A 497751-nucleotide genomic window follows, 5' to 3' on the forward strand; every position below is an offset into this window, starting at 1 on the left:
GGCTGGACTAGTACATAAGAGACATGTGAAGAGAGTACTCAAAGCCCTAGCGATGGGTGACTCAGAAACAACAGCATTCCAGTTGGCATGCAAGAGGGACTGCTTGGGGTGATTCCTCTTTTCTTTTTCTCACTGCAATGGGAAGAGACCTTCATTGGGACTAGCAGAGGAACAGTCCACTCCTTTTCGTGGGCAAAGATCTGAGCCATCTGTCCTTACTCCACAGATGATCACAAGAAATAAGTCAGCTACTAGAAGGTGAAAGAGCTCTTTGCTACACAAGACTTCCATTTCTATATGGCATAAGAATTTGTGAAGAGTTTAGGAAAGACGGCACATGAAGTAGAGGAAAAACACCAAAATACCTGAAGAAGTTAGAGGTCAGCTGAGGAGCAAGACACACTTAAAGATGCTAGTAGAAGTCTGCAGGTTTCAATAGTTGATTAATGTGTGTTTTTGCAAACTGCCCAGAGACAGATCTCATGCTGTAGGTCCATTTTGAAAACAGGAGACAAGAATATAGTAGAAGTCTTACAGGTCCACCTTTTGCACAGTGAATATGTCCCTCTCCTGCTCCCCCCCACCCAAACATCATTAGTGAAGTTAAGATTAACAGTGGTAGCATTGAGAAGTGCCAGTTCCAGCCACAGTCTTTCTCCATAATGGGAAATGAAGTCTTGAAGGTGGAAAGCTTCCAGATTGCTGCAGAACACAACTAGAAATTACCATTGCTTCATTTTTTCTTCCTGCTGAGACTTGTCATCCTTAAAGCTATGGGGAATGTTATTGCACAAGGCTGGCACTGCTAAGGCAAGAAAATTTCCTGACCATGACGGCTGCCACTGACACAATCTGCAAAGCTCTTCATTCAAATATGGCTAAGGGTATTCTAGTGTAGGTCCCCTACCCTAAACAGCTTTGCCAGGCTGTTTTAATTAATCTTGTCAACTCTTCGGTGTGTTAGCCCCTAATATAAGGAATGAACAGGAATTAACACAGAGAAATGAGCAGCTTGGGGCTGTCTAATTCTGAAGGTGTTGTGTCTTATCCTGAAGAGTCTTTTTATGGAAAAAAAAAATCATGGTTATATTATTCTCAAAAGGTCTCTATAACCTTTGAAGAGGGAGAATTGAGATGCAGAGTTGAGTTCTGGTTTGAGACAAACATGTACTTTTCCCTCTCTCCAAAGATTTGATCATAGCAAAACTGGATGTTTTAGAAGTCTGCAAGGTATCCACTTGATAACTTTATAACTCTTTGTTAAAGATAGATACGAGCAATAATTTCTGTATTGATTAGGTTTTTGGAATCTTCTTGTTGCCCAGCCCATATTTTATCCGGGGAAACATAAGTAAATTGCTTTGTTGCTCCTGTTTTACCTACCTCTCCACGGAAAAACTGAGCCATGCTGGGCAAGCATCATCTAGCCTATCTAGAACAGGCCAAATGAGAGTGCTGGTTTCAGACAAAAGGCTACTAAAGAACTGAAGTTATGCCTAGTTTTAAACTCAATACTTCAAGTAAAAAAGACCCCCAAAAGTGAATCCGAGTAGGGCAGCAAGAACGATCAGAGTTTTAGAAATAGTGATGTCTGGAAAAAGACAGAAGACGACTGCTTTTTTCTGCTTTTCTCTCTTTTCTAGAAGGAACTTGTGAAGTCCTACATGTTAGAATGGAATGGTAATTACATATTACTAGCTTTCACTGAGAAAAGGATCAGAATAAATGGACTTGCTTTGCAGAAAACAATAATGGGAAAGTTTTTAATTGGTTATTGAAGCACTTGAACAGGATACTGAAGGACCTTCTGGAACCTCAATGTCAGTTTGTCATCTGCCCGTGGTCTGCATACAACTGGTAGTGTCTCAGTGCAGGGATTTGATCTAGAGAGAATAATCTCGTTAGACCCTTCACCCCACTTGTATGGAGTGGATGTGCCTTTCCAAAACAGACATACCCTTGTCAGCAAAATAGCCAAGCTGTTTCTGGGCTATGTAATATATGTCATATATATGTTATATAGTGATTAAGTACGGCCTTAAAAGAAACGGCTCTAATCACTTGTCCTCTAAACACCTTTGACCACTTTCTTTCCAACCCGTTCTCCCTTATTCTTTTCCAAGTTTTCACTGCTTTAATTCTTCTTTTCCCTGCCTGCCCAGGAAAGAAGAAAGATGATGAGTTTTAAGAACAGCAGGTACCATCTGCAGTCACAAGTAACGCATGTTAGGGACCAGGACTTTAGGAGGTGGCTGCACACTTTCATCTGCAGCAGAGAAGGTTCAAGTGTGAAATGAAGCTGTCTCTTCACCAGCATTCACAGCTGAACAAAACAAATGTGACACATGAAATTACACAACCATGAATTTCCCTTTTCAGATCTATAGAGCATTCCTACTTCTGGTTTTGATAGTCATGTGCCTTCTATGTCTGTCTCCCCACCGGAGACCACGATTTCCCACAAAAAACAGTGCAAAAGAAAGAGGACATGGATGGTTTCCTTTCCTTGATCAGTTAATACAGAAAGAAAAGGGGATAAAGAGATGGTCCTAGCTGGAGTACCTGTAGAGGAACAACTTGTAGATGTGTACAAGGGGTATCAGTTTTTCCTTTCAAAAGTGGCTAAGAAGTTGTTTAAGAGATTGGAGTTATCTCTAGTACTTACATTATATATATATATTAATATATATATATAAATATAAATTGGTAATAAAACAGGAATCTCAAATGGGATTGCTCAAATGACTGTACTGACATTTCTGGGAGCATATTTTCCCCGAGAGTTCCACAGAATAGTTTTATAAGACAAAGACTAGAATGAAGATTAAAGGCAGCATCGTTCACTATCCCTCCCTAACTATATCTGTCCTCAAAAGTTACAAGAATGTGAATAACATTAGCAGATCATGCCGGAGTAGGAGAGGAAGAGGGAAGTGGGATGCAACATATCATTTTACCTGTTAGTCAGAAATCTATTTCTCTTGGTTCAATTGCTTAGAATACATGGAAATCACAAGTTACTGTGACAATATTATAACCACTTAGCATGATTTTCCCCTAATATTAGCTTCTTTCACTAAGAACCTAAAATAAAATCAGAGTTTGCACAGGATTTCGTGTCCTTAAAGATACAGCATGAGCCTCTCAAGAGCGCAGCTGAAGAACAACATAAGCAAAACTTCTAAATGTTCAAAACTAACAACAAATTTGCAAAAATAGCATTATTGTGTGCTTCTCACCATTAGTATAAGTCTGTGACCACGGTATTATGTTCTGCATCACCAACCAATTTTTATATATAAGCCTTTTTGCCATGCAATGGTTAACTGTAAAAGGAAGTGGATTCAACTTCCAGGCATACATGCCAAAATGCCTAGATGTCTTGAACTTCTTACTCCCAAACAAGCAAAACTTATCTGCACATCTTGGCACTCAAAAGCAAACAGTGACTTTCCATTTGCAAGAAGTAGCACACAGAGGAGATGTGGAGAGAATTCTTGAGGAAAGACAGTGCAATAAAACTTTATCAGAGTCTTGGTGAATGGCAGACGAGCTTTCCACACCACAGTGACTTGGCAATAATTCTGATGTAGCTCTCCAACTCCTCTGAAGACAGAGGGAGCCAGATACAACCTCTTGTCTGATTATGCCCCTGTCTAGGAATACAGGACTGAAGTCCAGCTACTGCCCAAGGTGATCTCTTACCTCAGAGGGATATGCAAACCTGCCCCATTTATAGAGGCCATCACAGTACTGTAGTCAAGCGCTGCCCAGCTATTTGTAAAGTTGACTGTCCTGCATTTGCCTTTTGCTTTAATGACAATACCTATTGCTGGTGTGCTCTGTGGGAAGAGTCGGGGGGGGGGGGGTGGGTGGGAAATGTGAAGCATGCTACTGCTCCTGGGGTCAAAGTGAACAGATGGTGCTGTTCCACAGTAATGTTCTGGTACAGCCAAGTTGCACAGTCTAGGACTCAACAGGCACACCCAGGCAAATCATTCTGATGTTTATCGTCTGGTCCTGGTCATCATACTCAACAGATGCCTGCGCCTGGGGTAAAGTGATAATGCAGACAGTCCTGCATCAAGGCAGAAACTGATACCCTTGGTGGTATTGACACGAGATGCTTGTTTAGGGCTGACTTTACAACACAGAATAAAGATCAAGGATTTGAAAGTGGCCAACAACACCACTTGAGGCAAACCACTCTTGGCAAGACTTCCATCAGCTCCCAGCTCTGAAATTGGATAGAATTGTTGGCATGGTGCACTCATTCAGATCCACACGTTCAGGCGAGGCCAACAGAAGAGATGTTGATGACAGACAACAAGTGCCAAGAAACAAGATTGATGACTTCTCCTGAAAGAGTGAACCAGATAGCTGACGCCTGACAAGACTCTGCAGAAATGGAGGTGGCACCCCAGTCTCTTGCCTCTTGCTCCAGCACCAGCCAGCTTCCTTCCCCTGAGAACACTTGCCCTCTCAGCAACACTTCAGAGAAGACAGTAAAAACTGCTCTGTGCCTGAGGTTGGTATGCTGATTTCAAAGCTCCAAAGTGCCAGAAGAATTCCCTTAGGATTCCCTAAGGGAAGGATTGTATGTTCCTTCCTTCACTCCAGGGACTCAGGGATTTTTACCAGAATATCAGGGTTAGCATCCTAGTGAAAATGTCTGAATGTGAGCCCTTGCACATTCTGCTACATATGCCCCCTCAGTCTGGTTTTATTCTTGTTTGTGTCTTCTTGGTTGCTGGGGAGTAAAGGTTCTTCCTCTTGTGAGCTTAGAAAAAGGATAGCAACCCCCCCAGCTCAAATGGTGAGTGTGTGGGAAAGCAAGGGACAAAGCCAGACTGGCTAGAACTGGAGAAACAAGTGTAAAGGTCTAGTGCCATCCAATTCAGCTGACCTGTCACAACAAAACTCTAACACTTCATTGTTTTGAGATAATAATTTCAGGATATTCAACATGAGACCTGTTAATGCTACTTATCCCGTCCTTACAAAAGATGCCAAAATTTATCTCAAACATCTAATGTGTCTACCAAGGTAATTCCTTAATTAATCATATTAAATGTGTTTTATAGTTATCCACAATATCTAGAAGTATTTAATATCTAAAGGAAAACCCACCTAATTCCTCCTTCACTCTATGGAATCAAACAAATCAATCCCTGTAGCACTACATCTCCCCTGTTTTAGCTTTCTAACCTGGCCATTGCTTCTCCTGCAGTGCTGTACACCTGGCTTTCATGCGCCATCCCAACACATCATGAACCCTATCACAGAAACATTCGAAAGCAGAGCACTGCATAGCTGAGGATTTGTTTCCTATGACATGTGTATTGGATTTTGATCACAAAGGAAATCACTTCAGAAAAAGATTGTGACTTTTCAGTATGTATCTTGGAAGAGCATTTTTTAATAGTAAAGTTATCAAACACTGTCTCAAGTCTATAAATCACAGTGAAGATGGAAAAGGCACAGTGGAGTAACATTTTGGCTGTGACTTCTCCATGAAGCCTTGTATTGACAAACACAGCTTTGTGCCTGTTTGAGAAATGTACTGACTTGCTGAGATAAAGGAAGACCAAACTTTTGGCTTGTATGAGGGAAAGGGAGATCTCTGGGACAAACTTCAGGATTTCTCAAAGGTGTCCCTGAAGTAAAGAAAAGGCAAAGGAGGAGTCAGAGAATGACAGGCGAAGCAGCAGAATGAGGTGAAAGTATTAAACTTGCCAGATGACCTGGCAGAAGAGGGACTTGAGGTTTGAATGGGATGTGGCTGCTAAAAATAATAGTTGATACAAAGGTGACATGGCACCTTGCAAAGGTGAACAGCCAAACTCCATGAGGACAGGGTCTGTCAAAATTTCTGACTGCTTCCTATCTTCTAAGACACAATGTTCCCAAACCTTATTTCTATCAGCATGTAAGGGATTAAACCACTACCACGTGGTTGTGTTTAACCCCAGCCAGCAGCTAAGTACCACACAGCTGCTTGCTCACTTTCCATCCCTGATGGGAGGAGGATCATAAAACAATCATAAAACTTGAGGGTTTAGATAAGAACAGTTTAATAATTGAAACAAACAGATAAAATAATAATACTAGTGGTGACTGTAATAATAATGAAAGATAGAGAGAAACAAATGCCAGGAAAGACAAGAATGCACAATAAATTTCTCACCACCCATTGACAGATGCACACCCCAACCCTAAGTAGTGATTGGCACCTGCTGGCCAACTGCCCCCAGTTCATACATTGAATATGATGTTCAATGGTATGGAATATCCCTTCAGCAAGTTTGAGTCAGCAGTCCTGGCTGTACTCCTTTTCAGTTTTTTCTGCACCTGCTTGCTGGCGCACTGAAAAGTCCTTGAAGCACTGCTGAGCAACAACTAAAACATCAGTGTGTTATCAACATTATTCTCATACCAAATGCAAAATGCAACACTGCACCAGGTACTAAGAAGAAAATTTATATACCAGCCAAAACCAAGACACAGGTATTGTGCTGGCAACATTTGCCTATCTCAGTTCTCCCCTTCCTGAGGGAGCAAAGTGCTTTTAGGTCTGAAAGTTGGGTTGCTGTCTTCTTGTAACAACCCTGAGGAAAGCAGTCTACTCTAGTAACTTCATTGTGTTTGTGATATTGTCTCAAATTCTCCCTTTTCCTAAATTTGAACTTTTACTCTTAGCGTAGTGCATAATATTTGCACACTTGATAACACTTAATAATTGTACTGTAGGTACAATGTCCTGCTCATGAAATACCTACAGTCAAACTATTTTCTGGGAGAAAACAAGCAACTGTACTGTACCCCCCGCCAAGATAAATACTTTATGGTAGGACAGGCAAGAAGCTGCTAATTCTGCAGAGCTCTCATTCAGTTGTGCAATCCCTCTATTCCTCAAGGAACTCCACAAGGAACTTGGTAGGTCCAGGTGCTCAAACTGGACATCAAATTACAGTTTACAGTAGTCAACATTTTAGATTTAATGAAAATACAAAAATGTGCCCAGATCTACCTTCCCATTCCTCATCATGTGCATATACACGAGCATACACAATTGGCAAGTGATGTTCTGACATTTTAAAGTTCATAAGGACATCCAGAGCATGAGTAAACAATTGCCCTACATCTGAGCCTTTCACAACATAAGTCAACTGTGCCCTATCCTCAGCTTATGGGCAGGTGCTCCTTGGAAGGGAGCAGTTTAAGGCTGCTCCAAGCATCTCAGTGGGCTCTCCACAACAAGACTGGGAATTCAGCTGAGGACATCCCTGCCCATCACCACCTTTTTGCTCCTCCGCAATACAGACTGCCATTTGTTCCCATATCACTCTGCTTCATATGACAGAGGCTTCTTTAGGAAATAGTCTTGTTTGCCCTTCTTAAGTAGTTTCTCATTAGGGTCTGTAGAGAGGGAGCAGGTAGAACAGGGGCAGAAAGGCAGTGATGGAGCACTGTGGGATTGGTTCTAGCCAGTCACATGCACTCCTGATGCCTGCACTGTCCAAGTGAGTTGTGTGTAGGGATCAGATGGACTGGCGTAGCTTCGAATCAGATCTGTGAGCTCTTATCTGATAGAAGAAACACCCTCTGTCTTATACAGGACTCAGTAAAAGATCAGGATGATCCCACTTTTCACTGTGGTTGGTTTTGTCCCCTTTGATTTTTTAGCCTCTTTAGCAGTCCTAATCCTCTGCTGGAAAAGCTTCAGAATTGTCTGATGAATGTGCAATTCCCACTTTACCAGTCAATGCACCAGACAAAGGAAGGTAGGAGGCAACTTTCTGAAGAGAATATGGTTGCCACACTGTCATAACTCAGAGGCCAAGGTTGAAGAAAAAGCATCTGGGGCTCCTCTGTTATTGTGTCTCTCAGGATGAAACATTTTGTATACTTACCAGAGGAAGTGCTACATGCAATTATAAATGCTCATGGGCTGTGCAATAAATCACATTATTCATATATGTGTCAATAAAAATTTTCTCTACTCTGAGCCATCTATAGCTGTAAATGGAAGTCCATGTATTAATACAGTGATATTTCCTCTGCACATAAATCCTAATTATTGTAACAACTTTTCTGATGACACAGCTTTTAATTCAGTTGCAGAGCGGTGTAGCAGGCATATTTTCTATTCACTGGAGTATGTTTATAATAGCATATATATTTTCTGAAAGCATTTTTCTTTGGGCACGAAAGTCTAGGTTTCAGGTTGCATGCACCCCAAATTTCCGTAACTACGGGGAAAGAAAGCATATTAGTGTCTTTCAAGTTAGACATCTGTTTAGAATATTTTGTGGCCACACTAAGTCTTAAATCAATTTGGTTATAAAAACAAATATTCTTTGCAGTATTAAAATAAAAGAACAGGAATGATTTATTGCTTGTTTTTAACAGCTGACTTGTCTGAAGAAAGATGGACCATATGGAATGAACTGACTTAAAACTTCACTGACAAGATACAGTTATTTATTGATTTTTATAAGCAGTAATGACCTCTAAGAGCTCTGCTCTGACTGTTGCTTTAGCACCCTCTTTTAATACTTAAGGAAATCAAGTCTGTTTAGATGACTGTATAATCTCTTACAACAAATGAATAATATGTCAAATCATATTTGGTATCTCATAATGTGTTATAAATATTTTCTTACACTTTTTTTTCTGCTTACTCCCATTGGGCAAATAGAGTCAGAATTTAGATTTCTAAACATTTTTTCTTCTTTCTCTAGTCTCTATATGAGTGAACTAAACATTTCTCCTTGTATTTTGCTGCAATTCACAGGTTCATATGGACTCCTATGTAAGAAGGTAGGGGGAATTGCTAGAAACAGAAGTGGAGCACACAGAAGCATACAAACAGTGATATAGAAGGATGCACAAAATATCTTGTTATAAACACTCATTCATCTTTTCAGCTCTCTGCATTTAAGACACTTTGTTTTTCTTTTTCATCTCCCTTTCTCTGGTGGCTTGTAAAGGTGCTTCTGTATTCCAGACACCCACCTACACTTTCTGTGTTAGACACCAGTTCCCACGCCCCCCGAAGTCAAGTTTCCCTTTGGCAGGGAAGTGAAGATAAAAGTGACTGAGTTTCAATTCCGAGATCACTGTCACTTCCAGTGTGATATTATCTGACACATCGGATCTATTGCTACTCCAGGCATCGAGCTGCAGTTTCAGCCTTCTTTCCCTCATAGCTCCCACAGCAGCTTCTTGCTTAGCAAACAAGCAAGCAAGCAAGCAAGTAGCAGTCCCTGCATACAGGCAGCAGCAGCAGTACAACAGCCAAAGTTCCTCTTTCTGCAGCATTTGGAAGCTTTTAATGAAATATCAGCACCACAGCCTTACCAATCTGCAGCCCTCTGAGGAGTAGGACACCTGAGCAAAAGTAGCTCAGACCATGACATTTTCGTTGCTATGTAACACAGTCAGCTGAGGTTAATAGACACAATCCTTAGAAGTATGTAAGCTTAGAGAGGTACCCAATACCAGCTAAGCACCACATGGAAAATTTTGAAAAAAGAAGAGAGACAGCAAACAAACAAAAAAACCCAACAAACTAAACCAAAACAAAATCCCTGGTCATGAAGATGTTCTTTTGAGCTGCGATTTAACTTCTTCTGCATGTATTAGGATCTATTGATTAAATTGGGAGCTAAATGTAGAGTGAGGACAAATTACAGTTTAACAAGAATGTTATCCAAACATCTTACATGCCTTTTTTGTTTCCTTGATATAGCATATGATAGTTCTTAAACACTCTATTCAAAGAAAAGAAGGTAATTTCAAATTGTTTGAAATTGCTAGCTCTGCCAATCTGGAGACCGAATATATTTCAATCATTTTGTACTTTCAGAGTTTATAAAAGCAGTATGGAAAGAATAAGAAGCAACCAGTGTTGCTTCATGAGGAAATGCTTGTGTTTATGAGAATATTAAGAATGTCTGTCTCTTTTTTCAAATACTGTGTGTCATTTAAAGGATCAAAAAGAAAATTACATTAGCTTCCAGCTCCCTGCTAGTTTCCTGCACACAATCACCTCCGTTCCCGATAGTCTAAAAATAATGGGAAATACTAAAAAACGAGCAAAAGGACACAGAAGAGAAGCCATCTACGTTCAAAAAGCTATAATACTAGAGATAAAATGGGTGTTCTGAGTATGTAGGTGCTTGAAATAATGCTGACCATAAGACAGATGAAGACTAAAGTCTGTAATTATTTTCCAGAAGTAAAATGGGGTTATGTGAGAAATTGATGACATGCGGTCTTGAAAATGAAGGTGTGAATGAGTCAAGGTTCAGTGTTCAAATCAGCCCACTGAATGAACACACATTTTCCATCAAGCAGAAAGAGTTTGAGGAGAAAGAAGATTGATATTTCAAATTTTCTGCTTTGAAACCCCATTCAGGCACGGATTTACTAAGTGGATGAAGGGCCTCTAAGCCATCTCATAGCATTATCAGGAACCTTCTGTCCTGGTCGCATAACACAGTTGAGACTGCACGGATCTCTAGCCTCCTACTCCATGTGCACTGTACTACAGCCTATGTCTCTACATATATGTGTGCATGTAAGTCTATAGATGATCATAGTGCTAATATAAAATCAGTATGTCCTGATAACTTTGATCTCAGGCCTGCAAAATACTGAGCTCTACTTTCAGTCCCGCGAATCATCTAAATGCATTCCTGAACCTAAATGCTTGCGCCTGTTAAATGTCTTGACAGCTCAGATCCCAGATTCTGATGAAGAATACTTCTGTGCAGGTGGCTTGATTTGCAAGCTGTGGATTGAAACGCAGATTGGGCTCTGAGTGAGACCCAGAGACATGCGGCCATGAACTGCCAACCTTTAGGATAAGAAAGGACTCGAAGACAGATGATGCCAGCCAGGTGAACGGACACTGAGAGACACAGCAGGAGCCAGGAATTGTTTACCTTTTGGATAACAAAGGACACGAAGACCGATCATGGTGGACGGACAGAGGGGTGTGGAAGCAAAGAATGAGGAGGAAGGAGGGGACTGGTGCATGGGGAAGACTGTGAGGCAACAAAAAGTGAGGGACTCTGGGTTGGGGGCTCACCGGTGGGATCATCTTGAGTGTTGCCATGTTTCTGTGATGATAATGAAGTGCTTCGTGGAACTTGACGTCTAAGACTCTGTTAAGGTAAATCCAGGTACAGAAATGTGGTCTGCGTGTGAGTGGGGTGTGTGGGGAGCTAAGCAGGACTCCAGTCGGCTCACTGGAGCTGTCTGCTATGGAGGATCTTCAGTACCAAAAGTGGAAGTCTCTAGTGTCATAAGTGTGACTGCCAGTGATGGTCAAACTGGGAAGTTTCCTTAACAATTCCTCCACATTTCCTGCGGGAGGGAGCAAAGGACGAGTAAGGAGGGCACTGACCCCCTGCATCTATGCTGAGTGATGGAACTTACGGTTCCATTTACAGTTCCATTTTAAAAATAGATGCTGGGCAAGTAAGCAATTAAAATCCAAGAAGGAAAGCAGAACTATCTGGCGGTTGTTCAGTAAGCCTAACTTGTATAAAAATGATCTGCACATAGCTGGTACAAGTATAAACAGTCAGCAGCATGAGATTATGAAAAACAATTCTTGCCTGGCAAATGCAATTACTTTTAACAAAATTTAAAATCCAGGGAGTGAAGAGAATACAACACAAATATTTTCTCTGCAGGCTGGGTCATTCAGCTGTACATGGAATAGGCACCCATTAAACATCTGAACCACCATCTTTGGATGTATCAGTGTAGACAGGTGCAAAAGAGTTCAAATTCCAAGCTGGACATATGCTAGCTTGGGGCCCCATTTCTAGTCAAACAAGCTCACTACAAGATTTGTTAGAGTGACCTGAATGCCATGTGGTGACACTGCTTCTAAATCAGAGCCGATTCATGCCTCGTCAGTGATCTCTGATGTGTCTTCACACACCAAGACACTTCCTAGCTCCTCGGCTCTCCTCTGAGGCACTGAGTTCACCAGGAGGAGCAATGAACAATAGCTGTCCCATGACTGTCTTACCATTATCCAGAACTTTCTGGGCTCCACCACCCCCAACCCCCAATTCTCTTCTGGGTAAATCACTCCCTGTCAATGGCCTGGCAGCACAAGCACCATTGTTCCATCTAGTGGAGAGCTATTCAGTGTTGATGGCCTTTGATTTCTCTTCCCAAACATAGGCCTTGCCTCTGCCAGATAGAATTTGCTGGTAGAGTTATGCTGGCAAATACTCCTAGCATAAGCACAGTCTGTAGTCCCTGAAGATTTATTGTAGCCCAACTGGTCTAACTTACATCAATCCTGTGAATATAATAAGTGCACACAATACCAAAGCCACGCAGAAAACACCCAATATAAAATAGATACACTAATTTACAGTGAAGGTTACAATTGTAAATAGCATCTGGAGGAAAAGTAAATAACGACATTCATAGTTTGGCACAGACACGTTGCCAATATGTCACATTCTGATGGATTGGGGATATGTCTGTGTCAAACTATGAATTCTGTTTTTGTTTTTGAGTGCCGTTTACAATTGCAACTGTCCATGTGGATTATTGCATCTATTTTTGTAGCCAAGGCTCAGTCTGGGTAGATGTAATAGAGCAATCAAGAACACTGACTGGTTCTATTTTTCTGGAACAATAGTGTTCCCATGACCTGGGCTCTTCCATCCTTATGCACAGGATAGGAGGGCTGGGGTCTGGCCTTCCCTTCACCTTAAACAATATGGACAAAAGAGGGATGGAAGCTTATTATGTAGGTCTGTTTGCTAGAATGTGGTTTCCCTGCTAAAACCAAGACAAGAGCTGTCAAGCCAAGGAATTAATAGCAATCATGAGGTCAGGTGGTAGGGCACTGCAGAGAGAGACAGCTCTGAACAGCTGGGAAGGCTGGGAAGCCACACAAGTGCACAACCATGGAGACCAACCATTGAGATGGGACTATCCTCCTGACTGCTGTCTGGAAAGGGAGAGGAGAAGGCTTATGTACTCTCTAGCACTCCTGTTCCTCTCCTCTTTTTCCCTAGTAAATTCATGCAGTGCATTTTCATTCAATCTGTACCACAAGCAACTTGAAAGCAAAGCTTCATATGGATGAAACAGCTGTTAGGCCATTCAGATTAGATATAAGGACAAAAAGTGGGTTGTGAAACACTGAAACAGGTTTCCCAGAGATGTGGTAGATGTTGCATCCATGGAAATGTTCAAGGTCAGGTTGGATGAACAACCTGATCTAGTTGAAGATGTCCCTGCTCATTGCAGGTAGGCTGGACTAGAAGTTCTTTGAAGGTCCCTTCCAACCCAAACTATTTTATGATTAGCAAAAGTGGAGTTCTTTGCTGTCCTATTTATATATATAGGAAAGTAAATATATATGTGTGTATATATATATTTCTATATTCCTGACACCTGTATCTTGATAACTGGACTTTCTCAGAAGGATTGCTTGTGGATATAGATCTCAGTCAGATGAGGCCTGAGAAGCTGAGGCACTGTGTCTGGGATGCAGGTAGGGAGTGCAAGGTGCTGCTATCTGATGGCTGGTACCTGCCAGTGCATCTGCATCTGAGGGGGCATCTCAGCAGTCCAGGTGTGAGGAGCAGAAGATAGTTTCTCCCCACAGCAACCAGTCCCAGAAGTCTGCTGGGAGTTGAAAGTTTGGATCTCCTCACTAATGACTGGCACCCTGCAAGGTAACAAAGTTTTTCACTTTGTTACCTTGGACTTTCTTTATCAGCCTGCTCTGGTTTTCTCTGTCCTCTCCTTAAGCCTTCCCTGCAAGCGCCACTTCAAATACTTACCAAACTCCAGCATCTAACACCACTCACAAAAGGCCTTGCCGCTTGACTGGGGTCCCGTCGCTTCCAACACAAGCCAGAAATCCGTCGGCAAAAGGTTCTGGGAAAAAAAGCAAAACCCCTACCAGTTATAAAAACTATCCCAGCTATCCCAGTCGGCTTCCAGGCGAAGCCGGTAAATGCACGGAAGGCACCGGTGATGCCGAAGGAGCTGAGCTGCTACTGCGCTAGGCGACGAGAGCAGCGACCCCGGCAGGGAGGAGGGGAAGCCAGGGGGGCAGGGGGAAGCCCCCTCTGGAGACACCAACGCTGAGGTGATTGAGGTTGCTCCAGACATCCCGGAGGCGGAGAAGGACCCGCACGATATTTTTCCCTTTCAACTTTTCGGAATAGCCGTGCTCCGCGGCGGCGCGGGCAGGTGCACCGCACCGCGGGGAGCGGGGTCCCGGCTCAGCCCCCGCCATCGCTCGTCGGAGCGGCGGTCAGCACCGGCGGGGACGGGCGCTGATCGCCGCAGTCCCGTCCGGCCGATCCCGGTGTTCCCGTGCCCGCCGCCCGCCCCGGGCTCCGGTGCCGCCGGTGCCGCCCCGCAGCGCCCTCTGCCGCCGGCGGGGGGAGGCGGCGGGCTGGGATCGCGTGCGAGCGGGCAGCCGGCGGCTCGCCCTGTCCCTCGGCCGCCCGCCCGCCACCTGGATCACGAGGGAAGCGGCGCCCGAGCATCCTCCCCACCCCCGGCGCCCTCCGGCCCGTTCCCGCCGCCCGTTCCCTCACCTCCGCCCTGCGCCGCGGCCGGGGGCTTCTCCTCCTCGCCCGCAGAAACTTTGCACCTTCGGGTCGTGGAGGGGACCGTGGGGTAAGTCACTGCATCCCGAAAGCTCGCGGTGGGCAGCTGAGGCTTCAGCTGTGCGGGGGAACCGGGGGACCGGCGGCTCCGGCCACCTCGCCCCTAAACCAGCACCCTGTCCCCTGGGTGTCGGTAGTCTCGCCGGCCGTGTCGGCGGCTGTGGGACAGTAACCGCGCAGGACGAGCCCCGTTTCTTCCACCCGGGCGCCGGTGATAGTCCGCAGCTCCCAGGCGAGAGCCCCGGGAGATGCCGGTGTCCGCCGACCCTAGGGTGGATGATGCCCGAGGGGTGCCTCGCTGTCCCGAGGGCTGAAGCCGAGACAGCGAAGGGCTCTGCCGTGGCACCTTGGCCACATCCTTTCCACCGACGCCTCGAGAGACCTTCCGAGGGGAAAACAAGTGAAATAAAGTTTCACATCGCCTCTTTCGAGCCTCAAGTGCACTCACTTGGCACTGAACGGGTTGGGTTAGCTTTGGGGTCAGTCAGTACTTGCCCTGAAAATCATTTTCAGTGTTTTATAAGTTCAGAGGCTACAAATCCTTGTTGTGTTTCAGTTTGACACACCAAAGGGCGAAAAAGCAGTGAGGGAAAGACGAAGCGTGTGCACGGGCTCCAGTGCTTTATCTGACTTTGCGTTACTTTGTTTAGTAAACAAGAATTCTGTATGTCTTTGGGTGAAGCTGTAGTTTCATGTATTTCTTAAAGAATAATGCAAATAGCATAAGTTATATGAAATAAAAAACTTTATTTTCTGAAAAAGGGCACCAGTAGTGCTTGTGCGTCATTTAGTGAGCTTCTAGGAGATGGATTATTAAACCAGAACAACAGCAACAAAAAGAAACAAAAACAACCAGAAAAACCCAAGAATATGCTTGATGTTTGTAAGTTCGAGATTTCAAAACGGCAACTGGGACTGGATTTAAATAAAACTGAATGATCTGGTTGGGCTCAGAAGTAATCTGTTGAAAAGAATGTTGATGCATATATGTTTGCAGCAGATAAAATAAAACAGTTCTCCTATATGAACCGTAGAGAGTGTTATTAACCAGGGCTAAGACTAAATCATTTCATTTAAGGGAGGGACTTAATGACTGACAAGATCGAATTCACTGGCAAGACACTCGGTTAATTTGCAACCAAGAGCAAGAATTTATTTCCTTGAAAAACAAAGCACCTAAAATATTGTAGATATTAAAATCCAGAAAGAGTTACCAGTTAAGTTTTTGGTAGTAACTTTAATGCTGTTGCTCCTGCCGTCATCCCCTGTGAGAGCCCAGGCAGAGACAGTCCTCGCTTTTCACCGCCCCATCCAGTGTCCCTGCATCAGCATATGTTTGGGACAACCTATTTTTTTGCCGTAGTTGACCATAAAAGTGCATTGGGGTATTCTTCGATCTCGAGGAGAGGACTAGGATTTTAGGGGCTGTGTCAGGCTAGTGTATAAGCATCTCCAGTCTTCAGCTCTGGAAGCACAATGTTCCACAGTCCATGGGATGAAGGTGTACAGAGGGGGAGTGTTTGGGGAAGAGTGGTAGGGAATGAACTCTCATATATGGAAAAGTCAGTTTGTTGTGGTTTCAGGATTTTAATTCCAACTGAGCCATGGGAGGGGGAGTTATGTTATTACCTCAACTTACCATCGATTCAGATTTCTGCCCAGGAATTGTAAGGAGGAAATGCATTGCTAGGCCCTGTTTGCAGTGCGAGTACTTACGAAAACCAGCCAGCCTGTCTAATATTGATTCATCGGTTTTAATGTATAAATGAATTTAAACTCTAGCAAGGAGGATTTAGCAGTCAGAAATTATTTTTCCACTAGATTTTCCTTTCTGTAGGTGTATCAAAAAATACAGTAAAGATGCTTTTGTTACTAGGAACTGCCCATATATAGTTGAACTAGATTGAGAACTTGATATATAGCTTTTGCTGTCATGTATTTAAGGGGATTGATGCAATATGAGACCCCACTAAACATTGGGGCTCTGCTGTTGAATTATCAAGGTCCAGTGCCAAATCTTTCCTTAATATTCCTGGTAATTACTGCTGACTCATGCTGACATGTGAGTTCAATTAGCCCCAACTGGAATGTAAAGGATGTGGGAGTGTCTCTTTGTGCCCAGAGACAGCTAGGACAAAGCAGATTTCGGAGGAAAATTTAAGGAATTGCCAAGTTTGGGTAGGAAGTGTCAGCCAGGGCTTTTTTCTAACAGTAATGTTTGAATAACCACTGAAGTTAAGTCCCGGGAAGGGGGTGAATTTGGATAACATGGACTTGTCTTCACCATGGAGTAACTGTAGTCCTAACTCAGACATTGCTTCTAATTTGACTCATGTCCGCACACACGAACTCATTGCTGAAGAGTGGTGATGTTTTCAATTTAAGTTGGCTTACCCATGAGGAATAAGCTATAGCTCAGATAACCACAATTCATCAGCTGCTAACCCAATCTGCCTGAGCAGCACAAGAGAGATTTTGCTCAACTCTGGCTGCTCCCACTTGAACGGGGTTACCTGGACAGCAGGAAGTGCCTGCCTGATTCCCTGGTACAGGCAGAGCAAAGACATAGAGGGTTTGACCGTGAGATAGGCAACAGGATGTTTACCAACGTGAATGTTCCCACACAGTTACTGCCCAACTGCCATGTTCATGACAGCTCACTGGTGCTGGACACTGTCCCCACATGGCCATGGCAAGCAGGACAGGACGACTCTGCAGCAGCCTGGCACTTGCCAGTGCTCAGAATGGGTCACCACTGCAACCACATGTGAAAAGAAAAAAAATGTCTTTGCCCCAGAAATTAATTTCCTGTCAGCTACCAGCTGATATGAGAAGGTGACTTATGTGTCATATTATATGTCAGAGGTATATGCTAATATATATATAAATAAATCCAGCCATACTTGGCTAGCAGAAACATGAGCTGCTGCTTTTGAGAGAAGCTGTTTTGTTGTTGGCCCTCTATGTAAATTGCTTCTAGAAAACTACAGACCAGGGTTTCTACAAGCATTTTGAGGTCAAAGTGAAGAAGGTGAACATGAGAGCAAATATGCAGCCTAAAGTGTACCAAGTGGATGCTTCTCTTTTTAAGAGGAAGGTGACCGTAATGCAGACTTCTGGGTCTGCACAAAGAATGAAAATTTCAAGGTACTTCACAAGGAATTTGACTGAGAGTCAGGAACCAGATGAACATCCTGAGACAAAAATGCTTTAGGAATATGTCTCTGTCAGTCCAGATCTCCCACAGAGCTTTTTTGACAGTCATTTTGGATTTAGTTCAACTTACCTTCAGAACCTTGAACTTCGAGGTTTCTATAGCAAGTTCTGTTTACGTTGTACTGCTGTCAACATGAAAAATATGACATAGATAACTGCAGAACTTGAATGGATGGACTTACAGGATTGCACAAGTGGGGTGGACAAAATGATGCCAGCTTAATTCATTCCATTCATTAGTTCATTTGCCAACTAAATGAACTCCAAATACTTATGAACTCCCAAAGTCCCTGTGCCAATGTGTGATACAACCATTTCAGCATACAACAGGTAGGACCTGTTCACTCAAATGCAACCCTCAGGTACGCAGGTGGGCATCTACAATCATGACAAACCCAGTTTTACCTTTTTAAAACCTTTTTCTGAGTCTTATCTTTCCACTCTGATAGGTGCCTTCTGGTATGCAGTGGCAGGGCAACTGCAGGATGGTGGTGTAAAGTTGTTCAAGATGGCAGCGCTTAGCAGCCTGTGTCAGTGGAAGATCTATTAAAATGAGCATCTATGAACAAAACATTTTGTCTGTACTTGGGTACTTGTCGCATGATGGTTGGATTATACTGTCTGTGGTTTTGAATTAAGGCTGCATCTGCAGGCAATGCATAAATAATTTGCGTGATGCAATCTATTAAGCTAGGGCTGCAGAACATGGTGTTTGCAACCATGCATTTGATCTGTCTTGTAACTGCAGTGCTGCCCAGTGCACCAGAGCTATTGCTCTGTATTCGACTGTGATATCTGTGCATGCACTAAATACATTAAATATTTATTCCTTACTCTTAAACTTTATTAGTATTGATGCTAAGTCGTGGTCTTTTCAGTAGGTTTTGCTTGCTGAAAACGTGTGCTAGCATGAAATAAAATTTTGTCACTTGTTGGGACTGTAGAAAAACACTGTTACTGGATTTCTCTCTCTGCTGTAACACTGGAGATGGGATGAAGTTGAATACGTGGCAGTTTTGGGGTCATTGTCTCGCACTGTTTGCTACATTTGGTAGTATACAGATCCCTGGGAGTCACGATGCTAAGTAGCCTCTTGAACTTCTTCCTTTGCTGAAACTCCAAATATTATGCTCTCACCTCTCACTCTGGGCAGCATTGTTTGGAAAGCAGCTCTTCTTGGCCTCCTTGTCTTTCACAGGGATTTACTTCTCCAAAATGTGTTTTTCTGATGTCTGAGAACTCCTGATGCACTTGTCAGATTGAGTCTCCCTCTCCTTGTCCTCTGATGAGGAATCCTTCCACAAACATTGTGCTTTCTTCTTGTTTCAGGCCATTTATAGAGAAGCAAAATTTGCTGAGGTTGTTTTGTGGGCAAAGGATACAGGCATAGAGATTTTTGAGGGGTATATTGAGAAGACTATCATTCAGGTTGGGTCTCCACAGGGATCTGTCAGAGCTGTTCCCTATTTTACGACCATCCCGAAGGAGGGGCCAGAGCATGTGGGCATTTAGCCTGCAGAGGTCACCAATCAGAAACATGTTTCAGGCACTCTGGAAGATGAGTCAAATTCACAGTGATTTTTGACCGTCACAACCTCCAGAAAACCAAGAGGGATGTGAGTCTGTAAGATTTTGTGCAATGGTTTATTTTCAGTCAACAATAAATCATGTCCTCAAATATAGCATGGGTAATGGCTAAGGAGAAAAGGGTGTGGAAATTCGGTGGATCACAAACTACACATGAGTCAGTAGCATTGCACTGTTGTAAAAATTGTGTGTAAAAATGGGAGTGTTTTTTCTATGATACATGAGCAATCTTTTAGTCCTGCTCAGCCAAGGTACGTCCTTAGCTTGGACCTCATTTAGGAGCAGGGTACTTGAGAAAGAAATGCAGACAGAATTAAGAGTCCAAAGGAGAGTAAGAGGAATGATCAGATGTCTAGAAAACATCACCTACAAGAAAAAAATTTGAAAAATTGTTTAGTCTAGAGATAAGAAGAGTAAAGGGAAAGAAGTAAAAAATCATTAGAAATATAGGGTTAACTGCAAAGTTAGTTGAACTTAAACTATTGTTCAAGTTCATGTCAGCTAGGGCAAGAAATTTTGATAGAACTATATGTTGTAAGGAAAAATTGGGTTAAAATACTTAGGGAAAATTTTTTTGATTTTAGTGAAAGCTAAACGCTGGAATAAAATCTCTGAGGTACTCATAGAAACTATACTTCTTCACTAGAAGCAGCTTTGGGGAGTGGTTTAACAGCTGTGTCGTTACAGCTATGATGGCCTAAGCATGTAAAAGACTAGAAAGATGTGTCACTCCTTTATTAAATCAATTGATTTAGCTAGAAAAAACAGACAAGTCTTTCATGCTCACAAGACATTTCTCTGATCTGAAGTCTCTTGAATGGTTTTGGTACAGCTGCTTCTGTGTGAAGGAGGGAATGATGTTCTGTATGATCTCTCGAGGGTCTTTTCAGCCCTATTTGCAAGGATTAACAAAATCTTTCTGTCTTGGGATAGATGGATGTTGAGGGACTGGGGAGGGAAGGCAGGCTATAAAAGCTGATAAAAGAGCTCTCCCCTATTCTGCAGTTGAGGAGATTCTCTAAGATTTTCTCTCTGTGAAAAGTGCCTTAAACTAGCTTCTCTATTAGTATCTGATGGTCTTGGATGGTAGCAAAGGCTTCATGACAAGTGGTATTGTGACAGGATGTGCTATGGTAAAATGTGTGCTTTTTTATCTTGGCAACAAATAAAATTCTGGGACTTTGAAGGCAAGATGTCAAATTTTCCCTCATGTATTGCCCTAATTACAAGTGAAATATTTGCAGCCATGGCTTTTTAATGAAAATTAATATTTTTTATAATCTAAAAATGTGTGATCAAAAATTTAATGAACATATAGAAATATCACCTCTGGGATTACTAATGAGAATTAATTTTTATCTATTAGCTACTTTAGGATAGTAACGGATATAAATAATATTAGAAGAGAGTAGTACTATAGGTAACTTGCATATGTGTTTAAACATTTTTTTTCCTCTGGACATGTCTCTAAAACAGTAAAAGCATTTAAAATAAAAAGTTCCAGTTGTCAGATAGCAAACGAGAAAAGGTAAATATGTCCATAGATGTCAAAAACGTAATGGGAATAGATATAATATTTTGCTTTCAAAGGAGATATTCATGTTTCTGGAGAGAAAAACACAGAATCATAGATCACAGATTGAGTTGGAAGGGACCTTAAAGATCATGTAGTTCCAACCCCACTGCCATGTCTAGGGACACCTTCCACAAGATGAGGTTGCTCAAAGCCCCATCCAGCCTGGCCTTGAACACTTCCAAGAGTGGGGCCTCCACACCTTCTCCAGGTAACCTGTTCCAGTGCCTCGCCACCCTCACGGTAAAGAATTTCTTCCTAATACCTCACCTAAACATACCCTCTGTCAGTTTAAAACCATTACCCCTTGTCTTATCACTACATGCCCTTGTAAAAAGTCCCTCTCCAGCTTTCTTGTAGGCCCCCTTTAGATGCTGGAAGGCTGTTGTAAGGTCTCCCAGAAGCCTTCTCTCCACCAGGCTGAACAATCCCAACCCTCTCAGCCTGTGATCATAGAAGAGGTGCTCCAGCACCTGATCTTTGTGGCCTCCCTTGGACTCGCTCCAACAGGTCCATGTGCTTCTTATTTTGGGGGCCCCAGAGCTGGACACAACACTCCAGGTGGGGGCTCACTACAACAGAGTAGAGGGGAAGAATCACCTCCCTCGACCTGCTGATCACGCTGCTTTTGATGCAGCCCAGGACATGGCTGGCCTTCTGGTCTGTGAGTGCACACTGTTGGGTCATGTTGACCTTCTTTTTCACAAACACCTTGAAGCCCTTCTCCCCAGGGCTGGTCTCAATCCATTCTCTGCCCAGCCTTTATTTGTGCTTGGGATTACCCCAAACCACATGCAGGACCTTGCACTCGGCCTTGTTGAACTTTATGAGGTTTGCACAGGCCTTATACATTGATAGTTAAGAACCTGGATTAAATTCGAGTACTTATCCAAACCAAGATGCTCCAGTAGTGCCTTGTCAGCATAGCAGACAAAAGTAGACAGACTTTCAACCAGTAATAACTTTTTTGGCTACATTTATAATATCAAAAATAATAGCTACATCAGGTTCTATTTTTACTTTTATTTTCAGATTCAGTATCTGAAAGAACAGGAACTTTTGAGTTTCCATTCTGATTTTCATGTACGTCATTAAACTGAAGACTTGCAAGAACTCAGCAAAAGCTTGACAGCTCGCACGCCAGCCTGGCTTTCAGTGTGTCTTTCCAAACTGTGACCTGCTTCTTTCAAATGCAGTGCTTCTTAGACTGGTAGCAAAAACATTTTAAAAGACTGAATTGCACTGGTAATAATAATAAAAACATCAATTTAAGCATCAAGCAAACTTAACTTTCAGAGTTCAAGGAGAAAATATTTCATGTTTCATTTCAGTTTTTCTCTGTATTCCCATTTTCCATCTCACGCTTTAAGAAAAATATCTTTTTTTTTCCCCCTGAAAGCTTTTGTCTTTTTTTTTTTTGTTCCTTTGGATCTTCTGATATCTAAGCTCTGCTGAACCACTGTTAAGAGGCTCTTGGCATTTCATCCTCTGTTTCTCTTTTTCTTCCACTGAATAACTGGGGAGGAACAAAACAGAAGAGCAAAGCCAGGAGAAGAATAGCGTTGCACCTTCCCGATAAGCTGACGATACATCTAGGTTTATCATTAGTTTTCCTCCCTGCTTTCATGTCCTACATACACACATTTCATAATAACTTTTATAGCAATAAAGGCCATTTTGCTGGCCTTAGATCCAAACCTCTTTTGCTTCTTTTCTTAGGGAGAATGCTATGCTGTGTTCTCCCAGTATCACAGAGGCTCCTATGAGAACAGGCTGTGTCTCTGAGCCAAAGACAGCCACTTTTGTCTTTTTCCACACTGTCTCTAGTGATACAGAAAAAAATGCAAATATATGATCTATATATATGGAAAAATATATATTCAAAAGATATGAGCTGTCACATATTTTGACTTCTGTTCTGCACTGGAGTGCAACTAAAATCTTTTAAGAAGCCTTTTGTGGAAAAGAAGAGAGAAATCAGGGCAATGAGAGTGCAGTTATGGTATATGGCAGACTTTTTTGAAAGACTTGGAATTGGATCTTGGTACACTTGCAAAAGAGGATCACCAGCTTATCGGCTACTGTGGAGAGTCTCCCTGACTTTGATAAGCAATCCTTTCTTGATAAAAATTCCATTTAAGTTAGTTCCATTTTGGCTTTACAGTAGAAAACTCCTAAAAATGATACCTAGTGTTTCTGTCCTTCTGTCTCATCTATTCAATCCTCTAATCTATCTGTAGCCTCTCTTTGTATAACTCAGGGTTTCCCATCATGCTATTAGCATTTACTCCAAAATTGCACCACTGTGGTGGGTTGACCTTGGTTGGATGCTAGGTACCCACCAAAGCTGCTCCATCACTCCCCTCCACAACCGGACCGAGGAGAGAAAGTATAACAAAAGGCTCATGAGTTAAGGGCAGGGAGAGATCACTCACCAATTATTGTCACAGGCAAAACAGATTAGACTTTGGATATTAATTGAACTTATTACCAATCAAAATCAGAGTAGAATAATGAGAAGTAAAACAAATCTTAAAAACGCCTTCTCCACACTCCTCCCTCCTTCCCCCTCCACCCCTGCAGCACAGGGAGATGGGGAATGGGGGTTATGGTCAATTCATCACAAGTTGTTTCTGCTGCTGCTGCTAAGGGAGGGGAGTCTTTCCCCTTCTCCAGCATGGGGGTCCCTCCCATGAGAGACAGTTCTTCATGAACTTCTCCAGCATGAGTCCTTCCCACAGGTTGCAGTTCTTCATGAACTGCTCCAACGTGTATCCTTTTCCATGGAGTAGAGCCTACTCTAGCACAAGTTTCCCATGGGGTCACAGCCTCCTGACGTTCACCTGCTCAGGCATGGGTCTCCTCCATGGGCTGCAGGGGGACAGCTGCCTCACCGTGGTCTGCAGGGGAATCTCAGCTCCGGTGCCTGAAGCACCTCCTTCCCCTCTTCTGCACTGACCTTTGTGTCTGAATAGTTGTTCCTCTCACATATTCTCAATCCACTCTTCTCTGGCTTCAATTTCTCCTGCACAATAACTTTCTTTCCCTCTTAAATATGTTATTACAGAGACACTACTACCATATTTGATTGGCTTGGCCTTGGCCAGCAGCGTGTCCATCCTGGAGCTGGCTGGCATTGGCTCTGCCAGACGGGGGGGAAGCTTCTGGCAGGTTCTTGCAGAAGCCACCTCTGTAGCCCCCCCACTACCAAAAGCTGGCCACACAAACCTAACACAACCACACTTCTAGTCTGGCCTTGTGGATGCAGGATGATAAATAGTCTTGTCAAAGACCATCGTTCTAATATTTCAAGAGAACCCTAAACTCTAGACAATTGAAGTCTGATGAAATGACAAGCAGTGTATTAAAACGTAGGTGGTTGGGAAAGTAACTCCAGGAATGCTAGTGAACTTACAAGAGAGTTTGGAGGACCAGCATAGCTTCACAGTTCATAGTTGCATTTGCAACCTGTGGCTGGTTCTGGGCTGGTTCTGCAACTCAAAGTAACATTTCTAATTCAACCCATCACAGTGATGTATGGGTGGTGAAACATATACCACCTTATGGCGGAACAGGGGAATGGGGCATGAGGATAAAGCAACCCAAGAAGCACTCAATGTACAACCACATGTGTCTTGTGAAAAAAGTGACACAACTCTTTCAGAGTGATACTGTTATCCCTTTTATCTAAGGATATTTATCCCTCAGAGTCGTAGAGTATTGTAGACAAGCTAATGAACTACATAAACTTGATTTACTAAATAGCTCTAGCAGCCTTGTCATGGCAGCACAGAGCTAAATCCTGGCAACACCTATCAGAGAAATTATATGTACACTTGGCAAGCATACTTGAGTTGTTCACCTGTACTGAGCTCTGTGTTTCCAGCATAAAGCTGCTCCCAGATCCTGAATTAGCTGTAGGTGGAAGACAGCTGAACTGAGGCCCTGCTACACTACACATTCATGGCAGAAATATTTCATTGACCTATCTTACTGGGTTTAGTCAGATTTGTTATGGAAATGATGCATATGCTTTCACAACGTCTGCTTTTCTTGTGACCTGTTAGTCAGGTTTCAATAAACAGAACAGAAGGACAGAGATCTCAAAGATATTATGTTCCTGAGAGACAAAGTGAAACATGCTATGCTAATATCCCTACTGAGGGCAGGATTGCAATGTGAGATTGACTGTTTTGTTAATCATCAAATAATCCATATGGTTCAGACAATAACCTAAATGCCTCAGCTGTAGCAAAACTTTTCATCACTGCTCACACCTTACTATGGAAAGGGTAGCCCAGCCACTGTGGCAATCCTGTATTTTCCTCAGAAGGTCTGGGGCAAAGACAGTGGAGGACCAAAGTCAAGCCTGGTAGAGGAGATACCACTCTGCTAACTACAAAGTATTGTACCAGACATATGCCCAATCTTTTTGTGCGTGTGTGTTTTATATGTGTTATGGTCTGTATCCTTCCTTAAATGACACAGCACATGTTAGAAGTTCTAAAAACAGCTGTATTTTTCAAACATTACTTTAAAAAACTCAACAAACTTGCATCTAAGTTTTTTTAACAAGTTATTTATTTACATCCTCAAAGCTCAAAAAAGGTGTCCTTGAACTTAATTTCAGGCTTTCTTATATAAACATATAAAGAAAGGAGGGCCGATGAGACAATTTAGTCACCCAATGAACTTGTTTGTGAAGGAAGAATAGTGATTGAAATTATTGTTCTGCTTAAGATTCCTGAAAGTGTAGCTGCATACCCATCCTGCAGCAAAGGGCTGCCGTATTCCAAAATCGAGCACTTGCAAATTAGGAAGCCTGGGGGTTAAAGATGAAATGTGAAATCATACATACATATATTCATAAAATGTTTAAATTAATAAAGATCATCAAGTCCAACTGTTAAATTCCTCACCTATGTGGACAGGCACTAAGCTTGATCTCATACTAAAATAGAAGCTGCATATTTTGTTTTTATTATCCTCATTCAGCTTGTAGTTCAAGTTCTGTTCTACACGTTGTTCAAATCCTGTGCAAACACAGTGCTATTAATTTTGTCACAGACTGTCCTGTGATAATTGTGACTTTAGTATTTAAGTACATCAAAACCACAGCTGAATTAATCTTTATTATACTGCTGAGACATATGGTCTTATTAGTAGAGATAAATCTGAAAGACATATTCTCATTTACTGAATGCCAGGCACTCAGGAGATGATTTTTCAGAAGACGCAGCCTTCGGTGTACACTCATTCAGAGCTCAGTGCTGGTTGCCTCCAGCTGCAGTACTGAGTGCTCATCACTTTTAGAACAGACCAAGGTTCCCAGAAAACGAGGGCTGGTGCCTCTGATGTCACTAGCTGTAGCCGCGTGCCTTGCATCACGCAGCCCTCATTCCTACAGCTCCTGCATAGCCCTGATTCCTTCCCTAAGCTCTCTAAGCAGGGCAGGAGTAGGGCTCTGCATGCTCAGATTTCTTCTTGGAATGCAGGCAGCAAAGGCAAAGGAGCCCCAGGAGATGTGGGAAGGTGATTGCAGTAAGGAGGTGTTGGGCACCTAATTTCTGGTGAAAACTCCAGATTCTGAATGGTAACTTCGAATTCCTAATGATTCAAAAGCAGTGCTCCCCACTGGTTCCTTTCTGGAGTGTTTTGAAGCACGGTGTCTGTCTGCACGTCTTAGGGACGCTGAGACTCAGGACTACAAGCTCTCTGGTTTTGTTCCCTCTCTGCCTTGTCCTGGGCTACTTCAGTCCTTCCCATGGCCGACTCCTTGTTCCCATGTCTTATATCTGGAGTCCTTTTTTTTCTGGGTGGCAGTGGCTGGAGCAGAGAGAACACATGAGGATGGGGAGGAACAGCAAGAAGGAAAGTCTGGTGCTGCCTTTGCTGCTCCAAGGGGAGGCATGTAAAGCGCATGGGGATGCACATGTATAGTGCAGATGCTTGTAGGAGGAATGAAGGGATGACGTGTGCTCAGCTCAGGCAGAAACTATAGATGACTGTCAAACTGCAACGAGTCTTCTGAACACACACAAACAGAACTTTTTTTCAGAAGCTCCCAACATAGCCAAATTTGTACATATTTTCTTTAAAGGAAATTGAAGAGAGATTTTATGTGTGTTTGTCAGACAATGTATGATCCCTGATACTTGCAGAATACCCTCTGTAGGTCAAGCATTTAATACCTTTTTAGTAGTCTTCTAACAACTCTTCATGTTTGAGAGTTAATCTTTTTTTCACTGAAGAAAAGATTGAGGCAGAAAAGCAAATTTTATGGCTACCGTGATCTTGTTTCAACCTCATGTGTAATTGGACCATCAGACATTCTTCAACAAATTCCTCACCACACAGGTCCAATAGTTTTCTTTAGAAAAAATTCTTGATGAAAAAAAAGCCCAGTGAGGGAGAGTTCACTACAATCTTGGATAAATTATTTTGATAGTTATCCTCATTTATTTGTAACTTGAATTTAATTAACCGCAAATTCAGTAAATTGGATCTTGCTAGAAATGTTTGTTTCTTGTCACGAAATGTTTGTTTCTTACGTAATGTAGTTACTTATTGTGCGGAAGTTCTCTGTTGCTGTTCTTCACGATAACCCAAACAGTTGGAGCTCCTGGACACTGAGTACAGGGCTTGTTTTCACAACCTTTAATCATTCTTCGCTCCAGTTTTTAAGTGGGGCTGCTTCAGCTAGAAACAGTACTGCGTGCTATTTGCAAAGATATACCCAAAACTGTTATCATATTTTCTCCTAAAACATGATCATTCATTAGAAGCAGAAAACTTGGCAGAAACGTGCTAATCACTATTAACTTAGTGACAGCAGGCAGATAGATTTCTGTCCTGTTGATGAGCCATCGTGAGTGGAAGTCTTTTTCCAGAGCTGCTCTTCTCAAGGTAGAAACATATAATCCTGCAAAAAGTCAAGCCACACTCCAGCCCCATCCCCTTCTTACTTTGCAGGTGAAACTGTGCTGTGGTGTGCAGTGCGGTAGGGATGACAACACGACCTCCTCACTCCCAGGCTGCCTCTTCAAAACCTGTGTGACTCTGAAGCTGTGGTCTACACAGCCCTTTTTTGTAGTTCAGGCACTGAATGCATCGTATGTGATCACATTCGGGCAGGAAATGATTCACAAAATTTAGTGAAAAGAGAGAGATTATTAGACAATGTAATTTGAGCTCCTATAGCTACCAAAGCTACCAAATATTCTTATTTTTCCTGAGTATGCCTGCGTTCAGTTCAACTGCTTCTATTTAATTTATGCATAACTTCTGTTAGGATAAAGTGCAAATTACAAAAAGATATCTAACCATGGTTTCAAGACAACAGTTTCCATTAAATCCTTTGTATCTCATCCCAGAGTTTAAATGCTCATGATATTACTGATTAATGCTTTATTTATTATTTGGATGTTTCTGGCTTCAGCTTCACTTTCTAAGTGCTTGCTCTGTTTCAGGTTAAAATAATTCAGCGGTCATATCTTCACCTGAAAGTACTTTGCTCTATTCAAGCCACCTAAATCTTTTTTCTATGCAAGGCAATTTCTTCAGCCTGCAAGTATTTATTTTAGCTTCTTTATTCACCCTTTCCAATTTCTAGCATTATTTGAAAACACTTATATGGGAACTGTACGCACTGTTCCAGCATCAGTCTCATCATATCTGTAAACAGAGGTAAAATCACTTCACTCAGGTCAGCAACTGCATTAGCTGCCTGTGCAGCAGATCCTCCCTGGTAGCTCAGGCTATGGATTGTATTCATTTTTCACTTTGCTCCCTAATTCCTTTCAAGAATCATTCGTATTTCAGGATGCAGTCCCTATCCAGTAGCAATGACTTCTATTCCCTATTGTGAGATGCGTTTGCACTTTTTTTAATCTATCACTTGACAGATTATATACTCGTTGAAACTGTGCATTGCAATACTTCATTGCGGCTTTTAAAAGCAGAATGTTATGCTGCCAACTTAAATTACTTACTAATACAAGTGAACTCCTATGTCAGCTAGAGATGATAACCTCTCAGTGAGCTAGTTTCACTCCAAAAAGCATGATATTCCATAGAATTCTGCTAAGTGATGTCATTCATTTTTCTTATCAACTTTTCTGGTATTTTGCTTGAGATGGATGTCAGTCTTGCCATCCAGTAGTTAGCTGGATAGTTATTAATTTTGCCTTCTCTGAAGATTATCATATAGCAGCTGTCTTTCAGTCCTTTGGCTTTCTCCAGCGTTCAGAGATTAATTGCGACTTAATGTCAGCAGTGATTAAAAGCATCTGACAGAAGTGAATGATCATGGCCCACATCTGCCCTTTCCTCCTCCTGAAGCTCCTCAAGCTTGTAAGCCCCCTTTCCTGCTGCTGGAGTGGTGGGAGGTTGCTGCTTTGGGTTCTTCTTCATCCTGCCTCAAACACATGGAGACAATGTGAGAACTTGCAAGTGTTAAAGGGAGAAAGAGAATTAAAAGAGCACAATTGTTCTGAGCAGCTGAGTGCCGTCCACCCAACTTCTTCCTGTTTCTCATTCACATGTGAGACCAGTGGGATGGCAGGGGAAGGAGCACCCAGCCTCCTCCAGTGGTGGAGATGGGCTGTTCTGTCCTACTGGTAGAGAGCAGAGCTCACAGGTGATCAGAAAAGGTGTCCAGGTAGGACAGTGAATACATGCTCTTCTCCAGTTTATAAAATATATGTTTTCTTGGTTTATGGATCTGTGCAGCTCAACAAATTCAAGTGCTGTTTTCAGATGTATTTTTAGGACCATTTGCCATGAACCTTCTGACTTTGTTCCCATATGTGCGTCCTCAGACTCATTTTAACTGCGTGCCACTACTGGCGTTAGTGGTGGTGGCAGAAGCACCTCTTAGCTGTATGTGTATCTAGGACATTGGTGTTCAGTAGCTGGGGCAGTGCTTCGTACCATGTTGCTGTGGTAACCCCTTGTCCTAATTCTGTAGAAAGCTCCTGTTGAAAGCCTGAAGAGTGCATGGTTTATTCTTGTTTGATGGGAGTTCATGATTCTCCTTTGTTTCAGAGACTAGAAGAAAATCTATTGATTTATCCTCTTACCTTTTATGTAGTTCTAACATAGAGCCATCTCCACCTAATAAGAACTGTACACATTTTTTAGAATTATTTTCTTTATAATATTCTTCTAAAAAGCACACTAGCTTTTGTCTTTAGTGATGCAGCTTGTGAATTTTCCTTTGGGCCTTTATCTTTCCTAACCAGCATTTTGCACATCATAAATTCTAGCTCATATTGTTTGCTATTTATTTCCTGGTTTTCAGTTTGAATACTGAGGTCTTTGTATTTATTTCTATTCACTGTCATATATTAATAAACTCACCCAGAATGGAGTTTAAAACTAAGTGGCCCTTTTGGGAAATCAAATGAACTCTTAATTTTCAGTTTTCAGTTGAATTATGCTTTCCAAGCCTTTCCCCTCCTTTTAATTTTGCTCATAAAGGCAAGAGAAGGGAAGTCTAGCATGTGACACTGTTTTGAAACAAGAACTATGATTCATAGACTGATATTATGGACAGGAAGGACTCAGAACACAAAAGTATTACAATATTGTGTTGAGTTTGTGTGGCAAGGTTTTAGTAGTGGGGGTCTACACAGGTGGCTTCTGTGAGAAGCTTCCAGAAGCTTTCCCCGTGTCTGACAGGTCCAAGACAGACCTAGTGCTGGCCAAGGCCCAGGCCATCAGCAACAATGGCAGCAGCTCTGGGATAACGTATTTAAGAAGGGGGAAAAAACCAGCACAGCTGCAACAGCAGTCAGAGAGGAACAAGAATATGTGAGAGTAACGGCCCTGCAGACACCGTGGTCGGTGAAGAAGGAGGGACAGGAGATGTTCCAGGTGCTGGGGCAGAGATTCCCCTGCAGCCGATGTTGAAGACCATGGTGAGGCAGGCTGTGCCCCTGCAGCCTACGGAGGACCCCACTCTGGAGGAGGTGAAGGAGGCTGTGACACCACAGGAAGCCTTCACTGGAGCTGGCTTATAACAGGACCTCTGGAGCGAGGAGCCCACACTGGAGCAGGTTTGTTGGCAGGACTTGTGATCCTGCAGAGGACCCATATTGGAGCAGCCTGTTCCTGAAAGACTGTATCCCATGGGAGGGACTCATGCTGGAGCAGTCCATGGAGAACTGCAGCCCATGGGAAGGACTCATGCTGGAGAAGTTCATGGGAGGAAGAAGGCAGAGACAGAGTGTGATGAAGTGACCACAACCCCCATTCCCATCCCCCTCTGCCACTGCGGAGGGAGGAGGTAGACAAAATAGGGAATGAAGTTGCGCCCAGGAAGAAGGGAAGGGTGGGGGGAAGGTATTTTTGAGATTTGGGTTTATTTGTCATTACCCTGCTCTGGTTTGGTTGGTAAGAAATTAAACTAATTTCCCCAAGGTGAGTCTGTTTTGCCCGTGAAGGTAACTGGTGAGTGATCTCTGCCTGTCCTGATCTCAACCCACAAGCCTTCTGTTATATTTTCTCTCCTTTGTGCTGCTGAGGAGGGAAGTGATAGAGTAGTTTTGGTGGGTACCTCACATCCAGACAGTTTCAATTCACCAAAAATAAAAAGAAAATACCTTTTCATGTAAGGTCTCACAAGGAACAGAATCAATTCTTTTGGCATCTTCACACCATTTTAGCTTCCCACTGAAGTAAGAAATCCATGAGGGTAGATGAAATCTTAAAAATTGTCAGACTATTGGGAAAAAAAAAGAGCTAGCAGATTAGACTAGCGAAGTCCACGGGATAAAACTTTCTTAACCTGGAACAATATTTATTGCACTGTATCATATCTGTCATTGACTTCAGACAGGAGGTTCACCAATCTGATGTCACGTGAAATAATTTCAGTAATAGTGAAAAAAGTAGTTTTGTTTATTTCTGGAAGAACTTTATCCCTGATACTGCACCAATTGGAGAATGACTGGTGTTTCCACCATAAGCTACAACTGAGAGAAGGCAAGTTGTCTGATCTCTGTATTATGCATCATTTCAGAATGAATTCTCAAGGAAAGAACCATTAATAGCTGTGGTTAGTTGTGTAATGGAGTAAAAATGGAATGTAGATTTAAATGATTTTGACGTAGTAACCTGATAGCTATTTGTTGACACAATAATTGATTTTCTAGATGAGGGAAATACAGTAGACCTTAGCTACCTCAATTTAGAGAAGGATGCTGTGCTGCTGACGACTAGTAATGAATAGAAGGGTTGGGGGAAGGAATTGGGTGAACAGCCTGTGCTGAAAGGAAAACAACTGATCATGAGGGAAACTAACAGCAGAGTTCATCAACTATCAGTTTGGAGACAGTTGCACTTTTACTAAGACATTTCATATTAAACCAGATGTGTACCTATAAACTTCGTTTCACAGAACATTCTGAGTTGGAAGGGACCCACAAAGATCGACTCCAACTTTTAAGTGAATGGGCCGTACAGGGATCAAACCCACGACCTTGGTGCTATTAGCACCATGCTCTGACCAGCTAAGCCAATCTCAAGGTCTGTTGCCTGTACCATCAACACAGAAGTGGACACAATTCTCACACAGCAAAACATAAAATGGAGATTCATTGTACGATTGGGATGGCTAGGCACCCGAGCCCATTTCCTCCTTAAACTGTGCATTTATTTGTTGGAAATTATACATGAAGATGGACTCTGTATATTAGATGACTACAGGGTGACTGTGAGCCATGAATTTGGTAATGGTTATGGAAAAGGAAAATGTAGGCGCACAAATATCAAGTGAGATAATTCCCATAAAGAATAAGTGATTTGTCAATTACTCTCTCTCTATATATATGTATATGCATGTATGAAATACTTTTAGATTTAACTTAATACACCGTGCATGGTCCTGTTTATCCATGTTTTAGACAGATTGACTGAAATGAGAAAACAAAGACTCCTAAGATGATAGGAAGAATAAAGAGTTTGTAACATGAGAGGGAAATAAAACAATTTTCGTTGTCCCAGAATAGAAAAACGAAGGCTGACTGAAGATATGACTGATATTTAAAAATATGCCAATGAGTAAACACAATGGAGGAGGAAGAGCTGTTTAAACTAAAAGACAATGTTGGCAGAAGAACAAATGGGCATAAAATGACCATGAACAAATTTAAGCTGGAAGACGAAAGGTTTTTAGGTATTAGAAAGTTGCCCTTCAATGAAAAAGAAGGCTCTTCTAAACAGTTTTTAAATCAAGTTCAGTAAGTTTATGATTTGCATTACATGATAGATCTGTCTTCAGCAGCATGGGATTGATTCAGTGACATAGAAGATCCCCTTAATTTTACATCTCACACAAAGCAGCAATTACTCTTGAGGTATCTTGAGATACACTAACCTCTCCGGTAGCCTGAACCCACCGTTGAACAGCACTCAGCATGACTAAAATATTCTTTCAGACAGAAAATCAAGAGACTTCAATATTCAGCTAATCTCCAGAAGATTTAAACAGACTGAATGCAAAGACTCGTTTCTGAGCTTGCAATGTCTCTAAGGCTAGCATGCTCAAATAGATCAACAATAAGGCTAACTTTTGTCTGAAAACTGTCACCTCCATCAGCACTGCCTTGGGTCCTAGTGCTAACCACAATAGTGTGTGTCACATCTTGAGCTGCCGACAGACATATTTCCAGTCTTTAAAAGTGAGGATCTGAGAACCTGGAAAAATGCTGATTTGAATAGTTGCATCCTACTACTTACAATGTCAGTAATGGAGAGAAAATCCCAGTGTATTTTAAAAGCTGTGAAATTGTCCCTGCAGATGACGGGTAGTATTAATCATTCTTATTTGTTTAGCTGAATTTAAAAATGAGCCTGGAAGGGAAAAAAAGTTTGGACATCCAGTAAGCAGGATGTATTTTATACCCATTTTATATCATGCGTAGTATGCTTAATTTGAAAAAATGAAAATCGAATATAAACATCAATATTCTAATATTATTAGGGTAGGAAATTGGAATTAGTCTTAAGCTTCTATCTTAACTAATGCCACCATGCTTCTTAGTGTTGTTGAATGTCACACTCAAGGAACAAACATTTTCCTTGGTTGAACTTTCATGGTCCAGTAATTTTGTCCAGCATTCTGAAACACATTCCCAAATCTTCATTCGCGAAGCCTAGCCATGATGAAGAAACACAGAAACCTCTAAACTAAGAAACTTATTCCTTTTGTTTTTCAGTGTCAGAACAATGATTCCTCCAGGGGAATGCCTATACGCTGGGAGAAAAAGGAGGAAACCCATTCAGAAACAGTTAAGTATCATATTCATCGGGGGCATCTCCCTGTAAATGTTTGTGCTAGAAATGAGGTGGAGGAAGGGTTCCCTTCCTCCTATGGTCTGATGATGCAGGATAGACCTAATCTTATTCTCTCCAGTGAGAAACCCTTGCCTGGGAGGCTGGCTCTTCATCATTAGGACTGTCTCCAGAAAGGATGCCAAGCATGGGTCCAACCATCCTCACCCATCAGTGGGTACGCCAAGAGGAGGCCAGTGTTGGTTATGGTGTGTACTGCAGTGCACTGCAGAACACACTGCTGTGAGGAGTGCAGAGGGAGTGCTTTTTCACAGGTAGAAGATACTGGTGGACTAAATGTCAGCTGGGCAATGGGCTGGAGAGGTGCCTGCCACCTTTGTGCTTCTATGCTCCCTGCAGCCTGTTCGAGGAGCTTTCTGAGAAGCAGTGTGTCAAGTGGTACCAGTGTGCTGGTACTGTGCTCCCCCCTTCCCTTTTCCTTGGCTTAGCCTTGCTTGGGGCATCGCTGAGTCCAAAATGTGTGAGTCCAGAAAGTGGGTCAGTTCAGCCAACTGAAAGAGCAGACTGGTGATTCACTTTTTGCATAAAGAACACATAATTTTCAAACCACTATTTACTATGGGATCACTTTCATGGGAAAAAAATGGGAGAGAGAAATTGCATGTGTGAAGGCAAAGCAGAAGAAGAAAAAATGCAATGGGAATTTGTTACTATAAGATGCTTGAAATGGGAGGGGAAAAAAGGTTGCTATCACTCAAATGTAAAATGATTTCCAGATGCCATAAACCGCTCTGTGAAATGAAGCTTTTAGTATAATCATCCCACATCTTCTGTGTTACACTTGATTCTATGGTTATAAAACACACGATTTTACTGTGTTACAATTATGAACTGGCGCTGGTGGCCTTCACAGACAATTTAAGGATGAGAAGGTAACTAAAATAGATTTCCCTATTTTCAGTTGTTCAGAACTTCTAAAAATAACCCACTTGGCTTAAAATTGTATATATTGGTCTAGAGTCAAAGAGGAGTTTCTCTGAATGTTTTAATGACATCTGTTGATATTGTTTGGATTTTGGGCAGTATTTGCTCATGAACCACTTCTTCCAAATTAAAAAAAATATTTCTTTTATTGCAAAATATATCATAGGTGACAATTTCAATAGACAAAGATAATGACATAAGGAAAGAATTCTTCCTACAAAAATCCTGAGTGTTGAATCCAAAATGTATGTAAGATTTCTGCACTACTCTTAAATATGGATGTGGATATTTAATTTTATAACAACTGCATGAGGTATGGAACCACTTCAGTACATGAAATTACCTCTGTGAAAACTGTTTATGGATCATTACTTTTGTAAGGAAGGAAAGTTGCAGTTGCTTTGATAAACATTCAGATTTATGTTTGGAGTTTACATGCTAGCTAGAACTTCTCTTGAAGATGACTTCTAGATAAGCACAATGACTAAGAAAACTAACTGCTAACAAATGACAGAAATGACCTCATTAGCCTTTTTTGAAGTTCTGACTTCAATAAACTCAGAAGCAAATTCTCACTCACTTTGACAGAACCAAGTTTCTGTCTTGGGAACCACTGCAAGTAATGCTACCTTGAAAATAGCTTTGCTGTGACATTGCAGTGCAGGTACCTGAGCACGAGCTTTTGATTAAGAAACATGGTTTTGGTTAAAACAAAGGAAAATATTTGGATTATTAGACTACTGAGCTCCCACACTGGAAACAGCAGTCTATTTTCTGTGGTTAGTTACCACTTGCTGAGGATGATTTCTCAGTTCCTAGCAACACTGGTCTCTTCCTCAAACCTTATCTGTTTGTGGGCTTAGTCTCTGGTAAGCCTTTCCTGTGCTTATTCCCTCACTCAGGGACTTATTTTCATCTAAAGAGGCTCTGAATGCCCCAGACAGACTGGCAGACAGAGTTCCTTTTGCAGTCTATGTCCTTCAGTCCTACTGGTTTTAATAACATCTCAGGACTCCAAGATATCCTTACCGTTACGCTGCCTTGAGTTGCTGAGAACACAGCTGCGATGGGCAGGGCACGTCTCCAGGATGAAGGACCACCGCCTCCCCAAGATCCTGCTTTATGGTGAACTCGCCACTGGCTGCCGCAAGAGAGGAGCCCCCAAGAGGAGATACAAGGACTGCCTGAAACAACATCTCAGCCTTGGTCATATTGATCACCATAACTGGTCTACTCTGGCCTCAAATCGGGACGCCTGGAGACACACCATCTATAACGCTGCTGATGCTTTTGAGAACACACGCAGGATCACTCTTGAGGAGAAAAGACAATGCAGAAAGAATCGTGTCTTGCAGATATACCACCTAAGGAGCCTTTCTGCTGTGCCTTTTGAAACCAGATGTGCCTGTCTCGTATTGGCCTCTTTAGCCACCAGTGCACTTGTAACAAACGTGGGTAGAGCCCTCCCCAAATCTTCAATCGTGAAGCCTAGCCATGATGATGAGAAGAGTAGATGAAGCCTATTAATTGAGCAGCATATTTAACCATGGTTTTGATTCATGTCGTACCATCTTTGCTACAGCTTTTTTCTCCTGTTTGATTTCATAGCACAGCACATTCTCCTCAGCTTTGTTCTACTTACCCCCTGTCATTCTAATAATGAATCAAAGCAGATATAGCCACCTGCTTTGGGATGAGTATTGTTCAGTTGTAAAACCTAATTTTTCACAGGAACGAAAGTGGATGGATATTCTTTGACCAATCCTAGTGATGATTCCTCTCTTTTTAACATGAATAATCTCTAGAATTTAACTGTCTCAACACAGGAATAAGTGAGCTCAGGTGTCTCAGTCTGAGCAGGATACTTGGATCTTAGTAGGGATCCATGGATGAGTCCTTTCAAAGGTCAGGATTTAAAAGGCAGAGATGCAGCTCTCCCTTCTGCAGAACAAGTGGGATGTTTATAATTACCCATACACAGTGCATCCCAGGAGGCTGACTCTCTACATCAACTTTTTGTGATCAATCTAGGTGGTGATCCTGCAGCTGGTTTTTAATCAAGGATATCACAGAATGATATTGTTCGTTATGTTCATTAATATTTTTCACGCACAGAAATTCTATTCTGAGGTAGTTTTACAGAACAGTGATGAAAATGTATGAAGAAGTTCCATGAGAGAATGCAGAGACCCACAAGACTCGGGCAGAATGTGTGGAAAATTTGTTTTACTGAGAGGAACTAAAATGTTTCTCTTCTCTAGACAGAACTAGCAGAACTATCTTCATTAGGTTGCCATTCTTCAGACAATACCTCAGGTTCAAGTTCTGCTTTTACACATGCAAATAAATTAAAAAACCCTAACTGTTCTCCTTTTGTCCCAGAAAACTTCCAAGTGAGCCCCATTAGATGTGGTCTACACTAAGGAATTTTGGCTTTTATGGACACAGTTCAAACACCTGGAGCTCAGACTGATTGAAAAATTTTCCATAAGATATGCCTTTCAGCCAGACAGCCGGCATTTTGACTAAAGGAAACATTCTCTACCAAGTGTTTATTTCCTGTGGAAATCTAACATTTTACTGGTAATTCAAGCATCTGGAAATTAAAGAGATCTTGTGTTTTAACCTCAAGCTAAAATCACTGTGCTGAAATTAGTACTTAGAAATGCTAAGGCAATGCTTCAGGACAGTTCCCATTTGGGAACCTCAGCCACTTCTTCATCTCAAACTCTGGCATTTTATGAAACTCTCTTCCTCCACAAAACCTTTCTTGTGATATTTTATGGCTCTTTAAAGGCAAGCTATAGCTGCCTAAGCTCTGAGTGTATCTATAACTGGTCCATACTGCCCACTTCAGTCAGAACCATACCTGTGACAGGGTAAACAGAGACTTTGGGAGGTGCAGCTTTCTCCAGCTTCCTAGTTCTCATTTTAAGGTCCTCTGTGGCATAGCCCTTCCTCTTACTTGGTATCACACTATTCCACCTCTCATTGCTCTGCCAGTGTGGCATCTTCTTGACCATTAGTTCTGTCTTTCCTTGCTGTGAAGAGGCAGAAGAGATAGAAGGAGGCAAAGGGCCCCCTTTCCCTCAAACAGCTTTCTCTCATTCAGTCCTTTTGGTTCGTAGGAGATGGTGACCACCTGCACGTATACAGCTGGCACTGGAGCTCAGCTCTGCCAGGATTTCTATGCCATGTACAAAAGCACAGCTCAGTGGCTGTGGGTGCTGGTCACTATGTTCATGATCACCATCTTGCTGTTACTTTGCATTTAGCCTATCTGTTGCATTTCCTGGTCTCTCTCTTCCCTTTCCTTTCTTACTAAAACCATGCTGTCACAGTAAATGGTTAGATTTTTCTCATTTCAGATAATCTGCAGGTTTAACACTTAGGCATACTTAAAAAACTTAATGAGAGTGAACTTTTCATTAACAGGGCAGGGCTCCCGCAGAGGGTAGGGAGCAGCAGACAGAGCTGCAGTTGCAGGAAATTCCTCTGCAAGCTCACCAAACTGGTTTACACTAGTGGCGGTCTGTGTGTCACGGGCACACTGAATCATTAATGCGCAAATGGCTCAATGCCTCATGTACCACCGAAACAGAAAATGTCCTCTGCACCAGCTGCCGCACTCAGCTCCCACCACACGGGGACTGGTGATGTGCCTTCTGTGCAGGTACAAGTACTTGTTACTGCAGGGCAGAATTTAGGTGGTTTAACAATGCAAGGAAGGGAAAGCCAGCTTTGTTTTTTTAATTACATGTGCTACTCTACTGCAGTAGTGTTGTATGGAAAGCAGAGTAAATGAGATATCAGAGTGAGTGCTACATCTCTGTTTACAGTTTTACAATCCTGAGTTTAACACAAACACAACAAGCACCATCTACTTTCAGCCCAAAATAAAAGCCAGAATTTCCATTTGCCTCAAAGCAGCCCACTGAAAAATGTCCCTGCTTGTCCCTTTCTGTTTATGGCTAGCTAAGCTAAGCTAGCCTTTGCATGGAACTCACTGGCATTGTTTTAAATTGCATCCACTTGGCACCTAATTACAATTTACATCAAACCCCTGTTTGTTTGGATTCACTCCCTTACTGAATCATTTCCTTGAGTTTTCAGGAAGACTTTGTCCTGAACTTTCTCCCGTGGTCTTTTTACACCATTCCCTGCAGCCTCCAGAAAACTATTTCTTTCAGGCAGTACAAAGGCAGCCCACCTAATTGCCTCAAACCATTCCTCTCTGGCATAAAGCAGTCACTATTTTATGCAATAAGTAGGCTTGAACAACTTCTATTTCTATCCCATGTTACTCTTCAAGATTTTTACCTTTAGAACTCATCAGTTTAATTTTCCTTATTAAAATTAATTTTTTCTGTCCTAAATTGCTTCCTTGCTTCAGCTGGTTTGTCAGACATAAAGACCAATTAGCAAAAACTTATGTGCTTTAGTTTCTGCTCAGCTGTAGACTATTTTCCCACAATACTACTGCTCTCACAGGTCAGACATCATTCTGGTGTCATAGGATGGCTGAGCTTCAGGGTATACCACAAAAAATAGTTAGCTCAGAAAAAGTAAAAAAAAAGTATTCATTCTTTGTTGATTACTTTATTTGTTGCAAATTTGCTCTCTGGCGGTGAAAAGTTGTTCATTGATCCAAATCAATGAAGTCTTCTCCATATCTTTGAGAGCAACTCATTAAGTTATTGAAGAGCCACATTTCAGTATTGGCGATTTTGAATGAAAAACCAGAAATTAGATATATATTCACTGACATCTACCTCAGACATTTTTTTTTCATTCACTCTGTCCATTGATGCTGTCCTCTTAAAATGAAGTGAGGCTCTCAAAAGTAGTAATGAATTTTTCATAACTAATTTACTTTAAGAGGTTTTCAATTAGCAGCAATCACATATACAAAACATTGATTTTTGTTTTACTAATTGCACGATTTTTTAATAAGCATGATTTTTTAGGATCTCAGTTATGATAAATTAATACTTCTATAATTTAACACATTAACCACTTTGTGAAATAATAATGCTCAAAATGAAAATTATGATTGAAGAATGCAGTAAACGTGTGAAGCATGGAAATGCAGTAATAAAGTGCAACAAATAATTAGTTTTACTCTCATACTCCACTGGAATGCCAGCTAGCTACATAACATTATGATCCTTGGTTTTATTGAGGTGAAAGTGGAAACTGTTAGCACAACCATATTTTTCTTGCCTACCATTTCCAACACTTAAGTATTTTTCTATCCTCCCCTCCCTGATTTTTCTCTCAGTGTCTCTCATTCAGGAGAAGGTACCTCAGGAAGAACACATCACTGTTACAATAAGAACTTGAACAAGGGCATTACCAGAGTGGAGGTCCAGCTGACAGAGCCCAAAGTTCCTGGGACATGCCAGGTCAACTATAGGAGGCTGCTGCACTCCCTCTGAGACCATAGATCAGTGTAGTTTATAGCTCCACTGTCCTCTGGCATTTGGCTACTGCTGGGTCCAGCAATAGCTGTCTACTGAAAGGAACCACCTTCTCAAATTTCTGCTCAGGTCTTCTTGTTTAATAGATAAGTCTGTGCTTCAGCACCTAGCACCTCTCACTGTTATGCTGGAAATAATATTCCCATTTCTGTTTGCAAATGCACCAGCTTTTCCTCTTCTCCCTCTTGAGAACAATATATTACATGTTCTGTGAGAATATCAGCAGACACTCCAAAATTGAGGTTCCTCATTTATGGTGTATTTCATCTTAATGAATTTTCACAACAGCTTTTCTAAGTTATCTGGTACTGTACATTGCACGAGAGGAACACAAAATGGGGATGAATTAGGAGTGCTTGGCCTAGAAAGCTGAGTAACATAGGTCTTTATGTTTTGCAAGGAATATCAACGTTCTTAAGAGAGAAACCAAATTCTTATCTCTGTTATTTCTGCTGTAGGAAGGTAAATGTGAGAATGTACACAGGATTTTGGAGCCTGATGAAAGAACAGCTCTTTACCTTGCCTCCCACACTTTTTAAAACCATGTCTAAAGATCGGCTCTTTTCTTAATTATCTACTGACCCACAGGTTAACTTTGAGTCATTACATGGAGGGAACTAAGATGCTTTGGATGAATACAGTTGGGCATTGAATAGGTTCACGCATTAGTAATTTTCTTCTGCTTGTCTGCCCCTTATTTGTACAACATAGAAGAGAAATTGTTTTTCTGGTATTGACTAGAACAGTAAGATAGTACCCACTCCCCTAAGGGACCCTCCCCAGAGGGTCCTAAGCAAGAGATACCATGTGTTTTTCACTGGGCAGATGTGAAAAGAGAATCCAATGTCCATGTCTTTGCACCATGGCAAATGCAGAATAGTAAATCTCTTTTTGGCAGGAGACAGAAACTTTAAAGATTTCCATAGAAGCTAAGTGAAGTATTCCTGTTATCAACTATTTGCATACAACATCTCAGTCTCTGGTTGTACTACCTGGAAGTAAAATGGGTAATCAAAAATGTGTTCTCCACCACAGAAGGCCTGCAGTCGGGAATGAAAAATCGAATCCTTCGAAGAGACACAGGGACCGTCTGAATGCGGAACTGGACCATCTGGCCAGCCTCCTGCCTTTTCCACCTGACATTGTATCAAAGCTGGACAAACTTTCCGTCTTGCGCCTCAGTGTCAGCTATCTCCGAGTCAAAAGTTTCTTTCAAGGTAGGTTTCCTTAAGATATCAACGTCCCATTAAAAGCATCTCTTTAATTTGTTGTTGCTTTGTACTAAGCCTGAGTAAAAGTGACAAGCAGTATTATATTGATAAAGACATGGAAAAAATCTGTAGTTGAATTTATTTTGTGCATGGGATATTGCACTGAAAGTTTCATGCATTTTTTCCTATGCTGTTTCTGTGTTTTTCATGAAATAATGGGATAACGCCCATCTTTTCTAGGTAGGCTTTAGGAAATGGGAAAACACAATTTTAAAATCACTAAATTGGCAAAGAATCTTGGCATAGATGTAATACCTGTAGATACTTTGAACTCCCTATCTGAAGCTGCTAATGACGCGTTTTCAAAATGCCTGTTTAAGTATGATGTGAAAGTCAAGCAACAACTGTATTGCCTGTGTTTGCTGTATGCCAGAAGGAAATGGGCTTGCTTGAAAAGCCAAAATGATCACCATCTTTTAGGATAAGAGAGGTTCAAAGTTTAAAGTGTTGATTAAAGCTCTAAGAGGCTATGCTTTGTTTTTGTAGCTGTCTGGCACACGACACAGTGAAAGCCAAATGTGAATTTTCAGATGCACATAAAAAGAATTCTTCCAAATTTGAAGACAGTTTGAGTTTCTTCTGTTGCTGAAGAGTTCACAAGAGCAAAATCCAGATTAGGGATTTAACCATGAAAATCGTCTCTAGAATTGTTTTTTAGAACAGAAAAAAAAGTCCATTTGAAGGAGTATAGTTGACCAAAACTTATAGGTGGACTGCAGAGATAAACAGAAGTATTTTTTTAATGGACGTTATTTTTCCTTTACTACTCTTTGCTACTTCTTCCTGTTACTATTCCTTATTATGCACAGTGTATATATGTTTTTTGGCTTTGCCTGGAGAATAATATCTATTAGTTGGTTTCTTGCTTTTAAAATATATTTTAGTGTAAAAGAAATACCAGGTTGAAGAGACTTTGGCAGGCTGCAGGGTATTTTACAAGCTGACAACATTGCAGGACCTGACATTGATAGCAGGAGCCTCCCATGTCAACTGTGGCAGTTGGTTGCCCAACCTCCAGCATCCTGCAGTTTACAGAGTGCCTCTCTTTGCCTTTGAGCACATACTTGAGTATTATGGTCCCTTCCTCTGAGCTTTACTTTTGGTTTCTTTCAGATTCACAAGCAATAATATCTGCCTTTACTACTCTTCTGTCAGAGTTTCTCAAATCCATTGTCTCCTTTTTTTAAAGGGATGAGATAAAAGGAAAACAAGCAAAGCCAGACTTCATTATGCTGAAATGTTGCATGTTCAATGTTTTGTGAGATTTCATTTAATTTAATCCCCAAATTACCTAATTGAACACATCCTTTGTGTTCCCTTCATTCTTATTTTTAAATGTTTACATCATGAAACTAAGGTTACAGTTAGCATTGTTTATAGTAAAGGAAGGAAACTACACGCCATTTTAAGATGAGAGCAGGCTGGAGCTTTGAATGGGTGAAGTGGAGAAGAGGTGAGCTGTGGAAACAGAGCTGCATGAGGAAGGGTTGCTAATGTTTGGGTAAGGGCAGAAGCTGCCATATCCTTCGTGGGCATCACGATCTTTCTTGTAGTTGTGGAGAAATACAGCAAAATCTGTTTTTTTAAGTAAAAACTTTGGTAGGAAGTCGCCTAAAAAAGCAAACAAAAAATATCCACCCCAGCGTTTCCATCTTTGTTGTGATGAAAGAGGATAGAAGAGCAAAAATTGTTTGTTTGTGGCTTTTTAAATCAAAGGATGGCACTAAACTGGGAGCTGTTATAAACACTGAGGACAGACAACCGACCAGTGGCATACAGAGATGTTATAAAATTGGATAAAAAAACATTTCTGGAAAAATAGCCTAGTAAATCTGCACTAATTCACTCAGGGAAAATTAATACAAAGGAACTGGTATTCAATAGAAATGAGAAACCTAGAAAAGAGAACATAAAAACAATAATCGAAGTGGGACAGTGGTCAGCAAATTGTTCCATGCCTGTAATATGATATGTTGACATAAACAAGAAAACCAAGTGTGGATTTTGGTCTGTTTGCCCAGAGGCAGCATGTCACTACACAGGAAGGTTATAATCCCTCTCTGCATGAGACCAGCATGACTCCATCTGGAATAGAGCTTTCTGATGTGGGCATCTCCTGGTCACAAGGGCATTAGTACATATTAAGGGGTTTGGGATAAACACAAGCAAGACTATAAAGTTGGATGGACAAAGAAAAAAAAGAGTAAAATTAGCTCAAATGTGTACAATTTATATTCTTTGGCTGTTTCTCTTCATAGGAGAGAAAGACGAGAAGGGAAGGAATTGCTTAAGATATTTTAGAGTGGCACAATGGAGGACCCAAGGAATGATGATGCCCAAGATGAAATTTGACTTGAATATCAAGCAAAACATATCTGTAGTGAGTTCTTTTTGGCTATCTGATATTCCTAAAATGGATACAGTGGAGATTCAGGACAATTAAAATGCATAATCTTCTGTGATACGCAGTAATGTGCATCTTTTGTTTAAAAAACTATTATCTGAGTTTTGAGGAAGTTAAGTGTAAATTTCAGGTTTTAAAATGTGCTTTTAAGAATATTGATTGTAATTTTTTAGAAAATACAAGTAGTGCTATTTGACACATAAATTCATATGTTACATTGCAGATTCAACCTGTAATAGTTCAGCAATTCCTGTGACAATTATAATTACCTTCAACAGTCCCAGCGGTTTTTAGACACACTTATTTACTTCCACTAGGTGTCCTTTCAGTAGCTAATCTGCAGTAGTCAGTGTGCAACACAAACATATTTATAAAGAACAATAGACAACTGGAGAGCATGGTGTGACCACACCATACTGACTTCAAGTATGAAAATCGTTTTGCAGAGAATGAAGTATTAGGGGATGGAGAATATGTTTGTCCTTTATTCCCTTTTTAGTGACCATTATATGTTAGTACCTTGAAGTATATGGCCAGTTCATCTTAGTTAAATTGTTTAAGCAAAGGCCTGGTTCCTTTCCAAAATTTAGATCTGGTTGTTGAGACCGATATTCCAAGGATTTATTTTAAGCTGTTGTGGTTGATTCCCTCCCTCATTCTTAGATATGTTCTCCTTTTGGTTCGGAATAATTCTTCTGTCTACTTGTTTTAGGGTCTTCATATGTCTGTTATCAGTTGGCAGAGGCTCTATTAATAGTCCCGCTCCCTCCAAGCTATATGCATTTAGTCATTTTGCATTTTCCTGATAAGCACTTAAAAAGGGCTTGCAGCAATAACCTTCCAGTCTCACCAGATCTCTTGTATAAAGCAGCGTGGGTCTGAATTAGTGCTGAGACTGAGAGACACCAACTGCTACAGGAAAATATTATGGTCATTTGACCCTGACAAAGACTTGCCTTGGATGGGGCTCCTGTGAGAGTGGAGTGGTGTCTGTGACCACTTGAGTTTGCTGGGCCTCTCTCTGGGACATATTCCATCTTTGTTAATTGTAGTCTGTCTTCCTTTACCACTCTCAATAATACATCCTGTATTACCTCTTATTTATCAGTTTTTCCATTGGTGGAAAAATGTTGATCTTGTTCCACTTCTAAACCAACTCTCTTTTGTTGGTCATTTAAATTGTTACCTTCTAGTATAGGTAATTATTTTGTAAACAGATGTCAAAAGAATAGCACCATGTTCTTTTAGTGTCTCAGACCCTTTCTGAGAGAGAGTGCTAACTCAGTTTCACAGTACCTGTAAAGAAACCAGTCATGACAATTTAGATAGGCCAACACAATTACAACTAGGGCTGTAAAACTCCTCATTTTTCAGTTCTTAGTATAAGTAACCTTGTGTCAGTACGCCACTCGAATTGTCCTTCAACATATCCTACATTAATGTTAAACCTTTTAGCCATAAGCATTCCTGACAAATGATAGCTGCTGTTGTTGACTACAGTCAACAGTCTGTAGTTGACTACAGACAGCAAATGTAGAGACCTTGATACGGATCAATTTTTGGATTATTCAGAAAGCGGGAGTATTTTAAATCCTTCACTACATAATTTATATAAAGCATAATTTTATTCCATAGCTTGTTATTTTTCCCATCTGGACATTTTTTGCATGCACAAATGTGTATTTATACACACATACACATATGCAAACACAAAGACATGCATGCATATACGAAAACAGTGTCATCCCAACAAAAATTTCCTTCAGAGAACTGCTTTGAACCTCTGTATTTATTTCAGACTTCAGTGTCTTCTCTGTATTTACTTACTTCCAGACTTCATTTGATTTTGAAAGTTAAAAATCTGATAGATTTATGGATGACTAAATAAGGAATGTAGGGATTCACAGCTGAACTCTGGGAATAAATATATTAAAAGTTCCTGTAAGTCTTATATTTAAACTGTAATCTAGATCTTTGCAAAAGCAGTGACAATCAAACATGGAGACATGTTGTTTGACCTGTCTTAGACGGAAGTTATATATGGATTTAAACTGAATTTTAGAAACAAAGTAGAGTTGGAGAAATTTGTTTACAAATGTTAGTTCATCTGCTTCCACCTAGAATTCAAAATTTTAGGAAACAGGCTTGCAATGGACTTTCCTGAGCAAAGAATGAGTTACGCCTAAACCTGAGTGTCCTTGTCTAAGGCTCTTGTAAATCTGCAACATGAGTGATTCCGCACCTTCCTCGGCAATCCCTAACATCCAAGCTGGAGCCGTCCTGCTTCAGTTTAAGCCCTTCTTCTGTAGAAGAAAAATTTTGTTTCCTTTTCTCGTGGCACCTCTGCTTTTTCAGCTTTTACAGCCATGAAGTTGTCCCATGTTTCCTTCACTGTTTTCTTCTTCAGACAAAACAGGCCTGCCGTTTTGTTTTTTTTTTAACAAGAGCTATATTTTCTTTATCATTTTTGCTCAGCTTTTGTCTTTTTTTCAAGATTGCTCTAGCGTATGTGCAATACATCCTTCCATTTTGCAGCAAATGACTGATAACTTCTCTCATAGTATGGTTTCTGAACTAAAATTAGTCCCCCTTCCAACCAGATTTTTCAGTTTACTTATGAAGATGTTGTGAGACAGTATCAATAGCCTTTTAAAGTTAAGAAGACATATAATAGCTATTCTTCTCATCCACCGTCCAGTTGTAAAAGGTAGTTAATTTAGTTTTACATGACAACATATCCTTGACAGACCTGTTGATATTTTTCAATATTTTTCTTCAAGACTTTTCTAGGGATTGAAGCTCAGCGAGGTGGTCCCAATATCCTTTGGTTTCCTCTTCCAATGCTTTCTAAAGACAAGCTCCATGTTTATCCTCTTTTAGTCTTTCAGAATCTCCTCTTAATATCATGATTCCTCATAGAGGAATAGGTAATGCTTCAGTGCAGTCTCAGAATACACCAAAATGAGTCTCACCAAACGCAACTAAAGCACCTGAGATGCAGCCTTGTTCCAGGTATTTTGTCAGTATGTATCTGATCCTAGCTGATGGAAGCAAAAAGAGTCAATAAACACTAAACTTTTTTGTTGTCATCATCTGTAGCTTCCCCTCTGCTGAGAAGCAGAAAACTCTTTTCCCAACCGAAAACTCTTTTCCCAACCTTGTATGGTTAAAGGACTTCCAGCATGCTTTTTATAACTTTCCCTTTCTTGCTACATCTGACTTTATGCATTGGCTTTTCTGTTTCTCTTCTTATACATTTGTGCTTTATTTTACTAGTTTTTTAAAAAGATTTTCTGTGAGCTTCCAGTCATTGAAGATTTTGTTAAGTTGGTCTGTTCTTATATTTCCCATTCTTCGCTGCCCCTGAGATAGTTTACACTTATGTCCTACATATTGGTTTGTTGAAGGAACATCCAGGTCCTATTTCCCTTAGATATCTCTCCTCTGTGATTTTTCCAGGTGTACTGAAGTCTCCCTTCTGGAGGCTGTCTTCATCTTGCTGTGCCTTGGATTGCTGCTGCTGTAAGAACCATCAGTTCCAGGACTTTGTGGAAGCTGCCCTTCCTCCTCCTAACCTGTTTTCCCCCTCCAATTAAATTTTTTTTAATATATTTATTTTTTTTTAATTTTTGGCAGGATAGCACATGCTGTGTGGTTTCTGTCTTTCTCTGATTTAGCATTTATGTTAGTGGGTCATTTCCTTTTACCCACTTATGTGTTTGGTGTGATCCAATTCCCATCAATGTTTGTCTTCAATGGAAATTGAATTTTTCCCTTTTAAGAAGAAAGCAAAAAAGGATTCCTTCCAGCTGGCCTGATTTTTAGTATCCTCAATTACTTGCAGTCTGTTTCAGCTTTTTTCTCCTCCTGTACTGTCCATGGCTGTTGCTCTCCTAGGTCAATAGCATGCTACTATGACTGAGATTCTTTATGCACTCCTTAAACCCTTTAGGCTCTTATTTGTTGTAGTATTTGAATATTCAGTGCTGCAGTCCCCCCTGCAGACCTGTTTCTATTGTGACCTGCATGACACTGCATTAACACTCACAGAAAATAGATATTAAAACTTCTCATGGGTAAGGAAACAAAGAGTGATCTTGCTTTCAGTGCATAATCTGCACCATAACACCATTTAACACTGCTGTGTAAGTGCTGCTTACCTGAAGCAAAGCTACTGCTCTGAGGATCCAAGATTCCACTGCAGTGCATGTACTGGAGTTCTCGGGCATCCTTTTTTACCCCACTGTCTCTTTCTATCAATTCTGTTTTTCCAGAGCTTTCTTTTCAAACTCTCAGATGAAGTGTTTTGTTTTTCTTTTTTCTGGATTGACAAGTTCCGCTTCTTTAGTATAAATATGTTTTTTAGATTTTACTTAAGCATGGAAAATTTTTCCACAACAAGATTCAACTGATTCTGAAACTAAATTCATATGGTTGAGTTTATTACTACAGTTATGACCTATACGGAATACATTTCCAAGGGAAAATTTCTTCTTTCATTTATTAGCTAGTTTCAGTAGCCTGGAGCTTTCCCTTAAATTTAGAACCGTAAGCTTAGTGAATCCCATATTCACAGAAGGGTTGAAATTGGAAGACATCTCTGGAGGTCACCTGATCCAACCCCCTTGCTCAAGCAGGGCCACTGAGAACCAGTTTCCCAAGACCATGTCCAAATGGCTTTTGAATATCTCCAAGGGTGAAGAGTTCAAAACCTCCCTGGGTAACTTGGTCACCCTCACAGTGAAAATATGTTTCCTGATGTTCAGAGAGAACCTCCTTTGCTTCAGCTTGTGACCATTTACTCTGGTCCTGTCACTGCACACTTCTGAAAAGATTCTGGCTGTTCTTTGCATCCTTTTCTTAGGTATTTATATACGCTGAAGAGATCCCTCCTGAGCTTTCCCTTCTCCAGGCTGAACAGTTCCAGCTCTCTCAGCCTTTTCTCATAGGGGAGACTCTCCAGTCTCTTCATCTTCATGTTCTTTCATTGGACTTTCTCTAAGTACTTTGTAATGGGTATATTTAGAACAGATACAGAAAAACTAAAATAATGAAAGATCTGAAATACCAATAAATATTATGAGAGGCTATGTTAAGAACAGGATAAATCGCCTAAATCAACAACCTCCTTGATTCTATCTCTTTGTTCCCAACAATCTTCTCTTTGTATGACTTATATATTGATTTCCATTACGTAAATAATTAGATGCTTTCAGATTATCCTCAAGCTTCTAGTTTTTGATGAAACCTGTACTTTGATTTACAAATCTAGGATTTCCATTGTGTTTTTCTGCTTAGTTAGGGTTGAAGCAGATACCTTGAGCCAAGAAGTCCCCAGCATATTTGAATATTTTAACAATTACAAGTTTGTTTTTTAAAGACATCTTCTACTGATTTAGAGCACTCCCAGTCCTCTCCTCCGAAACTGAATGCCTGAATGATTTCTTTCTTGGAAGAGAAAGGCCTTTTTTTTTTTTGAAAACATACAAAAAGTCTTTAGCACATGTATTGCTCTAGTTCACAGTCGTAACTTATTAGATTGTCTCTAAGCATTCAGGTTGATTAGGTTTCTTAGGATAGCGTATTGAATGGCTTGTACTGAGAAGAAACATTTATGGTCAGAGTGGGTAACAGGTAAGGTTATTCCCGTGGATGTACTGAACCAACATATTCAAAGTACCACAACATTCAGAGTGTTTCGGCCAAAAAGGGACTGTTCATGGAAGAAATATTTTCTGCTCTCTACTGCTCTCTAGTTTTACCATTTTTATAGCAATATAGCAATTGAAAGAAGTGTTCTGCTGTGTAGGTGGTACATAAGCAAACCATTGAAGGAAGACTTACTGTCTGCGAGTCATTATCTAATTAATACTAAAATACTACATCAGTGAAATTTTAGTAGAAATGTCAAGACTTTAAGCAGGATAGCTGCATTTATTCATCCCTGAGATCTGGCAGGACTCATTTCTGGAAAAGCAGCTGCACATTGACTCTCGCCCATGTAACCCATTTTCAAGCAGTGGATTATTTTAACTAGAGTTTTAAATACATTTAATAGCCAGAGACACCATTTGGTTGGGACTTAGTGCTTATACTAATGGTTCATTATTTTCTTTTTGCCTTGTTTCTCAGGAACATCATTAATTTCATGTAACAAATGACTGAGGCTGTTTTGTACTACATATCCTCTTGGATAACCTGGAGGTCTCTCTGACACTGGGAGACCTTTGATGACTCTTAGAGGAGAACTGTATCTCTCCTTTGTACCTTGTTGTAGGAGGGTGGACCTCCTTGTGCAAACAAGATGGGTTTTGTAAGAGGAGTGTTAATCTACAAGCAGAATTTACTTCAGAATAAATCTATATTCAGGAAGAACAAGGCAGCTTTTAAATTGCTTGAATTCCTGTCACCTTTGAAGATCAAGGGAACCTGTTAGTGCATCACTATGTTCAGTGTCACATTCTGAGACTGGGTGTAAATTTCATACCTATTGTTTTTGAGTAATGGCAAGTGAAGGATCTTAGTTATAAATAAGTTTCAGATATTTTCTCTCCTTGGGTACTCGTATCATGTGCTGTGGGTTGTTTATATTGCCAGACCTCACAAGCTCAGAGCTGTTAGGCTGAGTCAGTCATCCGCATGAGGAGGGCTGGACTATACAGATTTTGTGCTGTCTTTGGGAAGCACACCATCATCAGGGTTCTTCTTGTGGAATTTCCCCTTTCAATTCTGGATCTTTATTTTATACAACTTTTCTATTGCTGGATGCCATTCAAACGAACATCCCTCTAGGTTTCAATGTTTCTCCTGATATTATTGACTGATTAGAAAACCAGGGAGCTGGAAATGACCAATGACACAAGGGGAATCTTTGACTGTTAGATTTCTCCAAAGGGCATTTGGCACTGGAAGAGTTCCACTGTTTCAGCCAGTACAAGTACGTTCAGAACCGGACACATGGTCAGAGATGCACATGACGCCTGGTTTTATAGGTATTCCCACAAACCACAGCTGCTATATTGGTCCAGTGTTAGGTGAAGTCCCCAAAATACTTTGAACCATTAAGTGTGGATCTTCATCTTCCTACATCTTGCTTAGTCATTTTTAACCACTCTGATTTAGTAGGCTTTTGTGCTCAGTACATATGGTTATCTCACACTGCACATTTCACGTACCATTGATGGAAATGGAGCACTGTGCTTGCTTAATCCTTCCTCCAGAGCTAAGGCTCTCCTTGGCCCAGCCTGGTATCAGCTGTTGAAATACTCTCCTAGTCCCCTATGGATCAAATTCTATTATCCTACGCACTATGTGAATGGACTTTCATTGATTTAATTTTGTTGAGTTAAATTGTGTTTGGATGTTTGAGACTGAGAAAAAACTTAGTATTAAGCTTAGTTAAACTATAACCGATGTTTTCCTTGGATATGAAAACAAGGCTTGTTTTCATTACAGGAAAAATGGCATTTTTACTCCAGAAATTGCTAGCAATTGCAGTGACCGTGGATGGTACTAGCAATAGTTTTGTCCTAATCACTGCTGTAGTGGATGGGAGGTAGGAAAGCATTCCCCCAGGCGTGAACTTTGGCTTGGTTTACACTTGTTCTCAGCTTCATGAGCGATTACCATCTCTGAGAGGAAGCGTGTATCTTTACTGTCAAGAAAATGATTTACTTTGTTTCTTATTTTAAACACAGATACATTTTAAAGGAAAGACAATACCTCTTATCCATCAGAACAGGGAATTTATCTTGGCACATCATAATTTCAAAGGACTTTGAAGACAAAGAAGACAAATAGTTTTAGGCTAGAGAACAGTGTGGGAGATTGTCCTCCTAGCTTTTCTTCCCACTTGGCTACTGCCTGACTTTAGGGTTACAGCACATAGTAAAGCTCTGCAGAAAACTCTGAAACGAAAAGGATCAAAAAACCTCAGAATCATTTGGGTTGGAAAAGACGTCCGAGATCATCAAATCTAGCCTTTGAATGATCACCACCTTTTGAACTGGACAGTGGCAGTAAGTGCCACATCCAGTCATTTCTTGAACACCTCCAGGGCTGATGACTCTACCACCTCCCTGGGGAGTCTGTTTCAAAGCTTAGCAACCCTTTCCACAAAGAAATTCTTCCTAATGTCCAACATGAATCTCCCCAGGTGCAGCTTAAGACTGCATCCTCTTGTCCTGTCACTAATTGCCTGGGAAAAGAGGCCAATCCTCACCTGGTTACAACCTTCTTTCAGGTAGTTGTAGAGAATGATAAGGTTCCCCCTGAACCTCTTCCTCTAAAGGCTAAACACCCCCAGCTCCCTCAGCCACTCCTCACAGGACTTGTGCTCCAGACCCTTCACCAGCTCTGTTGCCCTTCTCTGGACACACTCCAGCACCTCAATGTTTTTCTTATCCTGAGGGTTAAGGACACAGGATTCAAGGTGCAGCCTCACTAGTGCTGACCACAGGGGGACAATCACTACCCTGGTCCTGCTGGCCACACTGTTTCTGCTACAGGTCAGGATGCCATTTGCTTTCTTGTCCACCTGGACACACTGGTGCCTCATGTTCAGCCAGCTGTCAAACAGCATTCCCATGTCCTTTTCCACTGGATCGCTTTCCAGCCACTCTTTCCCCAACCTGCAGCATTGCATTGGGGTTGTTTTGACCCAAGTGCAGGACCTGGTTCTTATTGAACCTTATATCATTGGCCTCAGCCCATTATGATCCAGCCTGTCTAGATCCCTCTGTAGAGCCTTCCTATTCTCCACACAATTTAGTGTCATCTGCAAACTTACAGATGGTGCACTCAATCCCCTCCTTCAGATCATCAGTAAAGACATAAAACAGGACTGAGGTATTAAACAGGATGGGTCCTGCAGCAAGAAGCAGAGTGGTTATGTCAATTTGGGGACAAGGCCACCTGAATTAGTCCTTCTGAGAAACACAGCTTACCAGAGTAGTGTAAATATAGCCAGGAATTATTTCTGATGACACTTTTTGGAAGGCAAACTCATTAATATCTTTAATTAAGAGCCTCCCATTCAAATGTAAATCTGAAACACTTCTTCCTTTCTAAGACTTTAAAAAAATAATTTGAATCACAAGACTACCATTTAGCTTTTGGACTTTGCAGTACTTTAAAGAGTCAGCTCAGGAAGTTCTGAAATGCTGTCTCATATACCTCGCTGGAAATGCATGGTGGTTGCTGGGACCCCGAGAAGTTCATGAGATGCAGTCTGAAGGCTAAACATGAGAGCAGGATGTTGCAAAGATGTGACAAGACTAGACAAAAGAACAATGTTTTTAATTGTGCTTACTAGTATTTTTTCCTATTACAATTTTCAACTGGAATTTGTGCCCCACAGAAATCAGCTAATAATTTCTCTTTCTTGCCCATTTTTCTGAGTGAGCAACTTGCTCTGCCATTTCTACGGGCATCTTTATGACTGACTTCTTCCCATCAAGGCCATCTAAGTATAATAATCCTTAAATATCAAATCTTTACCAGCCCTCTCTCTTCTTTCTCTAGCTTTGACTCTTTCCCCTACAGCTATCATTCATTTTCTTCACATTATCCTTTATGGACAAAAAGATCTTCCTGAAATCATGACCCATCAATTCCTCCTGCACAAAAATCTTCTCTCATGGAAGCAGAACTACACATGCTTTGGAAGTTTATAGAAGTATGAAAGTAAATTAATGCATTGATGATTTAGTCAAACCCCAAATTTTATGATTTATTACATGGTTTATATGGCTGAATCTGTGGAAGATACCTGTCTAAGCTGTGACTAGATACTGAGATGCTTGGAAGCCATAAAATACGAGTAGGGAGCTGGCTTCTGCAAAGCTTACCTCACTTTTCTATATGATGGCCCTACTGTTTGGCTCAATGGTGAAGGGCTTTTCTTAATTTAATTGCATCCAATTTAGTGTCTTTTTTGTGCTATTAGAAAGAAATCCCAAGCGACTAACATAGATGTTTTTCTCCTCTATCTCATGTGACAGTAACATATTAGTCAGTGCTCTGAACATTCCCCACCATGAAATGAAATGGAAGTTTTTTTAGATGAAGCACAGCAGGTTTCCCTTTTATAAATCCAGTTTTAATTTCATTATAATTTTTGGGGCAATAATGTAGGTAATATAACTGATAGATTTTTTTTTAAGTCTTGACATCTATATGAGTAGAAGTGGAAGCAGAATTCATATCAGCAAACTAATACTACCAAGAGAAATTGCAAACAGACTTTAAAACATATTTTAAAGAGTCTCGTACTTACTTTTGTGAAAGTTGGATGCTATACAACAATCTTGCCAAATATGTACTATGTGAACTCACCATGTCCCTAAAATTCTGTTGAAATCCTAGCAAGCTGGAGATATAGAGGAAGTAAATCTCTGCCTGTAGTTTTTTTTATAATAAATAAAATGTCTGCTATTTCCATTTACCTCTGAACCTGCAACACGAATTCACTACTTACTTACTGGAAACAGCTGAAAGAAATTGAGAGAAGAGGACTGAAAACAAGCAAAGATCAAATCTAAATCAGAACTCAACATATTTTAAGTTTTCTTTTTCTAGTTCATTGACAACTTCATAACCACTTTACTAATTGTATAGCTGTAAAACATATGTCACCTTATATTAATCTTATATGTTCCCCCGAGTGTTTCCACGTATGTACAGAAAACACTATCTTCTACGTGTTGGTATTATGTCGGATATCAGTGTCAGTGAAAACTTGTCATAAAACCTCTATATTTTGTTCCAAATAATTTATTAAACTGATATTGTGCCATCAGATGACCCCTATAAACCTCGAATGGAAAATGGAAAAATAAATAATGCTTTATGAAAACATTTCTTGAGAGGATAAATAATTCAGCCTAGATAATGCATCTCGAACTGATGAATGTAAAGATTTATGTAGAAAATGTTCCAATATTTATTATAAGAACTAGGACAGTAAGTCGAGAAAAATGGAACTGTATTTCTTCTTTCCATACTTTTTCTTTCAGGTCTTAATCTACATTTAGAATAATCTGCATATAGAAAAAGACTGTACATCTCAAAACAAGTAACCTTTGTGAGAGGAAATTAGCAATATTTGCAATTACTTAATAGTTCTTAAAGGTGCAGTCATGCAAGGTGCAGAGTACTCTCAAATTACAATGTGTTCATCAGGTATTGATTCTTTTCAACACTTCTTCAGGACCACCAGAACTGTATTAAACCCTGGCAATGTAGTTCTATATATCCATCTAAGGGAAGAGTTCTTTCTTGTGAGCCAAACATACTCAATAACTGTCAGAGAGTTTGAAGGGATTGCATATTGCAACATTCATTCTTCATTTCTATTGATGTTAGCAAGGACTTCAGAAGTATTTAATAAATTCAGCAATAAGTGCCATATCATTTGGAGACAGTGATGCACCCTGCATTTGTTGCTGCCAACTTATGGTTAGTAAAGCAGAGATAATGTCAGTTTGAAGGTTATTTTACCATCACACCTTATAGGTGTCATGGTGATAGCTGATAATATTTTTAAAACCAGTAATGTGGTTGAGATAGTCACTACTGACAGAATGAAGTGGGAGGACAGGTCAGTGTCTGGACAGAAGATGTGCCCCTTGCAGTAACAAGTAGTGTAGAAGCACTGAGTTCCAAGAGGTAATTTGGAAAAGAGGAATTTATTTATTGTTTCTTGTCTTTATCCAGGCAAGTAAAGTCATGATCTCCAGACAGGGAGCAGCTTGCTTACTTTAAATATTCTAGCCTCAGCAGATGTTCTGTCTTCTGAATATCTGAAGATAATGTTCAACTAGTTTAGTTTTACTTCAGGAGATACAGTGGTAGGTTTCTTCAGCTAGAGAAAAGCTGCAAACTCTCCATTACTCTCTTGTCGAATGCCAATACAACAGCATGTGAAAAACATGGGGAAGACTTTTAAGCTGTATATTCCTGTGCCCTGAACTCCCTGCAGTGGGAAATGTAACAGAAAGTTTCCAAGAAAAGAGGACATTGAGAAACTTAATCTCCTTTCCACTGAGGCAATCTGCCAGGAAAGACCTACTGTAGGCAAAATTTGGGCAAAAAGCCCCTTCTCAGAAAACAAGTTTGGTTGGGGAAGAAACATAAAGACAACTGGTCAAGTCCTTAATTCCTTATTATGTTTTTCTTAACCTTGGCATTAGTGAAGTAATACAAGCCAGGCTTTCAAAATCTGGTTCAGTGTTTCAAAAACACATTGGTTAAATTTAAATGTATTTTTAGGAATCAAAACAAAAATGCAATTGAAAAGCTGGGAGGGGTGAGCTCACACCTTCACCATTCCAGTAATTTGGCTGGAGAGTGTTTCATGCTAGTTAAATTTGGGACCAACTAGCCATAGCCATATGGCCAGATTAGCAGTGGTAGCAGGCTGCTGGAGGGAAAGAACACTGGAAAGTGGACTCAGATCTACATGAAGATAATGGGATACATGTGAACAATTTTGGGGATTTTATCAGTGTCAAGATTTTAATTAAAAATATGCCAGTTTTACTTTTCCTGTATGCCATTTTGCTGTTTACCTTGCTGACTTTCCTTATCTTTCTTGGTGTCTGTAGTTTGTTAATCTTTTTTATTCTGAAATCTTTGAGAAATATCTTCCACCTCTTTTTCTCTAGCAGCCTTTTTAGCAATAACTCACCTTACCTGTTTTTAAAATTTTCTTTTTTGCATGTTCCTCATCTGTAGATTTTCCTGTTTTCTCCATATAGATTTTTTGCCCTCACCTTTTCCCATCTTTGCTACAACATTCTCCCTTTTCTCTATGTTTCTTGCTCCATTCCTAAGAACTTTTTCTTACATCTGCACTCTGCCATTCCAGAACTGGATCTCCATCTCTCCTCTCAAGTAACAGACTGACTGTGGTGGGAAAGCGATGATCTCTTTTTTCTTTTCTTTTTGCTAGTAAGACATTGTTCTTGTCTCCTGTTGGGCAAAAGGACCAGGCAAACCTCTTTTCTATTCTGCTCCATGGCCTTTGCCCTATGTGGTCTGGGTGTGGTGAGCTCAGATAGCCTGCTGATGCTTTCATTGCATGGGCCACAGGGAGGGGATGTACCTTTCATTCCCTCCCCTACACAGAGCCCTACCACAGCGTCAAGATGATGAGAATCACTGAAGCAGAGGGATGAAGCCTTAGGGCGGGAGGGGGGAATAAATAATGGATTGTTCTCAACCCTCCGTACTGCATTAGGCTGACAGATGATTGCTTATTCCTTGCTCCCACCCACACGCTTCATGCCACCACCAGCATTTTTGGTCCTTTGTGGCTGAGGTTGTGGGCTAGTCAGCTGATGAGTCAGCTCTGCTAACCAGTGCTGTTCCAGCTCCCCATGACAGGGATAGCTTTGGCATAAGAGTTTCAGCCAGCACTATCTGCACGGAAGATGGGGGCCGCTTGGGCACGTTAGTTGATTTATTTAGAATTTTACCATTCTACAAATAAATAACAGGTTTCTAGGGGTGTACAATTCATCTCGTCTTGTTCTCTTTGCATAGTCTTCGATGCAGGAAGTTTTGAAGCTACACTCTATATACCATCTGTTAGTACGGGAGTGTGGAGTTAATGGGAAATTCAAACTTTGAATAGGTCAGGAAATTCAAAGATTTGTTCTCACAGCAATTAACTACATGTTGGTCTCAGATGGTACTTTAGCTCATTGGGTTAATGTACAAAACAAATCTTGCGCCACAGCCGAGTTCCCCCACCGCAGCTGAACTTGGCAGAGGGACCAAGTGGGAGAAGAGAGGATCAGAGCTTCAAAATACCTTTGTGCCTTCTCAATGCTGGGCAGGCCTGGGCCTCTTTAGTGCTTCCCAGGGGTCAGAACACCCTCCGGGACTGGCGCATGCAGCATCTCACAGCTCATGTCAACTGGGGAACATCTGGCCAATGGAAAATACATCAGGCAGAAGCATGTTCCAGCTGCCCTGTTCCCAGCCTGCCCCATCCTGCTTTGACTCCATCAACTCCTGGATGTGTTGCTGTGGCTGTGGTGCAGTGGTTAGGCACTTCAGCTCCTTTTCTTGTTCTCCACATCTGGCAAAGGCTTTGCTGTGCTAGGACAGGTTGTGTGGACCACCGCATGTGGAAGGCTCAGTCACAACTACTTGCTTTAAACTAATTTCTGCAGCTGCATTATTTGCTGCTCTCTTCAGTACTAGAAGAGTTCCAGGCATCCTTCAGCAGTTCTGGCCAAGCTAGACCGTAGTTTGCATTGCAGTAGCAAAACGCTTTTTTTCCTCCTCTTTCTGACAGAAACTGTCTGGAAAGCACTGGGCCATTATAGAAAGGTAGCTGAGCATCAAGTATGTACAGTACATTGGGGCAGCAGGAAGAGGGGGAGGGTAGAAGCAATTTCGTGAGTATGCTTGCCGTAATTTTTGCAACTGAGTTACTCAGAAATCCTTACATTTTGATTGTAATGACTGTAATTTGTCACAGTACTTAAACTTATTTCTAATGAAAGAATACCTCTTAGTAGCTATTTAAAGTCAATTTGTTTATTAAATAATGATTTATAGTGCACTAATATGAAATTGTTTGATTTTGGATTATTAGTTGAAGTATAAATGAACTGAATTGCATTTCTCTGGATAATTTTCAAATTAAATAAACTTCACAGAAGGACTAAAAAAAGTACTGTACAGGCAGATTTACAGCTAATACAAATTACTGTATGCATGTTCTCTTATATATCTATATATCTATATAGAGATACATATATCTCGGTGGTGTACATATCCTTGACTGTCAGGTGGAAGATATCAGAGCTGAGGAGAGAATGAGGCAAGTTTGCAGCAATTATTTGGAAATTGGCATACGAGAAGTCATTGTTTATCTTGACTTCACTATACTAAATTACTGACCAATTCTTTCTCTAGAATTGCAGTTCCAGTGGGACTTGGGCACATGTGTGTCTTCTTACATGTCCTTAGAAAATGGAGCAATTGACCACACTGTCTTTGAGTAGAAGAGGTCATATTCTTGAAAAAATATTACAAATATTTTATTTTCATATAATAAGGGATATAAAAAGGACTCTCAGTAAGGCAAGACTTTTTAAATATCAGCTCTGTGGCCAGACTGCTCTGCAGAAAAGAGCTGAGAAGCAAGTATTCTAGCAGCTGCTTACCCTGAAATGCCCATATGAAACTCATTGTTGCTGTTACCAATGATTTCTTTGCCAAACATCTCCAGAAGAATGGTATAATTTGTTTGTAAAAGTAAGGTAGCATAACAGCATTCTCATGTATCTTTTTCTATAACTAGAAAGGAAAAATTGCCATGTTAATTAAATATTTGCATTAATATCCAATGCTCCTTCACTTTAGACAAACCTCTGGCTATTTAGCCAAAGTTCATAAATATGGACAAAGTCACATCTCTCTTTAGGCAGGAGTTGATCCTGTAAATTTTTCATTTCCATGGGAAGTTGTTGTAGTGGTAAGTGAATGGGTACAAATCAGTAACGTAAGATTCAAGGCAACACCTTCAGAAGTCTCAGAAATCTTTGAAACTGTGGCCTATCTTCAAAAATGCCCGTGGCTTTGTCTGCACCGGTACTGTTACCCTCGAGGTCACTCCAGACACTGTTGACACCTTCCCTTTATAGACTGGTGTCTCTGTCTCATCACCTCCACCAGCACTTTGTCTGAGCTGAGAAGCTGAGGTGATGTGTCTCAGGTTACGCCTGCCTCACTGCCCAACCTTCCCATCCGTGACATGAGTGCGCTGATCTCTGATAGTGAGGTCCACCAGTGGTAAAGTCACAATCCTCTGTCCAGCTTCCAACCTAATTCCTCTCCGTAAATATAGTTGAGACCTGGAGCACAGATAAGGCCAATATTAGGGTGTCATTAGTTTCATATCAAATTTAGACTAGAAATATTTTGTGTAAACGGCAAAGTGCCCTGCAGATGGGAGGGGATCTCTCACATCAAGGACATACACATCAAGGTCAAACCTAAAGTGTAAAAAGCCCTCATTTTGGATGAAGCCAAGGGTACTTTACAACCTGTGAGTGCATCTCCAGGATCCCTGAAGCAGTCCGTGGCATGTATGGGCACACCTGTTTAGTGTGTCTAATAATAGCAGGACAGTGTGCAAATGAGTCATCTCATCCCACACTATGAGTCCTCAATAAGCTTAGTGCTGTGCCCTCATTCCTATTGTTACTTACTTAAGCTGGATTATAAAGATGGTTTGGGCAAGCCTGTTTGTGCTGTCTTTAAATGAAATGTGTCTGTGTACTAATCCTTGCAAAATATCAATGAGCAATACAGCCACCATAATTTTTTAAATTGTAGGCTTTGAAGTAATTTAACAGCTTTTGAAAACTTTATTTCAGGTAATTAGTGCAAATAATTAATGATGGAATAACAACGGTCGCTTTCATAGCGTTAACTACTTGTGAAAATAGGCCAAGCCCCCCCCTTCATTGGGTAGAGTTGACTTATCATAGGAGGAAAAATATTTTAAACTTTTTTCTTTAAATTTCCAACTGCCCCTCATCATTCGAAGGTAATTCTATCTACCACCTGCAAGACATGTCCATACGAGATTACTGTGTTGGTCATTTGAAGGATGCTCAGCTAAAATAAAGTAGGATTTTCTGACCTAGGAACAAGCTCTAACTAGTACTTGTTGTACTTTCATAGTATTCCTTCAGAATCAGTTCGTAAGCCTGTTTCCTGGTCTAGCATTTCTGTGTCGTGTCTCTAACGCTGCAGCAGGGCAATGTTTAGTTCAGGGCAATTGTATCTGTTGTTTATTGAATCTAATATTTGTTTGACTGTTTACCATGACTTTTAAATATCTTAATTAGCATAATTCACAGTAGCACATGGTTGGCAGACTTGGACCTTTAAGATAATAAAAAGGAACAGGCTAACTAAATATTTGTAAAAGGTGCCAGTATCGTTTAGGCATTTGACTTCAGCTTTTATTTAGTTCTACTCAGGTAACATTATTCCATCCAGATAAAACACCAAGCTATGCATTTATTCCCTGCTCAAATTGAAATAAGGTAGTCTCATGGCATACTTGGGGGAATCCCAAATATTATTGCAAATATGTAATAATATGCACGTGCCCTATATCTGCATGGGTCAAAAGGATGAGTTGCCTCTTTAAAAGGTTTCTGTGAACCTGTATTGTTATAGTAAGCTCTGGTAGGCGAGGGGTTGCGTGACTGCAGCAGACTCATTTGTGACCTCAGAAAAGTGGTTATGAAAGTGATCTCTTGATCAGAGGAATAGAGCTCTGCTGCCTGCCAGACCAGCAAGGCAGAAATGAGCCTCCTCCCTGCAAATCTGCCCCGGCAGGAGAAAAAAACCTTCTTTTGGATGCAGCATAATGATTCCTCTGAAAAATACTCAGCCTTAAAACAAAGTGGGCTCTAGAGTATATATTATCTCCAGCTAACTTTCACATATTTTAAGAACATGTGCAAAAGCATCTTCATTTTTGCAATTTGTAGTTTTCATTTTCTGCCTTAAACCTACTCATATTTTCCTTAGTGTAGTGTAATAAGTCTTGTTTCAGTGGTTACTGGACTGACTGTAACAGTAAGCCACAGTGTATATGCAATGAAGATCATATTATAACTGATGAAAAAGCAATAAAAACTCCTGTTTATGTCACGTAATGAATGTAAAACAGATCTGATGTGTCACTAAGAAATCACCCTTTTTTATCTAGAGGAATTTGGCAGCATAAGAAGCACTAGAAGTAATTTATGTATCATAATTATTTTTATACACACTATTCACCTAGCATTGATCACTCAGTGAAAGCTGCAATTGGATATAATTGCCTAGAAAGTTGAAGCTATAATCCTATATGTTTCATGAGTGAGAGACAAGATTCTTGTCCTTATCCCATAAGGAATACTAGTTATTTCTTGGGTAACTTGCTATGAGTCAATTTAACAGGCACCTTTGTTGGAGTCAGACTTGCCTGTTCAAGTCAATAACACATATGCAGAAGAGTTGAAACTGGAGAAAAGGTTATATTTTATTAGCTAGGACTTTGTTTCTCAAATACAGAACATTGGTTGTTCCTTATTTTCACATGGGACAAGTCTGATAAGAACTCTGTCCCTGCCTTTTAATTTTATCACTATATCTAAGTAATCTCCGGTTTTAAAAATTGAAAAGCAAATCAAGGCAGGGACACAATTTACAGTCTTAGAGCATTCAAGTATTACCTTTCCTGCCTTTTTTAAAGACAGTATTTTTTATTATGCTTAGAAAATTTGAAGGTTCCAATTCTGTTTCTCAACGTAAGGACTGTGGCACTTTTAAAAAACGTAATTCCTCTTGTGCTAAGGGAGAGAGAACATGTAAGCACACTACTGGCCTGCTTAGGGTCATTAACATGTGCTTGGGATCTTTTTCTGAGCATGGAACCTGGCTGCCAAAAAAGGCAAAGCCAAACCTTTGTGAGGAAGTGAAAAATAAAGGTTCTTGTAGTAATTGAATACATCGTGTGCATGCATTTTCTATTTCTGCAGAAGGTTCCAGTTCTGCAAAACAATTTATTTTTGGACAAACCATAATGTCTTCTCTGCAGGCCCTCTGTCTTACAAGGGATTCCAGTTGGGAACAAGGTCCATCTGCTTGGATAGCTTTGCAGGACTAGTCTTTAAATGCATACATTAAAATCTTAGTCTGTATAAAAACACATTTAACAGATACAGGGATCATAACATCAGTTTAGGGTTCTGGCAGTTCAATTTTTGACTTCTGTTGTTGAATAGTTCTACATTTGAGCTTTTAGGTCAGATTGTCATGCTACTGGTTTTCTTCAGCATTCCAAAAGGCTTTGGAATATAGTTCAGGGTTTTAAAATTATCCTGAAAATTGATTCTGAAATAATTTTTTTAAACTTTTAGATAATGTTCCTGAAGTTCCATTTGTCTGTATCTTGTCTCATCACGTTTTATTACTTCTTGAAATAGAAAAGCCAAAGCTCAAGGACCTCCTCTCAGGCATATTTTTCCCACAGCTTGTTGGATTCGTGTAACCTCTCAAGGCTTCATACAGTCAATCTCGTCATGGCAGCCTCCACAGACAGCAGAAAACACCAAAGAAAAGCAGCTCTGCCTTAGAAAGAGAGCGCTGTGTTATGTAGGGTGTGTGTCTTTACTGGTGGTTCTGCAGCAGTGTGCCGTGATATCCAGCTGACTTAAAGGTGGAGATTCTCATATTTCCTCTGTCAAGTGTGTTTGCTTATCTGAAGTACGCTGGTAAGCAAATGTGTCTTTGCCTTTAATATTGGATACAGTATGGCTGCTATATAAAGCAGATACTAAGGAATTGCTCTTATGATATTTCTAACTCTAAAACTGTTGGATCCAGATTTGGTTTTCTGGGTAACATATGCACATCCTGCGCACTAAGGTCTCAGCGTGAATATTTTAGATGCAGTGTTTATTTCATCTTAAAGGTTTCCTTTATCCTCTCCAGATCATGTGCATTGGCTATTTTTAAACAGTCTCTTGGATGATATACTGGCCTACTGACACGTGTTCTTTCAACTCTCTTTTAAGAGATACTGACTTAAATTCCTCTTGGAGCTAGCAGGTGTGAATTTAGCCTGTTCCTTTCCATGCAGAATGCTGCAAACAAAATTATAAAGGGAAAAGAGTGATATAAAAGCAATAAAAATTGAGGAGTGGAAGCTTAGGAGATAGTCTGTTGGAAACACAGGCCTGGAAAAGAGGTTATCAAATCAAAAAAGGCTAACAAAAATTGTGTAAATCTCACGTAAGTTAGTAATGGTCAGGTTGCTTTAATCAAGAAGGGAAAAAATGTTTTCTCATGCACTCTCCTAGTTGTATTTGTTTCCATGCTTGGTTTTTTATTTGATTTCATCCTTCAGGAATTGATTCCTAAATGTTTTAAACTGCAGATCTAAATTGAAGAGGGTAAAATTGTGCACATCTTCTGTAGCCAATAGAGACTAAAAATGTTCTGATATTCTTAAAGTAAATCTGTTATCAGGACTTCATTGCATTTCTTCAGTAAGATGCAATTCTTACAATCACCTTTTAAAAAGCAGGAAAGATTCCAGTAGACTGCAGTAGCTTACTTCTGAACTGAGCTTTTCTCCTAGCTGTCTTTTCAGTAAAAATGGATTTTGGTCTCATTACTTATGTTTCTGAAAAATATTTCAGACTCAAATTTATTTCAATAGGCTGTTTATCATTAAAGAAATTTTTTGTTGTTTGGATGCAATGATTAGTCACAAACTGGTCTTTCATCATATGCTTAAATTTAGTCACATACAGGCTTTCTCATAAGGTTCTGATTTTTCTTATTGTCACTTCTGTGATATACTTTGTTTCGCATCACAGATGCTGCTCTTGTTCATCTGTTGTTTATTTTCTGTCTGCAACAAATTTTGTGGACAAGGTCATGGCATTGCAGTGAGAATATAACAACATAAGAAGTGCACTACTGTGTCACACCAGTGGTCCGTCTAGTTTGGTATTCTCATCTCCAAAATTGATGTCTTTTATCTGCTTTAAAACATTCTTGTCCTAGTGTTACCAGGCACTTCACAGGCCACATATTGTGGGGTTGCGTGAACAGCAGTTTTGCATTCAGTTCATCCATTGCCCTTATAATTTTGTAAACCTCTTTATTACACCTCCTCTCATCCTTCTCTGTAAAGTAAAGCCATTTTAGCCTCTCCTCAAAGGGTGACTGCCTCTGCTGTGGACATCAATGTCCATTGTTGTATTATTTTCCTTGAGAGAAAAATAGCCTAATGACAACAAAAGAGTATGAGCCACACCAAAAGAGGACTGCACTCTTGGGCATAGAGAAAAGAAATTCTGAAATTCAGAGGATATAGAGAACCCAATTTTTTAAATATACCTGGACAAGGGAAAAGATGAACAGCTATTCTTCCAAGAAGCCATTATGAAGGATGTTTAGGCCATCTGCTCCACAGGTCCTAGAATCAATGTGTCCTGATGTGCTGTTCCTCTGAATATGTGTATATATACCATGGGTGTGCTGAGATCCCACTCAAGAAATCAGGATGTCAGAACACACTGCAATACATTTAAGGCTAATGTGGATTACTTTGGTGAAGTTGTGAATGAAAACATAAAGCTGCATTGATTGTACGTTCTGAGGTCCTTAATTCTGGAACTAACCAATGTTAAGCCAACTTTCTAAGTACAGAATAGTTCTCTTAAATTTATTTTTTTCTACTCTAAACTTACGCTATATATCTCAATTCTGATTAATGGACATATAATTTACAAACTTAAGGGGCAAGGAATTTGTTGGAATCATCTTAATTTTTGTAATGGATGTGGATATTGATTTGAAAGTGGACTAAATGGTTTGCAGATTTCCTACCTGAGGTTGTTGATAACTCAGGATTGCAATCCATTTTGTAGTTTGACAAAATAACCCATTTTCATTTAGCTTTTATGTGTTTATTCAAAAGGGTGTGTGAGCAAATACACACTCAGACAAGCTAATGTATTACAGCTTAATTAAAGAATGGAATAGTACACAGATAAAATTAAGGCCCCAGGACTGAACCTATAAATCAATAGGTTTCCATCATCAAGTCATCATATTTAATGTTGTTGATAATCAAATGGAATTGTGCAGTAAAACAGAAAGATTACTTGGAATAAGTCTTATATCTTGGGATAATTTTGGAGGACTACGTCTCCAGCAGTCCTATAGCCAGTATTGTCTACCAGACCAACTTATAACTCAAATATTTACTCAAAGTGATGCAAACAGATCTCTGAAATATCTCCCTTGCCAATGTGCAATGTGGGGTTGTCTGTTGGGTAGATCATCTGTTGAGTCATATGAAGAAAGGTTGCAACAGTAAGCTACAGAGAAGAAATGTGCTTTGTAGACAAGTTTTTTGAATCTGTTGTTCGTATAATTAGCACACAATTTTGTTTCACATGGTGACACAGCTTTTGTTTGGATCTGTGATCCCTCAGAAATTATGGAATGAGGGAGATGTTACATCCCAGACTACATAAAAACATGACATACAAGTGTGATTTCTTGTGAGCCAATTATATGAGATACAGATAGAATAAACCATCAAAGACCACTATAGAAGAAGAGTTAATAACTTATTTTGCATATTCTCCATATACACACACTTTTTATGACAGCTACTTCACCATTCTCAGCATTTCTTAAATTAGCCTACACATTTTATAAACTGAGAATTGTGGAAACAGAACTTACCCTGACACTCATTAACCTAAAATATTAAGCAGCTCTTTACCTTACCAAATTAATCCTGCTTGTAATATAATGAAAGTTTTCCTGGAGGGAATGTGAAATGCCCATTACTGGGGATACTCAAAAACCCTGAGCAACCTGAAATTAGCTCTATTTTGATCCCGGTGAGGTAGATCAGATGACCTTCAAAGGTCCCTTCCAAAAACCTACAACTTCCTAAGTCTTTCTGATTCCCTATCCTGACTGAATTAACAGACCTGGGCTCCCTACAGGTAAAACACTTTCCTAAAGCTTCGCAGGACTACTTACACCACAGCACAACTGAACATTGGCAAGCAATAGTTTTCAGCTTCTCAGCTTGCCTCATCTAAATTGTATTTCCCAAAGGCACACAGACCTCTTTTTCACATGCAAGAAAAAAATACCCTGAACTTGGTCACCTCTGCAAAAAGTCCTCAGTTTGTGTTTCTTCTTTCACCCACACCTGGATCCCGATGCTACATTTTTGCTGGGCTACCCAGGACTGCCTGCCCCGGTGTCATGCCAGTTCAGTGACAAAGACTTGGTCTGTCAATCATTAATTCCTACCCCAAGCTGGTTCTCTTCCTGACACAACCTTGCTTAACAGTTAAGTTGAGGGAAAAGATGAGACTGATGGGTTTTAGTGGGCAGTGTGAGGAAGATGGTGGATTTTTTCTGGGAACTGGAGAAAAGTACACTGGAGAAAAGGACTTGCCCAAGGCAAGAGGTTCACCCTTCTCCCTTTCTTGCCTGCTGGAAACCCTCTTGAGATCTCATCCTTAATATCTTCTCTGATCACCGCTAAATCTTGTAACGAGCCAGATCTCTAAGGGTTGATGTTTGTAGAAAAACTATAGGCATAAGAGTGTTTTCCCCTCTTTTGTATTTTTTTTGTTTTGTAGAAATAATTTCCATGTGTACTCTTACACACACAGACGGCACTGGCAGCTGGATCGCCGTTTTAGAAAGTTTATCTGATCTGCAATAATTTCTAAAATCACAAAACCCTCCAGTGGAATATAGCGAAACTGATCATACTGAGGATCGCTCCAGCAGAGTGTTTTACTGTTTGCAAAAGGATTTGACTTCAGGGAAACACTCCTCACTCTTTGCACGGCGGACTTCCTCCCCTCTCCCTGCTGCATGAGAGTTATTTTTCTGATCCTCTACTTTAAGCTCCTTTGCTTTTTTTAGGCAACTTCCAGATATCTGATACAGTATATAATGAGGAATTAGGTTCCATTACACGAAGGCTTAACCTTCTCGAAAAGCATTCAGCGCTTGCCAGGAGTCATCAATATTTAACAGCTGTTGTTATTATGAAATACTTCATAGGGTAATGTGGCTCGTCTGCTCGCACGCAAGGGTTTGAACGGGCGCCAGGGCCCTGTCAGAGCCGCCGGGAGATTGACAGGCAGCGAGGCTTGCGTGACAGTAGGGCTGGGGTTAGTCAGCAGTCTGCCTCCTCCGCAGCAGGGACTTCTCCTCCCCCTCGCCTCCCCGGCAAAAGGGCTCCTCCGGACGGGGTGCGACGCGGGCTGGGGGCTCAAGAGGGGCGAGGTGGCCCCACCAGCCCCGCGCAATGACAGTGGGGAGAGGAGGGCTGCAAGGCGGTGGCATCTCTTTGATGCCCCTCTCTCGTGGGGGAAAATGGATGAGGCTTGCTGGGAAAGGGGGAATAAACGGTTCTGAAAGAGGGGACGGGATCTGGAAAGCAAACAGTTTGGTTTGTACCTTAAATAAATGTCATGCTGTACTCGAGAAACTTCAAAGGGAAGTCAGATTTCAAAGCATCTCTTAAGAAGAAGCAGACTGAGAAAACCGCTAAGTTGGGAAGAAAAACTTTGCATTGCTGTTAGTATAATTTCATCTGGTGTTCTGGTAGCCTCCACAACAGGACTGAGAACCATACAGCTTTTATTCAGAGGGTGCATTTTGGTGCTGATTTCTTTCCCTAAGCATTTGAGCAATCTGTATGCTGTGGCATTTCAAAGTGCAAAAGTCCCCTTCATACTGTTTATCAGTGTAAAATAACTGTTCCTTATGCTGTATATTGTTTAATTTCGGTGTTCATCTAATGACCTCCATCCTAATTGTCGCTTGGTGTTCTCTGTAACACAGCCAGAGGAAACAGACCATTTCAGTTCATGGCTCTAGGTTTGTTAAGCAGAATTGTTCATAACAATTCTGTTTCCTAGTCAATTTGTTTTGTTATCTTAGTATTCAGAGTAACATGCATAGCTGATTCTTCCTGCAGCTAGAAGATCCAGGAAGAAAGACCCTGTTCTCACTTCCTTTCAAGTAACAATTACCAAAAGTAAGACTTGCATTCATAAAGCAGCATCTCTGAACCTGCAAGCCGAATTTGGGTATTTTTATCTGCCCATTTTAAGAAATAATTTATTCCCTGGTCTCACAGGTATTCCTTATAGAAAGGCTTGAAACTAATTCACCTGCCTCATACTGAGTCTGAAGAAGACAGTACGGTCCCCCTCTTACACCCAAAATCAACCCGGGGAAGGCATTCTGTTCAGAAGCAGTATCCTTTCACTGCTCATTTCTCACCTGTGCCTTTGCTTGGTGCAAGAAGCCTAAGTAGTGCAAGGCACCTAGGGTGGCTGGGGTACAGTTTGCCCACACATTAGTTTTTTTCAGAGCTTAAATTGGTAGGTAAATTCACTAATTATTTTCTGAAGAATGAAGGTCATGCTTGTGTGAGATGAGGTATAGAAACATTCTGGAGAATGTAATCCCATGGGTTTAAAAAGTATGGTTTTATGAGTGTTCTGAAATCTCCATCCCTTTGAACTAAAGAGCATTCTGCAATGAATAAGTGTTCTGTTATTTCTGAGGGAAAGGGAACGTCTGGTTTCATAATGCTTCTGTAGACTGTGTTAGGCAGCTTTTCTCTTCGTTACAATATTCCAGATTTGGTTTTCAAGCCAAGGAGTTTGCAAATGCAGATAGCAATTCTTGTATCAGAATTGAAGGCTCAAAAGAGATCTCAAGTTTTTACATTGTTCTGGGCAGAGACAGTGCAGCTGTGAAAGACTCAGCAGCACTGTCTGAGACAGCCCCATGCTCCTTCAAACAAACTTACCATCTCCTTCGTGGACTTTTTTTTCTCCGTTAATTAACTGTCAGTTCTAACTCTACATTATTTTTTTACTTTCCATTCCTTTCAATGTTTCAGATCAGAAATTGAAACAATGTCCTCAGATCTTTGACCTTTCCTCCAGGAAATCACACTGGCCATTTTTCTTAATTTTTTTCTTCCTCCTCTTCCTAGTTCCCTTCCCCCCCTCCCTGTATATTTCCACAGTGTTGTCCTTCTGCAGGACCCCGCATTTCCAAACTCGTTGGCTTTTAATGTTGCATGGGATTGCGCCACGTTCACTAGATCGCATGAGCTTTCAAAACTGTCGACCATGTACGTGTATATCAGGTATTTATCACTCTATGGTATCAATATGCTCATTCATCTTCTTTGGCAGAACAGCTCCATCTTCTGTTTTATTTCATGTTCTGGAAGTGCAGGCTCAATAAGTTGTGCTCAGAAAAAGGTCTCTGACAGTACCACTTCCCATCTCTTCAGTTTGCCAGTTTTGAACCTAGTAGGGGAGCGCTCTACACTGAATTGTTGACCATCTTGTTTGAAGAGTTACTTCTCCCACAGAAAGCAGTCCAAGGCTCCATAAAGCTAAATCTCTCAATTTTTTTAACAGCCAGCAGCATTCATTAGACTGCCTGCAATATCAGCTTTTTTTCTTGCCCCATTATTGATATATGGGAACTCCAACAGCCTGTGTTCCCCTCAGGTCACTGAGTCATCCTTTGTTGTTTGTTAATTTTAAGTTTTCTGCAATTTGCTCCTCCCTGCCTACCAGAGACAGTATTCCTGCATGCTCCAATCTTTCATTTGTTTTTGTCATCATAGACTTCAGTGTTGGTCCAGAGAGAGAGAATTTTATGCGATGGCTAATCTTGATCATGGCTATCTTGGCATCAGGGCCTTTGCTATCAAGATACTCATCATGAGCAATATTTACTGTCATTCAGTTCTCTCTCTTGATTCTTGGTGGTGACAGGGGTATTGTTAGACTGCTCTGTTTTTGCTGTTTTTCTGCCTAGTCAGATAACATCTTGTAACTTTCCCTCATCGACCTGTCACGTCTTGCTTTTCTTCCTCCTCCTCATTTCGGGGATCTGCGTGGTTTTCTGCCTGTCTTGCCCTGCTTTCTCCAGGTGACAGGCTATCACCAGCAGCAGTATCTCTTCTGAGCTATCACTGCAGTATCAACCCAGCCATGGGTGAATTAATCAAGCATTTCCAGCGCAAGGAGGCAGAATAAGAGTGAGCAGTGAGTGACAGCTCTGTTGCCTCAGGTGCAAGGAGCAAACTTTTCCGTCTCCCTAGGAACATTCACTTCTTGTCGCAAAGGGTGTTATTTGTCTTTGATGGTGCAATGGGTCTCCTCGCAGTCCAGGCCAGTGAGTAGGGCATGTTATGAAACGGATGTGTGTGGCCTAACATATGGGTAACTCTAACTGGCAAAATAACATTAAAATACTTTCCATTTGGAGATGGAATTTATAGTAGCCAGACAAGCTTCAGAACAAACATCTCTTGTGTTCTGCTGCTGTGTTTGTATGAGCCTGAAGGCTAACAAACAGGCAGGGAGCTCTGGCCTGCTCAGCTGGGTAAGATAATAGTTTCCACTAATGATGCAGTTCAAACGGGTGGAATTTTCACAACGCCAAAAGAGTGCATCAAAGAAATAAACCTTCGTTTCCTCTCACCCCTCCCTGTTCATCCTTTAACCTGCACAAAGACCTCAAATCACCATGTCTTAATTACTGAAACATCTTTTCTCAGGAGGGAAACTCTGGAAGGGGCCATTGGAATAGGGGTTGGGCCTTTAAAAATCGTAGTCACAAGGTATTTAAAAGATGTGTGGATGTGGCACTTAGAGACATGGTTTAGTGGTGGACTTGGCAGTGCTGAGTTGATGGTTGGACTTGATGACCTTAAGGGTCTTTTCTAACCTAAATAAGCCTATGATTCTATGAGTGTTCTTATAGACAAGTGTAGCAGAAAGCTTGGCTGATCAGGGGGAGAAAAAAAGCAACCGTTTCCAATTAGTTTAAAAGGTATACCAAATGAAAATGTAGATTTAAGAATCTGTATATGCTGTTCACAGCAGCCTAGCTTACAAGTCTGAAATCCCAAAATTATTTTGGCTGGAAAACATGGGTAGGGGTCTCTTTTAGGCAGCTTGGGATTTTCCTTATGTGTTTTCCCATGCCCAGGGGAGGGATTTGTTACATCTAATTATACGTTCAAGATGATTGCCTTGGGGTAATGACTGACATCACTTTCAGCAAATATTTACAATGTAAGCTAAAGAACATCACGAATATTCAGTCAGTGTTGCTTTGCATTGCCATCATCTGTTGTAAAATGCTGATGTATCTTGCAACAATCCCTCACTAGGCTGTTAAATTGATAATGGGCTTTTGCACAGGCTCAGGGGCATTAGAGGCTTGCTATCTGTCTCCTTTTCTTATTCTGATTTGCTATAAACTATTTCTTCCCATCCCAAACCTTTTTTTTTTTTTTTTTTTTTTTTGTTTATTAAGCGTCTCTGGCTGTGGCTATTCCAGCTTCCCTTTAGCTGGAAGGGAAAATATAAATCAAATGTCCCAGATAATCTCACCAGTATGCTCTCCTCTCATTCTCTCTGTGAAAAGGAAAACAAATAGAAAACTGAATCTCTGTTTGTCACCAGGGTATTTGTATGACCCAACTCTGGAGTGGGACAGCGAAGCTGACTTAATTTTTACTGACCAAATGATAAAGAGAGGTTCCTGTCATACTCCTTAGATGATGCAGAAGACAAATTATTAAGTGATGTCAGCCTTCTCAGAAATTCTTTCATTATCTCCAGAAATGAGATTGTATTTCAGGGATTTTTCTGTAGGATATCTAGATAGGAAGACTTGGAGTATTCAAATATATATTAGATCAAGCAATGTGCAGTAAGAGAATTCACTAGTTTAGTATCCCATGAAAACTTTCATGATTATTAGGAAAAACATATGGAATTTTAATCTGTAGTGAGAGCTTTTTATGAATTTCATGGCATAAATGACCTGCTAAAAACAAACTTTAAACCTCTGTGTAAAAATGAAAGAGTTTAAGAACATTCTCTTGAATCTTAGGCTGGAACTTGTAGAAGTGAGTACAGTAAAGCAAGACTGAAAACCAACTGATGTCAAGAAGGTCAATATTGAAAATAAGAAAGTTATTTCAGTCCCTTGTCTTTTGAGCTATATAGACATTTTTCTATATTGTCATAATACATATTTTTATAAACAAAACAACTTGCTAACTTTCTTTTGTTTCTTTCCTGTGGGTTTTGGTTGTTGCTTTATGTAGAGTAGACTAATGGAAAAAATATGTTCAATAAAAAATGTGATAGATATTTCATATAAAAAGCATCTGGACTGCAAAATATGTATCTCTCTCACACAGCAAAAGAAAGTTGTCAGTAACTGAGATCCAGACCACAAAGACAGTAACTCCTAATTAAATCAATGCATGTTAAGTGCCTAAATAAGAATTTTAGTCTAGTGGCCCTAATCACTATGATTTCTAAATTGATAATAACTCTTTCCAACAGCCATTCAAGAAAAGCACTTTAAGAAGCAAGTTGGCCAAACAATAAAAGAAGACAATATATCTAACAAGACTGCTGTACAAGAAGGTGGACTTCTACTAGAAGTGAGTGAAAAAATGCTGTTTTTTCTGGCTATAATTTATTCAGTTTGATGATATATTCGGGCTGATTATTTGTGGCAACTTTTGGTCAGTCTTGGTGTGAGTCTTTCTAGAATCACGCTTGTGAGTGCTTCTTACAAGAGCAAAACTGGCAGTTTTCACAGTCATGGGCAGTCTCCATTTGGGCAATTGCTCCTTGCACCTTTATGTCCTCGACATTACCAGTGAACTCCTGCAGGTAAGTTCACAGTTCTTTTTCACTCTTAGGTTTATTTTACTTGGACAATATTTTGAGGATGTCAACATGAACTTCCCTGGATTCTGATCTGAGTTGAGAATATTCTAGGATATTTTAGTTTATCCTATTTCCTCAATTCTGTGCTCTACACACACACCTTCTGAGTATTTTTATCCCCCTTAGGACTACTTTATATTGGCAAAGCAGCATAAAGGAACCATACTGTTACTGAGAATTGGATCCATTTATCTGAAGGAAGAATTAATACTGCTGTGAACTACTGAACCAACTAGAGCACAGCGGTCCATCCCAGATACATCTGCATTTCAAACACATGATGTAATAATCTCTTATACACTAAGGTCCTTGGAAATTCCTATGTGATTAAGACTACATGTGTATAGTTGTTTTGGAGAGGATAATATTCGTGGTATAAAAATTATGTTTTAATGACAGCTCTGAGATATATGTAAATGTAAATTAAATAGTAGCCTCCAGCAAATAATTGCTGAACTGTTGAATTAAAAATACATTCTATCATGAGATTCAATACCATAAGTCATTCAAGTCTGTGGAATGGAAACTGGCATCCTGCTTTCCTTCCTCTTAATACTTTAGAAGATTTTAATTTTGTATTCCAAAGTAAGTGACACAAGTATCTGATTAGTTAGTACTAGTGCCAAAACAAGATGTTCGGCTATCAGGTATTATTTTGCAGTCATTTCCATTCTCTAATGAATAGGGAGTAAAGGGCATACAATAAAAGATAAATATGGTGAGTATATAATTTTTAATGAGGGTCTCCTATATTTAGTCTATGTTTTGTTGAATGTATATTACATGCCTACAAGCTATAATCATTAGGGATCTTCAAACAGTATCCCTACTTCCGTGAGTACATGGAGAGAACACTTACACATAATTTCAGGTGGGTTACAAGAATCTAATACAGAATATGCTGATGGTTGGCTTACTGCAGAGTATATAGGAGTCATATTCTCTTTGAATATAGGGAAGATATTTTATCCTGGATCATACTTAATGTGGATCATTAACTGGTTGATTAAGTGCATGTTAATATGAATGTACTTACCAGCTTCATTTATGGGAATGTCTGACCTAGAATAAGAGGGTGAATTTTCCTTAGGGCTTGTTGGGAATGTTCTCTGAGGACTGAGTTTGGGTCAGGTCATAATTCAGTGGTTATGGCACACGAAGAAAAGTGTGTTTTTAAGTTGTTCAACCAAATTCACCATGTTGGTTATGAGGGACTGTGGGATTTTAACTAAATAGTCACATTTGTGATTCCTTCCAAGGAAAAGCAAACAGTGGTTGCTGTGTTTTGTATATTGACTTGTGAATCTGACCACTTTACTTGCACTCAAAAGATATTTTTCAGCTGTCGAAGGTCACTTTCCATCTCATGACAACACCTTGCACTGTGCAACCTCTCCTAGATGCTTTATATAATACAAACCAGAATAATCTGAATCACCAAAATGTGTGTGAATAATTGTTCCTGAGTGCAATGTTAATGGAAAACCAGGGATAATGGCTTTTATTTATTTCCTAGAGGGTATGGTCCCTCTGCTCCATGAATAGGTAGAAATATGGAATACCGAGAACTCTAGTTACTGGTAAATAATATATCTGTGACTCTTGAGTCTTGGAACAATACAGTACTTCCCCTTTCAGCTTGAAAGAAAACAATGGAATTAGGCTGTCTTCAAAGTATGTTTAAAATGTTTTTTATTTCTAAAGGCCTTTGCCACAACATGTGTTTTTTATTTATGATTTTATGGAGATTTTTTACAGCTATAATCAAATAGCTTTCATCAGCAATAACAGAATAAACAATAATACCAGTTTATCAAAGACTTTTTAGTGGAGCACAGCAGGTATTTAAACAAATAATTTTTTACAGTATTTTAAGATCATTTCTTCTGGATGAGAGAATCTTTTCTTGCCATCTTTGTTTCCCTTTGGAGGGAAGGGGCAGAAAAAGCTCAAAGAATCAAAGTCTAATTTTATTAATTTTTTTTTAGTGTACCCCATTCTCACAGTATTTACTGTCCTTGGAGACTTCAGATTCCAACAGTTTGACTGCAGTAATGACTTTTAACTTTGCACTTTCAAAATATTTTCCAAGACAGGTGGTTTTGCAACCCTTGTGCCACATGCCTTTGGGCAGAATAGGGCCATATTCAGCTTCTGAAGCCTGTTACTGAATGCTTAAGAAACACTGGGCCAAACCCATAACCAGAAAAATGAGAAAATAAGTTGTATTGGCAGCCAATAAATCCAGATAGAATTTATGGGGTGATGGGGTGGAGAAACATAATAAAATGGTGACTTGGAAAAATAATGAATCACTGGTGGGTATCTAGGCAATAGCCTTGACTGCAACAATCATCTCGTGGCTGTTGGCCACCTCCTGCTCTTCCCCCCTTACTGCTATACTCACAGTCTTAAGACCAGACGCAGAGTCCGCACTGCAGTGCAGGTAATTCCTCATCCCCAATGCATGCATAACTGTCATGTGTTATACTATCCACTGGAAGAGTTGTCCAGAGGGAGGGCCTATATGGACTTGTTTTCTCAATGACATGCAATCAGGCCTCTGCTCTTCCTCATCACTGATACTGTTTCTTGCTTCACTTGTATACTAGGCAGCACCCTGCTGAAATTGTCCCTTGGTCTTTACTGACCATTTCACAATTGCTCCTGCAGTTTTTCTGCGTGTTATGGAAGAATCATTGATGTTCAAATTTCTGTATCAACCCTTGCTGCTACAGAGGTGCCTTGATGGGCTTTCTTTCCTTCTTTCTTGTGTCTGTTGGTCTTTCATGCTGTAGGCTGCAGTGTGGGATTTATGGCATCTCTGTCTCTAGATGTACGGACATAATTCTTTTCTGGTGTGAAAATAGTGCTTTATAACCAAAATGTCATAAAAATTATAAAGATATACGGACAATCCAGGCAGCTCCCAAACAGATGCTAGTGGAGTAAGACTGTTCCATCACGCCCCCTCTCTCTGATGAAAACTGATTAACGCCAGACCTGACCTATTTTGTCATTTCCATACTCACTGGAATTTCAGACTCTTTCAAAGAAGATTCGTGTTGATTTCAGGCTCTTCCAAGCCACACTTTTGTACAGTTTAGGGTCAGATTTCCATGAGTCCTCTACTCTTAAGGCTTCAGGGCACAAGAATCATATTTCTGTGGTTTTGTCTCATGTTTTTCTTCGTGGCTCCATTGAAGATGCCACTCAGCAGACTATCCTGGTATTTCTTATTCAGTGACACTGTACCTTCTGTTTAATATCTTTATCAATGACCTGGATAAGGGGATTGAGTGCACTGTTAGTCAGTTTGATACAACATGAAGTTGGATGGGAGTTTTGACCTGCTCGAGGGTAGGAGGGTTCTGTAGAGGGATCTGCAGAGGCTTGCTACTTACTTACTCACTCAAATTTTTAGACAAAGACTGTCAGGCATCTGGCATCTTAAATATCTTAAAAATATTAAATTCACAGACATATGGTCTTTGACTTATTAAATAAATAAACCTCTTCGAAACCACGAAAACTAGGTTTGATGGTGCAACCCTTATAATTTTCCACTGGTATTAATAATCTTAGCCTCATTACATTGGCTACTTAATCACCTAAAGTTGGGTTTTTCAAACTCAGTTTCCATGTTTTGTAGGCATGTTTTTGTTCTACCACTTATCAGATGAATTTTGCTGATTTGAGTTGTAAGTAACAAGACTAATGAGGCAATTCAGGTTATCTAGCTACCGAACCAGCAGAATTTGTGCTTTGACAAAAACCTATAGCATAATCAGGTCTAGGGCCTTTATCACATAAAACAGGAACTTTATCACACAGACAAGTCCTTTATAGATTATTTCTTAATTCCATATCACAGGTTAGGTCACTATTGTGAGTAGGAAATTTTGGTTCTTGCTTAGTAGCTCCTACTGAACTCAGTGAGGTTTTTTCTTGACAGATTTAACACCAAATAGACCCCAAAGTCTTCAAAACCAATAAAAGACAGATTTCTTATGCAAGCAAATAATTCAGGATTTGACATAAGGCAAGTTTGAAGCATATTATTTAACATTATGTTGTTACCTTAAAAATGGGTGTAAATAATAATTTTTCTGGCAGTTACTTTGAAGAGAGAGGTGTATGTGCACATTTTGGCACTGAAAGATATCTCCTGGTGGCCTCTACTAACACCTTGAACTAGAGTTCAAGTTTCATTCCTACAGAGCTGGAAAATGATACATTAGAAAACATCCTATTGGTGCTGTTCTTCACTCTGCATAAGGAAATAACATAGGAAACCCTTTTCCCACTTGGTTTCCTGTAATTTTTTTTGAACTTGTTAGTGTAATTCCACTTCCTCCTTCCAAACTGATTTATGTAATCAGTACTGGATAAAATTGTACTCTTGAAAAAGGTACTCCAGTTTGAATTTCAGTCTGAGAGCAAGAGATTTTACTCTTCCTGTTATTTTTTAATTTAAACTTGAAAAGGAAAATTGGGAGTCCAACAAAAGTACATGGTTATTATACAGGCTATGACCAAGGCAGGAACTTCAGAAATCAAAAACTGGTAGAGAAAGACTTTTTGGTTTATTCTGGTCTGGAATTGCAGTGGTGATGACTCGTTTAGCGCAGTCCTTCTAAAGTAAATCTCGTAAAATGATGATGCAGTGCTTTACTTTTTAATCTACTGGTTTTAAATGGGGCCATTAAAATCGGAAAAAATTCTTACAAAAAGCTCATAGCCCTAGTGAAATTTTTTTTCAGTTAATAAAACTTTTAAAAGTTACCCAAACAACCCTTTTGCTTTCCTTTGTTTTCAAACACGAACCTTCTCCCAGTAATTCAGATGACATAATTTAAGCTGACATTAGTCACTTGGTATGACTTACAGAGAATTTATCCATTAAAAAAAAAGCGCCATAAATGGGGTTAGGATTGCCTTTTTATCACATGCGTACATTCACTTTTTTCTTGCCAGGCACAGACAAAACACAAAGGAACACTTCAGAGGCCTTGATCCCTTTTTTCTTTCTTTACAAATAGGCATATTTCTAAAATCCAGACTTGAAATTTGGCATAGCCACAGCTCTGCGCAAAAAACATCCTTTCTGTTGCCCTTTAAACAAATAACTAATGTTCTCGCTTATTCCTTTCTTCTTTTTTTTTTTTTTCTTTTCCTTCTCTAACAAGTCTGGACAGAAAAGCCACGACCGCTAAATACCATTTGCTCTCTCCTCCGGTCCTTAGTGTTACTGTTATGACCCCAACAGTCACGATGCTGCCACAGTGCTGGGGTTTCTGAAGTACAGGAGGTGGCACCATCCAGCTTGACAGAGGCACAGAGCAAAATAAAATCATGTTATCCTGATTTTCAGCCTAAATTTGAGACAAGTGATAAAAGATGGATTTCTGTGGGCAATACTGTGTGGAAATAATGAAAAAATGGTGACCACGATTCCCAGTACGCATGGTGTCTGAGCAGCTTGACCTTTGCCAGGAGTTTTGCAAGAGTTTTAAGGAGGGATTTGAAGAGGAAAAACAGGTACTCTTGCAGAGGCTTGAGTGAAGCCTTTTAGCAAAAGGGTAGAAGCAATTAAGTGCTTGTTTTCAAATCTTCTATATGTGACATGTTGGGCTGATGAGAGTTAGTATTTAGCTTCTCCAGAATGAAATGACAGATTGTAACTGAGAGGGGAGCAAGCTGGGAGTGGATTGGAAAATCAGGACAAGCAGCTTATTTTAGTGTGATAGAGCAGGGGGAGCAGGCAGTTGGTGCAAGCGTGTGGCAAGAAGTGACAGCATCCTCTGGTTTGCACTGGCATCAGGAAAGGTGTCCTCCATTTGTCAGGATAGAGGCAAACCTGCTGTCATATAAGGACGGTTGGCCGAGAAATTTTAGTTGTACCAGTGAACAGAGCAGCTTCCCTCCACAGCATTAAGGTAAAAAATCAATAAGATTTGGGCACAGACCAGACAGATGTGGATCTGAATTTCAGGCCACTACTGCTGTCTCCAGACTGCTCATCACAGCCAACTCCACCCGAGCTCACTTTTCACAGCCACTTCCTCTGTTTCTGCTCAGGCTATTTCGGTGCCTCTTGGAGGTAGTCCAGTGGCCACATAACTTCCTCCTCAACAAAACATATTCTCCTGTTTCAGCTCTGTAAGATTTTTTTTCTCTCACTGGCTTCAGAGCTAATCCTTCGCAACTGTTCTCACAAGTTAATAGGTTTGATATCTGTATGTGAGCACTGCACCATATAGATGCACCGGGACTTAGTCTGCTACTAGAACTGACTTCTCACATTAAAGTAACAAAGGCAATCAGAACACACTCTTCAGTTCATAAAAATTTTTGCATGAACATTCAAATGGTTGAAGTGAAATTATAAATGAACTGCCTAAACTGTATTTACAGATGAGAATTGCTTCTGGTATATTCCTTATTCTCAACTTAGAAAAGCTAATGAGCTACAGCCTTGCTGTCTTCTCAGTAAGGTGGAGTGATGAGCAGGAAAGCAGGTCCAGTCTATACTGTGTGCAGTCTTGATAGTTTTTGCAAGCTCGTGGTGATTTTGTTTTGTGGGTATGGAGGTTTCAAAAGAAAAACATGTATTTTACTAGAAATGTTGAGAATATTTCACTTTTACTTTTTGTTTACCGTAGTTAATAAAACTTAAATACATTATTTGATGGGTTTGAACTGAAAAAACCCTTTCTATTGAAAGCACGATGCTGACCATTAAATGTACTCTTTCCTATTACAAGCAAGGATACAGTATTGATTTGGAGACAGGGAGACAGATAGGCACCCTTCAAATAGTTCTGTTCCTGTTTCAAGAACTTCAAGAGAAATCACCACTATTCTGATTTTAACAGTTCCTGAGATTTTATAAGTAGAAAAAAGAGAAATTACATAGTTTTTGTATCCCGTTGTAACTGCAGTTCTTCCAGGAATTCCTAGCTGCAAAAGCTTATGGGGACCAACAAGCAGGCATTTTCACCAAATTGTTCTGCATCTTTCCCACTCCTCCCAGTACTGCAATACCCCAGAATTCTCCAGTAACTCAGACTGGACTTTTTTTAGCAATAAGGAAAGAAATGTCTGCTCGAACTAAAGCAGGGGCTCGCAGAAGAGACTGGGGAGTTAACACAGCTTAATATTTGCAGTTGTTGCTGCTGGTTAGAGGAGTTGTCTCCAGCTTTCTATCCTTACCCCTCTACTGATGATCCACTGTCACCCACTTGATATCTAGATTAGAATAAGTTTTGCCTTCCTCTCTGGGTCAGCATAATAGCAGAATTCAACCCTCCTGTCAGTATGGGACAGGGTGTGTTTGATACAGGATACTTAGAGGATATCATACATGCATAAGATGATAAGTGAAACAGTAAAACAGTTCCCAGAGTCAAATTCAGGAAGGCCACACTCCCTGAAAATTCTACTGACCTGAAAGGGTGTTTAAAAAAGCTGGTTTAGCATGTATTATCAAACAGAATGTGAAATATGGATTATTTTGCTCTTCTCCCCACCCTCTGAAATAGTTTTGTGTTACAAAATATGATATATAGTGCTAAATACACAGAAAAATATTGCTCTGAAATTAGGGCATCACATTCTGTTTACAGTATATAGGCTGCAACATTGTCTCTTTTAGGTTTTGATTCCTTATAGAAAGAGATGCCATTTGTGCTCATTAACAGTTTGTAAGTACAAATAAGAGTCAGCTGTGGATGGAATATTATGACGGCTTCTCTTCAGGACTTGATGCACTTACATGTAAATAACACTGAAAAAAAATACAGACATTTGGTATTTACATAAGTTTAATTGTCCAACATGTTGGATAAATATTACTTGAGATTCTTCTCAGTAAGTTATCTCTGTGAAATATAATGGTTAATCTTACTACATTTGTTATTGCAAAGTCTACCTAACTAAATTTGTTATTACACATGCAGAGTAGTGAGCAATTAATGTTTCATTTTGAGTCTTCTCAAATGGACTTAATCAGGCTTACATTTTTTATATTGAAATTGTTGAAGAGAAGATTGAAAAGCTCAGAGCAGCTGCAGAACTCAGAAAAAATGAAGAGCTGAACTTGCACTGAAGATATGATATTGCCCCAGCTTTGCTTCCATCTGTGAATACAACATCTGCTTTTGAGGAAGTGAAATGGGAAACTGCATAAATCAATATAAAGACTGTTTCTATTTCCAAGTGTAGTCCTGTGAGAAAGAGCATTGACAGGAGGATTCCATTACTAGTAGAGCACAATTTTAAATTCAACATCATGATTAATAAGGAGACTTAAGGAAAAGATATAAAAGATTATGTCATAATTTAGTATTCTTTCATGATAATTACTAAGGTAAATGGCATGTTAGTCATCCAAGTACTCATAACATATCTTGTAATCATAATATGTATATCTATGTATTAATAAATAAAATGTGTTTTTTCCCAACAATTTTAGAATCAATAATTTGAATATAATTCTTCTTTAGATTATTGTAAATAGTCTCCAGTACTTGTATACTGCCCATTAACTTTAAGTAGCATTCATATTCTTGCTTCCCATATGAAATCCTATATGACAATGCAAAGAAAAGGATCATGAAATTTTTACAGTTAGACATGAAAAAATCCACCAAACCTTGCCATCAACAGAAAGCATTTTTCGTGATTATATTTTGTTCTAAAGAAACATGTCCTATAACAAATTTGTACTGAGGTGTTTGGTGTCATGCATGAATTCATTTTTGCAGCAACAAAACCTGTAAGCTATTAGTCATTAGTGCTGCTCTGCTGTGGAAGCATGGTCTGTATTCTCATTTCCATTTTGTGAAAAAAAGAGATTTAATTGGCATGCATCTCTTTCTAGTATGCTCCACATCAACTTTCTGCACATACAAAGTCAATCAATGCTTCGGCTCGTGTTTTTCAATCCCACCTTGGGCAGAGTAATTGCTTTTGAGGCGCCGGACTCATTGGGGGCCAGCAGTTCATGCATATGGTAACGGAGAAAGGCCTTATCCCAAGGACTTGACAAAGACTAAGCAAGCTTTGTTACAAAAGCTTAGCTTGGAAGGAAAGTATAATGGAAGAAAAACTGCATTTACAATTTTGCATCATGCTTTCAAAACAACTTCAAAGGCAAAGTTGTTCTTGGTTGTATCCAATACTTATTACATATCAAGCATATAAAAAACATCACCATGGTTTAAAATGTGTTTACATGTGTGCACACATTGCAATCTCACCCTCCAGGGAACTACTATGTTTTCTTGAAAGTTTATAGCTCACAATTACCGGAGTCCAATGACTTACATTTTCCTAACTGATTTCCAGGAAGCCAGTTTTGTCTGCTGCCTCTTGACGAGCCACAGTGTTCCAGCTCCCTTGTTAGACTGAAGACACACACATAAACAAGTCTCTCCAAGGTTTCCCTAATTCCTCGGTGGAAGTGATGAGACACTGAGAAATGGAATAATGAGAAATTTCACCAGCTGAATGATTCACAATCATTTGTGCCTTTCAGATGGCACAGCTGTTCCCTCTGACAGTAAATGGGAGGGCCAGGGCTCAAATCTATCTGGCACTGTGAACGATCTTATTGCTCTTGGTAGTGCAGCACTAGTTGCTGTATATCCATACAGAAAGAAGCCTCAAGTGATATTCAGGGTCAAGGAGACAGGTAGGAACATGAACTTTGTTTTATCTGTGCTGCCAGGAGGAGTCAAAGGGGCATAATGATCATATATACCTATTTCTTTGTATTTGAAAATAAACATTTCTGCTGTCTATGAAAACCAGTTTATCAGATTGAGCACTTTCTCTATGAAAGGCTTCCCTTATAAACCCACGTCTGTAGACTTCGGCCTGTACTTCCTTCCCTGGCTCAAATGATGGAAATTTGTCTTCTGTTTTGTTTCTTTTGCCTGAAAACTAAGCAGTACACACAACCCCTTGATCAAAACTGAATGCTAAAACAATTCTGCCACTCCCCTTACTCCTTACTCATAGAAATATTCCTTTTGAAGTTGCTTTGTAGATACCAGAGAAATACACAAGAGTCCAGAGGGCTAAGAGATACTGTACTTGTTGAGCAAAGGCCATATTCTGATGTCACCAGATATGGTGCTTCTGAATAGTCTTTTATGTGGGATTTTATTTCAGGGTTCTGTAAGAGTTAATTTTTTTTTTTTCGTTTATAAAGAGAACTTCAGGGATTCCAGAGGGATTTTGAGAAGGGCAATTGTGAGTCCTAAAAACACCACTGGAAAGAAATACTGATTCTCTAAACAATACAGTTGAAGACAGAAGACGCATTAACTGTCTGCATTTCCTTTCTAATATTCATAAGACAAGAAAGAGTATCTAATTTCGAGAGTTTTTAAATAGATTTAGATCACCAGAAAATTGTCCCATCCCACACAGGATGCAAAAATCCAGCAATCTACTATTAAATGAAGCTGTTCCATATAAACTGTGAGCCAACTGACCCTGGAAATATAGTACCCAAGTTGCGTGACTTGAAAATCTGTTCAAAGCAAGGCATGGCTGCAGGCCTTGACTGTTGTACTTTAGTAGCCATAGTAACATGGTCTCTGGAGACCTAATGCTAGTGAATTTTCCTTTATTTCAAGGAAGAGTAATAAGAGAAATGTGGATTGGAACTTGTTCTCTCTCTTTTTTTTTTTCCCCTCCTCCTTATTTTTACTATGCCATGACCTTGACCAAAATACCTTTGAAGTCTTTTCTGGCTGATTTTCTGCTATGAGACCAGGAAAAAAAATCAGGATATATAAAGGATCTTGCCAAAGGAAGTCCTATCTTCCTCAAAATATTTGCCTTCATTCCCAAAGAGAACCTCTTGACTAATAATGTTTCAAAAGCTTCTTAATGGAAGGAACTGATAAATTTAATCTCACAGCTACTGTGGGCACCAGAATAATATCATACTTTCTTTGAACTGACAGATTAATTGTTTTTTTGTTTCAGTAGCAGGTGCAGCTTTTCGTGAGTATATAATTGGATGTACATGTTTTTTCAAAGGAACACAGGCCCCTGCCTGGTGCCAAGCTCTTCTTTTTTTTTTTCATTTGGGAAAAAACTCCCACATGATTTCATTTCTTAAGTACAATGTAGAAAACTCATGTAAGTGTTTTTAAAAAGCCAAATACAAACAAACAAATGTTCACAATACATACTTAAGTCTGTCTCACATGTTTCAGCTATTATCCTGGATTAGAAATTCCATCTGTCATTGAATCCATATGGTTTACCAAATGGCAGTTTAAAACCATGTATTTTTTGCAGATTTGAAGTGAGTTGTTATAAAAGTTTTAAGGTCCCTATATTTTTGCGTGTGTGTTTTTTTTATGTGTGCATGTGACCCTCTGTGCCTTTGAAAAATATGCAATAGTGCTAAAAATTTTTGGATGCAAGTGGACTTTACTGATTAAAACATGCTAGTTGTACACAATGCAAATACCATTAACTTTGAGTTGTGGAGTTTGGTTATTTTATCCTCCAAATACAAGAGCCCTGTTTAGGCTTTCCATTATTTCTACTGAAAAGATTAAAGTGAAATGAAGAGAGCTGCCTTTACTTCTCTGTGCTGTCCCTTCAGTGTTTTGGGTACACACCGTCTTACATTAGGAAGCGTGAAGTGCACATGGGATGAGGCTGGTCCGCATCCTGTTCCCCTTTTCCTCTCCCCAGGTTATCAATTACCCAGGCAGATGGCTGCTGTGATTCTGACACAGCACACCACTGAAGCCTCCCGTTCACTGGGAATGAGAGAAAGCTATTGCTGAGAGTTTTATTTCAATAACTGAAGACACTTAAAAATTATAAGCGGAGCTACATACTTTGTTGTCCCTTTTAATGTCACACCTGGTAATTTTGAACAGAAAAATGGAAATACTTTTGCTCATTCTCATGGACTGAAGTTGTCTCTCTTTTCCACTCAGTCACTAGGCTTCTGGCCAGCAAAATGGAAAAATCTCAGTGCAGTGTTACTATAAAGGACTTCAGTATGGAGTTGGTATTTGGTACCTGAGAGATTCATCTGAGAAGCTGGAAGAGTTATTTTCCTACTAATTTGCAATCACCATTACCCACTCAGGGGTTCCAGACCTGTGCTAGCAAATACCCTCCTTTACTCCACCTGTGACAAGTAGATAAGAAAAATATAAATCCCAGCCCACTCTGACTCTATTCAAAGTCCTCTGTGCTACAGATGTCTGTTTTCACACTGAACTATGGTTTGGGGTAATATTGAGAAAACAGGAGAATTTGCAGCCATGAGTGAGACTCACTGGTTACGAAATTTTGCTTTACGACCAGCTTCTCTCTTTTTAATGGGGTTGAAGCAGCAGGTTTCCCAACTAAAATAAGGTTAAACACTTGGAATTTGTGTTAGTCCTCAATAGACTCATGTGGCTCCATAAAAGTTGTTTTTGCACCAAAGCGGGTATTGCTTTTCCTACTTGTGGGGCAGAGCATCAGATGTCTGCATCTGGGGCCATGAAAACCAGGCGATGCTTAGTTAAGAGATCTAAACTCAGGAGAAGACACCAGGATTTTGAGAACAAACCAAAAACAAAGCAGGGGAAGTTTGTAACTCTCTTCAAATCCATATTTGTTTCTGGTTTAACCTCAACACATGGCTCCTTGAACTTTTCCTCCTCTTCTTCTTTCCTCTTGCTCCTCCCACCACTTCCTTAATACCTCCTCCAGCCTCACAGATCTAATTGCCAGTGCACTGATCTGAACCCTTAGAAATCCACATGGTCCCTTTCCAGTTTTTACAAACTGCTGTACCTAGTCCTGACTCTGGCTCTGTGAAAGAAAAACTTGTGAAAAGAAAAACCTTCCTGTCTTCCGCTGTGGGGGAGCAAGTTTTATGTTTTAAAGGTAGATACTTATGTCTTAGGCTAGGTGTCTAGGCCTAAAGAGTATGTACCAATATGTTGAAGAAGATTAATTTTTGAGTAGGGGAATTTATTTCTTGATTCATACAAGCAATCTTTGACAAAGGCACGTGTTCCAGTGCTATTTCCTACAGGGGCTGAAACCTAGGAGATTCTTTGATTATATTTGGGTCTTGTGGCCATTGTTTAAGCTTTTCCAGGTAGGGCTTGGTTCATTAGTTTGCATAGCTTAAGAACTTCTTTTTAATGAAGAACATTTCTTTCATTTCTTTAATGTTTTTAATTTCTACCTGCCCCGGCTTCATGGGCAGGACTGGAGGTCTTTTGGAATATGCATGGTAACAACCACAGACATAAAGGAGCTCCCTTAAATGTCCTATGGTTATCTTTGTGGAAATTTTTAGTTTATCCAAACTAAAAGGCCTGCCAGATGTTCAAAATGTAATAAAATTCCTAGTATCACATCACTGATGGTTTCATTGCTGTGAAGATGAGTCCAAAGAGACAAGATGCCAGAAATGGTTTCTTGTCTCCATTTCACATTGGAAATGTGTATGACAGATACCATCTATAGAGGTTCCTCTCAGTACGATGAAAGGCACAGATGTGAAGATGCAGAAATCTTGACACATCATCTTCTGGTTGGTGAGGTGCTGGGACAAATTGGGGCCTTATTTAGAGCAGAAAATAGCACCAGTTGAGCAGCTGCTTGTGCTTGAAGAGTTGACAAGGATAACTAGTATTCAACACAAGCCCAACTAGGCAGAGATAACACTTATTCTGGAAAGGCTTTGTATCTATGGAGCTGACCTGGAACAAAACAAGATTTGCCCTTGACTATTCTTAGCAATGACTTATGGTTCTCACTGACTTGATTGAATCACTTGCTGCTACAGCTCTTTCCAAATGCAGGTGAGCCATTGCAGGCTCTCCATTTCTCCAGTCATCTTTTCACAGGTTCTTTAAGGCAGAGAGCCTCTGGCCAAGTGTGGTCCCATGGGGCCACGTTTCCAAAGGTGCTCCATATTTATGGTTGGGGCCAAACCTTCTGAGGAGGTCAGTCTATTGTGCACTGAACTCTTGAAAATCTGCCCAGCATTGTCACAGTGGGAACAGCCTTCAAGCAGTCTTGGAAATCTGGTCCTTATTTAGGAACAGAAAAGAGAACCAAACTCACAAAAATATGTCAGTGTATCTGGTTACTGAACAACTGAAAATCCGTCCTCCTTGTGCTTTAGGATTAACTCAGGATTAATAGACACATTAGTAAATTGAGAGTAAGGTGAAGCAGGGATAGTAATAATTTCGCACAATTTCAGCAACAGCTATTTGAACTGTAATGTCAAAAGACCCCAAAACCATCACATGACAGGATCTAAACTACTTTGGAATGCAACTTGTGGGAGCAAAGATGTTACTAAACCTTTATCAAGGGAAGAGGCAAAATTCTCAGTTTGTATGCAGCACGATCTTTACTGTTTATATCATGTATTTCATTTATACCTTACTTTTATTTTTGGGTTTCTCTGATTGTTTTCCTTGCATCACCAAGTCTATAAGAATTAATTTAACTCTTTTCTAGATTAAATATTGTTCTATAAAAGAAGTACTTATGGCTTACTTTTTATATTCATTGCATTTATGCAATTATGTTATGTGTTTTTTTATAAGAGCTTAAGAAAATAGTCATACTTTAAAATACAGATCCAATTTTAAACTCATAGCTACAACAGCACATGTATTTAATTTTTATATAGGAGATTATTATTTTCAATGCCTATATATTCAAAGCAATTACTATGGAATATGAAAGTTTAAATTAAAAGGAAAAACGAGGTAGTTGACTTTCTATTAAACTTTTAATTTGATGAATAATGACAAAATATAATTGTACAGATAATTAATTAGACAATAAACTAGTAATGCAATATGGTAGTTATACTGTAATTAACTATCTTAACATTTTAAAGGAAAATAATCAGGTTCCAGGTTGTTATTAATTTTTCATGATAGGAAAAAAAGGCCTTTATGGTGTCAAACTTTTTGCAGAGTGATTTTTTCATATCTAGAATATTCTTAAAATTATGACATTTATACCAATTTTATTCTTCATTTTCTGATTATCTTTTTAATAATTTTATATTCCTTTTTCAGTCACTGAATGGTTTTGCGTTGGTGGTGAGTGCAGATGGAATGATATTTTATGCGTCATCTACAATTGTGGACTATCTAGGGTTTCATCAGGTAAATATATTGACAAGTTTTAGAATACTTAGTCACTGTCATTGTATTGACTTTCTTGTTGCCCCTTCTGCTAGCTGGCTTTCTAAAATGCAGCACTGTATGTTGCTACCTTATCTACCTTATCCTTCTACTGCTGATTAGACACACACTATTACTGAAATTCAGTTATTTTACTGTGCCATTTCAAATTATTTTTTTTTTGTGATCAGACAGGTGAAGATTTATTTCTTGCCATGATGTTCCTTTTGTAAAGCTTTTGTTAACAGAAACATGAGCCATTATAAAAGGAAGATTTAGCTAAAAGTTTCCCTTCAATTTCAGTATAAGATGCTGTTTTTCTAGGCTGGTTGTCTGTGAGTCATAAATATATTGTAAAGTCACAGAATAACAGAACCATGTACTTGGAAAGGGCCTCTGGATGTCATCTAATGCAACATCCTGCTCAAAGCACATCCAGCTAGAGCATGTTGGTCCGGGACTCATCTAGTCAAGCTCTGAGTTTCTATGACCCCTCTGGAAGATGTGTTCCAGTGTTTAACCATGCTGACCGTAATTTTTTTTTCCTCTTATTATTAAGTCCCAGTTTCCCATGTTGTAACTTGTGTCTATTGCTTCTTGTCTTCCCACTTTGCTCTTATGAGAAGAGTCAGGCTTGGTCGTCTCTTCATCTGCTCGTTTGATTGATGTAGACAGCAGTAAGTTCTTCCCGAGGTTTTCTCTTCTGAAGGCTGAACAAACCCTGTTCTTCTCTCCTGATACATCATGTGCTCTAGCCCTCTTAAGTGTCTTGGTAGCACTCTCCTGGGCTCCTTTCAATATGCTAATATCTTTTTTTTCCTGGGATACGCAAAATTAAGAGAGAACTTCGCCTTTGTTGAACTTCCTGAGGTTCCTGTACACCCATTTTTACAGTCCATCAAGGAGCTGTTCTGCTCTCCCCAGTTGGAACCCTCTGCAAACCTGCTGAGAGTGCACTCTATCCCATGATTCCTTAGTCAAGACATTAAACAGGGTTTGTCCCAGCATTAATCCCTGGGGGTTGCCACTAGTGATCAGTTGCCAGTTGGATGTTTTCATGGCTCACATTTGCATATGTACAAAAGAGTTAAGAACAGAAAGAATCACCTTAGGATGTGAAGGGAAAAAGCAGAAGTTTAAAAATAGGGGCCTCTGAAATAACTTTCCTCACTCAATCTGCTCTGAAAGTATCCTACACAGTTTTTATTTTAAGGAAAGTATCAATCTAAAGATAAGCATCTGCCCCCCTACGCTTACTAATTAAGCATTCCTTGTTGTAATTGTTTCAGACTGATGTAATGCACCAAAACATATATGATTACATTCACGTGGATGATCGCCAGGATTTCTGTAGACAACTGCACTGGGCCATGAATCCTCCCCAGATGTTGTCTGGACAGCAACTACCAACAGAAGCAGGTGGGATTGTGTATGTTGGTTGGAAACACAGGCACCACTGTAGAGAGACAGAAGTGCATTCCATCTGTGCCCATGTCTATGCTATGTCAAGTCAGATTCTTCACCAGAAAGCTACATAGGGGCATTTATTTATGTCATTGTCTCATAGATGACATTTCTTCGTGATCCTTGGCATTTATAAGGTAGTGTGTGCCACTGAGGCCACTAAGTTGTTTTCTTTATGTTTCTCTGAGTAATTACATATATTCTTCGCACGCAGAATGAACAGCATCAATCTTCATCCTACCAATCTGTTGTTGACACTGATCAGGACATGAGTATTCCTCTCATTAATGCAAAAAAATCCCGTGCAAAATGTTTATGAACAGAACCACAGTGGCAGCACCACTTTCTGCCATTTGTTTTCCCATGCAAAATTATGTAGACAGGAGTCTTCTGAAGAACAAGTAAGTTTAGCAATGCACTTTTTCTTCTGAGGCTGTATTTCCCTAGGATGCCAGTTGGATACCCCTGCTCAAGATTTGTTCTACATGAGGCATTAAGCTGAAATCACAACTACAGAACATATAATCAGGTTGAAATTGTTAACTTTATAAAGAATTATTGATACCAGCAAAACATATGCATTTCATTTACCGAGGAAGTAATTGAGGAAATAATTTGGGAATCACAGTCACCAGCTGGGTGAGGAGAAACTTGTAAGAAATCCTTCAGCAACTTTTAAGAAGTCTGCAGGAACGCAGTCATGAAACTTGCATTTCTTGTAAAATAGTTTCTATGTTTTAAAAGAGACATATATATCTGAGGAACTTGGCAAAATTTTGTAGGAAGTACACAGAAAACAAGCTAAACAACATGCACTAATATTTCAAACTATAACATTTACAAATATTTGGAATTTTTGTCCTAATCTATATCATGGAGAATTTCAGTTCTTGAGTTCATATTTTATTATAAATACTTGTGTCTTTTGAGAAGTATTTCAAAAGCTGAGCACTTATAGTTCAAAAGTGGAAAACGCTTCATTAAAAATCAAGGAGGCAACAGCTGAGCATTAGCTAATCAGCCACTGTCCAATTTTTTGTTTTGTTTTTTCTTGCATTAGCATTTTTTCTTACTTTGTTTGTTTTTCTAATGCATTTTCTGTGATCTCTGATCTCAAAACCAGCAACGTCTGCTACCCCACTTCACATCATTAAAAACTACAAAAACTCAGGAAATAAAGTCAAAGTTTCTGGAGAAATTCAGCTGAACTCCATTGTAGAGCTTTTATTTTACTTTTGGTAGGACATGTGCAGATGTATCTATACATGTTACAATTTAATATTCGCCCATCCATAAAGCAATTTTTAGCAATTTCTGTAACAGCCTCTTCAATTGGCTACAGAACATTTTCATTATTTCTTAGTGTGATCTGATCTGTGTTGCCTTCACTGTTGGTCCTAGGAGAAGAATATATTCTCAGTAAATTGTTTAAAGCACAAGAGAATGACAGCATGACAACAGATTATTCTTCCTTCTTAACTCGCTGTTTCATCTGTCGAGTTCGCTGCTTGTTGGACAGTACTTCTGGATTCCTTGTAAGTATAATTCCACTCAGATGACTTGTAGTCATGATGTACAAGATTTTAATGACTTATATGAAAAATTCTTCAACATAAATATTGAACATAAATATTGTAGAGAGCCATGGTCAGGATACATTTTTCTTTGCTGTGCACTAGCAAGAAACACCTGAAGATAATTATTAATATGCATAAAGAAGATAGGAGAAAAAAAAGGTTGTAATATTTGAAATTGAAAAAATCTAGAAACTTTTATGTTGTAAGTTCTTTTAGACAGTATCTGTCCTCAGTTTTTCCTGGGCACAGCACAAGAGTGGCAAATCTGAATTTCAACAGTTAACATTAAAGCTCAAAGCATTTGCTTTAAGGAACAGGAAAAATAATGATCCGTTTTCCCCTTTCTAAAAGAGTCCTTTAATAATAAACCCAAGAATTAGAAAGTCTCTCTCATGCTCCTTTCTAGAAATCACTTCTCCATTTGCTTAGTAAAGACCAATGGTGTTTCTACTTAAGGGAAACTACGGCATGTGTGAAGAAAATGAGAGGATTAGCATGAGACAGGGAAATGCAACTTCTCTCTCAAATGCTCATTGCTGGGAAACTATGGGTCTTAACAGCCATGTTAGTTAGTCATTTCTACATCCCTGTTTTAATCTTGTAGCTCTGGAAAATGTCTAAGTCAAAAGGGCAAAAGGGTCATTTATTGGTAGGTAATTTTTTCACTGAGGGGCAGCAGCTTGGTGTTAGCTTGATCTCTGCCTTCTGACTATAAAGATACTTAAGGCAGGGATGGATGTTCCTTTCAAGCTATGTACTTTGTATCTGGCTATCTTGAGCTTACTTTTTCTCTTGGCATCTGTCTGCACAGTCCTTGGCTTGTGCCAGTCCAGAGAAAGTATAGAGCAAGAGATAAAAAACTAAGAAACCATCTCACTGGAGAGAACAGAGTATGGAAAAATAATGGTTCCAGCCTCCGTGAGGTACAGCAGATAAAGGTGTTTGCAGCACTATACACTGCCCGTCTCGGCAAACAGAGGGTAACACAGAACTTCTGCTTTGAGTGCACAGGAGAGAGAGGAAAAATCAACCTTCTTCAAACGTCTCATTGTAGTGTTGATAGAATCTCCGCCCACCATGCCTCTGAAGTGGCATGGTTTAAATTATACGAAGATAATGAAATTCCTAGTTTTAATCTCTGATTCAAAACTTGTTTTGGTGTTAAATAACATGATCCATAGGTTGTATTAGCATTTTAAGTGTTTATACACTAAATGCTTAACATATATATTTTTTTTTCTTTGCGTACCAGACAATGCAGTTCCAAGGCAAACTAAAGTTTCTCTTTGGACAAAGGAAAAAGTCCTCATCAGGAACAGTATTGCCACCTCAGCTGTCCTTATTCTGCATAGTGGTACCACTTCTGCTCCCTTCTGTGACAGAGATGAAGATGAAAAGCCTACTTGTGAAAGCAAAACACAAAGCTGATGATGCAACAGCAGCAAACACAAAGTATTTACTAATTAATCTTTTGGCATTTATGAAGTTCATGTTTATTAAGCATGTAAAAAGCACAAATTATGTCAAATAACTCTTAAACTCTTTCTTAGAAAAGTGAATAATTTATCTGGATTTAACTATTTAATATAAACCAAAGATAATAGAGTTACTATAGTATAATACGATATAATACAATATAATGCAAGAAAATACAATATATTGTAGCTTATATATAATATATGTTAAGTATTTTATTACTATATATAAAGTTTTATATTAAAAAATGAAACATTAGGATATCTTCCTCACCTTCAGAAGTTACCAATGCAGCAAAATCATTCCATTAACTGTAAAAATAGAAAAGAAAATGTTTTTTTACTGGGAGTTTTCAAATTTAAGTATCTTCTGGTAACACAATTATTTGGACTTGAGTATTTTGTTAACAAACAAGGGAAAAGGAAAACTTCAGAAAGCTGACTGTGCATGTGGGGGGGTGTTCACATAGAGGCTAAAGAGTTGTACTCGGTGTATGCATTTATCTTTCAATAGAAGTTTTATGAACACCTAAGTTTACAATTGCACTAAATGGCTTGGGGGTGATAATTTGGTAGCCATCACAAAAGATTGGGACAGATTGTGTTCAAACTCATTTCCTTCCTAACATTCAGTTTTGTCACTCTTCTATGATTGAATTTTGGTCGATGTTTGGAGCTAGGATTATGTTTTCCCTTATTTGGTTAAATATAATCTTACTGTAATGAGGTCGATTGCTGTGAAGCAAAATGCTCATCGGTATGACCAACAGTATCATAATTTGGCTTTTACTTAGATTATGTTTGCATATGTGTGGATTCACTATCCAGACGTATAATGTGACTCTAGAACATACATGCTTTTGACAAGAACTTGCTGGAAGGCTGGTATAATGGAATGTGCAGGCTTTTGGAGTAGAGTTGGAAAGTCATTTCCACTTGCTAGTTTTTTCAGAGGCCCAGGTGAAATTAACTGATGATCAGAATTCAGCTCCTAGAAGAGAGGTGCTTTACTTAAGTTTTGCTATCTGACTGGACAGTGGCCAAGGATTTGACCAGAATGAAGCACTCATTTATCTTCAGTGTTCCCTTTGGTTCAGGCCTGAAGCATGGTAGCCAAGGATGTGGGCAAACTTATGTAGTACTTTTTTTTCTGATGGTTTTAACAGAGGGAAACATCTGTAAAGCAGTGTTACAGACATCACACCCTTTTCAAGCCCTAATATGCATTTTCAACTAAAGATTGGAAGAAATCCATTCAAATAATTATAGTGATTATTGCAAATTGAAGTCTTACTCTTAAATGCATTGCTGGTCACTGTGATGTAGGTACCTCAAATGTACTTTGAATAGGCAGAGGAGAGTATACACAGCATTTGTCTCAATTCAAGCTGAAATTTATTGTTCCAGACATAGTCATGGGTAGAATATTCCTAAACATAGCTATTCCTCTTAATTGAATACAGAAATCCAGTTACACATTAGTTTGAGCAACTGAATGATGCAGGAAACAGATAATTATTTATTGTTAGTTACTACATACTTAACCTATAAGTCTTTGCTAATGGTCAACAGCTTGAAGATCATATCTTTTAGAATCTGTGATTCTACTGTGTTGTCATCCACTGACAAGGAATTTTCCACCTTTTCTGTCCTCTACAGCTCCAGTTCAAAAGGCAGTTCAGGGCTGTGTGAAGCAACAGAATTGTATGGAAGGAACAGTCACCATGAAGGTGCCACTTTCACTAATGCATTACAGATTGCTGAAAACCAAATCAAAGGTGTGTCTGCTAAGTACTTCTGGATGACATCCAGTTTATGGAAAAAGAGCCTTGTCTTATTTCCTCTTGCTAGGATTTTCAGGTTTTGGTCCCAGTGCTCCCTTTTTGCTTCTCTCTAGCAGCTCTTCTTTAAAAAAAAAAAAGAAAAAAAAATTGTCCACCTCAAAAGATAATGCTGAATCAGTCTGCGATTTCAGAGTGGGCAGAAAGTTTACAGAGAAATAAACAATCATAGTAAAAAAGAATACTCAATGTATGCTTTCCTGAGAGTGACAGCACTGAATTTAATAAGATCGTGTGAAAACCATAATAATTAATAACAATATCTATCCCTCTGACGAAAACTGGATGATATGTTACAAATGCTAGTTTTCCCCAAAGATTAGAAAACAGAGGAAAATTAGAATGCATTGTCTTTAAAACTCATGATTTGTTTGCAACTTTGACTCATGTTTTTCCAGTGCTGGGCTGTGGAAAAATTATGAGTCTGTGCTGGATTTCAGATTTTACAATGGATAAAATTTTGATGGAGAGTCTACCTCACTGGGCAACTTCTTAAGCAGAATTGTACTCCTCTTTCTATCATATCTGCTGGAAATCTTTAATGTCTTTGAAACCATTCCTCTCTTTTTTCATGAATTTTTCATGAATTTTCCTGTTGGTATAGTACTACTACTACTGAGAGGGCACAATTATAAGGAATGAGTAATACTGAAAAATCCTTGGTTACAGTTTAGGTGCCTCATTAGGCTTTTAACATTTTAGTTTTAAAATGTAATTTCCCTCATTTTGTAACTCTCCCATGCTGATGATTCCAGGGCAGCAAACAAACCTGTGAACATTCACCTGTAGTTTAGGTAAGAAAAAATACTAAATACTGCTTGTATTAAAATAGATTTTCTTTTAAATTGTATAGCAAAGAATAATGGAGAAAATGGCATTTCTCTAGTCAAAGTACAAACAAATGAAGATCACTGGGTCTGGGTTCAAGCTAACACTCAACTTCTGTATCGAAGTGGTTGTTCAGAATATGTCCTTGCCCAACAGCAAATGTTAAAGTAAGTATATTTTGCAGTACTGAAAGATAAAATTCAGAAAAATGAATGTATTCTTTATGTATGAAATTTTTAAAAGGACTGTAGTGACCTAAGAGAAGAGCTAAATGAGAAGAATTTAGTTTACTTATGATAAGGAAATCCATTTCTGTCTTGGAACATACAAAATGGCTGTTAATAATATTAAATAATAATATTAAACAATACGTATTTTCTGTCTTCAGGGGTTTTTTTCTTCTGAAGTTGAGTGTACGTACATACTAAGACAGAAACAAAATGCTTGATTATTAATATGTTTTAACTGTCTTGCACTAAAATGTATTTTGTGGTTTTGTTTTGCAGCTGAAAAACTAGAGTCCTAGTTTTTATACATATCAACATTTAATTATGTTAAACTTTTTTTTTCTTTATGGATGACAGTTGAGCTCATGTTCTGTATATGCAACATAATCTAAAGAAGTGTATTCATATTCATTGTATGTTTGTAGATAGATACATCTAGTTGCCTGTAGGCTCAATCATGAACTGTAAACAAATCTCACAGATTTGCATTGAAAGAAGACCTCTCAGATGAGTTTTACTCTTTCCTCCCAAATAGACTTTTCATCCTTCCCCATGGAACTGTCCGTTCTAGTTCCTGTGGGCCTTATTGAGGTATCTCTTCCAGCTAGTCTGAGGGAGAAGATAAGAGAGTGGACTGAATAAGGGACTGAGAGTTGTACATAGCCACCATCTGGCCCAGTGTTTAAAATGTGGCTATTCACAGATTTTTTCCTTTAGAATGTATTGCAGATGGAAGAAATAAATGAAAAATAGAGTAGCTACTCCTTGCAGGCAGTGTATGTCCCAGGATCCACATGAATAGCAGAGGAGCTCCCACCTGAGGATGGTGGAACACTTCATGCTTATTGGGATGGCACAAACATTACCTTGCCACGTGAGAGAAAGAAGTTCTATTAAGAAGCAGATTAAAAGGCGTTGTTTCTTGTATTCGTGTCTCTACTTCTAAACTGGTTTATTTAGTTACATTTTTGCCCTCTGAGTGGTTAAACTCTTTCCTTTGTGCTTGATAGTTCCCACAGACTGAAGTATTACAGGAGTTGGCCTTGGCTGTTATATTCTGTTTTCCTGATAGTCTGCAATAGACTTTGTACTCGCTACTACATTTTTTATTTTTTTTTTTATTTTATTTTTATTTTTTTATTATTATTATTTTTTTTTGTTAAACTGTGTGCTGTCTTCCTGGAAACATACATTCTTTTGGAGAATTTTCACTAGATACTGTTTCACTGTAAAACTCTTCATTTGGAGGTTTAACTTTTTTGACTACTGCATTTTGTTCAGTCCTTTGCTTCCCAATTTACTCATTTTCTAAGAAGCTAGCTCTGCAGCAAACTTGTATCAGATCATTTGCATCTCAATCCTGTCAATAATAAAAATAACAATATTTAGAAGAGAACTGAAAATATTTAATACCTCATTTAAAAAAAAAAAGAGAGAGAAAATATTCTTTCGTGTTGTACATTTATTTCAGCGGGACGTTCTCTCTTTGTAACAACAGGGACTCCCTCTACTGGAAAATCCTATACTTGCACATTGATTCGATGCCCAAGGAAAAAGTTCTTTTGCGAGCTACGAAAAAGCCTTCTAAGCCCCTTACTAGCTCTTCAGGTTTTCATGCTCGGTTTCTTATTGAGATGTCCACTTCCTGTTTGGAGAGGGATAGCGTGGTTTTGTAGCACTGATCCTGCCTGATTGGGAACCAGCACCTTAGTGAATTCAAGACCTGAACCTCTAGATTTGGACCCCATGTTCTGAAAACTGCTACATCAGGCATGGAAATGCTCAGGCAACATCCTCTGCCAGACCTCTTCACTAATGTTGAGTACTTCAGCTAGAGATCATGGAAAATTAAGTCACTGGTCATCTTAGAAAACAAAAGACAACATAAATTAAGATACGTAAAACAAACCTCCACCCAATATGAATATCTGGTACTATTCAGACATTTAATTCATGCATTTGATTTCCTCTCAGCTAACTCTGCATTCTCAAAATATAAGATCCCCATGCTTTTCCCTCAAATCACTTGGATCAGAGAGTTCTTATGTGTCCAAACAGTTCTTTGTTAACAAAATACATCTCATTTAAGATGCTAGTTCTATTTTATCTCTAGAATGTTCTACGCACAAATATTATTTAGATACATTTTAAGGGAAGAACAGAAGTGTAAGGTAATTATCGTATGCCACTACAATATTTAAGGTCTTTGTGAACTGTGCATCTGAAGTGGAAGAAAGAATGTGTGACAGAATTTAAATGAAACAGTGCCACAGAAAGGTAGTTGTGCACACACACTGATGCTCAGATTCAGGGACATTCTTTTTTACTCTGGAGCAAATGCAAAGGTTATATGGACAAGAGTGTGCAAGTCCCATATGGAGGACAAAATACTGCTTGTCACATACGTTAAGCCACTCTGTTTGTATCCCAGAAAACAACAGTTTTGAAACCTCTGACTGACTGGATTTTTTTTTCTACTGTTATTGAAAGGGAAGAAGACGAACAACTGAAGATATTAAGTGGTTTTGCCAGTTTGAAAGGAAACCTGGAGGGTCTTTCCCGTAACAGTGCCATTGAAACTCTGGGCCAGTGGAAGCATCTTAACTGGACAGCAGTAAAAAATGAACAAGATAATGTAAAAGTGAAGTTTGAACCTCATGCTAACGGTGAGTGTTTTATGCAAGAGGAACCTCTCAGTTCTAACACTTCAGTTTTAGGCATTCAAAACAACTGCACCACAAACAGCAGCTGGAATTTAAGAAACTCTAGCTCTTGTTCTATGAACCAGCGAATGAACACGTGTTCAAACAGGAGAGCTGGATCATTCTACAACAGAGACCAAAATTTCTTAAATTTGGCATCAACTTGTCCTTCCCACTGGGGAAGTGTAGAAAACAGCCCATCTTACTCGGGTGTCCAGCAGCGTTGTGCAGAGAACTATGTGACAGACCATCTGAAACTGCAGAGACCATTAATATCCTCAGAGTCTCTCTATGACACAGCCGTTCCCTTGGAGATGCCTATCAAAATGGAATATGACTCTGATTCTGAAAACATTGCTGATAACTACCTGATGTCGCAAAACCGAGCGTGGCTGGACGAGAATGGCTCGGTGAGAAAGCAGGCATATAGCTACCCCAGTAGAGTGCACCTCAAAATGGAACCGGACCTCTGTGAGCCAGCCTTGCCTTGTCAGAAGCCAAGGCACTGCCTTTACACGCCACACAACTGGCAATGCATCGTAGCAAATCATCCAAACAACCTAAACTTGAACAGATCTTGCAAGGGTTCACGTAACAAGGAGGTGGCCCCATTTTGCCCTCAGAACTCCTCCATGTGTCTGGAAAGCATGCCCGACTTGCCACACGCAGCTTGCTATGGCCATTTCTACAGCCCCAGCCCAGGGGAGGAGAAAGAGCAGAATAATGAGGTGTTCAAAATGCCGTGTGAATTTAAAAACCCTTGCTTGGTTCAAGCAATCAAGCGTGAGCCCCTGGATTCTCCACCGTTGTCCAACAGTGGACAGAACAGAGTACATGTGAGCTTCCCTGAAAATACATTAGCAGGTCCTGTGCCTCATAAAACCACTGAATGTACATTTTTGCAATAGATTTTATAACATTTGAAATATTTATAATGTTAAAAGCAAGAAGTTGTAGATTCTCTTCCAGTTGGGTTAAGAGTTACTAAAATTAAAAGCCAATGGAAAGATTTTTGAAAGTGTGTGTGCACCTGTGTGTGAGAAAAACAGACACAGATACACACATCCTACCCCTGCTACCGCCCTTCTCTTAGTGATCTTTGGAAAGAGAAAAGAAAGACAAAACCTCAGGCAGAGAAAAATAATCATTACTTGCTGCACAGATATATCTGATAATTTGTCTTTATCATCTTTCCTCTCTTGTCTACAGTGCATTACGAAGGTCTAGAAATTTCTGTTTTCTGCTTTTGTCCTGTTTGTTTTTCTCAAGCTGATGTGATGCCTCTGTGCAAATCAAAGATGTTTATGGTCTTCAGTGTGGCCAGTTTAGCTTAGGAGCTTTTGCTTTTTAATGTTTTTTTCTACTCTAATAAGAAAGATCAGCTACTTCTTCATCTCAACACTGAATTGATGGCAAGGGCTTCCCAACAAAGGACCGTATTAAAAAAACTGACTTTCATAAAATACATTAGAAATTATTTTTTTTCAAACTGAAGTTATTACTGAGTTTTCTTGATAATATTAATGTTTTAGAATCCATATTTTTCCATTTTAAAGTAATCAGACTTTCACGTTGCTATCTGAAAAACTGAACAATGGGATGTAATCCACTTCTTTAAATGAGTTACAAAATGTTGTTAAATGTACTTGAAAACAAAGTATTTCTCCAACTGTTTCCCTTGTTTTTACTTGTAAAATTAACAAAGGAAATGCACTTTTTTATTTGATAGTATCTATTCAACTGGTAGCAGTTTGTTAGACATCATCTACATCAAAACTGAATCCCATACTAAGATTATTTTCAAAAGCATCCTAGTTTCAATCCCAAAAGAAAATCTTAATCTCACTGAGGGCTAACTGGTGGATGTATACCTTTCAAAAGCACTTTGGTGCACTTTAGTGCTTTTGAAAACAGTGTATACTTTTCTTTGAACCCATGTAGTAATGTATTTCCAAAACAAAAAAAAAAATCTACAACTTATATTTTGGGGTTTGTTGTTGTTGTCGTAGTTTGACTCCTGCACTAACTTTTGTTTTAAAATTGCACTATTTCAACTTTATATCAACTTCACCTGTATAAAGACTACATCATTTAAAAAATACTTACATGTATATGTGCTTTTTGAAAGAAGCCCTATAATGAATGTTTTCTTTTTCAAAGTGTTATAAATAATTATAATGTCTTCATTTCTATATCTATTAGTCACTAAGGGTGTGGCCAGAAGAGTGGCATAAAACTCTCCAAAATGCTATAAATATGTGGTATAAGTGTAGTCTTCAGGTAGTGCGATGGTTCTGCACCCAGGAGGCTGCTCTTCCCCAAGACTATCTGTCTTTTCTGATAGAAATTACTGCCTGTACTTTAGAGTTGGCATATATAAAGATACATATTCTCTGCATGTAAGCTAAGTGCTTATGAACAGTTTGATCAGAAATGCTTCACTTTGCACTGAAGTGGAACTTCCTGATGACTGTCCTGCACAAGGCAGTATTCCTAGCAGAAAGCAAGACTGGACAGTAAAGAGGGCAACAACATCTTATTGTAGCTCAAGTTAAATCTGTCATAGTCCAGCTGACCATATCCAAGCCATGAGAATATTAGCTTTTTTGTGTTGGAGGTAAATCAGTTCCCTATTGGCTATGTGCTGCCTCTTATTTGAGACAGACTTGATCCTTGCCTTAGTACTCCCACCAGTGGGTGCAATGTAACATCAGAACCCATTCTGAAGCTGGACTGCAGTGGTGGAATTTACACCACTCCAGTGCATCACTGTTCACATCACAGAAACCCAAGCCAAATTGCAAAAGTACCTGTGGGGGAGAAAACTGGTTACTAATGAAGAGTGAGACTGCCATAAATCAACATTGCTGCACAACCTCTGCCTCATTGATTCACTATCTACGTAATTATGACCATCTGTTCTTTTAGACTCTCGGAGTTGCTCTCATAGTCCTTTGCTTGGCATGCAGCAGTGGCACTGCTTATGTCCTGGTGCCAGACACTCTGCTGTGGTCTCATAGCTGCTGGTAGGGTTGTGCCATGAACCATGTAATATTCCCCAGTCCAGCTCCTTATGCAGCTGTCTGGCAGAAATGAGATAATGGGGAGACAGGGTAGTGTGGGAATAGATGACTGGGGGCAAGTGGAGGACACTTCTGCATGACCGCTGAAAAGCTGCTCATTTAATTCCACATGTGGAATCACTGTCACACCCTCCTGAATGAGACTACCTGGGCTTCGTTTCACACTACCTTGAACCTTCTCTCGTCATTTGCATTGATGAAACATGGCTGTAGAACACTATTACCTTCATCTGGACATGCTGGCACCATTTTGCATGATGGGAGTGGTTACACCAGATGCAATTCTGTAGAGAACTGTGCCACTGAATTACTTGTCTCTGCTTAGAAATATTCCCCGGCGTGATGACAGTGGGAGAAATATACCAGCCAGATTTCTCTCTTCTGTACAGAAGCAATTTATACTAACAACAAACGTTCTCTAAAATTCTCCCTGTTACAGAATAAATGCTTTTTTTGTTGACATAACTCTGTCTACTCTAGGGCATTCCTGGCTTATTTCAGTTAGAATTATTTTTCTCGTATTTCCAACAAGCCTAGATACATTTTACACATCTTGATTGATATTACAGACGTAGATGAAGCTTCTGCATGTAAGGCAATCTAATCTGATACAAGAGATGTAATGGCCGTTTAGGAGGAAGGATGAATGTGTGACTCAAAAGTGAGATATCACATTCTGACTCCCCGATGTGTAAATGCAGTTGGGTTTGTCTCCTTATAATTCCATAAAGTCAGGTTTGTTTCCTTATAATTCCGTAAAGTCTGAATCCAAGAAAAACTCACTTATCCTGCACATCGCATTTGTATTTAGCCCACTTAATTTGTGGCAGAGTTGTTATTTCAGGTCTCACATGAAAAAAAAGTGGTATCAGTGGAATTCTTCCTAGTCTAAGTTATCACACATGCAGTGCTGCAATTTCCCAAGAACTGGGCTTATCAAGAAATCAGCAGTTTATCCACTTTTTGGACAATTGTTAACCACTGTTGATAGTAAACAAAGATCAGTTCTTTCTAAGTTCTTGGGAAGAATAGAGGAAATTACCACATAAAAAGGATCTCTTCCTATTTGTGTTATAGGCACAGATGTTATTCCTTCATCCTCTCCCCATGACATCTGCCCTGGATTGAGTCTGGACTGAAATCTCACATGGCATTGTACCTTGTACCCTGTTAAATTGCCACTGATTTAATCTTATAAAACCTTTTTGTATGCAGACATTAATGACCCCCTGACACCGACCAGTAAATAGCATGGAAGACACAGCAGTTCTTTAAAATGGTTTCATTTTCTTAGTGGTTGTTGTCGCTTTGGTATTAGTTTAAAAACTAGCACTGAGAAGTGGTGTTTCAGATGTTTTCGATCACTTGTATTTAGATTATATTCTTAATGAACTGGTGTTTTATCTCTCAAGCGCAGCCCTAAGGTCTGTTTCAGGAGCCTCCCAATATATTTATTGTAGCAACAATAAAAAAATATTCTTGTAGAAGAAATGCCTAGTCAAATGGTTACCTAATAGGAACTTGGAGCATTCAGGCTGAAAGAAATGCCTGACAGATAACAGAATTCAAACTTCTTCAGCCATAAATTCTCCAGAGAGTGAGACAGAATGAATTCTCTGATCTTTGGGGAGGATATTTTTGGGTGTGGAAGAAAAGCAGTTCTAAAAGCTGGGAGAAGGTGTTTCTCCCTGAGACGTTACTTGGTCCACAGGTAGCAGAGACTATTATCAGTGCTACAGCTGCTGATCAAGGTCTTGACTTTACTGAGAATGTGGCCTGATTTCAGCTGCCAGCTGCTGAGCATCATAAAAATACTAGTCCAACACCATTGAAAGCCACTATTTTTACTGAAAAACGACATGATTTGACATACGGGTAAACTTGTACAGAAAAAAGAGTGAATTTTCCTGCAGTTACACCAGTGACTGAAACTGTGGCAGACCTCCACTGTAGATAACACAATAAGTAATTTATATTCAGTTTAGAGCCTTTGGACACCTAAGTAAGCTTTGTTTCAAAAAATCTGACTGAGAGCAGCACTGTGCAAGTGGTAAACTTGTTTCAGTTGTCCTCAGCTTGGAGATTTAACTTGGGAAATGAAAGATTAAGGGACTGTAGCTAAATTCTCTGTAGGAAAGACTTAACTTCCTACTCCTTGATTGTAGCATGGTAATGCAAAGTACATCTCTATGATTTAACCACACTTTACTAGAACACAGTGATGTATTCTTAAAATTATTAGAACTGAGTCTGCTCTGGATGATATAGGGAAGTCTGACATTTGAGCATTAGCAAGTTCAGTAAGACTTTAGGTGCTCATCCTTTGATATAGTATTGAGATCGACAGGGCATGTGCAATTCTTCCAGAAATTCCTAGTGCTTAAAATACTTGAGAGGCAACAAGCCTGAGGCAAGGAATATTCTGTGGGATAAGATCAGCTTCTGCTGCTCTTTACATTGAAGCCATATTGGAATTTAAATAGGACAGCCTCAGCCACAGTAGTTTTTTCAGAGAAGCCATTATTTTGTCAGAACAAGTTGTGACATTTTAATTGAAATAGTTAAAAGACACCATTTCCCCTACCTATGGATACATATATTGCCTTAGGTAGTGGTAAAAAATGTTAACATAATAATTTTCTTTCATTAGAGTGTCATGTAACTAAAAAAACAAACTCAGAATGACAGGGGTATAGAACCGTTGTTCTATTTTTCTTTCCTTCTCTTTCTGCTCTTTTCCTCTCTTTCTCTCTACTCTCTTAGTGTAAACATTAAAAATGGAAATACCTTTCTGATCATACTGAGACAAAATCCCTACACCTAAACTAGATTTTAGAAAATTTCTCATAAGAACAGCAGATTCTCTACATGGAGTTTCTTGTCCTCTTTTAAATCTTGCAAAGTCCTGTGTGAAATCACGTGTCACAATTGAAACAGGCGTTTGTAACACACAGTGAGCAAGAGATAGTGCTGGTGGCCATGCTCAGGATTTAGTCACAAGGCTTTTATCTATCTGAAGGAGATTCATACAAAAGGGCTGCACCTGGTAGCTTATGTCCATAGACACTACCACCCTGACAAATACACCTTTGTCATGTTTCAATGACATGTGGCATATGTTTTTGTCATAAGGAATACATTTCCCTATAATGCTATCAGAAACACCTCTGAAGAAAGTCATAAGCGACAGGCTGGAAAATACACTAAACCCACAAAATACTTTTTTTTAAAAAAACCCCAAACATATGGAGATCCAAGCACTTGCTTGTGCTTAGGTAAAAACTTTCTTTGAGTGGATGTTTGAAGGGAAAGTCAAAAAATAATTAAGAGCAATTTTGGGGAGAGAAAAGATCACCATGATTGCTATATATTGTCATCAAGGTGTAATCATTCTGTGACCACAGCATTAATTCTTCACACACAGTTAAAAACTGTTGTCTGAAATCATGTCCTTATTTTTTTTTCTGTAGAACTGATTTTGTAACTGTTATAATTTTCAGGCTAAAAATATTTTTTTGAAAAAAAGGATTGAGGCAATTCAATGTTAAGTTGCATTTCTCAATCAGACTGAAAACATCATTCTAGGAGACATGAAGCACTTCTGTTCTTTTCCTGGGGTTAGTCTTCCAAACTCTGGCAAATCCAATGTGTGCATTAACTCTCTTGCTGCTGGTAATTGCGAAGCTGATGCTCCAACTGTGCAGTCTGAAGTTTTTCAGGATTTCCTTCATGCAACAGGGCTCCAGAGACAGCTCCAGTTTCACATTTTTACTGGTAGAATTATGGTATTCCAGTGACTAATACGAAGATGTGATAGAAGGCAAGAGAAAGAACATCAGCTGCTTAGCTAGTTTTAGTGATTGTATTTAACTAATTAAAAGGCTATGTTAAAAAAAGTCAGGTGAAGTTCTGGTGTAGAGCTCCTCATTTTGCACCACAGGAGAGTGTCAACTCTCCCTTCTGAATCTTTTTCTTCTTTCTTTCTTTTTTTTTTTAACTTTTGGACCATATGTATCCTTCCTTTGTTCATTTAAGATGTGAAATAAGGAAAGGCAAGCATCAACTGCTGTGTGTAAATAAAATTTTTTTGTTTTTTTTTTTGATTTTGCCTATCTAAGAATGAACTTCAAAAAGGCAAAAGTTATCTCAATTCAGTAACAGTATTCAGTTTTGTTTCTACTCTTATCTTATAGAAGATTCTTCCTCTATATGGTCAACAAACTTCCCTCTTCTTAAAGGGTCCTTCCTTACACCTCTTCCCTCCTAAACTCCTTCCTAACAAAACCAAAGAACACTTTTTTGCTTAAAGGTAGTTCCTTTTACTTCCTCTACCTTTTCCACCTTTTTAATTATATAGGATGGTACATTTTGGTCTCCACCCTTTCTGTTTTCTGTGTCTGTAGCTTTATTTCCACTTTAGGCATACTTCAAAAGTTTTGCCAAAAGAACAGTGTTAAGCACAAGTGCAATCCCCTATTTCTCCCTGCCCTCATTGTTAAGACAGAGGTACTCACTAACTATAGTTGTACTCCTAAAGCACAAAAAGGTCACTTTGCTGGTGAAACTTTCTTCAGGAGGCTGTACTGTCAAGAAACTCTGACCTACCACCAACAGTTTAGTTCTGCAAGTATATATATATATATGCAGCTAAATCCTTTTTTCTTTAGACATGGTATCTCTTCCAAAAAATCAAGGAACCTATTTCCTCCTTTTTGCTTCTCTCATTTTTTTTTCTACACGTGTATTCTTTCACTGTGCAATTGCACTTCTAATTTGTAATTTTTTTTTAATAAAGAAAGGCATGGAAGCATTACATGACATGTACAATGCAGTGTCTTCAATTAGTCCATTTTAGATTTTGCTATTAGAACCACAAATAGTGATCAAGCATTTTAATGTGACTCCATGTAAAAGACTCTGACTGCTACAGAAATGCCCGTGGAAAATATGAGTACCAATAATATCATCACTAAGCGGTATAATCTGCCATCAAACTTCATGAATAATACTGTATTAGAAGTGTCATTCCTGCTTCTCCTGAAGGAATACAGTGGAGAACAAGACTAATTCTGAGCAACCTGGTCTAGTGGAAGGTGTCCCTGTCCACAGCAAAGGCGTTGGAACTGGATGATCTTTAAAATCCCTTCCAGCCCAAACCATTCTATGGTTCTATGATTAACAAACAGGTGTATGGAGTTCTACCAACAGTTTTGGCTTATTTGGCATTCCATGATTCCCCCAAATCTTTTTTTTGGGGAGAGTGTATTTCTGGATGGAACACCACGACTACCCCAGCACTACTGGTAAACGTGCTACATGAGGCAGGCGATGCCTGCTTTGGGGCACACGACTGGGGCGTGCACATTACCCACTTGGAGAGGTGAAGCATTCTGGCAGCCCAGCGGCAGGGCAGGCACAGCCTCCCCCCAGCCCAAGGGAAGCCACCCCAGGGAATCCTGTGGGATCGCCTTGAGTAACCTGTAACCCAATGACCACCACCAGCTGTGCTGCTTCGTGTATATGAGTATCATGGGTGTCACGGTGTATCACTAACATACCTATAAAATATATTTATGGCTAAATAAAACCAGGCAGTGAGCTGTGGATCTGATGTTTTGGCATGTTGTTTGAACCTGGAGCACTTTTCTGTTGTGTTTTGTACTGTCTCCTCAGCCTGCTTTTAGAAGGAACTTTCAAGCATACTTCTTAAATTATATTTTACGTTTATTACCAGCCAGAAGTGTAAAGCTGAGACATTTTAAAATAAAATATTTGCATTTAAATTAAAGCCGCTGCCATGTGTGTTTCCTGCCCCTTCCCCACACTGGGCCCAGAAACCTTCCCCCACTGGGCCCAGCACTCCCCCACCCTGGGACTGGTGTCAGCTCCCAACCTCAGCTGGTTCCCAATATCCCCTCTGGACTGGTTCCAGCACCTGCCCACCCTGAGCCCCTCCCAGTATCTGCTCTGGATTGGTCCCAGTACCTGCTCCCCAGCCTGAACTGGACTCAGTATCCACCTTACACTGGTGCCAGCGTTCACCCTGGCCTGACCTGGTCCCGGTATCCACCCTGAACTGGTCCCAGTACTCACTCTTTGCCTGAACTGGTCCCAGTATCCAGCCTAGACTGGTCCTGGCACTCACTCTGGGCTGAAAAGGTCCCAGTATCCCCCTCCAGCATCTTCCCCTTGAAATCCTCCCAGCTCCCCTCCTGAACTGGTCCCAGTACCCATGCTAAGCTGCTCCCAGCACTCACTCTGTCCTAAGCTGGTCCCAATATCAATCCTAAACTGGTCCCAGCGCCCACCCTGGCCTGAACTGGTCCCAGTATCCATCCTGAACTGGTCCCGGTATCCATCCTAAACTGGTACCAGTACCCACTCAGACCTAAACTGGTCCCAGCATCCACCCTGGCTTGGCCCCAGCCTCCATCCCTGCCTCAGCTGGCCCCAGAATCCTCTCTCAGCCCGTTATGGCGCTGCCCGCCCCCGGCCCGCCAGGGGGCTCCTGGAGCGGACAGACGGACACACAGACGGAGGGCAGACGTCCCTAGGGCGCGCTCCCCATTGGCTGAGGCGCTCGCCACCGCCCGCCAATGGCCGCTCTCCTGGGACGTGGCTGCGGCAGTGGCGGAAGTGACGGAAGCGGGCGCGAGCCGCCGGAAAGCGGTCCCGGCGGCGAGAGATGTGGTTTGGACCTGAAATACCAGGATAACGCCTAAATGATCGAATAATAACCCAGTTCATCCGCCCGACGCGCGTCCCCTGCCCCCAACTGATCACTGGCAAGCACCGTGCGAACAAGAATTGGAGTTGTTGGTTTGTTAGTTCCCCGCCCCGGCTGTGCAGGATGAGCGCCGTGGCTGAGGAGGTTAAGGCAGAAGACGGCAAAGCGAAATTTGAAAGAAAAGTGTTTTATTGCGAAGTGAGTGCGTTTCTTTGGTGGCTTTTGAGGGCGGGTGCTCGAGTGCGGGCATTGCGAGGTGTGCGGGTACCGGAGACTGCGCTCTCCGACATGACCCAGCTGTGGTGTGGGAGACCTGTGAGCGAGGGGAGCTGTAATGTGAGAGGAGAATAATGTGGTCGGTCTCTAGGAGAGCTGCTTGCCTCAGGGTTCGGTGAATTCAGGCTGTTCTTGAGCCATCAGGGGTGCGGTGTGATGGTTCTTAATTGTAGCCTTTCCAGTCTCTGGTCAGTGTTTCTCATAGGTGGCTGCAGGGGCCCGTTTGTCTTTAAAGGCTGCAACGTGCTAAATTTGTCAATGTCCTATTATTGTTCTAGCACTGAATATTTTTCTGGCGCGTTCAAGTTCTGCAACAGTATGTCAAGAGAGTAGACAATATTAGCATGCATTAGTCTTTCCCTTTTTTTAAAGCTAAAGATAATACGAAATATTTGTACATCTGTAATGTTTTCCGTTAATTATTGCAATGGTGTGTGTCTGTGGATCTTAATGAAATGCAGATATCTTCCTCCATTGTTCCTCTGATGGCTTTGATGTAACAGTGAACGGAGTTGCAGTTATTCTAGGGCATAATTTTGCCTCTGTTCCTTTCTAGTCACTATATGGTCATCCCTTTTTGCTGGCTTTCTACCCTGAAGAAGTTTAGAAAACTAAGAGTGGTAGGAGAGAAGGGGGAAGCTCTTAAAAACTTCTTAACACCTGATTTATTTAAACATGTATTTAAGCATCATTTGAACAGGTTTGGGTACTATTTCTGGTCATTTTAGTGGTATGCTGCTCTTTTAAATGTCATGCAAAGTGTACTGTTAAGCCAGAGAAGACCTTGAGAATTACACGGTAGGAACGGGTGTATTTCGAGTTCTTATTTGACACCAGCTGCAGAATATCTGTAGCATAACTGACGATGTGCTTTCATTTATCTCTTTTAGGTTTGTAAAGTTTCTTGTGTGAGTTCTATAAGTCTTCAGTCACACTATCGTGGTGCAAAGCACAGAAAGGTAAACTTTTTCCATATTAGATGTATATGCAAATTTAATCATAAATCTGGGACTCAGTTCTTGATTTCACACGGCTTCAAGTGCTTATTTAACTTATTGATAGATCTGTAACAGCAATTTGCTTGAAATATCCCAAGAAAAAGATGAGGAGGTGGAACTCTCACAACTGTACTTTGTACAGCATGTAACTTGAAACATCAGCCATACCTCAAGGTAAATGTGTGCTAATTGTGAATTAACATTTGAATTACATAGGGAGCCACAAATGGTGAAAGAATGTAACCTTCTGATTTTGGATACAGTTGGTAAAGGGACTGTTCTGTTTTGCAAGTCTACATAGCTCACCTGTACTGTGAACAAAACTGGAAACTGGCTTACTTATTGCTTTGATATTAACATCAGTTCTGATTTCCTGGAGAGGTTACATAGATTCAACTAACAAGACTGACAGTTCTGGTTTTTTTTGAGGCATCTCAATAACAGCTCCCTGGTTTAAGCACAAAACAAGTAAAGGCATTAAATTATTAGACAACGTTCTGAGAGGATTTATTTAGAGATGAGGCTTTTACAAATGTTGTTTGGCTGAACCTCTGACTGTTGATTGGCTGATGATTGTCTTCTATTTAAAATTCCACCACATTCTCAGTCTATAAAGGTGAGATGTAGTTGTCTGTACTCCGATCTCAGCAGATTGTTTGTATTGTTGTGGCACTGTAGTGCCTGCTCTGACATTTTCTTAATGACACGTTGTTCTTCCTGGAACATTAAAGACTAACTGCAATACTGCCTTTCTCAAGTGTTTGTAGGCCCCTTTTTTTGTTGAAGATGAGGGACGTCTCCCCGCCTCTTTGCTTTCAAGACAGATTAATAATATTTTGTTGTCTGCTTGCTGGTCACTTTAGTAGTGTTGATTCTTATTTGAGTCAGTGGCTCTACTTTCTCAAAATGCTTTTTTCCTCCCAGGATTGAGACTTCTTGTTCCCTTGTAGACTTTTCATGTCCTGCCAAACGTCCCTACTGATGCAAGGAATTCCTTTGGTTTTGTGGTTGTTTCTTTTTTTTTCCTCAGCTAAGTTTCATAGCAATCCAATTATTGCTGTTTTTCCCTTTTAAAGTAGAAAAAGTAGTGGTTATTTTCTTAGAAAATGTGCACATAGTTTTCCTTCTGTTTCACTTTTGGAAATTGGTGTGTGCTAGGCAACATCTGTCAAACTTTCTTGTGTCAAGGAAGGCCTGCAAACCGATAGGGAACAAGAACTGGGCAGGTTGAAAAACTGGGTGCGTGTTAGATGATAAATGTTAGTCCTGGTGTGTGGAATCCTGTAAGTCATGTGGCTGCTCCAAGATTGCCTCATCATTCTTTTCAGTTATCTTACTTTAAACTATTAAATCTATTGGATGTTTTGGTGGGAAAAGATCAGAACTCATGGAGTTCTTTCAAGTTTTTGTGTCACTAGGTTTGAAGGAACCATGAAAGCCCTGAGCTTACGTTCCTTTTTGATACAGTGTAGGTGTTGATAGTGAAGACCTCTCAGTTTGTTCCTGGCTAGAGGCATTCCTCTTCAAACTAATACCATAGGATGGTCTATGACAACTTAACAAAATGAAGAGAAGGTAGTAGTTCTTTACCTAAATCACAATACTGGCCTGGCCAACCCCCCAGCCATTTTTTATAACTTTAGTCAAATTACTTTTTTCCTATCAGTTACCTATTTGTTTTTAAAATAGCATTGTTAAAGGTGCTTTGTGCTTGCCCTCCACCAGGAGGTGTTACAAAAATACAGGAAAAAGGACTCCATCAAAAGGACAGTCACTGGGAAAATGTCAAGAAACAAATGTAAACACGTGCTACATTGTGAAATGATTTTCATTTCATTGGCCTACATTTCCATAGCTATTCAAAGTAAAATGTGTTATTTTGAGTAGCTGTGGTAGTAAAGGTTGTCTACAAAGGTTGTCTGAAACAATTGTAGTAATACTTCTGTTGACTTTGTGTACATGGCTATTCTATCTCTCTTTTTTTTTTTTTTTGGGACTTTGAATAGGTACCTAAATTATTTCTGCATACCTTTTTTTCATCTCTATATGTTGATTGTTTTTTCTCCTGAGTATCAGTACCACTGACTCCTAAGCATTAACATTAGAATGCATAATTTCTTTAGAGGAGGTCACTTTGCAAACATCTAAGAATACTTCTTAGGTAAATTGTACTGAATGCATTGCTTCCATAAAACTAGGCAGAATTGTAATAGTGACCTATGTATAAGGAAATAATTAAGTCAAATTCTTAATTGTATTGAGGAAGTCTGATTGCAGTGTGCTGTACTCCTTGGACTCCAGAAAGATTGCTTTGGATGAGTTGGAGATTGTTAGGATGTTTTTCCTGTACTGACTTGGTCTGGCTGTTTAAACTGACAGTGCCTAAATAATTTACTGCTGGAGGGCAAAACGTAAATATACCTGCCTCTTCCTGGTTGCTTAGGCAGACTGCTGAGATTTTTTAATTTGGATGGAAGTTTTATCCAGAATATTTTGTTACTTCCCCAACTAAAAGAGAATTAGCCTATACCTAAAGCCTCATCAAATTCCTCTGTGTTGGAGGCAAATAATTTTGTGTGTTAATCCGAGTGGACATTCTTACAAGAAAGTGAGTCCTGAGTTGTTTAATTTGTATTTGCATTTGTATATTTGCAGACTCAGTGCTTTGTAACTCTTTGGGTTGATGTGTGATTCATTTCAGGGGGTAGAAATAGGCTGGGTGACATACTGCAAATAGAAGTAATTTAAAAATATATCAAGCAAATCACTAGTCAGCACAATGACTTTCTTTGAATGCTTAATTTACAGAATATTAGCTAAGATTTTAATTCTACATAGTGTACCTCTTTAGAGTTCATTTAGTTTCTGTCCCTGAGAGTTGATTCTTTGTTGTGCCAAGAGTTTGTATTCCTCACTGACTTCAGTGTTCATGACTGTGATGGTTACCATATCCTTCAACTGGAGCTGGAGTAATAAGAATACACATCTAATTTCTTTCTATTGCTGATAGTTCATGAGGCCAAACCCGTTTAAAAAGTGCTGCTGGACAAAAGATTTGAGGGGCTGAGGTGATCACAGTACAAGGCTGTGTGTATTTTGTGCACTGAGTGCCATGTGACCTCTGTATAGTTGCTTAATGGTGGGTTTTGTGGTTTTGTTGCTGAACAGGTATTGATGGGACAGGGAGTTGTGGAAAGTGACTTAGCCAAAATATCATTCATACACGTGTGTATAATTCTTGGCTCTGGAAACTGGAATTGGCTTGTATTATATACTTTGAAAAACAGTTGCATGTTACTTCTAGCCATTATGGTAAAATATTTAGAAAACAACTAAGCTTACTAATGCTTTTCGTTGAACCAAGCCTGTGAGAGTAATGGGGGATACACTGCATGAAAGGTGAGTTTGGTTGGCCTTTTTTTTTTTTTTTGGACAGCTGAGTAAAAGTCTAGGCCTTTTGAGGGAACAGTCCCCAAATAAAATATACCTGCATATACCTGAGATATGGTGGTATGTGATATATTTTAATCTAGTTTTGTAAATATGCATTAGCTTTATTGCTCAGTTTGCTGGAAGGGAAATCCTGGAGTGGAATGTCTTTTTTTGCATGTCTTTTGAATGGCCCTTTGCAGGTATGGCACCAGCAGAAGTGTTGCCTCTTCTGTGAACTGTATTTGGAGCATAGATGAAGATTGTTTCTGGTTCTGTCAAAGATTCAAGGTTCCTTGCCCTCCCTTCATATCTGAAGTTAGATAGGTAGAAATGCCTACCATGTCCCAAAAGGAGAAAAATCTGCATTCAAGACTCTGCAAGCTCATTAGAAACAAGAGCTGTTAATCTCTGTCTTCACTATTTCAGTGTTCTAATTTCTTCTACCTCTTACCCTTGGTTGCTGTGCATCAGAACCTGTGGTTGAAAATACCTGATGTACAGCCAACTTTTCTGCCCTTTCTTATGGCATTAAAATCAACCATGCTGGAAAAGCATTTCAGTCGTGCATTTTTGTGTTGATACTTGGAATGCTAACATAGCTATGTTTCAGTTAGAGGAAAATTACCTGGCTGTCGCATTGTTTATGTTTGGTCTCAAAAAGCATGCTGTCATGTTCTGCAGCCTATCTTTATGATCCAGAGAGACTTAAATTGTGGAGCTTTTCTTTTGAGAAAAACAAATAAACAAACCATGCAGAAAACCAACCAACCAACCAAAACTTGCTGCTGACATCTAGCAGATGTATTTCAGAAGTGTATATGTTTAAGAACAACTAAATTATGTTTATGTAATACTTAACTATGCACATGAAACTGTTCTGTTAGATGACTGGTGAACTTGGATTGTGTGGAAAACTACTTTATGCAATACCCCTTACAGGTATTGAGGTATCTACAAAACTACATTAACCCAGTGTACGTGGGAGGTTTTAACCCTTAAAACCAGTAGTTTTTGAGTTTTGGCTTCTCAAAGTTAGACACTTTGTTAAAAGTTACTCTAACTTTTCATAGTCTCAGCTCAAAAACAGCTGTTGCAACACTTGACCCAGGACAGAGAATAAGTTGTTTACCTAATGTGTGAGAATCTTAATTCCTGATGTAGAAGGGATCACAAGTAAAATGGACCCCTTAGCTTCAGCGGTGAAACTCCATTTCTGATATTAGCAGTAACAAAAGTGCAGTCAAAGCTGATTGTCTGAAAAGGGTCAGAAGGAAATTCTTTTTGAGCAGCAGCTCACAGTTGCTAATGTTTTCTGCACTTGTCTGAAAAACTTGGTATTAGCAGCTGTTTGTTGTAGAACTGCAGAATGGCAAGTAACAAAAACTTGGAGCAGCATAACTGCAAGGGAGGTTGTGTCTGTATTCTAAGTTTATGAAATCCTTCTGAGCTTATACAAAACCATCCACTATCTGTGGCGATATTGGGACTTAGGTAACTTCCTAACTGCCATGGAAGGACAGCGTTTTGGCTTCTCAAACAATTAACTGCTACGTCAGTCTTGCTTCCTGTTGAATTGTGACACCCATGTGCATTATCTCTTCCATGCCACTGAATTCTGAAAATATGGCACTTAACTCCATGGACTGCTCTGGACAGAGAGATGCTTTACAAGTGGAACGATCATACGTATTGTTTCTTTCTTGTAAATGTCAAGTTTGTGTTTATTTGCCAAAAAGTTCTCAAAATGAGTCAGGATTGTTTTAGCCATGTTCTGAAATGGAAATTTAAGTTCCTCTTTCCCTTAGATTCTGCCAGAAAGTGGTCTGTTCTGGATTCAGCTGATAAAAGCCACTTTTCCTGTTCTTCATTATATGAATGATCTTTCATGAGATTTGGCTAGCCTTAAGGTTTAGCCAAATCTACTCAAAGTGGTGGAGGAGCTGCTTTTAGTTAGTTTGTTTTCCCTTTTGTGGAGAGGTTTTCTTTTTTTTTTTTTTTTTTTTTTTTTTGGTGGGAACTACAACTTTTGAAAGCTTAGGAGCTGCAGTCATGCAGAACTCAAGGTTTTCCTGGCATCTTTGAGATGTTGTGTTTCAATCCATAATCATCTCTTAAAACTTAATTAAGTAACAAGGCTTTCTTGAAATTAAACTTGTGTTAACTGTAAGTACACTTTTGTCAGTACTTCCAGCTTTTGCAGAAAATCATAAAGGCTCTAATTTTTCCTATATGACAATGGAAACTTTGGCCTGTAATGTGATTGGTCTGCGAAGGCTTCTCAGGAAGTACAGGGTTTTTCCTTCAGATGGTGCAACACATTAATTTCTTTTTCTTATTTTATTTTGGGATGACTTGCGTCTTCATAATTAAAGAAAGAGAAAGCCCTGAGATCCAAGACTGTCTGTTGTAAGTATAACACTTTTTTCTTTCCAGCCTTCTAGGACAGATATTTCTTGGGAATTTTAATGTTTGTTGCTGTTTTAGTAGTTCAGGTATTTGCATTTGCCAGATTCATGTGTCTGTAACTGTGGTTCTGTTTATATGCTGAACATTCTTCTGAGATTTTCTATCTAGTAAACTGTGGAGCAAAGAATTATTTTAGAGCACAAAACCTTAATTATGCCTTTCCACATGTAAATGTTTGTATATCTGCGTGGTGGAGGGATGCGTAGTCAGTATTTTCGTTTCTCACCTTCCCAGGCTAAACCACCTCCCACTTTTCTGTCAGCTTTACACGCTCACTGCTAAGCTTCAGGCAGTATGCTAAGAAGCTAAATCAGCAGTCTAACACAGCACCGTTGCAGATGCAGCTCTACCAGTGCTGAAATTGCTTGGCTGCATCACAGGAATGTTCTGCCTCTCATTATTGTAGTGGACTTGGAGTAGCAAAGATGTATTCAAGGTGAATTCAGTTGTTGGGGTGTCTTTTCCCCCAGAAACTGAGAATGTGAATCCAGACTGTCGTATGTGAATGAAAATAAAAGTTGTGGTGAAAAGTTGAAAATGTGGGATATAACTAGCTCACAGTGGAAATGAAAATCCTGTTGTAAAGGTACTTATGGTGATGTACGGGAAGCAGAGTACATAGGCAGATATGGGAATATTGATACAAACCAGTGAGGTGATTAAAACCCAAAATGGTTATACAGTCAGTCATCACAAGAAATAAGCCTTTCACTTCTACTTTATCTTCTTAGCCTGTTCTCCCAAGAAACAAGGCTTACGTTCCGGCTTTGTCATCTGTTCCCCAGTATCTTTTGAACCTTGCAGTCTTTTTGAACCAAGTTAATCAAGAGTGCCTGAAAAGTCACATCTGCACAGAGGAGAGCGATGGTGTCAGTCCTGTACTGAGGGAAGTGCTGCAGGTTGAGCTCACCACTTGCTGGACCCTGAAGAATCAACACACGCGAAAGATTTATAAAAGCACTGGTCAGAGGCAACCTTCTAAGAAACTGGACTTCATTATCTGCTCTCATGGTTTTGTGTTGATAAGAGAATTAGTGCAAGACATGTCATTCAAGTGTGTGAACAATTATGAGGTTTTGCCTCAGCAGACATGACTGCCATCTGCAGATCTTCTCTTTCTAGAAATACTGATAATGGAACTCCTTGAAAGAATTTGAATAAGTTGTGAAAACTTATAGATCTTCTCAAGATCCAGTGGATTCAAGCACTCCAAAATTGCATTTGTACCTCAGCAACAAGAACATATCCGTGTGGCTATGGGAAGGCTTTTTAGTTAAAGGCGCTTTCTACAGATTTCTTTGAATTTCTTGTGAAAAATGATCATTAAAACTAACTCATCACTCACTAACTGAAGAGGTTCTTTCTTCAAGATCATAAAATCCTGTTTTGGAGGAGTAATGTAAAGGATGCATGGGACAGAAAGTGAGACTTGAATAAGGTGACAGAAGGTGTGGCAGCAAAACTATGAAAAGAATGGTGGAACGCAGGAGCCTGTTGCAAAGACCTACGTCTTTAGAAAACAGTCGTGTGTGTACAAGCTCAGTGTCCCATGGAGAATTTGGGTTAAGAATGTGTGCATGCTACAAACACTGTATCTTTGGAAATGTCATGACTTGGAATCTTTTAATTGTGATGTATCTTATAGAACAAGAAGAGAGAAATTAAAATATCTGATTATTAAAGTGAAGAATCTAGATGTGAACCTTTGGTAAACAAGTTAGCTCTAACTTCTGGAGGAGTCCCAGCATCACAGGGTGCCACATGTCAGAAGCATTACAAGGTGTGCTTTTATCCAGAAAGTTTTCTTCCTCAGCAATCATTTTGAAGCAATCAGAAACTTTTACTTCTAATACAAAACAATTATTCATACTATCGATGTCTCCTTTATCCTACTCTACCAGTACTTCATTTTGCTTCACTGAAGACCAAGATGTGGCAGGCTGATTTGCAAGCCACTGGTAGGGTTTATTTGTCCAAAAGAGACTGCAATTTGGCCTTATGAAATCTATTTGTATGTTTTAGTTGTGACGGATTGGGTGTTATTATAAGCAGAAAAGCTTTTCACCTGAGTAAGTTTTTCAGCAATAGCAATTCAGATTTAATTTTGGGAACTTTAATGCAGAATTATACAGTCAGTTTTACAGAACTTCTTGAAACTCTCCCACGGATATATTACCAGTTATAGAAATAATTCTCCCTCGAGATCCAGCAGATCCAGGAAATTCATTGTGCTCTGTCACTGAGATAAAAGAATAAATTACAAATTTGTTTGGCCTTTATTTTTTCATTTTATGTAACTGATGCCTTTTTCTACAGTTTACAGATTTATGTTGTAGAGCATGGACAAAAATTTTACTGCATTTGTGGAATTCAGTAGTAAAGTTTTGTGAATGAGCATAGAAAGTATGGATATTCTTAAATTAGATGCCATGTGTAAAGTATAAATCCAGTATTATTTCAGGATATAAATTAATGAGATACTCCTGTTATTGCTGCTGGATCTGCAATCTTGTTCTAATGTTCATTTTATCAAATATTCCAGTGAGAGTGAAATGTGAAAGCATGTTCAAAGAGCCAGGAAAAAAAATGTCTGGATTTTGTGAAAGTGAAGGGTGAGTTTTCTCAGAAATCACTTGGAACAAAACCTGACAAGTATCTGAAATGTCCACTAAAGGTCTAAAGATGAACAGGTGCTTCGGAGGATGAGGTTTGACATATTTAGAATGTTTTACACCAACATCTGCATTTTCTTCCTTGCTGCAGAATTAAAAGAAGTTCCTTTGTTAGTAGGGAGAACAGTTCTAATGCTGTTATCGTTTGTAACCCAAAATTTAAAAAGACAAATGATTTAGATTCTGAGTGTTTCCCAATGGGACATGCCATGTACAGTATCCTTTCTGAACTCATCAAAAGTAACTGTGGTGAGTGCATGTAACCTGTTTTACTGTACAATCATGTTGGCTTTGAAGTCACTTAAGTGAGGAAATGCCCATGTTTCCAGGTGTTTGTTTTTGGAGGAGTACCGCTTTCTGTAAGAAAGTCATCTGCATACCTTCTGAATTTCCATATGGCAAAACTATCAACAAGTCATTTTTGTTATAATGACAGAATTGGATGTCTGGGGCAGTTTTTAGTTGTTTTGGTTTGGGTTTGTTGGGGTTTTTTTGCCTGCTCTTCAGCAGTTCAGAGGAGAGCACCTTAATGGAAGATAGGGGAATGGAAGATGCTGAAGTTCTAAGACTTTAGTAAGAGAGTTAAATCAAAGCTCAGCTGAGTGTATGAATTTTAGTCATGTAATTCCTTTGTACAGTGATATAATTAGACAGATGAAATACTTCTTTCAGCTTGTTTTGAGGCAGTTGCACATGTATTCAGGGATAAGAAGGGGAGGAGACCAAACATTGTTTTTTTTCTTGGGACCTCTTGGCCAAAATAGAGAAGTTTGGAAAACTTTTTGCTTTGAGCAAGAGGCATTAAATGATGGGGAGATGCCGACATACATGTTAGGCAAATGTTTGCTGGGCAATAGCAAAATCCAGTGGTTTACTACTATGAGTCAGCTCAGGCAGAAGGCATAGTATAGGGTATGAGCCCTATTAAAGCTATTTCTGGGCTGCCTAGCTTTATTGGTGAAATTAATTTGGCAAGAGAAGTGGATTAATGAATTTTTTTTTCACACAGCCTGTGGAATTTTTCTCGCGTTACATTGAGGTGCAGAGTTAGCTTGCAGTGCTGCTCTTACAACAATACAAAAGTGTAATAAGGAATGCTGTTAGGTGCTTAGTTATTAGATCTGCTAATCTGCATCTGCATCTTTCAACCTAAAACCTCTACGTAGCACCATGAGTAAAGAAAGCTTCACTGTGGTGGTAGACATGGAGTCAAGGGGAGGAATCCAGTCTGAAGATAAACTGCAGTTATTTAACAGCACTGACAGCAAATTCTCCAGTGAAAGTACAGACATCATGTGTTCAATAGTTACTGCCTTATCAGTATACTAATCAGCATTTCAGCTTTGTTATCAGAAATTTATTTATTTTAACATGTCTCTCCATGCTCAGTGTTTGTTAAACATTGATAACCAGGCATGAGGTTTTGGGATGTATAACTACTGCAATGTTTTCAAAAAAACCCCAACCTGGAAGTTCTTTTCTGGCTTGAAGACTAGAAGAGGAAATGTTTCAGAAGACGTAATAATAGAAGTATAAGATTGAAAACTGCTTCAACACCCTTACCCACCTCTCTCTTGGGGAGTTTCTCTATACACTGGAATGTGGCGTCCTTTTGCACTTCCCCTCTTGCATTCAAAAGGGAATCTGCAGTACTGAACTCAGTACTTCTTTGCTGTTGAATAGCTGAATTGACAATGTCTGATACTACCCTTAAGTTTTGAAACATGGCTGTGAAACATTAGGAATGTGTGTGTATTACAAATGCACTTACAGATGTTTCTTTGTTCTCCATCTTTTATATGTTCAGCACTCTGAATATTGAAAGGAAAGGGTTCTTTTTGTTCATTTATGTAGGTAACTAGTAACTGGAAAATAGCCCTTACTAAATAAAATCATTAGCTGAAAGGGATTTCCTGATACTGATAAGATTTCCTAACTTCCTGATTGAAGCAGGACTACTGCCAGTGCTGGATCATCCCTTGCTGAATTCTTGAACATCTCCTCAGGCAGAGGGTCTGTAACCTGTGTTTGATCTGTCCATAGTTACTCTTCTGTCTTAAAGAGAAATTTTATCCTAACATCTTATCTTTGCCTCTGAAGCAACTATTTCTGGCTGCTACTTGTTAATACTTTTGTCACATCCACACAGGGTTGGAAATCTTTGTAGCTGCCGTTGATGTATCCCTGCTATGTCCTCTTAGTCTCCACTTTACCAGACTAAACAAGTCCAGCTCCCAAAACTGTTCTCATAAATTATTTGCTCTCGGTTGTTTGCCTTGGTGGCTATTTTGAGATGTGGGAGGGGGGTTTGGACTAGGGAATTGGTTTTTGGGGCTCTCAAACCTTGACAACCCTCTTTCTTTCTCCACTTCCCACTTGAACTGAACAAGGATGGTACTAGCCAGCCTCGCAAGTCCCAAATAATGGAGGATAAGGTATTCTGAAGTAAGCAGCTTGTGCTGCATCTCAGGATGGGGTTTGCCTTAATGTTCCCAGGGTCCTGCTTTATTGGGGCTTTGACATCGGTCGTTGCCTGTTACTATTGTCTGTGAATTTGCTGAGAGTGTTTTGTGCATCCTCAGCCGGGTTACTGATGTTGGTAGTAATTGCTGTGGGCCCTGTAATCAGTCTTTAGGGCACTCTGCTGCTTACTGAGCCCCAAGAGGCTGCGCTGTTGATCGTTGCCCTTTGAGCCTGGCAATCCAGCTGATTTTCAGCTTATTGATCAGTCTGATATGCTTTAGGGAAAACATTGTGTTTTGGGTTTGGGGTGCTTAAGAAATATAATTTACCTTATTAGCAATATTACAAAGCCATGTGGCTAGTAAGCATGAGTTAAATGTTAGCCTGGAAACCCCCTGTTGCTGAATGGGAGAGTCTTTAAGATCATAATTGCTTTGTTAAACTTTTTCCAGGAGCAATGATATTTACTAACTGCCTTTTCTTTAATAAGGATAAAAAAACTCACAACCCCCCCACAGCTACTTTTGGTGATAGTAGCAGCTAGAACTTGATTTTTAGCTTGACCATGTTTGTAAACTGTAACCATGTTAAGGCAGACTGCACTGTGAACTGCTTCTGGTGCAATTCTCTGTAAATGCAGTTTCCCCTACAAGTAAAATCAAAATAAAGCACTAAAAATCTTGTTTCGCAGGTGCTTATTTGTGTCATTTAGCGTTTGGCCATGTTGTCAGTCTGCAGATGCTGGACCTGGAATCTGACTTGAGCTTCAGACACTAGCTGAACAACTCTGAATTGTTGTGCTTGCAGAGTACCTGGAGATCTTCTTTTGTTCTTGCTACCAGAAATTTTGAAGCATTTAACTGAAAAAAATGCATAATTTATTATAAGGAATCAAGGGAGATATGTTTTTCCAGACCCCTCCCTTATGTTAATGTTGCAGAGTTATTTGCAACATGTTTACAACCATGATTTGATTTGATTTACAGCTTTGATTCCTATCTCTTAAGTGCCAGTCTTATGCAGAAAGAGGAAAAAAATTGATGTATACAACACGTTGTGTTTGCCATGAGTATATAAAACTTGATTTCAAGAGTAATTACTTGTGCAACTGTGTAATTTAACTCAAACTTCCACTTTTTCCAGTAAATGAGTATTAGTGTGTCGCCTTGTTTTAAACTTAAATGCTGTGACTTACAAAATACCAACAACATCATTAATGCATGGTCGTTTGTGTCTATGGATTTGAGAGGGAGTGGGGCAAGGGAAACGTTCAAAGGGAGGAAAAGTACCTTTATAAAATACATCTGAAAATTCATTCTGAAGCTCTGAGTGATTAAGAATATATACAGAGCCCTGTGTAAAAGAAGATGCAATTAATTGATGACATTGATTGTGTCTGAGACTGTGTTTAGGCTCTAAATGTTTAGACCGGAAGTTTTATGCTGAGTACCTGTAACACAGATTGATTGTCATGCATGATACTGAATAGTTAAAATAATTAAAATAAGTAACCAGTATGAAAAGCATTTAAAAATCAAATAAGAATTTAATATTCTGGGCTTCTGTGAAATTCACATTTGGTATATTGTGTTGATGGGGGAGGGGAGTGGAATGAGAGACTTTTTCTGAGAGCAGTGAATTTACAGAAGAAAACTACATCAAGATGGAATACTGAGCATATATTAAACCTTAAAATGAAGATAACTGTTCTATTCTGTAACATGTTTTGATGACCCACTAGGTACTTAATAAAAGCAAATGAGAAGTAGTTGTCTGACTGTCAAACTGTTATCCTAGGTCCTGCAGCTCCAGTCCAAACTCCGATGAAGTATGAAGCACAGAGACCAGGTAGCTGAATATAAATGAGCTAATGTCCTTTTCAGATGCAACTTTGAAACCAATTGTTTTGTTTTAATGATGACTAAAGCAGGTGATTAGATTGTGGTCTAGAAAGAAGCAGTGCAACCTGCCAAACGTTTGAACTATTGCTTTTCCTTTTTGCACTGGTTAATTTTCTTTCCTAAGAAAAGGTCTTAGGAGAATATGAAGTTACAAGTCTTTTCACAGAAAGACTTTTGAACTTGAGACATACTTTCTGCCTTCACGATTATCTGATATCTTACTGCATTTAGCTAATTTTTTTTGGTTGTTGAAGTTTTCAATAAAAAAGTTTGCATCACTCTTTCTGTACACAAATGATACAGTGGAAGTTTGACAAACCAGAAACATATAAACCAAGAACAGTATGAGTTGTTTGCTATTAAGATGATACTAAGACAGGAATATTTAGTTGTATGTTAGGAAATAAGAAGAAATGACCTTGAAGAGACCTTTAGCCTTTTTCTGTGTGGATCTTTCTTTATTAAGTCCAGAAGACCACATGCCTTTCTCTGTCAGCTTGGCAATAGCCAGCTCACATTGAGCTGCTGCACAGACACATGAATGCATGAGAACTGCATAATGCATTTCAGTTTGTAAGAATCTTGTTTATGGAGATGGATTATGTAGCACCAACTTGTGTCAACTGTTGTCGCACTATGCTACTGCTGCATGTCACCTCAGGCAAAAAAGCCCCAAAACAACATAGAAAGATTTTAACAAGACTGAAATTTTGGTAGGAATGGGCCACACTGTTGCTGTGGCAGGAGGCATTCCCATGGAGGTTTTTTCTATTTGCAGGAGGTTTTCCATCTAAATTAATGCTGGAACTTTGTGAAATTTTTGTTTGTTTGCAGCCCGGGAGTTTGACTTGATGGCAGCACAGGCATATTCCTAATGGAATGAATATTTAGGAGTAAATATGGAATTCCCTATCCCTGTGAGGTTTTGGGGTTTTTGTGTTTTTTAAACTGTAACCTGGCATCCTAATGGGAAAGAATACAGTAACAATTCAGTGCTTGTGGTATTTCTACGTGCTTGCTCCGATTTGAAGAAACGAGCAGTCTTTATGACTCTTATGTAATTCATTGGTCGGTTTTATCTAATTAGGAAGATGAGTTCTATTTCTGCACATTTTTTTCTCAGATTAGGAGTACATATTTTAACACTTTATCATGTTCCTTTATAATGTCCAACATTTGAATACCCTTACTGCCTCTCTGAGATTGTTTAGCAGATACATTTAGCTGAACTCTGCTGGTGTTCCCAGTTGACCAGGAAGTCCAAAAACCAGGCTATTAAAACTCAGTCAGGAGCAAGAGACAGCCCTGATCGAAACACTGCTAGTTCAGATTTAGGAATATACTACCAGTGTTTTTGCCGCTTTTGGGCTGCCCAGAGCACAAGAGGCATTTGTTATATTAGTGAAGATTGTGTTCTTTGTTAGACTTAAAGCAATATGATTCTTGGACTTCAGACTCCAAACAAGCAGTCCCAGAATGTTATGTGTATATTAGGATTTTAAGGAGAGGAGGGGGCTGGTGGCTTGGCTTGCCTTTTTTTTTTTTTAACTTTTTGTTCTTTTTGGAGAACTGACACAGTCTGGTACATGCTATCATGCTATGAATGTGAACTCGGTATCTTTCCTCAGTAAATTGGATGGTGTTAGAAGTTCTATTTTGCTTATTTGGTTCTTTTCTTGAAGACATTAAATCCTTGTGTGTCTGGTACATGCTATGAATGTGAACTCGGTATCTTTCCTCAGTAAATTGGATGGTGTTAGAAGTTCTATTTTGCTTATTTGGTTCTTTTCTTGAAGACATTAAATCCTTGTGTGTAAAATTGTTATGGAGGACAGGGTGTTGGAGTCTTTCTGTTGTGGGACTGAGGCCTTGCTGTTTTCTGTATGTATTTCAGAGTGCAAATTTTGTCCCCATTGAAGTCTCCATTAGAAACTCCTTTAAGATCATGGATGTTATGTGCAAACTGTATAATGTGTAATGTCTCTTTTATGTGTGTATTTTTTACTTTAGTGAAGAGAGGACTTACAAAGTACATAACCTGTCTGAAGGATTTTATGAATGATCCCAAAAGAGAAGAACCTCTAGTTGGTATGTTTTTTGTTTTATAAATTGTGTGCCTTTGAATTTGTGACCAAATGGCTTTTTGAAATAAAAGGTGGCATTTTAGATACTATTTCATTTTCTGGAAATATATTCAATAACTTATAGGATAATATCTATCTCATACCTTTTAAGTGTTAGCTCGTTGCACTGCATATTATGAAGGCCACCTCTTTTATACCTTAACTTTTAATACAACTTGTTCCTGAAAGAGCCATCTAAGTATACAAGCTTTTCCCAGACCACAGAATTTTTGAGGTTGGAAGGGACTTCTGCTGGTCTTAACCCCCTGGTCAAGTCCCAGAGGAGTTTGCCTGGGACCATGTCTAGGTGGCTTTTGAATATCTCCAAGGTGAAAAACTCCACAGTCTCTCAGGGAAACCTGTGCCAGTGCTCGGTCATCCTCGCAGTCAAGGCGTGTTTCCCGATGTTCAGAAGTGTTTCAGTTGTGCCATTGCCTCTTGTCCTGTCACTGGGCACCACTAAAAGGAACCTGGCTCCCACTTCTTTGCACCTTCCCTTCAAATATTTATACACACTGACAAGATCCCCTCTGAGCCTCCTCTTCTTCAGGCTGAGCAGTTCCAGCTCTCTCAGCTGTTTCTCATAGGAGAGATGCTCTAGTACCTTCATCATCTTCATGGTCCTTCACATGTCCATGTCTCTTGTACTGGGAAGTCCAGAACTTGACATAGCACTCCAGAATTGGCCCTACTGGTGCTGAGCAGAGCCTTCTGTCAACACTGCTCCTTTTCCATCTCAGGGATACCATCAGCCTTTCTTGGCTCGTCTTCAACTTAGTGTCCACCAGGCCTTTTCCTGCCAACCTGCTGTCCAGCAAGCCAGCCCCCAACTGACATGTACTGGTGCCTGGGCTTGTTCCTCCCTGGATGCAGGACTTGGCACTTGCCCCTGTTGACCAGCCTAAGCTTCCCGTCAGCCCAGCTCCAGCCACTCAGGGTCTCTCTGGATGGCAGCACAACCCTCTGGTGTATCAGCCATCTCCCCCAGTTATATGTCATCAGCAGCCTTGCTGAGGGTATGCGAGGGTAACAAGACTAGACCCAGTATTGACCCCAGGGTGCACCACTATCTACTGGCCTCCAACTGGACTTAGTGCCACTAGTGACATGTCATCAGTCATGGTTCTTTATGGCTTCCTATTCGGTGGGATATACCAATGTTCCTGTTCAGTAAGATATTTTTCCTGTCTGTCTCAAACTAATGAGATTAATTTTAAGGCTTTCTTTCTTTCTAAGTGCTAGATTAGGCAACCCTTCTCAGTGGCCTTAGTGTTCCAAGTATGTACTGGTAGCCTAGAGAAATATGTTCCCTCATGAAGACCTAAGCAGCAAATTTCCTAATATTAGCTGAAAATTTCCCTGTTTAGTGCATTGTCTTTTTGTTACTCCACATAAAGTGTTAATATTAAAAATCATAGTAATTTATTACTAGAAGCATTTTTAGTAGAAAACTCTTTGGTTACAAGAACGCCTTCAGTTCATTAGGTGATAGTTTATTTGCAGAGCTAAGATTTAGAAGTATAAAACTGTAGCAGATCAGAGATGGGGTTGAATTTCTTCATAGCAGCCTGTATGTTTTGGATTTGTGACTGAAGCAGTTTTGATGACGTGCCAGTGTATTTTTTCTGTTGCTGAGCAGTGCACTGTGTCAAGACTCGTTACTCTGGGTCCCCATCCCTCACCACTTGGGTAGACTGGGGGTGGGCAGTAGTCTGGGAGGTGTCACATCCAGGACACTTGGCCCGAACTTGGACAGAGGATATTCTGTGCTGCATATTCTGTCAGCAATCTCAATTGAGACAAAGAAGGAAAAAGGGGGGGATGGAGAGGGTAGGGTGGAGCAAGGTTTAACTTCAAAGGTGGCTATTCAGAGACTGTGACTGGATATTGGTCTGCTGACGGGGAAGTGAGCAACGGGGTTTTGCATGTGTTTTTCTTTTTGTTTTTTCACCCCTCTTTCCTTCACTTATTAATTTGTCTTTAATCTCAGCCCCTGGTTTTCTTGCTTTTGTTCTTCTTATTTTCTCCCCACCCTGCTGAAGGGTGTGTATGTGAGTGAGCCAGCAGCTATGTGGTTCTTGGCTGCTGGCTGGGGTCAAGCCATCACAAATACAGAGCATTGGAAATTATGACATAAGGGAACAGCTGCTGTTTTAAGCTGCTTTTAAATTTGTTATGTTTAAGCTGTTCAGAGTAAAACTTTTCACGCTAGGTAATAAGCCTCAAAGTTGGAGATTTATGAATACTTCTAAGGGATAGTCTCAGTAATTTATAGGAAAATGAAGAAAACTCCCATTTTCATTCTTGTAAAATGTGAAAGTGTTTAGATTAAAAAAACCCTACACTTTTAAGACTTTAAAAAAAGGTTTTAGATTTTGAAATTTTGAAGGACTCAATTTTTTTAAGTGATTAATGTCTCTTTCCTACATCTGCATTGTGCTACTCAGACACTGTCCAAATTATGCTCGACTAAGTAGTTTAAATGCAGTTTTTAAATCTAGACATTTGTGTGACATTTCTATTCTCATTCTCTGTTTTATTTTCTTGAAAAAAAAATCCCAAGCAGGAAGAAAGGTGCATGAAATATTTTCTTTTGGTAGGCTTGCAAATCTGCCACAGATGGTGTATTTTCTTTCTCGATAAGACATTGGAAAGAGATAAATTTAACTAATGTGATCCTGAGGGAGTATCTAAATTCTGAAAATGGAATATTATTATATGTTCATTTGGGCTTTTAATGAGCAACACTGAAGAGAATACATTTGTTTATAGTAGGATATAGTAAAATATAGATACTTATAACTCCTGCTTCTACAGGTTTAGAACATGTGGTTGAAATCAGATTTGAAGGAAGAAAAGAGCCGCGTTATGAGTGCAAGCTGTGTGAGCTTAATACAGAGATGGCTCCCATGATAGAACATCTTAGTGGATATAAACACAGGAGAGCATACATTGTGAGTTATTTTTGATGCATTTTGATAATTTTTTCTTTATGATACTCCCCCTCCCTTTTTTCCTCTAAATAATTGGTTTAAACTCCCATGTGATAAATTGCTAATACTTATACAGTTGACTCTTCATGGGTCAGATTAATATGAAAAGCTCTAATGCTGTGAGCTGTTGAGGCAGTTCAATCCAGAGGTGCCTGTCTGTATCAGCTCAAAAGTCTGTTCCTGAGTGTTTGGATTGTTTTCAGGATCAGGTCCCTAGAACGTTGTGGGTTTTTTCTTATTCCTCAACATGTCCTTAACATTGTTAGATTTGGCATAGAGGATGTTTCCTTTTGGTAGGAAGCTTTGCATGGCATCCATTATTTGTTTTGAAGCCTACTTAAGCAACTCTAAAATTTAATTAGTTGCGTTACAGAGAAAAAACTAGCTCATAATGCTCAAATCAATGTTTACCAGCCTTTTGGAAACTTGTCCAAAAGGTGAAATGTGTCAGTATTTTAATATTGTGATGAATTTTGATATTGACCTTTTCAAGGTGGTTTTTTCAACAGTCTAAAGAATTTCCAGACAAAATGAAGAGAAGGACAACAGATGTAAAAGAATGCAAAGTCTCATTTCTCAAACGGATAGCAGGAGAGCTAGAGAAGACTGAAGGGTTAAAAATGTATGAGGTAATTGGAAGTAAATGTAAAGTATTTGTTAATATGTCTTTTATCAATGTGTTTATGTTTGTAGTAAATTTTAAAAGTACTGCAGACAAAGCTTGTTAAATTTCTTCGTGTTTCTAGGAAGTGTAGTATTCAGTTGAACTAAGGCTTTACTTAAAGTTGCCCTAAAAAGTCTGAGGAAAAGAACAGTAATATTGAAATTCATCTGAAAACAAAAGTTGTTTATTTTGAAGGTTTTAGATTTTTTAAATTGAAAATGTCCAGTCTGAATACCATGGTTCAAAAATTTCACTGCTTGACTTCAATAATTTTTGATTTTTGCAACTTAGATTTTCTCAAACGTAAGCAAATTTTCTCTCAAGTTTCATTCGTATTTACACGATTCAGTATCTGTGAAATTATGGTCTACACTATGCTGGCATAAATAAAAGTACTTGTTCTGTTCCTAAAGGCACTTGCAGAAGATACTTGTTTGGAATTTTAATCAGAAAGTCTAATATGAAACTTTTTCTATTTCTAGATTGAAGGCTACATAAGACCAAGTACCTCACGTAAGTCTATGAATTTCTTGAATATAATAGAATTGATGTAAGTGATATCTGGCCTAGTTTGACTTAGTAGTTGAACTCAAGGGTTTGACTGATTTAAAACATTCAACTTGTAATAGCTCTAAATGTTTTCAGAGATTTTCTGGTTTTTGTGAATTTGAAATGAGGAAAGAAGGAAATTGCCAGACTTGCAATGTTCCTTAGCCAGCGTGAAGAAATACTTCCTTGCTACCTTTTGACCCTAGTACTAATACTAGAAGGAAGGTAGGTTTGATTGAAATGGGTGAAGGTTGCATAGATCAACAGAATTTTTCAGTGTGAATCAATTTCGGATTGATCATTAGTGGCTTCTGTGGATTGTACTTTTTAATGTTGGTCTGAGATGTTGGTCTAAACAAGGTGGCAGATAATCTTTTTGAGCTCTGTTTGTGTCTCTTGTGAAGAAAAGGGAATGTGACACAGTAATCTAGCTCAGTAATTCTCAGTTCAGGGTAAATTGACATCAGTCAAGTCAGTAGACTTCTGTAGAAGACGTGCTCAAATATCAATCTGGAACATCAAAAAGGGTGATCCCACCCAGACCTACAGGATATGAAGAACTAGAGAAGTGGACTAGAGTGAAGTTGGCTGCAAAAGCATTGTGTCATTCAGTATTAAGGTCTGCTCTAGTTAGGTGGTAAGGTCAACATCAAATGAATTCCAAAATAAAAATACTCTGGTTATTTAGAAGAAAGTCATGCTTACTGGTTTAGCAGCTGTATGTCTTTAGACTAGATCATATTGGCAAATTTCAGCAAGAGTGAGTTTGAGCATATAATTAAGACAGGCCTTTTGGTGACATGTACTAGTTTGCAAGAAGCAAAATGGACATTAACACCAAATTTTGGCTGCTGCACAGATCATATGCAAAACTAAGATAAGATTATATATTCTTATATATATATGTAGACACGTATGTATGTATGAGAGACCTTGAAGTGATTGATTTGTTGCTTTTCTTAAAGGAAAAATTACAGCATTTCTTTATTCTCTAAAGAGGAGAGGTTATATGTATTTTGTCTTGGGCTTTGGATTAAAAATACTGACTTATGAAGGTAATTCCTGTAGCCAATAACTCAAAGTGTGAAGTTGAGCTTGAAGCCTTGTGACACTGTGTATAAGCACAGTTTGGTAGTAGAACATATCAAGTTCTGTTCTGATTTAGTCTCTGAATTCTGCCTGCATCATTTTTTTTTCCTGTCTAAAATCTATTCTTAATGCTGCTGTGGAATACAGCAGCAAACTGGAAATAAGTCCAGAGATTGACTTGGCTATTTTGCACCAGGCTTTTCAGATTGAAATTATAGCAGATATCTGGAGAAGCCTGTCTGTATCTTCAGTGGGGAAGTGAGTAAAACTGTGAGTCAATACAGGATGGGAAGTGATAGACTGATCAGTCTTGCTAAAAAAGACTTGAGGGTTATGATGGATTCCAAGCTGTATATGAGCCAAGAGAATGCTTTCATTTCGTACAAGGCAAATCTCATATTGTGATACTACAGGTTGAGCACAGGCAGAATATTGGAGAACAATCTTATCCCCAATTATTTGGTGCTGGTAAGACCAAACTTGGAATAATGTGTCCAGTTTTGTTCCTTCTAGTTCAAGGGGAAGCTGGAGAAATTGGAGAGGATTATGGAGTTTTTCAGGGGTCAAGAGCATGTGCCTAGGGTGAGGGTTAGAGGGAGCTGTGCTTGTTTAGAACGGGAAAGAGAAGGGTAAGGCATGATAACTGCTTGTAGACTGCTACAAAGATGACAAAGTCAAAGTTGTTGGTAATTGCAGACAATGTAATGAGATGACCAGAGATGGCAGCTTGAGAGGCTGAACTTGGGAAAAACTGAGTTCAGGGAGGGTAGTACAGGTTATCCGTAGGTAGTGAACTCTTCATCCTTGCAGGTTTTCAAGACTTGGTGATACAAAACTAGAATCTTATGTTGGCAGTAGTCCTGCTTCAAGTAGAAGGTTGGACTAGACAATGGAACTGGAAGTTACTACACACTGAAAGTGCCTGACCAAATAGGTGAAAAACCACCATTCTTGAAGACTTGTAAAACTCAGCTGGACTCAAGCCTAACCATTCAGATCTGATCTTGAGGCTAGTCCTTGTCAGAGTGAGCAGAACTTCAGTCATTAGCTGGAGTGAAGTTTCCAACAACTGAGTAGTACTCCTTGTCTCCACTCATCTTCTTTTCAAACAGGGCAGATTTTGGAGGCTTACTGGAAAGACAGCACAAATTGAATAATTCAAAGAAAATTAATCTAATTGTCAGTGTCCTCATCTTACAGTTAATTGGTTTCTCTTCTTACCACCTCTGTGGTACTTTTACCTCTCAGACTGGACTAGGTGACCTCCAGAGGTCCCTTCCAACCTTTTTTATGATTTTGTGAGAGATCCCTACATCCTACATTGCCATGATTCTTAATTTATTGGATATTTTCTTTGAAATGGTGGCAGTCCTTTTCTTTCCTGGCATTTAGAAAACTTTGGGACAGTGCAACTTCATGTTGCAACTCATCAGCACGTGTTTACCATGTTAACATGAAGTGGTTAAAATGGTAACATAAGTCTTTCAGCCTCATATTGTAGGAGCAAAGATGTCACTTGTCCTGAGAATTATTACTTGTCCTGTTGCTTATCCTGGAACACCTGTGCTGATAAATACTTAAGAAGTAATAAGTTATGTACCGTGCAGTAGCTGATTCTCTGAAGCATAGTTACTGTCTTAGACTGTCTTGTTTTACTGAGCTTTCCCTCCCTCCTCATGTTATACACTGATAGAGATGACATGATTAGACACTTAATCCCCATAACTTTTTGTTGGAGACTGTATGTATATGCAGCTTTCAGGTTCACTGGTATATACACAGAAAAAAACATTGCCAAACCTTTTCACTGTTTGTGTGGAGTAGGCATGCCCACCTCAGTTCAATCCATACAGACTTCTTGTGTGGGATTCAGCTGCCTGAACGTGAACAGGTTTTGTAGGGTACCCTGCAAACCAGTTAGGGCACAAGCCTCCCATAGACTTTTCATCAAGGATGCCTGGTAATTCCTAAATTGGCAATATGTGTCTAGTTTTAGGCTGCTGAATCCTGCTCTTTAAATAAACTGCAGTCACGTCAGGGCCAGTAACTGTTCTCTGTGTGTAATGCATCTGTTGCAGTAGTATGGTGGAAACCCTGTGATGTTGCTAATAATACTTTTTCATTTTCTAGCCCCATCAAAGAAGAAAGCAAGGTGAGAATACTATCCCCACAGGGGAATCAAAAGAGATTTTTCATCTACTTTTCTATAACAAACATCACGACATATGGGGAAAATATTTTATATTGTCTTTCCACTGTACTTATTCCTCTTTTGTAGATTGTTCCTTTTTGTCTGTGCGGAAATAGTAGCTATGGCTTTTGAAATATTGCACTCACAGAGAAATTGCAATTGAAATTTCAGGCTGTTTCCAGTCTATTTGGGATGCCATAGGCTGAGTAAATTGTATAAAAGACACTTCTGTTCATATAGGAAGACAAAAAAACCCCACCATTACTTTAGTCATCTCCTTTAGCTGATCTGTAAAGAAGTTCATGAGTACTACTGGATCTCTTTGAGAGTCATTCAGAATAAGGACCTTTATGGCATATTTAAAATACTGTTATTTCTTAGATATTCTGTATTGGTAAGTGATATAAATTTGGAAACTGAAATATTTTGGTTCTAGATGCTATGAGTAAAACTAACTTTTTTTGTAGTTTTAGAATGCATCTTAATATTGTAATTTCTTTCTTTTAAGGTGGGAAGATGATTATAAGCATGAGGTATGTAGAGGTAGTAACTCTGCAAGTATCTTATGTTGTAGCAGTTTCCTTATGCTTGCTTTTAATTTTTCTGAAAAATGTTTACTCTTTGACTTCATTTACTCTTTTATTAATATTATTGCAGAAGCACTTGACCTAATGACCAGGGTTTTGTGTTCATCGTAGCAGAGGGGAAGTGAATACTGTACATTCACCTTAGCTCTCATAAATCCTGTTCAGAGTCACTGAGAGTCTCAGATCCAGTGTCTGCAGGCCAGGTCTCTCAACCTGAGCTGCAGTCTCCCCTTCTCTGTTTTGCCCCTCTTCAGATCAAAGGTATTCTATTCTGAAGGTTTGGTTTAAATTTTAAGATATGTCTAAACGTTTACAATCGTTTTTTCTAACTCAAAGGTGAAACTCAAAATGATCTCTCAAATATCTGCCCTAACCAGCACTGGGCACAAACACCGAGAACTGCCTCATTTTTATCATAGTGGCAGAGGTTGGTTGTGCAGGCCTCAGGCTGGTCAGGTACTGTGCTAAATACAGCTGAGCACTTGACTTTTTTAAACATGATTTTGGTCCTGAGTGAGGAAAGCCTGGGAAAGATATGGATATGGCTTAGATATGAAATGTGTTCTTCTTCCTGGTATTGAAAGTAATGCAGTTGTATTTGTAGTAGCTGCTACCTAACTGATAGTGAAACTCTAAGGTTATATGTTTATGGTTGTGACCTAAAATTACTGTCTTTTCTTTGTGTTGACTTGTTGCTGGATAAAAGATCAAAATGTCTTGTTTTGTACAAGATGATGCAACAAATATTATAATATTGAGTCTTTTAATTTTTCTCTCCTATTCTACAATTCCACAGAATGATCCTGTTCGGAAACAAAAAGCTCTAGAGTTCTTGGTATGTATGTAAAATAATTGTGATAAGAGTTGTACAGTTTCACCAGTATGATGCAATGAATACTGTGAAGGAGCCTCTGATTCCTGATCAAACTCATTTGACCATAACACCAATTTCTAAATTCTCTTTTAATGGACTCTGCTCTTTGAAAACCTGGTGCAGTCATAGCATAATGTCAACTCAAAACAACTTGGTGGATTAAATGTGTGCTCTTGACCTGTTCTCTGGATGACTCTTCCCTTTGCTGAGGAGTCACCCTGACAAGCAGTGTCAGTTTGCAGCACTGATGTTGCTCAAGTGCTATTGGCTGCCTGTATTTAATGGGGTTGGTGATAATGCTGAACAAGAGGAACTGGTCTGGTGTTGCTGCCTGGGATGCTGTGGCTTGTGCTGCTGCTGCAGAACTAGACAGACAAGTGAAACTGAGGGATATGAGAGCACAGCTGCTGGTGTTGGAGCAAGTGGGGGAACTTTTATCTGTTCAGTTGCTGTTGGCAGTGGTATAGTAAGCCTTGGTTTGTCTTCTGGGTTCATGTTGTGAAAATATCTGACCATTTGTATTCACTGTTTTACTCTGTGAAAGTCATGTCCTGTACCTACGGTAATTGGAAAATTTCATTTGAGTTTGAATTGTGTTTATACATGGAAATCAGAAGTAGAATGTTTTGAGATGCATGCTTCATTTCTTTTAAGCTGTGGCTACTTGTGACTTTGGAAAGAGAGTGAAAAAGCAAGTCTAAGGGATAATCAGTAAAATGCCAAAAATACTTGATAGACAGTTAATTGACTTTTATCTGCAGGAATCGTGGCTATTCCTTGTGGCAGACTGCCCATATTCTTTTAACTTACTGTAATCACTTATAACTTTATATACTTACAAATTAGCCTAAGGCATACTTTTTATTCAATTTTCTACACAGAAAACATAAATTTAGGACTTGTGCCCTTCTCCATCTGCAACAAAATGTTCGTGATTGACAGTAAGGGAGTGGCAGAGAAATCCGGGCTTATGTTTTACCTGTTATCAGGCCATAATTATGTTCACAATTTTATATTTTGATATGTGTGTGTATACATTTATTATATGTCTTATAAATCAACTAATAGTATAATTTTTGTTATAAAAAATCAAAGTTTAACTTTGATCTCTGTGTACATGACCCTTTGGCATCCTAATGACCAATTCTAACCATGTTTTTCAGCAGGAAACTTTTCACATCACCTCAGACTCAGAAGCAACACTTGTTGTTCGCATTACACAGGAACTCACAGAGGCTTTGAAGGCCTTTTGTGAAAAGAAAGCAGCAGTAAGTAACTTAATCTTGACCGGAGTTTTTTTGCCATTGGGAGGGAAGGAGTTAACACCCTGCCAGACTGTACTGTTACAAACTGTAACAGTTCAGGCATGGTCAAAAATCCCAGTTAAATATACTTGTCATCCTTCTTCTGTAGTTGGTCCCTTGCTTGATTGCTTGTCTTCTAAGATTAATCAGGCTTTAAGTGCCACCTAAATGTGCCACTTCTTCCTTTTGCTGGCATGTGGGTAAGTCTGTCTCATGACCTGTAGCTCTGCTCTCGGGAGCATTAATCTATTAAGACTAAGGTAGGCAAGATGTTCTTGACTTTCTGTTGGCCCTTACAAACCTCCATAGCTTCTTGGCATAAAAATTGAATACCTGTAGAAAAAATGGGTCTGAAGAAGGACCAGAATCTGTGAAAAAATGATTCATCACCTCTAGTAGCTACTGGTTCACAAAATTCAGCATGTGTTTTTAATGGAGGATGTTTCAGATGGTATTCTCAATAATGTCAGCTGAGCTACAGTAACTGTCTCTGTGCAAATGCCACCACCACTACCAGTTAAACATTGTTGCTATAGCTTAATCTCTCAGCTGAGCCTTCCATTTTGCATTTCCCAGCTAAAGACAGGATGTGCATATGTACCAGTTTTATATTTTAGCCAGGTGATGATGAGAGATGAGGCAATAAAGAAATTTGAAACAGGAGGCATTGTCTTCCCCAGACACCTCATTCCGTTCTCCAGATGCGTACCTGTTCCAAATAATACTTTTGAAAATTGAGGTATAATGTGGTCATTGTGAACAACAGAACAACGCATCCTTCGTGTGGATTTTGCTTTCACCTAAAATTGTACTCTACTAACTTTCTTTGAGGAGCTTACTATTTTTTTTTTTTTTAGAATGTTTGAGTTTTGAGTTTAAAAACAGACATTCTGACCTTTTGCTTTACCTAGGTTAATTACACTAATAGCCTGAGGCCACTGATGTCAATATCTCAAGATGAATTTCCAGGAAGGAAAAGCATCCCAAAACACTATAAGCCATATGGAAAATACAGAGGTAATTTAGATATTTTTTTCCTCGTTTAAGTATACTCTTGAGGCTGCACAGATTGTGAAAAGATTTACTTTAATGGTAAATTAAAGAGCCATAGTGCTTCTTAGCTAGCGCACTTTGTGTCTGTGCCCTGAATCAGTTCAGGATATCGCTTTCTGAAGCCTTAATGACTTCAGCCTCGACTGTCTAAGAACATTTCTGTTTCACTGAGTAGTGTTACAGCAGTAAAAGTTATAGGAAATCCAAGCAGTAACCCTTCCTGACCTATTTAACATTAGAATTTTTGGGTGAAAAGATGCCAGACTCAGGTAAGACATAAAGGCAGGAAATGGGAAAAGAACAGAAGGACACTTCATAGAATCACTTTATAAAATCTTGTGTTTGCAGTTGATATTTTAATGTTTTGCTAACTTTTAGTGTCCTTTCTTTATTTATTCAGGAAGTTCTAACTGGAATCAAGGTTTTTTGTCTCAGTATGAAGAGTGCTCTGCAGAAGCTTCTTTTGCTCCTGCTCACTCATACAGTTACCAAACAGATGATGGATCATCTTCCTGTCATCTGATGTCTAATGACTTCGCAATGATGTCTGCACTCAGGGACTCTCTTGCTCTTCACACTGGAAGTCCTGCCAGTGGTGTCAGTGAATGGCTGGGACAGTTCAGCCAATCTGCATCTGGCAGTAATTCAGCTGCTGGGGCCTCTTCCTATGTGACAAGCCCAGTGAGGGAGTACTCAGCAGAATATATGTCCAGAGATGTGCAAGGAAGTAAACTCCACGATAACAGACTCTCATATGGCAGGGAAAATACAAAATGGAGGAATCAACAAGCGTGTACAAAAGCGTGGACTGTAAGTGATCAAGGATTATCCTATCCCAATTCTACAGCCTCGTATCCTTCATCTGGAAGATACTCCACAAATGATCCATTGCAAAGCTATTCCTCTTACAAGCATGATGAGTCTGTGAATACTTGTACATCTTCTGCAAATTCTGCTGTTTCAGGAAGAGGTGGCTCCAGGTGGCACCAGGACACCAGGTGGAATGAGTGGAATGAGGACTCTAGGTGGAACCAGAGCTCTAGCTGGAAGCAGGAGTCTAGCTGGAACCAGGAATCTAGTTGTCAAGGATTCAGGCATCAGAAAGCAGGCTACCAGAGTGACTGGACTTCACATCAGGACTCGTTTTCTGGCAGTGGTTCATACAGAGATTACCAGCAGTTCAGAAGCTCAGATAAGATGTTCAACGAAGATGATGTTGGTCTTGCTTCCAACACTGTGAACAGACTACAAGGAAAGGATATACCTACAATGACCAGGAGGCTCAAACAGTTGGCTCCATATTATCCAGTACTTCAAAGTAAGATTGTGATTAGTTTGCATATGAGTTACATCAACATAGTTGCTTTAACATAGGCAGGAAATTGTGTGTTGTGTGTGTTGCAGAGACGGGACATGCTGTTCAGGGGAGTCGAGTTCTTTTTGCTCAGCGTCTGTATCAGCTGAAGAAAGGTGGTATTGCCTCTCTGAGGACGCTGTGCCTCTTGGCAACTAAATAGAGCAGTCAGTGGGAGGAAATTTTGATAGAATAAAATTTTTCTGAATTGGAAGGTTTGTCCTAGGTCATCTTTCTAACTAGCATTTTATATCATGAGTTTGTACTGTTAGGGCTGCAATGTTACATTGCAATACACTTACATTGTTAGCATATTTTTAGAAATTGATACACTGCGTTTCTGTTTAGACAAAGAAAGGAGAATGTCACAGCAAATGTATTCTCTGTCTTACTGTGGTGCTGTATGAGGAAGATGTAATCTATTCTAGGGAATGTATTGGCATAAAGACAAACATTGTAATGCATGCAGAACCAAACCTGGATGGCATTATAATAAATAATCCAAATGGATCAAACCCACTGGGATAACATAAATGTTATGAAAGAGCTGGTTCATTATATGACAATTTATTTTTTTTCTAATTATTGTAGAAATAGTCCTTAATGTTCAGAATAGTGATACAGTATTCAAAATAAAAGATTCTTCTTGAAAATAGATTATGAGAGGGGTTTAAAGGGACATGGGCATATACTACTGTATACCTGTCATTTGGACAAATGCAAACTATGCTTCTGTTACTAGAATTAGTTAATTAACTAAGAAGCTAGTTAATAGGAAAACTTTCATTTTAACATTTTCTATGCTGTGTTATGTAAAATATGATGAAATAGAAGTAACTTTAAATGTCTTTATCTCCCCTTTCTAGGACTAAATATTCAGACATTAGTCAATGTGCTAGTAGAAACTAGAGGAAAAGATTAAGAAGCAACAACAGCTGAAATGGAAACAGATGAAGAGATTCAAGAGTCTCCATCTCTTGTCTTTCAGGAAAGAGACTGCATTTAATTCTGCATTTAACTGGTTTTGGAAGGGTAAAGGGAGGTAGGGTTTAATTTTTTAACATGTAAAATGTAGCTGGAACACAAACTTGCACATAACGGATCAACATACTATTTTGTTTAGGCTTTTTGTAATGTACTTGTTACATTTTAGTATATTATAGAAAAAAAATCTTTTGTTATTTTTTGAAAATATGTTAAAGTTATTCCATCAGCAAAAAGACCTTTTAAACCTTTTAACACCCTGCCCAATTCAGAAAAAAAGAAAAAAGAAGTTTTGTGTTACCCACTTGGGAAGAATATTAAAAAATACAGGTTTACTTTTCTTCACACAAATATAAGGCCAATTCTATTAATTTGAGACTTTATAATTAGCATATTTTTAGAAATTGATACACTACATTTCTGAATGTCTTAATGTGATGCTATATGAGGAAAATACAAGCTATTCTAGGACTGGTGCGTAATATGGCATATTAGTTTCATTTTTGCATAGTAAAAAGGTGTGAAATATATGCAGATTTTATTATATTGTTCTGAATGAAATTGTTACAAATTGACTTAAAAACTCATTTGATGGATTGACCCATCCTAAAATAAAAATTCTTGATTCTTTCTATTGGCAAAAGCTTATTAAGAAATAGTAAAATCTATAAGGCAATCAGATAAAATAACAGGAAAGAATAAATAATCAGAATGTCATACTAACTGAGGAATACTTGCCAGTTCATGATGTTTATCAGTGGTCTGTGTTTTTTTTTTCTTTTCCCCACACTTCTGGGCCACATGCTGATGAATTCTTGGCTTTAGATGTCTGCTTTATGTAATTAAAACCACCTTACATGGAGCTGAAATAAAAAAGTAAAGTGAGACAGTTTACTCCCCAGTGTCCATTTTCCTTCTCACTGCTGTGTTGTGGACTTTCATTTTTCTTCTCACCCATACCTAAACTGTGTCTGTGCATTAAATGCTTGTGCTGAAGCAGGATTAGTCTTCATGAGCTGACAAAATACATTTTAGATCTTGTCATGTAAATTTTAACAAAAACTCAAAGCAATTTATTATTGAGCATGTAAATTCAATTCCCTAAAATTGTCCTTCTGTAATTATTTTGCTTCTGCATCTGAAAAGATGCGCTTTCCTTTTGCATTCCTGTTCACTATTTTCTTTACTTCCTCTCATACTTACTGGTGTGTTTGAGTGGTTTATAATGGCATACACTTAGTAGTTGTGCCATACACTTTTTTTATCCACTGAATTCCATAGTCAACCTTCTTCCTTAAAGGGGAAAAGTATGATTTTCTACCACAGGTGTCTGCCAGAGTTTTGATTTAAAACTCTGTGGGACTGATCAGTTATTATCTACATTTAAATATTATCAGAAATTATTTACACAAACGTTACTACCACAGAAAGTGTAGTGCAACTAAAATTCTGAAACTGTAGAAAAAATGTTGCTAGAAAATATTACTGTTGCAACTCTCAATTCAAGTTAAGACCTTTTCATCTGAGCTTGTTGTAGAAAGCTCTTTCTTCCCCATTTCTCACACCCTTTGGGCTTTTATGGCCTTTACTGTACACCCCACTGGCACACAGCAGCCGGGTGATCTCTGCCCAAATTAGATGTTCTTTCCACCTACACATTCCCTTTGTATTTTTCATTCTGAGCAGCAGTTACTGGCCCTGCAGAGTCCTGCATTTGGGAAACAGTTCTTCCACTTTGAAACGGAATTGGAGTAGTGACTAAGTTGAGAGTATTGATTTACTAAAGGTTTCCTGAGCTGTAAATTACTGACTACTCCATACTCCCAAGAAACCCCTTTGCCTTATCTTGCTCCCATGTGGTATAGAACTGGAATAGAATGATTCCTCTACCTGTTCCTGTTTCTCCAGGCTCTAGTTTTTCTTCAAGAAACCTTCACAAAGTAGGCACTGACAGCATGCAGAGCAGCATTGGGTGCTTGCCACCTGCCAGCACTAAACCAGCTAGCTACATCACAGGCTTTGGCATGGAGGCAAGCATTTTGAGGCTGCACCTGAGCCCTTTGCATCAATTTCCCATTTCCTTAGAAAGCCATTGATAAAAATCCAGACTAGAACATGCACTGGGGGGTAAACGGTCTCCTTTTCAGCCATTTTCTTGGTCTGTGGTGTACCTGCTTTCATACCTTCAGATGCGTGTTATCCACTGGGACCAGAGTTGTTTCAATCCAGAGCCACCTGGGTGATTCTTTGCAGCAGTGATGCTCCTTCACAAAGTGCTGGAGCTGCTGTTTGCATGCAAGACAGTGAAGCAGACCAAGGCCAGCTGGACACAGACACATCCTTCAGACAAGACAACTTGGGAAGTCTGTCAGATTCCAGCTTTTTTAGTTTTGTACCTTAGACCTATTAATGCTCCTCAAAACATTTCCCAGAAACTGTATTTCATGTGAGTGTATGATCCAAAGGGACAGGCTCCTTAATGGGAAAGGAATGGGCAAGTTCTTTTGAGCCCAAAACATTGGGGCTTTTCTGTTAATGCTTTTTGGAAGAGAACATATCTTGTGATCATCTCAGCCTTCTGGGGAGGGAAGTTTCAAGCAGTAACTGGTGGAAGTCTTTCTCCTTTATCTTCTTAAAGTAACTTTCACAGTTCATTCAAGGCTGTTGGGTGAGGTAGTTTCTGACATTGGCCATTATTCTTGCTCCCTCTCTTCACCCAAAAAGCCATCGGCCTTTGGGTGACAATGCCCTAAGTGCTTTGGGAGAATTCCTTATTTTGGTGGGCTTATGCTATGGAGACCATTGGTCTTGGTCCCAGATATTTCACACCAGAAGAGTGTTCAGAGCATTGCTGAACTGTCACTAAGGGTCTGATTGATTATCACCTGACAACTAGTAGCAGCTTCTCTGCACGACAGATGTTTGACAACTGCACAGTTGCCACTTTGCTGTCTTCACCCTGACATTAGACACTCTATCTTGGCTAAGACACAGAGTCACAGAATATTCTGAGTTGGAAGGGACCCACAAGGGCCAAAGATGCTTTAACCAACTGAGCTAATCTCAGGGTCACCTGGAAATAACATTGTAACCTTGACTTTTTTTGTTAACTTCTCTTGCTTCCTCCAAGTTGCTTGCAGAGTTACTGCCAGAGAGGGTGTATGACACAGTCATTAAATGTTTTGCTTCAGTTTTTCCACTGTCTCTCTCATCAGCTGTAAATGGTGAGATGTAGGGTAACCCTATGACTGTGTCTGACTGTCAATTCAAGGCCACTTCAAATAAGTGCTTCAGCACAAAATGGAAGAGCGCTGATGTTAAACGAGATGACTAAGCAGAGGGAACACATTCAGAGTAGTCAGAGTTCATTTTTGTGCGGAACTTATCAAGGAAGATGCAATAATGGACACAGGTGTGAAGAAGTTGTATTTGAAGCTCACCCAAGGATACCCTGAAAAAAGGAGGCAGCTAGAAAATAAAAGACAAGAAAAACAAGCCATCCAAGTGGGAGACATCTCTGAAACAGAAATAATGCCACCACCCCCTTAAAGCTGTACAAGAGTGAAACAGACTACAAAAGTTGATTTAATATTTTTACTTAATTTTAAATTCTGTATTAAAAATTAATACATTAAACTCTTATAAAAGTAAGGCACATGCAAAACATGTTGTGCAACTTCTGACTTCCAACTCTTTTATAAACTAACAAGCATTATTTTAATTTGGCATTTCTAAAGAGTCATTTTTCCCATGCAGGATATGTGAAATAGGTTAAGTTTGACATCGCACCAGTTAAATCTAGATTCTGTGCTTTCTGTACTACAGTAAGCAGAGATGGTCATATCATACAATAATGCAAAATAAAAACCAACTCAAGTACAGATTCTGAAGGTGATGACCAACATACAAAATTTAAGAACGCGAAGTTACATCCATTATAATACATTGATAATCATATTCAGTACAGGATGATTTGGCAACTCCAGTCTGTGTAATGCCAGTGTGCAATTCCTAGTTATCAGTGTCATACAATGCTGAAGACCATGGAAAGATACTGCTCATAGGACACCTGGATCCAGCCATCTTGATCAGTATCGTATCGTCGGAACACATCAGTCAGCCTCTGAGGAGGAGGGAAAAAAGTATACATTTTTGTTTGTTGGGAAGGTTCAGGCTGCCAGGTATTCCCCCTGCCACCTGGCTTCTACAGCTCTGTGAAACCCTTTCTGTTCATCCCTTCTGTAGCCATTTTACAGTCTTGTCTGTATAAAGATAGCTCTTTGCCAATAATGATACAACACCTATCTTTAGGCACTTCCTTATAGACCAGACAGCTTTTTATAACTGGCTTTAAAGTGAGGGGAAAAACAATGGTACATTTGAGAGTCATCTGGAAACAGAATCCAAAATCCTTGTGCATTTCTCACCTTCTAGGCAAATATGCTTCGTGTGTCACTGGTATCTGAGCTGTCTCTGTATAACCCCAGAGATGCCAGGCAGTACACACAGTGGACCAGAATAACTACCAGCATGGTTTCAGTAATATCAGCTGAATGAAACTCCATTTCAAAGCCCTTTTTACTAGAGTTCAAGTTTATAACTAATTATAATTGCCTTGAGTATCAAGGCAACTGATGTTTCAGCAGACTTACAGTTACAGACATAAAGCTAAAAGGAGAAGAACAAGACACAAGACACCTGAGTGCAAATAACAGGGATACTACTTTTACAGGGTACTGCTTTCCCTTCACGTTTGCATATCAAAAAATATCTTAAGATATTCTTGCAGTGATGGCCAGCAGAAAGAGCAGCAGACTTTTTCCTATTCTACTAAAACTCCTACAGTTTCCCAACTTTTCCACAAATCTTACACACCTTTCAGAAAAGTCAGTAAGCTTTGAGAAACCTTAAGCAATGAGGTGAGGAATCACCCAGTGACTGATTTCTAAACAAAGAAATACACCTGCAAACCTACAGTACTCTCTCTCAAAGGTTTTTGTTGGGTTTTGTTTGTTTGTTTGAAATGTCTTTTACTACCGTTGTCCCTGAAGGTACTGCTGTGATGAAAGACTGAGTAATTCAGCTACTAGGTCAAACTCCTTTAATCAGAGCCTTAAACACAGAGATACACAAAAAAGTTGTAAATCAGATTATGAGAATTATGGGCACCATGGGACAAGAACACTCCACTTTTGACACTCAAGCTCCAGAAGAAGTGTGTGTATTAAACTAATGGAGATAGTGTTACGTGTTTTCCTTTTAAAACATGGAGACTATTTTACATTTTTTTGCCCCTCCCAATTTTATCAAATTTACTTGTGATGCAAATGGATAAGTAATGAAGACCAATATACGAAGATGTTTCTAGCTCCTCTCGTATACTTAGTTCAAATGGTTTATTATAAATAAACCATTTGTTTATTCTAGATCCACTGTTAAAGTGAGAACCATAAAAGCTTAAGAAAAGGTAATTTTTTTTTTAATTGGCATTAAAGCCCATCTCATTTCTTACCTGTAAAACAACACAGCACTGAATAAAGTCATCAAAAGCAACTTGTCCTCTTCCTTGTCTGTCAAATTTCCGAATAAGGATATCGTAGAATTGATCAGACAGTCGGTAACCTTGGAAAAAGAGAAATGCTTTAAAAGGTTTCAAATACCACAGTCCTTCTACAGAAAGAACAAGGCTGTTCAACAGGCGTGTGTCACTAAATGAGAAAACAGTGAGGAGTTAAAACGGATTTTTTTTTCCTAAATATCTGTTATAAAAAGGCATGCAATAAAAACCATGCTTAATAATAATTATACCCAGAGTCACACTAAATATAATTACTGATTAAGGTGACTAGTTGGTTGAGGGAACGGTTTAGGGCTGCAGCTCAAGTCTTTACAAGTGAAGTCACTGGAATGGAAGTTCTTTTGCCACCAGAATGCTCTTGTAGCATAGACAGCTGGCTTTGTTTTAAAAAGTGGCAAGCTGTATCAAGTACCTTGGAAGTTCAGACATTTGCCTGAAGCACTGGTAATGAACTCAGAGCAGAGAGAGGAGGCTGGAACTGGATGTGTCAGTACATGTGTGGGATGTTTTCTTTTTTTTTAATTAAAGGAAACAGCTTTAAAAAAGAAAATGTGCTTGTGGCATGGACATCATTAAAAGGAACCTTACACCTAAAAAGGTAGCTGCCCTTCACCTGCCTCATTTTTAGTCACATTTGTCAGAGCAGTAAAGCCCTAACAATAAGAAGCTCATTTGATGGCATAACCCAATCATAAAAACTGTAATTACAAATGAATTACCAAAACCTGTTAGTGCCTGCTTTAGTTCATTTTTGTCAATCATTCCAGAATTGTCTCTGTCATACGTTCGAAAGACGTTCTGCCAGTCTGTGATGTACTTCCAGACTCCCGTGAATTCATTGAAGTTCACACCACCTTTGTTTTCTCTGTCAAACATCCCTGAAATAAAAAATAAGAAACCCATATAAAACCTTAGTCATACTACTCCTCAGCAAGGATTTTGCCAGTATTTTAAGAAAACAGCAAAAGCACTTTGTGGAGAGCACTGAAGACAGAAAAGAAATTGCTAAAATACAAGTGATATTTTGGAAAGTTCTGCCAAGAAAAAGCAAGTAGTCATCCAGTGAAGGAGAAAGATAAAGGAAGATGAAAGATGACCAGAATGAACTGCAGAAAGTTTATTTTTCCTGGGTTTTCATTTTCAGTTTGAAAATATTGAGGGCTTGATTGATCATCCAGTGATCAATTAAAATGGGCAGAGGGGTGGGTTGTTCTTTTCTAAGGACACATTAAAAAGTCTTAAGTCTAGTGCTGGAATATTCACCTGCATTTGACTTACTGATACTGTCATCTTTATACAAAAAGCATGTCACACAGCAATGGAATTCAGAGGTGAATACTTATTGAAAACAAAGCAAAAAATTTAGTCCTTGGATTTATGAACTGTGTGATAGAAAAGAATTATTGTGCTTGAATTTTTAACCTTCTATTCTACAACCATCACCTTCCACATTACTGGCAATTATTTTAGGACACCTAAGAGAATTCAAACATTTTAAAGCTTGTGTTTGGTATTTCTGGAGTGAAACACCGAATTAAAATGCAAGACAGGAAAAACTACTTACAAAGACAGGCTATATAATATCTTTATAATATCTTTTTAGAATATTTAATATGACAATTTCCCCATGCATAAATTACATTCAGTATCTATTCAGTTTGTCAGTAAATTTTCTCAGGCTACTTCGACAAGTGCGCATGTGTGCACAAAAAGGGCATCCCTGTATTCATCAGAAGGGAAAATATTTGAACTCAACTTACTACTGCTGGACACTCTGAGGAAAAAAAAAACAGTGCAGCAATTGATAGCATTTTCAATCATCTGAATGATCACAAAACAGTATCTTCAGTATTTCACATCACACAACTACACTTACCAAGAATTGACCTGACTGTTGCTGGATTAAATGGAGTCCACGTGCCTGAAACAGAAAGAATTACTTAGTTACTCAATACTAAGCAACATTTAAAAAAAATGCAACAAACCAAACAAAAAATTCAGTTACAAGAAGTGAATTCAGAGCTAGATGACATGGAGCTGGTGTATTCAAAATAAGGCTGCTTTTAAGTAATTATGTTCTTGACCATTCAGAGATGACTTCAGACCAATGCTTTACGAGTACTACACAGAAACCAACATTTTTCAGTCTGCAACAAAAAAACCCTAACAAATGCTGGAAGGTCTAAGAAGGATTTTTTCATCCCAGGCTGTCAGGAAGTATTGGATAGAAGGCAAGATCAAAACTGAAGTAGCTCATTTTCTACTACGGGAGCAAAAGAGTTATAAGTTACAACTCAATCAAGGTCTCATATCTGTTCCTCAGTGAAAACCCATCCGCTCATTTCCTGTTTTACAGGACTGCTCCAGGGCACTTAGTTTCTGACAGAAATAAAGTGGTTTCTAAAATGGCATAACCACACAGTGCAATTTAGAATTATCCCACCTCCACTGCTAGATCAATTAGACATTAGTTTAAATGTTTTAAATTAGTATTTTCAGAACAAGAAATGTTGCTGCCTGAGCAGTAATCATTTGAAGAGGAGCTTTGTACTTTGAGTATTCAGAGTGGAATAGTTTCCACTTGGTTGAGAGCGTTCCCGAGTGCTAAGAAGCATTAAGCTTTAAATTAAGAGAAATATTGTGCCTCATCTAGAATTTCACCACCATTTCTCTAGAGCCTGTGAGAGAACCAGGAGGATGAAGCAGCAGATATTAAATTAATTGCAGTTATGTGCAGGGACTACAAAGGATCAGTGAGACAAGGAGTAAAGGAATCAGTGAGAGGAGAGGCGCTGCAGAGGTGTTGGCAGTGATGCAGTAGCTGCCACAGGTACCTAAGAGGAGGGCTGCATTGGTACTGAGCTTTGCTGGATCAAGCTGCAGTGGTGTAAGTCTATAGGTGCAGCAATGGGGGAGAACCCTGTAGTGTAGGCAGGACGTATGACTATTTGCACATAAACAGAAACATAAGCAGAGAAAGAGAAAAGATGGCTCTGAAAATGCTTAAGCAGTATTTTAGACAGAGAACATCAATACCTTAGAGTTGTATGTCTCCTGACAAAAATAAAAAATAATGGAATTATTAATAGGGTGCCAGCACTTAACTCTGAACAGAATAAGGAAAAAGTGAAAATACAGTGAAAAAAAGTGAAATAAGTTAACTTATTTCATGTTGAAATATTCAAGAGACTCATATAGATGCCACAGAGTGAAATCTAAGCAACTCCAGAGCTGAAGAACTGTACTGATTTCAGCCTATTCCAACAGTGAAAGACTGTTCCTGCCTCCTTTCCTGACTCTATTAATTCACACAGCAGCACAGAAGAAAACAAGAAGGAAGCATAGGATTTTATTGTGGAAACAGCTATACAATGTGATGATCACTCCCTCCCACATAAGCATACTGTTATTTGCTTAAACTTGACATGTTGAAAATGTCAAAATGTCAAAACCACACTGAGCTTCAAATTTTAATGAGCACTATGCAGACTTTTTAAAATGTTTTAGAAATAAACACATAACATTCTTTTAGCCCATGTTAAGATTGCAGGACAGCTATGCACAACCATCCACTAGGGGATATGTTTTGAAAAGAATATAGTGAATTTTTAGTGACTTTGGTGTACAAGATCTAGAATCTCTTGGAATGAAGGAAGCTTACAGCTCTGTAAATATTTTGTCTAATACTTGGCAGGCATTTTTCATAACTGCAAAGCACTGCAACTGCTAATCTGCACTGCAAATAAGGAAAGAAAAGAGTTCAGATAGTCATCACTGCCTATTACCCTTAAATTTAATCAGATGAGAAGATATTTAAACTATATGAAGTTTAAAATGGCAGGTAAAGCCAGGTTCCCACAGTTCTAAACAGCACTGTAATTTAAGTGAAAATGGTGACTTAATCAATTTAACTTAGCTTTTATTCAAAATAGTATTTTAGTTATGGATCGGGTTTGGCAGGCACAATACATTGCTTTTAATTTTTCAGACACATTATTAAATGAATATTCTAGTAAATCCAGTTCAGTTACTAGAGTGCAGTTTTACTAAATAGAGCCATCCAAATTTATTTTAAGTCAGGCAATTACTGACAACAAGGGGCCTTTCAGCCTGTGTGCACTGCAGCTCAAATCAGTTTAAACCTTTGTCAAGTCACAAAGCACAGGAAGGATAAAGGAATTAAACCTTGGGAGAAGAACTTGATACAAACTCAAAGGTGCATAAACAACCTCAATATGCCATTTTTCAGATTCCTAAGTGGAAACAAACCCACAAAGTACAACCCTACCCACACTGAGTCATGAGAGGAAAGTAAAAATAGGCTACTGGAAAAAAAAGTTCATTTTTAATTTTGTTTCCATGAGTTATTTGACAGTACCCTAGTGACTCTTTAGCATTAATACAGGGAACAGACAGACTACTAGAACGTTTTAGTACTAGATCTAGAGTGCACCTTTCTACTCTATTAGGAAAAAACCTCAAATATGCCTCATTTGGGGAAGAAAAAAAGAATTCCTATCTTCAATTCCTGCACCATACTGTATGAAAAGATTTTATGTGCAGTAAAAAGCCTGGCTGTAAACAGATAATCTTTGTCCAGGTTATACACTGATCCTGGTTAAAAAGCAAAGGTTCAGTAGTGATGAGTGAGGAATATATAAATAACTGGTTATGATTTCCAGGAAGCAGAGATGGAGGAAAAAAAAAAGGGATGTGGATGCCTTCATTCCCCAAAATACCAATCAGTAACATTTACAATAGATACTCAGTTTAAAACAAAAAAATCAGGAGGACTGTTTTTTTTTTCTTCGCCTCCCCAGCCTTTTGCTGTAGATGAAATAGTATTAATCAGTGGTAAGAACATCCCTCAGTTCAAAGAATGATGGCATCAAGTGACCTGTCTCACAAGAAATTTAACATTAAGTTTACAATGAACTACCTCACGGCTCATTTACATACTTACCATTGGATAATGCCTGCTGAAGTTCATTATCAGATATAATTCCACTCCTGTCTTTATCAACTCTGGGGAAAAAAAAAAGAGGGTAAGCTTTAAATAGCTGAATTTAACAGGTTCCACTCACAGAAGACTTGAACATTCTGGTTCTTACTCACCAGATAAGATTAACCTTTTCCTGAAAAGTCACTAATTGCACTTAACTTGGTCAACCATTCACAGTTACTGCAAATTTAACCCTTCATTCAGACTGAGGAGACATTCTGGAACAAGATAAAAGCTACAAAGAAAACTGCAAGATTGACTTATGAGTGAAGAGACACACAGAGAAACACACACTGACAATAAAACAGTTTGGATATACTCTGCACAAGAAAGTATTTTTATTCATTTAAGAGAACTGCAGAGCACACCATGCTAGTTAAATCCACAAAATGCTTAATGTCACAGTAGTAAGCTGTTTGTTTCCCAAACTGGAGCGACAGGTTTGGCACCCAGGTTCCCTCAGTAAAATCTTGGCAATGGAGAGAGTCACTAATGTGACCAAAGTACTGAAAGACTCAATCAGCTGCAGAGCCTTGAGCCTTCTCGAAGGCGTTCAAAAAGGAGAAAGCACAGGCAGGTTCCAGCTTCCATTGAGTCTTCACAGCCTTGGAGAATCTAGTTCTATGTCAAAATTCATGAACTAAGTAATTTCTGCCCAAATAAAGCAGGATAGTGCCTTCTTTAGAAGGGTATCTGAAAGTGGTGGGGATTTCATTCCATACAAAGACGTCCCCCTTGGACTGACAGTTTTTATTTTCTCTCATTCCTACCATTTCGAAGCAGAGTCCTGCTCAGCTGATCCCTCTTCGCAGAAGCTGATTTTTTTCCCTTTGGTCCTTCTTGTCTTTTTCTAAACATTTTCATTTCATTCTATTGCTTCCCTCCCCATCTCAAAAATTATGTAAGCCACATGCAATATGGAAATTGCAAGCATAAGTTGCAAAGATTACAACAACAAAAATATATTCCCCTTTTTTATTCTCTATTTCTTTTCTCAGTATTCAGAACATTTTTTACCTTTTATGAGCTCCTACTAAGTGCTAAGCTGATATTTTAATGAAACTGCGTTGTGACCTACTTATCCTGCTCCTGAGCATCATCAGTCAGCACATTCATTTTATAAATAAAATGATGTAAAGTTAAAATGGGTTTTTCCTCACGGACATCAGGTACCTACTCTGGATTTCACCTGTCATACAGTGATCACAATCTGGCCATGACAGGCTGATAGGACCCATTCAGGCAGGACTGTAAGGTGCTCCTGCAAGGCTTCATAGGCCTCACCTACTGCAGGAATCAGCAAACCTCATCTGACCATTCACCCTCTTTTCATAGAATCATAGAGCAGTTTGGGTTGGAAGGGACCTTAAAGATCATCTAGATCCACACCCCTGCCATGGGCAGGGACACCTTCCACTAGACCAGGTTGCTCAGAGCTCCATCCAGCCTGGCCTTGAACACTGTCAGGGATGGGGCATCCACAGCTTCTCTGAGTAAACTGTTTCAGTGCCTCACCACTCTCACAGTGAAGAATTTCTTCCTAATATCTAATCTATGCTTCCTAAAATCTACTCTGTTTTCCCCCAGTTGCTCCTGAACGAAGTGAATGAAGATCCCAGAACAGTTCCATCTGTCAGTGTGGCAGATGATCACACACTCTTCAGTCAGTTTTCCACCCACCAAAGGACCTTCGCATTCATTCTACATTTACTGGATTCCTTGAAAGGCCTTTGATACTGTTGAGAGTCTTTTTGGAAAGTATACAAATTATATTAATTGCACCATTATATGAATTCTAGCCATCATATCCATACCCGATTCTTATCTAACATATTCCAGGATTTATACAGTGGTCTTCCACACAGGAATACTTTCAACAAAAGCCATGCAACCCCTACATTAAGTCTGACTAACTACAACATTTAGGATGGTTTCTACTCATTTTCCTGGTGCAGAAGTCAGATTGTTGATCTGTTTCTTTCTGGACCCTTTAAAAAAAGAAATGGCCTCATGCCTGCCCCCTCCGAGTGCTCAGATGAAGTTTTACAGAAGGCTGGGTAGGTAAGCTGCCACATTCCTGAGTCACTGAGTAAATATTAGCCAGTTTTAGCAACTTCTGTTTGTCTACGACTTAATCTCTTCTTGTTGCCACTAGTGTCACAGGATCTGTCTTGACTCATCTCCCATAAAAACGAATCCAACGTAGGGCACCTCCCTGGTTTCCTCGACATGACACAAGCGTGAAATCTCCTTTGGCTTCTTTACTGCTACAATCTCGACAGTGTGTTTGTTTAACACAGGCTTGCTAACTCCCTTGCAGGTCTCTCTGCTCCAGGTGAATTCAAGAGAATATTTCACAGAATCACAGAATCAATTAGGTTGGAAAAGATCTCCGAGATCATCGAGTCCAACCTCTGACCGAACGCTACCATGTGAACTACACCATGGCGCTAAGTGCCACGTCCAGTCTTCCCTTGAACACCTACAGGGACGGTGACTCCGCCCAATACATCTGACCATACTGACATCCCAATATCTAATCACCCTTTCTGTGAAGAAATTCCTTCTAATGTCCAATCTAAACCTCCCCTGGCGCAGCTTAAGACCACGGCCTCTCGCCCTAAAGCTATCACTTTGTCGATAGCTTTAAAGTCTTCCACTAAGCGTTTATCAGATTCCTTTTTACGAGCCTTCCTGTATTGCCGCACTGATCCTCCAGACTTAATCCTTTCTGGATCCTCGGGTCAACAATTACTTCAGTGTTTTCAAGGTTACCTTCTCGCCCCCATCAATCCCCTTCCCCCTTGCGCTAAAACTCAGCCGCACTTATTCCTCCTCACCCCTTTCTTACATCTCCCCCCGAGGTTCCCCCCACAGGGACACCACCGCGGCGTTTACCGCTGGATGCCCGGGGCCGGCGGCCGGATTCCCGCAGCAGCTTCCGGGCACCTCCCAGCGTCCGCTCCTTCCCCCGGCAGCCCCCGTCCCCGCCCGGGGGGCTGTCTCGGCGGTCTCACCTCTGGAAGACGTTCCACAGGAAGGTGGGGTCGGGCAGGGGGGCGCCGCCGCCGCCGTTGGGCCGGTGCTGGTACCCCGCCGCCATCGCCCTCGCGCTTCCGCCACGGGCCGCCCGTGACGCAGCGCGGCGGTGACGGCACGAGCCCCGCCCCGCCCCGGGGAATCCCGAGCTCTTCCCGCCGGGTTCGATCCTGCAGCGGCTCACGAGGGGAATTCTGCGGCCTCCGGCCCCGCCCCCTGCGGCTTGAGCCGAGGGCGTCCGAGGCCGGGGAGTGGCGGCTCTTCCCCCCCCCCCCCCCCCCTCTCCACGAGCCATCATCCGCTGCGACGGTTCCCGCAAAGTCGGGAGCCGTCCCTGTGACCGATCTCTGCTAAGTCCCCGCTCAGGGGAAGTGGCTTGTCCTGGAGGGAAAATAGCATAAATTTAATATCCAAGCCTCTGCAGGGATTATTGCTGCAGAGGAAAAAGAGGCTATAGGGAGAAGCAAAGCCCGATGGACTGATTTCCTTGCGCAAAGTGAAGATCGAAAGCACCCGGGACTAGAATTTCAGGTATAGGACTGAACTTCTGTAGAAGCCAAGTTAGCATCACCTCGGTAGGTTTTAGCTGAATTCTTTACTGAGGGCTGAACATAATCCAAAAATCAGCCTACTTCCCTTCCCCCTACCTGCAATTTCTAGGAACAGTGTACGGTCCCCTGAGACCTGGAGTGCCTCCAGAGCTCACTAAAACCTCCCAAGCACAGACATACAAATATGATGCTTTACTGAACCGTCCTTATCCTTTGGGACGTGCTCCCACAGTCAGTGAAGAAAGCCACACTCTTTATTCTATCCTTTGTCCGAATTGCTGACCTTGCATGTATCTCTTCTGGGCTACTGAGGAGTCAGTGTTAGGGCTGGCGCAAGGTCTGCATGTTCACAGGCCAAAGGAGTTACATACACAAACTCCAGAATGTTAATTAAAACAACGTAGGCTCATGTCTTCCTTGGACTTACCTCTGACAGCTCTGTTCAAGTATAACAGATAATGCCTTCATTGTGTCCTTCATGAAGTATTTTTGAACCCACAATTGTCTAGTACTATTTTATAATTAAAACAGATTAATCTGAAAATACCGTGGAAATAAAACCCAGTATCTTGTGTGTTCAGAAAACTATTAAATCCAATATTTATTCACACAACAAGAAAAAAGATTTACATCTTCTGTAAATCTATAAGGATGCAAAGAAGCATAGCTGAACGCAGAAATAGTTTAACATTTTATTGAACTAGTGGTGCTTTATGTGCTGTTTTTAGTGAATCAATGAAAAAAATTGTACCTTATGTCTTTATTTATTCAACCTATAATCAAATTGCACTGTAGCAATTTCTTTCAGTCCCTTAATTCAGGAAACTGATTTCATAATTAAGCTTTCTGCAATAAACTATTTTACACCAAATTAAGTACATACACAAAATATAATGTTAAAGTGGGTTCAGGACATTAACACTCAGTGCAGTGCTATATAAAGACAGTTCTAAAGGAGTCTGTTTAAGTATTGTAAGCAATGTATGTTAGTATATCCAGCACTAATACAGCTCTGCAGGTTTTGGTATAAGTATCTTTATATAGCATTGCAGTGCACTGTGCAAACATACTGCACAACAAAAACGTATCTGCTGACAGCAAAAACAGCTGTAACAAATGGGTCAGTAAAAAAACCTCCCATGCCATTAAAAGCTTAGTTCTTCAAACATGACCTTTAAACCATCTTATTTCAGAAATCTTACATTTCCTCACATTCAAGTTTTTAGAAACATGCCTAGCAAGTATCAATGTACATTGAACTTCACTTGAAACAGCATTGCCAAATTTGCCCTCAAATATTTCAAATCTGTTAATCCCAGAGCACTCATGACACACAAACACAGAGTTGTCAATTACTTAAGAAGTTTTGGCACAGTTAGGGTAGGAACTGTAATTTCTTTAAAAATTGGCACATAGTTTGGATTCGGTTGGCTTGGACCTTGATCCAAAGTCTCAATGATAGTCTGCTTCATATCCCTGCTGGCATCACCTCTCACTGTCAGCAAAGCTGCAATATGGTCATCCCTGCCAAAGGAAAATGGTAAAACTGGCATTAGGAAACTTTGCAAAGTAAGATTTTGTCAGAAACAGCACTTAGTTGGCAATCCTTTCACTCAGTTTCAGCACATACTTTAATCCTCAATCAGATATCTAGTCACTCAGAACTGGCTTTTCCAGCTCAATATAAAGCACTGTTTTGGTTGCTTTTAGGACTCTAAAACCTGTTTTATCCTCCCAAAACACAGAATTGAAGTATTTTAATTATTCCTCTGCTGTACCACTGACTACTTAAACACACGTAACTCCTAGGCCAACTCTCATACATTTTACATTACCATTATTTTTCACAAAGAAGTGGTTACATTCTAAAATATGAAAAATATGAACATATTTTCACATTGTTTTAAAATCTGCCCAAGACCACAAAGAAACTATAATTGTTATCTGTCTATCTATCTATCTATCTATCTTTTAAATTTGAGGGCAAAGATAATTACCTGATATCTGGGTATTTACTGACTAAAGTTGAAACTTCCAGATAGAGCAGTGAAGGATCAGTCAGCTTGATAACCTCTGCAATGGCTTCAATGATGTCACAGAGTCCTTCAGTGTCCTCTCCAGAGCCCTGCAAAGTAAAAACAAACAAACAAACAAACCAACCCAAACTAAAAAAGCCCCAAAACAATAGCAATGCTCCCTAGATCTACAAACAATCCTTAAATTAATATTTTGACCAAAAATGCTCTTGAATTTCCTGAAGAGCTGAATTTTCAGACATTAAAAACCCCAAAATATTTGTGAATTGTCACCATAATTACCTTCTCTCTTTCCCTATTCTTCATTCAGAGACCTACCCTCAGAATATCAATGAAGAAAGTCATGTCCTACAAACAGTACGTTGTATTTATCCACATGGTGATACATTCTAGTCTTTAACTTTGGGTAATCTACCAGCATAAACATTAGGAATAATTGACATGAAAGCCAGATCTCTTCTGAAACATTACTTAAAAACTGGCCCTGCATTAGATTCCTTCTAATCATCTGGCCAGTAAAGCAGCTTTCAAAACTGATCACCTGAACTTTAGCTATTTAATCTCTAGACTATTTTTAGTGCTCTTAGCTCCATGTCATCTGGTTCTGCCAATCTGGTATTGTTTGTTTCGTTTATTCCACAACATCTTCTATCAATGCCTTAATCTGAACAGATCTTACACAGAATCCCACATCCTGAAGGGCTCTGATGCAGGAGTTGCCCCAACATCTTCCACACTGAGCAGAGATGAACTCCGCCAGTTTTTCAAGCTTTATCTTTCTGTGCATCCTTTTTGCATTTTGTCATCTGTTGGCCCTAGGACCTTTCCTGAAGATTCCTGTTCCTTATGCACTAAAAATCTTAGGCCTACCTTATACATTGGTTCTCAAATATTTGGCCCATCTTTTCTATTTCTACTGCACTTTAAATGAGGTCAACATACTTGTTCTGTTGATCCAAATGAATACACTGCATGCTCCTTACATAATAAGTAACTGCATTTGTTCAATGCTAGATCACCCTTTCTCCTGGCCAGGAAAAGCAAAGCCCAATTTTTAAAGTATTTTTTCCTAAACAAACAACTAACTGCTTTTTTCTTCCACTTACTATTATGAATTCAGGGGACCTACCTCTGTGAGGCCATCCAAATATTCAGCTGCAGAGAGCTGTATAAACACAAAGCAGTACAAACTGATGCTCAGGAATTTTAGCAGCAGGCCTGTGTGTTCAGAAACTCTGTGCCCTCAGCTGGCATCCTTGATATTTACAAGTCACTCAACATTTGGGAGACATGGAGATCTAACCCTCGTTGTTTTCCCCAAGCAGTAAACGTGTGGTTTATTCTAAATTACAAGGTTAACAGCATTACCCAAAGCAAATACTTACAGCTGCAAGCTTCTTAAACAAAAATCTGAACTGTTCTGCTTCTTTGATCATTCTTTCTGCACCCTCTTTTCTCTCTTCTGCATTCTTGAAAGATATACGTTTCAACATGATTGCTCTGATGTATTCCACAACTACTCTCCGATGGGCCTCAAGAGTCATTGTCTGAAAGAAAAGAAAAAGGTGATGCCAGTGATACCTGCAAATGTAGCCATTATTTTTAGGCTTTGGACAATTATCTGGCTTTGAACTGTGTATTTGCACTTAATCACCAGTATACAGTTTTTGCAACTGCTACAGATTCTAAGTGGGTTTGCTAACGGAAATGAAAATCTGTTCCTCCCTAATGATGTGCCGATTAGGAGAAATAACAAACCCAAGATATCTCTAATGACGTGTCTGAATTATTTTTGAGGAGCACTAAAGAGAGAAGAACAAACACAAAGTCATCATCCAAACATGGATAATCTTTAAAACAGACCTGTGCCTGGCCTTGCAGCCTTGCTCTTTGGATCTCTGGTCAAGGAATGACCAGCCACCACAGAGGCTTCTGCTGATGAACTCCAGTACATTGCACAAAGCACTGCAAATCTTGCCCGTGTTATCTGTGCTCTGGGTCAAGTCTGCTAAGCCTGGCAAGCCTGCAGCAATCACTTTCTCAGATCTTCCTTGACTTATGTGATGTTCTACACTTGTCTTTTCATAGGAAATAGCTACTGGTACCTAGGTGAAGCATCTAGTATTGGTGCAAGAATAATCCTGTGGTTTGGAAATAAAGAACAAAACAAAAACCACAAAACCTTCACAGGTTTATTTTTTAAGAGTAATATAAGGAGAGTCCTTAAATCACACAAGTCTTCAGGTATGTCTCCTTCCCCTAAGCATGGGGGCAGAGTTACTTACAATTAAGAAAAAGCTGGCATAACAGGTAGTCACAAACTTTTTATTGTGTTTTATTAGTAGTATGTATTAAGACTCAATTTCAATCAACATGTTGTTCAGTCAAAATTTGGAGAAAGGTTTCAGGAAAGAGAGAAAAGGTAGGAAAAAAAGGGAGAAAACAGCAGATTGCAAAGTACTGGAAGTGACAGCCCTCATCCAGGACACAGAAAATAAAATTTCAAGTTCTGCTTTCAAGACTGTGCAGAAATACCAGAGTTTACTGGTTGTTCAGGGATGGCTTCTCTTGCGCTCGTTGAATTGATGCCAATTACGTGGAGGAAAATGAGCTGCACGAAACAGACTGTGGGAGACTGACACATATGCCCCATCCTGCTGAGAAGTAAGTGAAGAACAGTTCTATTACAACTGAGAACACTCCAGAAAAGCCAGTGGTGTGATGGTAGGGCATTCACTTTACACATGAGGAAAATAGCAAAGCAGAATGACTGTTAGATCCAGATCCCCTCTGTTCCAGAACAGTGTCCTTCCCACTGGGCTACAGTCTTCTTGCAGGCGCTTTGTTCACGGGAAACAAAAGTGTGTCTCATTCAGTGCTAGAACATATGGTGTCGTGAATGGGAGATTTTTTTGTGCTGGGAGACAGTGGAATAGCAGATATGATGAATGTCAAAAAATCTGTTTGTAATCTTCTTCCCCACAAGGTGGCAATAAATGCTACATGATGAAACATATGTGATTGCGGAGATTGGTATTAAGACTTAAAAAGTCATGCCGAGAATGGAAAAGAAAGCTGTTCCATGGATAAAGACTAATTATGGGATCTTCCTAACTTACTTTCTGCTCTTTTTCTGAACTAAAAATACACATTATTCACTTCCTTAATAACCTCTAGGTTCTGCAAATACTGAAGATTAAGAGATCATCAGAGAAACTCTGAGCAGTTCCCTTTATCACTTTAAGAACTAAGGTAAGAAAGAGTAAGTGTATGATTTGGAGACTGTCTTTTAAGCCCTTCTGCTAAGTACTACCTAAGTACTGATCTTGCTAGCTTCAAGTAGTTTCCTAAGCCTTGGGGAATCATTTAAGACATGCTGTCTTAACTACTCAAACCTGACTTTAATCTTTCATATTATTGCACTTGTTTCTATCAATAGAGAAAACCAGATATCCTTTGGCAGACCACAGGAAAGAAAAAGATAACCTAACCTAGCACATTATGCTGTTGTAAGAGCACTTTAAACATAGCTATGTGTTTGTTAAGGCATCAAATTCACTATGCTTCATTGTATATATTAAAACTAGGAATTATTTGATGTGCATTTATAAAAAAAACGTAATTACAGACCAGCAAAACTAGTTTCAGAAAAGCTAATTTTATCTGACTACAAACTTCTGAGGAGAGGTAGAAAAGTACAAGCTGATAAGAATATTTAGTAACACGCCAATAAATTTTCTGGACTAAATCCTGCAACTTAGATCTGTCTTTGACAATATTTTATGGCTATGAACAAAAAGGATGAGAAAGAAACAGTAGATTCGGACTTTTGCAATGTGATGATGAATGCTTTTTCATTTCTAGTGATGAATCGATTCCAATTTTTGTATTCCAATTCTGAATTCCATCCACAGAATCACACAATATGCCAAGTTGGAAAGGACCCACAAGGATCACTGAGTCCAACTCCTGGCCCTGCACAGGACCATCCCCAAGAGTCACACTATGTGCCTGAAAGTATCGTCCAAATGCATCTTGAACTCTGTCAGGCTTGGTGCTGTGACCACTTCCCTGCGGAGCCTGTTCCAGCACCCAGCCACCCTCCGGACGAAGAACCTTTTCTAATATCCAACCTAACCCTCCCCTGACATAACTTCAGGCCATTCCCTTGGGTCCTGTCACTGGTCACCACAGAGAAGAGATCACTGCCCCTCCTCTTCCCCTCACGAAGAAGTTGTAGACTGCAATGAGATCTCCCCTCACATTTAGTATTCAGAAATTCCAAATCAACATAATGTTCAGAGTACATTAGCAAAGTATCACAGAATATTTTGCACCTACCTTTTTATATGGCTTTTTTATTTTTGCAAAGTCATTGAAATAATCCTCTACAGTGACACAGATAGTCCCCACTGCATTAGACCCCATCAACCACTTCTTCGTCATCAGCTCATTAAGGTGCGGCTGAGAAGGTAAAGAACAACAGATCAGATTGAATTTTTGACAGTTTCATTGTATCAGTGCAGTTATTGAAAAATGGGAGACAATTTTAACTGTCATATATTTCTAAACTACACTGCTCCCACATCTTTCCTCATGTGAACCATTCAAGGTGTTTACATTAATCCAAAATTTTATTACAAATCTACTGAGTCACAGAGCATCTTTCTTCACCCCTACCATTTCTCTAATTCTCTAATTTAACTGCCTCCCTCCCCATACTCCCCATTTCATTTTAGTCATTATTTTTTCCCTGAGGAATTCTATACAAGAAGCTAGCATTCCTAAACATGGAAATCTATCAATCAGAAAGGGCTGACCTCTGGAATCAATTAAATATCTTAATTACAGATGAACTGTACCTCCTGATGACAACTTAGTAACAGTAGTAGTTTCCCAAATAATTCCTAAAACTCAACAACATACATATAAGACTAAGTACAATCTGCTAGAAAATACTAACTATATACAAAGCACCTGCCTGAAGTCATCCTGTGAAACATAATTAAGCAACTTTCCATTCTCCTTCATGCAAACTATACCAGGGAAGAACGATACTAGTGTTTACTGGCATTTTGCTAGCACACCACATATCTTATACGTTTAGCAATCAAAAGGCTCCACGACTACTTCCCTGCTAAATTATCTTTCCTTTTAAAATAATACTTCTGGGTTTTTTGAGGAAGAAAGTTTTAACCTCTAAATCCATGAAGACTTCATCTAGCAGGCTAGAGCATCCTTCTTTGGCAATGATGTCTAAAGTTGCATCCATGTTTGCATGACTGATTGACAACGTGTCTTCCATTTCCATTTTCAAGTATTTTCTTTTCAGACTGATTATAGATTCTCTGTGACACAAAGAAAAAAAGCTTTTCATCACCCACTGATGCGCAATTTTTGGAGTGCATGCACAGAAAAAGACATAGCAGACACAGTTATTTTTGCAAGTGGAAACAATGCATGCCACTTGCTCTGGAAGCCTTAATTTACTCTCCAGCATGATTTTAAGGTGATCAGCCTAGACTACTTGTGTGTTAATGACTTGTAGACCTGACAATGGCAGCAGATATGGATGAATAAGGTGTTCGATTGCTGAACACCGAAACATGAGCCCTGTTCTGATACTCTTAATAGAAGGTCTATCTTTACTTTTCTCCAGCTCAGTTCACCTTGAGTACACTGCTTGAAGGTGACCTGTGAGAGATCCAACGTAAGAAAAGATGGCAGGCCCCAGTCAAACTAACTGAAATGACCTTTCCAAATTCCGGAAGTTGAAGACAAGTTTTTCTTTGGTAATGAAATTCTTGGAATAACAAGTGGTTTTTCACCAGTGAGGGGCAATCACAATACCTGCCTTTTAAAATGGCAATATCTTTAAATCTGTTGCCTTTTTTCAGTCAGCTAAACTAGCTTAACTGAAACCCTCTTTGTATACAGAAGAAGAGAAGGTCCTTGGAACAGGTAGTACTACAAATGAAATATCTAGCTATTTTTCTCACAATACTGCAAGAACATGCAGACTTACTTAAAGGTTTGACAGTTATTGATGACTGCAATCATGTACTGAACATAGCACTGAGGATACTGACGATTTTTCAGATGATCTTCTTTATACAACTGTGCTTCATCTTTGTACCTGTAGCACATACAAGGAATGGCATTAAACAGACACAAATATGTAATAACTTATGTACACCCATAGGTCTAAATGCTCCATAAGGGCTTGTCAGGTATTTAGAAATATTTTATAAAGGGCTTGTTGCTCATGTGATGTTTAGTCTCTCTGTTCTGGGCAGAATCCAGCCAAGGAGGTGTCTTCTGTCTTCTTTATGATAAAGAGACATAAAAGAAAGCAGAACCAACTCAAAAAATTAGAGGCATTTGCAGAGTGGAACTGAAAGTGCCAATCACCAGCACAAAAGAACTTCTGCCGTGAAACTGGGGAAGGGAAAAAGAAAGAAAGAAAAGGAAAGGGAAGAAAAGCTTAGTTGGCATGAATGCGATAGGAGAAAGACAAAGCAATAAACAAAGAAGTGAAAAACAAGTATTGGAATTGTAGGAACAAAGAGAGACTGAGGCAGGATAAAGCAGATGTATTTTAAACATTAAGTTACCTGGTTAGAAATGAATTCATTTGCTGAAGACATAGAAGAAGTACCTTTGTTTTCAAATCTTCATTTATCTGAGCAGCCACCTGAAGATTTTGCTCAAACATCTAAGATGAAAATAGATTACTTATAAAGAGAGGCCTTTATCGGTGGTACACCAAAGACAGAACTCCTACCTTGTTGGAGATGCTCTCTAGCACCAGTTCTACATATGCTTTTCGTTGGGGGTTTTTTTGTTGTTATTTTTGTGGGTTTTTTTTTTTTAACAAGCCCAACAACTGTTGCTAACTAAACCAAAAGTCACTATTTCCATAAGAATAATTAACATATTACTGGCAACCATTAATGCATGCTGCAGTTTTCTCCTGACACGGAAAACAGCTGCATGCTTTCTTCATCAAACAGTACTTAATATCTTCAGTAGGGATTTGGCTTTACGGCATATCTAAGTTTTTGGGTCAGCTCCTGCAGTTAGTAATGAATAACCTTATAACTCAAATTCTGTTACTTCTCCCATATATGAAAGTAGTCAGCTCACATTAGTAAAGGGGCCCCAAAACTTTAGAAACACAAGCAGGCACAAGATCCAGGTGACCTATGGGCACCTGTGTTTGAGAGGAGGGGAACTGGAAAGGAAGGGTACAAAACCAGGCGGAAACATGAGCTGCTTTTATGTTGAGATGATTTTGAAAGTTTCACTGCTACATCAATCTCAACACTTCAGTCTTTGACAGCATAACACTAGAGCCAATCAGCCACCAGTTTCTTTGACATCACACACTTTCTGAAAACGATTAGATGAAGTCAACCTTGGCCCTAATACAAATGTGAAAGAATGTACCAAAAATCCTGGTATAAGCCAGGAAAATAATTACGTGGGAAACAAATGCAGGAAGAAGAGACTTTCATTTAAGTTATCTAACAAAATATTTGTAAAGAAAAATTAGAAAATGAGCATAATAAGCTGACATTTTTCTATGATAAAGATCACTTTCAAAACTTTCCACTACCAACAACAGGGTGGTGAAAGTTTGGGTATTTTTGTGGTCTTTTTTTTTAAGAGCTTAGAAATAGACTTATCTTTTCTGTTTTAAGGATATTTAATCATTTGGATAGACATTAATGTTAACTGAAGTAGCGCTTAAAACAGCAACACTTTTGACTTTTAATGGAACATTTTATTCTAGTATTAAGGTGTTTGTGTAATGTATAACTTATAGAAACAAATACATGCCTAACTAGGTCGGCACCATGTTAACAAACAGCCTAACTAACTCAGCACTCTATTAACAAACACTATTCTAATAACTTACAAACATTTCATCTGGTAGGCTTATACTACAAATTTACATCAAGAGACCTACGTAAAAGCAGTTAACTAAACACAAATATCAACTGAACAGGCTGGGAAAAATGTGTTTCTAATCTACACATAAAAAGAACTAAGTCTTTAAGTGTTAATGTAAAAAAGGCAAATGAAAACCCCTCCAACTAACACCTCTACAGGAAAAAACCCTATTACACTTCAAAAGACATAGAAACAATGGTATTCCAAAATGTTTGATTTCCCCTTCACATCCCTTCACTCCCCCAAATCTCTGTACTGCTTCTGTAGGTTTTCTAGAATAACCAAGTTCTCTTATACCTGAAAAACAATAGCTGGGAGCGTAGTCTGATAGTACCCATCTTGATCTGCTTCTGGTTCAGTTTCTTTTATCCAGTCTTTTTTATCTGTCTCCAGTGCTTTTCGTAGCCAGCCAATAATGTTAGACTTCATTAAATAAAGCAACCAAGAGAAAGAAAAGATTTTTTAATTTAAGACAACAAAACACCCTGCTACAATATCTGGAATAATAGTCACTTCCATAATGAAGAGTGGCACAGTAACAGATAATGTTGACCATTCTCATCATTCCTACAGGATATAGGGAACAGAGATAAATTAAAATTTGTACTGACAAAGGTTAGTACTGGTACACTAGTGATATAGTTTGAAGCTTATGCACATTTTGGAATGGGAGTGCTCCTAACACAAAGGGAAAGTCAGTTTGTCAGAATAAACATGTTCACTAACTTTGGAAGCATTTATTAAGGCTCAGGCTTTAGGTTTCAAACTGAATTTTTCAACAACTGAAAAAATCAGGGTAAAACTTAACGTAGAAAAAATGCCACATTTCTGCTTGTAGTTCCTTTTATACCTACGTTTTAGGAAACTGATGTTTGTTACTGCTGGGGACAAAAACCCAGGATTAGATTGAATGGGTTGTGTTTCTTGGAACCTGAATGCTGCAGAACATAGTGATGGATACAATAGTTGGCTCTCCTCCCATCCGACAAGCTCATTATGCAGCAAAAGGACATTAAGAACAACTGTTTTTAGAACTAGATCAAACCAGTTTTCTGCATGACAAATAACAGACCTATTCACAAGAGCAGATAGTAAAGACCAGCATGTTCGCTAAATATGTAATTGGATTCTTTGATTTCTTTCTTGGTTGGGTTGATATTTTCTGCCTTTGTTCTATTTTGTTCACATTTGCTTAAAACCCCTAGTAATATAAATGTTCTTACTTCTTTCCAATATGTAACAGGCATGCACAGTAAGGGCAAAGAAGTCCACATAGTACCATCTTCAATTATGTGAAACTATGTAGTATCTTTTTCTCATTATAAGCATGGGAACTGCTTTGATGAGACACGATTTGCAAAGAAGAATTAATCTTCTAAAAGCCAGCAGCCCAAGGGACTTTTTTCTCCTCAAGATCAGCATTTGCAAGAACTTTTTCAAGCTAGGTGATTGGAAAAAAAATAATCTGCTAGAAATCTGTTAAAATCTATTAGCATTTTACTTCTCATGAAAATGAGACATTTTTACTGATGTAAAGATCAGTGTTTAATTTTATAGTCACAATTAGGAAATACTTTCATTTACCCAAACAGAACTAGTTATATTTTGTTTATAAACACTTCTAACAACATCAAAAGAAATAAAGTAGAAGTGAAACAAATAGGTAGTTTCAGTATTTTCTGCCTTAAAAAGAGGATACAGCCAAACATCAAAACCAGCAAAAAGAAAACCACTCTGTTTAACAGAGTAGCAGCTTTGTTTTATGTTGTATAAATGAAATAAATTTTCTATACATAATATTTTTCAGTAAGTAGGGAAAAAGCAATTCTGAAAAACCAATATAGGTATATTTTTTTCATTGTAAGTAAGGTCGAAATGAATTCAAAGGCATTTTCTAGATCAAGACAAAAGTAGCTTGAGAAAACAAACCAATGGGTTTTTTGTCCTAAAGGTAAGTGCAGAAAAAATAAACTTGCATAAAAGTCCTAGTAAAGCTAATGTGAAGCAGAGCCTCTACTGGCAACTTCCTTGAGACATAACAAGAATGGTGCATATTACTGTGTTGAGTCTGAAGTCCAAGTAGTTGCTGTTACTAGAAATATTTTAGTAGCTGACGCATCCAAAGAAGTATAAAAATTTCCCTCCTCTGCTTGGCAGAGCTCCTAAACTTAGGAAGAATAGGAATTCATTGGACAATATAAAAACAGCAAGTCCAAAGTTACAACTACCCAAACATCCAGTCAGAGGCAATCAGTGCTCTTTAAAGCAAAATGCATTATCAAACCTTAGAATCACATAATGATTGCTTGGTCAGGTAGTTGACCAATTTCTAGTGACTCTTAGGATAACCAAGAAGCACTGCCTTTATGTTTAAGATGCACATGAAAGGGCATCCACAAAAGGAAATTATGCTCATGCAATTGACAGTCATGAAAGGAAAAAGGCTGTTAAAAGAATCGAACTGGCAAACATGAACCTCCCGATTACCTTCAAAAGATCACATCTGTAACAAATGTTGATGTAGTTACTATAGGAACCAAGCTGCATTCAGTGTCTTCTAAGTATAGTAATACCTAACATACTAGCACTGTGGATTTAAGCATATGAATACTGGAATTCCTTCCTTTCTAAGAAATTATTAGTAACAGTCTGTAAAGCATAACTACTCCTTGAAATGTCACGGCTTATATCGATAAAATCATCTGATTATAACTTTATAAAGAAACCTACACATAGGATATGAAAATATATAAAAGTAATGGTGTTGGATTCACATTTGTCACATCAGTTTTCTCAGATGGAGGAACAGCAGTGAAGTACTAAAGCAGCTATAAACTCATCTGAAGGTGTCCTTGCACTGTTAGTACTCACAGTAAGAGTTGACATATACTTGCTGAGAAGCTGGTCTACCACATCTTGCGAAATCAGAGGATCCAGAGAATTTACATCCACTTCTGGAGACAGATCTGAATTTCCCATCATCTCTGCACTGAATTAAAAAAAAAAAAAAAAAAAAGCCTTGCAAATTAGTAAAAAAAAAAGAGATAAAAAGTTAGATTATGCAGCTTTTTCTGTGTGTCCACTGTAAAGGGCAATTTTCCAATTTTCCAATACCTACATGTGTCAAAAAGTTCTTAATAGTAACTGTAACAGTAAAAGTGTTTACAAGGAATGTAAATAAAACTATATAAAAGAGAGCAGAACGCAAAAGCTATAGCCCAGCATATAACAAAAAAATGTTACAGACATTTAAATATTCAACTCTCCCATACATTCCTGATATCTATGTACAAGAATTAGTGATTATTTAAAACTAAAAAAAAGCCAACAGGTTCAACCTGTGAGCTCTTAATAGGGGACTTTTTTACATGTCTTTTAAATTTCAGAGGTGATGACAGACAATTTACACATTTTGAATTTTAGAATGGGAAAGATCAGTGACAGGTTTTTTTATTGTGCTCAGTTCCTCCACAGAGCTTCTGTTTTGCTACTTGTACCACATCCATAAAAAAATTAAAATATATTAAGAAAAAAATCTACCTGTGCTTCCTGTCTTAGTAGAGAATATAGGTAATATGAGGGAGAGGCAACTTTCATGACAAATCAAAAGTACACTTCATGTGTACTGTATAACAGCACTTCCTTGCAAAGGACAATTCTTGATTTATAGAATTTGAAAGAAACTAGAGCAACCTTCAAAAATATTTTGACAAGGATTAAATAAAATTATTACTTTACAGTGATATTTGGCATCGATATATAATAAGATTATATAATGAGTGGCTTGTGTAATTAAAAAAACACCCAAAACTACACCAAAGCATAAGATCTCATATTTCATGCTCAAAAAAATCAATAGCTCAAAACCACACTCTTCAGAGAGTGGTTTATTACAGTTGATGGAAATATATTCAATCATAATAACATGAATTGTTTCATATTCCATTTATAGTGTGCTTTTCAGAAGGAAACCACAAATTCTATATTTGCAGTGGCTACTATAAAAATAAATAGCAACTTAAAAATAAATTCCTAAACAAGTGTCCAGTTTGTATAGTTCTGCAAGTTGAAGTTGTTCTGCAGTGAGTCAGCATAGCGGTGCTTCCATGTCATGAAAAAAAATAAATCTAAAAGCACCGAAACAGCCACTACAGCTAACTACTTAAATACCAAAGTTCTTGTCTTTGAAGTCATAAAAGCTACTGTGAGTGAACACTCCACACTTGTAACATCTTCCTGAGCCTGGAGGAAAAGAGACTGAAGTTATTTTAAGTGGCTCAATCTATTCTATTCAGAAAACTGAATTCCTTTCTGTTGCTGTTTACATGTAATAGCAGGACCTGCTCTATGTTGTTTTAGGGGAAATGTGAGAAGCTGTTTCTGGCACTGTGCCATGTTAGAAAATATTTCTAGCCTCATTATACATCATTATCCTTGTTCACAGGGCTACAGAGACATTAACTAGATACATAGTAACATTCCTTCTGTTCCTTAGAGTGAAGCTTGTTGACACTATCTGTAGCAATGCTGGGGAACTCTTAGCAGTTTCGTCACCACCTGATCAGTATCTGATAAAATAATGCTATGATTATGGGCATCGGGAACTTACAAGACTTATATTTTCCCTAAAACACAGATTAGAGTCCTGGTCTCAACCCAGTACAGTTTTAACAACAGTGTGTTTCCAACACTCTCATTTACTTCAGTATGAAAGAGAAATCCACCCAGCACACTAAAACTGCATCCCACTCAAATATTAAAGGTTATTATTCCACATGTAGCATCACTTTATTTCTCAGCTATGAGTTGAGCACATTTCTAAAAAGACCTTCCAAGATATGCCCTGATTAAAAAAACGCCACGATCCTTTTATAAATCCTATCTTGCAAATAAATACTGTAAACAGAAGTTATTCTGGACTTTCTTATTAATTCACTACATTAAAAAACCCTTGATGCTTCTCTTAATTGATCAGTATTCTCTGAGTCAGTTTTGAAGTCCAGCTATAATATGCAAATACAATACAAATGTATATTTTCCCTCTAATGTTCAATTACATTTAATAAAAGTAGAGAAAAATTAGAAAGGACAAAACTATCTTCCACCATACAGTGTTCCACAGAAGCGAACAAGGAATGTAATAGCAGTCTAGAACCTATATTTCATACAGGGCAAAAGAGGGTGAAATATCACAGACACACAGCTCTCATGATGTCATACAGTCCATCCTCCTTCCCTGTTTATAAACATATCCCTATATAGAGTTGTTTATTTTAAAGAGATGCCTGGCAACTGACATTTGATAAGCTCTGCAAGTGTCCCTGTTGAGAACTTTACTTTTCCAGTCACAAAATGGAGCCGATTCCTTCCACTGTGCACTACAAACATACACAACAATTAATGATCATAGAATGGTTTGGGCTGGACCCTAAACATCATTTAGAGTTCCACACTACCTGCTGTGGGCAGGGATGTCAACCCCTTAGACCAAGTTGCTCAGAGCCCCATCTAAACCTGCCTTGAACACTTCCAGGGATGGGGCATCCACAACTTCTCTGGGCAACCTGTTCCAGTTATTAACATCCTCTTTATAACAGTTTATTGTAATACACAAAAATTACTGTACTGCCCTCTTGGGTTTTTTTTTTTTTAGAGAAAAGAGAAAGTCCTAGCCTTAATTTTTTCCTGCAAGATACTGTCTCTAATTTTCATCCCATTGTTACAGATATACAGGGTAGAAGTGCATTCTCCAATACCCTGTACGGTGTCTACTCCCCTCACTGCTTTATTTGTTTCACAAGACTCAGCCACCACGTGCTACAAGCCATGTAATTTGCTTTAGCAGGAGTGACCCTTTTTGATTTGTTTGCTTTCTAAACAGATGCAACTCCGGCTTTGCTTCCTAACTTTACCCTGCCATTGATGGAACACACGGATTGAGAGAGCTTTAGCTCTGAATTGTCTAACTCAGTAACAATACACTTTGCTTTCTGAGGGAAGGGTAGAAGGGCAATTTTAAGACCAAGATGTGCCTGACTGGAACACAAGCCCCAGAACATAAATGAAGAACCTGAGAGCAGGATTTCTACCGAGGTCACACCACTGTAGGTAGAAGGACTCACATATTTCTGATTTTCATTCACTGAAGAGTTATTCCTCTGGCCTTCAAAAGAAGAAAAGGCCAATTAATTCGGCTTTTTATTAGTGGCTGCATCTCTCATATACCCTGCACAGGTATCTAAGTATGCATTAGTGGGTGGTCCTCATTGTTCCTTGCAGGGAAGAAAAAGTAGAAGAACTTTGCAGTGTAGACTAAAGCCCAGAGTTCTGAATACAAAATGAATCTTAAAGCTGGTTATAAAAATTCTCCAGAACAGTATTATCTTCTACCTATTTACTTTATGGTATTATACTCCAAACACACCAAGCGTTCAACTTGCTTCATTAGAGAGACTGAACAATTGAAGACGGCAAAAGTACACACAGCACAGAATCTGGATCAGTGCCAGCTATTCAGAACAAGATTACAGTCATACACTGCAGAAAGGCTAGCAGTACTTTTCCTAAACAAATGAGTTGCTCTAGTAACTACACGCCAGCAAAAACTAAACAGTTGCCATTTGAGCTGTTTCTACCTAGAGGGTGGGGAAAAAAAAAAAAGAGGCAAAAAAATCTCCACAAAATTTAAGTTATTCCAACAAATCACACAGCTCAAAAGAAATGTGTCTAAGACTATCAGAGGAAATAACCTGTTAGGAGAAATTCTTCTAAATTAACAAATCACCACAGAGTTTTGAGAGAAAACCTGAAGGAAGTTACTACATTCTTTCCATTTAACAGTAATGAAGCAACTGAAAGTCCCAACCCCTGTAAAAAAGAACAATAGAAAGTTAATAACCATGCAGATCTTCCTGGGCTGTGGCTACAACAAATATTTTGGTTCACACACATGAGCTCTCAGCCTCTTCTGCTCTTCCCAATACTTCACCAATCTGGTACACAAATACAAGGGGACTGTAGCTTCAAACAGATCTTTAACTGTATTAAAACTTTAAGCAACTCAAAATTACATATTAGAAAATGTAAACAACTTTAAGAAGCAATTCCCAGAAAGCAAAACGTGTAACAAATAGTGAAGAACTGGTTGTTTTGATATTATCCTTTTTTATCTTCTTGTATGTCAATAGCCATGCAAATATTAACACACTACGTTTTGCATGCTTACTCTCAGCTATTGCTAACAGAAAATACAAGGAGGCCTTACCTGTTGTATGTGTTTAAAACCCAAGTTAGAAGGCTAACAATCTCATTTGCTTCCAGATCCTCTGCAGCAAGTTCCTGCATTCGGGTGGCCAAAGCTTGATGGTACATGTTTAGCAATCTGTTGAAAATGTCATAATGTGGAGGAAAAGATTGATCCAGCAGGGTCTTAGCCACGAGCAGGTCATCAAGGACGTATTTACGGATGATTTCTAGATGCCGCACAAGCCACATTTTGTCAGATTCTCTAGTATCTGCCTGAGTGCCTTCAATTCGCGTGCTCACAGTTCTTTCCAAAATGTTGAACATTTTTTCTTTCCATTTCTTTGGTCTGCCAGGAGGTATGAACCCAGTCTGCTTTTTCCGGTCTAACATGCGCCTGTCAGTTTTCTCCTCCCTCTCAATTATCCTCACAACAGAAACAAGCAAGGTTGGATCTCTACGGACTGTGACAAGAGATCTTTGAACCACCATCCAAAGTTGCTTTGCCAATTCCTCAGACAGTTTCTGCATATCCCCAAAGTATGTATGGATAAGGTTCATGTCATGTGTGTTTTTGCTGTCCATGCGATACTGCTCATACATCAGGTTATCACGAGAGCACTCCAAGTCCATCAGCTTTCGATGAGCTTGCAGAAGTTCCCCTCGCTCGATCAGGTCATGTGTCTCCCTGACTATCTCTGGAACTGAAGGCAAGGCAAGGAAGAAGAAAAATCACAAAGGGTACAACACCACACAATCAAAACACAAAGAATAAATACAAGATAATAAAAACACTAGGAAAAAAGCTGGAGAACAGCTGTAGGAATTATTTTTAAATAATTTAAATGAAACTATTTTGAAATATTCAAAAATTGTTAGTAAATGCTATACTTTATACATTATTTTATGTATAAATATAACTTTATACATTACAAACCACAGTGGTCCATTTTGATCAGTGGCTAAAAAGATCATAGTGCCAACAGAACATAATTTCCTCTTTCCCTCCCACCTCTAATAAATAAATGAATGAATCCAGGAAAACCTATGAAACAAATTGCAGTACTAGCCTTCTTATACCATACACAAAAAGCTCTTAACTTACCTGACTAAAAGTCACTTACTCTGCTGAACCTGAGGCTCCATAAACCCAACAAATGCCAAATTTTACCTCCTCCTTGAAAGAACAGGTTTTGCCTACTTAAGGCACACAGGAAAAATAGGGATAATTACCTATGCTGCTAAAGTATTTAGAAGCTTTTTTTTCTTTATTATTTTTCAGTATTTGAGGAATACTACAGAAGAGGATTAGGATTCTGTGGGGGAAAGAACTGAAAAATCTCAGCAGAAAAATTGTCACTGCAAAAAAGACAGCCAGTGATAAACTGGCAGACACCAAAAAGGTTTAATGATTGTATGTAGCTGTCTTTTGAATCATGATGAAAACCATCTGGTTTTTAAAACATTTGATGATCTCTGAGCAAAACAAGTATACTGTTTAGCAATTCCAGTGGGAGATGCTTCATACTAAAAACTCCTCAGTACCTGAAAAGGCTTATTGTCTCAATTGCATTCATCTGTGCAAAAGGAAACAACACAAACAAAACAATTCAGCATTAGAACATGCATAATTTTGTTGTTCTTTGTTTTTAACTGCTAGACATTGCATGTGAACAGTACTCTTTTTCTCTAAGTTGCACACTGTATCCAGTTTGGTACCGTAACAGTTGGATACAGGCTTAGAGGGAGTAAACTAATCAAACTGGTATGACTGGGAAACAATTTTTCTTTATAGGTAGGCTTTCTGTATGAGTTTTAGGACATAAGAGGAGAAAAAAGACCATTTAAATACAATCACATTAGTATGGTAAGTTTAGCACCGGCTATAGGGGTAAAATACTTAAAATTATTTATAAGCAGAAAAGTCCTGGCAAGGAATTCACCATGATTCAAGATGGAATGTGATGCGCACTAAAAAGGCTGCACCAAATGACAGAGGTAATCCCATTTTCTTTATCTTCACAGTATCCATTACATCACATTAATCATACAGAATTTTGCAAACCCTCAGAGTTGTGCAGTGGTACGAAAACTGTCTTCCACGTATAATTTCTTCATGCGCAAGTTGGTTTCTGTGATTGTGCTGCCTAATTCTGAAGCAAGGACTGTGCACAGTTGAAACTGAACTTCAGGTAGTTTATACCTACATTTACAACACTAACAGAAACCCCTGAGGCTCCTAACTGCTGAGTATGAAAGACTGTCAGGGAATCTTTGACTGGAGATCTTGCCATTTCCCATTTTTATCCTTGTTTTGGGCTCCTAAAATCATTTGGGACTATTGTACCCAACAGACTTACTGTAGGTGCACAACTCAGGTGCCAACATACCAGAACTCTACAAATATTCTTTCTCTATTTGTTGCTTGCGTATTTCAGCCTTTTATATTAAACACGTTACCCCTGCTACTGATTGCTAGCAAGAAACTTCTTTGTGAATTGTGTTTGGTGAGGAGATAGGACAGACTAGAAGTTCCTACAGCACAATTTAGTCTTCATCTATATTAAATGGTTACCAGCTACTTCTCTGAACGTGATGCGTAGGCAATTCTTCCTTATTTCTTCATTCTCAGTGAGGTTGAAAGTTGATATTACTTGATAACCTTACAGCTGTTAGCACCATTTAAAGAGCTTCCAGTATTTTATGGATCATGTAAAGAACATTAGATTACCTGAAAATATGTTCTTGAGATTTTCTACAGCAGCTGCCAGTTGGCTGTGTTGCACTACAGCATCCTTAACATCCTTGAGGTTTTCTATAGTGTTGATGCTCTGTCTCCAGTCCTTATTGACATCTATCAAAGACTGCTGAATGTCCTTCACATCATTCAGTGCATTGTGCAGTTGGCTTAAGCCTGTTCGTACTCCATCTAACTGTGACTGTATTGCTGCCTTAAATACAAACAAAATGAAAGAATTCTTATTAATCATTGTAAGTTCTTTATTTTCAACATTTCTCAAGAACTAATTTTCATTTCAGTAGCTATCATTTTCAGAGGAAAAAAATGAAAAGGAAATACTATAATTTACTAGAAATGTGCAACTTCATGCACGCACAACTTTGTGTGTGTGCACATATTCTTTTCTCAAGTTTTGAAGTTGTATAGTTTTAAAGGTCCTAGATACAATTGGTTCACCAACAAAACTAACATAGCAGCTTAGGCAGATAGATCATCAACTTTATGAATCTGTATTAAACCAGGATCATAGGAAGGCAGAATGAGATTTCTTTGCATTTCCTTCGTAAATTAATTTCAAAGGAGGATATCAAAAGAAAGCTCATCCAGATGTTTCAAGAGTGCGTGGTATGTACGGATTCTCAAAGCATTTTACTAAAGCAATTACAAATTTTGACTTGCAAGTGGAAATGTTCTGAAAAAAAAATTAATTCTGAAATGTTACAAAAAGAAAAAAAGAAAAAAAAGAAGTAAACAAACCCAAATCAAAACACCCTCCAGGCTGTCATGACTGAAGGAAAAAAAAATATCAAAAGTGATTCAGTCAAAACAAACAACAACCCCCAAACTGAATAAAATTCTGTTGGTCTGGTTGCTGATGTTTCACAGCATCAATCCAACTACTAGATTATTTTGGTTTAAAGACAGGTTATTGATATAGGTCTCTTGTGACAGGTGACACTTCAATGTCTCTTCAAAAAGGCTATTAAGCCTGAATATCATTTGACAGACCAAACACCTTACAGAAAATGCATTATAGTGCATATCTGAGTGAAAGAAATCAGATCACATCCACAGCATGTTTTTTACATAAATGTTTTTAAAAAGATGTGATAAAGGTGAAATCATGTGAGTGGAAAATACAACTAGAAATAACAAACTTCAGAAGAAAAGCCAAAGACAAGCGATCAGTGAAAACTCAGTTGCATGTCTCGAGGACTTAAAAGTAACCAGTAAAGAAACGAGGCACTAATGGTGTTGCTAAGCTCAAAACACATTTTTTGCCAGACTTTTAAGGCCCAGAAACTTGGACAGTCGTGGAACTTTTTGTTGCATACTAGAAGCCAAAGAGGAAATCCTGGTAACTGCGAACAACATTTATTGTGTTTTAAATGTACTGGGAAAGTCCCAGAAAAATGCAGTCGTTTTTAAACTAGTGTTATTTATGTACATGCTGATTTTCTTGATAAAAATGTATTTTCGTGCCAGACTTAGTACAATTAAGCAGTGGTAAGGCATTTTTATATAGTGTCTATCTATAGTACTGCTGCATTAATACGTTTTTTCCTTAAAGGGATAATCAGGATACTCAAACAGTCAATACAATATTCATACACAACCTTCTGCAGCTGACCATAAAGTATTTTAAAAATCACATGATCATTAAATGTTCAGTACTTCTGTTTTGATATTTCAATTTCTTTGGAGGCAGATCTAAGTATTACCTATTCAAATTTTTGCCTATGTAACTTTGGCAGAAGTTTGATTATGTTAAACAGAACCAACTACTGATCTCGGTTTCTGACACAAATGGATAAGAAAAATTCTAAAAACAGACAGCCATCTATGTTCAGTTTGTCTCCTAATAGTCAGCTGGGGCCAGTGGATGGGGGGAGGGCAGGGAGTGAAGCATCCACGCATTGTAGACTTTGCTTCCTACAATGCATATTCATCTTAAATTGGACTGACCATCACTGTCTTAAAGGAATGAAAACAAAACCAAGCCATCCAGAGAACACGGCACAAAACTTCATTTTTATGTCTTTTGAAGTGGCAGCCCTTAACAGGAAGCCATGGAAACAGGATCCTGGCTGCCTGGTCTCCCTAGAGCCCTACGGTTCAAATTCATGATTGCACAGTAGCTGAGAATCAAAATGGAGAGGATTCATGCATGTTTATACTTAGGAAGACCCACGACCTAGAAACTCTCCTAGGATATATACACAGTATTTCTTCCCAAATAAGTTTTTCCATTGGCAGCATAAGTGCACAAAGATGGCTGTCAATGTTTGCAATTTTCCAGGCTCTGGAATAGAGTGCAAGCAGCTCTTCACCTATATTTTGGACAGCAGCGCCTAAAAGCTTGAGCCCACAGTGCTACCTGGTGCTCATCCACACATTATTTCAGAGTTCTGCTACCAAACCTCAAAAATACTGCTTACTAACCACCATCAGTCTCATGCATGAAACAGACAAGTTTGACACATTTCAAAGCAGTTTTTCCTGTAAAAATTTATGTTACACAGGAAGAAATGCTGGATGGAAGAAATGGACATAATTAAATATCTGAGAGAGGATACGGAGAGGATATCTAGATTCACCTGAAGAAAATGACAAAGATGAAAGCATATCCAGTCAGAAAGAAGCACTAACATGTTCATGCTGAAAGATTTCCCATGTGTTCATTTACACAGATGAAGCAGTAATCCAGCCTGAGAAGTCAGCAAATCCTCTGGTTGATGATCCTGATGTCTGTGTCTCTCCATCTTCCACACCATAATTATATACAGTTTAAATGCAGAGTAAGAGTATTTCTTACATCCTCTCTGTGCTCCCATCCATTATAGTAATTCTTATGGGAAAAATGGCATCACTAACCATCATCTGCTTCGGGAATGCATCCTGAGTTGATTAAGGGGTATTGAACTTCTTTTTGGAACAGGTATTTCTGACCACCAACAGATGACTGAAGTAACTTAAGGTAAATAACAAGGAAACTATAAAGTGGATTTAGGCATTTACAAGACTTACAAAGTTTAGTCATGACTGTCTATAGAAGCAGCCAGGCAAATGATAAAGTACTCCAGGCAAATGACTGTGCTCATATATTATAAATAGGTCACAGTAACTGAAGAGCTGATCCATTATTAACAGACTCCACCATATATACTTCTGACTTAAATCTGAAAAACCCAGTCCAAGTCATCAGAAAAATTACTGTTTCTATGATGCAGACAAGAATTAACATGTAATTTGCTAACAGATTTCTTCACTGTGAAAGAAAACTAGCTTTCTTTTACTTCATGCAGAATCTCACAAAGGAGCCATTAAATAGTTGTAAGATAAATTACCTTATACTGAAATATACGATAAGATACACTGTATATCAGTCATTTTGATCTGAGAAAATGTTTCCCAAAGCACTTTTCTAAGGCTCTACTCCTCGTACTTAATATAGTGGTCTAAAATGACTGTTGGCGAGTGAGTACCAGTGAAGGAAGAAAACACATATCTCAGTAAGATATGGACAATAAACACACCAGATGGTCATAGTCCTATTTCAGGCTAAGTCTGTGTGTGTGAACATGGATGCACTCACATGTGCAGGAGCAGGAAAATCACGGGGCACACTTCCACAAGAGACAAGAAGTGTGATGTATTTTTGCTATCTTCCCTAAACCCATGTAAAAGTCAGAGGCAAAATTGACTGATCCTTTTTCAGATGCAATCATCAATCTTTTGTATTCAATCATTAAGACAAAGGTTTGTTGGCTGACAGGATACACAGGACAAGGGTAGCTGTCCACAGGTAACCCATAGAAGGTACTGGACATAAGAACACTTGAAATGCTTGAATAAAATGTCAGTAAGATGTACAGCATCAGTTTGCATTACTTTCACAATATAAACTTTTTGTTTCGGACACAGAGCAAAAACTGAAGTCACAGTTTAAAACTGTCTGGCTGAAAATGCAGAATCAAAAAAAAAAACCAGAAGAAAAAAAAAAAAAGTACATTCATGCCACACTACAGATACTCAGGTTTATCAAACTTGGTACCTTGAGTCGAGCTTCCACTGAAGCCTTCTTACGAGCTTCCCTCCTGCGATACTGCTCCACTTTATCCAGTTGATCAGGACGCTGCAGCATACCTGCTACTCTCTGAACAGCTGTTGCAACAGCTTCCCTATCTGTTTCCTCCATTGTTGATTAGGTCCTCAAAATGCCTTCATAACTTAACAGTGCTGAAAAGAAACAAAACATTTTTAGCAAATACTTTTTTTTCATTGGATGGCTATGTGACATTTCAAAGTTAACAACTGGAGAATTAACTTTGGCAATAAAAACAGTGCAACTTGATAGAAGCATCGTTAGACTGCATTATAAAGAGGAGTAACTGGAATTCTACAAGAATTGCATTTAAAGTCAGTTAACTGTTTCATTTTTTTCCCTGAAATGTTCTTTGGTTGCTGTTTTTGCATTTACCTTACTCTGAGTTTGTATTAAAAAAATCCCCAAAAAACAAACCACAGAAAACCCACCAGCAACAACAAAAGAACCACAAATTTTCATTTAAAAAACCAGATTCTATCCAATCCTAGTGCAGGTTTGTCTACCAAAAAGGGAACGAGACAAGCATAAAGGAATCTTATAGATGGTTCAAGCAAAAATCCTAACTCCTCCTGAACCAGTCTGGTGGAGCTGACAGTACCACAGTCCCCCTGCAGCAACATGTCACATTTGCTACCAAAACCAGAGAGAAACGGCTGTGGAAGCTCTAAACCCAGAGACTTAACTATAAAGCACTTCCATTTAAAATTTTGATGGATCATTTTTTTTACTTCCTACTCATTTTCAGTTCTTCCCACAGTATCAGTCCAGTTCATCAGAGGTGTAGGTATGCAGGGAAATATTAGTCAAGTATTTCACCTAATTCTCCAGCAGAATTTCTAGTGAAGTCAAGACAGGCATGCAAACTAGTCTGCAGAAAAGGTAACATCTACTGCCCATTAAGCCAGACCTGTTCTCTCAAACTTCACTAGCTACTAACAGAAAGCAGGGAAGACCCCAGTCACCGAGGATGCAAGAAATGATGTCCACAGAGCTCCAATGAACATATCTGGAACTCCTCATTGCTTCCAAATTATTTCCATCATTTTATGTCTTCAGTCTTGTAATCAAAGAGAACAGTTTAGGTTCTGTTGCCAAAACTGGAGACTATACTCTCTCATATCTATATTATTCCTTGAAAGAAGATACCTACTTTCAAAGCAGTCTGCATTCATATATCTGGCACATCACTTAATCTCAACAGAATAGTGATCTGATAAAGAACTGTGTCAAGGGCACAGACCTGAAAGAGCAAAAAGCAAGAAAACCAGCCTGCTTATCTCAAACCATGTTTGATTTCCTACCCTTCATTTGAAGGTGCAGGTTCTATTTCTATCACTCACATTTTGGAATGAATACTCCAGTTTTGTTTGGCTTGATCCATTTCCATGCTATCTGGGCCCTACCTAATATATAAATAAATAAATAAATAGTAGTTTCTTTCAGATATGAATTTACTACAGAAATGGTATGCTGGAGCAGAGAGCTTGATCCTGAATTACTGCCTTTCCTAAAAACTCCGAATACATTCCACAGGGTTACAATAGCTTTACCCCTCACAAGCCACTACCAAGGCCCACCAAGCAGACAATGTGAAGAGAATCAGTAGCCAAAGCACACTGTAACCAGTTTGCTGACACAGACAGGCTCTTGCACAACCAACAAGGAAGGGCTAAGTTTAGGAAACCTGTCAACTTTACATGGAGACTGTAAAGCTACAAACATCTTCAGAGCAAAATATAGGCAAAGTGAACAAAACTAAGTCCCGAGCAGTCCTGGAAAAGCTCTGGCTGCAAGCGCACCCTTATCCTGGGGTCTCACGCTGGGGGCAACTCACGGGAGGAGGGAGGCCACTGCCACTCCAGAAAGAAGCTCCTGGGATGGAGGCACGTAGCGACACCTGGGGTTAAGCCATGACCCCTCCAAACTCCAAAGCTCGGAGGAAGCAGTCCCAGCCCCGCCCGGCTCCTCCCTGACAGAGGTGGCTAAACTTGAATCATCCGCATCCACGCAGGTGCCCGTCCCTGCCGGGCAAAGGCCGGAGACCCGCCCTCGGGCACGCCGAGCTCCCTCGCCCCGCAGCCCGGCCCCGGGACGGGAGGAGCCCTGAGCACCCCCTTCGGCCCCGCCATCCCCGGGGGCTCCCCGGATGGCCCCGGCCCATCCCGCCCCCTCCGCCTCCTTCTGCCACACCGGGGTCGCGACAGCCATCGACAGCCCGGCAAGGTCGGCGCGGCGGCGCTCACCAGGCGGGGGCAGCGCCGGGAGCGTCGGGGGCAGCGCCAGGGGCGGCGGGAGGTCCGGCCGCCACTTACCGGGGCCGCGGCCGCCCCTGCTCGAGAACGCGCTGACAGGGCCCGCTGCGCCGGCGCAGGCCCGGCCGCGCAGGCGCAACACGCGGCCGCCGACGCCAGCACCTCCTCCCACTCCTCCTCCTGCCTGGTGGGGGTTTTTTGTTGTTGTTGTTGTTGTTGTTGTTGGGGTTTTGTTGGTTGGTTGGTTGTGGTTTTTTTACAGTTTGGCTGTAAAAGGGCACCGCGTGTGCTTCTGGGGCCAGGTTCAAGGTCACTTTTTTTAAACCAGGTTTAAAAAAAAAAAAATAAAAAATGAACTGCACGAGTCCTGCGAGTTGCGGGTTGGAATGGTTGCCCGCTGCGGTGGGTATCGTCTGGGGGGGGAAAAAGGAAGAACGCAGAGTGATTTCTTCACGGAAGGGGCTGATAAACATTGGAAGGGGCTGATAAACATTAGAAGGGGCTGCCCAGGGAGGCGGTGGAGTTACCCTCCTTGGACGTATTTAAGGGAAGACTGGACGTGGCACTCAGTGCCGTGGTCTGGTTGACATGGTGGTGTTCGGTCATAGGTTGAACTCGATGGTCTCAGAGGTCATTTCCAACCTAATTGATTCTGGGATTCTGTAGCGGTGCCACAGGTGGATAAGCTGCAAATCACGCGGTACCTTCAGATCCGTGTGAAAGTGCCTGTGCCCGTCAGAGAAGTCCTCACGTAGTGCACTGTCGGTCTCTTCATGCGCTGCCCAGACCCCAGGGTGCTGCCATGCCAGGGATGTGTCGAGGAACGCGGTGTGGCCGCCGGGATGCAGCTCGCCGTGGCCTCCCCTAGCTCAGGGAAGCTGCCTGCTTAGGATTTAATTTATATGTAAGAGAAAAATATGGTGCTTTTTAAAAGAGAAGTAGTTATGAAATTAGCACTGGATTGTTGGATCCAGTGGGAAATATGGACGTCACGAGGTGCCTCCTGAGGACTGGGTTGTTAGCTGCGTTTGTGTAGGGGTTGCCATAGCAGCTGCCAGCAACGCCAAGCGCCCAGGCAGACCGCAGGCTTTAAAACCTGCTTGACACTAATCAAGTGCCTCAGTCGACACTCTGTGCCGAGCACTTCGCAGCCAGACCTGCAGCTGCCGTCTAAGAAGAAGCTTAACCTGTCGCCCCAACACGTGAGTTCCCACCTGCAGCAGCTTAATTGGAGGGAAATTATAGTTATGCAATTAGAAATCAAGTTTTAGTGTCAGGCAGCCTTAGAGGAGCTTTTATCATTTTGAAATCTGCTTAGATCTTCTCTTTTTAAATCAGTGACCACAAGTAGAGAATTGTTTTTTCCCTTCCTCGCTAGTCTGATACTGATGCTGTAACAGGGATAAAAATACTGAAGGTATGGTTAATAGGATATTACATTGTCCAGTCATTTTTGTTGATTTTAGGTTGATTTTTGTGTGGCGGTACAGATGGAGGAGACTGTGGGAGGTGAGACCGAGTTAGGGGGAAGAGTCGAGCCTAGTTCCTCTCCTGGTCACTCTGCACAGCAGGAATCAGAACAACTGAGAGGAATGCAGCTTTCTTCCAAACCTCATATAGATCTCTGTCCACCTCTCATTGCTATAAAAAAAGGTAAGGGAGAAAATAATAAGTACTTCATGTTGGCTTTGTATGGAAAAGAAATCCAGGAACAAAATGAAAAACCAATTATTAAGTAGCTGTGTGGGTATGTACTGTTCTGAATGTGCCAGTGTAGGGACTGCAATGTGCAGATTGCAGCTTCATAAATAAATAAATATGTACATGTAAATAAACAAATGGGTCTATGCTTTTGACATTCTCCTGTTGGGAAATTTTTATTGTGCCTCTTGAAGTGGATTAAACACTGTGCTGAAATATATATAAAAATTAATAAACAATGCATTGGACAGTCATAACAGCATAACCGATTCTCTAAGAAGTCTGCAAAGATGCTTGATGAAGCAATTCTTTGTATACACTTACATACACTTGCATCAGTATGGAGCACCTCAGACCAGCCTTGGGTCCATCCCCCAGCAACAGCTCTGCTGCCCAAAGATATACTCTCAGCCTGGCATTCCAGGATGGCTACAAGACAATGATGTGGCTGTTTCTTATCTCATTACCAGGGGAAACTATACTCCCTTACTGGGAGTTGTTCTGCCTCTGGCATTCCTGCTTCCAGCCATCTTAACACCTCCTTCACTTTGGGCCCTTTTGTTCTTCACACCAGATCATTCCTAGGTTACAAATTACTGTTGCTGAGAGGTGAAAATTTAAATTTCCCCTTCACTCCTGTAAGATCCTCCAATAGAAACTGTTGAAGTGTGGGCTGGCTGAGCAAAACGTGAGGTGGATTGAAAACTGATTGAATGGGCAAGCTCAGAGGGTGGTGATCAGCAGCACAAAGTCCAGCGGGAGCCCAGAAGGTAGTGGTGAACCCCAGGGGTCAATACGGGTCCAGTCCTGTTCAACATTTTCATTAATGATCTGGATGATGGGGCAGAGGGTAACCTCAGCAAGGGTAGTGATGGCACATAAATGGGAGGGATGGCCGATACACGTGAGGGTTTTGCTGCCCTCCAGAGGGACCCCCAGAGGCTGAAGAGAAGGGCTGACAGGAACCTCAGGCAGTTCAACAAGAGGAAGTGAAAATTCCTGCACCTGGGGGTGAACAAGCCCATGCAACATTACAAGTTGAGGGCTGAACACCTGGAGAAGAGATTGACAGGAAAGAACCTGAGGGTCCTTGTGGACACCCAAGTTGAACGTGAGCTGGCAATGGGGCCTTGTGGCAAAGAAGGCTGATAATGCCATGGGCTGGATGAGGAGTATTACCACCAGGTTAAAGGGGGTGATCCATTCTCTCCACTCAGCAATGGTAAGGCCTCACCTGGAGTACAGTGTCCAGTTTTAGGCTCCCCAGTACAAGAGAGACATGGATATACTGGAGAGAGTCCAGTGAAGGCCATGAAGATGATGAAGGCACTGGAGCACCTCTTCAGTGACAAAAGGCTGATGGAGCTGAATCTGAGGGATATCTTTTCTATGCATATAAATACCTGAAGGGAGGGTGTAAGGAAGAGGGAGCTCTCTGCAGTGGTGTCCAGTGACAGCATCAGAGGCAGTGGCATAAACTGAAACACAGGAGGTTCTCTCTGAGCATCAGGAAACACATTTGCATTGTGAGGGTGACCGAGTACTGGCACAGGTTGCCCAGGGAGGTTAGGGGGTCTCCATCCTTGGAGATATTCACAAGTCATATGGAAATGGTCCTGGGCAAGTGGCTGTAAGTAGCCCTGCTTGAGCAGGGGAGACTGGACTAGACTTCTAGGAATCCCTTCCAATTTCAACCATTCTATGATTCTGTGAATAATACATTATAATCAGGGGAAAAGAGATACAATCTGTAAGAAAATTTATAAGGAAATCAGAATTTCAGTTTTATCATATATTTAGAACAGATTAAACAGTAATTCATGAAAGTTTAGTGAGCTGATCCTTAGCATTACTGGATGCTCCACTGATGGTCCTATTTGCTGCTAATGATGGGACATAAATATCATATTTGGAGAAATAAAATGGACTGAAAGCAAGGTGTAGAAATTACAAATAGCATTGTTCAGTGCTTTCAAATAATCATCTTTTTGAAGCTAATTAAAACAGTATTTCTGTTAAAGAGAGATAAAGCAATATTTAGGAATGCTTTGTAATTAAAATTTTAAAAAGAGAAATGGCAGCTGACTGGAGATAAGTTATTGTACTTAGTATTAGGAAAACATAAATGCTCTTATTTGTTCCTCAAATTACTTAAAATATTCAAATCCTAATTTATAGGAAAAAAACCCAAAAGCATGCAATAATTTTTTTATTAAATAAGTTAAAGGGCTTCCAAAGCTCTTAAGGAGACTTAAACAATTAGCAGAACATAATTACACGCACTAAGATAGCTTCATGCCCTAAAAATATGTGTCCTGTTTTTATTGCAAATATCATCAATCTTTATTCTTCAGGTATAGCATGAGCTCAAGTTGTCTTGCAAGTCTCTGCAAGTAGCAAGTTTGTCAGAAATACGAGACTGACAATGAGAATTTATAGAAAGAAATAACAGAAAAGGAGTGACAATAGCAAGTGTGAAAAGTGAGAGTATTTCAGAGTCTCTATTTTTTCCAGAACTGATTTCTTCAAGCTAGTACCTTATACTGTTTTTTCTTACCTCTTTTGCTATCTGTTGGCACTGTTTGAAATTCAACTTGAGATTTAGGTCATCATATGACATCTCTTCTACCTAATGGCTTCTAAGGGTTTCTGCTGAGGCATGTTTTCTAATGTTCCTTTCTTGTCTCGTTTCCCCACACTAGAAGATATTAGGCAGCAGATATGAAGACACAACATTGGAGATCTTGTAAATGCATTTGTTATGCATATACCTGAATAATTAGTACTTGCCATTTTTTTTAACTAGACAAAGAAAGTAAGTACCACAGACGTGGAGGGAACCTGAAGACAAGGAGCAGTGAGCTAGGATCTGCTGTCGCAGAATCATCTTTGACTGCTGTTCTTCCGGCAAGTGTTTTAATTCTAAAATAGGTGGTGACTCAGGTACCTTTTGTCTGCTGAATTTTCTTCTTTACAGATTTTTCTTGAAGTCTTCACTGACAAAAGCTTGATCTAATACTTAAGTGTGTGCTGGGTTCCTTCGGTCTCTGTTAATTGCAAGAAAAAAAGAATAGTGAACCACTAAAAAGTGTCTGCGGTGTTAGGCCACTGAATATCTGTGCTACAATGTCTGTCACTGGAATTTTGGTTTCTTTGATGTATTTTTTTCTATCATCCACCGATATAGCCATTTCTTTGCCATGATGAAAGTTAATATTTTTTAAGAATACTTGAATAAGGTCATATTGCATATGCAAAGAAGGCGTATGCAAAATAAGAGATACAGCTGTTGACAGGGAAACCAGAGGTGATAAAAGACTGACATAGATGAGTTGGGACTAACATGGTGAATCAGAAAAGATGTAGCTTTTAGAGACACCAGAAGGGTACTGACCAACAACTACAGGTATTCAGGTGTTCTTTGTGTCTCCGGGTCTCAAAGAAATGCAGGTAGAGACGAGTAATGTAACACATCCATTCAGAGTCTGGGGTAAGGCTAAATGGTAGGAGGCAGAGGTGGACACTGGACACCATTTTGTTTTTTTAATCCAAGAGTAGTATTAATCATTACAATTCCTAGTTTAGAGTACTGGTAAGGTGACAATTTATCTTTGTTTTTCTTCAGTGAAAATTGTGAGGTACAGACACACTTTAGACATCTCCAGACCCCAGATGCTCATGTCAGTGGGAGCTGTGTGTAGCAGGAAATGATCAGTGTGGTGACTTTTTTACCCAAATCTTTAGTTTTTCATATAGCCTCTGAAGATTTTCTGTTGACTTCAAAATGTTACTCACTATGTCTATTTTCAGTATTGTTTACACTGATGTGAAGGTTTTGAAAAATCCTTTTTCTACATTAATTTCCTTCTTTATCATTGTGCTGCTACCTTTATATGACCTGCACATTCATCATCAATCTTATATTTGTTTATCTGGTGACTGATTTTATAGTGTATTTTTTTTATTTATTTCCTTTAGGGCAACAACTTGATATTATATATTAAAATGCTGGCAGTATATAGATCTGGTACCAAATCTGGAATATGGACACAGAACAGTTTGGAAGCTGGATTCACAAAGCTGAGATTTGAATTAGAACCTTAATAGTGCTAGATTTGTATTGTGACCTTAGCCTGGATCCACATCTGGTTCTGAGGTCCTGATCTGCAGTTTCCATAGTAGCAGCTTTATAGTGAGAAGTAATTTTGGCCTAACAGGTTAATTATCAATGTTCTTTTCCCTATGCATTCCTTAGATGTAATTTTTTTATGTTCGTGCTTGAAGTAGTTTATGAAACCAGCTTAAAGATCAACAATATAAAATACAATCCTTAACTGAGGAAAAATGCTCTCTCTATAACAAACTTTTATTTTCTAGACAACTGTTAAGAAAAGCATAGTACTTTCCAGTGAAAGTAGAAAAGAATTAACCAAGCAAGCCGAAATAACCAAAGAAGAGAGAAGAGCTCAGATAGATGGAAGACACAAGTATTTGATATCAAGATTAGCAGATGGGATAGACTTGAGTGAGCAGCAAGTGGAGGAAGCTATTATTTCTGATGACAAGGTAAATATGAATTAAATTATTATTGCTAAAAATGTTTCCAAAATTTTTAGTCTTTTGAAACTACTTCACAATTAACTACAATTTTATCTTTTTTTTTTAGTTTCAACTTATAGAACAATTCTTTGTCCCTAGTGGACTTAAAAAGTTGCTCTTCTTTTACCAAGATATATTGCAGGTAGGTTTCCATTATTACTTCTGCAAAGGCAAAGTTGCATTTTTTAAAAAAAATAAATCACTTGACTGTTACAAAATTCAGAAAATCTTAACAGATTTTTTTTTTTTACTATGCATGCCAATGTGGAAAGAACTTGGATCTCATTGTTTAGATGAGATCCATTGTTTAGATCCATCATGGCTTACATGGAAATGGGAGGATGCCCTGTTCTGTGACATAATTTGATACTGTTCTTGTTTTCACAAAAGAAAACTTAAAAACGGCCAAGTAGAGTAAAAATCCAGACTTCAAAAGTGATAAAGGTAATTGAGACAGTGTTCACAGTATTCAGAGTTTAAAATACTAGATTAGCTCGCATAAGTATTATAGGAATGGGACAGCTGTGTATGTAAGAACTATTTCATCTTCTTTTGGTTTGAAATGCACCAATTCTAAAATGGACAAAGCAGTTATTCAAGACAGTGAAAAATGATACAATTTCTTTCTAAATGAAGGTGGCTTCATATTCAGGTCTGTCCCATTCTGCAGAAAATAATCTTAAGCTTGGACAACTAAGACGAGAAATAAGGCAGTTGTGGTCCCCAAGCTGTATTTTTCTCCCCTTAAGTTTTGAGAAGCAGCAGCCTCTGCATAAAGAGCAAAATAATTTGTTCAGCTTCCACTGAATGTGTGATATCAGAAGGTGCCAAGTGACCTTGACAATTGTCTAACACAACTGTTGTGGGCTTTCAGAACTTCAGAAGTCCTTCATCAGTCCTTTCAGATTATGCCATCGAGGAGCCATGATAGGGGAGAGCTAACTCACCATGTGGTGGTATTTTAGGCGAGTTGAGGAGGAAATCTGATTAATATGCTTGATCATCAGCTAAATGCAAGAATGAATTACAGAATCATTATTACCTAGATAAATTAAAAGAACTTCTGAGTGTTACTGGAATTGCTTAGAGACTTTGCAAAGCACAGAATGAGCTCAGCTGTCAAAACAGTTTAATCAGTTTTTCATTTCACTGGGATGTGCATGCACGTTTCTAGGATAAATGTGTTGTTCTCTGACTTAAATCAAGATGAAACTAAAAATCTTGGCATTGTTTTCCTTAACTGACAAGTCAGAAATAAATCTCCAACCTGGATTAAATGAAACATTTCATTGCTGCATTTAATTTTGTTTTATTTTGACCTTTTTACTCATTAAAAAGTTATTTAATGAGAATTCTGTTTCAGAAGCAGCATAGCATAAAAATAAATGTTTCTGATGGAAAGTACGAATGCCATCTCTAGCATCTTCCACCACATTCTGATGAGTGAAGAGAGCTCATTAATTTGACTGTTCAGTCAACAGTTTGATTTCAAACATATTGGAGAATTGGAGATTACTCAAGGGCAGTATTATACATGCTTACCATTTTTGACCATTCTTGGAGACAAAATATGGGCCAGGGCAGGCCATTGGCCTGACAAGTAGGCATGTTTGTACCAAGATTTATCAAAGCACCTTTCTTTGCTGCTTCTCATCTCTCTTTTTTCAACAGCTTAGGTGCATGATGTTCACTTGAAACTGTGCATAAGGTTCAGCAAATGCTGATTTGGGGTGGAAGTGGGGAGCCACCACTATATCATCCATCACACATTTAGTCTAGCAGGAGCTGAACACTTGAGACTTTTTTGGAATAAGGCTCTCTTCGACTTTAAAGAGAAATATACCTGCAGACTTATTCCACTTAATTTTCTATCACATTCTTCTAGGTTTCAACAGATTTTTTACCAAAATGCATGACACAAAGTTAGAGGGAAGCAGATCTTTATTAGGCTTAAACTTTTTTCTTGCTTCGAAGAGAAGAGGTTGTAGATACAGCTCAATGGAGAGAGACCAGTGGCAGCAAGGCTTCTCAGAGAGAAAGTTTTCCAGTGATGTATGGTTAAAGAAATGGGCAGAAAGCTAAATTTCTTTGCATTGTTGGCAGGATCTAGCTGACAGTATTGCTTGTGAATCCCACTCACAAGTACATTTTGGCGCTGCAGACCAGGCACATGACTCTTTCTGCAAAATAACCAGTTGGTTTTCACAGAGGAAATTTCTCTAGGCAACACTTCAGATTTAATTTCGTTACATTTTCTGAGACTTTTCTCCCTTCTTATTTGATTTTTTTTTTCCTGAAAGAATGGGGCTATGAAACTGTTTACTGGGGACTGGGAGATTCATGCAAAGCTTATTCTTCAGAGAAAGCCAACCTTGTGATTTCTATCTGGGAGTTACTAAGTGAATCAGAATGAGCTTCGTTATATTCAAATGGATAAAGTATTTGTATTATAGAATTTTTATTTTATTAACCTCTTATTTATAATTTTGCTAGCAAAAGTCAAATGCATCATTGAGTTCAGATGCGTCAACGAACAGTTTGCCTCAGAAGAAGTTGTTTATTACCATGGGTTCCACTGAGGTATGGTTGAAAAAATTGATTAGCTGACATTTAAAAAGAGAAATATTGGAAAAGCGTAACAGTTGTGTGGTGTTATACAATTTTTTTGTAATTCTTGGATAGATATTTAAGGATATAGTCTCTGTTCTCATAATGCAGGATCTCCCAACATTTCTTGAGCTGAATTTGGCACTCACCAGTAAAGAAGTAGTGATATGACTATCTGAGAGGAGAACAGGTCAAATAAACCCTGGTTAAAAATCACAGATCCTAACTTTTTTTTAACGATTGCATGTCAAGTGTTTTCCAGTGCTTGTGCACTTCTAGTTTAAAAGTACAGTTCTTCAGTGGTTTTGTATGTCCTTGCATATAGTAATTATTCCAAAAATACCTGTAGTAAATCCTTTATTCCATTCAAATTCTTATAACAACCTCCTCACTGTGATGTCTAAGCATTATTCAACAGCATATTCAGAGTAGCCATTAAGACTTCTGACTAATTTTTTTCTTTCCATCTCTTTTGGGGGAAATTGGGTATTCCATATATAATTTTCTTTGAATAAGGCATAGTGATTTTTTTTTTGTGGTTTTTTTTTTTTTTTTTTGTTTTTTGTTGGTTTTTTTGTGTGTTTTTTTTTTTTTGTTTTGTTTTTTTTGGTTTTTTGGGGTTTTTTTTGTTGTTGTTGTTTTTTTGTTGTTGTTTTTTTTTTTTTTGTTGGCCCCAAGGAGCTTATGTTAGCATTGTAATGTTCGAAAAGACATAGCTGAAGAATTCTGTCTTGCTTTCAGGGAAAAGTGACGTTCATTCCTCTGCCAGTTGGACCAATTGGAATGGCTTTTCAGATTCATTACAGTTGAGTTATTATTAGGTCTAATAGATTAAAAATAAGCATCGTTCAAGTACTGATTTGGAACTTCTATATTATTTCAGTCCATCAAAACAATGAAAATACATGTTAAAAGGTATTTGGATGGAACGTTTTAGCAAGTTTCCCTTTTTTTAGGTTCCCTTTTTAAAAAACTAAGTATTTATGAAAAGAACTTTAAATGTTTGAAAACTGAGGATATCTGTGGTTTTTTTCAGTAAATTTATGTTGGCAGATTCAGAAAGAGATTAGACAGTCTCATGGATAGATCCATAAATGGATTCTAAAATGATTAGACAGGAATATGTCATGTAACAGCTCTCATACAACAGTTGCAGGTTGTCAGGGAATACAAGAAGGATGGACTCTAGGAAACAGCCTAACTCACAAGCTCTCCCTGAACTGCATTTTCTTAGTAGAGGTCTGTCCAGAAGGGCATTTTTTATGTTCTTATGTCAGACAGAGAAAACCCAGTATTTTATTTGAAAGGGGCAGATTTTAAAACATCCTGCAAGCAGTTCACTCTTTGAGTAATTAATATTTTACAATTAATTAATATTTTACAATTTTGTTTTCAGCACATCTTTAAGCTTCAACTTAATTACTTTTACTGTATTCATGTATCCTTTTTAACTGTATGCATTTTGTTCTTTTTACAGAACTTTACAGGAACTTGTGCATTTTTCCTAAGGACATCAGATGAAGTTATAACTGCATCAAATGTCTCTCAGGTCAGTCCAAAATCATGCACTGTTTGCAGTATACTTAATATTTTCTCAGACCTTTTTTCTCTCAACTGGAATCAGAAGTAGGGAATGCTTTCATGAAAATGTCTAGTTCTATGTTTAACAGAAGTTCTTTTTCATGTGAATAAGTATCTGTGATAAAGTAAAATTCTAATGATTTATAAATTAGATACTGCAATATTATTAAAAACAAGATTTTAATAAAAATTCATCATTAATTAGTAATTAAAATATAAATATTAACGGCAATAGGGAATAATGACCTAAACCAGGAGATTTTATTTTAAGTAATGAGCCTAAATTATGGAAATGCTGCACTTAAACTGTATCTTTTAGACTTTTAAAATAAAGATGATACTTGAAAGTAACTAATGGAAGGTTTTTCAACCCTTTATAGCTTCTTTTGTATAAGAAATATGCTGTAACAGCCTTTTCTTATTTTGAGAGATACTCATGTTGTTGGGAAATATATGCAGAAGATCATCCAGATACTAACATCTAAGAATAGACATTAAAGAAATAATGGTTGTCCAAACACTTCAGTTGCCTGCCTTGGTGCCTTCTCTCTGCAGTTCTCTTGTGATCACCCTCTTTTGACAAGGACTGTCATGTATCGTCATCAAACTTCATTCATTATTTGAGGCAATATTTTTAGGTTCTATAGAAGGTAAAACAAATTTTGGTTTATCCCGAAGAGCTGTGTAGGAGCAGTTGGAAGGAGAGCCTGGGAACCCCCTAGAAATACATGCATTTTTCTGCTATTTTTCAAGAAGAATAGTTGAATCTTCAGCATCCATTGGAAAGAAATGGATTAGCTGGTATAACGCCCTTGTCATAGAGATTCAGAAGTCTTAATTTTCCCTGTCTCCCCTTCCCTGCAACAAATGTAAACATTGTCATATGGGAGAAATTAGCATTGTCAAAAGCATCTGACGGGGAAAAATAGAGGTCAGTTAATTTCTGCATTGCTCTTCTGTTACTTCCTTCTGCTATTTTCTTAGCCCACCCTCTTGCAGGAGGAAGTAGTTTAGGAGACCTTTCTTGTGGGCATTGCCTCCCAGGGAACATGTTCAGACATGCAAAGAAACCTGGTTTTCCTCATAAGCACTTCTCAAGCAGAATGATGCCTTGATTGTCATCTGTAATTCCTCCACTTTATGGGAAAAAGCTTTCTACCCTCTACTATAATCCCACTACTCTAGTGGGATTATAATGCTGTACTATTGTTAGGACATAGTATTTCACCCATACATAGTAACTCAATGTCTTAAATGCAGTTCTTTTGCATGCCAGTGGAGAACTTGGAAGAAAAAACTAGTAAAATTAATGACCAAGATGGCCAAGAGTGTAAAAGCCTCTACAAAAAATCATTTGTAGAGGCTTTTCTAAAACACTCTGGAGTCGCTGTCTTTGCACAGGTCAAAGTTGGAAGTAGAAGCTTCCAGGGCAGAACTTAGTACACTTTTCCTCATATCAATGAAGCAATTATGATGAAGGTAAAATCAGTGTACGTTTGTGCAGTTCAGAAGTTCTAAATGAGGCTCCCTCTCTGATAAAGAGGCATATCCAGAGCCAAAGTGGCTAGTCAGTAGGGGTAGTAGAAAGCACACAGCCCATGTTCAGGATGTATACATCGGTGTGCAAAATGCTGGTAACAGAAAAGCCAACGAAGCCATAAGTGGATAGTGTTGGGAAAAGATGCAGTCCCTCGCTTCTTCTAATTTATGCTTTGTGTTCCGCAGTAAAACTCCACCCATCAGTACTGTCTTTCCCCAGCTTCAGCAATTTACTGCTTCTTGCTTCACATTAACTAGGCCAAGATAGGATAGAATAAAATAGAATATTTCAGTTGGAGGGGACCTACAATGACCAACTGCCTGACCACTTCAGGGCTGATCAAAAGTTAAAGCATATTGTTAATGGCATTGTCCAAATGCATCTTAAACTCAGACAGGCTTGGGACATTGCCTGCCTCTCTAGGAAGCCTGTTCCACTGTTTGCCCTCTCAGTAAAGGAGTGCTTCCTAAGCATAAGCTCATTAACAATGAACTTGAGAGAACTGTGCAACCAAGAGAGGCATTTCTTGCCCGATACATTTTTTTGCCCTTTTTTAGGCATTTGTGATAGATGGAAGCCGTTCCTGTAAATGAGAAAAATAGACATATAGTTCTGTTAAAATTAATAAATACATTGATGTTATATGTTTAATTTTAATTCTTTGCTGGAGTGTTGCTACAGTTTGGGACTGACTTTTCTGGTGACTCAAGAGCAAGTCTTGGAATTTGGTTGAATTTTATTTTCTGTCTAATTCAAATTTGGTAGCTGGGGGGCAATATCCTCATGGAACCTACATAGTTATGGACTGCCATATGTCTGCCATGTATCTGAATTTCACTCAAATAGTGTAATGCTGCAGAAGTTTATATGCACTCTGCTAATTTTTGTTTCTTCCTGAAGGAGGTGAATTTTGGTATGTTTGATTGTCCTAATGGAAATACCCTCCAGGGCCTGGAATTTTTCTTGTCCCAGATCATGATACCAGCACTTAAATCCCAACAGGTAATCAAAAAACTAGTCTTTTCTTTTTTTTTTTTTTCTCAAGAATATGTGGAATTAAGGCATGTGGCTGCTGCAGTTCTGTTTGTGCATTAGTTGGACGTAGAATAGAGGATACAAGTCTAATACAGACCTTTTGGGGAGTTATGCAATTTGTATAAAAGTGTTTGAAATCCATGTAGTTATTGTTTATTTTCAAGCAATAGCACCAGCTGTAATTATTATGTTAAAGGAGAGCATAACATAGCAATCATACTAAGGTAAAACTGTGATGACTTCATTAAAACTAGATTGAAAGAAGTGTCAAGTCCTTCTGGCAGCACAAGGGATCAGTCCATGACTTTATTGTAGACTGTGGACAGCAAACACTGTATTGCAGCCAGAATATCCAGCTTCTTTGCATTGTCCTTGTCCTGTGGCACTCACAAAGCATCACAGTTGGTTCAGTTTCCTCTGGAAGTACACGTTCAGAGGTGGGAAATATAAAGAAGCTCAGTGTCTGTTGAGAATGATGATGTTTTATGCTGGTACCGTATGCCGTCATTTTCTCACACCCAGGAGCAGGAAAAGAGATTAGAATCTGTTTTCTCTGTTCGGAAGGAGAAAAATCGAGCTAAAAAATACAATTTGGTATGAAGTCAGTGAGAGCAGGGAGACATTTTTGTTTCTTAGAGCCTTTTGCTAGTTTGTCTCTTCTTGTCTAATAGAATAATTAAATCAAGGCACACTATAAAGATGAGTGTATTTTAAATGGTATGATGATAAATCTTTATATACTGCCATGAATAAGAAATACCTTTCTAATGAAAAATACCTTTTGTGGTCAAAAAACAAAAGAAAATGTGATCCTCATTTTAATTTTTTTTAATTCATAAATCATAAAATAATCAGAACTGGGGAGCTGTGAAAGAAGGCTTGAAGAACAGCCAGATACAAGACTTTCTGTATACAGTGGATAAATTTGTGGGTACTTTGTCATCATCAAGACAGAATATAGAAGATAAAATTCAGCTCACAAAAGTGGATATTGATATTTATGTCAGCAACTTACAGAACCCATCTGACTACATAACTGCAGGTGAGTAATTCATACACCAAAGCAAACACAGTGGTGCTGTTTATAAAATAAATGTTATGTCATCAGTAAAAATTTACTTTGAAGAATTAATTCATCTTCCCTGAGCTGTATACATTTTTCTGCTTACTCTTGCCGGGTTTCTGACTACATAATCATAAAATCATCAATCATTTGCCCATCCTTTAATTCGTAGTTCTTAAAGAATTAGGTAATAGCTCCATATATCATGTAAGCAGCTGCCTTTGCCCCTCCTAGTTTGCTGGCCAAGTAGTTGCTGAGTGAAGCCATCTACTAGTTTGTGTACTGTTCACTTTCTTTAATACTGGAAATACCCTATCCAATATGAAGTCTGACTCTGTGAATAAAAACAGATGTATTTATAAAAAAATTTGTATATACATATATGTTTATGTAAGAAAAAGAGTAGTTATATCTCTTTCAACAATAGCTTTCCACCATGTTGTATCAATATTTTCAGAGTGAAATAATGCCAAACCAGTCAATACTTTGCAGTCCTTCTCATCCCTGCATTAGCCTATGTCATGAGAGCTTCCACAGAACTACTGACCTTAAGATTAGATAATAATGTTGTATAGCTGGACAAGTTCTTTAGATCCATTAAGTAACACAAGCTCCATTAGTCCTAAATGTAATGCACCAAGTGAACTGGAGTCTTGCAGCTGCTAGGGCAGTCTAAAAGATATGCTGACTTAAAAATCTAGTGGTTTTTTGTGGCTGTTAATTGCGTCTGTTATGGGATGCTTTTAATGTGGAATAGACTGCAGTGGCAGAAAAAGAGAAATATGAAGTAAGCCCTTACTTATGAAATGCAAGCAGAAAAATATACACATAGTTAATGCATTTCTTGGACCTATGAAACATGATTCTCCCCAAACCATATTGCTGTATTTTGTTTTTTATATGAACTCCCTGTATTTTTAACTGTTTCCACTGTAAAGGATATGAAATAGTAGCAGAGTAGATAGATACAAGTTTTATGTGTGCTTCTTGTTGTTACAGTCTTAATCCTTTCCTGTTGTTGGTCAGTGATTCGAATATACTCAGTTTACATAGTCTTAGATTATGTTTTGCAAGAACATTTCACATCTGTAGTTTAAAATTCTGTGTTTATTTCCTGGTGCTTATAAGACTGTCCAATTCTATGATTTTGAAGGCAGTAACACAGAAGTCACTGAGAGACTTGAAGAAGTGATCAGGATTTGGACCAAACAGATCAGACAAGTTTTAGTGGAGAGTGAACAAATAAGAAGAGAAGCTGATGACGTTGGTCCATCTGCAGAACTGGAACACTGGAAGACAAGAATGTCGTCATTTAACAGGTCAAATCTCTGCATTATTTCTCACAGAGTCTTGGGGAAAAAAATGTATTTTTAAAAATAAATGTAAACTTTCATCCCAAAGTGAGTATTGTATGTGTTTCTTTCTTCAAAGCCTTTTAGATGAGATCAAGAGTTCAAGAGTAAAGAAAATTATAAGTATTCTTCAGGCAGCAAGATCAAAGACATTAAAGCAGTGGAAAGAACTGGTAATTACTACTTTCTAATTTAAGTTTTAAATTATTACAGTACTGTATTTGTAATACACACAGAACTGAACACAATGCTAAAAATAGCTTTGAGTGTTTATGCTGGTTTTGTACTGTGGTAAATATCCATTTGTTGGAACATACAACATCAATGATTCTGAAGTTAAATAGATAACTTGAAAAGAAGTCAGTGCTTTTGTAATGTGTCTTTCATTAACATAATAGGTGGAATGGTTGTGCAGAAGTAAAGCAATGCAGCAATAAAACATCTTTTTGTCTCTCACCAGCTGAACCCTGAGCAGGCCAACTGTAGAGGTGTCTGAAATGTGTTCATCATATTGCGTTTAGAATTATTGACAGCTGACTTTTTGTAGCATAACTGCTACTTCAGATAAGTGAATAGCTGTAATGTAAACTTATCAGTCAAAACTGTAGGCAAGTCAGAAAAAATAAGCTGTAGACCATGTACAGTTAATCAAACACTCACCCACCCCCACCCCCAAACACCAGAATGCAGATCTTCTAGCACATAAGAAAGTATTCTACTGTTTTGAAAACAGACCAGGAAAACAGTGCTACCTTACTGAGTTTTTGTTTTATTTGCTTACTATATTTGCTGACTTATTTGATAAATGGTATTTGGATCAAAGTGTCTGTACAGAGCAAGTACAACCCAAGGATGATGAATTGGATTTCTTTCTTCATACAAAATAGCCCCCTAAGTACTGCGTAGTTCCACCTGACATGAACAGAAAGATACATGCATTAGCTGTGAACTCATTTTCCCTAACAAGTGTTTATTAAAAAATGTTGGGAAACTCTGGTACATTTCAGGGGTCTTGTCTAAATTCTGTAGAACAGGTACCATGCTGAAACAATTCTACAATTTAAGTTGGATTATCAAAACCACACTAATGTACTTCCACGAGGAAGGAAAAGCTTTGGGGGTCTGAGTAAGGACTTCCTTTAAACCTCATCCAAAATGTTGCTGATTGCTGGGAATATCTTACCAATTTTTGCATGTAAAAGCAGTTATTTCTTATGTAAAAAATAAATGACATAATTGAAAGCACTTCTGTGTGAAAAAGCTTGCAAGATGGAATCACAATCTTGTGATAGTGTGCACCGTAAAAGAGCAAGAACCTGTTCAGAAAATTTTCACAGTAATAATTGTATTTCTTTTTTTTGTTTCCCCTCCCTTCAGGATGGTAGTATAACAATTGCTGCCAATGAAGCTAAAGACAATGTGAGATATTTATATACATTGGATAAATTTTTTGGTCCACTTGCCAATGCTTCACCTGTAAGTAGTACTCTAAAGGCATTTAATATAAAATTAGGAAAAGAAGGGAAGGGCTTTTGCTGTTTAAAAAAGATACTTCTGTCAATATTTACCTCATTCTTAGTGATTAGTGGACAGCTTAACTTCTTAGGCATTAGTGAATTGAGCTTACAGATTTTGAATTAGCCAGAGATAATATTTTTTTTTTTTGTGTGTAGGAAGTAGTTGTCATTCCAGAAGATAATTGAAGGGCATGAAAAAACTAAGCATAAGATTGTGTTTTTCCAAGCCTGATAATGAGCTGAATTGCCTTTGTGAGCTTGGGCCTTACATAGGGTACCTCTTCCTGTCTGCATGCTTCAGTTAGAAGTTATTTGAAATTGTTTTATTGCAAGTGTCATAAAGTGATCTTGAGCTGAAATTGGTTGACTTGCACTTATTTTACAGGCTAAAGCTGTTTCTTTTGCACGTAGCACTGTCATCCTGGTTGATAAAATTTATTTTCATAACCATGTGGGTCTCAGAGTTCATTTTTAAGTGAGAACATGAATTTTGAAGATACAGTCACCAGGCAAAATTGTCTAAGTTTACACATTTCAGAACATTGACACATGATCCATCTGATTACAATTTTTCTAAACAATGTTTTCAAAGCTTGAGTACTTTTGAATCCACTGTACTATTTTACACTGCTCTTCTTCTGCAAATATTAATCTTTCTGCCATATTGGATTTGAATTTTAGATACCATATTTTTGTTATCCTTTTCCAGATCAGTCACTGTCTCTTGTTGTGGGTTCTCAGTGTATCTGGCTTACATGCATTTCTGTGAAATCTTCCTATGGGAGAGAAAACTGTACAGTTCAGTATCCTCACTAAGAGTGAGATTATTGTTGTCTTTCCTCCCCCTTCTGGATTTCTCTTCTGTACAGATATAGGCAAAATGAGCAAAGGCCAGCTTTTTTCTTGTCCTTCTCTCAGCAGGCCTCTCAGTTGGCCTCTCTCAGCAGGCCAACTCTTTTGTAGCAGTGTATGACTTCTTTTCCTCAGGTAGTATGTTCATCTGCAAAGCAGACTACAGCACCTTCATATACTGGAGGCCATGGCCAAAAAAACTGCTGTTTTTCCTCTGGAAAATCCCACTCTGGAAAAAGAACTATTCATTTATTGACTACCCTTTTCCCACCTTTTTCTCTTGGTCATAGTGTGGTAAGTCCTCGCAAATGAATTGGATGTTCTGGTTCATAAGGAGATATCTTCAGGAGCAATGTGTTACAATCAGAAAGATGTTTATCTGCTGACAAACATGATATGCAATAGTAGCAGAGTGGTCATATTTTCGACTGTGTTAATTTTCAGGAAATTCGAATTGCTGGCTTTCCCATTTTTTCCTGTTGTAGGTAACAATGATGGAACATATACCCAGTTTAATGAATACCATCTGTATGATTTACTGTACATCATCCTACTACAACACATCAGAGTGCATGACGTCTCTTTTTCTTAAAATCACGAATCAAATGATTAACACATGCAAGATGTATCTATGTGAAGGTGTTTCAAAAATCTGGGATCTGGACAGGTGATAGAACTTAATTTCATCTTCTTTTTTTGACACTAGAAGTAAAATTACAGATTAGTCATCAAAATTATTAATAGGTAAATTTAAGTTGCCCTTTGTCCTCCTACCAGGCACTGATTCCCATGTTGACTGTAAGCTTGTAACTACTAATTTGGTGTAGAATTAAGTACTCTGCAAGAACAAATTTACTATGTGTTGTGAAAAAAACCTGTTATTGAAAACCATGTAATGTATACTTGTATATATTGTCCCCATGGACAAAACACACTTAAGAACTGTGAGCTAATGTTCTTCATTAAAAAGCTACAAGGACAGACTGACAAACTTCCACCTAAGATTTATATTTTGCTGTTAGTGGACAGGAAAGTCAGTTTGAGGAAGGGGGCAATATATATCAGGACCAGAATCACAACTCAGTTGTACTCTGGAGCAAGGTATGTGGGTGATAAGATGGGACTCAGACTTGTATTTTCTGAGTATTCTGGGGAGAATGCTGTATGTGGAGTATAAATGGTGCTAATGAAGCATCTTAAATTAAAAAAGCTAGATTTACTGTAATTTTGCTAGTTAGACATACCTAAGACTAGTTTTTTTCTTCTTTTCTATTGTTCTTAGTACAGCTGTTAGTATAACAGTAGTCTATGGTTTTCAGTAAATGTTAGGCACTATACAGAAAATGAACCAAAAGTTTGCTCCAAGGAGCTTGCAATCTAAAACGTAAGCAGAGCTTGCAATCTGAAATGTAGGAATTGAATAGTGAAACGGTGGGAAGAAAGAGGGATGGAGAAAAAGCAGCAATCATGCAGTGTTGGTCAGCTGGACTGACAGTGTTTTCAGCACAGTTGTTGATGACCTTGAATTTTTTGTAGGCATCACTACCAGGAGAAATAAAGGCAGCATTTCAAAGAAGGGATGAGTTAGCTGCTCTATGGCTACTTGTCCAAGTGCTTCATTCAGCATAAATTGAAGCACAGAGGTGTTTGTATGAAAGTTATCCATTGGGTGGTGAATGCTGATGTCACTGGCAGAACAAATGTATCTGAAGGATGAGTGTATAAGATGTAACTAAGTTCTTCCTGGTGTATCTTTTCAAAGAAACAAAGCTTTCCTCAAGCTTACTGTAGTCCGGAAAAATACTTTCACAGACTCCTTAGAAAAATACCAAAGAAACAAGCGAAGGAAAACCTATCAGCAATATTCAATGCAGAAGATGAGAAATGACCAAACTGCAGGCATTCAATAGCCAGCATTAAGCTGGTATAAATCCTTTCTGAACTATGCTGTGGACTATGTGGTTTGATGACAACATAACCTAAACTAAAAATATCTGATCTAGATAACAGATTTAAGCCAAAAACTTGTCATGTAAAGATCATACTTTGAATGTTTTCCACATAATGTATAATTTTGTGTTTTTATTTTGCAAAGTTGCATATCTGACTGAAATGTTTTATTTTTTTTAATATTCTTTTGAAGACACCCTTAGGATGATTCTCTGTCTTCTGTGCTTTCTTCCTCAGGCAAGAATTGCTAAAAAGGATACAACAATGCATTTCCCTCAAAGAACAGTACCAAACATCCTTTCAGAAAATTAGGAAAGAGCTAAAGGAAAATCCAAATGACAGGCAATTTGATTTCAGGTAAAAAATTCACTTTAATATGGAATCATATTGGTGTATACAATTTATAAATGAGGTGGCATATTATCTGCTGACTAACAGAAAGTCTAAATTCTCAATTAAAATCAAGTGTTTATTATAATCAGAACATGACCTTGCATAGACTTTTTCTATTCTATTCAGGAAGAATCTAGTGACAGGTTTTTGACAGTCTCTTGTTGATTCAAGAGCTGTCCAAGAGGACTTCAGGGGAATTTATGCATGTTTTAATTTAATACAAGTGGATATGTATGGTCTGAAATACCAACAAATTTGAGTCATGAATATAAGTAAAAACACTCTAAGGGAATTTAGTCAGCTTTGGGCTGGGTTGTCTATCACAATGCCAAGGAGAGTTTTACCTATATTGGTACTTAAAGCATGAGGCATTTCTTAGTGTTGTATGTTCACATTTTGATCTCCTGTAAATGTCTTACTTGAAAGAATAACTCCTGTGAAATGTGGTAAAGCTTTTAATTGACATATATAAGGATTAAACATTTTCTAGTTTATGTCCATTAGTTTAAAATGATTTTTACTTGGTTTGTAATTATTAGAGCACAAGGGTTTTTTGGTGTGAAACTTGATGGCAGTTCTGGTAGAATATATGTGGATTAAATAGAAAAAATCTGTTGCGAAGAGATTTGCATTACAATTCCTCTCTTGCTTTGTTGTTTTAGTGAAAACTATATATTTGGAAAATTTGATGCCTTCTGTAAACGTTTGGAGAAGATCTCACATATGAGCAATATTATGGAAAGCCTTTTAGAGCTCCATCATATAAAAATAGAAGGTATAGAAGAGATCACTACTCATTACCAGAGCATTGCTACAAATACCAAATCCAAAGAGTATGATGTTCTGGATCACAGAAAAAAAGAGGTACATATATTTGGCACTTGTGTGATAATCTCTCCCTTAACTCTGTGCTTCTCACTGGAGCTATGCAAAAAATGTTAAATATTGTAACAATGCATATATTATTTTGCTGTAACAATAATACTAATACTTTCATATCTTTTAACACAATTTAAAAGTGTTAGGGTAGATTTGGGTTTTATTTCAAATTTTTCTGTGTGACGGGTAATGCTACTAACAAGTTTTCCTAAACTTGATTGTTTTGAGATGCATAGTGAAAACTAATTCAGGCATGTCAACACATTAAATACAGTTTATCTACTTGTAAGAGTTCCTTAGTGTTGTTAAAAATACTTAGTGGAATAGTAATGGAGTATTATAGTGAAGTTAGTAAAGGCACATAGTTGCACATTTTAGATGGAGAAGAGAATCATATCACTCCCAGTGCTGAACAGAATGATAAAAACTAAAGTGGCTTTTCAAATGCTCATGTTTTAATACATTCTGTACATTCTGGAATTGAGCTGCCTTTTTTTTTTACCTATAGCCCGCTTATTTTGCAGGATTAATAGTCTAACAAAAGTAATTCTGGAAATGTGGACTTACTCTCCTGCCTTCCTGAACTATAGCTTTCAACTGTCATTGACTTTCCTTTAAATGTTTAAGTCTGAAGTACCTTTGGCTTTCTTCTAACTGGTTGATGGCTTGTGTTTCTCTGGCTTGTGTTGATGTGTCATGTTGGCCTGTGTTACTTGCTCTATGGCTCTTTTCTGAAAGACTGCATTTACTGCTAACTGGAATTTGGAGGTGTTAAAAAACAGTATGGCTTTACATGTAAATACACTGTGTTCCCAAGTGCTCTCTTTGAGAGGAAGTTTGCATTGAACTCTTTTTGTAGGCCATCAGTATTTAAGACTTTTAAGAAAAAAATGTTACAGGTGAATATCCAGATTACTTCTAGTTAGGAGCTGCAAAATTTGGTAATAACCTCCCTTAGTCTGTAAGGTGCTCTAGAGAGCCTGCGACTTTGCTCAGCTTTGGTGGGTTTCATACCTGGACAGTGAGCTGAGTGCTCTCCTGTGGCAGTACTGGGAGTAGCTAGTGAGTGTGTTCTGTTATCTCTGGTTAGATTATGAGATTTTCTCCTCCTGTTCGTGTTCCTCTGTGCTCCTTTGTGTTCATGAAGATGAGATTTCAATCATTTAACCTAACACTGCTTATATTTATTTGCTTTGCTTAGAATGTAAATACCTTCGTTGATGATGTTGTTCCTGTTCTTTTTAATTCAGTGCTGAACACGTGCACTGGGCAGATAAAGCAAATTCCCCAAAAGCTACAGGGAAAGGATTTTATACAGGGAAAGGCAGCACTATAGATGATTTTTTTTCTTTTGCTCTTATTCTAGTTTGAAAAAGATTACCTTGAATTTAAGAACCAAATTGCAGCATTGTATGAATCCATACAAGAATTTGTGGATTCGTGGTTTGAGAAGACTGTAAATGTAAGTGATGTTACAAATGCAAACCCCTTGTTCTGGTGCTTAGAAAGGCTGAGTACCCATAGCTCCTACTGAACTCCTTCATTGCTGCTGATGTTTTGTACTGTGCTGGTGGCTGAGATAATTTTGGAGGACATCAAACCTATTACAAATGTTCTAAAATTTGCTTGCAGAAGTTCTGGAAAATAATGTTCATTCTTACTTGGTGCCAGGCTTATGTTCCCTTTTTCCCCTATATTTTTAAGTTTATTTTTACAAATTTACATAGCATATTCTAAATTAATGAAATAGTTTATGAACAATGGCTTTCTGAACTGTTAACATCTTTGCAGTAAGTTCTCCATTTTCCTTTTTAGACTGAACAGATGCTGGTACTTCTGATGAAGCTTGAGCAAATAGGAGAAAATAATATTGATCTTAATGAGAAGTATACCATTGTCCTTCAGCAGTACAGCCAAGACTTGGAGTTTATTCAAGAACTCTACCAGAAGGAAAAGGAAAATCCACCTATACCACGTAATATACCACCAGTAAGAATGAAAGAAATGAGAGAGAAAAATTACTTTACTTCTTGACTGTTTTTAAGTTAATGAAAATATAATCTCCTATTTTCTGTGTTTTAGGTAACAGGGAAGATTATGTGGGCTCAGCAGTTATTCAGAAAAATTGACCATCCAATGACATTCCTTAAAAAGAAAACCACACTTTTGAAGGTTGGAAATTAGCAGAGGAGCCTTTATGCTAAGCTTTCAAGGATGTTATTTACAAACACATGATTTATTTTTATACTCCTGCACTCACTTTTCTAGAAGCTTGTATCCAAGCTCATCCAACAGGAGGGATAGGTGTTAGCATTTGCTCCAGGTTTTGAATTCCTTTTTGCAGCATTATTATTCTATGGCTCAAGACAGTGGCTTCCCTCGAAACACGAGGCTGATGACTCAGACCGGTGCTTCTGTCCCTTCTGGGATTTGACTCATGTTAATTGTGGTAGTAGCACTGTTGGCTGTGTACCTAAGCTTAGAGCCTTCTGTCTGATGTGCTCTGTCTTGAAGAGGGCCTCAAACACTAGCCACAGTTCATGAAAGAATATAATTTGTATATCTTTCTCAACGGGCCATCAATACCTTGTATAGGCCATGGTAACAGAGTTTGTCTAATGGGCAAGACTGGGAGGAAAAATCAGGAAAAGAGCTATACTTGTTAGAACAGTTGAATACTTTTTAATAATTGAATTCCTAAATATATTGCTATGTTCCTGTGTCCTACCTTGTCTCTAAAATAGCATAATTTAAAATTTTCTATTTCTGTTTCGTTTTCCTAGGACCGGAGAGAGAAAGCCTAGTGGAGGGACTTTCTCCTATGTTAAACTCATTAAATTGTTTAAGTGATGTATGCTTTTTATTTTTCCCATAAATTGCAGACACTGGAAATGAAAAAGGTTGTTAAGAACTACAATAAAATGGCTGCAGTTCTTTTGGAATTCGAACTTATTTATTATAGAGCTTGGTGTAGATTTGCTGACCAAGCTAGAAATGCTCTGTGTGCTTCCTTACTTGCCAGGCACCCAGAAACTAAGGTAAATATAATTTATTCTTTGTATTACTGTTACATGATTTAATATTACAAATACTACTTTAATAATATCATAGATAGGCAAGAAGGCATTAAAATAACCTTAACAGGGTTAAAAAATGAACAACTTGAATTGGAATATTGGAATATTTTTTCCTTGTTTCATCATGTCTCTTCTTCATAAGGCTTCTGCCTTATTCAGGGTATAACAGAGGCAGTAGCTAGGAAATACATATCTACTATTAACTTATCTACGTCTTTTAAGATATTGTTTCCTGGTTTATTTTCTGTGCTAACCAAAACTTTAGTCAAGGAAGGAAGTTTTTATTACGTCGTGGTCTTTTCTGTAGTGATCAATATCACTGTGTTGGATATATTGCAATAATTCATTAATTTGCTTTCAAAACTGATTGCTGAGACAGAAAATCTTACCATTCTTACTTCACAGGTTATTTTTTCTGCTGTAGTGCACAGAAATTATGATGCAAATGTGGCATTTTTTGTACTAATGATTCCATAATGGACAACTAGAACCTAGTTTTCAAATTTATTTAGCAACTTAATTACATTTAGTGCCCCCAAAAACATAGAGATTAACCTTCACAATATCTTCCCCTAGTTGGAGAAAGTGAGATAAAAAGGCAAATTAGCTTCCACAGAATGTAGCTGCAGAACTAGAATTAAACTTGGGAAGTCACTAGAGCCAAGTGTTTAAGGCACAGTGAAGGTGTCACAAGGAATTGAAATCAGAGTAAGATATTGGTTGATTAACACTGGGAAACCTGTATATTTGTCGAGGAGGTTGAGGATCTGCGTAGAAACATGGGTATCCATTTAAAAAATCTTCTTCAGTCATATACATCTTTTTATATGATCCAGTTATATCAGTTACTACATGTAACTACCAAACTGGTCTTATTTTCTATTTCTTTTTTTCCCCTTGTACTACTACATGAAGGAATTATTTGTAAACTTAGATCCAGTGCTCCTGGAAGTACTTTATGAGACAAAATACCTGAAAAAAATGCATTTTGAAGTTCCAGATGTTGTCCTTGTCTTGTGTGCAGGTGAAGAACAGATTAAAAGACGTCAAATGGAGTAAGTGAACACTTTTCAGATTTGTTTCTCATCTGCAAATCCCTACCTTTGAGTCGGTTGCATATGTTGCTTTTGATTTATTGTGATTTTTCTCTTTGATGGAGTTTAATTGAATTTTAATTGCTTTTCCCTGCATTTCCATATTAATACTGTTAAAATGCAGTTGTTCCTATTTACACACATATCTCATTACCAGAAATGCCTACATGTTTTTGTTTTGTTACTTCAGCAGCTGCTCTGTAAGTGCAGCTCCTAGGTACCTCTAAGGCATCTATGCACTGTAACATAGGGATTACACTCCAAAATATTACAGTTAACATCAAAAGCTTTTTTTTGTTGGAAATACAAGCTGGAATTTTCCACTTGATTACAGCACAACTCCAACATTTATATAGCTAATACATCACCTCACTTATAACATGCTCGCTCTCTCCTGTTGAATATCTAAAATCACTTTTGTTGATTTTAAATAATGTCTTTCTGTTTCTTCTAACAGTCCAAATCCCTGCTGCAAGAGTTGTTTTCATTCTCAGGGATCCTGATTGTTAATCACTAACTTTCTAAGCAAGGATGAGCAGTCTTTAAAAAGCAATGCTTTGTGAGGAGCATTTCTAAATAGAATTGGACAAAAAGGGACAAAGTTCAAAGAGTTTCATAAACACTTCAATTCAACCCCTCCTCCCTTTTTCTATTGTTAAAATTTTTAGTCTTTCACTCTTACAACGTGACATTTTTCAGTGATTTTCTGTGGAGTGTTTAAAGACAAACTAACCATGAATTTTTAATGTGCAAGGCAAACTCTGTGTTACAGACCTGCAAAAAGCAACAGCCCCAACTTTTCCCATCCAACAGGAAAAAAAAGTACAGAAAATGTTTGCAGTAAAAAGAGAAACCCAAATTTACCTTTGACTTAAAAAAAGACTTCAGACTTACTCCCCAAGCAAAGAAGAAATATTCAGAGGCTGTAGATTTTTAATTAACAACATCTGAAAAACAGTGCTGGGTATATTGCGAATGAGCTATCTCAGTATATGGTTTGTAACAATGTTGTCTACAGTCATGATTTTAATCTGGCATAGAACACAACTATTGCGGTTTCTTTGCAGCAGTTCTTGTAAGGAACCCATTATATATCTGACCTTTGAGTTATATTTGCTTCTAATTCTTGTTTATGCAGCTTCTTTGTGTATGTAGCTACATACACATGTATGTAGCTACATTTTCATGGAACTATACTGGTAAGCCTTTATTCAGAATTTGGCCTCTTTTTCTTTGGGATTTGGTATTCTTCGTGGTTTGGATCTAGGTTTCCCTATAAGCAGCATCATTTCATGCCATGTCTTGTGAGATAGGAAGAAGGAAACAAAAATGCCATGTTTTCAGTTTTCTGTTTCTTTTTCTTTTTTTTTAGTTATAATTAATTTTTCCTGGAAGAGAAATTCTCTAAGTTGATCACAGTCACTTTACTGGAGGCATTTATTTCTCCAGTCTGGTTCTGCTGTTGGTAAGGAGAAAGAGGCTTAGTTCGAGCTAGGAAGAGCTGGAAAGAGTTCTTGTTTTTAAGACGGGATCAGAACTTGCAAATCTTATTAAAAGAAAATGAGTCCAAACTTCTGTATGTTTCAAATATATAAGTAAAGCACATTATAAAGATGATCATGTCTTTCAGGCTCCAGAATCTGTTGATCAGTTACAAAGAATGTCTGAATGGGATTCCTGTTATGCTGAAACCACTGATGAAGCCATTTATAGGACAAGTTGAGGATGCCCTGACTCCGGGCCTGACGCAGCTGTCATGGACTTCTTTGAACATCAATAAATGTATGTAGCAGGAGAGGAAGTGGTGAATTGTTGATAGTGTTAGGTACCTGAATTCTGTTTTTATTTCTCTGGGAAAAATATGTTTGTGGACTGATCACTTCAGGTAGATAATTTTAGCCCAACTGCTACAAGAATGTGAGATGAGAGAATGGCTGTGGGTATTTTAATAATATCTCTTATCTTTTCTATAAAAAAAAATCTTCATAACTTATGCCAAACATCCCAGAAGTGACATGTCTGAAATCAAGGTTGGAGATTTCTGCCCAAATCGTAATTTTTTTCCAAGAAAACATTTTTTGTTTTGCTCAATGCCTATATTGAGCTTTTTCCACACAGCCAATAAGATACAACATTATCACTATCAAATACTACATAAAATTGATTAACTGTTGTAAAAGTGTCATTGAAATGGGCATATGTAAAACCATCAGCAAGACTTTTATATTGCAGTTTTGTGAGAAAACAATAACTCATGCTTGTAAATCAGTTTTCAGTTGAAGTTGATTGATGTTAGGCTTTCACTTGTTTTCTTCAAAATGAAAAGCAACAAGATAAACAGGAACAGATATGGCCTAAATCTGAAAGTGAAATGGGCACAGGTTTGTGCAGCTGTTCATTTGTGACTCTGCCATGTGGCACTGGTGCACAGGGCTCTGACCTGTGCTTAAGGCAGGGCTGGTCAGCTTCAAGCTTTACTTGACTGTTGCCTGACCAGAGCACAAAAACCCAATGGCAAGTGGTTTTTATATTTGTTTTTTAACTCTAAAGTGAGGTTTTGTCCTTGGTTTGCATAGTTTAGTAACACATCAAAAGGAAGTTCTTTACAATATTATTTATTTTTTTATTCATTTAGATACTCACTGCCATATGTTAAGTATCTGAATAGCTATAATTCAGGTTGTAATGGTTCTTTGTTTCACCATTTGTCCTAGTGGAAACTGGTCCTTTTTTTAACAAGTTAGGGGTTATGTAGCAAGAGTATCTGGGCTGTTTCCTGCTGCTACATCTAAAAGGGAATTCTTTTCTTGAGTGTACGCACCATCTATTTTTGAAGATGTGCAATGTGTAACATGCCCAAATGTATGTTGGACGCTTACAGAGTAGCAATTCATTCAGTGTACAAAATAACTGCCTACTGCCAGCAGTGTGCAGAACTCACGGTGCATGAGCTTGAAATTTCATCCAGAAGTATGGGGGCTCATAATTGCCTTCTAGACTAAAACTGAGGAGATAAGGCAAACAAATGGATTTAGGATTACTTCATTTATATATATAAAAAAACTAGGGCATTTGTTGGATTATTTGTCAATTTTAGTCAATAAAAAAGACAAGCTCCATCATTAACTTCTTAATAGTAATAAATGAGGTTTTCCACTTAAAGCATCAGTAGTTGGACACCATTCTCACACTGCTGTGCCTTAGATGCCATAGTGATTTCTTTCTACATACAGTAGAAATATATATATATGGTGCTATATGGTAATAAAAGAGACAAAGGGTGTCAGGTGACATATTTCTTTCTATTTTGTAGTGAAAGTATGAAAGGGAAAGAATTTTTCCAGTCTATTCAGAAACAATTGTTTCTACCTTTAGCTTAATAAACACATCTGTTAAAGCATTTAGTTTATCTCTTTCCAAAATAAGTTAGGTCATTCCTATGAAAGAAGAAATCTAGTGGTTTAACAAGGTTGCATTCTTGCCTGGGGTAATTTTAGCAATTTAATTTATAAGTTAATTACAATTTTAAAAGTACCACATTTTGCTGTGTGTGTATGTATGTAGGAGGACCAAAATAATTTTGGACACTGGTATTCTTTCTGTTTTACATTAAATTTTGTTGATCCTTTTCACTACAAGGTTAATACCAAAAAGAAGAGATAGTTTGAAGGACATTGTTCTACTTGTTATAAAATGGTATAATTTAAAGATTCAAAAGTAGAGCAAGTCCATCATGTTTCTGTTTCAGGCCTTTATTGCATATTTCTTTGCCATTAAATCTTCATTTTATTGTAATACCTGGAGGGATGGGGGTGGGGGTGGGAAGGGGAGATGAGATCTGTCTTTTGCATTATTTGTTTTCATTTTGTTTTCCTTGCTTAGTTATTCAGAATGTTTATAGTACCCTGAGGGAGTTGGACTATGTAGTCAAAGAAGCGGCTGATACCCTGGAATGCAGAATTGAAAGAATTCTGGAGGACATGTCGAACACTGCTCTGATAATTTTGCCAGAAGATAAACCTATAGATGCGATCTCTTTCCTGGAACAGATAGAAAAGCTTGCTATCTCTTCTTCTTGCAAACTGTCTCAGTAGGTTTATTAATTGCACAGATTTGAAGGCCATTTTTCTGAGGGTTTATTTACGTATTACTTTTCTATGCATACAAACTTCTCTTTTAAAATGTTATTATAACAGAGTTTTAGTTTAAAGCAAAATTATATTCTTAGAATGTAAGGGAGAAACTCCAAAGTATCTTGGACACAGCAATTGTGAAATAGCATCTGTAGTGTTTAGCATTTCTTCTTATGGCATTCAGTAGCAAAAAAAAATGAAGACAGATAAGACTTGAAATCTCATTCACGTGTTAATTGCTTTGAAATTTCTCCACATGTTAATTGCTTGTTTCTTAATGCTTCTTCTTTTATTTTACTAATTCTGATTTCACAGATTATCTTACTGCATCATCATGATAAGCCTGTTTTATTAACTATTGCTGGAAAAAGCTTTTTTTTAATTATTATGAAGTCCAGTTGAATCAGATGTAAGAGAGACTGACAGAGTCTGACAAATGGGTTTCTTGTTAGTCTGCATATTTTAATATCTTAAAATCTCCATATGCCCTAGCAATAGGAACAAACTGAAAAGCATCAAAAGGGCATTTCCTTGCACATAATATTCTTCACAGTGCAATGAAACTGGAGATGTGTGCCTTACATTTGATTTCCTGTGAGTGACTGTAAGGTTGTTTTTGTAGACAGAGTCAGCAAGTGGAATGCTCTGTGTATGAACTTGTAGATAATCTTAAGCACAGGCTGAAAGCAGATGCCGGAAGAACTCTGGAGGTAAGACCTCTACAGTGTAAAAAGTAACCTTTTATAACCTAGTCAGATATTTGATATTTCATTTATATGCTGGGTAATATGATTGTTTTGCTAAGAATTTCCCTTTCACTCCTCAGGATTCGTATGCCTGTACACATCTTGACATCAAACAGAAAACACGCTGCCAAGAATGCCTGTCCTGTGCTTACTATAATCTAGTGGGACAGCTTTGTCAGAAGAATACTGACTCTTTGGTCAGATGTGAGTCTGTCTTTTTCAGATATGTTTAATTTTTTTAACAAAACTTTGAGATTTTTCCCCCAAAACTTATTGTGGTAAAAAAAAATAACTCCGCTTAAATATTAAATTTTTTTTAGGCATGAAGATTTCTTTAGAGTCCTTAAGACATCGATTGCATGTTATTGACTCTAGGTATCAGATGACTAAGGTTGTAGAGACACAGAGGGTTCCTTTGTTCAAAGCTGAAATTCAACTGGCTTTTCCAAATGTTGTCTTGAGACCAAGTCTTGAAGATATTCAGGTAACAAAATAGTTGCACATCTCAGTCATTTGTGATAGAACATGTATAAATGCATTGTTTTAAAGCAATATTTACAAGTTTAATCTGGTATAAGAACTAAAAGGAAGAGGGAAAGATAAAAAGTCACTTGAGTTCATGACAACACTGGATGCTAAGCACACGAAGCCAGGGATCATGTTTGTTATGCAGGCCATTAGAAGGAACTGTTTTCCTAAAAGCTCAGTAACTCAGTAATTTACAAACCTCTACTTAGAGGCAAACACTTCAAAATGAATACAAAAATAAAAATGAATGCCATTAATGCAACCTGATTGATTTCCTAGTCTCCTCAAACTTTTTCAGAATATAAAATCAGTTTAAAGTGTGATTTATAAGTCAGCATTCAGAAGTAGTAAAATGTAAAGAAAAATATTACCTGCCTGAAACCCTAAACTGTGAAAAAATTTGAACACTCTTTTAAACTTATACTAATTCAGCAAAATTCTTACACATATACTTGCAATGTCCAGTGATGTCTGAAATTATTCAGAGTTCTTCATGGTGTTGATTTGTGGACTTTTCATTTAGCATGGTGACTGTCAAAATCAGTATTTGAATTATTTCTCAGATTTCATTTGCAGCCTTCATGGTGTTGTCGGTAAGAAATCAACCACAAAGTGTGATTTTAAAATGCCAGAGATAGAAGAAATTATACAATAATTTATATAGCTGCCTGTAGAGATTATAGACTATACCATCACAAACTCAGACAAATGTATCCAGACATTCTGACGTGAATGTGAAAACTATTATTAATAATAAATAACTATGTTTATAACCAGTTTAAGGGGAAATAGTACTATAAGTTATGATCTCCAGTGATTCATGATTACTGTTCGTAAAGGTCTCTTATGTTCTTATTTGAGAACCACATAAACTTGGAAGGACTGTGATAAAACTTTATGGAGTACTCTTTCCCCTTACAAAATGTATTTTGAGTGATCCTACTTCATGCTTATTAGACTATTTCCTGTAAAGATAGAGGTATATTTTTTCAATTCTGGTGTCATAATATCTCCTAGTGCTCAAGGGGAATGTTTTGCCTTTTCAGAGTGCTGTAAACAAAGCAGTAAATACCATATTATCAATAGCCAAAGATATTCCCTTGTGGAAATTTGCTTACTTACATCATAAACAGCAGCAGGTGAGCATTTTATTTTGATTATTTAAAAAATTTAGTATTTTAATTAACATTTCTTAAGATTATATTCTCTACCAATACTTGACTTGTTACCTGGTAGATATTCCTGATTTTTAATCTCTATACCAAGACATTAAATATAAGAGTGATAATTCATAAGCCTTATGTTTGGTGGTTTCTAAAATTAAAATCAAAAGTTGATTAAAAAAATATTTTAAGTATACTGTTCAAGTATGATGATGATAGCATAGAACCATTATCTATGTGTACTACCAGCTGAATATAAATTATCAGTCTTCCCAGGCAAAAATTATATTTTAAGTTAAACTTTCAGCCTGCATATGGTACCTATAATGCTACAGTAATTATTTTTATATAAATATTTTAGCTGGCGTCAAAATTAGCACTAAAACCTTGGAAAGGTCTGAGGTCTCGATAGAAACGGAAATTTATTGAAGTACAAAAATGAACAGTAATGGTAATCATATGGCCTTAATTGTCTCATATGGTAATGCAATATACATCTATGTAGATCTGCGCTAAGAATTATGTTTGTAAAAATATTTTCCTGTTTTGTCCACCTGACATGAAAAATGGATCAGCTCATTTCAATGGAAAAAAACATTCAAGTCCTCCAAATAAATAAATAAATAAATAAATAAATAAATAAATAAATAAATAAATAAATGACCTAGGAGAGAGTGGACTGAACTCAGTTTTATCCAGCAGAATTGTTTACTTATTTCCAAACAGCCAACCCTCCACTGCCTCCAAGACTTTTTAAGAATGGGTATAGATTATAATTCTACAGTGAAGAAAGCAGGAATGGGTATAGACTGTAATTCTACACTAAAGAAAGCAGGAAGACGTACGAGTTGTGCAGAAGGAGAAAACAACACAACTGTACTTGTATAAGGCACATATTTGACTGATGTAATTCAGAGATGATTAATATAGAGCTCTGCATGACAATTTTTTATGAAATGAACATTAACACTAGAACTATAGTTCTGTAAAAATCCAAGCTAAGAACAGGGAGTCTCCCTGTGGCTGGTATATCTGCACTTTCTGTCAGTTCCTAGAAGTACTTCATTATTGGTTCCTAGAAGTAGTTCATTATTGGGCATGCCATAATTTAAAAAAAACAAAACCCCAAAAAACTAGTGGACATATGTTTTTTCTTGTTTAATTTATGCCAGGTTGAACAAGCTGCTGCTGTAGAGCTAGGTGATGAGAGCAAACTCACCAGGATGGTGGCACTGAAACCTTTAGACAAGCAGATCCTCGAACATAAGGATGTAAACAAAGTGGTGATCCAACTAAGTACTATTATTTTATCTCTTAAAACTGAAGCATTGGATCTTCTGAACAGCTTTTCTGAATTTTCAAACATCTGGAACAAGGTTAAATACATATTTAATATAATGTTGCTATGTTGTGAAATCTAGATAAATTAAAAAAAATGTTATTGGTCGTGTAAAGAATTGCTCGGTAGGATGCATTGGTTTCATGGTAGCATTCATGTACCTGTAATTCCTCTTCTGCTCTTGTGTTGACCAGAACTTGCAAATCTTTATCAATTAAACCATCTAAGCAAGAAAGCAGAAGAACAAAAAAAAAAATGTTGGAGCATAAACAAGCTTATGCTTCATATGCTTATACATCTTTCTCACAGCATCTTGTCTGCAGATGTTATAGAAAAGAACAATTTAGCAGAATCTCTGAGAAATTACAGACTACAAAGCTATTCCTGAATATTCAACTGACTAGTTCTTCTCAAGTAATCACTGCTGAAAGATATTTTTCTGTTTCTTCACACACATACACACACAAAGATAAAGTAAATCTAGGAAATCTTTCACTAATAAGGATTCCAAAGCTGAAGTGAATTTAGGCTGGTGGTGGACTTATCTTCATTAGGAAATGGGTCCAGTCACATAATGGTAAAGCTCCAGGGAGTGTTTTGGCAGGAGACCCTTGATGAAATAAAGCCTTGTATACATTCTGACTAGTGAAATTCAACTCTGTGTGGATGGACAACTACTGGTCTTACCTATCAAAGGTGCTTTAGTCAGGCTGAGAAACAAGCAATTAAAACAGTAGTAATCTTATCTTTGTAACAGCTTACTATTTTTAACTTCCCCTTTCTAAATCAACTCATAATTGACCATGTTCCCACAGCTGACTCCTTTCTCCAGGCTGAGATAGGGCATTTTCACCTCTTCATGGCTTCTGAGGTTCCAAATCTTAATGCTTAGTTACCTCCATATTTTGAGATATTGTTTGAGCTAGCCACATGTTGATAGCATGTCATTTCATCCAGACAAGGCATATTCAGATTGGATGATGCAGTAGCATGATGTTTCTTTTTCACTAAAATCTTCTAAAGTAGTCAGTTAATCTACTCCTTGAAGTTAAAATTCCTCAGAGGTTGGCTCTGTTCCCCCTGTCTTTGTAATCTCTTTGGGACCACTGGAAACTGTCACTGGTAACTCATTGGCCAGAGAAGTGCAAGCAGATTCTCATGGACCTCACAGTGCAGACTGTAGAGGAAATTCACTGAGCTGGGTAAAGATCACTTGTCTGTAACTGAACTGAGAATCTAGCACATTTCTTGAGCTGGTGACACTGATGTTCTCAGCTCTGCAGAAACTGGCCTACCTTATGAAAAGAAAAGATGCTCAGTGCTCTATTGCCTCTGAACCACCTTCAACAGGCTAAATGCTCTCTCTTCCCTTAGATCCATCCTTCCCTGCCAAGCTGTGATTTCTTCAAATGGCCAGGCCATCTGTAGCTAGAAACTGCAGTTAAATATGCTGGTTTGGGAAGACTGAAGATGGCTGAGTGCAATTGCTCCCATTTAAATACCTGTTAGAGGATGCGAACTGCCTTTGGGGAGTTGCAGGCAGAAGGGACACCGGAAAGGAAATATTTCCAGCAAAGTTTTAGCAGCTACATTGTAAATTTTGTAGTTATATTTGTATGGATTAGGGATATCCTGACCCATGTCAGTTTTGGAGTTAGATAGATTTCAAGTTCTATAAAGCATACTGTACAAAGAGTGAGAGTCAGGAAAAGCAGTTCAAGTAAAATAATTTGTGCTTATAATAATTAATGCTTATATCTTCAGTTCTTTTAGAGAGGGAACATTTGTATTTGCACAGTGCATCAGGCAGCTGAGCACCCTGTAGGTTATTGTAATACCAATGCTAAATAAACTTCTCTTATGTAGGATCCAGAGGAAAAAGTGAAGGAATTTATGGATACTAAACCAACAATGGCTGAATTTCAAACTCAAATCAGATACTTTTCTGTAAGTATGTTATCTTTAATAAAAATGAACTGTTCAGTTAAATTTTTGTGAAATTAAAGGCTGAACAGTTGTGTTTATCTTAGCAATTAGAAATGCAAATCAGAGAACTGCCTGATCACTGTGCACTGCAATCAGTGGATATTGCAACAGAGTCATTGAAAATAGCTTTAATTCAGGAATGCCGCTCAAGACAAAGAACATTTGGATTAACTTTGACTAAAAAGTCTGCCACAGACATGGATGAAATTTATTCATTCATTGAAAATGTTAGCAAGAGGTTAAGCAGACCCATCCATGACCTTGACGATGTACGGGGAGCAATGGAAGCACTAAAGGAAATCCGAGAGAATGAGATTAAAATTGACATGACAGTTGGACCTATAGAAGAATCTTATTCTGTGCTTCATAAACACAATCTGATCTTTCAAGATGGAAATACAGAAAGAGTTGATGGATTGGCCTATGCCTGGAAGAACCTAAACTCACAGGTGTCGTAGCTGTATTATTTCTCAAATCATTATTGTGAGCCCTCTTAATGTTGAAATTTTAGAACAAACCTATTTTCCTAATTAAATTTTTTGTGCTTTGTTTCCTGCATCTTTTGTGCCTGATTTTTCTCTTTGTCTGCATATAGGCACAACAGGTTGAGGACTTGCTGCTGAAGGTACAGCCAGACATGAAAACAGATTTACTGAGAGGTGTTCAAAAATTCCAGATTGATACTGCAGAATTTTATAAAGACTATAGTGAAAAGTAGGTAACCTGTGGTGCAATACAATTATACTTCATTAGCGATTGTTTGAAAATGGCGTATCTAAAGGGCTTCAGAAAATAAGCACAGCACAGCCTCACTGTATATATGACACCTGATAAAAGACCTGATTTCAGATTAATGTAGGATAGACACACAGTCTTACTGTCACAGATTCATTACCATGATTTCAAAGCTGAAGTCAGTAAAATTCCGTAGGAGTAAATAGGTTGGGAAAAAAAGTAAATCAAATTCTCAATCCAGATCCAAATTTAAAGTTTTTTCAGGAGTCTAAACTCAACAAAGCACTTCAGCAAATATTTAATATTAAGTATTTAAGTAATGCCTTCAATGTGACTAGAGATTCCAGTTGTAGGTATTTCTTAATTTACTGAGTCTTAGTCTTATTTTTAAACTTACTTTGGCTCTTTTGAAAATTTTAATTGTGGGATATTTGTGGTTCACTGGACACTCCTACAGTAGCAACAAAATAGGAAAGACAGGATTTGGCTTGCTGTGGTTATAGGTTAATGGTTCTAGGACAGTATATTCACAGTGTGTGGCTTTTGGCAATGAAGTTTATGTCAGCAGCTGACCCTGGGCACTCACTGCACACCAATAGCCTGTGAGCAGTGTGAAGCAACTTTATGTATGGCCTCTCCAGGCTGCTGCCTTGATGTTATGAACAGAATTCAGTTCACACATAGAGCATACACTCCTGGATGGCCTTGAAGAGTATCTGCTCTTCTCCTGGGTCAGGTGCTTTTGCATTAATGGTCCAAAAGGTAACCAGGTTCCTGGCTTCAACCTTCCCTTCACCAGGAGTGGAAGTTCTTGCAGGCACACTAGCAGTACGTTTGAGCAAAAGCTTTAAGACTCCAGCTATAGAAACAAGGTGAAATTTGCACCTCAAAGCGATCTATTGGAGTGCTAAGTTGGTAATGTGGATACATGCATACATAGTGCTGCCTGCAGGTCTACTCTCAGAGTTGTCCAGAGGAATTAGTGGAAATACCCTATGGCTGAAACCAGCTGTAGGGATCCTGAGAGCATCCCCTACTCCTTAAGGTTGGCCTGGGCTCAGGACCAACTAAGAGCTAGTGCCTCAGAGAGCTTCCCTCTTCCTTTGGTGACAGAGGACTCCCATGCAGCTCTGCAGGGCTGAACTCCCTGGGATCTGCTTTTGAGACTTCACTGCTTGGCCCCTGACCTACAGCTCCAGCTCTGCCATAATCGTGCCTGTGCCCAGCCATGGACCCTACTGAACTGAACATGGATCCCACTGCACAGACCCACTTCTCAGGCTGACCACTGAACAGCCTGGAACCCACTGGACTGTGTCTCATCCTAGCTACCTTCACTAGACCTGCTCCCAACCCTGACTTACTGACTCACCTTCCCTGCTTGATCTTCATGCTGTGTAATTATTGTGGACTTGTTTAAAGGTCTGGACTATCATTTGAACCTGACTACCATACCCAGACCTGCCCTGCTCTTCCTGCTGAGGTACTAGGGGATCAGGCCTTGGCTGCCTCTGCTGACTGTGTTATTGCTTTCATCTGCCAGTTCCATTTTCCTTCCCAAGCAGCCAGCCTGCTCTGCTCTGTCATCCCCATCTGCCTGAATTTCTTTCTGGAAATAACCATAGCACAACAGAGGGTGGCATACTTAGAGTTCTCATCCCAAAGGATTATGATATAGCCAAAAAGTGGTCCCAGGAGTGAAATCTGGGGATTGCACCCAGTCCTACAGCTGAGATGTGCTCATTAGGGAAAATAATATTTTTTCTCTTATCTTTCTGACTACTTAATCATAGTTCTAGTACCAGCTACCAGAATTTTCACTCGTAAATTATATATCTGCTATCTTTCCCTTTTTACAATATAGATTAAAATAATTATTAAAATATATTTTACAGAATAAACAGAAAATAACAAAAAGCAAACATCTGTAAACTATTTTAGCTGTTCGTAATATATATGGTAACCCAGATGAATTTTATTATTAGAAAATAAATTGGACTTTCTTTCAAGGACTACTCAGTATGTAATTTTGGTACACTGAATGTATGTGGCATTTTTTCTTTTAGTGTCTTTTGTAAAAAATTCTAGAAAAAATGGTAGAAAATATTAAATACTATTCAGTAATTATGTTCTGTGTTCTGTTGTGCTGCTTTCTGGTTGATACTTGTGCTGAATTTGCTTTGGTTTTTACAGGGGCCCCAGCAAGGAGAATATTCCTCCCCATGAAGCAAGTGACAGATTACAAATCTTTCAAGCCAAATTTGATGAACTATGGAGGAAATATATATCTCTCTCTACTGGGGAAGAATTATTTGGTCTTCCTATTACAGGTAGTTTCTCAGGGGATAAGGATACCTGTTCCGAAGACATTAAATTTTTCTTGTGGCTCTTGCTAAATGCATTCAGTGCTGGATTCATTGTAGAAAAACTCCTTGCAGTAAATTATTATGAAAAACAGCTGTGTGAAACTGGCTTTCAGTCTGCACATACATAAACATCAGGTGGAAAAATATTGCATCTCAGGGTCCAGATGCTCAGCTCTCTTGCTTTTTCTGTTCAGAGCTAAGCACATCTCCTGTCAGTATTCTGCCCTGTACAAATTTGGGAAACATTGCCAAAGAACTCAAATTGTTGCTGCTCCAGTTACATAATGAATTCCCTTGGGCTGTGCAACTGATCTGTAATATCCTTATGTCTCGTAGTCAGACACAGTTCCTTTGGAAGACTATGGTGTGAACTGAAGTTAGAGCAGAATACAGGATAAGCACTTTAATTTGTGCATACTAAATTAAGCATACTTTCGTGTCTGAGGGCATATGAAATAATCACAATATATTTAACTAGGAATTCCATTAAAGATGTCAGTTTTAAATGCTTTTATTGTCCAATATATTCTAGATTTTTATTTTGAAATAAATCCCCATCCCCAACCTCTGCTTCTTTAGTAAATAGTGTAAATTGAGATAGGGGATGTTTTAGTTCTTGTCTAAAACTACATTGCATTCCTTTGCCATTTCATCTACATTTTCAACATTGTCTCCCTCACAGTGCTAGGTGCAGCATCTCAGTTATAAGATTCCATCTACTGTTAGAGAAGAATATTTATTAAAAAGCAGCAATCTAAACAATTACTGTGCATCAAAATCTGATGTCTTCACATAATGTAACTGGAAAAGTTTTTCTTACTAGACACCATCTAAAAAACTGCAAGTCAGATTTCATACATTTATTAAGTACCATTTTTAGAAATACATGGATTTTTATGTTCATGAATACATTTGTACCCAATTAACACTCACAAATTTCTGATTTTAAAATTTGAAACAGAGTATCCTGAACTACACAAAATTAAACGTGAACTTTCATTACTTCAGAAACTTTACAGTCTTTATAATACAGTTACTGCTAGTATTGATGGATACAATGAAATGCTTTGGAATGATTTAAATATAGAAAAAATTAACAATGAACTTCTGGATTTTCAAAACAAGTAAGTTGGTTTTTTGCTAAAGTGCATACAATTTTTATTTCTCAGCTCTGTGTGTTCATTAGCTCATGAAAATTGCTCTACACTGTGGTGCAGTATGCAGCTAGAATGTGACCTTACTCAGCTAGTCTGTGAGTCACTTTAGGCTTTTTGGGGTATACTGACGTGGTAGGTCGCAGCTTACTTAATAAATAAGGTGCATAAACCTGTGACAAGGTGGTTGTAAGTATAAATAACTTTCATAGCTGATTTTCATATAATACTTTATCAGTGATTCAGTTTACAACTTGTTAGTCCATGATGTTAGACAGAATTCCGAAGCTACTGTCTACTTCTGCACATTTGTCTGAATTATCATTGTTCTTTCAAGAAGGGTAGGTAGCCACACTAAATTCTGAGGGTTTATTTATGACGTTGGAGAGAAATAATGTTTTCCACATTAAATGCAAAATAACTTCTAGTTGAAACCATGCTTTGCTGAAGTCAGAGAAATTTTTCTGCTCTGTTGGTAAAGATGCACCTCTTGCAGACCCAGACACGCATTCTCCAGTGTGACCTCAGAGGGGCTTCACTTACATTTTGGTATTATTCAAGAGACTGAGATCAAATCTGTGTTTTTCATCTCATCCTAAATCTTTGAAAAACATAGGAAAGGTTACTTATGCTCAGGGGTTTTGGTCATATGGTTTTTTGATCTTACCATCATTTTAGCGGGGTCCATTTCGGTACACTGAAGGGGGCAGGTGGAGATTTTCTTCTTTTTCTGGAAAAACTGACTGAACTGCCTTCTAGTCATTAATTTGGAAAAAACTCTAAAACCTCTTTTTAAAAATAATACTAGAAATTAATGTATATGAAACATATATACTTCTGCATTTGGACAATGTAAGTCTTGATCTCATTTCAGTAGAATTCTGGAATCTACCTTGTGATTTTTTTCTATAGTTAGCTTATATTTTACAGGTTGGTAGGACTCACTTTATGCTTCCTTCTTCAGAACTCTGAAGGAAACCATTGCATGGTGATAGTTGTGAGTTATGTGTTTCTCTTTGTACTTCATGTGAGACTCTTTTTTTTTCTCTCAGTTGTCAAGCTGTTTTGAAGCAAGGTGACTACCAATAGACAGTAAATGCTTTTTTTGTAATAAAAGTCTAACCTAGTACTATCCTTCCTTTGGCAACTTGCTGGCATTATTGCAATAAGCTATTATCTTCAAAGCTGGAGAAATTTAAACGGTGTACAGGGAGTACACAGAAATAGCTAAGATGGTATGCTGTGTTATGAAAGAAGCAGGAATACTGGAAATGCAATAAGTACTTCAGCCTAATTGTAAAGATACATGTAGCACTTTACTGTAGTTTTTTCTACTCCTTTAAAAATATTAATATAATAGAAAACCTAGAATCATGAAAAGAAGAATAAAAAAAAATAACTGTAGGTGAAAATAAATCCTATTAGAAAGCAATAAAAAGGAGAAATATTTAGAGAAAATGCTGTGGTAGAGAGCATTATAGAAGTTTATAATAACATCTAGAGGGAAGTTTCCCTTTATATTTTACTGTAATACAGTGTAAAGAGAATGTCCAGTAAATTTAAGAAGGAAATTTAAACCTGATCAGTGGAATAGTTTTTTACCTTAATATGCAGGTAATAGAATTTGCTGTTAGAAAATACTACTGCGACTAAGACAAAGGAAAAAGTTATTAGTATTAAAAAAATGCCATTTTCATTACCAAACTGAGAGATTCCATTTCCAATAGCCATCCAAAGACAAAATTTATTAGAACATTACTTGCTGTGCCTCAGGATAGAAGTAGCAAGGAACTGCCTCTTAAAGCCTTATCAATACAAGGCAGAGTATAATTTCCCATTCTGCAATGCTTTTCTCTAGCCTGTTTAGTACTATCTATTGTTGGATTCAGGATGAAAGACCATAAAAATTGTTGTAGTGCCTGACAGTATGCATATGCTCATGTACCTCTTACTAGCAAGCAGTGAAGAATTTGCATGTGCTCCAGCATTGTGTGACAGATCTGCCTGATTTTGAACTGTGAAAAATTGGGAATTTCTTTGAAGGATTTTTTCATTATGACTTGGTTTTATGCAGCTTTTAGTTTCTGCAATTGAGCGGTAAGAGAACTGCTGCCAGTCTTTGGTCCGTAGCTTTGGCAGATGAAAATTGGCATGACTTGTTAAAAGCAAGAGTAGCTGTGACAATTCACAGTACACGAGGTTCTTAACTTTCAGTTTCTTCTTAAATTGTGCATAAAGATTTTCTTTAATTATCTTTTGTACAAACTCGATGTAAAATAGGACTTGTTTGATTGAAATAGAAGTATTTTTCTGTTTGCAAGCAGACTAGTTTTAGTTTAGGATATACTTTATTTTACTTGAAAAATATATTTTGTTTAATCATTTTACCTTTTTACACAATCAGGTGCATTTTCAATTTTTTAATAAAACAATGACACTGCAAAAACTTAAGTTCAAACATGGGTTGCACATCAAATTAACTTCCTATAGTTCAAACTGAAGTAGAAACCAAACCATTCCAGTGTGATCTGTACTGTCTTTAGCAGTGTTTCATGCCTGCAGCCACAAGCAATCCAGCTTGCAACTGGATTTATGTTTACAGTCTACTGGTCCACTGGTTGAAAAATGACAATATATTGTACTATTAAATGGTAGATTTTATTTATTGAGAATAAAATATTTCTTCTTTCTTTTTGTGCTTTTTAAAGAATCCGAAAGTTACCAAAAGCATTGAAGGAATGGCAAGCTTTTCAAGACCTAAAAAAAAAAATTGATGACTTCACAGAGAGCTGTCCTTTGCTTGAAATGATGACAAACAAAGTATGTTCGGCATAATAATTTGGAGATAAGATTTACTTGAAACACTCCACTGAAGTGGAGTCATATATGACCATAAGATGCTTTCCCTAATTCTTTTTTATAGATAAAAGCAGCTATACTATGACAAAAATCTAGTTAGTCTTAGTTACAGAAAAGTAAAACAAAAGACTTAATAATGTGATTACAAGAACTGTTAATGCTTTCAGTGGAGTGGAAATCAAAACTCTTGTATTTGCTAAACAGATAGAGTGTGAAAGTATGTGATCATTCTAGTCCTAAAAATAATACAATTTTTAAAAAATCATCCCTATGGACTTTTCTAGGCAATGTTGTCACGACACTGGGAAAGAATTGAACAAGTAACTGGGCATCACTTTGATGTTGACTCTGAAAGTTTCTCTTTGAAAAACGTAATGGATGCCCCATTATTAAAATATAAAGAAGACATTGAGGTACATGTACTCTTCTGGTGGTTTTTTGTTTGTTTGGTTTTTGTTTTTAAAATTAATAACTTGTGATTTGGGAGTCTGTGCTTTTGAAATCCTGTTTCTACTCAGCTTTGTAACATTAAAAAAAATTGTTTTGGTTGAAGAATTCCTTTGAAAAAATGGAGCCTTGTAGTTGGTAGTAGCACTGATGGTTAGTTTATTTCCTTTTTATTGTGGAGAAGGCTTAAATGGATAGATGGTATTACACTAATCCTTCCACAGAAGGACTTCTATTGTTTTAAGGATAGTGTGACTCTGTCATGCTTCTGATTTAGGATCTGCCTACTTTTATTTTTTTTTTCCCTTTAAATGTCTTATCAGAGAGAAAAAATAGTTGATGTAAGACTGATCCTGTTAAGTGCTGAAAATCCTTGGAACACAGGAGAAGTGGAGGATATAGGATTAAAGGAGAATGAGGTTCTTTTGTATTTCAAAAGTGACTCTTCACAAGAGCACAGAGAGACGAGAAGGCTTACGTAGTGTGCACAAGCTACAAAGCTCGTCTCCTCCATTTTAGGGACAACAGTTATCTGGCAAGTCCATTAGCATCGTGCTTGTTACCTTTTACCAGAACAAAGCATAGCTAAAAATAAAGAAGTAAAACCCCAACAGTTTCTAACTTCAGCTCTCTTGTCACTTAGCTATATATGTGGTCCCTCCAGAGTAGTGACCTGTTTTGTCTTGATCCACAAAGGAACATATTTAAGACAAAAACATGAAATAAAACCTCTGCTGTACCCAATTTCTAGACAAGAATTGTGAAAGGTTCAGAGTTCCAGTTTTACACTTCAGGAAACACTTTGAACCTACAATAGAATCCAATATACTCCTGAACCTGCATTTGGGGTCCAGTCTGAATAGCTGGTCCTTTTCTCTTTGATGCAATAACCATTTTTATGACAGTCCTGTCCTCACTGTCAAGAAGTAGTAGACAGTTATGTTGTCCATCTACATTCTATTCTTGGACTATTTATTGTCTTGATTGGTAATGTGTATTTTCCTTAAATCCCTCAGTTGGTTTATTTGATTTCAAATTTTAATACATACAGAGAGGCAAATTCTGCCTGCAGATTCATTGACTCAGTGAATTTTGTGTGTTCAAGGTGCCAGTACTAGTGAAGATGGAGCATAGCCCATAAAATGTACCTGTTACAAGTAATACTAGAATATAGTCTTGTTTGTAGTTTCATAACTTTGAGTGTTTTGATGCATATTTTCATTAATAAGAACTTACACTGAAGTTTGGATCTAGCCAATAAATTTTAATAGTCTTTATAGCTGTGCTTTGTGTTAGTCTTATAGGAATGTAATTTACTATTTTAATTTTACACAGGATATCTGCATCAGTGCTGTTAAAGAAAAGGATATTGAAGCAAAATTGAAACATGTCATCAGCGAATGGAGTACCCATGCTTTCACTTTTGGCCAATTCAAAACTCGGGGAGAACTCCTTCTGAAAGGATCAGATATATCAGAGAAAATAGCTTTGGTGGAAGACAGCCTCATGATACTAGGGTCGCTCATGAGCAACAGGTACAAAATTTAATAAATGCACATACTGTGTAAATCTAATCAACCCCCAAAGTAAACAATGATCATTTTATGTTATTTTTTTCCCTTTAACTCATGTTCATACAGATATAATGCACCATTTAAGTCCACGATACAACAGTGGGTTCAGAAGTTGACCAATACTGCAGAGATAATTGAAAACTGGCTTACTGTACAAAACCTCTGGATTTACCTTGAAGCTGTGTTTGTTGGTGGAGACATTGCAAAACAACTACCTCAGGTATACCGATTAATGATAACAATATGTTGTACCAAGGGATTGCCACATCACAGAGTTGCCAGTACATATAATGCATATAAGCTTTGTGAGCTGTGCATAGGCAGTTCAGAAGAAGCTTTGCCAAACTGGGATCTTTCTGGTTTAACTGCTTAGAACTTGGTCAAACCTACAGAAACAGGGTTGTTTGTAATTCAAGCTCAAATGTTCCTCTCAGCTTGCAGTATGAGTGAATCATATGATAGTACAGGGTTCAGAATTACTTAAGGGTACAAAATGGATGTATCGCTTTTGCCGTATGTCTCTGTGTGCCCATATTTATAGGCTGAAAGTTATGTTATTATTACATAATAATAACATAGGACAAATATACTGTATGAATTCTGTACTCTCTAGGACTCAGTTTAACAAAGTCCCACAGAGAGATGCTACAAGGCTTGGGAGCTGCATGTGTGCTAATCTGTGTGAACTGTTTCAATCTCTTCAAGAGGCTGAATTACGACCTTCCATGATAGCAACTGCAAGAGAGTTAAGGAATGATCTGGCTTCCTGCAAGAGAGAAATAGCAGAAGAAATCATCCTTTTTCTTAAGTCTCTTAATGAGGGGTTTTCATAAAATTTTAACACACCACAGTTCAATCAACTGGATCAATTAAGTTCTGTAACTTAACAGAACAATGATTATTGGGTAATTACTAGATATTAATTTATTTTAGGCCACATATAATTAAAGGATTACAATTTCCCAAATTAACATAAATTTTTGTAAGATAAATAAAGCTTTCTTAACTGTTGTTTAAGATAACAGTACTTTTTTTTTAAGTTCAGGAGATATATTTGTGTTGTTAATGCTTATCAGAGAATCAATGAGCAGTTTTTGCAGATGACCAAATGCTGCAGCGCAGCTGAGCCATTTGATAACTGCTAAAGCTACTTCTTCCAAGGATGGTAAACACATGAACCAATATTCTGGAAAAAAGCAAATGTGGTGACTGTCTCTAAAGAAGTAGGAGAAGGAACAGCTTGGTGGAGGAGTAATGATAGATGAGCAGGCTTAATTCCAGTTTCTTGATGAATATTGCAACAAGTAACCGTTAGCATCTGGAAGTTAACAAGGAGATGAGTAACAGTCAGTGTGGATTTGTTAGGAACAAAACATGTCAAACAAAGCTAATTTATTTTTAGGGTGGGTGAGAAGCTTTGCAGATAGAGGAAAAACTCTAGTTGCCATATATCTTGATAGACTTTTGATGTTGTCTCTGATAGTACTACTAGGAAATGAGTTTTAGCTTGCTGGTATGAAAAATGAAGGCAGAAGAGTGGAATGCATAAACAGCAATAACTGATAACTAGAATATTGTACCTGGTTTTGGCCAAAGAAACACAGAGACAAATTTGAGACAGCGTAGAAGAGGGTGGTAAGAATGAGAAACTACCCAGGAAGGATAATGCACAAAAAAGATTCAACAAACTAGGCTTGTTTGGTTTGAAGAATAGGAAAACCTGAAGAGAAGATGTAATAAGTTTTTTTTAAATATAAGAGTTGCTCTCAATAGGAAGCAAAATATGTGTTCTCTATATGTGATTAAGGTTAGATATTAAAACAGAGTCACCAGTAGCAAAGATTGCCTGGAAAGGCTTCTAAATCTCCATCATTAAATATCATTAAACACCTGACAGACAGATTTTTGGGGTATGACCCTGCCTTATGGCAGACAAATTGCTTTGGATGGTCTTTTGAGATCTATTCTAGCTCTCAGATAATTTATGACTCCATTACCATTTCATTTGTTGTAGGTGAATAAAGAGTTTTTAATGTCAATAAACCCAGTGTATAAAAATATTTATTCTTCAGCTCCCAGTTGTCTCCCTTCACCTACTATACCTTACAAGCACAGCAGCTTCAGACTGTTTATACTGGTTTTGTTTGTCAAGTGTTACTACTAACAACTTAGGTGACATTGTCTGTTGCTATTAGGAAGACTGTAATTCCTGGGAAGGCTGCTGTTTGTTTTCTGGTGTGTGTTTGAGTCCTTTTATGTGGACAATTTTGGTGCCCAACAGGAAGTAAAAGACATTTTCAGAGCTATCCCAGTGCAGTCTTTCTTGTGCAATTTGAACTCTGGTCATTATAAGCACTGATCATCATAAGCATGCCTGTAAATATTCATGCATTAGTCCTGCAAAGAATACTCGAACAACAAGGGAAATATTAAACTGTTACCTTGTCTCATGGTATTATTTAACTTTTAGAATATGACAAACATGACGAAAAGCTAATGTATTTATCATGTACTTCAGGAAGCCAGAAGATTTCAGAACATTGATAAATCATGGCAGAGAATTATGCAGAGAGCCCATGAAACGTCAAACATTGTGCAGTGCTGCGTTGGAGATGAGACTTTGGCACAGCTATTACCACATTTGCTGGAACAGCTGGAAGTCTGTCAGAAATCACTGACTGGCTATTTGGAAAAAAAACGGTTAATATTTCCAAGATTTTTTTTCATATCTGACCCTGCTCTTTTGGAAATCCTTGGTCAAGCATCTGATTCCCACACTATTCAGGTACAAGTAATAAAGCAATATGTTTTTATGGTCAATATTACTAAGTGAGGACTATGGAGGATTTTGTTATTTATTTGAGAGAATTTCTTACACTGATGGAAAGATTTACAGAATCTTCTAATACAGAATTTAAAGACAAAGTAAGAATGCCATATCTGATCAATTTATTCAGGTTTTTTTTTTTCTGATTCTATTGTAGGCACATTTATTAAGTTTGTTTGACAATGTTAACAGAGTGGGATTTCATGAAAAAAACTACGACCAGATTTTATTGTTTGAATCTCAAGAAGGAGAACGGGTCAATATTATTGAACCAGTTTTAGCTCAGGTAATGAAAATATATATTGAAGTTTTTCATGACTTGGTTTAAAGTAGATTTATGTTTTAGAGACCAACAGTATCACCTCATGCTATTATTTGACTAGCTGAACGAAAACCTTCCAATGTGAACATCAAGAGCAAAGACTAGAAAGGACAGGACATTTGTGTCATTTTGTAACAATTGCTTTACCTGTTTTCTCAGCAGTACTGCTGTGAAGTGTCAAATCCATCACATATGTCTAGAAGGGCAGTGGAGCAGAAGGAGGAAAGGAATCTTTTAAAGATTCGAGAATAACAAAAAGGGAAATGGGAGTATGAAGAACTGGGATAAAAGTCAGGTAGAGCTTTTGCTCCTTGTGAATTATTCATAAACTAGTTCTTTAAAAGTACTTTCTTGTTTATTTCAGGGCAATGTGGAATTCTGGCTAGGTCAGCTGCTGAATGGGATTAGGAAAACAATCCACACCATCATTAGACAGGCATCAATGGTCATTAACGATTCAGAATTTAAGCTGTATGACTTTCAGGCAATGTTTCCTGCACAAATAGGACTTCTGGGAATTCAAATGATCTGGACCAGAGATGCAGAGAAGGCACTGAACAGTACCAAAACTGACAAAAAGGTAATATTTAATGAATCTTTGGGGATTTATTAAAAGCATTGTTTGTAACAGTGGATATTGTGAAAAGTTAAAATTAACATGTAGGAAAAAGCATAAAGTACTAGTTAATTATCCAGAATAAAAAAGAAACTAACAGGAAAACAGAATGATATAGAATGTGTTAAGAAGTCACACCTCCTCATTATCCCCCAGCATGTGCTTTAGAATTGTTCCTAATTGTGTGATTTTTCTGTTGTTCTGTTACTGCAGTCAGTTTGGGAAGGGACAGTTTCTCAGTTTGGGAATATGGGGCATCTTGTCCTATTACTTTCCCAAAATCAAATTAGGAAAGAAATAAGAGCTCCCAAACTTCAAGGAAATAACTGCTTTGTGGGCATTGGCTGACTCTAGCCAAATATATTAGATTCTTCGGTGGATGAGCTCATTTTTAGGGAGGGGGAAAGAATAACAACCATTTGAGGAGGTGTTTGTTTAATCCCAAACACGTGGAGAAGATGCTGTTAACAACCAAGGTGTTATTAGTAACACTGAATCTATGAAAGGGGATGGAGAAGGTGTGGATTAGAGAGTTGCGTATTACCGTTAATCAAGAATATAAAGTGAGATTGAACAAAGAACTAATAACACCATCTTGCCATAAAAGTAAGTGCAGGGCAATGGTCCTGTACTGTACTTTGATACTGAATGAAAGTATCAAAGTATCTAGACTATGGAGAAGATCATGTAGTGCTACATTTTCTGCATTGTGCAAAGTTTTAAAAGAGTATAGATCTGGTTTTAAAATGGATATAGACCACTCCAGTTCATAGACTAACTAGATGCCAAGACTCTTTTGCATTAACTAGAAAACAGCTTTTGTTTTGGTTTTTTTTGGGGGGGGGGGCTGAACTGTGTGTGTGTGTTTGGGGGGCAGGGAGGTAATTTAATTCTCTGTTAGTTTTAACCGTGGTTTTAGCATTTTTTTCTAAGCAAACAGTGTGAATTTTAGGCTGTGCATATATTTACAGAAAGCTAGTGTGATTGTTCTCTCACAGATTTGAAACAGGAGTATAAATGAGCTGCTCTTTCTGAAACCTTAGTGCTTTATAATTTATTGTGTTCCAGGAGCATCACTGACAGAGGCTGATGCTGTTTACATAAACCAGTATTATATTTTGTGGAATTTTGTAACCTGTCTGGTACCACAAAATAAACCATTATTTTAGCATTGGCATGTAAAATTACACTACATTGTCCCCCTCCTCTGCTTAGAGGATGTGACAGATCTCCAGGTTCCTGTTCCCCCTAAAGAGTAGATACTGCTTGGGCTAATATATAAAACCCAAAACCAGAGACTGATGGTTCTGAATATATACCAGGATGCAGTCAGCTGAATGTATAGTAAAAGGAGCAATTGTCTTGGAATAAAATCTTATAATGTGACCTGTTCACCTAGATATAACCTTATTGTACTCTGTTGGGTAAGAATGCATGTATGGAGGGCAAACTACAAATCCAAATTTAGGATTCCAAGCATAAAAAATACAAAGCAGAATACAAAGGTCACATATGTTTGCAAATGTTTGTTTATTTTTTTATTCTAAACATTGGAAGAACAAATGGTGTTTATATTAATATGTATATTCTTGCTGTATGGAAAAGGTAATGCACACAACGAATCAGAAGTTTTTGGAACTTTTAAATGATTTGATTGACATGACAACACACAATCTGACAAGAATGGAGCGCACAAAATATGAAACTTTAATTACCATTCATGTGCACCAGAAGGATATCTTTGATGATTTGGTAAGTTTTAGAAAACCTTTAAGGAACTTTCTGTAGAAGGTTTTGCACATATCAAAAAATGTAAAACAAATCTTGCAATCTCTTCCCTTCGTGTAGCTCTAACATTAGTTCTGTGATAAACATATCAGATTTAGTTTGATGTCATATAGATGTCATGCAGAGATAAGGGTGAATTATATATAGGTATATTAGTAAGTTCAGACTTCAATTTTTAAAATGATTGTTTATACCCATCATGCGCAAATTCACTGTGAGCAAAAGAATTTAACTTTTAAAATTGAACTGTTCTCTCACCTTGAAGATTTAATGCATAATTGGATTGAAATATCAGCATAAAAAAAAGTCCATTTACTGCTGCTATCAATCATGTAACTTCCAGACCGATCTATGTATTGATTTAGGGTAATAGTTATTCAAAGGTAAAAGCAGTGAGGCTCCATATATTTGAAAAGGGTAGCAAAAATAAACAGAAGAGATATTTTAAATTTTTTAATAACTGGGTAACATCAGGCTTTCTTTAGATAAGTATATTGAATAAATGAAAGTATAATTATAAAAATGGAAGTAGAATAATTTTTAAAAAGCTTGCATGATGCAAAGCCCAATAATTCAATACTGGATTGCTTAATTTATGCATATGTTAGGAAGATAAAAATTAAGTGCATGTGTAAAAAAATATAGAATATAATAAAGAAAAATACTAAGAACTAGAAAGAAAACTGCTGGCTCCTAAGATAGGCATGGGATTTTATACTCTGCCTGTAGTTTTGAATTTATTTTCATCATTATCTTCTTAATTGAACACTTCATTATAAATTAATTCAATGTCATATTATAATAAAATTAAATCACACAAAACTGGTTAAATTTATAGGGCCTGTATGTGAAATAAAAAGTCAGGCGCAAGTCCAAAACTGGGGAAAGGGTTCTTAATTGGTAAAGTAATATTATCCTTCTATCTCAAAACATTCTGTTCTCTGCTAAACATATCCTTTTGTGGTTGAAATAAAGTACAAGGAAGTGACTGAAATTCCAGAACCTCCTCTTCACATTACACTGTCTTTGCAAGGCCAATAACTACAATTACAGTCTGTAAAAGGCTGGTGATTTCGAGATCAAGTGTCAACAATTACGAATCAAGATTTATTAATATACCACAAATTTAAATATGTGTGTGACAAGTACATACTAAAAAATAGATCCCAAATAAAGCATATAGACAGGTCTGCAATGAATACATATGTATACAACGAATTCAAATGTTGTCCACAATTTAATATTTCTGTGAGTAATGGCACAGATACCATATAGTGTAACCAGTATTGTTACTTCAGTTTTTAAGAAGTTTTCCATCACTGTTCTTCAATATCTCTGTAAGACACAATTCATAATCTGTGTGCACAATACAGAGTAAAATCAAAGTGGTCAGGAGGTTTAGAGCATGTCATAGACAGGTTTGAAAAGACTGTTCTCATGTCTTGACTCCTGACAGATTCCGTGCTGGTTCTTTCAGGTCAGGAATTTGTATGAAGTAGGCTTTTATTTTTCTGTATGGAATTTAAGATTATTTTTTTTTACAGTTTATTTCTGTATTAATGATTTTTCTTTTCCATTATAGGTCCATATGAACATTAAATCTCCATCTGATTTTGAATGGCAAAAACAGTCTCGATTTTATTTTCTTGAGGACTTGGATAAATGCGTTATCAAAATCACTGATGTAGAGTTCACCTACTGCAATGAATACCTGGGGTGTACAGACAGGCTTGTAATAACTCCCTTAACTGACAGGTAGTTATAAAAAGAATGCAGTACATAGTATTGGAGCTACGATTTAATTCCTTTGACTTAATACCCTGAACTTTTGTGTGTATCAGAATTAATTAGGTTGCACTACAATGCTGCAATATTGCTGGTGAACAGCAGAGGCCAGTGCTCATATATTCAGCTGTTGAAAGCGGGTTGACTTCTCTTTGAGTGTTTCCTTGAGCTATACGAGGTGTGATAGGCATTGAAAAACTTATTTGTGCTCAAGATAAATATACCTGAACTCCATACACTTCACCAGCCTAAACAGACTGGATCTAAAAACCAATATATTGCTGCTTTCAATAAGGTAGTAGTTGCATGAGAATTTGGTATTATGGCAAGTGATTCATTTGAAGTCACCCTGGAGGAAAAAGCAGTAACTCAGGACATAGCATTGAATAACTAGTGTCAGTATGGTTTTAAACAAGGCCTATAGAGAATTACAGGACTACAAACACAGAAAAAACTCTGAAGGCAAACATAAGGAGAATTTTTTATTGCTGAAATGTTAGTTATACAGCATAGTTCAAACTCCATTAGATGCCTATTTTCCTCAAGTAGTTGGTTAGTGCTTCGGCTGGGCAGGGGTGTTTGCTATGCCAGAGCTTGTTCTTTTAGGCATGGATAAGAATGTCAAAAACTGTGCATATTCAGTAATTTATGGAGTCATAGAATGGTTTGGACTGGAAGGAACATTAAAGATCATCTAATTCCAACCTCCTTGCCATGGCCTGGGACAGTTTCCACTAGACCAGGTTGCTCAAAGCCCCATCTTGAATTAATGTTGGAACTGTCTTTGCACTCTCTGTGCTACTAGATTTTATCTACTAGTGAAAATTCAGATTTTTGCCAATTTCTGAACCAAAATTATTCTATTCCCCATGAGCTGTTAAGAAAGTCAAAACCCTGTACTTGGATACTTGGCTTTTAATATATAACACACATCAGCCAAACTGTATGTTATGCATCCTACTGTTCCTGTGTTAGATTAGAGGTCAGTTTGCAGCGCTAAACATGCAATGGATTAGGGGATATGACAACACTAACACACTGACAGTATTTTTGCCTATCAGGACAGCCAGTATCAAGAAAATGTTGTAATTCAAAATTTATTCACAGAATTAAATTGCAACCAGGGAAGTGGTCACGGCACCAAGACTGCCAGAGTTAAAAAGGTGTTTGGACAATGCTCCCAGACACATGGTGTGGTTTTTGGGTTTGTTCTTTGCAGAGCCAGGAATTGGACTCAAAGATCCTTGTGAGTCTCTTCCAAGTCAGGAATTCTACAAGGTGCTGTGTCACATGAGATTTAAAACTAGCACAGGGTGACATGGTTGAAGAAAATGAGCCTTTTTTAATAATAACAACAAAAAAGAACAGGCGTATCTGTCTTTGGACAAACCGAGAAGAGCCAAGCAAATCTGCAGGGATTGGAGGCTATCCACTGTCGCATGTTGAAAGGGTACTTGAAGCAGAGATGTTTTCTAGTGTTAGCATGGGAAACTTATGTACCTAAGCAATGTTGCATAAGAACGGATTTTCTTCCGCTTATGGGCTTTTTCCATTTTAGTATTTTTAGTGTTGCTATAGGGTGTTGTATAAGCTGAAAATTTTCAGCTAATGGTATCTTTGCTTTCTATTAATTCACTTGGAGTCAAGTGCTGTTTGGCTAATTATTTCACGTACAGAGAGATTCCCGAAGTGCATGATGAATGCACACTGTTGGTAGTACATTGCATTAAGATAATGGCACTGAAATTAAATGCTCCAAAACATCATGTCAGACACAGTCCATGTCATGGCAGATACCAAAAATTAAATGAAAGTTCTATACATGGCTTGTACTATGTATACAATTTGTCCTTATCTCATTTTCAGTAGCAGAATTGTTAGGACTGGTACTTTTTATGAATTAACTGACCACCTGCTAACTGAACACTGAGTAATAAGGTGACAAAGCATACTTACTGCTATTAGATTAGAATGAGTACTCTGTTGTTTCCTATGAAGTGGTGCTAGGTGGTATCATTTGGGTTTCTTTCAGTGCCCATTTTATCTCCCCACACATATCATAAAGCTATTGAGTTTCAGTGTTAAAATGGGTTTACTGTAATTTTGGAGCATAGTAGGTTAGAACAAGTCTTCCTACACCCTTCAGTAGCCTCCATACCATCTGGGGAGGCTGAGACTTAAACCTGAGGATCTCAGCCCAGGATGGAGGCTGAAGCATAAGATCATCCTAGGGCTCATGGATTCCTCCAATCTTCCCTCTTGTGCGTTACCCTCCTGGAACTCAAAGACTTCATGTGACTGGCAGGCCTGCTGTGGTTTGGCATGCTGATAGAGAAATGTCAGGAACAGTGGCTACTTCCAACCTCTGTGCCTTCCTATTGCCAGATCAGAGAGCCCATCCTATGTGCTCTGGGGAGAGAGTAGGAGGATGGGGAAGAAGGTAGAAATCCAGTGGGTCTGGATGCTTCAGAGTGAGGCTGAGTCATGGAAGGAGGGCATATGATACTGTAAGTAAATCACAATACTTAGTATTTTAGTATTCAGCATTTAGAATTGGCCTGTGGATTTCCTGGGCTGTTGCAGTCATCACTGTGCTGGATGGATGCTTTTCTGCAGGTGGATTGAAGTTGGTACCTGGTAACTCAGATTCACTGCCCAAAGGCAGCAACTGAGGACTTATCACATGGAAGCACAGCCATTTCTGCACTTTTCCCTAGCTCTGTATAATACAACTATTGTGGTTGCATTAATAGACTTCAAGTAATTGATAGTAGAAAAAGATTCATAAGTCTCTTTGTTCTGTCTTTAGGTGTTACATCACTCTGGCACAGGCCCTGGGCATGAGTATGGGTGGTGCACCAGCAGGACCTGCAGGGACGGGGAAAACAGAGACAACTAAAGACATGGGCAAATGCCTGGGAAAGTATGTTGTTGTTTTCAATTGTTCAGACCAAATGGACTATAGAGGACTTGGTCGTATCTATAAAGGTAAGAAAATATCTGGTTTGTTCATTTTAGAGTTATAAGTTTTTGTCTTTTCAGTAGTGAATTAACAACAATTAATAGGATATTTTCATCTCTGTTTCCTCGTTTCCAGGTACTCATCAACTTTACCTGCTATTTGATTATTTCTCCTTGGTTTTTTCCCCATTTTACTTCCTGCATGTTTTCCAGGTTTTTTTGGGGTTTTTTAATATTATTTAAGGGTGTTTCCTATCTATATCTTCTTTTCCTTTTCCATTTTAATAATTTCTACTGTTTGGGGTCTTTTTTAATACCTCTATTAATCACTCATTCCAAGGGGGGAGGATATTTACCCCTCCTTTGCCATTTTTGTGTCAAACAAGACAATCATATATGAAGCTCAATGATGATGTTGTGCAAGGTAGGGAAATACGCAGAGTGGTGCAGTGTCTTCTTTCAAACTCTAGAACTTTTTTGAAACCAGGAAAATGAGATAGTGGTCAAACTCTGATAACTTTCTTGTACATATCTACTATTGATTAAATGGACAGGTAGATCACAGAACACCACCATTTTCTGTGAGTGGTGGAACACAGGTTATCATAACCGTAATTTTCACTGTTGTGATATCTCCTGAAGGCTAAAATATAGCCTGGAGACAATTTTTAGTTTTAATTAAGAAACCAGCAAAGCTGACCAAAATTTTTTAAACAGAAGAATATTTCTAAACTAGAAGCTGAACTAACTGTGCATATGAATAACTTCAGTCAAAGTCACAAGTTTCTCAAAGGACCTCTTGTAACCCCCAGAGCTTCGGGTCAACTTCTAGTTGCACGTCTTTTGTCATGTGTGAGGACCTTTAGTGTCACGGGTTCATTTTACTCATTGATAATAAACAGAAGTAATGAAGTAATTTACTGGGTCTCTGCTGTACCTCAAGTCCTCAGTCCATAGGGGGTTTATCAGACTTTATTTCCCATTGGAGTGGGTTTGTCTTCAATCTCACCAAGCTGTTGTCATCTTCCTCTCTGTTCCTTCTGTGAGAATGTCTGTATCTCTTTGTTACAACCTTTTCTCTTGACTCCTTGGTGATTTCACTTCTTTCTGTTAAAAAGTGTCTGTGGTTTGTGTCAATTCAAATATCAAGGCTCTGTATTCTTGCTTTGTTTCTGCCTTCTTATCCTGACCACTTTGGTAACTTTCCTTTTGCATTTCAGACTGAGGTCTTGCCTGAGAGTCAGGTTTCCTAACTCCATGCAGCAGATGGCATTATAGAACAAGTGAATTTTTTCCCTTTCCCGAAGAAAAATTATTCAGTTAGAACTGAACCTCACCATTCTATTGAGAAATTGATTTCAAAACCCTTTAAGATACAGACAATAAGTGTAAGAGACAATAAGTTTCCTAGTTAAAAAATATTCAGTTTTAGAGCTTTTCCTTGTTACATCCCAAAGAGTAGATATTTATGCTTAATAAATAAAATAGAAAAAAAACACCTTTTTGGGTTTCTTTTTAGAATGGGTCTTAGGAGTCATATGACACATGTAACAAAAGGGGACAACTGCTTTTGAAAAATCTCTGCAATAATTTTTTATCAGGAAGCAGCAAGAATGGGGCATCTCCATGAGGGAAGACAAGCCAGGGTGACCACCATACAGGCAGGGGCAGGGACTTCACTCACCAGGGCACAGTCCCACAGTGCCTAAACAGGGCAGGTTGTTGACAGCTTATTCCATCAGCTGTCCACTGACCATCAGACAAGGTGAAATAACCAGGTGGATCCAGGATCCATCTAGGAAGTTCAATCAGAAACAGCAGTAGGCAGGACTGGAGGTAAAACTGTGGTGTTCTGGGGTCCTCCAGGAAGCTCAGTCAGAAGTTCAGCATAAGAGAAGATAGGACTGTGCACAGCCCTACACACAACACAGTTCAGACATGCCTGAGCTGAAATGGAACTCCTGGGCTGTAGAACAGAGTGTGGGCAGAAGCCCCAGGTAAGGCTGGTCAGGGCACTTAAGGCCTCCTGTTGCATCCAAGGTCCTGATATTCCACATACAAGAGGGAGAACATCAGTTAAAAGGACTTGCTGCTACATCAGTGAAGTCGAGGAACATTCTACATTTATTTTTAAAGACAGTAGGATTGGATATTTCATGTTTTAAATTTGGTAACTTGTCTACAGAATTACTTTGATCTTTGTGAAATGGATGTGGAACAGCAGAGGATTACATAGCTTTCCCACTACTGCTCTGGAAAGCTGCCACTGTAGACTGTCCTATTTCAATACTACTAATATGACACAAGAGTACTTGACTTTCCCAAAAACCATTCATTTAATGATGTTTATGTGTAATGCTGTCTGTCTAGAACTCCATGGCCAGTTCCAAATAACAGTTCTAAGTGTGACATCAGATTCTTCTCTCTTGAACAGCAGGATGCTAATCTCCAACAATTTTTTTACCTATGAATTGCTATAAAATACTACAATGCTTCTGTCAGAAATGTAGTGATTTCGATTTGATTTTGTGCTTTTCATTTAGGTAGGTATCTCTCAAGCTCATCTTTGACAATTTCACCCCCTGCATAGATGTGTTTCCATGCTGTATGCATGTTTATGCTGCTAGGTGCTGTATTATTGAACACTTTCTGCCTTATGGTTGCTATAGAAGTGTAGAATTCTTTGTAAAGAAGTTTGCTTATCTTTCTTTTAAGCAGTGATTCTTTTTCTGTGTGTCATTAATGCTCAGCCAAATTTATTTTGAGTTTTTACTTCTCATTTTACTGTGTTCATGTTCTCTGTTCTTCTCATGTTACATTAAGCTGTATAGAACATGCTCTATTTTATATATAAATTACTCTTGTTTGATCTGATATTTTAACAAAATATTTTCCTGTTTTCTTTTTTTTTAGGTTTAGCTCAGTCAGGCGCATGGGGTTGCTTTGATGAATTTAACCGCATTGATCTTCCAGTTTTATCAGTAGCTGCTCAGCAGATATATATTGTACTTCAGTGTAAGAAAAAAAAGAAACCTCAGTTCACTTTCACTGATGGTGATGTTGTTGACATGGACAGAGAATTTGGTATATTTCTGACTATGGTATGTCTGTAAATATGTGTAAATGCCATCATTGTGAAAAATCTTTCCTATTTCATTTCCTATTGAAATTTCCCTGTTGAAATCATTGGGACCATCTTTTAGAAAATAACAAATGCAATTTAAACAATAATTTGGTAAAATAATAAAGATATTATTTTCTCTTGCCCCTATTTTTAAACTGGAACTTAGGATTTGCGGCATGCAATTATCATTAACATTTTAAGGGCTTTTTTAGTTGCATATTTGACAGATTGAGATTAAACTCAACCCTCTCATATTTTTAGTCAAAGTCTGTCAAAGTAAACCAGAAGTAAATGATCACTACAAGGACTACTGTAGTTGGTCTGGTCAGTATTTTACCACTTGTGAAGAACTTTTGACCATAGTCCTACAAGACAGCATGAAGAAAACCACCCTCCCTCTGGTTCACTGGCCTCCTGAAGATGTATCTTTGGTTCCTGTGGACTGCTTCTAGCAGTACAGGAGGCAAAGCTGCAGGAAAGTATAAGAAGACCTTAAAAACATCTTTGTATCTCCCTCTCCTTAGCTACCTACATACCCACAACTCAAAATAGAAGCATTTGTCTTTATATTAGGGTGTACTACCTTTGAAAAGGAGTCAATGTTATCACTGTAATTACAGTAATCACTGTAATGAAAAAGAGGGCAAATTAGTGGCATACAAAGGCCAGTGTGAAGACAGTTTGTAAAGAACTGGAAGGGTTTAAGAAGTTATCACTGCAAAGCTAGTGACTACTGTTGTCACAACTGTGCCATGCAGTAGTCACATGAATGACTTAGACATCTTCAGTGAGAGGTCAGATCCATTGTTTTAAATTATATTCAGCAATGGCTTGCACTGCTTGACTGACTTTACACTGAAATGGTCTGGGAACTCTCACTGGAGACAGTAACTTCCAGCGCTGGAACACTATCAAGACCCTGAGGAAGTAACCATTTAAAACAACTCAAGATCTGTAAGAGTTTGTCTGTCTATATGTGTGTGCCTTGGACATCTCCAAATAACATGTGATTCCCCATACTTTATGAACTGCAGTATTGAGGCAACTGTGTAGTGATGTGTAATTGTGACATGCTCAAGTTACCATTTGTAATCTCACATGTGCTTCTGTGTTTGCCAAATAATTGTCAGAGAAGATAAACCTTCCTATTCCACTTTCGTTATATGATGTTTTGGTTTATATACTGCATATTTTAGAACCCCGGCTACGCAGGACGACAGGAACTTCCTGAAAATCTGAAGATTCAGTTTCGCACAGTTGCTATGATGGTGCCAGACCGTAGCATTATTATGCGAGTCAAGCTGGCAAGCGCTGGTTTCCGAGACAACCAAGTCCTTAGTCAAAAATTCTATACACTCTACAAACTCTGTGAAGAGCAGTTATCTAAACAGGTAAAATAAATATTTTTTCCAACTGTAAACTCTCACTGGAAGGATATGTAGATAATATACTTTCATAGAATATACAATTATTTTTACACTTGTGAGCCTATTCATTTTTTAGGGTTTTCAGTTTCAAGTTCCAGGAACAGAGTCTGAAATGATCATGTTATTTTTATTTTTCACACTAATTTGAGTACTAAAGGAAGTTTGATTTGTGATTCTTGAACAGAGTGCAGTTACTGGAGAAGTTATGAGGAACGGTGTCCATTGTTCTGCTGAACTTTGTGGAGGACACATTTTTCAATGTCTCCACTTGTGAAGGCTAGATCTATTGAAGAGGTGGTGTAAGAATTGTAAATAACTGAAGAACACCTACAAGGCACTGTCTTGCCTAATGCTACTAGAAACAGAAAAGTGCTGTTCTGTTTGGTATGGCGTATTTAAGTAGAAACAAAAATAGTTCTTGCCTTTTGAATGCCCTGTGCTGACTGTCCACTAGAGGTTCTCAATGAGAAATCGTATGAATGGTACATACATTGTGGCTCAAACGGCTGCTTTGTTTGGGTCCTGAGGAACCTGGGCATATTGACTATATTGTCCACATAATCCATCCATTATTTGATTTCAGTTCTATACCATATATTTATTAGTCACTATATCAATTTCCATGTAGAATCTTGGACTACAACAGAATAAGGTAATGATGCATCATATTTAGTTCATCAGAGTTAAAACAAAACCAGTACAGATTTGGATTTTCTCTTCCTTTCTTCACACTTCTGTAAGTTCACTCTCAATATATATATAACCAAACTGGATTTCAATTTTCCTTTCTCTCAGATTTATTTTTCTGAGAGAGTTTTACTCACCAGCTTTATGTTGTGGACTGGCTTTTGACAGGTCATATTTGCTGCTGGCTTCCCTGTAATATTGCCCAGAGTATCTCCTTTAGCCTTCATATTAGTTTTTAGGCAGTCTGAATCACCCTATATTGATCAGGCATCACTAGTGTTAGTCCATTTGTTACTGTCCAACCTACTCTCTCAGGCCTGTCATCTGCCTGTGTTTTATAGTCACGAGACTGCATTTGTCAGAGCTCCCTCTGAAGTGGAATCTGTGGAAAATTTGTGTATGCACGGTTTTAGCAGTCAGAAACACACCTTGTTTCCAGACTATTGAATATGCATCTCTTTTTTTTTCTCAGGCCTGGCCTCTGTAGGACTAAGTTTTCTTATTGCCTCAATTTGTGTGGTGTTTTTTTGACCTGGACATGATTCTTTCCTTCAATGTGAAAAAAACACGTAACCAGGCATCAGAAATTTGGCCTTCTGCCTTTGGAAAAATGCTTTGCTCATTTTCTGCTGTCACAGGTGTTGGAAGTGGTTCATTCCTGGACAGATTACTTAAAAATTTAATGCTCACACCTAAACGAAACTTAGCTGTGTACAAAACTTATTTTAAATATCTGCATAATGAATTTCTTTGTGCAGTTTGGTCATTTCTGCATCAGAAACTGCCCTTGAGCCTCTGAGATAGCAAGACTCTCCACTCATCATGTTAATTAATATCCTGAAACATGTAAGAAAGGCTTATCAGTTGGCCTAGGGATTGTAGGAACTGCCTGGAGGACTCTGTGAAACTGTGAAATTCTCATCTGGAAAACTCCTGTACCAGTTAGTCAAATGCTTTGTTGTGAAGACATGTAGCTCAATCACTTTGTCTCAGGTCAGTCCTTTGCCTCATATGTGCTGATGCTAGCAAGGGAGTTCCTTGACGTTAATGAAAATCAATGACCAAGTGCTCTGGGTGTGCACATGGGCACAACCCTTACACCCAGCTACATCACAATTATATATTTGCATCTTATGCTTATATCCCTGTGATAACTTAAATTCCGCGGTGTGGAATTTATGTCTGCAGGGAATAGTTTTCCATCTGTATTTATCATTTCTTCAGGACCATTTCATATTTGTACAGTATCCATCAGAGAAGCCTGCCATTCTGATCTTTACTTCTAGCAGTTTACCTCATGCATCATATCCTGGATCATTCCATACTCAGTAATATGAGCCAGGAAGCACAACCTTCTGCAAACCTGTGGTAGTATGCTCCTATGTCCTCCTGCCTATGGGCAGTCCTGCTCTTGTATAAATCCATTGTATACAATTATAAAATCAGAGAAAAACTGAATTTAGAAGAGACCTCTGAAGGTCAACAAGTCCTATATCTCTGCTGAAAGTGAAGTCAAAGAGAGCAGGTAGCTCAGCACCTTGTCTAGGTGAGCTTTGAATATCTCCAAGGATAGAAACTGCACAGCCTCTTTGGTGAAGCTGTTGAAGTGTCTGACCATCTTTTCTAGTCACCATTTTCTCTGTGAGGATGTTATTGGAGATAGTGTTGAAATCTCCTGGAATGCCTCTGCCCTGCTGTGTTGCCCTTCCAGCAGATGCTGGGGTGTGTCAAGCCCTAGTGAGGATCAAGGCTTGCAAAGATGAGGCTAACTCCAGTTGTTGGAAAAAAGATTCATCAGCTTTTTCCTCATCAGGACGTTTGCAGCAGACATCTGCCACAATGTTGTCCAGCCCTCTAATTCTAACATAAATGCTTTCAACTGGCTCATTAGCCATCCTAAGGGAAAGTATTCCCACACTCTTTCACTTTGAAGGGCAACTGTCCATCCAGCCCTCCTGGCTTGTCCTTCCTAAAGAGCCTGTATCCATCCATTGCAGCTATCCCACCACATTTCCTAGTTAGACTGTAGCCCTGTAACTGCACACAGAGCTCTAATTTTTCCTGTTTTGTTGTCATGCTGCATGCCATAGTGAACAGGCACTTCAAATTGGAACCTGCTTCTGCTGTGAGCTTCTGCCATGATGCTGTTCTCTTTGCCCTTTCTTATCTGCACAAATACACTTGAGCTGAACCACTTCCCAGCCTATTTTGTCATTCTTGATGTCTCTCTTGCCCACTACAGATCGGACCTTTTGCTTCTTAGTTGAGTCAACCACTTGCTCACTTGAATGTGTGTTATCTCCCACCCCCATCATTCATAGTTGTGGTAGTAATGGAATAATCTGAAACACTTGCTAAAGTTCCTCATGAAGTTTGTTGTAGGCTGGGAAATATATCTAATGCAATATGTGATTATATATAGAGAGAGATCTAATGAGTTCGTCAGATTAAATACGGGAGTCTCATGAACTGGAAATGTTTCTAAGAGTACAGTGGGATACAAATCACTTCCATCTAGCCAGAAAACTAAAATTATAAAGTACAGACAGTCTTTTTTAGAGGCTTATTCAATTAGATACTATGAAAAAATTCTTTACTATAAGGGTAGTGTGGCACTGGAATAGGTTGGTCAGTGAGGTTCTGGATTCCCCATCCCTGGAAGTGTTCAAGGCCAGATTGGAGGGCTCTGAGTAACCTGGTCTAGTGGAAGGTTCTCTGCCCATAGCAGGAGATGTTTGAACAAGATGATCTTTAAGGTCATGTCCAACCCAAACCATTCTGTGATTCTATGACTCATATTGGTCTGTGTTTCCTAGTGGAACTTATTTATTTAATTTAATGGTGAATTTGAAATTTGAAGTTAAGTAATGCTCGGTATCCGGGCAGTTGACTGTAAAGATCTGGGTCACATAAAGAACCAATGCAATAGGAAATGGTAGAATATTGCCTGTTTTCATCAAATGCAATATATCAACAGAAGAAAATAAAATAAACAACCATTCACCAGCTGAACTTAGCTCCCAGAAAATCTAAAAGGAATTTGCCAGAAGCAATACATAAAGTCCTCCAGACATTTTACACTCACAAATGCAGACTGTAGAAAGAGAAACTCTGACTCACAAGTAGCCAAAGGCACCCTGATTGACTCATCTCCTTCAGTAAAGAAAAACAATAAACAGTAAAATAAAAGAATAGTCCTTAGCAAATGTAGGAAGCCCAAGGTGTCCACAAGCCAGTGAAAGAGTTATTCTGACAGAGCCCCCAAAGCTGAATTATTTGTCTTTGTTACAGGACTTCTTACCTACTGCCTCCTTCCACAAATCCTCACCCAGCTTAGGGAAAATCATAGAAACTGAAGAGAAAAACCTAACAAAGCTTGAAAGCAAATGAGGCAGTAATCTCTTTTTGAGGATCATCTGTTTAAGGTGCTTTCATATGGAGAAAACCACTGATATCCCTATTTTTTTCTTTTCCCCATGGAGCAAGTACTCTAAAAATATCTAGTACTGACATTTTTAATTTCCCATTTTTTAATTCTTCCTTACAAGGGTGTTGCCTATACCACTGCATTTTGCTCAAGTGCAATCTTTTCCCTGCTGTTAAAAGATTAAGCAAGGAAATAACTCATAATCTACATTTACCAGTAAATTCTAGCTGTTCTGTGCCATTCCTGAAAGGCAAAGCAGTTGTAAACCTAGAAGACTGATTAAGGTAAATAGATAGTCAGTTGGAACCACTCATCATGTAGGTCAGTTGGAATGCACCAGAAAAACCTGTCTTTAAAAGTCATTTCAGCTTATTTTAAATTTTCTAATAGATATGAAAGTATTTCTTCAAATTTAACACAGTCCTCACTTTTATAGGGACATAGACTAGAGTAAGTTGGAAGGGACCTCCAGAGGTCACATTGTCCAAGTTCTAGCCCAGAATGGGTCAGTCTAGAGCAGGTTGCTAAGGCACTTGCTGAGTTTTGAATATCTCCAAGGATGGAGATATTCAGTCTCTCTGGGTACCTTTTCTGTGTAAGGAATCTTAATAATGCAAACCATTGCAATTTCCCCCTTTGAAAATTTTGACCATTGTCTCTTTTCCACTCACTTTTATGGACTCATCCGGTATGTTAATGATGGTCATCTAGCAAGGGAAAAAAATATATCAGCCCTTGTCATGATTCTGGACATTTCACTAGGACATACCATTTACCAAATGATACCTGACTTTGTTATCAGCATAAAATATGCTTTCCAAACATCACATGAAGTTGTTAATCTGTTTGTATTAATGTTTCCATCTGAAAACGAGATTTCCTGGCAGTACGTGGCTGAATATTCATACGTAAGTTTTTCAGCTGGTAGCAACTTGGCATCTGATTGAATAATAGAAGATGAAGCTGGGCAGAGCTCTGAGGGGTCATTCATTTACCTTTCTGGAGGACAAATAATAATTAAATAATTTTATATAAATGATTGTGACCCTCCTTAACATTTTCTATTGACAGATATCTTGCAGTTTCCCAGGCAATCTGTTCCAAAGTTTTGTTTTCGTTATGGTCACAATGTTTTCAGTAAAAGTTAACCTGAATCTCCCTTGCTCTATTGTAGTGCATTATTTCTTTCCCTTACTATTCCTCCTGTCTTCCTCTTTGCAGGTATCTTTTGCATGTTGAAGAATTTTATCATAACTCTTCCTACATATTCACTTTTCCTACTTCTACAGTAGATTTTGTATTACTTCTTCCTGATATAGCATGTTTTCTACTCAACTGAAAACTTTAATTTCTTTTCTAATTTCTCTTCAGTAGGGTTCATCTTCAAATGTGGAATCCAGCTTTTGGGCAAGGTGTAGAAGTGCCAACTCCAGTGGAAATATCATTTCAACCCTTCTAAAAAGGACACTTCTATTTTTATTGCCTACCATAATTGTAGATAAGTCACTGGGGAGATTGTGGCTTCAGTCCAATGTCAGATATTTTTCTGCAAAGCTTTCTACACCTGACTTGTTTCTCCACTCAGTGAATAGGAGTTGTTACTCTTTATTTGTGCAGCTGGTTGTTTCCATCTTTAGTATTTTGCACTTGCCTTTATTTAATTGCATCACGCATAAATAATGTATTGAATTTCTCCTAGTAATTTTGAACTCTAGTTATGGTCCAGTTCACCAGATAGGTATCATCTATAAACCTAATCAATGAGTTATTCCTTGCTGAAAATTCTGGGGTTTACTCAATGTATTGTTCCAGTTTGTCAGCCTGGAAAATAGAGGTGGGGTCTGTGCAAAAGATGCTGGTTTAATTTGTCTTTGTTTCTCACCATCCAAATATATCCTAGTTGGCCATAAATTAAATTATTTTTCCCCAGTCAAGTCTATTTTGTCTGTGATGTTAATTGGTAAGTGATATCTCTGTCTTTATACTGACCCCTGAGCTTTCTTTTTATCTTTTCTCCCTCTGTTCTGTTGAGCAGGGGAAGTGAAAGAGTAGCTGGGTAGGTGTCTGGAGGCTGGACAAGATCAACACACAATAGTGTAAAAAAGAGTCTATACTCTTGGTCGCAAAAACATTTCTGATCAATCAGAGGGAGCAGATATTCTCTAAATACAATAATATCTTGATTATCTTCTTCCATGTCTGTCTTTACCACTTAGTCTTCTGAGCAGCTGGCAGTTGTGGAGACTTCATAATTTAAAACCTTTATTCTGATAGCTTTCCTTCTAGGATTTACATCAATGGTTGAAGAGGAAATACATTACAGAACATTTGTATATGTTTTCAAATCTATGTTAAATAAGACTTGTATGTTCAGGTACAAGTGCTAAAATTAGTTGAGTATGTTTGTATGACTCTACAAATGTTCAGCTGTGTCAGTAGAGGAAGGGAAGATCGTCCAGACCTTACCTCCCTAAGTCCAAAGCTAGTTAGATACACCTCTAGGATGCACATGGCTGTTGAAAGTAAATCCTTCTGTTCTGAACCAAGTTGTTAGGAAACCCTCCACAGAGCAGAAAGTCATTGAGAACAGTATAGGATAGACTTACATGTAACAAATTGTATCTGAATAATTTCAGTATATTTCTTAATATCAGCAACAGATTGGCCCTTTTAGTCATGAATCCCAGAACAGTACATCAAGGTAGTAACAGTCCCTTTATGAGCAGAAAGCAGAGGGTAGTTTGGAGAGATGTCGTTTGATTTATGAATTTAGCAAAATGCGAGAAGATGCAACTCTGTTACAGGTGACTTGTAAAAATGGTAGTCTACCACCAAAAAGGACACTTGGTAGGTACAGACATACAACACTAGAAAATATCTGCAGGATTTGATAACAACAGTACTGGAGATCTAGTTGAAAAGATTAAGAGCTGTGAATTTCATCATATTTGAAAGTTCAATAGCATTTATTTATTTAATTAATTTAGTTTTCTGCCCTCTCTTGATTTTAAAGTGTTTGATCTTTATAGTACCAATTGTGTTTATGTATTTTTTCAAGGTTCACTATGACTTTGGGCTTAGAAATATCCTGTCTGTTTTAAGAACACTTGGAGCAGTGAAAAGATCTAATCCCCAAGAGCCAGAGAAAACTGTTGTGATGAGAGTTCTGCGGGACATGAACCTCTCCAAACTGGTACTGTGACACTGGTGACTTTCCCCAAAAGAGTGTTTTGTTTGCATTTTTAAGGGCATTTATTATGCACTTTGAAAAGCTGTTTTTCTTCAGCGGTTGGATACATTATTTTGCAGTTTTATATGATCAGTGATATATCAGTGAGTGGAGAATCAGAATACAGTTACTATATGAGCATTATTTGTCTTTTAAAGAGAGGAAAACACAGCAGAAGCTTTAGATGAAAAAATCAGTGGAAATACCATCAGACCCTAGGAGACCTACCTGATCCTCTAATTGGCTCTTGTTTCTGATTCTTTCTGCTCTAAGGAGAGAAAGGAAGAATACATTGTATTAACTTTTAATAATGTCATCAAAGACCCTTCTTAATCCAGAATTTCAATTTATGTATTTCTTGGGAGTCTGTTGCCTTTTCAGATCATCTTAAGAATTACAGTAAGTGAGGTAATTGGAAGCAGCTAACGCCTACTTGTGTAATCTAATGTCTTTCAATAATACTATTTAAAGTATTCATCTTTCTTTTTATTGCTGTAATTAAAAGGTTATAGCATGTCTAGACCCTGCGTATTTACCTTGAGAACCAGTTTTGTGATGGAGTCAATTACTCTTTTTCTGATGTTCATCTATTCACTGCAGTGGTACATGTGTTCAAACCTATAGCAGTGCTTCAGTGATTTACAGAAGGAAAAAATTATAAAAATTCTCAGGCAAAATATGATTGGAATAAATCTTGCAAACTTATGTAGCAAATGAAGAAATGTGTGTGTGTATATATTGAAGAAAACTATATTAAGGTGTTAACATTTTTATAAACTTTAAGTATTTAATATAGAAATTACTACTTGTAATTGCATTGTATGAAATTCACTTCATAAAACTCGTGGATAATTATAATATTTTCTTTGGAAAAGATTATATTTTCTACTGCCCTCTTTTAAATGGCATGTTCTTGAAGATTGTTTACAGCTATAATAATAATTTTGATAAATAAATAATGTATTTTCCCCTACTTTGTCCTTCACAGGTGGATGAAGATGAACCTTTATTTATGAGTCTCATTAATGACCTATTCCCTGGAATTACTCTGGATAAAGCTGGGTATCCTGAACTACAGTCAGCCATCCAAAAACAGACAGAGAAAGCAGGGCTTATTCATCATCCACCATGGATACTTAAACTTATTCAGCTGTATGAAACTCAACAAGTCCGACATGGTTAGCATGCTAGATGAGGTTTTGAGACTGCATAAATGCAATTTTTTTTTTAATATTATCTGCTACAGAATGCAGATTAGTTTCATGGAAAATTTGTTTTTAAATTGAACAGGTGTATTTTTAAAGCCTGTGTGGATATTGTGCCACGAAGCAGTTATGAGCTTTTTTAAGTGTGCAATGCACACATAGTGAGATTTTAGCTTTGTTGTGTTACGTTTTTATGGGAAATATGAGTGTGGCCTTCAGTGATTGAAACTTCTACAGAACAAGTTAAAATGTATACATTAGAATGCAGAGACAGTGATTTTGTTTAGTGTTCTGAAAACAGTTGTTGCCCTCAGAGCTCAGTCATGATGCTCAAGTTTAATCGTACTGTGAGATTTTAATGCTGAGAAGATCACCTCTCAAACCTTTACTTTTATAGATTCTACCATGCATACGATACAATGAACACCAGGGTTGTGGGTTTGATCCCTGTATGGGTCATTAACTTAAGAGCTGGACTCAATGATCCTTGTGGGTCCCTTCCAACTCAGAATATTCTGTGATTAAGATGTGAGAGCTATGTAAGTTCAAGTGTTTTCTTTGTGATTGATTCTTGCCATCTATACTGAGGAGAAATAAGCCTGCCTCCTGCTGGACCCGGGGAGTTGGACAGGACAGGCTCCAGAGGTTCCTTTCAGCCTCAACCATTCTGTGATTCTATGAAAATGCATTTTTACAGTGCACAAAATGATATCCTGTCCTAGGAAGGGTATCAAAGACAGTAGTAAATCCAGGTTTACAATTCATAGCTGAGTGGAAAAAAAAGTATCCCAGCTTTGAAATGCCCCCCATGCCCCTAACCTCTAACAACTAATGACTTTTTAATATAATAAGGGGAAATATAAAGGAAATGTTACTAAAGGAGCAAAGATTTATGAAAATGTCATCCTTCTTATTCTCCCCTATCATGTCATAATGAAAGAATAGTAAGCTTAAACTAATAAAACAAATTAAAGGAAATACTCATTCACATAGCACAGTCTGAACCCTTAATGCCTCAAACTTTTAACTCAGATTATTGGTTAGACCAAAGAACTGGTTTGTGCTGTGCAGAGTTAATAATTTACATCCAGATAGCTGGATTCAGTGTTCTATATCAAACCATAACAGCTATTTCTATTTAAGAACCACAGAATTTTTAATGATTTCAGTCATGATTAAATGTACCTCTTGTTAGAAAAAGCTGTTTGATCTGTGAGACACCACAAATTCACTATTCCTCAAAAATATTCAGGATCCACTGTGATATTCTGCTTAGATGCCTCTTCTCTCTACACATCCCTACTATTCCTAGGTCACGTAGTTCCAATCGGCCAAACAGTTGGATACTCAGGCCTTTCTATGGCAGAAGTTATTGTGTGAAGGGAAAAAGATTATTTTCTTGACTTCCTACTCATTGATGCTTGGATTTATGGAGAGGTGGCCATGGGATTTCAAAAAATCAAGAAAAAAAATCTCTAAAACGTATGACTTCTCTTAGTTGAAATATAGGCAGTATGTGCACATGAAGTGCTTGTACACACACACACACTCATGTATGCATGGAGATTCAGTGCATGGATCCTGAAATCTGTTTGGCATAACAATTTTGATTGAAATACCGTTGAAACCAGCAGAAAGGCCATTCCGTTAACATTGAAGGGCTTGTATTAGATTTCCCCACATGTAACATATAGCACGAGGAAGTGATTTTTTGGGTCCTCAGATTGTTTTGGAGAACATGCCGCTACCTTTAGTTTTAGAGAAAACATCAAGCAATCTGGATTGTGTTAGATTAGGTTTGTAACTAGGTTTTGGGATTGTTCCGTTGATACCTTTGTTGAAGACATTTTCAAAGCCAACTAAGGATTATGTTGTCCAGTTGCCTTTAGGGTTAATAGGAGTTATCTAGCTCCCTTAAATGACTTTAGAATTCTCAGTTTGAATGTCCCATCTGATTTTGGATGGATTCTGGGCATCTTGAATAGGTGATTTAGAAAACATAACTAAAAAAGTTCAACTGTAGGCTCAATTTATTGTTGAAGACATGATTCATTTTCCTCAGGCAACGTAAGTATACACTGATGAAATTAAGTGTTGTTGCTGCTAACTGGTTTTACGTAAGAAAGATGTGTTAAAATGTCATCATGGATGGATGCAGGTACATACTTTTGTTACTTTTGCTTCAGAAAGATACACTCGATTTTGTATATCATTGGAAGTTACCCATTCTCATTAAATATATTTAGAAATTACTGGCTTTGTTTGCCACCAGTCATGTCAATGTCATTGCATGCAAACATCAAAAGACCGTTGTGTTTTCTCATTAGAAAAAAGAAAAGAACTGCCTGAGGGAGGATACAGACCCACATAGGCTTGCCTATCATAATAGAGCGGACAGTTATAGAGACCTTTTAATAATATTTTCAAATTCTGTTTCAATCAACATTAACTGGAGTGAGAAATATCCTTTTGTATTGGCTTTTGGTAAAAGTAAAATAAAGATCATTGATGCGATGAACCATTAAATAGTAGCATGACATACTGACATTTCATTTTAAACCATGTTTGTATTGTTTTAAGGTATGATGACTCTAGGTCCAACTGGTGCAGGAAAGACAAAATGCATTAATATTTTGATGAAAGCAATGACAGATTGCGGTGCTCCTCATAAAGAGATGAGAATGAACCCAAAGGCAATCACAGCTTCCCAGATGTTTGGCACCCTTGATGTTGCTACAAATGACTGGACAGATGGTATTTTCTCCACATTATGGAGAAAAACTTTAAAAGCAAAGAAGGTAATGGATATTGTATCATGATGTTAATAAAGTCGTTTAATACTGTTTCCATAAGGTCTCATTACCTGTCATTTATCGAGAGATCTTCCATTATTGAATCAAATGGGAATACACAGTGTTAGTTTTGCTTTGTGTCTAATGAGCTCAATGTACACAAGAGTCAAAATTACATATATATGCCAGATAACACTAGGCTTCCCAAGCATTTGAGGTTCCAGAATTAATTTGGAAAAGATTTTAAGGGATATGCTTCCTTCTGTAAGCAGGTAGTCCTACCATTCAAACACAAAAGTAGAGTCTGTTCATGTTTTGACGTGAGGACAGGAAAGTTAATTTTCTCCTCTCTGGTTTTATGTCATTGCCACTATATTTCACTGGTTATATCAGAATGTAAGAGGCTTTGGTAAGAAATCAATATAGGCATTTCCCAATTCTCCTATCAAACCTGCAGATCATGGAATCATGATTATGCTCAGATCTTCTGAAAAGTCACTTAGTTCTCACTTGGAAAATGGGAAGCCTTACATGAAATACTTGTGTAACATCCCACAAGGACTCACTTTGTGCCTGTGTCTGTGAGTGCATTTTATGGGAAATGTTTTCATCCATCAAGATGGATGCTGGGCTGGCTGATGTACTTTTGTAGAAGAAAGGTACAACTTTGTGCTTAGTACAGTGCAAATCAATTTTTATCACTATTCTTTAATATCCTTTTTTTGTGTGACACAAGACAACAAAGGAACCACTGAACAAATGGTAAAAATTGCATTTCATGCTGAGCACCAAATTATGACTCATTATTTATATCCAAGAGTACATTCTCTGATATTAAGTAAATGTGTATTTTTGGTCAATTCAGTAAAGCTGCATGTTTGTGTCTCTCCTTTTTTTTTTTGAGGGTGAGCATATCTGGATAGTTTTGGATGGACCTGTTGATGCAATATGGATTGAAAATCTGAACTCTGTTCTGGATGATAATAAGACCCTTACTTTGGCCAATGGAGATCGTATTCCAATGTCCCCCAATTGCAAAATTATTTTTGAACCTCACAACATTGACAATGCTTCCCCTGCAACAGTTTCTCGTAACGGAATGGTCTTCATGAGTTCCTCAGTGTTAGACTGGAAACCTATTTTAAAGGCTTGGCTGCAAACGCTACCTGTTAGGTATTCTGATGTCCTATGGAATTGCTTTAATGCTGTATTTCAGGTACTGAATTAACAACTTTGGGGGAAAAAAAATTGCATTTCTTATTCTTTATTTAATGAAGCATTGTTTCTTCCTAAGTGCTTTTTCAATTATTTGCATCTCTTTGTTTATGTAAAAAAAAAAAGAGAGAGAAGATAATCTCTAACATTAGTGAATGACTGAAACTATAATAGATGAATAATTTGGATGTTTTGTTTTGTTGGCGTACTTCAGTTGGCAAAGAATTGTTAAACCTGTGATTATTTTATATTGCATATTGGCAAAACAGATATTCTCTTTGCTTGTAATTTTAATTCTTGTTAGAATACACAAAGGAAGTGTGTAAACTTGTTTGTTTTAAATATAAAGAAGTAAATTCAGAAAGAAATTGAGCTAGATTTACTCTGGTAAAACAGGAATGCGTTTGGTCCTTTAGTTATTTTTAAAAGACATGCTATAATTTGAATTAATCTGGGGTAGTGTGTATGTGCTGTTCTGTGCTGTTCCAAAGCTCAGCGTAGGTGACTACAGTTGTCTCTTATGATTTTGTTATCCATGTTTCTCTTCCAAAGGAAATTTTTGAAATGGCATCTCTTTGATACATTGTCTGACTAAATTGTGTTCAATCAGTAGATCCAAAGCAAGAATTCTGAATGTTTTTCCACCTCCATTTGGCTTTGGCTTACTGAATCATTAGAAAGTTTCATAATATTATGGATGGTTGCACTCAATAGTGGGTATAGAAGCATAATCTCAATAGTATACTTTTCCAATTACATTGAAATATTTATTTTTACTTTGGAACTTTCTAAAGAAATAGTTATGTCTTTGCAATTCTGTCACTGTTCTTATCTTTTCTTATCTTCTGATTTCCTCAACATCTGCAAAGTAAATGCAACTGCCCATATACTTGTGTTTCCCATCAGCTTGCTCCTGCCAGTTTACTTGTGTGATTGGTGTTGGATTTCACAGGGTTTTCTCCTGTAATATTTTTAATTGCTGTTGTATTTTAAATATGCAGTTTTTAATGAACTTTGACATTTCAGAAATAAATCATGATAAAAGCAATGATTGATATAGGTTTGGAATGCCCTGAATGTTAACAAATGTCTTCTTACAAATATTTTTCATTTCAGTGCCCATTTACTTTAAACCCAATGTTTAACAAGCTATTCATTTTGTTCTATCTCCAAAACATAATGATATGACATAGTATTTACTGCAGTAGCAAGAAAAACAATTCTGATAATGAATTTTAAAATATGCTTCCAAAGTAATGTATATGTAGGTCAATTTACTGCTTCTTTGCCACAATTCTATCTATATTTTATGCTACAACTTGCTCTGAAAACATAATAACAACATTTAAAATGCCCAAGCCTGAAGCAATAGCAATAAAGTCCAGAAAAATATGTATTTTATTAGATTGAGAGATGAAAATGCAGTGAAATATGAAGTTACTTCAGTGCTGAAGGCTGTGTTTAGAACTATCAAAATGTAAATGAAAGCTGTCATGCTGGCAGTTTTCTTTCACTTTTAATGTGCTGTCTTTGCTTCTCAAATAATAGAAACAATAAAAGTGATTTTACAGATGAGAGTAACACTACTTCTGTGTTCACATGTCTTTTTTATAGTTATTATTTTCTCCTACATAAAAAAAGATAAAATTCAAACCATAAAAAAATCATAAAATTTAAAAAGAAAATTTTTTAAATAGTGCATCAGCAGTGGTAGCCAAACCCCAAGTATAGACCTTGGTGAATTTAATGCTAGTATTAAGAAGAGAATGGGTATAAATATCTTACAAACATCTGATTTTTTGAAGAAAATGAAGATTAGGCTATAGATGGAAATGGAGTAATCAGGGAGACTCAGTCTTTAAGTAGACATATAGAGACTTTTTGAAATCAATTTAAATTCAACCAAAATAGATGTAAGACAATCGCTCTAGTAATTCCAATTTGCTTACAAGCAGCTCTCATTTTTTATGATAACCAAAACAGTATTTGTCACTGAAAGTCTTCATGTCAGATAAAATCATTGTTAATAAAGGTACAGCAAGGAGCAGTAATGGAGGAGGAAACTAATTAGAGAATAATAGTTGTGAATCAGTGGCAAGAATGTATTTATTCTTTTTATGTATGTTATAAATTGCATTGTAAGTCCCCGGGTTTTATACATATATAAAAAAAAAGGTCAGGAGGTAGCCTGAAGACAAGGATAGATTAAAAATAACCCCAACCCAAAATACAAAAGACAAAACCCTCTACCCCAAACAACTCCCCAAACCAACCTTATTTTGATTTAAGATTATCTTAGAGTCCTTTTGTATTTCCACAGGATTTTTTTAAAATAGTGATCAAAGGGTTGGATTTTCACCCTCCTTTTTTGTCAGCAACATTTCCTGCTTAGCAATACTTTCAAGTAAACTCCCCTGTAAAAATCTCTACTCTCCTAAATTTAGAAGCTCTATTGCCACTTCCTTGTTTGTAAATGATGCTGCTACCTGTAAGCAACAGAATTGCTTTGCTAATGGAAGTAATTCTCTGAGACAGTTTCAAAGAACTGAAATAATTAAAATAATTACGTGGGTGGTGTTACTAAGTTTGTCTGTAAAGTGTGAAGCTCAAACCAGTGATGGGTGCTATGTGAGTAACTTAAGTTTCAGCATGTCTACGTACTGTTTAAATGAAAAAAAGTCGAGTAGGAACTTAAGTTTCGGATGTGACTAATTCCTCCCTCCACATTAGATCTCACACTAATCCAATTTGTGTAAAGGCTGGTATTGCCCCTGGAGCATAAAAGTGAATACATAATCCAAAGAGTTTCTTAAATTTAATATTTTAATGCTGATGTTAAAATTAATGTTACAAATATTAATAACTTTAGATTATTGAGTTGTTCTTGTGCTTGTCTAAACCCTTTGAGTATGCTGCTAGCCTCGTGTCCTGAAGAGTGTTGTCGAGTCCACTGAGTTCCATAGCGATTGTACTCTGTGGAAAAGGATCTCCTTTTCATATGAGTTTTTATCATCTGACTTCATTTTTCAATCTCATTGTAAGGGATAACAAATTCCTGATCCAAATTCTTCACAACTTGTGTGTATTTGTCACGATGCAAGTAATTTTTCAGTCCCTCTGTCCCAACAATCCATGCAAATTTCTGTCTTGATCTTGCATCCTCTTTTCAGCCATGTATTATTTTAAAAATCGTAGTAGCAATAACATACTAGCGTGTGTAGAACTGATTTTTTTTTTTTCATAAACTGAAAGAATTAGAATTACCTCACTGGAATAAGAAACCTCACTGGAATCATAAGCACCATAAAACTAGTTCTGGTGAAAATTGGGCTCTTGACAGTACAGAATACTTTGATGCATGAAATATCTTTATTCTGTGTGTGTCAAATCAATTATTAAACAATTTACGGTGCCCTATGAGACATCTAGTCTATTTTACAGATGAAGAAGCTGAATCTCAGTGAGATTTAGGTCCAAATTCTAAAAGTCTTTAGACTTCAATTTCCCACACTGCTTGTAGGCACTCCCTTGTGGCACCCACAACCCCCACAGTTACTCGACTGAGCACCCTATTGTACTCTTACGGAATTTTTGAGGGAAACCCACAAACAGCAGCAGACAGAGGTGGAAGCACTTTTGCTAGGCAACAAGAAATAACAAAAAAAGCAAGCTGATAGAGTGGTATCCCTGCCCATGGTGGGGTGCTGGAACTAGATGAGCTTTAAGGTCCATTACAAGCCAACCCATTCTATGATTCTGTGTATGCCCACATTCAGATTGTCTTTTTAGACCGCTTATCCATGAGCCCTACTCTAGATTAAGATGCTTAAGAGAGTTTTTTATCACAATATGTATATATTTGTTACGCGTGTTACTTGGTATTCTAGTGGGATGGAACTCAGGAGGATGGGTAAAAATCTTGATTCAGTCTCTGTGCCAATAAATATCAGCATAGAGTCCTTAGAGAACTGTAGCGGCAAACATTAAACTGAAAATTGAAATAAAGATGGTGAGTATGTGGTTAAACAACTCAGTGATTTTTAAAAAATATCTAGGTAATTGTTTACATCTTTGGGTGATCAAAAGTCTTCGTTGTCTTAGCCTTCTCCCTTACAGGACATGACAACTATTAATGGAATTCCTCCAAAATTATTGTCTCCCATATTTTCACTTCTCAGAATGAGCAGGCAGCATTGATTTCCAAAGATTATGAAGGCAAATGGAACCTATAAGGAGGGAATTATATTAAAGATTGTTAAATGAAGGTGTAAATAGGCTATAATTTATATCAGTCTGTATTAGGGATGGCAGTTGATATTATAAAACAATTCTGCACTGCAAATCTCAGGTAGAACTTTACATCAATTTGAAACTTTACTCAAGATGTTTCAGAACACTTGACAAAGGCAGGCATGGTAGCCATCACTAGGAAGAAACATGAGGAAAGTCAAGTTCCATTAAAATGAATTCCAAAATTCCCTTTGAATCCTGTCAGGATTCTACAGGAAAATGAGAGTATTGGTTTCAAGAGAGACATTATGATGCAGTCAGAACAGATCAGATAGACAGAAATTTATAGTGGTGAAGTTATGCATTGGACTCGATGATCCTTGTAGGTCCCTTCCAACTTGTCATCTTCTGTGATTCTTTGATTTTATATATATATGTGTGTATATATATATATATACACACACATATCATTACAACAATTCTAGTACTTTTATCCTCCTACCACAAAAATGGCAATGGTAGATTAAAATCTCCAGTGGAGATCCCTGATGAAACTGAAAAGCAGTCTTCAAGTTGTCGTCAGGAAATTCCTGTATGGATCTCATATGAATAGTTCTGACTGTGTTACTTCAAAGTTATTTTTCTAATATGTTATTGTTATTAAAAAATTCATGATCTAAGTCTGAATATTTATAATCCCAGAAATGAGGAAAAATATTATTTGGGATAAAGTTTAGAATATATTTAAAATTAAGAAATTGGTCTAATCTAAATATAAATCATACCATTGAAACTGGTAAACGAATTGTTGAATGATGTTTTTTTCTTTCCAGGATGTGATGGATTTTGTTTTTTCTGCCGTGACACCAAAAATGTCGATTTTAGAGTGCATGTACATCAAACAAGCTATTGACCTCCTACAGGTAGATACAGCATTCCGCTTTTCTTTCTCTGATTCTGTTATTTGTGCTGGGACATTGTTCATGGAGGGCTGTAGTTACATATTGCATCTGCTTTGCAGGGTTTACTGTCTGACCGAGATGAGAAGCAGCTCAGTGAGAAACATCTTGCTCGCTTGTTCATTTTCGCTGTGATGTGGTCAGCCGGAGCTCTTTTGGAACCAGATGACAAGCTGAAAATGGAGCTGTTCCTACGGAAACACTCTGCAGTAAAAGAACTACCAGCTGTGAATGAAGAAGAAACCATGTTCGAATTTGGTATCGATTCCTGTGGCCAGTGGGAGCACTGGTCAAAGAAGGTTTGTATGCTGCAACATGCTAAGCTTTCTAAATGAGTATAGAAAATGTATTTGGTAAGAGACATATTATTTTATTGTTTCAAACCCTACATAATTTGGTTAACAAGATTAATCCTACCAAATGTTTGAGAGTTTCTTTTTTGAAATATGTTTTTCTTTTCTCCGTAAGTATCTTAGGCAGAGAATAGAAACATGTATTTGAAATAGCTTTGGAAGTGAAACAGAAGTGATCTTAGCTTTGTCTACTGTCTATCGCCCTACTGTTAAAGAACTCCCAGCAACGAAAACATTTTATTATGTACTAGAGAATAGTGGAGTGAAAATATCCTGTTAGTCTAAAACCCTTTTAGAAAAGCTGGGGAAGGCACTGATTGATTATAAATGGATGCTTGGCTTTCAGGAAGAAAAGTTTTGCTAATGTAAATTTTATCAAGTACATTTGATTTTGTGTTCTGATGCAAAGTGATTCTTGGGCAGGTAGAAATTCTCAGAATATATGCATTTCTTTCTTATGCAGGTCCCTGAATATATTTATCCTAAAGATTCAGTACCAGAATATACTTCCATTCTAGTTCCAAACGTAGACAGTGTCCGAACAGACTTTCTAATGCACACTGTCATGAGGCAAGGAAAAGCTGTTCTGCTAATTGGGGAACAGGGAACCGCAAAAACAGTTATGATTAAGGTAGGTGGAATGGAAAAACATATGTAATATATTTGTATGTTAACATTGCAATAATTGACATTGGCATAAATGTTAAATTGAAATCTAAGAGTAGTTTGATTTGTCTTCAGATTACATATTAGCATTCTTACTGAGGCCTTTTGCCAGTACTCACATGGACTACAAGCAAAAAACCCTAACTATCTACATTTTAATATAAAGGTTTCTTTTAAGCTTTGATAACTGTGGCCACAAGGTCATGTGATAAATGCTCTTTCATATGCTTTCTTTTCTTTTGAGAGGTCAAACTGGAGATTTTGCTAAGAAAATATTGATCCTTGGAAGATTTTTAATTTTCCTGTGCTTTGTCAGTGGTGCCAAATGTGAACTGATCTTTTGTACGCCTCTGTTCCAGTCTTTCTTCTCAAACCAAACTGAAGAGAAAGAACTCCTTTATTCAGGGTGGTTTTTAGAGGGTAAATTTATTATTATCTGCTCTCTCAATTTCTTCACTGAAAATGTCATTATGTTCTTTAGAAAAAAAAAAACAAAACAGGATTATCATTAAATTAACAAATAAATGTTTCTGTATTATAAAATAGTGCAGGTTAAACATATGTTACTTACAAATATTAATGATTTACTACAGAAAAGTCAATAATTGAAAGGCTGAACAAACTCACATGTCATACCAAACTTGGCATCCCTTACTCGAAAAAATGTGAGTGTAATAGTTTTCAGCATGATGTCTCTATTGTCCAGGGGACTCTGTAGACTCTTTGATCAATAAGAGGTAGCTAAATAAAACTGATCTGCTGTTGGGACAGCTGAATTTGCCGTACAGGCATCTGTACCTCCACTGGAGGATTCACAGAGGTCTTGAAATTGAAAATAGCTGAAAAACACTGGCCTAAACTGACCTTTGGCTTTCTTAAAATCTGGAGCCATTTTATGCCCTCCAGCCATGTGCTTTCTGAGCCCTGACATAAAGCAAGTTGTACCCATGCCAGCAGCCATTAATACTACTTTTTCAACTTGGCTGTCGATGCCAACATGCATGCCGGTGTAATGTCAACTTCTGTTCCTGGCACCAGCTGGAGAACTATTTTAGCAAAGTGAAGAGGCGGGGTCTGGGTGGTGGTCTTGATATTCCGCATGCTGGATTTTGTCCAGATACTGGCAACCTCCAGGCTTCAGCTGCCATTCCTGTCCCTAAAAATAATTGGAGCTGATTCTTGGGAGTTGCTTACTCTGAGTCTATGCTATAGAGCAAAGTATGTTCATTACACAAGAGAGCATAATGTCAGTAGACATTTGATCTCATTTAAGGTTAGGAGTGAGTGTTATCTGCATTCACAACTGTTCCCCTTCTGCTTTCACCTTCTGTAGAATTTTACTTTCCTACACCTTGTGGAAAAAAAATTTCCAGATTAAGCAGTGGGTTTCATGAGAAAGTAAAAGGATTTTAATATTGAGTACTTCAAGTAGTAATCTGAATTAATCTGAATTAATCTTCAATATTGAGTGTGTTGCCAGTATAAATAATAAAAAAAGAACTTCTAATGGAATGTTAATTTGTGATCTTTAATCTCTGTGTTATTAATTCACAAATTGCAAAAAATCAAAAATTTAGTATGAATTTGATATAAGACAATTGAAAATTCTCTGATTGTTTAACTAAAAAGAACAATCCCATTCGACACCTCTTCTTTTTCGAAGATAGTTCTCGTTTATGTACTGTGCAATATTACAGTTACCATGTAAACATTCTGAAATGCCATCATGAATAAAACAGATGCATGCTTTTTGAATGTTTGAGAATTCCTAGTTGCAGTGGGTTGACCTTGCCCAGCTGCAACACCTCCACCCAGCTGCTGGTTCCCTCCCCTTCCTCAGCAGCACAGGGGATGAGGTAAGGACAGGGAGATCTCAACTCACCAATTACTGTCATGGGGAAAACATTTGACTTGGGAAATGCTTTTAAAATGTATTTCTAGTTAAAAATTGAATTAGACAGTGAAAATCAAAGAGAATACTAAAAACACCCTCCCTTAACCCCCCTCTTCTTCCCAGGGTCACCTTAACTCCTTCATCCCTGACTCTTCTACCTCCTCCCCACAGAGCAGTGCAGGGGGTGGGAAATGGGGGCTGCAGTCAGTACATAACAGCTCCACTCTACCTCTCCTTTGTCCTCACATTGCTTCCTCCTCCAACATGGGGTCCCTTCCATGGGTTACAGTTCTTACCGGGGCTGAAGTTCTTTGTGTACTATTCCTGTGTGAGTACACAGGGTCACAAGTCCTGCCAGAAAACCTGCTCCAGCCTGGGCTTCTCTCTCCATGGGTCTGCAAGTCCTTCCAGGAGTTCCAACGCAGGCTTCCCACAGGGTCACAGCCTCCTTTGGGCATTCACCTGCTCCCCTGTGGACCTCCATGAGCTGCAGGGGGACAGCCTGCCTCCCCTTGGTCTGCACCACGGGCTGCAGGGAATCTCTGCTAGAGCAACTCCTGCCCTTCTATTCTCACCTTGGTATCTGCAGGGCTGCTTCTCTCTCTCAACTTCCAGGCAGCATTTTGCCCTTTCTTACAGAGGCTGTGTCTCCAGTGGATCTGCTGGAGGTGGCTGGAACTGGCTGTGTCTGGCATGAGGAACCCCGTCCCCTTCTTGCAAGGGGCTGCCCCACAGCTCCCGCTGCCAACCCCTAGGCACCTGCACCTGGTACATCAGCTTTGTACAAATTGTTGGAGTGCCAAAGAGAGGTCTGAGCAGTGACCTGCACCAACCCTGTCGAGAGTACTCACCAAATACAGGACTGTTGCATATACATTGCATGTATAAACTGTCATTTGTGTGAGGTCTGAGAAAAACCTGTTTCTGAAGGGCACCTTTTCTTAAACTGCAATCACCATATCAACAAAATCAACAGTTTAACAATATTAATCAAAATATTTTGAGGACGTTTGGCTGTATCTTCCTTTCTGTTGTCACAGGTTGTGTATGTTTCACTGGAGTTGTTCTTAGAGCACTTCATCAGCGATGGTATAGATTTATTTTTCTGAGGTACCAAAATGGGAATATTTCTAGCCAACCCTCTTATGCAGATGAAAATTTAAATGATATTCAACTTTGTCATCATTGCAGAAGAATCTTTAAAAAGAAACTATGTTGGGAATATGGAATTTTTAACACTATTTTTATGCCCCAAGAATTTTCCTAAACAAAATATTTCCTATATCCCTTGGTGTGACTCCAGGGTTACATATTTTTATTATGAAGCCTCACTAAATACAGAGAGTGGAGCTTTGTTGCTTTAGGGTATCCTCAGCAGCTATGGAAATTGTATATATTCATAAAATTCAAGGATTCGTTTCCTTATTAAGAAAAGATAACTATCAGTAAATGTGATGTAACTGGGTTCAATTTTAAACTACCATTTCTTTACACTGCTTTTGTAGTAAGATATGTTACTGTAGTGTAAACATGAAAAAGGATCTGGTTTTTCACTTGTTCCTTGCAGTCTCCTATAATAGTTCATCACTAACACCTTGAATTTAGAAAAAATCCTGACAATTGTTAATGCAAAGTTTATTTGCATCTTGAGTTGGCACATATCTACTTGTTGTAACACTTAGTGAAGTCTATTAAAAGCTTATAAATTTTAATACTTAGAAATTTTATGCAAAACATTAACCGACAGTTTGAATTTCAAGTTGCAGATGGTATATTTATCTGAAATAAACTGGGTTTTGAGATTTTGAAGTTAATAGCAGGACAGAGATTTTTGCAGGGCTGCTGTGCGTCTGCATCTCCTCTTGGCTGAATTCATCTGGATTTACTGGTACACTTTAAATTGGTTTGTCTTACAGAATTTTACAAGCAAGTATGATCCTGATGTTCACTTGACCAAATGCCTAAACTTTTCTTCTGCAACTCTACCAAATATGTTCCAAAGGAGCATAGAAAGTTATGTAGATAAAAGAATGGGCACCACATACGGTCCTCCGTCAGGGAAGAAAATGACTGTCTTTATTGATGACATCAACATGCCTGTGATTAATGAATGGGGTGATCAGGTAAAAGGAAAACATTTGAAAATTGGTGGTCTTACCATTTTTGCAGATGGAAGTACTGATCTGTGGGTTGCAAAATGGGACAGTTTAGGAAAATGGTATCATAATGTGGACTAGACCAAGTATGTTTACTAAAAACAATTTCCCCAAGCCAGTTTTTGAAAGGACTAATAAGCTATCATTCCCAAAAGATCAGGAACAGTGTCAAGCCACAAGTGCAATCACTGTAGCTTTTAAGCCTTCTGGTATGGTTGCATGCAGAGCTAGTGGAATTTCCAAACTAGCAGTCCTCAGAACCAGAGTGGGAAAGGAAGCATTTCCTTCTTTGATCTGCTCTGGACTGTAAATTGCAGTTACTATTATGTGAAGTCTAAGCTGGTGATGAGTCTAGAGAACAAGGCTTAGGAAGAGTGGCTGAGGAAATTAGAGTTGTTGAGCCTCGAGTAAAGAAGGCTCAGTGGAGACATTATTGCTCTCTACAACTGTCTGAAAGGAGGTTGTAGCCAGGTGGATGTTGATCTCTTCTCACAAGCAATAGGAAAAGGGAAAATGGCTTCAAGTTGCAGCAGGAGAGGTTTAGATTGGATAACAGGGAAAAATTTCTTCACCAAAAGGGTTGTCAAGTATTGGAACTGGATGCCCAGGGAAGTGGTGGAGTCACCATCCCTGGAAGTATTTGAAAGGCAGGTGGATGTGGCGCTTAGGGACATGGCTTAGTGGTGGGCTTGGCAATGCCGGGTTAATGGTTGGATTTGATGATCTCAAAGGTCTTTTCCAACTTAAACAATTCTATGATCACAGTTGACATTCAAGACTAGCAAGCTGTCTTGTGGTATTGATACTTACAGACCTATACTCTGAAAATCTGAATTAAAAAAAAAAAATTACTGCTGAGAAAAAGTAACTTTCCTGCTTCCAGTATAGCTCTGTAATCCTTCTCTCTCACTGCCTCTATACAAGTGAATGTGTGACTGTACTTTATGCTAAATTAACCCTTCTTTGTCACTATATAAGTGCCTGTGTCAATCTGAATATATGGTCTGGATTGAAAACTTAAAGTGCTGAATGTTCTTAAATTAAAATCATGCAAATCTAGTTGAATGTCTGACTTCATGTCCACAACTACTTATCACATGGCACTTACGTGTGGCCAATCCACTGCATATGTTTGGTTGCCACATTGCATATTGAGGACCCTGAAACACTTAACTCCTTTTTTTTTTTTTGATATCTAGGTCACCAATGAGATTGTAAGACAGCTGATGGAACAGAAAGGTTTCTACAGTTTGGAGAAGCCAGGAGAATTCACGCATGTGATTGACATCCAGTTTGTAGCTGCTATGATTCACCCTGGGGGAGGTCGGAATGACATCCCACAGCGCCTGAAACGCCAGTTCACCATCTACAACTGCACACTGCCTTCTAGTTCCTCTATTGATAAAATATTTCAAACAATAGCTGAAGGTTATTTCTGTGAACAACGTCATTTCTCTGCAGAAATATGTAAACTGGCTTCAGCATTAGTATCTACAAGTCGAAAGGTTTGGCAAATGACAAAAGGAAAGGTAAAATTACCTATTATTATCTATTAAGGCCTTGAAACATCTAACCCAGGCCTTTTGAACTGTTGTTTGCATTCATACTTCATATTGTGAAGTTGTGACCAGTGTGTATAACTACTTACTGATGCCTCTGTTCTGAATTGGTTGCTCTCAGGACCTCCTTAGCTGACTAAAAACATAATCACGTGCAGTGTCTTCTATAGCTAATATAAGAATCACATTATATATGTATAATATAGTAGGCATAGCTGATAGAAAGACTGAGAGATCTTGTAGCTGAGTAAACGTCAAGAGCACAAGAAACAAGAAACAAAAAATTAGATAGGAATCTTCTCTAAAGATGTTTGGAATTGTGACAAACTTTAAAGATCTGAATTTAAAAAAAGAAGTCAAATTTGGCAGAGAGGGAATCAGTTCAAAACAAATGAGATCTGGTACTTAGTAATTTCTAAATATTGACTTTTTCCATTTCAAACAGATGTTAAAAATATTTAACTGCAATTCCTAAGCAAATTTTACTTTGAAATAGACAAAAAACCTGTATGTGTAGAACGAAATTTGAAAATATTAAAATTACATCATAGAAATATGTGTCAAATTTGTTCTTCTAATGAGAAAAATGGAGGAGAGTAGTAGAGAGATAGGGATTTGTTCAATGATATTTTCTAGACTTGAAAAGATTGGTGAGAATTGCAAAAACAACTCTCTGTAGATATAAACTTGGCTTACAGGGAGAAATAGAGAGTCTTCTAGTGAAACTATTGGCTAGTCAATATTGACCAGTATATTCAACAGAAATACTGCTAGTTAACTTCCTAAAGAGAAAACCTGGCTTTTCCTAAGTTGTAAATTTCCCCCCAAATATTATTTTATCATTTTTCCTCTCTCTTTTATTTTGTTTTCTCTTCCTCATCTACTTTCCCTTTTTCTCATGAACCTTTTCTCACATGTTTTGGGAAAGGACAAAAGAGAGTAAGAGAAATGATCTGGAAGAAAGGACAGGAGCAACACCACAGGTTAAGCAGTGCTGACATTTTTACTGTGGCCTTCAATGCCGTCATTAACTAACCTGTCTTGGCTACTCTTCAGTGCATGTTTCTGGGACTTGAAGGATTCAAAGAAACTCAGATGAAATCTGTGTGAATGTAAAGAGCTGCTCATGGCTACTGTCATTTCTTCATTTTTACCATTTTCTCTTAAATGCCAAGCATGTATTTCTGCTTGGCAAGACTGAAGTTTGTGAAAATTACCGTACTCACTTAATACTAAGTAGGAAATATTTTTCTTTAGCAGTTATTTGAATATAGTTTGTGACATTATTTCGTAGATGTTACCGACTCCAGCTAAATTTCATTACATCTTCAATTTACGAGACCTCAGTCGTATTTGGCAAGGAATACTTACAGTTACTTCTGATGTCTGCCAGAACATCAGTGTTTTGGTAGCCTTGTTCCAACATGAGTGCAGACGTGTTATTGCAGACAGATTCATCAGCCAAAATGATAAAGACTGGTTTGAAGACACACTGGAAAAGGTAGGCAAATAGTGTTTCAGTATTTGCGACGGAAAGAGGCCGATGACATGTTTCATTACTAAAGAAATCCTTAATGTGTTATTGTAGATTGTTTCTGTAGAGCATGGTCAAAATCTATTTGAAGATAAATGCACAGAATTATACTTTGTGGATTTCTTGCGTGATGTCCCAGAGACTAACGGAGATGAACCTGATGATGTGGAGTTGAAGGCTCCAAAAATTTACGAGCCTATCCCATCTTTGGATTATTTGGCTGAAAGATTACAGATGTTCATGCAACAGTACAATGAAACTGTCAGAGGATCAAAGATGGATCTGGTATTTTTCAAGGTATTGCTGTTTGTAATTATATTCAGACCGGAAGTACCTGGTCTTTTGTACTTACTGATACATAGATCTTGTGTGTTTCTATCACATTACTTTGGAGATAGCTCAGAATGGCTAGCTTTGCATCCAGAGAGCCTTACAAATGAACTCTAACGAAGCCATGCTGCCATCTCTAGCTGCGTATGCTCCCACAAATTATTCCATCTCTTTGCAGTTCCTCATCTTCTCTTCCTCATTCTTTGCATAATTCAAAGCACAACTAATTTGTTTATACAGTGCACATTGTGATTGTCATCTTGCTTTCCTGTAAGTTACCTCCTTCTCAAAGGTCTTGATGCACGATGCTTTCTTCAGCTTTAGACTGGGTGGTTTGGTAGGATTTTAGGACATTTCAGATTAATTCTTGCTCCAAGATAAATATAGCCGTTGAATAAGAAATGTCGATAGTGTACTCGTATTTTACCTCTGTCAGCCTATTTAGAGAGTCTGTAAATAGCTCAGCTAGAAGGCTGGGGGAGTCCTTTCAACTTTTCCTTCTGTCCTCTAGGGGGCATGCCCTCAGCTCTGCCGACTACAGACAGCGCATATGACATTGCTTCATGTAAGGACATTTCTTTTGGGCTAGGCTTGCTGCCCACTGAAGTCAGGGGAAAATCACCTGTTTATTTTGATAAGTACAGGGCTAAGTCTTTGGCATAGGCTCCAGAGAAGTCATGTAGCTGTTGAGAGGCAGTTACTTGGTGACATGCTTCTAGCTGATTATACATTTTTCATGGTATTATTTTTACATCTCTTCATCCCCTTTTCTCTCTATGCATAGGATGCAATCATCCATTTGGTTAAAATATCACGGATTATTCGAACTCCACAAGGAAATGCGTTGTTGGTGGGTGTGGGTGGATCTGGAAAACAGAGTCTGACCAGACTAGCATCATATATTGCTGGATATGAGAGCTTTCAGATTACTTTAACAAGGTAACACAGTGCAGCGTACATAGACATTTACTCCTTAATTTACCAGAGAAATAAATGGCTCACAATCAACTTAAAGAAATGCAAACCTCTCAAACAGTTAATCCCTCATTGTAAACTACATTTTTGATCAAAATTGTCTGTGCAAATGCACAATCTGTAGATGAGAGATCCTGGGTCTTTGTTTTTCTGACTTTATGCTATTGACAAAAAATATGCCTTTCCTTGGGCGTTTGAGTCTGCAATGCACCTCTGTAATATCCCAATAAAATATAATTTTGCACTAGAAATAACATGGAATAATATTCTGGTATATACTGCATAATAGGCAAATGCTGATGGGCCAGGGGAAATAGTAATTTTTTCTATAGATCCTTATGTAGCCAGACTGTGTTATTACAACTGCTATCAATGTCTTTATATTTTGTAGTGCTGAAATTTAGTAATTAATAGAAATTTGAAGGGATGGGGAGCAACTACTGTCTTCCTTCTGCTTCTCTTTTGACATAGGGTTTAATGTGGTAAGCAATAAGGACCAGCAGAGTGTATTTCACTTTGCAAACTATTTAACATGCTGAGAAATATTCCTTAGAGACGTGTATCAGGTCTGTGAATAATTATATGAGGTTTCTGGTGAAAGGAAAGAGAAAGAAAGATGTATCACAATCTCTTCCTGTGTCCCAGAAGCAGAAGGAAGGAACAAAGGGAACAAAATAAGGAGGGAAATAAAATAATGAAGAGTCGCAGAAGAGAGTCTCTAGACTTGCAAGATTCAAAATGCGTTAATAAGGCAAATATATATTTCAGTCACTTAGGAAAGGTTCATTTGCTGAAGCTAACTGGAGGCAACCTAAAAGCAGGTAGCTGAAAGTGTATATTTAACAAGCAGATGGTCAGCTTTTGTAACTTGCCACAGGAGGCTGTGAACACAATATCAGCAGATTTAATTGGACAGTGAGAAGACAAGATGGACATACTTTTCAGTATTCTTCATACAATGGCAATGAATATGGAGAGGGGAAGAACGGAATGAGCAGTGAAAAGTGGATGCTGGCTTATGTTTTCTCTCTAAGTATCATTTCACATTGCTGATGTTAAGATTATTGAATTAGATAGACTGCTGTTCTGACTTGGTAGAGAAATTCTTATCTTCTTACTAGAATACCACAAATTACTGTAAAAACTGTAGCTGACATATGCAAACCGAAGAGCAAGACTGTTTTACAAGCCTGCAGTGCTTGCATTAAGGATATCTATAGAGCAGAGGTAAGATGGAGCTGGAAGAGAACTGGGACATTTTCTGTATGGCATGTTGAATATAAAAAAAAGAGGCTGTCAAATAGTGAAGAATGGGTCATGCATATATTGCAAGAATTACTAAGGACTTTGCAGAGATTCTTGGCAATAAGAGACTGGTTTCAAAGCAAAGAGGTTCCTAATTTCAGCTTTAATTAGCTAAGGACAAAGGCTGCCATTTTATTAACCTTACTTTGCTTCATTTTTTATTGCACAATCTGAAATCCGTGGTTGAATTTGTGTGGACTTCATCTGAATCTTACCTGTGTGTACCAGCCATAAGAGGCATAATGACAGAACCAATCATGGTCTCCATTTTCAGTAGAGTTGATCAGCCCAAGTGATAATGTTCAAATACCATTTCCTGGGCTTGGTTTTAGTTAAACCATAAATACAGTAAAAAACACAATAAACCCCTCAGTTTTCTCTTGTCTCTTAATGATTTCCTTTAACTTGCTCTCAATATCTTTAAAAGATAATCCAGCTATATTTACGTAATGGTTACACGTATCAAAACCTACTTGACAATTTCATCCAGCTGTATTAACCTACATTTCCAATAAAGAATTTACATCTGCAAACGTGGGAATGCAAAGCAACATTATAATTACCTTAAACATAGTGTTGCTCTCACCATCATTTTTTCCAGCGCATTATTTTGTTGATTTCACCTCCTTTCTCATGATTTACGTTACTGAGCATTCACTTTGGGAATTGTTTAAGAAAAAAACCTAAAAAACGTAACCAGGAGATATGGTATTAATTTTTTTCTATTTTTTTTTTTCCTTGCCTTAAGGAAGCTATTCCAGATGATAGATATCTCCTAAAATGGTCTGTAATTCTTGTTCTCTCCTTCTTTAATAATTTTCTATTCCAGAACATATGCCACCAACAACCTTTTGGATGATCTGAAAATCTTGTACCGTACTGCTGGGCAGAAAGGAAAGGGTGTTGTCTTTATATTCACAGACAACGAAGTCAGAGACGAATCTTTTCTTGAGTACATGAACAATGTTTTGGCTTCAGGTGAAGTCTCAAATCTTTTTGCACGAGATGAAATAGGTGAAATCACACAAGACCTGATACCAGCAATGAAGAAGGAATACCCAAGGCATAGTCCCACTGGTGAAAATCTTTATAATTACTTTCTTACTCGAGTTCGGAATAACCTGCATGTGGTTCTTTGTTTTTCTCCTGTTGGGGAAAAATTCAGAACTCGTGCACTCAAATTTCCAGGTCTGATTTCAGGCTGTACCATGGACTGGTTCCAGCGCTGGCCTAAAGATGCTCTTGTGGCAGTTGCGCAGCATTTTTTAGCTTCCTACCATATTGAGTGTACAGAGGAAGTGAAACAGAGTGTTGTTAACACCATGGGAACAATTCAAGATATTGTTGCTGAAAAGTGTGTTGAATATTTTGAACGATATAGGCGACGAACATTTGTGACACCAAAATCGTACCTGTCCTTCATTGGAGGCTACAAGGCTATTTACAAAGAAAGGTTTGCCAGTGTTGGATGCTTGTCTGAACGCATGAGAACAGGTACTGTAAAATCAATTTGATTTTTGTTTCTTTCTTTGTTTTTAAAAGGGTGAGAAGAATCTGAATAAAAGAACCTAAAAATGCGGACTTAAACTGTGAGCTCGCTTTCATTTGGAAGCAGACTCATATGTTTTCAGCTGTGTTGTGTGTGATTACAAAATATGCAGAGGTCTTGTTTCAGTGAACTTTATGAATGTTCAGATTATTAGTTAGCAGTTGAAATACCTGCATGTATGCATGTGAAGGAACTACTGAGATCCTAGTTTTCACATTTAAGCATAAGCTAAAAGTAAATCTGAGAGAAGGTAAGTAAATACTCATATTCACTCTCTCTGAAGAATCTTTTGAAGAAAAGAAAAATAAAATATTACCCCTGCTTAATTTTGGTGTTCAACAAATGAGACCACTCACTGGTGTTTCTAAACAGAAATCTGAGTGACTTGTTTTGAATATCCCCACTGCTTCACTGTTTATCTCTCAATAAGTCTTCCTGTTGCTAAAATGGAATTTGTCCACCACAGGTCTTGCAAAACTGATGGAAGCTGAGGTTTCAGTAAATCAGCTCTCTGAAGAGTTGGCTATGAAGGAGAAAGATTTGGCTGTAGCTTCAAAAAAAGCTGATGAAGTTTTATTAGAAGTAACTATGAAAGCCCATGCTGCCGAAAAAGTGAAAATGCAGGTGCAAAAAGTAAAAGACAAGGCTCAGGCTATTGTGGATGACATTGCCATTGATAAAGCAGCAGCAGAAGAGAAGCTTGAAGCTGCAAGACCTGCACTGGAAGAAGCCGAGGCAGCCCTGCAGGTCAGAATCAAGTATATTCTGAACATGCGTGTGGTTAATGATTATTATTTGTAATAACATGGCTCATGCTTCTGACTTTGGGGAAAAAAAAAGATTGAAAGAACTAGCACTGGCCTGTAAAACCGTGTAGAAAAACACCCTGAAAACTGAAGAGGTGAAGAGGTAAGATGGACAGTACTCTACTGTTGGGTTATAAAGCAGTTATTGAGTGGTACTATCTTTAAGGACTTTCTGTGGAAGTGTGTCTGAGTGACCCGCAAACCTGCAATAATTGCATTACATAGAGAGTCCTCCAAGAAAAACATCATTCTTTGCAATTGAGTTAATGCTTAAATAAATGAACTGTTTTCTTCTATGATTTTTCAGACAATAAAACCTTCTGACATTGCAACTGTTCGCAAACTGGGTAAACCTCCTCACTTGATAATGCGGATTATGGATTGTGTACTACTTTTATTCCAAAGAAAAATAGATACAGTAACACTAGATAAAGAACGCCCAGGTATAAAGCCATCATGGACTGAGGCTCAGAAGCTAATGAATAATTCAGGATTTCTTAACATGTTGCTTACTTTTCAGAAGGTAAGAAGTTAATAGGGGCACTACTGCTCCTATAACTATCTTCAGAGTTCACATGAAAGTGCCTTCATGTGAAGGTAGTTTGAAACAGATGAGACTTTCATGTACTTATAGTTATAGATATCTCTGCAACTCCATTCCTGTTCATTTTCGTGGTTTGTTATTTCAACAATTTTCTCCCGGGCCACACAGTTTTGATTGCAGACAGAAGTATCCCAAGCAATAGACCAAATCTTGAGAACCTTTGTGTTATATTTATTCAGTCAATTCCTGCTTCTAAGTAAGAATTTGCCTCGGAAGGGACCACTCTTGATTTTTCAAATGGCTCACCCTCTCCAGCATTACCAGGCCTGTTTGCCTATAAGACACTCTAGAACTCTGTCTCCTCTTTGGCAGGGAGGTAACAGGAATTACAGAAGAAAGTGAGCATCCTGTCAGGAAAAATACTGGCATATTTGGGAACTTTTGGGGTTCTTTCACTTGAAAAGTAGCAAAATGAAGAATGATCTGAGAAACTTAATATCAACTGTAAGAAAAATAAAAGCAAACACAGATTTTTATTTCTGCCAGGACATAACCTTGTCCTTTTTTATAGAAAGATTCACTGAACTGTGAGACAAGGAAAATTTCTCTGTAAGAAAAAAAAAAAAGAATGTCACAGGTAGCTGGACCAGGTTTCAGCAAAACCTGGGTTTTGTGCAATGTTGCAGAACATACTCTTTCATTTGTACACTGATTTTTTTAAAAATCTATTTCAGCTGTGCATTTTGCTGATCCTTTTTTTAAGCTGCTGTAGTGTTCTTATTGTAAAGATCATTCTCACTATCCCCAAGAGCCAATTCTCTCAGGGAGCCATATTTTTGAGGCACCATGTGGAAACTTGCACTGCCTCTGTAGACAGTTTTCTTCCTGGACCTGTCAATCTAGTCACTTTTCAAAGTGCTATTTTCACTAAACAGAAAGAGGAAATGAGTTTAAAGATAGCAGAGACTAATTATGCACTCCTTACTCAAGCTTCTCTCTAATGAGGCTTCCAGTTTTGGGACTTATTAATAGTGTATGTATTCCTACTGGTAGTTTGCAACACATTTAACTTTACTCAGAGGAGTCAGAACAAATTCTGTGGGACCAAGTTCTTGCAGGAAGTGATGATGATGAACGTGGTGTAGAATACTAGACTACTTCTATCCCTGATGCGGTACTTGTCATCCTGTCCTTCTGTGTCATTTCTCTTTTCTGAGTATATATGACAAGAAAGCTCATTATGTTTGGAGTCCTGAGTAGACGACGCTGCGTACTTGTTTGTGAGATTTTTGTTATTTCATAATTTTTTAGGCAATGAAAATTAGTGGATGAAGTAGTTCTTTGGGTTTAAAATTCATTACTTAGAAGGAAAAGTGTGACATTTTCCAAGCTTTTGAACAGAAATTTAGGCCATTGCTGATTGGTCTTTCCTCCACCTTTGCCAGCTTGCTAGCTCATAATTTTGAATAGGAGGCAAAAAAAGGCAAAATGTTTGTCCAGCACCATTATACATTTTAGTAAATGATCATAGCGAAAATGTCACCATGGCTGATCTTGGGAAGGATATAGTGAATGTCTTTGTTAGTAGAGTAGCTAGAGATCAGACAAGGCAGCCCTTTCTACTATGCAGAAAACAGGAAAAGGGTAAATTGCTTGACAGTATGAATGGTGGTTGATTTTCAGATGCATTAAAAGAAAGGCATTAATACATTGCCAAAAAAAAAAAAGGAAGATTCTTAACACCTCTATTGTTAAGCAACCATTGTTACCCTGTATAAGCTCTTCTACTCTCTACATTGCTGAAGAAGATGAATTCCATTTTCTTCTGACACATAATTACAAAGTAACCACCATCATCAAAGATCTGGCTTTTCATGTTCTCAACAGATTGTGAAAGGGGGATAAAAGCTGATATTAGAATAACAGCTGAAAGAAATCTCTTTTAAGGTTAAGGAAAAGGATTAGCGTCAGTGAAGTCAGTGCCTTGCAGTTTCACCCTTTTCCTTCCCAAAGCTACGTTTGACTCCCTTAGCTGTGTTCACATCAGTGCCTGTCTGATGCCATGGTGAGCTTGTTCCTGGAACTAGACTAGAAATAAATTAATCAGTAGTTCGCTGACTTACGTTTCTGTCATTATGGTATTATGATATACTATTATGGTAGCTTCCAGACTAGGTCACTGAGCATTGGTGATTGGTATTAAAGATGGGGCAAGAACATCTGGTTGAGAGGGAAGGGAAAGAAGGTACAGTGTTGTAGCAACAGTAACTTAGATCACCTTAAATTGTCATGGAACTATGGGTACAAGTAATGTCTGTAAATCTTATCGGTCAAATAGAGATATTAAATGGCAACTTAATTAAATGTTGCAATGGAAGTGGTACTTATTTTCACAAGTTCACAGAAAACTACTAATCTGTCCTTTATAAGAGTGAAAGACAACAGTGTCATTCTGTTAATTTATTCTGTAAGCTGATAGCCTTATGACTTTAAAAATAAAAATGTTTCTGTGAAGCAGACCTAATTGTAAAATCCATTTGAAAAAATAATTTTTCCTTTCCATTGACTAGGACTCAATTACAGGAGAAACTGTGGAGCTTTTAGAGCCTTATTTGGATATGGAGGATTATAATCTTGAGACTGCTAAAAAAGTGTGTGGAAATGTAGCAGGTCTTTGCTCATGGACACAAGCAATGGCTTACTTCTATGGTATTAATAAAGAAGTTCTTCCTCTTAAGGTATTTCTTGTTGCTCATTTTATTTTTTTTTGAGGGATAAATACAGTTGAGTGGAAAAAAGGTAGTATTATTTTGGCTAAAAAAGATCATGAGTTACAAGAGATTCCTGTTTCTTCACACCTGGTTACGAAGTCAAGGATACACAGCTTAAGTATGTCCAGCCAACTTTTTCCTCTTACACAGCTCCCCTCTGGTACATTTGTTACTTGTGTGAACGCAGTCATTTTTCAATGGGTTCTTTATAGAGCCTGGCTAGCTGTAAGTGGGAGATAACAATACCCTCTCTGCTCTGGACTTGGTGCCAGGCACTCTGGCTTCAAGAAAACTGCTCAGTCCTACTGGCCTGGGAAGAAGCCTACTCACTGTGGTCACGGTAGAATCTGGGAGAGGAGAGACCATTCTTGGCATAGAACTATTCTTTAGTGAATTTAGCTGGAATTCATCTCTCTAAAAAAATTTTGGAGTTTCGTACTACGACATTCAAGAGTGCATAGATAATAAAGTAAGTAGTCACTGGGCATAGAATTCTGTTGTAACACTGAATTACAGTAAAAGGGATCAGCTACTGCTATCTGCGTTCCTACAGATAGCTTTATTGTCTTGGAAATGTTTCATTTATGAGCATAATGAAAAAAAGGGCTTTGAATATTTATATAATGATTTATAATCATTGCTTCTACAGGGATTTTTATGGCTCTTTTCTGAAGAAATACGTTCAATCAGTTATGCTTCTGCTGTACTTATGTTTAGTTTCTTATTGAATAAGCCACTGTATCAATGGTATATTCAAAACTCTTGGCATAATCTTTTAGTATACCTAGACACATCTGATTCAAATTCGTTAAAAGCATATTTTTTTTTATTCAAGTAACTGATAGAGAAGGCTATATTTCTGTGATATATAAGTAGCTGTTCCCTTTTCAAATAATGGGATGTTCACTAATGAAAACAGAATTTGAAATCTTGCTATTGAGAGCTATAAAAGAGAGCAAGACCTAGGGGAAATAGTGGCTTTGTATGCAAATACAACTCTGAAAGCTGAAAAAGTGCTCTTGTGGTTTTTATTTGAATATATATGACTTTAGGACTACATATAAATTTAACTTCGTGTTCAAGTATTTGCATTCTTGTCACACTGTAGCTGATAAAAACCGAAACATACATATCCTGGAAAAGTGGTGCCTATTGTCAGGTATAGAAACAGTCACAAATATTTTAAAAACTGAAGATGATAGAGGGAGGGAGAAGGTGTTTGAAGTATGCAGGAGATTATTACAGGAAGCAGTGGAGTGATGCTAAGAAAATAATTGAAAGTAAATGTACAATTAAACTGCATAAAGTATTGGCACAGGGTGATTCACCCAGGTTTACTGAATGAATTAATCAAGCTGCCTTATCCTAATGGCTGTTCTAGGTTATAAATCCCCTTCAACACCTGCGAAATCGAACCAATATATTTTTAAATTGCATCTTAGGTGAGACTCAGTGCCTTGTTTGCCTTAAATATGACAACTTGTAAAATCTAATTGATAGTGACTTATATTTTAGTAAATATAGTGTGCAAAAATTAACTCACTTCTAGGAATGGATACTGAGATTCCTTAGATATGTGGCCTGAAGCCCAAGGGTCATTAGCTAGAGTCAAACACAGAAAGTATAACCGAATGCTGCCTGCAAATACAATGCTTTATAGTTGTTTATCATACAGTGGTCACTGTGTGTGTGTGATTATCCCATAAACCTTCAGCACGAAGGTGAGCCTCTCTAGCTTGCTACCTAATAAAACACCTGCTGGATTAACCTGAGAATTTTGAGACAGCATCTGCTATTTGTCCATGAGTGGAAAAGAATAACAGCAGAATGGAGAAGCCCTGACTTTTGCTGTGATTCTGTTAGCCCCCAATTAAAATACTGTGTATAGGAGTATAATTTCCCTTAGAGATGTCTCCTGTGATTTTAATTAAGTTTTCCTTAGGCCTGTTATGATGATCAAGGGAAATTTGTCTACAGTTTATAAATTCTGTTTGATATTGAGGATTCTCCCTGTCAGACTCAGTTTTAAATATGAGACTTTATTGCGTTTTCTGCTTTCACTTGTCTCCATGCTGAACTAAAAACCATAGCAGGCAATAAGAAGAAATTTGCACCCGAGAAAGAGGTAATAGCCAAGGAGTGTTGAAATTTGATAGTTGTCTGTTTAAATAAATGTGTCCTTGTCAAGGTGATGCCCACTGGGCAGGAAAGCAAGCATACAACTCTGAATTCAAGGCCCACAATAGCTGTGGAATGAACATATACTCTGGGGGGTGAAGGAGAGTATTAGATCACCTAACAAAACAGAATGAAGTCAGGACACGTAACTGAACAGAAAAGTTCAGAAAAATACAGAAAGTCTTTCAGTGACTAGTAGAGACTGTGAAAAGCAGGTAAGAGACATGATCTCTGTGCCTTTCAAAGGTTATTTTAATTCCAAAGAATGGTCAGTGGTATCAAAGAAAGTTAGGCCAAGATTTATTAATGTCACTCTGCAGGGATCTGTTTGCATGTGTACATGTATGCATATATAAATGTAGGTATTTTTTTCTTTCTTTTTTTGTTTGTTTGGTTGGTTGATTGGTTGGTTGGGTGCTTTTTTTGTATTAATTGATTTTGGAATGTCTGCAAAACCTGTTTATGTGTTTGCCTCTTTACAATGTTTCCCTTAATAATGGTGAATATAAGTGTATCATGATATTGAGAAAGCTGATATAAAACCAGTGGAGTGTCTATAGGAAAAATCTGCAGCAATCGAAGACAGAGCATTTTAGAGATTGCATTTCCATGAAGAGCTTTCAGCCAGATGCCATGTGCCCAGAACAGGACTGAAGCAAAGGCAAAGATGCTCACTCAGCACATCCCCTGAGGCTAAGGAGCAAAGTGACAGAGTCCAAGTGCAAGAAGCCTTCTGGCCTAGTCCAGTAGCAGTGAGTGCTCAATGGACTGTAAGAACAATGAACTTGAAAAGCTAAAATTCTTTAAACTCAAGAAGTGCTCAGAAAGCTCCAAATCTTCCTTACCTGTAGTGAACTCTAAAGTTTTGGTCACTTTTTTTTTTTTTTTAATGGATTCTCCTAGTAACATTTCTTGAATTTACTGAGCAGCAGCTGCTCTTCAGAGTGATTTGGGGTTGGTCTGGGCATTCAATTGAGAGCAGGTGTATATAGAATTAAATGGTACGAGGCTTTTTTTTGTTGGAGAAGTCATTTTTATTGAACTGCCTTCTTGGATCAGGGTCTGATATGCTCAGTACTTTGCAAAATTGAGTTTGCAGTGAATCACAGAGAAACTTAACGGCTATGTCAATACTTATAAATTAAATAGTACTAGTGAATTTTTCCAGGCATTGGAAAGTGATCATCTGCCCCGTTAAATTGTTATAATGATCCCTAGTGTGAATTTGGTCTTGGCTAAGCAGCATTTTCTCAGCAATCTCTGGGCATCTTTCAGGAGCTAGCCTGGTCCAAGGGCTATTTCCACAAGGTTGTTTGCACACAATCATGCTGTTTTAGAGACTAGGAGAGCTTAAAGTGACCTGTTTTATGCTAGTTAATCTCAGTGCCAGAGAAAGGTCCTGGACATGTTTCATTTAAGTGTATAACGTGACTCTAATTACATGTTTATTTGTTCTGGTTTTATGTGGAACACGAAAAGGTTAAAAGATGCAGGATCACCTTACCACCTGCTATGAAGTCCCCTCTGAGGACAACTTGAAAGAAGGAAAAACAGCTGTTTAACTATTTAGTGTGTGGCCCTTGTTGGCAGAGGCAGTCTCCATATTTGCCCCATGCAGACTGATGCAGAGAGCAGGTAGAGGCACTGGCTGGTTCCCCAAAATGCGAATGGCAAGGAAAGGCCGAATCTGGTGCTTTCACATGAGCCTAGGCATGTTCTAATGTAGCCCCATCTCTCTGGGAGTGCAGGTAAGAATGTGGATCTCATGGCTCAAATCCTCATGATTCATTCACATAAAATCCATTTATTCAGGCTTTCATACTGGATCCAGCTGGAACAAATTGTGAGTCCTTGCTTTGCTCTGTGACTCAGAGGGTTGAAATAAAGGGTGTGAAGCTTGTTCACACAGCAATGCCACTAAAATTAGAAAGGGTGCAGTGGTTCTTTGTGGTTGGGAAATACACTTCCTTCCTGCCTTCTATTGGCTGGAAATCTTTGCATGAAGTTGCTTGCAGAAGATTCTCTTTGGCAGCAGAACTTACCTCCTGCTCTCATGGCAAAGCCCTACACAGGAAGCTGCCAGCCAAACTGCCAGTGATGTCAATACAAAAGCTGTGTTTATACCCATATAATTTTGAAAAGTCGAGTTTCAAAAAAAAAAAAAAAAACAACACAGGGAGAGAGCAAATAGTGATGATTTCAAAGGGTAATATGTAACAAGTAGTCTTTCTGCCTTTGGGAATCACCTAGGTTTGTCATCCTGCTATGTTATCTGTCGTTCTTGTGCAACCAACCATTATTCATCACATATGATTAAGTAACCTACAAATCAAACTAATACTAAAATGTCTCAGACTTTGTTATGGTTACCCTAAAATTGGCTAAGAACTTTGGTTAAATTGTCTGTAAAATAGTTTCTTATTATAAGTCATCTTCTAGAGAACCTGTAGTCTTAAGTAAATAATTTTGGTGGTTTTATTTTTTTTTATAATACAATATATTTTTCCTTTGTATTCGTCTGGAATATTTTTTCATTGTCACTACATCTTCAAGGCTGATAGCCTCTTAAGAGCTTTTAAGAATGGGGAAATCTATTTTAGCAATCTTTTTCACATTTCTGGATAGTTTATTGCTGCTTTTCATATTTACAAGACATCATTGCTCATATGTATTGAGAATTCACATGCTCATCTTTTTCCATTGAAGTTCACATCCTGCTGTGATAAATGTCAAGGTAAAATATGAATACACACAGCCAGGTGTAAGTTCTCTGTTGTTCCAGCTGTTCTCCCTAGATTGTTCTTCCTGACCCTCCAAGGATCTTGTTCTCTGTGTAACCTCACTGTTTGTCATCTGGGGCTGAAACAATAGGTCATAACATTGTTTTACTCCCATTTTTAGCTCTCAGAGAATTTGAGAATGCTCTGCTGTGGGGAAGGGAGGAGATAGAAGAGGGCTAGTGCAGGGCTCTTTCTGGATTTCACTAAGAAAGGCCTGACAGCAGATGGCTTAGTGAGGTAACTGCTTTAATAAGACAGAATAATAAGAGGAGTTTATAATAGATTGAATGACCAAAAGAGAGAGTTTTCTCTCCATGGACAGGATCTGCTCTGCTTAGGATGCCATGGGAAATACCTTCCAAACTCTGTCTGGTGCTGCTAGGTGCCCAGCATTTGAAGGGATGTAAAGTTTACTCACTATCTATGTTTACTTTCTTCTCCTGAACCTTTTTAAAGCAGTTATCTTATTAAGCCATTTGTTGTCAGGCCTTTCCTATTAAGATCCGGAAAGAGCCGTACACTGTGTGTCTCTCTCTCTTTTACCTCACCCTTCTCACCTCTCCCCTGGTGCAGGACACAGTAACAGTGCATCAATTCCTCAAAACTCCTTTGCTGTTTAAACTTCTCCTGATAGTCCAAGATTCACTAAAAAATAACACTAGTGGTTCTGAAATCTGCTTAGCTGGATTTGAACAAGACTCACTGATTTAACAGGAGATGCTCTTTAATGTGCTCTTTGATAAACAGTGAAGTAAAAATATTTCAGCAGTCTTACATAATGGAAATTTTGTGAACAGTCATTTTACTGATTTATCTCGGTTCTGAAATATCTTTTTATCTCTAGGATCTGTCAACAGACAAGGTGGCTACAGTAAACTGAAATTGTACTGACAGTGCTGTTCTCTAGCATATACTACCTATTTATACTTAGATTACTAATATACATACACACAGATACGTGTGATTTGCCTGTATCCAATATACATGTATACAACATACATATACATAGATATTGGTAATCTACTTCATGATTAGTACATGTGCACTTCTCTAATTCTCTGCCCACAGACCCATCTTTGGAAATACACCAGATTTAATGCTGCTTCTTTTGCTATGCCTAGATCTCAAAATCCGATCTTGGCTTCTCTCTCTTTTTTTTTCTTTTTTTTTTTTTCCCCTATGCAAAGGAAGAAGAATCTGCTGATTTTAACATATTTTGATAAGAATTAGATCTATATTTTTAGTTAAGATTTTATGTGAAAACTCAACCCGTGGTTCTACTGTTCACTAAAAGTCATTCCAGAGATGCCTTGTACTGTTACTCTTTAAGTGTCATGCAATGTGAGTGTCAAATTTCATATTCATAATAAAACAGTTTTTACAGTTTCCGTCTTCATAACTCTTATAGAAGAAAAAAAATAGAGATAAGATACATGATATTTAAAGAAGTTTTTAAAATATTCAGAGTAAATGGAAGCAACCTTTATCTGTAAGTGTGAATTTCATAAGAACTTTGTCAGGCTCTAATCCTTTGCAAACATGTATATGGAAATACATTCTGAGTTCACAGAATATTGTTTCCCTGCTGTTAGGAATATAAAAAGTTAAGAGGCCACATTTAAATGACTGGTAACTCATCATGCAAATTTATATAGAGATGTGAGAAAAGTCTCTAGAGTTTTACTTTCCAGAGAAGCAAAAAATGCATTTGTTATATATTTGTTGTTGAAGTAATTGATGGAAAAAGAGAGGAGAAGAGTGCTTTTTGTTATCATTATTATTATTTTATAATCAATGAGAACAATCCTAATTTTCTTTTGCACTGAGAATATATTACATAAAACATTGCATAGGGTGCCTCATGTATCTAATATACAGCTATTTCAAGTGTGTTGTGATTTAAAATCATTGGTCATTGTGTGATCAATAGATCATTCTGGAAATATTATTGAAACATTTTAAGGTTGCCTTGAATAACTTCGATGCTATGCTTTTCTTCCAGAAGTAAAAAGAAAAAAATTCTGTCATTATAAACATGCATAATTTTTAAATGTACCCAATGCAGTACAATATGTGCCATTAAATGAATGTCATTTGCTCTTGCCAAATAATAAGAATTAACTACTCTCTATTTCTAAACGTGTGTAGGCAAATTTAGCCTTGCAAGAGGGAAGACTTGCAGCTGCCCAAATGGAACTGAATAGCGCACAAATCCAGCTGGATGAGAAGCAAATGGAACTGAATGAGGTACAAGCCATGTATGATGCTGCTATGAAAGAAAAGCAGGCCTTGCTTGATGATGCTGAGGCGTGCAGAAGGAAGATGAACAATGCCACAGCTCTGATTGAAGGATTAGGTGGAGAAAAGGTAGGTTTCCACACAAAGCAGGTGGGCAGTTTTGAGAATATTTCGTAATGATCATTAACAGTGCTCAAAAAATTCAAAGCATGGCGACATCTTGATATCATATGACACTTTTTTTAGTTATATGTATGGTTGTTTTACTTGAAGTTAGTGTATCTAACAAAGTAAAACAATTTCTTGTGTTAATTCTTCTGTATGAAGATTTATGTCATATCATATGACTCATATTAGGATAAAGTTCAGATTTAAAGCCAAGGAGCCAAATTCCTTTTAGCTTTAGTAAGAAGAGGAATTAGGCTTAACCTAAATAATTGCCCTAAAATATTTATAAGAAGGATTACTCTCTTTTTCTCACTGAGTATACAAGCATACAAATTTGAAGCTTGACTAATTTTCTGAATTATAATTGAAGTTCAGACTTCTACTGGAGCCTTTTACAGAATTATGGGCTGATTGTTATCCTCTGCAGTGAGCTTGAAATTTACCTTTCCTATGCAGATTTTCTGGCTTCAGCCTGAAGGTTTTCAGAGGAAGCAGGATACTCTTTTTACCTCTCTGATTATTTGCTTTGTTAATTCCTTGGTTGATTTCACACAAAGTCAAAATTGATAAGAGGCTTGACTTCAACCACTGCATCCTGCAAGGCTAGGACTTCACGATTTGTTTGCATAGCTGCACTTCAAAGTATATCAGTCAAAAATGTTAGATGCTTTATCATATTTTTTAGTGAATTTCTAAATCTAAGAGCAACACCAAAATAGGAAATTACAGTGCTTTATTGTGGGTTTTCTGAAGCCTTGAGATATGAGGTCTTGTAAGAGCTGTTACTCCACTCTACTTTTGAAAATTCAGACAAAAAGTTTAAAGACTATATAAGACACTTGGAGCATTGGGCTAAACTCACACTGGGTTAAGTGTGTATTTTCTAAATTTGAAACATATAGGTCCTGACCAAGATTGCATGCTGAGAGATTGGAATGGAACAGAAATCTGGAGAGAAAGGGAAAAGCAAAAAATATTAATTAATTTTTATTTTCTAAATGTATTAAAAATAATATTCATGAAATCACTGAATTGTGGAATAATTGAGATTGGAAGGGACCTCTGGAGATCATAGAACGCAATACATACACCCTCACCTTCCACTCAAAGCAAGGTTAAGTAGAGCAGGTTGCTCAAGGCATTGTTCAGTTGGGTTTTGAATATTTCCGAAGATTCCACAGCTTCCATTGGCAACCTATTCCAGTTCTTGACCACTTCACTGTAAAAAAGGGATATTTTATGTGTTTAATTCGAGTTTCTTGTGTTCCAATTTGTGTCCCTTGCCCCTTGTCCTTTCACAGAGTACCACTGAAAAGAGTCTTCCTCTTTACATCCTCTCATCAGGTATTTGTACACATAGGTAAAATCCCCCCTGCACCACCTGTTTTCAAGGCTAAACAATCTCAATTCTCTCAGCCAAGGCTGCCCCCGAACTTTACATCCCTGACTGGTTCTTTCTTGTCTGCGAGTCTGAGGTTCAGCAAACTGCCTTTCCCTCATTACATCCTCAGTTAGCTGTGCTCAGAACTTTTTTCAGTGCCATCCTTAAAACTTCCAGGATAGCTTGTATCTTGCTGTGTTGTCCTATCAGAAGATATCAGGTGACTGAAGTCCACCGTGTAGACCAGGGCCTGTGAATGCAAGGTTTCTTCCCATCGTCTGGAAAAGGCTTCATCTACTTCTTGCTAATCACATAGTCTGTAACAGGCACACACACATCACCCACATTGGTCTGCCCTCTGATGCTAACCCATGAGCTCTCAACTGGCATGTTGTCCGTCCTTGAATCGCAGGTGCAGAACTCCATGCATTGCAACAGCTCTCTCATGTGAAAGAAAACTCCTCACCTTCCCAGCCTGTCCTTCCTAACAAGCCTGTGTGCAGCTGCTGCAGCTCCCCAGTTGTGGAAGTCTTCCCACCATGTCCCCATGACATCATGGCTCTGCAACCACATGCAGAATCATTGCTTGTTCTCCATGCTGTGCAAATTCATGTACAAGCACTTCAGAGAGGTGCACAGCTGTGCTAATTTCATATAAACAGTATGAAAGCTGTCCCCATCGTTCTGTCTGATAGGCACTTCTTTGTTTATGTGGATATGCTTTGGGTGGTCCTCCATTAGCACCGTTTTATTGATAACAAGGTCCCTACTGTTTATACCACCCTACACATTTTGTTTGCCAACCTCTTCTTCACATGACTGTTGGTCATCCTGTCCCTCCCACTTCATTCCTCCTTTAAAGTACTTCTTACTGGTTTGGCCAACTTATTAGCAAAGATGATTTTTCTCCACTAGGTCAGGTGGTTGCCATCACTCCCAAGCAAACTTCTAGTTCTGAAAAGAATGATTTAAAGTCAAAAATACTCTTGGTTCAAAGAAAAATTATTTACCAGAAAGAGATAAATTCTTACCTTAGATTGTTCCTGTTAGTTTTGTGTCTGCTTAAGCTAACTTCTTTATAATATTTTCCGTACAGCTTCGATGGACAGCAAGCAGCAAAAACTTTCAAAATCAAATTATTGATTTGGTGGGGAATGTTCTTCTGGCCACTGGATTTCTCTCTTACTCTGGACCTTTCAATCAGGAGTACAGGAATTTGCTGCTCCACTTGTGGAAGAAAGAAATGGACAACGAGAAGATTCCATACAGTAATGTAAGTGTTCATGCTCTGTCCTGACCTTACTCTTTGCCTTGCAAGAGAAATAATATGCAAACATTTCATTCCACTAATGTACATAGTTGGAAAGATTATATGCAGACCATAATATTCCATCAAATTTTTAATAAATAAAAAATCTGAACAGTTGACAATGGAGCTTGTAAACCAATATATTTGAAGTTCCTCTTTATACTGCTGTCTGAGGTCAGCTGTCCTGGGAGGAAATTGGATAATATGGGAAACAAAGTGAAATTTGTCAGCTTAGAATATATTTACCTTTTCATAAGAGGAAACATTACCTCTGCACTTCCGTGCATTGTCAATAAATACCCTCCTGCTATACCCTCTGCCATGTACCCACATCATTTACTTTAGTTTAATTTGATGTATCTTGTGGAAATTATTAACTTAAAACTTGGCTTGGTTTACACCACTTCAGCTTGCTCCAGCCTAAGCTTTTAAATCCCATGTACATTTGCCACCAGTGAGGCTGTTCCAGTGAGTCTGACATTACAGCATCTCCTCAACTGGCCTGTGTCTGTGTGGACAGGGGTGGTCTAAAATGCAGGAGCTAGGGTCCCATCAAGCAGCTTCAGTTCCCTGCCTCTTCATATACTACGTTTATTAAAGTGAGCAACCTGCATGCTGGCACTATGATACAGGGCAGGATCCTTTACATGAATCTTATTCTTTCCTTTTACCACTGTCTTTCTCAAGAGTGCCAGACCTGGCAGCTGTTCTGGTGCATAGGCTTTGCTCATGGCCAGCAGCAGCCTTGTTCCTATTCTGGGACTTTTAGGAGGTCTGCCTAATGTTTTTCCCTGCACCTGGAAGACATACTCATGCTGAATGCAGAATTTAGGCCATAATAATCAAAACTATCTTTCTGAGTAATTTATGTTGTCTTCCACTTGATTTTGTGAATACTTGTGTACGTTTTCTTCAGCAGTTAAACACTGGAGAAATAGTTCAGGGACTCTCTCTTACTCTCAGTACGGGAGTTGAGGCATTTAGCTCAAATGGCTCCTGTTCTCAGCTGTCAAAGCTTTTGACAGAGCAGGTGCTGCTGAAAAGCGCTGTGAGCTAGTGAGCAACCTGTCCACAGCTGTGGCTGTATCATTGTGAAGCAGTTAAAAGTAGATCACTGATGCCTCTTCTTTTCAGGTTTCGTGAGATTTGGCACTTAAAACCCCAGTTAAGGAGACCTCTTTGCTGTGAGAGGTTTGTTCACCTAATAGAAGTTACTTGTGAATCTCTTTTTTATTATTTTTTAGGTTAGGTGGTGCATAATACTTCTTGTAATGCTGATTAACCTTGACCTGACAGAGTGAAGCTCGCAGTCCGGCCCAGTTTATGCTATGAATTACAAAGATGAATTATTCTTACTTGCCCAGCAAAACTCTTTGAAAGCTCCTGATTATAAAAAATACATAAGGCCAAGATGGATTTATTAATAAAGTACCAGGAACAGTGCAGTTTCAGGCAAGATTCTTTACCAGTGTTGTATGGGAGTTATCCTACATACATTCACCCCAGGGAGGCTCTTTCTCAAATTCACTGTACAAAATGTTCTTAAAAGCTACTTACCTTGGGGAATATCTGTCAAGATTCTTCCATTTAAGTATAATAAACTGGATGTATAGTGTCCTTAGAAAGCAAGATATAAAGAAGTAAAATTCTGCCTCTATGAAGGTGTTCTGACCACATTACTACTGAGCTGCATCCTTGAAAATTTGAGGAATACTTTCTGATTGTTTCTGTGTTGCTTTTCCCCCCCACACCCTCTTCCCCCCCATATGTCTGGGTTACATGGAGAATGCCATAATTAACGAGTTTCAAAACATAATAAACATTCTGTTTAGATAGTTCCCATTAAAGAATTAAAGACAGAATTATGATTTCACTGATAGTGGGTGGAAGAGAGTTTTAATTTTTTTCAAGTGAATTAACTACTCATGAAAGGCAGCATATGGGCCTTTCTTGATACTTCGCACCACAGGAAAGATAGCAGCTTTGCAGTTCAAGCAAAAGGCTTGACATCTGCCTTACTTTGTCACAGATTAACTGACCATATGAGTGATTTAGGGATAACAATTTAAAAAGACCTATTTAAAATTAGTTATCTATCTCTATAGTTAGGCATTTAAATTAGCTAAGTTTCAGAGTTGCAGGGTGACTGATACTTCTTGCTGCGATAAGAAAAAAATTTAAAGCTGTTTAGATCCTACTCATCTACTTAAGGAGCTAAATATGGTTTTAGATTCCAATTGCTGAAAAATTTGGCTATTAAATGCTTTACTGTCCTTTGCACAAATGGAAATTGGACTCCTAAAGTTTCTCCATCTTCTAAGAATGGTTTGTGTTGCTTCATTCAAAGTCTTCAGTAATTATAGAAGTAAAAAAATCAAAAGGGTAAAAAGGCTTTGGAGTCTTGCAGCCACTGGTATCAGTAACTCCCATGATTACATCACAAGCCTCACAGTATTTGAAGTTTTGCTTTGGGCTTCAGATTTATGTGAATTATGTGATTTTTGCAGGACTTGCAGCTTTTTCTTTCTTTCATGTCTTTCTTTCAAACATGTATGTTTGTAGAGAAAGCTTACAAAGAGGAATCCTTGAACGAAAAATGTAAGGAGCAAATAAAAAAACACCTTCAACTTTATTCTTTTTAAACTCTCAATCCTTAGTAAGGTACTTTTCTAAATTGGAGAACTTGGTTTGTTGTTTTAAGCACTGCTTTCTTCACATACACATTTTTGAGAGACCAGTCACTTTTCATAGTGAATAAAATAAAACAGGTTAGTTGACATGCACAAATCAAACTTTAGGAGAATATGTAAACTTTGAAGGGTCTTGACTTAGCAACAATAACCTTCTATGATAGCTCATGGTTATTGATCCTTAGCACATCTCCTCTTTCTTCTATTAGTCTCCCACAAGCCATCCTGTACTCATATACATACTTTTCAGCAGGTGGAAGCTCTTGTGAGCAAGATGATGCTTCCTCTCCACCTAGCAGGAAAAGAGTTTGCTAATACCAAAATCAGTTTGTCATTAGATATTGAACTGGCTTCAGAGTTTTTCTGAAACTCTTTGATGCACATCAAAGTCTCAACAGAATTCGCTTTCATTATTGCTCAACTGCAATGATTTAGCCACTGAACTTTAAAGAAAAGAAATAGTAAGCAATAACTACCAAATGCACTCTATCACGCATTATGATCAGAATAAAAAGAAAAAACATCCATCAGATATTTTAGTATAAATCCTCTACCTGGTACTAATTTTGTAATTACGTATTTTCTATTAGAACTTGAATCTTACTGGTATGCTTGTTGACAATGCTACTGTGGGTGAATGGAACGTCCAGGGTCTTCCAAACGATGATCTCTCAATTCAGAATGGCATTATTGTCACAAAAGCATCTAGATATCCTTTGCTGATTGATCCACAAGGTCAAGGAAAGATCTGGATTAAAAATAAGGAAAGGAATAATGGACTTCAGGTAAATAGTTAATTTACAATTTTTTTTTTTTGTGTGTCATTTCACATTATATGATGCATGTTTATGGTATACAGTTAGGCAGAAATTAAAACAAGAGTGACACAGAATCTTTAATCAATATCAGGGTGAAATGGCTTAGAAAGATACATTATACCATATCTATTTTTATGATGAATCTTTTAATTGCATACCACAATCAAAGAGAAACAAAGAGGGAAGTAAAAGACTTGCAAATATGGACCAGACAGGATCAGGGAGTTGGTGCTACTTGGTGATAATATTTTAGGGTAAGCATTTTAAGAGGCAAATGGGGAAAAGAAAAAGGGAGGAATTGAAAAGAATGGTAGACTTAATTAAGATGGAAATCTAGTGATCTTTGAGACATATCAAATGCAAAGTCCAAATTTAGACTGCATTTTGATTAAATGCGTGTGATAAAAATATTTATTGCTTAATTTATCCCCCTTCCTTACTTTCTATCTAGCAGTGTATCATGTTTGGAATCTAGATCTTCTATTTAATTTAAAATTGTCTTTTTTTTCTCCCTTCTAATCAGTTGACTCTCCATGTTTTGTTACACCAGTAAGGATAAGATGGGTTATGATAAAAATCTAAACACATAATATATTTTCAGGCCAGATCAAGCATGACACTAAAGAGTGAGTTGATAGTACAGCAAGTCTGTCTACAATTGTAGATTATCACATGAATGCCATGGTATACTCTCTTCACTCTAAATGAGAGTGATGGATGAGGAAAAAGAAACTGAGAATGAATGTAAGTATGGTGACATCCAGAGAGCTGATGACCCCATGGTGATGTCATTAACTAAAGCCTTAACTTTCTAAAGCTTGATCTAGATCTGCTTTTCCTAGAACTGTTAAAAAAGGCCAAACATTCAATTCCACACCAAATCCAGTTTCTGCTGAGTTGAATATGCTCAAAAATTGGTGTAGAAAGATTGGTAGAAACAGCAAGTATTGTCTAAGAAACAGAAAAATAATGTACAATATTCAAAGATCTTGGAAAAATGGATTTCTTTACTAAAATATGATGAAAAACTCCTTTAAAATGTATGACTGGTATTCAGAGAAGTGTTTAGGCATTTTGTGAGTGTGTAAAATCTACTGTCTTGCAGTAGATAACATGGCTTCCTCTAAATTACATCAGACCTTATTTTGGCTGCCAAATATTGGATCAAGAGAGGCTAGTGTAAGTAACCAACAGGAAACAACAGAGAGAAAATTGCATCTTATATTCCATCTGCCTTGAGACTTACATCTCCTACTCAGGATTTCAGAGAGCTGCCAGTCTGAGCTCAGGAGTGGCAGCAGTGAATCTCCTTCAGTTAGGGACCTGCACCGACTCTTTTTGTCCTGCTGGAGAGCCTTTTCCCCAGTAATTCTAATGTCCTTCAAGCTGCAACTTCCTGTTCCCTCCCTTGAGGAGCACTGAGTGCCCTCCAAGGGGCTGCACTTGCCATATGCATCCTGCAGAAGGGGACTGTGAACACACAGGTTCCATTCCATTCTCTGGTCCAGTAATTGCATAAGGATCTTACACCATGTACTCACCGAAGCAGGGACTAGGAGATGTAGATTAAAATACAACTTCCTCTCTTCCCACTATTCACACACTGCAAGTGGCATTTGACAGATGAGCCAGAGAAAAACGTCTACCAGGCTTGCCTTGTGTTCAGTATGTGTGAATATTCAGCATATGAAATTTGTGAATCCCAACGGGGCTTAACTACTGAGCTGCTGAGGACTCTCAAAATTTACAGGGCTTTGAATACACACATATGTGACCTCTAAATGCAGAGGAAGCTTTTACTCATGAAAATACAGTCAGTTATGGGATTTTAGACTTCCTGGCTCGGGTGTCAGCTGTGTTATAAGAATCCAAGTTCTTCCCCGTAAAGTCCAGGAGGAAAAGGGTTATGTCAAGACTGTAAATACCCAAGTGTTTAGATTATGGCTTTACATCTGGGATGTTGTAATTTGCTATGGTCTTGTTAAGGTTATGTTGTTGGTCACGCATACATTAGCTTTACCCCTCAGTTTAATTTGGAGTAAAATGTAGGCAACAGGCTGTTCTGGCAGATACATGTATGGGTATATTATAACTTTGCTACATTATAACAAAGCAAAAAGTTCAGAGTGGTGGAACATAGTATTAGTTTTTAAATAATATACTGGTTTAAAACTGTGTAATGTGGCAGTAGATGTTTTAAATATGCTTTTTTTTTTTTTTAAGAGCATTGCCTGCAAGACAAGGATTTATTTTAAAAACATGTCTGCCCTAACTTTTGTTTCTAGTAAAAAATCCACCCCAAACTCATGGCTTAATAGATGCCTGGAAAGGCTATTAAATTATCATCTCAAAGACTTACGTTAAATATATTAAATTTAAATAAATGAAAAGGAATCTATGTGATTTTTAGGAATCTATGTGATTTTTAGCAATTTTAAGACTGGTAGAACTGAATTGGAAATTCAACATCTGATGGCATAGCAGACCTCCTATGTAACACTGAACCCTGTCTGAACCCCATAAATATTTCCCTACTTCACATTAGTGTTCTAAGCATAAATCCATTAATATTTAAAAGGTATTAAGATATTACTGTGATTAGATAGATATGCAGATAAATAAGTAAGTAGATAACAACAAAGAAATGTTAAGTTCAAAGCAAAACTTCATTTCAGCAGAGGCAAGTGTTGGTCCCTAAAATGTAATCATTTGTGTAGATATCCCAGGATGAGTATAATTTTTTTAAGTTTCAGTAGATTTTATCCTGATTTCTATGTGCTTACAAATGCGTGCTGTATTGTGAATCAACCTTCCTAGGTTACAGCTATGAACCACAAGTTCTTCAGAAGTCACATAGAAGACTGCTTGTCCCTTGGCCGACCTTTGTTAATTGAAGATGTTGGAGAGGAACTTGATCCTGCTCTAGATAACATCTTGGAAAAAAATTTCATAAAATCTGGTTCAGCACTCAAAGTAAGATGAATTGTAAACATGAAATTAAAACCCAATAGGACAGGTGCTGGGTATCAGGTAGTCTGAATACCGATGAGATTCAGACCTTTACAGCATTTAGAAAATAAGCAGTGAACTGATTTTTTTACCCATTAAGCAGAAAATTTAAAAAGTGTAAATTAAAATGTAAAAAAAAAAGAGTTCATAAATTTTTCATTGGATAAAATAACTTTTTTTTCTGAATTCAGCTTTTGAAAATTGACTAATATGTTCTGTTTTCAGGTGAAAGTAGGTGACAAGGAGGTAGATCTGATGAATGGGTTTGCCCTCTATATGACAACCAAATTGGCTAATCCTGTCTATACTCCAGAAATCAGTGCAAGAACAACTGTGATTGACTTTACTGTTACTATGAAAGGGCTGGAAGATCAGCTCCTTGGCCGTGTCATCCTCACAGAAAAACAGGTATCTAATAGCTTGCAGTATTTATATAGATGGAAGGCTTGTTCAATGTCTGCACTATGGGTGCATATATATTCAACATCATGGTTGAAATCAAATACAAGAACAAAATTTTGAATGAAGGTTTAAGGGCTGTGCATTTGCTGAAAGACAATGTGGAGATGTTTTTTAATTGAATGGAGGAACCTAAACATTTATTTTAAGATCTGGCCTTGGAAAGAGAAGAAAGTTATTCATTAAAAATACATCACAAGCATGTACATGACATACATAAAATATCCTTATTCCTTCATATATAGCAAGGGCTTCTTGTTGCATCTGAAATCTCTTTTATTTCTGAATTCCTTTTTAAACTTAATTTGAATTACATGAAAAAATGCTTATGAACTTGAACTATTTTTGCCAGCCAGGCTCTAGTGTGCAAGGAGATAAAAGATTCTTAAGGAGCCCTGAATGCTGACTTGACTATGCTCTTACTGAAATTTACATTGATTATGTGGGAGTAAATATAAGGAGGAAAATCCTCTCTGAGGTGAGAGGAAAAAACCCTGTTTGGATTAGTAGAACTGCTGCTTTCAGTAAGTATCTCAGGTAGGCTTGCTCATGTGAGAGCAGTTCCCTACTTTAAGGGAATTCATTCCATCTTCTTTGACTTCCCAAAGCATTTGCTAACCAGTGTGCTTTAGTGTTGCTGTCATTTTCTCCAGCCAACACCCTTCCACTTTGCTCAAATGAGCATTTGCTGAAGTAAGGACTGAAATTTAAGTACTCATCCTTCAGTCTGACAGTCAAAACCAGAGGATGGAAAGTCATTGCTATACACAAACCTCCTGTGAATTGTTCCATGAAAAATGGAAAAATTATAACAGCAGGTACTGGGGAAAAAGCTTTTTCAAAGAAAAAGCTGTGCATTAACAGGGTGGGACAAATGCTATGGATGCAAAAATTTTAGTCTTTAATCCAGTAGATATGTGTTTACGTAAGCAACTACTTACCTCTGATGGGCCGGAGAGGCCTAAATCAAGAAATAAGTTAAATAAATTTCTCAGGACCTACATTTAAAACTCCTCTCTCCACACAGAGGTACCGTTGCTCTGTGGTTTTGTTTTTTTTTCCTGGACAGAACTACTAGAGAATTCATATTGAATGTATGTAACCACATCTAGACTGCATTTTGGGTCAAAAATATAGTCACTGAAAAATATTAATCCAGTGCTTTACATCAGCTAAAGAGCGCTGCAAAGGTACCTGATTAGTATCAACACTACTTGCTGCACAGGATCATGGTTGCAGCTGATCAACATTTATTAAACTTCTCTCTTTAGCAGATATGAAGACTTCATGTTTGTTGTGTCTCTTCTGTCTCAATAAGAGATGAACATCATGGTGTAGATAGCCAGAGCCAATGGGATTCTAATAAATTCAGTTCAAAGAAAAAACAGAATATGAACAAAGATTCTGAAGAACGGGTTTTATATTACAAAGAGACAATTTTATGATGGAGCTAAAGTAACAGATTAAAGGAACTAAGACATTCTTAAAGATCAGTAGTGATCAATGAAATATGATCCAAGAAATGTTTATTTTTCTTAGCTTTATAGATTGCTCCTGTGACTATATGAAAAAAATTATCAGCATCTTTTTATACTTTGATAATGAAGTTGCTGCCACTATTTGTGTTCAGAAGAGGTATTTTTTATGTTTCAAATGTGGTTATGAAATTCTCTTGCAAAGAAGACTTGCATCTGGTATATTTGCTAATTCTAAAAGATACCTTTTACAGGCTTACAAATCAAATGGGTAGAGTGTCTATTATTAAACAAAACACGTCCTTACATGGAATTTAAGCATGTGCTTAAGTGCATGTTTGAGTGTTCTGTAGAACTATTCCTTTTGTGTAGTTTGAATCTTTTATTTTGCATTAGGGGCATAGAAAAAGAAGTGAATGCAGAAAATTTGAAGCTGAATGACTGATGCTTAAGTCATTCTCCTCTTTTTGGAATGCGGTTACTTGCAGCTTCCATAGAAGCTACATTCTATAGCCCTAGACCATATTTCAAACAGGTTTCCAAATCAGAAGTTTGTGAAACTAAAGAAATTTGTCACTTTGAAATATGGGAGAACCCCTCCCCTACTGTATAACTCTGTATATCTCCTTTTCTCTCTAACTTGGCATGTCGACGAGAATGAGAATAAACTGAAGCTATAGCTGTAGGTAGACTATTATTAACTACCCATTTCTTACAAGAAGGTTGACTTGATTGATTAAATAAAGGTAGCCAGCAAGAGTATCCCTAAGCTGTGTTGGACTGTGCAGTACAGATACCTCATTTCATTTGGCATTGTGCTGACTTGTGTGTCATTGTTCCTTTGTCATTGTCTGTCTTGTAGAAATGGCATAAAAATTCCATATGACATAAATAATATTTGAAACTTTTCCTATTTTATAAGCAGTAGAGGATGGTATCTTTCAAAATCACAGAATGGTAGAAATTAGAAATGGAAAAGGTCATCCAGTCAACTTGGCTCACACTGTAAAATCCATCCATACAATGCATGTCCTTGGTCTGATCCTATTTTAAGTACTTAATGTAATGTGGCTTTTGTCACTTCGCATTGGAAACTGGCTTTAGTGCTTTTTGCATCTTACTGTGAGGAAGCTTTTCTTGGTAATTCTGATGTTTTCATTCCCCAGTATGCTGCATTAATCAAATAAATACAGTGTACATATGAATTAATTTTATATATATTCAGTATACATATAAATTGCTTTCCTACAGAAATATTTTGTAATATTTATGTATTTCACAGAAAAGGCAACAAATACTCCAATCTGACATGCGTGAAATCATGTTTTCTTTATAAGGAGTCTTTCTTTGAATTAATTTTAAATATTCTAAGGAAATTTTCTGAATACAGGAACTGGAGGCAGAAAGAATCAAACTGATGGAACAAGTGACATCTAACAAGAGGAAAATGCAGGAGCTTGAAGATAATCTACTCTGCCGTCTAACCAGTATGGAAGGCTCATTGGTTGAAGATGAGTCTCTAATAGAAGTCCTAAAGATCACTAAAACAACAGCAGAAGAGGTGAATTTATAATGCACTGTAATTGTAATTTGTATAGTATATGTAGACAGATTTTTGTTCTTGTTTGGCATTTTTTATTTTGGTTTGGTTTTTTGTTTGGGTTTTTTTTTGTTTTGGACTGGTTTTTTTGTTTTGTTTATTTTTTTTCATTCAGAGACACTATATAACGTCTGACTTCTTAACGAATAAGTAGTGGAAGCACTGTAATTTTTCTACATAAAATGTTACAAAATTAAACTGTTACTTGGATACTGTTTTATATTCCAGGCATATTTTGCAGGTGTAAGTTCGAATTCATTCCCATGGTACTAAGTGTTGTAACAAAAGAAGACACAATGTCTTTGTTGAAACACTGACAGAGGGAAGCAAAGCTTAAATGAAAATACTATTATGGTTTTAATCAAGACCTTTTCTTTTTGCCTGTGCAGTATAAACTACAAGTGACACAACTTAATCTTCATGGTCTTTTTCATTAATTTTAAGGTCAGTGAAAAAATAAGCATAGCAATGCAAACTGAGATGAAAATCAATACTGCACGTGAAGAGTATCGTCCTGTTGCAGGTCGTGGTAGCATCCTTTATTTCCTAATTGTGGAAATGAGCTCAGTTAATGTCATGTACCAAACATCCTTACGGCAGTTCCTTGGCATTTTTGACCTATCAGTGGAAAGATCTCGGAAATCTCAGATCACAGCAAAAAGGGTAATATATATAATCGAGCATCTCACCTATGAAGTCTTCAAGTACACAGTTCGAGGGCTGTATGAAAATCACAGATTCCTGTTTACATTGCTTCTGGCACTGACGATTGACTTGCAGGCCAAGAAAATTTCACATGCTGAGTTTGAGACATTGATAAAAGGTAATTTCTCTAAAAATGTTCTTGTTCACACATGCCTGCTAATGATAGTGCTTGCCTTAACAATATATCTCTGGTTTTTAACTGGTGAATGAAAGCATATATAGCCTAAGAGGGAATTAAGAGACAAATTTTCCAAAACGAGAGCAATATAGATAACTTGTTATAAAAATAATGCTTAGATGAGGGTTATTGTAATTGCTTTACACTGCAAAACAGGAAAAAAAAGTCCATTACTTTGTGAGAGAATCTGTTGTCTCTTTTTCATCTACCTCTTTTTCAAGTTGTCACATAGCTATGTCTGAGATTGTAGACAAAAAGCAAAAGCTCTCTTGATGGCTGATGAGCAAGCATGTGAATGCATGAGGACTCTGTACCATGGTTATGTATCAGTATAAAAAAGGGGAAGTCTGTTACATGTTGTAAAACACTGTTATATTGTATTACATTGTTTCACCAGTGTACGTCAGTACTTAGACACAATGAAAAAGAAAAATTTTAGTAAGGTTTATAAAATTGGATGGGGGTTGACCCCATGGTCTCCAAGATATGATAAGTGCAATCTGGTACAAAGGTAAGTGCAGTCAGGTACTTGGCATCTGAATATTTCAGTTTGTTTGGCAAACACTGATTTACTGTTCAGCTGTGGCTCAGCTGTGTTGGAGGTGCAAATGGGCATGACGATGAGTGATGGTTGAGCTAAAAGGCTGTTGAAGTTGCACAGTCCTGGAAATGAATGCACTATGTGCTTTCTTATTCTTTAGTCTCAGGGAAGGGAGACTCTGCTAACCATAGGTTCTTTCTACATCTGGTCTGAAGACCTGGGTTTGAGTATCATTTTAGGTAGTCAAGTTTTATTCCAACTCTAAAGATGTAGAGGGAGCAGCACAAAAATTACTGGGATATCAGCTTTGGGAGGGACTGAGGGCGGTTCTCCGAGGGGTCTTTGTTAAATGATTCTTCCATGCAAATTCTAGGCCTCTAAGTCCTGATTTACATGGATTTGTACTCCCTAAATTATATAAATAAGTATTTTTTATTACTTGTAATTTTTTCTGTTTAACAATGTTTTCCTCTACAATTCGTTTCACTTTGCAGGAGGTGCCAGCTTGGATATGAATTCTGTGGAACCAAAACCAAAAAAGTGGATCCTTGACATGACATGGCTCAATCTCGTGCAGTTATCTAATTTGTACCCTTTCAATCAACTTCTGGTGCAAATTGTTAAGAATGAGAAGTCTTGGAAAGCTTGGTTTGATGAAGAAGCACCTGAAAAAGCTGTTATTCCTGATGGCTATGACAACTTACTGGATCAATTCCGTAAGCTGCTCCTTGTCCGTAGCTGGTGCCCGGATCATACTGTTGCCCAAGTAAGATATGCTTTTGTACAATAGTTATGCCATGTGGCATCTCCTGTAGAACTGCTAGTTCCAAACTTACATTCTCTGAATTGTTGTTATCATAGTATTTGTTGCCGAGTGAGCTATTTTGAAAAATCAGGTATTGAAATCCTCGTAATAAATACGAGTGAAAATACTAATTTATTTAATTGCTATGAATTGGAAAGCAGAACATGAAATAAATTGTGTTGGAGCTGTAAGAGTACCATTGTTTTTGTGTGGTTCTTCTAAAGTCAAGTCATGAAACCTGTAGAGCAGTTGCATTCATCTGGTGAATCAAGAGATACATCCCTGTTTTTTTTTCACAGAAGAAGTGGAAAGAGAACAGTTCACTTTTATGACAGGTACACTAAAATAGCAGATAAACTGTTTACTTCCCGTCCATATGGAGGAAGTAATAATTAAGATGGTCTCATGGCAAATATCATAAAAGAAACTGCAATAGACTAGCAGTTTCTCCACAGTCTGTGATGTTTGGAGTTTTCTTTTCTATGAAGGTGTAAAAGAGATATATGAGCCTATGAGTATCCTCTTTTCACTTTTTTTTTGTGTTTTGGGTTTTTTTTGTCTTTATACTGTAAAGTATTACTTTTCCTTTCCTGCATATCTCAACTTTACATGTTGCATGCTGTGATAGCATCCATGTTGTTTTTAGGGGACATCATTTTTTCATGGACCTCTTTTTCAACAAGACTCCCTCCATTCTTTTTCCTTTTCTATTCTGCAGCTGGTAAGCAGTAGAGAAGTATGGGATTTCCATCTGTCACAATTTAAACAGAGCAAAATAATAAAGCTGTACTGATTATTTATCTTACTGTCTTGCCCAACTATCTTTGAGAAATACTGTCTCGGAACAATGGTTGCAAAAAATGTCATTATTTTATTTTTTGAGGAAAGAGGGAATATTTTTGTTACTATCTTCTTTATCTCTTCTTTCCCTACTGTGTTTTCCCAAGTATTATAAATTTTACCTGCCTCTGCTAGGACAGAAGTCACACTTAATAGTGGATGACTAAGTTATTTTTTTCTGCAATTGATGTCTTCCTCAGTCCACCTTGTTCCTTGGTGTTTTCTGTCCATCATAGATGTCTCTGAATCTGTGCTACTCGTTGCATAGCTAGGAAATCACATCAGTCAAAAAAGAATTTCATACTCCAGGGTAGCTTTAGAAGTTCTTTTAGAAAATGCCTTAGAAAAGAAGAAAATAGAGGCATAGGGAAATTTTGACCTTTAAGGATAAAGTCTGAGCTGTGTTTATGTTTTGTAGAAAGAGATATTCAGTGTAAGGGACTTGAATTGGATAACCACTGGACAGGAGAATTTGTTTGAAGTTCCAACAAATATATGGTAGATAGTAACTGGGTCAGATGAGAGATCTGTCTAATCTACTGTGCTGTAGAGACAGTGTCAGCAATACATGCTTAGAGGAGCTAAGAATGGAACTCGTATAGAGAAACACTTTTCTTTGGCTACCCACCAATTTTTAACAGTCAGTAATTTAGGAGCAATATCTGGGCTGTTCCTCAGAGCCAACAGTGGATCTATTCTGCATAGATTTTTCTTGTTCTTTAGAAAAAAAAGCATTTAGCATCCTCTAGCAACAATATTCACAGGATGGCTGGCGTGTGAGCAGAATTCTTTCTTTTCTTTCTTTGAAGTTTGCTATCTGAGAATTTCAGTGATTGCCTCCTGTGGACTGTAACTTCTGTTACAGCAAAGTTGAAAATGAAAGTTTAGAAAGTCATTGCCTTCCAATGTAGGTATTGGTAAATTCCACATCAATGATTAATGCTAAATTAAAAAAAGTAAAGGTATATATATTTCTGGTACCTACCTTTTTTTCTTTTTCAGGCTCGACACTACATTGCAGAATCTCTTGGAGAAAAATATGCAGAAGGTTTTATTCTTGAAATGGAAGCAATGTGGACAGAAAGTGACTGTCGAACACCTTTGACATGCCTTTTATCAGTGGGATCTGACCCCACTGAAAGTATAGAACGTCTTGCAAAATCAAAGGTATCCTCTAAACTGAGTTGTCTGAAGCTGATAAAGACAATTTTAACTGTCCTTTGCACTAGAAATGATATTTCCACATTTTATAGAAGTTAAAATGATGATGTTTGTATTCATACTAGTGTTCAGTAAAAGTGAATTTTTGACCAGTAGCCAAAATGAAATTACTAGGAAATGGAAATATTACAGTCTTGCTTTTTGATTCCAGTGAGTCCTCCATCTTTATCTAGCAGATTTTGATAATCCGTTACTTAGGAAAAGTACTGAGCTGTGAAAACAATATTTGTGGTTTACATTGTGTTGCATTCACTGTAGGAGCTGAGAGCAAGAACAGTCACAGGAAGATACAGAAAAAAAATCATAAATATGGAGACAAGAGAAATTAACTCTAAGACCCTACCATTCAATCTGTTCACTTGATGGAGACAGTTAACATTTCTTACAGCACAGCATCACTTTAAGGCACTCTGTGCTTTGTTTTATGGTTCACAGCATAGATGACTGTAAAATTTTCCCAAGAACAAGTTATTTACAGTAGATTTCCGTAAATTTTCCTCCTTGTTAGAATGCATCTTCATTTAATGGTGCAGGATTTTGGTATACACTAAGTAAGACATACTTGCAGGAGTGGGGAACATCCATAAATCTCTTTAGCTTATTAATTAGGATTTGTAGATTCTTGTTCTCTCTGAAAATCAGGACTCTTATTTGTCTGTCTGTGTTGAAGACAGCTTAAGTTATGTTCTAACTCTCATTTAAGTGTTTACATTTAGGAATCTTTATTCTGAAGCTGTTAATCTCATCCCCCAGAACTGTGCAGACAGACAGCCACAAATACACAAATATAGGGAGGGACAAAAACAACAGTTGGGTGAGCAGGATTTTTAGGCTTATTGGAAGCAATGCATTGTAAAAATGCATCACAAAAAATTCTATTTTTAAAACCATTTTGACTTTGTAGAATATTTCAAATTAACTACAAGAATATTTATAGACTAGAAATGGCATTTTTTTAGTTGTTTTTCAATTCCAAGTAAACACATTAGATGACCATGTTTGGATTCCTGTTTTCATGGTATATGGTATGAATACAAATGGAGTGTCACCTTTGTGATGATGTTTTCGTTTACCTATCTGGTTCTTCAACATATGAATCCTGTGAAATGGACTTCTAGATGGGTACTCCAGTAGGAGTTAGTTTCTCTAATCAATAAAGAGAAAGACTGAGTCAGTTGACAGCAATTCAGAGCATACGACTGGAACTTAACTCTGACTTGCATTGAGAAGTTGAGTATTTTTATCCCATTGGCCATGCAAGGGGACACCAAACACTAATCTATCAAGTCAGCCAGTCACTTATAGCCACTATTGCAAGGAGTGGAATAGAATGCTTTCCCATTCTGTCAAGTCTTAAGCAAGACCTTAGCCTGTGTGGGGAAGTGCTGCTGGGTAGAAGGTGCTCTGTGATTGTGACTGTTAAAATATAGAAGTTTTTGCTGTCAATCCAAAAGTATATTGCAGTGGACAGTCTTAATAAGTTTTCATGCTTTAAGGATATGTGCATAGAATAAATAGAAAGTGAGGTTGCAAAAGAGCTAAAGGGATTGCCTTATTTATTCACACATGGTTTATGAGCAAGGCAACATCAGCTAAGCTGTCATAACCTGATTAACTGTAATGTTAACTGTAAATGAAAAGTCAACCACAGTGTTTAGCTGTAAAGTTCTTGCCTCATCTCTTGAAGTAAAGATCTAACCCCACAGCATACAGAAACCTTTCAAGTTTACAAAAGCCATCCAAATTCTGCAAATCAAACTACAGATACAGATATTTTTAAAAATAAAAATGTATATTAAGATTGTGGAACTTGAGGAGCACTTCAGTAGTTCTCTAGATTTGAAAAATATATCTAGAAATAATTTACAGTTTCCAGAAACATTTGCAAGAGGGCTTTGGGTTTACTTTGCTAGTCTGTCAACAAAGTGTACTTAGTTCCTGTCTTTCTTTGGGCTTTCTCTGCTTTTTTCCACACTAAATCTTTACCATGGGTTAGCTGTACCAAGGATCTCATCTTGGTATATATGCGATTCTGTACCTCCAAAGTATCCTATTCACTGGGGGGCTGTTGTTGTTTGGTGTTTTTCTTCTTAATGATAAAAATCTTCCAAAATACATGCTGGGCCTACTTTTCAAGGATTTCCTTTTTACAGGCATGACTTATAGTCTTAAAGTTGATTTTCAGTACTGATGGCACCTCTAAGTATAATATTAACAATATAAATCAATTATCTGCAGTTAGAAATGTTCAAATTCGTGTCCAGAATTTACTTTTCACTCTAAAATTTAGTGGAAACAGTGTCTGTGACTACTGAGCTACATAACCTTTTTTATAAACCAAACAAGCTCTATCTTAAAACTAGTTGCATTCCTGCCCCCTTTACTTTCACTTGAAGATGGAGTGAAAATTTAACTTTCTGTAATAAAATTAAGTTTATTGTTCCTAGCACTTTGACTCCATTAAAACCCAGATTTTTTTTTTAGTGTAGAGAGAGTTTCTTCTTTTCAGGAATTATGCACAGAACCTTCAAAAGAACTGTCAGGGCCACTGTAGTGACTAAAATGCTAGTATTTTCATCTGGATAGCAGTGTATTAAGATGACACAGATGTATTGGTATGACTCACTGTTGAAAGAAACATTCTGTGTGATGGCATTTCGATAGAGTTCTTTCAGAAGGAGTAAAATGAGGACAATCCATACTGAAAAATATTTTTTCCTTCTCTTGATGTTTCTATAACCTTTAATGATTGTACATTTGGGAGATAACCTTGCTGAGAAGTGCAAATTATGAGTAGATGCTTTGTTAGGAAATAATGTATCATCTGAATATTTATGCACTCATACAGGAGTAGTCACAGTCTTTGACTTACGGGAGTGCTAGCTGTACTCAGATGTATCTTAGAAAAGATAAAATTTTTTGCTCCTCTATCATGAAGTCAACCTCACGGGCTGTTTAGCCTTGCTTGTTTTAGCTACAATTTCAAGTTTTACTGACCTGACAATAGGATTTAACTGCTTTCTCATCTTTGGCATTCTCTTCTCCTCTAATCTTGCCAGGATGTGAAGAATCATACACAGCAGCTGTATTTATACTGTTTTGTAAAATCAGGTCAGGGTCCATTCTCTGACCCTAAGGCTAAATGACCCAGCACAACTTGTGACATACGCTTAGTCTTCTTCTCCTCCAAAAGTAGGGTAACCTCATCCACACTGTTTAGAACTGGATGTCTTCCTTCTGTTTTGTTTCACAGTAAGAGAGTCTCAGTAGCAGTAAAGCTCAAGATTAACCTTTGTAGCTCTCAGCCAGCTGAAGACAGGCCCAGATTGATAAGTCTTTATGCATCTTATCATTCACAGCATGAGGGATACTCAGCTGTAGGTCTTGAGCATGAAACTGTCCATGAAACAAAGCCTTTTCATCAATTCTTTTGCCCTCAACATGTACGCAGAATAACATGCTCACCTGGATTTGATAGTTCTGGTTTTCCCTGGTGGGAGTCAGGCAGCCAACTGAAGCCAGGGGGCTGCCTACTTAACAAGAGTAGTATGAACAATAAGCAGGAGAGGATCTGCCTGCACTTTACTGACAGACTTGTGTGGTCCCGATTGCTACCTTGTCTTTTTCAGTTCCCCTTGTGATAACTTGTATCATTTTCTGGTTTTCTGAACAACTGGCTTTATTCTCCCATAGCTTCTGGAAAAAAGACTCCATAAAATTCCAGAATTCTTGTGTTTGCATGTATAAGCTCTATGTTTTCTGAATCTAGATCTGCTCTAGATCTGCTAGAGCGAGTAGATCACCAAACTAGAATCCTCTGAATCAGGGACTCCACAGCTGCCATTTAACAATTCAGAATGTTTCCCAAGGAATGATTAAATGTGAACCAATCTTTCCTGTCCTACCTGCTTCATTGATAGTTTTCTTTCAGATGAAAAAGATATATTCAGTCACTGAGAAGACACCAGAATTGCTGAGTTTACTCTGTGCATTAATTATTATCTGAAGCCTTAGTATCTGCCCTTCTTAAGATAATCCACATCATAGTAAATAGAATGGTCAGGCAGCTATGTTGCTGTGTTTATGTCTTGCTTTATTTGAAAAAATGCGGAAAAGGATAGGAAAATGTTTCCGCTGTCTTATCCATTGACTTTGTTAGATCAGCAAAAAAAATATTATGTCCAGTAGGTGTAGTTTTTTTCCAACAGGTGGAAGATAAAAGGAACTTGAAGTGTTTTACTTTTTTTTTTTCCTAACTCTGTTTTAATATAATTATTGATAATAGTGGTTTTCTTTGTGGCACAGTGTTACTACACATGGACCTACGGAAGCAATACATCATGTGTATAATCATTCTAAGGAACTACATATAAAAGAAACTTTCTTTTTTATTCCAGAACATTCCATGTCGTGCCATTTCAATGGGTCAGGGCCAGGAAGTCCATGCAAGACACCTGTTAAACCAGTGCATGCAAGATGGAGGATGGCTCCTTCTACAGAACTGCCACCTTGGCTTGGAATTTCTTAGTGAATTAATGGACACCATCACAACAATAGAATCTATTAGTGAAGATTTCAGAACCTGGATCACTACAGAGGCTCACCCAGAGTTCCCTATTAATCTTTTACAGTCCTCCATAAAATTTACCAATGAACCTCCTCAAGGTAGGAAACCATGCCTTTTTGGAGTCTGGGGGCTTGTTTTTCACCCCCCACCCACTAAGTATCCCTATACTTTTTGCAGTGTTTCAGCTAAGTACAGCACTGTTTAAATCAGTCTTGCAATGTGTAAAGCATGACTCTTTTGGGAAGAAAATGGATATTTCTTGGTTTTACAGAAATTGATAGTGATTTTGTTGTTTGCGTACAATCTGTGGATAATTCCAGGACACTGGTCCTTTCTTAAGTTTAGTACACCCCATCAGTCTTTTCTTTCTGTCCTGTTGACCCCACTCAAGGATGCAGAGTGGAACCAATCCTGTGCTCTATTGGGTGAGGAAAAGGGAGGACTCTCTGAACACCTAACCTCACCCAAAGCTGCAGTATATATCTGTTGCTGTTGCTTCTTGTTATGTCAGCTGGCACTGCTGACTGGAGACTGATGCCAGCATCTTTTATTTTGTCCTTTAAGTATTTGTGAGCTGCTACTGAATCACCCCTTAGCCTCTGTCAAGACAGTTAATAACAACTCATAATGGATCTGAATACTAGGGTTCACTTAAGAACTGATGAGATTAGGACTTTTATGCTATTTGCTCAAATTAAACATTCACTCTGTCATGCTTCTAGCCTTCTGTAATGCATTTATCTTGACTTTTCTTCCCATCAGAGACTTTGTTGCTGGTCCAGGAAGGTTGAGTAGAAAGTAGTGTTGGTTTCACTGTGCAGCTACTTGCAGCTATTAGTCTTGGACATTACTGGCCTGCTGGGTATCCCCTGCCATTTGCCTCCATGCATCTCCCTACATCCAGGATCCTTTCCCATTTCCAGGATGTTTCCTCAAACTAGGATGTTTTCTGGGCCTCCAAGCCAGTTTTCCTAACCTAAGTAGTTTATATGCAAAAGCACAATGTATGATCTGCATCTTAATTGGCAGTTTGGACTCATGTTTCTGTATTAACTGGAGTGCAAGAAAGACATGAATGGAATGAGTCCAGTGAGAGGCCACAGAGATACTGAAGGGACTGGAAAATGTGTCATATGAAGAAAGGCCAAGGTGATTGTTTAGCCTTGAGGAGAAAAGGGGTATCTTAATGCATAAAAATATGTGATGGAAATGAGTAAAGAAAACAGTAAGACTCTTCCTAGTGGTGTTAAGTGACGGAAAGAGAGGTGATTGACACAAATGGTTGTCCATGAAATTCCACTTCAGCATCAGAAAAAAATTAACTCACCATGAGAATGGTGAAATACTGGAACAGCTTGTTCAGTGAGTTTGTAGACTCTACCCTCAAAACCCACATGGACATGGTGCTGAACCACCAACTGCAGTTGATTCTGCTTCAAGAAGAGCTGTTGTGCAACGTGATATCCAGGGGTCCCTTCCAGTGTCAACTATTTGATGTTATTTTGTGTAATATGAAAACAACCAGCTTTTCTACATAGTCTCTAACCTGTTGCTCTTCTGCTGTTGAATCTCTCTCTCTTACCCAAACTACGCTGCTACATGCAGGCATTTTTCATGTTTGTAGAAGCAACTTATAATCTTGCTTTATATGCTCCCCTATGTATGATAGGGTAGAGTAACTTTGTATTTTGGACTGTAGCAAAAAGGAATCCTCAAGCCTGACACCAACTTTATTTTTGAACTCCCTCATTGTTAACAAACTATGTAATGCATTAACTTGCCCTTTATTTATATACGTGTTGCCACTGATTTCAGTTGATGATGTCAGTAGGAACTGAGAATTTTTATCCAAGGTCATATTTAAAGCTTCAGACATTTAAAGCTCTTATCTCTTAAAGAGCATTTAGCTTCCTTTGAACATTAGTAAGATGTCTACAAAATATTTGGTCTTGTGAAAGACATCCTGTTTCAGCATATGTATTCCATTCTCAAGTTAGTCGGTCTGTCATTAAAAATTTCTAACTTCTTTCTCTCCTCCTCTCCCCTGTTTGTGTTCAGTGCTCAGCATGTTTTTATTGCACTGTGGCCCCCTCCTTATCATTCTAATAGTAACAACCTAGAGCTCCGAGAGGTTATTTTAGAAGTCAAGTTAAAGCAAATTTACAACTTGCATTTAGTGACAGAAATATGTCTGGTGTAAAAATTGAAGTCAGGACAATATACAAACAGTTTTATTTTTCTAGTACTCTCCTACCACATTGGTAGCACAGTGTGATAAGGCACTTTTGTTTGATTTTGGAACTCTCTTATGATACCCTTATAATATTTGGAAAAGCTATGTGTTTGAATATTGTTTTACAGGATCTTTACGAAGAAGAAAGAAGCAAAAGGACTTCTATTGTGTCATAGGAAGTATGATGACTTGGACAATATGTTTGCTGCACTTGAAATCTGTCCTTTTAGACTTGTGTTAAGCTGGTTAGGTGGAAGATATCATAAGAGGGACCTGATGTCCGTAACTCATACTCGGGTTGTTTGCCAAAGGCAGATAATGCTTAAGTAGCACTGCCTGAAAGCATTTGAGAGTAGTCAGGCTTATGTATTCCGTGGAAGCATAGATTGTATCAGTACCAACTGCCTAAAGCTGTTCCTGGGATATGAGATGTCAGTGCTCAAACAAACCTCCCCAAGTATTAGTATTTCCACTATGAATTTAGGCTCTCATTTCATCATCTTGGTGCCTGTACACCAGCTGGAGAACCTGCATACAGAATTTTGAGATTTTAATAGGAATCAAATCTAAATAAAATTATCTTAGGTATAACTAAAATCTCATTTTTTAAGTAAATATCAAAACAAACTCTTGGATATTCAGTGCTGTATTTCATATTATATTAGGTGTCTTTCTGATTGCCATATAATTGCTGAATAGTTATGTTTATATTTCAGTTGTTACTTGTAACATTTAGGATACTATTACTTAATTTTAATTTCTTTCAGACTCCTGAACTGAATTTCGTGTGTTATCTGACTAACAAAATGTTATTGAAGTTTGCCTGTTATGACCAGCTGAACAGATAATTGATTCTAAGAGAGTATTTGAAGGCCTAAGTAAGATGATAGTGTAAATCAGAATAGAGAATTATACTTAACAGATGTTGGACTTATGGGTTTCTTACATTTTTTTCTCATGTATTCCATTTTTATATTTATTTTCTAGGTGTGAAAGCTGGCTTAAAACGAACATACTCGGCTGTTACTCAGGATATGCTAGAAGTGAGCAAAATGCCACAGTGGAAACCTTTACTATATGCTGTAGCATTTCTTCACTCAACTGTTCAGGTTTAAAAATATATTTTTCTTCTCTCATAAAGTTATGTTTCATTTGTTAATGAACCTTGTTATTAAACGAAAAACATGTTTAAAGGGAAGTCCCACTCTTGGTAAATTAACACACCTCTATTACTGCAACTATTTTAGAACTTAAAATTCTACTCATGTTGGTCTTGTACCTCCAACAGAGATGGTGTTTCAGAGGGAAAAAAGGGCAATCAACAAGTGATCAATTAGAGTATTCTTCTGTTAAAGTCTTGGGGCATGACTGTGTGATGTCTTTCAACTAACTGGTTTTTTACTAATATTTGAAATCATTAAAGCACATTAAAGAAACTTACAGGTCGGTTTGGAAAACCATAATCCTAAACTGCTGCATTCACAGTGAAAAGGTCTAAGAGGGTGAGTGTAAGTCCTTTCTACTCTGAAACCTGTAGGAGGAGATGTAAGTGGAAGAAGACTTTGGGTCTTGACTTTCAGGAATTTTATTAAAGAAAATGCTTTATAGATTAACCACAACTTTTCATCATTCTATTGATAGATTTTGCAGTATCCTTAATTTATATATGGAGCCTAGCTAATTTAGGTCTATGGTATCCATGCAGTGATACAATGTGGTCCAATGGAAGCCTGTCGTGTGCTTTTCTTTGGCCCATTACTTCTTTCTTGGTGAAAATTAAAAATTTTTAATTACCAGATTTTTCCCTAAGACCTGCATACTGCCAGCTGAATCTGTAAATGATTCACCAAGAGATAGTTTTTCCAACTGGGCATCTGCACCATGCAGAGGCAGCAGTGATATGAATATATCTACTCCATATATCTACTCCATAGGAGGACGCTAGGCAATGATCATGGCTAATGAGTTTGGACACCCTTTCCTCAAACAGTAGCATATTTCATATATTCTTCTGCATTTAAGTTTTCTTCAGAATTACTATCAATCAGTCTTTTATCTTTATCTATTTTACAGGAAAGGCGAAAGTTTGGTCCACTGGGCTGGAACATTCCTTATGAATTTAATCAGGCAGACTTCACAGCCAGTGTGCAATTCATTCAGAATCATTTGAGTGATGTGGATATTAAACATGGAGTGAACTGGAGCTGTGTCCGCTATATGCTGGGAGAAGTACAGTATGGTGGCCGTGTCACTGATGACTTTGACAAAGCACTGCTGAATACCTATGCAAGAGTGTGGTTTGGAGAGCATATGTTTAGTGAAAAATTTTGTTTCTACAAAGATTATATTATTCCAAAAGGGAAAACAGTTGAAGACTACCTCCAGTACATAGAGCAATTGCCAGTGATTGATACACCAGAGGTAAAATATTTTAATATATTAAAGGGAACTTTTGTCAAATAAATAACTTAATCAGGTATATTTTTCGGAACCATGTGTGTTTAGGTTGAGATTAGCACACCGATCATTATAGTGGGTATTCAGTGCAGCTCTGCTGACCAGGAAGAGGTAGATGAGGCCTTCTTCAAAGAATTGGAAGAAGTCTCATATTCACAGGCCCTGGTCCCATCACGGAGGACTTTTAACAACCCTAATTATCTGCTGGAAGAGTGGTACAGCAGGGTTCAAGCGCCATAGGAGATATCTTGAGTGCATTCATGACAACTTCCTGGCACAGATAAATGGATTTTACAAAAACAACAAAAAGATGAGAAGGGAAAATGTGGGACCATTGCTGAATGGGGCAGGAGAACTTCTGAGAAATATGGAAAAGGTTAAATGCCTTCTTGGCCTTTGTCTTTACCAGTAACACTGGACTCCAGGAATCCCAGACTCATGAGATGAAAGGTCCAGAACAAGAAACTTAGCCCTGGTGGTAGAGAACCAGACTGGGGAACATGGAAACAAAATGAACATCAGTTCAAACAAAATCAACATCAGTTGATGGTACCTGATGGGTAGCACCCATGAGTGCTGAGGCAGCTGAGTGATGTCATGTTCAGGTTTTACTGAATACTTTTATGTGGTGATGGTGATTTAAAGAGATTCCTGAAGAATGAAAGATAGCAAATACCAGTCTAATCTTCAAGAAGCAATGAAGAAAGAACTGGGGAACTACAGGCTGGTCAACCTCACCTCAGTCCCTGAGAAAGTGCTGGAGAAAATCCTCTTGCAAAGCATTTCCAAACATATGAAGGACAAGCACATGACTGAGAGTAGCCAACATGGATTTGTGAAGGAGAAATTATGCTTAAACAACCTGTTGGTCTTCTACAAGGAAATGACCTGCTTGGTTGATTAGGGAAGAGCTGTGGATATTTTTTAACTCAGCTTTAGTAAGACCCTTGGCCTTACCCCCAAAAACAACTTCATAGACAAGCTGACAATGTGTGTGTTAGATAAGTGTTATATGACATGTATCTGCCATATGAGGAAAGGCTGAGAGACCAGGAACTCTTTAGCCTGGAGAAGAGGATGCTCAGGTGGGATCTTATCAATGTGTATAAAATCCTGTTGGAATGGTGTAAAGATGGAGCCAGAGTCTTTTTGATAATACCCAGTGAAAGGACAAGAGGCAATGGGCATAAGTGAAGCAACAGAAAATTCCATCTGAGAACAAGAGCGCACTTTTTTGCAATGAAGGTGGTCAATCACTGGAAGAGTTTGCCCAGAGAGGTTGTGGAGTCTCAGTCTTTGTAGGCATCGAAATCCCAACTGGACACTGTCTGGACAGCCTGCTCCAGCTGACCCTGCTTCAGCAGGTGCTTTGGATTAGATGACCCTCAGAGATCCCTACGAAACCAAATTACTTTATGGTTTCACAGCTCCATATAGGATTGAGCAGGCATAAAAACTGAGAAATAATAAAAGTAAAAAAGCCCTATGGTCTCATTTTGCAAGTTATAATTGGGAGATTATTCCATTTTTACAACAGAAGGATAGAGATGCTGCCATGAATTGATGGGATAGGCTGCAGGCTCCTGGTTGCAACCACTTTTACATGACTCAACGTGTATACCACAGTGGTCACAGTGATTGGAGGATGGACTACTTTCTGCTCCCTCTAGTACAGACACACATGATGAAGTTAAAATTGAAGTAGAAGTGAATTCTCTGGAAAATTGAAACAGAAGTAAATGCTCTGGATTTCTGTCTCATTTCTATTAAGCTGATAAATGCCATTGGAAATAAGTTCTATTAAAATTAAATAGACTGAACTGAACAGAAAAAACTGATTTTCGGTTACTGATAATATCCTGGCTGAGAGAGTGAGAAGTTTCCAAGGTCATAAACTAAGCATGAAAAGTTCTGAATCTCTGAAGGTAGTGAAAGGAGAACGTAAAGGTATTTGTGTGTGCAATGATGCACCTTTTCCAAGTGAGGGTAAAAGCAGACATGATAATGCACCAGTGGGATCCATTTGAGCCCACCTCATAAAGTGGTTCCTATCAGTGTATGAACCTTGGCTCTATGAGATTTCAGGTGCTACTTTCATGGATCTGCTTTTCTAAGCACTAGGGGACCTATCTCACAATGCTGTAATGTATTTTTGAAGTGTTTTGATACCAGTAAAAAATCTGTGTGTATGGTTTGAGGTAGGGGAATTTTACCTTTGGCTTCTATGTAAATAGGAGCAAGTCCGGGAATGCAAACATCTTTTTATCCTTCACATTTTTACTCCTTAGGAAGCAAGCTGTGACTTTCTTCTGTCATTCCAAAATCTGTCAAAATTGCTCATGAAAACTTTTAACCTTTTAATCTCCCAGTCTTCTTCATTTCAGAAAGGATATTGTGCTAGTCTAACCAGTGTATCTTTGTTTCCTCCCCTTTCCAATTTTGGTTAAGAAATGAAGACTGAAGTGGTCTGCTTGCTGTGTCCTTGCTCTTCTGATGAAATTTTGTCCTCTGAGCAGAATGAACACTGACTTCTGAAGAGGGCTGTGAAACTCGAGTATTGGGTTTGTGGGGCAAAATTTCAGTAGTGGGGGGCTACAGGGATGGCTTCTATGAGAAGCTGCCAGAAGCTTCCCCCATATCTGACAGAGCCAATGCCAGATGGCTTGAAGATGGACCCACTGCTGGCCAAGGCTGAGCCCATCAGCAATGGTGGTAGTGCCTCTGGGATAATGTATTTAAGAAGGATAAAAACCTGCACGTGAACATTTAGCCAGAGAGAGGAGTGAGAATATGTGCCAGAAACAGCTCTGCAGTCACCAAGATCAGTGAAGAAGGAGGGGCAGGAGGTGTTCCAGGTGCTGGAGCAGAGATTCTCCTGTAGCCCATGGTGCAGCCCATGGTGAGGCAGTTGTCCCCCTCCAGCCCATGGATGTCCATGATGGAGGAGAAATCCATCTGCAGCCTATGGAGGAGCCCATGCTGGAGCAGGTGGATGTCTGAAACAGAATGTGATCCTGTGGAAAGTCCGTGATGGAACAGGTTCCTGGCAGGACCTGTAGCCCCCTGGAGAGAGCAGTCCACACTAGAGCAGATTTGCTGGCAGGACTTGGGACCCCAAGGGTGACCCATGCTGGAGCACTCTGTTCCTGAAGGACTGCGCCCCCTGGAAGGATCCACTGTGGAGCAGTTCATGAAGAACTTCAGCCCATGGGAAGGACTAACATTGGAGAAGTTCATGGAGGACTGTCTTGTGTGGGAGGCATTCCAAACTGGAGCAGGGGAAGAGTATGAGGAGTCCTCTCCCTGAGGAGGAAGGAGTCCACGACAATGTCTGATGAACTCACCACAACCCTTGTTCCCCATTCCCCATCTCCCTATGCCACTGTGGGAGGGAGAAGATAAAGGATTTGGGAATGAAATTAAGTCCGTAATGAAGGGAATGGGGGGGGGAAAGGTGTTTTTAGGATTCGGTTTTATTTCTCATAATCCTACTTTGATTTGATTGGTAATAAATTCAGTTAATTTCTCCAAGTTGAGTCTGTTTTGCCTATGACTGTTACTGATGATTGATCTCTCCCAGTCCTTATCTCAGACCATGAACCTTGTGTTATATTGTCTCTGCCCTGTCCAGTTGAGAAGGGGATGATAGAGCATCCAGCCAGGGTGAACCCAACTCAGCAACTCCTTGAAAATTACTTTGATTTCAGAGGAGTGTAGAGATTTAGCAACTGGGTTTGAGGATATATAAGGCTAAAAAGCCATGAAAGACAGAATCCAACATCCTCTTTTTAATCTAAATTTCCAGAGATTTTGAATCAAAAAGAATAAAATTTGGCTTCTTGATTAATATACAGGACATGCAGAACACTGCTCCACCCACTGGTTTCTTTGTTCTTATTTCTTCATACATCACTTGCATAAAATCGCATAACCAGAGTTGTCTCCCATGTAACAGCCCTGTCTTTGTTAATATTACACCAGTAGTTGTTAGCCCTTGGACCAGCACTCCAATTTACATTTACAATAGCAGATATTCTTCATGTTTCTTACTTGGGTTATAACATTGCCACAAAATCTGCTAGAGCAAAACCAAACAAATAAGCCCTTAATGTGCAAGAGCAAAAGCAGAAGAGTGTATCTTCAAATGTGTATTTCCTTCCATATAGAATACGAGTGTAATAAAGTGCATTGGTATTTTCACTTTTTACAGCTCAGTATGAGTAAACCACTCATATTCAGCATAAGTAAACCACTATGTGTAAAGCATTAAATCCTATCTTGAATCTAATGGCATACTAATTATAGTCACACCTTCTCTCACACGTGGTATTAGGTCTGTACTGTGTTCTTTGTGCTGTTATAAAGATAAGATCCCCAACGGGTCTAAATCAGTGCAGCTTTGCTGGCTTTGGCACCAGTGCAACCACTGGTCTCTGAGTTCCTAGATTTGCAAGTATAACAGTATTACATTGCACTTTTTCTTCTGTTCTCAAAGTATGTAAATACTGGTTTCCAGAAGTGTCTTTTTGTAATGTACCATTTCTAATGTAAAATACGAAAACCTAAAAAATGCGAGAACAGAAGATTGCTTGGTTTTCATGCTCAGTTTGAGGACAAGCCTTCCTCATTGTAGGATCAGTGGTTCGAAGTTTCTAAAAGATAGTTACTAGCTATAATTAAATGAGGGCTTGTGAAATAAGTCACAGTACATACAATTCCTCCTGGAGAAGAGTTGCAGTTGTCAATCTGACAATTATAGACTTACTGATATTTCAGTGGAAGTTTCTGAGAAAGCTATTATCATTCAGACAAAGGGCAGCTCTGCAGTAATTCTGTGCTAACTGTATCTGAAATAAAATAATTCAATTTCAGCAGAAGAATAAGGAGGGGGAATCTTCAACCAAAATAGTTAAACCATAAAATATCCAAAATATATCACCATCTTTAGGTACTTTATATATGGCACCATGCTACATGCTTATAAGCCTCAGAAACTGAATTAAATGAAACATGTTAGAAATGTCAACTGGTTTGATTATTAGAGACATCTACTTGAACTGATACAACAGCAATAGACCTGTAGGGACAAAGAACTAGTGGTAAGGGGTCAGTCTCCACATATGGCATGTTTCCAACAAGCTCTAGTCTGAACCACTGGAAAGGAATCTGGAGTACTGCTAGTACTTCACAGCATGATCAATGTGAAGATAATCAAAAGATTAGTTTAAAAAAACCCTCCACTGATATGAATTAAAATGCTAATGTATATGCAGCCTATGTTAATGTTTCATGTAATTTGGTCCTCAGCCAGTTAAATGGATGCACTTCCACTGACTTGTTCATATCTGTTGTTTTATGGAGCTGAGAATTTTCTTCCTTGTTTATCCATTTTCATGCATTCTTTCATGTATATACTTCTAGAAGAAAAATCACTTTTTTCCCCCCTATTTTTTTACCCTTTTACTTTAAGGTATTTGGACTTCACCGCAATGCTGATATAACTTACCAGACCAATCTGGCTAATGAGACATTAAGGACAATAGTGAGCATCCAGCCCAAAGACAGCAGTAGTGGAGGAGGGGAAACCCGAGAAGCAGTGGTACAGCGTCTTGCTGATGAGATGTTAGAGAAGTTGCCTCCAGATTATAACCCTCATGAGGTATGTGCTACTTTATAATACATGTATGCATGTATGTATGTTTATGTTTTACGAGTTTTATCGTGCTTCTTAAATTTAACTGACGTGTTCTAAAAAGCTCTTAAAATTATGCATTGTGTTTTGTAAGACTGTCTTGGTGTATTATCTAAAATATTCCTATATCAGAAACATATATTTCCAATGCCATAGTCCACTTAGTCACATTAACTCCGAAGAGCCATTAAAGAGTTTAGAAAGTTCTTGCCTTCCTCAGTAGCTTACAGAAGGACCTCGGTGCCTCTTCCTGTGGACTGGTGATCCTATGGTGGGTACAGCATTCAATTTACCTGCTTCTATTATACCACAATGATGAAGAATGGATTTTATCACTGACCTTTCATGCCACAGATTTTTTGGAGTTTAAACCATAAGGAGATATTTGTCCATATTTTCTTGCATTTTTAATTAACACTCTCATTAAGTGGAAAAAATCCAGCATAAAGACTTGCATAGGTTTGTAAGCAGGATCTGCTGTCTTGCCAAGTGTTTCATGAACAGTAAATGTTGAAACCCTCTCATTTCCATGATTTTATTCTTTACAATTTTGTTTTGCACTAATAGTGCTTTTTTCCCCCCTGCTTGCAGTTCAAGCTTGCAGAGTGTTCAGTATGCAGTATTGCAACTTATTACACATGCTTTATTTTCTCCTCTGGCCAACTTAGAATGTCCACTTCGGTAACAACTAATAATCTTGGTGCCCTGGCAATATTTCCTGTCTTCTGTTCTACTATTCATCTAAGATTTAATATGTCTTGTATAAATAGCCACATATGTACTGACATAATTCAACTCAGAACTTCTCTTTTCATTCCCCTGTGGCAAGCTACTTACAGTCTGCAACTTTTTTTGGTGAGATTTCCTTACATCTATCTCCATATTGTTATTTTTCCATCTATTCCTGCTTATGTCTGTCTTTTTGTCATTATTGAATGATTCTCTAATTTATTTGTAGAATTTGATTAAGAATGGAGTCCGTTTTCTAGTTTTCCTATTATTATTTAATAGTAAATATATATTAGAAATAGCAAATAAAATGAAATCTAGTAAGTGTAATAATTATTAATCCTTAATTACTGATTTAATAAATGTAATAATTTCCACCTTGGATCTACACCTATGATTTAGACCTCGGATTGTTCTCAGTCTTCTTCCCTTATCCTTCCTATCAGAGTAAAGACTTTTATGGAGCTAGATTCCTCTAGTTTCATTCAGCTCCTTAAATTTATTTTTTTTCTGTTTCCAGTAGCAGTAAAATACTGAATGCCTGAGTAGCACATGTGCTTTTGCCATGTGTAATATGTGTATTGAGCTAATTTTTTTCAATATATATGGTAAATCTTCCAAAGGAGTATTTCTTTATTCCCTAAGCCGACAACTCTTTTCCTCCTGAAGAATTTTTAGTACTTAGAAAACATCAATAATACTCACTGTGCTTTATATTGTAACCAGAGGGTAGTCTTAACCTCAGGTCTTACCCCTGGGAAACTTGGACAGTGCCTTTTAGTCATGTAAAATATATACTTGTTTAATTCAAATTTCATTTCAAAATGATTTGAACAAATACCTTTTTCTCTGGCATTTCTTCCATTTAATCTTTGTCTCATTTGCTCTCATTCCTTCTTGGTTATTCACTCGATTATGCTCAAAAACCACACATAGAGCAGACCTCCCCTTTTCAGTCACTTTCTCAAGTGTCTTAGCTTTGGAGATAACCAGTTATGGAGCCAGGGGCTGTAGTTAAGGGCAAAGAGTCTGAAAGGTTTATTTTGGACATTCAACTTCACCCTTAACTTGTCTCTATTTTACTGCTGTATTTGGGTATAATACATACTTTTCCATGTGATTGAATTAAAAAAATCACCAACAACTGTTTTCATTGTTCTTTTGCTCTCATCATCAAGAAGTATGACAAGCTTTTATCTTTTCTCGTGATCTGCCAATCATACATGCAGGGTTTTATTTTCTTCTAAGCAATCAATTAGAATTTCTTTGCTTCTATACAGCTTCTCTTACATCTTCTGTGAGCTTCAGTTTGCCTTCTTTTGCCTTCAATTTGCTTGACAGCTGTTCTGTTACGATTCAGCTAAGGAGATTTGAGTTTGTACAGAGGATATCCTGTTGGATCTGCTTTTTCCTTCTGTATTTCTTGTAAATGTATTCTGAGCTCAGGATATTTGCTTCATTCTCTTATCAGCGTGTGTAGATACCACCTCTTTCTGGTCATATCTAGTTTTCTCAGGCTCTGTGCATCTTGATCTGTGAATTACACTTCACTTTGATTAATCATACCTCTCTATTTACACACTTTTTCTTCAGTCCACATTACTGATGGACGACACGGTACTTTTCCACAGAAACGTCCCAAAATTACACTCTGTTTCTGTAATATGATAGTGATTCCTTTACTCTGACTATGTACAGAACATCCTCTGCTTATTTTCCAGAAGTTTATTATTGCTAGTAATGTGTTCCTCTGTATATCTCTTTGGCTGTCTTAGCTGCACTACAACTTCAGATTTTACTTCTGCAGCGTTATGAGATTTGACATTGTTTCTTCCAGTTCCTGATTCTTCAATATTTCTTTCTTCATTTTGCCTAATGAATTTGCTCTTTCTCTCATTCCCTAGATCTTAGAACTTGTTTTGGTCTTTACAAATGCTTTCTTTGTTGAAGGGGAATTGCTGTTTTCTGCCATTACTGCCCAGTTCCACATCTTTGCTGTTGATAATGTTCCAGGAGTGTGGCCACCTCTACACATTAAGCAAAAAAATCCTTATCAAATGTGTTTCTTATCTGAACTGTCATTCCATTAATCTAGAACCTCTTAGAAAGGGTGGAGAGGGATGAAGTGAGCTGTAAAAAAAGCTAAATTTTAAAATGAAAGTTTGCATAAACTATAAACCACCAAACCAGATATCTAAAATCCCCAAAGGAAAAAAATAATATTATGGTCCCTAACGTATAACCAAGAATTTCATTAGTCAGAGCAGAAAATAAGGGAGAGTTTAGATATTCTCTGAGGGAAGAAGCAATAGAATTTAGCATAAGCTATAATATGGCAAATGAAATTATGCTTGCAAGTGAAAGGAGTGAAATGGATTGTGTAATTACTTCCTGTGATGTCTGAAAAAAAAAAAAAGGAATGAGATGAATTCTTTTGTTTGTCAATTTAAGTCGACATTTGGTCATTCAGGACATTATTACATACTAGATCAGTTTAGCAATTCTGAAACAAATAAAACTAATATCCTAAATTGTAAGAGACTGAGGGAATGTGTCAGAAAAAGAGTTTCTATGCATGCCTCATTGAATAAGAGCAGTAAAAAGAGAAACATTCTTTAGTCCTAGTAGTGCATCTTGGGTTTGTTTTCAGAAGAATACTGTTCTCCAGTAATGCCATGATGTGTTAGTCTTTGAAAACCCAGGTATAGAGATACTATCAGTAGAGAAAAAGGAAGAAAAAATCTATGAAACAAATGAAGGTGATTAAAAGCAAATTCTCTTTGGGGAAAGTGGTAGGTGCCTTTGCTACCTTTGATCCGTTCTTGTGGCTCCCTTTAGAAGGTATGGAGTGAATTTGCTCAGAGCTAAAACCCCAACAGACCAGGTTAGGGACAGATGGTACTGAAACCAATTATTTGCTGACATTCAGAGCTCTGGATTGTATTTTCTCTTGATACATTGTGGATCCAGAGAAAATTCAGGCTGTCACAGAGAGGCCTTCATTTCTCAGTTATTAGCCTTTGGCAATGACTTCGGTATCAACAACTTTCAAAACAGGGCAACAGTTTTACCCCATGATATATGCTTCTTCCTTTGTTGTGCTCTTGTAATGCTTCTCACCAGTCAAGTAACTTACCCAAAAGACTATAAACAAAATGAGTCACCTTTGCATGCTTTCTCAGACTGCAGTTTGACACAGGTGATGGAAAAGCAAAACAAACTTTCCTCCCGACCTAAAACTGTCCTCATTTTTCTCTAAGTAAGAATTCTGCTTTCATGGCCTTCTTTGCTTCTGGGTCTCGCCTCACAGGTAACAGAGAGATTAGTGGTAAAATGATTAGGTCCAGTCAGTCCACGTGAGTGAAGACAGATGCAAGAATAAATGTCAGCCTGTCACACAAAGAAGTTTACAATGAAAATGATCCTTGCAGCTTGAAAAACAGCTTTCTAGGGAATAACAAGTAGCAAGGGGCTTTTTCCTTAAATATTTTTTGTAGTATTGATTTTGCCGTAATGTCCGCTACGGCTGTGACATTAGCAAGTATTGCATGGAAAGAAGAGTTCATCTGAGGACCCCAGGCCTTCATTAGATGTTTAATAGAGGAATTTGCCTTGCTCTAACTCTAGTCTGGGCCTGTCAGCTCAATGCCCATTAGTGGTTAAAGTCCCTTAGATTCCCTGAAGCACACCTTTTGGGTTACTTTAATTTGAAGCTATTTTCTGCATATTTCACTGTGTACATCAGGGAAAGGGTCCTTGGCACCACTTGAAAAGAGCTTTGGCTTTTCCATCTACAGAATGATGGACTTCCCATTTCTGCTGACGAAGAATATAGAAAGTAATTAAGTCTAATTGAAAATAATAGCATTTGCTGAAAGTGATAGGCAGTCAGTACTACAGTAACTTGATCAATGGTCATGGCACAAGTTCAGCAACTGCTTTTCTGCTGAATGTCCTATAAGTATGCGGTGACCTGAGGACAGCTAAGAAATGTACATAGAGGAATCTGACACAGTAGAGATATGCACTGAAAATCATGTAGACAAAGCTATTAAGATTATGATTTTAGTAGCTCCTTTCTTAAATCACGTTGTTTTATGTTAGATGACAGCTAATATAAATAAATAATAATAAAATAGCTAATAATAAAAAGGAGATATTGTAAGTGGGCTTTATGGAATTAGAATATTAATCTCAGAAAGGCTATTTTGGTTAATGAGTTTTGTCTTTTTTTTTCTGTGAGTCAGTATCTATCTCTTTATGTCGTAATAAATAGAACACTGAAAGTAAGTCATCTGATTGCTTGAGAAGAATTCTAAAACAAAAGTAGTTAATCATACCTCAGAATTTGTACATAAAATGAACCTTAGCAGCAAGATTTCCAAGAAATGCACTATGTTACACCTAGTAAACCTCACTGCAGATCAGGATTGATTTGTATACAATAAGGTAGAAAGTGTGTAATCTTTTTTTTTGTTTTGATATCTGTTTATGTTTGATGCTCCAGACTGCATGCTCTGAACATATCTAAGATGGATTAGCAAATTTCTGCACTATAGGTATTTTTGTAGGCACATGAAAGTTATACCAGAAGAATGTTTAAACACTTAGAATTCACTAGTTAAATTGTACAATTATCAGTACAGTAATATTTTAGAATATTTATTTCATCTCCACTTTGTAGATCCATAAATATCAATATTTTAGAAAATAACCCTTTTAACAACATCTTCCATACAATCTTTTCCTCATATGGGAGAAATTCTTCCTCTAAATGATCCCCAAAAGGATCACATGCTTTGTAGACTAGAAAAAAATTGGGTTTATTATTTAATGGATAAAATGCATGGACTACATTCTGTATAATTCCTTTCTTATTAGTAGCATGCACTAGACCGCTAAGTATTCTGCGAAAAAGAAATCAAATGTTTCTACTTTTTGGTAAGAGGGAGAATTACCAGTTTCTGTGAATTTTTCAGAAAGCAATTTTCCCTGGATTTTGTATGGAATAAAATCAGAATATTTCATTGTGTGAATTATCCAAAAAGTTTCTTATCTTAGCTCTAGTCTTGTGGCAGCTGATTTTAGTGTTTTTTTCTCTTTCACAGCAAGAACGCATTAACTCAGTCTATAAAATGTACTTGTCACACTGCAAAGCATTAGCATAATTGGCTGGCACCTATTTCTTGGACATTCTGTCTGACAAACTCATGGGTCCTTGTGATTAAAATATGATGAATAACCTTGCTGATAGCTGTCTCCCAAGGAGAATAGCAGAGAAAGTTGAGAAAGAGTATTTTATTGGGCTTGGAGTTGAAACTTAAGAATTGGAAATTGTCAAAGCGTTTACATATTTACACTAGTGATTATAACTACTCAATTGCTATATGATATTTATCTTGCAGAAATTTACTCTTCAGTGTAATAATAAAATCTTTAGTAATGTTTATTATGTGCATATAATGTATAGTATACATAATAATGTATGCAATGAGATACACGAGCAGATCTGGAAAAATATGGAGAATATCCAGTGAACGTCTGGCCTTGATGGAATAGCACACATTAACCAAATCTTCTTGCTTCTGCTTGGTTGTAGTAGAATTCTGATGACATTCTGTTCTTTGAAAGATCAAACTTTCTAATTCTTATTTCATTTTTTGTTACTAAGCTTAAAATAGGGTCTTAAATTTTTATTTAAGCAAACTGATCCTATGGGTCAGCTCTTTTCTGATAAATTAATGGCCATATATATATGGGGATGGGATCTTATTTTACTTTGAGATCTTACCTTGGTTTGAGAGTCCTCTTGCAGAATTTCATCTGCAGAGGGAATGAGCGACAATGGCAAAGATCAGAGTTCAGGCTGCTTCAATATGTAAAATGATGCATGTGGCTGATGGTAGCAAGTACACAGAGAAGACCACTGGCTTTCTGAAAGCTAAGCATAATGGAGAAAACCACTTGAAAGTCTAAAAAATCAAGAATTCTGGTACTACATGAGGTATAGGCACCATGATTTTTGCAGGTGCCATTAAACCCTCTCTCAGGTATTGTTATATACAGTGATATACATGGAATATACAATGTATATCTGAAGTACATTCTATATGCACCATATGCTAAAGCAAGACAGGGAATGCTACTGCTAGTGTTGCTATGATATGTCCTTAAGTAACATAGAAAACTGATTCCATTTTGAAATTTTTCTCTGTTGGATATGAGTGAAACTGTTATCCTTAAACTCTAAGAAGGCCAAAGGCTTCTACTTGCAAAATGCTGCACATAATGGTGTAACAGATTTCTGTGGCATCTGTATTATTTCTGGCAATCTTGCCTCTCTAGTTAAAGTATCCATGAGCATCTTGCCTTATGAACAAGTCACATGCTACTGGAAGTAGCAGTTTTTACATATCCTTGTGCTTGTTAAGTGGAACTCCATTTGTTGTATTATTTCAGCTCAGCAGGGCAAGAAGAGGTGAGAAAGTTCACTTAGCGCAATTTGGAAATATGAAGAAGTCACCATCAAACATGCTTTTTTATAGCATGTGGGTTTTTTTATTTTAAGATCTAAGACCCTGCAGCCTAACAAGGACAGAATAAACTGCTGTGTCCCTTCAAAAAGAGGGAACTTTCCCTCCTTAGAATGAGGGAGGAGCTCATTTTGGTAAGCTAATGAGTCACAGTGTGCTAAATCTTACAGTTGGCAACAGGACTTGAATGGCCATCTGTTACTAAAAAGTTTCTTTTCTGAAAATATTTTTGCTTTCAAAAATTATTGCATGGGAAACAGGAGATTAGATTTTATAATCACTGTACTATTCTTACTTAGGTGAAAGCCCAACTTCAGAAGATGGGAGCTATTCAACCCATAAACATATTTCTCCGTCAAGAAATTGACCACATGCAACATGTTATATCAAGAGTTCGAACTACACTGGCTGATCTCAAACTGGCTATTGATGGTAAGTTACAACATTAAAAATCATAACTAATATTTATTACTAACTATATATATATATGTTTATACTGTATAACTAAATTAATATTTCCCCTCCTTTTCTTCCTTTCTCTTTTGTTCCCTCCCTCCCACAGTTTTTCTCCTTTCCTCTCTATCATATGACTACTAGTTCCAGCCCTTAAAACGTTCTGATTGCATCTCTAAGGGCACTCCACCTAAGTTTATACTGCATGCATGTGCTTCAGTATTGCAGTTCATGTCCCCCAGCACTACTACACTTCTGTGATTCTCTCCAGGATCCCTACAGAGCCCAGAGGAGCTGAATTGCATGATTAGGTCCACAGGTCATGTACCAGAGTCATTTATGAAATTAAGCTGGTCCATAATGATGTAGAACAAGGTAGAAGTGTTGCTGCTAAGTAATTGAGAGAGAGGGAACTCAGGAGGCAAGGTGGTAAAGACTCTAATTTAAGGTGAGATTTGCAATATTCATGAAACCAAATAGCAGGTCTCTAAATGGAAGCTGAAGTGAGTGGCAGTGCCAGTCAAAAGACAGAGATAGGGTTCTTCTTTTAGCTGTTCACAGGAGGCAGGCAACAGCATTCTGTATCCCTCAGAGACAAGAGTATTTGGCTGAAAGTGAGCAATGGTGAATGTAGTAAAAAAAATCAAGAGCACAGACAACTAGAAGCAGATGGAAAATTTGAGCAGAAAAGGAGTGAGGAAAAAGAAGGGATGATGATGTTACCGTCTGCTTTTTGTTTTCACTTCCCATTTTGCTCATCTGCAAGAGTTGAAATATCCAGGAAAGAAAGTATACTGTTGCTCAGCCAAGTTTCTTGAATTAAAAATAAATTAAAATGAAGCAGGAATGCTTTTGTTCCACTGGTTAAGATCTCACAGAAGTCTGCTGTTCTATAGCAGAGAGGCAGAAAATATCTGAGACAGCAAACTGTCCCTACAGGAAGCAGGCCAGAATGCCTCAAAACCTGTTCCTTATAATATAGGTGATGGAAGTACTTTGATCTGTCTTACTATTTTCCAGTCTTTTGACGGTATCTTTCATGAAGGGAGATTTTTTTTTAATTTGTACTTTTGTTACATAAGAATCAAAAGGGATTTTTCCCAGCCCATTTGTATGAAACACCAAGGCAACAATGATACCTATGATCTGAATCTAGGAAAGAGGTTCATAAATGTACCCAAGGCTAATAAGCTTTCATATCCTGTAATAAACATATGCTAAGATCAAACTGGAAGAAACAATTCTCCTCTGTTTCAATACTGAGCTGAAAGTTCCCTTTTGTATGTGAATAGAGTCCCCTTTTCCAGTAAAGTAAAATGATGTTTTCCATTCAGGCAAGTGTTAATCTTTCCTTGATTATGACAGATATATTCAAATTCTCAATATGTACAATATTCTGCAAAGGGGTGGATGAATAACATAATTTATTTGCACTTCATATTCAGTTCCACAGTGGGCGCAGTCATCTGCCAGATGTTTAATCAAGTTAATGCTGTAACTTTCATGCAATTCTCTAAAACATAATTTTCTTAGGGACAGGCAAGCTAAATATAGTAAAAAATTGCTCTGAAAACAAATTTGGATGTATAGCTAACAATAACAATTAATGGCTTCTGGCAGATTCATGAGGATAACACGGTAGATGGTTAATTAAGGAATGGTAAGAATATTTGAAACCGCTAACTGTCTCATACTAGGTTCTCCCCCAAAACTAGTCAACTGCAATCTCAGATCATCTGAGGTGCTTCTTTTTCTTTATAATGAGGTAAACTGATCTGTCTACTCAGACAGCTCATGTGACTTTTGACATCTGCCCTGGTCACATATTTGGCTTTGGCTTCATGAACCTGTTAAGGCCTGAGCACCCACTTTCATCAGATCTAGACTTTCAAATGAGTTTTGTGTTAAAGAATGTAGTGCATCTTTAGGATACGTCATGTAGCTTCTTAGAAGGTAGTCTGAATGTTTGATTCTGCAGCTTGGATGTGAATAGATGGACCTTGTAATTTTGATGTTGCTCACTGAGTTACATTTCAGATAATGTAAGGATCTCCTCAGGGAGAGCCCATGTGCAGCTGAACATGAGGGATGTAGAGGAAACTAGCAGAGCCAGTTTTATCCCTCTGTCCAGAGGGCATATTGAGCAGTGTTCAGCTTTTGGGAGGGGTTAGGGTGCTCAGCATGTGTCTAACATGTTTCTTGGCAAACGTGCCCACAAGCCTGCATCTCTACCAATAAACTTTGCTGCCTGGAGTGATACTTTTTCTGGATCAAATTATGATAATTAGATTGTAGCTACACTTTTTACTCCCACTTATGTCCCAACCATTACTTCTGTTTTAATTACTTATTGATTGTCCAGAGTTTATTTCACAGTTGCCATAATAAAGAGCTTCACCATAAATTAGAATACAGCAATGATGGTTATCCTCTCAAGAGACCTAAAATAGAGCCTATATTCCAAGCAGAGAAAGCTTTTCAGAGGCAAGGAGCAGTAAGACATGGGGCTTGTACCAAAATTCCACATTCTAATGGATTATGAACAACAGATCTTGAGCTCCTAGCAGAAGGTGACCATACTGATTGTAGGGCAGTATATGAGCTATAGAATTCCTGTGTACTTACCTTCTGCCGGTAGAAGAGTAGAAGCCTCTGGCACAGAATGCTAATACCCTGGCAGTTTGTTGGAAGTGGATACTTCCAATCCCCTCTCCCACTAGTAAAGATAGTGTCTTTAATGCAGTAAAATTTAATGACCCATTTAGTTATTCCTATCCTCTTAGAGTTTTTTGAGTTGAGTTTGTTTGAATGTGGCCCATCTGTGAGATTTTATGGGGCTCTCTTTATTTCTCCGTGCACTGAATAAGAGTGCTAAGCATTTTGATGGCACCATGATGTGTCTTCTATTGGTGATGAAAGTGAGAAGAGAGATTCTGTGGGAGCTATCCCTAGTCCCTCTTGAGTGTTTTCCATTAATTGGGTGGAGCGTACTTGTAGTAGCACTGAAAGTGGCTATCGAATCCTTGTCAATGGAAATAAGCACAATTTTTAGGCTGGTTTTAATCCTGATTCTTTTTAACCCACTTAACATTCTGCTTAAGGGCTTCTTGTGAAAGAAACCAATGCTTAACTTGTTTATTTATATCTAGATTCTACTTTGGTCATAAAACTGAATCCACTTGGCCTTGGTGTCTGGTACCTTACAGCATTGTGTTTTCAAAATAATTCTTTGGAACTGCCTACTCCATGAACAAGCAAAGACTATATGTGAAACCTTGGATTTTTTTAACCGTTCATGTCATATATGTGCAACACGATCACAGAACTCCCACTGCTACTTGTGCAGTACTTGCAAAGCTAGGAGAGAGAAATCTTTTTCCTGTTAACATTTTTCCTGAGAATACAGCAGTTCTGTGACAATGTAGTCTTACATATGTTATAGGACTCATGTAGAATTTTTATGTCATCTACACAAACTCATGCATTAAGCCAGGGGTAAAGATTTGCTACTTTTTTCCAATTCAAATACCATGATCTTGAAAGTAGTGTTTGCATCATGATGCTGCAAGGAATTTCTGGCCATTGTGTGTAGCACCTTAAAAGAGGATATAAATTAAGTCCAAAAGAGTCAAAAGAGGTAGCTGCTACTTTATTTTAACGTACATGGTGAAAAACTGAAGCTTGGGAAACTATCTTACCATAGTGCACAGGAAAGGTAATTTCCCATGAAAGGGAAGCCACTGTCTGGCTAAGTTCTGTTTTGCCTCATAACGCTATAACACTGCTAACACGCAATTTTAGTTTGTTTTGCTGCTGATGGCAATAGACTTTTGGGCTGAAAGATCTTGGGCTCTTACCTTATTAAGTCTTACAGTGTGCGTGTGTGAGGCTTGTAGGGATCATCACTTTCGGATGAGGATTTTGTTGGAAAATGATTAAGAGCATTCAGTGAGGATATTAATGGAATGTAACAATGGGGAAATCATTTGAGGAATGGAGGGGATGAGTCTAGTATGTCTTGTGGTGTAGTTAATTTTGGCTCAGCAGCTCTCATCCATTATTTACTTCTCATCCTGATAAGAATGCCAGAATGCATCCTGTTTCTTTCGCAGTGTGGCATGTCACTTCTGGACTTCTTAATATGTGTTATTACATATGGTTGCCATGATGCTGGCTGTTGTATTACTCTAGCTCAGGGTAGTAATTTGTATTACTTTTTTCATGGAGTTGTGCATGGTATTTCATCCTCAAATTATTGCCTTAAAATGTTTATTTTCAGTCCTTTGGTGGGTGCAGTCAAAAACATTTAGTACTGGAGCTGGTAAATTTTCAGAACAATTTGCAAGGTTACTTTCAAATTGCCTTCTTATGGACTGAAGGATTTAGCTGCTGAAGAGAATCTAGGATTTGTGTGCTTTTCTATGTGAAAAATTGCATGCTACTCAAGTTTCTCAGTTCCTTTCATCTCTCCTGACTTGAAGAATTAAATCAGAGGATTCTGCACCAGAAAAAGAAGGTGGGAAACAAAGAGAAAGCAGAACAGGGGCAAAGGTTAGGTGCGGCTGGAGAGAATACCACTCTACAAATAAAAAAATGGAGAGAGTGTTTTGCATTTCAGGGCTCGGCTACCTGATTTACTCTTCCTATTCTGGAGACCTGGAGCCAAAGGTAGTGATAAACTGTTGAGGGTCTTGGAATTAAAACAGCATGGGGGAGGTAAATGAACTTCTGAGAGCTTCCTGGGAATCATCTGCAAATGCTCAAGTGCCCGAGTACTGCAAGTGAAGGAAGACATACTTGAAGAACTGAAAGAACTGCCTGAAGCAAAGAAGTTGACTTCTATCAGCAGAGTAATGGTGGTCACAGAGCTAGGAAAACCATACTAAAGCTTAAAAAAAAGAAAAAGTTTTAGGTATGGGGAAACATACATTAGCTTTTACTGTTTTCATCTAGTACTCTGTATAACTTGTACCTTTGGATGTAATAATAATAATTAATGTTTTGGAGCAAACACAGACAAGTTAGCTGTTGTCATAGGGCAGAAAGGAGGAAAACTCAGGAAGCTACAAGCAAGTTGGTGTTCTCAGCATGTTCAGCAAAGAACAGGGAGTTGAAGCTTGGTAGTGGAGGCAAGGTGTGACTGCTTCAATAACAAAGCTGGTTCTTTGGAAGGTAAACTTGAATGGGGATTAAAGGCTGAAAAGAACACCTTCTGTAGTTGACAGTCAGTAATAGACAGATGCTTTCACTGAGCTTTTTCCTCTGTGTACTGTTCAGGCTAGCTTAACAGACTCATTGTCTAGCAAGTATTGTCCTCCAGCGGTACTCTCCAATCTTATTATAATGATATCAGCTACTGGCAAACTGTACTTGATGCAGAAACTAGCTTCTTCTCATTTATATCCTACATAATTATTCTGGTTGTTCTTGATTCACATCTGTGCCTGTGGGAAGAGAATCACTCAGTGGACTGAGGCTTTTTTGGTTCAGGCTGGAATTTAAGATCCTTCCTTTGTTCCTAACTTTAGGTACTCATTTAAATGAGATATGCAAGTTTTCTAGTCCAGATACATGCTACCATAAATGTGAAATTCAAAACATGGATCCAAATTTTATAAATTCCACAGTTTTCAGATTCAGCTTGTGGAAGGTACGGTAATGAAAAGGGGCAACTCCATGAAATAATACAAGGTCCTGATGTAGTCCATTCAAAGCATTATATCTATTGAATGAATCACTGTAAAACCAGCTCGGTTTAAAAGAACAGACTATTTACTTTAATTATCAAAAACAACTAGTCCTCAGAATCCTGAGAAGCTTTATTTGGGTTACTCACTACTCAGCAATTGGATAGATTTAGATGTGGTTTAGAAGGGCAATAGCAAAAATTTAGGGCAATGAAAAAGGGAAATCCTAATTTCCAAACTGTGTATACTGTGCAAACACTATGGTTACAGTACACATTATTTTTGAAGCATGGAAATGCCCTAATGTCTTTAACTGACCTGACCCTTCATCAGTCATTTTCAGATTGGCTTTCACATTCAAGAAAGGGAATATCACAAAGTAACCCTGCAAATAACCAAGTTATAAACAGCTGGCCTGTCTGATCCATAGAATATTTGAGCTTGTCATGTTAAATTCATAGAACATTCAGTGTCTTCATATAGTCCAGTGCTCTGAGCTTCTCAGAAGTTAAACATGAGAAGTCTATGGTGGTGTACTACTAATTCAATTTATCAAATACAGTTTTTCAAACACCTGTATCATCTTTCTCCGCGAAGATGCCATTGTTTTTCTCCTGTGATACTGATCTTATTTCTGACAACAATTTTATTTTTAAAATTATTTTTATTTTTATCAAAGTATTTTAGCTGCAGGAATGCATCCCAACACCCACAGATGTCATTTAGTGCTGAAATTCAAGCACTGCATGCCTACTGCCAGAGATGACACCCACTCACTAGGAATATTTATGCAGCTATATGGGCATGGCCAGAGCTGTGAACATACCTCATCCTCAAGAACATTTTGGCTTAGTCTTCTCAACAGCTGCTCTGAGTCATAACAGGCAGACATCCTAAGGGATTTCACAATACCCCAGGGCAGAGGCTGGTTGTATCTCCCTATTTGAAAAGCTCCAGCCTGCCCAGAAGAACAGAGAAGGAAAGGAGAAAGTTGACTGTATCAGCTTCAAAACAAGGAAGAACCAAAGAGTTCTTTCTCTCTCAGTTCAATGGTAATGATCCCCAGGGCTCAAACAGGATGCTTTTCACTTGTTTTGTGCCCTCACTACGGTTGCTCTGAAGTTAAAACCAACATGCACTGCATGACTTTTTTTTCCACTTTTTCTGTCTCCAAAGGGTGAATAAAGTGTATGGTGTAATATTAGGTTTCTCTAAGCAAAGTGGAGAAGACAGAGAGTGGTTTCTTTCTTAAATGTTGGTTCTTTCAGTTATATACTAGAGAAGATTAATACCCAAATAGAAGGTTTACTAATTGTGTTATAAAAGACTCTTACCCCAGAATTTATTCTGAGCCTGATTACAAAGCAGTTACAGAGAATGCAGGATAGGCAGTATTTTTTAATATTTAAAATTTTGTAAAAGTTGATGGTTTTCTCCTAGCATTTGTTGCACAAAAAGAGGTACATATAAATGGGAACAGACATTCATTACCTGCTAGAAGAGATCAAAGCCTATTTGCAATTGATATATTGCAGAAAGTACCAGATTTTCCCACACTGTTGTTTGAGTGTTTAGGTTGGCCACTGTATTCTTCAAAATTAAAAGCTGGAGTTCGGTTTCTGGATATTTTTTTCCTTCACCTGAACTGGGGCCCTGCCAACCCCAACAGAAGGAAGGGATTTGAAATGCTTACTTATTACAGGCCACATTTCCTTAAAGGTATGTTTGGATGGATCATTGCAGTTCTTCTTTGCAGTCACCCAGACCATTTCCTTTTCCTTTACATGTTCTGTACTGGAAGCCCCCTGTATCTGTTTGGTATCTCATGTAATCCTGGTGTCAATTACAGCAGTTGTGTGTATGATTGATACATTGAACATTGGTATTACATGAACATTTAATAAAAGTTGGAGGTACCAGACCAGGGGTATAGGGGCTGCCAGACCATACCTGGAGAATAATAGAACCAGTTTCTGGAATAGAGAAGTTATCCTGAAGCATGGCCATGTGCCAGATTTTAGTACTATTGAGAGTATAGACTGATAAGATGTAGGAACTTCTGGCATATGGAATGGTGAGTGTCACTGACAAATCACTGTCTTAGTAAATGCCAACATTTTAGTGGGGAGAACAATACTAGGCATGGAAATGGAATATGTGAGTACATGCTGCCACTGCCAAAAAATAGAAAAAAATCTTGCCTCTAGCTTTATTCTACCTACTACTTTCCCACTGAGAATCTTGATAATGGAAATGTACAAAGTTATCATTAATAACAGTGAATCATGAATATAATCACTGTCAGTACATGCTTAGGATATAGATGAGTTACAGTGTATCTCTATCATTGATCATGCATGTAGGAACCATTAAAATATATTAAAAAGTTTTAAATTATTAATCATATTCCAAACACACTGTGAATATAATGAATATAAATAATGTGTGTGAGGAAGAAGGAGTTGTTTAAGAAACATATCTTTATTTCTGATCAAAACAACAGAAGAAATATATTTATCTTATCACTTTTAACTTTGAATCAAGTCTTATAATTTTGAGCAAATTAACTGCAAACTGATAAGAATGCAGTGCTACAGGTGTGCAATTAAGGCACAACAAAAGAGGGTTTATTAGACTCAGAATGTCATTTGGAAGTTTAATTGCCTTTGCAAGCTAAGGGAAAAGTTCATTCTGAATGTTTTACTTGTCTTCCAGGAACCATAATTATGTCAGAAGAATTGCAAGATGCTTTAGATAATATGTATGATGCTAGAATTCCAAAACTGTGGCTTAGGATTTCCTGGGAGTCAACTACTTTAGGATTTTGGTTTACTGAGCTTCTTGAAAGAAACCAGCAGTTCAGCAGCTGGCTGCAGGATGGCCGTCCAAACCAGTTCTGGATGACAGGATTCTTTAATCCACAGGTAAGATTGCCAGATTGACCTTTATATCTTCTATGTAACAGTTAAATTAGACCTTGAGAGAACTTCAAGCTGACTTAATATTGACTATATGAAGTGTAATCTAAATTAAATTTTTAGCATAAATATAGGATAAATTATCTTCAACATCTATTGAAGAAAATTTTGCTCGACCAAAATAATGCTACTGAAATAATGAAATGCTTTAATTATAGTGAGGAAATTGGATAAGTACATATTTACACATTTCAATGTAATCTTCCTTTTCCCACCTCCTCTGTTACAGTAACCTGTTTCTTATTTATTGCATGAAAATACCTTTAAGTACAAAACAAGGTAAGTTCCAGAACTTTGACACAGGAAGAAGAGATTTGGACTTGGCTCTCAATCCTTGCAAATCAGTTCCTTGAAATGGAAGGTTTGTTATTTATACCACCCCAGAATTGTGCCAGAAATGATCTGTGGAGACATAAAAAAAACACAGCCCCTCGTCTGCACCATCTAAAATAAAAACCTGGCATGAAATCAAACACAAAAAAGGGAAAGCTGAGAGCACAGTTAAAAGAAGTAAAGTATACATACCTAGATGATGTATAGACTTTGCAAAGCTGTCCACATTCATTAAAGCTTTTTGTGATTCACAGATGTTTGTGGGAAGCGTGAGTTGTGGAAATGAGTCACTGTGAGAGTATCCAGCCAACAGGTTTCTGTGAAGTCTTAGCAAAAAGCTATTTTGAAGATCTATTTTAATCTCAGTACTTGTTAGCAATGCAAAAGCTAGCTAAAACAGCTGCCTGGAATAGAGAAAGCAACAGTGGCAAATATTCTCTAGGACTACTGCTGGGAAACATCTATCTATCGTCTATCATGTCTGTGTCAGCTGTCTGCAGATACAACTTTATAGCATGAAAGTGTGCTCACAGAACCCCTGAGCAAAAGGTGCCCAAGTGTGAGGGAAAGGAGTAGGAGTTTTAATAAAATGATTATGCTTCCATACTTGGTTTGCTAGAAACACACTGATAGCAGCACTCTAAAATAAACCAAAGTAACTTTTGCAATGATCAGTCTGGATGCAATCCTAACAAGCTTTTACAGTTCCGTGTTTTTTGAGTTGGTGTCTGCTTTTGCACTACAGATGAGCAAGAGCTAATAGAGATTTTGTACTGGCCATTTTAGCTGGCTTTTTTGTGCTCTGGGTTTGTGCCTGAAATTTTGCCACCCCAGATTGGGCATCCTACAATTTTTTTGATCCATATAGGTGGATTTTTCGAAAGAGCTGCCAAATAATCACTGTAAAGTGTCCTCAAACAAACTGTGATTTAATAGACCACAGTAAGTGAGAAAACCTCTAGAAATACAAAAATTAAACACTTCATAACCCCTGGTTCTAAAAGTTCCTAAATATATACTGTGCAGAGATTTAAAAATTTATTTGTGCTGGCAATCACAAGCCTAAGAATCAGATGGTTATTGTTGTAGTCTTAATTTTCTGTAGCCCAGGCTGTGGGATTGGCTCATTCTAAAAGAAATTCACCTGAGAAAATATTCATTTTCTAATTAATTAACTATTATTTTGTTAATAGTCATATTGCTGTGTTTAAAATCAGTATTTCATGTGTTAAGAAAATTGATTTTCTTCTTCTCAAACAAGCTGAGGTGATGAGGTATTAGTGTTGCAGTTCTAATGGCTTGTTTGTAACACCTGAGAAGTTGTCAGAAAAATCCTTTCATTTGTAAGATGAAATACAGCTCCTAAGTACTTGCCTACTTGCATATATCTTACTGTTTGCTTTATAGTCAATGGATAAATGCCATGGATAACACGAGACAACAAAGGAGATTTATAACACTGGGAAAATGAGGCATTCTGGCAATAAAAACTAATATAATACCTGACTCTGCCTTTTCTAGGACTGTTTATACACTAGGATAAATTCAATAATTTCACAGAAGTTAATCTTTATTTTTAGTGATACAAATGATGGCTGGCTCAGACTTCTATGTAAAAGAAACCTGATTCCCTCTGTGTGTTTGCACTGGGTCAAGATAACTGGGGTGAACAAAACAAGAAGTGCCATGAATTTACCTCCCTCAGTGAAGTTAATCTGTTACTGGATTTTTTCATCAAAAAACTTGACACTAGGCATATCTCATTTCTACCTTCCAATTTCCAGATTGTGGCTGACACTGTTTTATTGTTTCCTTGTTTGAATCTCTGTATCCAGTTGCTGTCACTTGTCCTATATATAGATTTTAAGTACTGTGAGGCATGCAAACAAACAAAACCAACCAAACCAAACAAAAAAAAAAAAAAAAAAAAAAAAAAAAGGCAAGGATTACCAGAAATCAAAGCAAATGTCATTGCAAGTGGTCCATTATGTCCCTGACAGAGGGTTTTGGGGTGAGCCAAGCCCTCAGCTGTACAGTGACATCTCAAGCCACCTGATGGTGTCTTGCTCTTTGTTGTACCATTCACCTTCTCTGGGACACCCACCTGGGCCTCCAGCTCACAGCTGTAGTATTTAAACACTGTCTAGGATTCATTCAAATGAGCAGATAATCATTAAAAGTCCCAGTGCAGACGGCATATAGGTCCTGCCATTTCTGTAGGAATAATCTGCTATCTAAACCTTATCCCTGAAGACGACTCACAGCTCTGAGCTTACTTTTTTCCCAGTGTTTCCATGGTGCCTTTGAACTGATTCCCTTAATACAGTCATTGCTCTGTCCTGTCCTCTTCAGGCTCTTCTTTCTTTAATATTTCAGTTTATCTGGGATGCAGTAGCCCTCTGGGGCCTTCTGGCAGTGAACACTTCATGTATTTTAAACTATTGGTTCTAGTATGTTTCTACAAATTAAAATTTCACAAATCACTACAAGGATTCTGCTTCCATTTAATGGCATTTCTGATAGAAGAACTTGGCCTTTAATCCTCTCTCCCTTAGCTACATGCCAGAATTCTCAACTACTTCAAACGCAATTACAATTATCTGTGCCATCACAAAACTACTTTAAAACCCTTGTCCTGGGGTCTCTGGGATTATATTAATGAGAAGCAACCAGTGTCTCAACAGAAACATCTGAGTTCCTGTAAGTCATCTCACGTCCTCATAAAGGGCATTGTGTGGTTACCAAGCTCAGCGCATGCAACAAGCATTTCAGCCCTAGCAGCCAGATATTGGCCCCTGCATTCAGTAGCTAATAGCCCGTGTTTCCACATCTGGCTTCATTCCATTCATTGCCCCTAACAGTAGTTCCACAGAGCATCAGCATCCTGCACTGTGAATATTGAAGAAAAATAAAAAGCTTGTTCAATTCCCTCATTGCTCCTGATTTCTTCCTAGTTGTGCTATTGGCTCTCTAATTCCCACCTCTGTCCGTTCCTCATGTGGCTCTCTATCCCCCCTTCCGTGTCTCTAGATGCTTTCGTTCCCTGTTCTGAAACCTGTTGTGAAAATTATTCTTTCCTAGTTGTCCTTTCCACTCCTCTTGAATACTCAGTTTTGTGATTTATTCATTCATCTCTTGGCTACACAGATGGGTTTCCATGCGGTAAAATAAGCTGCACATCTACAGCATGACCACTGGAAGAGCAAAGGAGTCTACCCTCCCATGTCTAAGGACTAAGGCTCTTCCCGTTTACTGCAGTGTATGTGCACACGGACAGCTGTATCAGAGAAGCTAATAAGCATCTTCAGCCTGGCTTGTCTTTTGATAGCTTGTAACTATATCATGAGTTTGGAGCTTTTTAGAAGGGAGTTAAATTTCATTCTGTGCTGCTGAAGTGCTCTGGGTTTATCTTTCTGTTGTCTGAAATAGTATGGTATTGCAGTATATAAAGACTTTTCACTGAGCAAAGTGTCAGAGGCATTTCAGTAATTTCATGATTCCAGATCATACTTCCTTTGTATTCTGTAAAATGCTTCATTACTTGTTGACTGAAAAGTATTTTTTACAATGTTGGTATAAGAAAAGGTGAGTAATATAGCCAGTGTTACAGAAATTAAAAATTACCTGTATCTGGAACCTGTGAAAACACATTAACTTGGCAGCCTTGCAAACCTCTCTCCATCTGTTTGGTTGTAAAATAGGCATGTGAGGCAAGTTATACAGGCAGCTTCTGATATGTTAAATAAGCCAACTTGGTGGCTTCTTAGCACCAGCATGTGCACACCAATTATGTAAGAATGAATGGTACTGGGAAAGTGTAGGAGAGCATTGAATTTACACTACTGAATTTAGTTTATATGTATATGAAATTTTGTGGGACGAGGTTTTGTATAGCTGATGTCACTTACACTGGAAAAAAAAATTGGAAATGGTTAAATTCAAGGCTTTTTAAAAAAATCCTCTATGTTGTATTCCTCTATGTCTCCTTAGGGATTCCTAACGGCTATGAGGCAAGAGACAACTCGCATGAATTTAGCAAAAGGGTGGGCACTCGACAGCGTTGTTTTACACAATGAAGTGACCAAGATGATGAAAGAAGATGTTGTTGGCCCTCCTCCTGCTGACATCGGTGGGGTATACATTTATGGCCTTTACCTCGAAGGGGCAGGTTGGGACCGCAGAAACAGTAAGCTGATCGAGTCACCACCAAAGGTAAGGATCAAATGAGTATGACTGACTGTAGAATAATACAGTATGCTCAGAGAACACCAGGAAGTACGTTGAGCACCTGCAGCAGTGGTTTCACAATGGGTTTTAAGAGGGTAAAACACTAGCAGGGCTCGGAAGAGGGCAGAGTGTTTACCCACTTAGAAAACAAGAAGCAAACAAAAAGACTTCTGTCGGAAAATAAATTTAGGATGCATTGCACTAAATCAGACCAGAGGCTGGGCTTCTTGGCTTCACTAGAAGCACATTTATGTTCAAATAGTGCAAGCCATAATCAGTCTTCTTTTGACTGACCAAGTAGGACCCTACCAGAACTGCCAAAGCCCTGGCCTGGGTTTGGTATGGAGGTCAGTGTTTGGTTGACTAAAAATCCCTGGTGTTTGTTTTTTAATATGAGGAAAGGTATTAGTTCTGACCTTATGCTCAGTTATCCATGCATGGAGTTACATTTTGCTGATGTAACTAAGCAGATTTAAAATCTAGCTATGGAGTAATGATTAGATGCTGTCGTCACTGTTCAGGGAAAACTGGGGCAAAAGATGGGAAAAAAGACAATGGTTGCTCTCCCTCCTAGAACCACGCTGTCATTTTTCCATCTACTTCCATGGCATGCAGTTTTCTAGGTTTCCGCTGCTTTCCTTTCCTTCCATCAGGCTTCCTGATGTCTGTTGTCCCGGAGCTGCCACAGGCTTAGAGTCAATGTAGTAGCAAGCGTAGGACTTCTGTTCTTGCATGTACCTCTCCTGAGTTACTGGCACTTTTGCTGAAGGCCTTTACTGAGTCTAGTTCTAGTGTTTAGATTCAGATTCGCTATCCTGCTTCTCTAATGCTGAGCCCTGTGTCTCTTTCGACATTCTCAGGTGCTGTTCACAAGTCTTCCTGTGGTCCACGTGTATGCTGTTAGCACGACAGCACTAAATGACCCAAAGAAGCAACAAGGAAATGTGTACTCCTGCCCTGTCTACAAAAAGCCTCGGAGAACAGATCTAACATACATTTTCTCTTTATATCTGAAAACAGTGCAGAATCCTGATCATTGGACTTTAAGGGGGGTTGCACTGCTCTGCAGTACAAAATAGGGACAGATAGCTATTAAAAAAAAGAACAACCTAGTAAGATTTAGCTGCAGCCAGTAGGACTTGCATTGTTATTGTCAAAGTGGTGGCTACCTTCTCATAGGGGTGCGGGAATTAACAAATGATGTATAGATATTATGTTAATTGCACATAGATCAGTTTACTCTGTTCACAGCAAAAATACTAAATGTATTTATCCTGGGATTATCAGAGGGAAAACATTTGCAGATGTAAAATTTGGCAACCGTTACAAATCAAGTGATAATATAATCAAATAACTTGCTCGTAATGGAATCACTATGAAAAAATGATAGTGACAACTGCTCTAAGATTTATAGTCGTTCTTTTGTAGATGTTCTTTTTTCTTAATACAAGATTTTTTCATAATATAATACAATTATTTTTAAGTTCAACTTTGTAGTTAAAAACTTATCATCCATAGCATTATTAAATCTGTAATGGCAAGAGAATTAAACATATGGTAAAACTTTATGTTTATCTGCATATATTCCAATGCACAGTTCCTTTGATTTTGCATTTGTAAACTTACTGGGTCTTTTTACTAACGGATACCACCATTTTCTTTAACAGTCACTTGTTTATGTAAATGATCATAGAAGCTGTACAATCAGGCATGTTTATCTTTGCACAAGTAGTGGCCTTTGCACATATTAACTAATTTCTAAACCTGTATCCCCTTATAAGGAAACTGTGCATGCATCCCATTATTAGTGGGAAAAAGGTTTTGAAACTTTTCTCAGTAAACACATCCGAACACTAGTTCAGTTCTCATTTCATTTGCATTACTGCCTGAATCCTACAAACTGAAACTTCTTAACTGTTTTTTATTCTGCATTTTGCATCAGTTTAGGTTAAAAAAAAATAGAAAATGACACACAGGCCATTTCTGGGAGTAGGTTCACCTGAAATGGTTGAAGTTATTTTTGTGTTAACCACCATTGCTCTCTACCCTGTAACTGAAGGGTGATTGCTACTTCTCTTTTAATAGACAGACAGCTATTGGAAGAAAACGTGTTTGGTTTTTTTCATAGCGCAAATTCAAAGCAAAAGAAATTGCTGTTGGATGTTATGAAAGAAGACCTTGCAGTTGCTGTTTTCTTAATAGTTTTTTGTCTCCTTGTAAACACTTTCAATTTTTGTATAAACACTTCATTTTACTTTCAGCTAGTGTCTCAGAAAGTAGTTCATCCCTTCCCATAACCAGTTTTACTCCGCAGTTAGCAATTACAAGGCTCCTTCCATGAGGAAGTTTGATATTCACACTCCCACCCACAACTAAGTGGAAAGTGCCAGCTTTCTTCTTGGAAAACAGAGCAGACAGGAACAGGGTGCCTTTCTTCTACTAAGCCAGGAGCAACAGTGCCGGCAAGATTATCTTTCCAAGTGACACCAACTGTTCAAAAAAATACACAGCAGGCCTCCCTCCAATACAGCTGTATGTCAAACAATTTCATTGAGAATTTTGTTTCTGAGAAGGCTGAAGGATTTGGCTTCACAATCATTGATCTTGGAAATTATGAAAAAGATAGAGACTTCAAGCAGCAAAAGGTTGTACTGTTACATAGAAACTGAGGTTGCAAACCATAGCGTTCTCCTCATCCCCTACCTGTATGAGGGGACATGGAGTAAATTAACTTTGATTGGAAACTGCATCACTTCCTTTCTTTGTCAAGTAAAATGAGAACACTAAATGCTATATAAAGAAAATCTATAGGCAATTATGTTCTAGCACTTAGTGTTCTGCTGTATAAAAATGCAAGGAAATAACTTACTTGAACTCCAACATTTTCATTTCCATAACTAAACCTTGTTTGCTAGTTTAGGAAAATGCCAAATCTTGCAGAACAGAATGCAGGTCATATTCCTGAAGAACAAGACAAATCAGTACTTCACTGGAGATAGCTACAGTTTGATATGGAACTGGAAGAAAAACATAAAGTCACTTGATTCCAGAAAGACTTCATGTAACTGGTAAAAACACACCAAACAAAACCTCCAATCTATCCTATATGCAAAACCTCTTTTTTTTCTTTTTGCATGTAATTACAGGAGAGCAGAGATGTATAATTTACTGTTGAAAGAAATGTCTTCCTCTCCCTGACTCCTTCTCTTGCCCTATCCTGCTCTTCCATGCAGTGGAGTGGCTGCTCCCAATCTGACAACATTAATTTGATTTGAAAAGTCACTGACATAGTATAACATTGACCTTCCACAACCAGTGTTCCCTAGTTACTATTGCTAAAGTTGTTTCACTTCAAATGGGATGTACACCAGACTAAATAAAAGAACTGACAGGCAGAATACTTGAAATCAAACTAATTGTATTTAAATTAGAGATTAACAATTAGCTAGGAGTCTTCAAACAATGTATATAGATAACCAAGTTATGCTCTGCTGTTAAAATGAATCCAAGATATTAAATACAATCATACAGCTTTTGGCAATATTGTACAAGTTTCACACAGATAGTAATGACTAACATTGCTTTAGATAAGTGCTTTGAAGGCAACTCCATTTAAGAATGAAGAGAGCAATACAGTCCTGCACCCCATATCAGTGTACAGTCATGTTTACAAACATATCTGATGTCAGGGCACTGGCTCCGGAGTGTTGCAAATAAACAGCATTCCATACTCCAAAGGGTGTCTGTCTCATAATCCCTGAGGCTGTGGCTGGTCGATAATGATGATGATCGGAAAAAAAGAATTGGGTTATGGATTGGCCCTGTACATCTGTGACTTTGTAGAATAGATTTTAATTGCAGTGCAGCTCTGAAAAAGCACAGAGAGCAGAAAACAAAATAATTCCCTTGTCTGGTCGGTTTTGCACATAAGCCCTATGATCCCATGTATAGAATAATAATTTGTTTAAGGAACTCAAGAAAACTTCGGTTACAAGATTCTAATTTTTCTTTCTATTTATCCAGAACCCGTGCATTCATCTTATTCCACTTTCACTGCTTCATACCATTGCCTTTCTCACAATCTCATTTTTTTGAAATACGAAATTCTTTTTTCCTCCAGCTATTCCATATCGAATATTTCTTCTTCTTTTTATTCTTTCTCCATAAGAGCAGAAAATGCATTGCTTACTTACATTGGACTTTCCTGTTTCAGATCTCTGGAAATAATTTGTAGTCATTTCAGGAGCTTCTCTTTTCCAATAAGAAGAAAGAGAATTTACTCTAAACCTTATCATTCCTGCCCCATTTTTTCATACCTTGGATAAAGCAGGAATATCCTCTGCCATTTCTGTGAGGGCCCTTTAATGATAATATTTGTATAGCTAAATGACATTTTCCATAGTACTTCCTTTTGCTAATACAAAGTAATAGCTTTGTTACTGTTTTCTGATTAGATGAGTTGGTATAAGATAATGGAAATAAATTTTATACAGTTGTACATAAAACAAAGAGAGTGATTAGGCTGTAAAGTGACTGCTAAATCAATCTTGAAAATGCAGCAGATTTCCATCTCCCTTTAACATTGTGAGTTCCATTTGGGTTAATGATGGCTATCGGCACACGCCAAGACAGAGGGGGAGCCCCTTCATTCAGTTTGCATGGCTTGACTCTTGTCAGGAAGACAACACTAGAGACATCTGTGTAAATGATAGAACAACACCAACACATTTTGTGATATAACACGAATTCACACATTTTTCAAAAGCTGAGTGAGTACATACTGTGTTCTCTCTTGTTCAGTAAGGACAGTATGGTGTGTTTGCTCGTTGATTCCTTATGCTGATTGCTTTAAGTCTAGCAAAGGGACGCCATCATCACCTCCTTCTCCTTCTTTTCTTTCCTGCTTAAGAACAACTTCTGGGAGAGTCACTCCTATTTCAGGTGACTGGGAAGCACTTTTTGTTGCACTATTCTTGTCTTTCTTTACCTTAGTGATCACTTCTGTGTAAGAGATTTCTTCAGTGAAGGGCTCTGCTGCTGTGAGCTCAGAAGCAATGTGTACACCGGCTTCCTGGATCCCCTCCTGACCTTCGGCTCCTGTTCGTTCTTTATTTTTTTTATGGATCTTGAACATCTCCTTTGTTGGGGCAGCTTGTGAAATGGTTTTCTTCATCCTTATCCCAGATTGTTTCAGTCTCTCTCCTGACTGCCTGATCCTCTCTCTCCTCTCAGGGGTCACTATCCTAGTTTGAAGCCTGTTTACCTTCTTGCCAAAATTTTGTCTTGTCTTTTGGATATTTTCCCTTGAAAATGCCTTTTTGATATCATCAATGCGCCTCATGCCTGATTTCTTGAACTTGGTTGCTTTGCTTTCTTCTATATAATATTCTTCATCAGAAGACAGATCATCAGGTGGGAAAAAATCGTCCTCTAGAGTTTCACCTGCTGTCATCTCTTTGATAACAGAGAGAGATGAAGGACACTCGGTTTCCTCCTGTGAATGAAAGCACAGAGTCATCTTCCAGCAAGTGTATTTCAAAAGGATGGTGATTCATGCATTTTTTTTTTGGTTGACTTGCAGTTAGTTAAAGCTAACTGAAATATAATATTGTAACATAGTAAGTTAGGCTTGTACCATTGTACTTTATGCAGAATACAAACGGCAAAAGAAACCTTTGCCAAGTTCTGTAGAGACTGCTCGATTAAAGATTTCTTTTCACTGTGGTTCTACCTGAAATTAATGAATGCAATAGTCCTATGAGTACTGGCCTCTAATGGTTTTCAGAGCAGACTTGTATAGTTCATTTATTTTTTTGGACCTTAGCTGCTTCTCTGGGATTGGACCTAGATCCATTATTCCTCACCAATAACAGCAGACATCCTGTAGACAAAAGAGGCTCTTGTGCTTGTGTCAGCTGTACACTCTCCAAACAAGCGCCTCAATGATACCAGTAGCTTCAGTCCTCTACTGTTACCAAGACATTGTCCATTTTTTACTATTTGGAGTTTAGCAAACATTTCTGTTGCTGCCCAGAAGGGAATGAACTCCAGCATATTAACTTACATGTGCTGGCTCCACAACGGGACAAAGTCATTAAAGGAACGAGATGCTATTCAGTAAACCCAGTTCCATACAATTTCCTCAGCACCTGCACCATTGCTGAGGTGAGCTTGATTTGTTCCATCTGGAAACATACGATAACTCCGAGCAAGCACCTCTATCTCCTGTGGTGAGTTTGGTGGCCTGTATGAGCATGCAGAATTAGAATCATGGAATCAATCAGGTTGGAAAAGACCTCTGAGATCATCGAGTCCAACCTTTGACCTAACACCACCTAATCAACTAGACTATGGCACTAAATGCCACATCCAGTCTCTTCTTAAATACCTCCAGGGACGGTCACTCCACCACCTCCCTGGGCGTATACAGGGACATATATACATATTTGTATTATTCATCCAGTGGGTATCAGCTGCATATCTTAGCACTAGGAATTCATGCAGCCTCTCCAAAGAAAAATTACTAGAGGCTCAAATCTCAAAGACACGGAAGATTTCCAAAAGCTGTCCACAGTAAACAAAAAATTTACCAAGATTCACTTAGTGGTTAAGGACATTAAAAAAAAAAGTGAGAAAAGCTTATGGCAATGAAGGATTTATCTGAACAGGGAGAATCTCCTAATACAGTTGTTTCCCTGATCTGAAGACTGCCGTCTACATGGACAGTACAGATTTGTGGCTCAGTGTCAGTAAGTCACTTCTATCTAGGAGTACTAGTGTATGCAGAGTAGAAGAATCATAACTTGCAGGAGGTGTATGTATGCCACCCTATTTTTCCCTACCAGCTGTTTGCGTGTGTGTGCTCTTTTCCCAGGACGAGCAGCCCTTTGGGGTACAGACAGGCACAGCGGCTATATAAAACTTCTCTAATATGTTTCCCATTACTACTAACTACTTCAGCTGATTTCTGAGGCATGATAGTGTCAGGACTCTACAGTTAGTATTATCATTCTAATGCAGACAAAAAGAAAGATATCAGAAGTTGTGAACCCATGAATAGCAAGTCAGGCTTACTGAATATTTTGCTGTGAACTTACTTCCAGCCAAAAAGATGTCTGTCATTTTTCACAGTGACTCATATAGTAGTGAGTCATGCTATTTTACAGAGTAATAGTAATACATAAAATAACATACATTGAGCTATTTGACAGACAAAGCCCACTTAGGAATCTGTCATCATGCCTTGGCTTCAATAAAAACCCTCTAGTAAAATAGTTGTTAATGCATAGAAAAAATAGGGACAAATTATGTTACATTGATTACAGCAGAATGTTATTCAACTCATCTGTCAAAATCAGCAGGAACAAAACTACAATGCTTTGCTAGTAATCATCTTCATTAACATGTGCAAATTAACATTAATTATGTAAAGACTTCTATATATAAACATAATCCCTTCTTTTCTGAAAATTAACTAAAACACAGCTGGGTAATAATTCCTCAAAGTTTTTAAATTATAGCCCAGTCCTTCAGCTGAAATGGTAACAAAAATATTTCCAGAATGACTATTCTGAAATTTCAGTAAATACAGAGATGAATATGGTGAGAGGAGTATACCTTTCATATGAAGATTTTTCTTGTATTTACATTTATTACTGTATTTACCTTTAGTCTATTAGCTAAAGAAGAGAGTGCTTTAACTTTCACATAGACATGTTAAAATTATAAGTTATGAGCAATAATATGAGGGATGAAGGTCTTGTAGATAAGAGACAGAATCTAGAGTCACAGATCCTGAGAAACATTTTCATTCTTCTACAGAGTCTCAGAATGATTTTTGCCAAAACTTGTATTTTCTCCTTTTCCTTGATTTCTGCACACATCTTGAAGAGTCAAATGTAGCAAGGCAAAAAATTAGTGTGAGTTTCTATCTCCTCTCAAGATTTCTGCATGTTACCAAAGCGGAAAGTATTAGTGAACCCGTCTAGCATGTTAGGGAGGTATCAGAATAAAAATACAGTGATTTAGGCTCAGTAGGTGAACTTTCTCATCTGTTTCCTTTCTCTCTCCTGCTCCTACCCATTTCTTTTAATCACTAGGTATCAGTAGGGCAGAGAGAAGAGAGTAGCTCATCCTTCCTAAAACAGGAACAAGAAGTTTTAGTACCAGGTGGGAAACAGATGCAGTCACAGCATATAGCTACCAGCTCCTTTATAGACTCACTAAAACCAAACACCTACTGATTTCAGCAGCACAGAACAAAGCCCTAAATGGGGTGACAGCTTTCTCTTTGTCTGGAAAGCAGATGGGACTCAAAACAGTAGGACTGAGCAGTCTGATCTTAGGGGAGGGTGAGAAGGGAGTTGAGCCATTGATGATGCTGCTGGCAAGCTTTTAGTTAAAAATCTGCTTAAGCATTTTGCTAGGAAGGACTCTTCCTAGCTAAGGGAGGATCTAAAATGAGGACAGGAGATTATTTCACAGTAAAAGATAATACCAAACATTCAGTTATTTTTAACATGATTTCTTGAACAAAGAGGCATGCAGTCACATGGGCCATTAATACATATGACGTGCTCTGCTTGCCTTGCCTACTAGCAAATACCAAAGACATGCACAGGCCAGAATCAGAACACAAATCTGTGGAAGCTGAGCATTCCCCTCCTCCTAGATGGAGCACCTGCAGTAAGTGCTCACTAGCCATAACTGCTCATCGGCCATAACCTCCTTATAAGTTATCCTCTGCTCAACACACTGAAAACAGACCTGGACCTTTTAAACAAAACAATTTTTTTTTCTTTTTCTTCGAAGAAAAAAGTTGGTATGTCCATGCTGTAAGTGGTTAATTTGGAAGATGTCTTGTTTTAATACAAGGAGTGTAACATATACACTTACATTATGCATATCCCACCTTCTCAGCCTTTCCACTAACACAGAAACATTTGGGCATTTTACACCAATTTGAGAATGGAGTTCAGACACAAAGAAATAAGATCTCTACTGCAAAGCTGGCTGTGTTTTGAGTCAGTCCATCTGTCCCTTCAGCTGATGTCTGTTCTGAGCAAAAATGCCATGGCCCAGGTACCTTGCCTGTAGATCTGGACTTGATGTCTTCAGCAGAGGACAAGGATGCTAGGAGGTGTGTGTTACGAATAGAAGTGAGAGGGGAGAGGGGAGAAAGAAATCAGGTTAGATAGCGTATTGTTGAAACCGGAAATGTTTTGGAGAAATGCATGTGTGTTGAAGGAAATGAACTCTGAAAGGAGAAAGACTTCAGGTTCTGTGGTAACAAAGAAGGGACTAAAAGTATTGGTTGAATGCTAAGGGAAAATTCTGGAGACCTTTGCAGCTGGACAGGGGGAGAGATACAGAGGCCACAAAGCTGTAAGGGTAGCTAGATCCACTGCTTAAGAAACAACTTTAACAGACAAAACTTTGAAGTGTAAGATCATAACCGAACAATTGTGCAATTCAGGAGTGGTTGGTGATGCCCCTGGCACAGCAAGTTTGCTAAGAAAGCATCTTAAACCCGAAATATGTTTTTTCCTATTTTTTGAGTATTTAACCTCTCAAATATGCCCAGCCAAAGAACTTTGAGCTTTTAGAGGCCTGGCTGAATGCAAAGTAAACTTATGAGTAAACCTCAGCTTTGGTGAAAAAGGCCAGCATAGCATTAATTTGAATGGATGGCTCCAGGGACAGAGAATATTGAAATCCAAATGTTTCAAACACTGGGTTCCCAACAAAGTCTGACTCCATCACTGACATTTTCACCCTCTGCTCTCATTTCAATTTAATTCACAATTAGAAAATTTTTAAGAGGACATAGCCTGTGTCCTTATCACACTCCTTTCACTCGTCAAGTTTTTCACTGGCTTCCAAATTTCTGGCTGCTCTGCACCCACGGAAGAGGGCAGTTTGCAGGCATTGCTGGTGTCTTCTGATCTCAAGGAAGGGATCACACAGTAGCATTTTTTCCCGTGGGATATAGCAAGGCATTATGAAAGAAGGCTAACGCGCCTGCTCCTTAAACTGCACAAAGTGCAAGGTGCTGACTTTTTCACCTCACAGAAAAAAAAAAACAGTAGGTAAATAATCTTAAATGTGGCAATGCCCCTACTCAACACAATGAGACTCCTGAGGTGGTGATGCTCAGATAATTGAAACATGCAGGCAAAAAGAGACTGTCTCAAAATGTGCCTGCTTGATAACCCTGCCTGCACAGTCCCCTGGGCAGGGAAAGAGAGGAAATGGCAGAGCAAACTGTTTAGCAATGTCTCAGATATTTTGCAGCAGTGGTGTCCTGGCAAAGATCAGGTCAGCTCTAATAGCACTTTTCACTCTTACTGCTGCTCTAAGGAGCAAATAAACCAAAGGGGGCTGCTGGAAAAATGTCATGCCTTCAGCGAGGACAGTGATGCTGGGAAAAGGAAAAAGGGCTGTTGAAAAGATTCCCTCACAACCTTCTTATCTAAATGTCTACTCTATGGAAGCACAGACGGGATCAATAATTAATAGCAGCAGTACTTTTATTTTCCTAAAGAAAATATGCGTTTATTTTAGAGTTCACTTGATTTGCTAGATGAACAGTGATATAATGCCACTGTACAAAAATACTTAAGTACATTAACACTTTTAATGATACTTTCAGTAATAATTTTGCCATTTGTAAATAAAAAACAATGGAATCTGAGGTCATTTTAATGAATGTAGCCAGTTCAAGAGCTTTACTTCCCCTGTCCTTTCATGTTTTTTGGCACATGTATTTTAGGCGTGTATTTTGAAGCCCAGACTGAGCTTCCAAAGTTGGCAAGGAGAAAAAAAAAAGGTAATACATTTTCTTACATGCAAATATTTGCTAGAAATGCTATAAACTGGTTTTGTGTTCTCTTTTCAAATAGCTTCAAAATGTAACTCTAACCAGCTTAAATAAAGCAACTGTTATCAGCTCTCAAGTATTATTTAATTTCAACCAATACTTTAGCAGAACAAAGCTTTTTAAAGTTAAAAATATAGCAGAGAAAGCCAGAATGGCCAAATAAATAAATCAATTTATATATATATGAAATAAATACAGATAAAATTATATATTGTACATATGCATATATAAAATCAAGGCTCAAAATGATCCTAACAAAACTGCTCCCAGCATAAGTAGGGAGCAGAGACTGATGAAACTCCATACCTTGGAGTTATTGTGTGGCACAGGGAAAAGGTCAGAGCAACTATCTTTCAGCCTTGGGATGTGTGACAGGGAAGGTGCAGGTGATGATTAACATAAGCACAGATGGGACTAACTGGTGATCACTTGATAATTCTGAAGCAGAGCACAAAGCAGCAAAATGATCAAAGGCCACCCAGTACCTGGTCTGGCACCACTGCCGCGTCTATGACAACTGGTGATGCAAATGATGGGCAGCTTATGGGCAGGAAACTCCATTGCTGCAGTGTTTAAAAAAGTCCTAGAAATTTGCATGTTGAATGATTGATTTGTTATTCAAACTGGTAGCCAAGGTAAATCCCTAAAATTCATCTCCTTAAAATTGTGCTCTAAATCAATATGAAACCACTGATGAATAACCAATTACAAATCACTCAGCACTTTCACTCATATTCTAACAGTTAAGAATGAAGCTTTATAAATCTCAAGTGATCCCTTCATTTCTTCTGCAAACATGTCATTTTAGAATCTCTGCCATCAGGCCAAAAAGCTGCTCAGATGAGAGAGAAATAGGATTATTTTAAAAGGCCACCTAAGGAGTTTTATCAAGTAAAGTAGACAGAGAATAAACACTTCAGCGTATAAGACTTTATGACTAAGTGCTATTGCTTGCTTTTAGAATTATTTTTACATAATGGAAAAGTAGCCCAGCCAGAACAGTCAGACCCACTTATTTCTCTTCTGTGAAGGCTAATACACATCCTTTTAATTTAAATTCTGATAGAAATTCATTAATTCAACCATCACCGTACAATGACTACAAAGAAACCCAGCTCATTCTCTCATTATGGTTCTCTGTAACTCGCTGCAGTCAATGAGCGAGCACTACTCAGTTACTCCACATCAGTTGGAGAAGCTCTTGGCTTCAGGCCACCACATGCTGCATAAAAAGGACAACTGCAGCTCCAGGGGAAAATAAAAGCCGCACACTTTCCTTGCTTTGCTATTGTTTTATGGTGCTAGACCAGGGAATAGCTCTGCAGGTCAGTCTGCAGGTTTGAAGTCAAACTGATGAAATTTCTCACTTCCAATTTTTCTGGAAGCCTGTTGCCAGTGAAGTAGAAAAAGCATCACAAGGTGTGATAAGACAAAAAAGTACATTTGTTAATGTTTTGATTCATTCATTCATCACAAGATGACTGCTCCTACAAGTCAGCTAGACCAGGGAAGTGCTCTCAAGTACAAGTGAAAGCCAGACAGTCATCAGGAGCTGCTGAACTTTTGTGCCCAAGCAACTGTGCCTCCATATGAACTCATTTCTGAACAACTTTTCAACTAAACAGAAGGAACAAATACTTATAATGTAGAAACTGTATCCAGTAGACATCTACAACAGGTCGAGCAAATCAGGCTCCATACACTTCTCTCTCCTTGCTTGAAGGGAATCTATAGGCCAAATGTACAAACATTTGCATTAATAATGTTCAATGCCCAGGAAGATGAATCCTGTCCCAGACCCTTGCTGTTAGTGACTTCACATATTCCTCATGTCTGTGCCTGTGCTGTTTTGATCAACTTTATTCCTGTACTATAGGAATAAATTGCAAGGTTCAGCTACCTTCAGTAGTGCTGAGAATGAATCCCATCTGCATGTCCCCAGTCAAGTCCTTTCCTGAATCTGTGCCTCAGGAACGAGGGGTACTGCTGAATGGCAGGATTTGATGATCTTTAGAGGTCTTTTCCAGCCTAAGGGATTCTATGATTCCATTTCAAGATACATGTGAGCCCACAGCAGCAAGCCACAGCTCCTGGTGGTAAGTTGTTCCAAGCAGTCTCTAGGACCACAGAAAAGAGGCACAACACAGGAGGCTCATGGTGCAACTACACTCTTCTGCTGGCTTGCAAGGCAACCACAAGCGAAGCCCTGAACAGCTGCATCCAGTGCAAATGTAAATTAAGATCAGTTGTTTCCACCACTCAATGCTAACAGGTGGAGAAAAATCAGTGGCAGCCCTGCAAAAACAACAGCCTGTCCACCTGTGAGGATCACTGCAATGGAACAGGTTTAGGGCCACCAGATCAAACAGTGTTGAGTCAAGTTTATAATCTGCTATTATCTGCTGTGAAATATGCAACCTATTTCATCTTAGGAACACAGAAATAGCCCATAAGTGCCTTTTTTTTTTTTTTTTTCATTTTCCTTTCTCCTTGTTCCTTGCAAACATGTCACTAGAAAAACAGTTTTTCCTTAGCTGGTTGAAAGCTTTTGATTTTTTTTTAGAAGCACAGGTAATTTATGATCTCCTTGGCTGTGTTCAGTACCTCAGGGCTGGCCCTGCCTCTCCACAAGTGGCTACTGCACAGCACAGGGCCAGCTTTGCACTTTGGACTGAAGCACTGGGCCCACCACTGCAAACAAAGGCTCTTGCAAGAGAGGTTGTCACTCTGTGACACAACTGTTGGGTTTTTATTCTCTGTATTCTCAGCAAAAGCAATACCTGTTCCAGCTGTAAAAATATTTATAAGGTTTCTGCTACAAGACTCCAACAAAGGCCCTGTGTCATTAGGCTGCTGCGGCCAGTGCTCTGCTGTCACAGGTAGTGACACCATTTTCTTCCCATTAAGTTTTCAGACTCCACTTTATTAGAAATTTAAGTTTTCTTCTCTCCCCATGGGTTCTAGAAGAAGGCTTTGTCCAGATCCTGATGTCTCCAGGACTGGAGAGACACATTTCTGGTTTCAGATCTGACTCATGGACAATTTACACCCATTTCATAATTTTGACATTTTTCTTTACTGGACTCCTCATCTGTGCCAAAACATATGTATAAATGACATCCACAACCTCACTCAGCCTCTTGTCTTGATGAACTAAAGCAAGCTAGGACCTCCTGGTCTTCTCTTATTTACCAGGGCTTCCCATTTCTCTGATCCCATTCCTGGTAGCTGTTTTCAAAACCTCTTCAGTTTGAACACAAGAAATTTATTTCAAGAGGGATGATCAGAGCTGTACATAGTAGTCCAGGCAGGCTCTGAGGCATTCTGGGCTAGGGCACTGGGCATTTCTACCAGTTCTGGAAACATCTTGCCTGAAGCCTGTTATGTCCACATTTAACTTTTTGAAGAGCCATGACATCAAGTGGGGTCTCCGTCATTCTGAGAGAAACTAACACTCCATTTTCTGTCCTTTCTAAACTGTGGGGCTTCAGAACACAAACTAAAAGGGGTTTCTACTAAAAGTACAGGAATTGGCACCATGTACATTCAAATTAACACTATTATAGCTGTAAAGATAGTTTGTTTTCATATCTATATTTCTTTCTGTGAACTGACAGCTCCTAAATTTGAGCATTACACCTTTTCTGTACTGAGATTTTTAATGAAAACATTACACAGTTGGCAAAAATGGTCTTAGAAACACATACACTTTCAGAAACCCATCGCAAGCCTCACTTCCAATTTCAACACCATCCACTGTTACCTGTTGTTTTTCCAGATTATCTGTTATGAAGTAAAATACCAGGTACATAAATATGAGAAAGGATAAGATCTCTCATGTTTCTGCAAAACAGAAAAATGATCTAATATGAGCTACCTAGCACAATCTGCCCTTGGTGAGCTATTAAACTTCATGCTACTAAGGATACTGTTCTGCAGAGCCCTTTTGAGCCTGCCATTCTCATGCCCAAATGGTACCAGATTAATGGCAATGGTTCACATGATTTCCTTTGTCTGTTTCTAAATAGAAGTGTTATATTTACTGCCTTTCCTGTCACAGTTACTCTCACAGGCTTGGCTCAGAATAGCTGTAATTAAAACTCTGTGCCGATGGACAGTGAGTTCATGAGCCTGATCTCTCAGCGCCTTCATCTCCTGAGCTCCTCACACTCTGATTTCTAACTGCCCCTTCAGATGAAAATGTCTCCACTTCAGGTTTCCAGATTATTGTCCCCATCTTGATTTCACCATTTTTACTGCCCTAGTCATTATGCTACAGAAGGACATTGGCCAGGACAGGACACTTATATTTTAATTTACATATGCATAAGACCAGCAGCATACACAAGGATGCTCCTGCGAGCCTTTCCCCATGTGGGTGGTGAAGCAATTGCAGGGCAAACAAATCAGTTGTAGCATAATTGTGTAGGCCAGTCAAGCCATAACCTTACTTGGTTTTTGACATGTCCAGTAAGTTCAAACGTCAGACAGCAGTGAGTGAAACAAATGCATGTGTCTCCTTTCACAGGAAGTTGTTACGGTGCTTGTGTGAAGTAATAATAGAAAAAAAGTGCAGTAACCGTAACATGGACTTTCTGGTGCCTGTACACTCCCATTCAAAGAGGGACTTGCAGAACATGCAGAAAAGCAAAAGAAACAAGTTCTTTCAGTATTAAAAAAACCCAAAAAAACCCACTTTTATTTTCTGAATAATTTAGTCAGAATCATTTAAATTGTTAAATGCTCTTTGACTGCAGAGAAATGATAGCTCTCACAGCTGGTTATTCAGACTAACCTGAACAGAAGTGAGCAGTGACCTATACAACCTACAACATCCTTTGTATTTCCTATTATAGTCTCTGGGCACATAGCACTCCAGGGTCAAAGACCTCACTAGAAAGTCTTAAGTAACCTGGTATTTTTAATCATGCAGCCAGCCTGGGGAAAAGGGCTGCCTGCTATCGTATCTTTTCCTCAACCACATGGCCTTCTAAAAATTAATGTGCTCAATTCCCTAATCATTCTGCTCAAGGATGATCACTTTGTCTCTTTTTAATGTGAGGATATTGCAACTCTTTTCATCATTGCTGAGGTGTCCTGGAACAATCTCTTTCAGCCAATGATCCTTTTCAACCTGCCTACGCCTTCTATCAATGATAAGATCAAAGCTATCCACTAGAAAGAAAATCTTTAGTATTTAATTGGTGTTTCCTTTTTCCTCATATGCTGATGTTCCAGTAAAAGTTAAAACTAAAACCCACATGCACTCACTCATCTAGGCATTCAATACCAGCTACACACAGGTCACTGCCCTCATCACAATGTCCCAAATGGTTCATTAGAAAAAAATCTCACTACAGAAGAGCTATCAGTCACAACCACAGAGTAAACAACTTGGTTATATCCACTTGTAACATATAGTGAAGGGAGTATGCTGATTCTGTAGCTATTAACAGACTCCCACTCATCATAGCCAAGCTTCAGTCATTCAGGTCTTGGCACTGCTGCAGTATGCCTACAAGGGTATAAATCAACAGTGTGAAAATCACTGCACTTGAGTGAAAGAGACTTTCCTAAACCTGTGCCTTAAAGCTTCAGTGGACTCTAGACTACCTAGCATGTTCCAGCTTTTGTGGAACAATGCAGTTATCCTCCTCCAGGGAAGTGTTAAATCTCAGATCCCAGACGGATCAACATATCTGCCCCTCTTCTGTGGAAGTGGGAAAAGATTCTTCAATCTACCTTACAAAAGGAATGGAAGTTAAAGAAGGAGTTGTTCATATTCTCACTGGTAGTTCTCAGCTACAGTGGGAAGAGGAAGCTTGAAAGTGAACAATAAAAAGTGCTGGTTCCCTTCCTGAAAAGTACCAACTAAGAATTAAACACACAAAATAGGGTGCAGGTCATTCTTGTCCAGCAAAACCAGCAGAAAGCTCAGACACTCCACTGAAGGCAATTCTTAGAGAAAGCACATATTGTGAGAGCCACCTTTTGTATCAAGTATCTCAAAACATCAACAGCTGTTATTTATAGCAGCATGTAAATCCATTTTCGCCATATTTTACTATATTTTTAAATAAACAACAACTCATGCCTTGCTAGCAGAAAAATTTACATTATATAATGAATACTGTTTTAAGAACAAATGCTTTCAAAGCATTGATTCTGCTGCAGCCATTATGGTAAAGGGCCATCAATGAAATGGCATTATGCCATTAACCAGAGGAGTCAAGAGATATTTATTACCTTTAGATGGGAAATGATTTGCAAGGAAAAAGTGAAAGTGCCTGTTTTCTATTCCATCATGATGATGCAGTAATTGTAACAATTGCAATAATTGTAACAATAGGTCATATTGGGCCTATACTTTCTCCTGAACATGCATAGTAAGTCATTCAGCTAGAAAATCTAGGAGGCACAATTTGGCTGTATGTGGTACTAACATAACATTAAAGAGGTAATATTTCCTGCCTTCAGCTTTTTCTTTTTTTTTTTAAGTATTTTTCCCAGTAGTAGAAAATGAAGTAGTTAAGAAAGCTGGATTATGCAGAAGGATTTGTCAGCCATACATGGTGGTGAATATACTCGGTGAAGCACAGGGCTCCATTCATTGCAAATGATGTTATTTATGTACAAACAGATGCAAGAGCAGGGTGTAAAGCTGAGTGATGGGTGCGCACTGTGTTACTCACGAGGTGTGGTATTTTCAAGAATGCCTAATGAGAAATACAACTCATTTGAAAGAAGCTTTGGTGACTCGCTGGTAAAAAGGAGCAACTATGCTTCTGGTAAAAGATTAAACACGTACTTTCTATAGACCTGGGTAACAGGGAAGTTCCAGCAAATACAGGATCAGACCATGTAACAAGTGGGTTTCACAGCACTCACTGACAAGACCCCATGAACTTCCTGCACTGTTTGTATGGATGCAAGTGAGACGATGCTGTTTCATAAAACTTCTCTTCAAACTTCTCATGAAACTTCTTTTCAAGTGCAATTATTTGTAAGAACAGTGAACATCCTAGAATAAGGTTAGTGAAAGAAAATAAATTATTTCATTGCCTGATACAATTGGAAGAACAGTGCTGCGTCAAAACATTTCCGAAGTAGAGCATGCAAAGGAGTACTTTTTGTCATGAAGGGTTTGTGGGTCTGAGCTTCAGTTTGTGCATATACTTTTATACACTGAGACAATGAAAAAAGCTCCAATTTGTCAGCAGTAGGAGAGCCTGAGCAACAAGTTAAACGAACCACATTTTGAAATCAGTGTTAGAAGAAAGTCTATGTTCCAGAGAGACTGAAAACACTTTTGCTATTTGCACTTCTGCCTAATATGGTGAAAAAAATAACAGAGATGAATGTCAGGCATGGTTTGTATGACAAGATTTACAGGGCCTGCCTCATATTACCTTTCGGAAAGGCAGCAAATAGTCCTTGCTGATCTGCAGTTAATCTTACACCACTGGCTCAGAATTCTACCAACACTAATAATAGACCCTGTGTACTGCCATCAGGAGGTTTGTGCTGAAAGACGTTGAGGAGCACAGCTCAGTGTTAAAGAAAGCACAAAATAACTCATGTTCAAGAGACTGCATCTTTTGGTTTGTTAACCAACACCTACCAGCAGCTACCAAGGAGGTGGCAAAGCAACAGTACTACAAGAAATTAGGTTTGTGGTTACCTGATAAATTACGACCCGGAATTTGTTTTTGTTCAGCATCTCCTCTTGTTTTGCTTTCACCTTCCGCACGCTGGTGCTCTGTCTCTCCACGCGAGCCCGCACCTCCTTCATGGTGGAGCTGACTTTGCTGGTTTTCTGCAGTAACTTGTTCACCATGAAGCCTGTATTGCCATGAGCCTGGGCAAGCTTTAAAATGTCAATCTGTATGGTCTTGATGGCATTTTCCATCTCCCTGTGCTTCTCCTCTATCCTTTTCTGGCTCGCCTGCACGCTGTCGACAATGTTGGCCACTTTGTCCAGGACTGTCACAATAGTGTAAGCTGCATCTTGTTCTTCTTCCTCCTCAATGACACTGGAGAGACGATTTTGGTGTGTTCTGTCAGCCTCTGAGGTGTTTTCACGGCGATCCATTTTGCCTGCCTTCAGCCAGGTTGGACGGAGGCGAAGTTTCGGTGATCCTGCCAGAGTGAGTCTGGCGCTGTTGCAGGGAGCCACGGTGACAGCTGGCTCCGGCAATGTTCAAAGTAGGGCGTGAAACGCCGCTCCTGGAGCTTGGTCAAATACTTCTGACTATAAAATATCCACATGTGATTGTTCAGATACTTTCAGCAACATGAAACCCCTAAAATTAGGAAGCAATATCTGGAAAGGAACATACGTTTAAAGGGTCACGCTTCTGTACTGATGAGGTTATTAGTGTTAATCCAGGAAAGTTAAGTAACTTGCTAATTAAGCAGGAAAGCAAACTTGCATATTTTTAAAGATCTACTTTTGTTTCATGTTACTGGAGTGCTTTCCTCCGAGGGAATTCAAAAAGCAGTCAGGAAAATTAGCACAGTTGTTTTCTTCCAGCAAAACAAATTCAGGTCTTCAGCTTGCTGCAATTACCCCGTGAGGTAACAAATAAACACACTAAACCAGAGGCAATATAGTGAAAACGTTGTATTGTGACATGCTTTTCCAGTTCAAAATGTTGAAAGCATTTTTTTTTATTGAACAAATTATTAAATCCTACATGCAAAATTCTGAAAGCCTAAACTACATGTTAAAACAGCTGAACACATCCTATTCACACTTTATCTTGGGATCTTTCAAACGACAACTAACAGTCTATTAATATAACTATGACCAGCAGACTAATTTGGATGGACTTCTTTAGCTCTTGAAAATACTCTATACAAGAGCACTAGTAATTCATTCACTTTTATTTTTTAATTTTAATCACAAACACTATACAATCCGTATTGTAGGTGTTAAAACATGTATTTTCTTTAAAAAAGTTTAAGAAGTATTAAAACAGTTTTTAACAGTGATAAAGTAGGCTTTATTCCAATTGTTTTTGTTCAATTATTCAACACCAGTTTTTAAAGTACCTAAATCTACTAAGACCTACTTCTTTTGGACCTGCGCCATCTGTTCTACCAGGTAACTTCCCAAATTATGAAATTTATAATTTTCCTCTTTAAAAATAAATTGTTGGAATTATTTATGAAGATGGCAGTGCTTAGACCCAGCCCACACATTTTATAAATATGTTACAACTACACACAGCACACAGCTTCACAGTTCATGCGATAGGCAGTGTCTAAAAAATCAGTTACTAACTTCCAAAAACATTTAAATATCTACGGTATTTAAACACAGTGTTTTCTAGTTCCTCATAAGAAAAGTAAGCTGTAAACATTTTTACCTTTAGTTCATGCCTTGTTTGTTAGGTAATGTGGACTTTTTTTGTTGGTTTGTTGGGGTTTTTTTAAGTCTACAACCATTGTTGGAATAAATCTGTGTTCCCAAAAATATTACATTCCATGGATAAAGCACAAGTCTATTATATAACCATGTGACACAGATACAGAAAATGAACTACTGTATTCAAAAACATAAAAGTAAAGATACTAAACCAGTCCATAGCTGTTAGAGCTGATGCTTTCAGAATACAGACCAACATTGTTACACTAAAAATGTTCAAAAATAAGGCCTCTGAAATAAATATTTCCATTCTTTAAAAAAAGATATAATAAAAATGTACATCACATGGTCAATGTAGGTATAAAAAGCACTAAGTTAAACCATTCTGGATGATGTATCTGAAGTAAAATGGCCTAGGTTTTGCTTCTGCCGACGTCCTCTATTGTTTTTGGGGCATTTTCTGTTAAAAAAAAAGAGAACGAAATAAAAAGGAGGGCTGATTTTATATATGCCACATAAAATTAAGCCTAACAATAACACATTGACCTAATTTTCTGTACTTAGCAATAGCAAGGAGTCTATGAGCTGTGCTGACTGGAAGGATGCTCCTGCTGTTCAGTACTGGACTGGGGATGTTTGTAGGACCCCTCATCACTCATAAGGGAGCTCTGCTTGAACTTGAGACTGAAACCAGCACTGAAGGTGCTACACCCTTCAGCCTTGATCCAGCAAAACACATTCCATGGTAAATAATTGTATTAGATTTATTTTACACATATTTCCTTCTTAAAACTCAGTGGATGGTAAGACTGGATCAATCAGCCTCCTGAAGGGCTGGGCCTCAAGGTGCCTGGCTGCTCGCAGAAGCCCATGAGACAGAGTCCACCCAGGACTCTCTGTGAGGTGACTCAGGTGATCCCTTTCTTGGGGTCAGACACATAGCTAAGAAAGGATTCACAAAATCCAGCAACTCCGAATGGAATGGGACTTAGCCGGTCAGACAGCAGGCAATGCATGATGGAGCAGTCCTGCTGGGATGCAGCAAGACAAAAGAGACCATGAGGCGGGGAATGATCATAGAGAGACTGAAAGAGGAGCTGAACCATAGCTTTCCACACCACTGCTTTGGCCAGCTGGGTGTGGAGGGAAAAAGGGATGACGTCAATTGCATGAGCCAGGTAACTCTTTTACGTGTGCAGGCAGTGTTTTATACATGTACTTGTATCTTCTAGGCTGAACTTTGCAAGGGATGTAGGGAAGGAGGCCTGTATTGTTCATTCATAGGGGTGTCACTCTATATCCCTGAGTTTGGGAAGCCATGCACTATGCAGTAGTAGAAAGTTTTACAGCCCAGAGTAAATGGAGCTGAAAAACTGAAGGATGACTTGAGGAGGAAAAGGCAAAGTGTGGCATGGATGCCCAAATACAGGACTTAAATGCTTCATACACCTATAACGTAACTAAGCCATCCTTAATCTATACCAGAGCCCTTAGTCCTTGTTTGGTTCAAGTCCTAGAACTGAATCCTTTGTCATCAAAAAGAACCCATGGCTCTCATCTCAGCTTTTACTGAGGGTGAGAGTTCAAGACAACCCAGAAACCTGAATTCTGTGCTTCTGCACCTTTACATTTCATAAAATAGGTTCCAATCGACAGTGTCTAATAATGGGACTAGCTGCACAATAATTTTCAGAAAATATATATGTTGTGAGGGATACTTCTTCTTTCTCTATGTAACACCACTTACAGTGGTCCTGCAGGGAACAGCATCTTGTCAACCTCTCTGGTTTCACTGGGTGGTAGCTGGGGATCATACCTTCTATAAGGTATCAGCAATGTTTCAATAAGTCCAATGAATGTCTAGCAGAGTAGCTGACCTTTTGGATGTGTTTCAAGGCTGATCAGCTTTGCTGTGTATTTGGTCTGGAGATTCAGAGTGGTTACCAGTGGTTTTGGAATTTAAAAAAATCTGTCTTTTGTGACCAAAAAACAAAGGAGGAGATAGGATGTTGCATAATCCTTCTGTTTCAGTCATTAGGTAGTTTTTATGGGGGTATTTTAGGATATATGTTAAAGAAAAAATGTTGGGCATCATACATTTAAATGCAGAAAAATATATCTATACAATGTGCAGGTTTTCACTGCTTTTGTCTTTACCTACCTTGTTATGCACATGACAATTGCAACTATAATGGCAATCTGTACAGCTCCAATTATTGCTGCAATAAGAACATGCGTAAGCTTTTGTCTACTTGGGACAACATAAAGAATACTAAAGTCTGTCTTTTCACAGTGCTGTCCAGTATATCCTGATTCACACCTGAAAAAAAAAAAAAAGGAATATTTCATAGAATCTGTAATTTGACAACAACTTAGTCATTTTGCAGACAAAATAAGAAAAGCAAGGTGACTCCAGCTGAGAAAGAGCTAGTGAGAAGGTGGAGGTGTGGTAACAGCTTGGGTTAGGGAATGGTTTGGATTTCTATGGCACAAGAGACAGAGCAAATAGATACACTCTGCTTAGGTTAAGGTTACTAGTGGCCCTCTGAAAAGACACTAGTGTGGTGAAGGCCTTGAATTGCCAAAAGAAATAAGTGGAGTCATTATTACACTGGTGCAATATTTATGAAGAATTAAGCAACTGGGTGAAAAAAGCAGACAAGGCTAAATGAAACACAAAGAAGCATGCTACTGAAACACAAAGTAAATATACTCGTTCAGCTCCATGGCCAATAAGGAAGAGAAATGACAAAAAGGAAGAGAAACCTTGAAATATGGGGAGAAAGGAAGATCCTTTTTTCAAAATGCAACTTACAAAAGCCTATAGGGTAAAACCAGCTCCAAACCCCCTCCTGCCTTGTCACCAAGACAAAATTTGATGGAGATCGGGTTAGAAACCAAATGGCTCACAACTGTTCAAGTGAGGGTTCATGGAAGAATCAAAAAACATTGGCCAGGGGCAGGGGAAAAATGGCTGGAGACAGAAGAGAAGCAGCTGCTCCAAATGGTACCTTGCCTTAGCAAGCAGCAGTTAGCTCAATGAGAAACTCAGCAGAGGCTGTTCCTGATCAATGACAGTTCAGGCAGTGCTCTGGAGCAATTCGTGTCCCAAGGCAAAAAAGAATGAAGCATAGCAAGAAAATGCAAGAGCCACCCAGACACTGAGCTGAAGTTTATGGAATCAAAGGCCATCACTTACAACCCTGAGCAAATTCCTTGTACACCTGTCCTTTAGAAGTGACTGATGCGAATGTGTCTTTATGGACAACTGAATCATACTGTTGGCCTCCAGCTCTGTAGTAGAAAGAAATACTCACATGCAGGTAGAGAAATAATCCTTTTGTAAACTGGATCTGACAAGCCCAAATGCAACACAAAATCAGACTCATCCATTCAAAAGCTTTGTGCTAGGGTAGGAGTTAATTCTGTTTGGAGCAACAAAATCATTACACCAAAGACCTTTCTACAACTGCTAATGCAACTCCTAATCCCCCTCTGCATGCAGGGATAATAGTCGGGGTTTACATGTTCCTAATCTTGTGACTCTACTTTCTCCAGCCATGACCTGCTGTGTAAGGAGTTTTGGTTCAGGCGTGAACCAAGTTCCAGTAAGAGTTGTTAAAGAAAAACTGTCATATACTGTAAGTATGCTCAGTGGTAGCTAAGGAAGGAATAAAGAGAATTCTGTATAAGCACACGAGAAAAATGAGGACAGGGAACATGTTGGTAATCAGGCAAAAAGAAGCAAAAAGGAAGCATTTTCCTTGTTAGTCAAGAGGACTGAATTCTTTTTGTTACTTTGCTCTTGTTTTTATTAAAGAAGGTAACAGTTGAAGTGTTATCAATGTGAGAGTTGCTTTAATGCAGAGGAGGCAAAACAAAGCCTTCAGCAACAGCCAAAAGAGTAGTGTGTACAAATAATTCAAAGATGCTTCCTCAGAAACACTGAAGTGACAAGAAATTATTTCTGAGAAATAGTGGATGGAGATTCAGGTAAGATGAAGTACTAGCTACCTTAAACTAGTAGAATAGATTTAAAAGCATTCTGCTACATTAATACATAAAAAGACAATATAGTATTAGCATAACAGCAAGATCAATAGAGGTCAGGAAGGATTTATCAAAATAAGCCGATCAGTCAATTAATTGAGTTAGCATAAAGAAGTTTACATTTCTTTGTAAGGGGTTGAACTGTGCCTCCTTGAAGCAGCCATAAGGACAAGGGTAGCAGGAGACAGACCAGATCCCACCTGTGCAAAGGCCACTAAACACAATGCTATGCAGTTGGCTAATACAAAACCTTTCTCCCACCTGCCTGCTGGCAGTCCTGTACAATAAGCAAGGACATTCATTGCCCCCAGTGAAAGCAAAAATCAGAATTTGCTCTCTGCAGGTATTTTCTGCAGTTTTATAGGTCATCTGATACCTCATATATATCACTACCAGTAAATGAGGACCAAATTAAACAATGTATATGCTAGATGTGTACGAGAATGGAAAGCATTTGAAAATAACAATTTGCCCCCAGCATTCAGCATTACATTTTCCTTGCCAGAGAAGGAGAGAATTTTTTTCTTGATAGAAGTACATGATTACTATGGTAGATTGATGTCTGATATAAACCATTTGTTTCCTTAATAACTTTACTCCAGTAGGAAACATGCATAACGTATGACACCATCAGTACATTAATAGGTAAGAAAAATCCAAAGGAGATCTGATACTCAGGGTTAAGAACTGATAGTCACAAATTCTTGACTGGAATCACGTGAGGTTTGGTGTGCTAGGTCCAGTGCTGAGATATGATTCAGGCTGTTTAAATACATAGTTGAAAGCAGTAATATTACAAGTAACTATAAAATAGAATTTAAAGGGATGGGGCATTAATTAAGTTCATCAAAACACTGCCTGTCACTAATTCTAGAGTAATAATAATTATATAAATGATTGAATATACATTGATTCATAAATTAATTAGTTACTATGAGATTACCATGTTCCAGAAAAAAATTCAGAGGAATTAAAAATCAATTACTTCAGAAAGGAATGCTTTCCTTGAAATACCTCTATTTCACATATTTTGGGGACAAATACATTATAAACTGTGTTAAATACAGTTCTAGATCAAAAGAGTACTGTAATCAGATAGCGCTGCCTAATGCCCAGCAAGATGATGTGGGGGACACACACAGCTTCCCAAGAGAAGCAAAGCCACGTTGAGTTCTCCTGATTCCAGTTGAAGAGAAAAACAAAACAGTCCTATTGGAAAGATGAAAATAAACAAGAAAGGGTCTTGCATGGGAAAAGAAATAATATAAGCTTTCAAATGCTTAAGTTGACAACCATACTGGCTCTGCCTTTTGGGCTTCCTCCTCTCTGATCAGTCTGGAAACCCTTAAATCTTGTCAGTACAAAAAACCTCTAAATATCATCGATCAATAAAGATCAAGGGAGAAAATGTGAAAGTATCCAATGGTTTTACAGTTGAAGTTTCAAAAGCAAAGGAAAGCAAAGAGTTATAGCATCTTCAGCCACATTAATCTGAAGGTACAAGCTTCCAAGATAAAAGTTCAGGAGTGAAACCTTCTAATAAGTAGGGCACTGCATCTTATTATGAAGAACTGGTCTTTTTCTATAACCAACTTAAAAGTAAATTTTATTTTTGGAGGAAAACAAAGATACAGAATTTAATTGGTGAAATCTAAAGGAAAAAATTTATTTGGGAGCTAAGGAACATTCAGATATCCTGGGAAACACTGAGTTGCTGCTAGAGCTGCTAGATCATACTATAGATAAAAAGTGTGGGCTAAAGAATATTTTACAATTTTATATTCTCTAGATAAAGGCTATTATTGTGACAAAAGGTAATAAATGTTAAAAATAAGATATTGATACTCTAGAGAGAGCTTATGACAGGAGCAATAAAATGTACAGATAGTATAAGAAGAGAGGTCAACGGTGAAAGCAGTCTTACAGAGAAGCAATGCAAGGCAAAGGCTTATTAATATTTGTTTTGTTTTGTTTGCTTTGGTTTTTTTCTCTAGATAGGATTTATCAGCTGAAAATAAGAAGACAACATCAAGGCTACATTCCTCAGGAGGATTCAGCTTCTGATTTACCTGACTTACTGAGCCTCTCCTCTGAGCGCTATCCCTCTCATGACTGGAGCAGCTGAGTGCTGCCACAGCACAGGGATACGGCCCCTGTGCCACTGCTTAGATAACTGCAAAGTGATACATCCTGTAATTATGTCTAGAGAGCATTTTGATTAAGATTTACAGCAATTTCAATCACATTTTGGAAGCATGCAGGACTTACCGGCAGGAAGCCTTCTGAGTGGAATAAATGAATTCACATTTTCCATGTATACAGTAACCATTGAAGCTTTCTGAACAAGGTATATGATTTCCAATGTAAATGTCTTCTCTTTGATCACTGGCATCTTGAAAAGAAATACAGATAAACAATTATACATGGCTGTATTATACTAATTAAAAACTCTCAACCAAGAATACCATATCCTTAAAAACTTGCAGTCAATAAAGGAATACAGAAAAATGAAGCAGAGGCTTAAGGGGGAAGTTTCAGAGGCATCTACAAAGATTTTCTAGAAATGATCCTCAGAGACATCTAAATTTGCTTCTTACATAAGGTTTCTCAAAAATCAGAAAAGTGTTCATGACAGAAAAAAGCCAAAGCAGGAAGATCAGCAGAAGCTTTATCAGTGGCACTGGGGCAAAGTGCTAATACAAAGATATAAAGAGCTCTCTCTCATGTGTAAATAGAGGAAAAAGTCGCCTCTTAAAAGCGTTAGAAAGAAGAAGCTGAACCACATTTTATGATTACTGGATAGAAAACCACCTGATAAAGCCCAGATTTGACCGGTACCACTGGTCATTAAAACTGAAATCACACTTCAATAGCAGTCTTCCTCAGAGAAACATTTTTATGGGGAGAGAAATCAAAAATATCGAAATGTGCTTAAAATACCTATTCCTTTGGGAAGTGTGCTGGTTTTGGCTGGGATGGAGTTAACTTCCTTCATAGCAGCTCATACAGTGCTGTGGTTTAGATTTTTGGATGGTAACTACTGTTTTGGCTGTTGCTGAAGGGTGCTCTGCTTCTCCCCTCAGCAAGGAGGTTGGGGCTGGGCAAGAGTCTGGGCAAGGACACAGCCAGGACATCTGGCCCCAACTGACCAAAGAGATATTCCATACCATATGACATCATGCTCAGCAATAAAAGCTATGGGTTTGGTATCAGTGACAGCTGCTCAGAGACTGGCTGGTCTTCAGTCGGCTGGCTGGACATTTTGCATTGCTTGGGGTTTTTTCCTTTTTTTTCCCTTTCACTTCTTAAAGTTCCTTTATCTTGACCAATGAATTTTTCTCATGTTTGCTTTTCTGATTCCCTCCTCCATCGTCCTGGGGGAAGTTGGAATAGAGCAAGTAGCTGGCAGGCACTTAGTTGCTGTCCAGGTCAGCCCAGCACAGGAAAGCAGCCCCTTCTGCCTCAGCATCTTTCATGCTTCTGTCATGGTAACAAAACTATCCAAATCTGTGTTCATTTACAACCATATTTCCCCCAAAAATTTTTCTGTAAAAAAGTCCTAAACACAGAAGTTGTATTTCATAATGAACTCCTCTAAAAAGCAGGGATCTTAAGATGTGAGCATAATTATGGAATTACGCTAATTTTTGTGTCAATAGACTATAGCATCACAAATAAAAGACTATAATGAACTGCAAGTGCAGAGCAAAAGGGACTGTGAAGAATAGATCTCTTATACAATTGCAGATATTTGAAATAACACCAGCAAGAAAGAGAATGTATCTATACAAGACAAAAAAAAAAAAAAAAGCATGCTATTGTGTTAAGGTTTTTCCTGACCATTTCTGGAATGTTTCTTAATTTGTTTCAGGACAAAAAAAATCCCAACCATCTATTAGAGGTTTTAGATATAAGGAAGTCTGTTGATCCGCCTGTCTAAGAAGAGAAAAGTGGTGATGTCTCATCCCAAAACTATCATCTCCCTCCTCCTCCAAGCAGTTAATTACTGTCACATCTGGTCCCAATTAAAGGCTTGTAATAAGCTACAGATAATTATATTAGTCTGTTCATAGAGCTGTGCCATGTCTGGTTTTAATATATGTACTGACACAGAATGTAAGGCCCAGTGAAAGACTGAAAGGTGCATCCTCTGAAAGGTGGTCAGGTAGCCACAGTCACACAGGTCAGAGGTAAAACTTATATTAAGCAAAGAGATGTTGTTAAATGCAGGAGGTCATTCCTAGTGTAAAACAGACATTTACCCTCCTATTGACAGAAATCCGTTTCTAATCTGAGAGACATGCTAGACTGCTTCAGGACTTCAAAGTGAAAGATTTAACTGGTGTAGGAGCCTTGAAAGCATGACTGGATATAGGAGTTCAAATACCTCACCAGAAGAATGAGTCACGCATAAAAACTGAAATCCTGATGCTCATCTTGTTACAACAAAACCAGCAAGCCAGCTGAATCTGGGAGGAGAGACCTTTCTGATATAACTTTAGGTAGCCACTTGCACTGTGGGAGGAGACTGTCAGGATTCTAGAGACTAAAAGGCATTATATATTCAGACAACAGAGTTTAACAAAAATAACTCACAGGAATTGAAAGTAAAAGCAAATAGATAGGAATGTGGACTGTTCTCTTATCTTGGAAGAAAAAATGTCATTCAAAGAAGTTCACTTCATGATCTCACTATTTAAAATGACCTGACTACTGCATTAAAAAATTCAACACAGCTTATTTTCATGAAGCATACTCCATCCATGCACATCATTTGCTGAATGTGAGACTGCACAAGCTATATAATACAAGCTGTATAATTATATACAGTGGTTTTCCCACTAACTAGATTTCAAGAGCAATTTATATGCAATGAATAAAAGGCTGTTACTTCTTTGAAATAGGAACCAAAAGTGGTGTTTCATTACATCACATAATAAGATGTATATTCCATTTGGTGCCTTTTATACCTTCATAATGTAAGTGAAAATTGACATTAAATCACTCCAACTGGTACATCATATGCAGAGAAAATTTGTAAAAGAGAAAAATATATGAAGCTTTTTGGCACTGAATGACTTTTCAAGAAGAACATAAGGAATTTTGAAAGCCGTGGTGAGATGGCTTTACTCAGCGAGGCCATGGGAGTGCAAAACAAGTATAATGACAGAAAAAAACTAAAGACCAGAGTTAAAAGAAGCTAACCAACCCCTCCCAACAAAACCTGCATTAAGACCAGTGCTGAGGAGAAAGAACAGTGAGTGATTTTCATTAGTGTGAATGGGTGCAGAATGGAAGCACCCATTTGCAGACTGGACTCTATTTTCAGGAAAGTTTGCTGCCTTCCTGGGGCCTGAATTAGGGATGTCACCACAAGACTGAAGAAGTTATTACAACCTTCAGACTACTACCCACTCCTGCTCTTTCATGTGTCTATTGATGTAGCAATGAAAAGTCTGAGGTCAATCAAATGAGATTTCAGAAGGCTTGGGTACAATACTAAAAAAATTTGGGAGCATAATGTTTCATCTCAATCCTCCCAATAATGTGGAGAGACTTGAAAGAAACAGGTGAGCACAGAATATCAATACCTGGCTCTGGGACTAGTGTTTCCACCAAAACTTTGGGATTTTAAATCATGGAAGAGACTGTGAAACACAAGGTATGCTGGGGCCTGATGGGACCCACCTGTCCTGAAGGGTAAAACACCTTTTTGGGCATAAGATGGCAGGACTGATGGAGAGGCCTTTAAACTAGAATTAATGGGGGAATAGGATGCCAATAGAATTGCAGTAGGTAAGACATGGGTTGGCATGGCATCACCTGAGGGTGGCAAGTGCTAGTGGGAACATTTGCACTGCTCCTGGGAACACAGAGAGCTCAGGAGCATATCTGAAATGCTTGTACACCAACACACACAGCACGAGAAACAAACAAGATGAACTGGAAGCATTGGTCAGAGCACCGAGCTATGATATAATTGGTATTTACGTGACTTAGTAAATGAGTCTCGCAATTGGAGTGCTGGGATAGAGGGCTACAGGCTGTTCAGGAGGGACAGGTAGGGCAGAGAAGTTAGAGCTGTCATACTATATGGAAGGGAAAGATTTGATTGTACAGCACTTAGGATTAGTGCTCATGTGGTTGAGAGCCTCTGGGTGAGGGTTAGAGGGATTGAAAACAAGGAGATGTGGTAGTGGATGCCTACTACTGAGTACTCAGCTAGGATGTAAGTTACTCTATAAGCAATTATGAGAAATTTCTGGATTTGTATCCCTTCTCCTTACAGGATATTTTTAACTTCCCTGACATCATCTGGGAACATAATACCGCTGTGGTGAACTGGTCTTGGAAATTCTTGATGTTGGTAAAGATAATAACTCCTTGTCACAGGTACTCAGTCAGTCAAGCCCTCTTAGGCTTGCTATTTGTGAATAGAGGACTCACAGGGGATGTAATCATAGGTGTTTGTCTTGGCCATAGTGATCATGAAATGGTTGAGTTAAATGGTTGAGTTTTCAGCATAACGAGAAAAAAGGACAGCAGGGTTGCTACCCTGGAGCTCAGGATAAAAAACTTTAAGCTATTCATAGGACTATTTAGCCAAGTACCCTGGCAATCTGCTTTTGAGGGCTTAGGGCTCCACGAGTGCTGGTCAATTTTTAAGAAGCACCATTTAGAAGCACAGGAGCAGACAATTCCATTGTGTTATAAGTCAAGCAACTGGGGCAGAAGACCAGCTTGAGTGAACAGGGAATTCTTTGTGAAGCTCAAGAGGGAAGAGAATTTGTATGATCACTGGAAGTGAGATCAGGTCTTCACAGGAAGAGTACAGAGCTGTGGTTCGTATATGCAGGGACAAAACACAAAAGGTCAAAGCTCATTTAGAGTTGAATCTGGCCAGTGTTGTGTAAGATAGCAAGAAGGGCTCTTTAAAGTGTGTTAATAGCGAGAGGAGGTCTAAAGAAAGCATTGGACTGATACTTGATGTGACTAATAGGGATGAAGAAAAAGCTGAGACATTAAAGGTTATTAAAGGTAAGGTAAGGTTCATATAGGTGAAACATTTTCAGCCAATGTGATTTAATGTGTATTAGTTTACTGAAAATATTTTAAAACAACCTAACAAATACAGAATCATCCATTTTTTTTCAGAAGTTAACTGAAGAGATGGGCTCATGGGAGGGAGGCTTGTGTTATGTTATTCATCAGGAACGTCACAGCTTGGTGTCTTCCAGTAAAGTCATTCTCACAGCACTTGGAGGGAGTCTAATCCTGTGGCCACTGTACAGGGTGGTAAGCAGTTGGTCATCTTAGAGGAATATAGCAGGCAAAACTTACAAATCGTGCACATCTTTTTGCCAGCCTTGCAACATGCTGTAAGAAAGAAGCTGTTCACAGATCTGTCTCAGTTACAGAAATCAAAGCTGTAAGGCAGACAAGAAGGGAGTTGCATGCTCTGTTCTCTCATCTTGTGAAGCCATAACCAAATAGCACAAAGTTTGCACAGTACCTTTCACTTCTGGCCGATACTGCATGCCATCATCTTTCTTTCCAACTGCATTTGTGTCATCTGTTTCTAGGTGATAAACACATGCATGGTTAGCTATTAGGAAAGGCTGTTTTCCAGACCACTACATGTACATCATTGAGAAGCCAAAATAATATTCAAAGAATTATTTTAAATTGCAGTAAAACTGGACACATTCCCACATTGTTCCTCCCATATAACCAGCTTGGTCAGTAACCCTGGTGTCCAGACCAACACAAGCTGTAGGTTTTGAACTAAAAACTTTTCTGCAGTATGGACCTAGGTTATTTTGGTGACAGTCTGTTTTGGTGTTGGAACGGTCCAAGTTACAGATCTAGATGCAACTGGCCAAGAGATAGTGGAAAGCTGTTATTCCCAAGAGAAAGTCCTAAATGCAAGCCCCCAAAACCGAAGAGTCACGTACATGATTAGCTACAAGGCAGTAGACAGAGGGTTTCAGTGGACCATTCCAGCACTGGAAAAGGAAATCATAGAATCACTTAGGTGGGAAAAGACCCTTAAGATTAATTGATCAATATTTGTGCAACTGGGACCCAACATGATTTCACCTTGGAAGCACATTGTACAACCCACAGCAGCAAGAGGGAACATTTCCCACACACCCATATTCCTTTTGCTTTCCTACTTCTTACCATGCCCTTGTGTAAGAACTGTTGGATAATGGCTTAGATTTTCCTAAGAGCTTTTCCTGTCTTTCCAGGTAACATCAGCCAAAGGTCATGTAAACACAGCACACATGTATGTAGTGTGGGAAACTCAAAACTACAGGTGGGCAGTTCACGGATAAGTGGATCAGTGACTCCTGATCAAAAATGTAAAAGGGAAAGCTCTACCAAGCCCACCTATGTCAGAATTTACATTTCCAGAAAAACAAAATTAAGCCTACCTGAGCAGTGTCCGAGATGCCTGATGTCAATCTGCTCTTGCCTCAGACATGACGCTTCTCTAACAAAGCATGGATTGTTATAGGAACTTCCATCAGAAGCACATACAGGATTAAAACTGTATCCACTGCAGTCTATATTACATACACACCTGTTAATTGAAACATACGACAAAATAAAATTGACATCCAGCAAACAAAAATTAAGTCATGTTGAGTCCTGAGTAAACAGTAGCTCATACATCAATGCCAGGAGAGAAGAGTGTGCTGCATGAGGATGCTGAAGAAGTCATTGATGCCTCAGGCTTCCAAGCAGAATGTACAAAATTATGAAGAGTGTGCTTTTTAATAATGTAATAATGTTTCTTGTAGTTTTACTATCGTATCAATCTCATGGAATACAGCCAAAAATTGATAACACATTGCTAGGAAGATTTGCTACATTAATACATGGTTCTCTTGTGTGAACAAAAACAGAAGAATATTCTGCTTTTTTGGGGGGTGTCAGGATTCTTGAGAAGGAAAACAAAAAGGACTCCCATTTCTGTCAGGTAGTAAAAGGAGTTCTATTTCAGAGGCTGTAGAGACTCAATATGCTTGGTTAATTGTGTCGTTTCAGCAAGACATTCATTCATACCTTTGAAAGTTAACAATGGGTCTATCATGATGTATTAAAAACAGGATTATACAATCTGAATTATTCCACATTGCATCCATTGACACTTTGGTTCTTTTGAACAAAGCATTTTCCACATAATTTGCAACTAGGGATTGTAAAATGAAAATTGGAAAAATTAAAGACCTAGCATGTAGCTGGTTCCTAACTACACAAATGTAGGACAGCCAAAGACTCTGACAGGGCTATTACTTAGATGGTAGATAGCTTTGTAGCCCCAACAAGAAGTCCTGAAATTTTACAAGTGAATGGCACAGGAAAACTTTCCAGCACCACACCCTTGTTTATTTTAGTCAATATTCTACTTTCTAACTGAACTTCTATTTTTAAATGAAAGTTTCTGTAGATGTTTCACATTGCTCTGCAATCTCCTTTCCACCTCTGGGCTGAAAAAAATAAGGAGTGTGGCTGCAAAATAAGGGAGAGGACAAGGTGGGCACCATGTCCAGCTCTCAGTCCAGCTCCTCCTGATGTTGTGAGTGTGAGAAGAGCCACTCTGCATCACCTGAGAAGGTGGCAGTGGGCACAAGGTCCTCTCCTTGCCAGAAAGCTCTACACAGAGGGTACATGGTCTGCCTGTCAGGAGCTGCCACAAGCTTCACCTTGATTTACTCTTGTAAGTCACAGGAAGGGGAGAAATGTGCAAGCTATCAACTTGTTAGGTTTTTTCGTTGTTTTTTTCCCACTGTTCCAGATAAAATTAAACTATTAGACAGATGTGTGTATGCCTCAAGCCATTAATGACTCTTGCAGCAGAACCCAGTTCCATGCTGCAGAAACACTGAAGATGGCCAGGATACTTTTCCCTCTTCCTCTTTTCCCAAGAGCACCTTTTGTTGTTTAATTTAAATATGCTAATTTTGCCAGTAATATTTCATGCCTGTGAACTGCAGATTGTTGTTATACAAAAGAACATCTCTAGTGCAAACAGGGTTTTACATGCACCTATTGAGAGTGAAAAACTGCCTCAATAATGAGTCTCTACACATCTTAGGAACCTACCTCCAAGTATTAATGAAGCCTTTAAATATCAATATGATGGACATATGATAATTTTTCTTATTAGAAGCGGTAATGGTTGTAAACCTTAGAACCAGGATGGAAATACAATTTTGTTTACAATGTATGTTTACATTCTCCCACATGATTTTAAGACTAATAGGGGGTTTATTAGGATTTACTAAAATACAAATAATAGACTCATGGCTTAGCAGTTGTGCATGTTTATTGACACAAACTAGCAGAGAGCCAGTCCTAATTTGTATGACACTGGCTATGTGCTTACAGATACCCTCACTCAGCCTCAGCACTCCGGCAGCATCACTGCCTGTGAGCACCCATTCTTGTCACATCTGAGCACATTTGCATATGTATCTCCAGACTAGTTCCATTTGTATTTCTATGACCAAACAGATCTAAATCTGTCTGTAGTCACCATCCAAGGTCTGTAGCATCCTACTTATGGTTGGGTTTTGTCATTCCTGGTGACAAATAAGGTGTGTTTTGAAAATATTTTTTTCTTCCTCACGGTGACATTACAGGCTAGCGTTGAAACTGTTTGGAAACTGCTTAAGTTTCCATGCTTTGCTGTGTTTAGATTTAACATCTAATGTTAAATGCTTACTTTCTTCCAACTGCCAAGTGCTTGTTTTAGGAGTAGTTGTGAATTTCTGACCCTGGTTTTCTGATAAACACTTTCAGTCTTAGCTCTAACCATCTCTTTAATGTACAAAAATTTCAAATTATCTGCCTGGTGCCATTAGCTACTTCTTCACCTGCCACCATAATGCCAAATGGTACATCCAGCCTTCCCCAGGTCATTCAGTTACTGGTTACTCGACAGAACTGCCTTACATGCAAAAGCAGGTGGTTCAGGTACACTGTGGGGTAATGAAGAGTTGAACTGGACTGATGTACTTTAAAAAAACCTGAAACTATTATTCCAACATAAAACCCTGAAGCCTTTCAGAGGGCTGAAAGGGAACAAGTTAAGGTGAGGACATGTCCCGGGCGCAATACTCTGAAGGGAGAAGGACCTGCACAGATGCTGTAGGATGGCAGACAGGGAGCCAGTAGCACATGTTAGAAACCTGCACTTCTCAGAGGTCTGCGCAGGGTGCAATGAAGTTGTCCTTGCTCGTAGACAGTTTCCACAAGATCAAACGTACAGTCAGGACTGCAGGAAGCGTCAAACTTGAGATGGGAGCAGTGACATATGGGGAGTGCTGCTCTTGACAGAAAACATGAAAAGAATGTTGTTTTTAACTGCTCAGTGTTTGTGAAGGAAGGTAAAACCGTGGGAGAGCAAGTTGCTGCTCTGATGCTGCACATCAAACACACTGAAACCGGAGCATGAGTTCCTGTGAGAGGACAGGACCACCACAGACCAAAGCAAAATAGCACTCAGGAAAGTACTGGAAGATCCACAAACAAACCTGCTATGAAATACTGAAAATATGTTACATCTGAAGTCAGAGAGCTACAGAGGGCAGACAATAGCTTGATCCTGAGACGACAGAAAATCCAGCAGTCTGAGGGGAGCCAACTCCCCCCCATTAGCCAGTTTGAGAGCTAAAGCCAAGTAGACATTGAAGCTCAAGGCTACCAAGCAGAGCCCACAGCGTTGAACCATCTCACAGACCATAAAAACAGCACACAAAGTATGTGAGAAGACATGGTAGACAGTGTTAATGAGCTAAAAGTGGGGTCTTAAAGGGTCTGTCTTATCAGAGGCTTTTGCAGGCAGGAGAACCTGTGTGAGGCATCATGGACTGTGGGCCTTGTTTTTCTTCACAGTTAAGACTGAATCTGAACACAGAATTGCTGTCTCATATTGTAATCCGTTCCCTGAAAGGTCTCTCTTATGGTGAGGAGAGAGCAGGAAGAGAGCAGAGGAAAATGCAGAGAGTTGCTCATGAAAGGAGGGCAGGAAAAACCTGAGAAAGTGAAGAGGGAGCAGAGATATGTGGGACGAGCACAAGAAAGGCACTCAGGAAGACAGAGAGTAGACCTTAACTGTAAAATTCCTAATATCCCACCTTTTAAGCACCAATTCTCACTTCTGCCTTAGCTCCCACCAGCATATGTCCACGTTCTTCGGTCCATGACAGCAGTGCCACATGCAGCTTGCTGAGCTTGGCTGTGCAGCTACGGACACTTTCCAGTATGACTTGGGCTGAAGGACTGATGAATGGCAGCCCAGCTGTGAGGCTGAACTCCTCTGGCCACCAGCCTGCAATGGGCATTAACTTGAAAACTGGGTTTCAGGGGCAAAGGGAGGCAAAGGTTTTGATTGTATTTCTAAATTCATATATCCAGCTTAAAAATATTATGCTGTACAGTTAGAGATATGGCTAAAAATAGTAAAAAAAATAAAAATAGAATAGTACCCATCATACAACAGTAGTTATAATAACATAAAACTACTCTGATATTGAATCTTAATTTCTTCTGTGAGAAATTATCTACCTAGAATCTCTGAAATACTGCTATTTTGACACCTCAGTATATTTTCACAAATGCTAAAGGCTGGTCTGAGTTTGGATGGCTGACACAATCCAATGAGAAAACTGCACGTGATGATGTCAGTCATAAACAACTGCAGAACAAGATCTTGTATTTAAACTTGTAGTGTGGAAATCATAAGGTTCAAACCCAGGTCTGTTACTTCCGTGCTGGAAGCAGACCAGGAAGGTGCATATGGAATAATCGCAGCTTAGGTGAGCAGCCAGTCTGATTCCTGGGGTCGCACGTGGGAAGTCTCCTGGGTAGGCAGTGCAGAAGCTTCAAACCTGTCTCTCAGGCAAACAGTGCTCTGACAGGTATGTTTATTCTTTAGGAGTGATGCCACAAGGGAATGAGGAAGGATCTTAGGAAAGAAAACCTGGAATCATGCATATTTTCACAAAAAGAAAAGTAATTCTTTTGAAATCTTGCAAACAAAAATGCCACAGTACCTTTAAACATAGAATCATTAATGCTAGAAAAGATCATCCAGTTCAACCATCAACCCAGCACCACCACCATGTTCACCATTAAGCCATGTCCTCAATTGCCACATCCACATATTTTTTTGAACACTTCCAGGGATGGTGACTCCACTACTTCCTTAGAAAATTTGTTCCAATGCTTTACAACCATTTCAGTGAAAAAATAGTTACCTATTATCTAATCTAAACCTCCCCTGGTACAACTTGAGGCCATTTCCTCTGGTCCTGTCACTTGTTACCCGGGAGAAGAGGCTGACCCTCCACCTGACTACAACCTCCTTTCAGGTAGTTGTAGAGAGCAATAACGCCTCCCCTGAGCTTCCCTTTCTCCAGGCTAAACAACCTCAGCTCCCTCAGCTGATCCTCATCAGACTTGTGCTCCAGACTCTTCATCAGCCCTGCTTTCCTTCTCAGGACACACAGCACCACAATGTCTTTCTTACAGTGAGGGGTACAAAACTGAGCACAGGATTTGAGGTGTGGCATTGTCAGTGCTGAGTACAGAGGGACTGTTGGCCACGCTACTTCTGATACAAGCCAGGATGCCATTGGCCTTCTTGGTCACCTGGGCACTCTGCTGGCTCATGTTCAGCCAGCTGTCAGCCAACATCCTCAGGTCCTTTTCTGCCAGGCAGATCATAGTATCTTCCATCCTAGTAGATTCATACTACCTTTCTCCTAGATATCAATTATTTATTACTGCTATTTGGAGTACCTTCCAGGAACAACTGCCTGAAGTCCAGCAGTGGTGCAAGCATAAATTGTTATGTGAAGCTGATCTTCAGCTGCTAAAATTGAGGATAAAAAAAGTCTGCATAAAAAAACCAACCAAAACACTCAAAACCCCACAATAAAAAGCTTCTCTGTTCTCCCAGTTGCTCTTTCAAAGTGCCAGCCTTCCCTCAGGCTTCCCAGAGGTGTTGCCTCACTGGGTAAAGCAATCATCACATCTCAATACAAGTCAAGAGTATGGCAAAATCTCAGCCCTACTACTGATGCTGGGTGTTTTGCCACCTTTGTCTGGAGCTGAGTGAGGACTCCACAGCTTGAGCCCCACTGCCGCTCTGCTGTTGGCTTTTGCATATGTTTGACAAACATGATCCTGCTTAGTCCCCCATGAAAATAAAGAAAAACTACCAACTGGTGCCTTCAGCATGATGTGTGGCTTTTAAGCACAATCTTCAGAAGAAAAGAGTCACTTAATGAAAAGTCACTTAACAGAATTGTGTACTAAGGACATCTTGAATGTGCTTGATGAGTCCTTCAAATTTTTGCTGTAAAAGCCACACTGGAATAAAAGGAATGAGAGAACTATGAGAGGTGTTTTTCACTATAACCTTCCTATTGGTTTTAACTAAAAGGATTAAAACAGGGAGTTAATTCTTAAAGTTGATGTCTTGCTGAAAGGGGTTGCTACTTAGTGTCCTCAACAGACCTTTTCTCTCACTTAGCCCAGGAATGTCAACAGGATGTATTCAGATGCTTTCTTGATGTACTAGGGTATACAGAAAAAAACCCTTAACTTTGGCACCTGCCATGAGAGAGCTGACACCCTAAGAGAAAAGGCAGCAGCTTGCTGTGAAAATGTGCTTTTTTAAGTTGCATGCGTATCACTCATTAACACCATTAGTTAAACAGAAAAGCATTTGAATGTCAGGAAAGTACAAAGTGATATAATTAAACCACACAAATTTTTAGATGGTTTTAATAAATAAGAAATGAAGATGTACGACTCATTTTTTAGAGGCTTCTAGGTGTAACAAAGAAAACGTGCTTAGTAAAACGACAAGCTCAGGCTGTAAGAGCACTTGCTGCTATCAGTAAATTAATTAGATCCCCAGAGAACAGAACACATTTCAAGGCTCCCTTTTGTTTTCAGGCTTCAAGGTGTACGTGGTCTGTTGGAAGTTCTATGTGCTTAAAAACCATGGTAGGTTCAAAGAAAAGAGAGGGGAAAAAAAGGAAAGGAAAGCATTACAGATTTGTGGGGCAGGCTTGGCTACTGGGGAAGACTGCCAGTTCCAACCAACAGATCAGGCTACTGCATTTGTGCCCATCTAGGGTTTGCTCACAAATGCATTTTTCTGGCCTGACCTCACAGGGTGTCTTGCTTGCTATCCCTTCCCAGTAGCTGACAGCAACAGTGAGCTTTCTCAGGTACTTACCGATTTATTGGCACATCTGCTTACAAATGTAAAACGGAAACACCAGAGTAAAAGAAAGTGTGTGAAATGCACACAGACGGATAAGGGTATGCTTGATGGAATAAATTTAGGTGAATTGAAATATCAGGAGTGTTGCAATTGCAGTTAGGAATATAACCATGCCAAATGAAGGATTACCTTTCATTTGATGTTTCTTCCCTTGTGTGCAATTGCTCTCAGATGAAACCTGAACTAAGAAAATCTGGATTTCAAAGTGATTTTTCTACCTATTTGACTAGAGTTGAATCTTCATTAGGTTTTTGGTGTGCTTCCTAAAATCCCGTTATAGCACAAAAGAAGTAGAATTCAATTCTACAAGCTTCTCTGTGCCCTGCTTGAACACTGTCAGTTTTTACTTCTGCCCATCAATGCAGAACACGCTTTGAATACCATAAGCTTCAGCTACTTTCCAGACATCCCTACATTCCCATTTCGTGGCATGGCTCTTTCTGACCACTGTAGAAATTTAGTCCTTACCTGCAGTGAGCTTCTCGCAGCATACATGGTGAACTGATGTTTCCTCTCTCAAGAGCGACCTAACCCTCCCCCCACCTTCAAACAACAGGAACCTTCAAAGACTTGGCACACACTGCTGCGAAGATCACTAAAAATATACATTAAAAAAACAGGCCTCGATTATTATCCATCTAGGATCTATTCAATTTCTTAATAGTCGGTATAATGAAAAGAACATTATGCTATTTCTCTCATATGAGAATATCCTGTAGCCCATTTTTTCATAATTCAGTAATTCCACAACGCAATCTTAAATCCCTTGTTTAGGTTGATTTTCTCTATTGTCTTAATAGCTTGTTTTACACACAAATACTTAGGATTTTTTTTTCTGCTGGACCAGAAAGCTGTGAATTGCATTTAAATAGGATTAGAATACCCTACCTTATGAATACCTACATACAATATCATAGCCTAAAAGGGTTAATTAAAAAAAAAAAAGTTGGTAAATGAGTGAGAAAGTGGTCAAAAGAGAAAAGTATAAACTTGCATGCCAGACTTCAAACAGTCCAAATCTTTCCCTGGAGGACAAATTATATAGACAAGGCAGAGACAAGGACTTTGAAATGTCCACACTGGTATTTCTAATTGTTAATACTTCTACTTCTGATTTTCTGGTTTGGTCATTGTGTAAACCCTACATAAATTATAGGCCAGTTGAATCTACATGTTGATGAGACACATTTCCTTTCTGAAGTAAATCTTGTAAAATGTTAATCTCAAAAGGTCTTTTTGGGGATCAGTTGTCAATCTTTCTTGAAAATCTACATTACAAGTCAAAACAGATCTTTGACAGCATAGAACACTTATTAAAAAGAGACTGAATGTGTTCAGAATCTCATTTCCATATCTCATCTGTTAAAAAAAATACTGAAAACATGACAAATTTGAATTTTTACAGTGAGGCTATTTTTAAGTTAATGATTTCCTTACCAAAGAAAAAAAAAAGATGACCAAGATGACCACTCAAGTAGGGCCTTGACAAGGTAAAGGAACCTCTAGAAGTCTGAAGATGACAGGAAAACCACAGTACAGACCGCGGGTGGACTGGTAGGGGAGCAGCTCTGCAGAAAAGGACCTGAGGGTTCAGGGGAGCAGCAGGTTGGGAGACTGCACCACAGAAGGGTCACCAACAGAGCAACAGAAATGACTCTCGGCCTTCATTCTGCACTCGCGAGCTCCCATGTGAAGCACTCTGTCTGGTTTCGGGACCCCCCAGTAACAGTAAATACTTAGAGAAACTGGAGAGGCTCTGGTGGGTGAGACACTGCAAAGGATAGAGTGCTGGAGCATGGGCTGTGTGAGGAATGGCTGGGGCACTGGACTTGTTCAGCCTGGAGAAGAGGAGGCCAAGGAGGTGACTGCTGTCACCAACAACATAAGAGGGGTTATCAAGAAGACAGAGGGAGGTTCTTCTCAGAGGCGCACAGTAGAGGAGTGAAAGAAAGCAGTTGCAAGTTGCAGAGAGAGAAATTCTGATTGAACACGAGGAAATTATTCCCTAAAGTGAGAGAAGCTCAGCTCTTGAGCAGATATGCCCAGATGTCAAATCTTCCTTCATGGAGATGGTCAGACCTTTCCTGGAGAAGCCCTCGAGCTCAAATGAATGAACTATCTCCAGATGCAGCGCAGGGCAGGAGCCCACACCAAATGACTCCTCAGAGATCACTCCAATCTAAATTACTCTACAGTTCATTATTTCATTTGGGATATTATTTTCCTGAAGTTACAACACATTTTAAAATACCTTTTAAAGCAACATTCCTTTTAAGACTTGCAACATGTTGGCATGTTGTTTTATCAGGGTATCTAGCAAGGTTTTGGCACGCAAGAGGAAAGAGACACCCCACAAAAACAGTGCAAGAGCAGAGGATATAACGCCTCATAAGCAACACTACTTTTTATGTTAGAAAGATACTTTCAAAGAAAAAAATGAGATGAAACTCCCATTCTTCAATGGAATCAGTATATTTAAAATGTCCATATTAAAGTAGTATAATATAATACAAAAATTTGTGGAAAAAATGACCAGACAATAGTAAGATGACTTTAAAAACATATGGAGATCAGGATCATTTGAAAATTGAAGTCTTATGGAAAAATATATGTACTTAAGAGCCCACCTTTCTAATCACAATAGTAAAAAAACCCAATTCCACCATAATGTTTATATTACCAGTTTCTTGCCAGTGCTGCAGGTGGCTACTGTAAAAAATTTTAAAAACAGAGTTATTCAGCTCTCAAAAGACTCTAAATAATAATTTCTGTTTCAGTCATATGCAGTTAACTGAGGTATCATGTTGTTTAGAAGCTTTATAAAAATTACACTGAACATTGTTTACCTGAGTTTTACAAAAAATCACTTAGAGTTCTTAAAAGCCACAGTAGCATTACAAATACTATACTGCTTTCATTGAAGAAAGAATTGATCTAAGTGCTACACTGATGAAAACTATTTTGCAACTACATCTGTCTTAATTTGTTTTCATTCATGCTGTATTATTTAAAGTGTTTTAATATTACTGACTGAATGGTTTCAGGCAGCAGTTTTTCCCATGACATATATCACCTGTTTCAGTTCTGTTGCTAAATGGGAAAAAATCACAGCCAAGCTATGTGAATCCTATTGTTTGTACCCTGATACCTTAGACTTACAGAAAACTACTGTTCGGACAATATTGAATATTATGTGTTTATGCAACTTAGGACTAGTGCATCCATAAGTGATTGTCTACGACCTTGAAAAGATTAACTACAAACTAACAACTTTTTAAAATACTTACAAGTTGTATGGAAAAAGAAGAAAAATATGGAGAAATACATTTCTGTGATGTTTCCTCAACCTGATTCCTTTTTGCATTTAGATAAAGAAATAATATACTGATTTGAAAACAGTTGAATACAATTTTTTAAGTATGCTGCTTATGATGACCCTCTCCTCAGACACTATTTCTGTGTCTCAACCACTCCACTTAGAATCAGCACTGAAATTTTTTGTAGAGGCAGTGGAAATTATAAAGTTTTGTATATTTTTGCAATTAGTTTACTATGCATTTTTACCACTTCTGGTTTAGACAGATAATGTTTCTGTGAAATCAAACAAAATGAAGATACAAAACTCTGTGCAAAGCCTGAGCTCTTCAGACTATGTGTGATCTAGCCTAATAAAAGCTTAAGTAGCATCTTTGATCAAGAGATAGCCATAATGTTTTAACACCAAGCATGAAAACAAAAAATCTGTAACTTTTTCAAAGGGGAAAATACAAAAATTTGACATCACTGACTTGCAATATGGAGTGGATCTCAGCTCTGTGTAACTGATCTTATAAATTTGCTTTTAAAAAGTACCAAGATTTGGTAATCACACAGATTCACAGATAAATTTAGGCTTGGAGGGATGTGTAGAGGTCATCTAGTCTCAGTCCCTGCTTGAAGTTGGTCCCAAGGCTGTGTCTGATCAAGTTCAGACCATCTCTATGAGTGGAAATGCCAGACACCATGTTTGAGTATTCATTTTCCATTATGCCAAACCAGAATTTCCCATGCTTTGACATGCGCCCATTTCCCATCATGATAGCACTGGGCACCTATTTAGACATCAGCAAGTTCAACTCCAAAAATCAGGAAATGCCAAGTGGCCTTGCTCCTGTTTCTGTGTTGTAAGGATCATCCTACAGTTTTCACTGAAAGTAGCAGGTGCCATCATTTTTTGCACAGAACTCTCACAGCTATCCTGGCCCAAAAGACAAACCACAGTCTCTATGGAATAAAATTGTCTTTAGCAGGATCCTCCCACTACTGGGGGAAATTCTGCCTATTCTGTGCTCCAGTCTGTTGTGGTTGGCTTCGTGGTAGGTCCTGGGATTCCTCATTAATGCCAGCTCATTTACCTCAAACCACTCAACACTTGCTGGCATCTATATCTCTTCTTTCACCAGTGCACTAAATACTTTATTTTTAATTTAATTTCCTTATTCAAAATCAGGATACAAATATTATATTGCTTCTCAAGAACACTCAGAGCAGAAGGAGATGAGGTCTCAGATTGCACAGCTTGGGAAAGAAAATGAAAAAATGCATGACTGTATATTTACTGTATGTATCATGAATATGGCTCGAGATTATCTATTAAACGTTAGGAAACAGTTCAGCTAACTCATCCAGGTACTATGATGAAACAAAATTCTCTTTAAATGCCTTCTGTAATCATGTAAACACTCTATTAAGTGTTTTAGCATCACAAGGTGCAAGCAAGGATTATGCAGGCCTAAGAAATCTACTTGAACAGAAATAAATGTACTTCTAGTTCGTGGTTCAATAGACATTACACTACTATTCAAAAATTTTCAGTGGCCATTCTCAAGTCTTAAAACGGAAAATAAAAACAAAACATTTTTATGAAATTAGAGTGTTTCGTGATTAGCTAGAATTAGGGGTGATAGTGTTTCTAATATGGTGTAAAACTGAATTAAATGATAATTCAGACCAGCAATGTTTATGCAAGTCTAATGAAAAACACTTGTGCTGCATATAATTTTAGGATGTTAAAACCCACATTGAAACATAGCAGGAAAGGGAGTAAAAATTAGATGTAAAAAGCATTTGGAAGGGGTACTCTACTGAAGTTTCCCAAACAGAAGATTTCAATTCCATCTTGCTTCTGTGATTTAATCTATATCTAAACAGTGAGTATCACCAAAGCCTGTTTCAGTGGTCAAAGATACTGGAGAAAAAATTAAATTACACAGGTTTGAAAACTGAAAAAAAAAAAAAAGAAAAATTATCCAATAAATTGTGAATAACCTTCATGGGAATATTTGCTAACTTTTGAGTATTTTCTACATAAAAGTTTTTGTTTCCACATATTTTTTTAATGAGGACTCATTAAAGAAATCTTAGAGACAAAAAGACCACTCTCCTCTTGTTGTCAAGGAGCAGGAGCGTGGTTTCATTTTACATGAGCAGGATGTAGAGAACAAATCTTCCACTCAACTTTATTTTAACTCTCTTATAGATACTATATAGCTGCAGGAATGCCAGGTCCACAAGTGCAGAAAGACTAGGAAAGATTTTACTGAAGTTGAATGTTTCAGGATTTATTTTCCAAAGCCAAAAGCACATCTCAGTGCATACAACAAACAAATCTATACCTATCTTGCTAGTCATAAATGAAACAGAACAAGGCAATATTGCAGAAAATTATTAGTATTATAACAACTACAGCTCATTTTTCTCTCCTGGAAAGAGCAAGCCTGCTTCTGTACTATGGCATTTTATGAAATGTGAAGTATCGTGCTAGTATTCATGCGTACTATTACCATTTTGGTTTCCCTTGTATGTTATGATTTAATCTTGAATACACGTCTTGAATATTAGTGCTAAGCTGCTTTACTGCCTGAGATGTCTTCATGCGGATATCCCAAATAAAGTCTTGTGCAATTAAGATATATTTCAACATTAAATGGATTCTGGCTGGAAGACAAGAGAAGGGAGAGTGGTGCTTCCTCCGATTAGTGCTGTTCAAGCACATTATTCTGAGACGCTGTTCCCTCCGTGTACGCAAAATGTACCATTTGCAAATCTCTCAAACACTTTCACGCACCGCGTCTGCAGCTGCAACCCCAGTGCCTGCCATCAGCCCAGACCTTAGTTAAGCCTCTTCCACACTGGTGTCCACTACCAGGACAATGGCTATGGGAATGCAAAAACCCTGTCAGATGGAACTTCTTTTACCTCTCATAAAACCTTTAATGCCTCATGGGGCTGTCTAAAGAAGTCCTTTCCTCCATGATGTCTCTGCCCTTTCTGACAGCCAGGGTATACTCTAACCATCAAGTACCTTGAGTGGGGAGATTGGGTGCATCTGCTTCTGCATTATGGATTGTCTTTAAAAGCTTCTTTTTTTCTTGATAATTTGTTCTGAACTTTGACAAGTAATTAATATTTCTCAATGAGTTTCCCTTGGGTGCATCTAAGAGGTCAAATGTCACAGTGACTTTGGCTCAGGTCCCCAGTTCAACTTCGTGTTTAGGTCCAAGCTTTGCACTGATGGAAATAACTTTCTGTAACACTTTCTGAACAAGCAGAACACAAAGAAAAAAATCTCAGGGATGAATTATCAGTATTATTTTGCATTCCTGTTTGGGTTTTGGGTTGTTTTGTTGGCAGAATAAAACAAACCAAGGTCCTTTGTTTGAAAATTATTATATAAAGACCGTCCAGTACAACTCTTTGTTGTTTTCTCTGTTTACCTTGCAACTGCAGACAGTTTGTTCTTTACAGACACATATCGAACACATTATTACTGGACAGCATTAAATCTTCAATTAGTAAGAGCAAACATAGTCAAGTACAAGTCAAGTACAAACAAGTTAAGATCATGTACTTTTTCTTTTCTTTAAACATTTTTCCCCTTTTATTCAGTGATATTGTTAAAGAAAACATTACATACCCAACATTTTCTGCATCTTCATCACACTCAGCCCTATATTTGCAAACTCCACATTTTGAGTGTTTTCTCTGAACTTCTGTCCCAGATCCTTCATACTCTGAAAAAAAATTCAGTGTTGTTAACAGAAAGCATGATTTTCAAATTAAGGTCTGATTTTGCTTATCTAAATCCATCTGCCTTCAAGAATACTGTCAAAATGAAGCTATTGTATACTGAATCTATTAACCTTAATAGTGCTCCCCTTTTCAAAATCAGTCAATTGGAGGTTGGTAGAACTGTACCAGTGATAGAAAAGCATCCCTGAAAACACTAGTGCTTCATTGACTGGCTCTCCCTTTATTCTTATTTCAGTCATTTTTATTTATTCCCACTCCACCGGACACATAACTGGCATTGACGTATGTCCCAGTCACATTTACTCTTAATTGGCACAGATAATATATAAATCCTGTCCTTTTTTATGTCCTTGAATATTAGGTACTGGGGATTTAAACAGCATTTTCTCTGGCAGTCTTTAATTATAGATATCCTTATGCAAGGTTACTGCTTGCATTTTTCCCCTTTTTGATTCCCAACTATGAGATTAGACAATGCTCATATATCATATATATCATATATGTGGTGTATTTTACAGATTACTCTGTTTAGTTCTGCAGGAATAAAAGAAAAAAAAGTCATCTTAACAAGAAACTAGTAGAAAGGCTATGTATCCTAAAAAGTAAAATGAATATCTTGAATATTCTGATCTTAAAAACATTTACACCAATCTTACTGTTGACACGGACATCAAAACTCTTCATGAAGTAAAAGAGAAATAAATTATACTCTTACTGTTTCACTACCATTAGCCACTCCTATTTTTGATTTTTAACAAAATGATATCCGAAACAAAGGAAAAGAACCACAGAAATCTTCAGAGGGAGTTGAGAACCACTTAAAGTATCACAGTACCGTGGTGGTGCACGGCTCACTACACAAGGCTGTCGGATGGACAGAGATCAAAGTGATTCCTTTTCTCATAGCAGCTTTATGTGTTGTAGCAACAGTAAATCAAACACCACCAATGAAACAGCTGCATTTACATTCTTTAAATGTAAACAGGAAAAAGAAATCCACAACAGTCCATCCTAATTTTCCCAGATTTTAGCTGAAAGGAATCTCTCCCTCCTACCTCTGGGACTGGGTTTCCATGAAAAACAGTGCAGGCGAGACTCTCAAATTGACTTCTGTCTAAAGCATGCTGTGCATTTTCCAGAGATTAATACACATCAAACTTTATTACAAAATTTCCACTGTAGAAATTCTATCACCACTTTTACGAAGTTGCCGTAGGGGTCATTTGCCTTTATCTTTACAAATGTATATCTCATTTTATTTCTCCTTCTTTCTAGATACCGAATTCCTATGCCTGCATTTGGCATTTTAAAGTGTCCTTTATTGTCAGATTTCATTTTTCAATACCAATAAATGATCTCCTATGGTTTGAATAAATTAAACAAATGGCACTGCTCATGGCTTTCATTTGTGGTATTTCCCCTTTTGCTGTTCTTATTACCCTTGGTGCCCTTTGCCAGTATGTTGACACCTTCTGGAGTTACAGGTACCAGAGCTGGACATATTGCTCCAGAAGAGTTGTCATCAAAGCCAAATACCATCTGTGACATTCTTCAGTTTAAACACCCAACAATCATATCACTTTTTGACCATTTTTCTGCACTGACCATCACTGTTCACATTTACTTTATTATCCACCTTATTCTCCAATGAGTCCTTTTCAGGGTCAACAGTCTGTAGTACAGAGGCCAACATCAAGGAAAAATCACCTAGATCCTGGACTAGCTAGAGATAACTCTGTCCTCAGACATTAAAATCCTTCCTGCTTACGCATCCTGTTATCTCAGTGACCTGTTCCTTGTCATCCACACCAAATCAGTACTGACTCATTTTCTCCCAGGTCACCAGTGGAAGGGATCACAAGGCCAAGAACAGTCTCTAGAAACACACTCATTTTCTAATGATTCCTTAACATTTAACTATCTATGGATTCGCAGTACTTTTGCATGTTAAATGTGCTCTGCATGGATGTGTGCTCTCTAGTTACTTAGATTTGTGGGAGATTAGAGATTGCACCTGGTTGAGAAAGGTTACAGTTTTGAGGTGGTACACTTACATAAAATGTTCTGTTGTACAACTTTCTTGTAAAAATAAACTTTAGAAAAGGTAATTTTCTCCATAAAGGTTTTCCATGAACTCATGGCAACTGCCATTAAACAATTTCCTCTCCCTTAATTTGGTACTCAGTTGATTTTTCCACTTTCTATTTCACTGCTGTGCTTCTGATAGCTGCCAGAATGAGAGGCTGATGCCCTCCAATCATCACATTTATCTTTTCTGAAAATATTTTATATTATTTATCATTATTATACTGAACAAAGGGAGACAAAAGAGTCATTAACAGCCCAGAGAATTCTTTACCATTGATTTTTAAAGCTTTCAGGTGCAAACCAGATAGATCTCCTTGTTACAAACTATTTCTTCAACAGTTGGTGCTTCTGCAGTACTGATAGCATGGAAAATATTTCATCATATCCTATATATACTATATATACTATCTGACTTGACTACAACTGAAACCATAATGTTTTACTGAGCACTTCCACTGCACTATTAGCATTTCAATTTTGTAATGGAGCAAAAGAAGTAGCACATACACACACATACATCCTTCCTCTTGAGCTTTAGTTCTTCTCCCTCTGAATGCTCCAAAATTATTTTTATTTTCAGAAACGGGAGCTCACAACTACTTATTCACTGTTTCTATATACTATTTGGTGTAAAATTCTCTCTCTCTCCTTTCCCCCCCCTAAAATTGCTTTCTCTACCTTTTAAAATTAGTTTTATTTTTAAAAAGTGGGGCCTTTTTTTTTTCCTTGATCAGAACTTGCTGGACCTCATGCACAGAATTATTTATCTCTATAGTAATTTGTTTTCACATAATAAATATGTGCAAGTCAAGAACACCTGCATCTCAGGTACTAATAATTTACACCCGTCAGGATTAGGTGTAATACAGATAAATGCGTAATGATGCCACATTTCCAACTTAGGTGATAGTCACCTACAATTTTCAGAAGCATTTTTCATTACTAGCTGCATTGTGTTTCAGCAGTAGCAGCATTAGACACCGCATACAGTATAAGCTGGAGTTCTGTTGCAGTTTAGGAACGGTACTCCCCAGTTCAGTGCCCCCACCAAGACTCTCAAAACCATGCACCACTCTCTTGCTCCCTCACTTTCCCTTCCCCTTCCCCCCTGTGGTGGGATGGAGAAGAGAATTAGAGGCACAAAAGGTAAAGCTTGTGGGTTGAGGTAAGAACAATTTACTGGAAACAGCGATAAGAAAACAAACAGCAATAACAAAAGTGTACAAAAGAGAGAGTGATTCACATGCCAAAATGCTCACCGAAGAGCCCGAAGAGCCCGTGACCTGATTGCAGCCACGTTGCCCTGACTGGAAAAGAACCCTTCCTTTTGGAAGGGTTAAAATAAGTTAACCTATTAATATTTGAGAGCATGTTTCTCTGGTGTAAATGTGTTCAAATAGGCAATGTATCCCTTGACAGATTGCCCCTCCCTTATCCTTTCTCCCCCACATTTGATTGTTCTTACATAGGTTGTAGTCATTAATTTTAATATTCCAATGAATCAGATCTTCCCAGCAGATTTCAGTAACAACAATTAGGTCTAAATATGCTCCCAAATGAGCAATTGAACCTCCTCTTGTTTATTATGCAAGCTTCTAATATTGATGAATAGATGATTACAGAATTTCTTCTCCTTGGTTTTGCTGGTATCTTAATACTGTTCTTTGACATCCTAATTTCATGTTGAATGAAAGCTCATTTTTCCTCTCTTTTCAGCTTCCTTACATGTTTCAGGGCAGTGCCTCATTAATGCTCTGTCCTTCAAAAGAAATGAGGCACAAGGATAGGATCAGTGACTCCCAGTTGTCTCTCTGAGCTGCTGTTCTCCCTAACACTTCTTAAGTCATTATTCCTCTGCAGAAGATAGCCAGCTGTACCTTATGAGCTGCAGGGTAGGAGCCTGTAAATGGACAGCAGCTCTAGAGGAATTGGATAGCAGTAAATTGCTTCCCTCAGCAACTCATTTGTGTGTTCCTACAATGGTAATATGGCTCAGTTTCTGCTGAGGGCTTTCAATCAGACTTGAAGCAAAAGCATCCGTCTGTGTCAAGGTGATGTTTGCTCTGCCCTAAGGCATGGCTTGGAAAGGGAGTTGTGCTGTATATCTGTATTTATCACTGTTCACAGTGAAGTCGGGGGAGCTTGTGGAGAGCTGCAACTCCTCAGTAGTCATGTGCAGATAGAATAAAGACTCCTTTGCCTGGAAAAGCCTCTCTGAAAATCAATTCCTATCTGATTTGGGAGTATAGTGGTTTTTGCAGTATCTCATGGGAGAAACTAATCTCAAAAATATTTTTGAAAAATGGGAAGGGCCACAGAAAATCCTCTTCTGCAACCCAAAGTACAGAAGAATCCCCATCTTGTGATCAGACTGTGACTCCTTCAGTACAGCCAGTGCTGGAAATTCCTCTGAAAATGCCACAGTCCACAGAATCACACATTAAGGACTGCAATTCACTCAACAGTTCAGTGACTTATCCAACCTTCCATTAATTTTTAGGGCAACTTTAATGACATACTTAGTTAAAATGCAGATTGTTCCCATAATTTGAAACAAAGCTGCAAACCTGTTCTTCTGTCTTAAAGTATATATTTAAAGCAAGTGCGACAACTGCTCTTAGTTCACAAGTTTCTAGCAAGCAATGTCTTGAATTTTCTTGACCACGCTGCTGGATCACACGTAGAAGCAATATTTGGCAATGTGGAAGGTCCTGCTCTCTTATCCAACCACACAGCTGGCTTAGTAGCAAAGCCTGGCTTGGTACAGCAGAGAGATTGTTTCCCCATGCAATGTAGACCACACACTGCAGCTGTAAGTGTGCTCCAGTAAAGGCACCAGCCTTAGGAATTTGATTGTGCAAGAAGGGGCATTACAGGTTTAACACAAGGATGCCGGGTCTATTTATGACTAAGGTGCCTGAAGGAGGTGAGTTTGAAGTTTGATTCCCTAATCACAACTCAGCCAAGGTGATATACTTTCCCAGTAGTTATGATAATGACAGCATGCGCACTTATAAGCAAAGGATGCCAGGATGTGCACTGTAGGACTCCCTACCAGCACTACCCTTGTCATGTGTTAGGTATTTTACACACCTGACAGCTATAACTTCTGGCTTGCTTCTGTGCATATGATATCGTGGATAATGGTGGGAAAAGCTGGCATACTGCGAGACTGGATCAGCTTTCATACTGCTGAAAGCTCCAGTTGGAGAACTCTAATAACCATTCACTCCAGTGCCCTGCTTCAAATGCAGCTAACTCCTTTTTCTCCAAAGGACGACGCAACAACTTCAGAGTAAGCACCAGGGAAATTATGCATGAGTAGATGATGGTGGAAAAGAGAAAGGACAAGAAAGTCATCAGAAGCCAATGGAGGTGTCCCACAATTTCATGAACACACTGAACACCTTTCTGTAGGTCCTGTGCAGGCTGGATGAGATGAACCTGCTCTCATTTGCTACCTGTCATCCTGCACAAGAGGCAAGAGGAATCTGTCTTTATGTGCCCTTGGCTTTGGCATCCTTCTAAGCAGACTCTAGCTTTCCTTGAAAAACCTGCTTAGAATAAGTTTCCACCAACAGAATGCCTAAACATTTAGGCCCTTTGCCTCTGCTTTTATGAACCTTTGTCGAAAACACAGTAATTCTTGCAAGTTTCATTTCAGTGTTAATTTTTTATCTATGTCAAGAAGAATCTTGACAGAAATAAATAGGGCTATTTGAAGCTAAAGTGATACTCAGTGACAAGTCACGTGATGGAATCTGCACTTAAATCTTTCGAAGTCTCACACCATTATACAAACAGGTAAAAGGCATGATGTTATCTCCTATCCAGGGTGTTAATCAGCATTGAGTTTCTGCAGTCATATTAAAATACATTCAAACAAATCAGTAGCACTGTTAAAATTAGAATAAAAAATATTCGAGGTTCTAAACTCTGTGTGTTTATTCCACCCTGACTGTGTGACAATTACTGGATAAGTGTTGTCCCCAGTGACGAAAGGAACAGATGGCAGCCTGGTAAAAAGCACACACTGTATATCAATTTATTAATTACTAAATGCAATCTGCTAGACGTTCATCACAAGATACTTCAGCTATTAAATTTCAGAGGGATTAGAAATTCAAAACAAATTATTTTAATAATAATTAACTTAGCTATATGTATTGCAAGCATGTTATTTTCTTAGTTTAAAAGCCTGAAATGATTGGGTGCCATCTGTCTAACTAACATTACATCTTTTTTAATATCAAAAGTGCATTTTGCTCAGGTACACAGATAAACTCTGAACAAAAAGAATTAAAAATTAATGTTATGGGCACAGAAGGACACTTAGAAATCTCACCCTTGTTGGCTGATTACCAGAGCACACCCTGCCTCTTCTAAGACAGTAATTTGTTTCTGAGAAGCTGGCTTGAAAAGTCATTGCCATTTGTTAGCTCTTTTATGGTGCACGTAACAAATGCTGATGTTTTTCAACACATCCTTGCAAAGGCCTAACTATATCACAAAGTCAACATGACAGCTGTAAGCTAGCAATCTACGTTTTTATGTAAATATGACAGCCTGAGGATCATTTTTTTGCCCCAATCTACAAGTTGTGGAAGTACATTCAGCAGGTCAAATAGTGTTGCAATTTATAACTGTCAGAGATGAACACAAATCTGAGCCTGTACCTTTTCCTTCTCCAGTTTTGCCTCAAACTCTAACAAAACAGTGTTTAAACAAAGTGGTTTAGTACCTAGTTTTATGACTGTATTCTTCAGAACAGAATACATAAGAGAATACAGAGAGAAGCTCACATCTTAAATGCAAATTTAATGCAAATCCCACTATCTTCAGCTGTGACCCCAGCTAAGCAACTCTTTCGGGTTGGAGTCCCCACTCTCTGACATTGCTTTCTGTAGGGGTGAAACCTAATGGTAGAATACTGAGGTTTTTGAAATTTCTCTGATTTTTGAATTAACAATCATATTCTCTTCTTCAAAACAGCTTCAGGATATCCATTGCCACAAGTGACCAACTGTTTGGTTTGTAACTGCAAGTTTTCTGATGCTAATTGAAGGTTCAGACTTCTGAAATTGGCAAAATGAGTAATTTTATTACAACCTTTCATTAATATTGTGCTATTAGAGCACAGAAAATGGAAATAGTTTATTCACAATGTCAGAGGGCAACTAGACAATTGTGTCACCCTTAAAAAATTTATTACTTCACCTCATTCAGGCGTACTGAAACACTTCTTCCACTCTTAATTCTTTTCCTAAAATCTAGTATCTTCGTAACAGCAAACGTGATTCAGGGAGAACTTGAACCAGTAGTTCCATGGTCTTTAGCTTTTTTTTGTGGCACATGACAACTTCTAAGGAAAGATAACATCTAAACAGTCTTTGAGGAAGAGGACTTCCGTGGGTTTTTTAATTGGTTCTAAATATCCTTTTTAAAAAGAAAAAGAAAAAAAAAAACAACAAAAAACCAAAAAACCACAAAAATGAATGCATTCACCATCACACAGTTTGGGAGTAGGAGGGAAAATCTGCATCAAGTCAAGTTTCAGAATCATTAATGAGCTTGTTCTGTGTTTCGATAATGAAAAAGAACAGTGTGAACCAGTAGCACAAATCTTAGCTGCACATGAGTCAAACAGCTAATTTCAGAAGTGGAGACTGTCGCAGGCAGAACTATAGCAACTGAAGAGCACAACTCAGACACTTTCTTCATGTACTTTCCTTAAAAGTTAAAAATATATCAGCAAACTAACCTGCACAGCCACTGCAATGCTTCCTGAACAAGCAGCTGCACTTATCCATACTGTGTGTGCAAGCATCACTGGTCACACACAGTCACACCAACTGCATGTATAAGAAACACAGCAAACACTGATTCTGTGATTATCAGCTGGAAATGTAAATCTTAGGAAGAAAACAAATCTCTAAGCTAGCATTTTGCTCACTTGTTGGCTCTCTCTCACTCTTTGCATATTTCCACTTCCATTGAAGCTTTCTTCTGCTTCCAAGCAGCAGCTGTACCTAACCTACAGGGCGCAGAGTCTCTCCAGGCAATTTGATTCCCATTTGTGCACCTTTATCGAAGAATATGATATTAAACATTCAGGCATGTGTGATTATTTTGTCTCAGCATATCCTGATTTCCTCCAAAAGAAAATGGCAAAAGTTGGGCCAGGAAGGAGTTGTACTGCAGTCAGTCCCACAGCTGGAAGGAGGGAGGCAGGACTGTGGAATGCACCACTGAGCACTTCCACCCTGCAGGTCATCCTCTACCTGAGATCCTATCCTTTCTTCTTGTCTGCATTCCAAACAATGTTTCTTCAATAGGTTTCATCACTCTTCTAGAAGTTTGGTTAATTCTAAATTCCCCTAACGTGGGATAGGTCTTTTAGGTTTTTAATGTTTCCTTGTAACACTTATATAGTTACTTGAATTATGGAACAAAACCAATTTCAGATACAAAAATATTGTGAGTACAAAAATATCCTTGAATTTTTGGCCAGAGCAGAGTTCAATAACCAAACCAACAGTGGATTCCATCCTTTGAAGGATTGTTTTCAGACACAGAAAATGCTAACTAACTGTTCTGCAGAAGTATTACCCAACACCCAGTTTAGTGAAAAAGGTGCACAGGGACAAAAATAATTCAGTGTGTCACAAATAGCCTAGATGTATTTTAAGAAAAAAAAAGTGCCAAGTAGGATTTTCAATTTCTCATTTTTTGTATTATTTCTTTAAATCTAAAATTAAGAACTAAACTCACTTATTTTAATACTGAATAGAAGCAGGAACATTTCAGTTGGCCCAAGGGCACTCAGAAGAAACCCAAATAAATGAAGGGTTGATGCCACAAAACTGCTGGAGGACATAGTGGGTACATGGTTCCTTCTCTATTCAATACCCAGGCAATGCAGGTACTCACCTGGGGCCAAGGGAACCAGATTCAGTTCTTTCTGCCTGAAGTGAACTGAATCCACATATTCCATCTCCCAAGACAATGCACCAACCACTTCTGCAAGGTATTGAGGGACCACCAAATCTCCTAGGCTGATGCCATTCTCTTTTGCGTAAATAATTCAAATCCACTGGCATGCTGAGTGCCAGCTAACAAAGGCTGTCCATAGCATGCATCCTTCCTCCCCATCTCTTTGTCCCAGGCTCAATGAATATTTCAAGTGAGAGTAAAAAGAACAGCAATGACAAAGAGACCCATTTGGGCCTCTGTTAAAAGGAGTTAGTGGACTTGGGTTCAGTCTCTTGCCCTAAATCAAGCAATGAGTATATTTGAACATGGATCTTTCACCTCTACAGAGAGTAGCTAACGAAACACAGCATGTTCTAGCCTACTTTTCTCCAAACTGCTCATAAAATTACCTAAAGAATCCCGACATCTGTCAGTCGGCTGCCAATCCCTTCCAAACCAACACAGTAGCATTTACAAGGGACTTCAATGGGGATTTTTGGATGCAGTTGGTAAAGACTGCAAAAAAAAATATCTCAACAGCATTCAAACTTTTCTAAAACTGTTCTAAAAATAAAAGTGAAACATGGACTAAATTACTGTCATCTGTCTCCTAAAAGAATTGCATAGCAGTACTGAGGCAAGAAATGCTCCGCTTACAGGGAGCAGCTGTAGTGGAAAAACAGTCTGGGTAACAAAGACAGAAGAAGAAGCAATCAGAGCTGGGGAAAGAGCAATCTCAGGAAGAAGAGCATTAGAAAAAAGTCACCTGTATTGTTTGAGCAGAAGATTGTTCCTTCAGACATTATCTCAAAAGGAAGCAAAGGTGAGAATGGTCATTTGCTAGCCACAGCCCAGGAATTTACTGATAGCATCTTATTAAAGGGGAGGGAAATGCCTCCCCTTCACCTCAATACAGGAAAAAAAAGGGAGCTAGCTCATGATTTTTGAAAAGTTAACTGTTATGTTCAGCTACTCAGTGATGCCATTGATGGTTTTCCACCAAAGGTACATTTTCATGTACAATATTATACAAGATTTATAATATTTCAAAACTCAGTCCCAACAGTATGAAATGCAACATCTTCTTAGTACAAGCAAAGACTAAAAGTAAAACAGTTTGTCTGTGTCTGTATACATCTATATCTCATATTTTTCATTCTATACATATTATTTCTGGTAGTATCAAAGACAGAATTAAGATAAAATTTTTATTATTATTTTTCTTAATCCTTGGAAGAAGATTAATATGTGTTCAGAGATAGGAACACTTCTGCTAGTACCAGCTGCGCTATATCCCCTCTTCGAATATACAGCTTTGAACAGAAACCTGTAAAATATTTTATATAAGCAGATATCATAATGTAGTAATTATATATTTTAGGCAACAAGTTTGATGAAGGATAAAGTAATAACTAGATGTTTTAGGCACTACGGAAATGAACGCAAGGAAAAAAAAAGAGTGAGAAATTTATTGTGAATGGACTCTTCCAGGAGAGAAATACAGGTGAAATAGGGAACTAAATACTGTGCTGTATTGCTGGTAACAATGAAAAGTTATATAGGTCAAATCTGAAAGAACGACATTGGTTAAATGCACACTATAGCCTATTCCCATTCAAATACTGTTCTGAGACGGTCCAAGAAAACTGCAACATTAAAGCTTATTTTAAGTTGTCATAATTTTTCCTTAATTCATACACCAGCTATGTATGTAAAACTGACACACATATAGTAAGAAAGGAGAGACCAAAAGTAAGTTTTAGTGGAGTTTGATACTCACCTCCTTCTCCTGACCCAGAGCCATTATCTGAAAAAGAAACAGAGGAGGAGAAAAAAAAGAGAAAGCAAATGAAAATATTGCTCCAGGAGCAGCTGTTTGTTCAGGAACTTGTCACTGTTAAACATTACACAGATGTTACATTTCATGAGCCAGCTGTAAAAACAAACATCCACATAAAGTCTGGCATCCTTTAATACAGTTTGCCCATGCTCACTGTGCCCTAGTCTCTCTCTTCCCTGTCAAGACAATTTTACTCAAGGAACAGCATCATGCAATACTGAAATTACATTGCTTTCTTAGCCTTTTTTCAACTGTTAGAGATTCAAATTTGTTAAACCTAAAAGAGATGAAAAGTACAAAGTCTGATTTTGGGAATGTTTATTTTATTTTACCCTGTGGCCCCAGGAGTGGTATTGCAAGGAGTAATGCATAAATAACCTGACTGCAGAAGTAGCTCCAGAAGAAAACTACTTCTCAAAGATGACTTAAGTCACCTAATGACAAAATAACTCCTCTCAGCTGAGTCAATCACTTCGTATAAAATGCTTTAACGGCACAGTTATTTCACTGACATTTGACTGACTGGATTAGCATCTGATGAGTGACAGTTTTTGACTCGATCTCATTTGCATTAGCAGTTAAAGTGTCAGCAGGACTTGAGCTTCCTCACCACCCCAGGCCAACTAACTACTTCAGAGCACTATGGAGCTGGCTTGGGATTTTGTATGTGCATCCCATGGGCAGCACTCTGCATAGTCTTCAGCTAGCACAGCAGTAAAGACAAGCCCTTAAACACATGTTCTGAGTCACAAACCTCTCTCAGCCTTTCTTGCTCAAAGGAGGAGGAGAGAGAGGATTCGATGGCAACTACTGTCAGTGAATGTTCCCCACGCCCATTAGCTTAGCTTCTCTGGAAGATGAGGAGAGGAGCAGAGCATACACTCTGCTCATCACACACCTCTCTTTTCATGCCTGCTTTGGTGATGGAGAAAGCAGTTGAATTTATTTCCACAAACAGGAAAGAGGGAGGCCAGACAGAGAGAGGAGTGGGGGGTTCTTACTTCCACACATGAGCTTGTTCACATCAGAGGAAAGACCAAACCCTCCATTTGCTCAGTTCCCTCCTCCGCTTTTCTTTAAGGAGCTATATTTCTAAGAATAATTCCCTCTAGTGAGTGGATGAAACTGTGAAATTCCACGTTACTGGGTCATTTCACACATTAAAAATAATCTCCTGTCACATGGGGTATCAGGAATAGAGATTTGTTTTTCTTTTGCCTAAATTTTCCTTTCTGTCCTCCTATACCACTATTCTGTGTCTAACAGACTGAGCTTATTACTTTACAGAAATCAACACAAAAACCAGAAGGGTTCTTCTTCCATCAATAGTGACCCACTTTACTGACAAAGAAGACAATCCCGTATGAAATGTCATTGTTGAGTCACTGAGAAATATGCCTTATGATGTGGTATTGCTTCATTAAGAAATTTGTAGGAGTGTAATTTACTTACAAGAATTAAGTATAGAGGCTTATTTGTAGTGGTGAAATTGCACTATAAGCTGTTTGGGGGCAGAGCAAACTGATGTACAAACATGAGCAAGTTCAACATGTAATTCATGTGAAAAACAAAGGCTAAAATGTCTCAAAGAAACCCAACTTGTTCCATGTTTTTATTTCCAGCTCTAACTGACTGCTTTCCCCTGTGTGTTTAGCCCTGAGGTGAGAAATACCACTCAGCCCCAGCATGAGGGGCTCTGGTTGTAGCCCACATGCTGTGTGGCAGGGAAGGTACCATCACACAGACAGTATGGGCTGTAACAAGAGATTCATGTAAATTATAGAGCTGATGCTCAGACTACCTATCTCTATAGATCATGAAGCCCACTTGGCAGGACATCATAGAAACAGGATAGATCCTTTCCCACTTTTCAGGGTTTTCAGATCACAAGAAACAAACAAACAAAAAAAGTGTCATCCTCTATAATACTGTATCAATTTTCAACTTTTCCCTGGGAGCTGTGTGACGATTCTCGTCTCCAGGGTAACCATGCTAAACTAAGCTGGTGTTCCTGCTTTTTATTGAGCCTTGGCTAGATTTTTCCAAGCAGCTGCTGGTTAGAAGAGTAGCACTTTTTTCAAGCTTACTTGGACAAACAACCTTGCTCTTTTCAGGCTCTTAATGAATTCAGGATTTCCAAAAGTCATCTCCATGTACCCAAGATCCATCAAGAAAGATGCTTAAGTAAGTTAAGATGCTGAACACAAACAGCATTACTCCAGCCACTGGTCAGTAATTAGAGAAGGAGTGACTGACCTCCACCTTTACTTGAGCCACCCTTTTCCAAGTAGACTTATAAAAACTGAGATCAGCCCTGCCAAGAAGGACTTGGGGGGTGCTGACCTAATTCTGGTCTTTCAGTACCTGAAGAGAGTCTACAAGAAAGGTAGAGGTCTTTTTACAAGGGCATGTAGTGAGAGAATAAGGGGAAATGCATTCAAACTAAAAAAAGAATGTTTAGATTAGATAGTAGGAAAAGAATCTTTACTGTGAGGGTGGTGAGGCACTGAAACAAATTGTTTTTGAAACAGTTGTGGATGTCCCATGCTTGGAAGTGCTAAAGGACAAGCTGGATGGAGCTCTGAGCAACCTGGTCTAGTGAAAGGTGTCCCTACCCATGGTAGGGGGTTTGAAACTAGATGATCTTTAAGGTCCCTTTCAAACCAAACCAGATTCTACAATTCCATAATTCTATAAAAATATGCTTATACACAAATGTGTAGGCTTCTGTTGCAAGCTGGTTTTATCCATAAAGGAGTTTCTGGATAAAATACAAAGAAGCACTTGGATCAGGCACAGCATCTGAATACTGTAAGCACTAGGCTACAGTCAGAATCCCCTCTTTTTTGTTTTTTTTCTAAACAGGAGCCATTTCTGTACTGTGGGTCTGCTTTGGCGCAGAGGCAGAAAAAACTACCCAAACCCAAAAGAGCCTGCAGCCTCTCTCATTCAGGAGAGCGGCTTTCAACTCAAAGTAGTATGAAAATTGAATCCACTGAGGGCAACAGCTCCAAATTGTTAAGAACAAACAGGAGGGCAAAGAGTCCACTGACAAATTTTAAGTAAGCACACCCTTCTATGAGCCACTCCTAAGAGAATAATTTCTTCAGTCTAACAGAGATGCAGTGTTTGTTTCTAGTTCTGCAAACAGCTTTCCCCACCTTATTTTTCTTTAAACTTAGAGATCCCAACACAAAGCAATGGACTGTGGGTTCCAAATATATACAGTACACTGAGAATCTATAAGTACAATCAAGTACTACATCATTGTGTGGTTACATTTTCATGTGCATATAATATAAATCTGGCAGCAGTCAAAATCAATATTAGGACCTGTATATGCAGTCCCGACATTTCAGACATACATTCTCTTTCATTTCTCTAAACCACCATTTTTAACGTCAAAACTTGCATTTTGTTTATTCCTAAAGCACCTATAATTGACTCTTTTTCAAAACATTGTTTATTTTAGAATCTCAGAAACTCTGACAGCCCTCAGACAAAGGAAATAAATATATAAATATGCTGCTAAATCACCCATGTCCGTAAAAATTTAATCAAAATATTACCTGACAAGAAATAGAATAATGATTTAGTGACTAAATCACTCAGTATAGTCTGTTCCAGTGCTGTAGCTTCAGAAGGTATCAATCCTTAGCAAATGGGAAGTATGAGATTCAGAAGTCTGATATACTTTAAATATTAAGTAGTTGCTACAACACTAAGGGGGAGTTTCATCCTATCGTCTGGGGTGCATCCCTCCAGAATGAAACCTTGCTTTGAAAAAACAACTCTGACAGGAAACCACTGGCTCTCAATGATGTCCTAGAACAAAGCATTTTCATAGCAAATTCAAAGGCACACAGTGAAAATTAATGGAGGTCTATAAAAGATTTTTTAATTTGGGTATTTGCTTCCCCATAATACGTGTAATAGATCGAAAGCACAAATATATTGCCGTCTTGGTGATCTACAATCCAACGCAGGGCATGGAGAGGTTCCAGATGATGGCTTTTATCATCCAATATTCTCACACCACCCGAACTGCATCAGGCACTTGGGAAGCAGCAAGTACCATTCTAGCAGAGCTCTGCTGAAGCACTTAAAATTGCACCAGTGCAAATGCAGTATGCAGCCTGAATCACATCTTCAGTTTCAGATATGTGTTCTCAGGACTTTCCGGACAGTTGTGTTTCAGTACAGTTCTTGATCTGTTACACTAAGTGCTAGAAATTTGGCTGTGTTTCCTGAGTTTTATGTAGGACTTAAAGAAAAGGAGAGGAAGGTAAAAAGAAATTTCCATATTATCTGAGTAAGTTAGTAATTAGGTGCCAGCAAGCTAAGGCTGAGAAGAATCAACTTTTCAACTTTTGAAATCTCTTTCTCTTAGTATAGTAGAATGCATATAAAAACAAACACTTCTTGTTGTTCCCAAACATTACCCTAGAATTTTTTTTTAGTGAGAGAAAGAAACTTTCATGCTGTGTGTCCGTATCTTAAAATAATTTGGACATGAAATTAAAAAACACTATTTACTTATACATCCTTAGTTCAAACCTTCTTGGATGTTGTTATAGGAATGTGTGAGTGCTCTAAAACTGTATTGCATTTTTTTCCTACTTCTGAAGCATCTGGTGATAATTTATAGGTGAAAGACTGGGAAAGAAGGTACATTCAGTCATCTGCCTGAGGAATGCTGGAATTATGCTTCTGTGCTGGGCATAAAACACAGGTTTCCTTCAGTACTAGGACCAACAACAGAGATTGTTTTGGGCCTTAGTAAACAAGAGCCAAACCTCAGTATGGGTCTGTGCAAAGGCATTAGAGCAGCTGGTGTGAAACACAGCCGATCTGCATTTAAATGAGGTAGCTGTGGGACTGGCAGCAGCAAGGACTTGGCCTAGGTACACTGCCCATGCATTTACCCTAATTTCCAGATAATATGCTGCAGCTACCAGTGAGTTCCAGGCTGATACCTCTAACCTGTCATTGATAATTAAGCAACATAAAGCTAGCAAGGAGTGTGCATCTGACCCATTGTCATGCTTTTGGCTGCTGTATAGACAGAACTTTGTTTAGGTTAATCCGAGTAAGCAGTGTGTATCCAAAGACGAGGGATGTCCTAAAACTTAATTTTTTGTGTGTGTTATTTATGTACCAAAGAATGCAGCTGTTGATGCTACCAAGTCATTTAATTTCATTGAGAGAAAGCCAGCCATGTGTCTGGTATCACCAGCTTTGAATCTGTCCAGAGGTTCAGAAGACCTCTGGTGGCTAAAGTTTCTGTGCCCAGGAGCATGTTGTAATAATCAAGACAGTGAAAATCTGTCCTGTGTATTTTAAACGTGTGGAAAATCTATGCTTTATGTGCGTAGAAAGACAAAAAAGGCCAGTCCATTAGAAATGTGAGGTAGCATAATTTTGTAAGTTATGCATATTTTCAATGACCCAAAGTCAAAGATGATGCCTTGGATACAGGTAGAGTGGCAGTCAGGATGATCAGTGTCACTTGTTGGATGTCACACTAATTCTGTATATCCAAAAAAAATAAAAGTCCTAAAGAAATTACTAATTTGAAGTCTGCTCCAAACTTGTTGAAAGCCTTTTGATGAATATCAAGACTCCTTTATAAACACCACAGAAGCATTCACAATCTGTTTTCCCAGATAAAGTATTTCAACTTTTAATGTTTATTTATTAACCTGTTAGCATATCAGAAGATGTATCAGATTTCTTCTCCATAAAAATATTCCATTGCTAAAGAGGACATGGGGTTTCCACACTATTGCATTCTATGAAAAGCATAAAAATTCTAATTGCTGGAATTAAGGGCAAAACTAAAGAGCTAACCATAAAACACCACTCATTAGCGACACAAAGTGATGTTTTACATACCAGAATAACAGGGTCCTCTTGATACCACTGTTATCTCTTTCTGATGCTTGCAAGCAGCTCTCCTGAGGAAGCATTCATTTTGGTAAGTGTCTCCATTTGATCCACAAACTGGAATATAGTTTGTGTGACACTGAAAAAGAAATTATAAAGTAACTCAGTCATACAAAAATCATATGATTAGTCTCAACTGCATATTAATATACAGGAAGATAGTTGTGTTACTAGCACTAACTTATAACCCTTTTCACTAAAGGAAGATATGAAATATACTAGTTTTACAGTATCACTCTATGTATTCCTCTTGGATCACTGAAATAATAGTCCAGCTCCATATGGACTGAACATAGGAATTCCATAGGAAAGATTAAAAGAACAAAATAACTATAGTGGGATTTTGTAATGGCTAGAGGGAATATGTCAAGCATCTAGAATTATTTGAAGGATAAACACTGAGGAAAGAGAAAACTTCTTCAAGATAATACAAGAAAGTATGACTAGGCACAGGGGGATGAAACTGAACAGAGGAAAATTTAAAAAGAACAGTGCTTAAGGGCAGATTTGCTGACCTTTTTGCTCAGAATAGTTTTACAAAGAAGGTGGAAAATAATCTTACAAAGGAGGTGGAAAACAATCACCATTCCCATTAAATTCATGAACATCATGGGTCTTTTACTTGGTCAACAACTATAATAATGCTTTTGTATTACTATGCTGAAAAATTTTAAGCTTAAAGTTAGTAGCATTTTATACATTTAATAAAAAGAAAGGTAGAAAGGAAAAATTATCACTCCGAATAGCTTTTGCAGAAGCTGCCTGTATTTTGCCATTTTCTTTCATTCTAAGAAAGATGTATTAGAAATCCCTTGTACGTATACTGTGCATTAAAATGCTGGGACCACCAATCTGCCTAACATCTGAGACTGCTGCATAGTTTCCTGCTGAACTGGAGATCTGAACTCTGCTCCACTGTGTGGAAAAGGAGACATTGTTTGGGCGTGCAGTGGTAACTGTGATGTCGGACACACTTTGCATCTTCAAAACCCCAAGGCAAAAAGAATCCAACCAAAAACAAAAACCAAAAAAGCACTGATCAGATACACAGAGTATCCACCAAGTTTCTTAACCATATATGGTTACCATTTATGAGTAAACTGGTATAGTTCAACCAGTGAAAGTGCATGCAGAAATAGCAACATTTCTTAAGCTATACTGCCCCAAAAGGACAAGAGTTTCTCCTCCAAATTCCAAATGATAGTCTCCCACACAACAGTTCCTTTGTGCTTTGACGCACACAAAGGTCAAAATATTCAATTTTTAAAACATAATTTTGAAGGGTATTACCCTCCAATCCTTTGTCATCCTGCCATAGATGACCAACTGAGAATGAACTAAGCAGGTGCGGACAGAAATAAACCATGTTGCCAGCTCTAAAAGTTATTTCTAACAGTTTTGTAATACTTTCCCATAGTGAGTAGCTCTCAGACATCCAACCACAGAGCTCAGTCACATCTCATACTGAACAGTCATTTCTAGGGAACAGTTAACAGGTGACTCCCAAGGGAGACAATACTATCCAATACAATTCTCTGTTCAATCTTAAAGTAGCTGCATGATGTTTTGAAGTTACAGGTTTCTGTCCTGAGGATAGAAAATTAAAGACAAAGTGATTCCTTTTTTACAATTTGGTAAATCTGTAGCAATTTGGTACTGTACGGCCAAGAGTTCTCATGCAAATGTCCTTTAGATTAGAGTTCTTTTCTTGTGAGGAAATCCTCTAATACCTCAAATGATCAAAAGGGAGAGAATCTTTTCATGGACAGGATGTGCTTTGTACAATGGGCCATGGGAAAATCCATCCAGGCTCCATCCAATGCTGTGAGATTGCTGAGTTCACAGTATCTGCATGGGTTGTAAGGTTTCCTCACTATTTATATTCCTTTTCCTATTCTGTCTTATCAAAGTGGTGATGTTATAAAACTGTTTGTTGTCAAGTCTTTCTTACTGAGATTGAAAAAGAGTCCCATGTCTCTCTCACCTCACCTCCCCCACCAGTTCATAACACACTCACTAGGTGTTGATCAGTTTTTCTTTCAGGTTTTGTAAAACTCATCCAAAATATGGCAAAAGACCTTCCCAGAAGTTTGGTGAACACGTGATAATTCCCCTTTATTCACAGTGGGGGGAGATAATAGTACCTTGCTTTCTGACTTGGCAAAAATGAGAAAGCCTACAATATTTTCAGAGAGGTTGCAGCCTGCAGAGCTCTTGCTGCCATGACATTATAGCTGTTTCAACGACAACGCTGAAATTTGCCGGCCAGTCATTACCAAACGGGTTCCTAGGAGTTAAAAATATGACTTCTTGAAGTTTCAGAAGACTAAACAGTTCAGAAATGCTGCAAGGTCAGGAACGCTGGCAGATAAAGAGGAAGGAGTGGTAATGCCTGGAAAGCAACCAAAACCTCCATGCATTTTCCTCAATCTGAGGGAAGTTTGTTCCAGCCCTGGCCCTAGTTCAGGGACGGTTGTGCATAGCTGTGCCCTTCTGCTCCCCAAGATGCACCTCTGTTGGGCAACCAGGGCTGCGACCTCACATCTGGTGGATGAGGGGAAGGCTGTGGATGTGGTCTATCTAGACTTCAGCAAGGCCTTTGACACTGTCTCCCATAATATACTCCTGGAAAAGCTGGTAGCCCATGGCTTGGACAAGTATACCCTCTCCTGGATTAGGAGCTGGCTGGAGGGTCGGGCCCAGAGAGTGCTGGTGAATGGAGCTGCATCCAGCTGGCAGCCGGTCACCAGTGGTGTTCCCCAGGGGTCTGTGTTGGGTCCAGTCCTGTTTAACATCTTTATTGATGATTTAGATGAGGGGATTGAGTCCATCATCAGCAAATTTGCTGATGACACCAAACTGGGAGGGAGTGTCGACCTGCTGGAAGGCAGGAGGGCTCTGCAGAGGGATCTGGATAGACTTGAGAGATGGGCTGATTCCAATGGGATGACGTTCAATAAAGCCAAGTGCCGGGTCCTGCACTTTGGCCACAACAACCCCCTGCAGCGCTACAGGCTGGGCACAGAGTGGCTGGAAAGCAGCCAGGCAGAAAGGGACCTGGGGGTACAAATTGACAGGAAGCTCAACATGAGCCAACAGTGTGCCCAGGTGACCAAGAAGGCCAATGGGATCTTGTCCTGTATCAAAAATAGCGTGGCCAGCAGGAGCAGGGAAGTGATCCTTCCCCTGTACTCTGCGTTGGTGAGGCCACACCTTGAGTATTGTGTTCCGTTCTGGGCCCCTCAGTTCAGAAAGGATATTGAGGTGCTGGAGCGGGTCCAGAGAAGAGCAACAAGGCTGGTGAAGGGACTGGAGCATAAGTCCTATGGGGAGAGGCTGAGGGAGCTGGGGGTGTTTAGCCTGGAGAAGAGGAGGCTCAGAGGTGACCTCATCACCGTCTATAACTACCTGAAGGGAAGTTCTAGCCAGGTGGGGGGTGGTCTCTTCTCTCAGGCACTCAGCAATAGGACAAGGGGGCACGGGCTTAAGCTCCGCCAGGGGAAATTTAAGTTGGATATCAGGAGAAAATTCTTTACAGAGAGAGTAATCAGGCATTGGAATGGGCTGCCCAGAGAGGTGGTGGATTCACCATCCCTGGAGATTTTTAAACGCAGATTAGACGTGGCACTGAGTGCCATGATCTAGTAAATGGACTGGATTTGGACCAAGGGTTGGACTCGATGATCTCGGAGGTCTTTTCCAACCCAATCGATTCTATGATTCTATGATTCTATGATTTCCCCTCCATCAGAACACCCTCACCTGACCAGAACCTGGACTCCCGACCACCACAATTATACAATTGCATTTTTCTAAAAACTGCAGTTTTAAGAGCATAAGTAATGCCTTGCTGTATCAGACCAGTGGCACATTTATCCACATGCAGTGGATGTGATATTCTAGCTGTGAGGAATAGGAAATGCAGGAAGTTCTTCTTCAGGAAGAACAGGCTGACATTCCCACCTCTGCCTTTCAGTGACTCTTCAGCTGAACAACTGTACACCAATGAGTCTCTTTCCTTTTCAAAACCTTGCAAGGTCAGGAAAAAAACAGCTAGCTCTCAGATAGTCTTGCGTGTGAAGAACCTAACAGTTTGGGCTGAATGTTTGCTGCCTGGGATATTTTGGTGCTGCTAATAATTATAAGACAAATAATTAAGGTTGAGAGTTACATGAAGATTTCAAACTGCCGTGTCTGAAAAACAGAATACCTTCTCCTCACCCTTAGACTTCTTTCCTTAGAGTATGGGATAATTTTTTCAAGAAGTACAAGAAAACTTGCAAGTAGCTTAAAAACAATACTGGTTTTTAAAATGGGCTTTTCAAGACATAGTATCAGCTTATCACACTGGTTAGTTCTTTTTTTAAATCTTCATGACCTGGATATTAGGAAGCCACAAGATTTACTGCCTACAGAAAATAAATTAAACCTTTGCTTAGCCTAGGGTTGCATTTCTTTTCCTTTTTTTTTTTCTTAATCACTGCTGAACTTTGATTTTAGCATTTTTTGTAAATAAGTTAGACAGAGTGAAGGTTGATGAGAAAACCTATTCTCCTAAGAATTTTTTCTTTCTTTAAAGGACAGTTGGATCCCATTGTTCTTATGGAACAATGCCCCCAGCACAGGTGAACAGCACCACATCAAAAGCCAGCTCTGAAACACTGGAACCCCAAAACAGCACAAGATCACATACACATTGTTGCTATTCTGGTTCTCCTTGATTTATTATTTATTGGAAACAGAACACACAATTATTTTTAAAACACTGAAAGACAGTCCACGCCAGGGTTGGCTGATAAGAGCCAGCTCTTCCAGTTTTACTTTAAGTCTCATACATAATATTTGATACATTTGTCCTGGCTATAAAGTGTAAAGCGAAAGAATTGCTTTGTTGTTTCTTCCCTAAAAAAAAGTTGGGGACAGGAAGGAAGGAGGGAAGGAAGGAAGGACTGCCATGATAGTTATAAAAACCGTAAACTAAAGGCTAAGAAACTGACAAAGCAAATAGAACTTTTATTTATTACTTTTTAAAAGTTCAGAACACATTTTTATCAAAGTTCAATACTTCTTTTTCCTTGAGTGGGACTAACTCACTGTTCTAATTCATAAATTTTATGATCACTGGTGATCTTGTTATTATTTGATTTTCTAAATGCCTTAGGATCTTTTAGGGTCTTTTGTGTCACATTTAGCCACAAGCAGAATACAGAAGAATCCTCCAAATACTGGGTATTAGAGAAACAATTTGTAATAATACGGCATTTAACTTATAAAGCTTCATCTGATGTGTGTAACAACTCTGGGGCGCCCTGCTCCAAGCCACCTCCCTTACCACCTCATGTCTTGGGGCAGGATGAGTCAAGGTGGGGAGGCAGGGAGCGAGTGACACCTGGCACTCCCCACCTCTGCTCATGCTGGCTGCGGGGCCATGGGTGCCTGGCAGGTGATGGCTCTCTATTCTTTCCCACCTTGGTTTCTGCCACTGGCTGACTCACCAAAACTGTGTGGGGAGCTAACATGAAGGAAGCTACACTCTCCACTTGCTCCCTGAGCACACCCTGGTGAAATACAGCCACAAGCCATCCCAGTCAGTGCCACTGAAAAAGGAGCTTACAGTTAGACTCCATAAGCCTGTTGCTGAGGGAAATGTTTAAAGCAGTCATTCTACAAATACTTCAATATGCCTCAGAGATTTGTCAGAAACGGCAAAACAAAAAGGTGAGCGGCCCTTACCTGGAACTGACACGCACATTTCACACCATCGCCCTCTTCCTTGCACACTCCTCCATACTTACAGGATGATTCATCACACACTCTTATGTCGGATTCCCTTACATTTAACTCTGCAAAAAAATTAGAAAAAGGAGACAGAAAAGAAATTGTAAGATGAGGGATTCTGAGGACTGCCTTGTCCTTAAATCTTCTGAGCCCCAACAGAAATTAAAGGGAAAAAGCCAGAGCTGTTCCCTGGGCTGCCCTGAATCAGCTCTGTGCTGCCCCTGGGCTCCTCCCCAGGGGCAGGTCCTGCTCCCCAGTGGCAGCTTTGTCTGGTTAGCACAGTGGCTGTGGCTAAATGCTGTTTACCAATCAAACAGATACAGAGCAAGCATGTGCTTATACTGCCCAAATTCCCTTCCATGTCTCCCGTGACAGGGATGCCCCAGTACAAAACCCTCTCCACAGAGTCTAACAGGAGTCTTTACACAAGTTATAGCCCATGTTTCTCATCCACTACTTCTTTTTGCTTTACTCTCCACAAAGGTCCTGAAGAAGAAAAGTTAAACCATCAGAATTTCTCTGCCCGGTTTTCCAGTCTCTGCGAGAGCCACACTGTTATCCTTCAGACTAAAAATAAACCAAAGTGTGTTTAAACTATTATAATTTGCTTGCACTGTAGGAGCCAGAGTAATGAACCAGAGATCTGTGTCTTAGCTGCTGCATAAAAATGTGGAGCACAAATGCAGCTCCCGTCTCCATAACCTTGCAGCAGAGGCACAGCTGGTAAGAGGGAAACCAAGGGGCTATACATACCAACTGCACAGGCTCAAGCTCCAGTCTAAAGGCTGCCTAAATGGCTTCAAGCTTTTCTGGGCATCACAGTCCAAGGCTAGATTTAAAGCAGAACAAATATATTCTTTTAAAATAAGTATTTGATTTTAACTATATATAGAAGAGAGAGCAAAAGAAGGTACCAGTAGGATAATGGAAGTGGTCAGTGTTATCCTAAATGTGACCTCGTCAGGTTGTGCGGGAATAGTGCTGGTACTATCAGTTCCAATGAAAAGGTGAAAATTACACCAAGGGCTCTAGAAAAAAACCCTGCTACTGTTAAATGTGCAGTGATATCCGAGGATATCATTCAAAGATGTCTGTGCTACAGCTCAAATCAGAAACCTTCAAGACTCTATAGCAAGTATGATCCACTAAAGAGATTCATTGACAGTGGCATGATTTAAAATAATGCCTGTGACTTTTAATAAGCAAGCCCTATCCAGAAAACTGGCTTAAAGAAAGAACTGAACACCAGCCATTCAGAAATGGGGAAAGGTAGGTCAAAAGCAGAAGAAAATAATCCTCGCTGCCACTTAAGAGCCTTAAACTGGCAATCACCCTCCTCCTCAGAGCAGTGTCAGCACTTTGGTATGACAGTGACAGACACCCTGGAAAACTACTCCTATGTCTTTAGGTAACATTATACACCCACACATAGTCTATATAAATACATAAATAAACAATAATTACTGTAATAAATTTTACCATATGTCATATGCTTCTATATTTAATATAGCCTTATTATGTATTTTCTTCATAGCACTGAAGTTACAGGATTACAGCTCAATGCAAAGTCCAGTTATAATCCACATTTTTTTTTCAACTGTGAGAATAAACTGAAAAACATATCAATTCTTTTTTCCCTATAGGTCCATCATTCCTAAAGGCATAAATGAGGAGGGCAATGTGTGTAACACTGGGCAGATAGGTAACCTGGTTGCCATCACAACCCTGTGTGTGTGATCTCTAATGTTATTCTTAATGTCACCGTTTATCAAGCATGACTGCTGCGTTGTAGGCACAAAGCTAATGTGATAGAACATAGCAGCTTTTCAATTTAATGTGTTTATAACTCGCTCCTGAAGGAAATGTGCCTTTCTTTCTCCTCGTGAAGATCTGTTCCACAAAGATGAACAAACTAGCAAAATTAATTAAGGGGAAACGATTGTCATATCTGAAAGGGTCCACCTTTAGGTGATATCACATTTGAGAAAATGCCACTATAAAAAGGAGTAACCATATAGACAAATTAGAGCATGAACAGCTTTCACAATTCTGTTTTTATCAGGTCAGGAAAATAATGAGATGCTGATCCCCCTTTCTCAACTCTCAGTGGAGATCGCTGGACTCAGTACTTTGCAACATCCTACCCAGTACCCCAATCAGCAGAAGAAACCCTTTGGCAACTCAGCTCCTGCTTGAATTCCTGAGGGTCTACAGAATGTCCAACTGCCTAAGCAATGTAGTGCAGACTTTTCCTCAATATCAGTGTCCCCTGGTGTGGAGAGGGCACACAAACACCCAGGAAGGAGCCTCTTCACCACAGTGGTGGGAAAGGGACCTCACTTTTCTGCAAAGCAGGGGAAGGACGTAGTAGGGTCAGAAGTAGACCCCAGCTAGCAGTTCAGCATCAAGGCTGAACCAGAGATGAACTTGATCCTAACTTAGCTACTTCTATGACTTCAAAAGCCAGTGAGAAAGGTAAAGATTTCAGAGCAAAACTATGAGAGGATGTGAAAATGGGAGTGGAGAATAAGCCTTTGTGAACCTCTCTCACCCCAAGAAGAAAACAAGGCTTTTGGTTTGTGTTTTTTTTTTTTAAATTCCACAGGAGGAATTAAGATGACAGAAAGCACACTGTTTTAATGGTTACTTCATTTTAGGAGTGGATTGTTTTTCTTTCCCCATAAATCACAAATACTGATTAAAAGCTTTATGGCATGAAATGAAAGCTGTTTAGGAAAGGTCATACAGAGACCAGGAGCCAGCATGATTTTCCAAAGTTGTACAAAAGACAAGATACCCGGTGACTGGCACTTGAACATGACAGATGAACTTCATTCTATGGCAGGATGTCACCTAATCCCTTATTCTATTCAATGGAAAACTCCAGTACCAGCAAAATCAAGCCTCCAACATGTGCACAATTGCATCTGATGAAATCACAAGCACTGGGAAGTGTGGTGGCCATAATGACTTCCACATACAAAAATGAATAGATGTGGATGGATGCTAATAGAGTAAGGAGGAACTGTAGATGTCTCACATGTCTGAAATATGCTCTCTCTTCAGTGGATTCCCCACAGACAGAGAATTAAAGCGGAGTTTCTGAAATTATTTCCAGAAGAATGGAATCATTATCATCGTATGTGAGAACAAATCTATGAGAGGAGAAAGAACATGTAGCAAATGGTTTAGGGTAATTTCTTACATGTTTCTTTAATGCCTATCACAGCTCATTTCCTAGACTTTTAGCAGATATAAATAAGAGAAAGTCTCAGTGTGATTCATTATGCACAGTGAGAATACGGTAGGTAGTAACCCATCAATTCCCAAGGGAAAATATAATTAGCGCAATTAAATCAGGCTTCCAAATTTATGATAAAATTAATGTCCAAAGACCTGAAATGAAGTATTAAAAATGATTTGCTAGTATCTGTTCAGCCAATACACTTCCTGGTCGTGCAATGACTGAACGGCACAAATCAGCCTGCAAAGATCCACAGCAAGGTCTTTTAGGTTTGAGTTTTTTTCTCTTTTGAATAGAATTCATCCTATGATAATTTAATACATCATTAAAAATGAGGAAGGTTTCTCTATTTTGACTCCTTTCAGAGAATTTGAAATACAGCTCAATACAAGTAGCTGAAGACTGGCTTTTTCCCTGTGACCTCAAAGTACATTGCTCTGAGGCTCTTATAAGCTAAATTACATGTGTCAAAATCATGAACCTGAAGATGAAATCAAATTTGTAGCTTTAAGTATATCAAACATGTTGCTTCCATCTGGATACCTCGAGAATAAAGTAAAATCTAAGATGGGCATATGTGTTAACTTTGTTTTTCAAAACTCATGTTTCTCCTGTAGTTGGCAATAGTACACAGTAATGATGAATGGATATAAGGAACCAATAAATACCTTTCCCACATGAAAGTGAGCATGTGAGTTTAGTAAGAGTGCTCCCAGCTTTGTCCCTTTTGAATATTGCAGCTGTGCCTGAGAAAAAAATCTGCATGCCTGCCTGCCTGTCTGTTCTCTCTTGCTATGGGTAAGACTCCAACCAGGAGACGTGCCAGGACCCCTCATGCCTTTTGCACTTGACTTACAGGTTTGGTAAAAGAGGGAACACATTAGAGGGAAAAGGTGAGGCATCTCACTGCTGCTTTCCCATCCTCCAAACAGTTTGTTCTTTGTGAAGCCAAGTTTTAAATTAGGATGTCTGACCTCTCATAGATGTCATGTACAGACATATGCACACATCCAGACCTGAGCAAGTTCATAAAGGGTCTACAACTATTTGTTAAAAGAACCCCCAAAATTGTAAGAACAGTTGAGTCGAGTCAAAAGTGGCTTGGGAAAGGGCTCAGGAAAAATTATGTTGCAAAGGATATATTAGAGCCCACAGTCTACTGGAGCTAGTGGTGTTATGACTGGATGAGCTCTCAGGACCACAGAAGAGACTCAAAGAATCAAAATCCAATGAGCAGAAAAACTATAATCTACTCAGTTTTGGGAGTCAACCTGGTTTGGCTTTGGCAAATCATTGGTTTTTTTGTGGTTTTAGCAAATCATTCTGGTTTTGACAAATTATTTATAAATGAATGGAAAACCAAATGGGGAAAAAAACCCCAAGAAAATCTTTCCCTTAAGGATTATAAAGCTGAGGTGCTCACAAGTACAGTAATAACCTGAGTCTTAAATCTAACTGTTGAATAAAGCTTCACCTGCTAGTCACACTTTCTGCCCCACAACAAAGATGATAGCCAGAGCCAGGCCTTTGCCCCCGTGGTTCCCAAGCTCAGCCTACCCATTTCAGTCATGAAGGTGAGTTCAAGCAGCATCACAAGTAAAGAAAGTCACTGTAAAACAGATTCTCCAGGGGAGTATTTTGGATACCTCTGCTCACCTCCAGTTGCCAGTCGAGACCAAAACAGCACAATTCTCCTGTAAATCCTACCAATCCCGTGCAGACATACAAGCATCCCAGCTGGTAGTGGCTTCAGTCACTTTATATTTCCATCACCTAAATAAAGTGACTTTGACATTGGTTCAGACACTTAGTTCACATGCACACATCTAAACATAAACATTTGCATTTAGATGTCTTAATCTGCAAGCTCAGCCCCATCCCACTGCTTTTCAAGTGCATCCAGAACAGTCATTCCTGCAATAAGTCATGCAGATGCTTACAGAGCAGTTTCACCCAGGCTGTGGACAGGAGGCATGATTTTGGGAGTACCCATGTGTGATCTAGCTGTTCTGACACTAGATAGGTGTTTGAAGTGAGGCAGTGTAAGTTATTCCCCATTGCAGCAACTGGGTACAAATCTCTCAGAAAAACAGAAGTTACAGCGGTGTACAACAGAACTTGTTTCTATTTATTTTATTACAGGTCTTAAACTCCCAACTGTTCCTTCTATACCAGTTTCCCTCTTTGGCCAATCTTTCTCTACAGCTGCTCCACTGCCCTTTCAATGCTCACTTCAAAACATCAGAACAACATTCAAGAAACACGCTTCTGCTTTGAAAATTGAATAAAGAAGTATAAGGGAAAAAAATATCTCTGAACTAGGTGGGTTCTTCTGTAAAGCCATTAAAGGAATAAGGATCAAGCCCAGACTCTGAAAAGCAGTGTTTCCCTTACTGGCATTACACTACCCTAAGAGCAAGATTAGTTAAGAATATCTCTTTTTTTTTCTAGAGACTTTGCGGTTTCTTTTAAGACACTGAAGCCACATGTTGGACTACTAGTTTGCACAGTAGAAATGTGGACAGGGACGTAGATTCAGGGACACACATACACACGTCTCAGTTCTTTGCAGGAGACGGGATGCAAAGGTTGTTGAATGGTGGACATAGAAGAGTTCTTTTATCTTCTCCAGCTTCAGACTGCCACATCCACCAGCACAAACCTGACATCTCACTACAACTTTTGTGCTCTGTTTCTGCAGCAAAAAGCAAAACTAGGAGCCAAACTCACCTAACATACACCAAATATTAAAGGTGAAGTGTTCTTCCACTTGCTTTCTGCCTGTGTGGTGAAGTTGGTTTATTTTAGAACAAGCCAGCATGGACAGCTCAGATGTGTACATGTACACAAACTGTGCTGGGGGAAAGGAAGCCCCCAGGCTCTGCAACATTTTCTTTGACATCTGTCACTGATACCAATACAAGAAAACACTGAATATTTACTCCTGCTTTTTCTCAGTGTCATGGTCATAAGGTGTTTCCCTGAAATAAAACTCATCCTAGCAGAAAGTGAGTGAGCAGCCACTGCTACCTGTCCCTTGGTCAAGGAGCACAGAATCACAGAATCAGTGCTGGAGCAGGTCCAGAGAAGAGCAACGAGGCCGGTGAAGGGACTCAAACACAGGTTCTATGAGGAGAGGCTGAGGGAGCTGGGATTGTTTAGCCTGGAGAAGAGGAGGCTCAGGGCAGACCTCATCACTCTCTACAACTACCTGAAAGGAGGTTGTAGCCAGCCAGGTGGGCGTTGGTCTCTTCTCCCAGGCAACCAGAAGCAGTACAAGAGGGCACGGTCTTAAACTCTGCCAGGGGAAGTTTAGGTTGGATATTAGGAAGAAATTTTTTACAGAGAAAGTAATCAGACATTGGAATGGGCTGCCCAGGGAGGTGATGGATTCACCATCTTTGGAGATTTTTAAGGTGAGACTGGATGTGCCATAGTCTAGTAACCACAGCGGTGCTGGGTCAAGGGTTGGACTTAATGATCTCAGAGGTCTTTTCCAACCTGGTTGATTCTATGATTCTATGATCACAGAATATCCTGAGTTGGAAGGGACCCACAAAGATCATCCAAGTCCAACTCCTGGCCCTGCACAGGACCATCCCCAAGAGTCACACCGTGTGCCTGAGAGCATTGTCCAAATGCTTCTTGAACTCAAGACTGGCTCGGTGCTGTGACCACTTCCCTGGGGAGACTGTTCCAGTGCCCAACAATCCTCTGGGTGAAGAACCATTTCCTAATATCTAGGAAAGGTAGATATTAGGAAATATACCTTAGAAATATCTAAGCCTCCCTGACACAGCTTCATGCCATTCTATCGGGTCCTTTCACTGGTCACCGCAGAGAAGAGATCAGTGCCTGCCCCTCTGCTTCCCCTCATGAAGAAGCTGTAGATGACAATGAGGTCTCCCCTCAGTCTCCTCCAGGCTGAACAAGCCAAGTGACCTCAGTTGCTCCTTGTATGGTTTTCCCTCTAGACCCTTCACCATCTTCTTTGCCCTCCTTTGGACGGATGCCTGGCTTTAGAACTGCAACCAAAGGAGTAAGTGTTGTTTCTTGCTTCATGGGTTAAAGAACAAGGTATTGCTAAAATGCAGTGCCTTCAGAACCCCGATCTTCCCCAACAAACATGTGTCATTGGCAAAACCTGAGATTACCATTTATTTGGTAACTAATAAACAATTTCTACATTAGGGTTTCCAGAGCATTTTACTATCCCCATGTTTCAGCAGTTGTGGATTATGTAAATCACAATAATTTGCATTGTAGAGCTTATGTCTGCTGAATTTCTTCTCAGAAATTGTCAGAGGTTATGGGTGAAGAAAAAGAGAACAGACAAGCCCCTCAGACAAAATTAGCAATTACTTGTCCACATAAATAATACTTTCTTGTGTCAGGCAAGGCAAAGTAAGACAGAATGGATCATACTATATTGTTCATATGAAAAATTATGTTTTTCAGAAAAGAAAACAAACAGTAACACGAACTACTGGGAAATAATTAAGGGAGAAAGAGGATGCCATTCAGACACTGTACATCCCCTTTGAAGATGGCTGTTGTCACTGATTTCAGGTTTAGCAAAAAAAATATATAGGAAATTTAGAATGTGGAGAGTGGAAAAAGAAGAACAAGGAAAAGAGCTTTAAAAAAAAAACAATCAGAGAAGAAAAAGAGGAAAATGAAAATATGTAACACAGGAAAATCTAAAAGAAATGTAAGTTTTAAATAATCAAAACAGTTAAAAGTCAGTTATATGGAAAAAAGAAAAGAAACAAAATTATAAAAATTAATGTACCCTAGAAAAACATAGACAGCTATAATCTAATGGAATTAAGATACTCTCAGACATTTTTTAATTGGTCAATTAATGGATGCCTTGGGTGACTGATGGCAAATCTGCTGTTTTCAAAACAACCTTAAGCAGTATTACAGGGCTAGCAAAACCCGTTTTGCTGTATCTCAATGCAATATTTAATGCTCAGTTGTGCAGAAATAAGAAAAAAAGCTGTGCTTTGGCTCTTGAGAATGCTATCTGAGTGAATAAAGTTTGAAATATTTCTCTAAAGCTACTATTACAAGACTGCATTAGCTCTTGATTGCTTAAGTGCTGTCCAATATATCTAGGATGATTATACTCTTACATTTCTAATCACTACAGTCTCCTTTTAGAACAGAGGAAAACTGAACACATACATGCTGCTAAAGGAATTAGTATTCTTGCACACAATAGGAAACCACAGCAAATTTTAACAACTAGCACTCACACAGCAAGGTAGCAAGACTGGCTTCAAACCCGAGAGTCTCCCACACTGCAATATTCACAGTACTAGCGTGCCTCAGACTAACTCTATTCAGTGTGAGAAAAGTAAGGAAAGTGTCACAGTGACAAATGTTTGTATGACAGTTCCGTCAAAATATTGGATGCAGCTGATGGTGCATTTCTGCTTCTATCAAGGAAAAAAGAAGTATTTGCAGAGAAAGTTAAGGCACTCTTTTTCTTATATCAAAAGCTTTGACAATATTTCAGAAATTCTGTATCATCTGTAGGTGAATACTTCATCAAATGGTACAAATCAACAAGCTGTGGAGTTGGCTGGAGACAGGGGAAGATGCAGAAGCAACCTGGAATTTTTTTCTCTCTCATAAATACTTTTGTATCAAGGTCAGGCAATACAGCAATCTGGCCTTCTGGACACGAGTCTGATGCGCTTCTCCATCAGCAGCTATCCAGGCCACCGATTTCAAAACTTGCTTACAAAGCAGAATATGTCTTACTACAAAAAATTACTGAACGTGATTATGGAAAGCCATTATAAAAAACTTAGCAAGTCATGGCATATTTTTACATAAAATTAAAATAAAATATTAGAAAAGAAACATGCTCATATAGCATATTTATAGCAAGATTTATTATAACATATATTATCAATCTTTTATTTCTAAGGAAACCAAGGCTGCGCAGGAGCAGCAACTATCCAAACATGTCTCCATTGGTTTGTTCCAGTAACTTTTGCACTCATTGGGAAATTCCAGCCAAATATGACAGTTATAGAGGCCTGAGACAATGAGCTTCCTACAAGTTCATGGAAAAACAATGGTTGCTTAGAGAAAGGGGATCCAACGTCACTGTCAATTGGAGGAATTGAGGGCACATACATTGGGAAAAGGTTCATGTGACAAGATCACAAATGCATGTGATGTGTTTCTTTTCACAAACACATGCAAATAAGTAGCACTGACTGTCTTCCACTCATGGTACCGTTATGGTCCTTGCATATTGGAAAATTAGCCTTGGATCATGTAAACACATGGACTTTTAGGACACTGGATAACTTGTGCTGCTGAATGCTAATGCCTATACAAATGGATGTGTTCTGGTAGGTAAACCTCAAAAATAGTGCTCTTACACTGTGCCATCCTTTTTCAACTAGTGGGACTCCTAGGAAATTTTTCATTTGCATAAATTATACTGTTAATTCCTGACAGTTGTGCAGCATGTGCAATTACAGTCAGTGAGAAAACGTTATTTGTCCTTGTTCCCTTAATGTTCCCTTGCTCTCTTGCTCTGTCTCTCAGTCTGCAGAGTAGATGGCCAAATAACAAAAACATTTCCAAGAAACTTGCTAAGGGTCTTATATCTCTCCTCTCCCCTGTTCCTCAGGTTGCTTTCTAGAATCATTGCCCTGTGCAAGAACACAGCAGGCAAGCATAGTGTTCCCATGGAAGCTATAGCTTTGGCTAATGAATTCTTGCCCAGAAGAAATCTTTCTATGCCATTTACAAAGCAAGGTGAACTCTTCAGCCTTGTTCATAAAGTAAATCTGACTGTTACTTCCCTAAGCCTGTAGAGGAATGGCAAGCTGATCAAACACTGAAACAACAGAGCTCTCATTTATACTCCTGAAGAACCTGAAGACTGAAGCAAAGTAAAATGGCAATAACAACAGACACTAAAGGAACTAATTAGCTTCTATAAACATTGCAGGGAATTTCTTCTTTGATTTGTAGGTGACATACTTAACAACTTGATTCTAAATTGCAAAATAATATTGGTCAAATTCTGATCCCATTCCTGGCACAAAACTTGAAGGCATGTAGTCTAGGGACCAGCTTGCCAGACTAAGAGGTGGAATTGAGGTGTCATGCTCTCTATTGTCATCAAGTCTCCAGAATTACAGTATTTGCTTACAGGTGGGGGATGCATGGATAATGGATCTACCTCACCATGGTGGTAAAACGTGAGCTCCTTCTGCTGTCTGTTCCTCACTTTCATTTCTTCTAGAGCAGAAGAGAAACAAGCCCTGGTGTGAACTGTGCTATGATGCAGAGAAGATGCAGCCTTTCTACAACCATGTCAGTCATCTCCCCTCTCTGATCATCGCCTTCAGAGCTCTGGGCTGCGGTCAGAAAACAGAGCCTTTGTCTTTGTGAGCAATCATCAGGGAAGCGGTAAGAGCGCCTGATAACAAGTCAGCAGAAGCCTGAGCACATCCAAAGTGTGCCCATTTACCAGAGAGTCCATATATTTTCTTCACTCTCAAGATCATGCCAACATATGCTTGACTTTAATGCTCTGCAAGTCCTAGCATAGAGAGACTCAGTTTCTGTATGTGGATTTACACTTTCCTCTAAGGAAAGTTACGGAAGTTGTTTGGGTTCTTGATGTTCGTTTTACCTCATTTTAAAGACATTTGGGAGGACTGGGAAATCAAAGCCAACTATAATTGCTCATCAACCTTACCACTTTCCCTTTCCGCTATTCTTGTGGTTTCAGTGTCAGAGAAATGTTTTAAAGAGCAGATGAGTCTTGATCCTCACAAGCTCCACCTGCAAGCATGTTCACAGCTGTGGAACAGCCTCCCAGGTTGTCAGCTAATATGCACAGGGATGAGCTGACCTTCTGGGAGTCATTTTCTGGTGACTTATTTCAAAAACTTTAAAATAAATCCAATAATTATTTTTTTCCGAATAAAAAATCTCCCAAGGATAATGGAAAACACTTAAGAGGAAACTGCTAGGCTTTCATGGATAAAGCAACACAGCACTTACACAGATTATACAGCATCATTCAGGTTATTACACACGCTCTGCTTATTACACAGATAATAAATGAGTGCCAGAAATTGTATGTTTCATGGGGAAAAAAAAAGAGAAATATTTAAAAAATGCAAAATAAACATATATATACACACATTCTAAACCTTGTATTTTCAGTAAAAAAATTGTTAATGTTCAGTATTGGCTCCTATGCTACTGTCCTTCCCTTCCACTTTTCCATTTATCACTTTTTTTTTTAGAGTCAAAAAGACCAAAGAAAAAGAAAACTATCTGGACTGTGAAGTCCTTGTATTTCTCAGCTATGAACCCAAGGAAAACAGGTGCCTTTTGGTGAATTTTGTAGAAAACAGCTCTATTTGAAATGGTGTTTTGCCATTTGGCATACATAATTTGAGGCTCCAAACCATAAATGCCTGGGCAGAGACCTAACCTTGAGCATCTGCGATATCTAAATAAGCTAAATGGAAATGATCATGTGCAAGACAAAGAAAGCCTTTAAGTGCTTCTAGGATCAAGGACACAAGCAATTTGTGAGGACCTGATTTTTATGCAAATAATAATTAACTTGACTAGGGCTTCCATCTATTGGTTAAAAATGTGTAGAAATACAGAGTGAAAAAATATTTTAAAGCACTCTTTATTCCTCAGTTTTTAAACTTTCCCTTAAAAGCAGCAGAATATATCTGACAAAGAGTTGTCAGATAGTGTATTAATCTTAACTCTTAATTATTCACTCTCTACAGGAAAAATGCTGCAATCTGCAAGATTATTTGATAGCAGAAATCTAAAATGTGGCTTCAAATAGCTTAAATTTTAAATATTACTCACAGGTCCCAGTCACTATCATTAACAGCTATGTGAAATATCGTAATACCTAGCGGCTGCAGCAAAGACCAGATCCTCCTTCTAAAAGACATGGATGAGAACCAGTCCATTACTTACAGCATAAGCACAGAAGTCATACAAAATCTGATAAAAATTAGATAATATTGTGTCCATTTCAGTGGATGTACATGAGGAAGAAAAGTATGTACAGAAAGAATGATTTATCCAAGGCTACAACACAAGGCCAAGGCAGGATACCACAAAAGAACTTGTCCCTCTCCAATTGTTTTGCTACAAGGTCATCTTTTATCATTCTCATCACCTTCCATTTAATAGAAATATCTTCAATACCACAGCTAGGAAATCATTAGAGTCACCAAAAAATGGATCAGACACAAAATGATTTAGGGAGTACACGTCGATCATTTTAAAATGTGAGGGAAAAAATTAATACTAACTCACTAAGGCTACTAATGCTAACTGAAGAGTTATGTTGATGTATTAATGCAGCTTGCAGGACTCATTTGCTGTATTCAAATAACTGATAATCACTGCTCAGAATTCAAACCATGCTGCTGTGATAGAGTCTAATGCAGACAGTGCCATGCAAACCCAGAAACATGTCTCATAGCCCCACTGGGAAAAACTCTTGTTGGTTCAGGAACACAACATTGTAGGGGATTGGCTCTTGAGCAGCAATACATGAAAAAATGGAGGAGCCTGAATACACTTTTGGGATGCGCTTTGTCTTAAGGAAGGTAGGACAGAGCGGCAAAGACCAATAAGAGGATAAGACAATAAGGCTTGAATCAAATATAGATAATATTTTTCAGAAAGGACACTGTCTTTGCGAGGGTGTGAGGAAATGGATCTTTGCTTGCAGCTCCCATCTGTGTGGTCTCCTCTCATAGAGCAGTCAGTGTCCCTGTGCACCCAAGACCAATTTTCTAATGGAGACACCTCATCTCACATCGTCTTTCTTTCCAGTCACCTGAGATTTTCAGGAGCTGATCCATTCCTCAGATAAACTCTAAGAGAAACCACTCCTGCAAGTCTCAACTATGAGTGTAGCTCAAGGCTGACTGAACATAGGGAGAAACCTGCTGCATCCAGAGAATCCAACTGACACTTTCCAAAACTGCTAGCAAGTCACCTGTCATCTGAAGATGATGGGGGTAACAAAGATTTAGAACTCCTTGCAATGTATGAAAACTGTAAACCTGTCATACATCTTATTTCTAAGTTTGCAAAAGTGGAAACTTAGACACAAATGCCTGAAAAAAAAAAGTAAATTTCAAGTCTGCATAACCTCCACACTAGAGGGACTAGAGATCGAACTTGACAGATTGTGGTCATGGGATAGGAAAATCCTCACTGCAGAACCAAATTTCAAATCTAATTCAAGATAGTAGTGCCTGACATTCATTTTCTATCTGGAAGAATCTGACTTGCCTTCATCAGAGAAAATCAGTAAAGCATTTCCCATGCCACAAGTACCCATTCAGAGCTACTTGTGAAAAATGTTCTGGCAGCTCTGCAGAGGTGGGCCATCATCCTCATCTGAATAACTAAGCGGATAGATGGGTTGAACACTTGGTGAGGGATTCAACATTACAAGTGCCTGTCTGCACTAACATTTTCAATGTTAATAGAGACTGACAAAGCTGAGGCAAAGAAAAACTTAGAGAAAACAGTCTTCTTGCAATGATAATGATTATGAATGTTTTCCATAATCTCAGTCAAGCTCTTTGAGCAAGATCTCCACTGATGCTGCTGATCAATTCTTTCTATACAGGATTACTGAAGGGCCTGTGAAAACAAATAACTGGAAACATCTTCCCTCCAATTCCCTAATGCTGTTCACAACAGTTTCATATAAACACAACCTTACTTCTAATCAGGTGAGGGAAATCAGTGGGGCCTCATGGCCATCTCTTACATATTATATTCTGCTTCCAGCAGCTGTAAATTCAACACTTCGCTAGGCATTAAATTTACTCTTAAGAAACATTTTCCAAGAAAGGTGACAGAGTTATTGCACTGTTGCAGCTGTGGAGACAGATGGCAGTACGCCAAAACTCCAACAAAATTTTAAATTAGAAATTTGACCATCTGCTATAGGTGGAGAAAAAAGGTTTTTATGCTCAGGTTCCTCCCTTAGTTTTGTAATTTCCCTGGTACTTAAATGAACGACCTGGTGTGCAACAGATGCCATATGCTTTCCAACAATTTCTCATTTGCAGCTGATAAGCACTGGAATGTCTTAAATATTCGAGAGAACCAGGAATTACTTCTTAAATTGCATTATGCTCTGCTATTACTCAGCCTATGACAAAGCAGGGTAGTATTTCGCAAAAATTCCCACTTACTTTGGGATACCCCCAATAATAAAATCTGCTTAGGTTTACTTACTTGTTACTTGAAACAGGAGCAACAAGAACACAACGTTTTTTACCTGTATCCTAACTAGCTCTTCAATCAACAGTTATAGCTGGTGTATCTTTAAACATCAGGTAAACTGCTTAACAGCTTCTTTGAGATGTATGAAAAAAATGGAAGGAGCAGTCTCTTCAGATAGGAAATCATATTTTTGGTGTCTGACTCAAGAATGCTGTGAAATTCTCAGTAAATACAGAACTGGAAACTTTTTCTTAATGCTTACATGCATTGACTATATTGCTTTTATACAATTCTAAATCACAGCCTACAAGAATGGTAGACAAGTATAAAAATGGACCTAAGGTATCACAGTATATATTCATAGATGGAAAAACATGCAATACATTGAAACAGAGATGAATACGGCAGGTCCTGACACTAAAATGTGGACTCCAGTAGCTCGTTTAATTAATAGTGAATATGAACACTTGAAGGATACTGCTTAAGTGTATATTCTAATACTGAATTTTAATTGTATATATCATTATAATCCCCCATGCGTTATTCAAATAATTGTTCTTGTTTCTACTTTTGCTATACGAAGTGGGAGGAAGTACAAAGCCCCTGAATACATCTAGAGCCATGTATTACTCAGTAGCTACTTCAAAGACCAGTTCCACTTGTCAATATGAAATTTAAAAAAAAAAAGGCATTTTCACTGATTCTTACAACAGACTTTCTAGGGGATATTTCCACAGCCCATGGGCTACCTCTTTCTTTCTTCTGTTTCTGTCTGCACAATGTTCTATGAAATATGTTTGGGGCTTCTGCGTCCAATAAATGCACATCTTTAAAGCAGCATGGCTCAAAGGGCCCCATGAACTGGCTGAAAGAGCTCCCTTCTCCAATTCAGAATGGCACCAGAGACACTCTAATAGTGTTTAAATCCCACACACCATGTCTGCACCTTACCTCGGCCCCTTGTGCACAGAACAAAGACATTTGCAATATTGACTGTGTTGGAACAGTGTTTTTTCTAGAATGCTCTTTGCAATCTGAAGACACAGATGACATACCTTTAGAATACTAAAAAGTCACAAAAACTATTATAAACAGGCTGGATTGTTTAGGGACAGAGAAATCACATTTCCATAGCAGTGACCTTTTAGGATTATTACACAGAAATGCCAAGGAAACGTAGCCAAGTCTTATTTTTAGGACTTTTTAGTACATTTTAGTAGCTTTTGTAAAGAATCATACCTGATATTGATGGGTAATTATGCAATCACTTTATCAACTTTCTACTCCTGTTAGGTTTTTGTCACCATGTGCAGGTTTCTCATAAAAACTGATTTGAGGCTAATCTCTGGGTGATTTGGTGACTGTGGAAAAACATTCTGTCTACATGAGGCTGTCTGAAACATCAAGGTATCAAACACATAAATCTGCTATTGTGCCACTGCAGGACTTCAAAAATATTATTAATATGTATTCTGTAATACCTAAGATGTCTGCAGGGCTTTGAAACAGATGAACACAAATTTCAAAGGCAAGGTAAATAGTAATTCAGTTAGATCAAAATACAGAAAGAATAGATAATAAAGAGCAGTGCCAAGAGTCAGAAAAAAAGTCAGGCATTAAAAATAAACAAGAAGAAAAACTCTTGAGAGGGGGTCAGTAATGCCTCAGCTGCCCCACATAAGAGTTTTCAGCATTGTTTGCTGGCCATGTTATCTTTCTAAATTTATTTCAAACCATAAATTTAACACCTTTATTTAAAATTAGACTTTGGACTTCCATTAAAAGGGGCAACAGCCGAGTGTTTTTAGAAGATTTGGGGGGAAAGAGTGGGCTAGAAGTGCTGGTTGTTTAGAGCAGCAAGAGTCTTTTATGATGCCTTTTGCTGATGCCATGCCATTTTACACATTTTTGTGCATTTAGAAGTTCATGCCTTTTCTCATAGTTGATGCAGCTTTTTGAAACAGCCATTAACCAACATATTAACAGGAAAACCAAATGCTTTTTGTCGAATGCCATCATATGACACTTCTTGACATGCGTATGCAAAACCATACTACTGATTTCTAGGGCTGTTTCACTGCTCATGCCTGAGCTACAGTTTTGTACGGATAACAATAAGCGGCTCCTATGCTGAGCACATAAACCGAAGCTGCCCTGGGACCACTTCTTCAGCAGGCAGGAGAGAGGTAACACGGGACTGAACTTTACCACTTCTAACTAGCTCAGAAAGCGTAAAACCCCAGAGAGATCCAAAGAAATGTGTTTTCTCTCCTTATCCTATTCATTTCTTTTTTCTCATATTAACCTTGGTCATCCTGCATTGCTCAGCAGGACAGCATCCTTCAGCAGACAGAAAGGACCTTTAAAATTAAGAAAATGTAAGACTTAGTGATCAGCTTCAGAGTTCACTCAGCCTGTCTCTGTTTCCAACTCAGTTGTAAGTCTATGCGCATCTTCTCTATTTTGTATACAGAGAAAAAACTCACCTTTGACAAAGTCACACTTTTATTGATAACCATGATCTTGCCTAATTAAGATGACTGAAAAGATTCATAATTCAATGCTGGTATTAAAAATACAAGTTATAAACAAAATGGGCTGAAAATTTCATCTTTGAGAAGCACCACATAGAACCTATCAGCAATTTAAAATCTACCATGGTAGGTAGGGAAATTTTATTCTATTTTATCTGCAAATGATCCCAATTTTATTCTTTCTTTGTCCACCTCTTATTTGCCTTTTCTTAGACTTGCCACCTCATTTTCTAATTTCCACAGTAACTTAGGGTCAGTTTTCAACCTGGAACTTAGGTTGGAACACAACGGCAGCCAATCCTTTGGAAAATAAACTGGATTGGGGTAGGTATTTAAAAAAGCACCATCCACATTTAGAATATGTAAAAAGTAAATATAACAAACAATTTTAAAGAAAATAAATAAGAAAGAGTATAAAAATGGAATACAGGTGGTTGTAGGTTATTCTTATAATAACTACCCAACAGTTTTAAACCAGCTAGGAGACCAGTTCTCATTATAAACAAACGTAGAGAATAAAGACAGTAGCAAATCTGAAAAAAAAAAAAGCAACTATATGAAAATGCAATAATGAAACAAGAGTCTTCTTGATGTACTTTTAAATTTATAGGCAATGACGAGTCAGTAGATCTCTCTTTTGAAACACTGACTGCAAATAGAGCATCATATTTTCTACATGAGGGGGCAACACTTATGCTGGAATTGATGAGACTTGTATGTATTAAAGAATTGAAACAACTTTTCTTGCCCAAGTCCAGCACAAGTCACTTTATCTGAGTAGCAAGATGGTGACATTCTCTGACTGTGTCCCTTGAGCCCTTTTTCTCACCTACTATATACAGTTTGAACAATTCTTTAGATAGATTATTAAAAATAAATGTAACATTTCCCTTCCTCTTTCCAGTATCTTCATTTGAGATCTAAGTCTTTAATGGTGTCTGAAAACAAACACCTACAAACCACAGATATGAAAACCACTGCTACGCTCATCATGGGAGTATTTTTTCTCTTTTGGAGTACCTGAATATTGTACTTCCTGTAGCGTTTCCTCATCATTATGGCATTTATGCTTCCTGTGTCTGACATTTCAAATATCTCTTAAAGAATCTTTAAGGTCTTGTACTCTGATTTTTTTAATGGCATTTGAAGAGGATTCTTTCAATAATGTTCACTCAGTATTACAGCTTTTTTACTGTATTATTTATATCTTAACTACTTTATTAATATATTATGTCAGCATCCTTTTGCAAGAGCTTTTTACTCCATACTTTCTACAATAAAAATGAAACACTGCATTTTTCTATGCGAGTAGAATTTACACTTAATATAAACTCTCTCAGCTTCTGCATTCGAGCAGTTGAGACATGCCGCAAACATGTCTCAACTGCTTAAGGAAATGAGAGCACAGGGTTCAAGAGAGTCTCCCAGTACTCTCTAACCAGCCAACCAGTACAGATAACCAGGGGTTCACAGCAGCAGAAGCTGTCATGGGTGCTTCTGCCCTGTCACTTGAGCGAAAAGTCAGATGATTTAACCCTCCAAAAATTCCCTGGGACTTCTTCCAGAGAAAATGGAAATAAATATTGGTTTTACACCTGGTTGCTATAATTCAGATTATTTTAGATCCAAAATTCTTTGGTCAAGGATCTTGTAGAACCTGTAGGTTCTACATGACTGAGAATGGTGTATTATGATAGAAGCAAGTGGGGAATCACAAACTATAGCATTAAGATTTTTTTAACATTATTTAATATATAGGACCACAGTCATGTGGAAGGCACTGGTCACAAATACAACGGATGACAGTCCATGCTCAGGAGCAAGAAAAGACAAAAATGCAACAAGAACTAAACAGCTTCTTTGCCTGAGTGTTTACTGTGAACATGGGGAGAGGTTCAGGTTCCTTCCTTATACACAAAAGTTTGGCACCCAATGGTGGCAAACTTTCAGTTTCCTAGTTTGTGTAGGGTTCCTGTGGTTGCCTGGTTCCCAAGCAAATTAGAAGAAAAGCAGTCAGAAGAACAAAGCTACAGTAGAAAAACACAAGCAAGCAAACAAAAAAACAAACCACAAAACAAATATGGTATGCTGTGGAACAGCCAACGTGACTTTGCAAAAGGGATCTGTACCTCAAAAACCTGCTGGACTCCTTTGAAGGAATAAGGAAGCAGGTGGACAAGGGAGATCCTCAGATGCCTAAATGTGCATTTGATAAAAGCCTTCATCAAAGACTTTAAATAAGCTAATGCACCGAAGTACTGGTCACATGGAGAAAGGGTTGTCTAACCTCAGAAAAACATTAGGGCATAGATAGTCACTTTCAGATCAGCAGGATGCACCCAGTGGAGTCCAAGAGGGGTCTGTGTTCTGCCTTGTTTTTCAGTCTGTTCATAAATGATTGGAAAGGGTATGAACAGCAAGGGGAAGAGATTTTCTGATTGTGTCGGGGTGCTAAAACAGATGGCTAATGGAAAAGTTGAAGAAACCTTACAAGACTGAGTGACTGGATTATAAAATGGCTGATGTAATTCAATGCAGATAAATGTAAAATAAACCATATGGAGGAAAATCCAACTTTCTATACACATATATATTAGTGATACATCCTGAGACTGTTATTACCATTTAAGAACAAAAAGCTGGCATTATAATAAGCAGTTTTACAAAAATGTCAAGTCCATACTTAGTAGTGATAAAAAAACCCAAACTGAATGTTATGAATTATTAGGAAGAGAACAAAGCATAAACCAGAGTACATTATTATGTCACCATATAATCTAGAGTGTACCCTACCTTTTTAATAATGTGTGCTGTCTGGTCCATTATTGCAAAAAAGGACACATCAGAATGGAAAAAAAAAGCTCAGAGAAAACAAAAGGAATATGAAAATCATCAAAACCTAGTTCTTCTGTAGCAAAAATGGAGTCCAAATACAGATTTTTTCCTTTTCAAAGATCTGTACCGAAACTCATCATGTTTACAGCTGTAAAGCAATTACAAACATTTGGCTGAAAATCACGATAATAACATTATTATCTAGTACCCTTATAAGAGAAAGAGGAAAAACTTTTCTGAAAACTCCTGTGAAGTCTTAGGGTGTTGTGTCACAAACTAAATTTAAGGCACAATTTTCTAAATTATCCTACACAATTTGTGTTTCTATCCACTAAGAGTCTCACAGTCTCTAAAAAGGCTGTTTAGCTTCCTCCTGAGATAAAGAAAACACCCCAAACTGCTATTACTATTCCTGTTTTACTAAATGCACTCTTAAGTCCCAGCCATTTCCATTCCCACTGCTCAGTTCAACTCAGTGAAAAGCATTTTCTCAGCATGGAAGTTAAAGAGGGGAAGGAGACATTTCCAGGGATATAATCCACATTGCTTTGTGATCTCCACCTGGCATAATTTCAGCAGCATTTTGGCTGCCTCCCAAAAGGAACTCGGGGAGTTAATTTTGTCCTGGAGGAGCACAACATTCAAGCTAGCACCACACTGTATTTGCTGTGCAAATCCCCAGCAGATTGGATCCACAAGTGTTTTGCTTAAGCAATTGACCATTTCAGTTGGTCACCACATCTGATCAACACCCATTCCAGGCAGGTGTTATACTCCCTTATCTTCCTCCACCTTCCCCACTAGGAACCCTGATACAACTCTACCTGGTCTTCCACCTCCATTGCTTGCCCCAGCCCAGCCTGAGACCCTCACTACACACTGTAGCAACAGGGCAGATGCTTGCAGTCTTCTCGTACACTGCCTTACATTGACAAGGCTTTACAAAAAAGCAATTACACAAATTTTCCCTTGCTACGCTGCGAAGTCAGCATGTCCTTGAAGCTGGCTCAGAGCAGCCATCGTGCCTCTTCTGTAGGGAGGCAACAAAATACAGAGGACTCAAAAGAGAAGAGGGAGAGATGAATTCTCAGAAAGCTGAAGCTCAGCCATGGATACTCCTGCTTCACAGATTACCTGAGTCAGACCTGTAGGTGCCCTCAGCACTGGACGGCTTTTCTCAACCTCTGCTGGTGTACTTCACAAAAAAACTGAGGTGTGCTGCTCCTGGTTTTAAGTGTGGAACTTTACATGAAAAGGTAAAATAACCAGTCTTATGATGCATGTATCTGAATAGCTTTTAGAATAATGCTTTCAAGTTTTACTTCATGGGACACTCTTTATAAGAAGGTGACAGTGCATTTGAGGAAACTTTCATATGTGTGGTGCATTCATATGTGCAGTCAAGTTTTCTCTATATTTCACCTGCCTAAAATTGAGTCCAAATGGCAAGAAAGATAAAGTGAAGTCTTCCCTTTACCCACAGATAAACACAGTATGATTAAAGTATTCTTCCAGCATCGGAATGATGCAGGCAATAATAAATAAGGGCTGTCTCCCCTTCCAATGCAGGGAAGAACTCGGACTTTTCTCTAGCCTCTTGGGTTCCCTCAGTGTTTAGCACCTGCAGTGTCAGGTGCATATCTCCATTCCACCTGTGACATGTTACGTTCTAAGCCAAATACGCTATCTAAGGATGTGTACATGGAATAAAACAGATGTGAAGGACTGAAGGAGAAGCAGGCAGCTATTATACACAAGCTGAAATGTAAGTTAGTGGCAAATGCAAGATCATGTTTTCCTGAAATTCAGACAAGAGGTCTGAAGTTTAGGGTCCTTAAGACTATAAATGCTTTTCTCGAATTACAGTATTTGAGGCACTACACAGAAAAGCTTTCATATATAAAGATCCATCAAAAAGTGACATCAGTATTAAGTTACAAATGACTGAAACTAAACCACTTCACATAAGCAATGAAGACACTTTCCCAGCACCATTTCTCTATTTAAGTTACCATTGTGACTACAGTATGACTTAAAATTGTAGGGTCAAAGAATATTATACAGTAGGGTAAGTGGTTCAGTGAGATTTTCTCAGTATAAATGGGTACCCTAAGTGAAGCCACTTGAGAACCTTGCTATAAACACATTTTAGCCGAGAGGTAAATTCCCTGAAGAGTCGTAAGCACCTGAAGACAAAGGGAATAAAATAAACAATGTCTCCTCAACCGTAACTGTAGAAGACTTGGACAGATATTAAAATAAAATGCCATGACAGTTTATCAGGTGAAAAAAATGCAATCTTTATGCTTTCACCTCCTTTTTCAATTGCACTCTTCCCTCTGTGAGCATGGCAGTGGTTAACTTTCCTTGCTACCCCTAGAAGATGTGCTGCTACTCACTGAGCACCTTATGTGCACATGAAGAAAGCAAAGAGAACAACAGGTTGATAGTTCACTGCGCCCGCAGATGCAAAGGCCTTTTAAAGTAATCTGGAGCTGAGGGGAGGAGGGAAAAAGGATGCCCAACTCATTAAGGCTGAAGAAGAAGAGACCTGGGCAGAAAAACCAAAAAGGGAAGTCCAGGAAAGGCTGGAACATGACTACCTAGTTATCTTAAGGCGAGGATTCACACAAGAGGAAGATGGTCCCTACTTCAGACAGACAACCTGCAGTGAACGAGACACAACTCACCACTGTCCAGAAGCCCTGGGCCCCAGAGCTACCCCCGGCTCAGGGGTAGAGTCCTTTCTGAAAAACTAGACTTCTCCTGAAGCATTGACTGGATACCCTAACGCGATGGCAAAACAAAGGACTACAGGACCTATGCTGTAAAGTCAACAGAGAAACAATGAAATTCAAAGAAAAGTACTGAAATAAATAATGTTTTGTCTTTTTGACTGAGCAAACAGTCGTAGATAGTTATGTCATCAGGCATAACTTTTTGCAGTGCTCTCTTACATTTTTCTTTCATTCTTTTCAGTCTTTGTTTCTTTTTTTTAAATTGAAGAATTTTCCAGCCTTGTTTTCTTTATATTAATCAGGTTGCTTGAGAAGTCACTGTCCTGTGGTGTTAGGAATTTCCAAGACAGGAGAAAAAAGTGAAAAAACCCCAAACAAACCAAACATATTGCCCTCCTGAATGGCAATGTTCACAATCACATTCAAAGAAAATTGAACGTCAACTCTGTTCTGTAACTCTGATGTTAAAAAAAAATCTCTTTATAGATACTTGTATTCCTTAAACAATACCTCATTTATCGCACTTTCTACTAGAAAGTGCTGGAAAACAACTTAATTTCCCAACAAAACATTTCTTTGTTTGCATTTTTTTCTGTTGGGGCAGAACTTTAATATTAATCTGTCTTTGGGTTGCAGTGGGATTTTCAATTGGCCAATTTACTCCCATAGACTTTAAATAAAAACAGAATTATGAGCATATTTGATGATCCTATCCTAGAAGTAAACTTGACTAAAAGAGTAAGTTATTGAGCCAAATTCAGAAGCTGTATCCCCTTACATTAGGAATATATATGACATCCTGGTAACAATTATTTCCATATTTCTAACAGTTTAGGATGGGTGCTGCACTGAATTTTTTTTATGAAAATATGAGAGTGGATACCACTGAGAGTATCCTGAAAGCTCAGGTCTGAGAAAGACAGCTCAAAAGTGGTCAGTTCCAGGCAGGATTAAGTGACCCGTCTGCTCTGCTTGTATTGTTATGTGTAAGTCAAATAAAGTACAAATTAACAGCATCATTTTAAAGGCTCTAAGATATTCTGCCTTTAACTCTGTGTTTTTTCTCTCACCTGACCAAATGTGGAAACAAAAGCAAGCCTTCACAGGTACAGGTGAAAAGAATGCATGTGTCTCCTTTCCCCTTCCCTCCACTTCATCCTCTGAAGGAGAAAAACCAATATCCCACCTCTGAGGAAGCACTCATTTCCATCCCTACCACAGTATAGCTGAGAAAAGTGAGGCAGAAAATGCAAAACAAAAAATTAACATATTTTATCTGAGATCTCATACCACATAGGTAACATTCAAGGGGGATGGGGGGAAATATAAAGTATGTCCTTTTCCAAAGCCCAGGAGTGTAAAGAAGCACAGATCATCATTATTAAAAGGCTGAAGTGGATTGCACACTACTTGAAAAGCTTAAGAAGTCTACTCATTTACAAGTAAGAACTACAACTGATCACAATGCTTTATAATTTGACCCCATCTAAATAATTCAATATTCACTGTGTCCAATGTAAAGCAGACTTCCATTACAAATTAATTAAATCCAAATTAATTAATGCTGAAACCTGTTCTCCAGCAAAATAGTGCAATGTCATTTAACATTTCTTCCCCCTTAATATATGGTTATATTCCAGTTATAGATGATTATAGTCTTCCAGTGAATTCTAGTGCTGTGTTACAAGGTGCTGCATCTGCAGTGTATGCTCCTGAGAAGGGAAAGCTAGCATACAACTCAGTGTAAATGTCAGAACTAGTAATAACAGAGATACTTGGCTGAAGAATGAAACGCTTCTCTAAGCCCCTAAAGATTTAGAAGGAAATTATGATGTTCTTCAGAGGAAAAGATTATGTTCTTCAGAAGTTCCTGGATCAGAATTAAAACCTGTCAGACCCTGTGCTAATAGTGAGTGATTTTTCAAAGTACTTGCCAAGTGGATGTTCAAACAAGGTAGCTTCTAGCTAACTCTGAGATGTCCAGATGTTAAAAATGGGTTTTAGAATTCCCATGTCCTCTTCCAAAGATATTAGGTTCTAACTACTGTGTTTAATTATTGTTCAATCTCAGCAAAGTTATTTCAGATAACTAGAAGTTACATGGCACTATCTATTTAGCTTTGCTTGACCAGCATCAACAGGAATAAAGCCTCTTTAATTAGTTCAATTCTCTTCTAGCTTTAAAGATGAGGAACTATCAGCCATTCCTACACCCTAACTACAGACACAAACAGTCAGGTATTGCTGCCACCATCATCAGCCATAATTATTCAACACTGCAGCTTATAGGCTTGCACAGAAGCCAGGTTGCTTGGAAATGCTCCACCCCAAGGCTCTTTTTCAGCATATAGTGTCACTTTTCAAACTCATATACAAGTTACAGACTGAAACACAAAGTTCTAATGAGGGTAAGAGAAAGAAATGGCTGGGATGAACATCTCCATGTTTCCCATGAGGGAAGGCAGGCAAGGAGAGAGGCCTGGAGGAAGAGCATGGTCAAAAAGAGGGAGTGAAGAGAACCTGCTGATGGCGAGATGGTGGTACTGAGTTGAAAGACGAAAGCCAGGTAACAGGCATGAATTGCCATGTGCATGAAAGAAGTTGCGATGCAGAGAACTAATGAAGAGTGAACAAGCTGATGCCTCAGACTGCTGTCCTGCTTCCTCTAAAATTACGCAGGAGACCACAAGCACCAGCAGTACTGCCTAACCTCATGCTTAAGGAGTTGTGACGAAAACTTTCAAAATCTTCTTTTAATCGCTTGTTACAAGAGGAGATACTGTTGGCAACATTTAATGGAGAGACAGCTTGCCAGTTTTTCCATCAGCAGCATCTTACAAAGCACGTTCTGGGGGATTTCCAATCGGAATAGAAGTAGGCCAGCCAAAATGCCATAAATAAAATATGAAGGAAGATAAAAATCCTAGTACTTGAAGGATAAGACTTAAGTTGCATTCATTGCAACTGTGATATGAAAAATTCTCTAAAACAGCATATTTCCTTTGCCTAATTATGCAAAATATGCTACGTTGGGTGTGGGAAGAGAGAAAATAGGGTATTCCTTGTGTTTATAATTTTAAAAAGAAGCAGTTTTCTAAACACAGTATTTCAGTGATAACAGTAGAACAAGACTGGGGCAACCTGTAATGCTCCAGAAAGAGCAAAGGGAATCCAGACTAAGGGGAAATTCCCTCTTCTCTTGATTCTCCAGGATGAAGATAGATGGTAAAAAAAGGGGTGAGAATTCTTCATTGTTTATAAAGTAAGAAACTTAGCAAAGAAACATACAGGTCTGGGTAAAGCAGTCAGACTTCCAAATAAAGGAATTTAAAAAATGAATTGATTTTGCTAATAATAAATCACACACTTGTACCTACATGGATTGTGCACAATGTCAGTAGTTTTGAAAAGAAGAAATTCCTTTCACTTGAACCTCAGCCAATCTTTCTTAGCTTATGAAACATTAGTGAGTGGTGCTGATAATATTTTGCCACACACATGCAGAGACTGGAAGCCCCTGAACTGACAAAGAGGACACCGCCTGCCTCTTTATTGCTCCTGAAGCACAATAACAGAAGCCATGAAAAATCTGTCTCCCACAAATTGTCTTGTCAAAGGTAAAGGCTCTTTCCTTTTTCATAAAGTATAATTCACAAAATGCTCTTGAATTGTAGCTTTTCATTTCCATTCACATTTAACTGACTCATCTGAAAGAACTACCTTCGAATAACAATTTATTTTCTTTCACATATATACAGAGCACTAATATTTTGGCTTGGTTTTAGCATTCTGTTCCTCTGAAAACACAAATGGAATGTCTAAATTGAAACAACTGTTTGTCTATAAAACCCCAGTGAAATCCATCAGGAATGCTCATGTTTCCCTGTAAATAAAAAGAGAGCTCTCATAGAGAGCAATGTCTTTTTATAAAAAATCACATCATTCAAGTATTATGCCATTATATATTGTGTCTCTTAATTAGAAAAGCATTCTTAGAGCTTACCATTTCATTTTAAAAGCAAGTAAACATTTTTTGCCATAATCATAAGTCTAGAAAACAAATCTTTGTATTTGAAAACATAAAATTTACCCTACAATAATTATCGAAAAGTGAAAGAGATGCTTCTTTGTTATGTTGAATAAATTACTATAATCATATTGGAAATGCAATAGGTTTTCCAGTATCCATTTTATCTGCCTCCCCCAGAATACTACCTTAGTGCTAATTTGAAGTGTCATTCACAAATCTCAATTTATTTGTAAAACTAATCTCAATACCAAAAGGATATAATTTTTGAGTTGTCTTTGCAGTGTGAAAATCACAGAAAATAGGTTAGAATACAAACAATGCCCATATCTGTAATCTTCTGTTATCATGTCAATTATCTGGCATTAGTAAATGCAACTAGAGTTTTATTCAGCTCATGTCCCCACCGCTCAGGGCTGTGCATCTGACATTTGTGCATTTTGTCCATTTGCCTATAAGCTATTGAAATGTTTCTTGATATAAAATGCTCTTTTTTTTCCTCTTGGGATGGAAAAAAGGAACATAAATTATCTGACATTTTCTATAATAGCTATCAGATGTTTCATAGTAAACAGATTATATTAAACAATCAGGGGCTCTGAAAACCTCGTCATCATGTCCATGAATCAGGACGGAGCAGCAGACATCCTAAATTTAAAATATCAGAGGCACAGACACACGCTCTGCCAGCTGGCCATTTCTGTCAACAGCACACATTTGCATTGTGACTGTGTATCAGACGTTAAAACAAGGAACCACACAAACCACTCTGTCTCCTTCTGCTACTATGGATCCACCTCCTCACCCAGCATTTGCCTATCTGCATCCCATGAGGCTGTGGAATGCAGGATGAGGACTGAAGCAAGCCACAGATGACACTTTATGGTATCAAATAAGGGGAATAGTGCCAGTGGTTTTAAAATCTTGTATTTTGTTGTGCATCTGGCACTACTTAGGCTGATTCATGCCCAATGAATAAAAAAACAGTAAACAATCATGTTTGGTGGCCACTTTTATGTCTGCAGAGGCACTTCCCTGGTTCTGCTGCACCAGGTGGCCTTGTGATTGCGGCTAACAATATGTCCCAGACCTGCTCTGATCTCCCTGATCTTCCTTGCATAGTCAATACATGGTCCTCCTCCTGATCTGCTCTTGGGTTGAGCTACTGTGGTTGAGAAGACTGGTCACAGGTGATGGGAAAGAGACCAAGTACCCTCCCTGTTTGGCTGCCTTTTGCAAGTCCTTGAGCTTCATGGAAGAGGGTGGGAGCTGCTATGTGACTCTCCCTCATCCTGTACAACATCCTTGACAGCTCAGATGAAACCATGGATGACAAGCAGTGAAAGACCCCAAATCTGAGACTGTAAGGTTTGGTTCATATGCTGGTCAAAGCTGGGAACAGCTGCTCACAATCTGCTCGGGTCACTTTGAAAGAACGCCTGCTTACAGCTGGGAATAACAGTAAAAGTCATAATATTACTTTACTGGGAGGCATGAACAATTTTTTTTTTCCTTTTCTCTTTTTCTAGTATTTTTTTCAGAGTTTTCAAATTTCTTTGTCTAGATTAAGGGCAGCTTCTGCTTCTGATAACTCCAGAGTCCCATCACTTGCTACCAAAAGTTAAGATTCAATCCTCAGGCTGTTCCAGGCTCAGCACATACAGATAAATGTGTTTAGGCAGTTTAATGCAAAATATTGATGTGGCTAAAAGTTAAATAATTCCATCTATGGTGATATTCTGAAATGGGGTAAGACTGCTGAATTAATGTCAGAAATAAGCCTTCATCTTTTATGTTAGTAAGGGTACACATCACAATGTAAATATACTTCACAATGTTTTCCCTTTCTTTCTGTTAAAACAAGCTTTGTGAGAAGTTGCTTTTAACTTTGAGATATCTCAATTGGTTTGAATTTATTTTCTTCCTTTTCACAGTCCAATAGCGTACTTTATATTCCTGGTGAAATTACTAGTAGGCTATAGCTATCTTGATAAGGTGTCAGATGGTATTACTAATATCACTGTAGCAGTAAAATGTTTTCCTTCAGTAATATATTATCATTACCACGAGAAATAGTATTTGCCAGCAGCACTCTCTAGAAAATTTAAGTAAAAGCATGTCACTTCATCCTTAAGCTTTGACTTTTTTTCCTGCTAAGCACAATTGATCTTTGAGATAAGATCTAAGAAAGCTTTTAAATTGAGAAAATACATTATTGCTGAGCTCTATTGAGAGTATAAAGTGGGAAAAGAATTGTCATTTGATCATGCTGTTCATGAGAGAACTGTAAATCCTGCATATTTTACAAGATCCGATTTAATTAAAAAAATTAATAATGCTTGTGAAAATCAAGATATGTATCTGCATAATTCCTTTCTTTAAACGTCCATTTTGGTTTATTTCCTCTTTCTTTCCTTTCTTACTCTATCACATCTGCATAAGACTTTCCTGTAAGGCCTAGAAATATTTTTTCTCTTATTACTTTTTCATTTGTCTCCTTATTCTCTGATACTGCACCCTTATTAGTTGGTATGTTCTGTCTCCCACTTGTAAAGCAAAGGGAATACTAGCTAACTGCATATTCCCAGCCCCCAATGAACTGGAATTCCCAATAAAATGACTTTATAAAGGGCAGAGCTGGCTTTCACAGGTACACACTGAGAGAAATGCAGGGAAAGAAGCAAAGAGAAAGAAGAGCCTTCAGGCAGTAGGTTTATACTTAAAATGTTACTTTTGATGCTGAATGTGAATTTTATGTATTAAGGCATCCTGTTCCCTGAAATATGAATAAGAAGAAACACACAGATCTTAATTATGCATTCTTGGGGTCTGAGAAAGATAGACACATTTGAAAAAACACCATCAAAATAAGTGAGATAGAGAAGTCTTTATTAGAGAAGTCTTTATTTTCTCCCTCCCTCTCTCTCTCCCTCTCTCTCTCTCTGTTTTTATAGAGTGTCTGAGCACTTGCTTTGCAAAAATCAAAGTAACTTATATGTGCATTTAATTGCAAGCAAAACCTATGGAACTTTCCAGTGTACATCTAGACCCCACCTCACTTCTAGCAAATGTATTCAAACCCCAGTACTATTCCACTAAAACTAACCTATCTTCCTTTCACTTTCAAAATCAAACTCTAAATTATGATCAAAATCAGTAGTTTCTGCAAAATACTCTTTTTCAAGATTTCTGTTGTCATTGAAACAAAAAGGTTTTGATTTGCACCTACAGGAGAGCATGTGAATCTAAAATCTTCACTACACCTGCTTGAACCAGAAGTCATACTCGGGTAACTTTGGCACAGGTGTATTCCTAGCAAGGAAGGTAGGAAGGATCCCCTCAAAGAGGATGCTGCTGTGAAATAGCTAGCTAAACTGGACGTGCCAACAGCTTGCTTACATACAAACTCCATCTGCTATTGTCTTTAACATTGCTTCCCTCTCTCACAGTCCCAGCAAAGAAAACTTTTTAATTCCCAGACTAAGCTCTGACCTCCCTGTTAGTCTGAACAGAGCTATGAGACAGAGAGGCAAAGGCAGCAAACCTTTGCTACCAGGTAAAGTCTATTTCCTTCCAGAAAGCAGCATCAGCTCGTTTAGTAAAGAAATACCATAGCTTATTAGGATGCCATAAACCTAATTTCACCTGAAGTCTTGATAAGCTGTACAGACAAACAGAACATACAGGGGATATTATGCTGCTACCAAACTGTGCATGATCTACTTGTGATGAATAGTCAGAGCTAGAGAGACACCAAACTATGTAACGCCTGGGCAATTCCAGGATAAACAACATCTCCCTGGTGATTCATGCAACACCTTTGCCAAATGTTTCATCTAATATGTAACAGAATCTTAGGGAAAAAAATCACTCCTTTCCTCCTGTAACAGAGTCATGCTTATTTCATGAATCTGTGTGTTACCCTGCAATACCTCCTTTTCCCTGGCATGTCTGAGAGATTCTGGAGGTGCTTTTCATCACCAGCTCCTACGACAGCATGCTGGAGGTAGAGGTTTAGCTACCTAACCAGTAGTTTCTAGAACCATTTTAGAAGTTATAGGGTATCCGGGGGATCTGCATGCAGCTGAAAGACAAGTCATGGGATTCCCAGGAGGACTGCACCCTTTTGGTGCAGTACCTTAAATGTAGGTGGACATTCTGAGATGGCACCACAGTTGTTAATATAGCAGGCATCTGCTGTAATACTAAGATATCTAAATTTGCTGCTAAGTAGCAAGCAGGGATGTTGTTACAACTGCTACCAAAATAGTCATCCTGTGTGTGAGGTACTTGTCATAATCTTCAGTATCTAACAGTAGGCAGGCTTCAGCAATGGAAAAACCACTCAAGAGATCATGAAATATGTTGGAGCCAGTGAAAAACTCAATGACAGTGAGAGGCAGCGAAAAACAACTGCTTCCAGTAACAGTGGAAATACCTCATGCTGAAAAATGAACTTGTTATCATCTCACACAGATGATGTGATAGTCATCCCGCGTCTCAAAGTACACTTGCTACATAAAATGCCCTATCTCTCCCGACAGGAGCCCAACCATCCATTTCAGGCCACAAATTGCAGAGAAAGTACCGGTTGACCTCAACCGAATTGTGACAATATCACAAACCTGCAGCCTAGAGATCAGCCCAACACCACTAATATTGTCATATCTACATATGGCACTGTTTCTGAGTCTGGGCTGTTGAACCTGCCTGCAACTTCTCTCATATTAAACCTGTTGTTCAAAAAACACAATGCATACTGGAAGCAAAATACTTCTGCAAGTTCAGAATTTCAGAAATCGTGGCTAGAACACAGTTCCTTTTTATTAGAGAAGACTGTCCTAAATCTCAGTCTTCCAGAGCGGCACAACAGGAGGATCTGTGAAAAAAACCAACCATTTGTACTTCAGAATTAATGCCATGCGTTTCCTGGAGTCAACGTTTCAGACGAGCTCAGGGCTGGCCCCAGGCACTGAATGCCCATTAGCACTTGAAGCATGGTCGGGACAACCCTTAACTGCACATTTCAGTTCAGTTTTCTTCAAAATGAACCCAGCGCATGTTCATCAAAACCACACCATGATGTAAATCAAAGCACAGCAACTGGGGACAACTAGAGGATTTGCTTTGGACCAGGAGCCCATTTCTGAGCTCAGATGCCAACTTTCAGAGAGACACCCCCAGCTGAGAGCTTCTCCCTCTCCAAGGGTTGGATGAAACCTCCCTGCCTTCAGAGGGCTGCCTCAGTTGTCTGTCTTCACTCGGGAGATGGAAGCTTTCTTCAGAATGATGGCCTGTTGATGGAAAGTTTTTTATTCAGTTAATAATTCCCTGGCTAAAACATACGCTGTTGAGAAATATCAAATCTACAGCATAGAAGAAAAAGAAAAAACTCAAATCTCTGCAGGCTCTAGTGAGAACAAGTGAGATTACCTTTGATTCTCCAAAGCTGTTGACAATTTTTGTTGTATTTTAACACTTTTCTTCAGAATGTCCAAAATAAAACCAGCACAGAAGGAAATGCAGAAGACCCTTCTGCCACTCAGTGCCTCTGAAGGGCAGAGAGGGCTGGGAAGTTAACCACAGGCAGAGTGCTGCTGACTTGCTCCCGGAAAGTCTGCTTTTTATTGGTATTCTTGGCTGCTCCTGAGTGTAGCAACTGATCAGAGAAACCCCGTAAGTCTGAAAAGCAATTCATCCTGCCTGAATGGCAGGTATTCATACTAGAGAGGATCTATTTGTACCCATTCACATCCACATTCAAAAGCATTTTTTCATCTCTAAAAGTCATTCTTGATAAGATCATTAAAAAGCAGATCATCAATGCATAAAGCATTTACTTCAAAACTTAATCAAAAAACTACAGAGGCATGTAAATTATTTGAACATTTATCTCCATCTTATTTTGTTATTTATTTGCACTTCTTTCTGGCTCCAGAAACAACTTTGAGACTGAACTTTTAAGGGACACCCTTTCCTGAAAGGAATCAAGTTTCTCTTAAATTTTTGTTCACCTGCTCAGTCCAAACTCAGGTTAGACTGAACTCTTCCCTGAGGATTAAGGACATATCTGCCTGATAAAAGAAATCACTGAGGGCAATATTCATGAGTTATTTTACCTCTTCAGAGCACAGAGCAGATCCACAGAGTGCTCAGAATTTGATAAAAGAACACCTTCAGAGAACGCGTTACTATTCATCAATTAATTTTTACAAAGGACTTTGCAGACAAAAATCAGTTCTTGAATAGTAAGTATTATTTTAAGTCACTCTGAGGCAAGCAGCACTCAAATCCAGGAGCAGGAAAGATGGCTGGAAAATTCTGAATGCACACCTGAGTTAAAAGCAGAAAACAACAGTTCCTGAAAAGAGGGATGGGAGGTAACTGTTTCAGTAGGAGCTGCTCACAGATGGAAGTGAAAAAGAAAGAGAAGGAGGGAAAAATGAAAGAAAGCTACAATCGTTTAAGCCTTGCAGAGAAAAGATAAGGGCAGCAGAAAAGAAGAATGATTTAGTGGTAGCTAAAGTGATTATAGAGAACAAAAGGGCTCTTATAAATTCACTGCGGCTGTGAAGGGGGAAGAAATACCAGTGATAAATTATGACTGTTAATAAATAAGGAGGGAAACAATATAAAATAGTACCCTAAAGTGGCCGATCACATGACTGCTATCTCAAAAATCCCAAGTTTTGCTAGAATATTTTTCTAAGAGGTACAAGTAATTAGGAAATTAGTAGATTCTTGTAAATGTTATTTCCAATAAATGAAAAAAAAAATGTATGGAAAACTTAAGTAAAAAGCTTCACCTAAGCCAGCGACTTAATTTTATCAAGGAACTCTTCTTGAATGAGTGGCTTTTTTTAGCTCTACAAAACTGGACATCATCTATGAGGGGTTAATATTGTTTTGTTTAAATCCTTTTGCAAAGCATAAAACTACCAATCAAAAAAAATACATATAAATCAAGAAAAACACTAGCTCATCAGTAGGTAATACTGAATGTCATTCTGTCTCAGACAAACTCCATTACCAGTGTAAAATACAATCAGTTTTCAATGTAGTCCCGTGGAACCTATCACTGAAGCCCTTTAAATCACGTCTTTCAATACAGATAAAAACTAAAGCAAATTAGTAAATTTGAATTTGATAAAGAATGAGCACGACAATGCTCATTTAGAAATAAATTTAGAAATTTAAAACATTGACAGTTTTGGAGATTCCGCTGGCCCAGTGAACACAGACAATGCTCTCCCCTGGACTTCAAGCATGATGCCACTTCTGAAAGCCAAGATTTGACCAGGCTTTGTGTCTGGTCCTTGGTAGTCAGACACTATGGCAGACTGATTTCTCCATCCAGGGGATAGCCACGCTGCCCATGCTGCGTGCATATGGCTGCTTGCATATGGCTGCAGCCAACTTTCTCACTGTGCCATGTGTGCCAAGGCATGGGCACCTATCATCCACCTTGCAGCAACTCTGACAAGCCTTCTTGTCTGCAAGTCACACACTGCGGGATTTGCAGATACATGGCAGAAAATACAGCTCAATATATCCTCACATGACGTTTCTCAGGCAGTAAAAGGTTACAAGTAGTTACCGGCAAAACACTGAAATTGCAGGTGACTACTGCAGAACCTTATTGCAGAAGAGGAATAAAAGGGAAGCTTCAGAAAAATTGGGAGCTTTCTTTCTGATTTTCATGAATCCATTCAGAAAACCCCAAATATATTAGAAACTACTTGAAGGCGTTAAGACACTGAATTCTGCCCACGTAAGGAAAGAAAATGTGACGAAAAGGTGTAATAAAATAGAAGAATAAAAAAATATTAATTTATTTTAGCTCAGTGGAATGAGCATCCATAACTGAACTTTGATCTGTAAATGTAAATAGAGCAAACTATAAAACATACAACACGTACAACACGATTAGCATACTTCAAAGCATACAGGAAGCCATTCATCACTGAAACAAAATGCTCCAACTTAAGAAACACTACTCAGATGTGGCAGTGATGTCCACGGCCAGAACTCAGTGCAGACAGCAGGGAAATCAGCTTCGTCTTAGGGACAACCAAATACTCCGAGGTCAAAATAACCCGTGGCATCTGTATACCTGAATTGCCATGATTAATTATTAAAATTCCTTTCACATTGCCTGAGTGCCTCCTAGAGACCTAAAAGTCAGAGGAAGAGACTCCCCTCCCCAAGACAGCTTGAGCACCTTGGCCAAGAGTTGCCTCAGGAGGGGAATATGAGTGACGGGCAAGGAGACCAGGGCAAATCTGTAAGGTCCCTCTAGTCAGGGCACAGGAGGATGTACAGAAAAAACCAAGTCTTTCTTCCTTCGTCTGTGAAAAAAAGCATGGAGGCTTCTTATGAATGGATGTAATCAACAGCAACAGCAAGCCCTTTGCAGCCCAGGTCAAGGAGAGAGAGCTGGGTGAGTAGAAAGACGAGTGCAAATGGCAGAAGCATCTGAGAAGAAAGAAATGGAGTAGAACAAAAACAAAGGGAATCTGCTTGGCTAGAGGAAGAATTATGGGAGACCTGAAGACAAAAGAACAAGAAATTTAAGTTAGTGACAGTCAGAGGTGTCAGCACAAGGATTCAGAGAGGGAGGTAATAAGGTCATCATGACAGGCAAGAAAGGGGATATTGACGGCTGCTTTTCATGGGGCTTTGAAGTAGGAGGTGGAGGTGTCAGCAGAGATTACAATAACTGAAATGGGAGGCAACACATAGATCTTGTTTTTTCTGTTGGAATAGGGACAAAAGGCCAGCCAGGGTAAATGTTTTTCAGGAGTAATTACCAGGATTTAAACACACCCTAAACGTGCAGGTCACAGAGGTGGTGGCAATGGTGCTAGTTGCCGATGTAACACTAGCAGAAGAGAGAAAGAGAGCTTCATTGTGCTTCCTGAAATTAGGTTTGAGGAGGGGGTTGGGCTTAAGAAATAGGAGTAACAAAGAGAAGCCCACACTAAGCCTGAACAGACCTAGATATGTGGTCGTTTACTGTTCCCCATACACACTTGCTGTCTGCTGCTGTCTTTTAAGGAAACAGCACCAGTAGAAAGCGATGGAGAACAGCAGAGGAAAGACACTCCATGAGAAATAACATTCAGGTAAGAGGAAGAATATTTGGTGAAGAAGAAAGCAAATCAAGAGGAAAAGAACCATACTGCGCAACCGAGAGTCTGACCCCAAGTCCATAAAAATGTAATGTCACATAAACTGGCTGGAGGATGGGCGATAGATATTGACCAAAAGATACTGCATGAAGAGAACTAACAGAAGAGGAAATTACTGGACGGTGTGGGGGAGAGAAAATAAAGACCATACTCTGAAACTACACTTTTCTAAGCAAAGGCAAGTGTTACAGTGAGTCTAAGCTACCACAGTGAAGTGACTGACGGCAGGTCCAAAGCTCAGTTCAGATTATTCGTCCAGATCATTAGAAACCTCAGTGAGAGAAATTCACAGAAAAGAAAGCAGGAAAATTATGCATTTAAACAAAATAAGAAGGGAAAGGCGAGGCAGCCATCAGGGTATTCAGAGACCAAAATTACTCAGAAGAGGACTTTGGGAGGGAAAAGGGTTTTTTGAGGACAGAAGGAACAAGCAGTGCTTGCTCTGAAGAAAGGCATGCAGACATATGACCTAAGCATGTGGATGACAAGCTGTAAGAGAAAAAAGCCAAAAGAGCAAGACAATATTTTCAGCAATGGGTCCCTGGGTGGTCCCAAGATTTCTTCTGTGTATGCATATGGCTGACACACATGTCAGGCATGAGCCAGAGTTGGATGCTTTAAATGCACAGTGCTGATGGAGGAAAATAGTAGCCCAAGGGTTAAAGACAAACTGGGCAAAAATGAGAGAAGAAGTGAAATAACTAGAGCGATGAGGAGAATGATGGGGCTGAGAATTAGGTGTCAGGGATTTTGATGGATGGGGGGTCACAGAAAGGCCAGGTGAGGACAGGCAGGTGGGATGGGGGTGTTTCAAAAGAAAGGTGGTGGTGGTCAGATGAAGAGACTGGGTTCGTGGGAGGTCAGAGTGACTGCCTCCCCATCCCAGAGGGTGGAAAGGGTGAGTGTAAATGTGTCATTTGCTCAGTATTTCATCATCCTGTGTCAAAGGGCAGGATCGCTAATAGCACAAGCATTAAAGTGTATGTCTGATTGGGGTTTTATATGATTTTTTTTTTTACTCTCACAGGTCAAAATAAATGCTTTCATTATTTTTTTCCATTATTTGGTATAAAGCTGCATTAAAAAAACACAGCCATAAACACCAAACATTTAAGCAAGTTTACAGCTAAGTAAATAGATACAGAACACCTTCACAGATAAAAGCATCACAGCACTTCAAATCCTTTAAGTGTTGGTGTGAACAAGAGCAACTTGATTTTAAACTATCATTATTTTCAGCTTTTATTGTAGACCTTTCTGGTTTTACTGCATTTGTATTGTATTCAATAAAAAACATATCACTTGTCCTGAAATTTAGCACCTACACACCTAGCACCCTTCTCCTACAAAGGAGTTGGATTGATAAAACTTCCCAGTAGAATGGTAAGATACAGATTCTGCACACAACCTCCTATTTACTTTAATTATAAAGAGAGTGAGTGACATGGGTATGAAGTGGTCCTCTGGCTGAGGGTCAGTGTAGATGGAGTGCACAGCAGCATGATCAGGAGGACACTAAGAAGCTCAGCTGGAATCTAGGAGAGATTACAAACACTTGTAACTTGATTAATCTGTGATTAAACTAACTGTGGGGATAGAAAGAAACCTGTTAAAAGAAGCTTCAGGAAGATATGGAAAACACATTAAAATCTGCCTTTTAGTTCATATATTTCTTTAATTTCAGTGCTGTTTTGAGGTTGAGGCTTAACCTTCAAAGCCTTGTTGTTAAATACTGGCTGTAAAACCCAAGAATTTCATATTACAAAATTCACAGAATGGTTTTACAAATGCTATTTTCTTGTTTAGTGGAATTAATTGCTTAACTGAACACTAAATTTCTCTGGCAATCCCTCCTGGCCTTTTTCTCGTAGTTGCTCCGTTTTTGAGCCCCAGCCATCACCTTCCCAGGAACCAGCAAGTAGACACTCAATTCTGTAAATAATGACTAAGTGAAAATAAAATGCCATTTTAGCATCCTGAGCCTCCCTGATGCACATTCCTCTGGACAAAAGGAAAGATGTTTATCAGAGACGTCATGGTTGTATTTTGCCCTCTTATGTACTTCCATGAGCTGGACTCATCTTTGCCAACATCATGGCAATCAGCTTGCCTATGCTGGAAGAAGTACATCATCTACAGATACCCACCACTGCAAGCACTCATGATTTCTTATCGAATCTGTACACAGGAAGAGCTGCACCTCCTACTCAAAAACTTTGTTCCCTTAAAAGTATACATTCCCCTCTAAAGATGTCAGCTGCTTTATTAAGCCTATTTATAGATAAGTAAAATGAATAGCAGATGGCCTGTACAGACAAGGATTTTGAGGCACACTGCAACCCATAATGTCTTGTCTTTGACTCAGCAAATGTTGACCAGGAGCAGCCATCTGCGACCTGGAATGTGCCTCTCTGAATTTTCTCCATTAGCAATTGCAGCAGCAGCACAGGCTAAGAAGTATCAATTAGAAAACTTGATGGATTATTCTAGTTTTGATCAAGACAGAGGGAGCCACGTGGCAAGGGAGCAGTGCTGCTGGGAACTGAACTGATTCTGGCAGGTTCTTCCATCCACTACCTCACTGATGACTCTTCTCATCTTCCCAGGTAGCTGGGCAGCTCTCACATAGTTTTTCCTGCCACTAAAATTCACAAGAATAGTCTGTTTATTGAATGTATAGTTTTAAACATCTTTATGAGCATTGCCCTGGAAGTAGCCATTAGCTTTAAAGAAAAGAACCTCCTGTCTCACATAGCTAAACTTTTTTTAGAAGTCAGGCTGAATAGTTACAACGAAGGCGAGAACAAAACCTTTTGAACAATAGCATTCAATTTTTAAAGTAAAAATTAAAATGCTAATTCAAGCACAGAGTCTTTCTTTCTATTCATATCCCACTAACGCACAACCCCCCTACTTTATAACTAGTTTACAGGGCAGGCATTTATAATTAACTTATTTTCGTGACAGGGTTATTCTTGGATAATATCTAAATATTCAGGAAGACCAAGTACTCTGTGCTGCATGGTATACTAAAGTAAATTGATACACAAGGCTGACGAAGGCTGGACCTGGACAAGGCTAAAAGATACATTTTTGTTATTTGGAACAGAGACAAAATCAGATCTGGTTCATCATTTCAACTGGCTTTTGTATTTTTATTTTTTTTCCTAGAAGAATCATAATTACCACTTAGATGAAAAAAGTTATACAATGGAGAACACTCATTCCATAACCATAATCCTTTCAGAGACCCTTTCTGGCATCACAAGTCTCAGATTGCTCTAAAAAGACCCCACGGAGTTCATTTATTTACCATCAGAGCTAAAGGAAGAAAACTAGAGAAACAAAAGCCAGTCTTTGCTTAAAGGGACAACACACCGGTACTTTAGATTTGCAAGACTGGAGTACAAAGACCCTCATCAGACTGTGCTCAACTCAGACGTGGTCTAGGAAAAAAATCTAAGAATAAAGGACTTAAACAGGTAAGAAGCAATGAAAAAAAAAAAAAAGAAGTCCTAATTAAACTAACTTGTTCTCTTTGCAGTTATTGTGGTAAAAAATTTTGTCAATCAGTGTGTTTAAGCAATTCTTCTCCCCTCCCATCTTTAGTTTAACAGTTTGTGTGATATTCTAGCTCTGGAGATATTTAATACCACTGATATCTACCAGGACAGGAGCTGATTGGAAAATCCATTTCCCCAATTCCCAAATTCCAGATATCCTTCAGTTTCCAGAAATAAAAGTACATGTTCCCCCCTACTATGAGACTGGTGAGGAAAGATGATGGCAAAGAAAAATAGCAGTATGACCTGTTATTGCCAGTCTAAAGCTTATAAAAGTTCCCCGTATTACATATTACAGACAAACTAATGAAATGTTGTTTGGAGCTATAAACTATAGTTGCCTGCATTTGTTTTTGGATTTCTATGTTCCAAATGTTTCTCTTGACCATTACTGACCATTGTCTGATCACTTACTTCTAAAAGCTGACACTTTCAAAATCTCACTATTGCAAACCTTGTCAGTATTGCAGACTATCTATCAAACTATAGCTTAGTTTCCTTTTTAAGCAACAGAATAAGCAAGTGAGGAGGGTTTAACATCTAAGAAGAAAGTGTCTGTGTTGTGCTTATAGCACAGGGACTCGGTGAGGCTGTCCCTGGCTGGTGTAGTCTGGGTTTGTAGGGACCATATATTTCATTTTCCAGCCTTTGCTGAGGACTGGGATCTAGAAGTCTTGACAAGGCACTGGTTGCTGACTAGCTAGAAATGCAAGCTTATTAAAATGCAGCTGTGGAAATTAAGATGTGAGGTCCATACAAAATCTCCAGTTACAAAGACGTTCAGATAGGTGGTTGCCATTTGTTTGAAGTAGCTGAAATCTATTTCTCTTAAAATTTAGGAGATATATTACCTTGCTGGGACATTTTTTCACTTTAGTTGCAGAGAAAGACTGGACAGTTTTTCCTTACTGCCTGAAGAGGCATCCATGTACTGGTTCTTATTTCATGCTGCCTCTTTAACAGTCTGCTATCATCCCCTTCTTTTCATTTAACCTGATGATATCTGCATTGTCACTTTCCTGACCATGGTAGAGGAATTTTGCAGGATATACTGATTATCATCTGCTGGAACCAACTTGATAGCAAGGCTTTGGCTCCCCCCTTCCCCCCACATTGAGTATTGTGCATCATGCACCAGTTCCTTCAGTAGAGATGCTGACTGGCATGTGAGTGATGTGCAAAGCCGGGCCCATTCGCTTTCCAGCCAGTTGAGCAAACTTCGCTGTCGTTACACTAATTCTCTGAAAATTTAAGTCAGCCTCTGATCAGGTCCTCCCTTGGCATGGAGGATTGGCTCAATTTGCTAAGAACAAGAGAGCCCCAGAGAGGAATCGTGTTTCTCTGTAGCAGAATGAAAATTAAGGACAGGACAAGCTAATCAGGAGAGACCGTGTAATAGATGCAGCTCCTTATACAAATAATAGTGCATCATACGCTCCTAACAATTCAAGTTAGGCTAATGTCGTCCTGGGTAACATCACAAAACAGCAAACGGGCAATGAAATGAGTATTCTGCCATCTTTGTTTCTTAATTTATTTTTATTATTGTGAAGCGACAGTTTTATGACAGACAACAAACTCTGGTGAGATAACTGTTTCTTTGTGAAGTGTAACTCTGTTGGTGAACAGACTTTTGCAAAGCATTTAATTTAGAATTACTTTTAAAAATCATACACAGATATCTGTGACATTTATTGACTTATAAATCAACAGTAATTGTGAATCAGGGATTGTGATTTCTGTGAGGGCATTTTCAATGAGATGCTCGGACAACTATTCTCAGCCTGACACCATTCAACACTTTTATCAATGGTCTGAGAGAAAATAGAGAAAATACAGTCTTCAGCCAAATAAAGTTCACCAGACATACAACAAGTGAAAGGGTGAATGATGACAGAGAGAGGTCGAACTGCAGAGTGATCTGTTTTGCCTGGTAGCTTAGGCTTGCTTGAACTCCCAAATAGCTTTTAATACCACAATACAAAGTCATGGGCAATGGTAGGAAAAAAGAGAAAGAAAAAACGTTGTTCATGTCTATAGAACAAGGAGCTTTGTCATGGTAAAAATGCCTCATAATAGGATTTAGAGGTCACAAAAATGAGTTTGAGACCTGTAGCTAACAGGAACTGACACCCTTGTTCCCACTTCCCCCCAAAAGGGGAATCCTGTTAAAAGTCTACTAAGAGATTGCGGACGAATTAAAAAAAGACTGAATCTGCAAAGCAAAAACCTCGCTTAAGTGATTATTGAGCTGTTGAGCTTACTCATTGTCCCCTAGATCAAAAGGCATGAAGATCTTCAAGACACGAGACCTGTTGGGCTGCCCTTCTGGGCTGCACTGGCCACAGATGTGTCCTCAGTCAGCCACCACTCCAGTCTTCGCACTGCTTGGAAAGCCATCCTGCTGTGGATAAAAAGCATTTCCCAGGACAGGGTCCCATTTGACACTTTGAAATATTGGTGAAAGAGTCCTCGAAACAACCCCATTTTGAATCTTAGTCCAACTCAGAAACAGCCTAAAAATTATCATCAGGTACTGTTTAAAGTTCTTCCCAATTATTTTTGAAAGGGAAAATATTTCATTCTCCTTCCAGCTGTTTCTTGAGATATATGTATCATTTGGCTTTTTTTGACTCCAGAAGAAAATATTTATTGACTGTTTCCCTGAGTTGAGTACTTTTTCTGTACAACTGCTGGTGATCTTCTACGCTGTCCACATAGTAATGAAAAAATACCTTTTTTAGTTGTTTTTTGTTTTGTTTTTCACGATACTGTACCTTGAAAATATTCTGTGGTGTTCTTACCTCTGCTGGGCCTTGATTTCTTGTCATTTGTGTCCTCTTGCTTTCTTTTTCAACCCACCACTCCTAACATGAACTTATATCAACATTCTCATTTTTCATTTCATAACCACATATATGTGTAAATACACATACATATATACATATATATATATAATATATATGTATACATGCACACACACCCCTCATGAACTAGGTGATCTCTGGAGGTAGTTTGCAACATAAATATTCCATGATTCTACACACACACATACAATTAAATAAAATAAATAAATGGACCTATTGATGTGCATGTAGAAACTTTAAATTTACCTGTTAACTTTGCTTCTCTCCCCTCTGCACCTGACTGTGGATGCCTAAGTATATTCAAGCATTTGGTAACAGATTTTAAACTTTAATTCAATATGCATGCTCGATGAAAATAGTTTTTCCTCAGAGCTTAATTAGTATTTCCTCAGAGCTTAATTTAGTATTGTAAGCATTGTGAAACTGAGCCTTTTGAAAGCCCAGGAACATATATATACATATATATATATATATATATATTATATACGCCATCCTAAGACATACTTGTCTGACATTTATGTTTTTGTCACATCAATTGTGTGCAGACAAAACTTACCATTCGCACCAAACCAACAACTGCTTTTGTGATGAGTTCTCTTTTTTGCTTCGCAGAGCAGCATTCCTCTGCCACAGCCACCTGTAAGCGAAGAGGCTGCCCCTGGTTTCTAAGAGTAGCGATATCAAAGCACTGCTTAACACGGACTCTAAGTCATGTCAATGACATTCTCCAGGCACACACACGGCTGCGCACTTCCCTGAATCACATGCATCTTCTTTCCATCATTGTTGGGATTTGCCAAAGCAGAGAAGACCAGCAGCACCCTGCTTCCAGCCCTCTCCCCACTGCCCTGGTCATGAGCCCATTCGCAGTTGCCCGATTTGTCTCCTCGGCCAGCCCTGCTCTGGCTTCAGTCAAGCTCTGGCTCTGCTCCCAACAAGGCACTGCTGGGGCCCTCAAACCTGAGCAGCAAAGGTTGAATTAGAGGTTTGCAAAGATTTTCCTTTCCTTAGAAAGGCAATTAATGCTCTCACTGCACCCCTCCTAGGACTAGTAGTGGAGGAACTCTGCTTTGTAGTATTTAGAAATGTCTCAGACAAGGCTCTCGAACCTTGGCTGCTTATGTTAAAACAAAGCTTCACGTATCCCCTAAAACATCACTGCTCAGTTATCTGAGCATATTGAGTTAAGTCTGCCAACATGTGCATCTCCCAGAGCCGTGGGGTCATCTGTGACAGCAGGGCTTGGGACAACACCTACAACACATCCAAAGACATTGAGGATAACTTACTGATGCAAGTTGTGTATCAGTGATTTGGAAGCAGGCTATGTAATTCCTGGCATCAAGCTCTAGCAAACTCCCTCTCAGCTTGAAACTCAGAAGCTGATGATGCTGTATACAAATACCTCAGCAGAAATATGGCTCCTGACAGTAGAGAGCACTTTAATTTAGGAAACAAAAGAACAACGAGGCTCGGCTGCTGGAAGCAGAATCTTGAAGAATTCAAAGCCGCAATGTGAAGTAGATTTCACACTGAGGAGGACTAACCACTGAGGCAACATACCTGAGGACTGGTAGATACTCAGACTTTTCAAGTCTTCAAAAATCAAGTTCAGGATGTATTCCTAAAAGCCACATTTTAGCTCAGACAGAAATTATGGAATTTTATATGGGAATTACTGGATGGAAGTCTACATCACACACATGAAGAGGTTAGGCTATGATATGGTTTGAAGCTGGCTCCCTGCCAAGTCTCCAAACCTTACCACCAGAAGTCCCCCCCCCCCAAACCTCAGGGAGAAGAGGGAGAAAAAAACTAAGAAAACCCGAAACGAGAGAGAGAGAGACAACCAAAGTGAGATATATAAATATATTTACACTTATATATATAATTAAAATATACAATTTCAAAAGGGAAAGGGAAGGGGGAAGGGAGAAAAGGAACAAAACTAAAATAATATATATATATGTATCCCAATTAGTGACGCAATATCTAACAACTAAAAGAGTTAGCAAAGAAATAGCTCACTACTCTCCTGGGACAACCGAGAGTTGCTCTGGAACGATCGCCGGCAACCTCCGTCTCCCAAGGTCGGCAAGGCCTTACCAGGCCTCGCTCCCCAACAGGACAGACTCAACAGCAGGGAACCTGCACCTCCAAGCCACCGGAAGGAAAGAGAGCGAAGGCCTCTCCTCCTTTCTTCTTATAATCTGGCTTACGTAAAAATCGTAGGGAGCTGGGCTCCCCCACGTCGAGGATGGGGAAAGGGAAACCCAGAATACTGGGTAAATCTGGACCCTTCCTTGGTTACAAACTGGTCACCAAGGAAGGCCTAGCCCAAACCACCACAGGCTACATGCGCATAACAGTCCCTTTTGGCCTTAAAATTGCATTTCAGATGATTTTTCCCTCCCATTTTACATTTTGTGATGATTTAAAATTGTAATTTCTCCTGGCTTAAAAAAGGTAATACACACATCCATGTGCTTCAAATGAGTTTAACTACAGCTCATGTTTGTAAACCAGCCATCATACCTTACATAAAAGCTGTTCAATATTCTAATATTGAAATGTTATTATTTGCAGAATTCTGCAACTCTGCAATAATGCTATGTTTCCATTTCTCAGTATATTTTCAGTGACTATATTTAACAGACTACGTGCAAAAATCCAGCTTTAAAATATTATCCTCAGTGAGAGACTAAGGTGGAAGAAATACACAAAATCTTTCAAATTCCCTTTGAATTTGCCTTTAAAGATATAAAAAACCAAAATAATAGTAAACAGACCTTCAGAGACAGAAAAACTCTCTTTTTCCACAAATAATTATTTTTACAAAGTCATTTGAAATCCAAATGCCTTATAAAAATGCTTCGTATTCTATTTACAATACAAAAATTGGTGTAATCACACATTTAACACAACTTGCAGTGTATCATTCCGTCAGTATGCTTCCACATAGTCTGTTGACGAGTGAATTAATCTAATATTTATATATCAGACACAATGATTTATATCAACTGGTACTATATGTTAATCATTCCATAAATATAAGTTCACAGGACTGCTGTGCCATGTAAGTTCTGTAAAAATACATTTTCTCCAAAGTAGTTAGGAGATTGGCCATTTATTATATTATGTAATAATAGTAACATTACAAGGAAGAGTTAGGGGGGAAAAGTATGCTTTACTACACATATTAGTAAATTGATCTGATAAGTATTTTGATCTAGTAAGGGTTTGTTTGTTTGTTTTTAATTACCATTTTGTTCTAAATAAAGTATTTGCATTTCTTGCTAAGCCAATAACATTTTTTACACAAATCCTTTGTGGACATTTGCCACAATACAATTAAACTTACAAATTGCAGTGTCCTTTTTTTCTTCTCCATGCTATCAAAGCAAGTTTAGTACTTTGCAAAAAATGTAGACAATAACATCTAAATCTCACATCACAACATGAAGTATTAAAATATTGAATGTTTTTATTTTAAAGTATTATATTTTAATCCAAACTTATCTTTGAAATCTATCTCCTCTGGTAATTCTACCACCCCCGAAAAGGATACTGAAAAATGGAAGAACTATGATTTTTGTTGTCTGGAGGCAAGGTGATGGTTTTGGGTAGAGCAGCAGGATATACAAGGCCCTGTTAGAGAACAGGCTTCAGGGTGTACATGTCTACCAATTTAGCCCTTTGGGAATGTGGAGGCACTATTCTGCACTGGCAGAGCACTCAAAGTGTAGGAACAGGCACTCTTTAGTTTTTGTTGGAAACAGTAGGAAAACCCGCCAAACTCATTCCTAAAATCCTCACTGAAACTGGACTTAAAGCACGGAGGAATCTGCTCTCCTACTGTTGCACACAGATAGAGTCTGTTACACTTGTAATAGTGCTGAGCATGGGGAACCACACCACCTCCATAATTAGTAGTCTGTGTCTCCAAGATGAGGCTACCCAAATGATGTTTTCCAGAGTGGATCTAAACAGTGAGTCAAATTTCTCTGGACCTCTCTGAGGTCTGGAGCAAAAAGAGGGAGAGATGTAATGTTTATCTGCTCACACATCAAACATGCTCAGGGAACTTGGATATGGATGGGGTGGACAACCAGCTCTGAAAATCTGTCCAAATATCCTCCCCATACACTCACAATCAATATCTGCTGTCTGCTGTGAGTACCTGCACATACTTCACATATTTCAGAGAGGGCATAAGGGGATGTCAGTAAAAATGACTCAAGTAACCTTGAGCTTTAGCAGCAGGACTAAAAGCAGCATCCAGAACAGCTGAAAGCAACACTGGATGCAACTGATGGATTAAATCATAACTTTGCTTTTTCATTCATCCTGGACCAAGCATGCTTCTTGGACAAGGACACACTGAGTGTGTCTTCCCCCTGCTGTTCCAGGCACTGAGAAATAAAATTGTGCTGGAAATTCTTGTGCTGTCCTGATTACAGGGTCACTTTCAGCTAAACACAGGGAGGAAAAAAATGTTTCTGATGTAATTCATGAACAGCAAAAGGTCTTTATTCTCCCCCAAGAAAGCCAACTTCCGTGCAGATGAAAAAAGCAAAAAAATGTAGAATAACAGAAATTATTATAGCACAAAGATCTCCTGGAAGATGTGAGTTTTGATGGAGGAAGACGACGGCCAAACAGATCATGCCTGAACACACAAATATTAGCAAATGCATTGTCCCTTGCGTATCCAGTGCTGGTGTTTGTGATGGTCCTTAGAATCAGACAGCACACTCCACCTCCTGTCAAGGTGCTACATCTCCTGTTGAGAGGGTTTGTACTGTGCCTCACACAGTTTTATGGTCTTGACATATCTGGTCCTCCAATTTTTACCCTGTTTGCATTTTTCCAGTTTTTTAAACTTCTGCTTCACTAATAAACTCATTAAGGATATCAATATAATCAGTATCCAATTTTCCCAAGGAGATGGAGAGAGAAAAGGGAAGGATCCTACATGACAAATGCTATCATTTCATTTAATGTCCAGTAGACAGCTACCCAAATACCACGTCTGTGGGCTTGCCACAGCAACACATAGGAAGAACAAAATGAGACGGAAGGGCTGCCTTTATCTTTTCTGTCCATAAGCTTGTTATGAAATAATGAAATATCACAAACCTGAAGAGGCGAAGAGATGACAAGGAGAAGGCTCTCTGTAAGAAGAATCACAGAGAGGGAAAGGGTGGCTAAAAGCAAGACGGACACACACAAAAAAAGCACAAAGATCTACCAGATCAGGAAAGATCAAGAAAGCCATGGACTGCACAAGAAGTTTCTGAACTCGTGTCCACTGTGAGAAGCTGGAAATGTTGGCATCTTTCTGACGCACAGGGCACCTGCCAGAGGATGGGATAGTGGCTGAATTCAGCAATGACCTGTCTCCCAAGGGTTGCAAAACCATTTCTCCCAAAGAGAGATATTGCCAGAAATATTCTTGCTCAAGAATGTATACTGTTTCTACCAGAATAATTCTGCTGGTATACTAGTACAATACTGTTAGCATTAGTACACTAGTAAAACTATTGCAACTCTAGTGTATTGTTACTGGAGCACATTACAGGGGGAACGCGCCTTTATAGGCACAAAGCCATGTTTTATCCAACCTTTCAAAAATTATATACATACATAATGCACATGCCCTCTGTCCAGCACTAATCCACTATGTTATTTATCCATCAGACAGCTCAGTCAAACCCAAACACTGTCCAAATGTCAAACAACTTGAATCATGTTGTCTCATGGACTGGACAACCTTAACAAAAAAATCACTGTATGTACACTATAAGCACACCAAAAGAGCATTTGTTTTGTCTTCCTCACAGTGTGGAGTATGAATTATGGGAGCAGAGTAGGACACAGGTGGCCTTGCGCTATAGAAAGAAAAACAGACACTCATTACAACATTGTCTTCCTCTCTGCTTCCAGGATGGAGCAGCAAAGTTTTTCCAGAACTATCAGGTTCTTTTTCAGTCTGGTGGAGGCATTCAAGGGAGAAACATTCAGCTACAAGACTTTATGATTAATCAGTCACTGACTGGTGTTGCTTCTGTGACAGCACACCAGGACACTGTATTTTCCTTGTGTCTGAAGAACCGATAACTGTGCCTCCTGTATTTAACATATCTTTTTCAAATATAGCTGTAAAAATTAGCTTTCACAAAAGGGTCTTGGTTCAAACAGAAACCTTTATTTTCATCACTTTTTATCCAATCAGTTTTTCTCCAGAACATGCATTCTCTTACACTTTTACTATGCAACAAGGCATTTTGTTTCTACTAAGTGACCAAATCAAAACACAAAACAATAACAAGAGCATTTAATTATGAGCCCCTTACGTTTTAAGACCTGGACAGAAAGTAATGTCAATTTTGTGAAAATACTGTAACACGTAGAAATTACAGTAAATATTTCAAAAACAACTCGCATATTTAAATGTTATAATATAATTTTAAATATTAAAAAAATCCACCTATAGGGAAACATGATTTAAGAACCTAAAATCAGGATACTAAATTTCATCACAAAACCCCTTGCTATCGCCAAGATAAAATGTAATGAAGATCAGCATGTAAACATTAAGCTCTGACAGTGTAATAACATAACATTTATGTTGGATAACAACTACGTAAAAGAGGAATAAGACATTTTTCTAAGTCACAGAGATAAACTTGTACCATCATTTCTTCACAGAGACTATGGGACAAAAATATAACATTGGGTGATTCCATATTTATAAACAATATTTATCAGAGGAAAAAAGGACACAGTTTCTTTGTCACCAATCTAACTTTCTTCCTCAAAAGTTTGCAATATCTAAGAAAATAATGCAAAAATTAATTGAATTTTTTTAAGTAGAATGGCCTCTAAAAGAGTTTAGAAACTTCTGTCATATCAACCTTGTTCATTTTAATATGGAACTCTAGGAATAAAATCAGAGTATGCTCAGAAAATCCTAACAACATAATTTCTTTTTAACTAGAAAGGACAACTAAATGTTCCAATGAAAAATCTCCATCAAAAATCATTAATCAGATGTTTTGAATGAATTAGATATGAACTATAAACATAGAAAAACCCCCAGTTTGTGCATATTCCATATTTCTGATTCCAAGCCAGAAACATGCCTGGTCAGTTTAAATTTGAAGACTTCATCCAGTCACTGAGTATTAAGTCCACCATAATCTGTGTCTTAATTTAATTTCTGACTTGAATATGCTTTGAATATATTTTTCTGAAATTAATTAGGAGACTTTTCAAAGGTAATAATAAACATTAAGTAAGTAATTTCAGCCTTGAAAAATCTCATGAATGATAAATATATGGAATTTACTGTTGTATAAAGATATCACAGCAAATGGGGTGGGGTATTTTTTAAGTATTCTTGATCTAATATCCAAATCTGTTAAGTCTGAAATAGCATGAAATCCTTTTGAAAGCATCTTCATTTTCAATATTTAAAGCAGCTGAGCACTCCAGCTCTGATCTAACAAAACAGCTAAGAACATAAGTACATGACTGCAGAATTAAGCACATGCATATTTTCAGTATTAGAGGCTTAATCTGTCATTTTTCCTCATGGCCTGTTAAATAGAGAAATATATATATATGTTTCTAGTGGGAAACCACAATAACTGATAAGAGGATTTAGATAGATATACACTAGCAGGGAGAAGCTTTGGTTTTCTGGGTTTTTAAGAAAGACGGAAAAAAAAGAAGAAAGGAATTACATTTTTGATTAACTGATTTCCCCTCTCCCACTTCCTGATGTAGGAGGGTTTTATTCAGGAACCTTCAGCATGTTTCTCCTTCCTAATTATTTACTTTTTCTCTCAGCCAATTCCTCAGCTAGGTGCAATATCATCCCTTATTGCCTTCTCTCTCACTTAACACCCTTTCTCCACTTGCTTGTCCAACACCCTGGTTGCTGCCCACAACCTCTCCTGCCAGAGTCTCAGCACTGTGCCCTCCTCACTGCCTCCTGCCTCCCAGCCACCCACTCACTGCCTCTTCTCTCCTGATCCAGTTTTGTTCCCCAACAGCTAGGAAGAGTTCCTGTTCTCACCCCATGCTTTCTCCGTTGTTTGAGGCCAGCAAGATTTTTGCTCTCTCTTTCCAAACTGATGTCTCCAAATCCCTTTTTACTATTTCTTCTGTTCCTATATTTGCATCTTCCTCTTTCTTCAACTTTTGCCTTGAACTAAAGCAATTTTAATCTTCATTCACTTCTGATTGAAGACTGTTCCCTTCTCATTTGTTTTAGCCCGTCTCAGTCTCTTGATCCAGACTTAACAACAAACTCTTCCCTCTGATCTTTTAATCTTCAAACTCCTTTTCTCTGAGGAACAGCTTTCCTCACCTGCCACCCTGCCACGTCTTCTGATACCCCACCAATTGCCCACTCCAAACTCCTGTACACACTGACCTTCAGCAGACTCTTCCTACATCGACACACACAACTATTTAATTTCCTAGGAAAACTCTCTGCTTTCATTACTTTCCTGCTGGCCTGTCCACTTTTGACTCCACACAGTGAATTGTGCACAGCTGGTTTGGCAGCAATGTGGCTGCAGTAATATGAAGTTTAGCGTGAAATGAAAAATTTACTGAAAAGCAGGACAAACAGTCTGATATTTCACCTACCCTCATCTCTTTTCAGTCAACGTCCTTTTCCTGGACAAAGACAGACACTGCTATGTCTTACTTTAAACTCTCTACCCTCATCGGCCTAAACCTTTAGAGAAGTTATTCACCCGCTGTATTTTTCACAAGTGCACCTTTCGGTGGCTCTGACTGTTCCGTCTCGACTTCACCTTTCTGGCAGCGTGCCCGCTTGGCTGAAAAGAGTCTTAATGAACTGAAAATACAAAAAGGGAGCACACAAGTGTAAACAAAGATAGGCAAGACAAGAGGAGAACAAAAGCATTGCCTGGGCACTCTGACACAAAGAAAGGAAGGCAAAAGCCCAGCTGGAGCTAGCAAGGGACATTAAGGTTAAAAAGAAACTATTCTACCACAATGCTATTTGCAAGGGGAAGGTCAGGAAAGATGTGAGTCTGCTGATGAATGGGGAAGAGACAAGTAACAGGAATCAAAGAAGAGGCTGTACCACTCAGTGTCCTTTCTTACAAGTCTTCATAGACAAAGCCTGCTCCCAAGTCCCAGCAATCATAAACCTCTTTCAGAACACAGAGGGCCAGCCAACAGCCAAGCAGCAATTAAGACAGACTACTTAGAGGAAACCAGGTATGTTCAGATCCATCAGGATAGGTTTCATCCAAGGATCTGACAGAGTTGACTGATATGATTGTGAAGCTGTTGTCAATCAGGAAAAGGCTAACATTATTCCCATCTTTATGGAAGGGCAAGCAATGAAGGGGACCCAGGGAACAATCAGCGGGTCAGTCACACCTCAACCCCAGGTGAACATCCTCATGTCATGGTTTGAGATAGTCCCAAAATCCAATCCCCTAATCTAAGCCCCCTCCCACATCTCAACCTAATGTGAGATGGGTTTTTCCAGACAAAACACACCAGACTCAAAGTGGGGAAAAGGGAATATATTACAATGACTGTACAAATAAATACCATATCACATTATACACATGATCACAAACTATCTCTACCATGACATATAGTATTTACAATGGATCAGATCTCTTCTCCCCTCCAAATAAAAGTCCAGGAGGGAAAGAAGGACAGATCCCTTCCAGTCCTTAAGCAGCAGGATCTTCTAATGCAGCAGGTTTCTCCTCATCTCACGCATGCAGCAGCTGATAGCTGATTTCTTTTCAATACACACAAGGGGGTCTCCAAGCCTCTCTCTCAGCCCCATCGCCTCACAACCGAAGGGTCTTCCGTGGGCTTCGTAACCCCAGACAAGGTCGTTTCACCACGTCATATCACGAGCACAGGGGCTTCGTGACGGTCTGGTATCTCTTGCAGGGCCTCTGTGCCCTGTCTCTCAGGCTGCCACCGTGGCAGCAGTGCGAGGGGGGAGCCAAGGTCAACTCCCCCCGCATTCCATCTGGCTGTCCCGGTCCAGCTCCGGGACGCTCTGAGCTTCTCAGCTCCTCTCTCTCCGGTGCTGCATGTCCAAAACTGCTCTCCAAAATAGGAGTCCATGTCCCTCTTCTCCAAGAGGGGTCTCAAGGGAGTTTTGGGGGAATGTGGTACAGTCTTACCCCCAAAAACTCTGTAGCTCTCAACTGCTGGCTCTCCTTTCCTCGGCTCTCCTTCCAGGAGTCCTTTCTCTGGTGCTGCATGTTGCTTCTGCTGCTCCTCCAGTTCAGGTTCTTATCTCTGGCTCTCTGCCACCGTTTCTCTGGTCAGTGTCGGCTGCTGCTCTGCGCCCATGGAGGAAACATCTTCCGGCATAACTACAGGCACCTAGCCCAGCTTTATGCTGTTCCAGGTCCCTGCAGCCCCCAGCCAGGGGCTGGGAGGCCCCAGAGGGCCCAAGGGGCTCAGAGCCCCTTCCTCGTGGCTCTACAACATGGCCACCTCTCCTCAACAACCAAAACTACAACTCATCTCTTCCGGTCTGGTTGTGATATGTTTACATTTCTGCAGGAGCGCCCATTGGGCAGAACTTCAAAACTTCCAGGGGTTTCCACCCCTTGGGGTCTACCACTTCTCTTAGCCTCTGGGGAAAACAAGGTCCAAACCACTACAGTAGTCCATCTTCAAAGACAGGAGAAGATGACTAGTAGGAGCAGCCAGCAGGGATTTTAGAAGTGAAAATCATGGCTGACTCCCTCACTCTCTTCCACGAAGGAAGAGTCTGAAGAGAAAGTAGTAGAGGTGCAATATATTTAGACTTGTGATACCATCTCCCACAGCAGCCTCCTTTTTAAGGAAATATAGGCGGGATGGACAGATTGGCTACAAGCTGGCTGCACTGCCAGGCTCAAAAGGCTCATTGACTTGACATGCCATAGGCAGCCAGCTACCGTAGAGGCATGTACCCTTGAACACCTTCATCCGCGGCCTGTGCTCAGACAGAAGATACGAAGGGCCAACACACAGGTGACATCATGTTGCAAGGAAGGGCAGGAGTAGAAGGATGGTACAGCCACTGTGTCCTCAGTTTCCCTACTGTCCAGTGCCTAGCAAGACTGCTTCCATAAACACAAAGGGGAAAAAAACACCTCTGTATATTTTATACAGTGACTCAAATCAACTGTCTTGCTTAAGTGGAGAGGATTCACACAGCTCTCTCAGAAATAGCCTTTTTTCCTTGGGGTTTGTGATCATGAGCCAAGCTGGAAGATGCAGATCTTGTAAGCTCAGGTGATGAAACAGACCCTGAGAGACAACGAGTTTCAGCAGGTTAGAAATCATTAATGTTTCTGTTACTTGCTTGATTAGGTGATTGAAATCTCCCACCAAGCATGTTTCCAGAGACACTAACTCATAAAAAGAGGATTACTCTGAGATAAAAGGTTTATGTTTTGGTTTGTTTGGCGTTGTTTTGTGCATTCAAGGTGAATGCTCTTTTTTTTTGTTAGCTACCATGCTTTCTTGGTTTAATCCTGTGGGGTTTTTTTCTCCCTACAGCTGTGTCTTGTTTTCTTTGCTTTTTTTGCTACTCAAAGAAGGTACAGTAAATTTAATAGCTTTGTGAGGCTTATGTATATTGTTATTGTTGTAACTGCATCAGCACTGCCATTTAATGATAATGTATTCCCAGTATTTCGTTAGCCAAACATGCAACGGCTTTTAACTTGTAATAACTGGATAAGCCCATTAAGAGATGCTTCCCATTACGCTACCATATTACTTTACAGGTTTCAAGTTTTTTAGTGGAATAAGAAGTTTAATTGCTCCTCATTTTTGGGTACGACAGTGCTTAAAATCTTGCATTAGATTCCTGCCTCATCTTTTGCTGTTTCACTCTGTGTCCATAATACCTTTCTTGCAGTTAAAATTTGTTTTGTGCAGATAGATTCTGTCATGTGGAATGGAAGAAATAAAAGTAAATATATTTAGTGAAGTGTAACATGAAGAACAAGGCAAATTAAACAAGAAAATGAATCATACGCAGTGCTTCTACGCTGGCTATGTAAGACTCTGAAAAGGAACAAACCTTTTCTCTCTGATAGACTTCAATTATGCTGGAAACCTGCAGAAAATCTCCCTGGCAATCTGACTGTGCACCACACACTACTTCCTGTTTTGAGAAAGATCAGTTCTTTACTCCACAAGATTCCTGCCCATTTTGCAGAAAGAGAAACACTAAAATTCATCATTTCAGGGTTGTGATGAAAATCTATGGCATAAGATGTATTTATGGCTCTAGTAAGGGAGACATTCAAGTTTCACTATATGACGTGTGTTTGTGGAGAAACACCAAGAATTCACTCAAAAATTATTCCATGTAAAATATATATATGGCCTCACTAGCCAAGCAAAGAGGTACAAACATTTTTCTGAAACTTTTATCTTCCTCTTTGGTTAACCTCTGGAGTTCACACTGCTCCACTGGTTGAATAGCAAGGAAAGACAGAGAAGAGACACCACAGAGTGGAAGAGGCAAGGATAGTTAAAAAACAGCCATTGGAAAACACGGGATCCCAGGCCTGGAGAGAGAGCCCAGGGTTGCTGGTCTTTGCTTTTCAGTAAATAAATAGAAAAATTCCATGTCTGCTTTTCAGGTGGCTGGTTGACAGAGCAGAACTACTTTCAATGGTATCCATTATGCCATTAATTCAACTGAGAGGTCTCTGGTAGGATATAATGATTTTAGTCTTCCTCACAGCCACTTAAAAATCAGTTCATCCTAAGAAATGTCTGTATTTTCCCTGGCTTAGTTGTGAGGATTGTTCCTTTTTCTGAAGAAACTTATGTTAAGCAAAGCCATAATAAAAGCACAAATCAAGTGCTCAGAAACAAGAAGATTCCTGAATTAATGTTATTTGAGCAAATGTAATTTTTATGTTCTTGTGCAATGCTAGATGAGTTTCTCAAATCAGATTTTCCAGACATGTTCACTAATTGGGCATTTCTCATCATCTGGATGCTTTTCTTCCTCAAAGCAAGTCAAGCGGGATGCAATAATTCACAGCAGTGGAAGCTGTTCATTGAATATATCAAGTTCAATTTAAAAAATCTAAGTATCCTAATCCACAATTTTCCTAACATAAAGTTATCACCCAGACTTAAAATCTAATTAACATCAAAAAAAAGTGTCAAGCAGTTTTCAGGCTAGTCTGGACCATGAGTTAAGTTTTAGAGATCTTTGAAAACTTATCCAAAAAAGTTATTGGTTATGTTCCTGAGGTTCTGAAAACAGAAATTATAAGAGCAAAATTACTGTAAGAATATTTACAGTAATGTCCCTAATGTCTCTTGAATATATTTTTAACAAAGTTTTAAATTCCATTGGTAAAATACAGTTAAGCAAATAGTATATAGTGGAGTTAATAAGAATGAAATATGTGATCATGAAAAGTAGGCCTGAGTGCAGAAATAGTGACCAAGGAGGCTCAACGCCACGGCAGATCTCCCCCAGCCATGTGGATGACACATTGTTAGCATGACAGTCAGCATATATGACAGCTCTTTTGTGAGAATGCTACCTTCCTTTTTACAGGAACAGAAAGAAATACCTATTTCAAAGTTGCAGAACTTAGCTAGATATAGGAAATGAAACATCAACTTATTTAAACAAGTGACTTATCCAACAAAAAAAATTTAAAGGTTGTTGCAGTCTGAAAGATTTTAATGCCAGCATTGAATGTTCTAAAGCTACAGGCTTTTTCTAGAAGGAAACAACAGGGATATACTTCAAAACTTAATTATAGGGAACCATACCACTGGGTCCCCACAGATCCTGCCAGTCTACATCGAAATCAAGAATTTATAAAAATATCCTAAGTGGTTACTGATTCCAAAAGACTAAGTACCTTTTCATTTTCAGAATACTAAATAGAAACTAATTCCAACGAGAGAGTATTTTCCATGCAAGAGATTAAAATCTAACAGTTAAATCTCATAGTTTCCAAATTAATACAAAACCCTCAGTTTCCTCTTGCAGTTCAGTCTCATTGACTTTGTAAAAATAGTATTAGATTCCTATTTTGTATACAGAAAAAGGAAATAAATTAACTCTTGGGTAATATCCCTGAAACATTAGCAGTATGAATGGTGCTGGAGCATAATTAGGTTTGCAGAAACTCTCTCCTCCAAACACCCATACACCATGCTATTTAGGGCTACTTTTGAAAACTGTAATTAAACAGTCAGAAAACCCCTGGAAAAGAAACAAAATAACCAGCCACATAAAAGTCACAGGGAGAAAACAAACAAACAAGCCCCTGCTTGATCATTTAGGTTTCTTAATGAGTTCTGGTAATTCCAGTAACTTACAGAAGCCAGGAAGGACCTGAGCAGTCAGCTCCTTTCCTTTCAAACTTTAACAACTGTATTAGATTTCCAAAAAAAAAAAAAACAAATCACTGCTCAGCTTACTGAAATAACATTTTTCTCCGGTACACATTCCTGTCAGATTAATCTATAGCTAATAATTCCTCTCTGCCTGCTCGTTTATCCATACTGAAACACAAGGAGAAATACAATTCCCAGAGCACCTGATAAGCCACTTCGCCAGCCTGGGATGGATTTTCAGAGGCTGGGAGTTTATAGTCAGGCTACAGCATGGCATCTACAGAGCAAGGCATGCTCTCCTGCTTCATAGCCTCTAACAACGATGTCTGGCACAGGGCTGGTAGAGCCACCAGGTTTGCAGAGAACTGATGGAAGTCCAGCTCACTCGGAGCTGACGGCATCTCTGCAGCTCACTACACTGGCAAGCCGAACAAAGCCACTAGACCTGCAATGCCCAGCATTTCAGAGTAAGAAACAAGCCTTATTTAGAGGGCAGACAGGGGGCCACCTCTTCTTCAACATATTCATCCATCTCTCCCTGTTCCCATCATGCCACTCACACAGCACGAAGCAGGTGGAAATTATTCATGGTTCCCCGCTGGGGATTCCCTCGGCAAATGTAACTGCAGATTAGAGAGCTCACAAGTTGCCTTCCCGATGGTTCTGGGGCCAAGGAGCACAGCTAGTGGACACTCTGCCAAAATACACCTGGTGTCAGTTTACAGCTGTTGAGGGAGACTTCCTAATTGCCATAAATTAGCTGTTATTACCTGGTGGACAGCAGAGAATCAAGGAACTTGGATTTGCTGGCTGCCATTCTGCCCTTGCCCAGATGCTGCAAAGGACATCTTGACTTTGCCAGGTGCTCAAACAGCTGGCCAAGTAAGCAAGGAGCAGAACCCCATTCTCCCCCCAGGTATGGCCAGTCAGGCCAGGGGGACAGGGTGAGGAGGGCCAGCAGATGCATTATCATCCCTGCTCTGAATCATCTCATTGCCGGAGCACTGATAGACCTTGTGTCACTCCTAATCTGAATTTAATCCATGTTTTCTGTTTGAATGCAGGGCCAGAGCCACACTCAGTTCACAGCCTTGATCAGCTGTCTTTAAAAGTGTTGTGCACACCCAAAATGGCAGAAAAAATTTAGCCAGCACAAATATTCATATAAATATAGTAGGAAATTCCCCCCCCCACACACACACACGTAAATATGCATGACTGAATTCTGCCCTTCGTCTCACACCCACACCTCTGAAATGACATAAAAGGCCAATTTCAATCCTGAGATACACAAACACTTACTGAGGTACAGTTCCCATTTACACCCAGGCTGAAATGGGTATAAACATGTCTCTGTGGCTTGGAGAAATGTAGGCAATTGAGTCCATCAGGTTGGTACAGGCTTGGCTGCAAGACAATGGAAAATTATTGTTTCTAACACCTCTAATCTGTAGGGCTCTATGAGACTAATATTTACAGGTTCTTACCCCTTACTCTTTGCATAGAGAAATTTGATTTTCACAGGGGCCATGATCTAGGAGCTCCTGTTGATTTTAAGCAGTGGTTAGCACTTCCCACCCCATAGGTAGTGGGCTTCACTCTACTGTTTAGGTAGTCAGACCATCAGCTCCTTTCCCCTCTGTTTGTAGAAATCTTTTTTATTTTTAAGTGATTCCAGAAGAAATACTAAGAAATTGAAAGACAATTTGGGCATCATATTTGCAGGATATACATGAGATTTTTCATGTGTGCTTTGCTAGCTGTTTATCAACCTACCAGTCCTCACCCCCAAGAAAAAAAACAAAACAAATAAGAAAAGGCCAAAATCAGAGGATAGTATGGCTGAAAGGTCTCCTAGCTCCTTGGCTGTTTTGAAAAATACAAGCATTTACTCACAGAGGACACACAAGAAAAGATTCAGGTAGCTTTCTACAGTAGAAAAGAGATATTTTTCAACCTCTTTCTTTCAGCTGCCTGCAGTCACAAAGTGCATTGCTGCCTTAGGCTGGAGAGGGGACCCACAGACAGATTTTCCACCTGTGACAAGTGGCCTCACACCAGCATGGTCAGATCTTGCTGCTGCCATTCTTCCCTGCAGATGCAGTGTCATAGTGTACGCTGTCATTTCCCAAACAGCCTATCCTACACCTAATCCTTAGAATAATAAAAAACCCCAAACACCTTAAAAGTGGAAACTGGGACAGGAGCCACTTTTTCTTAAGTCTTTTCTACATGGAGACCCAACGCTTCCCAAGAAAAATCAGAGAAAAGTCACGAAGAGCTCTTGCTGGTAAAGCAAGATTTTGATCTCTTGTAGCCTAAGTAACTGAAAGGGGCTAGGGACACATTTTCAGGCATTTTAAAGAAAGATGTAATTATGGGATAAAGTTAGTATCTTCTAATTTTTCATTAGGTAATTCTGAACGCACTGTAGAGTGACTTTAAATAGCATAGAAATATCAATTGGCATAATATAGAATAGTAGTAAGTAATTCCCATGACAGAAGAGCTTATATATTTGGGAAAGAACTGTGAAAGCAGTGAAAAACTTCACTTTCCTAAATTAACTCTGATTTCCAGATTTCGATACTGAATTTTTGAATCATTATGTTTGAATAATATAAGGGGTTTGATATCTAATACACTGTTTTAGATTAGGTTTACCAAGTGTCTAATAAAGCAGGATGTTCATCTCTTTTGTCTTCTGGGTGAGGACTCTTTTATTACAGTGTAGTATCTTTTGTTTTAATGCTGCTCTGCAGTGGATTGCCAGCTCATTAATTTTTCTGCTATAACACCCAAATCCCTTTGCTGATCAGTGTGCTGAATGATTGATTCCCTGCTCCCAGACTAATTTTTACATTGGACTGCATTTACCATCTGGTAGATAAATCATCCAAAACACTCCAATTCGGAGTCTGGTTCCAGTGATCCTCTTTGTTTGTTCAGTCAGCAGCATAAATATCACTTGCAAATGTGGAGGTTGTGTTCTCTCACCTGGATAACTCTTCTAAATTGCAGACAGAGGTTTTAGCACAGAGCACTGAGATAAAAATAAACCTCTTCTCGTTAACAAAAAAAGAAAAAAATAGGTATCTGTTCTTCGTGTTTTCTAGCCAAAATTTTTGTTTTATCCCTACCATAGCCACTAGTTTCTCACATGAAAATAAGTATTTCTTACAGCACAGAACCAATTTTGCACACTTCAAACACATTTAACTACTTTTGTGAAGGTGTAAACACCTGTGCAACTGAAGAAAAGGACATCCTTTGCAGTTAAAATAAAGAAGAAATACAGTGAAATAAATTGCCTTCCCAACCCACGTTTTATATGACAAAACAATTCTATAACCTCAAGAGGAGCCTGCCTATTTTATTTTCACTTTTATAACCCTGAAATGATAAATCCATAAAATTATACTTCCAATCAAGACAGGGAAAAAGAACTCTGCCTCACAGAATTGTCTAGGCAAACTTCGTGAGAGATGGAGGATGACAAGAAAGCTGCAGGAGGAACGTGGTGCTTTAGGAAAGGAACTGTTCATCTGACCACCACTGCACATGGCTATATCGCTTGGGGGGAACAGGGGGGTACCTTTCTTTAGCCTAAGGATTTTCTGCTGCTCTCTGCTGCCCTAGAGAACCCATTTGGCACAACACATTGACCTCTGTCTCTCCCAGAGGGATCAGATAGAGGCAGCACACAATCAGAGTCAATACTAATTAGCAAAATGTAAACATTTCATTAGATCAACGCTTCCCTTAATTTTAAAGCAACAAACTGCTATCCAGCTACATTTTTTTATCAAATTTTCTATGGAAATACCTGTTGAAAACACTGTTTCAGCCATCTCCATCAACCAACTAAAGACTTTATATCTTGTTCGTGTGGTTTATGAACACACTCAAGAATTCAAAAGCACTCACTCATTGTGAATGCCTAGACTATTTTGGACGTTTTCTGCATATGCACCAACATCTTTAACTATTCCATATCTCAAGCTTTTGTGTTGCTTTTGTTAAGATTATTGTTTGGTTTAAAATTTTAGAAGAAATTTAGCAACTTCTGCAAATGAAGTTTATCCAAATGCTCATTCTTTGCAGTCATATGTGAAACTGCATGTGAAACGTCTCTGAGTAGGAAAGCAAGTAAAACTCTTTTAAGGTACAACAAACTTCTCCATACGCTTCTGGTTTAAGCAATGGGACACTTTCTCACCCACTGCTAAATTATGTGTGTTCATAGAAGGTTTTCGATAGTCATATGCAAGTACATGTGACAGCATGTTTTCACTGGGGGCTGTGTGTTCCTTCTTTCACCATCGCATGCAATGGTCTCATCAGTTAGTAACTGAGACTGGCTAAAATGCTTCTTAAATAAAGATTTTGTCAGCCATAGGTGAACACTGACGTTTGTCAAACTCCTGAAGGTAGGTGGGAATGTGACAGTCTGGGAAATAGTCAGGGCTGGATCTGGGGTAAAGCAATTGGAGCCCCTAAAGTTGAGCATTTTGTGTTCAACTCGAACATGCTATGGTGATCAAGGCTAGATTAACCAGAGTTTGCACAGATCCAACTCTCTGGTTTGCCTGACTGCCCCCATTCACCCCATCTGCTTCCACATGGATCCTGTGAGATTAGTGTGAGGCAAGAGAAGATGCCCCAGGGCCTTCTCTTGAGGAACCCAGCTGTTGCCTGCCAGGAAGCCTGGCAGCTGGAAGGAGGCTGCCTACAGCTTTGTGGCCTGGCAGAGCCAGATTTCAGGACGTTTTGGCCTCCAGACAAGACCCGAAAAGAACCACTTCATGTCCTGAACACCCTTTTGTCTGTTTGTCAACACTGTACCTGTTCTTTCTTTAGGCTCTATGCATCTTACTAAAGTACAGAGAGTTTTACACCTATTTAAGATATGCGGGAGGTCTCAGCCTGGTAGAAACAGGTTGGGAGGACTCAGCTGCTACCAAGACAAGTCATGTCGCTTCAGAAAAATTACTGACAGTTCTGTCTTGTTCCCGATTTTCTTTCTTTTCAGTTTAACATGTTTTCTTGCTCGTCTTAATTAACATTATGTTTGAACCATGGATGAAGATCCTGCCAACTTGAACACGGTTATATAACATGGGTGTTTCAAGACTGTAATTGCAACTAAATTTATTTTTATAATACTAAATCAAAAGAGAGGTATTACAAGGATTTAATTTTATTTTAAACCAGATCCTTTAAGCACTGTTCCTGTAACACATAATCTATTATCAGAAAAGTCCTGCCTTTTCAGTCCTTAGAAATTGTCTACTACATTGAGAATTTAAATTATCCTAAAATAAATGCCGATTTGCTAGTAAAACACTGCCTCCTCACAAACCGCACTATGACCAATGAGACAGCTTTAGAGTAACTTAAAAGAAATTGAACACTGATATCAGTATAACATTAAATTGCTCTTTTAAAACAGAGAAATTCACATCAATAGATATGCAAATGCATGCAGAGCCTGGTCTGTCTCCCAGCTCCCAGTCAGCCAGGTCTGGGGATGTAATTGGGTCAGTGAGAACAGAAGTCTTCTAGGTACTCATCTAGCAAAGACTTTCACTGGCATCTTGCTCCACAGAACACACAAGTTCCCTGCTAAGAATCTTGAAGAGAAAAAAAGACTTGATTTTCTTCTTTTTTTTAAATAAAGAAGGAAATAAATAGTAGAACATATGACCCATAAATCCCAAATATTTAAACCACTAATGGCACCGCTAGATACCTTCCTAATAACACAAGATTGAATAATTCTGATCTCACATACCCTTGAAGCCATCTGTGAACTAAATTAGAACCAAAGATACATCATAGCTGTTCATCAAGACAAATAGACAGATTTCAGGATCTCCAGGAAACTTTAATTTCATCAGATCACAATTTTGATTGCTGAACTTACACCTAATCAGATTTTGTCTGTACCTTCTTATCCTTTTGTAGAAGAAAAATATCATACAAAGAAGACCCATTTTGCCAAGAAATGGTATCATAAAATACAATTTACTATCGACCAATTTAGTCAAACAAGCCCTTCTCTACACAGGAGTTCTGCAAAACACAACTCTACTCTCACACTCTCTTTTTCTTCCTGTATTTCTCTGTATTTCTAAATTGTTACAATTTCAAGATGATCTAGGAATAAACTACAGCAATTAAAGAGACTATTTAGTTTACAGCATACTGTTTAATTATAATTTTTTTATTATCTAAAGCTTATTTTGGGATAGAACAATTTTTTAAGAGCAATTCTATAAAGAATGTCATTGGTCTTAAGCTCTATCAAGTATTACACTCTGTTTAGAAAAAGACAGGCTTTCACCTCAATAATGCCAACATGTCCTTTATCTCCGCTTTTGTTCCACAGCATCTGTAAGGACATATTAAGGAGGATATGCAGTAGTCTAGAATCAGAAGAATAGGTCCTTTTTTAACATGCCTGGTGCTCAGCATTTTTCCTTCCACGAATGTTACAGCTACTGTTATCCTCGAAACTACTGCCACTATCTGCTTTGTGGACACTCACCAAAGTCTGACCACAGGCTAGAAAAGCCACAAGCACTTCCAGGTGATGAATCAATGGTGGAATGTGATAATCTCTTTACAGGAAAAAGGTAAATTGAGCCTCCTGTTGATATTGGTGGGATTCTCTGCATTTGTGCTTCCCTACCCAAAGTGCTTGACTGCAGCTTCCTTCTTTTTTTCAAGTCCAAGTAAATATTAACTCTCCTCTTTATCCAGTCTACTGTCAACTCTAGAAGAAAACTGACAAGCTATAAGTATAAAATATTTATCCTTACATCAAGAGCAAGAAAAGAGCCAGACTTGTTGTTTTCCTCTTAATAGGAATTATCAGAAAAATCTTGGTACAGAAAGAATGTTTTCTTAGTAATATTTTCCACAACAAACACAGCTCCTCTTCTCCCCTTTTCAAAAAACAATAAAGAAAATGGATTCAATCCAATCCCTTCAGTCAAGCCTCAATTGCTCTATCACGCTGCCAGTTCCCACTAGTGACAATGATGGAGTGATACCTACTACAAGATGATTTTCTGCTATTCTGACACTTTCAATTCTACTTTAATTACCTTTTGGTTCTTTAATCACCTTTTGGTTCTTTAATCGGTGTAAGAATCTGTACTGCAAGGACATTTCATGTCTAGGCAATTACATTAAAGAGAAACAAATATGTGCATGCTACTGTCCAAGTTTTAATTTCTCTTTTTAATCACTGCTTTTACTTTTTACGTATTGTTGATTTATATTCATGCCTTATGATAAGTTTCTCAAAGTGATATGTAACCTGAGTTTAGATCATTTACTTCAGAAGTTCAACTCGCACAAACACATATCATATTTATTTGGCTCAAATGTTATAATTCATTTATTGGAACATAACTCATAGTATCTAAAATAAAATAACTAGTTATTCTAGTCCCATCTACCATTTCAGATCAAGTTTATCTATGCAAATGTAAAAAGAAATGTACTTCTTAAAATAGTTGGGCCAATTTACCTGAACCTGTACCTCTTTTCCACCCCTTGTTCTTACATTCTCTCCAACATGGCTACATATCTTTAGCATAAATTAGTAACTTAGAATGATACACCAAACGAAACCCCTCACCCACTTAATTTGAACAAAAACTACAAAGGGTATGTCTGTTCTAGCTGATAAGCACAGATGAAAGCCAGTCTTGAGGCCACAACTCATTCTGGTTCAGAGTCCCCACTGGGCCCAGGCAGAAACCACGGCTGAGCTCCAGAGAGCAGCAGCGCCTGAGGTTTATATCCTCCCAAATCTGTGTTCACATCTGTCACATGGACTGGGCCAACGGAGATACATGCTTGTGTTCATTCTTGCTTGTCACAGCAGGGACAGCCCGGACCTAAGCTTCAGACAATGCAATAGTCTAGAGAGAGAAAGAGTGCACACAAAATTCATTTTGGCCAACTCACTAATAAACTTAAGTCTTCACCTCAGTGTAAATGTAGCAGACGTGAGTAGCTTGAGACCTCGTCTTAGGCAGTTCATACATATAGGTAGCCAGTGACAGTAAGCTTGGAGGATCCCTGCTACAGGATCTGGAGGACAGACACAAAGTTTTTTAAGAAAGTACTGAAAACAAATGCACTGTATCTGCATTTAAACTGGATCTCACATTGCTCATGTCACTCACCTTCTGCGCTCTTCCCAATTCTTCTTCCTCTAAAACTCTGTTCACACGATGGAAAAAGGCATGCATATGATGTGGCCAGTTATTGCCACCCATGTCCATCCTCTCTAAGTTGTTCCCCCTCTATCTTTTCTCATAGTGCTTCCTTACTCTTTTCTGCTTGTGTACCAGTCAGTATCTTCCACTCTCATCCCTCTTCAGGACCCACTCTTGTTGTTCAACCTTCAGATGCCTTTGCCCTACTGATGATGTCTACCCCTCCCATCTCATCCTACCACATTTTAAAGTATTGAAACACATGAATTTTGCTTATGTTTGTTGTACTCTTGGCTTACCATGTTCTCATCTTCCCTCCTCTCTTTTTTCTACTGTTTCCATAGCGTATTGAAAGTTGAGATAATGCTGAAGGATGATTCAACTGTACCTTTCTCTTCTGTTCTTGCTAAAAATTTGCAAGCTTTTTGACAGCTTGTACTTCCATGCTCAATAAATGCCTCATCATAGATTCAGCCATCACCCTATCACAGGATAGATTCTTTGTCCCTCTATTCCCTTCCCTCTCCTTAATCTTTAATTTCCATCTACTTTTATCTACAATTTCAGATATGTTGACTGCGCATTCATACCCCTCAGAAGAGGAATTTTGTAAAAGAGGCGTCCTTAATTTTTCCTTGACCTCATTCAGTCCTCAACAAGCTATTCTGACACAACTTTATCTTTACCCAATTCATTCAAAGAGAACTTAAGAAAAAAGGGGACAGCACATAGCCTATGAGACTCATAGGCAGAGCACAGAATCGTCCCAAACAAGCCTATTTTATCACATGAAGGAACAGCACGCCGAAAGGCTTATCCACGGAAACATATCCCTGTTAATTAAAATCCCGGGTGTACAGACCCAAACCAAGGCACTGAGCAATAATATCTCTTATCGAGTCTGTGTATCTTCCACCAAAATCCATGGCATCTGGTCACTTATGATCAAACCCCTGTGGCTGCCACACAGGTGACCAGAGTGTATCTCACACTGAAGATTCAACCAGACTGAAACTGAAACCGAAGATGCCCACATGCAGTGTGTATCTCTGGAGAGTACCGTCAGATTAGGAGCTCACAAACTAGCTACATGTTGTACTTACCTTTACACATGGGATGCTCAATAACTCCCTGTAGTTCACAGCTATCTCACAGCCTGAGCAGAGCAGCAATCATCATGCCACCTGGCTCATGGACAGCCAGCAAGTATCAGAAATGTTACAGAAGAAGACTACAGGCAGTGCTGGGAATAATATAGCATCTCCAAAACATCAACCTAAGACTCTCTTTTCCAAAAAGAAATACCAATTTGTTTTTTACCCTATTCTGGGTAAAATGGGACTATTTTATTTCCCTAGCTTAGCAGGGGAAAGATTGGCAGATGAACAAACACATACAAGTCCAGATTGTCAATTAACTGCAGATATATCTTAATTCTCCGTTTCCTTCTCTAATCACTTGATCGTACGTTCTTCCCTTGGCCAAGGATGATGCAATTATATCATAATTTAACAAAAGGCCAAGCTGCAATGCATGTGCCAAAGGAGCACAATCAAGGCTGAAAAAGCTTATCTTAATTTTCATGTTGTCTGCCTATGTCCTCCACCTTGCAATGTTCTTTTGCTACAGCAAACTCTTTATTAAGCAGCATATTCTGTAGCAATAAAAGAGCATTTCTGAAAAGAATTAACAAATACATACAGGTAGCTACATCATTTAGTGATGATAAAATGTTACAAGCCCAGGAACCCTCTCAAGAAGTGTAAAAAACTATTCAGGGCAGCAGGTCAAACTGATGCTCGTATAAAAATGATAAAACAGCAAAGGAAAGGAGAAGAATTTTTCTTCTTTGAGTATGTAAAGTAATTTAGAGAGTCCAAACATTGGAAGAAGTAGGAGTAGTGTTCTTTATAAACAGCAATGTACATGGTAGCAGTCCACTGAGAAAGGTGCCAATGCCAACATCTGGTCCCAAGTGAACCTACAGGAAACACATCTTTTTCAAGGAGTAGCTTCTCCAGTAAAAGTTAATGAAGCTATGCAAAGGTAAGTGAGGGGAAAATCTGACCCAGATATTGTATGTTGATGTTAGTTCTTTCAAAATTAAAGTTGATAACTGAAGCCCAGCAGTTTTGCACAAAACAGTTAACACATACCAGAAGCTGACTACTGCATTTTAAATGAAATTTTCTTTCCATGTTTTTGTAGTTACACTAAAAACAGTGCCCACCACAAGTATGTATATAGTACATATACTTGCTTCTGCCTATTTTTAGTAGAACTGAATAATTCTGAATGCCTTCGATACAGCATACGGTTTTCTAATTCCAGGTTGGAAAGCTCTCTTTCTGTGTTGGTTTCTAAATAATGGTATCCCTGTGTTCCACATCATCTTAGAAACTTCCTCACATATTTCACCAGCCTCCCATATTTAATCTCACTGATTTATGCACATGCCATGGTCTAATGACCCACATGTCTCTAACGGGTAAGCCGCTAACGCCAGTGACACATTAACCTATTAACCTCTCTTTAAAAATAACCATCATATTCATACAAATAGAATGAAAAGTCAGGCAGCAGCAAAGCAGTAGGACTGTGATATCGCACAGTAAACAGTATATATCTAAACTGAGTAAAATGAAGAAAAAAGCAGCATATCAAGAGTGTATGGTAGATTTATTATATTGCAAAATCGTTTCGCCACAGTTTGTTGGTCCGTGAATTTGATAGCCCGCTTTAGCAGCATTATCCATATTGTAAAATGTAATTGGGAGGAAGATCACTCTTCCGTTCACTCATTTCTTGAAATCCGTTTTACAATTTGGGGACCTCATCCTGCCAGGTACTGAGAGTTCCTTCCAATGTGGAAATTGCCTTCCAATCCCACTGAAGACAATGGGAGCAGGGCGCTCTGCACACAGGGTGAGAAACCTTCATCACCTTGGAGAAGGCACTTTGCACAGCTCTTGCTGGCGATCTGTGCAGTGGAATAAACCTATCATTTTAAAAAGCAGGAGGAGGCATACACAGACATTTTTTGGAGGAAAAAAATAAATTCCCTTTTGTAGATAGTAGTTTTAGAAGACAAACAAGTCTTTCTGAAAAACTGTAAACTTTATGTTGTGTGTATTTACTTGGTTCTACTTTAAACCCACCATATCTCTCAAGATCTAAGAAAACGTGCTGCTGCCATGCCGAACCAATTCATACACACTGCAACCCTACAATACCACCGTATACTTACGTATATTATGTATATGTCACGCAAACAAAGCAGAAAAAAAAAAAAAAAAACAAAACTAAAAAGCTTAGTTTGAGCACATCAGGGTATTTTGCTGCCGACACCTCATCCAGAGTGAATCTACACAACAGCCGGCAGAAGGACGGACGGAGAGGCTGTCCTGGGTTTTGTGGGCACACAGCAAGAGTGAGACCCGAGAAACAGTCCGTGTGAGCGCCGTCCGGGGCTGCGCTCACGGCTGCCGCCCGGCTCGCACTCTCTGCCTGCGGCAGGACGGGGACGGGGCCGGACCGGAGGGGAGGAGGACGGAGAGGAGGGGGCGCGCTGCAGGCTGCCCCCGGGGCGGCCGGCGCGCACCTGCCGGCACCGCGGCGGGGGGCAGCGGAGAACAAAAAAAAGCCAAGAGGCGGCAGCAAAACCCTTTCCTTCGGCTGGGAGAGGATGGAATGGGGGCTCCCCCCGCCCCGGAGAGGGGCATCCCCCCGCCGGCCGGGGAGCTGGCCCGCCGCACCCGGGGCCGGGGCGGGCGCCGCTTCTTTGTTTTCCGCCGCCCGCAGCGCCGGGCCGGGCCGGGCGGAGCGGGGGGGCCGCGCTCAGCCCTTCCTCCACGTGCACGCGTGGGCTGCCCGCAGGGATGGGCGCGGGGCGGGAGCCGGCGGGGCATTACCTGAGCAGTTGATGCCTTTCCCCTTGCCGCCGCCCTGGCACTCGGAGCCGGGCAGGGGATGGGAGGCGCGGCCGGCGGGCAGGGCGGAGAGGGCGAGAACCAGGAGGGCCGAGGTGTAGCACAGCGCCAGCGGGGGTCCCGCCCGCAGGAGCGGCCGGGCGGCGGTCGGGCTCTCTCCCAGCATGGCGAGGGGCGGCCGAGGACCAGCGCCGGCGGCAGCGGGATGGCGGTGGCAGGCCCGCAGCATCAACCGGAGCCCGCGGCGCCGCCCGGGGACCCTCCTTTCTCCGCCGCGCCGGAGCGCACCTTCAGCATCCCCGCCGCAGCAGCCGCACGGACCCGCTGCCGCCGCCGCCGCCCGGGCACGGGCAGGGCTGTTCCCGGCGGTGGGGCTGGGGGCTCCGCGCCTGTCCGCCGGCGCTGCCGCCTCGCCCCGGCCGCGCTCCTTTGTGCGCGGCGCCCGGCAGCGCCGCCGCTCCGCCTGCAACAAAGGGAGCGGAGCCGAGAGGCGGCTGCTGCTGCTGCTGCTGCTGCTGCTGCCGCCGCCGCCGCCGCGGAGGGGGAGGAGGAGGAGGAGGAGGAGGAGGAAGAGAGAGAGAAGGGGGAGGAAGTACACGTGATGGCAGCCCCCTCCCCCGGGACCGGAGGGGAGGTGAGGGGCTTCTCCTCGCTCGGCGGGCAGGGTAAGCAGCGCCCGCCTTCACGGCGGGGCCGCCCCCGCGGGGAGCGAGTGGGGGGTCCCGGGGCGGCGCCAGGTCGGGCAGGGCTGGTGGTGAGCACCGGAGGCTGGCGAGCGGGGATAGCACTGATGGGTGAATAAAGCAGAGAGGGTTTCCCAGGGGTGTCGAGGAAGGAGAGCCGTTGGCACAGCGTTTGTCGCTGTCCGGGATGGTTTATTTATTATTCACTAATAAGCCAGCGTGAGTGGGGCTGGGGAAGAAAGCAAAGGGACCATCTCTGCTATTGCTGAATTGTAAGAGATGTGTTTAATTCTTACTGAACGGAAGCCCAGCATGTATAGCAGGAGCATTTGTACCGATGGAAATAAATAAATATGTTTACGGTGAAGGCAGTGACTTGTAACACAGTGCTTTTACTGTCTAAGGGTTTTCCAATCCTTTACATGGAGACCCTTCAGAGGTCAGAAGCACTGCACAGGTACAGGGTGTTAGGCATGTGTCTTGAGTGCAGACCCGCAGTATGTATCTGTGGGACTGAAAGTTTTGTGTAAATTGACGGCACGGTGACCATTTTTACATAGGGAAAACACAGGACAATGCTTTACATTCAACGAGATTTTTTTTCCTGTCTCAGTTGTCAATTTCACACAAGTTTTTTAATCCACTGTACAAACCAATTATTTTTCAGGAACAAGAACTGCCTGTTTCCTTGGTCTCTCTGCTGCTGCATGCCACTGATGGGCTCTAAGGTATAGAGCTTGTGTGAGGAGACCTGGCTTGCACTGAGGTATAGCTCCTGTGTGAGGAGATGTTTGAGTAGTTTGTTAACCAGAGCAATCAAGAGTAAGGCCATAAATCCAGCAGTAAGCTTTGGGGAGGCTCAGTGGTCAGACACATAAAGTCAGACTGTTGCCTTTTTAAATATGGCAATGAAGAGATAAGTCCTGTATTACTAAGACCGAGCGATTTCCTTTTGGCGTAGGGGATTCGATACTGGCTTCTTCTGCCAAGTAAATGTTCTTCTGTAATTCTTTGCTGATGCTAGATGTCAGAAGAGCTCTGTTCCTCAGTAAGGTGGGGCACATTAACTTTCATGATGCTGGTTCTGCAGAAAGAAACTGGGCTGCTGAGCTACACTGGCCAGGATGTGTTAAAGCTTGCTAGGTCTGCATACTACTGTCTGGTCTGCTAAGCAGGTAAACCTTTGGGATCTTTAGGCCATGGGACTGGCACAGATCTTGTGTTTTGAAAATAGTACTTTGCTGTTGTAGGAGCAAATGCTCCATATAACTCTTTCCATAAACACAACTAGATCCATCTTAAACTAAATAGGCTGTTTCCTCTACTTCTTGCTGGAGGACTAGACCAGCACTGCCCTCATTGCTGTGTTAGAAAGCTCCTTCTAACACGCAGCCCAAACACACTGAAGACCAGTTCATACCCATTTGTCCCTTTGCCATCCAGTGCTTCAGTTAGGCATTTATCTTTCTGTTGCATTTAAATCTGTAATGTATTTATAGGCAGTAGTCATAGCCACTCTTGGCTTGTATAACCTATCAGTACGTATTATTAATCTCCTGTAAGACAGAGCCTCTGTAACTCAGATTTTACTGCACTAGATAAAGTTTGAATTCAGCTTTCTTTAGCGTAGCTGACATGCAGAATGTAACAGCTTTCACAAACTATTGCCAGTCTTTGCAATGGAGGTATTCTTTCCTGATTTCTTCCAAAATTACCTTTTCTCATACAGCCAATTTGCTTTTTATATGACTGAATCTCAGTGGTGGTTCAGGTGATGCTGTGAGTGACAAATACAGGCAACTTCTTCTATTTGTCTGTCATTTACAGTCCACAATAGAAATGCTTTTAAAAAATGTCTAAGTGCATGACCGTATGTTTTCCATTATTGCATTTCATCTAATTTCTTTTATTCCAGTCCTCAAGATTTTGTAGTCATCTCTTCAGAATATTGTGAACCTCCTTTCTATTGACAGTCCTGCACAGTTCTTTGTGTCCAGAGCACTTCCACATCCACAATAATGAAAATATATGCAAATATAAGCTGTTGGTCTCAGAGTAGACTTTAACAGTAACAGTACTTCTCTCAGTTCAAACATTCCTCTTCCAGGGCAGTGAGTAGTCGGCTGTAGGGAGTTCCCAACTGAATTTGCAGCTCTGTTTCAGTTCCCATGTCTTTCAGCTTAAGTATGCAAACTATATTCTAGAATCATAGATTCATTTGGGATGGAAAGGACCTAAACTACCATCTAGTTCCAACACCCCTGCCATGGGCAGGAACATCTTCCACTAGACCAGGTTGCTCAAAGCCCCATCCAGCCTGGTCTTGAACACTGCCAGAGATGGGGCATCCACAAAGTCTTTTAGTTTAAAGCCACTGTCCCTTGTCCTATCCATAGAAACCCTTGTAAGAAGTCCTTCTCCAGCTTTCTTGTAGGCCCCCTTTAGATACTGCTGCTATAAGGAAGGCTGCTATAAGGTCTTCCTGGAGCCTTCTCTTTGCCAGGGTGAGCATTGTAGGAGAGGTGCTCCAGCCCTCTGATGTCTGTGGCCCTCCTCTGGACTTGCTCCAACAAGTCCACATCCTTCTTATGTTTGAGGCCTCAGAGCTGGATGCACTACAGCAAGTGGGATCTCACAAGAGCGGAGTAGAGGGAGAGTATCACCTCGCTCGATCTGCTGGTCACACTTCTTTTGAGGCAGCCCAGGTCATAGTTGGCTTGCTGGGTCATGTTGAGCTTCTCATCTACCAACATTCCCAAGTCCTTCTCCTCAGGGCTGCTTTCAATCCATTCTCCACCTGTATTTGTGCTTGGGATTGCCCAACCGAGGTGCAGGATCTTGCACTTTGCCTTGTTAAAGTTCATGAGGTTCACACAGGCCCACCTCTCTAGCCTTCCAAGGTCCCTCTGGATAGCATCCCTTCCCTCCAGTCTGTCAGCCGCACCACACAGCTTGATGTTGTCGGCAAACTTGCTGAGGGTGCGCTTAATCCCCCTGTCTATGTCACCAATAAAGATGTTAAACAACACCAGTCCCAATACTGACCCCTGAGGAACATCACTCGTCACTGATCTCCACTTGGACGTCAAGCCATTGACTGCAACTCTTTGAATGTGACAAGCCAGCCAATTCCTTATCCCCCAAGTGGTCCATCCATCAGTCTATGTCTCTCTAATGTAGTGAAAAGCATATCGTGCTTTGGACAGAGTTAAATGCTTTGCACAAATCTAGGTACATGATGTCAGTTGCTCTTCCCTTATCCACCACTGCTGTAACCCCATTGTAGAAGGCCACCAAATTTGTCAGGCATGATTTACCCTTAGTGTGAAAGCTTTTAGCAAGTCCTGATAGATTGTAAGTAAATCTTACAGGGTTTGGTTTTGGCTTTTTTTTGTTGTTTCTATTTTTTGACTCCTGGGATGAATGACATGCCACTTTTTAATCTAGAAAAGCCACATCTGAGTAGTGCTATCTGTCTGGATGCATTTCTAGCTAGTTTAAAGTGAGTGATACAGTCATGCTTGATTGGCAAATTCACACCATGCCAGCTGGGTATTCATTCTTATTCTGTTCTCTGATACATGTATTAAAAAAAAAAAAAACCTAAACACTTTCCTGCCAGCTTAAAGAGCAAAAGAATTGAGAAAGAATTTGAACAAGCTGCTTCTGCAGTGCAAATTGTTGCAGAGGGAGGGAATGCCACACCAACAAAATGACAGATCTTGTATGTCTTTGGGATCACACTAGACTCTGCCACATTTGATAACTTCCATCTTTGGCAAGTAAATGTAACTTTATTGCAATTATCCAAAATTTCACTTTTGCTCACCTCCAATTGTACTTCTGTGAAAGTAGGAAGCTCTACACATTGTTGGAAATTGGCATCCTTGGTGAGTTCTTGAACACCACGAGCAGTTTTTCAGTCTCTTACTGGTACACACACAGTTTCTGCCCACCCCCTCCACCTTATTTTTCTCCAGTAATCGAAGAAATTAACATGTACAAACAAAGGGAAGCAGGGAATATGAAAGAACAGAGAGGATCTGCCAGACCAGTGAGAGTGATTTCATTTGACAGAGATCTGGATACAGTACAGATACACTTAATCGTGAAAGCACTGTTTTATTTCATCTTAGAGAACAAAATGGAGAGCAGAGATCTATAATTTAGTGAAACCATTAAAGTATTGTTTGGAGGCCCCTGTGGCCCTATGCATCAGACAGTAGAATCCTGCTCTTGCCAGGTATTTCATCAGAGACTTGTACTTATTAGTTTCAACTTTTGTTTTTACCCCCAAAAAATCCTGTTTCCAACTCCTGTAGCTATGAAGAAAATATTAAAAATATCAAGAGTATAAAGTGGAACAGGATTCACAGAATCAAAGAAACACAAAAAAGATTGAGCCTAGAAGGAACCTCTGAAGGTCATCTAGTCCAACCCACCCTGCTCAGGCAGGGCCACCTAGAGCCAATTGCCCAGAAACGTGTCCAGATGGTTTTTGAATATCTCCAAGGATGAAGATTCCACAACCTTCCTATGCAACCTGTGCCAGTGCTCGGTCACCGTCACAGTGAAAATATGTTTCCTGATTTCAAAGAGAACCTCCTGTGTTCCACTTCGCGCCCATTGCATCTGGTCCTGAACAAAAGATGTTATCTAACCAAATGTAGAATTGTCCTCAATGGAAGGCTCAGTTCTGTCATATAAACCACTTCACTTTTGTTACTTGATCAAAAATACTCAGTTTTTTCAATAGTTGAACTTATGGTTTTTTATTCATCTTCTGTGCCCAAAATCTCAAATGACACCTACCTAAACCTGCCATCCTCAATATTTGCAACTTGGATAATATGAATAAGGATCTTCAGTATACAGTCCCACTGTATTCTCATAGAACAAAATGAGTGCAAACCCAGGAAAGGACCAGGTGCCACTGTCTATGTAATTTAGTTTCATGCATAGTTCATTAGCTAAACTTTGTTTTTAATTAAAATTTCTTTTTCAGCACCACAGCATTTCTTCTGTATTATTCCTGAGTGCTTCAGCAATCAGATGCATGGCCCAAGATTTACAGAAAGGTCACTGTGTAGGATTTGGAAGTCTATCCAACAGACCCTGCACAGGATTTTCTTGCCACACTTACCCATGCAAACATAATTGTGGAGAAGTTTTCTTACCTGGAAGGCTCTTGGCTGAACAGGAAGAGTGTTTAGCACAGTACTCTCTTGCTCCTTTCAGTCCAGGACTAAATAATGTGGCACCAGTCTCAGATCATTACTTGTTCTTTGTTAAAGCTTCACATGCCTAACTTCTGGTCCAGAAGCTTGATCAAGTGATTCAAGTATTTAACCCCACTCAAAGCTAGGGGAAAAAAAAAAAAAAAAAGACAGTTCAGGCCAAACTGAATTTGCTGGCACAGTAATGAGAACAAAGTTAGGGCAAGAGCTCAGTAAAAGCTGGTATTGATGTTGCTGCTCTAGGAGGCAGGAAAAAGAAGGCTGACTACTACTTCGGCCTTCTCCCCACCAATATAATTTCATTGTGTCTCTGGGGCAAGCAACACAGGCAGTGGGGCAGTGGCCATTTTACTGACACCCTGCTGCCCTCTTAAGCTGTGTCCTTTTCCAGTGTATAAAGCTGCCTAAATGCCTCACCAATTTTTGAAGCAGAAACATGTTCAGGCTAGTTGTTATTGGGAAGCTTATTGGGAACTCTTTCTCTTGTGCTATGCCACTCTGTTTTGCATTTTCTACTCCACTCCTGTAGTTCTTTTCTATTCCCCTCCTATTTTAATTTTTAATTTTTCAGCTGTTTCCCTACATTTTCTGCTTTCCCCTTTTCCATTCAACATGTGCCAGACCTGTTTCTCTTCTTACACTTGTTTTGCCTCTTCTTTCCCAGAGTATCTTTATTCAGTTGAAAGTCATAACTAAAAGGCCATTTGGGTCAATAAGATGATTTTTGAGAACCAAGCTAGAGATACATTTCTTCTCATTGAATTTCCTGTCACAACATCCCCATGAATCAAGAAATAGCACTGAGCCCACTTTGCTGCTGGGAAAACCAGGACACCGAGGGATTTCTTTTTTTCTACCAGCAGCCAAAGGAGACAAAGAGTTCTGCAGCAATTGCAAAACAAAATCCTTACATTTCATAACCCAGTTCCAAATACATGCTTCTCCGGTGAATTTTGGTTCCTCCCAACACTAAGACCTTCTGTTGACTTTTATTCAGAGTAGTGGCAGGAACAGTAGTTGAAGCTTCAAAACATTCTCAAGGCTGGCACAAATACGTTTGCCCATATTACTCATTCTCATTCATCCATTCAAAACTATTTTTCTCCTTTCTTGCCATATATAAGATATGAGCTGTCATTTAACACCTTCACATATTTAAGTCTTTTAATCTTTCCTCATTAATCAATGCTTTAGTACATTAATCAGTTTGTTACCTTTTCTCAGTTTCTTCTAATTTGTTGACATCTTTCTCTTATTCAAATACTGCTGATTGGTAAAAAGGATTTCCAGATGCTGATAAATGCTTTTGTCACTTATTGATCAGATTGTTTCAATTGTTCATTAATGAATAATATTTAGACTGCAGCTAATTCCCAGCATAGTAATCTCTTTGTGCCTAGGCGTACCAAGAAGGCCACATCTCACTCACTTGTGCAGTTCTTCCACTGTGTTCATAAAATCATGACAATTTTTCAATCCTGCTTTTAGCTGTTGGCACCCTCAGAGGCAAAAATATAGTATATTTCATTGTACTTAATCTCCATTGCCATAACAGCTCTTTGTATTCTGAATCAAATGGGTGTTCAATTTGCTTTAAGTGTAATCTTCAGTTAATGAGTACCAGGGCTCTTGCCAATTATGCCCCTTGCTTTGAGAATACCCTTCACATGGTTATCTGCAATTCTTAATCAAAATGCAAAAGAAGATTAAAGAATTACATGTTTTATGCTGCGTTTAATTGTCCCCAATGACTGGTTTTAGTAGTACATTATATAGTAAAACATTCTCAAACATTTTTGTCAAGGACCTCTGTAATATCAATTTTACTTTGTTTTAATTATTGTTACAGAAACACCCAAGTGGATGCAGCATACAGTTTGTCAGCCCACTAAGTCATACAGAAAGGGACTATTACTTCTCCATGCCATGGCAGTGTGTAAATCAGAATTACATAAGCTTTTCTTTATTGCTATATTTCATTGCATTTCCTAGTCTGATTTTCTACAGCCTTCTGCTGTTCTCATACTCTAGTTTTGCATAACTTTTCAAAGTTTATTAGCCATTTTCATCATGCTGTACGTTGATTTCTATCATTATACAATTAGCCTTCTCAAGCATAGCCGCATACTTTGTTATGAATAGCTATATTTCTCACACTTGTATCATTACCGAACTGTCCAAACTTCATTTTCTTAGTTATTTTAATGTTTACACAACACAGGCAGATTACAGTGTTCTTGATTCACATTATATATAATGCTTATAAGCGCAAAAGCAATTATATTACCATTATGTTAATATGTAACTGTATACTTACAAAAACCAACTGTCAAGGAGAAAGAGAAACTATGTATTTTTTTAACATACATAGTGATTGTGGCATATAAAAGAAGAATTAGACTAGGTGCCAACTCTAACCTTATGCACATTCAGGTTAGTAAGATATTATGGTCTAGAATAATGACATTCTTAAATGATGATATATTCTTATCTTGTTTCTCCACAAAAATTGGAGAAACAAGATAAGAATATATCTTTCTAGTGGTGCATATTTCTAAGTATTTGCAAGCCATTACTTATAAATGGGAGGTTTATTGGATTTCCAGAACCTTGTGAAATCTTCTTTGGTGGATAATAAAGCCAAATGAATACATTTCCAGAGGAAGTTGTCTAATATGATTACATTTGTGCCCAGAAATATGAGACTACTAAGGATTTAGATTGTCCAGAGCATCAGCTATCTTGCTCCATGTGTTTCTGTCTGTCTGCTGTAAGTTTTCAAGATAAGACCATGCCCCATTGAGTGAACTGTCACACCATCTGAAAAGTGACAGCTGGTGCACCTTGAATAGGGTGCAACTGGAAATATGGCACTTTTGGTTCATGCGTAATAATGGTTTTGTAGTGAATTAGGATGATTTCACAATGGCTTGCCCATTTTTTTTTTAAGGTAGCTGTACAAAGCATTTCTATCAATCACTTACACAACTGTAATAAAGGTCTGAATTCAGCTTCAATCTTTTTGACAGAATGATTTAATAAGTAGTCCTTTCATATCAATAGTGGAATTTCCACTTGGAAAGGTAGAAGATGAATAGAAATGTTTGCAGATAGGGCAGATCTCTTGACTTAATGTAATTACATGATTTGTTTGTATGCATCAGTGCCTCCTGTCCCAGCGCCTCTTCCCCTAGATGGATATACTGAGATAAACATTCATTTCTTTGAAGACCACCTGCTTCTGACAGATTAAAAATACTTTCTGTTTAAAGACCAAGCTCCTTCTGTGGGATACTCCCACCACAGCTCTGCTGGGTTGCAGTGGCTGGGCACTGCTCTACAGACTTCCCAGGCCATCAGCAGGCTGGAAGGCTTTCCCTCTGTGGGCTGCTCTGCCACCTGACATAGGCACAGATGACAAGCTACCGAAATATTGGGAGTCCCTGTTGTCTCCTAACATATCCCACTGGAGTGTAGGGGGCCCACCTTTTCGTTTTCAAGGCACATGGCTGGTGTAAACACATGCAACATACAGCATCTGCATGTGCTCTTGAAACATCACTGCTCTATATTTAACAGTTGGGGTTATTTTGCAGAAAATACGGGTATCATTTGGCTGCAGATTCACTAGGTATTGCAGTACAGTATCAATTACACACAGTTTTTAAATGTGAAACTTTTCTCTGTATCAAAGGATGCTTCTAACCTTGTAAGGTTCAAGTAAATCCTTCTCCCTGCCCAAGGATGTGTGTTTTGTGTCGGGAAGTGGCACTAATTGCTTGTAAGTAGGGAGCAAGCTAAATTGGCTGAAATATATCAATCAATATGAAAGCACCAGCTAAAACTATTAAGAGAGATGCAGTCCATCCTGAATAGAGAGAAATTATATGACTATCGTGCAGCCCCAAGAGGTGCAATGAAATGTTATTTATATTTGATTATTTCCTCCCTCCCCGAAAGACGTTACGGATACCGATGTGACTCATAGTTAACTTTCAGAATAACATTAATCCCTTTGTTCTTCATCAAGTCATGCACGCTATGCTGATGGTCGAGATGATGAAAGGAGTTTTACTTCATAAGACCCTGAACTTGCTGCACTCCTTACTTTTACAAAGGGAGAAATGGAATTGCATCAGAGCCACAAAAACTGCATATAGCTCTAAAAAGACATGTTTTACCAAAGCACTTTCTATGCCTACCAACATGGTCTGTAGAGGACTTATTGTTGACACAGCTCTGGATATTTATATTCTTTCTGGAATAGCACAACATGATTCTGAATGTCGTGTGGAGCTTGACAATAGGATTGCTACCAAAGGCAAGAGAACTGGTTCTGAATTGTGTTCTGAATTTCAATCTGCACACAACGAACTTTCACATAAAGGCTGAGGGGAAGTGAGATATAACCTGCTTTTGATAGTTGAGTTGAATTTCATGGAGCATTTTTTTAAATCTTGTATTGATTAGTAGCAAGTATCACTGAGATAACTCACTGTTAAAAGAATGTCTAAGTGAATTTGTAGTAATGATGGTAGCATCTAATCTGCTTTTAAGCCTCCATTCTTGGAATAAGAAATGTTTCTGTTTATTCAGCATAATGTTTTAAATTGAACAAGAGGACATGTATCACAGTTTTTTTAATTCCATTTTTATCTCTTGTCACCTGAGGTTTTTGAAATGCGCAACATCTATATTACTTATGTATGTAACTTTGAAATACATATTAGTGTGCAGGAAAGTATGTTTTCCAGATGGATGTATTAGGTGTATTGGTTCCACCTGGCATGCACCACTGGAGATAAGGACTCTTGCTTGAAATAGCTTCCTGTACATACCATCTTTTCACATTATACCCACTTTTAGCAAGAATCTATCCCTGGGAACAAATGGTGGAAGGGCTGTTAAAGTCTCCTTATGCTCTTCAGTATCACAGTTTCTCTGGCATAGCTGCTGCTGGATGAGCTCAAAGCCAAATCCAGTCAGTGTAACTGAGGAGAAAATGGTTAAACTGTTCTCACACTAAAAAACAAGGTGCTTTGAATTTGCCCTTCAGAGTGCACATGCACTTTTTATAGCCTCATCATACATGGGTCTCCCACACTGTCAGGATGGGGTTTTTTATCCTGGTCTCCACTTCCTCTTCCAGGACAATACACATATGCTGAGGTCGTGCTGCTCACCCACTCACAATTGTGAAAAGGACAGGCTTGCTACCAAGAAAACCAAAAAGACAAATCAATGCATATGTCTCAGAGGTGGATTTGGTGTCCTTCTCGTTTCACTATGCACCACCAGGCAGGATCAAAATCCAATTTCTATTTGCCTTCTGGGAACCTGCAGTACCCAGAGCAGTCAAAGGCACATCCTCCACTGCCTTCCTGAAAACCCTCTCTGCGAGGCAGATGGTGGGCCAGGAAGGAAAAGGGAACCTCATCTGCCTCGCAGACCTTTGTTTTTGGAGTTGGGAAGAATCTGAAAGCTTCTTGACAGGTAGCTTTACAGATTTCCCCACTCATCTGAATCACTGCCCATGGCAAAGCTGACACGGCAAGAAGCACTGCAGCTGGTGCTTACCAGAACCACCGGTTCAGACAACCCAATTTGTCACATCTCTGATTTATTTTAGTTTACAATTGAAATGAGAGATGCTGAACTGTGAGGAACATTGTAGTCATAGTGATGATGAACAGCACAAGTGCACATGAGCACATATTTTATTAGAAAACTATTGCTGTACACGTTCATTATTTGCAAACTGACTCCTGTAGGCAACAAACTCTTCTAAAATATCACTGTCTTGGTGGCGTATTTTAAGATTGAAAGGTTTCAGTTTGAAAAATCTTCCCCCAACCAACACATATGAGGATTTGGCTTTATGTTTTTCAAAAAGATGATACAATTACCCATTTGAAAAAACATTTGTTTCCCTTAAGTACTTAGATGCTGAGTTGAAAAGCAGCTTACAAATATCTATGATACACAGCTAACAATCCCATCTAATTCTATCATATGCGCTTGGACATGTAAGAAGAAAACAATACAGATGATTTGCTTCAATTTTCTAAAGACTACTGTAAGAGAAATAGAAAAAGGCTCCTGTTAATTTACGCTGTCTTGGAGGAATGATGTGCAAGATGCCTTCCCAAGAAAGGATTAGAAGTGAGATAAATTCTGAATAAACTAATTTTTATTTTTGGTTCAAAAAGTTCTTATTTTTATGGCTAGGCAAATGAACATACATTTCTAATGTTGAAAAGGCATTTTTCCAGTAGGAGAAAGAAATAAAGTAATCCAGCACTACAACAGCATGATGTTGCTATTTCAAATGTCCTATTATCAATTTGAGTTATCTGACTAATGAGATACAGGGAGAGTTTTGTTAAAGATAGATAATCTTTTTAATATTACAAAAATGCAATTAGATAAGGAAATTTAATATGAAATTAAGAGAAATTTAATATGAAGATATAAAAATAGGTACTTGTGTAGGCTCTAAGACTTATTTATATATTCATTGACTCATAAGATACAAAAGGCCAGCCTCATCTAGAAAAAAACCTGCTGCATTTGGAGATACTGTGCTGCCCCTACCAATATAGCTACTGCACTGCCCCTACCAATGCAGCTAGATCCAGACCGGCATCTGCTAACTATTCTTTGTACATGAAGCTACTGCATACATTCTGCATGTTAATACACAAACTACTTCAGAGAAGTTGATCTTGGAAGAGTAGGTACAAGGAAATTTAGAAATGACATCTGGAAGTTTGGGTAAGTCCTCAGACTAGGGTATGTTTGGCAATATTTTACTAAAGTCTTCAAACACCCTGAAACCTAGAAGAGCCTTATGCTACAGAGAGCCTATCATCCAGCAGTTTCCAGATTTAGGCTCTCTGGAAAACCTGTCAGCCTATTTTGATGTCTGAATGTTGATAGCTGCTGAATTCTTCTTAAAAATCCAATGCTTAGAGTCTGCTTCATTTATGATCCATTTAAAACTGTGACAAAGACCATTCTAACTAGCAAAGAAATGTAACTTCTGTTGCAGTATCTTCCCACTACCCTTCGATTGCTCCTAACTTTGGTATACTGATTTATTCTGGGTAACAGTGTTCCAATTATTCTTTCAACACAGCAACGTTTTCTTTTGAAGTGAAACTGCAAGCTCCGTTGTGTTATTTTAAACTTCCATGGTAAGACGAGAAGTAGTGAGACCTTTATTTAAGACACGCAACATTCTTCCATTCTAAAATGTCTTCTAGCAGTATTTAAGGAACTGTGGTTTCTCCATGATTTATTGTTCGGTGACAGGGTTGGCCTTGAGTCAAAAAGCTAGAATCCTTTTTTTTTGGCTTTATAAAAACCGGAAAAGGACAAGTTACCAACTGCCGGGCCTCGGCACTTTCCACATGTAATTTGTTTTGTCCAACTTGAAAAACTGGAAAAACCTTTTAAAATGCCAACCCCCCCCATTTTTATGCTTCATTTCAAGACAACATTGCACATGGAAGAGGGAGAGATGCTGACCAACCAGCCACTCTTTTGCCCATTCAAATCACCAGAATATTCCTTGGTTGATGGGAAATGTGTCCAGAACTGACTGTGCACAGTGTACCTGCTCATTTCACAAAGTCCACAGTTTCTCAAAGCCACATCTTTAGATGGAGAGAGAAAAAATTGATGATGAATTGCCAAGGTCAAGCAAGGTCACATAGCCTATGTTTGCATTGGCAGGCATTGCAGCCAGCAAGACCAGATCTATCATGCAGCTAGTTCTGAGGACCTTCCATCCTTGTAATATGCATTTGAGGATGTCTTCCTTCAATCACGTTAAAGTTGGTCACATGAGTACCACATCCTATGGGCATCTGGACTGCACCTTCCAGTTTAGTTTTGTGCAAGAGGAATCAAATTTGTCTGCTCAGGGACCCTTCTGTGCTGTGAATCAAAGCATGACCATTAAGGAGGACTGGGAGATGCACTCCAGGGTTGCAGTATTGATCCAAACTCAAGTAACAAGGTAGATACACTCAATAGAGAGTAAATGTTTGTGGTTCTGTGTCTGATAGGTGTCCTTTCTCTACAGGGAATTTTTCTGTTTTCTGCTCCTCAGGGAGCTGTGCTTCCAGGCGGAAGATGATGAAAAATCCAATGGTGGGTGAAGAGCTGTGAATCTGGCACATTGCTGTGATTCCCCAGCTGAATAGAAGTGCTGGGAAGGTGTGGAGGAGAAGCAAAGAGAAGGCTAACCTACTGATGTTTACAAACAAACATTATATCTTAAATTATACCAGACTGACCATTTGCTTTACTAATTGAATATTTATTAATAACACAGCATATGAACTCACAGAAAGCAAATGGTGCAACTTCTGAGCTTTGCTCTCTGTTTCTAAGGCAATAGTAGAAAAGGCACAGTGTACTGCTGTGTGTTTACAGACCAATGTTAGTGATCACCTTAAAATGTAGAATTGCATAGCAGAGTTGTATCAATTTATGTTTAAAGAGTTGTTATACTCATTCTGATCATCATGTTTCCATTGAAACCAAAGCCCACATGATGGAAGTGCAAATATGTGGCAGCTGCAGCTGTGGCCAAACCATCCTTTGATTTTGAGCTATTTCAAGACCCCTCACCCCAAGCTCTGTTCCCAAGAAGATCACACAGGCTCAACCCTAGCAGAAATGAACACTGTCTAGAGAACTAGCATTTATCTGTCACCATGAAAAGCATAACTGAAGTAGAAGTTCCCCTTTACTTGAAGCAAAAGGTTTCACAGCCCAATACAACACCTCACTAATGACTGTGCCTGATATTGTGAGATGCTAATTATGAAAATGCCTATGTGATATACTCATAAAAAGTCAGATTGCAAAAAATAAGTAGATATATTCCTGAAAGATCTGCTCTGGATGACAGAAAGCCAGCCATACCCCCCCTACATAAACATTTGTTTTTCCATTTGTCTATATAATGTCATCCTGGATCACTGCTTCTTTTCTTTCACTTTCCCTCTCTCTACCCTTGAACTTTTTCAGTTGTTGGGCTCAAACGCTGAAGTCTATTTATTATTTATCTTACCATGGGAGAGAAGCACGGCTTTTCATTCAAGCCCTTGAAAAACAACATAAAAACATTTCAAGCAGAATTCAATCACTTGTTTTCACTGCTTTTGGGGTGTTTTGGCTTTTCAGGGTTTTAGCAGAGCAATTGTCACTGTAGTTTATCAACTCTCCCTTCATAACAGCAGTATATTATCTGAGCCAATTTTAAACTGTGCTTAATTTTTCAGGTAGTACACAACCGCACGGAAAAAAAGATCTGAGATTGGTTTTAAAAAATACCTATGGAATAATTACAAAATCCTGCAGATGTGCAGGACAATCCATTTTTTTTCCCCACATGTTAAGTCTTTTCTCAGTTGTGTGCCAGGCTATGACACAAACATCAACACTTCTCTGGTACCATCTTCTAAAAAAGCTTTTGAATTTGACTTTTCAGATCATATTTTAACTTTATTAGGCTTTATATAGGAACCTAAGTTATTTAATACCTGCAATAGGGTAACTTACTTTGAATTTATCAACTTCTGGTAATTTTGAGTTTTACTTGTGGATTGTAGGCTACTTGGGCTATAACGTGCAAGTTAAAAATACAGTAAGAGAATTGGAAGGAAATTGGAAGCATGTACAGGGTGCAGGTGCCCAGGTGCTGGCAGGACAGGGTTTTAGGGTCCTTTGTGATGAATGGCTGGGGCTGCCCCATGCGGGACACAGCCCACTGCAGCTGGCTTCAATGGCCCCACCACATGGCATGGCTGGGCCCTGCAGCCAACGTGATGGTGCCTTGAGGAAAATGTATTTTAAAAAGGGTAAAATGCTTCCTTGAAGTGAGGGGTGAGGGAAAATGTGGGAGAAACAGCTCTGAGGGGAGAGCTGAAGGAGTGGGAATAGGTGCACCAAGTGCCTGAGCAGAGACTCCCCTGCACCCCTGGAAACCACAGTGGAGCAGGTCTTTCCCTGCAGTCCCTGGAGAGGACCATGCTGGAGCAGATAATCACCATGCAGCTCCTGGATGACCCCATGCAGGTGGATGTTTCCTGAAGGAACTGTGGCCCATGGAGAACCCACACTGGAGCAGATGTATCCTAAAGGGCTGCAGCCCATGGGAAAGACTCCACTCTGGATCAGGGGGACAGTGTGAGAAGGAAGGGGTGGCAGAGAGGAACAGTTATAGACTGAATGCAGCCCTCATTTGCCATCCTCCTGTGCTACTCAGGGTTGGGATGAAGAAAGAGAAGTCTGAGATGAAGGAGCAAATCTAACCATGGAAAGAAGGGGGGAGGGCATTGTAGCTTTTTCCTTTGTTTGTCAGCATCCAATTCTATTTTACTTGGCAATAAATTAAATTAATCTCTCCCAAGTTGCCCATTTTGCTTGTGATAACTGGTGAGTGATCTCTCTGTCCTTGTCTCAATACAAGAGTTATTTCAATCTATTTTTTTTTCACATCCTATTGAAAAGGGAGTGAAAGTTCTGCTGGCTGGGTGACTGGCAGTCTGCCAAGGTCAACTCACCACAACCAGAAAGCATCCCTGTCTGACTAGAAGGGAATGATCAGAAAATTTTAGGAAGCTGAGAGCTAAATCATATGCTGTCATGAAACCTGATGACTTCTGAGTTCATGGGAGTTTGATGTTGCCTTGAGACTATGACTGGAAATACAGGCATTCTGTATAATCCAACCTCTGATATCTGCAGACCACATAATGCATTTTAAGGAAAAATAAAGAATACGTTAAGTTTACCAACAGAGGCTCAGTTGAAAAATTTAGTGTTTGTTATAATATGCATTGTGAAAAATCTTAGAAAACCTAAAGGAAAAAAGCTTGCAAAAGCCTTTAGTAGGATCAGTCAATTTCTGGCTGAACTGAACTTTAGGTGGGCTATTTCCATTCTTCTATGACAGAAAGGCTTAGTGGTGGCTGACGGGCTTTGTGACTTTGTGAAAAATTCAAGAGCATTCCCTGTGCCAGGACTGTGTGGACATGATGGCAGCTGGATAGAGCTGGAATAGAGGTTGCTCAGTAAATCCTCAACAGCATAAGGAAGGAAGCCAGCAAGCACCAGACCCTCGAGGGTCCAGCTGCACAGCAAACCCGCCACTATTCCTCAGCAAATCATCTGGGAATCCACCAGTTGCCTTCCATTTGTGATTTCACCTGGAATTTCTGCATCTCACTATCCCCAAGCAAGCTGTATATATCCTGTAATTGCTGCCCTTATTCCAGGACCCCAGGAGGTTGAGACTCAGATTTTAATTACCACACACACAAAATGTGTTTGCATTTGTTTGCTTATTTTATACTTGATAGAATTTCATCTATGCTGGAAACCTAACTTTTGTATCAGTTGGACAGTTCTGAATTCTCAGTGCTGAGTGAGAAAAATTACAGTTCATATATATGAGTCATCATCAATTTTATCTTTTTAGATCAAAAGAAAGCAAGTCCATCTGGATTTTGTGGCTTCTGCGATGTACAAAATTATAATAAATCTGAACTCTGTGCACATACTTTAAGAAAGTTATAGAGGTTTCTGAGCGTTCTAGGTTGTATGAGATGCAACTTTCTTTTGCTGTTTCCATCTTCATATTTTAGAAACTGATATTTGTGTGTAATTCTACTTAAATTAACCTTACCCCAGCCAAAACTAGTACAGCCTTTTATCCACTTTTATATGAAATACCAATCATCTCTGCTTTCAATGAAAGTAAACAGTTATGAAATTTTCCGTAGACTGACACTTAAGACATTGTACAAAGAATTTTTGTCTTGTCTAAAACCAACCCATTTATTCTGAAACTAGATATGTACAGTACTTTTTGTGAATTGCCACATAACAACATGAACACATTCTGTATTTGGGGAGATAATTCTATACACCTAGCCGCATGCAAGCTGTACATATTTTGCAGCTACTGCTTAAAGACTAAGACGGTATTCATCTTAACAAATGAGAATGTAGTCCAAAATCAATAAAAAGTGTGTAAAGATTATTGATATCTGAGGTTAAATTTTAACTGCAACCAATTGCTCCACAATAATAGTGGCCTTTCCAAATACTTCCTTAAGGAAATCCTGCTAAGTGGGCAAGAACTAGTAAAGAAAATAAACAAACCCTCTTATTTCTATTCTGGATCAGTATCAATAGCTGGTGCCAGAAAATGCCATTAAAATTGATTATTCTCTAGTGGATTTCATTGGAAAGAGAACTTTTATAAACATTTCCAGGTTTTGGTTTTTTTCTTTTTAATTATAATGAAATTCAGAATTTAAATAGAGGAAATCTTATTGCATAGGTGCACAAGTTGTTACTGACTGCCATTTCAGCTGCTTAAGTGAAAACTCTAGCTTCTCAGGGTTCAGCTGGCAATTAGTACCAGAATTACACTTAAGTGTACAACTACATGGGTAATTTACATCAACTCTGCAAATTGCTTCACACACTCTTAAGCCATTTCTTTTCTGTATCACTACTTAGTCATAACCTACACCATTCTTCTGGTTGTTGGAATTGTTTTAGTCTCTGCATATTATTCTAATTTTTTCTCTTGACCTCATCCCTGGTAATGGGCAGCGGAGAAGAAGCGAAGTGCTAAGTGGTACCTGATATTACAAGTTTACCAGTCATGTGGTGCATGATGATTTGGCTTGACATTAAAGGAAGCTCTGTATGGACACATGAAGAAAATATATCACGGTAACTGCTCAGGGGCACATTCCCACCCCAGAGCAAATGTGATATGCTTTTACAAAGAGACAAACCATCTTTGGTTCACCATGAGGAAATAATGTGAGCCAGTCACTGTCACCTTCCACAAGTTATTCCTGTAATTTTCCCTCTCAAGTACAGCAGCTGACAATTCCCACAAATATCAGCAAAACCCCGTGTAGCGACTGTCTCCAGCAACTGACACCTCCACTTCTGCATGGAATTATGGGGCAGGAGGCTTGAGATGAAGAGAAGGGACTTGCTAGTACATGAGAGGAAGGTCGGAAGGGTAACAAAACTAGAATTTTGGATGTGTAAAATGGAAGAGGAGACTATGAAGGAAGGAGTATGTGATAAAGAATACTAAAGGACCTTTGGGGTTTCGAAATGGTGAAGTAGTAGCATGAAGTTGGAAAATGGGGTTCAGTTGGCTGCACTGCAGAGTGGCAAGGACTGGTATGGCTTCCAATAGACAGAGGGGTTGGAAATGGATATGAGAGCTTTAGAGCTGGAATCAGAGCAGATGGTGTAACAGCAGGGTGTTGTTAGACACGTATGTAGAGGACTAATCAGCTGGACATAAAAGTGACTCAGAATCCTGGTGTTCTCCCCATACATTGCTTTTAGAAAACAGATCTTACATCTCCGGACAAAAATGGAGTTGTGCAGACCCATCCTGGTATCTGGAACACTCCTCTGGGAATCTGGGTCCTCCACGCACTCTCCCATGCAGTGTAGCTGTGAAACGTTGCTACGAACTCCTGTGCGATGGGACCTTCTGGCTCCCTTTTGTCTGTCTTTCTCACTATTCAACTTTGCACAGAACAATTACATACCCACTGGGCCAAGAAGAATGTTCTGTCTATAGAAAAAACGAATTACACGCTGTTATCCAGAGCAGGACGCTGGATTCTGGTCTTTCATCTCTCTTGTGCAGACCGTGAAAGGTGTTCCCCCGGGTTTTGAATAAAAGAATGGACAACACCCTCTTTTTACAGCCTTCTGAAATAAAAGGTTGTTCTGCACTTTCTTATTTATTATAGAAAGGGCTTAGGTCTTTCTAAACTTCTCATAAAGTTTATTATGTTCAGGGTTAGTGAAATCCTAAATACCTGCAGTCTAGCATTAGGGGGCTAAATGCTAAGGACTCTGCTACTTAAGAGATTTCTGTGTTTCCTCCTAGCTGAAGTGACTCCTGGTCCTGATCTTAGATACCCATATCTCTTCAAGGAGAGAAAATACAGTATGGGGAAGTGAGGATGTTAGAAATTTTTCTAGCTGAAAATTAGGTATATCAGCAAGTAGTGTTCAGTGGGCAGATGTCCTTGAACAGGTAGGCCATGTTGATCCATCATTATGTTGGACAGCAAGTCCTGAGTCTTCCAGATAAGACTGGCTCTTTTACAGGCCATGCACCTTTCAGTCTTCATAACTGCTGCTGTACGAAAAATAGCACCAAATATTTCACATTTATAGAGAACAATATTAGTACTGTAAAGAAGGAGAACCTTCACATAAAAATGTCGCTATTAACATTTTAAAAGAAAGAAATTATACACTTGAGAGAATTAAGTAGCCAGTTAAAACAGCTTTATTAAAACTCACAGCATGCTGAACTCATAGCTTAGGAAATTAGATCCCTGGTAGTGTTTACATATGTTAGAATTTTTTATTATAAATGAATATAAAGAATTTTTAATACAGATTATATTATATATTTAATATAAATTAATATAAAGAATATTTTTTCCATGATAAATTATTAAAAAGAAAATGGCAGAAAGTGTAATAAAACTGCTGAAACAACTGAGAGACATTTCAAGGCACAAATGCAGTCACTTGTAACTGCTTTGTTCTGTACTGATGGCAAAGGGGAAATTTCAAAGATCCATAAAGAAACAGAATACTTTTTTTTTAACCTTAACTTATATGCAAATCCACAGTTTTATGTACCTGTGTAGATTTCAGTCTGAGGTCTAGCACTGAATGTCTCACTTAGGACAAGATTGCAAATATTCTCTCAAAAGATGCCAGTTAAACAGCACATGTATTTCCACGTGCTTTCAAGACTTTCTTACAGCCCTTTTTGAGCATCCTTTTGTCTCTAAAAGTACAGCCAGACCTCATGCATTTCCTGCCAGAGAATATCCTATATGAACATTTTTAAGTGCTGCACCTTGCTTCTCATTTCATATGACAGTAAATGTATTAACCTTTTCTGGAGGCAATGGGAAGGTGAATGTCTGTGCAATGGTGAGAATTTTCTGACAGCATTGCTGAGCTCTCATTTGAGACTAGTTTTATACAATTCTCATTTCTCTAAGACAGATGTGCATAGCATAATAGCAGAGCAATAGAATAAATCTAACATTGGCAAGCAAGAAAGTACAGTGTGCTTTCTCTATACTGTTGATCATTACACAATCTTCACTACTTACTTATGCTACAACTGCAGCATGAAGTTAATTTCTTTAATATTATGACCAGCTAACATATTCTTACAGATTTTTCTTTGATAAATGTGGTATTCTTAGAGGCTACATGTTTTAAAACAGGGCCAAAGATCATCCTTTGGCCACATGAGGACAGATAATGTACAGCATGCTTCATCTCCCAATGACTCTCTCTCCTCTCCCTAAACACAGTAGTTTTGTCTGCGCTGCCTTTGAAGGACTCAGCGCTGATGAGGCTGCACCTGGAATCTTGTGTCCCATTTGGCACCCCTCCTCCACACTACAAGAAGGATATTGAGGTGCTGGAGCAAGTCCAGAGAAGATCAATGGAGCTGGGGAAGGGTCCAGAGCACAAGTCTGATGAGGAGTGGCTGAGGGAGCTGGAGGTGTTTAGCCTGGAGAAAAGGAAGCTCAGAGGGAACCTTATTGCTCTCTACAACTACATGAAAGGGGTTGTGGTGAGGTGGAGGTCGGTCTCATCTCTAAAGAAACAGCAATAGGACAAGAAGAAGTGGCCTCAAATACCAGGGGAAGGTTAGACTGCATATTAGAAAAAATATCCTCACCAAAAGGGTGGTCAAGCACTGTAACAGGCTGCCCAGGGAAGTTGTTTGGTCACATCCTTAAAAGTGTTTCCACAGGACGCATATTGGTTGTCATTGAGCTTTTGCAACCACCTCTAAGAGGTCTTTGCAAACAAGAAGAACATGCATTAGTTAGATAAGCCATTAGAGGCTGGAGTAGCATAAGCCATTCCCTAATTTTTGTACTAACTGATCCTAAGCATACTGAAGTCACTGAAGGTCTTTTTATTGATACTCAGTGAACTGTGGATCAGAGCTTGGGTATAGCTCAGTGACGGCAGACAGTAATGATATTATGCTTTTGTGATGAAGTCATACTATTATGTAATATTGCAAACATAATGTAATAGTCATGAATGCTGTTCTTCCCTTTCAACCATAATATATATATAACAAACACTGCATCTGGTTCATCTTGTTTTCTCTTGTATCCATAATATTCCCATGCCATAAGAGTAAAATTTTGCAATTCCCTTTCAAAGCCTGCTGAACATTCTGACTCCATTACATTTATCAGTAACAAAGTACTCATGTTGTCTGAAGTATAGCCTTTGACAATTGTGCTTTCACATTTTGTGTTCTACTTTGTTACTTTCTCAATGTTCACAAAGTCTGCTTACTTTACACTATTTGATATATAGAACTTGCACAATATTCCTCTTTTAAAATCCTTATTATATACAGATTTCTCTCCTCTCCCGCATACACACTCTTAATTTTCATCACTGCTGTCAAGTTTGACAAAAAAACCCCAATCAATATGAAACAATCATTCAGACTACAGATATGCTGTAGCAGTATAGCAAGTCACAATTTACATATATTTTCTTCGGTAGATTCCAGCCTACTGCTTATCCTGTAATGCTAAAGGGATTTTGATCTGCTTAACCACTATGAGGTATGACAATATGTATTGTACTGCATGGTTATGGCACAGCACTGCTATCTGCCCCTGACACGGTAAGGTAGATCACAGATTACTGTTGAAAAGGTAGGTATGCTATGTAATGTACCCTAAAATCTTCATACTTACTCAGACTGCTCATCAGCCCCACTAAAGAATGTGCAGGAGATGCTTTTCTTCCACTCCCTCAACGAGGAAGACCTAAAATTCTCTTTCCTATGCTGCTCCTCTCAGCAGAACAGAAAAAAATAGAGAAGATTGCCCCTTCCTGTTGCCACTGCAGCTGCTTTTAGAGGGAGAAAGCTGTGCAAAGCAATACAGGAAAAAGTGGGTAGGATCTTTCCTACCCACAGACAGAGAATGCTGTGCTGTGAAAGATGTAGGATGAACTTCACCTTTGTCTTAAACTTTTAACATCATCTTTTCTTCTTAGAAAATAGTGTGGCTGACTCCACAGGGAGTTCACTACTGCACTGAATTTCACCACTCTCTGCTCAGCCCCACAGTGTGTAGCATACTTGAAGGAAAAGAGAGCTAGAATTGGCAGATCCTTCCAGAATATCAAATGCATCTATGCTCCAACTTCTGGTAAAGAAAAATATAAGGTATCACTGCCCATCTTCTGGCCCTGGAGGATCCTAGAACAAGTCAAAATGAGGAACTGTTCATTTTGCTCATGGGGAAAGGAACATGTTAAGTCTAGGCTCTCAGTTAGTCATGCTGATCACAAGTCACAGGCTTATGCTCACTGTGCCTTGATGATACTCAGGTACTGAGTCTGCTGCAGGTAAAGGAAATTGTATTTCTAAAAGCTACCACTCTTAATTTCTTCTTAGAAAACTTCATTAAAATATCACCTTCATTAATCATTTAATGAACTCCTTTGGACTTTTTCAAATAGAACACGTATCTTCAGCAGGAATTTATATCTGCCCCAGGACATAGTCAGAATCGATTTGTATAATTTGGTTTTCTTCTGCTCTAAAAATGTTATGCTCTGCTTTAGTTTTCCTACTATCTTTGTTATCACATATGTTGATTTAATTTTTGATGTGTAGCTTTAAATAAAAGAAATAACAGTTATATTATTCATATATTTCAAACTATGTTGGTTTATTTGTCTTTTGGGGTGTCCCTGTAATTTTAGTAAGTTTGGGGGTAAAAACTATACGTCTTAAATTTCATCAGAATTATGATATTGCAGAAAGTATTAGAGAACAGTAGACTCATCTCTGTCAAATGACTTAATTCAAGTTATTTTTCAAGTTATTTTTCAGTTCACAGATCTGTGTTTGGAGGACACAATTAGATAAACGCATTTCTTCTAGTGTGCTACAAAAACTTGAGATTATTCAATTTTTGCTCAAATGAAATGCAAAATCCTTTTCAGTGACTATTCAGGAGTTAGATGTCACTTTCTTCTTATTCTGGATGCATCTGCCATTCCTTTCTTCAGATAATTGATAGAACAGATAGGGTAAAATCAGCTGTTCTTCAGCAACACTATTTTTTCTGCTTAGAAGCAGAGAATATGGATAACTTGTAGCTGTTATTATTTTTTTCTCAGTAATAATGGAGCCAACTGGTATTTAAGACAAATACATACCCATTACAACAGCAGCCCATTGGCAGATATTAATCGGCAGCACATTAACTTACAGAGGGATAACTACATTTAACCAATACTAATGGACAGAGTTATTAATATAAAGGTTGATATATCATGTGTAATTTTTAGCAATTGCAACCTTTAGCATGTGAGGGGAAAAAAAAAGGAAAAAAAAACCCTATAGCGCTGGACTGCTGCCCTGAGGAAGCCATAAAGAAAATACCTTACTCCAGCAGGGAAAACAAATAGACTGAGCCTTAGAAGAAGTCATGGAAAGAAATCAAACTGCTTTACTCAGAGGTGGAAACATCATCCTTTGCAGCATAGTTCTTCCATGGAGACAGAGATGATCGAGATCTGTTGCAAATGATCCCTGGTCAAGGGTCCAAGTTGTGCTGGGGAAACTTTCTGCCTATCCATGGTCATCCGTCAATCTGTCTTAATCTGACAGTTTTATTAACCTCATAACTAGAGAAAATAGAAGTGCTCATGTAAAGAGATATTGAATATTTCTGCTTAAGATTTATGAGTTTTTTCAGGAAAAGGAAAAAAAAACACTCTAGGCTTATCTGAAAAGTCACTTGTCAGTTTTCAGCAGCATAATGGGCTTGTTCATTTGGATACTGTGGATTATTTAACTGCTGGGTTAAATATATAACTATGGGTGTATATATATATATATATGTTTATACAAATACATACATAAATATATCCATGTGCACTATTCATGGGCAGCACTCCAGGTGTAGTTAAAGATGTTTTCTAAAGAGCAAATAAGCAAATGAGGGAACAGAGATCCTGTACGATGCTGGTACTTATGGTCTGCGTTTGGCCCAGACAACTGTAAAAGTTCTGTTCTTTCCCTGCCAAGTTTTGAGAAAACAAGTACTGATAAACAGGTACCTCGTCCTTGGAGAGAGAGCTTCTTGCATAAAGTGTTTTAAGTGGTGTTCTGTGATTGGCTAATTGTCCTCCAAGGTCGCTTGAAGGAGAAAGTGAAGACTATAATGATGAAGTAGCGCCCCCAGACTCATTTGGAAAAGACCCCCCAGGTGCAGTACGCAGGCACAGGGAAAGCCATGCGTGTGCGGAAGAGATGCACTTACATAACGAAGGGGGTGGGATGGAGAGCCTCTGGCTGGGCGGTGATGACCACTCCTACCCAGGCTGAGGTCACTCAGTTAATTGTATAAAAGCAGATAGTGCTTTCTTAGAGGGGAGCTAGCTTTACACCAATGACAACGTTGCCTTTTGTCAGGGATGCCTGCCGGTTTGTGAACTTACTGACTCTCCAAGGATGCAGCTTCTGCTATGGGTAATTATAGGCATGCTAGGTCGGTAAGATAACTTTATGGGCAACAGCTGGGTAACTGGGGAGGTCATGCTGGGGACTTATTTCTCTCCTCCTTCTTCCCTTTTGGGTTTGTTTGTTTTGTTGGCCACCTCTTGGTAATAAATATCAGTTTTGTTGAGCTTGCAACGGTGTCATGGTTTTAGATTCAGTATGTTCCGAACCCTCCCTAATACAGATCCATTTGATATATCCTGGAAACGAAAGAGAGAAGGGGATTCTGTCACTGACTGTTCCAAACGGTCAGGTTTAAAGGGCTTGTTTATGAAGCAACTTCCCAAACATCTTATTAATGCCATGTGTGAAGAGTGGGTTTTTTATTAATACTAGGACTAAAATTTTTTCAGCAGCTCAATTTTTAAGCACATACCACAACTGTCATGTGACTTACTAGTAATAATTGTTGTTACTACTCTAATGTGACAGTTTTTCTAAAAAAAGCTTGTGAAGCCATGGTTGATTTTGTGACATTGGGATAAGAGGCAAAGAAAGAGAATGTTTATTTGATATAAATCCAATCTTATTTAGATATTTCCTGGTCAAGTCAGGAATATAGCTAAGATGACAGACACTAAAATACCCCAGAAAAAGTACAAAGAAGTAACTCTTTGGAGATACAATCTCTATTTTTATTTCATGCCTTGCTTAGCCCAGATAACTATTTGGAGCTCTAAAATACATCACTTTAGATTGTATCTGGACAACAACCTGAAATCTATAATTTAGTTTCTATTTCAGTTGGTCACACACTTCATATGTGAAAAAATAATCATTTTGACTTACTAAACAGGAATAGTCTAAAATTGCTTTGTTTCATTCTCAAGTATTTCACAAAAGGCCCTTCTTTCTTTGGTGTCGCCTTACAAATACTGAGTTTATGACTGAGATCTGTCTATTTAAAGAGTTTATATGACCCATTACTACTTTT

General features: G+C 38.7%; 8 protein-coding genes and 1 long non-coding RNA gene across 22 annotated transcripts; 3 read left to right on the forward strand and 6 right to left on the reverse strand.

Moving 5' to 3' along the window:
• The first annotated feature begins 14529 nt into the window (after positions 1-14529).
• Positions 14530-100634, forward strand: AHRR (aryl-hydrocarbon receptor repressor). The gene is made up of 11 exons (XM_027741052.2): positions 14530-14685; positions 34272-34343; positions 41847-42028; positions 73481-73581; positions 88969-89058; positions 90366-90495; positions 91942-92075; positions 93370-93569; positions 95252-95370; positions 96287-96428; positions 98979-100634. The coding sequence occupies exons 2-11, from the start codon at positions 34282-34284 to the stop codon at positions 100096-100098; spliced, it is 2280 nt and encodes a 759-aa protein (XP_027596853.1). The 5' UTR covers positions 14530-14685; positions 34272-34281; the 3' UTR covers positions 100099-100634.
• An 8316-nt stretch (positions 100635-108950) lies between these two features.
• On the forward strand, positions 108951-139867 carry LOC113998157. Of its 5 annotated transcripts, none has more exons than XM_027740605.2 (15): positions 108951-109198; positions 110167-110235; positions 116079-116112; positions 123105-123155; positions 125219-125296; positions 128149-128285; positions 128834-128953; positions 129471-129501; positions 132757-132778; positions 133326-133350; positions 134201-134239; positions 135442-135546; positions 136494-136599; positions 137036-137953; positions 138856-139867. In XM_027740605.2, exons 1-15 carry the CDS (start codon positions 109124-109126, stop codon positions 138909-138911), a joined length of 1866 nt encoding a protein of 621 aa, XP_027596406.1. In that variant the 5' UTR covers positions 108951-109123; the 3' UTR covers positions 138912-139867. The 5 variants fall into 5 exon arrangements, with proteins under 5 accessions (XP_027596406.1, XP_027596414.1, XP_039243454.1 ...); XM_027740613.2 differs by having other exon boundaries at positions 135445-135546; XM_039387520.1 differs by lacking the exons at positions 108951-109198; positions 116079-116112.
• On the reverse strand, positions 136926-141307 carry LOC120324520. Its single transcript, XR_005565892.1, has 3 exons — positions 141157-141307; positions 139698-139836; positions 136926-137880 (listed from the first exon to the last, which is right to left on the reverse strand). It is a non-coding gene; the product is annotated as an uncharacterized LOC120324520 (long non-coding RNA).
• A 1246-nt stretch (positions 141308-142553) lies between these two features.
• Positions 142554-152711, reverse strand: PDCD6 (programmed cell death 6). Of its 3 annotated transcripts, none has more exons than XM_027740647.2 (6): positions 152571-152711; positions 149515-149576; positions 146428-146472; positions 145277-145429; positions 144486-144595; positions 142554-143096 (listed from the first exon to the last, which is right to left on the reverse strand). In XM_027740647.2, exons 1-6 carry the CDS (start codon positions 152654-152656, stop codon positions 142998-143000), a joined length of 555 nt encoding a protein of 184 aa, XP_027596448.1. In that variant the 5' UTR covers positions 152657-152711; the 3' UTR covers positions 142554-142997. The 3 variants fall into 3 exon arrangements, with proteins under 3 accessions (XP_027596448.1, XP_027596438.1, XP_027596456.1); XM_027740637.2 differs by having other exon boundaries at positions 145271-145429; positions 152571-152708; XM_027740655.2 differs by lacking the exon at positions 152571-152711 and adding an exon at positions 149667-149764 and having other exon boundaries at positions 145271-145429.
• A 1008-nt stretch (positions 152712-153719) lies between these two features.
• EXOC3 (exocyst complex component 3) lies at positions 153720-180270 on the reverse strand. 4 transcript variants are annotated; one of them, XM_027740588.2, is made up of 13 exons: positions 180182-180270; positions 177172-177356; positions 173109-173328; positions 170400-171081; positions 166007-166124; positions 163433-163558; positions 161794-161894; positions 161205-161315; positions 160377-160527; positions 159521-159643; positions 156565-156726; positions 155141-155268; positions 153720-154667 (listed from the first exon to the last, which is right to left on the reverse strand). In XM_027740588.2, exons 2-13 carry the CDS (start codon positions 177313-177315, stop codon positions 154496-154498), a joined length of 2238 nt encoding a protein of 745 aa, XP_027596389.1. In that variant the 5' UTR covers positions 177316-177356; positions 180182-180270; the 3' UTR covers positions 153720-154495. The 4 variants fall into 4 exon arrangements, with proteins under 4 accessions (XP_027596389.1, XP_027596379.1, XP_027596363.1 ...); XM_027740578.2 differs by lacking the exon at positions 180182-180270 and adding an exon at positions 179538-179600; XM_027740562.2 differs by lacking the exon at positions 180182-180270 and adding an exon at positions 179469-179554.
• Positions 180271-180608: 338 nt separating this feature from the next.
• On the forward strand, positions 180609-335811 carry LOC113998190 (dynein heavy chain 5, axonemal-like). Of its 5 annotated transcripts, XM_027740667.2 has the most exons (77): positions 180609-180679; positions 180944-181130; positions 183985-184085; positions 185556-185744; positions 185845-185919; positions 188271-188357; positions 189862-189933; positions 192406-192507; positions 193396-193582; positions 194757-194922; positions 195035-195128; positions 196333-196431; positions 197810-197991; positions 199512-199631; positions 200330-200531; positions 201913-202008; positions 202362-202535; positions 202629-202718; positions 203429-203584; positions 204539-204678; positions 206348-206499; positions 208600-208807; positions 209473-209560; positions 209677-209800; positions 209917-210080; positions 211171-211263; positions 212460-212663; positions 214493-214573; positions 214657-215061; positions 215208-215326; positions 217541-217677; positions 218675-218837; positions 221576-221687; positions 222011-222139; positions 223509-223708; positions 223814-223967; positions 226266-226532; positions 226732-226860; positions 227261-227476; positions 229118-229264; positions 230883-231055; positions 233895-234073; positions 236960-237147; positions 238367-238561; positions 245770-245904; positions 246929-247118; positions 249726-249943; positions 250842-251153; positions 256216-256305; positions 256404-256640; positions 257158-257325; positions 261171-261377; positions 262610-262939; positions 264264-264470; positions 264558-264800; positions 265618-265772; positions 267943-268607; positions 269129-269409; positions 269776-269991; positions 272583-272750; positions 279890-280108; positions 282625-282801; positions 286118-286312; positions 289163-289318; positions 289580-289762; positions 292679-292849; positions 293333-293711; positions 294807-295078; positions 296960-297124; positions 301576-301843; positions 304966-305087; positions 306052-306399; positions 311906-312094; positions 319689-319821; positions 328245-328453; positions 332831-333052; positions 333928-335811. In XM_027740667.2, exons 2-77 carry the CDS (start codon positions 180968-180970, stop codon positions 334144-334146), a joined length of 13971 nt encoding a protein of 4656 aa, XP_027596468.2. In that variant the 5' UTR covers positions 180609-180679; positions 180944-180967; the 3' UTR covers positions 334147-335811. The 5 variants fall into 5 exon arrangements, with proteins under 5 accessions (XP_027596468.2, XP_027596494.2, XP_027596496.2 ...); XM_027740693.2 differs by lacking the exon at positions 250842-251153; XM_027740695.2 differs by lacking the exon at positions 214657-215061.
• Positions 335812-336465: 654 nt separating this feature from the next.
• On the reverse strand, positions 336466-352465 carry CAVIN4 (caveolae associated protein 4). The gene is made up of 2 exons (XM_027740746.2): positions 351628-352465; positions 336466-338561 (listed from the first exon to the last, which is right to left on the reverse strand). Exons 1-2 carry the CDS (start codon positions 352036-352038, stop codon positions 337902-337904), a joined length of 1071 nt encoding a protein of 356 aa, XP_027596547.1. The 5' UTR covers positions 352039-352465; the 3' UTR covers positions 336466-337901.
• An 89-nt stretch (positions 352466-352554) lies between these two features.
• On the reverse strand, positions 352555-471673 carry TMEFF1 (transmembrane protein with EGF like and two follistatin like domains 1). Its single transcript, XM_027740738.2, has 10 exons — positions 471208-471673; positions 402330-402439; positions 396546-396675; positions 390591-390617; positions 379635-379731; positions 365805-365953; positions 364880-364945; positions 359635-359758; positions 355478-355636; positions 352555-353776 (listed from the first exon to the last, which is right to left on the reverse strand). Exons 1-10 carry the CDS (start codon positions 471452-471454, stop codon positions 353692-353694), a joined length of 1194 nt encoding a protein of 397 aa, XP_027596539.1. The 5' UTR covers positions 471455-471673; the 3' UTR covers positions 352555-353691.
• Positions 471516-474637, reverse strand: LOC120324523 (serine/arginine repetitive matrix protein 1-like). Its single transcript, XM_039387523.1, has 2 exons — positions 474528-474637; positions 471516-472086 (listed from the first exon to the last, which is right to left on the reverse strand). The coding sequence occupies exons 1-2, from the start codon at positions 474635-474637 to the stop codon at positions 471516-471518; spliced, it is 681 nt and encodes a 226-aa protein (XP_039243457.1).
• Positions 474638-497751: the final 23114 nt, after the last annotated feature.

This window comes from Pipra filicauda, unplaced genomic scaffold (genome assembly GCF_003945595.2).
Source record: "Pipra filicauda isolate LSUMZ 115617 unplaced genomic scaffold, ASM394559v2 scaffold56_size3634133_pilon, whole genome shotgun sequence".
In the NCBI taxonomy this organism is placed as follows: Eukaryota; Metazoa; Chordata; class Aves; order Passeriformes; family Pipridae; genus Pipra; species Pipra filicauda.

Coding starts and splice junctions, on each gene's coding strand:
- PDCD6 (XM_027740637.2), bottom strand. CDS start 152,656: ATGGCGGCGGGGTACCAGCACCGGCCCAACGGCGGCGGCGGCGCCCCC. Junction 149,577..152,570: donor CTGTGGAACGTCTTCCAGAG/GTGAGACCGCCG, acceptor TTTTTTCCCCAG/AGTTGATAAAGACAGGAGTG. Junction 144,596..145,270: donor GCAGGCACTAACAGGTTTTG/GTAATTCATTTG, acceptor TCTTTTTCCAAG/GTTACCGACTGTCTGATCAA.
- LOC120324523 (XM_039387523.1), bottom strand. CDS start 474,637: ATGACCCAGCAAGCCAACTATGACCTGGGCTGCCTCAAAAGAAGTGTG. Junction 472,087..474,527: donor CTTGTGAGATCCCACTTGCT/GTAGTGCATCCA, acceptor CATCCCGGACAG/CGACAAACGCTGTGCCAACG.
- LOC113998157 (XM_027740605.2), top strand. CDS start 109,124: ATGAGCGCCGTGGCTGAGGAGGTTAAGGCAGAAGACGGCAAAGCGAAA. Junction 125,297..128,148: donor AAGAGAAGAACCTCTAGTTG/GTATGTTTTTTG, acceptor CTGCTTCTACAG/GTTTAGAACATGTGGTTGAA. Junction 133,351..134,200: donor AAGATGATTATAAGCATGAG/GTATGTAGAGGT, acceptor ACAATTCCACAG/AATGATCCTGTTCGGAAACA.
- EXOC3 (XM_027740588.2), bottom strand. CDS start 177,315: ATGGAGGAAACAGATAGGGAAGCTGTTGCAACAGCTGTTCAGAGAGTA. Junction 171,082..173,108: donor TCTCAAGAACATATTTTCAG/GTAATCTAATGT, acceptor CCTTGCCTTCAG/TTCCAGAGATAGTCAGGGAG. Junction 163,559..166,006: donor AGTATATGTCAACTCTTACT/GTGAGTACTAAC, acceptor TATTTAATGAAG/TCTAACATTATTGGCTGGCT.
- CAVIN4 (XM_027740746.2), bottom strand. CDS start 352,038: ATGGATCGCCGTGAAAACACCTCAGAGGCTGACAGAACACACCAAAAT. Junction 338,562..351,627: donor TCCGGGTCGTAATTTATCAG/GTAACCACAAAC, acceptor TTTCATTCACAG/GAGGAAACCGAGTGTCCTTC.
- TMEFF1 (XM_027740738.2), bottom strand. CDS start 471,454: ATGCTGCGGGCCTGCCACCGCCATCCCGCTGCCGCCGGCGCTGGTCCT. Junction 364,946..365,804: donor GCATCTCGGACACTGCTCAG/GTAGGCTTAATT, acceptor TTTATCACCTAG/AAACAGATGACACAAATGCA. Junction 353,777..355,477: donor ATTGTCATGTGCATAACAAG/GTAGGTAAAGAC, acceptor TTTTTTTAACAG/AAAATGCCCCAAAAACAATA.
- LOC113998190 (XM_027740667.2), top strand. CDS start 180,968: ATGGAGGAGACTGTGGGAGGTGAGACCGAGTTAGGGGGAAGAGTCGAG. Junction 214,574..214,656: donor CTCAAATCAGATACTTTTCT/GTAAGTATGTTA, acceptor TGTTTATCTTAG/CAATTAGAAATGCAAATCAG. Junction 261,378..262,609: donor TTAATGAATGGGGTGATCAG/GTAAAAGGAAAA, acceptor TTTGATATCTAG/GTCACCAATGAGATTGTAAG.
- AHRR (XM_027741052.2), top strand. CDS start 34,282: ATGATTCCTCCAGGGGAATGCCTATACGCTGGGAGAAAAAGGAGGAAA. Junction 34,344..41,846: donor AGGAAACCCATTCAGAAACA/GTTAAGTATCAT, acceptor TCTCCACCACAG/AAGGCCTGCAGTCGGGAATG. Junction 42,029..73,480: donor AGTCAAAAGTTTCTTTCAAG/GTAGGTTTCCTT, acceptor TCTTTCCAACAG/CCATTCAAGAAAAGCACTTT.